The 469,899-nt window shown below is 39.3% G+C and overlaps 1 protein-coding gene and 1 long non-coding RNA gene across 2 annotated transcripts; one reads left to right on the top strand and one right to left on the bottom strand.

Moving 5' to 3' along the window:
* Window positions 1-20,931: 20,931 nt before the first annotated feature.
* On the bottom strand, window positions 20,932-29,441 carry PSMD7 (proteasome 26S subunit, non-ATPase 7). The gene is made up of 7 exons (XM_079117852.1): window positions 29,250-29,441; window positions 27,256-27,347; window positions 26,042-26,134; window positions 25,233-25,330; window positions 24,618-24,698; window positions 22,781-22,872; window positions 20,932-21,913 (listed from the first exon to the last, which is right to left on the bottom strand). The coding sequence occupies exons 1-7, from the start codon at window positions 29,321-29,323 to the stop codon at window positions 21,469-21,471; spliced, it is 975 nt and encodes a 324-aa protein (XP_078973978.1). The 5' UTR covers window positions 29,324-29,441; the 3' UTR covers window positions 20,932-21,468.
* Window positions 29,442-173,911: 144,470 nt separating this feature from the next.
* Window positions 173,912-427,507, top strand: LOC306648109. The gene is made up of 3 exons (XR_013760297.1): window positions 173,912-174,454; window positions 368,245-368,295; window positions 427,312-427,507. It is a non-coding gene; the product is annotated as an uncharacterized lncRNA (long non-coding RNA).
* Window positions 427,508-469,899: the final 42,392 nt, after the last annotated feature.

The raw sequence follows: 469,899 nt of genomic DNA, 5'->3' as shown, positions 1-469,899 counted from the left end.
CTTAATTCTTTCACTGTGTGATGTTCGTGTCCTACACCCATCACCTTCCTGAGATGTGCGTCCAGCAGCTTTGGTATAGGATCTTGTGCAGGTCTGTGTGCTGATGCTCTCCCAGTAGGGGACAGTTCTGGAAGCTGAGTCATTGATTATGCCCTTTATTTTTGTTTTAAAAGTGTTTTTAATGTTCAAATTCAAAGATAGGAAAGCCTTGTAGTGAAGGGCCTCCCTCACTCGTTCACCCCTCTGATCCCCTCCTGGAGGTAACTTGTTGCAGACTTCTTTTGAACCCTTCCAGATAGAATTTTAGAAGTCCCAACAGGTTCTGCCAAATTGTCCTTCAAAAGCATTCTTACCAGCTGGTCGTGGTGGTGCATGCCTATAATCCCCACTCAGGAGACTGAGACAGGAGGCTTGAAGGTTCAAAGCCAGCCTCGGCAGCTTAGTGAGCCCCTGTCTCAAAATTAAAAAGGGTTGGAGATGTGGCTCAGTGGTTAAGTGCGCTTGGGTTCAATTCCTGGTACCAAAAAAAAAAAAAAAAAAAAGGAAAAGAAAATTCTTGCTTTACCAGCCTCACCACCATCAACAGGGTCTCTTGCCTCCTACCTCACAAACTGTCCTTTCCCATTTCTAGCTCTCTACCCTTTCACTTTACACAGTCAAGTTTTTTTTTTTTTAACACTTACATTTTATTGTGTAACAATAATAAATCTTCTGTACTTTGTTTAAAGGTTTATTCTAAAAACTGAAAACCAACAAAGTATTTCTATGACTAAGATTACATGGATAGCTTACTAAATAGTATAATGCAATGATTTGTCACACAGCTCTTCCCTTCTAGGTTCATCATCACCTCTCTTTGCTATTAAGTCCTCTAACCTGTTGAAAATAAAATTAGGTCGGGAGATCCCAACCCTGATAGAATTAACCAGAGAGACACAGTTACTTTGGAAGTGAAGAGCAGCAGGAGGATTGCTTTGGCACCCAGAGTGCCCAAATGTCAGGAAAACTTGATAGGAGGCAGGCCCTCACCAGGTCTAGAGAGCTCAGTTCTTGCCATACCCCTGCCCTGCTAGATGGTGGGGGTCGTATCACCTCCCTAGGGACTTCATGAAAGATCCTGGTGTTTGCATTTCAAGGAGTGCTTGTAAGTAGTGTAGTCTCCTGGCAGTGGAGCCAGACTTGGCGTCCACAAGGCCCCAGCCTCCTCTCAGGGAACCAGAAGTAGCTGGATAAAGGGAAATCAGATTCTTAGGGCAGGCTGTAGGGAAGGCACTGTGGTCGTGACTTTGGGTACTGACCCTGTTTTCTGGGGCTGCTCCAGGTACCAGAGTCAAATACCCACTTCCCTATAGTCATGCCTGTGTGAGGCAAGCATCAACCAACTGATTCAGAGGGTAGCATATGCTTTTTCTTTGACGCACTTTCTAATATTTGTAACTTGAACATCATCATGGAACCAGTTTTTAACTTCATCTCAGAGTTCTAGTCACTCATTTTTTAAAATTACTTTTTATTGTGGTAAAATATACAAAACGAGAAACTTATCACCTCAATCATCTTTTAGGTGTGTACAGTTCAGAGATACTACATGCATTTATAACGTGCAGCCATCGCCCCATCCATCTCCATCATATAAAAGAGAAATTGTAGCTGGGCAACGTGGCACAGGCCTGTAATCCCAGCCACTCAGGAGGCTGGGCAGGAGGATCAAGAGTTCAAAGCCAGCCTCAGCAAAAGTGAGGCACTGAACAACTCAGTGAGACCGTGTCTCTACATAAAATACAAAATAGGGCTGCAGATGTGACCCCATAGTTGAGGGCCCCTGAGTTCAATCCCCAGTACCCCCCAAAAAAATAAAATAAAAATTTTACACCTATTAAACAATAACTCCCCATTCTCCTTTCTCCCCAGCACCCAACCAACATTTTACTGTCCAATTTTGATTACTCTTAACTACCTCATACAAATGGAATCTTCATGTTTTTCTCATTATGATTGGCTTATGTTACTTAGCATAAGTCTTCAAGATCAATCTATGTTTTAACATGTTAGAATTTCTTTCCTTTTTATGTTATATGTATATACTACATTTTTGCTTATCCATTCTTCTGTAGTGGACATTCTTGAGTTGCTTCCGTGTATTATCTATTGTGAATAATGCTCTATGAGCATATCTCTTTGAGACCCTGCTTTCATTCTTTTGAAAATAACCCAGAACTGGAATTGCTATATTACATGATAATACTGTTTTTAATTTTTAAAGGAACTGCCATATTGTTTTCCACAGCAACTGTGCCACTTAAATTCCCACCAACAGTACACAAATGTTCTATTTCCCCACATCATAGCCAGCGTTTGCTATTTTGTTTTTAATAGAAACACCCTAATGGGTGTGAGGTAGTATCTCACTATAGTTTTGATTTGCATTTATCTAGTATTTAGTCGTGTTGACCATCTTTTTATGTACTTGCTAACCATTTATTTATCTTTGGAGAAATGTCTATTTGAATCCTTTATGACCATTGCTTTCTTTTTGATGTTATAATTTGGTCCCTTCCATTTGACTCTGCTGTCATCCCTCTGGATATCTTTGATAGTCTACAACAGATTTTACTCCCAACTTTAGTTTTCTTGTCTGAAACAAATATTCTCTTGATAGCCCTGGTTCTTTGGGGTATTAAAAAATATATTAGAAATCTAAAAAATGGGGTTATTTCAAAATGGTGCAGTGAATTCATACTCTACCATCTTCTACAATGAAGACACACAGAACTGAAAAGCCTGATCGAAAAACAAGACAAATGATTCTGTGGGCCAGGAACAGAACCAAAGTGCAACACATTGAGCAGAGAGGAAGCTGTGGCCTGCTGCGTCTGGAGCTTGGTGGTGATGGCCGAGAAGTCCCCTCTGTGGTTGAAGAGGCTTGAAGGTGCTTCAGAACAGACGGGAGATAGGGACCAGCTCACTGCGCCCTCCCAGTATTCATGAAAGCAAGTCAGCCAGCAGACAGATGCACACTGCCCCTGCTGTGCATCTGGGCTGTGGTTTTGAGAATGACAGTGGAAATTCACCAACCCAAACCCATCCCACTGCTTCTGAACTGGGTCTGGGATATTCCTAGGTCATTTCGGGCCAGGGCCCCACCTGGCAGGGGAAGATCAGGCTGTGAGTGTGGAAGCCCAGAAGGAAAGGAGGCAGCAGCTGCAAAATCCTTCACAGGAAGGAACAACTGCTTACAATTTTTGGCTCTCCAGATTTCGGAGAGAGACAGGCCTGGGTTGTCTTTACCAGCTGGTCCTCACTGTAGGGATTAGGTGTGAAGTGGGCCATTTAACTGAGTCCCCAAAAGTCTCTGTTCAGGGGTCTCTTCTTATGGGTGACCAGTTACTAGAGAGATAGAATACTAAGGTTTAAATGTGTCCTCCAATGCTTCATGTGCTGGAAACTTATTCCCCAAATTCTTATGTTAATGGTATTTGGAAGTGTTGGGGCCTTTGGAAGGTAAATGGAATTGGATAAGGTTAAGAGGGTAGGGACTCCATGGTGGCATTAGTGTCTTCGTAGGGAGGGGAAGATCCCCAAGCTGGCAGGCTCGTTCAGTATCACCATGTGATGCCCTCTGCCACATAATGATGCAACAGGAAGGTCCCCACCAGATGCTGGTGCCCTGTGCTTGGACTTGCAGACCTCCAGAACCATAAGCCAAATAAGCTTCTGTTCTTTTAGATCTTTTTTTATGTATGTGTGTGTGTGTGTGTGTGTGTGTGTGTGGTGGGGTATGGGGATTAAACCCAAGGGTCTCCATCACTAAATTATATCCCCAGCCCTTTTATTTGTGTGTGTGTGTGTGTGTGTGTGTGTGTGTGTGTGTGTGTGTTTATTTTTATTTTATTTTTTGGCAGTGCTGAGATTGAACCCAGGGCCTTGTGCATGCTAGGCAAGAACTCAACCAACTGAGCTATATCCCCAGCACCCCAGCCTTTTATTAATATATTTTTTTGAAACAGGGTCTCGCCAGTTTGCTGAGGCTGGCCTCAAACTTGCCATCCTCCTGCCTCATGTTCCCAGGTTGCTGGGATTACAGGTGTGTGCCCCATGCCCAGCCAAATTCTGTTCTTTATATAACGCTAATTTCCCAGTCTCAGAATTTTTTTGTTTTGGGGTTTTTGTTTGTTAAACCAACAGAAAATGACTAAGAAAAATGGGTCTTCTACTTTCCTACCTGAGGAGGGAGAAACCCCTGAGCCAGGGTTAAACTTGCTCGTGGGCCTTCTGGAACAGAGAGCAGGAGGGAACTGAGGCTGTCAGAGTCTAAGCCACTGCTTATCCTTCCTCCCACTTGTCCACCCTGCAGCTTCCCCCAGCCTCCTGCTTCAACTCAGGTCCCCAAGTCTGGCTCCACTCGGCCTCTGGTCTACTGCAGCAAGAGGGGTAGGTAGCCAGGCTGCTGGGCGGAGGAGGACCTGGGTGCTCTGCCTTCTGTATGGAAACTTGTTGGTGTCCCAGTTTTCAGTTCACCCCTCTGATGTATTCCTGCTGCCCCTAAACACGGAGCCTCCAGGGGCTCTGCAGGACTTTGCTCCTTTCTTGTCTGCAGTTCCCTCTGCAGTGTCTTGGGCTGAAACTTTGGCTAGGCAGTTACACTCCTCTCCTTTGTTTCCACCTTTTCAAACATTGTTGAACACCCTTATCCGTTGTGGAATCCTCTTTCGAACTTTTCGCCCTTGTGGATCCAGCCTTCTCCAAACCTGGGTATGTTAGCGTGTGCCCACAGTCCCAGCTAGTTGGGATCCTGAGTGGGGAGGACCACTTGAGGCCAGAAGTTGAAGCCAGCCTGGGCAACAGGGCAAGACCTTGTCTTGTAGGAAAACAAAAACAAAAACAAAAGACTATGAAACTTTCTTTACTGTCATTTTAGCTGGGCTGGAGAGGGGAAAGAAAAGGCTAAACTGCAATCTCATTGAACTTCTCAACTTGATGAGATCTGCCTGGAACAGGGACAGCAGGCAGCTGGCAACTGTGCATAGAGGGCTTGAAGGCCTGACTTTTCTATGAGGTTGACTTTCAGCTGGTCTGTCTGTACTAACTCCATCCTCTGGCCGGTCTGAGCTCTTCAGGGTTCTGCCGGGCTTACCAGAACCTTCCTTGGCTAGGCTCCCTCTGCCCAGCCACGCCTGTTTTATACTCTCTAGAAGTGTGTTGAATTCTCTTGTCGATTTCTGAGATACTACCTCTCAGACTGGACAAATGGCTACAGCAAATTGGAAAGACTTTTGTATTCATTCACTGTCATTTTGATGGGGACTTAGAATAAAAGAGAAATATGGGTAGAATTAAGTTTTTATTAATCAGCCAGGACTAAGCCCATTGCATCCCTGCTCTCTGAGCGCGATCACTAGGTTTTTATGTTCTGGGTGGAGGAGTGAGTGTACTCTGAGGTGGGGGTGAGGGGAACAGGGGAATGGGATGGGGTGGATTTGCTTCATCCTTTTTTTTTTTACTCTCCAAAGACATGGTGGCAGCAGGTAATCCTGTTACATATAAAAGGGATGTTTTACTTCTGCATTTCCCACTAACCTTATCCTAATTCTAAGACATTAATTAAGCACTAAAATTAACAAAAGCTCAGTGTAGCCTATTGCTGATTACCCTGGTGAATTCTATTCCTTCCTGTGTGGTAGGTGGAATTCTTGGTTAGCCCCCAATGATCCCTTCCAGGTAGTTGCAGCCTTGTGGTATATCACCCTCCCTTGAGGGTGGCTGTTCTAGTTCTTATTTCTAAGCAATAGAATGTAGCAATGATGATGGGATGTCACTGTGTGTGTGTGGGGGGGGGGGATTAGGGACTGAATCAAGAACTTTGTGCATGCTAGGCAATCACTGTGCCACTGAGCTACACACCCAGCCCCAGGATGTCACTTCTGTGATTAAATCGTAAGGAATTATGACTTACTCTTTGCCAGTGGACTCTCCCTATTGCCTTCTTGTGCTGTTGGCTTTGATGAAGCAAGCTATCGTGTTGGAGGGGCCCGCATGGCAAGGGCCTGAGGGCAGCTTCATGTCAACAGCCAGGAAGGAACCTCACAAATTCTCTGTCCAACAGCTGTGAGAACTTGAATTCTGCAGCAGGGTGTATTGGGAACCAGCTCCTTCTCTTGCTGAGCCTCGAGGCCTACAACCCAGCAGTTACCTCCATTGTAGCCTGTGAGCAACCCTGTGCAGAGGAGCCAGGTAAGTTATACCTGGGCTCCTGACTCAAAGAAACTATAACTTAACAAACTTGTGTGGTTTTAGGTCACTAAATATTTTTTTTTTTTTTTTTTTTTGTAATTAGTTACTCAGCAATAGGTAACCAATACACCATCCTGGGTCAGATCAGACATCCTTGGATGAGTGCCTTCCATTTCCTGTTTCCTGAATGTGGCCAGGATTTTTAACAAATGAAAGAACTCTGGCATGGGGATTATCTATAGATGAGAAAGATTGCATGAACCAGAATTGCAACAGAAAGGTAGTTCTCCTCTCCTCCCTTTTCTTGGGGAAAGAGAATGCTGGGAAGTGGGTGTCACTTCAGCCCCTGCCCCTGGCCCTGCCGCTGCCCTCACCTGGCATCCTTCCCTGGGGTCGGGCCCAGTCTGCAACTGCTGCTCCCTGCCTTGGATGTCCTTAGTGCTTGTCTGGGCCTCCAGCCAAACCCAGTTGGCAAGAGTCACGTCCAGTCTCTCAAGGACAATTTTGGGGCTATTTCCTGTGTAATTACGGGGTGAGCTGCAGGGTAGATGGTGCTATTACAGCAGTAAATTAGCCTGAAGGACGCCTTTGCAGCCCCAGACTCCCACCGAGGTGGCTTAGGGGCACAGCTGCTGCCTCAGTAGTGGCCTCCCTGTGAGTGTCCGGGCCTTGGTGTGCCTTGAGTGTAGAAGCATTGCTTCTTCTGGGAGGAAATTCATTTCATCCCTGAACTTGCAGGTTTTATAGTCATGGTGGTTTGCCAGTTGATTGTAATTGGTTCACACTGATTAAAGTGTGGGATGGGGTCTGTCTCTGAGCTCCAAAAGGGGTACATACCCCTTGGCATCAGGTATAGGAAGCTGCTGGATCAATATAATACGGCAGAAGAGTATGGGAAGGTGGGGTGCAGGTTAAGGGCCTCCTGAACATTGAGTCTTACAGAAAGCTTTTCTGAAGAGGTGTTTCAGCCTAAAAACCTGAAAGATAAGGAGCTCAAGTGAAAGTCAGAGGAGGAACATCCAGGTTGGGACCGACGGGTGCAGTTGTCGCAGTGGGAAAGAGATTGGTGTGTCCTAGGGGCTGGTGTGATGACGGGCGGGTTAGGGGCGTCCAGCTCACACATGAGCCCAGGGGCCTGGAGAAGAGCTTGTGTTTCGAGACCCGTGCGGAGCCACTGGAGGCCCCAGCACAGGAGTGGTGTGCCTGCAGCTGATCAGGATTGCCCCACAGGCAGGCTGGAGGGAAGCAGGGGGCACAGGGGGCTCTGCTGTCATCCAGGAGAGGCCGTGGCTTCAGCTCAGGCATGGGCTTTGATGTGGAGAGGAAAACGAGCAGACACGAGCCGCCTTCTGGAAGTGGGATTGACATGGTTTTCCCCAGTGGATTGGAAATAGTGCGTGAGGGACAGAGGAAAATCAAGGATGACGGCTGCGTTTTTGTCTTGAGAAACTGACGATGGCAGTTCCACTTACTGTGATGAAAAAGATGGGGGACGAGGGGTGGTCACGGAAGAGAGCAAAGTTGACTTCCTCTCCCTCCACAGAAACAAGATGAAGGGAGCGCCACACAGGTCTTGACTTCCACGGGCAAAGGGACACCGGGGGCCTCACGGCTGACCGAGTGGTCCACACAGTTTGACGAGGTAGAGAGCAGGTGGCGGAACGTCATGGGAAGTTACGCTGCCGAAGCGAGATGAGCCACCTGGTCGACAGAAACCTTGAGCCTCAGTTCGCGGGGGCAGCAGGAAGGCAAGAGTGACGTGAGGGACTACAACAGGCAGAGCAGTTAAATGTTTGCATGCAGAGGAGCTGGATGCCATGTCCTCCTGAACCCCACACTCCGCTGCCACCGTGCTCCCAGCTACAACAGAGAGGTGTATTGAGGCTCAAGGCCCGAGACCCACGGGACAGCAGCAGGCTGGAGAGTGAGTGAAAAATCCAGAGGCAAAAATGTAAAGCTAATCGGTATGAATGTATGAGAATAGATTTAGGACCTCGAACTGGGAAATATGACTAAAAATGATTCACAAAGTACTCGAAGTAGGGAAAATTGATAGGTGTGTCTACATCAAAGTAAGAATCTTTGTCCCCTGAAGGTCTCCATAGATAACAGACAGATGTGACTGAGAGAAGACAGGTGCCACACAAAACCGAAACAGTAGTTGTGTTCTGAGTATTTGAGGTGTTTCTATAAATCAGCAAGAAAAAGAAAAAAAGAAATAGAAGAAAAAAAATTGGCGAATGATATAAGTAACATTTCAGAGGAGCCTGGGAATTAAACATGACCTGGGTGAGAAAGTCCTATCAAGATAACACTGGAATACTATTGTATTCATTAGATTTCTAAAAGTTGGAAAGGTAATAATGCAGCGTTAGGTCAGCAAGCCTGACTCCCATGGTGTTACAGTAGATATGTGGTAGGCTCTGCTCCAAGCCTGGACGGCTAATATTTTGTTTAATTCTTCTGACAACACCATGAAGTAAGTAGTTTCATTATTCCCATTTCACTGATAAGAAAGCTGAGATAGAGTTGCCGTAACAGCTAATAAAGTTGTAGGTCTTGAATTTAGAGGTGGCAATTTGACTCCAAGGTCCATGATCTAATTCACTGAACTTTACTATTGGGAAAAGTCACCCTCAGGAACTATAAGCAGGAATATAAATGACCTCAGTCTCTCTGCAGTGCAGGCTGGCGTACTGAGTAACATCACAATACCTATATTTTATATTCCAGCAAACTCATGGGCACAGACTCTATAGAAACTTTTGCTCAGAGTGGGGAACAGTGGTGCACACCTGTTATCCCAGGTTTAGGCAGGAGAATGGTAAGTTTGATGCCAGCCTTAGCAACTCAGCAAGCTCCTGTCTCAAGAAATAAAAAGGACTGGAGATGTAGCTCAGTAGTACTGGTTCAGTCCCCAGTACTGGGAAAAAAGAGAAAAGTAACTTCCTCAGGTTCCATTGAGGACATGTGCTGACTTTGTGGTGGTGAAGAGCAGGAGGCATACCAGTATCTAGCTTGAGCAGAGCAGATAAATCGTTTGTGGGAGAGGTTTACAATGTACCACCCTGTCTTATGGACTGGTAGACTAAGTTCCATCAGGATGATCAGCAGCTCTGAAATCTCAAAGACTGAACATAAGTAGGTTTTTTTTTTTTTTTTAATGCTCAAGATTCCATTTTATTTCATTTATTTTGTGATACTGGGGATTGAACACAGGGACACTTAAGCACTTAGTCATATCCCCGGCACTCCTGCCTCACTTTTTTTTTTTTTTTATTGTAAACAAATGGGATACATGTTGTTTCTGTTTGCACATGGAGTAACAGCATACCATTTGCATAATCATACATTTACATAGGGTAATGATGTTTGATTCATTCTGTTATTTTTTCCTTCCCCCCACCCCTCCCACCCCTCTTTTCCCTCTATACAGTCCCTCCTTCCTCCATTCTTGCCCTCCTCCCATCCTCCATTATGTGTCATCATCCGCTTATCAGTGAGATCATTCGCCTTTTGGATTTTTGAGATTGGCTTATCTCACTTAGCATGATATTCTCCAGTTTCATCCATTTGCCTGCAAATGCCATAATTTTATTATTCTTTATAGCTGAGTAATATTCCATTGTATATATATGCCACAGTTTCTTTATCCATTCATCAATTGAAAGACATCTAGGTTGGTTCCACAGTCTGGCTATTGTGAATTGAGCAGCTATGAACATTGATGTGGCTGTATCTCTGTAGTATGCTGATTTTAAGTCCTTTGGGTATAGGCCGAGGAGTGGGATAGCTGGGTCAAATGGTGGGTCCATTCCAAGTTTTCTAAGGGATCTCCACACTGCTTTCCAGAGTGGCTGCACTAATTTGCAGCCCCACCAGCAATGTATGAGTGTACCTTTTCCCCCACATCCTCTCCAACACCTATTGTTGCTTGTATTCTTGATAATCGCCATTCTAATTGGGGTGAGGTGGAATCTTAGTGTAGTTTTGATTTGCATTTCTCTTATTACTAAAGATGGTGAACATTTTTTCATATGTTTGTTGATTGCTTGTAGATCTTCTGTGAAGTGTCTGTTCATATCCTTAGCCCATTTGTAGATTGGTTTATTTGTATTCTTCATGTAGAGTTTTTTGAGTTCTTTATATATTCTGGAAATTAGTGCTCTATCTGAAGTATGAGTGGCAAAGATATTCTCCCACTCTGTAGGCTCTGTCTTTGCATTGCTGATAGTTTCCTTTGCTGAGAGAAAGATATTTAGTTTGAATCTATCCCAGTTGTTGATTCTTGCTTTTATTTCTTGTGCTATGGGAGTCCTGTTGAGGAAGTCTGATCCTAAGCCAACACGGTGAAGATTTGGACCTACTTTTTCTTCTCTAAGATGCAAGGTCTCTGGTCTGATTTCGAGGTCCTTGATCCATTGTGAGTTGATTTTTGTGCAGGGTGATAGATAGGGACTTAGTTTCATTCCATTGCATATGGATTTCCAGTTTTCCCAGCACCATTTGTTGAAGAGGCTATCTTTTCTCCATTGCATATTTTTGGCACCTTTGTCTAATATGAGAAAGTTATATTTATTTGGGTTTGTGTCTGTGTCCTGTATTCTGTACCATTGATCTACCTGTCTATTTTGGTGCCAATATCATGTCGTTTTTGTTGCTATTGCTTTGTAGTATAGTTGAAGTTCTGGTATTGTGATACCCCCTGCTTCATTCTTCCTGCTAAGGATTGTTTTAGCTATTCTGGGTTTCTTATTCTTCCAGATGAATTTCACGATTGCTTGCTCTATTTCTGTAAGGTACATCATTGGGATTTTAATTGGATTTGCATTGAATCTGTATAGCACTTTTGATAGTATGGCCATTTTGACAATATTAATTCTGCCTATCCAAGAACATGGGAGATCTTTCCATCTTCTAAGGTCTTCCTCAATTTCTTTCTTCAATGTTTTGTAGTTTTCATTGTAGAGATCTTTTACCTCTTTGGTTAGATTGATTCCCAAGTATTTTATTTTATTTTTTTTGAGGCTATTGCAAATGGAGTTGTTTTCCTCATTTCCCTTTCAGTTGGTTCATCGCTTGCGTATAAAAATGTTTTAGATTTATGCGTGTTGATTTTATGCCTGCTATTTTGCTGAATTCATTGATGAGGTCTAGAAGTTTTCTGGAGGAGTTTTTTGGATCCTCTAAAAATAGAATCTGTCATCAGCAAATAGTGACAGCTTAAGTTCCTCTTTTCCTATTCGTATCCCTTTAATTTCTTTAGTCTGCCTAATTGCTCTGGCTAGAGTTTCGAGGACAATGTTGAATAGAAGTGGTGAAAGAGGACATCCCTGTCTTGTTCCCGTTTTTAAAGGGAATGGTTTCAGTTTTTCTCCATTAAGAATGATGTTGGCCATGGGCTTAGCATAAATAGCCTTTACAATGTTCAGGTATGTTCCTACTATCCCTATTTTTTCTAGTGTTTTGAGCATGAAGGGGTGTTGTATTTTGTCGAATGCTTTTTCTGCGTCAATTGAAATAACTTTATGATTCTTATCCTTAAGTCTATTGACATGATGGATCACATTTATTGATTTACGGATGTTAAACCATCCTTGCATTCCAGGGATGAACCCCACTTGATCGTGGTGCACAATTTTCTTAATATGCTTTTGGATACGGTTTGCCAATATTTTGTTAAGGATCTTCGCATCTATATTCATCAAGGATATTGGTCTAAAATTTTCTTTCCTTGATGTGTCTTTTCCTGGTTTGGGTATGAGGGTGATATTAGCTTCATAGAATGAGTTTGGTATGGTACCCTCTTTTTCTATTTCCTGGAATACTTTGAGAAGTATTGGAATGAGTTCTTCTTTGAAGGTCTTGTAGAACTCGGCTGAGAATCCGTCTGGTCCTGGGCTTTTCTTGGATGGTAGGTTTTTAATGGCTTCTTCTATTTCATTGCTTGATATTGATATGTTTAAATTGTGTATGTCCTCCTGGTTCAGTTTGGGAGGAGCATATGTCTAGAAATTTGTCAGTGTCTTTGGTAGATTCTATTTTGTTGGAATACAGATTTTTGAAGTAGCTTCTAATTATGTTATGTATCGCAGTGGTGTCTGTCGTGATATTTCCTTTTTCATCACAAATTTTAGTAATTCGAGTTTTCTCTCTCCTCTTTGTTAGTGTGGCTAAGGGTTTGTCTATTTTGTTCACTTTCTCAAAGAACCAACTTTTTGTTTTGTCAATTTTTTGAATTGTTTTTTTTTATTTCAATTTCATTGATTTCAGCTCTGATTTTAATTATTTCCTGTCTTCTACTACTTTTGCTGTTATTCTGTTCTTCTTTTTCTAGGGCTTTGAGCTATAACGTTAGGTCATTTAGTTGTTGACTTTTCATTCTTTTCTGGAATGTGCTCCATGTAATGAATTTTCCTCTTAGTACTACTTTCATAGTGTCCCAGAGATTTTGATATGTTGTATCGTCATTCTCATTGACCTGTAAGAATTTTTTTATCTCCTCCCTGATGTTTTCTGTTATCCATGTTTCATTCTATAGCATATTATTTAGTCTCCAGGTATTGGAGTAATTTCTGTTTTTTATTTTGTCATTGACTTCTACTCTCAGTCCATTATGATCTGATAGAACACAAGGCAGTATCTCTATTTTTTTTTCATTTCCTAAGGGCTGCTTTGTGGTATAACATATGGTCTATTTTCAAGAAGGTTCCATGTGCTGCTGAGAAGAAAGTGAATCTGCTTGTTGATGGATGGAATATTCTATATATGTCTATTAAGTCTAGGTTATTGATTGTGTTATTGAGTTCTATGGTTTCTTTGTTTGGTTTTTGTTTGGGAGATCTATCTAGTGGTGACAGTGGTGCATTAAAGTCACCCAGAATTATTGTGTTGTGGTCTATGTGATTCCTGAAATTAAGAAGAATTTGTTTGATGTACAGGGATGCACCATTGTTTGGGGCATAAATATTTACTATTGTTATGTCTTCCTGATTTATGATTCCCTTAAGCAGTATGAAATGTCCTTCTTTATCCCTTCTGACTAACTTTGGCTTGAAGTCTACTTTGTCTGATATAAGGATGGAAACCCCCACTTTTTTACTGAGTTCATGTGTGTGGTAAGTTTTTTCCCATCCTTTCACCTTTAGTCTGTGGATGTCTTTTTCTATGAGATGAGTCTCTTGCAGGCAGCATATTGTTGGGTCTTTCTTTTTAATCCATTCTGCCAGTCTATGTCTTTTTATTGATGAGTTTAGGCCATTAACATTCAGGGTTATTTTTGAGATATGATTTGTATCCTCAGTCATTTGGCTTAGTTTTGGTTTTTAAGTTGGCTTGGTTTCTCCTTTGAGTGGTTTTTCTCTAAGGTAGTTCCTCCCTTTGCTGACCTCCATTGTTGTTTTTCATTTCCTCCTCATGGAATATTTTGTTGAGAACAATCTGTAGTGCAGGCTCTCTATTTGTAAATTCTTTTAACTTGTTTATCATGGAAGGATTTTATTTCATCTTTAAATCTGAAGGTTAGTTTTGCTGGGTATAGGATTCTTGATTGGCAACCATGTTCTTTCAGAGCCTGAAATATGTTGTTCCAGGCCCTTCTAGCTTTTAGAGTCTGGGTTGAGAAGTCGGCTGCTATCTGTATTGGTCTCCCTCTATATGTAATTTGATGCTTTTCTCTCATGGCCTTCAAAATCCTATCTTTATTTTGAATGTTAGGCATTTTCATTATAATGTACCTTGGTGTGGATCTGTCGTGATTTTGTGCCTTAGGTGTTCTGTAAGCCTCTTGTATTTGATTTTCCATTTCATTCTTCAGGCTTGGGAAATTTTCTGATATTATTTCATTGAATAGGTTGTTCATTCCTTTGGTTTATATCTCTGTGCCTTCCTCAATCCCAATAGTTCTTAAATTTGGTCTTTCATAATGTCCCATAGTTCTTGGAGATTCTGTTCATGATTTCTTACCATCTTCTCTGTTTGGGCAACTTTATTTTCAAGATTAAATATTTGTCTTCATTTTCTGAGGTTCTGTCTTCCAAGTGGTCTAGTCTTTTGGTGATGCTTTCCATTGAGTTTTTTATTTGGTTTATTGTTTCCTTCATTTCAAGGATTTCCATTTTTTTTTTTTTTGAGAATCTCTATCTCTTTGTTGAAATGATCTTTTGCTTCCTGCAGGTGCTCTTTCAGCTTATTGGTATTATCATTCATTGCCTGCATTTGCTCTCTTATCTCATCCTTTGCTTCATGAATCATCTTAATCATGTATAATCTGAAGTCCTTTTCTGACATTTCTTCTACCATGCTGTCATTGGATTCTATTAATATAGAATCTAGATTTGTTTGGATCATTTTCTTCCCTTGTTTTTTCATGTTGTTCATGTATCTTCCCCTCTAGCAGTGCAGATCTGGTGGGGTATTGCAGATTTCCCCCTATAGGTTTATAGTGGCCCTATAGGTTTCCAAAACCCTTTTCTTTAAGGGGAGATCAATATTAGCAGTGCCCAATTCAGACACATGCAATCCTAGACCAAATAGCCCCTGACAATGAGCTTCAAGTCTCCAGCAGGCATCTCAGGATGGGATTTGCCCCACCTAAAGATCAGAGCTATGGCTTCCAGGATTATCCAAGATGGCCACGTTGGCTTCCAAATGTGTTGGCAAATGGGGAGCTGCAGCTCAGGGTGTGGACATGGTCAGCTGGAGGTCCTGGAGGCGGGATGCAGTTGGTCAGGCAGGGGTCCTGGAGGTTAGGTGTGTTTGGTGTGGTTGTGGGATCCTGGAGGCTGGGTGCAATCAGTCAGTCTGGGGTCCTGGTGATAGGGCGCAGTCAGTTGGTCTGGGGGTCCTGGCAGCAGGGAGCAGTCAGTCAATGTGAGGGCCCCAGAGGCAGGGAGTGATGGGTTGGGCTGAGGGATCCTGGAGACGGGGCTCAGTCAGTCTAGCAGGGATCCTACGGGGCCTGGCTGTTGTCTCAAAATGGCGGCAGCCACATGTAATCAAACCTGCAGGTACTGTGACAGAGAACTTCCAGGCAACAGCAGGCAGCTGGTGCGCTAATGGCCGTGGGCGATCAGTTTGCTGACTGTTGTCAGACGATTGGGAGGTGAACCTCGTGTGTTGGGTGGTGAAAAGGTATAAGGCAAGTGATGGACCGGCCAGAGGCAGGCAAATGACGGATGATAGGCGCCTGACAGTGAGTAATGTGCACTCAAAAAAGGCATCGATATGCTGGCAGACTGCAGGTCATCACAGCAGGCAAATGGGGTAAACACCAGGGAATCGATAAGCAGCAAAAAATGCCTCCCCGAGAAACAGATATCCTCTGCTTGAAACCGGAGTTATGGAGCGACAAGGACTGCAGCCTCTCTCTAGTCCGCTGTCTTGGATCCCCGTCACAAGTAGGTTTCATTTCATGCTTATATCAAGACTAAGGCAAGGCAAGTATATCTCTAGGACATCTCTGCTCCATAAGGGAACTCCGCAATCAATCTGCACCCTTCTGGAGTGTGTGACCTACCATCTCAAAATGTCCCTCCTGTCACTAAGGCAAGGGAAGAGAGGCTGGACAAGCTGTTCACTTGTTCACTGTCTCAGCCTGCTCATATATTTTCACTGTCTAGAACTAATGTTGTGGCCTTCTCTAAACAGCAAAATGGGCAGCAAGTGTGATTTACAGAATGTTCAGGAAAGAGGAATTTGAAGGGGAACCATGGAATGGTCTCTCTTCCGAGCAAAGGCTATGATCTGAATGACTGTATCCAGGCAGCAATGAAGACAGATATATATATATATATATATATATATATATATATATATATATATATGTATATATATATATATATATATTTAAATTTAATGTGCTGGGGATTGAACTCAGGGCTCTACCACAGTTATCCTCCCAGCCAAAGGCAGATCTGAGTATTTATGCACTGAGGGTAAGAGGTAGGGGGAAAGCTGGAATTGAAAATGAGGAGAGGGACACTAGCTGGAAGAAGGATCCTACTTGATTATTTTGGTGAAAAACTTAGTCCCATTATGACAACACTGAGCAGACGTGGTAGCACATAGGCACAGGGTGGCCACGGTGCTAAGCTGCAGAAGTTGCAGAGAAGAGGTCTCTATGGAGGGTCATAGGTGTGAATGCAGGAGCCTAGATTCTTAGAATTTTTTTTGGTTGTCAATGGACCTATTTTATTTATTTTTTTATATGTGGTGCTAAGGATCAAGCCCAGTGCCTCATACATGGTAGGCAAGTGCTCTACCTCTGAGCCACAACCCCAGCCAGGATTTGGGGTTTTTGAGCTGGGGAGAGCTGCTTAAGTATGATCCAGAAAGCACTAACCATAAGACAAAAATGTGATAGCTTTCTTTTTATCAAAGTAAATGGAGGGAGTCCTTCAGCCAGAACTGCTGTCTTCCAGCAGTTCACCAAAATAATGAAGAGAAAGGGAAAGAGAAGAAGTACCTGCTCTGTTCTCTAGACCTTCTAGAAAACCTATAAAAAAAGGGTGACAATGTATACATTAAGGGAATAGGCACTGTCCTAAAAGGCGTGCCCCACAGGTGTCATGAAGGCAAGACTGGGAGAGTCTACAGTGTGTCCCAGCATGTGGTTGGTATTGTAAATAACCAGGGTAAGATTCTTTTTTAAATTTTTAATTTAATTTAATTTTTTATTTTTTTGGTAGCAGGGATTGAACCCAGGAGTACTTAACAACTGAGCACCATCCCCAGCTTTTTAAATATTTTATTTAGAGGCCCTGAGTTGCTTAGGGCCTCACTAAATTGCTGAAACTGGCTTTGAACTCACCATCTTCCTGCCTCAACCTCCTGAGCCACTGGGATTACAGGTATGTGCCACCTTGCCTGGCAGGGGCAAGATTCTTGCCAAGAGAATATTGAGCTATGGAGCACTCAAAGAGCTGAGATTATGTCTAAAAGTGAAGAAGTAAAACGCTCGGAAAAAGAAGTAAGCCAAAGCAGGGCTGGGGTTGTGGCTCAGTGGTACCGCGCTTGCCTGGCATGTGCGAGGCACTGGGTTCGATTCTCAGTACTGCATATAAATGAATAAAATAAAGGTCCATCAACAACTAAAAATATATATAAAAATAATTAAAAAAAAAAAAGCCACAGGAAAAAAATTTGCCTGGGTTCACCAGCACATAGCCGGCCTGCTCCACCCAGAGCAGCACTCTGTGACAACAAATAGGAAGGAGCCTAAGCTTCTGGCACCTGTGCTCCGTGAGTTCATTGTGTAATAGGTGGAAAAACAAAACAAAACAAACCCCAAATCTTTGGGTTGTACATTAAAAAAAAAAAAAAAAAAAAATCTGAATGGCAGAGAAAACCTTGTATATTCATCCTCAAAGCAGGAGTGTGGGTGGAGTACTGCTGTTTTCACGTGTACACTCTTCAGATCCCTTTACAATCTTGCCGGGATGCTTGCAGCTCAAAGAAGTGGCAAGAAGCGACCTCCAGGGAGGTCCCCAATTCTAAACAAACTGGGAATATAGGGTTACTTTTCCAAAGAGGCGAGATTGTCAATGGCACCATCTAGTGTCAAAGAACAGATTGCCTCCAAAGAGGAATGATTAGAAAACCATTTGATTTGGGTCTGGGAAACATAGTGACTTTCGTGACTGCTTCTTTCTTTCTTTTCCCTTATTTTCTTTCCACTTCTCTTTCCCTGCTTTCCAAGTTGATTTTTATCTAGTCCCCCAACAAAAGTAGCTCTTAATTTTTCAGAAGATCTCAACTTTTTGTTGCTCCTAGGCAAAAATACATAATGCCAGCAGTTGAATTGGTATGTGGATATGCAAATAAGTACTTTACTTATATTATGTATATATTTATTATATGCGTACTATATACATACTATACATACATACATACTAATACATACTATATTATGTATAATAATAATTTGGGAATGAATTTTTTTCCTTACGAAAATTGTAGAATTTTTCTCCTGTGGATCACATAAATTATTATTTTTTGCCTTCCCAATGTGTCCCATATGCTTTCCATTTCTTGAGACAGGATAGATGAACTCCTTTTGTTAGCATGTTGTAGTTTAACAACCCTAAGTTACTCTCAAGCTTTGTAGATTTTTTTTTTTGCAGTGCTGGGGATTTGAACCCGGGCCTTGTGCTTGTGAGGCAAGCACTCTACCAACTGAGCTATATCCCCAGCTGTAGATATTTTTGTAGAAGAAAATGGCTGCTCATAATTTCCTGGTGAACATTCTGAGGCCCAATGTTATAATGTATTTGAAGTGAAAGGACTTTTATGTGGTTGAATTCTTAAGGCTAAAGTGTCTTCCAGAAATTGGAGTGAAATTCTGGATCTCTAAATCCTGCTGGAAAGATTTGCTTTGCTAAGATTTTGCTTAGCACATTGGAGAATAATATGGGAGTCACTCAATGATGACTTACTTACCTTTTGTCCCTTTAGTGACTGATGACCTGAGCCAAATTAAAGAATGTTTAACAGGAACTTTTGTTCCAGTTCTGATGGTTTTCATCTTTTCATTAAGGGTAACCCATTAGCTCAGGAAAAGATCAGATATTTTGAAACAGAAAACCAAATCCTGTAAGGTGTGATAGAAGCCAGGACTCAGTCACTCTGAAGATGTCGAAAAGTGGAAGCGAAATTGGTGTGCAGCTATGGAGAGGAGAGCAGCCTTGGGATCTGACTTCTTCCATGATACTTTTTCAATGTTCTCAAAAATAACTGAGATATATCTTCTCTTGAGACAGTGAGACTACCCAAACGCAAGGTTCCATTTTAAGTGTGGGCCATGGGTTTCGCAGTTAAGCCAGCTGCCATTTGTAGGACTTCATTGATAGCCTACTAGTCTCATCCTCCTATACACAATGGTAGCAGTTGGGTCTTAGAAAAGCCTAAGGGCTCTACTGGCTACAAAATATTTTCTTTAGAACTGATGATCCTGTTAGAAAGATATTTTTTCCAAATGTGGGCCAGACTTTTAAATATTAACAAGACCTGGGTATTCTCATGTTCTTACATACTCAATAAATATTCCAATTCATCAACTGTGACAAGCTTACAAGCTTGTGGTATTGTACCATATCACTGGACGGTGAGAAAGCTTTTTCTCCAAACTACACTGTTAAAAACACATCTGAATCCTGTGGGCCTGGGTTCAGGTGTGCACTTACCACCTAACCCTTACATATGGGACCCACTCCTTAGGTGACTTTCCACATTCCCCTGCCTCAGCTCATATCCATGGCATCCTGGCTCTTGCTCATTCCCTTAAAGTCAGTGGTTCAGTTTCCCTTTCTTACATCAGTTAGTATGTTCTAAACATGGCAACCAAATTTGAGAAGCTTCTTCAACATTCCCTAAATTTTGGATCCATCTTTTTTTTTTTATTTTTTTAAATTTTTTTGATTGTTAATGGACCTTTGTTTTACTCATTTATTTATATGTGGTATTGAGGATTGAACCCAGTGCCTCACACATGCTAGGCAAGTGCTCCATCACTGAGCCACAACTCCAGACCCAGCTCAAGTTTTAACCCACGTGTTTCACATTTCTTTTATTAGTTAGATGTTAATCCATGACTTCTGCTAAAAGAGCCAAGTAAAACTTTGTTCCCTGTCATTTTTCCCTTTTTATTTCAGAATCTTAACCTCAATGACTCCTGTCCTGGGCTGCTTCTGTTTATTCTATTTATTTAGGAAGAATAAAAGCTCAGCTTTACATTTTACTATGAACACCTAGCTGATGACTAGCTCTTTGGTAGGTCTATGGATTAAAAATTGATGCTTCTCATCATTTTGAGGCAAATAGCCTCATGAAGTGGTTTGAGACTCATTTATTATTATCTTATGGTATTTTAAAGTTTCTTATGTTATTCTGGAGATTTAACCCAGAGGCTCTATATCACTGAACACGTCCCCAGCCCTTTTTGTCTTTGAAACAAGGTTTAAGATGCTTAGGGCCTATGTTGCTAAGGCTAGCTTTGAACTTGTGATCCTATGTCAGCCTCCTGAGCTGCTGGGATTATAGGAGTGCACCACTACACCTGGCTCATTTTAAAGTTTCTGAACATTGATAATCCATATGGTGAACTTTTAAGGAGGTTCTAACTGCTCAAGAAAGGAAAATTACTAACGAGATGAATGCTGTGTGTCAAGTGACTAAGTTCCCTTGATTAATTGGTTTCATTGGAGACTTGTGTGCTGTGTTCCATTCTTGGTAACATCCTTGTTAACCCTGAGCCTGATATACTTTAGACCTGTTGCAGTTGCAAATGAATGTGTTCCTTTGGAGAAACTATTCTAGGGTCTTCAATCTACCACTTCTCAGGTGAAGAATCTGAGGCACAAACTAGAACCTGGGACTTCTTTGGTATTGGGACTTAACCAAAGGACAATTTACCACCGAGCTATAACCTCAACATTCTGAACTTGTGGTCCTCCAGTCTCAGCCTCTCCAGCAGCCAGGATTACAGGTGTGCACACTTTGCCTGCAGAAACTGGGACTTAGGAGTTAGGGGGACAGTTCTCACTCTAGCAGGCTGCCAGCTTTTATTTCTAGGACTGAGATTCTTTCTTTCATAAAAGATATAAGTCTAAAAGAATTCTTCAAGGCAGCTTTAATTGAAAGTCACCTTGCTTCTGAAGATAGTGGACCTTTACTTCCAAAGCCAAAAACCACTAGAACACAGACTTAAAAACCAAGCCATTTAATCATGTCTTCAAAGGTAAACAATACATGAAGCTGGACCCCAAGCCCTGAGAATGCCAGAGCTGCAGGTCCAAAATGTGGTGTGGTTCTCAAGAGTTCACAAGTGTCAGAACTCAAGGTTTACAAGCCAGAGAATGTACAGAATCCACACATTCTGTTTAGCAATTTTGCCAATTATCAGAAGGAGACCCCCAAGAATCTCTCAAGGGGAAAATTCAGCTTCTGTTTTTAAAGAATGAAGAGTACCAAAAATATTATGTTGTTGTCTCTTCACTTTTCTCACACAATCTGAAGCCTGAGCTATCACAATCCCCAGCGCACAGCAGCTGAGGCTGCAGTCTGAGTTGGAGATCAGTCCCTCTGTCATTTACATCATGTAATGCCACAGCAAGAATGATTGGAGGCAGAGAGCTCTCGTCAGGACAGCTTTTAACAAGCACTGAAAGTGAAAAAGAACCCTCTAGTGGCACACTGATTTAGTTTATAAGATTTTAATTTACAAATTAAAAAAGCTACATGTTACTTTTTCTCCTTTTTCTCTTCTTTCTTCACATCACTCTTTTCCTTATCTTTATCCTTCTCTTTGTCATCTTTTCTATCCTTTTTGCTCTCTTCCTTTTCCTGCCCTTCTTTCTTTTCGGCATCCCGGTTGGCGATTTTGTTGTTGATGAGGTTGTGCAGGGCAACCACGGAGCGGATCAGTGAGGCCAGGTACACCACCACCATCTGGTCGTTAGTCTTCAGGTAAAAGGCCTTGACAAACTCCTGCAGGCTGACGTCAGGCAGCAGGTTGAAGACGTCCTGCAGCTGGTAGATGATCTGGTGGTTGATGGGCAGCTTGCCTGTGGCTACTTTTTCCAGGTAGCTCCTGATATCCAGAAGCTTGGAGTTCAGTCCCTTCAAACCATGGACCTGATTTGTGATCCGCTGGGAAAGAGTGCCCACTGTGGTGTCTTTGATGTCTCTGTAACAACCCATCACAAGGAAAGAAAAAGCGAAAGGATACCATATTACTATGTAGGTTCTCACACTCTAAGAAAACATCTAGCTCTGTAGGGAGGGGCAAGCTTCAAAGGAAAAAAGTTTCTTCTCTATTTGATAAAGAGTTGGATATAAAGCACCTTGATTTTGTTTTAATTTGAGGGCCCATATGTTATCTTTCTTATCACAGGACTTTTTCAAAAGATGACTATGAGACAGCTAAAATGAAACCATTTTCACTTAAAAAAAAAAAAAAAAAAAAAGGTTGTTTTGGCTAACAGTTCAGATCTGCCAATAGCTTTCTGGATCACCTTCTGTTAAGGAGCTCGCCATCTCAACTTACCTGTTCCTACAGAGGATAGAATGTTCCCTACCTGCACTTCTAGAATGTGAAGCTTCAATAAGAAGCTTCAGTTTTCAGAACTGAAAGGCTGACAAAAAAAAAAAAGTATGACCTTTTCCAAATAAAGATTATATAGATAAGAGGATTAAAAAACAAACAATGACATAAAACAACCCAAGATAAAGATACTCTGTAGGAACTGGACTGCTGGCTGGAAAGGACATCAAGTGGAGAGTAGCTCTGCATTCATTTCACACACCTGCTCCTATTATAGGCTTACATCTTAAGATACTTTACAGATGATCTAATTCAAGCACCTCCATTTATTGGCAAAAAACCAAGATCCAGAAAGGGACAGTAATTTGTTCAAAACCAAGGAATTGTTAATGGATGGCCAGGACCAGGACCAGAACCAGAACTTGCATCTCAAAACTCCTCATGGTCTCTTCCTCACACCCTGCAGCCTCTTGGGCAGCTAATGATTCTGATGCAGTAGGAAGAACTCACCGTAACAAGTGTTCGACCCCAACTTCCTCAGCTTCTTCTGCTCCAATTTCACTGGTCACATGCTCAAATGTTTTCGAGGTTGGAGTTCCATCCTAGGAAAAGAGGCTTAACAATAGTTATGCACCTACAACAAGCAAATTGTCATGTACACCCTTTCACACCTTGAGTCTCTTTTACTCAGCTCATTTCTTGTGCTTTTACCAAGCTGCCCAAAGCAAGGGTGGGTCAGGTCTACTTTGAAAGCTTAGCCCTCAAAGCTAAAACTACCAGGGGCATTCAGTGATGAGGTCTGCTGGGGCATCATGGCTAGCTTATTTGTATGTTGTAGTGGCTATCACATTGTTTTCTGAGGAAAATCTTTTTTGTTTGTTTTTAATAAAAATTCCTGATAATTCCCTCAATTCCATACTGGAGATGAATGCTCAGGGAAATCTCAGGTTGACTTTTAAAGTATATTGTTCTTTCTAGAATGGACAAAATACCCACACTTGAGGTAAGTGCATACCCCAAAAATATGAATTTTAGCCACTTATTGTCCCTTGGATCGAATGATCCCAGAGCACTAGAAATAATGCAATTGGTATAAGTGGTTTTCTGGTGGTCTTAATTAAAGGATTCATTGGGGGATGTGGTTCACTGGATCATCTATGACTGATGATGAGATGCAAGGGGTACTCTTCTTGAACCTAGTGCCGCAAGAGGGTATGCATCTTGTGTAAGGGCTGTACATATTCTGTAGCCAGAATGCTTGGCTTTGAAATCTGGCCTATCATGCATAAAACCAGGGAGCTGCAGGATCCTGGGCAAGTCACTTACAATATGTGCTGTAAAATGAGCTGTTGTCATTTCTTTGGATTAGTCCTCATATGACCCTTAAGTGCCTTTTAACGTCTACCGAGAAACATCTACACTGTTATGTGCATTTTTGTGTGTGAGCAGCCTCGAATTACTTTTCTAAAGAAATAGCATGAACTAAAAAATAAAATCAACTGGATAAAGACCACAGATGAAAGCCTTATTGCAATCAGGCAATAAATTTGGATGTAAGCTCCCTGGGATTAAGCAAAAAGAAAAACAGGAGGATAGGGATTAGTGAAGGAACATTTGCAGAGCTATCCAAAACTACTTTTTTCCAAATTTTGAGGATAAGTACTACATACCTAAATCCAAAAGTAGACTTTACTCCATCTCTCAAACTCTTGGCTTTGGAAAGTTAACACTGAGCTTTTTAGTACATACCCTAAGTACAAATATTTTGTGCTTAAAACATATATTTTTACATCAAGTTCTACCCCAGAATTTGAGTTTAGTTTTCCTAGAAACAAGGAAAAATTATATTCTGGCAACTATGCACTTTTATATCAAAGCAACTCAGATGTCAATGATCACAGAGATGGGTCTGGGCAGCTCTGACTTATTCCATTTGAAAACCTATGATTTAGTCTTTAGGAAATGGAAATTCTCAAGGAGAAGAGAACACCAGCACAGAGGAAGTCCAGCAGTGGATACTGTATGAGATTAGGATCAACCTCCCTAGTCCCCACATTTCCTTTGCTGTGAATATTTCTGGGCAATCTTTGGACTACTCTGAGCCTCCATTTCATTTGTGAAAGCGATTTTAAATTTCCATGGTCCTTCAAATTTCCTTGGTCCTTTAAATTTCCTTGGTGATTCAAAAACTTAAGAGGAAAAAATCCTACGAGCAAACTATTAGCAGAAATCAGCTATCGTCTTTTTGTTAGAGAAAAGATTTGACTTGAAAATGGAAAAGAATGAATACTCATCACTCAAATGAGGTGCCAGTCCCATCTCCTGAGTTCATAGCAAGATGACTTACATCATGAACTTCTTCCACTGAAATATATGCTTCTGTGGGCAGCCCCAGGTCCTTTGGCTTCACATCAATAATGACCAATACCTGGCAAAGAAACACAGCTTAGAAATCTACTTTACATTCAACACAAATGGGATAATTTCAGTCATTCTTCTGATGGTTACTAAAGCAACTTCATTTATTCAATCAGAAATGAGACAGAATTTTAAGCAAAAATGAATTTATATTTCAAATTATTCCATCATTTGCTCACTTTTTACTTCCTTCCCTGAACAAGCTAAGGTCATACAGTGTGGTTGCTGAGCACAAGGAAATCAGAGTTAAGATGGCAAAATTTCAATCTTCATCTCATTACATCAGAACATACTAAGCACTGCAAACTTCAGTGTTCTTGTTGAAAGGAGAATAGTTACTGAGATTATTAAGTAAGTCACATACCACGCACTTAGCAGGCATTATGTATTTACTAAATCCATAAGGCTATGGTGTATTGTACAAAATAACAACAATTAACAAAAAACTTATAAAGAAAATGCAGTGAACTGATTCACTACCCAAATCTATCTAAGTTGGATGGCAAAGAATATCATTCAAGAGTTTTAAAAAGAGAACACTTACTGAGTTAGGGCAGTATCTTTTCATGAGTTCATTGATGGCAATGTCATTCTTATGTAGTTTAGGGCCTGTGTGGTACCATCCAACTATTCTTTCTCTGGCTGGGAAGAAAAAACTTGGTTTTAGTTGTTTCATCACAATCTATACAACTTGCTTAAGAATATCAGGAGTTATATCCTTTATCTTTTTGGAAATTCCAGACATCTATTTTAAACCTTGAAATTATTTTAAACTTATGAAATTTAAAACTCAAAAACAGAATTTTCAAAAAATAGTGTGTGACCTAGAGATCATTATATCCTTGGCCAGTTTATGAGAACAATCTTCATGAAATGACTAGAGAATAATTCCAAGGCAACATATAAGCAAATTCAAGTTCACGTCACATACGTGGTAACTGGAGAGTTGTGGGAATAAGTATTTCCAAAGCAACGTGGCCACTGTGATGATATAAAATGAAAATGACACATGTGAAAGAGGGATTTATGCTGGCTGGTGGTACTAAAGCTCTAGGGGCAGGGGGATCTTATTCGATAGCCTTCTGCTTTTATGATGAAATCAGAGGACTATCCCCCCAACCTCTCCTGCTCAATCCTAGGTGCATAATCTGGCCATAAATTACCATTGTAGTTTTTCATTTACTCTACTTCAACTTCAATGATCTAATATCACCAATCTTACTTAAGTCTAGCGAAATGAAAGGGCCCTTGACATTAAACAATGTCAAAGGAAAAAAATAAAAGGAAAGAAAATACACATACACACACACATAAGTCAACATCATGCCATAACACCTTCTTAGAAAGACTCACCATTAACCTTCTTAAACATTCCATACATGTTTTCCAAATAATCATGATCTAAGAACCAGACGGAATCATCTTTGTCATCTTCATCAAAAGGAACTAAACAGAAAAAAATTAAGATTTAGGTGCTAGACAGAAAATCACTTTTACATGTCTGATTTGTCCAAAACAGTTAAATTTTACTTTACTTGATTTTTTCAGCTTATCGTCAAAAAACCATTAAGGCCTGGTAGTTACTGGGTGGAGTATTTAAAAAGGACACATACTCTTCAGTTTGCTAAAAGCCTTATCCCTTCCCAACATTTCTCATTTGGCAAACTGCATCACTGGCTGGTTCTTTTTAGACACCAGAGTTAGTGACTTCTAGTCCAGAAGTCATGCCGGCAATTACTTTGTCCTTTGTTGTTCCTTCTTTGATCATAAAGACAGTACATGGAACACTAAGCATGGTGGCACACAGCTGTAATCCCAGTTACTTGGGAGTCTGAGGTAGGAAGATTGTAAGTTCAAGGCCATCCTGAGCAACTTAGCAATATCCTTTCTCACAATAACAATAAAAGGGGCTGGGGAATGTAGCTCTGTGGTAGAATGCTTGCCTTGCATGTGCCAGGCCCTGGGTTCAACTCCCAGTACTGCAAACAAACAAAAAACCAAAAAATAACATATGGAACATAAAAGTGAAGTTTTTGAAAGGATTTATGATACAAAGTCAAAGGTTAAAGGTCTCCGTATCTCCTCTTGCCCTTCCCATGGCAAGGGTTAAATAGTTTCGTACTATTGTAACAATAAACTTCGTTTATTGTTATTGTGAGAAAGGATATTGCTAAGTTGCTCAGGATGGCTTTGAATTTACAATCTTCCTACCTCAGACTCCCAAGTAACTGGGATTACAGCTGTGTGCCACCATGCTTAGGGGTTGACAAACTACATGACCTGTTCTACTGGAACATAGCCACACTTGTTTGTTTACACACACTCTGTGGATGCTTTTGAACTTCAACAGCAGAGAAGAGCAGTTGAAATGGAGACTACAAAGCCTGCAAGTTAAAATATTTAGTGTTCTGGCCTAGAGTGTAGCCTTTGGTCTTCCTTTATAATAGTCCAGCAATTCTGAAATAGAATCTGTGGCTGTAATAAACAATTGTAACAAATGTTTATTTTTGAAAAGTAAATTGACATTTCAATCATGCTTAGAGAAAAATTTAAAGTTTATCTTTTACCTGCAAAACTGTTGGACACATCAAGTACTTTCTTTTGCCACGACCCCAAAAGCACACCAACAACACGCTTCTGGTTTCCAACCTTGCCAATTCTAAATGAGAAAACAGGTGGTCAGTCTACATAGATATATAGATACAGGACCCCAACAATTAAGATAGTTAATGACAAATATCAACAGTACAGATACGACTGAGTTTACCTTGCAACTAGTCTCCCTAACAAATGTAATAATGTTAGATTAGTATGCAATATTAAATATAAGGAGTAATTCATAAACTTTGTAGTAATGTACACTGAATTTTTACTTACCATTAACTGCAAAGTAATTCATGCTTGGAAAAAAAATCAAACTTTATTTTTTTCTTTGCAGTGCTCCTTTGAACTTTCTTCATCTCCTCTATCCTGAAATCTCTTCAGGGATAAAAATGCTGTAGTACTACCAGTATTATGGCCTGGGATCTCCATGCAAATTTTCTGTAACATACGCTGTATGTCTATGAGCCCCAGTAGATTTACTTTGTAAAGAATAGGTGCTTAGAAAGTGATTCCCACCCAAAGACATGAGTGTGCTATTTGTGGTCTCTCTGACTGGTATATTGGGCAGAAGTTAGAAGTGAGCTGTTAACTAATTACTAATTACAACAAATGAGTTATATTTTACTTTAGAATCTCTAACTCTATTTCAAACCTCCTCAGTGATTTTCTACTAAGAAGCTACAAGTGTATCACTCTTTAAGAATTCTTCAACCACTAGTAAATGTTAAGACACAAACAATACAACTGAATGATAAAGACAAAAACCATTATAAAATGAATTACATTTCCCCAACAGTTGCTAGTTTCACACTGTTTTAACTGCAGTAATTTTCTTAACATATAGTTTGGTAAATATATTGATGCTTACTAAGTTTGGATCAAAGTTAAGGATCCTTGGTGGCTCTTACATTGTTTCTGGAAGTTGTAAACACTGCAAAGATGAGTTTCCACACTTCAGAGGAAACTTTCACTGGCTTTTCTTTGGGTCTATTTGTCTTTTTTTTAAACCTTACATGTGTTATTTGGCACAAGCAACTAACAGCGTCTGCCTGAACTATACTCTTACCAAGTGTCTATGAGAACAAAACGGTAATTACTGTGCAGTAGAAAAGTCCACATATCCTGTTAGGCTGAGTCTTCTACAATGGAACTGAAGTGGGTCTTGTAACCCTCATTGAGTCCTGAGTTCGTGTCTGGTTCAATTAGTTGTAGAAAGCAGGAAAATGGGCACATAGCAACCAAGACTTTACAGCAGATGCTCTCAACTGGGTTTTTACACTGCTAATTAATTATCTTGTAAAATTTCTGAACACGTGCAACAGGTCCAGCAGGATGAACAGCTCCAAAAAAGCAAAGGCGGCAGATACAGTGAGCTTACCAAGTGCTCTGTGGGATGTTTTCTCACCTTATTTATTAATGCCCCAGTCTCCCACTGGTCTCGTTGTTTAAAGAGAAACTTGCCATCTCACTTACATTTTAAGATACCATCAAAACAAATTCCCACCTAGGAAATTTCAGGGGTTACCACCACCGCCCACCGTCCATTCAGGAAGCTAGCTATTCCGGACTCGAGAACAGAATTTCGGTGGCAGCTTTCAGAGGCACACACGCGCAGGGCGGAAGCGCTTTCCTAGGACATCAGTCTTTTTGTTGAAAAGGGATGGGCGAGATGACGGACAGGCAGGAGGCAGGGGGTCAGTGTCAACCGAAGCCTGCCCCTTCCTCCATACTAAAGCACCATCCAGCTTTCGCTGAAAGAACAGGCAGCTCAGGTCCCCGAGTGGCGGCGGGGACGCGGTTCAGGGTCACTCTGGCTTCAATGAACCAAGGCTCAGCCGCGGCCGTACCACCTGCGTCCCCAGCCTACCCGTGGCCACCGCGCTGCCCCCAGCGTGCCGGTGACTCAGCAGCCCCAGCTCTGCCGGCCCCGCTAGGCCGCCCCGGGCCGTCCACTCACCGGTTGAAATGATCCACCACACTAAGCAGCACCAGCGGGTGGACCACCACCTTCTGCACTGCCAGCTCCGGCATCGTTACACACCCCGCACGCCAGGCTCGGCTCCCTACGATCCGCAAACACCGGCAGCGGCAGAAACACCCGCGGACCCGCCAGGCCCAGCTCCTCCCCTTCCGGTTCGGCAGCCGCCGCGCAGCCTTCTTCCGCTCCCAGAGTGCTTCGCGCAGAATGCCCGCACTGTCGCCAGGGCCGCCCTTTTAGAGAAGGGAAAGCGTCGGAGCAGGGCGGAACCTTCTTAAATTCCGCGCCGTGGGCTTCGGGGGACTTCAAACCTAAAGCGATGCTGGAGATTAGATCGGGATTTGGGTACCAAGGATAGAGTGATTTAAGGATTTTTAATGTGTCTGCATTTAGAAGTATCCATGTCTTGTGTCTGCAATTTGACTTTCTGTTCAGATTTTTTGCACTATTCACAAGAAAGTTATGGCTGGACATATTTGTAATTAGAAACGCAATATATTATCTTTAAAATTTTTTTTCCAATTGTAAATGGGAACAATACCATTATTTAATTCATTTATCTTTATGTAGTGCTGAGCATCGAACCCAGTGCCTCTACACGTTTGAGGGAAGCGCTCTACTTCTGAGCCATAGCTCCAACCCTCAGTGTAATCTTTAATGAGAAATATGTAGTCATGGTAAGGGAAAGAGAGCCAAGAATTATTGGCTCTATCTATTGTCTATAATTTGCCAGTCCTAATGCAGGTACTCAAACATTTAATCCTTTGAATTAATGTGCTGGAAACTTTGATATGCTTACAAATCACCTACAGTTCTTGTTAAAATACAGATTCTGATACTGCAGGGATAAGTTGGGACCTGAAGTTCTGTGTGCCTTACAAGCATTCAGATGAGGCCTATATTTGTTAATAAGTCTTGTAACAACCTTAGGAAGTAGGTATTTTCTTGTTTTACAAATAAAAGCTACTGCTCCCAAGGTGTGCTTTTACTGACCACTTTGTTTAAAATTCCATTTTTGTTCAGTAGCAAATGCCTATAATTCCAGCTATCTGTGAGGCTGAGGCGGGATGATTAAGGCCAGCCTAGGCAATTCAGTGAGATCCTGTCTCAGAATAAATAAAAAGGACTGGGGATGTAGCTCAGTGGTAACTGTTTTCCTCTCATGTGAGAGGCTGTGGGTTCAATCCCCAGTACTAAAAGAAAGAAAGAAAAAAATCCATCTTTCTCCCACTACCTGTCACTGTTTTAGTTCTCTGGAGTATTTACCACTTTTGAGCAGATGGTGAAGTTCACCTATTCTGCTTCTTGTCTTTCTCCCCTTTTCAGAAGATAAACTCTTGTTCACTTTTTTATTTTCAGTGTGTTGAGAAGTGCCTGGCACATAGGAGGCACTCAGCAATTATTACATGAATGAATGAATAGTTATGTGAGTGATATAGAAAACAAACAAACAAACAAAAAAATATCAGGACCCAGACATCAGAAGGAACCAGGATTCCATAGCCAGTAAGAATCAAGCCAGGTTTCTGTGATCTCAGGTCTTATACCCAGAGAAGGATTGCATCTGTTTCATTAAGATGCTTCAAACTTTAGAAAGCAATTGTATCTTATTTTACCTTGTGTTCACATTGAAATTTTAGACTCAAGTTCTTTAGAAGCTTCTTGGGAATCTTTAATTCTGATTCACTTGACACAGTATGACTTTTTAAAAAATATTTTTTAGTTGTCAATGGATCTTTTTATTTTATTTATTTTTATGTGTTGCTGAGGATTGAACCCAGGGTTTCATACATGCCAAGTAAGTGCTCTACCACTGAGCCTCAATTCCAGCCTTTGACTTTGAATTTAAAAATCATTCAAGTTACACATGACCACTGTAGAAAATGGAGAATATTCAGATAAAAATAAAATCACCCAAAATCTTTTTACTAGAGAAACTCATTATTGACCTTGGTGCAAGTTGCTAAGCCTCTTCTTCCAGGTACTTGGGTATTAGCTTCCTAATTAATTTTCCTGCTTCCAGTTTGAACCCTTCCCATTTGCACTGTCCTCTCTGCAGGCAGACTTGTTTAAGAAACCCTTTAATGGAAAATTTCAAGCCTCTAAGAGTGGAGAAAATAAAATAATGAACCTCTCATGAACCCATTACTAGCTTCAAACCCCTGTCACTTTCCTCACTTCCAGTTCTCTCCTTAAAGCTAGTCACTGGTTACCAGTTTCTGGTGAATCCTTTAGGAATTTAAAAAAATATGTACTTTTCAGCAACTGTTCACATAGCTTTAAAAAAGATTCAAATGGAATTAGCTAAAATTCTGAAACATGCAATTTTTATTAATCAGGTATCATTAACACTTTTTTTTTAAAAAAAAGTAATTGTAGAACTATATCATCATGGATAGCTGTGTAGGATGGATTTGATTTCTTTAAAACCGGCCCTCTCCATCTCCAGCTACAACATTACAACCCCCCAGCCTTTGTAAACCTGGAATGGGCAAAGCTATCTCAAAGGTGTGTCTAGAATAATTAATTTTTCCTCTGTCATGTGACTTTTCCACTCTAAATTTGGTATTGTATAACTAGTGTCTTTCAAGTTTTTCTAAGTATTCATTTAACAAATATGGATGGGTTATGAACTGTGCCAATGTTTTAAGCACTAGTTTCATAGAAGTACATAAAGTTCTTGTCCTCTGTGAACTTGATGAGGGTGATAGACTATAAACAAATATTAAATTATAAGTCCCATATAATATCCTGCATATGGTAGCAGGAGTTATGCCAGTTCAAGTCAGAGTTGCTTGCCATTATCTGCTGTGGTGGCTCCCAGTGAACTGTGGCTCCTGGTGTTTGTGACTTGGAGTAGTCTTCTTTAAAATTGACTCTGAGCTTTGGTGTGTGACTTTGTTTTCTTGACTGGTAAGACAGATAGTAGCAAGTGTGATGCTGACAGAGGATTCAGAAATATTCCTACTTTGCTGCTTGCTCTCTTGAAATGCACACTCCTGGAACCCTGAGCCATCAGAGAGGCCTGTCAACTTGGCAGGAGAGACTACATAGAACAGAGGAGGAATGTCTGGCTGGTTCCCAGCTATTCCAGCCATTCCAACAGCGATGCTGAAAATGTAAGTAAAAAGCTCTTGTGAGTGTTCTAGCCCTGGGAGACACATGGGTCGCAGGATCTGTCCAACTGAACCCAGCCCAGAGTCTAGGATTCTGTGAAATAATGTCATTGTTGCTATTTCATGTCATTACATTTTGGGTGTTTTTTAATGCAACAGCAGGTGACAGAAGCACCAGGCAATTCGTGAAATCTCTGTGAACCTAAGTTTTTTGAGTCAACAGATTATCTGCCACTCAAGGCTTTAGAGTAGCTGCTCAGTAAATGCTACTTCTGGCATTTTCTCAGTGTGCTTTGCTTCTTCCACTCTCTTATTTAACAGTTATTTAGCTCTGTCACGGAACATTACTCAGCTCAAGTGCTATCCTCTGAAACTGAAGAGATTCCTAAAGTAGGCAGATTTTGGAAACTCACTGGAGCATGGAGAAACTGGAGCAGCCGTCTGGCAAAGGAGAAACTCTTGATGCTTCTGGCACCCTTCCCTGAAAGCTTTCTCCCTTTTACCTCCTTCAAGGAAGACAGGCAGCAGAAAACAGCATGGACTGTGAGTCAGAACCGGATTTGAGTTTTGCCTTTCCTATTTACTGGCTATGTTATTTTAAAGAGTTGACTCATTTTTTTTCTAAGCCTCAGCTTCCTCCTTTGTAAAACAGGGATGATAATAGTGACTGACTCACAGGTGAGGGAGCCAAGATGGTGAGGACTGCTGTCCTGAGCAGAGGTACATGTAAGACAGTACAGGTTGATTATCCCTAATCTGAAAATCTGAAATCCAGAATGCTCCAAAATCCAAAACTTTTCAGGTGCTGACATGATGCCTCCAGTAGAAAATTCTACACTATGAAACTTTGTTTTAGGCCTAAAGTTATTTAAAATATTAAATAAAATTATCTTCAGGCTATGTGTATAAAGTATATAGGAAGCATAAATGAATTTCATGTTTAGAATGGGTTCTATTCTCAAGGTATCTCATTGTAAACATGTACATATTCCAAAATCCAGAAAATCTGAAATCCAAAACACTTCTGATCTCAAGCTTTTAGATTAGGGATACTCAACCTATCGTGAGAAATAAGCTCTAACTGGTTGGAATATAAAGGGCCTAGAATTTTTATTGTAAGTCAGAAAGGGATATGAAAAAGTGATATTTTGGGAAGATTAGTCTGACAATAGTATGCAAAATAGATTCAGAGGAGCTGAGCCAGGAAGTAGGAGGCATTTCAAGTAATAAAGACCTGGAGTGGCAGAGAGAACAGAGGAAAAAAAATAAAAAAAGGAAACACACACTTCAGAGGAAAATGGACAGAAAATGGGGATTGATTAAAGAAAAAAGATGAAGGAGTGGAGGCATGAAAGGTCCCTTCCAGGCCTCTGCTGATTCTCTCCTGGAATTCATGTTTATTTTTTTTACTCTTATTTTTTGACAGTGGCAATTGAACCCAGGGATGCTTTACCACTGAGCTGCATCCCCAGTCCTTTTTATTTTTTATTTTGAAACAAGATCTTGCTAAGTTGTCGAGGGTCTTGCTAAGTTGTTAAGGCCAGCTTTGAACTTGTGAACCTCCTGCCTCAACCTCCCGAATTGCTGGAAGGCATGTGCATCTGTAGTTTTTAATATGTGCATTTGTGCTAGCATTTGCAGGTACAGTAACTTTATACAGAGTTGTTTAAAAATGGATAATCCTGTGAGAAAGGGATTTGTATCTCTTTGTTCTGGGCTTACTGGACTTGCTAGCACTTTTCATTTAAAAATTTTCATTTCGCCCAATTTCAAAATTAACTATAGATGTAATTACTTACCTATTTTGTGTTGGAGTCCCACAACTGCTGAGAAGTTTTGACCTGCACATCTCTGAAGAATGGCTGGAAGACATGTGCTCTGCACCTTATCCTCCTGGTGTGTTTAGGGAGGTTTTTTTTCCCCATTCATTGTTTTATTGGTGCATTAAAATTGTATATAATGGTGGTATTTGTTGTTACCTATTCATACATGCACACAATATAACAATACAATTTGACCAATATTGTTTCCCAGTATTTTCCCTTTTTCTCTCCTTCTCCCTCCTCCTGGTTCCTTTCTTCTGCTCTACTGATTTCCCTTTGATTGCCATGATATCATCCCCGCCCCACACCTCTCTTTTCTTTTGCCTCTGTAACCTCTGTATATGAGAGAAAATATACAACCCTTGACTTTCCAAGTTAGTCTTATTTCACTTAAATAATGTTCTCAAGTTCTGTCCATTTTCTTGCAAATGACATAATTTCATTTTTCTTTTCTTTTTTTTTCTGGTGCTGGGGATTGAACCCAGGGCCTTGTGCTTACAAGGCAAGCACTCTACCGACTGAGCTATCTCCCCAGTCCTCATTTTTCTTAAAAAAAAATTTTTTTTAGTCGTTAACGGACCTTTATTTTATTTATTTATTTGTATGTGGTGCTGAGGATTGAACCCAGTGCCTCACACATGCTAGGCAAGTGCTCTACCACTGAACCACAACCCCAGCCCAATTTCATTCTTCTTCATGGCTGAATAAAACTCCATTGTGTAGTCATACTACATTTTACTCATACATTCAGGTGACAGGCACCTGGGCCAGTTCCATGTTTGGCTATTGTGAATTGTGCAGTTATAAACATCGGTATGATTGTATTGCTATAGTTTGCTGACTTTAATTCTTTAGGATAATTACTGAGGAGTGTTATGGTGGGGTCATATGGTGGTTTCACTTGTAGTGTTTTTTTTTTTATATTGTTTTAGTTGTTGATGGACCTTTATTTTATTTATTTCTATGCGGTGCTGAGAATGAACCCAGTGCCTCCCACGTGCTAGGTAAGCACTCTACCACTGAGCCACAAGCCCAGCTCTCATTTGTAGTGTATTCACAAACATCCATACTGACTTTCATAGTGGTTGTACTAATTTACAATCTCACCAAAAGTGTTCCTTTTTCTCTATGTCCTCTCCAGCATTTATTATTGTTCATATTCTTGACAGCTATCAATCTAAACAGAGTGAGATAAAATCTCAGTGTAGTTTTATAAAAATATTTTTTTAGTTGTAGCTGGACACAATGCCTTTATTTTATTTTTATGTGGTGCTGAGGATCGAACCCAGGGCCTCACACTTGTGAGGCGAGTGCTTTATCACTGAGCTACAACCCCAGCCTCCAGAGTAGTTTGATTTAGATTTACCTAATTGATAAAAATTTTGAACATTTTTTCCATATATTTCTTGACCATTTGTATTTCTTTTGAGAAGCACATTTTTTTTGCCTTGTTTTTAGACTTCTTTATATATTCTGGATATTAATCCTCTGTCAGAAGAACTGCTAGCAAAGATTTTTTTCCCATTCTGTGGGTTCTTTCTTCACATTCTTAATTGCTTCCTTTGCTGTACAGAAACGTTTAATTTGATGTCATCCATTTATTATTTCCTGAGATTTATGGATCCTATTGAGAAAGTCATTGCCCATGCCTGTATGTTGGAGTGTTGATCTTACATTTTCTTCTACAAGTTGCTTAGTTTCTGGTCTAATACCTAGGTCTTTGATCCACTTTGAGATGACTTTTGTGCCGAGTGAGATAAAAGGATCTAGTCTCATTTTTCTACGTATGGATAACCAGTTTTCCCAGCACGATTTGTTGAAAAGACTCTTTTCTTCCATATATGTTTTCAGCATCTTTGTCAAAGATCAAATTACTATCTCTGCATGTTTGTATCTGTTTTATATTCTATTCCATTGGCATATAGATCTGTTTTTATTTCAGATGCGTTTTTTTTTTTTGCAAAAATCTCCTTTTTTTTTAGATTCAAGATATTTTATTAACAGTTACTACAAATAGTAAGATAGCTCAATTAGATTACCAAGTACAAAATCAACACACAAAAATCAGTAGTTTACATATATTCAAAGACTCTTTTGGAAGATTTAATGGAAGAAAAGATTTCATATGTAACTAACAAAATTATATTAATATGTTTGTCAATAAAAATGTGAGACCTATTAAAAATAAAAATTAAAATACCACTGAAGCCAAAAAATAGCCTTTCTACAAATAGAAGGAGCATATTATTGTATAAATTAATTTGTAAATTTAACAAAATCTCAATGAAAACTTAACAGTTTTAAGCTATATCACCTGATGCTAGATTTGGTGAAAAAAATAAACATAGAAATGGGACCAGCACTAAAATACATGAAGGCATTTTAAAAAGCCTAAATAATTTAAGAGTATCATACTGGTCTATTAGCAAAACAGAATGCCCAGATGTAAGTACACTCAGATACATATAGAAATTGAATGTATAAAGAGGACATCATCTCAAATCACTGGGAAAAAGAAGTAATCAATAAATGTTAAAGGGATAAGTAAAGTAATATCCCTGCCTTACCTTATATACCATGATAAATTCCATATGTACCAAAGATATTTTTAAAATAACAGAACCATTAAATAATAAGAAAACTTGAAAATTTTTTCTTTATCTGGAGTTAGCAAGAACTATCTAACCTTTCATGACTCAAGATCCCCAAGTCATAAATTATTTCACTGGTACTTTTTGTTACATAAAAATCAATTTTTTTTATGGAAAGAAGCATCATAAACTTTTCAAAAAGGACAACTAAGGGAGATATTTATAGTTCATATCACAAAGCATTATCCTTCCTAACATGTAAATTGACAAAATTATAACCCTTTTGAAACATAGAAAAAGGAAATAAAATTTGCTATTAATAAACAACAAGATAGTTAACTTCATTCTTTAAAAAAGAGGAATGTAAATTACAACTGCAGATGAAAGACAGTTTTCTCTCTCCCCATTGGCAAAAATCCAAAGTTAGTTAACATACTCTATTGATAGAACTCTGGAGGGGAAAGCATTTTCTCATGCATTCTGATAGCAGTGTGTTAAAGTCACCCAAAAGTATTGTGTTGTGAGTCTATTTGATTCCTGGAATTGAGAAGGGTTTGACATACATGGATGTGCCATTGTTTGGGGCATAAATATTTATGATCATTATGTCTTCCTGATATATGGTTCCCTTAAGCAGTACAAAATGTCCTTCTTTATGCCTTCTGACTAACTTTGGGTTCAAGTCCACTTTATCTGATATAAAGGATAGAAACCCCTGCTTTTTTACTGAGTCCATGTGGTATTTTTTTTTTTTTCCCCATCCTTTCACCTTTAGTCTGTGGATGTCTTTTTCTATGAGATGAGTCTCTTGAAGGCAGTGTATTGTTGGGTCTTGCTTTTTAATCCAATTTGCCAGTCTGTGTCTTTTGATTGATGAGTTTAGGCCATTAATGTTCAGGATTATTATTGAGGTATGATTTGTATATCTAGTCATTTGGGCTTATTTTTGGTTTTTAACTTGACTTGGTTTCTCCTTTTATTGGCTTTTCCTTTAGGGTAGTTCCTCCATTTGCTGATCTACATTGTTGCTTTTCATTTCTTCCTCATGGACTATTTTGCTGAGAATGTTCTGTAGTGCAGGCTTTCTATTTGTAAATTCTTTTAACTTTCGTTTTATCATGGAAGGATTTTATTTCACTTCAAATCTGAAGGTTAGTTTTGCTGGGTATAAGATTATTAGTTGACAAACATATTCTTTCAGAGCTTGATATACATCGTTCCAGGCCCTTCTAACTTTTAGGGTCTGGGGTGAGAAAACTGCTGATATCTGTATTGGTTTCCCCCATATGTATTCTGATGCTTTTCTCTCACAGTCTTTAAAATTCTGCCTTTATTTTGGATGTTAGGCATTTTCATTATAATGTGCTTTGGTGTGGACCCGTTGTAATTTTGTACATTTGGCGTTCTGTAAGCCTCTTGTAGTTGATTTTCCATTTCATTCTTCAGGTTTGGGGAATTTTCTGGTATTATTTCATTGAATAGGTTGTTCATTCCTTTGGTTTGTATCTCTGTGCCTTCCTCAATGCTGACAATTCTTAAATTTGGTCTTTTCATGACATCCATAGTTCTGGGAGGTTCTGTTCATGATTTCTTACCATCTTCTCTGTTTGTTTAACTTTATTTTTAAGATTAAATATTTTGTCTTCATTGTCTGAGGGTCTGTCTTCCAAGTGATCTAGTCTGTTAGTGATGCTTTCCATTGAGTTTTTTATTTGGTTTATTGTTTCCCTCATTTCAAGGATTTTTTTTTTTTTCAGAATCTCTGTTTGTTGAAATGATCATTTGCTTCCTGCAGTTGCTCTTTCAACTGCTTATTGGAGTGATCGTTCATTGCCTGCATTTGCTTTCTTATCTCATCCTTTGCTTTACAAATCATTTTAATGAAACATGTTCTGAACTCCTTTTCCAACATTTCTTCTACCATGCTATCATTGGATTCTATTAGTATAGAATCTTTGTTTGGAACACTTTCTTTTCTTGTTTTTTTCATGTTGTTCATGTATCTTTCCCTCTATCAGTGCAGATCTGGGATATTGCAGTTTCCCCCCTCTAGGCTTATAGTGACCCTGCAGGTTTCCAAAACCTCTTTAAGGGGGAGATCAATTAGCAGCGCTAAGTACAGACAATATGCAATCTTAAACCAAATAACCCCTATGAAGATGTTAACAATATTGTCATAATAACAGAGAAGATGAGTTCAATTATTATCTACAGTATAACAAATAAATTTGCAGTGAGGTCTAAAATTTCTAATGGTGGACAAAGAGGATGGGGAGGGGTATAGGATGTAACTGTTAATGGGATAAGAAAAGAGTATATAGAAGTATTAGATCATAGAAGAGTGAAAGCGGAATCAAAAGAAATAGCTTGTTAACATGAGAAAAGGGAGAAAGAAACTCTGAGGAAACAGGTAAACAAAAGGAAAATAGAGTGAGAAAAATAAAGAAATAAAAACTTAAAAAATTTTCAAAAAGGAGAAAAAAAATCTCTGTACTATAACTATTAAAACCTCCCAGTCTTCAGTAGCCTGATGCATGAGAGGTACCTGACAATGAGCTTCCAGTCTCCAGCAGGCGTCTCAGGATGGAATTGGCCCCACCTAAAGATGGCTGCTTCTGTTCCAGGATAATCCAAGATGGCTGCACTGGCTTCCAAATGTGTTGGCAAATGGGGAGCTGCAGCATGGGGCGTGTGCACTGAGTTCGTATTGGGTGTGGTCAGTTGGGCCTGGGGTATTGCAGGTCCTGGCTGTTGTCCCAAAATGTCAGCAGCCACATGTAATCAAAACTGTGGGTACTGTGACAGTGGACTTCCAGGAAACAGTAGGCAGCTGGCGATCCACTGGTGGTCTGTGGGCAGTCTGCAGGCTACCAGCGAACGATCTGCAGGTGGACCTCAGGCAGTGGGTGATGGCATTGAAAGGCAGTCAATGGGCAGGCAAGAGGCAGGAAAATGGGCAAATGGCAGATGGTAGGTGGTAGTGAGTGATCTGCACTCAAAAAGTAGTTGATATACTGACAGACTGTGGGTGATAGAGGTGGACAAATGAGGTAAACAGCAGGGGATCAATGAGCAGCAAAGACTGTCTCACAGAGAAACAGATTTTCCTCTGCTTGAAACCTGAGTTACGGGAGTGACAGGGAATGTAGCTTCCCTCTCGTCTACCATCTTGGATCTCCTCACATGCAGTTTTTGTTACTATAGCTCTGTAGTATAACCTTTTTTTTGTACCAGGGATTGAACTCAGGGTTGCTTTACCACTGAGCCATATCCTCAGACCTTTTTCCTTTTTATTCTGAGACAGGCTCTCACTAAATTGCTTAGGGCCTCACTAAGTTGCTGAGGCTGGCCTTGAACTTGCCATCCTCCTGCCTCAGCCTCCTGAGTTGCTGGGATTATAGGCATGTGCAACTGCATACAGCTTAGGAATTTTTTTTTTTTTTTTTTTTTTTTTTTTTTTTTTTTTTTTGCTACTGGGAATTGAAACCAAGAATGGTCTGTCACTGAGCTTTGAGACAGGATACTACTAAGTTGCCCAGGCTAGCCTCCTGCTTCAGCCTCACAAGTAGCTGGGATTATAGGGATGTGCCAATGTGCTTGGCCTTAGGGATTTTTTTTTGGTTATTGTTTCTGGGTCCTACTAACCACCTTCATTGCACATACTCTTACTACTTTGGGGAACATTGCTTTGTGTTTTCCTCATTCCTTCAAATATTCTTGATTTGACTATCAGGTGATTGATACTACTTCCTAAGGTAACAGAATTTTTAGATTAAGAAATTTTAAGCCAGCCCTCAATGTGGAATGTGGTAAAGCATACTTGCTGGTGTTAAGTACTTGATTGAAAGTAGACCTTCTTGTTTTGGCTCTCATGTAATGCTAATCAACACAGGGAGATGTGCCCATTATAGAAGGAGCTTGGAAGGATTTTCCCTATAATTTGTCATTAAAGATTTGATAACTTTGGGGTTGTCAAAGATTGATTTTTATTTTCTTATATGCCAAGGAAGGCTTAAGATTGGGAGTCTGAAGGAAATACCTTTTTGAAAAAAAAATATGTGAAGTAAAGAAGACCTCTTGAAATTAATAAAGAAGGCATTTTCCATGTTGCTTTTCACTTTTTTGAAAAATGGGACTGAATTAAAATCATCCTTGATATTGTAGCCAGTTCTGGGGGCTGAGTTCTTTCAGAGGAACACAGGAGGAAGAATAAAGAAAAAAATCCACTTTCTTTTGTTCATTGAATTTTGGACTTAACTTTAAGAGGACCTGATGAAGAGACTAAGGATAATGCATTTTTCTCTCCTTCATCTTTAGTTCAGGGAGTCAGCCCCCATAGATCTCAGCATCTTAAAAGAATTCTTATTTTTGTCAAGTCCAGAACAAGGAATGATGATCCTGCAAACATTCTAGCTATGGAATCATGCTATCTTTGTTTATCATCCTATTAAATTTAGAAGAAAAAAAAATAGATATCACAGCTACCACCTTCAGCCTAATCCTCTTCATCAGTGGACTTCAGACACCCATGGGATTACCTGGTACCAAGGTGGGCTCACTGGAACTCCCCTGAGTTGTGAGAGAATGGGAGGGCACCTCAGAGGACAGGAGTCAGGCAGATCAGTTTGGCCCAGAAACACAGCCTATCTTTGGAATGAAAAAGGCAATTCTTGAGATGGTAGGAATATACCACTTAGACTCATGGACTTAGATCTGAGACCAGAATACCATGTTGGGTAAGCTGTATGAGAAAACTGAGAGAGCAGTTTCATAAAAACTCTGTGAAACACTTGGATACAACTAGCAGTACCGTTTATAGTATTTTTCTAAAATGTAACCTGAAGCAGAGAAAAGCCTTCTTATATACCCACTTAAGATTTTGACCCCTTGAGGCACCAACTGGTACTTTAGCAATTATGGTGGCAAGAGACTGGAGTCTGTAGAAATTGGTGGTATCTAACAGTGTCAGCTGTAGGGGACTCCGGGAAGGCATGGAATAGACAGAGACCAGAACAGGAAAAAGCAAAACCAAGGACACCATGGAAGTACTGTCTGAACTTGTTTGTGAGGATGTGCAGCACTTCTGGGGTTCTAGAAGTATTTGGGATAGGAGAAACATGGTAGTCCTGGGGTCCCAGAATAACCAGTGGAAGGAAGTGACCAATGAAACACTGATAAGGCATATTCAGGGTGGTGTTTGTTAAGTATTCAACAGAGACTGCCTAAAAATGGCTCCTTCCCTATTCCAAATCACTTGCAGAGCTCAAGGCCCCTGTTGGTCATTTTAAAAAGTTGCAACATTTTCCTGGGAATAGTCCTTTAGATTTTTATATAAAAAATAATAAAATTAGAAAAATAATTAAAACATTCTAGTCCTTTATAAATCAAGGTTGATGACATATAAGAAAACATCAGGGAATGAAAGATAAGATTTTTATTAGTAATATATCTGCAAAAAGCATTTTAGAAGTATATATATGTGTCTATGAGCATTGGAGTGTGATTATGTTATAATGAGCTTGTCTCTTGGTTCTAATGAGGTTATTGTATGCATGTAATGGAGGTAATTTGGGGGAAATTATCAATATGCTTCATGTCTTTTGCTTTTTCCGTACAAAACATTTGCTCCAGTTTTGGGGAGGCATCTATGTGTGGGAAAGGCATGGGTCAAGAAGTAAAGTCAGAAAGAGACAATATTTAACTTCAGACATGAAAATAGAATTATTCAACAAATGAATAGCTTAGCAAACCAGGATGTTATCTTCAGAAATAGTTCTCTGAATCTCTTTATTTTCCTTGTTTCCATCCTAGGTCGATACTCTCAGTTTGTAGGCTCTCCTGTAGCTTAGAGAAATGCTCTGCTTACCACTGAGGCTTAGGTGAAGTCATGAAGAATGAAGACAGGAGGAGAAGGAGGTGAAACAAAACACAGAGACCATTTCTTTCCCTCCCAAGGGAAGCAAAGAAAGAGGAAGAGCAAGGTTGTTTGATGTGAGAATTTTAGTTTTCCTTCTTTGGCTTTGTCTCAGAGAGCAGGAGTGTGTCAGGTGGGTGAGGGTACCAGAAGGCAGGGAAGAGTTTCTGACTTGCGCCTTGCTTGGGCCTCTAGAAAGATCTTAAATTGCCCTTGTGTCCATTGGGGCACAGCCGTGTTGATGTGACAGCACAGAGAGGGCAGGGGAGCCAAGGCTTAGGTTTGGCTGCCCACACGACCATTGGTTACCATTTGCATGGACAGGACACACAGAGAGCAAAAGCAGATGGTGGTGATGGGGCTGGGTCTCTACTCTGCACTGAATTCTACAGCACAGGATGCTTGAAACAGCTCTAACCAGAGTCCCACACAAGTGGCCCCATTAGAAAAGTGAATGCCATTCTAGATTTTCTATTCCCTTTTCACAGAAACACAATTGATCTGTAAGCTCCTGCTTGTCACTCTTCCTTGCCTCTTCGAGTTTCTGGACACACCACCCAATGCCAGCCCTAGTGGAAGTTCCCGTTGTGCTTTCTCACACATGCCTTCATACCTATGCGCATGTGTTGTCTCTGTGTGCAGTGTCCTTCCCTCTGTTGTGTGTTCACAGAACCCCTAACTCATCCTTAGCTCTCAGTTCAGGAACATCTGAGAAGGCCTGGGCCCCAAGACAGTTAGGCTCCAGCACTTTGACACAGACTCTTCTTGTGCTTACAGTATGGGCCAGTCCCTGCTTGTTTGCAGGCTCACACAGTGGAATGAAGGGTAGGGATTTTGTGCTATTCAATTTTTAAAAAATCTGCTGTGGTTTGGATATAGTTTGAGTGTGGACCCCCAGGTTTGTGAGCTGGAAGTTTGGTCTTCAGTGTGAAGATGTTGGGAGGTGGGATGGAACTTTGAAGAGGTGGCGCAATATGGGAGGTAATTAGGTTCCTGGGGGCATCATCTGTAGAAATTAATGCTGTTCTCAGGGCACCGTGGTTATAAAAAGTCTGAGCCTGGATCCTGAAGTTCTCTGGCTTCCTCTCTCATCGTGTGATCTCTTCTACATACCTCACCATTGTGATGACGTCTGCCAGGAGGGCCTCAGAAGAGGCTCAGTCAATGGGGCTTTCATATCTTGGACTTTAACCTCTAAAAGTGTGAACTAAATAAACCACCTTTCCTTATAAAATACTCAGCCTCATGTATTGTGTTAAAGCCGCAGAAAATGGACTAAGACAGTACCTCAAGACAGGCTAATGTGAAATACTTAATAACTCTAGGTCTTAAGTGTTTGTTGAATGAATGAAATTCATAAAGCCATGTTTTTATGTTTTATTTTTGATTCTTCCCAGGAATGTAGGTAAATTAACATTGGTATTGTTAAGAGATCTTGTGCAAACTGTGCTGACTTTTCAGTTGATTCTGAATGCTTTTGATCTTGCCCTACTTTTGAGGAAGCCTAAATGATTGCATATCTGGCCTTCAATTTGTCTACTATCCTCTACTGACAGTTCAACCTTTTTAAGAGGATTTCTGTTCGGCAGCATATGGTATTGTGGGGTTCTTAAAAAATGTGAGAAACATTAGGCTGGGGTTGTGGCTCAGTGGTAGAGCACTGGCCTATCATGTGTGAGGCACAAAAATAAAGGTTTTTATAAAAATAATTAAAGGTATTGTGTCCATCTACAACTAAAAAATTGTAAGAAACATGAAGTACCAGTTTAAAAACAATACTTTGTGAATACTCAAATACTAATATGAAAATATTACCAGATACTTCTTCAGAAAAAAACCTGGAAAGAAATCAAATTGTTAACAGTGGTTCTCTTCAGATGGTGATAACAAGTAATGTGTCTCGTGTTTTTACTATTCTGTTTTCTAATTTTTATAACGATATATATATATATGCATATATTATGTTTTTAAATGGAAATGACTGAAATTATGTTGTGATAGAGGGTGATAGGCATAGAGGTTAACAGTGCAGCATTTTAACATCCTGAACTGTAAAAAGGGATAATAGCACACAGGCTAAGTATACTAATATACCTGTGTTTTAGTCAGCTTTTTGTCCAAAAGACCTGATGAGAAGAACATAGAGGGGCAAAAGTTTATATTAGCTTCTGTTTCCTCCATTGCTCTGGGCTAGAGATGAGGCAGAATATCATGGTGGAAAGTTGTGGTAAAGGAAAGGAACTCAAGGCATGGCAACGGAAAACAGTGCTCTGCTCATCAGAGACAAAATGTAAATCGCAAAGGCATGTCCCTAGTGACCCATCTTTTCCAACCACACCCTGCCTATCTACAGTCACCACCCAGTTAAATCCATATCAGTGGATTAACCCACTGATTAGGTTATAACTCTCAATCATTTTATCTCTGAATGTTCTTATGTTGTCTCACAATATAAGGGGTGAGACAATATAAGGGGATACCTCATACCTTTATTTTATTTATTTATTTTTATGTGGTGCTAAGGATCAAACCCAGTACCTTACACACGTGCTAGGCACGCACTCTACCACCGAGCTACAACCTCAGGCCCACCAGATCACTCTTAATTGCTAGTAGGACCCTACTATAATGAGTTAAAATACAAAGGGAAAGTCATTATCTCATCTTACTGGTACTGCTGAATCCAGAGTTTCACATGAATTTCCTCTCCTCACCTCTCAGTCTCCTTTGGTGTTTTGACTCCATTTTCAGAATAATTTTCTACTAATGATCATGAAACAAATGACTACAGATAGCCATATGTTTATATCTATAAAGAAAGGGAGACCTTAAACTCCAAGCCTTTATTTATGAAACTTAATTGGTCTTGCCAGGACTGGGGACCATCTCTAAACTAACCCTTGTGCCTAGAGAAATAGAATTCTTCAGTTTGGGATCAATTTGGGGATGGGCCAACTGGAATGGATTAGATCAGAGGATCACAAGGATTGGAGAAGGGCAAAGGGGTGCTGTCTCCAGGAGGGGAAGTGAGTGTGGGTGGGCAAAATCTATCCTATGAGATACATAATGATCTTAGCACACTTCTTGTTACATGGTAAGAGCTTAACCGACGTTAGACATGGTCATTATTAGAGTATACGGGTATCAAATTGTTGAAACAGTTCATAAGAATTTTGTGTGTTTATTACCTGGTGTTTACCTATTTTTAGAACTCAGCAGAATAAGAGGTGAAATTCACTCTTGACTTTATCAAGTATTTCTTTATCTTTTGCCTCAAGTATTTTGAGTTGATGAATATTATGTTTTTTACAATTCCTTTCTCTAAAAAATTGTACTTATGATCATTTCAACCTTTCCAATGGCTGCTTGTTGCAGAAAGACTTGATTTGTTGAAAGAGGTTTCCTTATTTTGTGCTTCATGCAAGCGATGGCTCTATGCGTTGGCCTTGGATACTGACATGGTTGTTATTCCTCTGGTTGTTGTCATATTTCATTTAACTGCAAATTAAAAAGAACTGAAAAAATCACAGCAATTTCTAGTTCACATCCAGGAAATAGAACTCTCTGCAGGATCTCTTACATGGTACAGATATGTTAGAAAATCATTTCCCATTGTGCTTGGAGAGTCTGGATGGTCACCATGGAGCACAGTTCACTTCTGCTAGGTGAAGCCCAGAGCACTGTAGAGCGGAGACTGTAGGAAATCTCCCATCTGAAGAGCTAATTTTCTTTCAGGATCAGTGTTAGAGGCTGCTGTGATTAAAACAGCACACTTTAAGATTGGTATAAGAACACTTGTAACAGTTGACTAAAAAGAAAACCCAGGAGGTCAGATCCAGCCTTGGGAGCCACTTTGGCTTGAGACTCATAAAACCTTTATTTTGAATTTATCTCTTCCTCCATTACACATGCTTTTGCCTTAATAAAATTAATTTGTTAAATTAACATAAGTAAGCACAAAACCTTTTTAAAAATTTTTAAAAAATTTTTTATTTGGTGGTCCTGGGGATTGAACCCAGGGCCACCTCATATGCAAGGCAAGGCTCTACCACTTATGCCCCTGCCCCATAATTTAGTTTATTTAATGTTTTAAGGCCATTTAAAAAAACATTGTTGCCATTTTCATTTTTTTCAGAATTGGTTATGAAAATTCAATATTGTTTTCCTTCTCAAGTTTTACCTTTTAGATGTAGAACTGTGGATTTGGTACCAAAACAAGTGCAAAGTTTGAAGATAGATGAAGTTCTTCATCTTTTTAAAGACAGAGATATTTTTCCTTATTTTCTTCAAGACAGTACATTAAAGAATCATGTATTGGTAGTTTGAAATCCAAGGCAACACTATTAAGTAACAGTCATGGGATGAAAAACAAAATCAACCTAATCCTGATCTCAAATGTGGCAGCTAGTTTTTGGGGCACAGGCACACACACTTGATCTGGTTAGAGTGTAAATTTAAGCAGCATTTTAACGCAATTAGAAAAACTATTGAAAGGGACTTTGAAGTCATTTAAGTCACACTGAACTCGGTGTACTTCATGTTGTAAGAATGTATTTTACAATTCCAGGTTGTTAAATATACTTGAAGTTTGGTAAGAAATTGAATCTGAACCCTTCTCACCAGACATAAAAATTTAACTGTGTAAGGTAATGGCTATATTAATTAGCTGATTGTGGCAGTTATTCTACAATGTGTGTGTGTATATCTCAAAGCATTGCATTGTGCACCTTAATTATATATAATATTTGTCAAGTATATCTCAGTAAAGCTGAAAAAATAGAACATATTTGTCAAAAGTAAAAGCTAAATTTTTATTCTTTGGGAAGGGGGAAAATCTTTTAAAAATCAGTACACTGCTCATATAACTTAGGAAATTTTCTTCATTTTTCACATGGAAATCAGAAGAGAAGAAGGAATTATTATGGGTTCTGGTAATGCTTGGTTATCCCTGACATACTCTCCATTCTTCTAAATTTCTGCAGTTTGTTCCTTATCTCAGTAATTATCTGCTATGTCTTATATTGGCTTTCATCAAGGTTATTGCAGGTAATAATCACCAATCAATGCGGGGTCTGTAAAGTACAAAACAGCTTTATTTGGGGTCTTAGGAATTTCAATATTGGGATACACAGACTTAGGTAAAACCAAATTGTGTTCTGGAGAGAGAGAGAGCAAGCGGCTTGGGTTTAAGAAGGAAAGAGCCTACAGATCTGTGGACCACAGGTGACTGATTCACTTGGGGTCATGGCTGCAGGCAGCTCGAGTCCATAAAAGTGCAGGCTGTGGAATGGTCTCCTGGATCCATTCTGGAATGCGCTCTCTCTGACCAAAGTGATTCTACCTTAGGTAGACTTACATGCTTCTGCAGTCCCTCTTACCTGCACCGCCCCACCCCCGAGCCAGGATCCCTGCACCATCTTCCACATTCCCAAGTGAAGTGCTTATGTTACTTCCTTAAAATTTATTAAAACCTTTCCAATGCCCACAGGATAAAATCTGAATTTTAGGAAAGTATCTGGGACTCTTCTCTATCTGCTCTCAACCAATCCCTTGGCCTCATTTCCTTGGGTGTTCACCCTCTGCCAAATCCACCTGGAATTGCAGTCATTTCAGTTAAAGTTGTGATCATTCAGTGGCCCCTTGCTCCCGCAGAGCTTTCTAGGTCTTTCTGAGGGCTCTTCCTGAAGGTCACCCCTTTCGTCACAGCTTTCCTTGGCATCCCCAGGCAGAGGTGTTCCCTCCATCCTCTGGAACGTTCCCTTCGTTTTCATTGGTAGCAGTGGCTCACTTTACCTGTGTCTCTTCTGTCCTGTGTGTGTCTGTGAAGGCAAGTATCACAGTGTAGTCATCTTTTTAGCATCTGCTCCAAGCAAGAGTCAGGCATTTGTTAACCATACAGTGTAACTTGGTAGTAGGTTACAAACCACCATGTGCTGGTCACTGATCCTTCAGCATGCAAAAAAGAATGATATTTTCTGTCATTTCCCATGGAGTCCCTCTTCTCTCTCTCTCTCTCTCTCTCTCTCACACACACACACACACACACCAAAACTCATATAGAATGAGCAAAGCTCTTTGATTAAAACTTTCTTTTGTTAGTGCACATAATTTTATCAGTACTGATTGTTTTGAATATGGTAAGTGTGGAATGTAAGTAAAAAAATAGATGAACTAATAAAACCTTTCAAAATCAAAATGGTATATTCTGGGTAGCTATAATTTTTTGGAAGGTACTATGCACAATTTTAGGTTAGTGTCAGATGACCTCCTCACCTTCATTTCTCTTAACACCTTTTATCATAATTTCTGAAGTTCTGCTTTGTAGCTGGAGTTAAAAGTCCTGAGGCAAGCTCTTCAGAACTCTAACATCTGCTTAGGGCTGAACTGGCAGGGGGAGAAATTGAAAAGCAGCGGAGTCTTTTCAACAAAGTATTTAGCATTTTAAATAGTAGATGTGCTTAAAAAATGGTAATGATAGTATTGGAAACTCAAACTACCTCATGCAGGTAGAGGAATGTGAAACTGTTTAGTGGATCCATACCTTGACTTCTCAAAAATCTTTTACAAAGAAAGACTTGTAAGTTTGAACCAAAGTTCAAACTTGGTTTTGATCAAATTGAACTGTTAAGGATGTAGACTTTTCCTTGAACATAGATTTATACTTTCTCTTTAAAAATCAAACCTCTTCCCTCTGACATCAAAGAGAAAGGATTCAAGGCTTTTAGAATCTCATTTCCAATATACTCAAAATGTTAGAATAATATTTAGAAAATTGGGAAGAGAATTTTGAAATAACTAAATTTTGGTACTCATTTGCTGTTTGATACTGCACATAAAATACCATGTTCCAGGTTAATGACCATTTTTAAAAAGTGTGTGTGTGTGTTTAACCCTTAATGATCTTGTATTAGTCCCATGAATTTCAAGAGCTTTTTACAACTCAGAAGCCTCTTGTAGACTTTTCCAGGTTGTATCTTTAATTTTTTTCTTTTTGTTCTGTAACTGGAAGAAACTGTTTCATTTGTTTTTCCAGCAGAGGGAGACATCTGACCATGAACGTGGTATTGCTACTTGCCGGGAGTATCCTGTAGCCCATTTTATCAATATACATAAAAAACTCAATGTTCAAATTAACTAGTTCAATAAGTAATTTAGCTCATTGATTTTTGGGCATATCCTAAGTGCCATTACAAGCTACGGATATTTTAAATGCCATTACCTAATAGAAGGAATGTTTTAAGCACCTTTTATTGATTTTATTACTGCTTTATTTTGCTGTCTTGGTTTAAAATCATTTTAACCACTCCGTAATCAAGAAGAAATATATCGTTGGTGAAATACAGTCAATTTCCTAAAAACCTTTGACATCGTTAAATAAGGAATTACAGTTGTTAAATCATGTCAGGCAATAACTGAGGGACAGAAGAGATATAAAATTTGGAGTAGTGGGCCAGCATACCAGTGAGCTGCACTGACCTCTTGCATTCAGATTCCACATGTGCCAGTCACACTCAGGTTTGCTTACAGTTTTCACATCCAGAAAGATTTAAAATCCCAGGTAGCAAGGAAGGTGGAAGAATGATAGCAAAATGTGATCCAAGGGCAATTACAGAGGTTTTTAATGACCTCTTGTGACTTTCAGTTGAAATGATTCTCTAAGCAATTTTGTAATTTCATTTGCTTTTCTTGCTAGATTATAGTATATTGATATTCTGCATAAGAGGGAACTGGGGTACTCACAATTTTTTTTTAACCACTTCCTTCTGCTCATTTGATTTCATATTAGTGGTATTACTGAGCTGATCAGCTGAGAGACGGACCGGGAATATGGTCCATATACTGCTTAATCAAAGAGGTGCAGGAGTGGGTAGTGCACACTGAAGCTCAATACAAGCCTGCTAATGAGTTGATTGCATTGACATTTGATGTAATTTAACTGTAGAGTGGCAAATATCAATACCTGTATATGGTTTGGCAGATGGTTGTTGAACTGTGATTAGAAGTTTAGAACGATTCCCGGTAAAAGACCACCTGGCAGTAACCCAAGAACAGAGAACTGAGTTTTCCTCATTAAATGGACTGGGTCCAGAAAGTCAAGTGTTTTGATCATTAATAGAATCTTTCCTTTTCTTTTAGCAAATGTTAGCTTCAAGAGGAAATTGATAATTATGCATGGGTCTATTAAATGATCTTAGGGAGAGCTTTTTTCATTCCTTCAAATGAGCTCATATCTACAGTTGCAGCAATTATTCACTGTCAAGGAAAGAAAACTAGTTAAATGCTGATAGGCATCATTTCCAATATGTTGGTGAGGTTGGAAGCAACTGGATGGAATTAATCTATTTGAGGCTGAAAACCAGGTTTGGTTGTAGCATGAGTGATTATTATATTTTATAAATTTATAAATATAATAGGAAATAATTTCAGTTGTATTAAGTACATATTTAGGAAATGAAAGTTGCTGTTGTAGGTGTTTCAAGATGACATCCTCAGCAAAGGATGACATGGCCAATGCATGTCCCATGGGAGGGTTAGAATAGGGAACCAGTGTTGTGGCTGCATAGATGGGAGCCATGGGGAGAGGCAATGTTAGGAAGGTGCTCATGGAGGTGTCATTTGAAATAATCTTGAACAGTTGGTGATGGGTATTCAGAAGGAGACTAGCCATATGAAAGCATAATATACTTTTAAAAATTTGTGAGTGATCGTCTTAAAAATAAAGATCACTAGCTGGGTGTGGTGGTGCATCCCTGTAATCTCAGTGACATGGGAGGTTGAGGCAGGAGGATTGCAAGTTTGAGGTCAGTCTGAGCAACTGGTGAGATAATATCTCAAAATAAGAAAGAAGGCTGGGAATATAGTTTGGTAATGCTTGCTTAGCATAGGCAAAGTGCTGGATTTCATCCCCAGTACAAAGAAGAAAGGTCTCTTTTGCTCTGTTTTCTTCTTTTTTCACTTTAATTATGAAATGTTTAAGGATTGTGTGTGTGTATGTGTGTGTAAGAACAATGAAATACATAAAAATGCGTTCATCTCCCAGCTGAGATGCAGTATATTACTAAAATCCTGGTGGACTCCTATCTAACCACTGCCTCCCACCCTATCAATCTTTCAAATTATTTACTATTCTTATACCCAAGTGCAAAGCACAGGAGCATCCAGACCTCTCAAGATCCACAATTCTGTTATTCTTAAATTTGGTTAGATCCTGAGAAATGAAATGAAGGAATGGGTTGATGTTTGCCTGATGATTTCAGATTATATAGAAAGAGTTTTTTGGAGGGAGGGGTAGGGAACAAACAGCATCCCAGATAACCTGACTGTCAATATAATTAAATAAATGAGGAAATAGCCTGATTTATTCAAATTATAACTTGTTTTACTTTGAGTTTTATAGACCTTTCTTTTCTTGCCCAGTGTATTCAGATTGAATGATTAATCCCAGTGCATTATGACTAAGCCACTATACAGACTCATTTACAGTTTTCATGCATATAGACTTCCATGACATATGGAATATTCATCTTTAAATTTAGTAACAAATATTTTCAGACTTTTAAGTTTTGCTGGTGACTGTGCTCTTCCCCTTTTCATTTTCTAGTTTCATAGGACCTACAGGTGGATATGTAGTATGTTACAGGTGATGGTAGGTAGAGAGAGCTGAACTCTAAAAAGTGCTTCCCCCCTTCCTGTCTAACCTGCTCTTGGGGTCAGTTATTTGCCTGCTTCTGGATGAAATCTCAGGCTTACGTCTCAGCTTGTCTAGCCACTCTTAGATTCAAGAAATACTCTGGTTACTTCTAGTCTATCTTATTTCAGTAGCAAAAATGACTAGTCCAGTGTAATATTCTGGCCTCCATTCAAAGTATAAGCCTGTCTTCTCCCCCAGTTGGGGATGGAGATTCCATTTCTCCTCCTGGTGCTTCTCTTCTCATGGTCCCATCTCAGGGTAAAGAGTTCTTGATGAAGACGGGGGAGGGGTCAGGGACAGGAAAGAGTTCCGTGGCAGGGGCTACCATCCCTACGGGTGTTGTTCTCTGGGCTTGACAGTGCTCTTGCTGACTCTGTAGTGGGTTCCCCTGTGGGAATAGCATCTATGGGTCACATGCCTGTCTTTTGGCCACATTCTATCATCCATCTCCTCTTTTTACTCTGATCTTTTGGGGTTGGGATCCCCAAACTTTTTTTTTTTTCAGTGCTGGGGATTGAACCCAGGGTTTTGTGCATGCTTGGCAAGCACTCTACCACTGAGCTATACCCTAGACCCCAGCCCTAGGATCTCTCTTTTTTTTTTTTTTTTTGGTACCAGGGAATGAACTCAGGGGCACTAACCACTGAGCAGCATCCCCAGCCCTATTTTGTATTTTATTTAGTGACAGGATCCCACTGAATTGCTTAGCACCTTGCTTTTACTGAGGTTGCCTTTGAACTCCTTCTGCCTCAGCCTCCCGAGCCGCGGGGATCACAGGTGTGCTCCAATGCACCTGGCCCAAGGATGTCTTTTAAAATGCTCCCCTGATTATTCCTGAAGACCCCCAAACCCCACATGTATGATACCCTCCCATGGGCCAATCATACAGTTGTTGGGAGGATTAAATTAAATAATGTATGCAAAGTACTCTTTCTGGCACATATTTATTGAAGAAATTAACGAGTGATTTATTGGGTGCTGTTTCTCTGGGATACTTTGCAAAGGCTTTATAAACCTTATCATACACTGGTTCTACAAGGTAGATTTAAAAGGACTCAGATACCTTAAATCATTTTCAAGGTCGTAAAACCACAAAGTGGCTGAACTTGGATTTGCATCCAGCTCTGTTCAATGCCAAAGTTTCTGGCCCTTTGGATATGGTTCTTATTGTTCTAAACATTGGGAAATCTGTGAATCCCCATGGATCCTACTACCATTGCATCTTGTCAGGTTCTCAACACAAGTGTGCTATATAAGGGGAAGTCTCTTAGACACTTGTACTTACTCATGCTTGAATGACATTCCGACCCATCTGACTTCCTCTATATGTATCCTTTATCTCCAAGGACCATGGCCAGGTTTCTACTAGTGAACTCAATGTGAGAGTCCAGGAAAGTCATCCTGATAATTCATATAAAACCTAGAAATGCCTCAGTGTTCCACAGGAGGCCATTGTACATGCAGGGTTTTGGACCTTCAGGAATATTCTCTGGAGGGAAGGAAATGGTAATGGAGAGATAACCCCATCCTGTCAGTGGTTAAAGAAGAACTGACACTGAGTTTGAGTTATCAAAGCTTTGCTGTGCTCACGGCCTCATGTGAACTGTCCAGATTGGAAATCTCCACAGAGGCCTGGAAGAACATGGCTTTGTGTTCATTCTCATACACATAGGACAGTGGGTTAAGAATCTGCTTTGGAAAGAATTGGTCAGTAAGACTGGAATATGGCAAACCATAGATAGGAAACAAAACCACTGGAACATTAGCTCTCATTTGTTGCAGTCAAATGTTATTTAATTAAATCCCAATGTCAAATCAGGGTCCTGGATATACATGGTCATGAAATGTATATTTAGTCAGAATGCTGTGAAAACCTACATTAAAGTTATCTAGCATCTTCCCTCTTTCACTTTATTCCTACCAACCAGCAGACTTGGCCATGGGTAGATAATTTGAAAGTACACTTTTTATTTGTTCTTGTTGTTCTTTGACAAAGTGAGGTAGAACCCCAGAGTGTAAACTGGCCCATTTCTGGCAGCTACTCAGCAGTGTATGGATTCCGAACCCTTCCATATGCCTCTGCGGACGTCTTGTCAGGAAAATACATTAAAAAAAAATTTTTTTAAACTGTAATATTACGTGGAATCTTGTGTGAGATAAAAACCAAGTCTAGTCCTGTTTTTGGCTCTATGGAGGATTTGGCAAAAATCAGAAAAATATATCCCTTGCTTTTTGTATTTCAGTTTCATCCCCAAGAAATTACAAATGACAAAACCTGCCCTTTTAGGATTTTGTACTGTTGTTGTGGCAAAGCATCTGGAGCTCCTTGAAGAAAAAGGCTACTCAGTGAGATAGCATCATTAGTCCTTTTAAGTCAATTATACTCTGAAATATGATTTCAGAATTTCAGGATCCCAGGACCTATGATCCAACTGGCAGCTGATCAATTCAGTGGAATTTAGAGTTCTTGCTCTGAACACTGAACCGAAATTTGCTTTGTCTAAACGAGGTAAAGCATACAATTATGGTCAGAAATGTAATAATAAATCTACTGTAACAACCTTCTTTCCACCACATATCTTTTCTGGTATTTACCTGAATATCCAGCTTACAAAACCCAGAAGAGATTGCAATTTCAATAGCGCCAGCAAAGCTGTGAGTATACGAAGCCTTTTAAACTATGATCTGTTTTTATTTTCCTAATGTGCTTGTCTGAAAGGTTTTCTTTTCTTTCTGCTTTGAAAATTAAAGAAAGGAGACAAACAGTTAAAAGTACGGAGGGTCCATGTGTGTTGCTTTTTCTACACCTTGAGGACTAGCAAAATCTTTAATATGAGACTTTATTTGTACAAAGCAAAACTTCAAAACCACTCAAAAGCTTTTCTTATTAACTGCTGTCAGTCCTGTGATTTACAGAGGCAATAAAGAACTAGAGGGGGCACATTTATCATGGAGTTCCACACACCAGAAGCCATTTTCTCCAGCGGTAAAGGCGAGTGATAAAACGAATTCTTTTGTTCTAAAGCAAGGCACAATCCCTGTCCCCGTTCTCTAAACTTGGGCACATCAGGCTCCTCTGGTGGCAGTGTGGCACCATCTCATCCACAGTTAGTGATAAATGATTAGCATGAAACCTTGATGACACATCTGGAGCACCTGGCTGTGGACCCTGCTCTGTGTTTTACCTGCAACACCCGATGGTTAGCGGCCAACACAGCTCTAGTATCATTTCCTACTTCACTTTGAACAAAATTTGTGTGTTTGTGAGTGTGTGCTTTCTTTCATTTTGGAAGAGAGTAGATGAGAATGTTAAATATTGTGAATTTTTTGTTTTGTTTAGTAAAGAACGTAACATTTGGATTTCGAATCCCTGGTTTTTTTTCCTTGTTGTTGCAGCACAGAACGCCTCATCTGAATTTTGTTGTCAAAAACAAAAACCAGTATCGGGACACTTTTTTTTTTTTCAATTCACTTTGTTTTTGATTTTGATTTTGTGTTTTGCGTTCTAGGCAGGCAGGTATGATATACAGAGATGCTTTTAAGCTGTCTCTGAGCTTTGATTACACATTTGTGAGCTTTTGAAATGAATTAGTCAGGCACCGGCAAAGCTGGAAATAAAGGCTACAACAGTTTTGCTGTTTGAGAGACTTAGAAAAATGGAGAAGTTTTGAATTTTCTATAATTGAGTACATCCATCATCCAATAGTATTTATTAAGCACCCACCTGTGCATGACAATGTTCAGGCACAAAGATTACTGGGAAAAATGTCAATGATTTGGAACCAAAGACAATTGTAGTGTTTGTGCTTGTGGGAAAAGGAACACAAATGTTAATTCGTGAATGTTATTCCTGATAGAGCAAGTTACGTAGTTAATTTAGTCTCAGAAAAAGACAAGGTTGCTCAAGTAAAATTCTTGGTATTTCCCAATTCTCCAGTAATTCACTATGCTCCTTATCAGTGTATTAATGAAAAATAACATGTTCAGAAGACAGGGGTAAGGCAGAGGCCATGAGAAATACACGAAAGAAAAATTCAGGTCAGGTACTTTTGTGACTTCTTGGCCATTCTTAAAAACTTTTAGCTGGGAAGGAATTTGGAATGGTATTATGTGGGAGTTTCATTTATCCATCCATCCTTTGCAATGTATAATTTAGTGGTTAAAGTTATTCTCTTGCTTCTGTCACTATCAGTTTCTTTTCACAGGAAGGGGAAATAGGTCCTTCTGTCAGTAATTTGGCAAAAGTGCTGAAAAGCCCATTATCCCTGTTGGAGAGAAAGCAAACCAGCCCCGGAATGTGAGGACTTGGCAGGCTTCACTGCGATGAGCCCGAGCAGGCAGCTTCCAGGGAGGCCTGGGTTTATTCTAGGAGAGTACTGACCATTAGACATTTTTGTTGAACCCACCTAACATTTTCTCAGAGCAAACTTATTTTCCACCCCCATTCCTGCCTTCAAAAGAAATTCATTGCCACAGAAGGCCCATGGGATGGCAAAGGAAACAAAACAAAAAAACTCCAGTCATTTGAATAAAGAAGTCACCTTTCTTTCGTATTTTGGGAGGGGACTGCATCTGTTGGAGGATGGAGGGAATACGTGCATTTTTGTTTCGTTTTGTTTGTTTTGTTTTTGGTCCCTGTTAAAAGATGGGGTCTTGCCATGTTGCCCAGACTGGCCCTGAACTCCTAGGCTCAAGGATGCTCCTGCCTCAGCCTCAGTCCCAGAGTAGCTGGGACTAAGGGCGTGTCCTGCAGTGCGCCACTTGGATGGTGGGAAGCTTAACTCCGTTTCATAATGTGTGTCTCACTGTAGTTTCGGGAGCAACTCACTGTCCAGTAGCAGAGGGAGCATGGCCGCCACGCTGAGCACATGGAAGGCCGGAGTTTGGGCTAATTTAGTTGTCTGGGCGCCATTGCAGAAAGACTGTCATAACTATTTGCTGTGATTTTAGGTTCCTACTTCACTGTTGGAAAGAAAAACTTTATACTGAGGCTTACTTTTTTTTTATATGACTTTGAAAGGAATTACATTTTATTTCTGACACTTATTGTATTGTAAAATCTCTACTCTCTGATATTTAAGGTGGAAACTTTTAACTTTCTCTCTTTTAAAAAAAACACACACAACAGAACTCTTGGGGCTTTTTAGTGCTGTAGCCTCTCAAATAATCCTAAAGCTTTGAAAAATGAAATACTTTATTTTATGAAGCAGTTTTGGGGTCAGTTTTTCCCCCTAAAATGTATGCTTTTATGTTGGGTAGTTTAAAGACCAGCTGTTAACTGAAACCAACCGTCAACGAAGTTGCGTAAAGTTGTGTTTCCTATTAGTCTTGTATCTTTCCTATTAGTCATTTATGAAAGGATACAGGAACATCTAACAGAACTCCAAAAAAAAAAAAAAAAAAATTGAAAAAACAGATGTTGAAACCATATTGGCTTGATGGTTTGCTGTTTTTTTTTTTTTTTTAAATAAGCTCAGTAATTATCAGTGGATTATGAAATAAGGCTTGTTTTGCTAACTTATCACAAAATTGTTTCTAGTAGTTGCAATTGAAAATTGATGTTTTACTAGAATCTCAGAAAATAGAAAAAAGAAAGAGTTGAGGTTTTTGCCTGGCAGCACCATGAAAGGGGACTCTGACATTTTCAATAGTTGGGCATGTATGAGCCTCTAAAGGTGTGTTTATTATGTTGTCATGGTGAGCAGTGAATTAAAAAAATAACAAGACTGCTCCTTGGGTAGTTGTGACTTATTGGTAGTTATCTTTACAAGAGTTCCATGCTGACTTAAGTAAAGATCTTCGGGGAAAAAAAAAACAAACTTTATTTTTCAAATAAATTCAGCTAAGAGCCTACAGGCTTCCATGACACCGCGCTGAATTATTATTAATGTGCACTGCTGTGAGAATAACGCTCGCTGCTGTTTAACAATAACCCCTTCCTCTGGAATTTCAGGAAAGTGGTAGGAAAATGAGAGGCAGATTAATGTGCTGCTGCTGAATTAAACGTGCTGGTTGACGGGCACAACATTTTTATCGTTACTTGTGCAAGGGAGTGTGGAGAGAGACCATTGCTCGGGGTCAGGTCACATGTGGGATTGGTGAAGTTGTTTGAGAGGCATTTTTTGGCAAGCTGGGGTCTCGGTCCCGGCTAGGAAAATGTCTGTTTAACCCATTGCCTTTACCACGGATGCTCCACTTCCGTCCTTCTCCTGAGGGTTATGTGTGGTGTTTTTGGAGGCAGGGATGTGACCTTTTTTCTTGTTGACTTTGAGTCTATTATTATAATCGAACGTTGGGCACAGCATTGCTCATCAGCCTTTTTCACTTGCGGTAGATGTGTTCTGAAGCTCACTGGTAGAGTCATTGGGAGTGATCTTTAAGTCAGCCTACAGTCCCAAGTTTCAATCCAGCAATCTTTCCTCCCCTGTCCCTCTTCTCCCCACGCTCCATCTTCTAGCCATGCAAGACTGCTGTTCTCCAGAGATGCCTCCTGACCTCTGGCCTCTGTGCCCTTGCTTGTGCTGTGAGTGTAGCACGTGGCACCTACCATTCCATGAAGTCCAGAGCATCGTGAGCCCCTCCAGAGAGCGGCTGCCAAGTCCCCGCACCCTGTTTTATGGAGTGCTCTTCTCTGCTTCCTCTTCTCCCACTGTACTCTTTGCCACGGTGCAGTCTCTACTAATTTATGAGCGTGCTTCCCTTGGCCCTGTACATGAGGGACCTTTGCGTCCTACGTGAGGTCCCCTGGAGCACGAGCATGATCACATGTGGTAGATAGATCCTCGCTCCCTGGAATTCCTTCTCAGGCGAGGGTAGGTTCCTTAGAGCGTGAAACCATCAAGGAAGCCAGAAACGATTCATTGGTCTTTTAAATTGTATTTCTGGGAGGTGCAGTTTGGTTTTATTTTATTAGGAAGAAATGGAGACTGTTAGGGTGACAAGTGTCCCCAAAGGGTGGTGAGGCTCCTTCTGCTGTAGAGCATCTCCCTCGCTGCTCTGGCGTCTTTGGAAATGCCATGTGAGCGCCCCTTGTGATGGGAGGAGGCACTTGGGCAGCCTGAGAGGTGGGACTTTGGATAACATTTAAAATACTTACCCAAGGTGCATTTCATGCATTTTTCAACTGATCCTTAATTTCCCACAGATTTATAGAGCTCTTAAAGATCAGCTAAAGCCACCACTTCACTAGGAAGTGCTAGACCTTTGCTAGATCTCACCAAGAGTGCTTCAACATGTTGGTGACACAGGCATCATACTCTGTGCCTTAAAGGAAAGCTTGGGAGAGGGGACCAATACTCTTCTTGTGACGGTTTCTCCATAGTTGAAATCACCTTTCCTTCTAGGTTTTCCCTTTTCTGGCCTAAATATTTCTAATCCCCTGTCCCACAGGACTCCAACTCCTCGTTGCACTAAGGCTATTGGCTCAGAGATGAACACCTCATCAAAGCCAGCTGTTCCACTGGCCTGCGAGCCACCAATCCAATTTTCTCTCTCCAGAATCTGGCTCACAGACAGGAAGTGTAGGCACTTGGCTGTAGGAGGCTGAGCTGAAGGGTCATGTGGGGTAGAAGCTGAGTCAGCACCATGGCCCGCCTGAAGCCAGAGGAGAGCTAAAGCTGTGGTTGAGCAGGAACCACAAGTAGGTGAGTGGAGGCTGACTGTAGAGAGATGGAGCAGAGCCACACAGGCAATCAGTGACAAGGGACACATGTAAACCCAGAGACAGATGGAGGGACTGTGTCAGCCCTCTAGAGGCGAGGCCTCACAGGGCTGGAACTGGGGAGTTTCCCAGCAGCCTCTGCCGTCCTGGTGCTCTGCCCTGGAGAGGAAATGTCAGCATTGCTCTGGAGGAGGCTCAGTGCTCAACTCTTGAGGCGACAGTTGTGGGTTGTAGACTCCGGTAGGAGACTGCAGGAATCTGTGTCACATCTCTGGCATGTAACTACGTACGACTTTGGGCTGGTTACTCACTCTCCCTCTGGGCTTTAGTTTCCCCATATGTAGAATGGGCACAATGCTAAGACCTTATCCTAGGGCTGTCGAGGGATCCAACAACTTAAGTGTGTGTGGCATTTCTCTTAAAAAACTGACCAACCTCTAACATGTTAGTGTTTACTATTGTTAGAAAATAGTTGTGCTTATTTTAATGTCTGAAAAGTTATGCAGGCCTTTTTTTTCTGAGAGAAAGTAAAATAATAGTAAGATTCTGGATGCTAGAGTGCTTGGCTTCAAGTCACCATTTCTAGCTGTGTGACACAGACTACATAGCTTCCTGTGCTTTGTTTTCCTCTGTGTTGTACTTACACACAGAGTTCCTGCAAGGATTAAATGAGTCGATATATATTAACCATTAGAAAAGAACTCATGTAGGAAAGGTCTCAATGAAAAAATATCACTTTTTTTTTCAGTACTGGATATTGAACCCATTGGTGCTCTACCACTGCGCTACATCGCCAGTCCTTTTTCTTTCTTTTTTTGAGACAAGTGTCACTAAATGCTGGGGCTGGTCTTGAACCTGTGATCCTTCCTGAGTTGCTGGGATGATAGTTGTGCTTCCCCAAGTCCAGCAATTATTACTTTTATGACTTTAGTAAGCCTTTGATTCTCATTAAGACACATTATCTTTATGAAGCTTCAGGAGACCTGAAAATATTTACTTGGATGGAATTTTGCCTCTTTTGTCCTTTGGGGGATCAGAGTCTTTCTGACGGTTGTTTCCAGCTGATGTAGGCTGTACCAGGAGTCTCCTAGGTAAAGCCTGAGATGTTTCTGGAGTTCAGGTGAGAGGTCTGGATTAGCAGTATTAATTTGAGTAGATAGCGCAGAGGCCATGGAGTGGATGATATTATCTTGAGTGAATGTTCAGAATGAAAAAAGAAAAGGCTTGAGACAGATCCCTGGAAGGGGCTTTGAGGATGACTGGAATTTTGGAGTGGGCTAGAAAGTGACAGGAAGAGTCAGCAGATACCCCTCAGTGTCTTCAGACAAGTGATACTAATAGTGTCTATAATTGAGGGCTCACTGTGTGTCAGACAGTGTTCCAAGCTCTTTTTATTAATTTATTTAATCTTCTCAACAATGCTTAGGTAGGTAGAAAGTATTATGCTTCCATTTTTCAGATGGGAATATTGGCATATGGAGAAGTTAAGTAATTTGCCAAGGTCACAATGCTGATAAATGATAAACAGTAGAGTCTGAATTTAGATAATCTCAATCTAGATTTCATGGTTTACAAGGCCAAACAGAAGTAAAATTAGAATAAATTAGGACTAAGAAGTTGTCTCAGTTGGTATTTAAATTGTTGGTATTCTCTATTTTTGCTTTTTTTATTATTTAGTTTCTAACCAATAGCAAATGGTATTATTCAGCAAGAGTGATTCCACGGTATGTTCAGAAACAAATGGTTGTGTATTGAGAAAGTGTATCAGTTAGATATTGCTGCAATCATACTGTATAATAAACAACTCCAAGTATTTAGTGGCTTATAACCATAAACAGTTTTTTTTTTTTGCTGATGGGTCTGTGGTTTGGCTGAGGAGACTGCCTTAGGCTATAAATCGGGATTAGGTCTCTTCCACATGTATATTAGTTTACTAGGGCTGCTATAACAAAATACCACAAACTGGATGGCTTAAACAACAGAAATTTATTTTCTTAGTGTTCTAGAGGCTAGAAGTCCAAGATCAAGGTGTCGGAAGGATTGTTTATTCTGAGGACTGCCTCTTTGGCTTGCACATGGCACCTTCTTGCTGTGTCCCCGCATGGTCTTTTCTGTGGGCACGAATATCCCTGGTGTCTTTCTCTGTGTTAGATTTTCCTCTTCTTATGAGGACACCAATCACTTTTATTAGAGTCCCACCTAATGGCCTGATTTTGACTTAATCGCCTCTTTGAAGGCCTTTTCTCCATTCTTTCGCTTTTTTAAATTATTTTTTTTTAGTTTTACAGACTGCATTTTGATTCATTATACACAAATGGTGTACATCTTTTCCATTCTGAGGTACTGGGGATTAGGACTTCAACATATGAATCTCCTCTGACCTGTGGCTCAGTGGTACAAACTCTCTTCATGGCAGAGGGCAAAAGTTCCAGGAGGGACAGGAAGCAAGACATGATGCTCGTAAGGCTTCAGCTTGGAACTGGAACACTGTCCACGGTCATTATTTAAAATAGGTCACGCAACCAGCCCAAAGTCAGTGGAGTGCCCTCACCCACAGGGGAGCCGGGAGATGAAGGGGGAGGAGAGGAAATATTGAGGACAAAGACCATAATCTGCTATAGAGAGGTAGCAAATCTCTGTCAAGAAGTTTTATTAAAGTAGAAAGCTGGGGTAGTACCTCTCCAGGGACTCCTGTTCCTGAAACATGTAGGTGGTGGGAAACGAGATGTTCCACTGACAGCCCTGTATCAGGAAGCTGCTGATGGCATGGGACAGAATAACAGTGCCCTTCTCCCCGGGTCATGTGTGGCTGCTTGGCTGTCCCCAAATGTCTTGTCTTTGTTTATGCTGTTGTCCTTCTTGGATACATTTTCCCATTTTTCTTTTTCTGGATAATTGTTATTCATCCTTTAAGACTCAGTTTAAAAGTTGCTTTTCCTGTGATATTTCTGTCTCCCCGAGGCAAAGCAGGTGGTTCCTTTCCTGTTTTTCTCACAGCAAGTCTGTTTGAGCTTTTATTACTTTTTAAATTATAACTTTGGGTAACTCAGATATCAACTTTTCCTCTATCTTTTGGGTCCTGCATCGTCATGATCAGTTTATGCCCTGAGCGCATGAGGATGCCAAGTTCAGCTCTGCTTTGTCACTACAGCTAAACTCCAGATGATACCACCACCATTACCTGCTAAATGGAAACAAAAACTAGCAGTAAAACGTCAAGTTCTCTTAAATAAAAGCATTAAGAGAAAAGTTTGTTTCAGAGGTGAGATGTCATACTCCAAGATGAATAACAACAGTGATCCCTTCTAGACAGTTGTGCGGTCTCCCTAGATCTCTTCTTGGCCACAGGGGATTCTCTTACTCTCAGCGGTGTCCCATTGTTTTGGCTCCCGCAGGGCTGTAGGGCAGTGCTGTCTTGGGGCTGCCACTCATGGAGGATATGATGTTTATGGTGCCCCTGGGCTTGTATACCGTGGCCCTCGGCCTGCTGGTCCTTTTCTCCTGAACATCTGCCCGCATCCTCAGGACCCTCAGCTGCTGTCCCCTGAACAATTCTAGCTCCTCCAGCCACTTCTTAACGTTCCACTCAGGAGAGGGAGAGCCAGGAGCTATTGATTTCAGAAAATTTAGTGACCATTTTAAATTTTAGGATGCCCTTGATGGACCCATAACCCTAGGGGCCCATCAAGACATTTCCTAAACCTGAATGGATAGCCTCTCATAAGGGATTCTTTTTTTTTTTTTTTTTTTTTTTAAATTTTTTTTGTAGTTGTAGATGGACCTCATGCCTTTATTTGTTTATTTTTATGTGATGCTAAGGATCAAACCCTGTGCCTCACACATGGTAGGCAAGTGCTCTGCCACTGAGCTACAGCCCCAGCCCAAGGAATCCTTATTATAGATCCTAGGACAACATGCTTTTCTCCATACCATCACGCCTCTTCCTAGCTAGACTGTGATATTCTTTCAGGCAAGAATTCTGCTCCATTCATTTTTATATTCCAATATCCAAGACAGTCCCCAAAACATAGGAAGGTCTTTAAAAATATTGGTTGAATAACTAAATGAGTCAAATTCAATGTTTTCTATTTTCAATTATAATCAAGAAGCCGATGGGATGTGAATCAGAAACTAGTAAATATGTTTCCACATCCCCAGCACTGAACTAGAACTGTTATTTTATTGAACCTGAACTAAATTGAAACAAAGAGCCTTGATATTTTCATTGTAAATCAAAATTGCTCACTGACTTAAACCAGAGAGAAACTGCAGTACTGCTTAATTCAGTGGAACTAATCTGGAAAACCTACTGGTTTGATTCTCTAGTTACTTACTAAGGTACTTAAACATTCTATGATTATGAAATTGCCATTTTTTGGACAGTGGATCTCTATATATTAACTCATAATGGAAATCTTTATCTGTTGCTTCCAGAAAGATCCCAGGATGTCCTTTGGGACCCTCTGTCCTAAGTGGCATTACTTTAGAGACTCTAAAGATATTGTGGATATTCTCACTTGTTCACACATTCAGTGGTTCCTTGCCTTATTGCCAAAAGTCTATTCTAAAGTACGATGAAAATCAGTTGTTGAGGAAAAATTGGAGATGGGAGTAGGGGATTTTTTTGTGAGTGTGTGTGGGGTGGGATGGGGAGATAGCAAACCCTAAATAAGAAAAGTAAAACGAAGCCAGGAAAAGATTTGTATCTAAGTATGTGCCCCAAAGCCTTACTTATTTGGTTAAATGATATTATAAAACTTTAATAAAATTAAAATTATAATAAAAACAATAAAGAGAATATTTGGAAACAATGACAGTAAGATGTAGTTAAATTTGATCTGCTGGAAGAAAGTCAGACAAATTATGAGGGGAAAATCATTACACTTAAATTTTAACATCTTTCTTTTTCCTTCCTGTTTGACGAAGAATTTATATTAGTTTACCATTCAAAATACACCAGATGCCCCTTTCAGTTAGTTGAATTTGATGGCAAAATTAAAATCCACCAGGTAATTTCAGACTTGTGCAATTTCGCTATACAGATCAGTCTATGGAAAATATTTCTTTAAAGTGTTTTCCTTCTATTACAAATAACATATGTAGCTCTAAATGTTCTTGATGGTGAAATGCCACATTGTCTCACTGGTTCTCACAATCTGGTGATGGTCCCTTTAACTTTCCCGTGATTTTATTAGAGTTTAGAAAAGGTTAATTAGGTATCCACTGATCTTAGTGGAAGAAGATTTAAAAAAATATAATATTACAAAATGTCCTCGTAGGGTATGAAGGTAACACCACAAGGGGGTACTATAATTTTATCAAATTTGTCCTGGAAAGTTGGCTCAGAAGGTGAATTGATTAGCGCCTGCAGAGTTAATTTTAATATGCTAATACATCACAGCAAGTTGGAACTTAAATAAAATGATACAATTAATATACTTTTATGGGATATAGAAAGACTTAGTAAGGTCATTTGTAGATTATATTAGAGCTGCATTTAGACTTACTGGGTTTAAAATTCAGCATTCTTAAAAGAAAGCAGCAGATGTCTGACATATGCATTTTAGTGACCTTTGAATGAAGAAGTGAATGTCGAATTGGGTGGATCTCGATCTAGGCTCTTAAAATAAATTAACTCTCTGGTTTCCCTTCTAAATACAGCCTGGATAAAGCTTTTAGATCTTACTTTCCTTAGAGTTGCAACACAAAGCGTTATGGTGTGAAAATCCTGGAAGGGAGTTTTTGAAAGGCTATTTAATCATAGAAGACTTCGGTTTCTTAATGTGTCTCTGAAAGTGATTCTACAGTTTTGCTTGGTAATAAATTTGAGTATCTTGGAGTCCTTCAGTCCTTGGTTGGACAGTTCTGTTATTTAATCTGAAATCATTGAATGTGCTTACATGGCCAAAGGATTTTATATATATATATATATATATATATATAAAACATCCTGGAACTCTGCGTGTTTATGTGCTAATTTCAGCAGATGTTCATTTACTGAGCAAGGTAGACTGGGGTATTTGAAATAAGCTAGTGATTTATCTTCTGAAAGAACAATTAGGTGTTTACAGAGTGCAAGTAGACTGTTAGGTATTCTGTCTTTTGTCACATACTTACCTGGTGGCATAGAGAGCATACTGGACCAGCATTTGGTATCATGCTAGGATTAACTGAGATAATGTATGTTAACTGCCTAACACTGAAGCAGGAACAATGTTGAGGTAGCCACAGCCTCAGGGTTGCTGGCGGCTTCCTTAGCTATGCCATATGGCTCCAATCCCACGGCAAAATGCAAGATCAGAGAGCTGCCTCTGCCTCTCTACCTCTCCAACATGCACAAATGTTAGAATTTAGTGGCTGGAAAGTAGAGCTGTTTTTCTTGACATTCTTTTATTCAATAAAGTAGGCAATCTAAAGTTTCAAGAATTTGTGCTTTACTCCCCACAGGACTAAATACAGCTATTTTTATTGTGTACTTTAAGAAAAACAACCCATAAGGCTTCCAGGTCTCTTAAATTATCCCAGCCTATAAAAGCTTGCTCATGACTGTCCAAGGACAGAATCTGGCAAGGGTTTTTTTTCCTTTCTTTCTCTCTTTCTATCTTTAACAAGGGATCTCTATTTAAAAGGCCCTGACTTGCCTCCACCCTCAGAATGATTCACATCTTGGGAGACAGCAGATGTTTCATATGTTGTCATTGGTGTCTGTGTTAATCAGCTTTCCAATGCTCTGACAAAATGCCTGAGAAAATCTGCTTATAAGGAAGAAAGGGGTATTTTGACTCCTGTTTTGAGTTCATGATTGATTGGCCCTGTTACTTTGGGCCTGTGGCAGCACAGTACCTCATGGTGGGAGCATGTGGCAGAGGAGGACTCTTACCTCATGTTGCTGGGATGCCAAGAGAGAGGAAGAGGATAAGGATGGGTCTCCATATCCCCTTCAAGGGCACACCCCCAATAACCAAACTTTCTTCTGCCGGATCTAACCTTCTAAAGGTTCCTCCCCCCGCCAGTAGCACCATAGCTTAGTGACCAACCTTCAGCAAGTGAGCCTTTGGGGGATACCTCTAAACCATCTGTTATGACACCCTCTTTTTGGATGTTCATTCCTTGTGCTTCTTCCTCAGACTCTGCCCTAATTGGATTTCTTCCAGTTCTTAATGCCCCACATTCATTTCTCCTTTTCTCTGCTTTTAGCTGATCACCCAATGTTGGTATGTGCTGGTTCAAAATCTGAACTCTGCTTGTCCATCTTTCCACCTGTTCTGCCTTCTGCTGGTCTTTGTTTACTTGACTCACCCCAAGTTCCCAGTGTTATTAAATTTTCAGCCATTGAGAATCAGTCTTCTTATTCCTGAACTTTTATGTTTGGATTGATATAAATGTACCTTCATGGTGAAATAGAAATCAATGACAAAATAGCAAGTAGAGGATCAACCCACTTTACAAAACTAATAATGCTACTATTATAATGGAGCCCTTTTTCTAATAGTGGATCTGAGAAAGAAATGAACAATTGAGAAGTTCCTGCTTCCGATGTATCATTCTTGTGCAAGTCATTGGCATCTACTAGGATGCCTATGGTGGTGGATCTGTAAGCATCGATGTGGAAACTAAACTCCATCAGGCTAAAATGAGCAGTAGAGATTTGCTCTCTTAAACAAACAAACAAACAACCCAGTTTGTTGGGGGATGACAGGAATTGCAGGATGTGCAGGTCAGCATGGTGAACCATGGGCATATCCAAGGAGATACAAAAATGACAAGGATCACATAAGTTGTTTTGAAACAGTTCTCTTTGGCCAGAAGGGTGAAAACAAGGACAGTGCAGCCCAAAGGTGGTTGTGGGGAGGCATCTTAGGACAACTACTTTGTGTGCAATGTCATGGTAGACTTTATGCAAGGTGGTGGTTTTGGTAGAGACTTCTGTTATCAGGCAAATATGCCTAAGGACTCCTCCTTCATGGCCTCCTGACTCCTCTTTGTTAGGGTTTGACCTAAGTGACTCCATTTTGATTCTGATGGCTTTCTCAACTGTAGGTAGCATGGGGGCAGACACTGGCTCTGTTTTGCTCACTGATGTTTCTCCAGAGCCTCACAGTTGATAATCTTCTGAGAACTATTTGATAAATGAATGAGATGAAGCGCCATCCCTGAGCCTACCATGGGACTATTGCATGAGAGATCCAAACTGTTCAGATGACTCCCTTCAAAGACTTGGCTTTTTCCAGAACAAGCACCTTTGATGGGCACCTGAAGCACCATATGGTGACCTGAGAGGATCTCTAGCATGTCATCTGTCTCTAATTATATCTTTTCTAGAGAGGCTGTTCATATAGGTGGTTGGCATTGCTCCTTCTAAAGGAAAAGACTTCAACTCTGAACGGTCTGATGTTATTTGACCAGCCCTGATGGTGTCTGGGGGTGGGGGGACAAACTATTTCACTTTGCTCATAACTTCTCCTGCTAACTTGTGGACTTACTGGTGCAGAGTAGGTGCCCAACAAACCTTTGCTTCCTGGGATGGGAGAGGCTTGAGAATCTCTTAGACTGTGATGGAGTTTGTAGCAAGCAGTGAGTAAGAGAGGAATCAAGTTTGGTTCCAACAAGTGGATTTTATTCATGCAGTGCACACTCAACTTAACATTTCTAACAAGTCACAAATACATTGAAGATTCACTTCCTTGTTCACCGAGAGTCCAATCCCCATGGACTTACTCAATGCAACATTTCTTATCCAAGAAGTCAGTCAGTAAGACCGAGGGGATTCTTCTCAGCCGTAGCCTCTCTCAGCTCCTCGGACGTCTCTGGCTGTCCTTCGGTGTCTGATAAGCCAGAGGCTGGGTGGCAGTTGTTGCTGTGGGAGAGGTGGTCAGTCATCTGGCCTTGGTGACAATGATCCATCAACTATCAGTGATGGGGTGGACAGCAGCCAGGGCAGTCAAGAGACTGAGTGACATGGAGTCGTCTGGTTATGGTGCTGCTGACAGTTTGCTCCAAAAGTCCAGGGGTTTAAGTAGTGATTTTCAGCCCAGTCATGCTCTGGTCTTCATTGATAAAGGCCAGAACACGACTATATTAGGAGCTACCACTCAAATCATAGATAAAGGTTTATATCGGCATTGTTCAGGAGTATCATCCTGCCACACAGCAAGTTTGTCACCAGGTGCCTTTATTTTAGTTTTACAAGTTCAGGCAAATACCAAACACAGCTTATTATTACTGCATAACACACAACTATAGCAATCCTATTATTTCCTTGTCTCATTACAGAGCTGCAGAAATGAAAAGGGGTAACTGATGGGGCAAAGCCCTGGGGAGGCTAGTGTTGCTGGGGTCACTGTCACAGGGTCAGAGGAAGGACATCTTTTCTAGAATCGTCTAAGTCAGAAACTGGGTTTTTCCTGCCCTTGTCCGCCTCCTTCCACTAGATACCAAATGCTAAGCATTTTCACCTCAAACAGCTTGACCTAGTTCTGATGTCTTGGTTAAGGTTCTTGCTCTCTGCAGCCTGGATCCCCAAAATGGGGCAGAATGCTGAGCTGCGTTTCTCATGCCGTGTTCTTCATTTCCTCCATCCTAGCCTGACTCAACCGGATGCTCACTTGCTGCCTGAAGGACCTTTCTAAAACGCAAATCCAATCACGCCTAACTCCCACTTTAAAAAACTCTACAGTGATTCCCCATTGCCTTCAGAATAAACTCCCCACGCCTTGGTCTGGAATCTCAACTCTGTGATTTGGAGCAGGCCTACTTGTCGAGCTTCACCTATTACAGCTTCTCTGATCCGCTCCTAGCCACCAGCTCTATGTCCTAGGATCTGTGCACAGTTTCACCCCTGTTCCTCTATCATGCAGCCCAGTGAACCTGGACCATCCTTCCCCCCAGCTCTGTACTGGCTGCTTGGATCTGGCAGTGAGGTCAGCAGGGTGGGTTTTGTCTCTCCTTGCTGTCTGACTACATCCTGTCTCCTGTCAGTCAGAGGCTCTCTCCCGGCCTCTTCCTGTTTCAAGGTCCGTGCCTCCTCACGGGATATTCACATTTCTTATTTTCTGGTTTGTTGACCTTTAAAAATTCGATGATTTTTACAATTCACTTAAATAGTGTTTTAAAAAATCTCATTGTAATTTTACAATATCAAAAGTCTTAATCATACAGTAAAAATCGCAAAGATGATTTCTACCAGGTGCACAGTTGTTCTCATGTTCATGGCCAAGAGACAGCCTGTTTTATTTTAGAGCATTCCCAAGGGTAAGGAGATGAGGCTAAACTGGGGCTCGATATTCCTTAGAGAAAATGGAAAGAAGGGAGTAAAAAGGGAGAGGTGTCTAAAAACATTTAAAAGGCAAATGTACCACTGGGTAACCTTTTTCTTATGTTAACACTTTTGCTCCTCTTTCTGAGAACAGGTATACATATCAACTATTTCCTTTTCCATTTCTGCAGAGTCCTGATTATCATGGGGTTATTTTTGATGATCTGTGAGGAGCCTTAATTAGAGGAAATAGCAATGTGTTTCTGAAGTAGAAAAGTCATAGGAATAAAGAAAATACTTCAAATTATTCTCAATTTCTATTTAGCAAGATCTGATGCAGAGCAGAAATAATGAGAATGATAAAGTCAACTGGCACTAGTGAATTTGACTAAAAGCCAAGAGCCACAGAGTCAGGACGCTTATGTTCATGTTTAAATTACTCAAGTGCTTAATTGTATAATTTCAGTTTCAATTACCAAATGCCCTTACTTTTAAAATTAGTCCTTTGAGTATTAGCTGCATGATGTTGTTATTAAAGTTGAAAATCTGCTATTATGGTTTAGAGGATTATTGCAAAGTTGTTGGCATATGTCTTGTTTAATAAATAAGTTTAATTGTGCATGTAATCTGGTAATTTAATAATGATGAATTATTTTTACAGAGCATAGAATAGGTTTTTTTATTAGGCAAAAACAAAATTACTTTTTAGGGATTTATTTTCCAGATAAAATATTGTATTATGAAAATATCTAAGATACTCCTTGTACTAGATAAGCTCTTGTAAATTGTGAGACTTTTAATGGAAATTTTACATTAAAGATCCCCATCTCTGACCCTCAAATGTAAGAGGTAGAGAGCAGGGGAATGAAGTTTAATGAACAGGAAGCTATGTGTATGTATTTAATGCTTTCTCAGTTTGTATTTCCCCTAGAATATCGAGAGTATGACAAAGTAGCCCATATAGTAGATTAGTGTATTTTTACCCCATGAGGCACTTTCTCATTTGATCATGAACTCAACAGCTGCTATTAATGCTAATGAGGTTTAGTACTCAGGAGAGTCCCTGTGCTCATCCTGAATTACCTTGGGCAAAACCTTCTGATTGGCATTATTTTGTTCTTGCTTCCATTAGCCTAGCTGTCTCCATTGAATCCTAGGCGGGGAAAGAGCCAATTGTTTTAGATTATGTGTAAAGAGAAGAAATTTTGGACTTTTAAAGTTCAGGTACATTTCACTTCTAAATGATGTTGGCCTCTCAGTGGATTCTTTCATGAAATCTGTAACAAGAAGGTTTGCTTTGGGTCTGGGGTTGTGGCTCAGTGGTTGAGCACTTGCCTAGCATGCCAGGGGCACAGTGTTTGATCCTCAGCACCACGTAAGTAAAAAGTGAAAAAAAGGTACAACTATTTTTTTTTACCATCTACAACTAAAAAAAATGCTTTAAAAAAGTTGCTTTAAAAAAAAAGAAGGGTTGCTTTGTTGACCTTTACCTTCCTTTGATGGGTGAAGAAACTGAGGTACCCATGATTGGATGACTTTTGAAATCACATAATGAATGATAAAGGACCAAAACCCAAGAATTTTGCTCCTGTGGCCCCTCTACTTTCATAAGGATCGTAGCGTGAACTCTGGGAAGGATTGTGTTTGTAAACCACAGGCCACAGTATCCTTTCTTATTTTTGGGGTCAGATGACTTTTGAAACTCAGAATTCCTGGAATATCAGAAAGGTCCTTCAGCTGCATTCCAATGACAATTAAGGAATAAATGAGGACAGAGAGATCAACCAGACAGGAGTTATCTAACCTTGAGGCCAGAAAAACAGATGGAAGAATGGTAATTAATTTAGAGGAACAGAGAAAGCTGGAACCTAGTCAAGCACTGGAGCAAAGGCATGAGAGGCACCAGGACTCTGAATGTGAGGTTGCAGAGAAGGGCAGGGGACAGGTTCACAGTCCTCGAAGAGGATCGTTGGACACTCCTACCTGCAGGCATCATTGGAAACTCCTCCTTCCTCTCAAAAGAGATGCACTTTTCTGGAAAGAATGAATCAGAGAAACTTTGGTTCAGACACAGCTCTGTGTGTGTGTGTGTGTGTGTGTGTGTGTGTGTGTGTGTGTACGAGATGCTGCTGAATCCCAAATGGAGACTAAGAGGAGCTTCAATGCTGACTTGGCACAATACCACGTCTTGTCCCACAGCTTCCCGAAAGTCCCAGACAGGTTTTTATGCTCCTAGTTGGAGACTGGAGGGTTCTTCGTTGGGAAAATGGTCCCAAAGAAAAGCCCTTTCGGAGTCTGCTAGTGAAGTGGTCAGGGCTCCACCTGATCACCTTTGAGGTCATTGAGTCTTTTTGGACTGGCTCTTACATGTGAATACACAACTAATAATTGCCAGATATCTCAGAAATGCCTGCAAAGTGAAAGGGAATAGAATTACTGCAAAAAGGACTCAATGGAAACAGGGAAAAACCGTATGTATGTGTGTGTGTACATCGTATTCATCATACAGAGGTACACACACACGCACATACACATATACATACACACATATAAAATTAAAGTCAATTAAACAACAACCCCCTCCCCCCCCCCGGGCTGGGGGTATAACTCAGTTGGTAGAGTGCTTGCCTCCCAAGCACAAGGCCCTGGGTTCGATCCCCAGCACCGCAACAAAACAAAACAAAACAAAACAAAACCCGTTACTAATATGACCAGCGAGAGATGACAGTAATCTGTAATTCCCTGAAGAACAAAACATGTAGAGAAAAAGAAAGAAGTCTTAGAAATTAAGTGTAAGATAAAAAGAAAAAGAAATTCAGTAGAAGGGATAGAAGATAAATTTGAGGAATATCCTGGAAAATAGCCTAAAGAAAAAGAGAGCCGGGTGCAGTGGCGCACACCTGTAATTCCAGTGGTTTGGGAGGCCTAGGCAGGAGGATTGTGAGTTCAAAGCCAGCCTCACAACTTGGCGAGGCGCTAAGCAACTTGGTGAGACCCAGTCTATAAATAAAAAAATATTAAAAACGGCTTGGGATGTGGCCCAGTAGTTAAGCACCCCTGGGTTTAATCCTCAGTCCAAAGGAAAAAAGGAAAGAAAAAGAGAAAAAAGGTAAGAATATTTGAAAATGCAGCCTAAAGTTTAAACATCCCATTTTCAGGAGTTCTAGAAAGAGCAAATTGAAAAAAATATAGGAGAGAAAGTTATAAAAAATTGATATAAGAAAAACTCCCCAGGGGCTGGGGTTGTGACTCAGTGGTAGAACGCTTTCCTTGCATGTGTGATGAACTGGGTTCGATTCTCAGCACCACATATAAGTAAATAAATAAATTCATTGACAACTAAAAAATATTAAACAAAAAAAGAGGAAAAATTCCCCTGTCCTCTCTGAAGGACAGGAGACTTGTGATGGAAAGGGGTGAGTGCCTAGCACTTGTGTTTGTCAGAGTTTTCCAGAGAAAAGAACCAATAGGATGTGTGCACACATGCATGGGTTTATTATAAGGAAGTGGTTCGTGGGGGCCAAGAAGCCCCAAGATCTGCAGGGCAAGCTGGCAAGATGGAGACCCAGAAGAGCCAATGTCTAACTCCAGGCCCAAGAACCAGGAGGGCTGGTGGTGCAGTTGGAGTCCAGAGGTAAGAAAAACCTGATGTTCCAGTTCGAAGGCAGTCAGGCAGGAAGACTCCTCTCTCACTCCGTGGAGGGTCAATCTTTTTATTCTCCTTGGGCCTTCAACTTATTAGATGAGGCCCATCCACAGTAGGGAGGGTAATCTGCTTACAGTTCAACCAATTTTAATATTAAGCTCATCCACATGCAGCCTCACAGAAATACCTGCAGTAAGGACTGACCAAATATCTGGATAGCCTGTGTCCAGTCAAGTCGACACACAAAATTAAGCATCATACATGTTCTGCAACCAATGTCTCCCAGGCAGGTAGACTAGAAAATCAGGCAGCCTGAAGGAAATACAGTGGGGCTGTGGGAACTCTGCCATACCTTTATTTGATGGGTGGGCAATCTGCATAGTGCAAAGTCCTGGTCAGCTTATACACAAAATTGCAAGGAAGCTTGCAGTGCACCATGATGACATCACTGGCTACATAAGACACACATACGCGGTTGTTCCTGACTTACAGAATGCATCTTAGTCATCGCTTCCCAGTCATCCAGTGAAGAAGCCCGACTGACTCCATTTTCCTTCCAAGAAGCAACAATGACAACAACAAGGATCCATACTAAGTACATCACCATAAAATTTCAACATAAAAAGGACAGAAAGATCTTCAAAACCTACAGGAAATAAGCAGGTAAACAGAACATCAGGATGGTTTTAGACTTCTTAACAGCAGTCTTGGAAACTTGTTAAGTCTTTGTCCAAATGGAAAGACTTGGAGAAAATTATTTCTAGACTGGAATTCTATATCCAGCAAGCTAAGAGTTTACTTATACATTTATATTTTATTTATTTAAAATCATTACACCTAGCATTTTTATTCATTCACAGTGGGAGAGTTCCTGAAGGTCTCTAGTCTTTTCTACTGGCAGAGTCTGCTTTAGGCAGGCCAGTGTTCATATAAGAACTGGGTTTGTGGTCATAGATTCTATACGGGAGATGAGGAAACTCAGCAAAAACCACTCACAACTATGGCAGATGGGGTAAACCCCTGCCCGCTGTATCCTCAGACCACCTGAGTCTAGCCTCAGGTGGCAGAGCTTCTCACCCAACACCTGCTGGAGGAGGTGGCTGGGCACAGGTGTAGCCTAAGAGCAGTTTTGGGGTGAGGCTGATTCTGTGGGAGTTGATATAAATGCCCACCTCCTGCCCTCAGCACTGTTAGTTCTGAGCTGTGTGTTCCAGAAGGTCCCAGTTGGATCTTGCTCCTGGTGTCCGAGAGGTAACTGCTCATTTATGCACCCTCGACAGGCTTGGGACCATCTCTCAAACTTCCTGCAGTCCTTTCTCAGAATCTGCTTTTGGAAGAACCAGGGATTTTTAAACCAAAGAATACTGCATGTGAGTTCTCTTTGCTAAGATACAGAAACATCTCTTTGAGTTTAGTTTGAAAGGAAAAAAAAGATGAACTTCTTTGTAATTTTGGATTGATTTATGAAGTGTGTTTTATTTCTGGTCGATTTTAATTGGAAAAAAATGTAAGTGCTGGTAAAACTACCTTTTCCCTTAGTTTTCTATGATATTTTATGTAATTGAATTTTCTTTCTTAAAATGTTTTAGAAGTATCCCAAACTGTTTTGGTCATTGACCCTGAAAGTAAACTGATAAATCTTTCTAGACGTTTTCATAGATGCAGTAGTGGTAGCATAAGGTGATACCACAGTGATTACTCATGCTCAAAAAAGGTGAGAAAATGAGTAAGAATCAGCATTAATTCAAATCTCTATACAATAGAAGAGGCTACATTAATTCTGGGAATGATTCTGTCTGCCATATGTTTCTTTGTATTTTGCTTAATTTCTTATATATTTTGTTTTAAACCATGTTTTCGTTTGTATGTTTATAGTCCTTTTCCTCATCTTTTCAAACCCATGTTTATCATCTTCTTTTATTTCTTCTGTGGTACTTGGGTTCAACCTCAGGTCCTGGTGTATGCTAGACAAGCGGTCTGCCACTGAAGTACCTCCCAAGCCCTTTTAAATTTTTGTTCTGAGACAGGGTCTTGCAAAGTTGCAAGGACTGGCCTCAAACTTGGAATCCTCCTGCCTCAGCCTCCTGAGTAGCTGTGATTCTAAGGATGTGCCACTATGCTAAGCTTAAGTTTATCTTTCAGCAATTTTCAGAAGTTCCCAAAGTTGAAAATAATGGAAATTAATCAAGTGCGTGAACAGCTCCAATTCTTGTTAAAGATATGTGATGGTTTGAGGTTTTCTTGTTTGTGCTGGAAGGAAGTCTGGAATGGAGTTCAGTGACTTTGTAAGAGTCGGCGGATTTGGACTGGGTGCTGTCCTGGGCCCAGCAGTTCAAATCAATGTAGAGTTTAATTGCAGCAACGAGCTTTGTTTGGTTGAAGGAGGAGGCCCAGTGCCCAATTAACTAAGCTGTAACCAATTGACTGGGCGATGGACTAAGTTGTGTAGCCAGTGAAGTTGTTTTTGCCTTAATTTTTCTAATGCTGTTAGAGCACATTGCTGACTGACGTTCTGAGGACCTGCTCTGGTTCTAGGGCCGCCTGACGGGAGAAGAGGGTGTTTTTGTTGTTCTCTACTGCCATGTTTTTCTGTGCTTGAATAAAGTCTGCTAAGTTTAATTGGTCTAAGGAATCGTCCTTTTGGCACCATCAGGGAGGCACAGGTTATGGAGTGGGAGATGGTGGCCTTTCAACTCAAATCCGTGGAGTTAGCCTGTCCTAACGGCATGCACCTGGGCAGTGCTAGGTTCTTGTCTGGAAAGCCCCCTTGGCAGGGTAGTCCTGAAGATTAGGTGGGCTGATCAATACGGAGTACTAAATAGAGTGCCTGGGCTGTGAGGCAGTTCTGCACCTGTTCACTTAAGAGGCCGAAGCCTTGACATCATCTGAGCAGGATGGATCTGTCCTGTTTTTGTTGGCGTGAAACCAGCCCTACTTTCTGCAGAGGTGTGGGTCTGGAGCCCGTGGCCTTGCATCGTGCGTCTTCAGCCTGCCTCACTTCATGGCACTCTGTGTTTTTGCTCGTTGATCTCAGCTCTCGAAACAACCCATCCTGAATGTGGACTTGCCCTCAGTGTCATGTCAAGGTGCCCTGGCAGTGGGATTGTATTCTAAGTACGGTGACAGCAGGTGTTTGGCCCACCCCTTTTTTCCCCCCTTGATGCTGGGGATGGACCTTGAGGCCTGGTGCATGCTAGGCAAGTGCTGCACCACTGAGCCGCCTTGGAGCCCCATCCGTTCCTGTTGCAAACCCACTCTTGGCTCATCTCCAGGCTGCACCATTTCAGTGCTTGCCTGGACAGTGTACCTTAGAACCTAAATTCTAAGTTAGGCTCCCCAATTATAACTCGGACTCCATTATATCACTTTGGGGTGCCACATGGCTCAGTTTTAGGATACTGTCCTGTTTGTGGAAACAGTGTAGTTACCGAAAGTAATTAAAGTACTGCATACTGATCCCATTGTTACCATTCCTTCCATAAAGCACTTTGGATGCATGTCTGCTGCCATTTTGCTTCCTCCTCAGGCCCTTTTGCTCTCATCTCTTGAGTCACACACTTAGAGTCTAGTCTGTTGATAAAACTGTTAGGTCATTTTTTTTTTTGGGGGGGGGCGTGTACTGGGGGTTGAACTAAGGGTCGCTCAGTCACTGAGACACATCCCCAGCCCTATTTTGTATTTTATTTAGAGGCAGGGTCTCATTGAGTTGCTTACAGCCTTACTTTTGCTGAGGCTGGCTTTGAACTCAGTCCTCCTGTCTCAGCCTCCCAAGTCACTGGGATTACAGGCACACGCCACCTTGCCTGGCTTGTTATACCAGTTTTACCTGACAAAATACACAACTTAGTTATGTGAATTGATGAACAATAAGTGTATAAAAGTTGTTTTTATGAAAATTATCTTGAGTTTTTTAATATAAAAAATCAATAAACACATGTTGCTAAAAATGTCAGATTAGATGTTTAACAGTGGAAAACATGACAAATCTGGGTATCACAAATACTACAAATCCATTCTTATATTGTTGTGCAAATGCTTTTATGTTCTTGATATAGTTTAAATGAACCAGGAACCAGACAATGTATTTTAGGTGCAGCTTATGCAAGACAGTGATGAGGCAGTTTGTGGAGTGATACTGAAAAAGTCTTCGTTTCCTTTAGAAGTTTGATACTAGCCAATATTTCATAGCAAATAATAGATGGCTTGGTTGGTGGGGAAAAAAATAAAGATGTTCACATATTGGGCAGTAAAGAAAAGAAATTATCCATTGGATAACCTGCTCAGCAGCAATATAAAGGTGATGGAATCGTTTTCCAAGGTGTTCTATGGTGAGTGTTCTTATAGCATTGACAGAGGTGGGAAGGATGGGGTCTTACCTATAGAAACGATGGCACAAGTTGGAATTGGGATCTGGGGAAACCTCATGGCATGGCCTGTAGCTGAGGAGCTGGAGCTTAAAAATGTCCACTTAAGGTTATTCATCAACCAACAAATCCTGGAGTGTTTAAAAGTGTGAATTATTTGTCTTTACCAGTTTACTACAGCTCAAATGTGGCACAGATGAACTCAGCAAATAATTTTTTTATGAAGTTATATATTGTCTAAAGAAAACTATTAGGTGAGAAAAATACTAAAATACATCCCTTTCAGTTATTGCTCCCTCCTAGTATGATTTCAAGGACCCTGAAGAGGATATAAATACCATATTTACCCCAGGAAATGTAACATCCTTGATCTAGGGTTAAGAAATTCTGGAATGTTTGTAGAATAATACAAGTGAAAATTTGACTTTAGTTTTGGAAACAGTTGAAGTTAGAAAATGTAGGTAACAGGCTTATCAAGAATCATGAACTTGGGCTGGGGTTGTAGCTCAGTGTAGAGCACATGTGAGGCGCTGGGTTCAATTCTCAGTACCACATAAAAACAAATGTTCATTGACAACGTCAAGAACTTAGATGGATGTGGCAGTTAAGACAGGAGGATTGCAAGTTTGAGGCCAGCCTCAGCAACTTAGTGAGGCCATGTCTCAAACTGGTGGGGGTGGGTGGGAATATGGCTCAGGGGTTAAGTACTACTGGGTTCAATCCTTGGTACCAGAAACAAACAAAATCCCAAAAGAACAAAAACCCACCAACTTAACAGACACCATTTATTTGCTTTTATTAGTTTGATGGTTATACATAGTAGCTGGATTCATCTCAACATACTCATCATGCATAGAAATTGATTATAATTCATAATCTCCCCTTTCCCTCCCCCATATCATTTTTAAGGTAAAGTTGGAGTGTAATAGTCTCCAGTTTAGCATATACTGCATCTCAGAGAAAACTGGCCCCAAATTGATAATGACTGCAGGAAACCTGAATGTACTAGAAGAAGAGAGACATTGTTTATTAGCTGGTTGGCTGATCTCAAATCAAAGGCTCCAGTGATTTGAGGAAGATAGCATACAAGAAGGTTCAAGGATGACAAACCACTGGAAAATGGAATTGTGAATGATGCAGAAATCATATGCCACAAGAAAAGACAGCTGACTGGGAAGGCAAAGATGAACAACTTGTGGCTCTGGATTGTTCAGGCCCAAATCACCCCCTTACATTAGGGGAGAGGACAGCCTGAGCCTACCATCAGTAGTGTGGTGGCTAAATAAGGGAGGAAATGAGTGTCAGCAATGCAATCCCTCCTCTACCCGGTTAACCGTTCAACTTCACTACGTGAATGTCTATGTACATTCTAGGATAAAATGAAATGTTTAAGATACGGATTTGATTATTTAACCATTAAAAAAAAACATTTTAGTCAACCTGTCAACCACAAGCTCTGAATGAGATAAAAGAATTCTACATTTTAAAATATCCCCTGTAACTATCACCACTTGTAGCTTGGATCTTCTCAAAATGGATTCAGTAATACAAACGTGTTACCTCTTTGGCATTGAGGGAAGATCATGAGGTATCCAGAATTGGGAAACTTGGCCCCAGCATTTTCCAAAGGTCCTGGTAATTTTTCTCACAGGCCAAGGGCAAGTGTGACCGTCAGGTATGCGGCTGACTTCAATCTGTGATCTTGACACACAACTTCTAGATTGCAGTGGGACATTTCCTATACTAGTGAGTCATTAGGTGAGCTAATAAAAATTGTATGGATTTATAAGACACTTAATCTATATGCAGAGCTGTTACGTGCTTCCGTATCTTTTCTCCTCCCCTGTCCCTCATCACTCTTGGGCTATTACAGGTGGAGGAGGGAAACCCATGTGGACTGCATGAGCTTCAAAGAAAATAAAGGTAGAAATGATTTGGTTTCACTTCTCTCTTTCCACAATGAACAGGGCCTAATATACATCACATCTCAATCTACCGAGCATCAGTTAAGTAATTCAAATCACCATTGTGGTCATTTTGCAGAACTGACAAAGTTTTCCTCCTCCTCCCAGAAATGGCTGAAATTCTTTTGGGAGGACTAAATAAAGATACTGTATTAAGAGAAACATTAGGAAACCTGACACGAGGGAACAGCAGATGAGCAAAAGTTAGTATGTGTACAAAGGCAAGTGAAGGCCTCCTGTCACGGTTTTCAAAACCCTCACCTGGGATGACGACTAGAAAGCTCATGTACTTTCTAATGTGTATTTTTATCATGATATGATATATTTTAGCAGGCGCATTTGTGGGTGTAGTGAGCTTGTCTCTTAAAAAAGTTTGAAATCACAAGATGGGATATCGAATTAAGCTTTTTGTTTTTTTTGTTGTTGTTTGTAAATGCAATCTTGAAAGATAACAGGTAAAACTATGCACTAATGGCCTACAGGAAGCCTCCCTAGCTTCGGAACAGCAGTAAGACAGGACCTGAACAGAGACAATAGCGCATACTTCTGACTTCAAGACCCCTCCTTACTGTAATGTCACCTTTCTGATTGCCCTTTGTATTCGAGATGTTCCATTTCACCCCATTCAAGCCCAGACCATCACGATTACCCTTGATGCTTCGCCTCTGTTCGTGATCTCTATCATGCTGGGTACTGGTTAGGTACTTGGTCAATGTTTAATGAATACTTGGAATCTCTTACTCTCTTCTTGCCACTTCTCCCGGGACCCATCTTACCCACCGGTCTTACTTTCCTATGTCCCTTACTTGCATCTGCAGCAGTTCAAGTCTCCTGTTTTACCCAGTCTGTGGTAGAATGGTATGATTAACCACCTCTTAGGCACCCTCTCTAGTACATCTGTCTGTCACAGATAATCACCATTCGAAGTTCATCAGGTTCCTTCCCTCTAGTTTCCCTCCCCACTCCTCCCACCCACGTGCGTCAGATCCTCCTACCTCTGCAGCATGCAGTCGGCGGTAGCAGGCAACTTGTCCTGGCCTTTTAAGCCAAGATCGACGAGGAAAATACTCAAGGCAGAACTGAAGGCTGGTGCAAAGGCCCTGGCAAAATATTGTGAGGAAGAAATAAACATCTATCTTGTAAAAGTGCTCTTAACTTGAAATATATTTTATCCCTTTGTTCCCTAGCCTACTCATGAATATATATTTTAGGTATAGCTCATTTGCATAGCATCTAAGTAGATTTCTAACCAGGTTTGAGAGTTTGTCTTTTAAAATGGGCACTTAATTTATTTACGTATGTTATTACTATAGATACCTTTTGCCTTGGACTTGCCATCTTACATTGTTTTTCAAAGTGCTGTATTTTTTCCTTTTCCCTTTGTTGAATTTATAACTATCTTTTGCATAACTTTATTTTTCTAATTTTTCTTCCTGTTTTCCTTATTTTCTAACCTATCTTAGAAATTACATATAACTTCTATAGGGGAGTTTAAAGGAAATTAATTTTTTTTGTACTGGGATTGAACCCAGGGCTGCTTAGTCACTGAGCCACATCCTCAACCCTTTTTAAATTTTATTTTGAGGCAGAGTCTCACGAAGCAGCTTAGAGTCTTGCTAAGTTGCTGAGGCTGGCTTTGAAGTTGGGATCCTCCTGCCTCAGCCTCCTAAACCTCTGGGAATACAGGCATGTGCCACCATGCCCAGCTATTTTAATATTATTATTTTTCTTCAATGCCTAAAATTAATCATTACTAAAGTACAAAACAAGAACCTTACTTGTACTTGATTTCCCCCCACCTCACCACTTATTCTGTTGAGATTATCTTGAATATTAGCTTTGAGTGTTAGTTGAGTTTAAATGAGTATTGATTTTAAAGTATCAGTTTGGTTAATTTCTTTGAAAAGCACTTTGCCCTCCCTTCCTCCTGGCCTCTGTGCTCTCACCGCCTTCTAGCACAATCCCATTGCATCACAATCATCTGTTCATTTGCTCTCTTGCTGGATGATAGTGAAGACTCCCTTGTCTATCTCTGGAGTTTGGCCTGAACGGATACATTGTAAATATTGGTCAATGAACAAAAGCCCTGCTCCTCCACCTCACTGCAGCCCTGTGCTTTGATCAGCTTCTCTGGGTTTCTAGGCATCCTCATTCCTCCTGGTCTAGAACCTTCCATGGTACCAGAAGAGTATGATGGGGTCTTGGATGGGGTCCAACATGGTGGGCATCAGCACTGTTAGGAAATAGAATGGAACTCTGGTCTGGAACATCTCCTGTAGGCATGTTTGCTCTGCTCTTTGGCTGTTTGTCAATTGCTGAAATTTACTTCCTTCGACTCCTGTATGCATGTGAAAATAAAGTACTTTATGAGGTTGAGATGGCAGAGGGGAAGGAGCACAGAAGGAGCAGATGTGTATTCAGTAGAGACTCGCCAGACGTGCAAACAGGTAATGCTCATCTCGGGTCTTGGAGGAGGGAGGAACCATCAGGTGGTGTATGTGTTTATTTGGCCTCACAGTTGGCATATGAGGTACAAGGCAAGAATATTATTTATTGAAAAGCTTTGCTAGCTACTCTTCCAAAGGAGGATTCATATCCAGAATACAAAGAACTCAAACTTAACAATAAAAATACAAATAACCCAATGAATAAATGGGCAGATGAACTAAACAGACGCTTTTCTAAAGAAGACATACAAATGACCAACAAATATATGAAGAATATTCAATATCTTCAGCAATTAGGAAAATGCAAATCAAAACTACACTGACAGATGGGGTTGTGGCTCAGTGGTAGAGCGCTTGCCTAGCTTGCGTAAGACATGGGTTTGATTTTTAGCACCACATCTAAATAAAGGTCTATCAACTAAAAAAATACATATAAAACACAAACTACATTGAGATTTTATCTGACTCTAGTTAGAATGGCAGCCATCAAGAAAACAAACAATAATAAATGTTGGAGACGATGGAGAAAAGGAAACATATTTACACTATTGGCAGGATTGTAAATTAGTAGAACCACTGTGGAAATCAATATGGAGGTTTGTCAAAGACTAGAAATGGAACCACCATATGACCCAGCTATACCATTCCTTGGTATTTATCCTAAATAATTAAAATCAACATACTTCAACATAAGCAAAATATGCATACCCATGTTTATAGCAGCACGATTCACAATAGCCAAGCTATGGAACCAGCCTAGGTGCCTGTTAATGAATGAATGGATAAAGAAAATATGGTTTATCTATGCAATGGAGTTTTATACAGGTATAAGGAATGAAATTGTCATTTGTAGGAAAATGGATGGAACTTAACATTGTTATGTGAAGTAAGCTTAATTCAAAGTCAAAGGTTGTATGTTTTCTCATGAGGAAGCTAGAGAGGAAAAAGGTAAAGAAAGGAGGTGGGAACCTTATGAAAACTGAAGGGAGATGAGTGGAGGAAGGAACCAGGGGAGGGAGAAGAGGAAAAGGGGAAATGCTGGGGAATGATATTAGCCAAATTATATTGCTACATTGTGTGCACATGTGAATATGTAACAAATCCCACCATTATGAACAATTATAAAACACCAATTAAAAAATGGAAAAAGTATGTACTGATTGGTCTTTCCATGTTTCCTCACTGAGAAGAAAAAGTACTTTACCACAGAGAATATTCTACCAAATTCTGGATAAATTGGGAAGTTTACCCTTGGTTTGGGATTCACATTGATTAAATTTCATTCACCAGTAAGGATTCCACACTAAGCTTTTGTCCTCTGTCTTGAAGTCATTTATTGGCTGCTATCACCACCCCAGCTGCCTTGGTATTTGGCCGGGCAATTTATACTGAATTTTTATTCTTAAATATTTTAATCTTTCTGCTTTTTAATATTTCTACTTTTTACCCTCTCTGACTTAGGCCTACATAATAATGGGTGATGTCCACAAGGCGTATGAACCTTGTTTTTAGTCAGTCATGTCTTAGCTTGTTTAGACTGCTATAACGAAATGCCATCAGTCGAGTGGCTTATAAACCACAGAAACTTATTTTTCTCACTTTGGGAGCCTGGTAAGTCCAAAATCATGGCACCAGTAGATTGAGTCTCTGTTGAGAGCCTGCTTTCTGGTTCATAGATGGCATCGTCTAATTGGGTCCTCATATGGTAAAAGGGTTGAGGCAGCTTTCAGGGGCTCTTTTATAAGGGCATAAATCTTATTTCTGAGAGTCTGTTCTTAAGACTCATCATTCCCCAAAGGCCCTGCCTCCTCACACCATTATGTTGGTGATTAGGTTTCAACATAGGAATTTTGCGGGGACTTGAACATTCAGAGTACAGCAACATTTTTGTTTTTCTTTTTTATGAGGTAGAGAAAACTCCAGGGACCAAAAGCAATGTTATTACAGGAGAGGATAAGTTAGGGCATTCACTTGGAGCCCTAGACCTTAGAGAATACCCTGCAGTCATCCTGGCAAGATGGAGACCCACAATGAAGTGAATTCAACCAGCACTAAGACCAGGCTTGTGTGTGCTTTTCTTTCTACTACTTCCACTCCTGTCTCAGTCCATCTGTGTGCTGTAATGGAATACCTGAGTCTGGGCAATTGATAAGGAACAGAACTTTATCTCTCAGACTAGAGACTAGGAAGTGCAACATCCAGTGTGGTCATCTGGTAAGGGCTACTCTCTGCTTCCAAGATGGTACTTTGGATGCTGCCCCCTCAGGAGGGGAGGAATGCTGAATCTTCACATGGCAGAAGGCAGGAGGGTGAAAAGGGACAAACTCAACAGGCACCTAATGCTATTACGAGGGAGGAGCATTTGTGTCCCGAGTATGTCTTAAAGGCTCTACCTCTTGATATTATCTTATGGACGATGCCTGAATATCAGAGGAGATAACCAGGCAAGGTGGTACACACCTGTAATCCCAGTGACTTGGGAGGCTGAGGCAGGAGGATTGCAAGTTCAAAACCAGCCTCAGCAGTGTAGGCCCTAAGCAACTTAGTGAGACCCTGTCTCAACAAATAAGTGGGCTGTGGTTGTGTGGTTGTGGCCCAGTGGTTAAGTGCTTCTGGGTTCAAGCCCCAGTACCCCTGCCTCAAAAAAAACCCCCAAAAACCAAAAAACGATTCAACTCTAGCATCCCCCTCAAGATTCTGAATCTGGGAGAGGACAGACATGTAGGCAGGCCTCTGAAGCCTCTTGGAGTAACCCTATTTTTTTGTTTTCAATGATGATCAACATTTACCTTCATTGCCAACAAGAGACAAGGTAGAAAAAGCCAGGTTTGCAGTTTTGGAAGGAGACTGTAAAGGGGTGTGTGTGCATATGTGTGTGAGTGAGAGAGGGAGATTTTGCTATAGTTGCATATTGAGGCTTGTAGTAAATAACTTGATAGTTGATTGAGCTCTTGTCTTCTCTGGAATGCCCAGTCTCTCAACTATGTAAAAGATTCAAGCACTTTAAAACCAAACTCACATGAGATTTCACTCAGAATAGGCCTTTATGAATATTCATGTTGAAATATTTAGCCTCGGGGTGTGAAATATTAATCTCTTACCTGAGTTTTACATCTAATTCTTTTTCAATGACACAGAGAAAAATTAAATGTTACCTGCCACCAGGGGCATCATTAGGATGAGCTCTTTGGATTAAAACTCTGAAAGAAGAACTCAGTCTTAGATAATTTTTAGCTTTGCCCATCATGCGACAGGCAAAATTTGCAAAGGTATTACCCATTGTTTTTCAACAGCGACTTTCCATCTATTCATATTTGAGAAGCAAATATTATTAGAGGTCAGTTTCTATTGTAGTGAGTTTGAGCAGTCCAAGTTATTTGTGTTAGGATTTGTTAAGAAAAACCCACGTCCAGAGAGTACAGTGCTTAACAATAGAGAAGAAAGCTGAGACTCACTGATGAATAAGCAGTGAGTCTCCTAATTGGGCAGGAGAAAGGAAGAAATGGCATTGGACGTCATTGGCTGCATTGTTGTGATGCAGTTTTGTCTTTGTGTTTTGATTTTTGCTGGTTCAGATTTTTTTTGGTAGGACTGGGATATCGAAAGAATGGAGGGGAAAAGGCAGTAGGGGGTAATTTTTTATAAAAAGTGTCCTTATATGCTCATTGAAAAAAATTTAGAAATAGATTCAGAAGTAGTTTTAATTTCTCAAGGGGAAACCACTGCTCTCATTTTAGTTTTCTAAAAAATTTTACTGTCTTTATTGAAAATTCAAATATGTATATTTTACAAAAGCACAGACTGTGCTGTTTTTGTAATCTATTTCAATCATTTTGATGGTTTTCTTTATCATTTTAAATATCTGTATAATAATCTATAATAGGGCTGTATCATAATCCACTTAAGCAATTAGACATTTTGGATACTTAGGTCATATGCTATTTTATGTTTGACTTTTTTTCAAATGTAGTTTTCAGTACTGGGGATCAAACCCAGGACCTTGGGCATGCTGCATAAACCCTCTATCACTTAGCCCTGCCCCTAGCCCTACAATTTTATGTCACAGATGGCATTTCAATGGACATCCTTAGATTTATGCATGTATCTGTTACTTCTTAGGGTGAATTCCTAGAAATGGAGTTGCTTAATCAGTCTAAGTCCATTTTAGCTCTTCAGATAAATATTGTCAAATTGTTCTCTAGAAACAGTGTTCCAGGGCTGGGGGCATGGCTCAGTGGCCAAGGTTTGCCTGGCATGTGTGCGGCCCTGGGTTTGATCCCCAGCACCACAAAAGCAAAACAAATATTGTTCTGATTCCTGCTTCCTTACCCTCCATAGAACCAATTATCATAATACATATTTGCAAGTTTTTTTGTTTGAAAAGCCAGTAACTCATTGCTGTTGTAAATTTTAACTGATTTAAAATTCCACCTTAATCTCAAATGAAGTATATTTTTTCTTAAGGGTAATTATTTCTTGATGAAGAATAAAAGAGCAAAAGAAAAGCTTCCTCTTTTCTACTAGCAGATATAATCTCTTCAAAAGAAATGATTACTTCACATCAAGGATTAGTAATAATTCCCTAGATGTAGAAATCACTCCATTGGTAGGACATTCCTCTCTTGAGACACAGATCTTTTTCCACATCTTTTTATTGTAATTAAATTCTTTGTGATGGAATTTTACCTGTGCATAATTCAGCACATTTGCATTTAAAAAATTAATTTTGGGTTTGCGAAGCAATACTATCCCATGAGTCTAATGACTGTGATAGTGTGATTTGGGGTTATAATTAAGAATTGAGTGGGTAGCCTTGGGCATAGGCTAACCAAGAAAAAGTAGATCACTTTCATCTTTGGGGTCTAATCCTAGTTGGAGTGAAGAACGCCACATAGCACGAAAGGATAGTATTCTAACCCATAAACAGTATTTATATTCTTTTGGAAGAATTGCTATTATAATAAGATGTTACTCTGGGCTGGCAATATTCACTAGTAAACATTCACTAGCATGAACATGAATTGACCTCACTGGTTCAATTCTGAACTCTGATAAAAGGTTATCTCCATTTGTTTTGGCAGCTTAAGTTGGAAGATCAGACTGGGAATTGGGAATTCCAGTCAAGAACTGTAGCCTGGAGGCGTCTTGCTTATGTCTGCTTATTTAAATGCTCCAGGAAGTCTGCCTGTCTTCACTCTCACTACTGAGACTGTGATACCTATTTGGCCAAAAATGATTGTAGATGACTCCATTTATGTATCACTTTGGTTTTAAGATAGGTTCTCTTCCCTTCACTACCCTTATGTCAGTGTCCCCTGCCGGCATCCCAAGAAGTCCATTGCCTGATTAAATGTTCTACAGAACTTCGAATTTACTAAATTATATACAGGTCGTACCCTGGCAGGTCAAAACTCTGTTGGAAATCTCCACTGGCTGCCCTTGACTGTGGAATCACCTAGTGATTGTTCATCTGCCAATTAGAGGCCACTGCATTCACGGCCATTGCTAACCTTTCCTGTTCTATCTTTCATGCTTTACCTATGGTGTTCTGTACCCTGAGTAGAAGACTTGGTTTCCTGTCTGTCTTTACAAAAGCTCTCCTCTCAGCCTGGAAGGTGCTTTCTCTTCATTTTTCACAGAGTATCCTGAGATATAAGGCTTGGGAGACCCCTTCACATCCATGCTCTCTGACTTTCAAGACCCAGAGTGAGCTTGGGGTGATTTTTTTTTCCTTTGATTTTCTGTAGATTTTACTCATACTCTTGAAGATACCCTTCCCCACCTTCTGCCTTATTTATAGGTTATGTACCTGTCTTATTCTTCTTACAGATTAAAATTAGGGGTCAGGGACTTGAGTTTTATTTTAATATTTTAGTTGCTTGTACTTCCTAGAACAATGGAGAGATACATTATTTTTCAGTAAAATGCTTAAATGAAGTTGAGAAACTATTGCCATATAATTTGATTTTTTTTTTTTAGGGGGTACTTAATTGATGGTAAATTTTGCAGGCAACCAGATTATAAATTTGTTGTCTTTTTTTAATGGTAGTTTGGAAAAACTTGATTTTTTAAAATTGTAAACAAATGGGAAACACGTTGTTTCTGTTTGTACTTGGAGTAAAGGCATACCATTTGTGTAATCGTAAATTTACATAGGGTAATGTTGTTTGATTCGTTCCGTTATTTTTTTTCCCTCCCCCCCACCCCTCCCACCCATCTTTTCTCTCTATACAGTCCTTCCTTCGAGGATTTAGCTCAGTGGCAGAGTGCTTGCCTTGCGTGTGCAAGGCCCCGAGTTTGGTCCTCGGCTCTGGGGGGGAAAAAAAACAAAAGGAAAAAATCCAAAAAAAAAAAAAAAAAACCAAAAAAACCTGATTTTTAAAAACTCTATTATGAAGTTTATTTTCAAGAAAAAGTTGGGAGGGAAAATTCCCAAATTTCTACAGCAAGAATTAAGTCTGACCTGAGAAATGGCAGTGAAATTAAGAGCGAATTTTCAATTCACCCCACTTGTTGATTCTGTCAGTGTCATTTCCCACCATCCTCATGTGATCTAAATTGGAGGCAGTTTTTGTATGTACAGTCAACAAGTCACTGTCCGTAATGTCTGTAGACTACAGCTTGTAGACTCTTTCCCTCCCCTATAGCTCATGCTGAATTGGTAACCACCTGATGGCTTCCCTTCCCCATTCATCCCCACTCGGGTTGCTGCAAACCCTCTCTCCAGATTCCTCTGCAGAAACACATCAGTAACCCCCACCCAGACATCACTCATGGCGTCTTGCTGATGAAATCCAGATTCCAGCTTTGCAGTCCATGGTCTTCCTAATCTGGTTCCATTCTGCCTGGGCAGCCTATCTTGCCTTCTTGGGTGACAGACACAATTTACTCAGAGTCCCACATCTGAGTAAAGTGATCCCAGTTTGTGCTGCATGTAGCAGAGGTCTTCACATCCTACTTTGTCCCTTTCTAGAAATCCCTTTCTATCCTGGTCCACTAATGAATGGGTCTGTTTTGCCCTTTGGGGCCTTACTGGTCAGCTGTTGCACATACCTGGTCTCCCCAAATGGTCTGAGGCCTTGCACATGGTTGGTATTTAGATAAATATCTAAAGATGTGAGGCAGGAATCATGATGCATTTCCTTTGCATTGCCCTGGCCCTGTGCAGCTGGCTTGGGACATTCTGAATATCTAAGTGTCTGTAACTTGGGGGAAAAATTATCATGCTGCCTTTCATAAGTTTTAGGACATTTCCATGATAATTCATGTAATACAATGAATTTTTCTCCCCCCCAATTTATAAGACCCTTAAAAAATAATCTGTTGAATTGTTACAGCACTGTTCATAAGATAATTTCAGAACATGCAATCAATAAAAATAAACAGCATCCTCTCATGGATAGTCAAGGCAGTTTTGTGCTTAAATCACAGTATAAAGTGACTGGCCATTGATTGAATTTGGTCATTGTATGTGTGCCTCAGTACTTCCAGTCTGCTTCTGTCAAGTTTAAGCCAAATTTTACAAACTTTCTTAAAAACAACAAAACAACCTGTGAATCCTCTGACTTCACAGTTGTTACTGATGGTATCTGTGCATCCTTTGCCCAGGCTGACCTGGTTCAGGTGATGATGTGCAGTGGCAGCCCTCATAAGAAGAAATACCCATTCTTTGGAGGAAAAAATGGAAATAGGACTAGAACTTTCTGGTGGCCACTTGGAAAACTCTGCTGTCTCTTCCTCCACTTTTTTCTCCTCGTCTCCTTTGCTCTTTTTATCCCAAGTTGTTTGAAATATAAATGTCTAAATATTACTAAAAACCCATCATGGCAAATTTTCCCTTGTCTCATATTAGTTTTTGTGAAGAATAACACCCGAATGAGCTCTACTTGTTCCTCAGATTCTACATTTTATTTTAATATAACTTTTAATGGCTAGTAAATTTCTATGAACATGAGTGAATCCACCCATGACAGTAAATCACATCAAACATGGAAAAGCCATCTGCAGGTCTTAAAAAGTCATCATCAATATTTACATGAATGGAGAGCTCTGTATTTTCTCCACAAGAGGGCAGGAAAGTCTGGGCTGTAAATATAATTTTTCAAAAAGCCTTTATTGGAAGAAGTGCTTTCCTATTCCCATATACTTTTTTCAAAATATGACTTTTTTTCCCCTTACAACAAAGTTACACAAATGCGTGATTCTTAAATGTTTTCTGGACAGTTGCTTGTCATTTTTTTTGCTCCTGCAGACTGTAATGACTGGGCGAGGGGGTTGCTATGCTGGTCCTCATGGACGGTGATTTTCATCCCTTCATACATGGGAGAAAGGAAAAGACCTGCATTGCCCTAGATGTTTCTGCCAGGGAGAAAATAATGCCCAGAGTCCAAGGAAAAGAAAAGGCATGTGAAAGATTTGAGACCAGTTCCGATCACGTGTACACATTCACGCGTTCTCCGAGTTTCATTTTTATTACTCGCTGCTTCTCACCGACTCCCACCCCCACACGTCTTTTGTCCTTTTTGTGTTCTACGAGATTTAAATTATAGGCCATGCTACAAAACCCGTCTGAATCTGCGATATCAAAAACGGAATGCTTCTCTTCTGGTGATCACAACAGGGTTGACTTAATACATTAGGTCTCACTGTGCTGGGATAACAATGGGATATGCAAGTGAAGGAGGAGACATGCGACAAAATCAGTTGATTTTTCATAAAAATACAGTTGGCGAAATATGGGAAGGATTTAGATTTGGAGGTTGAATGCTCCTTGAATACTCAGTACCAACTGAACATTTTTTTTTTCTTAAAGAGCTAATAGACGACGTGAAAGATAAATTGTGTAAAACAACAAAGCATTAAAGACTCAATTTTTGTTTAAGGCCGATCACGATCCCCCCCTGTAGTGCATGAAATTAAAATCTGTGCACAGAACCAAATGATTGCTTCAGAACCATATTTTCAGTGGTCTTTGTCCTCTGGAAGCAGTTGGTGCAGCTGAAAAGAAGTGAAGTGGCAAAAGATTCATTCAGAGGATGTTTGTACAGAATTATAGACAGCTACGGACAAAGTTAGTAGGCGTGGCATAATCAGTGATGGGCATGGCAAAAAGATGTAAGGTGTCCCAGAAGTAATGGGGACTTCTGGTGCAATGCAAGTGCACATTGGATTCATGAGCAACATGGCCACCCACACATGCCCTTGATCATCATATAGACGTCTAGAAACCATAAGTCATCGAGCTCCCTGTCCTTTAAGAACCAGGATGGTCTGTAGCTTTTTGTTTTTTTTCCCCCCCATAGCCTGTCTTTCTTTTCTTTTTTTTTTTTTTTTGTGGTGCTGGGGATTGAACCCAGGGCCTTGTGCTTGCAAGGCAAGCACTCTACCAACTGAGCTACATCCTCAGCCCGCCTGTCTTCTTTTCAAAACCACTGATAGCGGGAATTATTGTTTTTTTTTTTTTTTTTTTTTCCTTTGTGAAAGTAATGTTAAGGTGTGTGTGTGTGTTTGTGTGTGTATCTCCATCTGCCTATGTATATTTATATATTTTCCTTTTACATGATAACTCATTTTGCCTGGACTTAACATGGTTAGTCTTGGTCGAGTGATATCGCAGCAATTTTGGCTTCCTTCCGGCAGGGAGCCCTTTGCAGGGGGAAAAATGACAAAGTTGACTAAGAAATCCCTAGCACAATGCGAGGAGTAATGCACTAAATGGACTTCACACAAAGGAAACATGAGGAAAACATCTTATTATAAGATATATATTTAATATGTTTTTCATATTTGGAAAGAAAAGTGAAGTCTGGGAATGCCTTTTGATTCTCTAGCCAGAAGGATCAGGGGTATCCTACGTCTCCTGCCCACGCACCCCGTCTTCAGATTAGAAATGATTTATTTACAGAGAGAAGAACGGTACTTTGATATACTACACTAATGTTAAACATTTATGGGGTTTAAAAATATTTATGAATGTGTAAAAGTTATTAAAGTAAATGTGTTTTAGGTTACCTTGTGATCAGGTAGACTATGAATACAAAACCAGGAAGTTTTATAAAGGAAAAAAGATGAAAAAATGTGTACGAGTAGATTTGTAAAGTTTAATAATGTTCGGGTATGTTCCTGTGTCTTATTTTGTGTATAATTTTAAAATACATAATCTTGTAAAATATAGACTTAATATACATAGGTACATTTTGGGACTCAGGATAAATTATAATGTTAAAGCTACCAAGAAAATTTCATTATAACTCCTTATTCCTACTCACTCAAAATATAATAAAAAATTTTTCTTCTGCAATAAAAAACTCCCATAATTTGTTATATATGAAAAAATTATCATTTGGATAACACTAGACAGCTTTTTTAAAGGGGGGGAGACCTTAGTTTAAGGGCTTTAGGGTAAGAGAAATTTTGTAAGTATTTTCAAGTGTTGTGTTAGTTCATAAGAAAAATGTTCATTAAACTTAAAATGCACATACAAGGAGGATACAAAAAGAGCCCAAGGAGTATTTCAAGTCCTAAAAGTAAGTGCTTGGATGCCTTTATTAAGTCCATTTTTTTTTAGGAGCATTTACAGTGCTTACAAGGATAAATGCCCTCCTAGCACCACAAATAGCACACATGATACAAATCAAGCAAGGTTGTCTTTATAAAAAAATTTTTTTTAAAGAAATCAGACCCCAAAATTTATTACTCTAAAATAACAAGGTTTTAAGTTCTTTGTTTCTCTTCACATCTCAGATTTGTAAGCATAAAATAACACTTAAAAAAAAAAATCCTGGTCTTTGTCTGGTCATCAGATGAGAAGCAAGAGAGGTGAAGAGACCAGTTTCTTTTCCAGTTTGGGCTTTGCGGTGAGAAGGCTCAGTGATCAGCTTTCATTGTGGGCAAGCTGGATAGGGTCCTGGGGCAACTGAACTTCATTATGCATATCCTTTTAATTTTACCACCTTAAATTATTTCCTAGGCTATTGATAATTGCTGAACACTGTAGGCAATTCCCATACACATCTAGGACAGTCATGATCACTGAGTTTGTGCAGGAAAGGGAGTGTAAGCCTGTGACCATTGTTGGAGGATACGAGCTGAGGAGACTCAGATTGATGCTGCCATTTTATGCTTTGCTTTGGTGCAATAGCAAATTATTTTAAATATTGTGATAAGGAATAGTATATGCAAGGTAGATTTTTAAAATTTTTTACTCTATGAAGAATCGCCATGCCAGATAGTTAATCAGGTGGTTATAAAAATGTGTATAAATTCACCAATTTCTTCCACAAAAACCTTTGTATATTTTAAAATTGATGCATGTTTGCAGGGTACACTATGATCATTGTATATATTGATATATACAATGTGTAATGATGTCGACCTTTTGTAGTTGATGACTATTAAGATCTTGAGGATAGGGCTGGGTTGTTGCTCAGTGGTAGAGTGCTTGCCTAGCATGTGTGAGGCGCTGGGTTTTGATTCTCAGCACATATAAATGAATGAAATAAAGGTCTATCAACATCTAAACAAATATTTTAAAAAAAGATCTTGAGGATATTTCTCAGTGTTAACTACTACTGCTCTGCTACTTGGGGAAGTGGAAAATGAAGTGAAGTATGAAATAAAGAATGGGACTAACTGGGATTTATATGGAAATGTAATGTTGTCTTAGGTGGGGCTGGAATGTATCTCATTGATAGAGCACTTGCCTAGCATGTGTGATGCCCTGGGTTTAATACCTAGGGCCTTGTGCATGCTAGGCAAGCACTGTCACTGAGTTACATCCCCAGCCCCCCCCTTTTTAAAAAATTTTTTTTAGTTGTAGGTGGACACAATACCTTTATGTTTTATCTGGTGCTGAGGATCAAATCCAGTGCCTCACATGTGCCAGGCAAGCACTCTACCACTGAGCCACAACCCCAGCTGCCTCAACCCTTTTTATTGTTCCTAATTTTGGGTCAGGGTCTCACTGCATTGCCCAGGCTGGCCTTGAACTTGCCATCCTCCTGCCCTAGCCTCCCAAGTCATTGGGGTTGTAGGCATGGGCCACTGCATCCAGCTGGATGCTTTTAATTTTTGCAAACCAGGTTGCTATGAAGATGTAGTCCTTCAGCCCCCATTGAAGAGCAGGTATCAGAGGGTCAGGGGGAAATTGAAAGACTTGAACCACCAAGTCAGTGCTCTGAGCAGTCAAGCACATGACTAAAAGCACACTACTAAATTCAATTGTAGGGAAGCTGTAGCAAGATGGCAATCTAGATAGAGACAGAACAGGTTTCTACTTCCCCAAAGCCCCCTTTTCATTATTCAGAGACAAGAAGCGAGTGCTAAGATGGGGGCCATATGTACAAAGATAGGGAAACCCCACAGGACCCCAGCAGTCCTAGGAGAATAGACCACTCATTAAATCAGCTGAAGGTGTCAGCAGATGGCCCTGTGGAGTGACAGGGAGGGAAGAGTCAATGGGGCACTGAAGGCCTGGAGGACTGCTCAGGGTCTAGCCTTTGGACCCCAACTGTCACAAAAATAGCATAGAGATCCCCTGCACCCTGTGCTCGGATGTACCCCTGTACCCTGTTAGCTTCCTCTTTCCGTGGGCTCACCTGTTCCTTGGAACCATTTGAATGGGTTGCCTAAAGCACACCTCTGACCCCTTAGTCTTTCTGTATCTCTCTCTGAAGAACAAAGATACTCTCTTGGGTAATCACATCAACTCGGGCAGCCCACGGTGGATGCGGTACTTCTCTGTAAGCCACAGTGCATTTAAGCTCAGCTTCTCCAATGCTGTTCGTTTCGGCATTTCTTCTCTCCCATCAGTCCAGGCTTCAGTCCAGGATCAACTTTATGAATTTAGTTGCCCCATGAGACCAAGTCATGGTTAATTGACCAATTCTGGCCCAGTTTCCCATTCTAGAAACATTGCCTCCGTCTGTGGGAATAGGAGCTTCACAGCAAATTCTTAATCCTTGCATACGTATGTGTAGTGCATGTTGATTGTGTGGCACACAGCTCCTGTGTATCATGACTATTTCCAAACATGTGCAAGCGAGCTCCCTACGTACACTAAAGATATTTCATTTTAATCCTACATTCTCCATTAGACTTAAAGCCAAGTCGCAGATGGACTTTTCTCACTTCCGTAGCCTTGGAGGGTGCTGTAATAAAGTTAGGAGACAGTCAGGAATACATCTTAGAATAGGAGTAGCTACCTTTTTTTTTTTTAACATGTACAAGGATTTAATACACATACTTCAACCTTCAAATACACAGGGTAGGTTAATACCTCTCTCTGATGACCCTAAGACCAGCATCATCCAGCTCTTGCCTGTTGGCGCCACTCTTCATCCACCCAAACCTTCACCCTTCTCAGAAGTCTATATGCTTTTCCACCCCAGGGTCTGCACAATGGCCTTTGTCTAGAAATTCTTTGTCTCATTATTTTTTGAAGAAGCTAAGCTATGGAAGGAAGACAAGAGTCAAAAGGGTCAAGGGAGAGTTTGGTGTGCAGATTTTGTTTGTGTCTATTTTAATGGCAACCATCTATTTGTTGTGTCAGCAGAGGGTGTGAGTTGAAGGTGACAGGATGAAGATACAGAGAGAGGACAAGGACTTCTGATGCAGACTGTTGAAGAGGAGAATGGAGATAAAGGGGTGTAAGTGAAGAGGTGAACTCTTCACAGCTGGAAAAGTTCCTTGGCAGGTGTCCCAGAAGTTGAGGTAGTTATTTCTTAGCCTCCATTTTGGAAAAAAAAAAAAAAATCATTAAATAGGCTCAGTCATGTGCTTGACTGCTCAGAGTCAGGAGGTTAAAGGTGGAAGGGAGGATTGGAGGTGAGGGTGATGGTCATTAGGACCAAATCATCAGTCTGGAGTCATCTGGAGACAAAGGATACCAGTGCTTCATTCTAGAGCTGGAGTCCTGGAAAGCATTACCATTCTAGAAGTATCTTTGACATAGGATAGTATGAGCACAAAATAAACAACTATAGGGCGCCTGTGAGAGCCACGTGGAATTCTGGTGTAATGGGAGAACAGTAGAGTTTTCCCAGTGTGGCTAGAGTGGCACAGTTGTGTTACATAGGGCTTATGGGGAGGAGGAGAAAATGGCTGTGACCTGTGATGGAAATGAGAATATTTGGGGGGATGCCAGTGTGATGGATAAAACTGATGATCCAGTTGTTCTCCGGGCCTCAGTCTAGTCCTAGCTGACATGATAAAAATCTGGGCAACACTGAAGGATTTTCTTCTGAACCCAGATGCCTTAAGAATATAATTGGCTTATAAATAACACAGGAAATATCTTACAAGGCAAACTGTAGTTCAGCTATCTCTTAAATGGGAAACACTTCTAAATGTTAGTGTAACAAGGACTGAATTTGTTGAGGAATTTCCACTGAGAATTGGAACTGAGAGATGTGCAATGATAGAAATGGAAATCTCTCTCTTATGAGCCTTTGGAATATAGACCTTTTTACTTTCCAATAATTTTCTGCCTGAAGCGCTGACATGTCTAATTAATAATAATATTCTATTAAACAGTATGATTAATCTGAGAGATCATTATGCACAAGTAGATTAAAAAAGCAACCTAAATCCCCTTGGTCTGATTTAAGATAAAATAAACCTGAATTTCTTATCAAGAGAGATTTTTTTTTTCCTCCTCCTGTGTGATGTAACTTGAGGGTAAATTCTATTTCTGTGATTCTTACGTGTGTTCTTTATTATCTGATAAACTTAAAGGAGACTTATGAATAAATAGCTCCTATCCAGTTACCCCCAATTTAATTATAATTTTATGTAAGTTTTCATATGTGAATATTTTAAAAAATGTCAGTTATATACTGTCTTTAAGTTATATAGTAAGGGGCAGAACTGGTAATATTTCACTAAGAGGAACCACGAAGATTTGAGGACATGAGGCAGAGAGGGACCCCCTGGGGTGTTGCAGGGCAAATCTGGAGACTCGAAACTGCCTGATTCCTGAGCTGGAAGAGTGGCAGTAGATTTACGAGACCGGTGATTGAAAAAAACACAAATGATCTTGCTTTGTCATGGGGCTTTATTTTATGGAAGTCTGTTTTAAGAGTGGTTTCAGAGTTGCCGTTTCTTGAATTTTTCCTTCATCGTCTGCAACGCATTGGATTCACTTTCCTGCTGCCAGGTACTGGAGGGCAGCAATGACCATCTGGGTCTTAGGGGCTCCTTGGCTTCAGGTCTCACCTTTGTCACTTCTCAACTTTGAGACCTTGGGCACGTTAGTTGATGCCTCAAGGCTTGAGGTCCTCGTCTCCCATACGAGTTTCAGACAGAAGCTCCCCAATTGGTGTGCCTGAGACAGAAGGTCGACAGTGATCCCCTGGGCTCTACTTGAGGATTCCAGCAGTGGGACAAATCTAACTGGTTTCCATATGTGTTTCATAGTGGGAAAATGGAGGTGGCAAACTGGTAAGAATTAGAAGTATGCGATGGATTTCAAACCTTGAGCTGGGACCAAATAGTTGTTCAATAAAAGATAGCATCTGTTGTTGCAGTTGAAAATTCATTGTATTTTTAGACCATATCTAATTTATTTTTAGGGCCTATTTTGCCTAGTGAATTTCATTTCACCTGGGATTTAAATGTTAAAGAATTAACAGCTTAAACATGGTGTCATATGGAAGTTACCTAAATTTCATAACAGCTCTTGAACTGGTATAACATTTTACAGTTTCTCACACCATATTAAAATTTTAGTTTATGGTCATTATTGAGGATGAGCAATTTTAACATTTGATTTTTGCCCACACATAATTTCTGGACATCATGATCATTGACCAAATTTTGGAAGTTCATGAAAATGCCCCTCGTGTATATGCACACACATCAGTGTGTTTTTACAAACACTGCCTAGGTATTAATAAGTGTTGATAAGGATGTAATTATTTGTACAGTTGCACAACAAATTTATTGATACTGGAAATAGTTGGGATGATTCCTCCCAGTAATTACAATAGGGATAAAAAAAAGTCAACAAAATGGCAAAATACATCATAATTTAGATGTGACATTTTAAAGTATGTTTGGAAAATAGAAAAATATTTTGAGATCCTAAGATAACAAAAACAAATTTTGAAGTGAAAACACATTTGGATGCAATATACTGTCAAGCGGAAGTTATTTAGAAGACAGGAGGACAAAGTAAAAATGTATGAATGTGAATGTATGGTCTAGAGTGTTGTGAAATTGTACATGTCTTCTTCTCAAATATTTATCTGTCCTTAAAATGTGCATCCATGTGAGCCAGTGTTCTTTATATAAACATACATGAGCACATCCAGACAGATGCGGCCTTCAGAACTGTCGGCTGCCGTAGAATTCCCTTCCATGGTAAGGGCATGACGTCTCAGAGAAGTGAAGTGGCTTCATCAAGGCCACGTAGCTCTTTTGTGACAGAAGGGTCAGAACTAGAGCCCAAGGAACTTTAAAGAATTTCTACCCACTCCCTTTTTCTCTGTGGGTGACCTCAGGAGCCCTGAAGACAGTGAAATGCCTTCTAGCTCAGGTAATTCTTCAGTGTCTGTGATCAACAGGTTAATACCTATTTTTTTTTCTTTTCTAATCACTGCTTAGTGGAATGCTAGGAGCTCAGGCTTTAGAGGCAGATGGACCTATGTTCAAAATTTAGCACCGACATTCAAGGCTGCTACACGGCACAGCCCCAGGGCAACACACAAGGTAATTGATGTGAATAAACCCTGCATTAATAGGCAGCCTAGGAAGGGTCTGCCTTCCACACATCCTAACAATTGGTTAGGAGTAGTATCAGATACTGCCCTTTTTTGTACTGGGGATTGAACTCCAGTGCACTCGACCACTGAACCACATCACCAGCCCTATTTTGTATTTTATTTAGAGACAGGGTCTCACTAAGTTGTTTAGCACCTTGCTTTTGCTGGGGCTGGCTTTGAACTCGTGTCCTCCTGCCTCAGCCTTCCGAACCACTGGGATTACAGGCATGTGTCACTGCACCTGGAATGCCTGTTGATTTTTTTTTTTTTTTTTAATAGTTTTAGTTGTAGATGGACACATTGCCTTTATTTTGTTTAGTTTTATGTGGGGCTGAGAATTGAACCCAGTGCCTCAGGCATGCCAGGCAGGTGGTCTACCACTGAGCCACGACTCTAGCCCCTCTGTTGATTTTTGAAGGCTGAGGTGAATAGAATTTCTCCATAGAAGGCACCAAGTGTTAAGAGCCATTCTGAAAAGGGACAAATACATACGGGAATATATTCCTTTAGTAAATCTCATACATATATATGAATTTGGGCTCAGAAGTTGTGGTAATGGGGACAAGAATTAGGGTGGTGGATCCCATCTTCTCTGTCACTGTCCTTTGAGAAGTCTGGGCCCTATATTCCTCCTTCCATTTGAGACCCTGAAGGCCTGATCCCTCTGTTGACATGCTGAGCAGCTAATGAACGTTTGAAAAGTCACGAGTTCTGGGAGAGATTGTGTTCACTTGCATTGTCACCACCCAGAGGGCGGGATTGAGGGTGGAAGGGCTGTCCTTGGCGTGAGAAGAGGGTCCCATCCCACCCCAGCTCAGTTCCCCATTTGTGAGCTTGGTGAGAACTTTGAGATTCTTCTAAAACCTATTGTCCCTCGGTGTGTTGAATGGCTCTGCTGAGTCTGCGAATCGGTGGGAGAGACTGAATTGTACCTCCAAAGCGCTTATTGCAAGTCTCTATGAAATTAAGAAAATGAATTGTTTTCAAATAGTTGAAGAAGAAGCATTTACATATGGACAAGATAATTATGGTGTAACCAAAGCTTGCATTATTTAAGTAGGGGCTCTGGTAGTTTAATTTAGTGGGTGTCTGCACTAGATGGTTTTAATAACAGCCCCCAGTGGATTATGCCTGCCAGCGTCCACACCCCTTTGTAATGTGATCCGGTTGCGCTTCCCTTCAGGAAACGGAATCCCTCTCTTCACGAACTTGAATCTGTGATGAAATGATGTTCTAGTCCACCTCCAGGCCTGGTAGCTTCTGTGGGTGTAGAGAGGAGACCTGTCTATTAGGTAAAGAGGTCCGGGCTACCCTGCTGAAGGCCCAGGTCACCTGGAGGAGCCCCAGCCAGCACCTAGTCCCAAGCCCACTCATGGCAGTCTTGACCTCGGTTCCATTTGAGCTACTGTTCTGCTGAGTCCTACCCAAGTCCTTGACGTACAGATTGTGTGCAAATGAAATAATGATTGTTTTAAGCCATTGGTAAACCTTGGTTTATATACAACCGTAGATATTTAATACAATTAACTATAATTTTAGTTGCTAATCAAACGCAACCAAGAAGCCTTTATTAAAATGATGGGTCCCATCTCCAGAGAAGCTGATTTGGGGGGTCTCCTGGGGAAGGGGTTGTCTCAGGCCTCTGAATTCTCCTACCCCATGCAACTTTATAGGGAGAATTTCAAATCTGTAGCAAAGTTGTAAGAACAGTAAACCAATATCCAAACAAACGTGACTTAGATTTACCAATTATCACGATGCCATATCTGCATCAGTTGCTCTGTCTGCCTATCCTTTTTTGTAAAATCATTTGAAAGTTGCGGGTGGCAAGGCACGTCATTCACAAACTTCAGCCTTTATCACCCATGGAAAGAGCCTTTTCTTCCATGACCACATTGCCATTCTCACACCCAAGAAAATCATCTCCCAGTCAGTAATATCATTGAGCCTCTAGTGTATGTTTAAATTTCCCAAATGAGGAAATGTCCTTTGTAGAATGGAAAGAAAATTAAGTGCTGACTCCTTACAAGAAATCCCAGTCCTTCCTCTCTGTCACATCTTCTCTTTGTTCTCCATGCAGGGCCTTGTGGATGCTAAGCATGAGCTGTACCACCAAGCTACACCCAGCGCCCTCCTCCTGCCTCCTAAGACTCCTCCTGGCACTGTGGTCTCTCCCTCTGTGGAATGCTTATGGTCAGCATGTGGACACCTTCCTTGCCCTCTCCTTTTCCCTGACTTCACATGCCCCCCCCGCCAATTTTGCTCCATCTCTCCTGCTGCCCTTGACCACAGAATTTAAATCATGAATGGGACTGAGGCTCACTGTTTTCACTTCACAATTTATTCTTACTCATGTTATTGGTTCTGTCTTCTCAATGCCACCAAAACACTCTTAAGGGTTACCAGCAACCTTAATCATATCCAAGGCAGGGGTCACTTCTGCGTCCTGACGTCCCTTCACCTTCCAGGTGCTTCCCCTTAGCTGCCCACTCCTCCCTCCTTTGGCGACATCACATTCTGTCCTGGCTTCTCTTCTCCCTCTGTGGCGATGACTTCTTGGTCTCTTTTGCTGGTCTTGCTCTTCCTAATCTCTAAGTGTTGGAGAGCTTCAGTGATCTTTTTCCTATGGAATTTTCCCCAACTGACCTCTTTCAGTCCCATGACTTTATATCTGTGCACTGAGAGATTTCCAAGTTCACATCCAGCCCAGAGCTCACAACCAGCTGCCTCAGTAACATCTCCCTATTGATGCTAAGAGGCATTGCAAACCTAACACGCACCTACAGTTGTGGTTCCCCTCCCAGGGTTCTTTCTCATCTCGGCTGATTTATCCAGTACCCCTAAAGCCAAAGCTTAGGAGTCGACTTCATCCCTTTTCCTCGCCCTGCACGACCAGCTCATTGCACCGCCAAAGTTTCTAATCAGCGCTGCTCCATTTCTTGACACTGTTCCAAGCTATCACCTCTAGTCTAGATCACAATGAGCTTTAGAGGTGACCTAATTTCTTTTTACTCCCTAATCTTTTTACTCCCAATGATCTTTCGTCACTCCTCTGATTAAAACCTGCAAAATTTGCCCATTGTATTAAAGACAAAACTCTAAACTCCTCGCCTGGTTATAACAGCTAATCTGGCCCAGCTTGCCTGGCCTTGCCGTTTCATCTTGCTTACCACGCTGCAACCAAGTTGGCCTTCTCCCTTGACTGCCTTGGCCCTTCCTCTAGAGTCTTTTCTTGCCCTTTTTCCTGTGTTGTGCTTCTCTGAGATCTTTGCATGGATTTCTCCTCCCCTGTCTTCAGGTCTTGAGCCAAGTATGACTTCAGAAAAACTTTTGACTATCCAGTGTAAAGTAGCCTGTGTACCTTCCGTTACCCTCTCATATCTATTTTCTTAAGCACTAAGCTATTCTGATATTGCTTACTCTGCGTACTAGATTTATCGGCCTGTTTTCTCTTGCTATAAAAGAATACTGGAGACTGGTAATTTACAAAGAAAAGGTTTATTTAGCTCCTGGCAGGGAAGATCAAGATGGGGCAACTGTGAGTGGCTGTGAGTGGCCATAACATGTAAAAGGCATCACATGGCATGTCAGAATGGCAAGTGGGTGTGTGTGGAAGAGCGGAGGGGTGGGAAGAGCTGACCCACTTGATGACAACTAATTCAGAACTATAAGAACTAACCTAGTCTCCAGAGAAAGATATGAATTTATTTATTTTTAAACAAAGTAACTTATTTTGATGTGGTGCTGAGGATCGAACCAGTGCCTCACATGTACCAGGCAAGTGCTCTACCACTGAGCCACAACCCAGTCCCCACCTCAACACTTAAATTGGAAACCAGATTTCATCAGGAGTGGGGACAAACCTTATCTAAGCAATAGTCCATTTGTCCTCTTTACAGTTAGGGACTTGGTTCTGTGATGTCACGTGGTGGCTTGGGTAGTTGGAACAGTAGAACAGTGCCTGGCACACGTGAGGTGGTAAGCAGTGGTGGGGACCTGGGACGCAGCCGACGCTCCTGAAGCTCTTGCTTTCTTCTTCTGATCAGTGGCCAACTCCTATAGGTCTTGATTTTTCTGAAATTGGTCTCCTCTTTGCCATCTGTCTTGCTCAACAACTTCTGGAACGTAGTGCCTTTGGACACTTATGCTTTTTCATCCCTAATGCCTAGCACAATGCCCGTCAGGTAGTAGATGTTCAATAAATATGTGAAAGAAGAGAATGAATAAAAACAAATATACAAACACTAGAGTCTGGCCAAATGGGGTCATAGAAAACTAGCGCCAACAAAACAACATAAGATTTACTAGACAACTAAGCCATGTTGCCAGCTAAAATTTAGATACACAATGATGTCTAAGGTGTGAATTTAAAATGCTTCAAAGTAACACTTATTATAGTTAAACCTCCTTTAAAGTAACAATTGATGGACTTGGTTTTGAGGCCATCATGCTCTTCATTTCAATGTTTTCAGTTCTGATGCTTAATTTTTTGAGATTATTTTATATGCAAAACCACAAAACTGGCCAGAATCCTATTTTCCTTAAAGACACATAAGACAAAGATGATTTAAGGCAAATAATTCAATGACATACACAATTTAAAAAGTTTTTTTTTTGCTTTTGTATTTTATACTTCCAAAATCTGCTTCACAGGCTGGAGTTGCGGCTCAGTGGTAGAGCACTTGCCCAGCATGTGTGAGGCACTGATTTCAATTCTCAACACTGCATGTAAATAAATAAAAAATAAAGGTCTATCAACAACTAAAAAAAAATCAAAAAATATTCACATTTCTAAAACAATTTGGGAAAACTATGAATAAAACTATTTACACATACTAGGATCCTAATCGAACCTTGGAAGACTTGAGTTTCATTCTTATTTTTGCTCCAATACTCCCTGGGTATCCTTTGTGTTTCAAAATATTGAAATCAGAATATACATGTCCATTTTGGTTAGTGAAATACCAGGGAGCTGTAACTTTATAGTATTTCCAGACAATGAATATACTGTATATTTTGCATGTAATTTTTATCTCCTTCCATCAAGTGTAACAATATGTTGAATTTGCCATGGGCCTTTAAAGCTTCAATGTTGTGAAGAGCTCTGCATGAAATTTTAAAGAGACTGGACCTTTCATCTGCACAACAGCAGGGCTCCTCACTATAGGGACAAGAAAGGAAGAGAGGGAGAGAGCACATTTCTGAAGCAATAGCAAAAAATAACAGCAGAAGCAATTATTTCATCAAAGGTTGATTTCTTTTTTCTATTCCATGTATTTTTTTTTTTTTTTCCTTCAAATTTCTTAGCTGGAGACTGCCTACCTTGCTGCCTTAGTCTCCAGGTGTATGTTAAATTTGCAGGTTTCACATGGTCAAAGTGGGAAAATTCATAAAAGAAAGATGTTTGTTTTAGAAGGCGATGTTATTGACGATGGCATTTAAATGTACTTGCAGAGGATCTGCAAGATGGGAATGATGCACTGAATGAAGTTTGGTATTCCCTAGGGTCCTCAGTCTGTTGACTTGGGAATGTGAAGGTGAAGACATGTTGTTCCCGACTTTGCTTTTACGCTCATCTCCCATGAAAGTAGGCTAGTACTTTGCTCTGAGAGGGCAAGAGCACTTCATCTCTCCATCTGTGTGGTTGATACTAACATGGTTTCTTCTTGTTTGGGTGAGAGCTGGGCTCGCCTAGCTATGGATTCAGTTTGTACTATTGCTTGTAGTATTGATGTTACTGGCAGAAAACCAAGTGTAGGCCACCATATTGTTTGACTGTGATCCTGAGAAATCATCAGGATGGAATGCCGGCACCCTCTATGGGCTAGAGAGAAACATCTCACTGAAAGCTCCAGAGAACTGTATCTTTGGAGTTGGGGGAATCATGTCCCTTTCTGGGTGTTAGGCCTGATATTTTTGTCATTGATTGTTGTTCATCTCTGTTAGTCCCCTGGATGATGTACTCTAAACTTTATTCATTTTTGTTTCTCCTCTCTAGGATATTGGGAGGACGGATAAAATATTTGCTTGGGCTTTGGGGACTGACTTTGGAGTAAACACTTTTCCTCCATCTTACTTTTCTATTGGTGCTGTAACAAATTATTACAAGTTTAGTGGCTTAAAAGAACACATTGTTTTCTTTTAAAGTTCTGGAGGCCAGGATACAAAGTGAGTCTTACAGGGTTAACAGTGTTGGCAGAACTCTGGAAAGCAGTGTGGAGATTCCTTAGAAAACTTGGAATGGACCTACCATTTGACCCAGCTATCCCACTCCTCGGCCTATACCCAAAGGACTTAAAATCAGCATACTACAGTGACACAGCCACATCAATGTTCATTGCTGCTCAATTAATTCACAATAGCCAGACTATGAAACCAACCTAGATGCCCTTCAATTGATGAATGGATAAAGAAACTGTGGTATATATATACAATGGAATATTACTCAGCTATAAAGAATAAAATTATGGCATTTGCAGGCAAATGGATGACATTGGAGAATAACATGTTAAGTGAGATAAGCCAATCTCAAAAAACCAAAAGATGAATGATCGCACTGATAAGCAGATGATGACACATAATGGGAGGTGGGAGGGGGGCAAGAATGGAGGAAGGAGGGACTGTATAGAGGGAAAAGAGGGGTGGGAGGGGTGGGGGAAAGGAAAAAATAACAGAATGAATCAAACATCATTACCCTATGTAAATATATGAATATGCAAATGGTATGCTGTTACTCCATGTACAAACAAACAACATGTATCCCATTTGTTTGCAATAGAAATAAATTAAAAAAAAAAAAAAGCAAAACCACATTAAAAAAAAAAAAAAGTGTTGGCAGAGCTGTGTCCCTTCTGGAGGCTCTGGGAGAGAATCTCTTCCTTGTCTTTACCACCCAATGGAGGCTGCCTGCATTCCTTGGCTCTTGGTCCACTTGATCCTTCTTTGAAGCACATCACTCCCACCTCTACTTCTGTCATTCTGTGTCCTCTTTATCAAGATCCTTGATCACAAATGCAAAGTCCCTATTACCATGTAGGAGAATGTGTTACAGATTCTGGGGATTGGGACCCAAACATCTTGGGATATCATTCAGGTTACTAAGCCTTTCAACTTTTCATTTTCTAATTTTTTATCCAGTTTCTTTCAGTTTGGGGGATATGCAGGTAATTCCTTCCTTGAATGGCAGTGATGGCAAACTTCTCAAATACACAGGAGAGAGTTTCATCTGCATCTTTCGGTCTGAGTCAAAACTGTGATCAGCTTCAGGGGAGCACACTCATTTTGGCAGGGAATTCCTAAATAGGACCATTTTCTCTGTATTTCAGGTCACGGGATTTTGAGGAAGCAGATTTTGGGGGTTCATCACTTTGTCTCCTTGAAGGTGTGATTGTGTCACAATCCCACCTATTCTAAACTTTGTTGGTGAATTTACTAAATCTCGCTCTCCTTTTTTTTTTCCAGACAGTACTTTCTAATTGGTTATGGCTGTGGGAAGATAACTGCCTTCCTCACCGCTGCTTCTTTCTCCTGTTCCTATGGCACTTGGTGCACATGAGTGTTTTAATCCCCATTTTTGAAGATAGTAGTTTTTCCTTTCTGTGCTTCCCACTAAATTGACTTGGTTCAGTAATTGAACCTTGTTTACCTTATTTCCTTCACCAACAGTGTTGGACACAGAGTAAGCACTTAGTACATATGTTTTTGAAGAAGTGAAGCACTAAAGTATTTTGGTTGGGCCCCCACCCTCTGAGAGCACAGCCCAGACATCAGCAGAGCACGTTTCCTTCAGTGTCTGGTCTTCCCTGTTTACTCTTCCTTGTTCTGTTCACTTCATGTCTTATGTATCATGCTGTTTTTTTGCTTGCCGATCCACTTTCCTTTGACCCTCAAATCTTTTTTTTTTCTGGTACCACATAAGGTAACATCTGACAAAGCTGCTGTTTGCCAGCCCCCACACAGGCCTTGAAGCCTTATTCTCCTCCCATGTGGTTTACATAATACATACGAAAATCCCGAGTCTGTGCTCCGCCAGACCACGCAGCTCTGGGATCTGAACTGTGGCTCAGGGCTGGGGCTACCTCTGCCTCCTGACGGGGGCTCCATTCCCAAGCACAGCAGTTCCAGAAGACCTTGGCTTCCCTTGTGTCCATCATAATGCTTCAAAGACGTCCTCCTACTTGGGATTAGGGGTAAGAGTTTTAATTATGAGGGCTCTTGTCACAAGTTAAAGCCTCAAGAGAACACAGAATACAGCCACTCTAGAGAATTTCTTGGAAACTACTGTATTCACAACCAGGTGTCTCAGTCAGCTATAACCACAGGTGCCTGTAGATGATTTCCAAAAAATTTAAAGACTATTTTAAATATTCATCACACTGCCAAACAGAGCATCAGCCATCCCTTCTGTCTACTTCATTGGTGTCCAAATCTTTTTTTTTTTTTTTTTTTGTTATTAAAAGCAGCAGAACGTGTTCTTCAAAAAATTTTATTTTGTGTGTATAGGTCCTTGGTACATAAGACAGATAAATGTGAATGTGAATTTTCCACCAATGTACCTTACCAGAATGGTTTCAAATCCCCCTCTTGATGTTAAGGACATAGTACCCTCTCAACCTACACGTCTTCCCTCCTACCCTGCTTGCTGATGGTTTATGGATTAACTCAGGGTCTGTTGGGGAGAATCCAAGTGACCTCAGTTTGTGACAGACTTGTGGAATATAAATTCAGTAATTTCTGGGCCAGTCACTATGATTGTGAGAATTCAAAATAAGCCTAATACAGCAAAAAATGTAGAAATACGCCTAAAGCACCATATTTGTTCCAAACGGGAAAAAAACACAGGGTTCATGGTTGAGCTATTCCTTTCTTATGAGGCCTCCCTGAACGACATACCTCAGTGAATCCACAGTCTGAGTACTGACTTTTATCCTGGCAGGCTAAGAAATTTGAATTTTCTATACATTGGGAGACTTGGTTATTCTGCTACTTAAACCAAATGGATCCTTGGACGAGGGTCCCTGTTTTCTGGGAAGCATTTGAACAGGCACTTGGGATCAGGTGCTTCTCTGAAAGCTTTGATTCTGTTCTTCCATGGATAAGCAGTGCTTGCTTTGATGGTTCTGATATACCCTGAACACTTGTCTCAACCACAACCCAATTGTGCCAGGGCAGTGGGGTAGGTTCTGGGAAAACCCAGAGAACATGCCCGGAGACATTGGATTGAATGAAAATTGTACAAGAGCTCAGTGACGGATCCAGGAAGTGTTTGGTGGCAACAGGCTGACAGGCAGCAGTTCTATCCTTCATAGTGCCCTGCCAAGTCGTGCCTATTCTCCCTTCTAGTGTTGGGTCTCATGGCAGCTGGCTGGACAAGTGACACGTATCCTTGCTGCCTCACCTTCAGTTCCCTGCCTGTCAGCACTCAGAGGGATCTCATATGTTAGTCTATAAAAGCAGTGACATCATCAGCATTAGCTTGCATGTATGACCAGTGTCTCAAGGAGCAACTGTGACAGCACACATGCTAGAAAGGAGCTTTCTACAGATAGCACTAACCTGCCCTGGTTCCCAGTGTGTATCAGAGGAAGCCCGTGTCCTTTAAGATCATATGCATCTGGACTTGGCACCGCAGGCTTGCTCCATTGTTCTCTTAATTTGGTTAGGTGTTAGGGAATGGAAAGGGGCATTCGGGGACGTGGAATTTTACTGTTCCCTTTTTCTTTTCTTTTCTTTTTTTCTTTTTTCTTTTTTTTGGCACCCAGGATTGAACCCAGGGGTGCTTAACCACTGAGTCACATTCCCAGTCCATTTAAAAAAAATTTTGTTTTTATATTTATTTTTTTGATACTGGGGATTGAACCCAGAGGCACTTAACCACTAAACCACATCCCCTGTCGATTTTTTTTTTTTTTTTTTTTTTTTTCAGTTTTTGAGACGGGGTATTGCTAAATTGCTGAGACTGGCTTTGAACTTGTGATCCTCCTGCTTCAGCTGCCCAAGTCTCTGGGTTTACAAATGTAAGCCATGGAGCCTGGCTTATCCCCCTGCTCTTTAGGGATGAGACACCTGTATTAATACACACGGCAAGGATAGTCGAATGTTGCCAACATGGAAGCCTTTCTATCACTACTAAGAGAGAAAGCATTCCATGGACCATAGGTGAAGGGATTAAACTAACTGGGTTCAAATCCCTGGTGCTGTGTGTATAAACTGTGTGACTCTTGCTAATTTTCTTAAGTTCTCTAAGCCTGCAGGTTTGTTGTGAAGATGAAGTGTGGTGTAGTGCATGGAAGTCCTTGGCATTTGGCACAGGGCGACTGCTTGGTAATTGGCAACTGCCAGCTTTGTTGTTTCAGGTGGCGCCTCTCATCTCGCTCCTCTGACCCGCTTTGCAATGCTGTTTGAGTTTAGCTTTCAGAGGCTCATCTTGGTTCTCTCAATTGCAGATCGCAGGAGGATGCTCCTCTGTGGTCCCAACACGGGCCCCCCAGCACAACTCAATGCTGGATATCAGCTCTTCGCGGAAATGGAGGAAGTCCAGTCACAGAGATGACCAGTGTCAGGACAAGTGGACATTTGTGTGCAATACTGACCACTCCACTGGTTTGAACAGGCATGAAAATCACCACTTCCTATGTGAAGGTCTGGCTCTTTCTTTGGCTCCTCTGTTGAATCCATCTTTGCTCTGTCTCCTTCTGCCCAGGTATGTGCAATATAAATACATTATATATATGTTACTGAATGCATGTTAGTAGAAAAGTAAAACATAACTATGTAAACAATAATCTTCACTCTCCCAACCATCTGACCCTACCCTCTGCACCATCCCATGAACTGACTTTAGTGTGTATTCTAGCTATTTTCTATGCATTTATACATATGTACTTATTAAAATAATGGTGTTGCACCAGGCATGTTATTTGGCCAATAGCCTTCTTAACTTACATGTTTTTGATCTTGTCTATCAGTACATACAAATTAGTCACATTCTTTTAAATATCTGCCTAGGTTTCCACATATGGGTGAATCAGTGTTTACCATGAGAATCTTGATGAATACTGAGTTTTCAGTTAATATTAAAATCAAGGTTTCAGTGAATATTTCTGGCTTAAGAGGCATGTACCTAAGTAACATTTTGGTAGATATTGCCCAATTGACCTACAGGCTCTACCAGTTGTGCTCCTAATGAGTGTGCAAGAAGGCCTGTTTACATACATAAGATCAATCAATAGTGGATCTTTAATCTTTGATTTTTTTTTTTTTTTTTTTTCGGTGCTGGGGATTTGAACCCAGGGCCTTGTGCTTGCAAGGTAAGCACTCTACCAACTGAGCTACCTCCTCAGCCCTCATTTTTTAAAAATGAGATGATTAAAGCATTTCTTTAATTTCTTTTCCTGATGATATTAAGTATCTTCACTGATTTTTCATTTTTTTCTTGAACACCATCAATATATATTTTCTCCATTTTGAGTTGTTGGTCTTTTTTTTTTATATTACTTTATACGAGAGTCTGCATGTTATGGATCTTAGTCTTTTCTCTGTGAAATGTATCATGACTATTTTCTCTCAGTTGCTGTTTAATGGTGGTGTTTTGGTGACTTTTGCAATATACATATATTTAAAATTTCATCTAGTTTTTTACTTTCTTATAAAACATTTCAAATTTCTAAGGAATATGGTAGTGAATTAAAAAAAAATGGCTCCATCTCTGAGACAGGCTAGTATTTACATGTCACAAATGAGACAAATTTAATACATGACATTTAAAGGTCTAGTAGCAAACTTAAGCAATTTTCAAATCACAAGTATTTATTGAACACATATGTGTTTGCTGTGTTGAATAATAAATATATAAAACATGGTCTCTGCTTTTAATGTAGTTGTATGTGAATCATGGATGCTTAGCTAACCAATGCATATATAATTTTCTAAGCTATATCTAAGTGCTAAATGTTACAGAAAACATGAGGTATCAGAATTCAAAAGGACTAGGTCAGCAGAACTTGGAAACTAGCATCTGTTAAGGGTTGTGAGCATAATGGGAAACTTGAACTGAGGTTTAAAGCCTCGGAAGGATTCAGTTGTTAGGTTATAGAACTGTACCAATTTTCTATTTCTGTATAACAAACCACCCCCAAACTTATTAGTTGCAAAATGCTCATTTAATTCAGCTTATGATATTGCAGATTGGCAATTTTGGCTGGTTCGGTTGGCTGGTTCTTCTGGTATGGGCTGAGCTGCTGTAATCTTGTCTAGAATTGCTTGTGCTCTTTCAGTCATCGGATATGTGGTGTGGGTTGACTGCTTATGAGGGCCACATCTAGGAAAGCTGGGGTGACAGGGACCTTGCTCCAGATGGGCTCTAAACCTTTTACATGGGTTTGCTGTTACAATGGACAGAGTTCCAAGAACTTGAGAATGGAAGCCATAAGATACCTTGAAGTCTAGGCTCAGGACTGGTACACTGCCATTTTTTGTGCATTCTGTTCATGAAAGCTAGCTGTGAGACCAGCCCAGACCCAAGGGGAGGGGAAGATAAATCCTTCCTCTTATGGGAGGAGTTAAAATAGGGTCATTTTTGCAAGCTACTGCAGAATTCCAGTTCAGATTCAGCTACTCTATTTGTGAATAGAGTAGAATTCCAAATACAAATGGCATATCTTCAAGGCAGAACATGTGTTGGCTTTTCTGGGAACCTTCTTTTCTAGCCTGTTGAAAATAGGATGTTTGGAAAATGATGTCTGCTTTTCTAGACTGGCCAGATGATGTTGTGTAGGGTGATCTTGTTATCCCCTCCTACCTGACACCTTTTTAAAACATACTGAAAGTGTGTACGGGATGAGGTATTCAGTTCTGGCAATAAAAAGTGTAAGTATTAAACCAAAGAGTTAAAGGAGAATGCCCTGATTAAAGACCCAGATTCTAGTTTTGTTTTCTGGTATCAATTTTCATTTCCAGGTTAGTTGACTGCTTGGCAATTTTTGGTTTAAATGACTGGTGTAATTTCCCTTACCTTATCTTGACCTTGTACAAATAGTTGCAGAAGTTCTATGAATTCTTGTTCTCACTATTCTTTATTTTATTTTTTTAAATTTTTACTGACTGCAGTTTGGTTCATTGTACACAAATGGGGTACATCCTTTCGTTTCTATGGTTGTGCACGATGTAGATCCACACCATTCGTGTAATCATACATGTACATAGGGTAATGATGTCTGTCTCATTCCACCATTTTTCATACTCCTGCCCTCTCCTCCCTCTCATTTCCCTCTATGTAATCTAAAGTTCCTCCAATTTTCTCTCACCCCCACCTCCTTCACTCCCATTATATATCATCATCCACTTATCAGGGAAAGCATTTGGCCTTTGGTTTTTTGGGATTGGCTTATTTCACTTAGCATGATATTCTCCAATTCCATCCATTTATCTGCAAATGGCATAATATTATTCTTTCTGGCTGAATAGTATTCCATTGTGGAATTGAAGTATTCCATTCATCAATTGAAGGGCATCTAGGTTGGTTCCACACCTAGCTATTGTGAATTGAGCCGCTATAAACATTGATGTGGCTGTGTTACTGTAGTTTGCTAATTCTAAGTCCTTTGGGTATAAACCGAAGAGTGGGATAACTGGGTCAAAAGGTAGATCCATTCCAAGTTTTCTGAGGATTCTCCACACTGCTTTCAAGAGTGGCTGCACCAATTTGCAACTCCACCAGCAATGTAAAGTGGTAAAGGGGACGTTGCCAACAAGTCTACTGTTTTTCCTTTTTCCATTTGTTTTTCTCCCTTCAAGTAACCATGATGGTTTTCCAGACAGTAGATGTGAGGTTGGGGTTTAGGCAGATAGATCTGCTGGTTAAGATCTTTGTTCACAAAGTTAGGGTCTCGTGGCCAAACCTTGACCTCGGAATGAAGCGTGAATTAATGTCGGGGTGTAACCTAAAATACTTCTATATAAGATGACCTTTTTTAAAAAACCGAGAGATGCTTTCTGTTCTGAGTTTCTGCTTAATGGACTCAGATACCTTGAGAATTCTGTTTATCCCTCAAAAGCCTGATTCCCTCCAGTTCTTATACATGTACAAAATGATGCTAATTAAAACAAATATGCTGTTCAATAAAGGAATAGTGTATCATGGCAGAGCTGTCTGTGAGTGCTGGAGCCAGAGTCTTGTTTGAATTAGGAGGATGTCTGCTAAGTTGAGGCGTCCCACGGAGATGTATAAGGCCAGAGCTTCCAGCAGTCCATACTGTCTTTATTGAGAGACATATTTATATCTTCCAGACTAGCAATTAATCACTCAGTGGGGTTTTGTGGAGGGGGAGTCATGTGCTCACAGAGAATCTTTTTGGGCTGCCAGGAACCACAAAGCATGGGCACAATTAAAATGCTGATTTAATTTATTATATGGAGGCATGGAACAGGAATGTTTAAACGATGTTGACAGGGCCAGAACTTCAGAACCACCTCTGTAAAAATAGAAAACAAATGCCTACCCCCTTAAATTAAATTATATTAATAACATGTTTCTGTAAGTTGCTTGGAAGCAAAATAAAGCTCTTGACATTAATTAAAATTTGAAGATGTTGTATCATTTGTTGTTAATATGCAGCCTTTGTTAGGGGAAATACATTTCAAAGTGATCTATTTATGAAAATTAAACGGGGAAAATTGCCTATTGAGCAAATGTCGGTTAATAAGGCTGCCTTTCTTAGCAATGTGGATTCTTAAGTAACTAAAATGTTTTTATACTCTAATAATGGTTTCTATTTTTGATCCTCTCAAAAATTGCCTTTGTTACTTGAATTTTGATATTTCCACATAGAATTCCATTGTCAGGGGGATTATAAACTCTAAAAACCAGGAAGGCTTTCATATATTTTGGTGTTGGGTAACACGTATTTGGAAAGAGAATTTCATCTAAAAACGATGTGGTTAGGCGTGTGGACCTCCTCCAAATACCTCCACAGGACCAGAAGCCAAAGGGCGCCATTAGCAGCCTTTAACCATTTCTCCTCTAATGAATGGTATGTGCTGTGTCTCAAAACGGCACTTTCCTGGTCACACAAACCAGAAAGTGGCATGAGATAATGGGATAGTTGTTCTCCCTGGTACACCACAGTGAGGGCAGCTAATAGAGCCACCTCTGTGAGGACCTCACATGCAGATAATATGCTGAAAAGCCACCCATCTCCAGTATCATGGGGAAAGGGGATTTCTTGGCCCCGGATAGGTTTTCTTTTCCTTCTGATACTACTACAAATACATTTGACTTGGGTTTTCAAAGCTGAAGTCTAACAAAACTCTTAGACAGTGTTGAAATAATGTGTTGCTCAGTGAATGAAATAAAACATTACTGCATGCTGTCCCTTACTGTGTCACTACTGTGTTTGTGGGCCCTGACAGCCCGATTGTGGCATGGGAATTATCTGACCTCTGTTGGTCTTGATAATTCTGGGATAGGAGTGCAAATGGAATGGAAGAAATGGAGTAGTTGGTCTAAATGTGCTCCCCTACTGGGTAAAATTAAAGCAGTCACAGCGGAGGCAATATTTATTTTACGAACATTGACATGGTATGAGTTTGCTTTTGGGAAGTGTCCCTGTTTTTGTGGAAAAATTCTTTCTGACTTGAGTAATAAATAATAATTAACCGTGGTTGGTGTTGTAAGAATTGTTTCCCTCCCCTCCCTTTCCTCAGTCTCCCACGTCAATTCAGTCACCAGTTCCTGTGGCCCAAGGTCCTCACTGTCTAAACTACGTGTCCCCTCGTCCCTCTCCACCTCCGTGGGTTCCCACACTGTTCTCACTGCAAATGCTGATTCGCTCATCTGCTCTCTTGGAGGCCATGAATCACATCTTATTTGACTTGGCCACAGTGTCTGGCACGTAGTAGGTGATCGTTATGTATTTGACAAATTGATGAAGGTTTTTATGTAAATCGCTAGTTTCAGTCACTCTGAACAGGGCAGAGGGGTGAGTGTGGGTGTGATCTTGCCCCTCCTCACACTTGGCAATGTCTGGAGATACTTCTGATCGTCACAGCTGAATGGTGTGTGTGGGGGGTGTGTATGTGTGTGCATGTGTGCTTGTGTGTGAGTGCATGCATGCAGACACAGTGTTGGCATCTGAATTGAGGCCGGGCTGTTGCTCAGAATGCACAGAATTACAACACCAAATTATCTGATCCAAAATGTCAAAAGTGCCAGGGTTAAGAAACCTTGCTTTAATTTGATTTTTAATGTCTCTGTCTCTAAAGTAGACAGGTGGTGGTAGAAGTGTCTTTATTCCAGATATCAGAGAGCATACAAGGAGAGAGAGAATTACTAACCCAAGTCTACCCAGTGTGAGGTACACAGAACTGGGAGTTGAACTCCAGCCCTTGATTCAAATCTAGATAATATCTACGTGATTTCACTCACTTAGATCCTTATTGTAATCTTTTAGATTATTAATTTTTGAATTTATGGCCTTATATTTTAGCCTGGGCAATCTGTTCATACTCTAACTCAAAAGTAACAATCAAGAATTAAAGTAGAACTTTTTTGTGTGTGTTCATTTGAAAGATAATGCTCAGAGTATTTTTAAGTCTTGTACACAAGATTTGGATTGACTATGCTTATATCTTGCCACAGATCCATGCACAGACCCTATTGATATAGTTCCGAAATATTAGCATTGATAGAAATTTTTGTATTACTAAAATTGAGGCCAAAATACCTGAATTGGCCATTAGGTATTTTGAGCTAATGCCTAATTAATTTTTAGCAATGTTCCTATTTGTATTCTGGGAATATACAGAAAATAGCTGCTTCAAGTGGATGAATGTGTTCATTATTCAAACTGTAGTTTTGAAATAAAACTATCAGGTGCCTGTATCTATTTTTCTTCCTTTTTAAAATAATTTTCAAATTCTATGTGTTGTAAATAGTTGTATGAGACAGTAGAATGCATTTTATTTATTCTAATTAGTTGTACATGACTGTAGAAATGCATTGATACATTTGGAAACATCATACATAAATGAAGTGCAATCTTTTTTCTGATTATACATATTGCAGGATCCCATTGATCATGTGTCTTTATCTAGATCACTGTGTATTGTTTGGCCATCACCTCTGGAAATAGCAATAGAGAAGGAATAGGGAAGATGAACAAAAGGGCAACTAGATTGATGAAGGGGAAAAGCAGCTCATTGAAACAGAAGAGCAGATAATGTGTGCAGTAAAGTTCCCAGCGCACAAGACGCTGAGGGAGAGACAGACGCTTAAGATGTCCTGTGTGCCTATAGCATAGGTAGTTAGTATGCGCGTATCAAAACGGATAGGGCTGCATAAGGGCCAAATAAATGGCAAAAGCGGAAAACACATGGGAGAAAGTATTTTACATGGGCGAGGTCTGGGAAGGTGTTAGACACTCAAAGATGAGACATGATGGAAAATATGCCTTGGGTCTTGGCATATTTTATTAGAATATTCCAAGTACATTATTCTAGATATCTCTTGTCAAAATACTAACTCTTGGTTGGTCCAAGTGCGGTAGTATTTATAAGGACTTGATCACAACAGGAGAAAGATTTCTTTGGTCTTTCTCTGCTCACACTGCTTCACTTGACTAGTTTTGAGAAAATCCTCATCATAAAAAATAACAATAACAACTCTTATCAACAATCCCTGTTCCAATATTCTTTTTTGTTTGTTTGTTTGTTACTGATTATGGAACTGAGGGGCACTCAACCAACTGAGCCACATCCCCAGTCCTATTTTCTATTTTATTTAGAGACAGGGTCTCACTAAGTTGCTTAGTGCCTCACTGTTTCTGAGGCTGGCTTTGAACTTTTGATCTTCCTGCCTCAGCCTCCTGAGCCGCTGGGATGACAGGTCTGTCTTCTTGATATCTAGATATTATTCTAGAAGTGTTTTGATTTTACTAACTACTTAAAATCCTTTCTGATTCTTGCAACTGTTGAGTTTTTCTGGGTTCTGTAGGGTTGTATGCCACATCACGCGGGGATGCTAAGTGCTTGCCATATAAAAACCCTACAGCCACTTGAATTAGAACTTCAAGAATATTTAGAAAAATAGAAAGCACCATTATCCATTCTACCTTTGAATATCATCTTGGACTTTGCATGCAAACTCATGACTTTCTCCCAAATTGGAATGGGGGCTACTGCAGAATAGCTAAGTCAAAATGGCGAAAAGATACTTTTAGAGGTAGAGACAAGCATAAGTTTTCAAAAATCTATTATCTTAAGAAAAAAAAAAGACATAGAAAATGATACTTTAGTTCATAGGGGGAAGCATTTGAGAATTATTACAGCAAAAGGCAGCAATTAAATCATTAACAGATTGTACTTGGTACTTGTCTTTTAAAATCCAGATGATGTGACTGTTAGAGTGAATTATTTCAGCTGACAAACATGGTCATTTCATGGTTCAATTTTAAAAGTGACTAAATACACTGGACATTCAGTAAATTGCAATTTTTTTAAATTAAAATTCATAAATTTACATAGGGCAATGTTGCTTGATTCATTCTGTTATTTTTTCCCCTTCCCCCACCCCTCCCACCCTTCTTTTCCCTCTATACAGTCCTTCCTTCTTCCATTCTTACCACCCTCCTTATCCTTAACCCTAACCCTAACCCTAACGCTAATCCCTTCTACCCCCCATTATATGTCCTCATCCGCTTATCAGCAAGATCATTCGTCCTTTAGTTTTTTTGAGATTGGCTTATCTCACTTAGCATGATATTCTCCAATTTCATCCATTTGCCTGCAAATGCCATAATTTTACCATTCTTCATGGTGGAGTAATATTCCATTGTATATATATGCCACAGTTTCTTTATCCATTCATCAACTGAAGGGCACCTAGGTTGGTTCCATAGTCTGGCTATGGTGAATTGAGCAGCTATGAACATTGATGTGGCTGTATCTCTGTAGTATGCTGATTTTAAGTCCTTTGGGTATAGGCCAAGGAGTGGGATAGCTGGGTCAAATGGTGGTTCCATTCCAAGCTTTCTGAGGAATCTCCACACTGCTTTTCAGAGTGGCTGCACTAATTTGCAACCCCACCAGCAATGTATGAGTGTACCTTTCTCCCCACATCTTCACCAACACCTATTGTTGCTTGTGTTCTTGATAATCGCCATTGTAACTGGGGTGAGATGAAATCTAAGGGTAGTTTTGATTTGCATTTCTCTTATTACTAGAGATGTTGAACATTTTTTCATATATCTGTTGATTGCTTGTATATCTTCTGTGAAGTGTCTGTTCATTTCCTTAGCCCATTTGTTGATTGGATTATTTGTATTCTTCGTGTAGAGTTTTTTGAGTTCTTTATAGATTCTCGAAATTAGTGCTCTATCTGAAGTATGAGTGGCAAAGATATTCTCCCACTCTGTAGGCTCTCTCTTCACATTACTGATAGTTTCCTTTGCTGAGAGAAAGCTTTTTAGTTTGAATCTATCCCAGTTGTTGATTTTTGATTTTATTTCTTGTGCTATGGGAGTCCTGTTAAGGAAGTCTGATCCTAAGCCAACAAGGTGAAGGTTTGGACTTACTTTTTCTTCTATAAGATGCAGGGTCTCTGGTTTGATTCTGAGGTCCTTGATCCATTTTGAGTTGAGTAAATTGCAATTCTGAAATTAGTAGTTGAAGAAAAATTATGGATACATTACCAAAACACACCATGAATATATTAAAGCATCATATTCATGACAAAATGTGTCTATATGACAAAAGGGATCACATTCATGACAAAATGTGTCACATCCAAGAATACCAGCATTGCGAATGTCAGACTGATGGCAAGTGAATACTTAAACTGTCCATCTGAATTGTGATACTTAGAAATTTTAAAATTGAGAAATCTTAAAATGAACTATTGAAAAGAAACAGGTAACTTTATGATTTCATTCCCCAAATCTTATTAAAAAAATCTTCCAATCCAGTTTATTTAAAGTTCTGCATTTAGCAGGAATGTTTGAACATATTATTCAAAAAAGTAAAATTAAACAGACCTTGAGGTGACATTATTTTACACTGAGATATTATACAAATATTTTTTTAGCTCATGGAATATGGCAGCTGAAAGGATTAATTTTAAATTTCAGTCAAACATGTCTACATTGTAAATAGTAGAAACTGTGGTTTCCAGATCACTTGACATCTTTTATTCAGCTGGATAGAGGAACACATTATATCGCTCTAAGTAGGACTGGTGTTAAGGTGAACCGTGAAGGGAGGCAAAGGTTATTTTGCATCTGGTTTCAGATCCTCCTTTTTCTGTTGCTCAGTGTCCACTCCTGTCAAGGCCTACTTTCAGGAAAGGGCCAGGCAAACTCGTCGATGACAGAGGAAAATGTCTGAAATTGACGTTGTGACCACTTCTGGAGAAGAATGAGAAGGGGACTAGAAAGTCATGTCAGGTTGAAGGAAACTTGGCTGCTTGCTGTAGGGTGAGGAAGGAGGATGGAAGTGGGGGCATGGAATGTGGAGGGCCACCGCGAGATTGTGCATGTAGAGAGCAGCACAGAGCTGACCCCATCAGTGTAATGAGCAGCCATAATGGGAGCTATTGTTACGACTGTGAAGAACGATTTGGTCTATGGGACCAGAAATAACAAGAGCAGATAGTGGTAGATCCTAGGGAGGAAGATTGTAGTTCAGCAGGATGAAAACAGAAAATAAACAAAAACCCTCAAATAGGGTCTTCTAAAATGAAATGGGCCAAACCAAGAGGATTTTCCGCTCTCTGGAGTGATTGTGTGGTAATTCTGATCTGTCACTACTAAATCTGCGTGAGAGGATTATTAAAAACATCATGGTGGTTCTGAGTGGGTCTGAGTAGGGCTCAAACTGTGCTTGGATCAGCACCTGTGGTTATTCTGATGTGGCTGGCCTTTGAACCGGCATTGGGAAATCACTGATCTCCTGAGAAATCAGTGACCACCTGAGGAGGACACTCTGAAGGGGATCCAGACACCCAGTGAAAGAAGGGGGAAGAGTCCATTTCGTGAAATGATGCGCACAGAATGTTTTCAGAACAAGCGATTTGGGTTTCCCCTTCCACATGGTAAATGTTTTAATAAGGAATATTTTCAAACAAAAAATGTTGGATTTCAGTGGACACCCCATATACTCATCAAGTAGATTCTCATATTGATACTTTATATATATTTATGAAGAGTGACCCAAACTTTTTCAAAATGTAAAGTGTTAACCCAGAAGTTCCCCTCATACCCTAGCCTAGGCGATCTCCAACCAACAGCCCTCAACTCGCAACCAGGGAACCACTATTGAGATTGTTTTTACTATAGATTATTTTTGTCTGTCCTAGATCTTCATATAAATGGAGTCATCTAGCACATGACTTTTGTGTATGAATTCTGTCACTTAACATGTCTTTGGTCATCCATATTTTGTGTATCTTTTTAAAAATATTTTTTTAGTTGTAGATGGACTCGATACTTTTATATGGTGCTGAGGTTCAAGCCCATGTCTCACACGTGCTAGGCTAGTGCGATACCACTGAGCTACAACCCCACCCCAGTATCTTTATTTTATTGCTGAGAAATCACTCTTAAGTGTCCCTGATATACCAGGTATGGTGCAGGTGCTGGGCTCACAATTTAGAGTCAGGAAGCATTAAGATTCCTTCCAAATCTCAAAATGGCCTCTCCAGGTATCGCAGAAAACTTGAAGCTTGCTTCTTCGCAAACTTGAAGCTTGCTTCACGGTGTTTAGAATTCAGTGCTTTAGAGTTCCTCATCTCCTTTCAGTAGTAGAGGGAACCAAATTAACCTGTAAACAAAATTAATTAGCTTGCTTGTGGATAATCATTTGTGTGTGTGTGTGTGTTTTGGTACTAGGGGTTGAACTCGGGGACACTGAGCCACATCCCCAGCCCTATTTTGTATTTTATTTAGAGACAGGGTCTCACTGAGTTGCTTAGCGCCTTGCTGTTGCTGAGATTGGCTTTAAACTCGTGATCCTCCGTCTCAGCCTCCTGAGCCTTTGGGATTATAGGCATGTGCCACTGTGCCTGGCTCATGTAGATAACTTCAATATGCTAAAGGAAAGCAGAGGCCTGAGAAGTTTCCTTTATGGAGAACCAGGACTAGGCAGTGTTTGATGAAGTTTCTCTTAGCAAAGGAATACAGGATTGGGGAAATTGAGGATTTCCCAAACTTTAAAAAAAATTCTAAGACCAAAATGACCCACATAATCATTTACATTTCAAAAACCTATCCAGTAAGTTTGTTCAAAAAGAGGTTGTAAATTCTGAAAGTACTAGTGGATTGAAGAAGGAAGTGATAATGGACTGTGAACTTAGGTTTTGTATGGATGCTCTTGCAGGAGCTGCTGATGTATCGTCCCTGGCCATACAAGGCAGGATTCTTAACCCAACCCTTCCTCAGTCTCATTCCTGTGAATACATTGCTGGGACAGGATCCCGAGGTCATGCAGTGATTAGGAAGGATAAAGATGTGCAATGAAACCAAGGAGGGTGGTTGATGAATAAGTAACAGTATCAGAAAATGGTAAGACAGTTCCAGGAATCCCACACTTGAGGAGGATATTTGAGATGGAGATGCAATGAATCCTTACTATTATAGATTCTGCATTGTGAATTTGGCTGTTTGCAAAAATTCATTTTTAATTCCAAACTTAGTACTCCCATTGTTGAGAGTGAAGAAAATTTTGAGTCATCCAGAAGGCACATACCCAGTTGAGGTTGAACAGTGTTAAACTCTGCTTTCTTACTGTGTCTGTCATACTATGAATGAGTCTAAAATAATTTGTGCTCTATTTAGTGCCACATGTTCTGCACTTTTGTTGGTGACTCTGTTGTTTAAAAGATCTGCCAAGCATGGTATTTGAAATGCTATGTAGTATTCTTAAGCACAAAAAGGTTGCAATGTGCCTGCAGACAAAATTTGTGTTTATATGGGTCTCATTTAGGAGTGAGTTATAGTGCTGTTGGCTGTGAGTTCAAACTTAATAAATCAATAATACTACATTAGATAAGGTGTCTTTAAACTGAAACACGTAAGACAGGGTTATATATTGATAAGTTGATGAAAATGTTGTGACCAGAGGCTCCCAGAAACCTAATTCTTTTCCCCAGAAGCAATAGTTCAGTGTTTGCTAATTCAGTGTTTTCAGTGACTTTATAGAACATAACTATGAAGAATAATGAGAAAGAACTGTAGTAACTTGGATGGATCAAAGAAATTGATGGGATACTTCAGCATTTCTCATCTCTTAAGCTCAGATCCTTGGTTTTCTTTGGAGCAACATTTTCAAAAGCACACTGGCAAATTCACGTCTTGAGAAGTACCGGTTTTTGTGAAATAATTATTCTGCTCGTATGGGAAATTGGCAAGCACAACATTCCGTTTATTTAAACATCCTGCTAAACTAATAATTTTAGAATTAATGTTCTTTGATTTCATAGATATTGTCTGCAAATTTTCTGCATTTATATTAAATATAATCATCTAAAAGAATGGTTTGCATATCCCATAATGCCACCTTTTTACTTTGACTTTTAAAAAGAAATGTTTGTTTTCATACTTCTTAAGAATATTCCTTGTCCAGAGCCTGACTCCTGGGGCTGGAATTAGAACCAGGTATGCAGTTTATGAGATGAGGCCTTAAAACATCTAAAGAATGTTCCAGAAAACATAATGCTTAGATGAACAGGATATCAAGTGGGGAATAAAGTGGTAGTTGGGGAACCAGAGAGTTCAAGGAATCCCAGATCTGGCCATGGACTGGGACAGACGTGAGGCCAGAAAGGTGAAGTTCAGGCCAGCAGAAAACAAGAGCTGCGATTATGGAAGAAGGCCAACGGGAAGTTAACTGGGCTAGTCTACATTTTTTACCGTAGACCCACTCTTATAGGGCCTGGGGCCTAAAAGTAGCAGGACTGAGCTGGACACTACTTGATATTCTAAGCATCTTAACATTAGTAACCAAGTATTTTATCATGAATATGTGGTATATGAGACATCAAATACAGATAATCCTTCCTCTGAAAATCTGGAATCCAAAATGCTACAGAATTCGAACTTTGTGGGCATTGACATGATACCACCAGTGCAAAATACCACACCTGACCTCAAGAAAGGTTGCAGACAAAATGTTGTGAGACTGAAAATTCTGTATAAAATTACCTTCAGGCTCTGTGTATAAGACATATATGAAACAAGTGAATTCTGTTGAGTAGACTTCAGTTCCACCCCCAAGATATTTCATGTATGTGAAAATATTCCCAAATCTGAGAATATAAAATCTGAGACATACTAAGTCCCAAGACTGGAGGGACACTCAACCAGTACCAAAAGCGCAGAACTTATTTTGAAGACGGAGTAATCTGTGGAGGAAAAGACAAAGTACGCTTGTGAAGTCATACACAAGAGGACAACACATGGATGGTTATATCTGAAGTTCGACATGGAAGTGCTGGGGAAAGAAGTATCAAAGTGGGGAGGGTCTGTGATCTCATTTTGCTCAGTGGGGAGCCAGCCCTACAAATATTTTTTATATTTCCCCAAAACAAAGGTAGAGAATGGAAAATTTAAGCATCTTGAAAATTGATTTAAGAGTACTAATATAATTTAAGAAAAAAAGTTTGCTGATTACATACAAAAATCACAAATTAACCCAATTCAGAAGTGCTCATTGAAGATGTGGTCTTTGTCCAACACTGCGTGAGGGGATGGAGGTCATGTTAATCAAGGGACATGAGTTGGTCTCTTACCTTAATGCCTATGTTAAGAGAGAGATGAAATTCTGAGGAACTATCAAACACCAAATATAAGATGACATTTACAATTTATTTTTATGATCTTAACTATATAAGTGATTTTACTTTAGATTTTTTTTCAGTTCTCTTTCTTTAAATGTAATACCTTCTTTTTCTTTTCTGTCTTCGGTATTTTCAGCAGTTTGATCATGCTGTGTGGAGGTGTGTTTGGGTTTTCTCTTTTTGAAGAATATCCTGCTTAGGGTTCTCTGGGTCTCTTGGGTTTGTGGCTTGTTTTTCATTACTTAGGAAAATTTTTGATTGTTACCTCTTTAGATACTTCTATTGTTTTTCTTGAACTTCAGTTATACCTATGTTAGAAGAGTCAATATTGATCCACAGATCTTTTTTTCTTTAAACATTTTTTTTACTCCTTTTGTCTCTGATTTAGTTTGGAACACTCTATTAATCTATCTTGACATTCACTCTGTTTTATCTTCCGACAAAGGAATTGTTAATCTCCAATAATTTTTTTTAAAGTTCTAACATTTCCACTTGCCTTTCTTTTTATAGTCTCTATCTCTTTGCTTAAATTTGCTATCTGTTCATGCATGTTGCCCATCTTTTTCACTAGATCCTTTAACACACAAATTGTGGTTAAAGTCTCTGATAATTCTAACAGTTATCTCTGTGTTAGCTCCTGTTGGTTGGGTTTTCATTTGATAATGGCTTATTTTATCTGTTTTGTGTCTCAAACTCTTTTTATTGACTGCTGGATGTAGAAGAACTGGAGAGAGAGTTAAATAGTATTTTTGCCTTGGTAATGAGCATTCTGCTGCTGCTTTCATGCTATCAGTGCAGATGTTGAATCAATCTAGTCAGGCACTGAACTGCATTCCAGGTTCCAAAAGTGTGGTTTCTGTCACCTTGTGCTTGCAGTGGAACGTGCGGTATGGATTACTATTTTTCACAGTGCTTCTGTTGTCCCCTGCCTGCTCGAGCCACAGAGGGAGACTATCCTCATGTCTTCTCTCTTCCCAGTGGTAAACTACTGTTGCTTTTAAATTGGCATTGGACTTGTAGTGCCGTTAGAAGGGTTGTCTTTGTTGATGGTTCAGCCTGGGTTTTAGAATCAGGGGTTTTCCAGCATTCTGTCCTCTCCTCCCATGGCGGCTAAATTTGCCTCATACTGTGGGTGGTTTTGGGTGGGACAGAATGTCTTGTCCCTCTCTGGTAGTAGCTGACTTCTTCTTGGCATTGATGCAGAATCCAGGGTCTATGGTTTTATTCCTACCTGGCCAACACAGGGTTTCTGCTTCTGCTCCTTCTCCAGAAGCAACAGGTTCCCTGGGCTCTGGAGACAGAAGAGTTAATTGGTTTTTGATTGTTTTTTTGCCCTTCTTTGCAGCTTAAGTCAATTATCTCACAAGACAGAAGTGTCCATGGATATGCCTGTTCCTGTCAGCAGACATGCCACCAAAGGGGTAGCTCAGATTTCCTATACCAGCCCTAATCTCCATTCTGGTTATAGTACCCTGTGAAGTCTCCTGAGACAGATGGTGACCGGAAACTTCCCTTGTGCTTGTGGCCTTTAACTGTTTCACATAGACACACTAGCCCACACTTGCCTTTAAAAGATTTAAAATTTAAAATTAAAATTTTGTCTGATTTCTTCTAACCTTCTTCTATCAGGTGACCAGTTCTTTCTCCCTTGTTCAGTCAAAGAGTAGACAGTTTGCATGCTCAGTCTTTTTGGAAAGGTTTGTCCCCATTTGGAACTCAGGTTACTTGGTTGTATTCTGGCTTCAGTTTTCCGATGGGCTCAAGGATAGTTAACATTTTGTAGATCATCTGCTTTCTTTGTGGTCTTGGGTACAGTGGGAACAGATACCAGTCATCTTCTTAAGTGGAAAGGGGACTACGGATGTTGCAGTCAATGTGTGTGTGCACAATTACCATAATAATCAGAAAAAAATCTTGGGATCAACTAGAAAGCACTAATAAAACCTGAAAGGAGGAACACAAGGACTCGTTTTCTCCATGGAGTTGGTAAGGAGTTGAAGTAGATGAGAGAATATTCACAGCACTAACCTTGAACTTCCCTGAAGCTACATCTGAGTCTCGAGTCTTAAGGTCTTTGGATTCTTCCTCTCTTGCCTCTTCCCTCCTCTAGAGTGATCAGATGGCAGGACTGAGACTGAACATCTCCCAGCGTAAACCAGGCAGAGGCTTTAGAAGCTGGGTGAGCAATATTGGGACGGAGGGGGTTTCTGACAGTAAGAGAAAAGGACTTTTAAAAAGAACATTTTTATTTTTCAAACAGTGCCTGCATGTCACAGTCACATCTTTATCTGGGTCCTGTTTTTGTGTTTTCTAAAAAGTTTATCTTTTTTGTTGTAAGCACTTTTCATTTACAAAGTCAGTGAAAAAACCCCCAAATAAATTAGAATATGTAAACATGTAAAACCATAATGTGGAAAAGTGTTTTGGAAAATGGAAAGATTTCTGAACTTTCAGAGATAGGTTACTTTTCGTTGCTATTTGTGGGATATCTTTCTTCTTCAAAGCATTTATTACACACATTATTCTTAAGCAAGTCTCCCAGTGTGCTCCTGAGCTGGGATTTTGTTGCTAAGTGAAAATATGTATACAAAGAATTTCACTTTATTTCTTCAAATTTAAGATGTACTTTTTTCACATTTTAATCTTTGAAATTGGCATGCGTTTTATAGTTGATCATCTGTAATGGAATAATTGGCATTTTTTTTCCTGGCAAATAAAACAGTACATCTTAAAGTGGATAGATTATTAGGTTTGGGGAAATCCAGTAACATATAAGTGATTTCGTAGATTAAGAAACTAATAACCTGATTTTTTTCTTTTCTACTGGAAACGGGTGGAAACTTCTTTAAGAAATTATATGTAGCTGTGTTTGAGATGTTTTAAAATCTCACATTTGGATTTCAAAAATCAACCAAATTATATTTACTTTTAACTATGATATAAAATATGCCTCTGTTCCTATGTGGTCTTATTTTCTCCTCTGCTTTGCATTTTACCATCTTTGTGGAAGGCTGACCACTCTCTGATGATGACTCCTGTTATTTTCACAAGTGACTGTACTTGATGTTCTTAAAAGGATCATTCACTATTACATGTACAGAGAGAGACTGTGCTCTAGTGAGCATTTGGTATTGTAGTTTCTTCAAATGGGAGAAGCGTTTCTAGAAGATAATATTTCAGTACCATTTATATGATGGCAAAAGCCCACAATAGGAAAAACTGGCTAGTTAACTTTATATTTAAAGCTTGCTTTATTTTTATTTTAATTACAAATTAAATTGTAATTTCTTTGATTCGCAGAAATCTAGCTATCTTGATTATGGTGTTTGGATACCAAAGGATGACAGAGCTTTCTTTACTTTTTCCCAAAAGGAAACTGGTGAAATAATTTAAAAAACTTTGTTATTCATAGCAACCAATAACTTTAGTTACAGGAAGAAAGTTGGTTATATAAAATACATGCATGACCTTGACCTGATAAAGTACAGTGGGGTCTCCAGTGGACTTGTTAATTGTCTTTGGTGTTTTACTATACCTGACCACCACCTGTATACATTTAATTTGGGAAAGTAAATATTTTTTCGTACTATCACCATAGAATTCAGAGGTGTAGTATGAAGAGCTGTGACTCACTTGGGAAAATAAGACTATGGAAGGAAAACTGTGTGCTTCTCTATGTTGACTCAGAACATTTGATCTGATTTGGTAGCTTCTCTTAGGTACGTTGTCAGCCATTCCTGCTCATGTGCACTGGGTTCATTAGTACTACAGCAGGTTCTTGGATCCAGGTGTTTGGAGTAGCCACATGAAGAACAATAAAATTATGGCAAGCAAAATAGTACATTGACATCAGAGTTTTGACATGCATGTTGAAACATTTTAAGGAGAGAAGTTGAAACAAGCCCTCTTAAGCCAGCCGGTCTCATTGTGGGGTCATTTTTATTTGAGAAGACTTTTTTACCTTCAGTATCAATCAGTGTACTAAATCAGCAACAACCACCAAATTTACTGTCTGTGATACTTTAACACATTGGAATGAGAAGAAAGTTCATAATTCGTTCTGCCACGCAAATATAAATGCTTGCAAAAGAGCAGTGCAATTAGCTGGATGTTGGAAGAGATAAATATTGGTTGAATTTTGGACTTAGGTCTTGTGGGGTGTAGTTCAATTCTGGGCATTAGGGAAGTGAAAAGAGATGTAAAATAAACTGAGACGGTTTCAGGGTTTCTTTGAATGAGGTGAGGTTTGCAATAATTGCAGGGATTGGAGTATAGGGTTTGCCATAATTGTAGGGATATGAAGCAATCACGTCAGTTTTTGGAGGAAAGTAGAGAATCTACCAGAAATTCATAGAAGTATCCTATCAGAAATCTACCATTTCCCCTTACATGTAATAACTGTGAAGTGTAAATAGAATTCATAGTGAATGTTTAGATATCAGTGTTGTTAAATAAAAAGAAACAAGGAAGAACTGACCCATTAAGGTATTACACACGTGTGACGTCATCTTTTGGGTTGGTTAATGAGTATTTCTAAAGGAATTGAGAAATATAACCATATCAAAACATGACACCAAAGTGGTAGAAAGAGTTTAAGAGCTTAATCACTAAATATCTATTGTGCTGTTGTTTCAATTTTTATCAAATGTGTAAGAATGTGTTAAAAATAAATGACAAAGTTTTCTGGCTTCAGTGAAGGTGCATTCAGAGTAGTGGTTGTGGGGGGAGCCCTTTTGAAAATATGGAAACCATCTTGAGTTAAACAAATGCCAGAGAAAATTATAATTGTAAAAATGAGATGTCGACTATCGTTATTACAGTGGCTGTGTTGTTTCCAATAACAATTTGGCGTTTTATTTAGTCTGTAACAATCTACAATTGAAATATAAAATAAAGATTTTTCTTTTATTTCCTTCTGAAGTTCTGTGCCAAGCTAAGCAGAACTGAATGAAACATCTGTGGGTGATTAAAACAAGCTTTCCTATGGGTTTTGAATAGAAAGTAAACATGGATTTTATCCATAGTCAACAGCATTTACAAATGTAAAGAGAGGAAGCTACTGAGTTTTTGAAGAATGAGCTGCTAGAGAGGAAATGGAAGTATGGAGGGCAGATGGCGATAATCAGTTCCATACGGTGAAAGTCTTCTATGGAAAAAAAATTAACGTGAGCCGCTCTGGTTGGGTGCTACTTTATTGAAGCAATCTTTGTATTTTATTGGCTGTCTTTGTCTTTCTAGAATAGTCCCGTTTCAGGAGGCCAAACAAACCTGACTCAGACAGAGCAGGGATCTTGTCTGGGAGTCTGTGTGGATCCTCACGGGTGGCATGAGCCTTAGCAAGGGGGTTATCTAGGTGAATGGTCACCCATCTTTTCCACCAGGAATTGAAGTTCTCCAGTCCTGACTTGACTTTATTTTGGGTCAGTTGTAGTTTCCTAACTTTTTTTTTTTGGGTGCTGGGGATCGAACCCAGGGCCTTGTGCTTACAAGGCAAGCACTCTACCGACTGAGCTATCTCCCCAGCCCCATTCCTAACTTCTTGAGATTGTCATGTAGTGCTAAAGAAGGCAGATCAAGGTAGGACCAGACTGGGTTCAAATTCTGCCTCCCTCACTTACTAGCTGTATAAACTTGAGTAATTACCTAAGCTTTCCATGCCTTGGTTTTGGAATGGAGACAGTTAGAATACAATAGTTCCTCCTTATCTGGAGTGGGGGGGGCACGTTTTTAGACCCTCCCCAGAGGTTGCTTGAAACCACATACAGTACCAAGCCTTACATATACTATGTAATATTTATCTATGGTAAAGGTGGATTCATAAATGAAGCACAATAAGATGTTAACACTAAGTAATAAAATAGAACATTAGGAAAAATAAAAGAGAAATTATAACAATATACTGTAATAAGGATGTGCTTCCTGAGTTGAACTAAACTAAAAGGAGAGGCTCTTTCAACCAGTCAGTATCTCCCGAAAGCAACTAGTACATAAACCCAGGGCTTCGGCAATTGGTTTCCTCTATCCCTGCTGCAGTGTCAAGGCCAAATGTCAAGTCCTGTTCCCAGTTTCCTGTATTTGCATTGCAACTATGTATTAATTTACTTCCATCTTTCTTCCTTGTATTTGTTAATATTGCCACCCGACTCACTATTTGTGGTTGTGACCTTGACAGTATTCAAAATCCTTTGTTCTTAGCTGCAAATACCTGTCGCTTTCAAAAAGACACAGCAACCTCTTTGTATGTAATCGTTGAAGGGTGTCCGCACTGCCACCTTACTTCAGTTTCCTTCCTGATGGTGGCAGCCGCCTTCTGGGTCCCTGACGCTCTGCCTCAGCGACTGCCTCCACATGCAGAGGTGTTAATCTTCTTTTGTTTCCTCTGGAAGCCGTTTGCTAGCTTCATAATTATCCGAGGTGATAACAGCTCTTAAGAACATACTCTGTCACCTTGAAATCAAGTGGGTTTTAGCTGAAAACTCGGGCAAGGTCTTGAAGATGTTGTTTCTTCCAGCCTGAATAGTGAGGGAGAATTGGAACAGGACACTCTGGGTTGTGAGGATTGTCAGACAAGGGGGTCTCATTCCTTGCATAATGCGGGATGTTGGCGTTTATTCAAACATGTAATCCTGCTCATTCAGTGTGGGCAGGGAAAGATTGCTACCTGGAGTCGGAGCAACACAGGATGACACTGGAGAAAAATGACATCAAGCCCTAAATAATAGCAGCAGTGATTTTTCAGCTGGTCATTTTTACAGTTCCTGGGATGTCCTGTGGAACTGTCCTCAGGACTGTAAGTGGTTGCTGGGGTTCTGAGCAATGTTCAGGGCACACCTCATTATGCAGCTGCATTAGGTACACATTAACATTGATTATAGATGGCTGTTAAAATACTCGATTCTTGTCCTCAGTATCACATCTTGTAATCAGAAGAATTTCCTCATTGAATGACCCGTAGGTGCGCTTGCATTTGGGTTATGATGTCTATTCTTTCACACTGTTAATATGTTAAGACAGAAAAAGTAGTCACTACTTACTGATAGCGACTTGGTGGTGAATATTCAAGAACAGTATGGAAGTATGCATTGGCATGGAAAGATTTTTAAGAAGAGAATTTTTATTGATTTCAAATATCCCATGTATGCCATATGCTAACAATTTAGAAATTATTTGAATACTATAAACACAAAAGTGTAGCGAATTCAATCTTTCAGGGCTCTTGGAGGAACATGGCAACAACCTAGAATTAAATAATTCCATCTGTCCTCCTGAAAATCACACAAGGGAAAAGCACTGTAACATAGTAAGAAGGTGACATTGGGCGTGAGTAATGAAGCCATCAATCAATGAAGATCTGTGGGAAAGGACGTTCCAGAGAGAGGCCATGGTAGTTGGAAAGGCCATGGGGTAGAAATGTGACGGTGTGTCAGAGGAATGGGAAGACTGGTGGGGCCTCTATTATGGTAAGGAATAGGGAAAATGGGAAGAGATGAGGGAGAAGCAGGCAGGAGCTTCAACACTTAGGCCTTACAGGCCAGAGGGAGGAATTTGTGTTGCTGTAAAGCACTAGGTGGCATTGGAGCGTTAGAGGCATGGTTTGAGTCACTCTGTAAAAGATCACTTTGTTATTGGATCAATTGGTGAAATTGGAATAAGGTCTGTAGATGAGATAATAAAATCATATCAATGTTAACTACGTGATTTTGATAACTCTGCTTTGTTGATGAGAAAAAATGCTCTTGTTTTTAGAAAATACATCTGGAAGTATTTGGTGGGGGAGGCCAGGATGCCTCGAGTACTTGATGTGTGCCTGTGTGATGGGGGTAAAGATAAGCAAAGGCAGTGTGAGTTTTTCTGGGGAATTTTGGGTAAAGTTACATAGGAATTCTTTGTTTTATTCTCATACTATTATAATTCCTCTGTAAGTTTGAAATCATTTCAAGATGCAAAGTTTAAAAAAAAAAAAAAAAAAGTTGGCCTGGGTGTGAGGAGGCATGGGGAGGAAACATGAGGGATCAGGAGAGTGGCAAGACAGCCCTACAATGATCTAGGAGGGCAACTGCTGTGGCCCGGGTGGACGCGGTGGCAGTAAAAGTTGAGAAAAGTGGTCAGTCAAACCGCATACTGTTCCTTGGGTTGGTTGTGAGAATAAGTGGTTGGTGAAGCAGTAGTTGAAAAAAAATAGCAGTAACATGTGACCCTAGGGTCATGGCCATGGTGAGTCCATTTCCTGAGATGGGAGAACCAAAGCTGTTGAGAATATGGTAGGAGATCATTCGAGGTTTGGGGTTACTAGAGTTGGTGCTGGTGGTACAATGAGCTTTTTATTAAAGCTTATGCCTTCGTCTGGCAAAACCAAGGTTCAGTTCCTGTAAAGGTCAGGTGGTCATGCTCTGTTTGGTTGGCAGGGGTCTCTGTCTTAGAAAGAAATGTGCCACTTGTAACAGTGTGCCTGTGCACAGATTGGTAAGAGTCCCATACTGCACTTGGCTAAACATTTGGATCAGTTCCTCACTGTTGCCAGTGAGTCCAGAACATGATAGAAGAATAATCATGCAGAAAAATGTCAAGAGAAGGTATTTGGACAATTCACATAATTAGGGTTTGCTGTAATAAATTCAAACAATATGGGAGGAAGAAAGTAGAATATCCCTTCTCCCCTAATTCCAAGTCCCTGAAATAACCTCTGTTAGCAGCTGGATGTTTTCCTTTTAGACATTTACCCTTATTTCTAACCCTCTCTACACATACACACATATAATATAGTATAATACACATATATAATGTAGTATAGTTTTCGTTTTACAAAAATAAGATTATATTAGTTATCCACTGCTGTGTAACAGATCTCCCCCAAATAGAACCAGAAAATATTAATCATCTCATGGTTTCTCTGGATCAGGAATGAGATGGTACCTTAGTTGGATGCTCTAAGGCCTCTCATGAGGATGTGGTTGAGGTGTGACTGGAGCTGTGGTCTCATCCCAAGACTTCAGAGGGGAAGGATCTGCTCCCAAACTCTTGTTACTGTTGACAAAATCCAGTTATTCCAGAGGCTAATAAGATTGAAGACCTCAGTTACTTGCTGTGTCGGCCAGAGACTTTCCAAAGTTTTTTGTGACGTAGGTTTCTCTTTCCATCACTCACAACACGGTGGCCAACTTTTGTCAGTAAACAAGGGGAAGCCGACATCTCTTGGTAACCTAATCTTACAAGTAAAATCTCATTTTTTGCCATATTCTATTAGAAGTGAATTTCTAGGTTCAGTAACACTCGGGAGGAGTTGGCACAAGGGCGTGAATGTGGGACTTCTCGGGGGCTGTTTGTAAGGCTGCCTTCCAGAGGGATCATAGTGTATTGATAATTAAGGAGTTTGAATTTTCCACTTAAATGTACTGTAAATGTCCTTACATCCTACCTTAAATCCTTTCTAATCATTTTGTGGTATTTTTTATAGATACATTACAGTGTACTTAACATTTCCGCATTGGTTAGAATTTAAGTTGCTTTTATTTTTACATGAACCCTACACATATTTCTTTAACATAAATACTTTTGTAGTACGATTCTTAGAAATGTATCACTTAACAAAATGCATACATATTTAAAAATTTGCTACACCAGATTGCCCACCAACAAAGACCCTACGATTCCTTGCAGAATATAAGAAATTGCCAGTATACATTCATTTGTACTGGATATTTAACGATTATTTAAATTTTTGCCAATCTGTTAAAAGTGGCATTTCAACAAATATATGAAAAAAAATGTTCATCTCTAGAAATAGAGAAATGCAAATCAAAACTAAGATTTCACCTCATGCCAATTAGAATGGCATTATCAACAGTACAAGCAACAATAAATGTTGGCAAGGATGTGGGGGAAAGGGTACACTCATGCATTGCTCGTGGGGTTGCAAAATGGTGCAACCATTGTGGAAAGCAGTGTGGAGATTCCTCAGAAACCTCCAGAACTGACCTTGTAAAGTGTTGGTATAAATGCATAGGTTTTCATGTTTTCTGTGTTTGAATCCATTGTATTCCTACCTTTTGATACTCACTCTGTCCTATCTTTGATTGGTGGGAAGACCTTTGTGCTAGCTCTTAAGTCCTTTAATGTGGCCCTCCTAGTCTTTGATAACTTTTTCCTGTTCTGGTGTAACTAGATAGCCCAGGCTTATCTTGTTCAATGTCTGCTCGTATCTGGAACCTGTCCTTTCCACAAGAAGTTCTGGTTCTTATTAGTGACAAGCATCATTAGTTTCTAAATAGTCTATAATTTTGTTCTTAGATGTTGAGTTACTCAAAATGTTTTCAGATTTCTGAAGTGATTAATGTTTTGACTTTGCATTTGATATTAATTTATATTACTGCCCTCTGGTCAGAGAATGTATGATTTTCTTTATAATGTATCATTGAATCCATTAAAATGTTATATCGGTATTTGAAAAGAATTCTACAGTAACTAAATCAAATAAGTGACTCATAAACATTATCATTTATGTATTCTGTAGATTTTTAAGGTGTTAAAACAACCTCTATTATGGACTGTCAATTTTGTTTCTAAAAACATTTTACCTTATTTTGAAACATGTGGTTTGTATCTATAACATTAGTGTCTAGGTTTAAAAAAAAAAAGTAATTTTAATCTACAAGATGGCTAATTTGAAACAATTTAAGATTAAATTTAGTTTTTATTAAGGATTAGACTCTAATAGAGTACGAACATAAGATTTTTTGCCTTTGTAGAAAAAAACTTGGATTTTGTTGGTAGCTCCAGGAGGAGCTGAAGATAGCTGTTTTGGGGTGTTAGATTGCTTATTAGTAATTGTTAGAGTGATTTGGCTGTATAGTGAAATGCAAGGAGTTGAGTGAATAAATGTTATTGGACAGTGGTCACCATAATTATCCATTCTGTCTTTTCTTTTAATGCCACTCGTTGGTAACCTGTAGTGTAAGGAAAATAAAGATTCTTGGGGAATGTGAGTACAGTAAGGGCTGCCTGTGGTCGTGCCTTCTGCTGCCTGGAGTGAGAAGCCTGGGTGCGTCACCTGAACCCCCCTGAGCCAAGGCTAGCCTCCCTGGGGCAGAGGTGGGGTGTGTGACAGGGGGTGTTGAGGGGGTATTTTAACATTCTAGACTGTGGCCTAGCGAAGACAGCCCACCACCTACGAGTCTCCTTCCCTCTCAACTATTTAAAAATACAATTTCACACATTCTTTCATTTTATTAATGAAATTTTATGCTTCAGACCCAGAGGCCTGCCTGCCAGGTGGAGCTGGAATTACGCCTGGGCAGTCTGCAGCTGTGCTTAGTTACAAAGCTTTAACTGAAAAAAATAGATGTGGGTTGCTTTTATGCATCTCCTGATATTTCCCCAAATCAGTACTTGTATACAACAGTTAAATAATTTCAAAAGAGATGATTGACTTTAAAAACTTTTACTTTGGCCAGGACATTGAAAACTTGATGTTCAAAATGATCTGGATTTTGGTTACCTTTCCACAAAACTAACCCTAAAATTATTCTTTTCTTGGAAATGTCATCCTCCATTCCTTTCTTGACTCTACCCTTTCTTTTTCTTTTTCTTGGACTCAACTACTGTGCCACATAGCCATATCCCTAGCCTCTCGGCTTCCCTTTTTAAAAAATAAATATCTAGAGACAGGGTCTCACTAAGTTGCTCAGGGCTTCCGTAAATTGCCAAGGCTGGCTTTTAACTTGTGATCTTCCTGCCTTAGCCTCCCAAGTTGCTGGAATTATAGGGGTGCACCACCACACTGGCTTGACTTTACTCTTGGTGTACCATCTACTACTCTGTTAGCAAATCAAGCTGGCCCTGATTTCAGAACAGATCCAGGATCCGGTTATTTCTCACCTCTGCCTACTACAGCCACATCCAAGCTGTCTCACCTCTCGCCTGCACTGCCAAGGTAGCATTCTATATGGATTCTTGCTTCTCTTTGGCCCAGTCAGACTGATCTCTTGAAGAGGTAAACTGGCCATGCCTTGCCTCTTCTCACATACCTATTTTACGGTCCTATTTCTTTGATTGAAATCTGGAGTTGTTGCCGAGGTCCTCCAGGCTTGACTCTGTCCAGAAGCCTCTGGATCTCTCTCCTCGTCTGCCACAGCTCCCTTGCTGCGCTGACCTCCATGCTGGTCAGTGGTCTCACCTTGGGGCTTTGGCTCAGGCCGTTCCCACTGCCTGACACATCTCTCTGCCCATGTGTGCATGGGTTGCTCCCTTACTTCACTCAGGTCTCCACACAAATTTCATCTTATCAAAAAGACCTCCTTGACAACGGCACCTTCCTCTCCTGGTTGCTGTCTGCCTCCTTTCTTAGGTTTGTTCATTGTTTTCTGAGCACTTATAGGCACGATAACAGGTCTCTAGTCATGCCAAAAAGGACAGATTTTTGTTTTGTGTTGCAGTCTTGTGTCTAGAGCAATGCCAGTGACATCTCCGACACCCAGTCAACGCTCGGTGAATGAACAAATTCCTGTGCCTGTTGGGTTCTGCACTGGGAATTGGTGCACTGCTTTCAGGAAAGGCACAATCCAAGTTCATGATTCTAGAGGGTTAGATACAGCAACCCAAAGCTGCTTCTGTATGGGATAATAGTCTTACTGTGTGCAGAATGGCGTGTTGAACAATAAGCTCTCACCTTGGCTTGATCTCCCACATTCCTAAGCTCTTTCCTACATGCTATGGATTGAATGTGTCCCTCATCAAATTGGTTGGTTGAGACCTCTAATCCCCGGCAAGGTATTCGGAGGTGAGCCTCGTGGTGGTCATTGAATTTGGATGAACTCGTGATGGTGGAGCCCCACGGCGGAACTGGTGAGCATGTAAAGGGTTGGAGACCAGCACTTCCTCTGCTGGGGGTGAATACAGCAAGCAGATGGTCCTCTCAGTGTTTGAAGGCAGTTGATATCTTTGTTGAAGAATTCCATCATGCATGAAAGCTGGAGGCCGTTGGGATGTGAACTGCCCTTAGTTATTTAAAACCATTTCTATAAAAATATGGGAAAAGTATATTCTACAGATGGACTGGGCTCTTCCCACCTGCTGTGGCATGGTAGGTGGGTGATAAGATGGACATTTTGGAGGCGAGATGAGATTTCTTCAGGCCTGTTCTAAGATGCTGTACAATGTCACCTTTGTCACACTTGATCCAGTCCTGTGAGCAGAAGAGGTCACAGAGCCAGTCCAGACTTTAAGAGAGGAAGCGGACGCTACCTCTTGACACAGACATGACATGAGGATGACGAAACTGCTTGGGAACACCACATGCCCCCAAAAAGGTACCCAGAAAAACGCTTGCCATTTTATCACCAGTAGAGAGCAGAGCTTAAGATGATGATGAAGATACTGTCTTTTCTTCCACGCACTAGATACTGAAGGAAACTTAACCTGAGTGGTACCCTTGTAGGCCAGTAGATCCAAGAGACATTGTTCCTGCTGGACATGACAGCTCTGTTAATACTCTGAAAAGGAAGAGTGACAACTGAACTGTGGAACCGCTTGGGGTGCTGCACATTTCCTAAGTGTGTAGCTAGTGCTTGTACTTAGCAACAGGATGTGATGAACCTAAAATGACAGCATCTGTCACAAGGCAATTGGACAGGAGAATGTAAAGCAATTATTGTCACTCATTTCCATTAGAATGAAATTCAGGTAATGTTACCTATGTTACTAATACATGATCTCGCCATGTTCAGTAACCCTACAAATGGAGAATTTATCTGTTGGGCGATAATATTCTTTCAAATTGAAAAAGCAATAACTATAATGTGGTTTTTCAGTTTCTTATTTCTAACATTTAGAAATACTCCTAACACAGTTCTGGGCACATGGGGAGCACTAGAGACATTTTCGCAAGTGTCCGATGTTATAATTATAAAATTAGCTTGCTTTGTTCCAGACTTTTCTTTAGAAGGGAAAGAAATGAAATACTGTCAATATCTACAGAATGTTACTGGGTCTGGCCCTATTGTCAGGCATATGCAGTTGGTAGGAAGATAGCATATCTAGTCGCTGTTTTAGAATTTACTTTGTCACTATCATTTTTGACTTTTGTCCTTCGGGTCTCCCGTTGTCATTTCTTACCCTATTCTGTCTCCCCCAGTTCACCCTCTACTGCTTGGCGGGACACTGTGTCTGGAAGTGCTGAGTTAACAGCTTCTTCTGCTGTGATCATGAAATTCTAATCTTTCCCCTCACGAGAGAGCTTTCTGTGAATTCTAAGGCCATATGCTGCATATCCATTTTGCTTCTGAAGTAAGTTCCAGACACGTGACAAACATGGTTAGACTATTTATAGAAAATGTTCACAGGAGCATTGGCTCTGAGCAACTGGGAAACTGGGTTGATTCACAGGAAAGTTTCTGTTTGACTTGACTGTCATAAACAATGAGATCACAAAAGTAAATACTCCACATCTGGCTGTCTGGATCCTTACTTGCCTGGATGTTTCTGGAAAGAAAGACAGAAGCCATGTGGATCCTTCAGCATCATATTGTCCACATAATTATAATATTTTCTAAGAGGTACAAAAAAATGTTGGCAGGATCGATTCTTGAAATAGCTTTCACTCTCACAATAAGTGAGGAGTCAACTGTTGGGATCTGATCAGTGTAGGCAAATGAAATGTTGGGATATTTCAGTATGATCTGGGGATGCTGTTAGAAACAAACATGTCTTTATTAAGTTCATATGTTACAACCTTCTTTTTTTGGTATTAAGAATTGAACTTTGGTGCTTTACTACTGAGCTCTGGTCAGAATTTTTTTGAGACAAGGTCTTGCTAAGTGGCTGAGGCTGCTCTTGAACTTGAACCTGTGGTTCTCTTACCTCAGCTTATGGAGTTGCTGGGATTATAAACCTGTACCATGGTGCTCAGAGGTTATAATCTGCCTCAGAATACCGTTACCTTGTTTTGCTGCCTTTTATACAGGTTAGTTTCATAAGATGCCATTTAATTAGAAAAGAGCTTGTTCACAGTCAAATATTTTTTGATATTAAGTTCATAATAAATCTATGTACACTAATGCCAGATTGATGATCTTCTTATGCATTAACCAAACATTCAAATGGATTTAACTTTACTGGTTACCATTAGCCCCAGAAATATAATTTAGTTAAAGGTTAGAAAAATCAAGAATTCTAATAATGGGCCTGAATATGTGTTAAAACATATACGTTTTTCTTGAAATATGTTTGCATTAGGGATAATCTATATTTGTTGATTCTTTAGCATACTATTTGCTCTTGAAATGCTTTTTCTTTACTTATAATGCACAATAATAAAAGGAAATATTATATTTGGAAGTGTGTTGGCAAGGGAAACTGGTGGAGTTAATCCAATAACTTGGAGCTCCTTGGAGAAAAGACGCTATAGAAACACAAGGTATTATTATCACTATTATTACTGTGTGGAGCTGGAAACCCCATTTGCCCTTTGTAAAAGCTGGTCATTTAAGAAGAATGCAGAATTGTCATAGCAGGAGTTGAAACAGTTTGATATTTTGAAAAAAAAAATGCAAGCAACTAGGTAGTAGGAAATAATTTTTCCCTTAAAAAAATTGGCTTAGATTTCTTGTTACTGTTCATCATTTTTCAAGGCAATACTATGAAGATTATTTTCCAGGTTAAAAAAAAAAACTGTGTGAAATCTTAAGGATTGGAGATATCAGAGATCAAACTGGAAATAGGGTCCTTTGTGTGAGGATTTGTAGTGTACTGACCCCTGTGATTTATTGATATTTTTAATTGGTATGTTATAATCATACATAATGGGTTTGTCTTTACATAATTCTTCATGTACATCATTTGGTGAGTTCCATTCTCATTTCCCTTTCATCCCCCTCTACCTCCCCCTGGTCCCTTCCTCTATAGATTTTCTGGTCTTCCTTATTTTCTTTAGACCCTCCTTCTTTGTTTTCTTTGGCTCCCTCCAGTTTCCACATATGACAGGGACCCTCGGGATTTAGATGAGCACATACTGCAGATGCTTAGAAGGTTGTGACAGTTTTCCATTGATACCAGAACCCTTGTGACTAGGAGTGACATACATCTGTGCCTTTGCTTAGGAAGTGTCAGTGTTAGGGAGACGAGGAAAGTAGGGGATGAGAGTTTCCTGTCTGCAGGCTGACTGGTTTCCACTCACATTTCATCTACTCACCATGTGGCTTTAAAAACAACAAACCATTACCTTCTCCAAGCTTTAAGCTTTTCGTTTATAAACTGCGCTGGTAAAACCACACCAGAACGACTGTCTTGCATATAGGCGAGGCCTCAGATGTGGAGGAGGCCATGATGTCAAGGAAAGGTAGCCATCATCCCAGTGAAAGTTGACCTAGAACTATGTGGATAGCTACTAACTAACTTGTTACTAAGATAGTAATAGTTTCTGTGTAATTTAGGTTTCTATCTTCTACTTTCTGCCTCTCTCTTTAGAGAAGGAGAGGAAAAAAATGAAAGGTCATGAAAATTCTCTAAATTTGGGGGCGAGAGGGAAGTGATTTGTGGAATGCATTGGTTTGGTGTAAGATCTGACTAAATAAATTCAATGAAGGGAAGTAAGAATGTGTAAGTTAGGATCATGTGGCTGAGTAGCCACATGCCAACATCTTTCTGATGGTGTTATTGCGTATGCTGTAGTTTCTAGTTCATTCTTGGGTGTCATGTTGTAAATGATCTCTTTAGGGCTATGTTTTAGAATTTATGTACAGGTGTATCTGCCTATTCCAGACATTATAGCTCACCTATCACAAGGGAATGTGTTTCAACTTTTTTCCTCTTGGAGATGTGTGTCTTGAGAGGGTACTTGAGTGTTGTCAGTTAACTTCATATGAAAGAGACGGTACCCAAGTTCATTGGCTTATGTGGTCTTGGGTCTGAAAATAATCATGAGTACCAACAGTGGCTTTTGAAAGTGTGATGAATATTTTTAGGTTGTCAAAGAGAGGGTTTAAAACCATATTGGTTCAGGCACATGTCTGATGATAGCCTTGATGAACATATGGGGCTAAAACTGGAAGCAGCTAGTCGTGTTGCTATGGATGGCTCAGTAGGCACATCTTCATTGAACCAAAAGAAGTGATGAACCTAGGTCTCATTTCAGGATGGTATTTAAATTGGACCCAGATTAAAAACCTTAAGGCAGTTACATTTTGCTGAGAACCAACAAATTCCATTTTCTTTTTAAAAAGGAATATTCATTTGTTTCTGGGTACCCTTTTTCTGTACAATTTTACTCCTGGTTTCCCATTTATACATATATATCCACATGGATTCATTTACCTTTTGCTTGTTACTATCTTTTGTCAAATTATTCATTCATTCTCCTTTAATTTTTTCCTTGTCTTCTACCTGCTGGTGTCAGATGAATTCCTCTTTCTGCAGAAGCTCAGCAGGACATGGATTAATGCATCCAGAGCACAACTAGTGCAGTGTTAGGATGCTGGGGTGACCTCTATATTTGAAAAATAAAGGAATTGAAAAGTATCCAGCAGCTGAAAGTCAGAGGGGGAAAAAAAATCTCCATGCAATGTGTTCATTTCCACTATGGAAGTGTTTGCAGCATCTCCAAGGTACATTGTAGGACAAAAATCACGAACACACTCTTACACACGGTCACTTTCTCACATGGAACTTCATGCAGATGAAACTGCCAAGCAGATGCTGAGTCTGGGATATGTTATAATACATCACAGGTTAGCAACTCACAAGGAACCTACAATATTGAGGTGCATGCTTGGTACAGCCAAAAATACGGCATTGTCCCTGTTTTGTTTCCAGCAGTGAAAACCACCTCCAAAATTCATCTTCCAAAGACAGAACAGGTTCCCGTTTCTAGCCATCTTTCATAATGTCAGACTAATGGTTGGTCATCGCCTAGGCATCCTTGCTGCTGAGGTTAACAACAACTTAGCCAGGATTGAGAGGATGTCCATATTCTTTCCTGCTGGGTCACTTGCTTGCCAGGAGTATTTTTTTTGCCCCATGACTAATATTGAGTGAAATATCTGATGTTTAAAAACATGATTGCTTAGCCTTGCAATTGTTATTAAATTCTTTTCCTGGGCTATAATGCACAGGCTTTGATCTAAAGTCCTACCGTTGCTAGAAAGACTTGTATGATTACGATAATGTGCACTGGTCTTTTTGCTATTCCTATAGGGAAAATAAACCCCACATTAGTTCCATATTAGTACCTGACTTGGAGAAGTTAAAAAGCACCAGAAAAAGGTTAAACAGAGTCAAGTACACATAAGAGAGCAGTGGTTATTAGTGTTCAGGGAGCCATTAAAAAATTCTGCTTATACAGAAGAATTTATTGGTGCTCCTGCTTCTGGCTGCTTTATGCATTTTAATAAAGAAGTAGGCTGTGCATGCATGTGTGTGTGTGTGCTTGCACACATTTTATGACTGTGATTGAACAAGGACTTCAGCTATTTGGTCTGTCACTAATTTCATCCTTTATCCCCTCCTTCTCTTCAAGTCTCCCTCTTCAGCTTCTCAAACAATGTTAGGATTCTGAAAACTCTCCGGTTCCATTTTTATTAAGGCAATGCAGGAAGAATTAACTCTGTGGATATATATTTTACATATATAGATAGGTGTATATATGTATAGATAGGCCGAGAAGGGTTTTTTATATTGTGAGACATTTGAAAATAATTATCCAGAGAAGAAACGAAATCCCAGTTTCAAACAATAAGAAAACTTGGTGAAATTCTATATTTTTTGGTGCTTTGAAAATTCAAAAAGCTATTTATTAGGAAAGACATGTGGGTTATGGTATAGGGAAGTGATTCAAGCATATGCATTTAACTATACCTTTTAAATTCTCATTGAAACAACCAAAGGAATGTAAAATTAAGAGAAAAATGTATGCCTGTACTGAAAGCCCAGTTACAGTGCTACTGACATTCAGAACCTGGGAGAGATTTTTGCAAAATACAAAGTAGACATGATTGAGCTATGAGATGAGAGCCAACCGGCATATGAAACACCTTCCTTTCGTTCTAGGAGGAACAGACACCAAGAAGAACCTAGTTGTAAACTTGAAGTATTAGGGGTTTGAGGGCAAAAGTGATCTTCAGGAACAGGAGGCTTGAAGGATATGTACTGATCTATCATATATGCTAGGTAGAGTATTACACAAAGCTCACTCCTAACCTGTATTCGGGGCACATGTCAGTCTAAATTATATGGAGTATGCTGTCACTGACAGAGCTAACCTTTACTGATATCTTTTTTTTTTTTTTTGTGCTGGTGATTGAACCTGGGGCACTTTATCAGTGAACCCCAGACCTTTTTTTTTTTTTTTCCTTTTTGAGATAAGTTGCCCAGCTTGGCCTTGAACTTGGAGTTCTCCTGCCTCAGGCTCTGGAGTCTCTGGGATTACACGCATGTTCCTTTTAGAGCATTTGCATTGTGGTAAGAGAACATATTTTGTGTGACTTGAATCTTTTTATTAAGATTCGTTTTGTGCCCCCAGATACTGTCCCTCTAGGTAAATGGTCAATTGCTCTTGTTCCATGCGTATTCTATTGTTGGATAGAATCAATAGAACATGTTGGTTGGTAAGTTTTTACTGACTTTTCTGTTCCCTTGTTCTATCAATTCTTAGCAAATGGGTATTGAAATATCTGTTAATTATGGGTTTGTCTATCTCTCTGTGTACTCCTTTCAAGGAGATGGGCATTTTTGTCTTACACTTTGAAGCAGTGCTATTAAGTGCATGAAAATCTAATACTTCTAGGTTGTCCTGATAAATTAGTTGCCATAAAGCTGTGATATTCTTTACTCTGAAGTCTGACTTGTCTAATAATACTACCCTAACTTTCCTGTGACTAGTGTTAGTATTGTGTATCCTTTTCCCCCATTATTTGATTTTAATTTAAAATTTTACTTTCTAGGGACCAAGTCTTGTTCTGTGGTCCAGACTGGGCTGAAGCAGTGCTTTAACCTCAGCCTTCTGAGTGGCTGTGACTATAGGCATGCATCACTTCTGTCCAGCTTATTTTTTATGTTTAATCTATCTGTGACTTTGTATTTAAAGTGTTTTTTATAGGCAGAATATAGTTATATCTTGATTTTTTTTTTATTCAGACAGTCTTTGCTTTTTAATTGGGTGTTTAGATCTTTCATATTTAATGTGATTATTGATTTGTTTAAACACTGTCATGATTTTGTTTCTTGCTTGTCCTATTTGTCTTTTTATTCTGTTTGGACTAGTTGAACCCCTTTAATGATTCTGTTTAATCTTCATTTTGGGTTCATTAGTTGTAATTCTTTGTTTTGCTTTTCAGCGGTGTGTTAAGATATATAGTATACATATTTATAATAGTTGACCTTCAAGTGACCTTACATCATTTCATGTATAGTATAAAAACCCTACAACAGAATACTTTTATTTCTCCCTGGCTGACATTTATACAGCTATAGTTATGTTTTACTTGGACATTCCTTACAAACACCACACAACAATCAATTATCTTTTAAAGAGCTCTAAATAAGAAAAAAATATACTTACCTATGTTACAATTTCTGGTTACTTTCATTCCTTTATGTAGATCCATATTTCCATTTAGTATTATCTTCCCATGAGTCTAAAGAGATTCTTTTAACATTTCTATTAGTTGCATGTCTGCAGGTCTTTAACTTTTGTTTCCCAAAGATAATTTCACGTTGGTTAGGAGTCTAGGACTGTACTCAGGGAGTACACTGGGTGCTGCCGTAGTTCCTCAGCCTGGCACAAGTGCCCCACAAACTGAAGGCAGAAACAGAGGCACTGTCCAGGTTCACCTCATTTGTTTTCTGTCTCTTAGGGATCACTGTTTGCCACTGCCCAGTGTCCAGTATCTTGAAGACTATTTTCCATGTTTTGACTTTGTTTTTGGGAGGAGGGTAAATCTGATTCCTTCTATTCCATCTTGTTTGGAAGTGAAAATACCTAAGATTGAATGGTAGAGAGACTTGCATTAATATATTTCTTCATATTTAGCTGCTAAATATACACTTGTTTGGTGCAAGTTGATCACTGATGTTAAATCTTCATTGACAATTACATCCTTATCACATAATTGACTTTTTATTTTGTTTAGTACTTACACCTTTTATCTGTTACTACAACTCTTGTATTATGTTTTCTGTCTGCGTGGAATTTCATCTGGTTTAGTTTTTTAAAATTTCCATTTTATTTTAATCAAAGAGTGTAATATTACATATTGATTGCATAATATTTTTAGAATTTTAATACATAGTGTTTAAGCTCCTTAGGCATGAGGCTTGTTCCCTAGTGGCAATCACTTTAAAAAGTTCTTGATTATTTTTCTATTTCTTTTCATATTTGTGAATAAAAATACTTCAATCTATTTTTCCCTCCATTTCAGATTCTAATAGAGCTTCTATTAGCATTGATACGATATCGTTTTCTTAGGTTTCTCCACTCCCAGTCATGTACCCTGTTTGATGCCATCTGTCCTTCTCATTCTTTTTATTTATCATAGTTGGTTAAATTGATGATCACAATTTTCATTATCATGACTAAATTAAAAGTGGCATATAACTAAATAAAACTTTCATGCTACACTAGGATGCTGAATGTTGAATCCTGTTTTTCCCGGATTTAGTAATTACTTTATACTGCTCACTTTCTCTGTATTGATCAGTAGCTCAGCCTTATTTTCTTTGTCAAAGCAGATAATCTCTGAATGACGTTTCTTTTTCTGTAGGCCTTCCTCCCGCAGCCTTGCGTTGCTGCTTGCTTTCCAAGGCTGTCACACACCCTGCTGCTTGGGACTTCCCCAGGACCATTCTGTGAATTCCTCTGACTGGTCCTTTGGTAGGATCCCTAGTTTTTGTGTCATTCATCTTCTTCCTTGAAGCTCTCAATTCTGTTTGTCATGCCCTGAGGTACTTTTTGAAGAAATGGCTCATGGAAGATTTTTGGTTTTTTTGACATCTTGGAATTTTAAGGCATCTTTTCTCTTTCCTTTGATGAATACTTTGGGTCTAAATTTCTGAAAGGGAAATTCGTTTTCCTTTTAAAATTTTTTGACAGAAACACTAGCTTTCAGAGTTGCTGTTCAGAGGTCCAATACAATTCTAAGTGGGACTACTAATCTGGAAACTTTTGTCCTGTAGTTACAGACAATTTTTAAAAATAATATAACATGGATAATTTCCTTCCTTACGCTCGTTTTTTCTTCTTGGAACTTGTATTAATACCTAATCTTTATTCAGAATTCACTCTGTGGCAGACACTGTTCAAATGGCTTCACATGTACTAATTTGAAGTAGATATCATTAGCATATTCATTTTCCAGATGACAAAACTAAGCTCAGACTGGTTAAGGAATTTGTCCCAGGTTACGTAGGTGATCTGTGGCTGAGCTGGAATTCACATTCTGGCTGAGCTGAGTTGGAGATGGGATTTTAAATCTCAACACACTCTCAAGTACCCTAAACCTGCTACCTCTCCTGAGTCCTTCTGAAGTTGTGTAGCCAAAATTAACCTATTGAACTGCTGGCCTAGGTTTAGCTTTCTCTGGTCAGTTGAATCCCGTATTCTGAGAGCTTTCCAAGTTTACATAGTTGGTAACGGCTGTTTTCTTAATGACCTCTAATTCCCTTTGTCAGGGTCTCTCTCTCTCTCTCTCTTTTTTTAATGCCTTTAAATTGTTTTTGTGGGTTACAGAGGGAGAAAAAAGAACAAATACTTAATTGAATTGAACATGAAATCCCATTCACTTATTTTCAGCTTTTTGGAAAAGTAAATCATAAATACTGTAGAACCTGTTACTATTTTTGAATGTGTTTTGATAGTGTCCATCTTAGTGTAACACGTGACTGACTTAATGATGTTCTGTACAAGTCACCTTACCTTTATCATTTGCTTCTAATTTTAGTTTTGTGAGGATTGATTCAGTGTAAGTAATGCACATAAAACTGTGATAACATTAATTAATAAATAAAGCCAATTATTATGATTTCATGTAGAACAGATGTCTGCAAGAGACACTGTTCTGCCAATGAATTCAACTCTCACCGTGTTGTCTTCTGCTTTCTACTTGCGTCTCCTTCTCAAGGAATAACACGGGATGTTTTATTTCTTTCTATCCCTCTTCCACCCTCAATCTCCCAGCTTTAAAATTTTGCTGAAATACTTTAGTTCTTCATCTTTATTGCCTGACAGAATTTCTCTTAGGTTATCTTGTGTGACACTTTTTCTGACTTGTTGGCATATTTACACAACTGATTTTCTCTTTTGCATTTTGGCTGGATTCCCAAACACACGATGTTCCTCTTTTCCCCTTGTGGGAATCGTGCAAATGTCTTCCAAGTTCTAGTGTTGCAGGTGAAGGATCAGCCAGCAGTTTCTTTTCTTCCTCTTTTGTAACTTGTGCATTCTGTCTTGAGGATGGTGATATTAATGCTTGTCCTTGGAGTTGAAAAGAATTGGTGACAGTGTACATCCTTGTCTTACTTCTGATTTAAGGAAAAACCGTTAAAGTTCCACCATTAAATGTAATGATAGGTGTGGGTTTTATAGATGTCATTATCATATCAAGAGTTTCTATTTGTAATTTCTGAGAGGTTTGATCATAAAGGGGTGTTGAATATTGTCATGTCTTTTTCTTATTGTATTAATGTGCTATATTGTATTGATTTCCAAATGCTAGATCAACCTGGTACTCATAGGATAGACTCTACTTGGTCATGGTATATTACCATTTTTATTAATTACTGGATTTAATTTGCTAATGTGTTGTTAAACCCTTTTTGCCTGTGTTCAGGAGGAATGTTGATCTTTGATTTTCAAAATTATATCTTTGTTAGGTTTCTGTCCTGACTTTGTAAAATGAGACAGAAAGTACTGCTTTGTTCTCCATTTTCCTAATAGCTTTATAGGGAATTGGCAGTTAAATATCTACATATTGGGCAGAATTCACCTGTGAAGTCATCTGAGTTTTGGGTTTTTTTTTATCATAGTTTTTTCTTAATGTCAAATTCAATTTCTTTAATGCACATAGGGTTATTTTAAACTGTCAGTTTTGTTAATATGTGCTTGTCAAAAAATTTAGAATTTTATCTAAATTGTTGAATTATTGAAAATTTATCATTTAATATCTTCAGGCTCTATGATAATGACTACTTCATTATTCCTGATATTGGTAATTTTTTTTGTCTTTTTCTTGATGAGTTATTCTGGGGGTTTATTGATTTTTTTTTTTTTAATTATGTCAAAGAACTGACTGATACATTTTTCTCTATTTATATATTTTCTAGTTCATTAACTTCCATTCTAATTTTTATTCTTCATTCTACCAATTGTGAATTTAATTTTCTCTAATTTTTCTTAGCTTCTCAAGTTGGAAGCTTAGATCATTGTTTTTACACCTTTATTCTTATAAAAGTAAAACCATGTGAAGCTAAAAGTTTTCCTTTCAGCAGTGGTTAGGATACATCCCACGATTTTGATACGTGTTTTTATTTTCTAACAGTGTGACAACTTCTTTGACAACTGGTTATTCTAAAGTATACCAGTCAAATCTCAAATATTAAGGGGAGTATTTTATATACCAAGTTAATGATCTTAAAAATTATTTTGTGATCAGAGAATATATATGATTTCAATTTTTTTTTTTTCCCAATACTGGGTTTGAACCCAGGGCTTTGTGCTTGCTAGGCAGACACAATACAGTGAAACTACATCCCTTGCCCCTTCTTTATTTTTGAGACAGGGTCTTGGAAAGTTTTCCAGGCTGACCTTGAACTTATGATCCTCCTGTCCCACCTTTCGAAGTAGCTGGAATTACATGCCTATGTCAATACAACCAGCTTTATCATTTTCAATTTTTAGATATTTTTGAGACTGATTTTATGATCCAGTATGTCTATCTTGGTAAATTTTCCTTGTGCTCTTGAGAACAATATGTGTTCTACTTATAACATTTCTGTAATAAAAGAAATTCTATAAAAAATTGTAAGTCACTAATGCAGAGATAGCTTAAACTGATCCTCTTTTGATAGAATAGCCAAACAGTTGACATTTATCTTTAGCTCCCCCAGTGGGATTATTTATTTCCTTTTATTCATAAATCAAAGTTTTCTGTGCTGCGCTTATCCTTCTATCAGTATTCTTTTCAGATAATTTTTCTTAATTTCATAAAATATCATACTAGCTTATTGCTAGTACAATTTAGGATGACTGCATAAGATAACAATGTTTGTATTTTTAACAGTATATCTCCCCTTTCCATATTAAATAAATGAAGTTACTATGCCAGTATTTTAGACTTTAAGTATTGATGGATCCAAATTGCAAGGTTCTGTACTAAGTTACACATGACTATCAGGTGTGAGGCATATGCCCTATTCCTTGTTTTCGTTCACATGAATTAGTAAATCAATGAAGTGAAAGGAATGAATTTAACAACAGGATTTCAGACACTCGGCACAGGCATAATAATGCTCACAGGAATTTCTGTGCCTCACTGTGTGTTGAACTTTCCTAGCAGACAGAACATGGCATACAAAAGTCCTTTGATGCGAGCGGACCTGTTGCACTTGAAGGAAGGCTGGAACATGGAAAATCAAAGGAGATGGATAAGAAAGGCAGGGCTGAACTGAGGTGGCCTGTGAGTTTTCTGAGGATTTTGATGTTTATCCTAGTAGCAAAGGGATCCTCTGGAAGAGATTCAAGCAGGGAGATAGTGTGCTTCTGAAAGACTGCTCTGGCTGCGTGGTAAAAACTGACGGGGGCGGGGGGCTCAAGAGTGAATAAGGGAAAAGGTTTGGGGAACGATCGCCAGCGTTTGGGCAGGAGATAATGGCAGATTAGATGATGGTGGTGATGGTGGAGATGGAACTATACAGATTCAGACGACCAAAATAAGCATCCTGGTCGTAGATTGGCTACAAGGAGTAAGGGAGAGCCACATGTTAAAGAGAGTTAGGTTTCTGGTCTATCCAACAAGAAAGGTGTCTGTGGATCATTAACCAATATTTTCCCACAGAATGTAATTTGGGAAATTCTTTTTATAGTGAGGATCGAACCCAGTGGTGCTTTCACACATCCCATCCCTTTTTATTGTTTTATTTTAAGCCTGAGTCTTGCTAAGTAGCTTAGGGCCTTGCTAAATTGCTGAGGCTTGTTTTGAACTTGAGATCCTCCTGCCTCAGACACCCGAGTTGCTGGAATTACAGGTGTGCACCACTGTGCCCAGCAAAATTCTACTTCATGATTAAGGACTAGTATATAACTGTTAGTAGTTAAGTAACATTTACATTCTACCTTCCTAATTTCTAGTGACTGTCCAAGTCATTATAAGCCAGAAGATTTAATAGTAAAGACATATCTTGCGTGGCTTAGACTTATTTAGAAAAAATATGTTCAGTGACCGAATGTTTTCTTGGATAAGTGGATGATGATACATAATGGGGAGGGGGTTGGGGGGTAAGAGAAGAATGAGGGAACTTTGAATCGTGTAGAGGGAAATGGAGGAGGGGAGGGGATGGGGAAGGAAAGATAGTAGAATGAAACAGACATCATTACATATCTGATTACACAAATATATGTGAATCTACATCGTTTACAACCATAGAAACAAAAAGTTGTACCCCATTTGTGTACAATGAATCAATATGCAGTCTGTAAAGATAAAAATTAAAAAAATGTTAAGTGTATATTAAAATGAAGGAATTATAATTAACATCAGACTTAATAGGGAAAGACTGAAAACTTTTAGGATCAGGAATAAGACAACCATGTTTGCTCTTGTTACATCCATTCAACATTGTAATGAAGGTTCTACCCTGGGCATTTCAGCAAGAAAAATAAATTAGCAGCATCCATATTGTAAAGGAAGAAATAAAAGTATCCCTATTTACAGGTATGATTTTTGTTAATAGAAACTCGTAAGGAATACACACACATATGCACAAATTAAAGCTATTCAAGGTTGTAGAAAATAAGATCAGTGTAGAGAAATCAAATACACTTCTGTATGTAGCAATGAAAAGACTGAAAGTGAATTGAGAACAAAATTGTACTAGTAATATCAAAAAGAATAAAATACTTAAGTTTAATCTAGAAGGTATAAAACTTACATCCTGAAAACTAAGAAATTTGGAAAGATACTAAAGGCTTAAATAAGACATTCTACATTTTCATGGATGTGGAAGAAGTAACATGGTTAATATTGAAACACTCTAACTTTATATCTGCAAATTCAGTACAGTATCAAATTCTAAGTGTTATCAGTTTTAGAAGTAGATAAGCTGATCCTAAAATTCAAATGTAAATGCACTGGAGCCAATACACACACACACACACACACACACACACACACACACACACACACACACAAATAAAATAAAAAGGAAGAGCATTTCAAACTTACTACAAAGTTACAGTAATCAAGATTGACTTGGGACTGGGTTGTGGGTCAGTGGTAGAGTGCTTGCTTAGCACATGTGAGACACTGGGTTTGATCCTCAGCACAACATAAACATAGTTATTATTTCCATCTACAACTAAAAAAATTTTAAAAAGATTGAGCTAATAGTAGACATACAGATCAATGTAATGGAATTGAGATTACAGAAACACCCTGACATTTATGGTCAATTGATTATCTCTGAAAGTGCTGAGAAAATTCAATGGGTAAAAGAATAGTCTTACAACAGTGTTTCTGGGACAACTGGATATTCACATACAAAAGAATGGAATTGGATCCCTACCTCATAACATATAAAATTTAGTGTAAAATAGGTAAAAAACCTAAAGAGCTAAAACTATCAATTCCTAAAAAGAAACATGCCATAAATCTTCCTGACCTGGGATTAGCTGATGGTTTTTTCAGGAGTGAAAGTTCAAGTGCAAAGAACTAAAGAAACATTGATGGACAGAATTTCCTCAGAATTCAAACACTTTTGTACTTCAAAGGACACTATCAAGAAAGTCAAAAGAAACCACACAAGGGGAGAAAATACTAGCAAATCCTGTGTGTTAAGGGTCTAGTGTCCGGATTATGTGAAGAACTCTTAGAACTCAAAAAAGACAATCCCAATACAATGGGAACATAATTTGAATACACATTCCAGAGAAGACCTACAAATATCTAATACATGAAAAATGTTTAACCTGATGAATCATAAGGGAAAGCAAATAAAAATCACAGATATTACATGTCACACCCACTAGGGTTGCTGTAACAGAAAAAGATGGATAATAACAAATGTGGAGATGTTGAGAAATTGGATTCCTCATTCATTGTTAATGGTAAAGTAAAATGATATAACTGCTTTGGAAAACAGTATTTCAGTTCCTGAAAATGTTAGTTACCTGTGTAACATGGCAGACTGGTTATAAAATTCATGTGTGTAAAGAGTTGGAAACGGTCAAAGTGATTTTGAAGAAAGACAAATTTTCTGATTTTATATTCCAGATATTAAAATGTGTTATTGACCTAACTTTATGCACAGGAAACTATTGTTTGGGATATGGAAAATAAGTGTCCCTTGGTAAGATTGCACTGAATCCCATTTTTACTGGTTGAGTTGGTGGTATGTGCACCTCCATACACCATCCTTTTCTAAAGAATCTGCTGTGCAACCAAGGTAAATGGAGAACCAGGAAAAGTTCAGAAAAGGCTAATCTACAGCAACCCTAAATTACTCTTGGGTTCTTAGGCTAGCTCTTGAAAAAAGAAAGCCATGCTTGGTTTCAAGTAGTACTCAGTCTGCTGTGGATTGCACGCATGTTCAGCTTGTCAAATGTATCAGTAAACCTTAGTCTAAATCCTCTAAAGGAACAAGAAGTCACATGTTCAGCCAGTTTCTTATGCAGAAAGTTGAGGCAATTAATATCAAAGGAGGACAGGAAGCTGCCTTTGATCAGTGTTGTGGTTGGAATACTTGAGAAATACAGGGTAAAATAGTAGTAGCTGGCATTATCCTTGTTACCTTTCTAGGTTCTGAGACCAGTTCCTCACACTGGGTAGGTTTGTTAGTTAACACTGATACTTCGACTTTCTATTTTTGTCTTTTGCATATTATTTCAAACAAACTTAAACTATATTGGCTCAAAAGTGTTTTGCTATCTTTCTCAAAAGGTAAAATAAAAAGGCACATGAACAAAGATATCCATCTGTGTCAGAGCTCATCATCATGACATTTGTCTATAACACATTCAACAAAGTCCAGGAAGAAAAGCAAAAAATGCGTTTATTTGTATGTGGAGTTTTTGCTTGTGAATGCACAAATTTTTAGCCTCAAGTGAAAAGGATTTTGAATGAATAATTTTGAATGAATAGAAACTAGAAGCCATTAAAAGAATGAGGACAGAAAGCCATTATTTGAAAAAGAGCATTTTTGTTTTGTATTTTTTTGGTTCTTGGCAAAAGTCTTGGTTATTTTTTTAGAACAGTTTCCTACTGAGGTCAATAATTCTTCATGCTCTCTGTGTTTTTTGTGCCTTTAGTTATTTCCTCTGCCTTCTGGTTAATCTTCTTGTCTGAAATGACATTTTCGTCTATTATCCTATAAAATTATCTGATCAGTGTTCATTTTTAAATATCCAGATAACCAATTTTACCAAATTTGGGAGGGTTGTATGTATGGGTAGGAATGAAAAATCTGGATCTTTTTTTCCCATTAGGTGTGTTTTACCTGGGTGGTTGCATGACCTTTTGTATTTTGGTAGGTAGATTTATCTTTAATAGGAAGAAAAGCACTTGTTTGGCTTTCCATTTATATCAACAGAAAGATAATAATTTGTTTTTCTGTTGGGTCTTGTTCTGCCGTTCCAAATGTTGGCATTCAGTCAAGTCAACTTGAGTGGTTATAATCCACCAAAATATAATTAATGTCAGTGGTGTTGCTAACATAATCTTACTAAGTATGAAGGACACATTATTGAGGATTTTAAAAAGGAATATGGGTATGAAAAATGATGGCCCAAATACAGAATTAATCTGGAATAGTGAGATTTGGCAGGTAAACTTATCCAAGTAATCTCTGGTTGGTGGGGCAAAATCAGATGTGCAGGGGTGAGTAGACAAAGGACAGAATGAAGGGTTTTGAGAAAGCTGACCTGGCTGATGGGAGCCATAGGGTTAGGCTTGGCTCATGGACTATTAGCTCCAAAGCACTGAGTGATGGTGTCAGGAGTATGTTCAGGGAGTGTTAATTGGCAACCCAAGGTTCATAGGACAAAGCCAGGAGGCTAGTGAGGTCACTGAATCAATGAAGAAGTCAGAGTTAGGACTCACTTTCCTGGAACTAGTTTACAGAAACTGGTAGCAAAAAGCTGACTCTAGGCAGGTGATCCTTGTGTAGACAGAAGTTCATTTGGCTTAAGTTTTCTTTTATTGGCTTGATCAATGACAGGACACACCTGAGTTAATAGGGCCAGAAACAAAGCTGATATTTTATAATATTTCATAATACATATTTTATTTAACATATTTTATAATAGAAGGTACTGATCAAACATTAGAGTAGCTGGTGGAATATTGGACATCTCTGTCTTAGACACGAACTGAATAAATGACTTCAGATAAACTCCAACTCAGAGGTGGGGATTTGATTTAATAACTTAGTGAAATTCCTTCTGTCTGTAAGAATTCAGTGATTTTTGTCTTTTTATCTTGTTGGAACATAGGCCAACTACTTATTCTGGAAGCAAACATCAAATAACAATTCCAGTGGAATGTACTCTTAAGGAGCTGGAAAGACGAATGCTTCTTAGTCTAGAACTGAGGATCCTGAGTCATAGGCAGGCTCAAATAACAATGCCAGTAAGCGGCAAGAAGGATGTTCCTGAAACTGAAAGGTGGAATTTTCTGTTCTTTTCACATACAAGATGGTGTTGATCTGTCCACATTTAAATGGCATGGTATACTAGGTCTATTTTTTTTTGTCATTTCATTTGAGAGGTGACAAGTATCTGTATTTGAGCCTGCTCACCTCTGAACAGCTCTGGTAATTCAGTTTATGTGACTCATATACATATCTGCCATAGGCTCTTTATAGTACAATCACAATCCCCTTTCTCTTGAGATACATGATGTGGCAGACAAATGGGTGCTCTACTGGTGAATGGCAAGGCCAGATTCTGTAATTATTGTGTCCTGTTAACAAAAAGGTTCACATAAGACTTTTAGAATTGGCCAGATCCTGCAGGTTTTCTAAAGACAACAAAAAGCCAGTTAAGAATTTCAGGGAAAGAACTGTTCAACCACACTAGTCTGGTGAGTAATAGTACTAGGCATTGGCTAGGAACTGGAGTTTGAAGTGAAGCAGCAGACATAGTTCCTATAAAGAAAGAATTTGTAGATGAATAAAAAGGGCAATTTAAAACTGTGAGGGGTGCTATGGTGGGAAGAATCACAAAATAGAAGTATTTAAGGAAAATGAATTGGAGGGGGTAGTTAAGGAAGATATATTGGAAATGGTGACATATGTGAACCAGGAGCCAGATTAAAAAAAGGAAGAATATCACAGCTAAGAATGAACATTTATAGGGGATCAAGAGAGATAACATGGAGCTTTGTGAGAAATGAAGGTAGCTTGGGGTGATGGGGAAGCCAAATACCTTGAGCACAGTGGTTCAGTTGGACCCAAAAGTCAACATACATGAAGTTTTATAGTCTGAAACCATACTAGCATGTGCATATAAGTCAAGTGAATCATGAAAAGGAAATCATTCTAATGTCCTTGTGTTGTTTTTAGGAGAATATATTGATGAACTTTTCACTTAAGTTTATGTGCGTATTATCTTAAGAATAAACAATTTCTCAACTAGTAAATGAGAAAAATGGAAAGAGAAAAACATGCAAAGATGAAGAAGAGGAAGGGGAGAAAAAAATGACATAAATACAAATCCTAAATTTGAATGGTGGAGTACAAATACAAATCTGTCAGTAACTACACTAAATGTAAATGGACAAAAGTTACTGAACCAAAAAAGAATAAGAAGGGCTGGGGGATAGCTCAGTTGGTAGAGTGCTTGCCTTGCAAGCACTAGGCCCTGGATTTGATCCCAGTACCACAAAAAACCAACAACAACAACAACAACAAAGAATAAGATATAGCTATGTGCTATTGATAAAGACATATAAAACAAATGATAAATATTGGAAATAATAGCTTGAAAAAATTATACCAGAAAGATTACAAACAAAACTCATGTAGTGATACTAATGATGTCGGATAAAATTTAAGGCAAATCATGTTTCTAAAGATAAAGAAAACCATTTCTTGAGTATCAAGTATATTATTCACCAAGACAATTAAAAATCTTAATACACCTAACAATAGTTTCAAAATATAGAAAGCAAAAATTAGAGACCTACAAGAAGAATTAGATATAATCACAATAATTTGTCTCAGTAACTGGTAGATCAAATAGACAAATTTTGTAAGGGGATAGAAAATTTGATTAATACAAGGAGCAAACTTGACATACTAGACATATGTAGAACAGTTTACCCAACAACAGCAGACTGTGTATTTTCAAGACATTTAAATAGAATATCCTGTATGATCTGATCTCAGGGCAATCCATAATAAAAAATAATTAGAAGTATCCCTGGTGATTTATTTTTTTTTTTTAAGTGCTTAAGAAGGAACCAGAGACCACTTTGAGTACTTAGAAAAATTTAAATATTTTTGGAAGGGGTGGAAGAAGAAAACAGAATATATTGTTGGATAGGATTTATGATTGGTGTGCTTCTGGGGTGCCACTGTCTTTGCTGTTACTGTTACTACTGCTGGAGGCATAGCCAGAAGCACTGGTGGAGGCCAGGCTCAAGTGGCTTCTTGCCTTTCGACCTCTTGGAACAGAATCCAGTTGGGAGACTGCTGGGAAGGGAGTGAGGGAAATGTAAGTCACATGCATGTGGCTCTGACATTGTAGAGGAGGTAACCGTAGCAGAAGAACAAAAGGAGCAATTCGGCATGTGTAGTACAGTCCACCCCTGTGGCTGTCAGCACCCACATAAGCTTTCATATTTAATACACCCACACAAGCAAAACAACATGATGCATTTGCCTGATAGACTGAAATTATCTCTTGTACAAAGACATACTCCCTTCTCCCTACAATGAAAGACATGGAATCCTATCACTGAATTCATCTCTGGATGATGGTAATTCTTTTTCCCATTCAGTAAAAATACTCCCATCTGGATATTCTGTAAATAAAAAGTAAATTGTAAATTTACTAACTACCAATATGAAATGAATTGATAGGGGAATGGGAAAGAGGAGATATTAACATAGTCAATGTACAGATGATAAGCAAGGGAATAGAGACTTAGCTGCTATCATGCAATTAACTTAGAAATCAGGATCTGGTATAAAACTAGATAAAGCACAAAGCAGAAATGGAGCTTGTAAGGATAAGTCAATGAAGATGTAATATTGAGGATTAGAAAATATAACTGATAAGTAATAAAAATAGTAAATATGAAAACTGGAAGAATACAACTGAAGGAGATTTTAGAGGAAGTTTCATAGCATTAGTGCTACAGCGAAAGTATAAAAGCTGATAAACTTTCACGTTAAATCTAAGAAGAAAGTAATGAGCCTAAAAATAGCAATCAATATAATAAATTAAACTTTCAGTAAGAAGGTCCTAAAAAGCTAAGTTATTTGAAAAGGCTGATAAAACTTACAAACCCCAGTGATACTGATCAGGAAATAATTATTACCAGGAATGAACAAGAAAATAGATATGCTGGATATAACAATGATAATAAGAGGCTATAATGATAAACTTCAGGCCATAACTTTCAAAGTTGATAGAAAATGAACAAAATCTTAGAGAAAAATGATTCACCAAAACTGACCCAAGAACAAATAAAAAACTGAACCAGTAACAAAACCACTAAATTTAATACATATTAAAAATATTTAAAAAAATATTTCCACCAAAAAAACTCCAATGCTAGCAAAGTTGATATTCAGGAAAAACAAATAACAAACATATTCTTTACCAGATTGACATAGATAATATAAGAAAAGTTATGGGCCAATATTATAATGAAAGTATAATGAAAAAATATTGTACAAATAATTAGCAAGCTAAAGCCTGTAATACATATAAAGGGTAAAGAATCACGAGTAAGCTGTGTTTGCCTTTGGAACATGAAGTTGACTCTACCTGAGGAAGTCAGTTACTGTTATGCACCACATTAGTAGATTAAAAAGATCATGTGAAGATCTCCATAGATGTAGACCAAGTGTTTCATAAAACTTTACGGAAACTTGCTTAGCAAACTGAGGCCAGAAAGGAAATTTCTTAAATTGTTCAAAGGTTTCTAAAAAATAAAATCACACTCATACTTTTTTTTTTTTTTTTTTTTTTTTGGGTGCTGGGAATCGAACCCAGGGCCTTGTGCTTGCAAGGCAAGCCCTCTACCGACTGAGCTATCTCCCCAGCCCCCACATTCATACTTAATTGTGAAGCTTTTGAAAACCTATATTTGAGATTAGAAAATGAAAAGAAGGTCCCCCAGAGCTATTTTTATTCAATTATCTATTGAAGATTCTGTCATCTCATTGGGTAAAAATGAGGAATAAAAGTTATCAGGACTGGATGGTAGGAGAGAAAACTCTCACTATTTATAAATGATATGATTTTGTAGAGAATACAAAAGAATGCACTGAAAATTTATTAGAATTAATGAGTGAATTTAGGAAGGTAGTTGAATATAAAATCAATATAAGAAAATCAATTGCATTTCTACATGCCAGCAATAAACATTTAGAGAATGAATAAAAAGGATGCTTATAACAGCATGAAGACATGAAGCATTGAGGAAAAAGTCTAACAAGAGACGAGAGACCTTTGTGGGAAAAGGTGCAAAATTTATGAAGAGGTATTAAAGAAGACCTAGCTAAATGGAGAGATAAGCCATGCTCATGGATTAGAAAAGTCAATATTGTAAAGGTGTCAATTTCCTTCTAATTGATTTAGATTCAGTGCACTTTTATTCAAAATCCATATAGGATTTGTGTTTCTTGAGTAAAATTTGATAAGCTGCTTGTAAAGTATATAAGGTGATGAGGGAGATCAAGAATAACTTCAGTGTTAATGAAAAAGAACCCAGTTCAGGAAGTTGCCTACGAAGGTCGAGATTTACAGTTATAGTAATGGACAAATAGAGGTGGTGTAAAAGGCACAGAGCAACAGGAGAGGCATCAGGTAGCCTAAGAGGGATCCGTACTTCTGAGGATGTTTGATGCGTAGCAAGTGTAATAGTGCAGATTAGCAGGATGGGTGTGTTCTGGGTGAGTGGTGCTGGACATTTGGGTATGAATATGGGGAAGAATGAACGATTCCCCTACCTTACACGACACACGGCCGACAATATCAGGTGCATTAAGGACCTAAGTGAATCTTTTAGATACAGTTTTAAACAAAGCTTTCAGAAAATAATAGCTTATTTACATGACTTGGACGTAGGGAAGGATTTCTTTTAAACATGACACATACCACCTAAGCATAAAGGAAAAGATTGATGGCTTTGTCTCCATTAAAACTGAGAATTTATCAAAAGTTGATGTTAAAATGGAGAACTCATCAAAATAAAAATAGTAACAACTGTTGAAAAGGTAGATACACTTGGAGAAATTATTGGTGATACAGAATCTGACAAAGTTCTACTGTCCAGAAGCTACATGGAATGTCTCTAGGATGCTGGAGATGAGAGTACACAAACAAGGTTTCCCAACCTTCTGCTCAGCTGGTTTCCAATTCATTTCTGCAGACGGGGACCTGACGGGATGCTTGGGAGAAGAAGATGAAGTATTTCCTTTGTTTTCTTTATCCTGCCACAATTGGTGCCTCCTTCAGCTTCTTGTGATAAATCCAGACATTACTTCCCTTGACTGGGTGCTACAGTTTGGACCTGGAATGTTCCCCAAAGGCCTGTATGTTAAAGTTTTAGTTCTCAGCTTGGTGCTACTGAAAGTTGGTGGAGCCTTTAGGAAGTGAGGCCTGGTAGGAAGTTAAGTCATTGGGGACATGCCTTGGAAGGGGATTGTGGAATACCCGTTTCTTTCTCTTTTTACTTCACCTTTGCTTTGCTCTACCATATACTCCCCACCATGTGTGCTCCCCAAAACAGCAGGGCCAATAACTAGGAGCTGACACCTCCAAAACTGTGAGTCAAAATAAACCTTTCCTCTTATAATTTCATTGCCTCAGGTATTTAGTTACAATAACGGAAAACTGACTAATACATTGGGCTAAAGGCTTCCTGTGCAAAACCCTGACCTTGCTTGCTTGCTTGCTTGCTTGCTTGCTTGCTTCCTTCCTTCCTGAACTTTAAAAGTCCTATGCTCAGCCTCTGCTGACTTCATTTCTACCTACAGGATAAGGAGTCTGCGTAGCTAGTATGTGAGCCTCCATCTGTATTCTCAAATATAGTCCCATAAATGGTATAAGTCAGCTGTTTTCCAGCATTAGCTTTCCTCTTCTCCCTTAGAAGTACCAGTGAGTATGCGGTCACAAATCTCTTTGATAGTTGGCATATCAGCTGTACCACCTGCCCCCACTCACCTCTGGGTTGTCTGAGTCCAAGTTACGAACTGATCTCCCCAGAGCCAGAGGACCAAGCATGAATCCTCAGAGACTTAATTCTTTTGTTTCTCTGCCTTGGAGCAGAAGCTACTTCCTGATGTTAATATCTGGGTTATTGCAGGATCCCCCACACAACCTTTTTTTATTTTTTTATTCAGCTTTTCAACACCTGTGTAAACATTCCCTGCATGACATACCTTAAAAATACCTGGTACCATTTCTGACTGGACCCTGATTTATATGCCTTATGGGTCAACCAAGGCAATCCAAGAGAGGTCTGGGCAAAAATCTCAAATAGGCATTTCATAAGGAAAGGCCAGTAAATGAAGGGGGATATGCTGAATCACATTAGTGATGAGATAAGTACAAAGTAAAAGCACAATGAGATAGCTTTGTGTACTTACTAGATTGGCAAATTTGTGCAGGATGACAGTAGCAAGTGTTGACGAGGTATGGAGCAAAGTGAGTTCTCCTACAAGTTGGGTCCTCACTGGTACAACCACTTGGGCAGGTGACTGGGCACTATTGGGAGAGTTCAAATTTGCAAAACTCAATAGTTTTATCAGTTTTCTCTTGTGTATTCTCCCTTAAGAAACTCCTGCCTATGTACAACAGGATTTACGTATATGAATGTACATTATAGTATTGCAACTGGAAAGAAAGAAAAAAAAGAAAGAAAAAGCAACTGGAGAATAAAAATTGGGAGTGGCCTAAGTGCCCATCAACAACAGATTGGATAACCGAGTTTTGGTATTCATACAACAAATGTAAAACCCATGAACTACAGTTCTGTCCATCAATATGAATGATTTCAGAAGTATGTTTCATTCATTCAACACATACAAGTGCCTGCCCATTGCTAAGCACTGTTGCGCATGCTGAGGATGTGTAATGGCGCTTATGTTCTTGTAGAAAGAAAAGTCAGAAAAGAAACAATAAGGATATTTAACAAGTAAGCTATTCAGTAAGTGGAATTTCTAAGCAATGAGTACTATGGAAAATATAAGGAAAATGGAAGGGAAATCAGGATTTCTGGAGGTACAGTTGAAGGTGTGTGTTTTTGCAATTTTAAATTGGTCACTGAAGCCTCATTGAGAATGCAGTCTTAAAGCAAAGACTAGAAGGTGGTAAGGGAGTGAGCCGCAGTGGGAAGACCTCCCAGGTGAGGGGAATAGCCAGTGCAAAGGCACAAGCTATGGGACATGGGATTGCATCAGAGGAAGCTGTGTGCCCAGATAATGGAGCACCTCATTGACATTGATTTTTCTAGTGAGTTGAGCAACTGTTGCAGGGTTTAGAGTGGAGCAGCGCCAACTTAAATTTTAATAGCATCGCTTTGGCTGCCATATTGGGAATAGATGTGGACAAAGGATCATAAGGAGCAAAAGCAGCATGTCAGTACAAGAATGTATACGGTATGTGTTCATGTAGACCCAAAGTAGCCAAATACAGTCTGCCGTTTGGGTGAAGACACAAGTGGCAAAACTTGAATGAAAGCAAGGGGAAGATCAAAACTAGAGTTGGAGTAGAGGTAACCTCTGAGGACGAGGACGAGGACGTGATGTGATGGGGACATGGGGCCCGTGAAGTGGCCGTGCTTTATTTCTTAGTCTGGGTTGGTTTTTCACTTACTCAAAATTTTAAGTTGTATGTGTAAGACACATATACATAATAATTAAAAATAGAACCTAAAAGAATCTTCCTTTTACTGGGCCTGAACAATTTATTCATTGACACAGCAGGTTGGTTTTTTTCCTAGATTAAGATGAAAATGTAAGGGTGCTCCAATATCTGGGAAATGGAAATGGTACAACATTGGTGCATTGTTTTCTTGTGGATATTCCTGATGTGATGATATCAACTTGGGTATTAAAATGACAGAATGAAGTGGAGGATTGGATATCAGCCAGGATATTTACAGGATAGGAACCTCCAATTACGTTAAGCACACACATCATCACGAAGTAGTCATTTGATCACCTGTTACAAGCAAAGAAATTGGGGAGGACAGAGAGCTATTGAGTCAGGTATGGGATCAATATAACACACAATTACCTAGGACATCACTAAATCATTAATTGCTAACTTGTGTGGCACCAGATGAAAACTGCTGACAGCAACACGTAAATCTCAGACGTAGTGTGTGGACACGGTCCTTGTCTTTTAGAATCAATGATAAACTGAGTACAGAATTCTGTAGTCAATTTTTATTAAATTCACAGAATATTATGCAACATGATTTGCTGTTTTGCATTTGTATGAATCCCAGGAATTTTTGCTGTTGAGTAATTTCACAAACAGTCCAGATATCACGCTCAGCTTCCTCCTCATGATTCATCATCTGCCCAGAATTTCCCATGTTTCTCTTACCTTATTAGATAGGTGCAAAGCACCCTTAGAAAAGTGGACTATTCTTTCTGAATATATGTTTGCTTGTGATTTGGTACAAATGAGATGGCATATTTTAGCTTAAAATGCTCCCGCTGGGCTGTCAGCGTAAGCCATCAAGAGATGATGAATACAACAACTTCAGAATTTTAAATTTAGTTAATTATTTAAACAAGAACATGAAAACAATCATAATAGGGAATTGTCTTCTTCAAGTTTATTAAAGGATGAATATAAAGTCACTTTTGGCGGAAACTTTAGTACTTCAGTACTTCATTTTAGTAGTACACTGAGGTATTGATTAAATATATTAACATGGCTTCAAATTTTTATTGCTAATTGCCATATTATAAGTTATGTTGTATATTTCTGGCCCACACACACACATCATCAAGTGTTGATAGTTTTACTTCTTTGAAGAGCTTCAAAGGAAAACTACCTTAAAGTCTTACCAAAAGGACTCTAACTGTGGGTACCCACAGCAACAAGATCCAAAATCAGATTGGTCACATTGATTGCTTGAGATGACTCAAATTTCATAAATACTCTTGGAGAAGCACAAAAAGTTTGTGCTATGCTTCGATACATAGAGTCTAAAATAAATGGTATGCTTTAGCAAACTCGTGAAAAGCCTGACTTCACTATCATAGTTATTTGGCTCTCTATTATATATGGGTTTGCCTTGAAATGCTTTAATCTTTGGAAACATTCGCATAGGTTTGCAATGGCCTGATAGTTTCACTTGATTTTCTTTTTCTTTTTGCTAAATTCTATTCATTCTGCCTTCTCACGTCTGATCACTTCATCCTCCCAAACTGTGTTAATGTTGAATATTGAGAATTACCTAAGAGGAAAGGTCGGAATGAGGGAAGTATGGCCTTAGAGGTGTGTGTTGATCTTTTGCTTTATTTTATTTGACACTGTTTCAGCCCTAAAAAGGAAATTTGTTTTTGCAATTCACTTGCATATATAAAGGAAAAAAGAACCTCCTGTCTTTCTCTTTCTCTCTCTCTCTCTCTCTCTCTCTCTCTCTCTCTCTCTCTCTCTCTCTCTCTAAGAAAGACATCTTGAATAATTCTGTTTCAGGATTTCTTGGTGGTCCGACATGCACCCTAGATGAAAGGCATTCGTAGGTCAGCAGGAACCCAGCCTCGGTCTGTTTTCATGTCTGTGAGGGTCGATTGTCTCTCAGGCTGTTCCAGGGATGGAGTGAACAGCAAGGTGCCACAGCTCGGAGAGGAGAGAAGAGAAACTGGCCGACTGTGTGTAAAAACCCTTCTGGAGCCACACCTGCTTGGGAATCTTAAATGTCCTGAAGGGTCTGTGGAAACTGGTTCGTCTCCATTTGACGTTGTTTCCCCCTAGTTGTCCTCGCTGGGAAGTTGAAGCTACAGCTCCTCTTCTGTGTTCAAGGGGGTGTTTCTTGTTCTTGGAGTGTAGCAGAGGGGGCACGCTGGTGGTGGCACGAGGTGGGTGTGCAGAGTGCCTGAGGTCAAGAACGTAGAGACACTGAAATTCAGCAGGAATGGAGGCTTCTCCAAAAGGCACGCTCCCAATTTTACACTTTGAGGTGCTTGGTAGGAAGCTGCTGTTAAAGTTGATGTAGTAAATAAACATTTCCCCAGTCTGCTTTGATTCCTGATGTTGTTTTCATTAACCACAGTTATTTAGTGTTTTTTCCCTTCCTCAGACGGAGAGTTCCTTAGTGACTTCCTTGAGGGCAAGGATAATATCACTTTAATTGTACTTTGAAGATGCTCACTAGTATTTGTGGAAAATAAGGCCAAAAAAAAAAAGTGCTCATTTAGCTTAAGTTGAGGTTGACTTTGCTCTTTTCATGATGCAACTATTACTGAAATAATTATCCTCTTTCTCCTCTTAGTCCTCTGTCATCCCGCAAAAAGTACTCATTGAGGGCTTGTGTTACATTTCACAAATAATACTACTACCTCATTGGCTAGATTGTGTTAATAATATGAACTGTGAAGAGCTTCATTTTATTTATTTATTTATTTTTTGGGTACTAGGGATAGAACACAGGGGTGCTTTACCACTGGGCTGGGCTATATCCCCAGACCTATTTATGTATTTATTTATTTTTGAGACAGGGTCTCACTAAGTAGTCCAGGTTTGCCTTGAACTTCTGGTCCTCCTGTCTCAGCCTCTTTGATGGCTAGGATAACAGGCCTGTGCCACAGTGTCCAGCATGAATTTTAAGATTGAAGGTATTAGATTCTATGACAGGCATTTGCTGGTTTCTTTGCAGACACATACCCTGCCCTTCACTTGATCTTTGCAGTATTATAGGCCTAGCACTTTAAAATGCTGTTTCTCAGCTTCTACTGTTGACTGATTTCCAGTCAGGCTTGGCCTATGGCAGAGACCTGCAGGGAGAGGCCGGGCACATCTTCCTGTCTCTGTCTCGTTGAGAACGAGTGCCTGGCAGTGGCTTTGTCTCCTTTCTGACTCTAGCTCCCACTCAACACAGTCCCTTACGCAGTGGCCCCACTTTCTTCTAGGGATCCTAGCTCTTGAGCTCTGGCATAACCCCCTCACCTCTTCACCCTCTTTCCCAAAGGGTGACAGTGGTTCCTTTCCCTTTCCCCCTCCCCTCCCCTCCTCTTTCTTTTTCTTTCTTTCTTTCTTTCTTTCTTTCTTTCTTTCTTTCTTTCTTTCTTTCTTTCTTTCTTTCTTCCTTCCTTCCTTCCTTCCTTCCTTCCTTCCTTCCTTCCTTCCTTCCTTCCTTCCTTCCTTCCTTCCTTCCTTCCTTCCTTCCTTCCTTCCTTCCTTCCTTTCTCTCTCTCTCTCTCTTTCTTTCTTTCTTTCTTTCTTTCTCTTCCTTCCTTTCTTTCTTCCTTTCTTCCTTCCCTCCCTATTGAAACAGAATTCAGACACCATGAAGTCCACCTTTCAAAGTCTACAATTCACATGGCAAGACCACCATGGATTTCCCAAGCAAATGCAGTCATGTACTTGTGCTTGAGGCCAGTACTTGGATCTGGACATGAGGTGACATGAGACAAGTGAGACTGATATGGAACCTCAATTCTGGCTCTTGTCCCATGAGGTCATAGGTGCAAGGAGCTAATGAAACCGAGTTGGAGCTGTCCCTCTTGAGTATGTGGGTGGTATAAGCTGTAGCCCAATCCCATTTCCTGTCTGAAACTCAGTTTACCCAGCTACAGAATGAGTTGGCAATAGTAGCTACTTAAGAATTGTGAGTTAAATGAAAAAATGTATATTATGAGCTTTATGCAGAGCCTGGACATAGGCATGGTGAATAAATGGTAGCATTTACACCCGTAGTCCTTTAGCCCCTTTCTTTGGTCCAACAGTATGGAAAACCTTGTCTGAAAGACCTGGCTAGGAACCCATGGAAGAAATTAACCACAGTGTTTTCCAACATGATTGGGGGCCCTCACAGGACATGTCAGCAGGTCCTCACAAGGATTTTTTTCATGCTGTATGGTGGAGGTGAGTGTATGAGGCTCTTTCTTCATTATATTCCTGATATAATTGGCAATAACCTGAAATAGAACAGGATCCAGTGCTCTGGCCAGGTGGTTTTTGATGTCAGAAATTGTTAGATAGAAGTGGTTGCTATTCTGGTTAGGAGTTGATTTTCAGAATACTACTGTATCAGTGAAGGGGGTTAAATTTCTTTAGCTTATTCAGTTACACACAAGGTCAGAATTCTTTTTCTAAAAATTTTATTGAAATTATACATATTTAAGACATTTGGATCACACTTATGTTCTATCTGACACACATACACAGATGTATAATGACTGATTACTGGAGTCGAGTCGTTAACGTACTCATCTCTTCACGCAGTTAACATTTTATGTGTATTTGATGACACCTAAGATCTATTTTCCTACCAATTTCAGGTATCAAATACAGTATCACTACCTGTAGGTTCCATGTTGTCTATTAACTCTCTAGAACTTATTTATCCAGTATAAATGAAGCTTTGTAGACTTTGGCCAACATCTCTCCATCTCTTCCCTCCAACTACCCCTAATAACCACTATTTTCCTTCCTGCTTCTATGAGTTCCACTTATTTAGGGTCGTAAATGAGATCATGAAGTATTTTTTCCTTAAGCATTTGGCTAAAGGAGTCATGGTATATACATATAATGGAATAATAGTCAACCTTAAAGGAAACGGAGACTCTACATTTGTAACAACATCAACCTAGAGGTTGATAATGTTCAGTGGAACAAATCAGGACTTTCTGTCCCTGTTGGGGAAGAATTGTTGCATTGATGCGAAATCTCATCTTTTAAAACCGAGTGAGTCAAGTCAAACATCTTGATGGTCAACAGCATTTCCAGTCTCATTGCAGGTTTATCAGTTTCCTATTTTCAAAAATCAGCTTATTTTGTGTATTTCATTGTTAAAATTCTATTTTGATTAAAATTTGACTAATGTTTCATGGATACCTCATAGTTATGATGAGCTATTTTTCCCACTTCTAGAAGCTATCTGATATGCTGTGGTTTAGAGACAGTTAAGGGTTTTCTGAGGGTGCACGTGTTGAAACTGAATCCTCATCGTGATGTATAAAGGGGGTGGAGATTTGACTATGGTGTTTCAAGGTGGGGCCTTGGGGTAAGCTTATCAATGTGGAGCCACCATAATTGAATCCTGGTAGCTTTACAAAAAAGAGACCAGAGCAGTCACACGTGTACTTCCTGTCTCTTGCCTTTAGATGCCCTGTACTGGCTTGAGACTCATCCAGTAAAGTTATCACTAGATAAAGGCCCTTGAACCCCCAGACCTGTGAATTAAATAAAGTGATGTGGATTGAGGTATACTGTTAAAGAAACAGAAACAGACTAATACATGATACTTTGTCTTTTAATAATGTGTACATGTTTAAAAAAAAAAAAAAGAGGGCTGACCTAATACAATTTTAAAATCCAGCATAGTGGGCTGGGGAGATAGCTCAGTTGGTAGAGTGCTTGCCCTGCAAGCACAAGACCCTGGGTTCAATCCCCAGAAAAATATCCAGCATAGCAAATTAGAGTGACTGGTTTGTAAATGTGACTCCTCAGCATGGTCTATGTACAGGGTTGAATAGTGGCCTTGCACATTGATGTCCACTTGGAAACTCAGGATGCTACTCTACTTGGAGGGTTTTTGCAGATGCAGTTATGATAAGGTCACACTGGATTAGGGTGTGCACTAAATCCAGGGTCCTTAAAAGAAGAATGTGTAAGGACACGCAAGGGTGAAGGCCATGGATAACAGAGGCAGAGAGTGGAGTTACGTCACTGCAAGCCAACGAATACCACGGTTTGGCGGCAACTACCAGAAACTTGGAGAAAGGCTTAAAACAGATTGTCCCTCAGAGCCCGTGGAAAAAACCAGCCCTGTGGATGATTTTGGACTTGAGGCCTCCAGAATTGTGAGAGAGAAAAATTTTCGTTGCTTGAAAGCCCCCAGTTTGTGATAGTTTGTCATAGTACCTTGCAGGAAACAAATGTAATATGCTAACGTTTTATATGTGGCTGACATGTATAGTATATATACATATATAGTGTATATAATATATGTAAATACATAGAAAACACAGCTTGCTTTCTGAGACCTGCTGATTATACTTGTTCTTCATGTTTCCTGAAGATACATGATGCTACCCGCTTCTATCGTGTGCCTTTCCCTTGCCCATGCCCAACTTCATCTGAGCATGGTCAGTCTTCCAGCCCCCTTCCTTTACAGTACAAATGACATTCTTAGTTTTTTTCCTGTAGTGTCTCATGTCATTGCTCAGAACTTGCTGCTCCCTGCTACGTGGATATTCCAAGGGGTGGGACTGTTTGGTCTCAATGTTCCTACAACTCAGGATGTGACTGGCCCATAAATGGCTCCCATTAAATATTTTAACTTAGTTACTGAAAGTTTTTCTTCTTTGCTTCCTTCCTCTTTTTCCTGTGATTTCTAATTCTATGGTTTTTTTTTTTTTCTTCTCAGTTGAGCGGCCGGGGATTCGAACCGCGGTCCTTCAGCATGCTAGGCAAACCACTCTCCAAAAGGAGCTATTTCTTCAGCTCCGGTTTCTAATTTTAAAACCCAAGTTTCTTTCTTTCATTCTCCGTGGAAGATGTATAGGAAAATGGATGCTGCTCGGGATGTGAAATCAGGCCATGGTAAGATCAAAAGTGAAGTCTTCTTGACCTGAATATTAGAAGCTGCTATTTAAATTTATTTAATTTAGAACTTATTTTATGAAGATAAATGATGACATGAAAGGAATAAACTGGTAAATAACTGTCTTGAAATTGTGGTGAGGGAAATCTGCAGTGACTTAATTGAAGGCTATTAAGAATAAGGTCACAGTCAGCAAATCAGAGGGGTATTTTCATCTAATTAATGGAGTTGGGTTTATGTTACTGAAGATCTGAAAAGCTTTTATGCCCAGAATTATGTTTCATGCAGTGTGTGGGAAATGGGTGGGTCAGGGAGAAAATTGGTAGGAAGAGGTGAAAAACTTTAAAAAAATTTCCTAAGGTGATTGTAAAATAGCTAAGTCATGCAAAATCTAGTAAAAGGTTTTACACTAAGGAAAGACAAAATTTTAAAGGGAGAGGCCAGGCCATGCCTTTCAGGTACTCTGTGGAATTATCTTGTGTTTTTAAGATCATTTTCTGGCATCTTAGCATTGGCCACTAGTTAAGAGTAATTAATGTATTATTCATGAATGGACGAAAAAATACCTTTATTTCAACATATTCTTAAACCATAAATCCAATCCCAACGAAGTTATGAATTTGAAAAGCCTGAATATGGCCACGTCTTATGAGTTCTGAGCTGGGACAGAAAAAGTATTAGGCAAAGTGGCTTTAGGTAATAAATCTAGGATTCCTGAAAGTGAGACATAAATTTTAAGTTTTTTTTTTTTTTTTTTTTTTGGGTTCTGTCAGAAAAAATGAAAATTTGTTTGTAGGTAAGAGAATCATCCTGCCTGCTTTCATGGACAGCATGAAAGCTGCTAACTAGTGAATCTGGGGTTGTTTTGCAAAGAAAATCTTTCTATAGTCTCAACTCCTAGTACACATACAATAGTCTCTTAAAAGAGGAAAGACAATTTGATTATCAGCTTCTGATGGACTTTGGCTCGAGATATACTGTTGGTAAGCTTAGACAGAGTTACCAATTGCCCAAAACTTAAAGGTGCTTTCTTTTTATGATTCTGTGGGATGGTAGGGCTTGGCTGGGTGGTTTTGTTAGCCTTATGTGATGTCAACAGGGTTTGTTCACTAAGTTGAACTAGTTGTCACCTTGGATGGATTGGAATTTCCAAGAAGGCTTCACTCGGATGTCCTTTGCTTTGCCGCCTATCCATGAATCCTGTTCCTGAGGCTCATTTGGGCCTGCTAACATCACAGTGGTCTCAGGCGAGTCACACTTTTTGTATTGCACCTGATTCTGAAGGAAAGCAGCAATACCAAGCCTCCTAAAGGCAAGGACTGGCTCTGGCACACTGTCACTGTCACTCAAGTTACAGGAACTGCCCACAGTTAGGGGAAGGGAAGTGGACTTTACTTCTTGAGGATAAGAGTGACATGCTCATTCAGGGAGAGAAGGAATTGATGGTGGCCATTTTTGGAGAAGTCCTGCCATGGCCTTGTTATGTACTTTATATTAGCACCATTTAATTTTACAAATCATACTTTCTCAAGTATGTGCAACTCTCCTTAGAAGAATAATCTTGGATTTGTCTCCTAGTTTTCAGTCTTTCAGAAAGGGTGGTCCTAATTCTCCTTAGCAATTGGTACTGTTTAGGGCTAGGAACTTTGACTCACCTGAGACCACCATGATGCTAGCACACCCCAAATGAGGCTCAGTAGTAGGGTGCTTATCTCGCATGTCCAAAGCCCTGGGCTGACTCCCCAGCACAGGGGAAAAAAACTATAACTATTTAATGAGGCCTTACTATGTACTTAGTACTGAATTTGGTTCATTATGTACATGAGGAATTCTTTATGCTAAGCATCTAAGGATAATTTCTTAATTTCTTTTCTTTCTTTCTTTCTTTCTTTCTTTCTTTTTTTTTTTTTTTAAAGTGAAAGAGTAAGATATGTTCAAGTGAGAAGAAAGGAAACGGAGATCTTGACTAGTTGAGAGGGGTCCCTATAGGCGGGTCAACACTTTAAGCGTACTAGTGTAGTGCCTTATGTAGCTACTGGCGAGGGGCATTGATCAATATCTGTGCTAATCAGGTATTGAAAAAATGTCAAGGTATTGGTTAGACCTGTGACATACTGATTGGTTGTGCGTTTTAAGCCCTTGAGTTTTTGAAATTCTCTATCGCTTCCACTCGGGTCCATCCCAATTCCCCTTTTTCTGCCTCTCTGGGACAAAGACATCTGCTGGAATGTTTGGGAATGTTTCTACAGGTTAATTTTTATGGATCAGCCTATATATTTAGATAAACCCTTTTGGGGGGGGGCCCATTGCCTCTGTTTTACTATCTTCATATATATATATTTGTGTCTTCCCTTTGAAGAAGTCACCCTAACTGCCATTAGGGACAGAGGTGATATCCACTCAGGGTACTTGAAGCTGGAAAGGAGAGTTGGGAAGGGAATAACAGTAAAGGTGTTCGAAAAGAGGCCTATCTAAGGGCCCCAGTAGATGGGAGATCTTATTTTGAAATTAATCTCTAGGGTTTTCTGTAGTTGGGGCATCTTTTATATCAGGGAAGTCCAGAGCTTCATGATGGCAGGTGGTGGGTAACTGGATGAGGTGTATATAGGGCAGTCATGCTAGGATAACAATGAACGAGAGAGCAAAGCATTATTTTTTGTCAGCAGCACAAGAGACGTTGGTATTTTTAGCTAGCTTCTGAAGATCATGAAGACAGTAACTCATTAGAACTTAAGGTGTGGTATGACATGCCATTGATCTGTGAGTGGGGCTCAATTTTAGGCTTTAGAAACATTAGGAGAATTGTTAGACAGACCAACAACTTCTATTTTTTATAATTGCATAGGTGTCCTCTTGAGCTATAGTTAAGATACCTAATGCCATCTGATTTCTACTCAACAGTTTCTTTAAACATCATCTCTGTTTAGTAGAAGGAACCCTTGAGCTGCGTCATGTAGGCTGTTTTGGAGAAGTTGGTTAGGACTTCCATGTGCTATGTTACATCTTTTAGAGGGTAAATATCAGTGCTAAACAATCATACCAGTGAAATGCTGATCAAGTTTTCCTATATAGGAGGTTAGGAATATTTGTAGGTCTCAAATTGACTCAGAACAAACTTGGGATTCTAGCAGAGCCCTTTGTGACAGTTACAAGACACTCGTGCACAAAAACCTTTTCTTTATAGCTTCCTGTCTGTACTTACTTTTGGTAAGGCTGACACAAATACATGTCCCAAGTTATGTTTAAAAAATTACTTTAAAAGTTCATTATGTCTGTGTTTTGGTTATACTTCCTTGCTGGGTGTTTACGACTGTTAGTCAAAATTGATCTTGTTCCTCTCTATTGTTAGTCATCTGAGATCCCTCCGGGGTCACACTTGGGAACTTGGGAGAAGCCTTGGTTCCTTAAGCTTTTCCTCTGCCAGTTGTGCCGTCTTTTGGGATGGGTCAGAGTCTTGCTGACCACATGTGGCTTCTTTTGGCCTGCTGCTGCTACTACTGCTTCTTTTTTTTTTTTTTTTTTTTTTTTTGATCAGTGCTTTGGTTTGAACCTAGGGCCTTGTGCTTAACAGGCAAGCCCTCTACCAACTGAGATATATCCCCAGCCTCTGGCCCTCTTCTTTGCGGACTGTTCACTGGTTGTCTCCCTGTTCTCTAGGATCCCCTCCTTCCCCCTGATCAAGAGGTCGGGGGACTTGCCACATTGCAGGGGCCTTGGAGGACTCCTGTCATTTCTTGGCTTGTGGCTGACTTTTTACTTCCTTGGCTTTGTCTCCCAAGCTTTAGTTTTAAAGATAAAGCAGTCCAGTTTTACCACTCCTAAAATGGGAGTAAAGGGCTTTAACTTCATTGTCTTTAATTTTACAGTTACCCCTTCTATTGAATTACGGTCACTCTCCGTGCTGGGAATCGGCCTGGTAGCCTATCTGTTCTGTCCGTGATGACTTACTGTATTAACTCAGGTTGTTTTGTTGCAAGTAGTACTTCTGTGAAACACTGACAGGCAACAGTTACAAAGTTTTATAAGGAAAATACAAAATTAACAAGAGAAATGGTATTAATGATGAGAAATAGACTTATTATCTGATGTATAAATGTATCCAATTCATATGATAGTAAAACGTTTTTGTACCCAAAGCAACACATGTGAGACACATTTTAAAATGATACTGCGGCCCTTTTGTGTCACATACAATGTAAAAAACCTAGCACCTACTAGATAGCTTGCCTGAATTAAACCAACATAGGCTTTCATTTAACAAACTTTTACATAGAGCACTTGGACAAAGTTCAGACAAACATCTAGTTCTCAGATGTATACATACCTCTTGGTCACGTATATTTAGAGTGTCAACAATGTTGTAGTGAGCTAAAATAACAGTTGCTTATTTAACCAGTTGCGGAGTAATCATTTAAAAGGATATTTCTGTTCTCGATTTTAAAAATTGAGACTTGGGGCAAACCAGAAACTTGCCCAAATTCTCCTAGCTGTTAAGTGGCAGAGCCAGCATTGGAAATGAGAAGTTTCTGATTTAAAGTTGGTGTGTTAGCCCTGAAACATGATAGTTTATTTTAGGTCCACTATGAAGTTTCTATTTGAAACTGCTGTCAAATCCATCTGTACCAGATCTGTTGACATCCCTGAATTTGGCTCATGGAATTTCCTGGAAATAGGCATTCCTGTTCTTGGTATGCAAATCAGGACAAGGCCTTGTGATGTCTCCATTAACAGAAAATGCCCTTACGCTTTCTGATTTAGACTTCTCCAAAAACAAACATTTTTTAGAAGTTCTGCAGTTCCTTGACAACCCCTCCCAACGTAAGATCCTCCTTCTCATGTTCACATTCTACCCACCGAAGCAGACATTTCAGTATCTCAGGTCTTGCTCTTTCTTGTGTGATATTAGCATATCTTAATGACATTTCCACTGCTGAAGTCTCAGACTGTGGATCTCCAGACTACAGAGAATTTTCCAGTGAGTTAAACAAATAGAAGATTGACTTCTACTATTTTGGGCTTTAGATTCTTGTCATGTTCTCTCATGAACGGTACAGTCTGTTAAACTCTGTACTACTTTCCTTGAGGCCAGTAGTACTTTCTGAGCCTTTCTGTATTTCACTTTGATGTTAATATTTTACATTTCTGGTCATGTTTTTACTGCTCACTATCATTAAAAAGAGTTAAATTGCTCAATCTCAGGCTTTGGATTTGTATTCCAACTCTTGACTTCTCTGAAACCTGTTTCTGTGATAGAAATTACAAATTATGTGGAAATTGCTCAGAATCGGGCATTTGTTTAAATACTTGAATTCTATTAATTTTATTTTTCAGAGATGACAAAGATAGGTACAAGTAGAAAAGACTATAAAAAGAGTGACTTCCACCCTTTTATTCCATGAGTGCAAGAGTTAGGAAGTCACACTGACACCGTGTTATTGATGGAATGACAGAGCGATGATTTTAATTCAAGGTTGAAATTGGTATTGCATCTTAGACCTAAAACATGGGTTGAGTTTCTTAAATGTTGTTAATGTCATTGTCTCTGAAGAAATTTTTGATTCTAAGAAGTGGAGTACAGAAATAGAGCCACAAATTTGGATGTTACATTTTTGTTCTCACTCAATTCAAAATGCTTACTAATTTCTGTGTGATTTTTTTTCCCCTTTATGCACATATTATATGGAAATGTATTTCATTTCCAAACATGGGGATTTTTTAAGAGTTCTTTCTGATTTCAAATTTGAGTGTCATCAGAGAACATATTTTTGGTGACTTGAATGATTTTTAATTGATTCAGACTGCTTTTATGGTCCCCAGTATGATATATCTTCCACAGGCTGTGTACACGTGAAGCACATGTATGTTTTGTTGCTGGGTGGAGTACTGCATGACTGTCAAGTAAACTGAGCTGGCTGATAGTATTTCATCCTCTGTGTCTTCACTAATTGTCTGTTTATTTGCTCTATCAATTACTGAGATGGGTAGAAATCGAGGAGAGTAATGGTAGATTGCTCTATTTCTCTTTGCATGACTTTCAGTTTTGCTTCATGAATTTTGAAGCCTTGTTACTGAATGCATAAATGTTTTTGACTTTTCTGTCTTGATGAATCAACTCCTGTGTCATTTTGAAATGGACTTTTTCATCTGGTAAGCGTCTCTGCTCTGAAATCTATTTGGTTGCATAAAGCTACTCTCACTTTCTTTGAATTTGTTAGTATAGAATTACTTTATATTATACATTATCTTTGCTTTTTACTTTTAATATTGAAAGAAAAAAACTTTTACAGTAGCCTAGAGTTGGGTATCGATTTTCCCCTCTCCTAGTCTGATACTCTTTGCCTTATAATTGTGGTGGTTATACCATTTACATTTAATGTGATGATTGATTAAATTATATTTGAAAGCCATCTTACTATGTTTTCTGTATATATATTCTGTTCTTTGTTTATATCTTTTCCTGCTTTAATTTACATTATTTTAATATTTTTGATTCTATTTTACCTTTGTTGTCTTATTAACTCTGTGTTTTTCATTGGCTGCTTTGGAATTTGTAGTGTACATCTTCAATATAGCATTGTCTACCTCCAAGTGATTTTGTACTAATTAAAGCTCACAAACTGTACACTAGAAGATGGGCATTTCTTCTTTGCCTCCTGGACTTTAAGCTTTGTTGTCATATATTTCACATATAAATGTATGTCATATATATAATTCATATATATATATTTCATATATATTTGATATATACTTTTCATCCATATATAAATCTCTAATATGTTGCTATTAGTTTAATTCTAAACAATCATTGTTTATGGAGATTTAACCTAAAAAAAAACCTTCATATTTACTTGTACAGTTTGTTTATAAGTTACTTCCTCCTTTTGTGGAATTTTTTTTTTTTAATTTATTTTTATTGTAAACAAATGGGATACATGTTGTTTCTGTTTGTACATGGAGTAACAGCATACCGTTTGCATATTCATAAATTTACAGAGTAATGATGTTTGATTCATTCCATTATTTTTTCCTTCCCCCCCACCCCTCCCACCTCTCTTTTCCCTCTGTACAGTCCCTCCTTCCTCCATTCTTGTCCCACTCCCACCCCCCATTAAGTGTCATCATCCGCTTATCAGTGAGAACATTCCTCTTTTGGATTTTTGAGATTGGCTTATCTCACTTAACATGATATTCTCCAATTTCATCCATTTGCCTGCAAATGCCATAATTTTATTATTATTTATAGCTGAGTAATATTCCATTGTATATATATATATATATATACCACAGTTTCTTTATCCATTCATCAATTGAAGGACATCTAGGTTGGTTCCATAGTCTGGCTATTGTGAATTGAGCCGCTATCAACATTGATGTGGCTGTATCTCTGTAGAGTGCTGATTTTAAGTCCTTTGGGTATAGGCCGAGGAGTGGGATAGCTGGGTCAAATGGTAGGTCCATTCCAAGTTTTCTAAGGAATCTCCACACTTGTGGAATTCTTTATATTCTCTTTGAAGCATGTATCTTACCATTTCTCAGTACAGGTCTGCTGGTGATGAATTCTTTGAATTTTTGTTTAGGAATGTGCTTTAAAAATTTTATTTTGCAACAATTTTCACTGGGGTTTCTTCTCTAGTCAGTATTGAAAATGTGCTGAAGAGACTGGGGAACACAGCTCAGGGATACAGCTCCTTCCAAGCATGCTCAGGCCCTGGGTTTAATCCCCCTTATCTCTCCCTCTCTCCCCCTCCCTCTTCCCCCTTCCCCTCTGCCCCCCTCTCCCCTCTTCCTCCCCCTCCCCCCAGCACTGTGCTGCTACACTACCTTGCAGCTTAAGTTGTTTCCAAGGAGAAGTCTGCTGGCTACTTTATCTTGATTCATTTGTACAAAACGTGTCTCTCCCCTGATCCCCATGCTGCTTCCATCGTTTTCCTCTTTTTTTTTTTTTTTTTTTTCTTTTAATGATCTTTGTTTAAATTGTTTATTCTCATTCAGGGAACTCCACTGGGCAACTGAAACTCACAGCTGTGAGGAATTTGAGGGTGTTTATCACCAGTTTTATGCACTTTGATTCCAGTATGCCTTAGCTTTTTTCATTTCTTGTGCTTAGGATTCATGCAGCTTCTTAGATCCATGGGCTTACTGTTTTCATCAAATTTGGAAAAACTTCAGCCATTGTTTCTTCAAATGACTATCGCTCGTTCGTCCTGTGGGTGTTTCCTTTTTAAATTTGTGCTTTAATTTGTGTTTCAATACTAAAATTCTCAAAATTCCTAAATATTACTTCCCTATCAGATTTCTTCTAGTTACCATTAGTCTGGCAAATCTGTCTAGTATGCTTATTTTCAGTCTTTAAAGGCCCACACACTATATATATATAGATATAGATATATATAGATATAGATATATATAGATATATATAGATATAGATAGATAGTGTGGCCCTATATATATAATAAATTTTTTTTTGTGATAGTAGAATTGAACCCTAGCATGCTTTACTGCTGAGCTACTTCCCCAACCCTTTTAAAAATCTTTATTTTGAGACGTCTAAGTTGCCAAGGCTGGACTTGAGATCCTCCTCCCTCAGCCTCTCGAGCCACCACACCCAGCAAGTACCACACTTGTGAGGTCTTTTATCTCTTAAAAGCACCACAGAACTGTATTTTGTTGAATCTTCTGTCTTTGAACTGGAAAACTTAACCTGTTTGCAAAGTTCTGCCCTTAATCATTGCAAGGAATTGGGAGTGGGGTATAAAAATAACTAACATGGAGAGGAAGCACAGAAGTTTATGAAATCACAAAGGTCTTGGACACAGGTCCCACCGTTAATGGTTTCTGACTTCCTTTCTTGACTAGGGAATGGAATTCCAGTGGCTCCCATCAGATCGTCTCTGCTTTTGCCACGTAGGCTTCTAAAGACAATAAGGTCATAGTCTTACTCTTGCAATATGACAGACCACACTAAGAAAAAAATCCCCCACCTCTTGCCCCACACAGGAATAGGTTTCTTAAAGAATTTGTGAATGGTATTATTTTGTATTTTGCTCAAAAGTTAATTTTAAGCAAAGCCAGTCTCTCTTTTCAAATAACCATTTTGCAGTATATAGATTTTCCAGTTGTCTTCACATTCTTTCTAAGTTCCTTCTTTGGCCATTTCTTTTTAAGATGGTTGTACACCAAGTTGGGGTGAAATTCTTTTTATTCTAATAGAGTATATGCTTTGCAAGGTCGTTTATAATAAATACAAGGTAACATGCCTATTACATAAAAATAAAATAATTGTTTTTGTGAAATGAATTGGAAGATGTGGCATAATTAGACAGTGGGCATTTGTATTCTCCTATTATCGTTTTAGAGCTGCAAAAAATGGAAGTAATTTATTTCATCTTGGTAATGCTCCTTCTTTCTGGTCCAACAATTTATCAGAAATGTTAATCCAGCAAGCAGTAAGTGGAGGGGGTGAGAGGAGAGAGGGGATTTAAAATTAGCCTGGAAATATTGCACAACTCATTAAAAATGTAATCATGCGTAAAATGAGATCAATGAAAATTTATCTAAAAGTGCAAGGAAAAGGCATTTTCTAGTATGATACTGGATTTAATAGACTGGATTTTAATTTAGTCAGTTTGCTACAAAAAAATCCCTCCAGGCTAAATAAAACCGTTTTCCCTCCCAGTTATTGTACAGACAGCTAATTTTCAGACCTCTTCCTTCTGATATCCAATCTTATCTCATGCTGGATACGGGTTTCAATATATTGCAGAATTTGTTTTCTTTACATTTTCCATTACTGCTTTCATTTGCATGATAAATGATGAGAAGTCGAAACAGGAAAAAACCCCATGCAGAACATTTCTTTATTAATTTTGTTTAAATTACAGTAACTTTTTCATTCTTCATCCCCTTTCCACTTAACAGCCAATGGATCTGAGAGTAATAGTAATATTTTGTTGTACAGCTAGAGAAAATGGGTTACACATTTTCTTGCCTTAGCTTTCTTCGTGTAATTTTATTTCCTTCTTATGTTTATACTTTGCATGTTGATTCCTGTCTTGCACTGCAAATACTATGGGTGGACTTTTCTCTTGAAAGAGACTCTTGTGTTTAAGCCTGAACCTCAGTTCCAGAAGTTTAAAATAAGTTAACAGTGATGTACAGAAGGGTTTTGAAGATTAATTTTGCAGATGATAGAACTCGATTCTTGAACAAAGAATCAGGTTAGTAAAATTTGGCTTCATTTAAGTCTTCTGCCCTTTCCAACCTGTTTTTCCTAGGCTGTCAATTTGGAAATGTGAAGTTATGTAACTAATGAAGTCATGAATGAAAATCATCTACCACAGGTTCTACATTGAAGGTAGTTGACTTTATCAATAAAAATTTGCCCAGGCAGAAGCAATTATGCAATCCAATGAAATGATTCCAGCAAAATTTGTAAGAGAAGACTCACATGATGACCTTAGAAACTGTCATGTGGCTAGTGTTTTTGTATTATACAAATATTAAGGTAGCTCCCTGTTGAAATAACAACAAACTGTACTACTAATTGAATGTCCCCTCGGCTGTTCTCTTCCTTAAAGGTAGCACACTGTTCAGCATCTATCCTTTTAAACTTTCTCTCTGTAAAATAGGTATCTTCCTGTGGAAATGCATTAATTATATTTTTGCTGGTTTATTCTAATGTGAAAGGTATCATACTATTAAAATTTTTCAACACTTTGCTTATTTTACTTAGCATTATGTCATAGAAATTTTCCCTTTTTAATGTACAGTTGAACTGTTGCATTCTGTTTAACAGTTGGAGGATATTTCACATGGTCCTCAAAATACCTGGAAAGAACCTAAGTGTCCATCAATGGGGGAGTGATTAGCCATGACCATAAAAAACAAAACAACAGCAACCTCCCACCAAACCCCATACTTTTCTGCATGCACAGTAGAAATACCCCTTGGAGGAAGCCATCAAGAAGTGGAAGAGTAGGGACACATACTTAAACATCACCCTCATCCTGACTTCTGCTTTACCTAAATTATACCTATTTCACAATGGTCTTATTGTCATTCATGTCTAGTTTGTACATTATGCATTGTTTTTTTTTTTGTATCCTAACCATCAGAATTATTCTCAGTGTGGTTTTGAGGTTTCAGAGTCTTTGTTTCCTTGTCTATTGTTTTGATCCTGAATCTAATTTTATTTCGTTATGATCAACGAAACTTACGATTTACGCTTTCTTGGAGCTGATGAGATTATTCTTTGTAGCTTAACACATGATCAATTTTCTTTGGAGAGTGTTCTTGACTATTGGAGAAGAATGTTCTTTATTGAGTTCAGTGTTCTATTTCACATCTTTATTAGATCTAACTTGTTAACTAGGCTACTCAAATATTCTGTATTCTTTATGTTCATCTATTTTATCTGTGGTTTCCTGAAAGCTATGCTGTTAAATAAGATCACAAGTTTGTATGTTACATCTTCTTGGCAAAGATGCCCTTTTCATTCTTTTAATGTTTTTAAAGTTCTGTCATTTTTTTTCTAATACTAAGAATTGCCTGGTATCTTTTATTTATTAATTTTTTATTTTTACAGACTGCATTTTGATTCATTGTACACAAATGGGGTATGTCTTTTCGTTTCTGTGGTTGCAGATTCATACCATTCATACCATTTGTGTAATCATACATGTACATAGGGTAATGATGTCTGTCTCATTCCATGATTTTTCATGCCCCACCTCTTCCTCTCATTTTCCTGGTTTATCTTTTCTAATACCCGGATGTTCACTCATTATGTTGTCTTATTTTAGACATGCCTTGTAAAAATAGGTGTGAGTTTTTTGATTGCAGTATGAAAACTTATATTTTTAATAGATAACTGATCCTTGATCCAGATGACCATTACCAATGTATTTAGATTTACATCATCATAGTTGTCTTGGATTTATTTTTCTATCACACTCTACCTTTTTCTTGACATTCTCTCTACCTATTTTTTGATGATTGGATTATTTTATTGCATTTTTTTTTCCTCCACACGTGGCTCATAATTTATTCCTCCCATTTCTTTCCATCCTGTAGTTCCACTTAAAATTTAACAGACATGCCAGTGGCACCTCTTGGCTCCATCACGTGGACTACCTCTGCTTTGTGCAGCCTTGATGAGCTTTTACTGCTGTCGTTCATTATCCACCTTCTGACACTACTGAATTCTTGAGAATCGAGTTGTAAAAATATTTTCTTCTTCACAATCAATGTTTATTTGCATTTAATTAATTTTCCTGGTTTCTTCGCTCACCCTATTTTTATATGCAGTCTGATTTTTTTTCTGTAGTTGATTCCTGAGAATGTCTTTTAATTACGTTGAATTTTTTAAAATAGGGAAACTTTAGTGAATTGGCATGAATTTCACTTTTAGTTTTAGTGTACATGTTCCTGTGAGTATGAGAAACTGGCTATCACAAGTTTGTGTATGGCAAACTGCATGTCCAAAAGGTCTTGATTTAGAAATACAGATTTTCTATGGAATTTTAGTGTGAACCCTTTTCTCTTAGATCATTAGTCTATTGTTTCTCCATCAGAAATTGATGGCAGGGCTGGGGTTGTGGCTCAGTGGCAGAGCACTTGCCTAGCACGTGTGAGACACTGGGTTTGATTCTCAGCACCACATACAAAAAAATAAAAATACAGATCCAAAAAAGAAAAAAAGAAATTGACACCAGCATGATTCTTATTTCCTTCTGTGTTACATCCTTTCAGAAACATTTCAAATTTTTTTTATCATAGGTAACATATTTACATAATTCAAAACTAAAAATCATACAAGTTACCTTAGAGTTGTTGCTCCTAGCTTTTTTCCATGTTGATCTTCTGCCCTCCACAGGTAACAGTTTCTATTAGATTCTTGTTTATCTTTTCCGTGGATCTTTATTCAAAGGTAAGTGAATGCAGACCTGTATTTGTTTCTCTCCTTTCGTCATAGGAAAGGTAGTAAACTACATAATTTGGTTTGCATCTTGCTTTTTCTCAACATATACGCTGGACATCTTTTCATATCAGTAACCTGAGGTATCTCTCACACTTGCATTCATTTGCACACTGCTTAATTGGTTGGAGATATCCATAGTTTCTTCAACCAATCCCCTATTCATGAACACTGGGTCATTTAGAGTCTTTTGCTATTCTGAATAGTGTGGCAATGAACAATATTCAATATTCTACAGATGCCCTTTTATGTGGGCAGATCCACCGATAGGGATTAATTCCCAGGAATAGGATTACTGAGTCTGAAGGTACATGCAAGTACATATTTGGTACAGGTGGCCAGATTCCTCTCCATAGGGCCTGCACCTGTTCACTCTTACATGATGACAAGCAAGGTGCTTTTGATTACTTTCCCCCTGTGGTTCAACAAGATTTTTGTCCAAGTTGCATATTCTTGCCAATCTGAGACCTGACCAGTGGTATCTCAATGCAGTTTTGATTTACTGTATGAGACTGTAAGCAAGGTTGAGATTTTTGAAATATGCCCAATGGACAGATTAGGGAGATCTCTCTTTGCAATAAGTTACAGTTCCCTGTCCTCCTGCATTAGTGACTCAGTTTTTAATCTCGATTGTGGTGCCTTGTGATATACGAAAGATTTTGATATTTGTAGTCCCATTTAGCCATCCTGCATGGTTTCAGGATTTTAAAATCTTACTAATGAAGCCTTCTGCCACTCCATTTTTAATTTCTAGTATAGTCATATTTTGATTTTAAACCTTGAATCTTTTTGGAGATTAAAATTAAGATTTTTGGGGGATTACGTTTTTAGAATCTTTTTTGTATACTCGTGTACAACGTTAATTAGGGAAACTATTCTTTCCCTAAGACTGCTACCCAGGTGTCCCAACATAATTTATTAAAAAGTCCTCCTTTGTCTTAGAAATTTGAGCTTTTATCTTTATGATATGGTAAACTCCTGTATATACCTTCTGATCTATTACTAGATTTTCTGCTCTGTTTGCTGGCTTCTCTGTTTCTTCAGACACCAATTGTACGTGTGTAACTGGTAAGTTTAGATAACTAGTAGGTCTGTTCTAGCATTTCTTTTTCAGCATTTTTCTGTTTATTTTAAAAAGTATTTTTCCATACTAATTTTAGGATCAGTTTGTCTAGTTTCAGAGGAGAAAAATCTTGGGGTTATTTTAATTGAATTAGGTTACATTAAGTTAGAGAGACTAGATTTTGTTATTTTTTTTTATTTTTTTTTTATTGTAAACAAATGGGATACATGTTGTTTCTCTGTACATGGCGTAAAGGCATACCATTTGTGTAATCATAAATTTACATAGAGTAATGTTGTTTGATTCATTCTGTTATTTTTTCCCTTCCCCCCACCCCCCCACCCCTCTTTACCCTCTATACAGTAGTTCCTTCCTCCATACTTGCCCCCCTCCCTAACCCTAACTCTAACCCTAACACTAACCCTTCCCTCCCCCCCCATTATGTGTCATCCTCCACTTATTAGTGATATCATTCGTCCTTTGGCTTTTTGAGATTGGCTTATCTCACTTAGCATGATATTCTCCAATTTCATCCATTTGCCTGCAAATGCCATAATTTTATCATTCTTTATGGCTGAGTAATATTCCATTGTATATATATACCACAGTTTCTTTATCCACTCATCAATTGAAGGGCATCTAGGTTGGTTCCACAGTCTGGCTATTGTGAATTGAGCAGCTATGAACATTGATGTGGCTGTATCTCTGTAGTATGCAGATTTTAAGTCCTTTGGGTATAGGCCAAGGAGTGGGATAGCTGGGTCAAATGGAGGGTCCATTCCAAGTTTTCTAAGGAATCTCCACACTGCTTTCCAGAGTGGCTGCACTAATTTGCAGCCCCACCAGCAGTGTATGAGTGTACCTTTCTCCCCACATCCTCGCCAACACCTGTTGTTGCTCGTATTCTTGATAATCGCCATTCTAATTGGGGTGAGATGGAATCTTAGGGTGGTTTTGATTTGCATTTCTCTTATTACTAGAGATGTTGAACATTTTTCCATATGTTTGTTGATTGCTTGTAGATCTTCTTCTGTGAAGTGTCTATTCATTTCCTTAGCCCATTTGTTGACTGGATTATTTGAATTCTTGGAATAGAGTTTTTTGAGTTCTTTATAGATTCTGGAGATTAGTGCTCTATCTGAAGTATGATTGGCAAAGATATTCTCCCATTCTGTAGGCTCTTTCTTCGCATTGCTGATAGTTTCCTTTGCTGAGAGAAAGCTTTTTAGTTTGAATCTATCCCAGTGGTTGATTCTAGCTTTTATTTCTTGTGCTATGGGAGTCCTGTTAAGGAAGTCTGGTCCTAGACCAACAAGGTGAAGATTTGGACCTACTTTTTCTTCTATAATCTGCAGGGTCTCTGGTCTGATTCCGAGGTCCTTAATCCATTTTGAGTTTAGTTTCGTGCATGGTGAGAGATATGGGTTTAGTTTCATTCTGTTGCATATGGATTTCCAATTCTCCCAGCACCATTTGTTGAAGAGGCTATCTTTTCTCCATTGCATATTTTTGGCCCCTTTGTCTAGTATGAGAAAATTGTATTTATTTGGGTTTGTGTCCGTGTCCTCTATTCTGTACCATTGATCTACCTTTCTATTTTGGTACCAATACCATGCCGTTTTTGTTACTATTGCTTTGTAGTAGAGTTGAAGATCTGGTATTGCAATACCCCCTGCTTCACTCTTCCTGCTAAGGATTGCTTTAGCTATTCTGGGTTTCTTATTCTTCCAGATGAATTTCATAATTGCTTGCTCTATTTCTGTAAGGTACGTCATTGGGATTTTAATTGGAATTGCATTGAATTTGTATAGCACTTTAGGTAGTATGGCCATTTTGACAATATTAATTCTTCCTATCCAAGAACATGGAAGATCTTTCCATCTTCTAAGGTGTTCTTTAATTTCTTTCTTTAGTGTTGTATAGTTCTCATTGTAGAGGTCTTTCACCTCTTTTGTGAGATTGATTCCCAAGTATTTTATTTTTTTCGAGGCTATTGTGAATGGGGTAGTTTTCCTAATTTCTCTTTCTGAAGATTCATCACTTATGTATAAAAATGCGTTGGATTTATGGGCATTGATCTTGTAACCTGCTACTTTACTGAAATCACTTATGAGTTCTAAGAGTTTTCTGGTGGAATTTCCAGGTTCCTCTAAATATATAATCATGTCATCAGCGAACAGGGATAGTTTGAGTTCTTCTTTTCCAATTCGTATCCCTTTAATTTCTTTGGTTTGTCTAATTGCTCTGGCCAGAGTCTCAAGAACGATGTTGAATAGAAGTGGTGAAAGAGGGCATCCCTGCCTTGTTCCAGTTTTTAGGGGGAATGCTTTCAGTTTTTCACCATTTAGAATGATATTAGCCATGGGCTTAGCATAAATGGCCTTTACAATGTTAAGGAATGTTCCCACTATCCCTATTTTTTCTAGTGTTTTGAGCATGAAGGGGTGCTGTATTTTATCAAATGCTTTTTCTGCATCTATTGAAATAATCATGTGATTCTTGACTTTAAGTCTATTAATATGGTGAATTACGTTTATTGATTTCCTGATGTTGAACCAACCTTGCATCCCTGGGATGAAACCCACTTGATCGTGGTGCACTATCTTTTTAATATGTTTTTGTATGCGATTTGCTAAAATTTTGTTGAGAATTTTTGCGTCGATGTTCATTAAGGATATTGGTCTGAAATTTTCTTTCCTTGATGAGTCTCTGTCTGGTTTAGGTGTCAGTGTGATATTGGCTTCATAGAATGAGTTTGGGAGGGTTCCCTCCTCTTCTATTTTATGGAATACTTTGAGAAGTATTGGAATGAGCTCTTCTTTAAAGGTTTTGTAGAACTCGGCTGAGAACCCATCTGGTCCCGGACTTTTCTTTGTTGGTAGGCTTTTGATGACTTCTTCTATTTCAGTACCTGAAATTGGTCTATTTAAATTGTTTATGTCCTCCTCGTTCAGTTTAGGCAATTCATATGTCTCTAGAAACCTGTTGATGTCTTCGAAATTTTCTATTTTGTTGGAGTATAGATTTTCAAAATAGCTTCTAATTATGTTTTGTATTTCAATCCTGTCTGTTGTGATATTTCCTTGTTCATTCCGAATTTTAGTGATTTGGGTTTTCTCTCGTCTTCTCTTTGTTAGTGTGGCTAAAGGTTTATCAATTTTGTTTATTTTTTCAAAGAACCAACTATTTATTTTGTCAATTTTTTGTATTGTTTCTTTTGTTTCAATTTCATTGATTTCAGCTCTGAGTTTAACCGTTTCCTGTCTTCTACTACTTTTGGTGCTGTTCTGTTCTTCTTTTTCTAGGGCTTTGAGCTGTAGTGTTAGGTTGTTTATTTGTTGAGTTTTACTTCTTTTATTAAATGCGCTCCATGAAATAAATTTCCCTCTAAGTACTGCTTTCATAGTGTCCCAGAGATTTTGATATGATGTTTCTTTGTTCTCATTTACCTCTAAGAATTTTTTAATTTCCTTCCTAATATCTTCTGTTATCCATTCATCATATAATAGCATATTGTTTAATCTCCAGATGTTGGAATAGTTTCTGTGTTTTACTCTTTCATTTATTTCTAACTTCAATCCATTATGATCTGATAGAATACATGCTAGTGTCTCTATCTTCTTGTATTTGCTAACATTAGCTTTGTGGCATAATATATGGTCTATTTTAGAGAAGGATCCATGTGCTGCTGAGAAGAAAGTGTATTCACTCTTGGTTGGATGGTATATTCTATAAATGTCCGTTAAGTCTAAATTATTGATTGTGTTATTGAGATCTATGGTTTCTTTGTTCAATTTTTGTCTGGAAGATCTGTCCAGTGGTGAGAGAGGCGTGTTAAAATCACCTAGTATTATTGTGTTGTGGTCTATTTGGTTTCTGAAATTGAGAAGGATTTGTTTGACATACATAGATGAGCCACTGTTTGGGGCATAGATGTTTATGATTGTTATATCTTGCTGATTTATGCTTCCCTTAAGCAGTATGAAATGACCTTCTTTATCCCTCCTGACTAACTTTGGCTTGAAGTCCACATTATCGGAAATGAGGATGGATACTCCAGCTTTTTTGCTGAGTCCATGTGCATGGTATGTTTTTCCCCATCCTTTCACCTTTAGTCTATGGGTATCTTTTTCTATGAGGTGAGTCTCTTGCAGGCAACATATTGTTGGATCTTTCTTTTTAATCCATTCTGGCAGTCTATGTCTTTTGATTGATGAGTTCAGGCCATTAACATTCAGGGTTATTATAGAGAAATGATTTGGTTTCCCGGTCATTTGGTTCATTTTTAAAATTTTGTTTATTTATTTGTTTGACACAACTTGTTTCCTCCTTTATTTGACAATTCCTTTAGGATAATTCCTCCCTTTGCTGATTTGCTTCTTTGTTTTTCATCTCTTCCTCATGGAATATTTTACTGAGAATGTTCTGTAATGCTGGCTTTCTTTTTGTAAATTCTTTTAGCTTTTGTTTATCATGGAAGGATTTTATTTCATCGTCAAATTTGAAGGTAAGTTTTGCTGGGTATAAGATTCTTGGTTGGCATCCATTTTCTTTCAGGGCTTGAAAAATGTTGTTCCAGGACCTTCTAGCTTTTAGGGTCTGGATTGAAAAATCTGCTGATATCCGTATTGGTTTCCCCCTGAATGTAATTTGGTTCTTTTCTCTCACAGCCTTTAAAATTCTGTCTTTATTTTGTATGTTAGGTATTTTCATTATAATGTGCCTTGGTGTGGGTCTGTTGTAATTTTGTGTATTTGGAGTCCTATAAGCCTCTTGAACTTGATTTTCCATTTCATTCTTCAGATTTGGGAAATTTTCTGATATTATTTCATTGAATAAATTGTTCATTCCTTTGGCTTGTTTCTCTAGGCCTTCCTCAATCCCAATAATTCTTAAATTTGGCCTTTTCATGATATCCCATAGTTCTTGTAGATTCTGTTCATGATTTCTTACCATCTTCTCTGTTTGTTCAACTTTGTTTTCAAGGTTAAATATTTTGTCTTCAATGTCTGAGGTTCTGTCTTCCAGGTGTTCTATCCTATTGGATATGCTTTCTATGGAGTTCTTAATTTGGTTTATTGTTTCCTTCATGTCAAGGATTTCTGTTTGGTTTTTTTTCAATATCTCTAACTCTTTATTGAAATGATCTTTTGCTTCCTGTATTTGCTCTTTTAACTGTCGATTGGTGCGATCATTCAATGCTTGCATTTGCTCTTTCATCTCATTGTTTGCTTCTCTGATCATTTTAATTATGTACATTCTGAACTCCTTTTCTGTCATTTCTTCTGCCATGCTGTCATTGGGTTTTATTGATGTAACATCTAGATTTGTTTGCAGCATTTTCTTTCCTTGTTTTCTCATATTGTTCAGGTATCAGTGGACCGCTGAGATATTGCAGATTTCCTCTATTGACTTACAATGTCCCTGAAGATTTCTATATATATCCCCCCTTAGCCTTCAGGAGGCTGAGGTCTTGGAGGAAGTTGATAATGCGGTGCTCCACAAGGAAGCTGCCTCTCTAGGAGTGGTGGCCTTCAGGTGGGGTATAATCCCTGCTAGTGGGCAGAGGTGCCTCCACTTGGTGACCAATGGTCATCCAAAGGGGACCTAGGCTGTGGGCTGAGGCAAGGCCTGTTTGGGCCTGAGTCTCTGGTTTTACCGTCCTTGTGGGGAAACCTCACCCAGCAGGGAAGACTCACCCGGTGGGGAGGTCTCGCTGGTCAGTTCCCTCCTAGAGGTTCCCGTCAATTTACAGCTACCGCCTGGACTGGGCTGCCTTCCTCTGCAAAGTTCCCAGGGGCCCGGCCCTACCTCCTGGGCCTGGGAGCCTCACCCTTCGCAGATGAATCTCCTTAGGCTGCCCCTCCTCAGAGAATTTGCCCACAGGTCTGGAACCTTCGCTCTGCCCTAAGCCTGTCTCTGTACGGCTCTTCCACCCAGAAGCCTCCTAGATCCTGGGACCCTGCTCTGCACCTAATCGCCTGGCTGTGTGGTCCCTCCTCTGAGCAGCCACCTGTGGCCCCGAACAATCGCTCTGAGTCCCAGAGACCCGCCACAGGCCTCTTCCTCCAGACAGCCGCCCAGTATTCCGGTGCGGTCACTAGGAGTCCAAGAAACTCACTTCGTGCCTCCTCCTCCCACCAACCACCCGTAGCCCGGGGCAATCAATCACTCCCAGTCGAAGTGACCCTCCCCGTTCCTCCTCCTTCTCCAGATAACCCCCCGGGTGTTCAGGAGCAGTCCCTCTGAGTGGCTCTGAATCCACGTGACCCGCTTCACGGGTCCTCTGGGCAACCGCCCGGAGCTCTGGTGCGGCCACTCAAGACCAAGCGTCCCACCACGCTTCTCCTCCAGGCAGCCCCCCTGTGTTCAGGAGCTGTCACTTTAAGACCAAACAACTCACCACTCGCCTTCTCCTCTGAGCAGCCGCCTGGAGCGCTAATGCAGTCACTGCAAGTCCAAACGACCCGCCGCGCTTCTCCTCCTCCACATCCTACTCCTCCGGGCAGGCCCCCGGGGTTCAGAAGTGGTCAGAGTCCAAACAGCTCGCCACGCAGCCCCTTCTCTGGCAACCGCCTGTAGCTCTGGTGTAGTCACCCGAATCCAAGCGGCCGCGCTCCCTTCCTCCTCCTCGTCCTCAGGGCAGGCCCCGGTGTCCTGAGTCCACACAGCTCTCCTCGCCACTCCTCCCCTGGGCAGCTGCCTGAGCCCCAGTGGTTGCTCCGAGTCCCAGCGCTGTGCCGAGCAGCCTCCTTTACGGCGCTCCCAGCTGTCGGAGTTCACTGCTCCAGCGGGGGGAGGGGCGTCTCGCCGGCAGTTCTAGTTCACAAAGTTTCCTGCGTTCCGGGACCACCGTCCCATCCGGGATGCCCCCCCAGGGGGTGAGAGTCACCCGGCTGCTTTGAGTTGGTCCCAAGCGTCTCAATATCTCCTCTTTTGAATCCTGAGTCCTGGAGCAACATGAAATGCAGCCACCCTCTAGGCCGCCATCTTGAAACCCCCGAGACTAGATTTTGAATCTTCCTTAAGACCATGCTGCCTCTCTGAACCAGGATGCACAAGTTCTTCAGTGCACTGTGCTCTTGGTACTTGTGGTATTTTTAACTTGGAGTCACTACTCCAAGTTCACCATACACCCTGCTTTTCCTAGAAGAGTGCTGTGCCTTTTATCCATGTATAATTGCTGAGAAGCCTCTTTTTTTGCCCTCATAATTACGTTCTAATATCCCAAAGTTATTACATAAAGAGCTGAATTTCGGTGTTGCAGAATAACCCAGTCTTAGTTTGTGAGAACCAGTCTCAAGGATCTTTGAGATCTAAGAAGTAGACAAATCCATAATTTCCCAGAGTGCAATTTATTGGGGACTCGTTAACAGAACTGTGATCTTAGGAGGCAGCAAGACCAGATGTATCTCTGCAATTTGGGTCAGAAGCAGGGACATATAGAATGGTCAGGATAATAGTAACTGCATCCAAACCATAATGTGCCTGTTTTATTTCAAGCTAATATCACAGATTTCAGGCACATTTCCAAGGTCCAGTTGTAGGGCTGCACATTACCACTCTCAGAGTTTTGTTTGCTTATAGGATGCTGAAACTATAGAGGGAAAACTGACCAGGGCTACTCAGGGACAGTCTTGATGGGCCTGAGTTAAGATGGCTATGGTTCCATGTGCCTCCTCCTCTCTGAAATACACACTGCCCTGCTTGTGTGTAGATTAAGCTAGCTTCTATAAATAACAGCAACAGCAGTAATTGCACAAATGGGTCTCTGGGGCCAGGACACGACACTAGGAACTCAACACTGAGGCCTGTTGGGAGCATCTGGAGGTAGATGGAGGCTAACTTCACTGACCCCAGTCCAAGGCCTCACAGTCCCCTGGCCATCCCTCTGAGCCACATGCGGTTGCTGAACCTGTGGTCTATGAGGTTGTTATTCCTCTTCCTGCTTCTCAAGAGGAAAGTAAAACATGGTAAACACAGAAGGGTTGTGGGGGAAGCAGAACCCTCTCGGGAAGGATTGAGGATTTCTTTCTTGACTTTGGTGTTCTGAACACTTGCCACATTTTAAAAAATGGTGTGCATGACATGCTCTGATCCTCTCCTACTGCACTCTGTTCTTTTTTTAAACAAAATTGGAAATTGTTCTATATGTCTTTCAAAGCTCAATGTTTCTTTATTTTTATAGCTTTCATGATAGGTTTTGGGAGAATTTGTTGCCTGTACTGGCGTAACTTGCAACCTTGTTCATTTTGCTGTGTGTTTCTGGTTTTAGAGATATTTTTGCACTGATCTTCACTCTAATTTCTTTCATAGTTGCCTTTTCTTGCTTTATGGATGAAATCTTCTGAGATAGGTACCTCCATGTGTGTTTCTGTGTATTTTTTCAACAATAGTTTTAGTGAGATAAAATTCATATACTACAACATTCACTTTTTATTATTCAGTCTTCTGTATAATTTCAGTCTTTTTAGTGAATTCCGAGTTATACAGCCATCGCCATAATCTAATTAGATAATATTTTCATCATTCACCAAAGAAACCGTATAACCATTACCACTTGCTCCCTGTTCCCCTATGTCCAGCCTTTGGTAACCACTGATCTACTTCATAGCTTTACCTTTTGGTGACATTGCTTGTAAACGGGATTGTACCATATTTAGCTTTTTGTGATAGTCTTCTTTGACTTCATGTTACGTTTCATACACGTTGTAGCTTGTATTAGAACACACATTGTTTTTATGGCTAGGTAATTGTATAGATACACTATATTTTGTTTATTTATTCATTAGTTGATGTGCATTTGACTAGTATTAATAATGTTCCCATGAGCCTTTGGGTACAAGCTTTTGGGTGGAGACTCATCTTCGTTTCCTTTATGTGTGTACCTAGGAGAGGAATTGCTAGGTTGTATGGTAAATTCATGTTCAATATTTTGAGGAACTGTGCATCTGTTTTCCAGACTGTCCACACAATTTTGATACTCTTTGAGCTACACCAGAGGATTCCTATTTTTTCATCTGTTAATTCTTCTGTTTGGTACTTTGCTTTTGTGGTGTTGGCTTTCCTAAAATACTTTGTAATTCTTGGTTGTATAGTCTTTGTATTCTTGGTAGTTTTTTACTCTTGAGTTTTGGATAGTTCATTATTTGAGTGGTGATTTCTGGTGGTTATTCAGTGATAAAATCCTGAGCTAGGTATACTCTTGTGTATATATACAAATATACACCAGTACATATGCCAAATACATACTTTAAAATCACAATCAAATTCTCAGAAAACAGAGATTGAGCTTCCTAATCAGAAAAAGAAACCAAGAAACACAGGCCCCACTTCATTTGAATTCTTATGGTTAAAGTTCATGAAAATATTTACAAAATACATAAACTCATTGCTTCTGTATTGCTATATTTGTAATGTAATGTAGTACTGGAGTCTTGGTGATTTCAGACATTGAATCCCAGTGTCAGATCTGGGGTCAGAAGTCAGGCTGGGTTGCTTTGGGGGTTGCCTGGCTGAAGGGGCCCTGTGATCTCCTGGTAGTTCACTGAGTATGCTGGATACTCCCACATCAGAGTCTTCCTTGCTGATCTCTGTTTAGAACGCTCCTCACCAGGTTGTACATCTTGGTTCCAGGGACTTGCTTTGATAGAGAACCAGAGTCAGTGCTGGAGTATGGAGGCAGGCCCAGGATTCAGGGGCAGGGGTTGCCAAGAACCAGGCACGATGTCCAGGGTCTATGCAGATGCTGTGTGGACAAGGCAGTGCTCAGGCTGGAACATGGTTGGCAGAGGCAAAAGCCGGTTCAGTTACCTGTACTAATATGGCAGGACTTAGGGGTGAGGCCTGTAGACTGTGGACATGACTGAGTCAAAGAAGGACCGCCAGTCCTAGGGGCTTAGGAGTAGGAAAGCAAGTGAAGTACAGACATTAGGGACTTTGGAGATGGACCTAAGCTATGAAACCTGAATGGGCTGGAGTCAACTTGGTTTTCTCTCCTTCCCATAGGCATAAAAACAGCTAATGTTTCCTGGGTAGGCAAGAATGACAATACCTGTGTAAGTTTTCTATCACTATAATAAAATAGCCAAGAAAATCAATTTATGAAGTGAAAAGGTTTATTTTGGGTCACAATTTTGGAGGTTCCACTCTATGGGCCTGTGGTGAGGCAGCACATCATGGTAAGAATACATGGTGGAGCAAAAACCACTCCCCTCATTGCCAGGAAGCAAAGAAAAGGAAGGGACTGCAATCCCCTAATCCCCTTTGAAGACATGCTCCAATGTCCTAAAGACCTCTCACTGGTTCTAACTCTAAAAAGTTCTGTCACCTCCCTGTAGTGCCACCCCGGGGACAAAATATTTAACAAAGGGGCCTTTTGGGGATATTCAAGATCCAAGCTATATCATGTCTTGTCAAGGCCACCTGAAAATAGGGAGGTCACTGGGCTACCTCCTGGAGTGATGCACACCTGAAATCTCAGTTACTCAGGAGGCTGAGGCAGGAGAATTGCAAGTTCAAGGCCAGCCTCAGCGATTGAGACCCTGTCTCAAAATCAGAAATCAAAAGGGGTAGGGATATAGCTCAGTGGTAGAACATCTCTGGGTTCAAGCCCCAGTACCAAAACCAAGTAAACAAAAACTGCCCCCCAAAAAGGGAGTTACTGAATATTTATTCCTCCTCTGACAGCATTCATAGAATGTTTCTTAGAAAAGCTATTAAAAATCCCGATAGTTTGAGAAATCACTCTCCAGGAAACATGTTACGTCTTTTGAGTTTTCATTGCCCTTGGAAATGTATTTTTTGGCTAATTTGAAAACAGTGAAGTAGTTTTTAACTTACGTCATATAATGTGAATATGTGCCTGGGCCATGAGAAAGTAATGAGTAGCAAACACTGAATGGGCTGGAGTCAACTTGGTTTTCTATCCTTCCCATAGGCATTAAAAACAGCTAATGCTTCCTGGCAAGAATGATAATACCTGCATTAGCTTTCTACCACTATAACAAAATAGCCAAGAAAATCAATTTATGAAGTAAAAAGGTTTATTTTGGGTCACAATTTGGGAGGTTCCAACGTTTGATCAGATGCTCACCAAATAATTATGATAAGGAGGAGTCAGAGTAACGTGGTTTCTAAGTGACATAGAGGCCACTGGTTTTAGTAAATTTTAGAATATCAAGTTAAAAATTTTCCTAAGTGATGCATAAGGTAATATTGTAAACTATTTTAGAAAATGGGCACACTGTTAAAATCCAGCTTAGGTGGACCACCCGTGCCCATTGAATGTGAGTGACATTCATGCTGTTTCAAACGTGGCTGTTGCTACAAATCTTTAAGAGCCCTACTTGGTAACGGGCCTCCCTTTGCTCTCGTCCTGTGCAACTTAATAACCTGATTCATATCCATTTTGAACCATCCTCTCCAGCAGGCTTAACTTCCGACCTTGCCTTCCCCAGGACGTGTGGGGATTTCCTCACTCCAGTCTTGTGACACAGGTTCTCCATTTTGCTTTCTGTAAGCTGGTGCTATGAGGGGCCTTGGAAAACCAGCGTGCAGGTAGACAGTTCCCTGCTCAGGACTCCTGCGTTCCTCTTCTCTGAATCATGGCGCAGACACAGCGGCCCCCACTGATTCTAGGAGATGCTTGAGCATAGATCCTTAGGCTAATTACATTTCCCGCCACAGGGTTTCTGCTTGTTTCCATATGTTCCCTTCCCTTGCCACAGAACAAGTACTTCCTTTAAGGCCTAGAAACTCTAATCTCACAGTAACTTAATGTGACCAAGAAATATTCCTCCATAAAACAGCATTTCTTTTTTTTTTTTTTTAATTTATTTTTATTGTAAACAAATGGGATACGTGTTGTTTCTGTTTGTACATGGAGTAACAGCATACCATTTGCATAATCATACATTTACATAGGGTAATGGTGTTTGATTCATTCTGTTATTTTTTCCTTTCCACCCCTCTTTTCCCTCTATACAGTCCCTCCTTCCTCCATTCTTGCCCCCCTCCCACCCTCTGTTATGTGTCATCATCTGCTTATCAGCAAGATCATTCATCCTTTGGTTTTTTGAGATTGGCTTATCTCACTTAGCCAATTTCATCCATTTGCCTACAAATGCCATAATTTTATCTTTATTTATGACTGAGTAATATTCCATTCTATATATATATATATATACCACAATTTTCTTTATCCATTCATCAATTGAAGGGCATCTAGGTTGGTTCCACAATCTGGCTATGGTGAATTGAGCAGCTATGAACATTGATGTGGCTGATTTTAAGTCCTTTGGGTATAGGCCAAGGAGTGGGATAGCTGGGTCAAATGGTAGGTCCATTCCAAGTTTTCTAAGGGATCTCCACACTGCTTTCCAGAGTGGCTGCACTAATTTGCAGCCCCACCAGCAATGTGTAAGTGTACCTTTTTTCCCCACATCCTCGTCCACACCTATTGTTGCTTGTATTCTTGATAATCGCCATTCTAATTGGGGTGAGATGGAATCTTAGTGTAGTTTTGATTTGCGTTTCTCTTATTACTAAAGATGGTGAACATTTTTTCATATGTTTGTTGATTGCTTGTAGATCTTCTGTGAAGCGTCTTTTCATATACTCAGCCCACTTGTTGATTGGGTTATTTGTATTCTTCATGTAGAGTTTTTTGAGTTCTTTATATATTCTGGAAATTAGTGCTCTATCTGAAGTATGAGTGGCAAAGATTTTCTCCCACTCTGTAGGCTCTCTCTTCGCATTGCTGATAGTTTCCTTTGCTGAGAGAAAGCTATTTAGTTTGAATCTATCCCAGTTGTTGATTCTTGCTTTTATTTCTTGTGCTATGGGAGTCCTGTTAAGGAAGTCTGATCCTAAGCCAACAAGGTGAAGATTTGGACCTACTTTTTCTTCTATAAGATGCAGGGTCTCTGGTCTGATTTCAAGGTCCTTGATCCATTGTGAGTTGATTTTTGTGCAGGGTGAGAGATAGGGGTTTAGTTTCATTCTGTTGCATATGGATTTCCGGTTTTCCCAGCACCATTTGTTGAAGAGGCTATCTTTTCTCCATTGCATATTTTTGGCCCCTTTGTCTAGTATGAGAAAATTGTATTTATTTGGGTTTGTGTCCGTGTCCTCTATTCTGTACCATTGATCCACCTGTCTATTTTGGTGCCAATACCATGCCGTTTTTGTAGTATAGTTGAAGTTCTGGTATTGCGATACCCCCTGCTTCACTCTTCCTGCTAAGGATTGCTTTAGCTATTCTGGGTTTCTTGTTCTTCCAGATGAATTTCATGACTGCTTGCTCTATTTCTGTAAGGTATGTCATTGGGATTTTAATTGGAATTGCATTTAGTCTGTATAGCACTTTTGGTAGTATGACCATTTTGACAATATTAATTCTGCCTATCCAAGAACATGGGAGATCTTTCCATCTTCTAAGGTCTTCCTCAATTTCTTTCTTCAATGTTTTGTAGTTTTCATTCTTTTACCTCTTTGGTTAGATTGATGCCCAAGTATTTTACTTTTTTTGAGGCTATTGCAAATGGAGTTGTTTTCCTCATTTCCCTTTCAGCTGTTTCATCGCTTGCGTATAAAAATGCTTTAGATTTAGCATTTCTTACACTGTCGACTTTCCTAGGGGGTCACTGCATTACATTTTTGATTTTTAGATCCTTTACATACCATGATAATCAATGAACAAAATCAATTCTTTGGCTTCGTGAATTAATATTTTCTTTGCTTTCCATCACTTTCTGTCCCAATGGTTGTCTTTTCATGTCTCCTTGGAGATCTGCCTCTGCCAGGCTGACCAGAATCTGAAGGCCTCGGGTCCATGATAGGAGAGGACTGGGAGTTGTGCTTTGACGTCATGACTGCGAACATTTTATCTGAGAGTTGGCAAGTCGCTTGGAAAATGGGCCAAAGTATTATTTTTAATGAAGATGTAGCATCGTTATCATCATCTCATGATCTATTAAATGTTCCTGTGAACGTCAGTGTGGACTGGGCCCATTTCATTCCTCAGGCACTCTCTGTATGTTGTCCTAAACTTGCCCTGAGATGAGCTTCATGGGACTTGGCTCACAGTACTGTGCCCTGGCTATGGTTCCTATAGTAGCCCATCATTCTCCAGATGGATTGTAATCTCACCGCTTGTCAAGGTCTCCAGACTGAATTGCATTTGATTAAATTTACTAATGATGTCTGAACTAAAATAGTCTTACTTTCTATAAGGATGGATAAACAATATTTCTGAGGAATCCAAGGTGGTGGACTAGAGGGAGTCTGCATTCCTTGTTGCTCAGTAACTCTGGATTCAAGCAGAGGAAAATCTGTTTCTTTGATGCAACCTCTGCTGCTCATCGATGCCCTGCTATTCACCCCATTCGTGCACTGTGATCACCTGCCGTCTGCCAGCACAACACCTATTTTTTGAGTGCAGATTGCTCACTGCTGCCTATCATCTGCCATTGGCCTGTTGGCCTGCTCTTGCCTGCCTATCACCTCCCTTTAACCTACACATCACCCAGCACCCGAGGTCCACCTGCTGATCATCCACTGGTAGCCTTCAGGCTACAGGCAGACTGCCAGCAAATCGCCTGTTGCCTGTTACTGCCTGGAAGTCAATTGTCACGGTACCTGCAGGTTTGGTTACGTGTGACTATGACCATTTGGGGACAATAGCCATGACCTGCAGGACCACTGGCCCGCCTGCACCCCGCCTGCACCCTGAGCTGCAACTCCCCATTTGCCAACACATTTGAAAGTCAATGCAGTCATCTTGGATTATCCTGGAAGCAGAAGTGCCATCTTTAGGTGGGGCCAGTCCCATCCTAAGATGCCTGCTGGAGACTGGAAGCTCATTGTGAGGCACCTCTCATGCATCAGGCTACTAAAGACGTGGAGGTTTGAATAGTATATGACTGGTTATAGTGTAGATTTTTTTCTTCTTTTTGAAAGTTTTAAAGTTTTTATTCTTTGTTTTTCTTGCTCTATTTTCATTTACCTGTTTTCTCAGTCTCTTTCTCCTTTTTCTCATGCTAACAACTTTTGATTCCGCTTTCATTCTTCCTATGTTCTAATACTTCTATATACTCTTATTTCATTAACAGTTACATCCTACACCCCTCCCCACCCTCTTTGTCCACCATTATACACTGCAGACCTCACTGCAAATATATTGGTTACACTGTAGATAATAATTGAACTCATCCTCTGTTTTTTGTGACAATACTGTTAATGTCTCCCTAGGGGCTGTTTGGTTTAGGGCTGCATATTGTTCTCCCTCTTAGAGGAGAAGTTTTAGAAACCTGCAGGGTCACTATAAGCCTATAGCGGGGAAACTGCAATATCCCAGATCTGCACTGCCAGAGGGGAAGATATGTGAACAACATGAAAAAACAAGGGAAGAAAGTGTTCCAACAAAGATTTATATTAACAGAATCCAATGACAGCATGGTAGGAGAAATGTCAGAAAAGGAGTTCAGAATATACATAATTAAAATAATCCATGAAGCAAGGAATGAGATATGAGAGCAAATGCAGGCAATGAATGATCACTCCAATAAACAGTTGAAAGACCAACTGCAGGGAGCAAAAGACTTCTTCAATAGAGATAGACATTTTGAAAAACAACAGCAACAACAACAACAACAAAAAACAAACAAACCCTTGAGATGAAGGAAACAATAAACCAAATAAAAAACTCTACGGAAAGCATCACCAACAGACTTGATCACTTGGAAGACAGAATCTCAGACAATGAAGACAAAACATTTAATCTTTTTTTTTTTTTTTTTTCCTGGCAGTACTGGGGATCGAACTCAGGGCCTTGTGCTTGTGAGGTAAGCACTCTACCAGCTGAGCTATCTCCCCAGCCCAAAACATTTAATCTTGAAAATAAAGTTGACCAAACAGAGAAGATGGTAAGAAATCATGAATGGAACATCCAAGGATCATGGGATATCATGAAAAGATCAAATTTAAGAGTTGCTGGGATTGAGGAAGGCACAGAGATACAAAACAAAGGAATAAACAACTTATTCAATAAAATAATCAAAATTTCCCAAACCTGAAGAATGAAGATGCTTACAGAATATGAAATGTACAAAATTACAAGAAATCCACACCAAGGCACATTTATAATGAAAATGAATAATAGTCAAAATAAAGACAGAATTTTAAAGGTTGCAAGAGAAAAACATCAGATTACGTGTAGGGGGAAGCCAATATTAGCAGATTTCTCAGCTCAGACCATAAAAGCTAGTAGGGCCTGGAACAACATATTTCAAGCTCTGAAGTAACATGGTTGCCAACCAACAATCTTATATCTAGCAAAATTAATCTTTAGATTTGATGATGAAATAAAGTTCTTCCATGATAAACAAAAGTTAAAAGAATTTACAAACAGAAAGCCTGTGCTACAGAACATTTTCTGCAAAATATTCCATGAGGAGGAAATGAAAAAAAACAACATAAGTTAGCAAAGGGAGGAACTACCCTAAAGGAAAAGCCAATCAAAGAAGAAACCAAGTCAAATTAAAAACCAAAAATTAGCCCAAATGACTGGGAATACAAAGCATATCTCAATAATAACTCTGAATGTTAATGGCATAAACTCATTAATCAAAAGACATAGACTGGCAGATTGGATTAAAAAGCAAGACCGAACAATATGCTGCCTTCAAGAGACTCATCTCATAGAAAAGGACATCCACAGACTAAAGGTGAAAGGATGGGGAAAAAAACCTACCATGTACACGGACTCAGTAAGAGATCAGGGGTTTCCAGCCTCATATCAGATAAAGTGGATTTTAAACCAAAGTCAGAAGGGATAAAGGACATTTCATACTAGTTAAGGGAACCATAATCAGCAAGACATAAAGATGGTAAATATTTAGCCCCAAACAATGGTGCATTCATGTACATCAAACATACTTCTCAAGTCCAGGAATCAAATAGATCACAACATAATAATTCTGGGAGACTTCAACACACCACTGACACCACTGGATAGATCTTCCAAACAAAAACCAAGCGAAGAAATCATAGAACTCAATAACACCATCAATAACTTAGACCTAACAGACATACAAAGAACATTCCATTCACCAAGGAGCAAATACTGTCTTCTCAACAGCACATGGGTCCTTCTCTAAAATAGATCATATGTCATGCCACACAGCAGCCCTTAGTAAATAAAAAAAAAAAAATAGATATACAACTTTGTATTCTATCAGATCACAATGGAATGAAATTAGAAATCAATGGAAAATAAAAACAAAGAACTCCAACATCTGGAGACTAAATAATATGCTATCGAATGATACATGAATAGCAGAAGACATTAGGGAAGAGATAAAAAAGTTTTAGAGGTCAATGAGAACAATGGTAAAACATTAAAATCTCTGGAACACTATGAAAGCAGTACTAAGAGGAAAATTCACTGCATGGAGTGCATTCAAGAAAAGAATAAAAAGTCAAACTAACATTACAGCTCAAAGCCCTAGAAAAAGAACAGAACACCACCAAAAGTAGAAGACAGGAAATAATTAAAATCAGAACTGAAATCAATGAAATTGAAATAAAAGATACAATGCAAAAAATTAACAAAACAAAAAGTTGGTTCTTAGAAAGAGTAAACATAATAGATAAACCCTTAACCACACTAATGAAGAGGAGAGAGAAAACTCAAATTACTGCATTCGTGATAAAAAAGGAAATACCTTGACAGACACCATTGAAATACTTAACATAATTAGTTACTTTGAAAATCTGTACTCCAACAAAATAAAAAATCTTGGAGACATTGATAAATTATTAGAGACATATGATCCTCTCAAAGTGAATCAGGAGGACACAGAAGATTGAAACAGATCAATTTCAAGTAATGAAATAGAAGAAGCTATAAAAAAACCTAGCAACCAAGAAAAGCCTGGGACCAGATGAATTCTCAACTGAATTCTCCAAGACCTTCAAAGAAGAACTAATACCAATACTCCTCAAAGTATTCCATGAAATAGAGAAGGAGGGAATCTTTCCAAACTCATTTTATGAAGCCAGTATCACCCTGATACCCAAGCCAGACAAAGACATATTGAGGGAATAAAACTTGAGACCAATATTTCTGAACATAGATACAAAAATCCTCAACAAAATTCTGGCCAGTCACATACAAAAGCATATTAAAAAGATAGTGCATCACAATCAAGAGGGGTTCATCCCAGGGATGCAAGATTGGTTCAACATCCGCAAATCAATAAATGTAATGCATCACATCAATAGACTTAAGGTTAAGAATCATAAGATGATTTCAATAGTTGCTGAGAAAGCATTTGATAAAACATAGCATGCCTTCATGCACACTAGAAAAAATAGGGGTAGTAGGAACATACCTCAACATTGTAAAGACTGCATGCTAAGCTCATGGCAAACATGATTCTTAATGGAGAAAAATTGAAAGCATTCCCTTTAAAAACTGGAACAAGACAGGGATTCCCTCTTCGACCACTTCTATTCAACATCATTCTTGAAATGCTAGCCGGAGCAATTAGACCAAAGAAATTAAAGGGATACAAATAGAAAAAGAAGAACTGAAACTATCACTATTTGCCAGTGATATGATTCTATATTTAGAGGATCCAAAAATTCCACCAGAAACTTCTAGAACTAATAAATGAGTTCAGTAAAGTAGCAGGATATGAAATCAACATGCATAAATCTAATGCATTTGTATTCATAAGTGATTAATCTTCTGAAATAGAAATTAGAAAACTCCATTACAATAGCCTCAAAAACAAACAAACAAAAAAAACCAAAACTTGAATTAACGAAAGAGGTGAAAAGACCTCTACAGTGAAAACTACAGAACACTAAAGAAAGAAATTAAAGAAAACCTTAGAAGATGGAAAGATATCCCTTGTTCTTGGATAGGCATAATTAATATTGTCAAAATGACCATACTTCCAAAGGTGCTATACAGATTTAATGCAAATCCAATTAAAATCCAAATGACATTCCTCATGAGATAAAGCAATCAGGAAATTCATCTGGAAGCATAAAAGACCCAGAGTAGCCAAAGCAATCCTGAGCAGGAAGAGTGATGCAGGAGGTATCACAATATCAGACCTTAAACTCTACTATGGAGCAATAGTAACAAAAATGGCATGGTATTGGCACCAAAATAGACAGGTAGACCAATGGTACAGAATAGAAGACACAGAGACAAACCCACATAAACACACTTATCTCACACTAGAAAATGGAGCCAAAAACATACAATGGAGGAAAGATAGCCTATTCAACAAATGTTGCTGGAAAAACTGGAAATCCATATGCAGTAAAATGAAATTAAACCCCTACCTCTCACCCTGTACAAAACTCAACTCAAAATGGATCAGAGATCTACAAATTAGACCTGAGACCCTTCACCAAATAGAAGAAAAAGTAGGCCCGAATCTTCTTCTCGTTGGCATAGGACCACACTTCCTTAACAAGACTCACAAAGCGCAAGGAATCAAAGCATGAATCAGTAAATGGGATGGACTTAAACTTAAAAGCTTTTTCTCAGCAAGGGATACAATCAAGAATGTGAAAAGAGAGCCTATAGAGTGGGAGAAAATCTTTTCCACATGCACTTCAGACAGAGCACTCATCTCCAAAATTTATAAAGAACTTAAAAAACTTAACACCAAAAATAAAAAGAACCCAATCAATAAATGGGCTAAGGAACCTGGCAGACAATTCAGAAGAAGATATACAGGTGATCAACATATATATGAAGAAGTGCTCATCATCCCTAGTAAGTAGAGAAATGCATATTAAATCAACCCTAAAGATTTCATCTAACTCCAATTAGAATGGCTATTATCAAGAACACAAGCAATAATAAGTGTTGGCATGGATGTGGGTGAAAAAGCACACTCATACATTTCTGGTGGAGTTGCAATTTGGTGCAGCCACTCTGGAAAGCAGTATGGAGATTCCTCAGAAGACTTGGAATGCAGCCACCATTTGACCCAGCTATCTCACTCCTCAGTTTATACCCAAAGGACTTAAAATGAGCATACTACAGTGATGCAGCCACATCAATGTTCATACCAGCTTAATTCACAATAGCTAGATTGTGGAACCAAACTAGATGTCCTTCAATTGATGAATGGATAAAGAAACTGTGGTATATATACACAATGGACTATTACTCAGCCATAAAGAAAAATAAAATTATGGCATTTGCAGGTAAATACATGAAGTTGTAGAATATCATGCTAAGTGAAATAAGGCAATCCCAAGAAACCAAAGGTCACATGTTTTGATAAGTGGATGATACATAATGGGGTTGGGGGGTAAGAAGAATGGAGACACTTTGGATTGTGTAGAGGGAAATGGAATGGGAGAGGATGGGGGAAAGAAAGATACTGAACTGAGACATTATTACCCTATGTACATGTATGATTACACGAATGGTGTGACTCTACATTGTGTACAACCATAGAAATGAAAAGTTGTACCCCATTTGTGTACAATGAATCAAAATGCAGTCTTTAAAAATAAAAATTTAAATTAAAAAAATGAAAAAAACAAATTTTGACAAATTGCATAATTATTTAAAGGCAAAGTATACACAATCTAGCAGGGAAGGCCTTGTTCACACATGGGACAGTATATTATATTTAAACATAAATTGGAGACCTTGTATTTCTTTTTTCCTCTAATACTAGGGTTTGAACCCAGGTATCTATCACTGAGCTACATGCCTAGACCTTTTTATTTTTTATTATGAGACAGGGTCTTGCTAAGTTGTTAACAGCCTTGCTAAGTAGCTGAGGCTGGCCGGAAACTCAGAATCCTCCTACCTCAGCCTCCCTAGTTGCTGGAATTACATGTGTGTGCCACCATACCCAGATAACTTTGATGATTTTTAGAAGACTGTAAATATAATAAATTATGTTTTTTCACCAGCAGAGTACCACATATACTGTATCACAAGGATAGCCAGCTGGTGGCCTATTAAAACCAAAAAGGAAGGCTGGGCACAGGGATAGAGGAACTTAAAGTTTACCCAAGTTTTTGTCTAGTAGATATAAGAATGTAGATGCTCCTATATAATTCCTCCTGGGAATAATTCTATAACCACATTTTCTTTTGGTAGGAAGTTCTCTAAGACTTAGCATTTCTGTTTTATGGACACAATCAGTAGATTTTCATGGATTTTGTGATTGAGAGGTGTTACTAACATTCTAGTGAAATGGAATATTAGATACTTTTTTGTTGCAAGCAACAGAAGACACAAAGCAACTTAAGCACAAAAGGGTTGTATTGGATCACACACTTGAGAAGTTCAGACTTCGGGCACAGTTGGATCCAGGAATTCAAATGGTGTCATGAGGACTGAACAAATTCTCTGACATTTTTATTTTGTTTTCCTCTGTGTCAGTTCATTCTCGAACTCTCACCTGTGCTGGGAATATGGTTACCAGCAGCTCCAGGTGGATATGACTTTGCCAGGTGAAAGTACTTTTATCTTGGACTTTTTGGTCCTCACCTGGCAATGAATCTGACGAGAATTGAATTGTGTGTCCATCACTACTGTGATGATGAGTGAGGCATGAATTACCTGCCTGCCCTCTAGAGGAGCAGCCAACTGCTCCCACCTTACAGGCACTCAGGATGAACCCTGGGCAATTTTAAAAGGAACAATCTAAATGTAGAATGATGGAGAGACAAAATTAGCAACTGTCAGGGACTAAGAAGAGTCAGGTGACTTCTCCAGGGCATTGGAGAGCTGCCCTGCACAGGGAGGGAAAGCTGGAACTTTTGACTCCTGGTGTGGTGTACCCAGCACTGACTCTTGAATTAAATGATGTATATTTCATTCTTGATAATATATTAAACATAATGACTTGATAGTCAGATGCTTAATTCTTGCTCCAGAATATGAAAATAAGTCTCATTTATTTACTCTTCAGGGAGGAATGATTAGCTGTGCACTGAATCTTAAAATTTGATTTCCTGGCTTAATTGTGGTAGGCTGGAGTCTCTATATTTCATCTGAAAAATAAGGCAGAGAATTTGACTACTTGGTGAGAGTTGGTGCTTCTTAGAAGCACATTTAGGGTTTGCATCTTTTTGACTTTGAAATGAAGAAGGCAATATGGCATTTGCAAATGCAGCTTCTGAGAGCTATCCTTCAAGTTCACCTGCAAATGCAATTTCCTCATTTTAGTGTCTTGACCCACAGACAGTATTGAGGTCGACTGTCATGAATTTGGAGGTTGATTTTCATTCCGTAAGAAGGAACTAACAGGAAATACCACCGTGTACTCACCCGTCATTTTTCTGCATCACCAGCAGGGGGCGGTGGGTTGTGGTTGCTGGTGTTCAGATACAGTCAGGAGCTGTGCTTCTGACACAGGGCATTTTTGATTGTTAGGTAGCAGCTGCTATTCTATTCATGGAGGAGAAAATTTTCAGGCAGAGAGGGTTGTCAGAAGGGGGAAGGACAGTCTTGCCAATAAAATAGAAGCATGGAATCATACAGTGTTACAAGGAGTTGTAGACCATCTGGTCCTACCTGACATTTGTTGTAAGAGAATGAGTTGAGAGGTCATGTGACTTGAACAGGATTGGTTTTGGTCAGTGGGTCTAGTCAACAGCAAAAATGATAAATATATGATGCTATAGTTTGAATCTCGAATAACCCCCAAAACCCCCACATGTGGAAGATGTGGTCCCCAGTCTGTGGTACTGTTGGAAGGTGGTGGAACTTTTAGGAGGTGGGGCCTAGTGGAAAAAAGTTAGGGCACTAGGGTGTGCCTTTGAATAAGGACATTGGGGCCCTGAGTTGTTCCTGTTTCTCTTTGACTTTCTGGCCTAAATGACGCATGTGCTTCCATCAAAATGTACTGTGCCACCACAAGGCTAGAGCAATGAGGCCAAGCAACCATGGACTGAGACTGTTAGAAGCAGGAGTCAAAATAAACCTTTCCTCTTTTTAAGTTGATTATCCCAGATATTTTTGTCACAGTAATGGAAAGCTGACTAACAATACATGACTTTATAGTCAGACCAGTGTGTAGTTTATAGTTCTTCCAGGCTTCAGCCAGTTACTTCTTAAAGTGCTTCTTAAATTAAAATTAGAGCAGGACATTAAGAGTGCTAACATAGGTGAAATGAATGCTAGTGTGTCTGACATTTAGTGTGTGCTCAGTAACTACTGGCAGGCTTCTCCCTGTTAGGGAATATCTGATATCCCTTTACTTGAATTATTTTATTCCCATCTTGACATGATTTCATGAGCCTTCACTTCATAAAACCTAGCACACCATCATTTTAATTAGTGCCAACAATCTCTTCACATTTCACTGATTTGATTGTTTGAAACCAGTTCTCCATGAAGAGAGGGGACAGGTCTGAGTTAATATTGACTTTGTATTATTAGGTGATTCGTATATTAAGTTATAGGGAATAAAAAATAATTTTCTCTGTACTCTTCATAGTTCTTAACTGGAACTCCCTGAAACAATAGACAACAAGATTAATAAGAGAAGAACAAATGTGAGAGCATGTGTACATCCTTCATACATGGGAGAAAATTCAGAGAAATGAAGAGGTCTTCAGAATAGACCTAGGAAGTTGTCCTAGACCTAAGGTGTAAATACTGTTGGCTGAACCAGGAAGGCAGGCTTTGGGGAAAGGCCTAAGATACGATGGCCAGGATGAGCCCTGCTAACAGAAGTCAGGTTTGTTTGGCAGGTTTTGATTGGTACCTTCTCCATGGATAAGTCTTTCATGATTTAATCATCCTATTCCTAGTACAGAAAGAGAGATGCTTATACAAATAAAATTTCCATTATAGATTTAAATTTCTTTTACAGAATGGAATTTTTTTCATAGCTATTTTTATGTGTATAGTTTCTCAGAATAACATACCAAAGATTTGGGGTGGCATAGTCTAGTTTCCTGCTATAGTCTGGATCTTGAATGTTCCCAAAGATCATGTGTTAAAAGCTTAGTTCCCAGCCAGGCACTACTGAGAGATAGTAGAACTTTTGAAAATTGGGGCCTAATAGGAGGTCCATGGGTCATTTGTGGTGGGACCTTTGAAGGGAATTGTGGGACCCTGGACCCATCATTCTCTTTTGCTTCCTGGCCATGAGGTGAGTGGTTTGGCTCTGCCACACACTCTTCACCACAGACTGAGAGGCAGTGGTGACATCTGACCATGGACTTGCACCTCCAAAGCTGTGAGTCAAAACAAACCTTTCTTCTTTATAAGCTTATTTCTCAGATACTTTGTTACAGTGATGGAAAGCTAATTGACACACCTTCTGCAGCCATAGTTTGGAGTGGTGTGTTCTAAGCCTCATAGGAACAAATTTTCCCTCATGAATAATTCACATTCTAAAATGGAACCAACACAGATACAAAGATAGTCACATGTAACACAAAGAGATGGCAGAGCTTGATCTGGCTCTTGCTTACCTTTCAGACTTTGCTTTGACCCTTACCCACTCACCAGGTTCCTGCCATACTGGCTTTCATGACATCGCTCCAAAAGGTCAGACGGTTCTTGGTTTACAGTCTTTGTACTGGTTGTTCCACTGCTGGGTACAAGCTTACCCCCTCCTCTGTGGCTCCTCCTTGTTGTTCAGATCTTTTCAAAAGGTCCTTGGTGGTTGGCCGTCCTGCGGTGGTCCATAGACCTTCTCTGTGACCGTGTTATGTTTTCAGTATAGCATGTGGTGTTTGCTGTGTATTGTCTATTTCCTCTCATTGGACTTTTAGGTACATAGTTACTGTGTCGTTAGCAGGGCCCTCATCTCGTTTCCCACTATCAGTGTCGAAAGCAGGACCTGGTACTGGTCGGCCCTTGTTAAAAATTTTCTGGGTGAACGAAGGAGTGACTTTAAACAACCCAGGTGGAAAGCATTATGCTGGATGGGTAGAGGTCCAAGCCAGGTTTTGAAACTACTTTCACTCTGGACTCTGCGACCTTGGGGGGAAAACTTTATCTGTCAGGACTTTACTCTTTGATAAAATAAAGTTAGACCACATAAACTTTTTCTTTTTCTTTTTTTTAGCTCTTAATTCTGAGATTTTATGTCCATTTTCTGCCATGCTGAACAATCTAATAAGAATTGACCCTCATCAGGGAAAGCAATCTTTCAGATGGTTTCTGGATCGAAGCCCTCGTATAGGCCAGGTGATCACTGATAGCTTTAGAGAATCAGACTTGAGATGAGAAAGAGGCTTTGTCATTTCTCAAGAAAGAAAGAATAGCTTTGTCTAGGGCAAAGACTTCTGTAAGTATCTAAAAATCTTCCTGATGAATGGAAGCAGGAATAGTCATTAAAGCATAACTGCCCAGATGTTTCCTTCCTGTGCCATTTCGGGGAGAGTTGTATAAGATCAACTTGGGGGACTTTCCTTTTGTGATTTCCTTCATGAACACTGAGAAGTGCAGAATTCTCTCCTCCATGCCATTTGGGTTTTCAGAATATACTGTTTTCAGAGTATAATGTTGGAATACTCTGCATGGCTTCCGGTTGCTTCTTAAAAAATGACCACAAACTTGGGAGTTAAGAACCAGGCAGATTAATCATGTCATGTTTCTGAAGGTCGGAAGCCCAGATTGGGTGTCACTGAGCTCAGGGCAAGATGTGAGCAGAGCTGCCTTCCTTCTCGAAGCTGGGAGCAGGAGCCGGTGTTCCTTTCCCTGCCCCCGCAGGTTCTAGAGGCTGACCGTACTCATGGGCTCATGGCCCCTTCCTCCACCTTCAGAGCCAGCGTGGCCTGCGGAGTCTGTCACATCACATCACTTTGATCTAGATGCCCTCTTCATCTGGAAGAATGCTTGGGCTCACGCCTGGGTAATCCAGGATCTTCTCCCTCCTTGAGATCAGCTGATGGGCAGCCCCAGTTCCATCTGCTCCTTCCTTCCCGTCTGTCAGGTAATGTAACATACTCACTGACTCTAGAAATAGGGCATGGATTTTTCAGGGGCCATTACTCTGCCTACCATACACGACTTACAAGAAAAAGCAAGCTCTACAAGAGAATAGACTCTACAGTATGTCCCAAAATGAAATAATATTTGTATTTATCTGTGAGAACAACTGTATTTTTGTTTTAACAAAAAAGATAATGTTGGGGGCTGGGGAGATAGCTCAGTCGATAGAGTGCTTGCATTGTAAGCACAAGTCCATGGGTTTGATCCCCAGCACCGCAAAAAAAAAAAAAAAAAAAGATAATGTCCAGCTAGTCTGTTGGTTTATTGGAAAACAGCTTTTTACCTAGGGTAAGTTTTGTCCCCAGTAAGGGGCTGAAGATACCAACAGTTGGAGATGTATGTCCCAGATTTCAGGAAGCCTTCCTGGTCCTGGAATCCTTTTCTTCATCCATTGGCACCATCTTGTATGTATTGGGTTCATTCCCATTGAGGCAGATACATCCTTCATTAAAGGTGTACACATATATGGTTGGGTGGAAACCCTTTCACCCTGCAACTGTGACTTCAAATGGTTTCTGTAAGAATCTGCAAATGGAACCAACCACACAACACAACCCTGTACGGTTCCCCTGAGGAACATGAGATGTAGATTCCTCCTTTGCTTACCTGGTAGCAAGATACACAGAGAAAGGAAAAGTTAACTTCTGGCCCTGATTCATCACTTTTATGGAAGTTAAATTCTTTTGTTTTAATGCACACTTGATTGAGCAAGCATTTATTGAGGCAGTTAAGGTTTGTAGAAGAAAGAGACAGTTGAAGAAAGAACAAATGAATGTAATGTAAATCAAATACTTGGCCCTTTTATAGGAACTACAAAGCCTTAAATGTGTGTTCTTAACGGTAATTTTTACAAAACTCCAATAGGAAGCTTTGACAGTGATTGTTTCTACAGGGAGATGGGTTTTTCCTTTCACATGCTAATCACCTGCTCCTGGTGATATTTCTCTCCTTGACTGCAGTCACGGAATTGAATAATTTATGGAATGAATTTTGTTGTAAATTTATTGTGTCACAAGCAGGTTGTAATTTCACTAACTGTTCACTTAAGTTATTAAGTTAAAAAAAAAAAAAAAAACACAGTTGATAGGATAGTGCATTTGGAGGGTCTCCCCCCACCCCAACTGCAAGTTCACATCTTATATATTTTCAAACAGAGCACTTGCCTAATTTTTATTCAGAATCTGATATGAGAGAAGGAAGTGCACATTAACATAAGTGGAATTGCATTTGCACACTATTGTTGAATTTTGGAAGTCATAAACAAATTATTGAAGATTTTATAGAGACAAAAATAGCATTCAACCTCCGTGCCTCGTGCTGCCGCCATTGTCTTCTGAATAATTGTCCCCAGCTTGCTGATGTGGCATGAGGAGTTGGTGGTACAAAAGTGAAGAAGCCCCTAGAGGGGGGGAGAAAAACAAAACAAAACAAAACAAAACAAAAAAAACCATATTCATCCTTTAAACATGGCTTCATCGTTGAGGTGAAGATAATGGCAAATGAGCACTCCCCCAAATCTTACCAATCCACGTGGACTAAAAGGAAAGTTAAAAAAAAAAAAAAATCTTTAAAAATCTCTCACAGGGGTGTCTGATTGGCCTCCATCTCCTTTCACCAGGTTCTCCGGGCTCCCTTTTAATGGCCATTCTGCTGCGATAAGAGGCAACATTTGGCCACTACAGAAACCTCTGCTTCGTTTCTGCCCCCAAAGCGTAAGCATTCAGCAAACCTGCATTTGTGGTTTCCTGTTATTTACATTGAAATCGTTCTATTGACCCTGCCAGTGTGAATGAATTTCAAACAAGTCGTTTCTTTCTCTGGCTAGATGATTTCCCTAGGATCCTGGTAGGGGTTACTTTTAATTCCTCTAGGAGTTCCCTCTATTCTTCTTAGTGCCCCGAGGATTTGCTTTCTGTTGTTCACCTTGTCACCTGATGAGTGCCCCCCCTTCCCACACCCTACCCTGGGTGTTCCAACCCTCGCCCAGGGGATGCTGGGTAATAGCCATTCTTCTTGAACAGGAATACATTTTAGGCCTTCAAAATAAGACTTTTTCACCATCTGTTACATGAAATCTAGAAATGCAATGGAAAAACAAGTTGTAATTAACTGAAAAATGAGTCGGTATGTCTTCATACATTTAGAGTTAAAGCAATAGCTTCTCAGATTTCTGTGAAAAGAAATGCGGCTTGTGTCTTCACTTTGTCAGATTTAAGAAATTAACATGCTGTATTTTTTTTTTAAGACATTTTGGGGAAGAGGAGAGGAAAGTACAGAGTTCCCACATACTCCCCCTACCCCTTTCCCCGGTCCATTTCCTCCTTTTAACATCTTGCATTAGGACATTTGGTACACTTAATTGAGTATAATTGAGACAGTGTGGATATACCCTTAATTGAAGTCCATATTTTGCATTAGAGTTCACTCTTGGTCATTGTATTAATCAGTTTTTCATTACTACGGTGGAATATCTGAAGTAGGCTACTTTATAATGAAGTTGATTTAGCTCACCACTTAGGAGCATGGCATAGGGTCTGGTGAGGGCCCACCTTGACCGCTTCACATCATGGCATGCACATCTGTTAGTGTGATCTTTCTCCCTTCCTTATGAAGCTACCGGGATTCAACTGTGGGGACTCCACCCTAATGACGAATCACTTCCCAAAGGCCTTACTTCTAAACGCCATGGTTGAATTGTACTTCCATTCTCTTAATACCATTAACATAAGACTTCGGGGATTAAATTCATGCATGAGTTTGGGTGAGGATCAGGGAAGAAACTGATACTGGTGAGATAGCCAGTTAGGATTCAGGTCTTTAGTGTCCCAAACAAAGAATTGAGCAAGACATATAGAAGGGACTGGAAGAGTATACAATTTTTTTCTGAAAGTGAAAATAATACTCCATAAAGTAGGGCAGGATAGGTTGGGGGAGAGTGTTCAAGGCCCTGATGGCTGGGGGAGTCTTATATGCTGAACTGTGCCCTGTTCCCTTCCCTGTGAACCTGATTAAAGATCTTGCCCTGTTGTATCCCATTGTTTATTTTTGCTTAATTAGAATACAGAACTTGTGGCAGGAATCCAGGTGGTGATAAGCCCTCATTGCCAGAAGTTAACATGGTGATGAACCCTCAATGGTGGGATTTGCCATGGTAATGGGACTTCTCATAAAGAGGAACATGAAGACTCATCTCCCTGTCTTGTCCTACAGTTGGCTTTTTTCTTGTGACCTGCCTTTAACATTTTGACATCCCTAAACTCCTACCCCATTTCTCCCTGAGATACATGATCCCCAAATTGTTTTGGGGTGGCTCAGTGGCTGGAGGTCTCCTCTTCTGTGGTTTCATTAGGATGATGGGGGTATTGTCATCTTGGCCTAGTTGGGGATCACAAAAAACTCACCCTGCCTGGTCAAAATGAGACATTGAGGCACTTAGGTACATTTGTGGGATTGGTCTGAAGACCTGTCATAGCACCAGCTGGAGTTTAATAGCCTCTATATGAGAAGAGACAAACTTCCTTGGTATGATTAACAATTAGGGTCCAAACAAAAAAGCCAGAGGGAGCATCAAAAGGGGTCCCACCAAAGATAGTAACCAAGACATCCAGTTTCAAATTTTGACCATGATCCCTCACGACTTGGACAGTTTTCACCAAAGCAAGCCTGCTAATTTCTTCATAGCCCAGTTTGGTTTACATGAAGAGGGCATTTTCCCTCAGGGAACAGACTAGTCCCCTCTTTATAGTGATTAATAGATCTAATCCTCTTTGGGTTTGGAGAGTGACTTCTGTTAATCTATCTGGTTCTAGATGGTAGTTATGTATATTTCCTCTGGACTGTCAAAGAGATCTTTAGACAAACCCTGAAAATAGAAAAGGGAAGTGGATAGTCCTCCAATCCCTGTGCCCACTCCAGTAGTAGTTCTTCATCCAACCAGAAGAAGAATGAGTTATGCAGCCTGTTTAGCTCTGATCTATGCTGTTAAAGGTGTGATTAGAGATTAGTTGGGGCTGTCTGTGTTTGGGGCTAGATGATTACACCAGCACAAAGCAAACACAGATGAAGTCTGCCTGGGTAGGAGGTTAAGAACCTTTGTCTTTTCTTTCAAATGGCCATATATGACTGTGTTCCATTTACACTTTGCTGTGAGGTGTTTAAGACCAAGTTGGTCCAAAACAAACCTTGATCTCATCTACTGTTAGGGTCGACTGAGATTCCTCAGGGGTCACTCTTGGGAACTTTTGAGAGACCTCTTGAATCCTTCAGCGTTTGTTCCTCCAATTGTGCCATCTGCTGGGATGGATCAGGGTCTTGATGACCACACATGGCTTCCCTTGGAAACTTCAGGGACATTTCCCTCTCCAATGATCTTGCTGTTTGCAGAATGTGTAGCAGTTGGCTTCCTGTTCTCTAGGGTCCTCATTATACTGTGATCAGGAGTTGTGTGCCTCACTGGAATTGTAGGGCCCTTAGAGGAGTCCCATTGTACCATAGATCCTGGATGACTTTTGAAGGTAGGGGCCAAAATATTGGCCATTATTTAGTTAGCCCTTTTACTACTTTTGCTTTGGTTTCCAAGTTTTGGGTTTAAACACACAGCAGGTCAGTTTTCACCAGTCTTGAAGTGGGAGGAGTGGACCTTAACTTAAAATAATTTTACAGATATATTGGGAACACTATTAGGATATAATGCTGACTCCTAACACTTTCCATCCTGAAGGTTATGACTTGTCTCAAATTAACTAATATTGTTTTTGTTAGAAGTAGTACTTCTGCAAAAATACTAACAGGCTGCAGTTACAAAGCTTTGCAAGGAAAGCACAACATTGACAAGAGCAAAAGCATATTTAGTTTGTATAATAGCTTTGAGCAAAGAGACATAATTTTATAACACTAATGTATTTTTTCACTTACTTTATTTGTCCTAATTAATTATACTTGACAGCAGAACACATTTTGACACATCATGCATAAATGGAGTATAATGTCTCATTCTGGTTGTGCATGATAGTTACACAAGTCATATAATAATACATGCACATAGGGTAATAATGTCCAATTCATTCTTCTATCATTCCTACCCAATACCCCTGCCCTCCCTTTACTTACTAATGTATTTTTGATGTCTATTTAGCTTCTGCAAAGACCCATAAATTTATCAACTTAATCACATATGAAATCCTTCACAAGTTTAACTTACTTTTCAAACACTTTTATAACCTTTAATACCTTTTATAATTTGTCCTTTTAAATTTAGTTTTGTATTAGATCTTTTTTTTTATGTGTCCAGAAAAAAATTTTATTGCAAAGTAAGTAAATTCAAATGATAATTATTTATTCTGAAAGCTGAAAGGAGATATCAAAGAAACAAATCCTCCATGGTACAATTTTCTTCAATAAAATACAGCATTTGAAGTTTCTAAAAATTTTTTATTTATATTGAAATAAAAATAAGTATGTTGATTCTATTTGCAAAATTTTTGAGTTCTTACATTTAAAAGGTGTACAACTTCTCAAGGTTTCTATATAGGTACTACTACTTGTTTCTGTTTTCTAATCCTTTAACCTTTTATTTCTCTTTCATCTTATCGTACTACTTTAGGTCATCCAGCACTAAGTTAACCAATGCCCAAATACATTAAATATGATGTTTGCCTTACATTGTTGGTATATAACGTTATCAATTAGAAACCTTTTAACTCTAGCCTCAGTTTGCTAAGAATTTATCACCATTGCAGTAACAAATTGTATCACATCTTTTCTCCAACTACTGAAATATCACTATTTCTCTTGTTTAACTTGAATGTGTGATAAATTATTACAGCTGGATTTTTAAAAATCAAGTCCTAGGCAAGTCACCCAGGACTAGTTAATAAAAGGAATATCTGCAAGGGCCATCATAATTGAACTAGAAAATAAATATAAGTTTTATGAGCCAACTTAAGAAGAGTAAGAATCAGTATTTCTGGTGGAAATATTGGGATAGTGTCACTTTTTTTTCCCACTGAGTTTACTAGATAGAACATACTGGAGTCAGCTGGTGATTATGTTTAACACTCTTTAAAACACAGGAGAATGAAGAACCAATCACCTTGGCACTGGTAGGGGTGATGAAGAGACAGACAAGCAAAAGGGAGACAAGTGCACTTTTTACATTTGGTTCCAAAGCCAAATTCAAACTCCTAGATTTACATTTGAAATTTAAAAGTTTCAACTGATAAAACAATTTGTGCATCAATTCATTAAATTGGCTTAAAAATCCACAGTGCCTGGATTTTCCTCCAGAAATTTAGCTAAAATTGACATAAGTGTTGCATTTTAAGATAGTTTTTCAGTTATCATGAAATTGTGTATGGACAGCATAATATTGAATTGTACACATGATCACAGAGATAAACATTAATTCATATTTACTGACACACTACAGAGATGAACACTTTACTCAATATTTCAAAGTAAATGATTACAAATTTAAAGATAGGATTGAAATTTAGTTATTTCATAAACTATCACCAGTGCATGTTTCCTAACTTGTTAAAAATTACAAATCTATCTGCCTAAGTTGTAATTTTTAATTTACAAAAGGAAATTTACAGTTTCCTTCTTAAAATAAAATTTTGGGTGCATTCATTACTTTGGCCAAAAATTTATGGCATTTAAAATACCACAAACATCAGAAAAATATGACACTTGAATTGAGGAACAAGCTAATCTGAGTCAAATTGATATCTAAAGAATAAAGGACAATTAAAACTTTGAGTGTGCAAGGAGTTAGAAATGGTAACTAAATAACTGTTAAAATAAACTCTGAATATTTGATAAGACAATTATCAAATTTTAAGACATCTGTTCCAGTTGTACATTCAGAGTAAAATTTAAAGGCTGAAGAGGAAAATTCTCCTTCCTTCCTGTGCCTTGTCAAGAGAATCTGTGAGTGATTTCTGAGAAGACCATATAATAAAATATTTCTTTTTCTCATTTCCTTTGCAAATTCTCTAATCCACATTAGGCTTTCCATTTTCTGACTGGGAGACACTAATTTAAAATCAAGAAAATGTACCACAGTGCTACATCTCCAACCCCTCCGTAAATATTCTGAGACAGGGTCTAGCTTAGTTGCTTAGGGCTTCTACAAAATGTTGAGGCAGGACTTGAACTTGCTGTCCTCCTTTGGATTTCATTCTTCAAACTCTTCACCTCCTGAAGTAGGTTGGGCTGTGAGAGCCAAGCCATCTGGGGAGTGACACTCGTGAGCAGGGAGAAGGCTCTCCAGTGATGCCACTGAGCTGCCCAGCGGAGCACGGCTTATCTGGTCTACTGGCTGCCACATGAACTTCAGGGGGCCAACCTCTGGGAGTCAGGGTTGCCTTCACCTGGCAATCGCATCTTCTGCGGGTGACAAGCAGACTCCACCAATCCTCGATCACGACCACCTTCCGGGATCTCCCTCGCTGTATTAGATCTTTTTATTTTGAGATCATAGTAATATTTATAACAAAAACTTACCTTTTGGATAACATTAAATGAGCTTAATACCCATCTACTTAGAAGCCATCTTGACATGGAGTAGATAGATCTAGAGCTTTATCTCAGGTGAAATTGCCTTTTGAAAAAGTTAATGTGTTTACTTTTAAGGCTGATTTTTGCCCCCCTTTTAAATATAATTCTACAAAGTTCTCATTATCTTCTGAATCTATCTGAATATCAGTTAACATAATATAACATTATATCTGAAATATGATTCAAACAGAAGTGCTAAGAGGGCTTCTCTCTTTGTTCTTTTTGGAAAAAGTGGCAAAATGTTTTCATGCTCCACATTGTCAAAACATTTAAACAAATCAGGCTGTCCTTATTACCTTGCCAAAAATACATTTACGTTTTAATCCCAGTTTTGAAGAGTGACATAAAAATTGTTACTTATTGATAATGAGTTACCTTTATCAGTTACAAAACATTAAATTACATAAATAAAATCTGAATTATAAAGCAATCATTCAAAAGACCTAAAAAATGTTAGCTTACAGAAGAAGCCAAGAATATTTGAATTCATATATATTATTACTTAAATTTTTAAAATTTGCATTTTGAGACAGTCTGATTAAGTTGCTCATGGCCTTGCTAAACTGTGAGGTTGGCTTTGAACTTGGGATCCTCCTACTTCAGCTTCCCAAGTTCCTGGAATTACAGGCATGTGCCACTGTGCCTGGCTTGAATTTATATTTAGCAGTTGATGTTTTATGTTTTAACTTTGCAAATTAGATGTCTCCCCTAAAAAACACATTTATAAACATTTATCCCATTTATGTCAATTCTGTCATGCAATGTTTAACTGTTTAGGACTGTCTGATATTTTAGTAATCTAGTTAACATTTTAAGTGATCTTTTTGTTTTCTGATGAAGAGAAACCTTAAAAGCAATGGGTACTATATTTTTAACACTTTAAAGAAACCAACATACTCTTAATTGGCTGACTACCTACGAAAATGTGTGTTAGTGATTTTAAAGACATACTTACTTTTCTTTTTAGCCAATTTAATTTAACCATTTTATTAAAGGTTTAAGTCACATGAACCAAAGGCATTTGGATCTATGTCTTTTAAATTTATGAGCACTCATTTATCTATAAGTCAAATTTGGTATCACATAAATGGTATATTGACACAAGGACATATGTAGAAACAATATAAAATATACCAGTGTGCACAAATACATAAAACAGACAGGAAATGGAGATTTTATAGCTTTTACCAATTATTAAATCCCTATAGGTAGGACACAAAAGAGCTACTGGTGTTCATTACATAGTTTGTCAGATTTAACCCTTGAAAAGTTAGAGCCTGACATGAATGTCCTTTGTGTGACACTGAACAATAGAATACAGAGTAGAGGACTTAGACCTGGGTGAGGCCTGTACCGTTAGAGATGGCCGGGGCAGGCTCCACCAATCATGTGTGAACACTGAATGGTTCAGGTGACCACTTTGTCCATCCATGAGGTAGATCCATGTAAACCATCACCACTCTTTCTCCTCTTTTTTAGGACATTCTAAAGGGGACATTCTCATTACTTTTCCAGTATATTTGAGAGTTAACCCTTGATTAATTGGCCTCTGAATAAAAGGAAAATAAACCAGAAGGAAAAAACAGAGGACTAAAAAATTCAATTTAGGCAAGTAAAATCAGCGCAACATAATTAATTCAGATGCATAAGACCGGAGGCGTATTCATCAGAAAAAACATAAGATGAAAAAGACAGAGGTTTAAAACAAATTAACACAGGCATAATTATTCTAGTAATGGAGAACATGGAACATTTGTATCCGACCAGAGTACACTTTAGATCAGATTAGAGTCAGCCCAGATATTTAAAGAATGCGGGAGACCATGAGGTCTGGAAAGAGGGTAGACCTCAGGAAAAGGCTCTCAAGAAAAAGAAAACTTGTAAAACATTTATGTCTTCATTGACTTGGATTCAAAAGTGAAAAATCTCCCCTCTGGTCTCAAATTGGTTTTGGATACTTATGCAGCCAACGTTCCACATGCAGGCCTTGGAGGGATAGATACCAGGCAGCTAAGGAGCAAGAAAAGCTGACATTTTGAACATGAGAGGCAAAGGGCATGAAATAGGGCATCATGATCCGGAGATGAAAGGTACCACTTGACCTCAGATGTGAATTAGAGTTCCTACTGATTTGAGTCATAAGTGGGGTCCCATAATGTTCTGTGGGTCTGGAAATAAAGATGAGCAGCTAAGAGGAATAGAAGGAAGACTCTTGATAGATGCCAGGATCTAAAATCTCAAATCAGTGGCCTGGAGACATGTCACTCAGAGTAACAAACATGAGTTTATGAGAAGGGATAGAAAATGGGGAATGGGACACTCTGAAGGGATAGATTGTGTCTTATAGGAGAGAGATTGTGCTCCTCTTCTGCCCTCCAGTTTCCAGAGAGCCCTACCCAGGTCTGCCTTTTGACTTGCAGCATAGACGTGCATGCACCATTTTAAGGGAGGACCGTGTGAGATGGCTTAGAGTTGGAGATTTTAAGGAAATAGAGTCTACTTGTTTTTGCCTCAATTTCATGCCCCCTTTTCAAATAGCCCTCAGCAAGCCCTCTTTGTTAGGGTCTTGATGGTTAGTCACCAGGGTGATTGGAAATTGTAATAGTTTTGGTGATAAGGGAGGGCCCAGGTCCTAATATGAGTGTGTTGTGGACTCAGGATGTTTGGAGATGGAGGGGGCTGGTAGGTTATATCCTCTTGTGGGTGACATGGAGGGAGTTGTTGCTGTTTTCCCTGAGAAACATGGGGTGACTCAGCAAAACGTCTTCTACTTTGTAAAACAGATCCCACTGAAGGTAAGTATTAAAATTTGAACTGTCATTAATGGGCCACAGTTTTGAGGCCAAGCATTATTGCAGTAGAAGATGAGACATCTCTTCCTCAGGTTGTCGGGATCAAAGTGGTCCCAGTGATGGAGAATACAGCCAAGAGGGGAGAGCTGTGGTATGGATGTAGTTCTTCCAGGATTGTCTGTAAAAGAAGGAAACCCTAAGGATTTAGAAACTAGATTCCAAATTCTATCTAAAGTGTTCCTCTGAGGAATGAGCTATCTCTGAGTTAGGTATCCCTGTGGCAGCCCCCTGGGGATCCTGGCTTAGAGTGGCCAAATGTCTCTGGCCTTTAAAGTGGGCACCAGTGCCACTTAGACGTAGTTCCCTAGAGCATATTCTTCCTCTAATTTTCTGAGTCCCTTCTGGCTCCTAAGTCTTGTGCTGAGATGATGGACGACTTTGTAGACTGGCCTGGTAGCAAAGAATTGATGGCAAAGATGGAGTCAGGTGAAGCCTAGGGTTGGGGCAAGGTATAAGAAACTGACCTGGAGGCTTTTGAAGAATAAGTCCCAGTTTGCTTTTTGGGACTTTTTAAATGTCAGGATGTCAGAGCAGTGGCCAAAAATAATTTGTTGGACTCCTGCATGTAATTCCTAACCTTGGGCATCCTTTTAACTATTTTGATGAGCCTGGTAAAATTCTGTCTTCTTACCCAAGAGGCTAAGGAGCACTTGGCCTGCTTTCTCAGCTACAAGTTGCTTGGCTTCATTCCAGCAGCCTGACCTTAGTTTTCATTCCCTCACCAAACCTAAATAATAAAAAGGACAGCAATCATTCTCCAGGTCTGTTTTATGCTCTTAAGGCATGGAAATCATCACAGCCAGTAGACTTCAGTCACCCCACCCCATGGAGATGAGGGAAAGCAATGGGTGCAAAGGGGCATTTTGTCTCTAGGAGGAGAGACTGAGAAAACTTCAGGAGAGGAGAAGTTAGCAGACACTGTGTAAAGGCCTGTAAGAGGTGAGTAAAGAGAGAAGACTATGACGTTACAGGGCCAGGTTTAATGCCTACAATAGAAATAGGAAAGTCTTCAACATGATTAACCTTGGCTGAGCTGTTCCTTTGGACTACCACAGGGTTGGGTGAGTGGATGGTTTTACTGGGTGCCTGTGATGGTGAGCTTTGTCTAAACTAAACCTAATTGTGGTTCACAACTGAATTATTGCATCATGGGAATCGTCAGGCAACAGGCACCCTAATGATTTTGAACAGCCGTAACCATGCCCCCCATCCCAGGTATGGTCAAGGGCCAAAGGTATCTCATTGTCTATAACCAAAGAAGTTGAGGTCAGAAGGAAGAGTCTGATTTTACATTAAAAGAATGAAAAGAGCAGATCCAGAGTTTCCAGAAGACCCAGTGCAAGTACATGGCAGAGACACCGAATAATATTGGCAAGTCAGGCAAAGTTCAGGTCTTCACCCCTCTTGGTTATAGAGTGCCCAGTGCTCTGAAAAGAGGAGACTTGCGATCGGGACATCCCAGGAGACAGACAGCTCCTCAGTCCAAATGTGGTACAATCAGAGCCTGATGAAAGAGAGTAGGCGTAGGTGATGGCTACTTTGGGGACCCTCCAAAGGGGGACTAACGTCCTGGCTGTCTCGCCAATAATAGTTAGGTGTCCATGTGGAATCTAGGATCTTGACATCCCAAACAAAGAATTGAGCAAAGTAATAGGCAGAGCATTTATTTATCAAAAGTGAAAGTAAGAAGGGTGGGATAAATGAGAGAATGGCTCAAGGCTTCATTGTCTGGTGTCTTGTCTTACATGCTGGGCTGTGCCTCATTCCCTTCTCTATGGACCTGATTGAAGACCTTGCCCTATTTGTTCCCATTGGTTACCTTATTTTCATCTAATTAGAATACAGAATTTGTGGTGGGAGTTGCCATGGTGATAAGTCCTCAGTGGTGGGGAGTTGCCATGGTAGTGGTACTTAAACAGGGACATGAAGACTCATCTCCCCATCTTGTACTCCAACTGCATTTTTCTTACACCCTGCCTTTGCCATCTTGACATCTCTAAACTTCTACCTTAAAACCATAGTATTTAATAACAGTCTAAGCATTCTGACAAGCATATAATGTCTGACTGCCATTGAAGCATCAAATGGAATAATTTAATTGCCTAGTATGTAGCTCTTTCAGATTGACTTTCATTTAGCAATATGCATTTAAGTTTTCTGTATTAGGTGGTTTGATAGCTTGTCTATTTTTTCTGCTAAGTAGTTGACTTGTGCTTTTTATTGGTGCCTAATATTGTATAGTGTAGAGGAAGAAAGATATTTTTTTCTTTAAAATTTGTAAACCAAATCTCTAAAGACTGAGAGATCTCAATAAAGGGTTTATTGAGCCATTACAGATGTTAGTAAGAAAGACAGGAGTGGTCCTGGGACAAATTCCCATACCACCCAGCAGCAAAGCTAAGTGGCAGTTGGAAAAATGTTGGCCACATATAAAAAATGGGTTTTTTTGTAATAAAACTTCAGGGAAGGAAGGCACACGTTGTTTACATAGAACCTGCATTGACTTTCGATGAGAGTGGTGGGATTATACTTGGGAAGGGGAAGCTTTGGAATAGGAGTGCAGCCCATAAAGAGTAGCAATTGTTGGTTGGGCTTTAAGCAGGACATGCCAGTGCTTAACGGTCATTATAGGCTTTAAGGTTTCAACATTCAGGAACATCAAACATTATTTTTCTCTTCAAGTGGTATATGGTTCACTGATTAACATCCCCTATCTCTCTATCTTCTGGCCTTTGAAATTAAGTTAAGGACATTTCAGAATTTTTTTGTTACCTTTGTAGTCTTAGTTGGGACTGAACCCTATAAAAAGTACAGATAAAGAAGAGAAAAGCAAGTAGAAGGCTATTAACATATATACCTATGTATATGTGACAGACAGCCAGAGACATGAGTAAATTTCCAAGTGATGACTTGGAATTCAGTCTTTACTACTACAGTATGCAGAAATTTAAAAAAGGGTATAGGAGAGGGTAGGGGTTGTGGGACATCACCAGAATGAGTACTTTGAGCAAAGGTAAGGTTTGCTATGCAAGATTGAGTCCCTGCTTTCTCCCTTGATAAGAATCTCTAGTGATCTGGGGTTGTCTTTGCTTCCTGGTACTGAGTGGGAGACACTGGTACAAATGGAGATTTACTTGATAGATGTATATTTCACTTAGAAATCAGGGTAATGTTTTGTTGCCAGAGCTCTTCCTTTGACTGCTTGTTGTTAAAGTCATTAGCCCAAAGTGATCCTATATTCAAAGTGGTGTATTTTGTAGTGAAATGTTCTGGTCTCTCATAGTAGGGCCTTCCAGTAGGGATAAAAAAAGGTTTGGAGATTCCCCTTCTCTCTCTTCTACTCAGTCTGGCATTTGTATTCCCCCTGTACCACTGTTAATCTAATACAGTTAACTTACCAGCAAACTAATGGTTGAAAATAATGAAACTGATAAAACAATCCACATGGGACAATCGGGCTCATTACTTTGATCACATTTCACATATTTCTGTTAGCATTTTTACCTTGATCAATTAGAAATGACATACAATGTCTCATCTCTAAAAGAGGCTTGTTGCTAATATTGTAGCTATCCACTGATCCAAACCAATTCAGGGAAGTTGCAGTTCTGTTTATCTATACCTGTTCCACGTCAGGCAGATTTACAATCCACAAATAGTTTTTGAACTTGTACTTGGGATAAGGTACCTATCTGCATATAGGGAAAAGATGAATAGAAGAATGTGGCACTTAAAACATTCTGTATTAGTTGACTTTTTGTTGATATGGACAAATGATCTGAGGTGAACGACTTAAAGACTTCTTTTTGTTCATGGTTTCAAAGTTTCCAGTTTGTGATCAGATGGCTCCATGGTTTTGGTTTGAGTTGAGGCAGAACATCATGACAGAAGAAATTAGTGGAGGAAAGTGTCTAAGCTCGTGGCAACTGGGAAACAGAAGGAGAGAGGAGCCAGGGACTAGTATAGTCCAAGGGCACATTCCCAGTGGTGCATCTCCTTCAACCATACCTCACCTGCCTGCAGTTACCACCTAGTAGTTCATTCAAATTATTAATTCATCAAATAGATTGGCTGATGAGGTTACAGCCCCCAGTATCTAATGATTGCCTGAAAGTCCCACCTCTGAACCTTGCTGCATTGGGAACCATATTTTGAGACCATGAGCTTTTGTGAGGACAGTTCCAGATCCACACCATAACAGCACAACAGTGTATATACAGGTGCACACGTACTAGGAGGCAGAGCAAGGCTGCTTTTGCTGGGGTGCTTAGGAAAGGCCTTTCTGAGGAAGTGGCATTTCATTTCACGAGCAGTGGATAACAGTGTGACTATCTGGGGAAGGGCATCAAGGCAGAAGGGACAGCAAGAGTAAGTGACCCAGAATTGGAGGTAAGAGTGTTGAAGGACCTGAAAGAAGGTTGATGTTAGTGGAGCTGAGAAAGTGGTGGAGAGAATAGAGGAGGTAATGGTGGAAGTCAGGCAGGAACTTGCAGGCTACAATAATATTTTTACTCTAAATATATTGGAAACAGTTAACCTTATCCAAAGAGAAGTCTGGTCTTTGACCTCAGCTTCTGGAAGTGATCTCTAAGCCCTTGAACTGTCCTGCCTTATTAAGGGGACTTTTTTTTTTTATCTGGGGATCTTGGGCCACACTAGTAGTCTAACAATGTGCTTTATGGTGGCGGCTTTGGGCCACAAGCATTAACTTAACCTTTAGTAGGTCAGGAAATTGAAGACCAGTCTCATGGGCAGTATATGACTAAATCCCAATAGAAACTCTGGATGCCAAAGCTTGGTGAGACCTGCTGGTTGACAGCAGACCTTGAGTTTTGTCACATGTCACTATCGGGGACAGTTACTGCTGTCCATGACTGCACTGGGAAAGGCTAATCAGAAACTGGGCATAGACCTTTCCTGGACACTGCCAGAGGCTCCTCTTCACTTGGCTGATCTCAGTCTACACCTGTTCACTGTAGTAAACCATAACAGTAACAATACAAGTTTCATGAGTTCTGTGAGTCCTTGTAGCAACATTTTGAACCTAAGAGTGATTTGGGGGGACTTGGAATTTATAGTTTGTGTCAGAGTGATCTTTCAGACTCTGTAACTGAGAGGCCATTGGCATTTAAGCAAGGAAAGGACAGGCTTGTTGGCTACTTTAGGAATATGGGTTTGATTGCTTTATTAGGACGGTATTTACAATGGTCTGGACAAGAGATGTTGGGGATTTAACTAGGGTGTCAGCAGCAAGGAGGGTAAGAAGTGATTAGATGTTTTATTGATAAGGGTGACAGTATTTACTGATGAATTGCCTGACATATTTGTTGTTACAGGCAGATGTCTATGACTAGAAGGTAAATTCCACTGTTATACCAATGAATTTTAAGTGGTATAACCAAAATATTTGCTGAGATATTTAGAAAACCCTTCTCAAGTTTTTCAAACAAGGCTGTGGAGCTCATTCTCTTTTGGACTTTATCTTAAAACATGTTTGTTACCATACTATCAATGTTCATAGACTGTCCAATAATGATTCTCTTGGTGTGTGATTCCAAGATGTATAATTAAGTGAGATTAGTGGAGTTTTGAACATTGGGCATGCATTTGGAAGCAGGTGCATTCTCTAAGGTTATTATGTCACAGTGACATGCCTCAAGTCACAGGACGTTGCAGAATTTCCTGAAAGATTTTTTATGTTTGTATTGCACATAAAATGAAGATTGACTTTGAAGAAATAAGCTCATTGCCTGGCAATTAAATCACGTGTAAAATGTACTACATATGAATTGGAAGGATGAATAAATGGCATTTGAATCTGAGACCGTGCTAATACTAAGCATACAGAGAACCTGCTGGACTTTGGGTTGTGAGAAAACAGGTGTGTAATCTATTGTGGGTAATCTATTTGTGGGTTAAAGTTTAAATTTTGACTTAGTTGAAAAAGATATTATGATGTTTTCATTAACTTTTCATCACTGTGACCAAAATACCCAATAAGAACAACTTAGAGGAGGAAAAATTTATTTTGGGCTAACAGTTTCAGAGGTCTCTCAATCCTTAGATGACTGACTCCATTGTTCTGGGCCCAAGGTGAGACAGTGTATCACGGTGGAAGGGCTACATGGAGGAAAGGTACTTAGCTCATGGTGAGGTTAGGAATAAAAGTGTGTGGGATGAGGTCACAGGAAGAACACCCCTTTGGGGTCATGGTCCCCTTGAGCCCCCTCATCTAGTCATGCCCCTCCTGCTTATAGTTACAGCCCAGTCAGTCCATTCAAACTAGGATGAACTCATAAGATCACAACTCTGACCATCCAGTCATTTTACTTCTGGATATACCTGCATTAACAGGAGAGTCTGAGGGATACCTCATATCCAAATGTAATACTCTGGACTGGTCCCCCAAAAGCTCATGTCCATCTCACAGTGCAAAATACACTTAGTCAATCTTCAAGAGTCCCACTGTCTTAATAGTTGGATCATTGTCCAAGTCCAAGTACAGTCTCACTCATGACTCAAGGCAAACTCTTTACTGTGAGCTCCTGTAAAAATCAAAAGAAAGTTAAATACTTCCAATAGACAGTGGCACAAAGTAAAGATGCCTATTCCAAAAGGGAGGAATAGGGGCACAGAAAGAAGGGATGGGACACAAGCAAGAATGAAATCCAACCGGGGAAACAGGTCTTGGTAATTCTTCATAAAGCATGTAGGACACATGGTGATGAGATACTATTTCCACAGGGCGGCCCCCCCACCCCCACCATTTTGACCTTGCTGGTCAAAGTGCACATGCTCTCCCTTTTAACTTGGCTCTACATGAGCCAGCAGATTTTCTTGGCAGATAGTCTACGTTACTGGCATCTCTCAGTTCTTGGGGTATCCATTCCAGCTTCACCTTCACCTTCACAGTTTAACACATTACCTTTTCAGGGGCAGCCCACAGGGGCTCCAACCCTGCTACACTTTGCCTGGCCTCCCAGAACTTCCTTTGAAATTGCACTGGAATCCTCCAGGGCACCTTAACTTGAGCATTGTGTATTCTTGCAGAATAAGCATCATATAGATGACACCAAGGTTTGCTGTCAGCAAGCCCAATACCTAGGTTCCCTGAAATCAAGGCTGCAATAGCCTCTGAGTGCCTGCACCTCTCAGCATGGTGAGATGACTTTCTAGGCCCTTTTGTGTGAGCAAGGCATCCCCATGATCTCTTTTCAAAGGAACTTTCCGTTCTGGACCCTTGAGGCTACAGTGGGCATGGTATTATAAATTCCTAGGATCCCTTCAAGCTATATTTTTATTATCTCTATGCAAACTCCTTAGCATCTCTTCAGGGGCTGTAACCTCTTCAAGCACACTTTTCTTGGCCCCAGCTTTACAAGCACTTTCTTTTTGTCAGACTGCAAGTTTTAGAAATTCTTTAGTTCTGCTTTCTGCTCCCATTTTTCATAGTAAACCTGATAAAAACTTCTAGCAGTGTCCATGCCACTGAATGAATGCTATGCTGCCTTGAAATTTCCTCAGCCAGATTAATTAGTCCATCAACTTTAAATTTAGCCTTACATAAAAGACATAGGCAAAAGTGGCCAACTTTGCCATCATATAACATGAGTGGCCTCTTTTCCAATTCCCACTAAAGTCCTCATTTCCTTCTGAATCCTCATGAGCATAGTTCACATCCCTATCACCACTCTGATTTTCTGAATTCCCCATTGAGCTCTGCTTACAATATCCTAAAGCTTTTCCATCCTGTATCTCCAAACTTCTTCAAATTCTTTTGCAAACCAGCTCCAAAGGCTTCTGAAGCACAAGGTCAGGTTAGTCACAGTACTGACCCCACTTCTCAATACTATTTTCTGTTTTAGTTAGCCTTTTGTCCTTCTGACCAAAATACTTGACAAGAACAACTTGGAGGAAAAGTTTATTTTGGGCTCATGGTTTAAGAAGTCTCAGTCCCTAGATGGCTGACTTCATTATTCTGGGATGGGTGATGGGCCCAACAGAAGAAGCAGCTTAGGTCATGGTGAGGTCAGGAAGCAGAGCGAGGGGCAGGGAGAAGTGGTTACGAGAAGGACATCCCTTCCAGTGACCCACTTCTTCCAATCACCTTCCACCTGCCTATAGTTAACATGCAATTAGTTCATTCAAAGGAGGATGGACTGATTAGATTGCATTTTTTTTTTTTTTTTGTAATTTAATCATTTTACCTCCGAATATTCCTGAGTTAACAAGAGCTTTGGAGGGACACCTCATATCCAAACTATGTCTCTGAACTTAGGACCAACTCTTTGGTGGTAGTGGTATTGATGTTGAAACAGGTTCTTGCTATGTTGCTTAGGGTCTCCATACATTGCTGAAGCTGGGTTTGAACTTGTGATCCTCTTGCCTCAGCCTCCTGAGCTTCTGGAATTACAGCAATACCTGTAATCTCAGAGGCCCAGTTCTTCTTATTAATTGCATATTTTCCTAAATGGAAACATGATTCAGTTCACTTTCTATACATTGATTAAGTTCTGCTGGATACTGGGGTCTAGTTGGGGCCCTGGGGATTATAGAAGTAAAGAAGACATCATACCTACCCTTAACCATTTCATGTTCCAAGTGATGCTTCCTTGAGGGCAGAGAGAAGGAAGGAATGGAGTTAGTTTGTGTAGGACAAGACATTTCCTTGGATGTCAAAGCCAAGATGGTGCACTTTGAAGACAGAAAAAAAAAAAAAAAGTAGGAGATAAAAATGCTGGTGTTAACTTTTATTTCCTTGTGACTCACTTCCATCTTGGGTAGATGAACAGGATCAGGAATTCACGGGAACAGGCCATCATTAGTGAAAATCCATAAATTTCGTACTACTTGTTAAGAGCAGAGGAAAAACTCTTCCTGAGGATCTTCTGTGTGCCCTTGCTTTTCTGCTCATCAGTCCTTTTCTTCCTCTGTGCTCGTGTCTCTGTTGAACTTTCTAGGACCTTCCACCTTGCTCTGGGCTCTGGGAAGTTGAGGATGCATAACTCCACCTGTGCTCCAGTTACAGGCTCTAATGAATGAAACAATGAACTTGCCCTCTAATAGCTTTTCATGATTAGAGATGCAGAAAATTCCTTAAAAATAGAAGAGAATAATGCGAGTTAAATACAAAGTGCTCTGATGAGAGAGAAGGTTCCAGGAAACTCAAATCTTATTGGCTGGTGGGTCCAGGATGGGATGTAGAGAGGAGGATTAGGAAATGTGGCCTGTCACAGCTTGTACTGGCCCATTGCAACCTGCGGTTAGGTTTTTAGAAATATTGCCTACTTATTGATACTGCCTTTCTGGTTTGAAATTAACCACAGGGGTAGTATTTTCACCACAGAAGTTGACGGACACCACAACTTTGGGTTCCCTCCACTTAGGGCTGGTCGGTGAACTTTGCCAGCACCCCACTGGATATGGGAAACTGATATGAATGACCTAGATGGCATAGGGAAGTCTCTATGTGTAGGACCTGGCTGAAGCTGAGCCAGGTAAGCAATGAAGAACATGATGTGTGTGTGGGGGGGGGGAGGGAGGGGGGGTTTCTGCTCCAGCCTAGAACAAGGCAACAGTCAGCATGATCCTGTGGTAGGAGATAAGGGGAGCGTTTAGAACCAGCCTGGAGGGTAGGTCTTGAATACCCTAAAAATTCAGCTTAAGAATTTTTATGCTCTTTTTGATTGACAGTGGGGAGCTATGGCAGATTATGGAGCATGGGAATGAGATGATCAGAGATGAAGTCGCACAGGTAATTTAATCTGCCAGCCAAGGACAGCTGAAGGAGTCCTCTTAGCCCCTCTGTCTGCAGCCCCTTTGCAAATCTCCTAGGTCCTTTCGTCATTTCTGTTCATTCTATCCCTTCATTTCCATTGCCAATGGAACTATCCCTGGGTCACAGGAATAGGGTTTCTATCCTTAAAAGGCATTTTCCATAACAGGATGATATTTTTGGTATTTGAGGGGGTGCATAAGATTAAGTAGAAGATCTCATTCTATTTCCCCCAATAACAAGCCATTCATCTTGTCCTCTCTTAATTTCTGGTGTCAAGATCCAGCTGGATCATGAAGATTAAGGGCCACCATCTCACCATGGTGGGATCTTCCAGTGAGTTCTGGTTATGATCTGAAACCCCTTTCCTCCACTGTGGAGTTGCCCAAGATGCCATGATAATTCATTTGTTGGAATTTGGATTCCCCCAGAATCAGATTCTGAGGCTGGGTCATTGGGGACAGAAGATAGTCAGTAAATCATTCTGAAGGGTGCTAGTTATCATTGTAGGTAGTGTGTTGTGGTTTTAAACTCTATAATGAAACTTGAAGTAGCTACACTCAAACAGTACATCCTGAAAGACCAGTTCGAGATCCTTCACAAACCTTAACTTAGTGGTTATTCCTAACAGTTTCATCATTTCCTCCTTTTACAGTTGAGGGAAACCAAGGCAGAGAGAGATGAAGTCCGCATCTAAGGCCACTGAATGAGTGGTACAGCCGGGAACATGTAGGATTTCATGGAGCCCAGAGGAACTATTCTTTCAGATAGTGTTTCAAAAGCAAGAGCTTCTGAAATATCACTGGTAAAAATTGTGCAAAGTATTGCTTTTGCCCTTGCGGAGTTAAGCCTTCGTGAAAACCAAGGCCTGGCCTCTAGATAAGTCATTCTAGTTTGAAAAAGAACAGGTGATGATTTCCTAAGGAAATCCACACTTACAAAAATGCTGGTTCAAGTATAACATCTGCTCGAATGGTATTAAAAAGGATTTTGTTAAAATGCTGTGTGTGTAATTTACAATATGAGAAAACACATGGAGAAAACCATTCTTTTTTTAATGAAAAATACTTTCAGGACTCTAATGTTGTCAGAATATATTTAATTTTTAATTTGCATTTCATTGCTCTGCCCCATGGATATAATTGGAGCTGGCTCACCCCAGGATACTAACCTGAGAAGAAAAGAGAGATAAAGAGAACACCCATGGTTTAGGTGGCCTTGTTAAGTCCCTGTCTCTCTTAAAAAAAAAAAAAAAAAAAAAATCTATTTCTTGCTCTTTATTCCCATATCATTTTGTGCTTTCCAAAGCTCCATTGGTCATTAAACAATTAATTGCTTCAAGGCATTATTTTCAAAAAGGTTACAGATAAATTACCTTAACAATTAGATGTTGGTTTGCAAAGTAATAGCAAGAAGAAAAAATATTTGTATTATATGTACCTATGTTAAAATTAGAGCATTGCTGTGCATGATTTAAAATACAGGAAGTATTTTTCTTACTCATATCTTAAAAGCTGTGTTAGTGTGCTCCTTCAGCACATTAGCTAATTAATCTCAAAGATTACATAAAGACAGTAACAGTTTCAAGAAATGTGCAGAAGTTGTTGGTCAGAAAGTATGCTAAATCAATCTAGCACCTATCATTATGTTTCATAAATACAAATTTAAGCACAGCAGCTAATGCTTTTGTCAGCAGTATTTGGCACAGTGTTTTGCACATTGTAGCATCAATATAAGCTTGTTGAAGCCGAGATATAGCTCAATGGTAGAGTACTTGCCTAGCATGCTTGAGACCCTGGGTTTGATCTGTAGCACCTCCCAAAAATTGATGAAGGAATGGACGAATGGATATGTAATATGTGATGTTCAATTTTAATTGTCAATTTGGCTAAGCCATCACACTCAGATATTTGGTCAACCACTGTTCTAGATGTTTCTGTATGGGTATTATTAAGATGATACAACATTGAAGTCAGTAGACACAGTAAAACAGATTACCCTCTATGCTGTGGATGGGTCTTATCCAATCAGTTTTAAGGTCTAATAGAAAAAAGGACTGACCTTCTCCTGAAGAGAGGGAGCTGTCTCCTGGGTGCCCTCCCCGCTCCATCTGAAGTGTTGCTTGCTTGAGTCTGTAGCCTCCAGTTGTTGAACCCGTCAGTCTGTTTTTCTTTCTCTCCCGCTCCTGTCTATGCATCTGTTTGTTCCATCTGCCTGCTTACTTGACTGCCCATCTGTATGTGTACACATTCTGTTGTATCTGGAAAAGCATTGAGTAATGCAAAATGCCATTAACAAGAAGTGTCAGATGCAATTATGTTAAGAGTTCTGAAGGCAAAAAATTGACTGTTGTAAAATCTCGAGATGAGCATTAATTTGGTTATTATCACTGAAAAAATTTGAAATAAATTTGTATTGTGATGAACTTCTCTCTTTCCTCTCCAAACATCCTTTGGGTTTACACTAACTGATCTGTTTAAAGATGTTGGTGCTGCCCTCTTACAGAATGTTTGAAATCTAAGACCTGGAAAATTCTCTCCTCATTGGGTACATTAACTTTACATTGAGTAGCATTAATGACCCTGAGCAAACCACTTAACCCCTTAGTCTTATTTGTTAAATGATGTTAAAAGTTAACAGTTCCACTAATGTATTCAATGGGCTTTAGAGAAGAATCACCAGGTCTTTGTGGAGTGCAGCTTAATACTTAATTTTAATGTGAGTTTAGAAATGCCAGCACTAATTCTTTCAGTATTACCTTGAGTTCCAGCAGTCTATGTGGGATTATGAATTAGAGAAAATAAGAGATGTTTGTAAAATAGGGGAATCCAGAATGAAAATGAGGGCAGAGTGACAGAACTGAGCACTGGAGAACAGAAACACAGGGTGGCCACATAGGGATTTTAGAACATCGGGGAAGATGAAGATTGGAGCTAATAATTTACTCTATAACCTACATGGTATATATCATTCTGTACCTTTAAGCAAAACAAACAAACCAAAAACTGCAAACCAAACTTTTAAACTTCACCATTAATTCAGCAAAAAAATCAAAAGGAATCTTTGAGTGCATTTCCTTTTAGCCCCCAAAAGCAAAATCTGTGTAGATGAGCATTTCATTGTATAGATCATTAATAGTAATATTAATAGCTTTCCATATAAACTGCTTTGATTTCTGAAGCCCGATGGGATGCAATGTTCCGCAGGGGTGAGCCCTTCGTTTGGGGAGTCCTACACCTCCTTTCGATTCTTGGAGCCAGTTGTTCTGATGCCGACATCTTTACAGGGTTGCTGCAATTGAGGGAGATCGATCAGTTTGCCAGTGTGATAGATCTTCATTCAGCAGCAGTGCTCTGAAAGCAATGCAGAGTTGTCTTTGGGAGAAACATCTGTCCCATAAACATTTTAAGAACGGTAGCGATGACCATTTGTTTTCATTATTTTAAGTGCAGCTCTCTTTGGCAGTCTGGTACCAAAGATAACCTCTTAGAGTCCTTCGCAGTAGTGTGATTTTAAGATGGGTTGCTGGAAAAACTAACCAAAATCTCTTGAAGGACTTGATCAATGAGGCACTCACAAATGGTTTCACATTTGAGAGTCTTTGGCCACTCTGAGGGTAAAGACTGACTCATTGCTGGGGACTAAAGGGCTTCAAGGCAGGCCAGATGATAACCAACTGGCATAAAGTAAAGTTTATACTCTGTTTGATATCCCCAAAGATTTTATGTTGATGGAAAAATTGAGAATAAATTTGCCATTCATATGTGTTGGTACCTTCTAAGCCTTACATAGAAAACCAGAGAGAAAGTTCCAGAAGACCAAGGAAATACTAAGTCCTGTAAAGCAATTGTGGACCTAATGGCTTTGGAGACTGACATGCAAACAAACATTTCATAATTTTAGAAAAACCTAGAACTAGAAATAAAGATTGATAGCTTGATTCTATATAATATAGATTGTAATATATTATAATATATATAAATATGGTTTTTTTCTGTGCTGGAATTGAAACCTAGGGCCTTGGATGTACTTGGCAAACACTAAACCACTATGCCCCAGCCCCAACTCAGTAGTCGTTCTTTAGAAAGAAGAATGATGTGCATCTGAGGGAGACATGACCTTAACAAGATGGTATGTACATCGTCATTCAGACATGGTGCCCGGTGGTATTTAACTAAGAATCAGCCTTGCAGCAGATGAGAGACTGCCATTGGTCCACCATTTCCAGGCAAGGGCTGCTGGCATTTCTTTGGGGAGGGCTGTGTCCACAGAGGTACCAGGCCCCTTTGCCGCCTTTTACCTTTTTTGCATTACTGGAGGTTGAACGCAGGGGTGTTTTACCACCACGATATATCTCTAGCCCTTGTTTTTAAATTCTTACTTTGAGACAGGATCTCACTGAGTTGCCTAGGCTGACCTTGAACTTGTGATCCTTCTTTCTCAGCCTCTTGAGTAGCTGGAATTACAAGTATGCACCATTGTGCCAGACCTAATTAGCAATTTCATGAGGAAATTTCACTTGGACCTGTTTTGGCCCCATCAGAATTCTGAATAGCATGCAAACCTTGCTTTATTCTTCAGTTTATTGCAGTCTCCTGTGTCTATATGAAATAGAAAGTGGGGCTTTGAGGCAGCAGGGAAGAGCCACAATTTGTGAGGCCTAAAGCTTATTCAGTTTTTAGAGCTCTTTTAAGAAAACACAAAAGGAAAAATAGAAAAACTAAGCATAGAAGTAAAAGTTCAGATTGACAAAACAAAATTAAAAAGCTCATTGCAGTACTATTCACAATATTTGGGACATGGAATCCATCTAAATGTCATCAGTGGAAAAAGGAATCAAGAAAATGTGAAATACATACATGATAGTATAATATGCAACCATTAAAAAGATGAGATTCTGCTATTGATGGTAACATTGATTAACTTGGAGGAAATTATGTAAAGTGAAATAAACCAGGTGCAGAAAGACAAACACCAGAAGATCTTGGCTCTTGGATCTCACAGAGGTTGATGGTGATGTGGTTACTAGAGAGTGAGGAGAGTAAAAGAGATGGGCAGAGGTTGGAAAATGGGCATCAAGTTACATCTAGAGGGGAAGAATAAGTTCTGGTGTTCTGTGGCACAGTAGGGTGAAATAGCTACGAGGGAGGACTTTTGCTTACCTTTAAGAAATGATAAAAGTTTAAGATGTTAAATACATTAATTACCCTGGTTTGATCATTAACCGATGTGTACATGAATCAAGACATCACATTATACCTCAAATACATACAGTAATATCAATCACAAAACTTAAAATGTGGACAGATACAACAAAAACTACATGATCCAGAAAAATAAGGTATCATATTTTATTAATCAACTACTTGATTCTTCACTCTTATGATATCTTTTTCCATATGGTTTTTGGCTGCAGAGTCTTGACAGTGATTTTGTTTTTTTTGTATTGCTTTCAGTTGAGGACAGAAAGAGAAATCAATTTTTTCCAGTGTGCTTGATTGACATCTGCATTTTATTATTGAGACTTAAAGGAAGTTTATTTTAGTGTTTTTTTTTTTTTAAATGTCATTTTTTTAAAGGAAGGGTTTAGGTTCAAATTTGGGAAAATTGCTATCCAGTTTCTTCCTTATAGGGACCTTGACAGTACAAGCATTTCATGTGTACCCAGGCAGTGAACAGTCTTGGGTCTTTGAATTGATGATATTCATTGTTGGTGTTTTCCCTGCACGTGGTAAGTCTTCCATTGTCTTCAGGGATGCCAGAGCTTCCTGTTAGGTCACGAAGAAACATAATCTTGTCCCAACACATTCCTTTGAGCTCCTTCTCCTCATTAACTTAAAGATGACATAATGCATGAGTATGTTTATTATTGCTAGTCGACCTTGCTCTCTGCCTTTCATCAATTCTTGTTTTTGGTATGGTTTAAACCTCTTGGATTCAGTTTTATTTTCCTGACGTCCGAGTACTTTGTTGATTTCAGCTCTCATTTGTGACCCTTTTGTTACACATTCCATCTTTTTTTTTTTTTTTTTGATGTGATCTTTAAGTTCATTCGTCCATTTGGAGAGGCCTAAAGAAGATAGTCTATATATATCAAAATTAGGTTTCTAGAATCTCTCCTATGTTCTATTAAAACTTCACAAGACATCTTTAAAAGTGGTAGTTAAAATGGTGTGTTTAAACATTGCTGTTAAAAAAAAAAACTTTGTTGTGTTGGGGATTAAACACACAGCACCACTTCTGACAGGAGAGAGCTTCTATTTTGACAATTCATTGATGAGTGCTGAATCCTCCGCTTGCAATTTTGTACATCCAATGAGTGGAAGATGTTTTTACAGACGAGCTTCTGGCTCCATGTCTTTCAAACTTGGTCAGATCATGAGTGAAGTTCCGACTGTGCTCCTTCATGTCACGTACCTGTAGGAGTGGGTGCCAGGGGAGGTGGGGAGTACTCCCAGTCATTCCTTAAGGAAGGCAAGTAATATTTTAATTATATGGGAAAGGGATGGTAAAACCCATCACTGCATCTCATAGACCCCAAATTAAGGTTTTCTCGGCGTCCTCTTTACCAATCATGGGAAATAACTGCAAGTCGCTTCAATGCCACCCCACACAAGGGGGAATTATGGCGAGAAGTCAGTGGAAAGCGACTGTCTTCACTGGTTATTGATAAAAATATCTTAGAAACATACCACTAGAACCCTGCCACCAGGGTTTTGGAAAAGGAGGTGCAAGCGAGGGACCCTGAAGGATAAACCACAGTAAAGAGCCTCACAGGGAAGATGCTTCAGCTGTAAAGATAAAACACAACTCGAAGTCGTCTACTGAGCTCTGCTCTTGACCATCAAAACGGGTTTCTTTCTGTGACAGCAACTTTTTGTTACCTAATTTTTCCTAAAAAATACATTCTAGCCACTCATCCTCTCCTCCTCCTGACCTTTCCTCTTGTCGTCCCCTATCCATGTTTTAAGAACTGTCTTTCTGGGCCTGTGCAGCCTCACAGACCTTTATATAGAGTTTTGAGCATGAAACCATGTGTTTTCTAAGCTTCTCCTATGTGCTCTTGAAATGGTTCATTTCTTCTTTGGCTTTGAGTTTCAGAGGCTTTGTGAAAGGGCCTCTAACAACCTTATACCATCATATATAGATATATGGTGTGTGTGTGTGTGCACATACACACATATATATATACACGAACACATGTATACATATATGCACATATACCCAGACATAGTATATATACTATATATATATATACTATACATAGCTGTTCTTTGTATTTGGTTTAAAGACAACTGAAGTTCAATTTTGCCTTGGGAAAAAATTTTTGCATTGGATTTTTTTTTTTTTTACTATAGGGTAACTATTTACAAATTATGTATGCAAATGACTTTTTTCCATTGGATATGGCAATGGGATAATGGTCCCTAATTCCGAGATTTGCCAGCTAATCCTGAGGGAAGGCTTTCTGCTCTTGTAGCACATGCTGGCCCAGGTGTGAGTCTGAAGCATTCCGGGGCAATTCAGGGAGTGAGGAAAGACTTGAACTCACAGTTTAGAAGAACACTGGTGGAGAGAGGTGATACCCCCTGGTGAGTAAAAGCCATGAACTTCAGAGAGCCTTTGGTCACCTACTCCTTGGCCTTCTTGTCTGTTGTGTGTGAGGAATTCTGCAGCCTAGGGCTGGCTGGCTTTCTTTTCTTTCCCCCCCCACAACTTAGTGAAATTACTCTGTGCAGAGACAATATGCTTATGTCTATTTTCCAAGGGAAAAAAATCTACAGATCTTGTAACACAGTTCATAAGAAAGAAAGCGGCAAGGTCTGATGATGGTGATTATTGTCAGGGTTACTCTGTCAATTCAAAAATGAAATTCTCTTATTTTCAAGGAAATTCGATGTGGTTCAGATGTGAGAAGCCAAGTGAACAAACTGTGTGTTTTCTCACTGTATGACTCTAATCTCTTTCCTTAGGTCGAGGTTAAGCGGGTCTAGAATAACAGACATCTGTGTGTGTAATGCAATAAAGTGTAATGAGTGTGGCGACTTTTTCTAATTTACCTCAGCTGGATATGCAAATGAAACGATTAAACTTATAACCCATAACTCTATGGGGAACTGATCGGTGACCAGAGTGCAGAGTATTTACTGTAGCTAATGGGAAAGTTGTTAGATGATAGGAATGTAATATGTTCTATTTGCAAATGTACTAAAGAGCTAGTTAGCAGTGTAAATGAGGATTTGGTTATTTAGGAATAACCTTCAAATTGGCAAAATTAGTCCCAACAGCACGATTTAAATTAAAAAAAATCAATCATTTATTTTATGGTGTTTGAATCTGCTAATGGCGGCATGTTATGTGTATTTAGAGATCCAGTTTTACAAGCAGGAGGTTGGTAGTCTCAACGTGGAGGTGGGACATCTCTACAGCATACTGGTTTTTCATTTTTACATAGTTTTTTTTTTTTTGTTTTGTTTTTAAATTTAAGGACCTGAGAGTACTTCCCAATCATCAATTAGTTAATGCCATAATACATTTGCTGGAAAGGCAAGGGTCAGAGTTCTAATAACTTTATAGATATAAAATCATAGTTGTAGACATTGGCTAAAGTCTTATCACTGAAGACACGCAGAACAAAACCTAAGCATTTGGTCTCAGCCACTATTCAAAACAAAACAATGGTTTTTCTCTTGTAGCCAGTTGGTCTTTAATTTTTATTTTTGCAGTGAAAGGGATCAAACCCAGGGTCTGGATCATGATATCCACGGGCTGCCCGCCTGGTTGAGGTTTTCCATGTCCTCCCCTGCATGGCGGCCAGTTCTCCAGACGGCAGGTCACCCGCCCTCTTCATACCCCAATGGTCTGCCCTCAAGGGTTCTGCAGTCACGGATAAAATGAGGAAAGAGCTGCACAACAGTGAAACAGAGGCCACCATACCTTGTTAAGGAAGCAGAGAGAAGTCCCCTTTCCAACTGCCTGAAAGAGCACATATAAAGCTAGCCATGCAAATGTGCACACCCATGATTTGGAGGGGTGTTGAGGTCGACTTCACTCACCTGCCTCACAGTGCTGCAGGGATTACCTTACACTGTCAACTCCTTCCTTGGCCAGGGATGATCCGCTTGAGCACCGCAATGGTTGGAAGTCAGCAGGTATGTAAAATGGCTGATACACAACTATACGACTCGTCTCTATCCATAAATTGGCAGTTTCATAAGTTTCATCCGACTACATTTTTCCTTACCATAGTTCCCAATCCTACTTCGTCCCACTGCTTCATAGAATTTTCTAAAACCTGCCTAAGAGAAGAGATTTAAGTGCTGTCTTTGGTGCATTATTCTGATATTTCACATTTCCTCTGTTTTCTTTATAAGCATTAAATCTAGGAAAAGCAACTTGTCCTATATTATTTCAAAATGATGTCTTTTAAAAATGATCTGTAAAACTTAAATTGATTATTGCTCCATTTGCTCCATTTCTTTTGCTACTCTTATGACCAATAGGTGCTATTTTTCTGTACTGGAGAGGAAATGAGGGAGAGGCTTAGGATACCACTATCACATCCTGGCCTGAATTCACTAAAAAAGAGTCACGTTCCTCCCTTGATCTCCATGTTTCTTTCAACAACTTCCTCAAGGCTATGAGACTGGACCATAAAATAATGCTCTGGACGTAGTATGAAAAACATACCCTGTCACTAGAACAAATTAGGATCTGCTGACCGTGAAAATGTTTTACATTCATCTCAGTGATAATTCAATCATTTCAATAATTTGGAATCCTCGGTGGATTCTAGGAATTACTGAGTGGAATTTTGATGCAACATGGGGTTTGGACAGAGTTTCAAACTCAGTAAATTGTGAAGGTGGAGTAAGTTTAGAGCAGAAAAATGTGGCCAAGGCTGCCTTTCTAAGGGATCAGAGTGACACCACGGAAAATGGGCAGAGGCAGTGATGTCTCCTGGTCTGTGATGCACAAGAGACACCACAAAACTTTGCAGTGTTCCTGCCAGAAATGTGCAGCCCGAATCTGATCTTGAGGAAGCATCAGAAAAGCCCAAGTTTAGGGACATTTTGTAAAATAATTACTCTGTTATCTTCCAAAATGTCTATATCATGAAAAGCAAAGGTTGAATCTCAGATTAAAGGAGACTAACTAGGCAAGACGCACTGCTTCCCATACTGAGTGCTTGGCAAGAAAGTGTGGGGGGCAGGAAGAGAAATACAAATGTGGGGGGACTGCTAAGTAGACAGTCACACTGTCATGATGTTAAGTTCCTGAGTTTTCTAACTGTGCTTCAGCTATGTGAGGGAGAGTCGGCCTTCTTGGGAAAGAAGTAATACAGAGGTAAGGGAGGGGGTGGGTTGTCTGCAATTTACTCTCTACTGGTTCGGAAAAAATAAGTGATAGAGTAAGTCATGCTAGTATTACGACTTTAAATTCAAAATTATTTTGAAGTAAGTTTTAAAATACTCTGCATTAAAAAAATCTACAGATTTTTTCCTTTTGATGACTCCTTTTGACTTTGTGTGGTTCCACGTAACCACTGAAATAATCTGTGTTAAGCAGCTGTAGGAAATGTAACCACACGAAACGATGGTACCACACGTTCCTAAGCTCAGGGTGCTTTTTTTCCCCAATATTGTGCTTTATCGATTCTAAGATTGTATTTTAACATTTTGAAAGTCAAGAGGACTCTTAAGATTGATGCTCATGTACCATACTAATATAGTGCCCCCCCTTTTCTTTTGGTGCTACTCATAATGATCTGATGAGTCTCAGATTGGCTAAAATACGGTAGTTACTGGTCCTACTGTAGGATCAGTATTAATTGTAAAAAGAACAATAAGTTGGCAGATTTTATATTCATGAACTGATGGGGAGATTCTAGCTTCTGTGTGGTCCCTCAAGCTTTTCAAAGGTGTTGATCGAGGACCAAGAAATAAACATGCAACAAAGAAATTCCTCATCCAAGTGTAACATCCCATCTTGTAGTGATTTCAGTCCCTCCGTGCTGGCACCCTACTTATGCCCCATCACCTGAAGAGGGGAGCAGGGATAGGAATGGGTGAGAGAATATTATCAGAAGAGATAAGATCTATCAGTTTGTCCTGATGCCCTTAATTTTTAAGTTGATTCATAAGTTTCCCCAGTGAGTTCCTGGCTTCTCGTGACTTCATGAAGATAACCCTCAGAGTCTAGCTTTCCTAGACATTTCGATGCTCGGGTCCCTCCTGCAACTCATCCAGCTCAACAGATGAGACTTACTAAGCTGTCTAGGGTAGTTCTCAATGTGTGGTCACCAGACCAGCAGCAGTATCAATTGGGAACTCAGTAGGTAGGTAGGTTCCTAAGACCCTCCCCCCCGCACTGACCTGCTGAAGCCAAAACCCGTTCTGTGTTTCTGTAAGCCCTCGTGAGTTTGAGAACTGCTGACGTGGGGGACAGGCGGGACCCAGGCTGTCACAGGGGCTTTACTTTAAGAGGGAAGAAAATGTGGACTTCAGCGTGATCACACTGCTGTTTATTTCTGAGATGCTGTGACTCCTGACCTCCGTGCTTGCTCAGCATCCGGGGAACATACTTAGAGGAGGAACCATTTGCACCTGTTGGCTGAATTGATAGCACATCCCTAGTGAGGACAGTGGCAGGTCTCAGGAAACACTTGCCCCTCTGAATGATCCCTGGGCATCAGCATTTTGAAGGAGATTTTCCAAGTGTTCCCGCTTTGATTTCAACTGTTAAGATTTTGTTTTTGGTTTTGATGATGTAGGGGTAGTATGTGTTAAGTAAGGTTAGTAGAACTGATCTGTCGGTGATCTTTAGTTTTTTTTTTTTCCAACATAATTTTAAGTTACTCAAATGAATTGGTTCCAGGCACTCCACGAGGGTGCAGGGTGCACCTCTCAGTCATTTCCCTTAGCACATAGTGTTCCTTTTTTGATTGTTAGCTCTGGATTGACTGCAGTGGATGGGTTTTGTCTTCATTATGGCTTCTGTTTTCCCCTGGTTTCCATGCCTGGCTATTTTCTGTTCAGTGAAGACATGGTGGATTTTACCTTGTTGGGTACTGGATGTTTTTGCATTCCTGTAAATGTTCTTGAAGTTTGTTTTGGGACATGGTTAAGTGGAAGTTGTTGGGTCCCTTTGGTTCTTGCTTTTAACACGTGTTGGATAGAGCTGTGTTTAGGTCTCATTTCCCACTGCTGTGGCAAGACCCTTCTGAGTTCCCTGCCCTAAGCCTCTTGAATTAGGAAGTTTCACAGGCCACTTGGCCAAATAAACACTGACCTTGGTCCTGTGTGAGCTCCCAGTCCTGTGGCCTCTAGTCCTTCCAGGTGGGTCTTCCCCAGCCCTGGGTAGTTGGTTGCTGGAAGCTGGAGGGAAGCCTCTGGAGACCTGTGCATTCCCGTTGAGCAGCTCACTTCACTGGCACTCTGCCCTGGAACTCAGCTGCTCAGGGAGTAGGGGGCTGGGCCTGGGCTCTCCTCACCATGTGCTGTGGCCCAGAGACTCTCTCCAGTGCTGGGTCAGGGCAGTTATAGGACTCCCTTGCAGGCTTCCTATGGCCCAGGGATTGTTGGCCTTTGTGGTCTATCATCTAGAACACAGTCATTTCACATCCTGTGACCCTTGGAACTTGTTCCAGGGGGGAGGGTAAGTCAGTGCAGTCACTGAAACCACGTTTTGGCTAGAAGTAGAAACCCTTAGAGTCAGCAGTTAGAATAATGTGCGGTTCCGTCATTGAAAAAATACCCCAAATGGGCTGGGGCTGTAGCTCTCAGAGAGAACTTGCCTGGCATCTGTGAGGCCCTGTATTTCATCCCTGGTCCTGCGGAGGAAATTCAAAATGTTGGTTAAAGCTTGGGGGATGTAACACGTTAAAATGCTGTAAGTTAGTGAGCAATCAAGTAACTGTGTACCTTCAGCACTCAATGAAAGACTAAGGGAAGCCCAGAAGGGAAGTGTTGCCCAGGTTAATGGGGTGTCTCGTGTACACACACGTATGGAACTTGGTGCCTTGGCTACTTCTTAAAAAAGCTCACACACTGGGTTGTATATTCATTCTGTCAGAATCATCTGAAGGCAGATTCCTTCTCTGAGTTCCCTCTGGAGCCTTTCATTATGTGCCTTTTAGGTTCCTAAAGCCAAAATCAATGCAAAATGAGAACCACAAAGCTTGATAACTCTTCTCTTTATTTGTCCCATCCTGCTTTAGAAATAACTTCCAGGTAGCAAAATTTCCTAACTACATTGGCGTAAAGAGACTACACCCCGAACTATCAGTGCGACTATACTGATCGGAATAGAGGTCATGGACTGGCCTGGAAAGTCAAGCAGGTAGGGACTTTGCATGACACCTGAAAGAGCGAGAAAAAGTAAATGACAAGACCGAGACACAGAGGTCTAGTGTGGATGGGCTGAACTCTTAAATAATAAAAATGTCCAGAGTCTAGCATGCTCCAGAGTATTTTGCTCTTCATTTTAATTGGGAATTATGTTGTTTATAAGTGAAAATGGACATTATTCAAAACTCTGTCAACTTAGTAAAATGGTTTGTCGTTACTGAAAAATGCCTGGTGAGTTGATGAGGTGATTCATGTATTTCTACTATTTTCAGGTTTTCATATCTGAACTACAACTAAAGACTGAACATACATTATGGTAAACAGTCACTAAAATTTGCCTAGAGACAGTTTCTTAAATACAGACATAGTGGTTGGAGATGGTTAATTTACTTCTTTAAAGATTCAACTTGAATACTAATTCAGGATGTAAATGTCACAGTTTGCAAGCTTCCAGAGTTACAGTGATTATTCCACAAGTACAATATTTGAATAATCATAACAGTTTTTTTCATTATGAAAGAGAAGAGATGATCATTCAGTCAGCCTAAGTACAGCAGCTATACTCCTCCTCAGACTTAATCTAGATTCATTGTATTCCTTATAATAAATATGCCATTTATAATTAGATGTTAGTTAGTAGATAACATGATTTTTTGATCTCTGATATTTGAATTCATGGAGTTACAAAAATATAAGCTAACTAAAGGATGACTCATTTTCTTAAAATAATTCATGAAAAATTGCATTTGAGAGGATTTTGAGACAAACACTATTTTGTCAGTCTTTCTTTATGCTAATGAAGTTTTGTCTGACTTGACTTATAAGATATCATGACCTATGACCAAATTACTTTGAAAGTTTGTTAGAACAGAATTAAAATGGTCTAAAATAGGTATTTATCTGAAGTGGTGTTTTCTTCCTCTTTTAAAAATATTTTTAGTTGTAGATGGGCACAATACCTTTATTTTTTATGTGGTGCTGAGGATCGAACCCAGTGCCTCACACATGCTAGGCAAGCACTCGACCACTGAGCCCCAGCCCCACAGTGGTACTTCTTAAAGTGTTGTTCTTCTGGATCAGCAATGTCAGTGTCAACTCTGACACTTGTTAGAAATGCAAATTATCCAGCCCCACCCAATCAGAAACTTGGGGTGGGGCCAGCCATCTGTGTTTCCACAAGCCCTACCTGACACTGATAGGAAAGAAGCATTCCATGATTGCAAATGGATGCCAGAAAAGCCGCCTCCTAGAGAATTCCTCCTACCATTCATTTGTATCTGTGAAGCTGCTGTCATGTGTTTTTGAACTGTTAGTTGAGGGTAATTAGGATTTGGATCTCTTTAGAAGGAATAAGGGCAGGCTTCTCAAATCTTTTTTTTCAATTTAATGTCCAAATGATCATTTCATTGCTTTAGATGAAAGTAACAAATTTGTCTTAGGATTTTCAAACTGTAACTAACTCAAGTTAACCAGGAGAGTTTCATCTAATTGGATCATCAATTTACTGAGTTTCATCAATTCTTGATGGATAAACTCAGCAGAACTAATCTGAATGCAGAGATTGACTTTTTCATTTCTCTTTCTCCACCCACTAGTGGGGGGAAAGAACTAACTGCTGATAGTTATTGCTTTCATCTGTACCATTTCCAGCTGGGGTTTACTGTCATAAAACACACTGGTATTTGCTTCAACATCTTTTAATAATTGTTGCAAACTAGAAAAAAGACAGTGAGCTCTTACCTCTAGGAGAATTTAAGGTGAAAGCAGGCTATTTGGGAACCAGGAAAACAAAACAATTTTAACAAAAGAGTGTTACCTCTTCTCTTGCTGGGGGTGGGAGTGGTGGGGTGGCACTTGGAAAGTTGAGTTTGAGAATTTTTTCCACTCTCATAGGACAGAAATTTCTTAAATTAAATACTGCATCACCTTAAAGGATTGATAGTGTTATGAAAATTTATGACTGTGAAGTGATAGAAAATCATTGCTTGTGATGAGAAATTTCTCCTGTGAGTTGCAATAGAGGATATTTGCTCTCTTTGAAACTTGCAATGAGTATTGAGTATTAATATTATGAAATTTAATTTGACATTTAGGCAGTTGTCAAATTCTTTAATTTATTCTTATTTGGATGACCTCACAAGATTCATGCTCTGATAAGCAATGAAAGTTAGCAGTGGCTAAATCTTAGCATGAATTTCAGATAAATTCAGGGTTCTTATTTGTACTCAGTGGTAGATGGCATGTGCAGATAGTTTCTGAAAAATGGGTTAATTTTGGTAATCCTGTGCTTTATGGATAGAACATTCCAGGGCAGCCATGATAAGCAATAAGATTGGAAAAGCAAATTGCCAAGAAAAACATATGGAAAACATTTGGGAGATTTTTTTTTTTTTTCTAATGATCTCACATGTGATCACTACTGGATGCCTTGTTATTATTTTTGTAATTAAACACTAGTAAAATCACTGGTCAGAGCTTCTGGTAGGATTCCCACTAAATAATGAATACAGTTTCAAAGAGCTTGAATAACTATAGATTTAGGATTCTAAACTGATACTGCTGGGTACAGAACTCTCCCTTTCCTAGTCACACCTATCAAAAACAGTTGCTTTAAACATGTTAAATTATTTTGTTGGGTTTTTCTTCTAAATCAACTACAGGCAATACTAGTATTTGTCCTTCCCCCAGTAGATATGACCCTTAACTTTGTGGTGGAAAGATGAGGAATTTTTAGCCTTGGGTACAAGTCACCTCCCCATCCCATTCTCGCATGAGTCTCTTTAGTCTCCATAGTGGTGCCATAATTTGGGGGGAAATTAATATTTAATATTGATGGTATTTTGGTTATTTTCAACTGAGCCATACCATGGCCTGTGATTCGATTTCCTATTTGTGATTCGATTTTCCACTTTTTGTTTCCTAGAGATAATGGCTGTGTTTTTGGTTGTTGATTTCTCTGGGATAGAGGTCACTAAAGCTTTCCTCCAAGTTTCTTTCAGAGGTGGGAAGCCCCCCTGAGTGCGGCCAGGCACAGCAGGTGGTCTAGCAGCTGGGTGTTGCTAGCAATGCTGAACTGGGAAGGAAAGGGCTTTCCTCCTGCTCCAACCCTGGCCAGTTGATGTTAGGCCAGCTGCTTAGTCTGGTCTGGAGGCTCAGGGCCATGCTTTTGCCATCTTGTGGGGGATTTCCTTTAATTTGGGGCATGGTAGAGGGTTTGGTGGTGGGCAGGAGATGTGTGTCTCAGGAGACAGGCCATGTCCAGATGCTTTTGCCAAGGCAAGCACTGCAGAGGAAGGGCGGAAGTGTGGGAAGGAAGTTTCTCTTGGGCCTGGGAGTCAGTCACCTCACGTTCTTCTGCTTCTGAGTAGTCACTGCTGCTTCCTTCCGTCTCCCTCCCATCTGTCCTGTTGCATTGAAACACTGTTCACAAGCCAGGCAAAGCACTCATTTCAGGTGTACAATTCAGTGATTTTTAGTTTGTTCACAAATGTGTGTACTCAACACCACAGTTGATACGAAAACACTACCATCATCTCAAGAAGAAGCCCTGTACGCTGTTAGTCACCCCTCTATCTGCCCACTTGAGGTACATGCAACCACTCATCTGCTTTGTACCCTATAGATTGCTATACTGTGTACATTGCATATAAACGGAATGACAGAATGTGGTCTTTTTTGATTAGCTTCTTCCACTTTCCATGCTGTTTTGAAGGCCCATCCATACTGTAGTTTATACCAGTACTTGGTTCTTTTTTTTATGGCAGAATAATATGCCATGTATGGGTATCTATATTTTGTTTACCATTCATTAACTGATGGACATTTAGGTTGCTTCCATGTTTTGTCTATTCTGAAAAATGATGCTATGAACATTTATGTGCAAGTTTTTTGGTGGACATATACTTTCACTTCTCTTGGATATATTCCTCTGGCACTTCTGGTTTAAACTTTAGAAGAACTGATGGTGCTTTCCATATGTATCTACCGTTTTATGTTTCTGCCAGCAACGTAGAAGGGTTCTGATTTCTCTACATCTTCAGCAAAACTTAACTTTTTGATTTTAGACATTCTAATGGGCATGAAGTGGTATCTCATTGGTTAACCTGTTTTCTAGATCCTTTGTAACCCTTCATCTTGGTTCCTTTTCTTGTTTTGCTGAAGTGTATTCTCCAGTTGCTTTCTGAGACAGTGAATAGAAATAAATTATTTTAGGTCTTGAAATCATAAAATACTTTTATTAAAATGATAGGGCATTTTGTTCTTAATTTTGTATTCTTAAAGAGAGATTACCAAATTCTCTTATCTTTCCATTCTACACAACCTGGTTCATCTTTGAGAAAGAGACACTTCTGTGTTGCAATTATGTAGCAGGCTCTGTAGTTGGACTACCTGAGTTTAATAAATGTTGCCCCATTTGCCATGAAACCTCTCTGGGCTCAATTTATTTGTAAAATGGGTTGTTGGAAAGGTTAAATGAGAATGACTGACAGGTGCTTCGTATTGTTTCTGACACATAGTAAGTGCTGATTAATGTGAGCAATTAGATGTGGTATGAATTTATAAAGGTACTCAAAGGTTAACACAGTACTACTGTTTGTCTCCCTATTTTCCCACACATTTCTATAAAGTTTTTAAAATATTCATTCTGTGAAATGGGTTTTTGGGAGTAGACTTCAAGCTTGGTGAAGGACTAACTTGACTGGTGTTTATGTACCTTTTTGTTTGTCATCTCTTTATTTTCATGGGTTCTGGCTCTGTGATAGGGACCCTGGATAGCCATATTATTATCTGTTGGTTTCTGCTGCTGTGTCTGTCAGTGGTCAGTAAGTGTCATTTGAAATGACTGGAGTTCTAAGAGTTACGTAGAAATTCCAGAACTCTGCAAGCTTTTGGCAAGACCCCACCCTGCCCTCCCTCAGCTCTGGCCACTTGGATCCTCACACTTTCCCCTTGGAGAAATCAGTATCACTTTCCTTGAGCCTTTACCCGAGTTTATGATGGTAATAAAGTCAAGGCCAGTGACGGCTTTCGAGTTCATGACCCTTGCCCTGAATCCCATCAAACTTGAGAGCTCAGTCACATCTCCTTGTTCCTTAGGGTAAGACTCATCAACACCTTGTATTTCAGGAAACTCATTTAAGATAGAGGGATATAAAGTGACTCTAGCCTTAAGTCAGGCAGAGATTCCCTGATGGGTCTGGTAGCAAGTAGGGTTCTGGAGCTTTTGGCCTGAGAGGTGGCTGAAGATGAGCTAGCGCTCGTAGTGGGTGCTGCTGCTATCCTGGGCCAGGTCCCCTTGGCTTATGACAGAGTCCGTGTGTAGTGCCGGGCCCGTTCCTCTGCATGATGATGGCATCATGTTCTGTGTGTGTCTGCTTCTCTGCCAGGGGTTTCTTCTGGCTCCTTGTGTGGCTGCCCAGAAGCTGAGGACTTCACTTTCCCAGAAGTGGCCCTCAGCTACCTAGAAATGGAGAGGAGTGGACGTGTTCTCACGTTCCGCCATCCCTTGGAGGGATATTTCTGGTCTCCATGGAGGCTCAGAGGGTCCTGGGTAGATGGAACCACCGTCGCATACGGCAATAGGTCCTTGTTAATGTATCTTTTGGGGCTTTTCTCTCTCCACTTTCCCCATTACTTCAATTGTATTTTTCAAAGTCATCCCCCAAATAAACTATCTGTATTCAAGTCTTCAGCTTCTAGGGGCTGGTTTGCAGAGAAACCCAAAGTAGAACATGCCTACCCAGCCTTTGTTCAGAGAGCATCTGAGACAGAAGAGTGCCTTATTCCTCCTTTGTGGAGCGTGCTCCAGATGGGTTTTGTGCAGAAAAGGAGGACGGACCTTATGATCTCCACGTTTTATGAAATTCAGAAATCTTGAACCCAGGGCTGGCGAACTTGTTAATTTGGTTTTGGGATCTTCTCTAAGTCCTGTCTATCCTTTATACCATGTTTTTTGCGCATATGAAAAATAAGCTTAAAAAAAAAAAAGAAAGAAAACAAGAACCAAAAAAGCTGTAGAGAGGAGTTGTGAGATCTTTCATATCCGAAGTGAAAGAAGAGTGAGGGAGAAATCTCTCTCCTTACGTTACCCCTCGAGCCCCAGTAGGTGCTTCATGTATTTTGGTTGAATTACGCTGGAGGATCTTTCATTCTAAGGAAGGAGGTGAGACATAGACTCAGATTAAGTCATTCTTAACGGTGTTATTTAATTAAGGACAGTCATTAACAGAATAAGTAATAAATACTTAGAGGCATTCCTCTAGGGTCTGAAACCTTTTGAAGTGAGGAACATCGTATCACGGAAGTAGTTAAAGTCATCTAGTCCCTTCTTTTTGATTATATGGATGCTGAAATCAAGAACATTCTCTACAGAGTCCCTTTGTTCAGTTGAACGTTTTTGAATGATTGAGGGTGTTTGGAGTTGGTGTTTCGTGCTTGCTTAAACCTCAGTCAGGGGGTAGGATGCTACCCTGCTCCTAGATACTAAAGTCTAGCCCTCAATTTCCAGGGTTGCTTTTATTTTCATTTTAAATTGAAGATATGCATTATACTTGGGGCCATCTACTGAGTTAGGGAACTGATAGAATAGGCCATAGGTCTCTAAATATATTTGTTCTTCTATTATCAGCAAAGGATAAAGAATGAAAAAACATCCTATTCCTTCTCTGTCCCCATTCCTCCAGGATAGTGAGGGGAAAACAATAGGTAAAAACACCTGAATTTGTGATGACTTTGGAGGGCACTATAACAGGATGGCTTGTTCCACATGCCACCCAGCTGAAGAGGGAAGAGACCGCACAGCGGAGATCAGATGCACTCTGGGCACTGGTGAGATGCTGCTCTGGGGCCACAGGAGCTCTGCTCTCCTGGTGGTGTCCCCATCAGTCTTGTCCATGGCTGCCCAGGCCATGGCACTGGGTGTGGAGCATGAGATTTTATGCCATCTAAGTGCTGTTACCTGTCCGGTGCTGCCCCTGTGGGACCTGATCTTTGGGAATCATTTTTCACCTGGGGGTAAAGTAAAGGTGGGTGACAAAGAGTATCAGGCTGGACTGAGGGTAGAGGACTGGAAGAATATCCTCCCCCTTTTTTTTTTTTTCTTTTTCCCTAATGAGTTAGTTGATAGTCAGAGGAGAAACTGGAGGCATCCATTGACATATCATCAAAGTGAGAGCTTCTTCCTGCAGATGAGGGAAACAGTAATAGGGCCACAAGTAGAGAACAACCTTGAGGATGAGGTGATAGAAAACTGATTGCCTCAATAAGGTGTTGGAACCTGAACAGGGAATTGATGTAATGAAACCAGTGTCTCCGGTGGCTTATCCTGGTTGTGTTCAGGACCGACTGGAGGAGCACTGTCATGGAATTCTTTGTTAGATGAGAAGGGTTAACGTAAATCCTTGGAGGAGACCCCAGCTGGTGGCATTGTGTCTAGAAAGGAAGGAAAGGCAGGCCAGCTGGAAGAAGCAAGGAATACTATTGACCATCTCTTCTGTCAAAGGCAAGATGCCTACTGTCAGGGGGCTTGCCTCCTTGCTTTCTAGGAAGCTAGATAAAAAAGGATTAAAACAAATAAATGAAGAAAAACTCCAGATGGAGTTACATACTCTAAAGAAAATAGGAGAGGAAGCAGAGATGACCAGGGAGAGAGGTGAACAATTTGACTTGATGTTGAAAGGCAGGTAACTGCCTGTGATCCACTGTGATCCACTTCTTCCCCTTCCCTTGCCTCTTCTCACAGGTGCCCATTCGCATCCTCCACCGTGAGAATGCGCTCACTCACTAACCCTGGCGCCTATCACAGTTCTTGGGACAAGGTAGGCACCCTGTAAAGGTTTGTTAAATGAGTACATGAATGAACAATTCGGCTCACCAGGAGTCTAAAGAGAAGGATTCAGCTTTGGGAAATCCCCATAGTTGGAGATGGGGTCAGAAAGAAGGGGACCAAGGAGGGAGTTTTGGCATTTACCTCCTGCATTCCTACCCGGCTAGCACTTGATTCTGTGCCAGTCTCTCTGGGTTCTCTGTAACGCCTCTTCATCTGCCTGCAGTTGTGTTACCAGCGTGGTAGCCACCAGCCATGAATGGGTTCACTAGTGAGTGCTTGTAATGTCACTAGTCCTAAGTGAGAGACGCTTCAAGGGTCAAACACACCGACTTTCAAAGGCTTCCACAAAAATGGATGCAAAATACCTAACGAACACTTTTTAATGTGATGCGCTGAAATACTTTAGAAATATTAGGAGAAATGAATATGAAAGTTAATTTCACTGTTTCTTACTTCTTAAACACGGGTACCATAAAATTTGAAATGCATGAATACTTGAATGCAAAACTGACATTGTTTGCCTGTCGCCCATCCCTGGACTCTGTCCCCTATTAGGCAGATGAGCTCACTGCAGCTGATCGTTTCTGAAACAGGTGGTACAAAGAAGAGGGTTAGCTGTCACTTTATTTCCTTCTCAACAACAACAAAAAAATCCCAACACATCAAAAAAATACATGGATGCCAGATGGGGGAGGTATAACATCCACGTTGTAGCCAGGGGATACGTCTGGTACAAAACACATTTGGGAACTATTGGCTTAATTTTAAAATTTGTAAGTAAATTCTTTTACCTTTATTGGACGACAGTTTTCAATTCTGAGGGAAACCCCTCATAATATTGACCCTCAAAAGTCCCTTTCATCATTTCATTTCTGGTTGCTTCCCATTCGTAGGTGTTTCTGCCAGATGATAATTACAGGACTTCAAGTTTTTTTTTTTTTTTTTTTAAACAATGGAGCCCAGTCCCCAGAGGTGCAGCCAGTAGTGTCCCAAGGCTATTTCTGCCCTGGCCTCCCATAAACATAGCAATGTGCATACCCTTAAAAAAGCAGATGTTACTTAGATGCTCTGCTTTTATCCTATTAGTAACGTTTTTAAGATGGAGCTCACCGTGCCTGAATGTTAAAAATTCCTTCACAGGTCCCAAATTATGAATGTGCCATGTTGCTTTAATCCGTTGCACCGCAGTGGCTTTATTAGATTAAACATCCTGGTGTGTGTCTAAAGCACAGTGGGGTTATCACATTTCCCTTTGAAAACCGGTAAAGACAAAATAAATGGTTAACAAAACAGAGCAGATTCTGTTTGCAGGTGTTCGTAGGCGCTGCCACCCCTGGTAGAAGCTGACTCGCTTCTTCCTTGTTTGCAAAAATCCTTTTAAACAGATTGAAGAAATTCTTGAAGAAAGAGAAATCCGGGATGGGGGGGAGCAAAAGTTGCTTTCCCTTCCTTTTGATGTGTTGCTAATTGCATTGTGCCTACTGCAGAGAGTGCGATGAAAGTCTAAAAACTTTGTTTTGTTAAGCTTTACTTTGGACTACACCCTTGGTGTGCCAATAACAGTTCTTTATCATCCATATCTCCCAGAGTGTTGACTCCTAACGATTGATTTTTTTCTTCCCTTGGCAAATCTAATTAAGTATTTGAAGTATTCATCAATCGGTACCCAGTTACCACACACACTTGGTGGGTGGCTCTTGGAGATTCTCTTAAAAACTCAGTTTCGTCCCAGCACTCTGAAAATCCTCGTCTGCCGGAGCAATTTGAATTTCGTTATCAGCGTCTGCAGGAAATCATAATTCAATAAAGACGAACTCATTTAAAAATGTTTCATACTGGGCATGCATTAGGTAACTTGGGTAACTTAGGAGACCCAGGGAAACAAATCAACTTGTGGGTCGACACAGGAAATCGGAGAGGGACTGAACAATGTGAAAGAGGTCTTTTTGTATTGCTCAAGAAGCTGCAATCAGATTAGGAGGAAAGAGGGAGAGAGTGTGTGTGTGTGTTAAAGTCAGTGACACAAGTAGACTTTACTTTTGTTCCCCTAATATGCTGGCATTTTCTACCAGTTCCAAATGGCCAACTGGCAGATACAAAAGACGCTCTATCAATATTTAAAATAATAATAAGCAAGAATCCCTGCATATGTTTTTGTAATCTGCTTGTATGACCCTGGTTTTTCTCCTTGAATGAGATTGTATCTGTCTGTCAACCTCATTTTTTTCCCCCCTCTTGTTCCTTTTGTGGATGGAAGATTATTGCTATAGAAAATGTGGCCATGCTATCGGGAACTGTACCTCCTGCTCTGTGTGTGTGTGTGTGTGTGTGCGTGTGTGTGTTTTCAGCTACATCTGCAGACAGCAGCTGCTGTAGTCTTTAGAAGAAAAAAAAAAGCAAAAAACAAAACAAAAAAAAAACCCGGATCCTTATGAAACTGTAATTCCAGAACAATGGATCCCTCCTTGCAGGACACTGCACTTTTTTGCTGCTGTTTAGCACAGCCTGCTCCTAGTCTGCCCTGCAGCTTACTTGCGGCTCAAGTTCACCATTTGACATATGTAGGAATATTTAAACAAATTTTTTTCCCCAGAGAAGTTTGTTTCATCTTCGGAAGCCCCAGGCTTCCCGTGGACTTCATAGACGCCCCCTCCTTTCTTCTGTGGGCTGCTTATCTTTGCACACCCGCGTGGCTCTTTGCTTTATGACCAGTTCCCTCATGCCGCTTTCCATTTGCCTCACAAACTGGGTTCAGAAAATACCCTCCCTTGCCACTTTCCCCCTTGCCTGCTTTATTTCAAACTTCATCTTTTGCAAAACATCAGCAGAGTCAAACTTCCAATTTCTTTCTTTCTTTTTTTTCCCCCCAATGTTTAAGTATGTTTGGTTTCTTCAAATTAAACCCAGTGCCTATAGCGATTATAGTCTTTTTTTAAACTTGGAGGTGGGGAGATAAAAAATGTGTATGTTATTTTGCTCTATGGTCCTATCCTCCAAACATTATTAGATACTTGAACATAAGAGGAACTCATCCTGGTTTGATGGATGGAAGGCTATGTCCTGCAGAGAAATAAAAAGACAGATTATAGCAGATAATTCATCATCTAGAGAGGTGTATTCTTATCTTTTAAACTTTTTTTTTTTTATATCTCAGACTAAATCAACCTTGATGTGTGAGTTGATAGCTCAACTTAACAAAGCCTTAAAAGAAGGGAGATTTTCAGAGATCAGTTAGTTTTCCTTTCTCTTTTAAGCTTCAAAAGTAATTACAGCCAAACTATGGGTTGCCCTTTAAAGATTGTATGGTATTTCTCATAAGTCTCTCAAAAAGAGGAATTGAAGTGAGGAAGGAAGAAAACTGAGGTCGTTTTTATTTTTATTTTTATTTATTTATTTTTTCTGATCAGTACAGATATCCATGCTAACATTCAAGTTTCTTATGAGTTTATATTTTTCTGGGGAACTTTTGGTGGCTTCTCTTTTTAGGCTAATACAAGGAAAGCAGTTGGGTTGTTGACATTAAGCTGTAGTGGGGAAAGTGGGTCCCTACTCTCTACATCTGTTCAATGTTTCTCTTGCCTTTCATTTTCTAAAGTGTTACATATGGAATACATATGTCTTTCTGTTCTAGTACCACAGGGGAAAAGAAAGAGGGAAGAAATAAAAAAGAAAAAAATCACAAGGAAATCAATAAACACCTGTTATTCCCAGATCTGCAGTTATTTGGGCTCAGAAGTGCCTGCAGGCAAAGTTAAAACAAAAATCCAAGTACGTCTCTATGCCTTCATAGATTTCTTGTAGCTGGCATGAGGTGTTTTTTAAATTTTATTATATATTTATTTCATTTTGTTTTATCTTATTTGATCCCAGAGTGGACCCTTCACCTTCTGTTATCTCACCGCCCCAGATTTGTTCTCTCCAACGTAGATTTCCTCTTGCCCTCGATGCCATTTTCTGTATTCAGCCCAGCGCAGCTTCTTTTCTCTCCAGGACCCAGCCTTCCTTAGCCCTCGAAACTTCCAGGACAGGTTTCCTACGTTAGATTGCCCCCTGCTGCTTCTGGAACAATAGAAATAAAGTGCAAAATGTCTTGTTTGGGACCTCCCATTTAAATATTTATTTTCCATGAAACACATTGGAAGCATATCCTTTGAAAACAGGTTCAAAATACAGGTAATAACTGGTAGATATTTTACTATGTCACGTAGGTTTAAAAACTGAGTGTATGCATGCACTCGTATATGGGCACGTGAGTGTGTGTGTGTGCACGTACTTTCCATGTACAGTTAGCTGATAATGAGCAGGCATTGCCTTAACTAATCGAAAGCCACACCATGCACTTTGTCCTTTGTCTCTTACAGGCCATGTGGTTCCCATCAGTCAGTTCCTTCTCAAGTGCACAGTATACTTAGTCTGAAAATACCGTGAACTCTCTAAGGGCAGAAGGACCATGACTTGTTTTTGTGTCTTCAGTCCAGCACCCAACACCAAGAAGCATTATTAATCTCATTAGATTCATTTGTTCAACAGAGAAGATGATCTCTCAAGTTTAATCTGCCAAATTAATTTTTATTGCACTTGGGATCCAGAGGAGTAAATAACGTAGACAACATTTTGGCAGAAACCCTCCCAGCGAAAGTACAGGAAGTTTTTTAGTAATCCCTCATGTCAGAGACAGATTCCACATTGGTGGCTTCTATTTCGGGCTTTCAGAATTGGCTTTACTCACCCACCACCCCACATAGATTCTAGGATACCAGATTCAATGCTTGGGTTACTGGTTCTTGCCCATCACTTTGCTAAACCTGTAAATCTGACTTGAGGGCAGGAATCTTGACTGATTCATTTCTGTATCTCCCGTGCATCGTGGAAATGTCATTCCATTAAATAGTGAATGCACTAAAGGGGGATTCTAATGTCCTCCAAAGAAAATACACATTTAAAATGTGGGAGAAAGGAACGAAAAGGATTTTAGATGTGGTACGTACAACAGAGGACCGCAGTGAGCTTTCACCTGACTACAGGGCCAAAGCAAGGATCGGACGGTGGAATGAGAGCGAGGAGTGAATGCGGTGGGTCACCCTACTGTTGGTTCCCCATTCTGGTATTTCTCCCTTCCTCTCAGTCCCTTAAGCCCCCAGTGGCAGATGAGATTGGCATTCTGTGTAACCAGCCTTAAAACTGACAGCTTGATTTCAATATCCATGAGATTTATGAGACTCTGGGGTGGGATGAAGGATCCTGGCCCCCTCACTCATCTGTATAACCGTATTTCAGACCTTGGACTTCCTTAGTCCTGGCCTACAAAGGAGGAGCTCCTGTTGTATTAAGTATGTATTTATCAGGACAGCACAAAGACAGGCCAGACCCTCATGCTGCCAGATGCCCAGCCAGGAAAGGCTCACCCTGTGAGCACCCAGGCTTCCTTGTCATCTCTGATTTCAAGGATATGGAAATGTGGTTTATGAAAAACATGTTGGATTTTAAATCTCTGTGTATCTAAATAAAGCAGAGTGTGTTTAAAAAAATTCCTTTGGATCCTGGGTGTGGTGGTACACACCTGCAATCCCAGCGACTCAGGCTGAAGCAGGAGGATCACAAAATCGAGGCTGGCCTGGGCAACTCGGCAAGATGTGCTATCTTGAATTAAAAAGGGCTGGGCATGTAACTCAGTGGTGGAGTACCCCTGGGTTCAGTGCCCAGTGTGTATACGTGGGTGCACACACAGATTAACCACACTATATGTAGGAGTCCTGTATGTATCCCCCTAAAAGTATCTTTTAATTTTGCTTACCTTGAAAATTTATATTTCCTCCTTTCAGGTGCTTTCCTGCACCTTTCAGTTTTCCCCATGGAAATATATTATCTCTAAGATGCATCCATGATGCCGTATATAGCTCTACTTCATTCTTTTACTGTTAAATATTTCATTGAATGAATGTGGCCCAATTTATGTATCCTGTCACCTGCCGAGGGAGGGTTGTGTTGCTTTCACTTTGTTATTCTCAAAATTGTTGCAAGAAATGCTCTTGCACACCTGTGATCAAATTTTTTTTTTTTGCATATCTTTAAGATATGTTCTACCATGAGAACTACTGGCTTATAGGTTATGCACATTTTCAACTTTGCTTGATAATGCCAATTATATTCTGGGGTGATAGGACCAAATTACATTGTAGCATGATAATTTTCAGTGTTCCATACCTTGCCAACCTTTGGAACCTTCAGACTTAAATTTTTGCCTCTCTAGTAAGGTGAAAGTATATTTCACTGTGTTTTAAAGTTTTATTTCCTTGATTACTAGTGATGTTGGGAATCCTGTATGGATATTGGATATTTAGATTTCCTTATCTGAAAAATGCCTGTTCATGTCTTTTGCCCATTTTTTCTGGTAAGATGTCTTTTTTTCTTCTTATCATTTTGTAGAATTTTCTTATATTTTTCTGGGTATTAATTATTTGTTATGAGTGTGCAATGTCTTTTTTCATTTAAGCACTTGTCTTTTTATTTCCTTTAGGTTATAAAAGGAGTGCTTTATTTTAATTCATTCTTCTGTATCAATCGTTAACTTTCTGGTTTGAGCTTTTAACATTTTGTTTTTAATTTTCTCCACGTGGAAACTGCAGAATTATTTTCTTGTGTCCTATGACATTAAAAAAAATTAAAGCTGTGCCTTTTAAGGTAACATTCTCAGTCTTCCTGGGATTGATCTTTGTGTATAGTATGAGGTAGGAATCTAAACTCGGTTCCACACCCCCACCACAGAAAAACAATTAACACAGCACCTTTATTAAAGACACCATCCTTTCTCTCTTGGTCTGCAGAGCCATCTCTGTCATCAATCACACTTTCATAAATGTGGAGTCTATTTCTAAGCCTCCTATTAGGCTCCTTTGATCTATTTGTTCATCCTTCGCTTTTCTTGATTTCTTACTTCCAAGGCTAAAACATAATTGACCTTGAAAAACAAAACTATTTTTAGTATGACTGTAAAAATTGACTTAATGTTTAACGTGAAATGACTAGTTGGAAAACTATTTGTGTATATTATTGTGTGTATTAGATATTCATTTCTGTGACCAAAATACCTGACAAGAGGAGAAAGCTTTGTTTGGTCTGTGGTTTCAGAGATTCAGTCCATGGTTGGCTGACTCCATTGCTCTGGACCCAAGGTGATGCAGGACATCGTGGTGGAATGATGTGATGGAGTACTGTGTCAGTCATGGTGGCCAAGAGCAGAGAGAGAAAGGGAAAGGGGTTGCATGAAAGAAGAATCCTTCTAATCACACCCCCTGTGAATGTCCTCCTCTAGCCATGCCCCACCTACCTATGGTTACCACCCAGTTAGTCCAGTCAAACTAGGATGGACTGATTAGGTTCCAAGTGCCATAACAAATCATTTCACTTATGAATATTTCTGCATTAATATGGAATCTTTTGGGGGACACTACTTTCCAAACCATAACAATTATTACATGTGTGACAGTTATTTTTAGGCACATATGTGTGTGTTGTAATGCCATACTAAGTCTCTTGAAAGATCAAAATCTCTCTGTTGACCATCCGGTCTTAATACTTCATGCTCTTGTTGGTAATTCATGAGTGAATTTCTGTCACTGTGATTCAGTTTCTTAGGTGGAACTCTTAGAACAGTTGAAGTTTATTCTTCTTTATCCCTATGCAGGAGATCACATAGAAATAAGTGATGCTGCTTTCACTAGTGAAAATTCAGTAATCTCTCATTATGGCGATGGTATTAAAGAATGAATATAGTACCTGCTCTTTTATGTACTTGGATGGAGTGAGAGATGCTGCCTGTACATCATTTCATTGTATCTGACTCCTTGGAAAGTGAGATATGAGTCTTTGTTTTTAATATGTGTGAAACATTCTAAGAAACAAACTTCAGATTTAGTTGTTTGGAGGGAAGGGATTTCCTGAAACTGGAATCTTCCACTAAAAGATTAATATGACCAGTTTCAGCAAGACTCATTGCTTCAATTTTAATGAAAGGCATACATTTTTATTTTGATTCTGTGGTTATATATATATATATATATATATATATATATATATATATATACACACGTGTTATATATTCACACTTGTATATGTATATATATGTATTCTTTCCAATAAATCACAAGGAAATGGTGACTAAGGGACCATCTCAAGGGTTAATGTAATCATAAACTACTCTCTTTTGATTTTTAGCTAAGATAATAGGAACTGGGATTTCACTGCTTTGTTTAGTACTATTAAATCACACTGTGTATGTACAGATATACTTGCATAAATTTCAGTAGATGGTAGTCTCTATGCACTATATATATTCTATAAAAATTCGTGCACCAATTTTTGTGACTTCCTGTACTACTCAACTTATGAATGAGTATATTTTCTCTTGCTAAATATAGTAATTTCTCTATGAAAGTTTTGTCCTAATTATTAAATACAGAATTAGTTACATGGTTTTATTGATATCACAACCAGAATTATTTTAGATATAATTGTAAGAGCAAGATTATTAAATCATTGATCTGTGACTTAAAAGCCATCAAAGTAGCATCTCACCAAAGGTTGGATATCAAGTGTTTGGTTTAATTTGGCAGAAGTACTGCTATTCTTGTCTGCAATCTCCTATTACTTAAAAACATTTACCTACAGTACTTTTTTTTAAATTATTTAAACAAATGGGATACATATTGTTTCTCTATTTGTACATGGAGTCATGGCATACCATTTGTGTAATCATAAATTTACATAGGGCAATGTTGTTTGATTCATTCTATTATTTTTTTTTCCTTCCCCCCCACCCCTTCCACACCTCTTTTCCCTCTATACAGTCCTTCCCTCCTCCATTCTTACCACCCTCCTTATCCCTAACCCTAAACCTAACCCTAACCCTAACGCTAACCCCTCCTACCCCCCATTATATGTCCTCATCCACTTATCAGCGAGATCATTCGTCCTTTAGTTTTTTGCGATTGGCTTATCTCACTTAGCATGATATTCTCCAATTTCATCCATTTGCCTGCAAATGCCATAATTTTATCATTCTTCATGGCAGAGTAATATTCCATTGTATGTATATGCCACAGTTTCTTTATCCATTCATCAACTGAAGGGCATCTAGATTGGTTCCACAATCTGGCTATGGTGAACTGAGCAGCAATGAACATTGATGTGGCTGTATCTCTGTAGTATGCTGATTTTAAGTCCTTTGGGTATAGGCCAAGGAGTGGGATAGCTGGGTCAAATGGTGGTTCCATTCCAAGCTTTCTGAGGAATCTCCATACTGTTTTCCAGAGTGGCTGCACTAATTTCAACCCCACCAGCAATGTATGAGTGTATCTTTTTCCCCACATCCTCGCCAACACCTGTTGTTACTTGTGTTCTTGATAATGGCCATTCTAATTGGGGTGAGATGAAATCTTAGGGTAGTTTTGATTTGCATTTCTCTCATTACTAGAGATGTTGAACATTTTTTCATATATCTGTTGATTGCTTGTACATCTTCTGTGAAGTGTCTGTTCATTTCCTTAGCCCATTTGTTGATTGGATTATTTGTATTCTTGGTGTAGTTTTTTGAGTTCTTTATAGATTCTGGAGATTAGTGCTCTATCTGAAGTATGAGTGGCAAAGATATTCTCCCACTCTGTAGGCTCTCTCTTCACATTACTGATAGTTTCCTTTGCTGAGAGAAAGCTTTTTAGTTTGAATCTATCACAGTTGTTGATTCTTGTTTTTATTTCTTCTGCTATGGTAGTCCTGTTCAGGAAGTCTGATCCTAAGCCAACAAGTTGAAGGCTTGGACCTACTTTTTCATCTATAAGATGCAGGGTCTCTGGTCTGATTCTGAAGTCCTTGATCCATTTTGAGTTGAGTTTTGTGCAGGGTGAGAGATAGGGGTTTAATATCATTCTGTTGCATATGGTTTTCCAGTTTTCCCAGCACGATTTGTTGAAGAGGCTGTCTTCTCTCCATTGCATATTTTTGGCACCTTTGTCTAGTATGAAAAAATTGTATTTATTTGGGTTTGTGTCCATGTCCTCTATTCTGTACCATTGATCTACCTTTCTATTTTGGTACCAATACCATGCCGTTTTTGTTACTATTGCTTTGTAGTAGAGTTGAAGATCTGGTATTGCGATACCCCCTGCTTCGCTCTTTTGACTGAGGATTGCTTTAGCTATTCTGGGTTTTTTATTCTTCCAGATGAATTTCATAATTGCTTGCTCTATTTCTGTAAGGTACATCATTGGGATTTTAATTGGAATTGCATTGAATCTATATAGCACTTTTGGTAGTATGGCCATTTTGACAATATTAATTCTGCCTATCCAAGAACATGGGAGATCTTTCCATCTTCTAAGGTTTTCTTTAATTTCTTTCTTTAGTGTTCTGTAGTTCTCATTGTAGAGGTCTTTCACCTCTTTTGTGAGATTGATTCCCAAGTATTTTATTTTTTTCGATGCTATTGTGAATGGGGTAGTTTTCCTAATTTCTCCTTCTGAAGATTGATCACTTAAGTATAAAAATGCATTGGATTTATGAGCATTTATCTTGTAACCTGCTACTTTACTGAATTCACTTATGAGTCCTAAGAGTTTTCTGGTGGAATTTCTAGGTTCCTCTAAATATATAATCATGTCATCAGTGAACAGGGATAGTTTGAATTCTTCTTTTCCAATTCGTATCCCTTTAATTTCTTTGGTTTGTCTAATTGCTCTGGCTAGAGTCTCAAGAACGATGTTGAAGAATAGAAGTGGTGAAAGAGGGCATCCCTGCCTTGTTCCAGTTTTTAGGGGGAATGCTTTCAGTTTTTCACCATTTAGAATGATATTGGCCATGGGCTTAGCGTAGATGGCCTTTACAATGTTAAGGAATGTTCCCACTACCCCAGTTTTCTCTAGTGTTTTGAGCATGAAGGGGTGCTGTATTTTATCGAATGCTTTTTCTGCATCTATTGAAATAATCATGTGATTCTTAACTTTAAGTCTGTTGATATGGTGAATGACATTTTTTGATTTCCGGATGTTGAACCAACCTTGCATCCCTGGGATAAAACCCACTTGATCATGGTGCACTATCTTTTTAATATATTTTTGTATGTGATTTGCTAAAATTTTGTTGAGAATTTTTGCGTCGATGTTCATTAAGGATATTGGTCTGAAATTTTCTTTCCTCGATGTGTCTCTGTCTGGTTTAGGTATCAGGGTGATATTGGCTTCATAGAATGAGTTTGGGAGAGTTCCTCCCTCTTCTATTTCATGGAATACTTTGAGGAGTATTGGAATGAGCTCTTCTTTAAAGGTTTTGTAGAACTCGGCTGAGAACCCATCTGGTCCTGGACTTTTCTTTGTTGGTAGACTTTTGATGACCTCTTCTATTTCATTGCTTGAAATTGATTTATTTAAGTTGTGTATGTCCTCCTCGTTCAGTTTAGGTAATTCATATGTCTCTAAGGTTTTCTGTTGATGTCTTCGAGGTTTTATGTTTTGTTGGAGTATAGATTTTCAAAATAGCTTCTAATTATGTTTTGTATTTCACTTGTGTCTGTTCTGATATTTCCTTGTTCATTCCGAATTTTAGTAATTTGAGTTTTCTCCCTCTTTCTCTTTGTTAGTGTGGCTAAGGGTTTATCAATTTTGTTTATTTTTTCAAAGAACCATTTATTTTGTTAATTTTTCCGATTGTTTCTTTTGTTTCAATTTCGTTGATTTCCGCTCTGATTTTAACTATTTCCTGTCTTCTACTACTTTTGGTGTTAGTCTGCTCTTCTTTTTCTAGGGCTTTGAGCTGTAGTGTTACGTCGTTTATTTGTTGATTTCTACTTCTTTTGTTGAATGCGCCCCATGAAATAAATCTTCCTCTAAATACTGCTTTCACAGTGTCCCAGAGGTTTTGATATGATGTGTCTTTGTTCTCGTTTACTTCTAAGAATTTTTTTATTTCCCTCCTGATGTCTTCTGTTATCCATTCATCATATAATAATTTAATTATTTAAATTATTATTTGTATTATTTAATCTCCAAGTATTGAAGAAATTTCGTTTTTTATTCTGTCATTTATTTCTAATTTCAATCCATTATGATCTGATAGAGTACAAGGTAGTATCTCTATCTTCTTGTATTTGCTAATAGTAGCTTTGTGGCATAAAACGTGGTCTATTTTAGAGAAGGATCCATATGCTGCTGAGAAGAAAGTGTATTCGTTCTTTGGATGGTATATTCTATAAATGTCCGTTAAGTCTAAATTGTTGATTGTGTTATTGAGATCTATGGTTTCTTTATTCAATTTTTGTTTGGACGATCTATCCAGCGGTGAGAGAGGTGTGTTAAAATCCCCTAGTATTATTGTGTTGTGGTCTATTTGATTTCTGGAATTGAGAAGGATTTGTTTGACGTACAGGGATGAGCCAATGTTCGGGGCATAGATATTTATGATTGTTATGTCTTGCTGATTTATGCTTCCCTTAAGCAGTATGTAATGTCCTTCTTTATCCCTTCTGACTAGTTTTGGCTTGAAGTCCACATTATGTGAAATGAGGATGGATACTCCAGCTTTTTTGCTGTGTCCGTGTGCATGGTATGTTTTTTCCCATCCTTTCACCTTTAGTCTGTGGGTGTCTTTTTCTATGAGATGAGTCTCTTGCAGGCAGCATATTGTTGGATTTTTCTTTTTAATCCAATCTGCCAGTTTATGTCTTTTGATTGATGAGTTCAGGCCATTAACATTCAGGGTTATTATTGTGATATGATTTGTATTCCCAGTCATTTGACTCATTTTTGTTTTTTTGACGATTTGGTTTCTCCTTCATTTGGCTATTCCTTTAGGCTAGTTCCTCCCGTTGCTGATTTGCATCGCTGTTTTTCATCCCTTCCTCATGGAATATTTTGCTGAGAATGTTCTGTAATGCCGGCTTTCTTTTTGTAAATTCCTTTAGCTTTTGTTTATCATGGAAAGATCTTATTTCGTCGTCAAATCTGAAAGTAAGTTTTTCTGGGTATAAGATTCTTGGTTGGCATCCGTTTTCTTTCAGGGCTTGGTAAATGTTGTTCCAGGCCCTTCTAGCTTTTAGGGTCTGGATTGAAAAATCTGCTGATATCCTTATTGGTTTCCCCCGAATGTAATTTGATTCTTTTCTCTCACGGCCTTTAAAATTCTGTCTTTATTTTGTATGTTAGGTATTTTCATAATAATATGCCTTGGTGTGGGTCTGTTGTAATTTTGTATATTTGGAGTCCTATAAGCCTCTTGTACTGGGTTTTGCATTTCATTCTTCAGATTTGGGAAATTTTCTGATATTATTTCATTGAATAGATTGTTCATTCCTTTGGTTTGTTTCTCTAAGCCTTCCTCAATCCCAATAATTCTTAAATTTGGTCTTTTCATGATATCCCATAGTTCTTGTAGATTCTGTTCATGATTTCTTACCATCTTCTCTGTTTGGTCTACTTTGTTTTCAGGATTAAATATTTTGTCTTCAATGTCTGAGGTTCTGTCTTCCAGGTGTTCTATCCTATTGATTATGCTTTCTATGGAGTTTTTAACTTGGTTTATTGTTTCCTTCATTTCAAGGATTTCTGGTTTTTTTTTTTTCTTTCAGTATCTCTAACTCTTTATTGAAATGATATCTTGCTTCCCGTATTTGCTCTTTTAACTGTTGGTTGGTGTGATCATTTAATGCCTGCATTTGCTCTTTCATCTCCTCATTTGCTTCCCTGATTGTTTTAATTATGTACATTCTGAACTCCCTTTCGGACATTTCTTCTGCTGTGCTGTCATTGGGTTTTATTGATATAGTATCTAGGTTTGTTTGGGACATTTTCTTCCCTTGTTTTCTCATATTGGTCAGATGTCAGTGGAACTCTGTGATATTGCAGATTTCCTCTATTGGCTTATAGTGTCCCTGTAGATTTCCATTGTATCACCTCCCAGCCTTCAGTAGCCTGAAGTCTTGGAGTAACTTGATAATGCAGTGCTTCCGAAGAAAGCTGACCCTAGCCCCCTACTGGTTCCAGGGCTTGGAGCTGGCTCTGCGAGGAAAGGCTCTCACTGCTCCGAGAAGCTGGCCGTGTGGGAGGAGCCCACCGCCGGAGTGTGCAGGGCTGCCTGGGGAAGACTCTAGCTGCCCTGCCCTACTCTGATAAGGTGCCCTATCCTGGCCTGCCACCCAGGCCGAGCTTCACCGGGTGGGGGAGACTCACCCCGTGGCTCTATTTTAGTCTGAGTCAATGCCTCCCCTTCTTGAATCCTGGGTTCTGGAGTGACTGGAGATGTAGTCACCCTCTAGTCTGCCATCTTGGATCGCCTACAGTACTGTTTTGAATGCCTTTAAAAGTGAAGGACAGATTAGACTACTTAAACAGTATCAGATTTACTTGGAACTTAAAGTGTTAAACCCAGGTGTCCCTCATTATCTGCTTGGGATTGTTTGCAGGAAGGCTCCTTCCACTCCGCCAACCCCACAGATAATAGAATCTGAGGATACACAAGTTCCTTGCACATGATGGTGCAGTATTTGCATATAACCTCCTCCTGTGTACTTTGTCATCTCTAGATGGCTTACAATACCTAATACAGTATAAATGCTATGCACATAGTTATTATATCCTATTGTTTTATGACAAAAAAGATCTGTCCATGTTCAGAACAGATAATTTTTTTTTTTAAGAATTGAAAATGTTTTCAGGATATCGTTGATGGCATTTGGTTGAATCTACAGATGTGGAGCCCATGGATACAGAGGTCCAACTATGTTTTACACTGCTTCCTAAATTCCCAGCATTTCCAAAGGAAAGAATGTAGGTAGAGGGAAGAGCCCAGTGGGAGGTGTCTTCCCTTGGCTTTGCAGATAGGTGGAAGAGCAGGAGTCCCACCTGGAATCACATTTCCAGGTTTATGTTTTGCTGTCTTCACTGGCATGACTATTGCTAAAAAGTACAGATTCAAACTGATGTTCTCATGCTGTGGTCCCTGACCCAGTGGGATTGGTACCACTAGGGAACTGAATAAAATGCAGATTCTTTGTCTTCACCCCCAGCTTTCCGAAGGAGACTCTCTAGGAGTCCCACACATGGATCTCTGTGGGAACAAGCCCTCTTGGTGATTCTGATGCACAAAGTTGGAGATCCACTGTTTTAAGTAACTAGTAGCATTTTTCTTTGAAAACCTAAGTTAAGGACCTTCCTGTGTAGGAAAGTTTATTGAGGATTTTTTTGTGTAACTCTATCACAGTGAAAGAAAAGTGTTTCTGATTCTTAAATTTTTGTTACATCAGCATTCCTCCAGGACTTGTTCTTTCCTGGCTAATTTTACTTTTCAGTCTCTTGTTTTTAGGTATAGAAATGTTTCCATTTTTGACTTCGTGACTTTGTAACAATTCAATTTTCTATTGAGGGCTTTTTGCCAAAAACAAAAGAGTATACAATCCTTTTCCTTACAGAAAAGAGAAAAATCTACATAAAAATAAATGAATTGGTGTAGGAAAACTTCTCGCATGGAATAAAGTTTTATTTACACTGTTTTTTAAAAGTTGTAAAACACACAAAACAGAATACATTGTAGTAACCATTTTTAAGTGTGTAGTTCAGTAGTGTCATTTGCATTGACGGTACCGTGAAACCAATCTGTAGAACTCTATCTTGGATAACTGCAACCAATCAACACCAAATTCCCACCTCCCCTTCTTTCTGGCCCCTGGTGCTCACCATTCTGCTTTGTGTCTCAGTGGATTTGACACGTCTAGACATGTCCTGGAAGTGGAATCATTCAGTTACTGACTTTTCTGCCATTGGCTTATATGTCAGCTTTTCATTACCGTGACCAGAAAACCTGACATGGACAACCTGAAGGAAAGATTTATTTTGGTTCATGTTTCAGAGGTGTGAATCTGGGGTTGGGTGGCTCCATTGCTGAGCCTGCATTGAGGCAGAGAGGTATGGCAGAAGCTCAACTGACGGTAGCTGGGAAGCAGAGAGCAAGAGAAAGGAAAGTGGTTGAGAGAAGATACGGTCCCCAGGGGCACACCCCCAAGAACCCACTCCCTTCCTACCTGTTAGAGTTTCTACCACCTCTCTGTAGTCGACTCAGCCTTGACAGAGTAATCCTTTGATGAGATCAGCACCCTCAAGATCCAATTATTTCCCAAGAACCACACCTCTGAGGAGTGCTGTGTTAGGGACCTGGCCTTTAACACACATGAGATTTTGAGGGACACTTTACATCTGAGCCATAAATATTTGGCCTAATGTCTTCTTTTGTGTTGTAGTGCATATCAGAATTTCCTTTCTTTTAAAGGCTCCAGAATAGTTGATTGTATATGTAAATTGCATTTTATTTATCCTTTCATTCTTGATGGCCATTGGCTTCTATCCTTCTGTGATTGTGAAAAATGCTGCTAAAAACATGTGCACTAATATGAATTTGAGACCCTGCTTTCGTTTTTTAAGAGACATACCCAAAAGTGGAGTTGCTAGATCATATGATAGTTTCATTTTTAATTTTTTGAGGAGGCTTCATACTGTTTTCTATAAGAACTGCACTGATCTTGCCAATAGTTTATAAGGATTCCATTGTGCCCACATCCTCAACACTTGTTATTCTTAAAAAATACACTAACTTTCCTGATGGATGTGAATTGACACCTCATCATGATTTTGATTGGCATTTCCCTCACTAAGCATCCTTTCATATGAAGAAAAGTTTAAGCTCAAGGATGATAGTGGTTTTTGATGAAAACATGTAAAGGGCTATGAGAAAAATGAGGAAGACTAAAGAAACTGTGGTATATATACACAATGAAATATTACTCAGCCATAAAGAAGAATAAAATGATGGCATTTGCAAATAAATGGATGGAGTTGGAGAATATCATGCTAAGTGAAATAAGCCAATCCAAAAAAACAAAGGTCAAATGTTTTCTCTGCTAAGTGGTTGCCGATACATAACAGGGGAGGTGTGGTGGGGTAAGAGAAGAATGGAAGAACTTTAGATTATGTAGAGGGAAATGAGGGGAGGGGGCCAGGAAGGAAAGATAGTGGAATGAGGCAAACATCATTACCCTAGCATGTGTGAGGCACTGGGTTCAATTCGTGTATGATTACACGAATGGTGTGAATCTACATCATGTGCAACCATAGAAGTGAAAAGTTGTACCCCATTTGTGTACAATGAATCGAAATGCAGTTTGTAAAAATTTAAAATAAAATGAGGAAGAACAAAGTTACATTCACTGGAAATAAAAGATTATTGAAGAAAAAGGCTCGGTGAAGTAGAAGAGGTAGAGAGAAGGTGGTTCTGCTTGGTGGATTACTGCACCATACATCACAGGTACTTCGGAAGAATTTCCAGCCCCGAGACTTTGGGAATGTAGTTGCTCTCGAGGTACGATATGCTGGCTGTTGCGTTTTGGGTCAGGACTGTCTCCCAAAGGCTCATGTATTTGAAAACTTCATCCCAAATGGAGCAGTGTTGAAAGGTGGGACTTCTGGGGTTGAGTGGATCACAAGACTCTAACTTCATCAGTGTATTCATCCACGGAAGGATTCAGAGCTTGATGGAATTACTGAGAAGCGGTGGAAATTTTAGGAACTGGGGCTGAGTTGGAGGAAATAGGTCCTTGGGGGTATGCCCTACAGGACTCTGTATTTTCCCTGGCCCCTTTTGTACTCTGCTTCTCAGCTGCCGTGAGGAGAGCACCTCTCCTCTGTCCTGCCTTTCTGCTGTGATGTTCCGCCTTGCCTCAGGTCCAAAGCAATGGAGTCAACTGACGGAGGAACTGAAATCTCTGAAACTGTGAACCAAAGTAAATCTTTCTTCTATTAAGTTGGTTTTCTCAGATATTTCATCACTGTGGTAGAAAGCTGACTGACATACAGGCAGTCATTGATTGAATCTCAGGGCCTAAGGATGGATCTAAGTGAAGGTTTTCAGAAGATCCTCATCCATATTCTAGGTCCGGAATGACAAAAGAGTGTTAAATTATCCAAACAAAAGTGTTAAATTGGCCTGGGGTTGTGGCTCAGTGGTGGAGCACTTGCCTAGCATGTGTGAGGCACTGCGTTCAATTCTCAGCACCATGTATAAATAAATAAAGGCATTGTATCCATACACAATTAAAAAGATTTAAAAAGAAAAAATAAGAGTGTTAAATTATAGTATTTAGTCTTTAGAATGTTTTTATAATTTTTGAATGATCTCCACCTTCATGTTTGCTTTCTTAGTTATCACAGTGAAGGTCTTAACTACAATGAATACACAACAGACGCACCCTTTAAGAAAGTTCATCTAAGCCACTGACAGCTGTCACAGCAGAGTAGCACATTTATGGTAGACTGAGAAAATGCCCTCTCCCCCAGAAATGATCCTCTGATCTTGAAACTTACAAATATTACCTTATTTGGGAAAAGATCTCTGCAGATGTCATGAAGAATTTTGGAAAGAAGGGATTATCTGGGATGATCTGGGTGAGCCATAGGTACAGTCACAAATGTCCTTGTGAGAGAGACTCACAGGGAGATTTCACACGCATGTGAAACTGAGCAGAGATGTCGAGTTGTTGGCTTTGAAGGTCAGAGTGATAGAAGCCCAAACCCAGAAGTGCTGGCGGCCACCAGAAGTTGCCAGAAAAGAAAAGTAACAAAATGTCCCCTAGAGACTCTGGAGAGGGCACAGCATTACTAATACCTTGATTTTTGTCTCAGTGATGCTGGTTTCAGGCTGTTGGCCTACAGAAGTATGAGAGTACATTTCTCTTGTTTTAGTTCACCAGTGTTGTGGCAATCTGTTAATGAGACAACAGGAAGCTAACACAGTGGGTGCGGGCGTTGCAGCCTGACTTCCCAGGTTACAGTTGGCCCTGCCTCCGGCTGACTGTAGAAGTTGGTACATTGAATTGATGTCGCTGTTCATTGTCTGTCAAATGGAACTTAATACTAACAGAACCTACTATCTGGGGTAGTTGTGAGAATCAAATGATCTTACCTGGCCATGGTAAGCTCAGTCCTTACTGTCACCATCACCAGCTTCTCTCCCCACTATCACCATGCCACCCTTTCCTTTTTCCAGACTATCCTCTGCTCTTCAGGATTGGATCTTTGATTATATTCTAAAAATCAATTTATATGCTTTAATTTGAATCCTACTACCCTCTTCTTCTCTCTATGAAACTCAGAGTTTGGCCTGTTACTGAAGTTGTCTCATTTTGGCAAAATATGGCCAACCCCACTGTTAGCAAGTGGAGAATACTGAAGGAGCTCTAGTGGTGGCTGAGGTCACTCCAAACAACTGTGAGGCCTTTCCTCCTTGCTTTCCCTTCTCTTCCCCCTCCTTCACGGCTTTTCCTCCTTCTAGGGACTTCTTCTTCCCCTTCATCCTGTGTGAAATTGTTCTAAACCCTTCCCTACCCAAGCGTAATGTGTCTTAGTCAGCTATTTTCCTCCTGTGATTAAAAGATCTGACTAGGACAATTTGAAAGGAGGAAAAGTGTATTTGAAGGCTCATGGTTTCAGAGTTCCTAGTCCATAGGAGGTGGGTTCCTTTCCTTGGGACTTGAGGTGAGGCAGAACATCATGGTGGAAGAGTGTGGCAGAGGGAAGCAGCTCACATCATCAGGAAGCAGAGAGGGACAGAGACTTCACTCACCAAATAAAAAATACATCCCCCAAAGCCACACCTCAATTCCAATCTCCTCCAGCCACATCCTACCACTTCAGTTACCACTCAGTTACCCCTATCAGGGGATTAAATGATTGATTGAATTAAGATTCTCACAACCCAATCATTTCTCCTCTGAACCTTCTTGTATTGTCTCACCTGTGAGATTTTTGGGGACACCTCACATCCAAACCATAACATAACAGGTGAACTCAGTTCTTGAGTACCAGTTCTAAAGGAAGAAGATGCTGTGGTAATAACAACCCCAAGTGTTAGATGAAGGCTTGCTTCATTATATGGTAGCCAAAAGGCCAGGTGGCTTTTGGGAATTACAAAACTCATCCATTAGGCAATACCGTTGATCTCTAAATAATTTGAGAATTTAAATTTTGAACCTTCAGACTTCCTTTCCTACACATTCCTACTCCAAGGCCTTGAGCTAGCCAAAGACCAACTTCCTGTACTTTATAGCAAGACCATGTCTACCAATAGGGCTTAGCCTGCCAAGAGTCAATATGAGATTGCAACCCCTGCTCCACCTTGCCTGAAAAGGGGACACAGGGCATGGTTTCTATAATTTCTTTAAATCTTACTTGATTCTATCTTCTCTGTCACCTCTGTGTAGTATATATTTATGGAACAAATGTTGATACTGAGTGTCTCCTATCACAGTAATGGCCAAGACTTGCTCCCTGCTCTGAGGTCAGTGCCTGCCATTGTAGTAGGACATATAGGCAATTGAGGGAACGATTTAAATACAGAATGATGAGTTTCCTCACTAAGATAGTTGAGGGTAAAATACAGGATGCTCTTTTCCATGGTAGAGCTTTCCCTGCAACTGAAAGTGGGACTGGCCTCTTTTCTAAAAAAAGCCTTTATCTACTCTGTTCAGTGCAGGTTGTTTACAGCATGTCTTTGGAAAGACGGTAATGATATGCTTCTTAGCTACAGAGTGAATTTCCAAGTATTTACTTGTCTAAAAGTAGCTTGGGAACAGATTTTTCTCCTGTCACTTTGTTGCACACAGGGGGTAGTTCTCAGAAATTCTGAAGAGGCAGAGAAATGGCAAATAATGCAGTCGGGATGAAATGTTTCATTGTGGTTGAATTTGAAAAGTATTTTGGGCTTAATTTATTAACAAAGCACAAGTTTATTCAGATCAACAAACATTTGTAAGGAGGAGGAAAACTATCTTTGTGAAATAATGCACTTCTCTGGAACTTATTTTTAAGAGGGGAGTACTGAATCTAGCAAAAGTGAGTATGGCTAACGCATCCACTGGTGATCCTGTGCTCAGTGTGTGACTTTGCCCTAACTTGGTTTATTGTGGGAAAAATAAAATTCTGGACACATGAGCAGTGCTTTCAGGGTAGTTGACAAGGTTGGAAGCAGTCATGGAAATCAGGAGAGGAGGATAAAGGAACTTTTCTCTTAATGGCTGATAAATTTCAAACTTAATACATTGCGTCCCCATTCCATGACTTCATGTCACCCAGAACAACCTGAAGATTTAATACTGTTACCAACATGGCAAGATGTCAGACTTGTACATTTATTTTTCAGCAGCAGAAGAAAGATCCATGCTGGAGAAAGCTTTCAGAGCATTCTCTTACTGGTTTTAAAATCTTTGGGACTAAAAGAGTTTAATGTAAGCTGAAATGGATTCCTGGGACATTTTGGACCAAGAAAAATCAGCTACACGTTTGGGTGATTTTCAAATGAACAGAAACACCCTGTGCTTGTTCTGAGATTGGTGATATTGGTCTGCTCTTTACAAATTTCCAGTCCTTTTACTCATTAGGAATTTCACTCTTTATTGTCACCTTTTGCATAATTTGTTTTGTTAAACATTCTGGGCTACTATATATTCCTACAGATGATGCTATTCAAGATCAACCTACGTATAGCCAGAGGCATTAAAAATCCCTAAGTAGAGTGCCTTGGGACCCAGAAGCAGCTTTCACTGTAAAAAACCCAAATAACCCTAGCCCTCCTTTCTCCACAACATCTGCTGCTATTGACTAAATTTTTTCAGTGAGTCATTCCTCTTAGCAAAATCATTAGGGAAAGAAAAAATGAAAGTACCTTTCAGTGATTTGTGATCAAACTAAATCAGCTCACTGGGTCTTCCCAGAAGAAAACTGAAGATACCAAGAAGTGGAATAAGTGTTCAGGCCTGAGTAGGGGTAGGAGGAGAGTATGCTTAGGGTAGCATTCGGGAGTACAGAAAGGGAACATAGGAAGATCTGTCCCAGTGACTTCACAGTTTGCCCTCCTGTTGGTGACCTGCCATGGTGAGATTCCCATTGTGTAATGGTGTGATCTCCCACTGGGACCCACACTCTTACAAAGTCTGTCGGATCACTGACGTTTGTCAAGAAATTAATGCCATGCCCAGTATATAGTATGTGCTCAATAAGTGAATGTGAATGAGTGAATAACCTGGCATAGAAATATACCCTGATGGTGTAACACTCTGCACTACTACAGCTCTTCTCTGTTAATTTCTAAAATGATTTAATTTCCCACTAACTCTCAAAAGTTTAAAATATTGTTCACTAGAATCAGACAAGAGTAGTTTCTACCTTTTCTCCACACTGCTTAAAATACTTCAGATATTCTAGTGACTAAATAAGCTTATTACAGGCATCAATCAATGAAGCATTTATTGATGTCATATTCCATACCCAGGAATTTTTTTTTTTTTTGGTGGAAGAGGGAAAGGCCAATCTGTTAAACCATATTTTATTTTTATACTTATAGGAACCTAAGGCAAGCAATTAGAACTTTTACTATTTGGTGATGCAAATATGCCTGATAAATAATGGCCATTATTTTAATCTTTCAGATTTCATTTTATGGTTGCATTATGACCACTTGTCTGATGTATTTAATTTTCTAAATTTCTGTTACATGAAAAATGGAAACTGTATTGATTTAACATCAGAAAAATGTACAGCAGTTAATATAAAAAAGCTGCATCTAATTTTGCTAATAAACTGTAAATGGCAAAATGACATACAGTTTAGATTTTCAAAGCATCGGGAACCCACATTTTTCTGTAACATTAATTATGTAGTTTTAGTTTTGGCAGGAGAATAATTCTGTAGCGTGATATTTCTACTTTATTGTTTCTCAAAGTAGACCTAAAATGTTAATATAATATGGAAAATTGTCCCTGGGGAGTTAAGCACTAAGCTAAGAAGATGTAATGCTTGAATTACAGAGGTTGCGATTGCACAGACTTGAAGATTAGACACTCTGGTCATCATTACTACCTTTAGCATCAGCATGGAAAGATTTTTATTAATGTCAGTTGTCACATATTTTCCATCACAAACGTGAACATAGTTCTCGCTGATCATCTCTGGAATACCAGTCTGTAACAGTTTAACAGTTAAGTCTGTAAGGCTGTAGTCTAGGTTGGAATTGTAGTTCCTCCACTTACTAGTTGAGTCATCTTAATCATTCTGTGTCGGTTTCCTCATCTGTGAAATGGGGAGAATAACTCATATGAGGATGGCGTATGTGTTCAGAATCATGACAAAAGCAAAGATGCTCAATAAATATGAATGAGTTTCTGTGGATGAATTATGAAAATTCTTGTCTTTACAAATGTTAGCTCCAATGAGATGGGAAATATCAGAGTACTTTGAACCAGGTAAGGGCATGAACAAAATAGAATGAGCTGTGGATTTGCCTATCGTGTTACATCTGGGAAAAGAGTTTAGTGTTGTAAGGTGAGGTCAGACTGAGCATAACCTTCAAGCTGAGAAAAAAATGGAGGCCTCTCTATATTTAGGGATATAGGAGTTGTTCTGTTTTTCAGAAGTGTAAGAGATAAGGCCAGAGAAGAAAGTCAGGAGTCCATCCAAAATGTACCAGAGAAAGCTTGGCCTGAGGGCAGTGGGAGACTGGGAAGTAGGAGACTGTGTTCCATGGCAGGGAGATTTGAGCAACACCACTGTACCTGCAGTTCAGAAATGGATTGGAAGGGTGTGGGCTGGTAGAGGAAGTGAGTTAAGAGGCTGCTCAGGGGCAAGAGAGATGGTGGCCAGGCTGAACCAGGCTAGTGAGCCAGTGGGCACAGAGAAGAGACAGATCTGATATCAACAAAGAAGATGGTAGCAACTGGTGATTGTTCAGGTACCAAGAGTGAGAAGAAAGTAAGCTCAGTGTGATGGCCAAGGTGCCTGCCAGTGGCCAGCCAGGACATCTGTCACCTACCTGATGGGTGCCTGCTGTTGTGGTGGCCCACAGGGTGCAGGAGTGCTGTCTGGGAGGAGACAACACTGTCTACAGGCCAACAGTGCAGTAGTCCTTCTGTGTGTGTTCTTGTGCGTCTGTAGATCAAAGCAACCATAAACTGAAAATACCGTATTTTTTATTTTCATTTTTGGCAAACCTGGGTACCGAGCCCATGGTCATGCACATCCTTGGCGAGTGCTCTACCTCTGAGCTACATCCTCAACCCCTACCAACAATACCTGAAAAATTAATGCATTACTACTGAACACACAGACTTGTTTTTTTGCCTCTATTCTCTAAACAATACAGCCTAACTACTTATTAGGTATTATACATAATCCAGCAGTGATTTACACTATAAAGCCGAATGTGCACAGGCTATGAGAAAAACTTCATCATTTTCTATGAAGGACTTCAGCATCTGCAGATTTTGGTATCTCTGTGGCAGGCAGGTGGGCCCAGGAACCAACCCCCTGCAGAGACCAAGGAGTGACGGAAATTGGTCACAGGTTGGAGATGAGGAGGGTACATAGAATTAACAGGTATATACTATTAAAATAGAAGGTGAGGGCAAAGCTGGGGCTGGCGTCAAGGTGAGCACAGGGCATTGTCCCACACATTCTCACCTGGATCCATACAGCGGTAGGCAGCCTTTTAGCTTTAAAAAAATCTAGTGTGATCTTACCTAGTGAAAACTGCTCCCAGAACATCCCTTCTAGCCTTTGAATGCCCTGGGCAACGCCACACCTCTGGTGACTCTCCCCTTGTCTACCCTGCAGCCTTAGTACCAACAGTGAAGGGTCGACACTTCATCCCTGAGGCAAACTGGAAGTCGCCTTTGAATCTGAGATTTTCTTGGGGGTATCTCTATAACCCAAAGCTGCTTTTCATCAGCCTCTCCCTGCCACCTCTGGGCCACAGGACCCTGAGTGGAGAGTTGTTAGTTCTTACTTGTCCACACCCTATTTGTGATATATCTCAGTCTCCAATCTTCAAAATTTCTATCAAACCGTTTTGCTAAAACCTGAAACGAGATGCATTTTAGCGAGGTTTTTCTTCAAATGTGACTCTAGAGATGAGTTAGGTTGAATTCGGTTCACTGATAAATTCACCCATTTTCACAAAGTTCAAGTTGCACACATCCCCTTCAAACTTGTATGAGAACACACACCTCTGAAGGCAGCATGAATCAGTGCACTGGTGGGTGGGAATTAAAAAATTAATGTTGTTCAGAAGTTAGCAATCTAACCTTTCATAAGCCAGCTAAGAATGGTAGACTTGTTCATTTGTGGGAATGAAATGTGAATCATCTTCTTCTTCTTTTTTTTTTTTTTTTAGTTTGCTTAATATTAGAAATTAAAGAAGAGGAAGATTCAAAGCATTTCAAGATATTAGAAACCTTCTTCAGGGGATCATTATACCAAGCCTTACTGAAAGTAAACAGATCTTTCTTGCTTTTAAAGTAGACAAACGGAGATGGTGGGAATGAAATTAGCACTGAAAGTATTAAAATATTGATAGCAATCATTCCATGTCCAGGATTTGCCAATTAATAATTAATTTTACCTTGAAGGTAAGTGTAAGAGTCAGACTTTCCTTTCATGCTTTCACTAGGCAAGAATGTTTGACTTTTCCCTCTCAATATTATCAAGTCTCTGGCAAATAACTCATTTATAAGTGGTTAATGGCTGGAATTTTCATGTGACTTCATAAAATGAAAAAAAAAAAAAAAAAAAAAAAAAAGTTCTCTGCGACCAGTTTGGAGAGGGTGTGAGTTGGTCATCTCTGACTGATTTTTATGTGGCATGAGTGGATTCTGTGTGCTTCTCATAATGTACCTATTGGTTTTCAAAATTTCCAGGGGCACATTCCAAAAGTGGAGGGGATATTATCCTCATGCTCTGCATGCAGAGGTTTACAAATGGGTCACAGGTTGCTGCAAAATGCACATTTTCTCACTGAAGTAAGAAAGCATCGTTCATTATTGATGGTTTATATTAGGAAAAGATAGTCTTGAATGTCTCCCAGTATCGTGGGTCTCTGATATTCTTGCTTAGGAGGCATTTTTGTGTTAAAAGAGGTTATACCGTAAAAGTGTTATCCTGCCCTAGCAGTTGGTGGCAAAACTAGTTCCTGATTTGTTTTCTGCATCTATTATTTGTCTGTTCAGATGTCCATTGAATTTTGTGTTGTTTTCATTTTGATAAATGAAAAGTTGCTAAAGTCTTCATTCAAGAGCTATTTGCTAAATGCCTGATAGGTAACAATTCCTGTTCTAAATAAAAACAGACTTAGAGTAATGTAATTTCATACAAACATGGCTATTAAAAATAATATTCCTTCTGTTGGCCTAAAATGGGACAAGATATTTACTGTTTTTGAATACCTTACACAACATGCTTCCACTTTTACAAATTAACCCCAAACTTTACTTATTATTTTGAATATGTGACAGTTAGTCTTAGAGTAATCCTTGGCTCTAGATTTTAGAAATATTTTAAATTTAAGTTATCTGCTTACATACAACTGCAGAAAAAATATCTCATTTTCCTAAGTGTCCCTGTTTAAATGTTGGAGAACAGTGCTTGGCATATACATTTGTTGAAGCAAAATGTTGTATAACCCCAGGCTCAAGAATCCAGTAATTCAGTCCCACTCTGCTGAGTTACCTGTCTTCCTGCTTTGTTTCAACAGTGCTGCCTCAGCTCCATCTTGACCTAGACCATTAATCTGCTTATTGCTGCCTATCCCATAACAAGCAATTTTCCAAATATTAATTGCAATATCAATGTAAGATTTGCAAAGATTGACTATTGGGGGAAAGGAAAAAAGTAATCATACTTTGGTGAATGAAAGCAAGGTTACTTGTAAGATTTCAAAAGCCACCCTATTTATTATTAATGGATTTATATGCCTTACAATGTTTCCAGCAACTCCTACTAATCCAAAGGTGCATGTGGTAAGAACTTTGGCACCAAATGAGATACTAATGGTTTTCTGAAGTTACAGATAAGATTTATAGGGTCATGCTGATAATTTCTACAATTTTAAGGTACATAGACATTGCCACTTTTAAAAAGTAAATGAACCAGAATTTATAATGGTCTTCATTTTGTTCCTTACAGTTATTTGTTGGGAGCAAGGGGAGCGGGAGGGGAGCTATGAGAATCTGTAGAAACAAAGGTGCACCAACAGAGTATAGTATTGATCATTTTTCCAGATTTGGTAGAGAGCACACTTACAGGTTACAGGTTATTTGTATTGGTCACAATAGAATTTCCAATGTAAGTTGACAAGAAACACTATCATGTCTTACATGCATCTTTCAAAACTCTGTTAATTATGCATAAGATATTACTCTTCAATTTCATTAAGAGTAGACAAGTGAAATTGTTAGTTGTACATTCCATGCACATCTCTTTTAACTATGAGTTTGGATGCCTCTGCCCCCATTTCTCCAAATTACTTTTTTATATGTGACATAAATGAATATGAATAGTTTGATGAATGAATGAAATTGGTAATAGGAGCTTAACTTTTGGAAGTAGCTGATTGACCTGGAAGGAACTATTTGAAGCCTATGATAATGGAGGGAAATTTGTTGATCATTTGCCATTGTTTTTGATGTCATTAAACAGGGCCTTTGACAAATACATCATTCACATATGGTGTCATGGCAGTGGAAGTGCAGGAGGAAGTGATTTTTTGTGGTAGCCTCTTCCAGGAAAGCAAGGTTTAGCTGGGGAAGGTGCAGGGGCTGCCTACAAAGCAACCCTGAATTGATGGGTATCCGGGACATATCTGCATATTCCTTTAAGTTGAAAGCATTCTAAAAAATTACTTTGAGAGGTAAGAGAAGAAATGCACAGTGTACATTTAAAATGACTTAGTAAAATGATATGATTTTCCAAAATGCACATTATTGTAATTTAGCCAAGATAGGTGGCCAATTGAATGTTCCCAGAAATGTAATTGTCTACATGCTATTTGCAAGGCCCTTTCTGATAGAGCTAGCAAAATGGACCTTTTTCTTTCAATATCCATTTGGTTAGAAATGCATCCATTACTTACAAATGATGACTTTTGGGGGGCTACTATAAATACAGGTAAAAGGTAATTTCTAATGTGAACTTTTTTCTATTTCTGTAGTTATGGAAATGATTTTAAAATTTACTATATGTTATCTTAAAATTCTTTCTCAACTGTATATTTGTTTAAAAAGAAAAGGGAAGTATAATCTGGGAATGGGAAAGATAATCCAATCCAAACAGAATATATTTCTAGCCATGTATTTCATAGGCAGAATTTCAAAACATGAATGGAAATATTCTCTGAATTTTCATTAAAAACTGATCAGTACACTTTTGAAATCCATTATGCTGATATAAACCAGAAGCAATTAAAATACAAAAATAGGATCATATCTATTAAAATAAAAATCATATCTATTAAAGTAAAATCATATCTATTAAAGTAAAAAAGATCATATCTATTAAAGTAAAATCACAGGCTGCATAATGACATCTCAGTCAATGACAGACCACATACACATCAGTGGACCTATAAGATGATAATGGAGTGGAAAAATTCCTATGGCCTTTAATGTGTTTGAGTTTTAAGCCCTAAGTGTTAGTGCAAGAGTCAAAAAGCTATGGATGACAAAGTTTCTAAACTAAAAAGTTACAGTAGACTAAGATTAATTTGTCACTGAAGAAAAAAAATTTTGAATAAAATTTTTTAGTGTAACTTAAGTGTGCAATGTTTATCAAGTCTTCAATCACATTTGTGATCATGCCCTGAACTTCCACATTGAACTCACCAACTCATGGAGACCAACTTCCTTCCAGTCCCACTATCTTTGCATGCAGCAGTACTGATTTTTGTCCTTAATACCATATTTTTTCACTGTCCCTTTTCTCTGTTAAGAAATATTTAGATAGACAAACACATACGTTGTGTCACAGTTGCTTGCAGTATGCAGTATAGAAACACACTGTGAAGATTTGTGACCTAAGAGCAGTAGGCTGCACCATCCAGCTTAGGTGAGTGGTAGGCTGTATCATCTAGGGTCATGGATGCACACTCTGTGATGCTGCATAATGACAAAATTGTCTAATGGTACATTTTTTTTCAGAATATGTCCTTGGTAAATGATGCATGACTATATAAACATATGAACCAAATTATAGAAAGGTGTTTTCTCACACATTTCTGGGATTACACTGTTCGTAGTACAGGTAAATATATTTTCTCATTGAAATATTCTTATTGGGAAATAATTGCCTGCATAAATAAAAGAGTAAGCTTTGTAAGATCAGAGTTGTCTCTTCCATGTTTACACTGTGTGTAAATGTCTGGTATCTTCAAGACATAAAGCTGGGGATGTTCCTTACCTAGTCCTGCCTCTAGTAACTCTTTTACCTTATGTGATTTATTTAAACAGCTTAAAAATCTCTGTGCCTTAGTTTTCTCAACTATAAAATAAAGCAAACATGGTATTTCTTTAGTTAAGATGTTATTGATAATTAAATGATTTGATACAGGTGTGTAGGATAGTGATTGAAATAATATGCAACACTGGTTATTCTAAGTTATACTACAAAGTGCTTAATAATTAAAAAAAATGCATTTTTCTAATTATAAAAACAGTGTATTTTGATTTGAAATTCTTTTAGATACAAAAAGTTTTTATATTTATTAGTTCTTTTTACTTACACATGACAGTAAAATCTATTTTTATATATAATCATGTAATATCTTACTCTAGGATCCCAGTCTTGTGCTTGTACATGGTAATAAGATTTACTGTGGTGTAGTCATATACGTCCATATGAAAGTCACATCAGATTCATTCCACTCTTTTCCTGTCCTCCCTCCCTTCTGCTTTGTCTAATGCACTGAACTTCTACTTGTCCCTGACCCCTTATTGTGGGTTAACAGCCACATATCAGGAAACATTTGACCTTTGATTTTTTTGGGACTGGATTACTTTACTTAGCATGATAGTCTCCAGATCCATCCATTTACTGGATAATGTCATAAAACCGTTCTTTATGGCTGAGTAATATTTTGTTGTGTGTATAACATTATTTCTCCATTCATCTGTTGATGGGCATCTAAACTGGTTCCATAGCCTAGCTATTGTAAATTTAGCTGCTATAAAACATTGATGTGGCTGCATCACCATAGTATGCTGATTTTTGACTCCTTTGGATCTACACTGAGGAGTGGGATAGCTGGGTCAAATGGTGGTTCCATTCCGAGTTCTTCGAGGAATTTATAGAACATCATAAAAACCATTATCACTCCCCACAGAGTTAATCACCATGTGCGTTTAGTTACAAATCATTCATCTATTAATGTCTCCGCTTTCTCATTAGTATTTGTGTGGCACATCTTTCCTTAGGACTTCATTTTCAACGTTTCCGTGCCACTCCATGATGTCTGTCTCTCTAATGAACAACATGTAATCGTATTTTAATTTTGATTCAATTTGAGATTCTGTCTTTTAAAAACCCAGTTTAAATCATTTGCCTTTATTATGGTAATGGACACAAAAATATTTAGTATCTTTGTTACCTACTATATATTTTCCTTTGTCTTCCTTTTCTCCTGCCTTTGTTTTTCTTTATCTCCCTGCATATTTTCTGAATTCTGCTAAACTTAGTTTGTATGCTGTGTCAATTCTTTCCGTATTTATTGTAAAACATTTAATATACACTTAACTTTGTCTTCCCAACAAAGTATAATGTGGACGAAAATAATATTCTGTGTAATAAAATAAGAATCTTGGAATTTAAATGTCCCGTTTCATATTATTGCAATGAGTTCCATCATAGTTTGAAAAACCCCCAAATTAGCGCTTACTGATTTTGATTTATGAACGGTTACATTAATGCTTTGCTTACTATTTCTTCTTATGTTCTGTTTATTCCAGTTGGATTTATTTTCCTTCTAGTTAGTCACCTTCTTTAGTAGTTCTTTCAGAGGTGTATGTGCTTAGCACTCTTAGGATTTACATTTTTGAATGCCTTTCTTGTTGTTAGAACTCTAAAATGATCGTTTAGCTGGGTATGGAATTGTAGGACATGTTCTTTTTCCTTGGTAGTCTGAGGTTACTGTTGTCTCTGTGTACCTGTGGTTGCTGATGATCAGACTCTGACTGGTTTGATTGTTGTTCCTTTAAAGATGGTTTATATTTTCTGTTGAAGTTTACAGTTTCTTTGTTCTTACTTTCTGTAGTCTCACTACAGTGTTTTCATCGTGGTTTTCTCTAGTTTAGTGTGGGGGTCAATCTGCTTTTTCAAGCTGAGGACTCATATCTTCATTTCTGAACAATTTCTGTTTACTTACCCATTTATTCTCTGTAGTCTCTCAGATAACTCTTATTATATGTTCATGCTTTCCATTTTCTTCATCTAAATTTTTCTTTCATATTTTCCATATTTCTAACTTTCTGTGATATGTTCTAGGTTTTTTCCTCAGATGGATCTTTTATTTGTCTTCCTCTTTGCTCCTTAATGTATTATTGTTTTATTTTTCAGTGATAGTGTTTTAATACAAGAATTATTTTTCAAATTTTACATTTCTCCTAATACTCTGTTATTACCGTGTCAAATGTATTATCTTTGAAAACATCTTTTTGGTGATTTTAAATAGTTGTTTCAAGGTTTTTTTCATGTTACTTTATTATTCATGTTGCTGAATTATTAGCCAGAGTGAATTGGGCATAATACTTTGTTGCATTTATAAACTCATATGGCATTAGATTTCTTTACATTCTTTGCCATGTTTTCCTTTCAGGCTTGTGAGTAGAAATTACATATTTATAGGTTACAGGTTAGGAGGAGTTGAAGCATCCTTAAGGGGAAGTTTTTTGCTTCACCATGGATATATAACTTCCCTACCTTGGGGCCACTTGTGTGTGTGTGTGTGTGTGTGTGTGTGTGTTTCTAGATTTGAAGTTTAGATTGGGAGTTTGTTTATGGGTCAAAGATTTGGGCACTGTACTTGCATGACCTGCAGCATAGTTTGTTACTGTCACAGCTGATTTCTTCATGCCTATACCTTCTTAGAAATTTTGTTATGTTTAAACATTTTAAAAATTCTTTTTAGTTACATATAAGAGTAGAATGCATTTTGTTATATCATACATACATGGAGTATAATTCTTACTTTTGTGATTGTGCCTGATAGTTACACTGGTCACATATTCATATGTGAATGTAGGAAAGTTATGTCTGATTTGTTCTACTGTCTTTTCCATTTCCATTCTCTATCCCTTCCCCCAACTCTCCCCTTTGCAAACTGGTGAAGCTCCCCTCGTTCCTCCCCCAGTCTATTGTGAATCAACATCTGTACATCAGAGAGAATATTTGACCTTTGATTTTTGGGATTGGCTTATTTCACATAGCATGATAATCTCCAGCTCCATCCATTTACCGGCAAATGCCATGATTTCGTTCTTCTTCATGGTGAGTAATATTCCCTCATGTATATGTACCACATTTTTTTTAATCCATTCATCTGTTGAAGGGCATGTAGGTTGGTTCCATAGTTTACCTATTGTGAATTGAGCTGCTATAAACATTGATGTGGCCACATCACTATAGTATGCTGATTTTAAGTCCTTTGGGTGTATGCCAAGGAGTGGGATAACTGGATCAGATGGTGGTTCCATTCTAAGTTATCTGCGAAATCTCCATGAGTTTCCAGAATGGTTGCACTCATTTGCAGTCTCACATGCAATCTATGAGTGAACCTTTTGCCCCATATCCTCACCAACATTTCTTGTTGCTTGTTTTCTTAATAATTGCCATTCTGACTGGTATGAGATGAAATCTCAGCATAGTTTGACAAATGTTTGCATTTCCCTAATTGCTAGTGATGTTGAATGATCATGTTATTCCTCTGTGAAGTGTCTGTTCAGTTCCTTTGCCCATTTATTGATTGGATAGTTTCTGTGGTGTTGTTTCTGAGTTCTTCATATATTCTGGAAATTAATGCTCTATCTGAGGTACAGGTGGCAAAGATTTTCTCCACTTGGTAGGTGTTCTATGTTATTAATTATTTTATTTGCTGTGAAGCAACTTTTTAGTTTGATACCATTCCATTTATTGATTCTTGATTTTCTTGCTCTTTAGAAGTCTTTTTGAGGAATTTGATTCCTAAGCCAAAATGATGGAGATTTGGGCCTACTTTTTCTTCTGGTAGGCACAGACTCTAGTCTAATGCCTAGGTCCTTCATTCACTTTAAGTTGATGTTTGTGCAAGGTGAGAGATAGGGATTTAATTTCATTTTGTTATCTATGGATTTGCAGTTTTCCCAGCACATTTGTTGAAGAGGCTATATTTTCTCCAATGTGTGTTTATGACACCTTGGTCTAATATGAGATAACTGCATTTATGTGGTTTTGTCTCTGTGTCTTCTATTCTGTACATTGGTCCACATGTCTATTTAGGTGCTAATACCATGCAGTTTTTGTTACTGTGCCTGTGTAGTATAATTTAAGTTCTGGTATTGTGATGCCTCCTGCTTCACTCTTCTTGATAAGGATTACTTTGGCTATTCTGGGCCTCTTATTTTTCCAAATGAACTTCATGACTGCTTTTTCTATTTCATTGAAAAATGTCATTGAAATCTTAATAGGAATTATATTAAATTTGTATAGAACTTTTGGTAGTATGGCCATTTTGATAATATCCTGCCTATCCAAGATTATGGGAGATCTTTCTATCTTCTAACATGTTGCTCAATTTCTTTCTTTAGAGTTCTATAGTTTTCATTGTAGAGGTCTTTCATCTTTTTTTTTTTTATGAGAGTGATTCCCACATATTTTAATTTTTTGAGGCTATTGTGAATGGGATAGTTTTCCTAATTTCTCTTTTGGTTGGTTGATCATTGGTTTATGGGTGTTAATTTTATATCCTGCTACTTTGAATTAATTTGTGAGTTCTAGAAGTTTTCTAGTGGGTTTTCTTTGAGTCTTCTAAATATAGAATCATATTGTTTACAAACAGGGATAGTTTGAGTTCTTCATTTCCTATTCATATCCCTTTAATTTGTTTTTTTTTTTCTAATTCTCTGGCTAGAGTTTCCAGGACTTTGTTGAATAGAAGTGGTAAAAGAGGGCATCCTTGTCTTGTTCAAGTTTTTAGAGTGAATGTTTTCAATTTTTCTCCATTTAGAATGATGTTGGTCTTGGATTTAGCATAGAAAGCTTTTACAATGTTGAGGTATGCCCTTACTATCCCTGGTTTTTCTAGTGGTTTCACCATGAATGGATGCTGAATTTTGTCAAAATGATTTTTCTGCATCTGTTAAGATAATCGTGTGATTTTTTATCTTTAAGTCTATTGGTGTGTTTAACTTTGGCTTGCAGTTTATCTCATAGAATAGAAACCCCTGCTTATTTACGAGATCCATGTCAATGATAGATTTTTTTCCCATCCTTTTACCTTCAGTCTTGGTTGCCTTTGCCTATGAGGTGAGTGTCTTGGAGATATATTGTTGTGTCTTGTTTTTAAATCCAGTCTGCCAGGTTAAGTCTTGATTGATGAGTTTAGGCCATTTATATTCAATGTTGTTATTGAGAAATAATTTTTATTCCCTTTCATTTTGATTTATTTCTCATTTTTCATTTGAATTAGTTTGTTCATTGATTGACTATTTTTGTGCTGTAATTGTTCCCTTTGCTTATTTTAACTTTTATTTTTTATTTCTTTATGAAACATTTTGAGTATTTTTATATAGCAGGTTTTCTAGTTGTGAAGCCTTTTAATTTTTGTGTACATGGAATTTTTTTAAAAAATTTAGTTGTAGATAAATATAATACCTTTTATTTTAATTATTTTTATGTAGTGCTGAGAATCAAACCCAGTGTCCCACATGTGCTAGGCAAGAACTCTACAACTGAGTTACTGCCATAGCCCCTCATGGAAGGTGTTTATTTTGTCATCCATTCTGAAGCTTAATTTTGCTGGGTATATTTTTGGCAGGTATTTTTTTTTTTTTTTTTTTTTTTTTTTTTCAGAACTCAGTATGTATTATTCCAAGACTTGCTAGCTTTGAGGGTCTGGGTTGAGAAATCAGCTGAGATCCAGATTGGTTTCCCTCTAAAAGTTACTTCTTATTTTTCTGTGGCAGCTTTTAATATTCTATCCTTATTCTATATTAGATACTTTCATAATAATGTGCCTTGGGCTGGGGGTATAGCTCAGTTGGTAGACTGTTTGCCTCACCTGCACAAGGCCATGGGTTCAGTCCCCAGCACCACAATAAAATAAAATAATGTGCCTGGGTGTGGGTCTGTTGTAATTTTTGTGTATTGGGGATTTCGTAAAACCTCTCATATCTGATTTTCCATTTCATTTTTTGGGTTTGGGAAATTTTCTGATATTATTTCATTGAAAATATTGTACATTACTTTGGTTTATATCTCCAAGCCTTCATCTATCCCAGTAAATCTTTAAATTTGGTCTTCTCAGGTTATCCCATATTTCTTAGAAGTTCTGTTTATGGTCTTTTAACATCTTTTCTCCATGGTCAACTTTCTTCTAAAGATGATATATTTTGTCTTCATTGCCTGAAACTCTGTTTTCCAAGTGGTCTAGGAAGTGGTCTAGGAAGTGTCTTCCAAGTGATGCTTTCCATTGAAGATATGTGTGTGTGTGTCTGTGTGTGTGTATAAAATGTGTATATTATATATGTGTTTTTTTTTTTTTTTTTGTTACTGGGAAGTGAATCCAGTAGCACTTAACCACCGACCACATCCCCAGTCCTGTTTTGTATTTGATTTAGAGACAGGGTCTCATTAAGTTACTTAGGGCCTTGCCAAATTGTTGAGGCTGGCTTTGAACTCATGATCCTCCTGTCTCAGCCTCCCAAGCTGCTGGGATTACAGGCATGTACCACCATGCCCAGCTCCACTGAATTTTTAATTTGGTTTATGCATTTCTTCATTTCAAGGATTTCTGCTTGAATTTTTTTCAGAATTGCTATCTTCTTATTGAAGTGATCTTTCACTTGATGTACTTTCTCTATCACTCCTTACACTGCACTTCACCTTGCAGATTAGTTTATCTATGTACATTCTAAACTCCTTCTCTGACACTTCTTCCACTGTAATGGCAATGGATTCTGTTACTGAAGTGTCTTGGTTTGTTTGGGGCACTTTGTTCCCTTGCTTTTTCATGTTGCTAGTGTGTCTACCCATCTAACAGTATGTGAGGCAGTAGAGTTTCTACCCTGTAGACTTAGTGTCCCTGAAGGTTTCCAGTACCTCACCATTTAGGGAGAGACAAATAACAACAAATGCAAATAGTATAAAACATTAAAGCACATAGTTTCTGCTATGATGCCTATAGTGTTGTCACAATTAATAGAAATGTTATGATAATTTATAGCCTATACTAAAAAAATTGTGAAAGGGTTTATAATTTCAAATGGTGGTCAGGGAGAGAACAGAAGTGATGTAGGATATGATGATTATGAGGGAGGAGGGGAGAGGATAGAAGTAAAAAATTAAAGGAAGAGTGAAAGAATTATAGAGATGGGCTGTTAGTAGAAGAAAAGAGAGTCAAGGAAACAGATAAGGGAGATAGAAAAATTAACATTAACAAAGTCTTAAAAAATAAAAGCATTCAAAACAAAACTGAAATATACTAATCAAACTTCTTAGCCCTCAAAAAAACTGATCCATGAAAAATAACTGATTTCAAAAATGCTAGAAATGAGAAAACAGAACAAAACAAAAAACCAAATATGAATATGTATAAATGTCCATGAACCATTAAGGTCACAATTAATTAGAGAAAAGAAAAAGAAAGATCTTGATGAAAAATTAAAGAATCATTTCTGTTGGAGTTCAAAAAGATTCTCAGTTTGCTTTCTCAGCAGTAAAGTGGGATTGTCTGTAGTATGATGCTTGCTCTACCCTCAGGGTGGGGTTGCTCAGGCGAGAGAGTAATTCCAGAGGTGAAACTCCCTGAGACAGGGTTTAGGCTTTTATGTGGGTGCATCTCCAGGACCCAGCAATTGAGGGTTCTTGTTGGAGGACTGTACCCCAGGGATCTTCCCTGGGTTCAACTCGTGTGGTAGAGGAGCCAATTCTTTGTCTACTATACTCCCTGTGGACTCCAAGTTTCCTGGCCTTGGGTTCAGTCTCTAAACTCAATCTTTCCTGCCTCTGCCCTTTGGAATTTCCGGCCAGGTCTGTTTCTCCCCACTGGTCCTGCAAGCAGCCACATTGGAGAGAGATGGGGAGAGCCATGTGGGTTTCCACAACCAGTTGTCCCCTGTGTAAACTTCTCTCCACAGTTGATTTTCTCCTGGTCACTTAGGCAGATTCTATGTCATGCAGTATGTGTTTGCCAGGCTTGTATTTCAGACTCAGGTTTTCCAGGGATTTGCTTCCTTGGCTGCTGGTCCTCTCATGGCAGCTCCAAAATGGTTCTTTCCTCTGTCCTCCATATGCTGCAGGAGAGATGTGGTTTCCTTCCCATACAAGACTATTGTGCAGCTTGTCCTTCAGTTTAATTGGGTAGTGTCTTTTTTTTTTTTTTTTGGAGCGGGGGGTTTACTGGGATTTGAACTCAGGGGTACTCAACCACTGAGCCACATCCCCAGCCCCAGTTTGCATTTTATTTAGGGACAGTGTCTCACTGAATTGCTGAGCACCTCACTTTTGCTGAGGCTGGTTTTGAACTTGGATACCTCCTGCCTCAGCAGTGTCTTTGATCTCTAAACTCTCCATACCCAGACGTGCCTCCTAAAAATGCAGGTTCCTTTAACTCCCTTATCCATCCACTGCGATCGTGGAGGGACTGCTCTGGCTGGTATCTCCAGCTGCCACAGCAGAGATTTCTTTATTATATCCAACTTCCTGAGTCCCTGATCTGTTTTGAGTGTCCAGTATTAAATTCCAGTAAAGTCCCCCCACATTTTTTCATTTACCCACCTTGCGGAGAAGCTGTCTGTCTGCTTTCATGGTTTCACACCACAGAGCAGCTAGGAAAGTGACCTGCTCTGTTCCACCATCTTGAAATCTCTTTCTTACCTCTACTTTGAAACAAATCGCATCTCTAGGTTGAGAAGAGGTGTTCTAGTGCTTCCTTGTCTTGCTTCATGGAGGAAGCCCAGGTCTGGAAGGAGCCAAACCAGGCTTACCATCTTGAATTTCTATATCATTGCTGAAATCTTCCTGTATCTCTTCTCCTTGGGAAGCAACTTATTTTTATAGCCCCTAAAAATGAATTTTTCTTAATTTTGAGTCTGATTATGAACTTAAAAAACTTCTCTTTAAATTTTGTCAAAGATTTTAGATGGATTTGATGTGGGAAGAGAGACTTCATACCTCAGCTCAGCCTGTTTTTCGGGTGTTAAGACTGCCCACATTTTTATCATGTCATTTTATTTTTGTAAAATTGGAATATGCTCTATGTATTATAGTTTTTTTTTATCTGTTTATCTTGAGTTTTACTCTATTAAATGATATTCAAAACCATGGTGTTTTAGTAGTTATTGTCCATAGAACAAATATATCATCCATCTAGGCAGTCCCTATGGTCACATATTAATTTGTTTCCATTTTTTTTTCCTATTGTAAATAACACTTCTGTGAATATCTTTATCTACCAGGTAAGCATCTATGTTAGAGCTATCTTCTTGGAGGTGGAAGAATTACTGTACAACAATATGAGATCTTAATAACTTGTAGACTTAAGAAACAATAGTAGTGGGAATGTATGTATCTGAACACCAAGAGAGAATAGGATAAAATGGTCAGAGAAGGTTAAAAGTGCATTAGAACCTTACACTACGATAAACTTCAATTTTCCATTGAGTTCAGTCATAATTGAGTCATGTTGAGTGTTTTAACTAGTGGTTGGGAGATGAGAGATGAATAAGGTAAGAGCTCTTTTTCAGAAGACTGTAGGTAAACTCTCAAGAAAGAGGAACAGAACTATAGGGTACTCATAAAAGGACAGATACAAAAATACATGCACACTAAAGATATTAGGAAAGTGCCTTGAGATCTTGAATAAGGATATTCTCAGTCCAGTTGGCAAAGTGTCCATTTCTACTACAGTACGACCCATAAAGTGACAGGAAAAGAAGTTTAAGCAATAAACACACAGTGGTAGGAGGTACTATTGCCTCAGTTAACAATTTTGCAAGTGTGATTATCTCAGTAAGTATTTACTTATATCAGCAAAGTTGTTCCCCAGGTACCTGACCACGGTGGCTCCCTGGCAGTCATTCCAAACTTCATTTTCCCCAAGGAAAAATTTAATGGACATTCATGTGCTTCAGAAGAACCTCAGCCAATATCTCTGCTATAGGACAAGTCAATCATAGTGTTCCCCTCACTGATGACTAATGGAGACACTGGTGTGATTTTGGCCTGAAGAAAATTTTGCTGGGGTCTTTCATGAGACTGTTTATTAGCTGTAAATTGGGGAGAATAATAAGAGGTCCTTCTGGCACTGACCATTGTTGTACCTGGATGCTGTACTTGAAACTGCTTCTGCATCTTCCCATTAGCTTCCACCTGAAGCCCACATTGGGGAGAAGATGTTAAGAGGGAGAGAGGGAAACTGACTTTCAAATGACCTACAGCTAGAGAATGACTAATACTGCACAGTATGGATCCATGTATTTCCTGTTCAGTTCCTTTGTCATGAAAACGAGAGGGAAAATTATCCAGTAAAAATTATTTTGGGTCAAATAAAAACCCAGAAGAGCCACTTTGCCAGGACAGGATAGCTTCTGATCATGGCCTTGTTTGTGTTGCATGTTTTCCTCTGTGGTGCACTGGGTCTTGACTTTACTGGGTCACTCACTTTCAAACTTTGTTAATCACTGAAATTCCTTTTATTATTTCCCAATGAGTTCCAAATGATCAACACGTACCTCACCTGTCCAAAAAAAAACAAAACAAAACAAAAAAAAGGCATAACATAAAAGGCATAAGATGAAGTAGATTCCATAAAATCAAGGGTAAAATTGGAAATTATGGCAGGCATTTGCAATTCGAGGTGAGATGCAGCAAGTGATTATTTAGTTTAGGGAATCTCTTTCAGATGTTCCTGTTGAGAGAATTCTGATTCATAAGTAGTCACAAACTTGTGCTTGAGAAGCTTGCTTCACAGTCTCTAGATTCTTAACCTTAAATAAGAATGGTGAGACCCCAGAACAGTCAAGTTAACCTGATTGTCCACCTTAGTGTATTGAAAGTTTCCAATATGTTAAGATTGGTATGTAGTAATCCTGAGTGTCCATGCCTTAAAGGATCCTTTTTTTTTTTTTTTTATAAATAAGCACTATTTAAATGAAGAAATAAAAAGGACAGAGGTTTTACAATTCTTGAAATACCCCTGGCCAGTGCAACTTGAATTTGAAGACCACTTCTTTTTAAAGTTATTGTTATAAGACGTCTCATGTGACACAGTCATTGTTTTGATAACCTTGGATTCTTCCCTGAACTGAAGGATTGTGTCTTATTTATGTCTGTATCCCTGTCTTATTTGTGCATCCTTAGACTGACTGAGCTTCCCCAGGCCATTTTCCACTTCCACATTGCACTGTGTCCCAATGTATTTACCAACCAAATTGTATTGGATTCCAGAAAACATCTCTTTGCCTATTCCGATCATTACAGTCTGTAAAAAACCAAATTAAGGATTGCAATTTAGGTCTTACACAGTATATATGAATATCCATTTATGGTAAATTTTGTTGTTTTCTCAATGCTTAAAATTAATGAATGCTCATTATAGAAATGGAGAAAGTACAAAGAAAATAATCACTGTGAAGTGTCCTTCCAGATTTTGTTCCCTGAGCATATGGTTTTCCCTTGGGATCTGTAGGGGATTGGTTCCTGGGTGCCATCCCCAGATAACCAGATGCTGGAGTTCCTTATATAAAATGGCACGGTTACCACCTACATACATCCTCCCATATACTTCAAATCATCCTTAGGTGACTTACAATACCTAATACAACAAAATGCTATGTAAATAGTTGCCACACTTCATTGTTTAAGGAATAATGACAAGAAAGGTATGTGTTCAGGACTGACACAATTTTTTAATGGCTAAATGTTTTCAGTCCATAGTTAGCTGACTGCAATAGTGGAACGTGTAGATACATACAGAAGGCCAACCACAGTAGTGAAATAAAGGACATCAAAATCCTACTTTTTTTCATGACCACATTGTGAGCATTTCTGTGGCATTAAAAAGATATCTATATCTTATTTTAATTTCCTTGAATTTCATAATTCCATCTTATGAAAATACTGTGTTTTATTTAATCCACTGAGTTGTTAGGTGTATAGTTTCTAACCTGCTTTTGTAAACTATACATTATATAATACTGTGATATTTTTGCATATAATGTATCAATTATGCAAAGATTGCTTTAGGATAAATTTCTCAAAGGGACCACTGGATCAAAGTTAAAGGTTTTTCAAGGCTCTTATATGTTTGCTTAGATACATTTATAAATGTACCTGTGATATTGGTACTGCAATCACAGGACCTGTGATATTGATTACCTGTGATATTGGTACTGTTTAGTTGCAGTTGAATAATCATTCATGCCTTAGAAAATAAACTTTCTATTGAGAATTTTGGAACTTCAGTGACAGTAAAAGCAAAAGTTCAGTTAGATTTATTAAATAGGCTGGATAAGAGAACCAGGGCACCATGTTATTTAAGAGAGATGACTCTCAGATTCTATATTGTGAGTCTTAGTAACTTGGGAATTCCACCTTCTACAGTTTTATTTTTGGTTGGGTTCTGGGGATTGATCCCAGGGGTGTTACATCTCCAGACGCGCCCCCCCCAACTTTTTTTTTTTTTTTTTTTAAACTTGAGACAGGGTCTCACTAAGTTGCTTAGGGCCTTGCTAAATTGCTGAGGCTGGCCTCCAACTTGTGGTCTTCCTGCCTCAGCCTGAGTCACTGGAATTACAGGTATGCACCAGATACCACCCACAGTTTTTTGTATCCCTGGTTCTTGGTGAATTTACATGTTCTGAGTCAGTGTGCCTGACCTCTCCTTAAAGAATTTGGGCAGGGATACACTCAGTAACCAGCACCTAGGACTGGGGACCCATCAGTGGTATATAATGTACATATGATGTGTGAAGTTCTAGGTTGAATCGCCAGCACTGCAAAACTAAACTCATGATCACCCATGTCTTTTCTCTCAGGCTGACCCTGGGTTCTGTATGGAGAAATATAGTCTGGATTTCTGCTCTTGATTTTGCATTAAGAACATTTCTTGAGGATGACACAAAAAGTCTTGATACAATAGAAACATTATTTTGTTTCAGGGAAATGATAATTGTAAAAAAGGACATATTGGAATGGAATTTTTATATGTTTAAAGAATTTAAACTATTTACCCAGAAGCAGAAATTATTTGGGGCTTGGAAAAAAATCAAAGATAATTTGAGATTCATGCATTATTATTTGATTTGAAGTCTTATCTTTCTTCATCTAGATCATATCAATCTAATTCTAAGAGAAACATCCAAGGGGTTTGAATGGATATATATTTTTTTAATGTAAAGAAATGGCACTTTTTTTTTTTTTTTTTTAAACAAATCGGCTTTTCACAGTGGCAGACTTGCAGCTGTTAACTAATCCCATAACAAGCGGTATTTACCCACACATTTTCCAAATTAAATATGGGTCTATGCAGGCCTGGTTTAAGATCCTGTAATACAGACACTTTGCCTGCTAAGGAAAGAGAAAAAAAAAAAAAAAAAATTAAAGCCAAAACTGCCCCAAGGATCATAAGCACTGAGGGAGAAGTGAGAATAAAATAAGCTGGAGTCGGGGGATGTGTGTGACTCCGTGGAGTGTCCACTTAGGACAGAGCAGAGTGGAGGTGGAAGGCTCAGTTAAAGAATCTTGCAGGTGCCTGAGCCCTGCTTAAAAGATCTTATCAGCTCTCCTGAACAAACCCTGCTTCTGTCACTAAGGTCTGGGTACTAAGATTGCCAGCGTGTCCAGTTCTGATTCTTCATTCCAAGGAAGTGTGAGAAATTTCTTTCAGAAATGCTGGGTAATTTGTTTGCCCTTTCCTTTAAAATTCATTGTTAGAGAGTTGAAAGAACATTTTTGGTCTTAAGTTTCATTTGGATTCAGTTCAGTACAGTTTTTGAAGACAAGAAAGGAACCCTGCACTGGGCTGAAACTTAGACTGCTAGCATGGCCGGCCATAGCCTCTCCTCCCAGCCTGCAAATTTTTTGAAAATCCCATTAAATTTTATTCAGGAGTCCCTTACCAGCCAAATGTATTGTTTCCATGGATACAATTAATGGGGAAAGCAATTTATAAGACTGATGTAAAAAATGAGCACTTCATCAGCCCCCCTGCTGGTCGCATTTAGAGACTGGAGAAAGGAAGTCGGCTCTTGTGGCGTTGCCAGAAGCTCAGAGGCGCAAAGAAGGCAAAACAATGAAGGCAGAAGTCAGAAGTGTCTAAAGAATTACCCCAGAAGATTTGATTAGGAATTGGAAAATGCCCCTAAGTTGCGACATCATCTCACAAACTTTCTATTTATAGAACCTATGACAATCATAAAAAAACAAAACAAAACTACTAGAAAAAAAACAAAACAAAGCCCAGACCAGATGTCCCTCCTCCTCCAATGGCCGGACGAGGTTTTAGGGTATTTGGAAGAAGGAAGGCAGACCCAAGAGAAGATTAAAGGCTTAAAGGAAACTAACTTGCCAGTTTTAAAATTATTGCTGCTGCAACATTTAAATTTTAGGTAGTTAGGACTTAATCATCAACATTTCTCTTGAGGAGTATGTTAGTGAAGTGATGTCAACCTCAGCTCTTCTCACTTTCCAAACTGTTGAAGCAAAAAAAGAACCAGATAGGCATTTAAAGGTTTCTCAGCTTCAGCACCCCACCCAGGCCCAGAGCAGAAATGGAGAGATGTGAAAAATTCGAAGCCTTATTTGTAATAGGGGTCACAGAGCATTTGAATGACTACCATTTTACCTTTTTTTGTGATCCTATCCTGAACTGGAACATTGCATGTTGGGTTTAATATCCCTGTATAGATTGTGACAAAAAAAAAAAAAAAAAAAAAGTGTGAGTTTATATAAAAATGTGTATGCTATTAAAAAAACACATGTACATATATATCACCTTTCCCCCATTTTTTTATTACTAAAACTATTATGGGATATGCTAACATTAAAAAAATAGAATGTGAAAAGGCGTATCAGTGTGAATAGATGCAGTTTAATTGCTTACGAGCGAACACATTTCAAAAACGATTTGTTGATATTTTTAGCAACCCAGCTATACTGTTTTTGTTGTTGTTTTGAGATTGCCTGAAAGACTGCTGTTAAGCAGTGGGTCTCCCCTGCAGAGGGCAGTCTGCTTCCACAAAATAAATCCAGTTCCTGGCAGCATTTAAGCGTAGAGAACAAGTATGTATAATTATTTTTTAAGCTGTGAATGTAAATAATTCTTTTTCTTTTGGATGAGGTTATGGGGGGGGGAACTCTTCTGCATTAGAAAATTATAGATTGTGTACAGCTCGGGTGTGTGTTTCCCGTCACCCTTTTATGTATTGCCTTGCTGACCAGTTTTTAAAGATTGAAGGCATTTCTGAATAAGCATTGAGCAAGAGAGATAACAAATAAGGTCCCAAATGGAGGGGCAAATGGTAATCAGAATAAGGGAAACATTGGACTGTAGATTAAAAGTGTATTTATATTAAGATTCTGAGGGCCCACAAATTGCATCACCAACGCAGCCAAAGTCAACCACACCACCTGATACATTTTTTTAAATACAGAAATTAATTTCAGTTTGAAGAGGTTTCTATCAGAGGCTGGAGATATTTAATCTGAAAAGTGCAAGAAAATAGGTATTTCTTTCAGTCATATTTCTCTCCCATTTGATGTACGTCTCTGTCTGGGAGAGGAATGGATTAAATAGAGGCAAAGTGGTCCAGGGGAGAATCGGAGCCATCCAAGAAGGGCTGCTGAGCTGCGCGTAACTGATGCGCAGATAAATGTGACAACAGAATTCCCAAACAGTGCAATCCGGTTTTCCTGGACTTTAAAGGAGACGTTCCACTTTCTGCTGACCATGGGGATAGTGCTTACGAGATATTGTGAAGGCTGATGTTAAAGGGTGTGTGGGGTAAAAAAATTGATGGAACTGCAAATGATCACTTCAATAAATGTGCTTCAGTGGGCAAAATCAACCATCTTCCTGGTGCAGAAATTCATAAACCCCATGAAAAAAAAAAAACTACATGGTTTTTGTTTATTAAAAAATATGAAAAAGAAATGAGTAAAAAAATTCCTTACATGCACAGTCACTAATGTAGAGGGAAATGCTCAGAAACTTACATCTTGGGAATATTAGAGGAATCTGCAGCTCATACCGATTCTCACATCGCCAATGCAAGTTTAGAAAGACCTTTGAGAATTTTTCTTCTGCAGGCTGCCTGCCTGTTTCCTTGCAAGCATTTTCTCAGTTCCCTTTCTAAAGCAGTTTGAAAATGTGTTTTTTTTTGTGTGTGTGTTAAGATGATTTTGCAAAGTGCAATTTATTTCCTTCTCACTTGATCTTTTTATTAATATGCACTTATTATGTAGCAGGATGATGTGAGCACAATATTTATTGTCTCAAGGAAGAGGAGGAACTGCAAGTGGTTTGATTTTTTTTTTTGAAACTTAGATTTTTGGAGCCGGTTCTCAAATCATGCAGCTTTGTAGTCTGCGATTTATGACGGCTGCGGTGGAGCCAGGTGGAGCAAGACACGCAAAATGGCAGAACAATGACTGTAAGGGAGAACGGTGGACGGGACTCGTCAGTTGCCTACAGGAAATTTAATCAGGTTACACACACTGTTGTGATCTCTCCCATTAGCCTGCTCTGAAACTATTTTGAAAATTCAGATTATAAGCCTTTCAGAATTTAAAACACAGCGAGATTAAGAACTGCATACATGATGGTCCAGGTGTTCAGTTTGCTGCTGTGACTTTTCATAGCAGCAAGTTTATTTTAATCAAATGGCCCAGTCTGTATGATATTGATATTGCACATGCAATCATGGTTGTTAGGATCAACTATTTGGGAAAGGATTTTGTTTCAGCAAGTTGTTAGGATCAAATATCCTATATTATATTGACACTGTTCCATCACAGTTTCCCAGCCCAACGTACGATTTTTCTTTTCTAGAACTGTAGAAGTAGTATACAGTGTTGGCAAACATCAAACTATGTCCTTGGGGGATATTTTTCCCTGTACTATCATTAACAGTTGGGTACTGCATTTGGCCCCCAATCAGATCTTAAAAGGTATTTATATCATGTACTTTTGTTCTACATGAACACTACTTAAAACTCCTTGAATAGCAAAAATTAAATACAGCAACAAATGTACAAAGTATTATCAGGCCTATTTGATATTTAAAGAGGTATAAAATTGGATAGGCTGGTTATTTTTCATTAAAAGGAAGACTTTGAACCTGTGAAATTCATGTGCATTTTGGGTCATAAATACAGATAAAACTCATGGAAATGGTGCATATGCACTCTCAGTAAATGGATGGATGTGTGTTTTTATATATACATATAAAATACATACCAGCCTTTTCTATGAAAAAGTTCTCTATTTTCTTCCATGGCCAATGAAGTCTACCTAATCAACTTTTTTTTTGTTAAATTACTACCATTGTCTAAATGTTACCTTGTATGATCTGATTATCTAGTACATCATATACATTACAAAATCCACATAAGATTTGCCTTGTTCTTCCTGACACTTTGGAAAGACTGTGTCCAAAGGGGTAGGTGACACTTACATGACTTGAAAATTCTAAATCATGTTCCAGCTTGTTACGTGCACGTACTTATTAAGCGATCTTAACACCTTGATTTTTTTAAAGCATTATCTTAAAGTTTGAACTATTACTTTAAATTATGAAAATGAACACTAAATGCCCCCTTTTCCCTAATCTTATGAAAATTTAATTTAATGAACTTCCACATTTGATTGGAAAAGCAGAAGCATTCAGCACTGTGGTCACTCCTCTGTCACCAGTGGGCATTGTCCTGGGGTTTCCTGCCACTTTCCATAACCGAGTGCAAAAGAATACACACAGGAAATTCTGATTTTCTAGTCATTCTGTGTATCTTTGTTGCTGTTAAACTCTTAATTCTGCTTGAGTTTGTAATATTTGTGTGTGCTCTTATTACACCTAAGAAATTTCTTGGTTTGACTGCTCACTTTCTTCCATTCCTTGCATTTGCAGATGAAAGGCAAATGCAGATTTTGAAAATATAAATAAATACAATGTGGTCGGGACCATTCATCACTCTCCCTGTCTGCTGGTCTTTGTTTCTATTTCATGCTGTGTGCATTACATTACATTTCTGAACCTGTTGTGAGTGTGGTTTTTCTTCTTCTCTTTTTGGTATTTTTCTTTGGTACTTTATTAAAATAAAAATATTTTCAGTCAGCAGAAATCCCATTGGTTCTTTTGGAAATCTTGCCCCACAGGCCTTTGCAGGACAAGAACTGATTGTCTGGGGCCTAATTCTGAGCATTGTTTTTTATGAGGAAATCAAAAGTATAATTGTTAAAACCCAGCGTGTCCTTTTATGTCTGAAAAGGAGAATTAAATTGCTGGTGGCAAAGCAACAGGGGATAGAGAGAGAGTGGATGCAAGGCAGGCCCTCTGGAATCGGGGGTGTGCTGTTGAAAGTAACAGGAGAATACACTTCAGAGTATAACTAAGCTTGTGTGTATTTGGCAGGTAGATTGAGGGACCCAGTGACCATGATGCAGGAGAGATCAAAATGGGATAAATACAATGACATGGTCTCCTTGGCTATCTAGTTAGCAGCTGTCAAATGCTTTCTTAAAAGTCCCATTTTGCAAATAGTGCAGACAACACCTGATTAAAACTCAGGAGATGAACTAGCCCACCTACCAATTTGATCCTTCCTAGGATAAATATCTTTCCATGCTGGAGGGCTTTTTAGTGAAACACCTGTTCTTTCCAACCTTTTCATAAAAGGGCTACTTGAGCTCTTTGCCCTGCCTGTTCATTTTTAATTCCGAGGAGGGACAGCTAGAAATTTGTTTCATCTATGCCCACTTTATGAGATTGGATAACTAAACAGGGTGTCTTAATTTGGGACTTTGCAGCGTGATTGTTCTAGGCTCTTGAATTGAGTGACATTCTAAGGCTATCCTCAGAGGTCTGTCTGCCACCAGACTATGCAGACAGTTATGAATTTTGCCCCATGACTTACAGCGTCTGGGTATCTCAGGGTACAAATATAAGACAAGTTTGCATGAGAATCCTTCCGATTCTGGTTTTAATTGGGATGTTGCAAAATAGGTTAAAAAATAAGAGTTGCTGTGGCTCTTGATAAAACCTTGTGGCATCCAGTGGCGGACAAACGGTTAAAACATACACTCATTGGAGTATGAAGGCAGTTCTTCTCCGCTGTCAGATGGTTTGACCAGTGTCAGCCTATCCTGACGAGAGCAGTATACCTTCATTGCATCATAAATAAAACAGACAAATTACTTTCCCCCCCTTAGGATGGAATAAGCACCACGAGAGAAGGGAGGCGAAAGGATTAAGGGGGGGAGGGGTGATTTGGAGGGTGTGTGTGGGGAGTGAAGAATTAGAGGGGAAAGGAAAAAAAAAGATCCTTTCAGCCCCTCTATGAATCTCGGCATGGCAGCCGAGAACAATGAGAAAACCAGGCAATTACCTAGAATCCTGTTCCCTCATCCAGACATAGAAAATATATTCCTGCACCAGCTCTCCTTCCCTCCCCCACCCCTCCTGCCTCCTTCCCTTCCCCCGTCCTCTATCTAATTCAGTTCTTTCCACGAAGGCCCAGCAGATGTAACAAAAGGAGGTTTCTCAGGATGGGCCACTCAGGCGGGCCTGGAGGGACTAGCCTTCCACATGTCTGCAGTAGAAAACATTGAAAAAAAAATTCCATATGATTTTCTGTGCCCTCACAGACTTTGGTAACCTCTGAAACTGCAGCAGTGAAAAATGAGCACAATGGCATTTTCTAGCCTGATCTCTTTTCCTGATTCCTTGAAAATAAGAGGGCAAGGATAGGAAATCACCTGACCCCAATGCACACATCCCTTAGGCATCTGGAAATTTCTCCCTGAGGGTGACTGGGAACTCTGGACTTTGAAACAGCTTTCCCTGGGAGCTTGCCCGAAGTCCCCGAGGATTTCTTATTGAGTCCTGGCAGTCCTGCAAGAGATTGCCCCCTACCTAAACTTTTCCTTCCATGAGGCACCTTGGAGGGAGGACGCTGGTAGCATTGGTGATTTGATAGGTGTTGCTTCTTTGCTTTCCTCAGTCCTGTGTGTCCTGGCCACAGCACTTGGGACACACACAGAAGGATAAGACATAACTAATGGCTTCCTTCTGGGACCTCAGGGTGGGATGTGTATGTCTTGGTCCCCGCGTAGGAGCCTTTGACTAGCCAGGGTGTTGAAGAATGACATCGAAGTGAGAGTATACTGTGCAAATCCCCATCATTTATATTCTTAGATGGCCAGAGCGGACCCACATGTGACTTCCCGTGTCCCGTATGCGTTTCCGCCCCATCTGTTGGCAGGATTGGTTTTGCATTGTCTTGAGAAGTGATGGTTTGCAACGCACCCCTTGTCCTGACCAGTAGTTCATAAAGTGAGGCAGCTGCCTGGGGTTCGGGTGTGGTTGGCAACTGTTGGAAACATTCCTCTCTGCCGTCTCTACAGTAGCTGTGCGACCACTATAAAGAGGGGCATACTCGGGCCTTTCCATGGCAACTTCAGTCCTGATCGTGCTTGAAAGAGACTTAAGTTTCTTCCTGGAAAAACAATTAGTAAAAATCTCCCAGGCTAGCAGATTGCCAAGACCACCTCCCTGCATTAGCCAAAGAACACTTGTTGGCATTCACAGGCTTATTGAACCTTTTCCTTTAAGTAAAACAGATTTACTGAGAAGTCTCTTGTTTCCAGTGGAGTGCTGGTGTTTGGTTTCAAAGTGGATGCAAAGTGCTTTGACATCTATTGTGCCTTAAAGTGTGATTTACATCTCATATTATGCAGGTTTCACCGTATTTATTCTCACTAACCTGGCCAGTCAGTCATGAAGGGATAGAACCCTGACTTAGACTTTGCACCATTCCATAAGATCTGAAGGTTTGGAGCTGGGGCCTGATTCACATTCTAGTTTGGTCTCTTGGCCTTACATGATGTTAAGGGAAATGGACATTCTTACACTGAGCCTTAACTGCCTTATGTAGAATTTTCTGGGCAAAAATTAAGAATCTGGTGAAGTTAAAAAATACATCATATTCAATATGATGAAGCATTTGGCAAAGTACAAGTCACCTACTGATATTTGTTAATTATTTTGATATGTGCAGTTACTCCATATCCAGGGGTTCTAAATGCACACATTCACCAGCCTTGGATTAAAAATATTAGGGAAAATAATGTCAGTTCTGAACATGTTACTGACTGTTACTTTTCTGTTATTTTGTAAACAGTATAGTCTAACAACTCTATACTTAGCATTTATATTATATTTGGTATCACAAGTAATCCAGAGATAACTTAAAGTGTATGGGAGGATTGTGTAGATTATATGCAAGTCACACATTGTTTGATATAAGGGAGTTTAGTATCCTTGGATTTTGCTGTCCTGGTGTGTATGTATGTGGGGGGTGGGGCGGCTGGAACCATCCTCCACAAATACAGAGGGATGACCACACTCAAAAATTTTTGTTGATTGAGCCTGCAGTTAAGTAACAATAGCCTAGCGTAAGTAACTACTTTCTCTATGGAGTTATATTGTTTAGGACAAAATCTTAAATACAGAGTTGTTTCTGGATAAATACTAGAAGTGTTGGAAGACAGCAGTGTTAAATCTAAAAAAAAAAAAAAAAAAAAGTTACTTGAAACATCTTCAAATGGACAGATAGTTTTCTCCATCTCCCTAAAATCTCAACTAGATTTAATATAAGTTCTAAAATTCAGTGCTGAGACAAACTATAAGATAATTGAGTTCCTGGTACAGTTTGTGTGGCATTGAAAACACCTGATTGGGTTGGGGATATAGCTGTAGCTAAAGCTAAGTGATACTGCACATGCAGGAGGCCCTGGGTTCAGCACTGCAGAACCCGAAACCCAAACAGAACTCTCTGGTATCCTGAGCTAGTGGATGTTTACATACTCCGATAAACTTCTTTGGAACCTTCTGAATATCTCTTGAGCATTTCCCTTCCATGACCTATATGCATTATTATAGATGATCCTTTATTAGGTGAAAGTCTCTCATTTTAATATTTATAAGCTTTGTATTTTTTTTAAAAAACTTTTTTATTTGTTGATGGACCTTTATTTTTATGTATTTATGTGAGGTGCTGAGAATTGAACCCAGTGCCTCACACGTGCTGAGTGAGCGCTCTATCACTGAGTCACAACCCCAGTCCCCAAACTGTATTTTAACAAAACTTGACCCCAGTTGAGATTTTTCGTTGCCAAGATAATTATTTTCAATCTCCTTGCTTGGCAAATTCCCACAAATTCTCTGACCCTATTATAATAGTCCATACTCCCCACAATTAAAGGGAAATTATGCACCTTGTGTGATGTGATCTATGAGAGTCCATGGAGCTGAGCAGAGGGCTTTCCGTTCCAGAATCTCATGTATGAACACAAACGTCGAAAATCCAGAGAAATTCCACAACCCCGACAGAATGAAGCAGAATGACCTTTCTGGGGTGGCAGTTGTATTGAAAAGCCTGTCCCCAGTTTGTCCTGCTAGGGATTGAAGATGCACTGGAAGGATTCCAGCCCACAAAAGACAGTTCAAGCCCTTAATTATGTGAACTTAAGTGACTCGCCATTTTACTGGAGTGAGTGAATAATTTTTAGAACGATGTAAAACAATTTTCTTTTTTTAAATGCATTTGATAAAGTTTGAAGTGTGAACATTGCTTCCTCTTTGGAAGAAAAACAGAAGGAAAGGGTTAAAGATTGTGCGTTATTTAAATGTACATTAACTCTTTCTTACCATGCTCCTTGAATATTGAGACTTGTTTTTTAAATGTAGGAGAATGACAAATAATTCTAGAGGGACATCAGGGATGAGGGGATGTGATATCATATTAAGATCACAGTTCTGTGGATCTGTGGGAGGCTTTTCCTTAATGTAAAGGTCCGTAAGAACCTGTCATCTTGCTGCTCTTAGGCTGCGTTTTACATAATACCCTTCAGCATCGTTGATACCAACCTCAATGGCGTTATTATTGCTATTTATAGTCCCATGTTAGTAATGTTAAACCCGAATGGGATGAATAAAATAAATTAAGTGATAAAGATTTTAATGTTATTAACAATTGGTTACATTTCTTGACAGCATGCACACAAAAGGAATAGCATGTCATTAGCTGGCCTGGATAAACTTGACAGTCTGAAAACAGTCCTGGCAATTCGTTTGGATAAACCTTACTTTCTTGAAACGTCTCCTCCCTCTACTTTCTTGTTTTTTTCCTTCCTTCCTTTTCCCTTTCCCTTTCCTCACTGTCCTTTCCCTCCTCCCTCCCGGTTCCCTCTTCCTCTCTGTCGTTTCTCTGTGTGCAGATGCCTTTCCCACCATCTCTCATCTGGACCGCTTAGCAGTGATCCCGCGATTACCGTCTGGAAATTGACCATTGCCTCGCAATCGTGTGCGCGGCTTCTGCCAGCCAACCTGCCTCGCTCAGCCCCTGTGCCTCCACGCCTCCGCCTGCCTTCCTGAGCTAGTGCTTTCCTCACCCCCACCGTCTTCCGCCTTCCACCTCAACACTCTTCATCCTCCCGCAGATGCTTCCTGGGGTTCTTTTTGAAATGGATGCTAGCCTTTTGTTCCAGTCCCTCTCGGAGCCACTGGGGTCAGGCCGCTCGCAGCCTCCCTGGGGCAGTGCTATGATGAATTTTGGCCTGGCCAGGCTGTTTAACAACTCCATCGGCGCAGAGTGCCAGCTTCCTCCAAGATTGAAAGGAGCTGGGATGAGCTTTTTCCAAAGGCTCCACTCAAGTTTTGAAATGCCAAAGATTCCCATGGATCTTTAAATTATATGGTAGTTTTTTTTTTTAAACCACGCCTACTTAATAAAAGTGAATTTTCTTTCCCAGGAATCACGGCTACTCTGTGATCTTATTAGTTAAGCCCTCAATTTTTCCTGGGATCCGAATCATTTGGATTCAATAATGTTATTATTTAAAAATTTCAAGTCCTGTCAACCTTTCTATGGCTGATAGTCAATTATGCCTCATCTTTTCTGTCATTGACATGCTTTTTTCTTTTTTAAAGTCTTAACTGTTATGAAGGACTGGGTCAAAAAAATCATTTTTAATGCTACACATTTTAGAACTATGTAGAAAATTGACCATACTAAGGTTGTGGGTTTTTTTTTTTTTTTTTTTTTTTTTGAGTGGAACAAGTTAACTCAGGCCAAATTATTTATCCAGTTCTATATGAATGTGAAAAATCATTTAAATTAGAATATACAGTCAGCCCTCTGTATCTGTGGGGTTTGCATCCATGGATGCAACCCACTACAGATTGAACATATTAGAGAGAAAAGTTGCATCTGTATTGAGCATGTACAAACTTTCTCTTGTCATGATTCCTAAACAGTGTAGTATAACAACTGTTTACATAACATTTGCATTCCATTAGGTATCATAAATAATATACAGATGATTTGAAGTGTATGGGCTAGGGCTGGGAGCACAGCTCAGGGGTAAAGCATGTGCTTAGCATGTGCTTAGCATGTGCAAGGCCCTAGGTTCAATCCCTGGCACCTGAACAAATAAGTAATGAGTATATATGAGGGTGCACACAGATTACATGCAAATACTCTGCCATCATATAAGGGACTTGAACATGGGCAGGTTTTGGTTAAGGGGCCATTTTGGAGCTGTCTCCAGTGAATATTGAGGGATGACTGAATTTCATTTTCTCTTATGGTATGAAACTTACAAAATTATGTTTATCGTCTAATATCTACTTGGATTTAATGTGGCCATCAAAGGGCAAATAGTGGCCTTTAATTGGAACTACTTACAGAGCTGGAAAACTCAGTTCTGCTGGGGACCCTCTGATGTTAGTGATGAATGAGAGAAGATTTCAAGGTGATTGTACATATCACGTAGCTTTTTTGCAAATCAGGATGAGCCTTTCAGCTGAACTTTATTGAGAAGACTCTCCTCCCTCCCTAGCTTCTCTAGAAACAAAGAACAGGAGTAAAGTGTGTGTGTGTGTGTGTGTGTGTGTGTGTGTGTGTGTGTTTTTCCACTGGACATGATAAGTGCTCTCAGGAAGGATAACTCGACCAGAGTTAACAGCTTGGTACCCTCGTTCTTATCCTTTCTGGAATTCATTAAGTTAATATACTGTTGCCTGCATGGGGCACCTTCTTTGATGGCGAGTACAGTTAAATGCCTATTTAGACATGTCACGGACTAACCAATGCAAGAAGGTGCATGAAGTGTGGTGGGGGTGGGGTGGGGAGAGAAAAAGAAGTGTTGCTCTATATTTTTTAGCTTAAAAATGCTTCTTCTTAACAATCCTTTGCAGCTGGCAGAAGGCTAAGGTTTCTCACACTATGAAAGGAAGTCAGACCATAAATAACCCAGTCAAGCACACCTGGAAAGAATAAAACGCCTTTCTAGGCTTTACACTGTGCTTAGAATGGATGCCAGTCTGGTGAGCACACTCCCAGGGCAAGGAAGAACGTGTAAATGCCACATCAGGAGACAGTCAGGGAATGTTTCCATTTTTAATCTCTAATTTCTAAACTCATTTTATGGGAGAAAATATGGAAAGGCACTTTTCAATATTTGATACCTTGCTGTTGTGTTCAGGGTGATGGACTTCTTCAGGAAATAATCATAGGATAAGATGAAGGTGTGGTACTTTCAGAACCAGAAACTCACACACGATGTAGAAATTGTTAAAATTTTCACACTTTTGGATCCAATTTAAACAGCAAAGATGAGCAACACATTCCTCCTCTGATGTGCATAAAAAGACCTTATGTGATCCAGTGATTATGAGCTCTTTATATTTCATCTCCTTTTAGGATATTATGCAAGAATTTTTTATCACTCTCTGGCCAGACACAAGGAGTTGCAGTTGTCTGCTGGAAATTGTGAATGCTCTTTTGGGGACATTTGGCTGTCGGTATTATCTGTGAGCTCCCTCCTATCGGGTTAGGCCTTTTGCAAATTTTAAGGTAGGGTCATTCAGCTTCCCCAGAAGTTGGGCACAGCTGAGCTAAGTCAGCAGACTTTTGACTGTATTACTTTTGTCTGGAAAGTGTACATTTGCTGCTTTCCTTATCTGCACAGTAGGGTTCATGTCTAGGCCATGGGTGGAAGAGGAACATGTGAGACATCAGGCTGGGGCGTGCTGTGAGAAAGACCCTTTCTAGGTGGGGAGAAAAAGGTGGGACTTGTACATCCCGTCCTTATTCTGCTGACTTTGTCCTCGGATTTTAAAGTCCAGATGGAATATAAATCCATTTTTGTTTGGTCATTATCACTCTTTACAGATTAATGCTAACTGCAAGTTGACGGTTGAATACATTTTTTAAGCATTCATGGATTCAGCAGGAAAGAACCCAAAGAAGTATATTTGGGGTCTAGTCATATTTCCCCCTTGTTGATAAGCTTTATCTGAAGTTTCCGCCTCCTGCTAATGGCAGACCGAGATTCTTCATGGTGTCCCCATGGCTTCCCCAGTCCCTCCGGGGAGAGCTTGAGCCAGGGAGCACCCCGAGAGCCTGCTCTGGGGTCTGCTGTAGAACATGTGAATCTTTCCATTTAACTTCTTCTCAAAATGTGGACTCTGCCACCTTTTGTGAAGCCAAAAGGGGATGGGGGATAATGAATAATTACTGAATGCCTGTAACTTGCTCTGAACAAATGATACTCATGGTGGGGAGGGGAGTCGCTGTTTTTGTACCTTAATCTGAAGGGGCCTTTTTATTTTACTGCTGTAAGATTCTTTGAAGGCATCGGTATCTTTTTCTGAGCCCATGTGGATTAACACTTCTTGATGTCTGTTTTATATTAGACACATTAGAATTCTATTTCACGTAGGACATACTAGATGCAAGTTGAGGAGAGTGAGTATGGACTTTTTAGATAACAACTTAATAAGTCTTACTAAAAAGAGAAACGAGGAAATAAGAGGAGGTAACTGATTTTCAGTTGTTTTTTTCTGTGAAAAAACCAGTTGTCTTTTTGATTCATCTGTTTATTCATTCACTCACTTTTTTCATTTGATAACTATATATATACTGGTAACTCCTCTGTGGAAGGTGTTCATGGTGTCATGGGGGAATGGAAGGATGAGAAGGTACGGACCACATCCCCAGAAAAAGTGTACCCAAGAGGGTGTCATTTCTAGGGATGCTAAAATTTTCATGTTTGTCATCAACTGAATTCTCGAGAGCAAATTTTTTTAAAGTGGGCTTCTACCGGGGATTGAACTTACGGGTACTCCACCACTAAACCACATCCTCAGCCCTATTTTGTATTTTATTTAGAGACAGAGTCTCCCCGAGTTGCTTAGTGCCTCACTTTTGCTGAGGCTGGCTTTGAATTTGAGATCCTTCTGCCTCAGCCTCTTGAGCCACTGGGGTTGCAGGCGTGTGCTCCCGTGTAGATCAAATTTTTAAAAATACACAAATCAAGAAACAAATGAAAATATTTTCCTTCCTTCTTAGAGTAATGAGAATTCCCGCTGGTCTTAAGAAAAAAAATCATGTACTTTGAATGTTGAAGGAAAATTTGTTCCACTAAATAAATGAAAGTATGTGTTCAACATGCTTAGGGTGATTCTAAAAGAATGGTTATCTTAGCTAAGACACCAAAACCATGAGTTGATTCTTTGCTTCCATCATAATGGAGGCCAAAGGTCCTTTTTGATAGCCTTGTCTATAGACCAAATGCTGAAAATTCTTTTTCCTTCTGATAAAGATGGAATTCACAGTTCATAGAGTTAGTATATGTCCAAAAGGAGAAGAGCATAGCATTTTTAGAGTAATGTGTTGCTAATGTTTCAAGTGTTGCTTTTCTGATATTATTGCTTAAATTTCCAATGGTGTAAATTAGACCTTCTAATCCTCACCTCAGCAGTAAGCAATAATTGAGGATATTTGATGGTTTTTATCCACTTGGGAGAGTGTACCGCATAATTCAAGAGCAGTAAATCTCTGTGTCAGGCTTATTTATTTTGCATTTCTTTAGTTTCAGTATTTTGGGGTGGAAGGAATGGTTAAGTAATATTTTCTCAAGTGACCAACCAATAACAGAGAAACAAAGTTAATAAGGAAATTAATGGGTTTGCCCACATTATCATGCATTTCTTATGTTTGACTTTAGTTTGTTTTCTTTCAGCAACTCTATTCCACTCTCCTTCATGATGCTCTTGGCAGAATTTGGAAGCATATATTGTGTTTTTATTTTGTTATCTCTTCCTTAGTTTTGTTGTTTTTACAGTCAAAGTGTTTTTGGTGTATCTTTTCATTTATTTTAGGTTCAAAATTGAATCGAGAAATCAAACAGAAGGGTAAAGTGTACTATTATTAGCTAGGAATGCCATATAACACAAGTGGGTATTATATGTCATGGTGTTATATATAAATCTCTTTACTTGGTTTATAACTTTGTCAAAATTCACCTGAGGGTGACGCTTCATAGGTAAGAAATCTTAATTGAAGAGAGATTTACAAAACCAAACCTTAAAACACCAGAGAGTGTTTCTAATTTTCCTAAGCATGGTTTTTATATTTGAATTCCATCTAATTTGGCACTATGATTTTTAGCACTAAATTTGACAGGCAGTAAATCTAATTATTGAGCATATAAAAAAAGCATATATATAATGTAAGAGCTGGCATCTAAATATTTGGCTTTCACATTCATGGACTATTTGTTAACAAAGTTTCATAAGGATTTTAAAATCATTACAAATCACAGTTATACCGCTAATAAACTAATTACATATGTTGTTTCTACTCTGTAATTAGGTATAATTATACTAATTGCATCAACAGATGATAATCAGCCTGAAATTACTTGATAAAACAAGAACATTTACACAACAATAATGTCATTAAAAAACATAAGTCCCTTAAAAAATGAGACAAAGCCAGCGCCACCAGGAAATTCAGTAAGGGATTAAGTGTCTCGTACTGTAGGTATAATAGGGACGCTGACACCTTCCATTACCCTAATGCACTCCGTTCCTCTTAGATATAGTATGTTTAAATCCTGAGCTGTGAGTTTCTAGGCCTTTGTGCCTTTGTCTCACCACCTTAACATTTTTAATGTAGTTTTTGTTGTGTAAATCTATATAAGTGCCATCACCCGTCAGCGGTGACATCTGATGGCATGAGGCCGACTCAGTCTGCATGTATTAGGGCTTTTTGTGTTTGTGCAGTGGAACCTACTTAAACAAATTCCAGTCGAAGGAATAAACCTGTAAAAGGAATACATTTTCCCTCCTCTGAAACAATAGCTCTGTGGTGAACCAAGGCCCATGAAAAGAATAAATCACGTAGAACGAGAAAGTTCTTTTCCTCCAAAAGGCAAGACGAAGGCAATGATGATTTTGACCTGTGCGGGGAATAAATCTCTTGATTTGCCTCGTTAATGTGCAGACCAATCTAGAACACATGCCAGGAAGCCTCTTTGAAATGATGGCTGAATTTTGGATTGTCCAAGAAGCATTTCAAATACCAAAAAAAAAAAAATTAAAAAAAAACAAACAAAAAACTGAACATTTTGACAAAAAATACTGAAGCCCCCAACCAAGCAGGAATACTCTGGACCTGCCTTACATGGTTCTTTGAAGTGTTGCTCTTCTGTCGGTGCTAGACACCAGTAAACCCAATACCTGGAAGGCTGTAATGGGTAAATTCAGCCTCCGTTAAAATACAGTGTTGACGTTGCAACTGACCTTTTGTGTTACCTGAGAACAATAGCTTATGAACTACAGATCTGTTACTAGATATCCCTTGAGGAGGATTTGCGTTGTTGACAATGAATTTGGAGCTTTAGACGTTCGCAGGTCTTTGGGGCTTCGACTCCTAATACTTGGGAGAGGTAGGCCATATAAAAGTCCAGTAGCTTTTGTCACTTTAATTTTTAGCAGAACAAATGGAGTATATTTAAGAGCATTTAGGACTTGAGATGCCATCTCAAGTTCAACCTGAGAACTTGAAGATAACCATCTTTACATCCTGGTTTCTCCTACAATTAAAAAATGCAGGTGACAAAATAATATAAATCTCAACTTCACAACTACTTGCTGCTGCTAGAATGTAGTTGGACAGGTGTTCAGCAATACTTGCTGAACAAATAGACAAATACAGAGACAAAAAGAAAAAAAAAATAGTATTTGATTTTCTCCAAAGGAAAAGGTAGGATGTGAGCTTCGTTTTGCCTGATGACTTGGTGAAGTTATTTGAGTTTGGGGACAATAACACAATATTTTCTGAGAGGACACAAAAATATTTAACTCTAAAAGTCTTGGAAACTGCGCATAGGCACAAAAGAAGAAATGACAAGCTTTTGAACTGGATGTGCTTTGTTCCTGTTTAGGACACTGGTCCTCTACCTGATAGGAGAAAGTTACTTTTCCACATCCTACCAGCATTGAGTGTTGATTTTTAAAATTTATTTTCTAGTACAGAAGAGCTTTATTGAGGGAAGTTTTACAGGTTTGCATGCAAGGATGTCCCTCTAAGGAGGAGCATGAACAGTGAAATGAACAGGAGAATCAAAGGGAACTTTGAAAGTGTTCTAAAAGTAACTGTATATTTAAGGCATACAACATATACAATAAGATACACACAGTAAAATGGTTACTATAGGGGAACAAATGAACTTACCTTTGTTCTCATGGAAACCCCTACCCACTTCACGACAAAAGTAGCTAGTCATTTAACTCTGAGACTATGTCTTCAGCTTCTATAACAATTCATTGTATTAGGCAATATTCTTTTAAAAGCATCCTTTTAAAAAATTTGTTCTACTTAGTTGTATGACTGCAGAATGCATTTTGACACATCATACATAAATGGACTATAACTTCTCATTTTTATTGTATATGATATAGAGTTACACAGGTTGTGTAATCATATATGCAGAGAGTAATTATGTCCTCTTTTTATTCAAAAAAGTCAACATAGGTTTTTGTCATATAAGACTTGGGAAAGTAATTGATAAAAACATGGGGTCGAGGACTGGTTGCTTCTAGGGTTACTGAACAGTTGAAAGAAAAAAGAATGATAAGATCAACATGCTTAATTCCTGGCTTAGGGTCTTTCTATTACAGCACCAAAAAGAATATCCTGTTTTGCAGCCACGGAGCTGAAGAAATTCAAAGTAAACCTGAAGTTTGACCCCCAAGGTTCTGAATTGCCAAATCACCGCCAGGCATATAAGAATAATGATTGAGAAAGAGTGAAACCTCAGAACTGGGTAGAGATGTGGGGGAAGGATCAGATGATTCAGAGTACAATGAGATCGCAATCCCATGAGTTGGATAAAGCAGTTTTCTTATCCTGCCTGACTTGAAAATAACGGTGGCTTCTTACAGAGGGAATCCAGTGCTTCTGAAGTCCATTCTCAACATCATGGACCATCCCCAGACCTGTAATCTAAAAATAGATCCCAGCATGCCCTGGAATACCAATGACAAAGTCAAAACTGCAAACTTTTGCTAATTTTTTTTTTGCAAAAGTCCAATAATACATGTATGAGTGGATTCTGCAGGTAAAAGGACAAGGAGTATAATTTTATATTTGGTTGGATTTGCAGATATGCATTCACTTAGGACAAATTCTAAATTGAATATGGTGGCTCAAGTGAGAGGGTTCAATGCCACACGAGTTATAAATGTTGAAATGGATTTATCATGTCTGCCGGACTCTATCTGTCCTTTAAGAGGATTCAGAGAATAATGAATTTAGATATGTAGAAATACTTAATAAGAGTATTCCAGGTCTTAGAAGAATGCAGAAGCAATCCTTCTCTATAAGCCAAGAATGGTATTGGAAGATGGTAACTTGCTGTGGTATCAGTGAGGGAACATGGTAACAGGGCAGAGGCAAAGTAGCAGCTCAAAACCAGTAGAGACAAGGTGAGCGTGGATATTCCACTAGGCATCAGAACTCATGTGATAATGGTTCGACCAGTTTTAATATTTGGTGGTACCTAGGATTAACATAGATGGGCAGCCCAATCAATTTCTTCTTAATATGAGTAACTGAGAAAAATTGCATACCTGCTGATCCAAGGCCTGACGTGAATCCTCATAATAGTTAAGACTTCACAAAGTCCGTAGTCTGTGAAGTTTATAGTTTCATATTTTTAAAAACAACTTTCAGAGAGAGAAATCTATAATAACATCTCAATTAGCATCTTTAAAATCTCTTTACTTTTTCAAAGGGGCCTGAGCCATTTATCAGAGTAACTGGAAACTTGGGGGAAAGAAAAATACCTAGAGTTCTCAGAAAATATTAGACATTAGCTCTCAGCTAACATCATGTTCTAGGGACCTGGAACACACCATAGTACTTAGGTCAGTATATGGGTTTTAGAGAATTTAGATGATGATGACTTGCCCCAAATCTGTCTCAGTGTAAGCCCAGAGGGACTTGAAATGCAGTCTTTCTTGTTCTTGCAATTAATAATGGAACTGTAGGAATACTGATGACCAGTAATAGCAGAACCCCATAATGGCTTCTGACCTTTTAGAAAATACTGAGTGGAAACTGGTGGAATTCCTCTCACTTCCAGGAGAGGAAATAAAGAACAATACCAAATCCCTGTGGGAAGCAGAGAAATAAACCACTTGACAGGGCTGGGCCTGGGGCTCGGTGGTAGAGCACTTGCCTAGCCTGTGTGAGGCGCTGGTTGACTCTGAGCACCTCATAAATAAATAAATAAACAAAAAACAAAGGTATAAAAGTATATTTTAAAACACCCACTTGACAGAGGTAGAGGCCTTGATGTCTACAGCTTCCTCATATAACTCTTGAGGATGAGGAGGGAGAATGCTGGTAGCCTATCTTAAGCAGATGGTGATTTAACTTCAATTAAGTGGTTCAGACATGGAATCTTGACTGAAGTAAAGGAACATAACCTGAAGTATTGATCTTAGAAATCTCAATAAACATAGAAAAAAATCAATAAAATTTTGCTTACACTTGACATGGATAGCAATATACTTTGGCCACTTTGCTTCAGAGTTACGTAAACCCTCTGATCTTCAGCTATGCTTCAATCAGTGGAACATTGCATTATCCCAGAGAGCAAGCTGCTCTGTGACATTAATAACTGTTGTGAAACAATCTGGAAAACATGAAGTAGCAGACACTCTAGATTTGGCAAGGTGCTTATCGACCAGAGAATGGGAGAGGTATCCAAGGAAACACCAGGCTCTAATTGCTCAGTGAAAAGTCTGGAGGGGCCATTTGTTTGGAACATTTTAGGATGCCTACTGCAGTTTGAATCTTTGTACCATCAGGAAGGAAAAGCAGCACTTAGTGGGGCCATTTTTATTTTGTTTTTAAAAATTTTAATTTGTTTTAATTAGTTGTACCCGACAGAAACATGCTCTTTGATACATCATATATAATGATATATGATACATATAATGCAGTATAATCTCTCATTCTTTTGGCTATACATGATGTAGATTATCATCAGTCATATAGTTATGTATGTGCGTGGGGTAATAATGTCCAATTCATTTTTCTATCCTTCCTACTCCTGTACCCCCTCCTCTCCCTTGATTCCCCTCTGCTTAATCTAAAATAACTGTTCTTCCCTAACTACCCCCACTGCGAATTAGCATCCACATATCAGAGAAAATATTTGGCTTTCGTTTTTTTGGGGATTGGCTTATTTTACTTAGCATGATATTCTTCCATCTCCATTTATTTACCTGCAAATGCCATAATTTCATTCTTCTTTAAGGCTGAATAATATTTCATTGTGTGTGTATGTGTATGTGTGTTTGGGGGTATATATACACCCCACATTTTTTTAATTGGTTCATCAGTTGAAAGTTCCAAAGTTTACCTATTGTGAGTTGAACTGCTATAAAACATTAATGTGGCTGCATCAGTGTAATATACTGATTTTTAAGTCCTTTTGGTATAAAGTGAGGAGTGGGATAGCTGGGTCAAATGGTAGTTCCATTCCAAGTTTTCTGAGGAATCTCCATACTGCTTTCCATAGTGGTTGCACCGATTTGCAGAAGGTCCAGGGTTTGGAATTAAAGCCATATTCTGTCAAGTAATTTGTCCACTGAGAAATGGCTACGGCACTTACAGAGATGAAATGTAACCATGGCATACAGGTAACTATTCAACCTGAGCTGTCTCTGAGGGATGTTACATGATTCATGTAGACATGTACTGAGGTATGTTAAATTGCAATACATTTTCAGGCGGAGGTGGTATATATGGGAGGGATCTAGATCCAGTAGATTTTTCTCAACTCATTGTCTCATAAGGAGGCTCCCTGCTGGGGACATAGCTCAGTCGGTAAAGTGCTTCCCTTGCAATCACAAGGCCGTGGGTTCGATTCCCAGCACCCCCCCCCCCAAAAAAAAAGGAGGCTCCCATGAGCAAATGATAAAGGAGGAAAGATGGATGCTTAATTACCATTAGTTCTGTGTGATAAATGATCACCAGTCTGAAGTGGACTCTTCCACTGTTACAAATACACTTGGGTATCCTAGCCTTAAATTGCATACTTCAGTTTAACCACCATCGTCAATTGTAATAGCTCAATGCCCAACATGCTGGCTGAAGTTCCCAGTATGATACCATATCCACCAGGGATTACTCTCTCAGAACATGGAATAAACGTAATCTGAATTCCAGTTTGATTTCCTTACCTGTCATGCTTTAGCTAGCCCCATCCATCCTTAAAGTCACTGGAGGCTTCATTTCCCTTAATGGTGTCCCATATCACACAGTTTCTGAACGTGAGCTCCCTGCATATCAAAAGAAGTAAGGTAACAAGCGTAGCACCTGAGATTCATTCAGTGTCCTGAAGCTGCAGAAAAAATATCTGAAACGCAAGAGTTCTACTTTCTGTATTGCTCAGACTTTTGTTCAGGAAACAAAAATCACCTTAGGAATTTTAAGCAGAAAGGACTTCAATGCAGGTAGGTAATCAGGCCCTTAGGAAGTCACTGGAAGACTGGAGGAATGAGCATCAAGAGCAGTTTCAGGAGCAATTAAGTTCAAGAAACCCCATGTAGATACTTCAAATGGTTGCAATGGTGAGTGCCCTTCAGTCAGTCATGTCTGGATTATTTCCGATCTCATATTCTGTTCCTTCAGAGGCTTAGTACCCAAAGGAAACTTGATTCCATCAGAGGAACTGTAGTTACTGCAGTGAATTAAAGGGTGAGCCAGTTCACCTAAACATTTTGGACTTCTTAGGTCATGTGACAAAGATGCCCAAGAGGATGTTCAAGGCCAGCCTGGAAGATTGTTCTTGTCGATAAGGTTGCTGCTGTATAACGGTGACAAGAAGGGGTATGGAACCCAGGGGAGGTGGCGGAACCCCTTCCTGTTCGGTTCTGGTGATAAAACTTAATGAAAGACTATCAGTATCTGGGATCTCTCAGAAATGAAGGTCTAGGTCATCATATTGCGTAAAAGAGACCTGGTCTGCTGAGTAGCAGACTAAAATTGAGGAGAACCTGGAAGGAGAGGAGGCGGAGGGGAAGGATCACCTGCCTCTGCCCATATCTTCTTAGGTGACATGTCCATCAATGTTCCTATATTTTAACAACTGTTTTTCTCTCCCTCTTTGCCCTTTTCCTGCTGTATACGTGTCAGTGATTATTAGCAATACTATATTGTCTGTAGTCATAGACTGTGGAAACAGGACAGTACTAAGAAGCCTTGGACTTGTACCTGGGTGCATGAACTCGAAGTCCTTTGGGCTTCTACCATGGGAGGAAGGAAGGAAGGTTTCAGAATAGATAAGGAGGGTGGTATTCAAGTTTTTTTTTTTGTTTTGTTTTGTTTTGGTTGCAGGGAGAATGTGTGAGGAAGAGCTTGTTAATATGGATCAAGGTGTGGATTCCCAGTGAGCATTCTGCACCCTCCTTGGCCACCCAGGGTCTGTCCCCTGTTTTTTGTCTTGCGTTCTTCCTCAGTTGTGACTCTTGATGCAGGTGTCCCCACTTTGGCTGAAAAAGCTGATGAATGCCAATTGCTTGCTTTTCTCTCACTCACCTGTGCCCCTCTTGAAGCTGGCGTGCAAGCACATCATCCAGACTCCAGGGAGACCCCAGAGTCACGGGCATGCGCACCCTCAAGGTTGCCTCCTTGGGAAAGGCAGTGGCTGGAGAAAGACCTTTCCTGGGACACAGTGGAGGTGCATTAGTGAGAACAGCCCCTGTCACCTGCTTGTGCTCAGTAGTGACACGGGAGTGTCTTCTCCACCCTGGTTCCAGGGTGTGATTTGGGGTCATTTTTTTGGTGGTGGTGGGGGTTTGTCCCCAAGCTTATCTGTAAAAGGAGAATGAAGTTTCTCACTTCGACTGTTGAGATTATATGAACTAATAAATGAAGTTCTTAGACCTGTGCCTGTCTTCTCAGGGTTTTCATTTAAAACAGGCAGAATTATGGAGCATGCAGGGTTTGAGGCCACAGTGACTGTGCTTTTATCATATATCATGTGACTGTATCGAATATTACTATTATTAAAATGTCCTGGAAAAGAAGGTTACCTTGATGTTCTGGAGAGTGCAAAACGTTCTGGAGCTGCCATTGGCCCGTCTGAGCACAAGTGTTGTTAACTTCTTGCTCAAGCACTTACATAATATGGATTCTGAGAGCAAACTGGGAACTAAAGTAGTAAGATGTACTTTCCTGATTACCCTTAGAGTTCCATGAGGTTGGTGACTTCGTTAATAAGTGTGCTCTTTGTAGTGAAAGGCAGTTTATTTTCAAATTACTTTATTCAGACAAAGGGATGGTCTATATAAAAGGTACAAGTAATGATTATATGAGCAGCTACATACCAATCATTCAACTGAAACCTTCGTGTGATTCTTTCCAAATACTTTCCTCTGCCTGACTTCCAGCAATCTGAAATGATGTATGAGAAAGTGTTAGCAGAGGCAGGAATCATGGGATTTTTGCTTTTTTTTTTTTTTAGTCTCGATTTAGGAGTGTGCATCTTATGATGCAGGAAAAACAGTATATTTAAAAAGACCTAGTGTATTATTGTACTGGAGAAGTAAAAATTGATTAGAAAACATAAGAACAGTAGGCTTGCTTAAAGCATACATTTTCAGAAACACATTAGCAACAATTATGAGACAATAAATAGTTTTTCAGTTTTTATTGCTTTCTGAGGTTCCTAGTAATTAAAAGGATGGGCCCTGGAATCAGTCCGAATAACTTCAAACCCAGCTATAACACTAGCTGTATGGACTCAAGCAAACCACGTAATTCCTTAGATGCCTCAGTTTCCCCACCTACAAAATGTGCATAGTTATGGAATTAATCTTATAAAATGGCAGAGGATTTGTGGGTAATTACTTGCAACAGTGGTGTATAAATTATATGTAGGTATGTGCAAGAAAAGTGGAACTCTGGGAAATGTAATTCAGTCTCCTCCAACAGAGAGATTACAAAGATCACATTCTTCTATTGACTGGAGTATAAACTCTTTAATTTCCGTTTTTATTTTTTTATTTTAAAATTTGTTCTAATTAGTTATACATGACAGTAGAATGCATTTTGACACATTGTACACAAATGGAGCACAACTTCTCTTTCCTCTGGCTGTACGTGGTGCAGAGACACCAGTAATGTAATCATACATGTATATAGGATCATAATGTCTGTCTCGTTCCACCATCTTTCCCATCCCCACACCCCCTCCCCTTATTCCTCTCGGTACATTACAAAGTTCCTTCATTCGTCCCTACCTCCCACCCACCATTATGGATCAGCATCTGCTTATCAGAGAAAACATCTGGTCTTTGGTTTTTTGGGTTTGTCTTATTTTACTTAGCATGATAGTCTCCAGCTCCACCCATTTACCTGCAAGCACCATCATTTCATTCTTCTTTAAGGCTGAGTAATATTCCATTGTGTGTAAGTACCACATTTTCTTTACCCATTAATCTGTTGAAGCATACTACCTAGATTGGTTCCATAGCTTAGCTATTGTGAATTGAGCTGCTATAAATATTGATGTGGCTGCATCACTACAGTATGCTGATTTTAAGTCCTTTGTGTACAAACTGAGGAGTGGGATGACTGGGTCAAATGGTGGTTCCATTCCAAGTTTTCTCAGGAATCTCTTTACAGTAGTTGCACCAATTTGCATTCCCACCAGCAGCGTATGAGGGTTCCTTTTTCTTCACCTCCTCACTAACACTTATTTTTTTTTTTTTTTTTCAATTTCTGCTACTTTATTCTGTCAGACAAGATGTTGGTTCCCTGAAAGTTCTTTTTTTTTTTTTTTTTCTTTTTATTGTAAACAAATGGGATACATGTTGTTTCTCTGTTTGTACATGGCGTAAAGGCATACCATTTGTGTAATCATAAATTTACATAGAGCAATGTTGTTTGATTCATTCTGTTATTTTTTTCCCTTCCCCCCACCCCTCCCACTCCTCTTTACCCTCTATACAGTACTTCCTTCCTCCATACTTGCCCCCCTCCCTAACCCTAACTCTAACCCTTCCCTCCCCCCCATTATGTGTCAACCTCCACTTATTAGCGATATCATTCGTCCTTTGGCTTTTTGAGATTGGCTTATCTCACTTAGCATGATATTCTCCAATTTCATCCATTTGCCTGCAAATGTCATAATTTTATCATTCTTTATGGCTGAGTAATAATCCATAGTATATATATACCACAGTTTCTTTATCCACTCATCAATTGAAGGGCATCTAGGTTGGTTCCACAGTCTGGCTATTGTGAATTGAGCAGCTATGAACATTGATGTGGCTGTATTTCTGTAGTATGCAGATTTTAAGTCCTTTGGGTATAGGCCAAGGAGTGGGATAGCTGGGTCAAATGGTGGTTCCATTCCAAGTTTTCTAAGGAATCTCCACACTGCTTTCCAGAGTGGCTGCACTAATTTGCAGCCCCACCAGCAGTGTATGAGTGTACCTTTCTCCCCACATCCTCGCCAACACCTGTTGTTGCTCGTATTCTTGATAATCGCCATTCTAATTGGGGTGAGATGGAATCTTAGGGTGGTTTTGATTTGCATTTCTCTTATTACTAGAGATGTTGAACATTTTTCCATATGTTTGTTGATTGCTTGTAGATCTTCTTCTGTGAAGTGTCTATTCATTTCCTTAGCCCATTTGTTGACTGGACTGTTTGAATTCTTGGAGTAGAGTTTTTTGAGTACTTTATAGATTCTGGAGATTAGTGCTCTATCTGAAGTATGATTGGCAAAGATATTCTCCCACTCTGTAGGCTCTTTCTTCGCATTGCTGATAGTTTCCTTTGCTGAGAGAAAGCTTTTTAGTTTGAATCTATCCCAGTGGTTGATTCTAGCTTTTATTTCTTGTGCTATGGGAGTCCTGTTAAGGAAGTCTGGTCCTAGACCAACAAGGTGAAGATTTGGACCTACTGTTTCTTCCATAATCTGCAGGGTCTCTGGTCTGATTCCGAGGTCCTTAATCCATTTTGAGTTTAGTTTCGTGCATGGTGAGAGATATGGGTTTAGTTTCATTCTGTTGCATATGGATTTCCAATTCTCCCAGCACCATTTGTTGAAGAGGCTATCTTTTCTCCATTGCATATTTTTGGCCCCTTTGTCTAGTATGAGAAAATTGTATTTATTTGGGTTTGTGTCCGTGTCCTCTATTCTGTACCATTGATCTACCTTTCTATTTTGGTACCAATACCATGCCGTTTTTGTTACTATTGCTTTGTAGTAGAGTTGAAGATCTGGTATTGCAATACCCCCTGTTTCACTCTTCCTGCTAAGGATTGCTTTAGCTATTCTGGGTTTCTTATTCTTCCAGATGAATTTCATAATTGCCTGCTCTATTTCTGTAAGGTACGTCATTGGGATTTTAATTGGAATTGCATTGAATTTGTATAGCACTTTAGGTAGTATGGCCATTTTGACAATATTAATTCTTCCTATCCAAGAACATGGAAGATCTTTCCATCTTCTAAGGTGTTCTTTAATTTCTTTCTTTAGTGTTGTATAGTTCTCATTGTAGAGGTCTTTCACCTCTTTTGTGAGATTGATTCCCAAGTATTTTATTTTTTTCAAGGCTATTGTGAATGGGGTAGTTTTCCTAATTTCTCTTTCTGAAGATTCATCACTTATGTATAAAAATGCGTTGGATTTATGGGCATTGATCTTGTAACCTGCTACTTTACTGAAATCACTTATGAGTTCTAAGAGTTTTCTGGTGGAATTTCCAGGTTCCTCTAAATATATAATCATGTCATCAGCGAACAGGGATAGTTTGAGTTCTTCTTTTCCAATTCGTATCCCTTTAATTTCTTTGGTTTGTCTAATTGCTCTGGCCAGAGTCTCAAGAACGATGTTGAATAGAAGTGGTGAAAGAGGGCATCCCTGCCTTGTTCCAGTTTTTAGGGGGAATGCTTTCAGTTTTTCACCATTTAGAATGATATTAGCCATGGGCTTAGCATAAATGGCCTTTACAATGTTAAGGAATGTTCCCACTATCCCTATTTTTTCTAGTGTTTTGAGCATGAAGGGGTGCTGTATTTTATCAAATGCTTTTTCTGCATCTATTGAAATAATCATGTGATTCTTGACTTTAAGTCTATTAATATGGTGAATTACGTTTATTGATTTCCTGATGTTGAACCAACCTTGCATCCCTGGGATGAAACCCACTTGATCATGGTGCACTATCTTTTTAATATGTTTTTGTATGCGTTTGCTAAAATTTTGTTGAGAATTTTTGCGTCGATGTTCATTAAGGATATTGGTCTGAAATTTTCTTTCCTTGATGAGTCTCTGTCTGGTTTAGGTATCAGTGTGATATTGGCTTCATAGAATGAGTTTGGGAGGGTTCCCTCCTCTTCTATTTTATGGAATACTTTGAGAAGTATTGGAATGAGCTCTTCCTTAAAGGTTTTGTAGAACTCGGCTGAGAACCCATCTGGTCCCGGACTTTTCTTTGTTGGTAGGCTTTTGATGACTTCTTCTATTTCAGTACTTGAAATTGGTCTATTTAAATTGTTTATGTCCTCCTCATTCAGTTTAGGCAATTCATATGTCTCTAGAAACCTGTTGATGTCTTCGAAATTTTCTATTTTGTTGGAGTATAGATTTTCAAAATAGCTTCTAATTATGTTTTGTATTTCCATCCTGTCTGTTGTGATATTTCCTTGTTCATTCCGAATTTTAGTGATTTGGGTTTTCTCTCGTCTTCTCTTTGTTAGTGTGGCTAAAGGTTTATCAATTTTGTTTATTTTTTCGAAGAACCAACTATTTATTTTGTCAATTTTTTGTATTGTTTCTTTTGTTTCAATTTCATTGATTTCAGCTCTGAGTTTAACTATTTCCTGTCTTCTACTACTTTTGGTGCTGTTCTGTTCTTCTTTTTCTAAGGCTTTGAGCTGTAGTGTTAGGTTGTTTATTTGTTGAGTTTTACTTCTTTTATTAAATGCGCTCCATGAAATAAATTTCCCTCTAAGTACTGCTTTCATAGTGTCCCAGAGATTTTGATATGATGTTTCTTTGTTCTCATTTACCTCTAAGAATTTTTTAATTTCCTTCCTAATATCTTCTGTTATCCATTCATCATATAATAGCATATTGTTTAATCTCCAGGTGTTGGAATAGTTTCTGTGTTTTACTCTTTCATTTATTTCTAACTTCAATCCATTATGATCTGATAGAATACATGCTAGTGTCTCTATCTTCTTGTATTTGCTAACATTAGCTTTGTGGCATAATATATGGTCTATTTTAGAGAAGGATCCATGTGCTGCTGAGAAGAAAGTGTATTCACTCTTGGTTGGATGGAATATTCTATAAATGTCCGTTAAGTCTAAATTATTGATTGTGTTGTTGAGATCTATGGTTTCTTTGCTCAATTTTTGTCTGGAAGATCTGTCCAGTGGTGAGAGCGGCGTGTTAAAATCACCTAGTATTATTGTGTTGTGGTCTATTTGGTTTCTGAAATTGAGAAGGATTTGTTTGACATACATAGATGAGCCACTGTTTGGGGCATAGATGTTTATGATTGTTATATTTTGTTGATTTATGCTTCCCTTAAGCAGTATGAAATGACCTTCTTTATCCCTTCTGACTAACTTTGGCTTGAAGTCCACATTATCGGAAATGAGGATGGATACTCCAGCTTTTTTGCTGAGTCCATGTGCATGGTATGTTTTTCCCCATCCTTTCACCTTTAATCTATGGGTATCTTTTTCTATGAGGTGAGTCTCTTGCAGGCAACATATTGTTGGATCTTTCTTTTTAATCCAGTCTGCCAGTCTATGTCTTTTGATTGATGAATTCAGGCCATTAACATTCAGGGTTATTATAGAGAAATGATTTGGTTTCCCGGTCATTTGGTTCATTTTTAAAATTTTGTTTATTTATTTGTTTGACACAACTTGTTTCCTCCTTTATTTGACAATTCCTTTAGGATAATTCCTCCCTTTGCTGATTTGCTTCTTTGTTTTTCATCTCTTCCTCATGGAATATTTTGTTGAGAATGTTCTGTAATGCTGGCTTTCTTTTTGTAAATTCTTTTAGCTTTTGTTTATCATGGAAGGATTTTATTTCATCGTCAAATTTGAAGGTAAGTTTTGCTGGGTATAAGATTCTTGGTTGGCATCCATTTTCTTTCAGGGCTTGAAAAATGTTGTTCCAGGACCTTCTAGCTTTTAGGGTCTGGATTGAAAAATCTGCTGATATCCGTATTGGTTTCCCCCTGAATGTAATTTGGTTCTTTTCTCTCACAGCCTTTAAAATTCTGTCTTTATTTTGTATGTTAGGTATTTTCATTATAATGTGCCTTGGTGTGGGTCTGTTGTAATTTTGTGTATTTGGAGTCCTGTAAGCCTCTTGAACTTGATTTTCCATTTCATTCTTCAGATTTGGGAAATTTTCTGATATTATTTCATTGAATAGGTTGTTCATTCCTTTGGCTTGTTTCTCTAGGCCTTCCTCAATCCCAATAATTCTTAAATTTGGCCTTTTCATGATATCCCATAATTCTTGTAGATTCTGTTCATGATTTCTTACCATCTTCTCTGTTTGTTCAGCTTTGTTTTCAAGGTTATATATTTTGTCTTCAATGTCTGAGGTTCTGTCTTCCAGGTGTTCTATCCTATTGGATATGCTTTCTATGGAGTTCTTAATTTGGTTTATTGTTTCCTTCATGTCAAGGATTTCTGTTTGGTTTTTTTTCAATATCTCTAACTCTTTATTGAAATGATCTTTTGCTTCCTGTATTTGCTCTTTTAACTGTCGATTGGTGCGATCAATCAATGCTTGCATTTGCTCTTTCATCTCATCATTCAATGCTTGCATTTGCTCTTTCATCTCCTCGTTTGCTTCTCTGATCATTTTAATTATGTACATTCTGAACTCCTTTTCTGTCATTTCTTCTGCCATGCTGTCATTGGGTTTTATTGATGTAACGTCTAGATTTGTTTGCAGCATTTTCTTTCCTTGTTTTCTCATGTTGTTCAGATATCAGTGGACCGCTGAGATATTGCAGATTTCCTCTGTTGATTTACAATGACCCTGAAGATTTCTATATATATCCCCTCTTAGCCTTCAGTAGGCTGAAGTCTTGGAGGAGGTTGATAATGCGGTGCTCCACAAGGAAGCTGCCTCTCTAGGAGTGGTGGCCTTCAGGTGGGGTATATTCCCTGCTAGTGGGCAGAGGTGCCTCCACTTGTTGACCAATGGTCATCCAAAGGGGACCTAGGCTGTGGGCTGAGGCAAGGCCTGTTTGGGCCTGAGTCTCTGGTTTTACCGTCCTTGTGGGAAACCTCACCCAGCAGGGAAGACTCACCCGGTGGGGAGGTCTCGCTGGTCAGTTTCCTCCTAGAGGTTCCCCTCAATTTACAGCTACTGCCTGGGCTGGGCTGCCTTCCTCTGCAAAGTTTCCAGGGGCCCGGCCCTACCTCCTGGGCCTGGGAGCCTCACCCTTCGCAGATGAATCTCCTTAGGCTGCCCCTCCTCAGAGAATTTGCCCATAGGCCTGGAACCTTCGCTCCGCCCTAAGCCTGTCTCTGTGCGGCTCTTCCACCCAGAAGCCTCCTAGATCCTGGGACCCTGTTCTGCACCTAATCGCCTGGCTGCGTGGCCCCTCCTCTGAGCAGCCACCTGTGGCCCCGAACAATCGCTCTGAGTCCCAGAGACCCGCCACAGGCCTCTTCCTCCAGACAGCCGCCCAGTATGCTGGTGCGGTCACTAACAGTCCAAGAAACTCACTTCGTGCCTCCTCCTCCCACCAACCACCCGTAGCCCGGGGCAATCAATCACTCCGAGTCGAAGTGACCCTGCCCGTTCCTCCTCCTTCTCCAGATAACCCCCCGGGTGTTCAGGAGCAGTCCCTCTGAGTGGCTCTGAATCCACGTGACCCGCTGCACGGGTCCTCTGGGCACCGCCCGGAGCTCTGGTGTGGTCCCTCAAGACCAAGCGTCCCACCACGCTTCTCCTCCAGGCAGCCCCCCTGTGTTCAGGAGCTGTCACTTTAAGACCAAACAACTCACCACTCGCCTTCTCCTCTGAGCAGCCGCCTGGAGCGCTAATGCAGTCACTGCGAGTCCAAAGGACCCGCCGCGCTCCTTCTCCTCCTTCTCCTACTCCTCCGGGCAGGCCCCGGGGTTCAGAAGTGGTCAGAGTCCAAACAGCTCGCCACGCAGCCCCTTCTCTGGCAACCGCCTGTAGTTCCTGTATAGTCGCCCGAATCCAAGCGGCTGCTCCTCTTCCTCCTCGTCCTCAGGGCAGGCCCCGGGGTTCAGAAGCGTCGTTCTGATTCCAAACAGCTCGCCGCGCGGCTTCTCCTCTGGCAACCGCCTGCAGCTCTGGCGCAGTCTCTCCGAATCCAAGTGGCCACGCTCCTCTCCTCCTCCTCAGGGCAGGCCCCGGTGTCCTGAGTCCACACAGTTCTCCCCGCCTCTCCTCCCCCGGGCAGCCGCCGGAGCCCCAGTGGCTGCTCCGAGTCCCAGCGCTGTGCCAAGCGGCCTCCTCTATGGCGCTCCAGCGGGGGGAGGGCCGTCTCGCCGGCAGTTCTACTTCACAAAGTTTCCTGCGTTCCGGGACCCCCGTCCCATCCGGGGTGCCCCCCCAGGGGGTGAGAGTCACCCGGCTACTTTGAGTTGGTCCCAAGCGTCTCAATATCTCCTCTCTTGAATCCTGAGTTCTGGAGCAACACGTAATGCAGCCACCCTCTAGGCCACCATCTTGAAAAACCACTAACACTTATTATTCGTTATGTTCTTGTTAATTGCCATTCTTACTGGAGTGAGATGAAATCTTAGAGTAGTCTTGGTTTGCATTTCTATAATTGCTAGAGATGGTGAACATTTTCTCGTACATTTGTTGATCAATTGTATTTCTTCTGTGGTGTGTCTGTTCAGTTCCTTAGCCCATTGTTGACTGGGTTATTTCTTTATTTACTTATTTATTTTTGGTATCCAGTGTTTTGATTTCTTCATATATCCGGGAGATTAGTGCTGTATCTGATGTGCATGGGGTAAAGATTTTCTCCCCTTCTGTAGGCTCTCTCTTCACTTTCTTGATTATTTCCTTGAATGAGAAGAAGCTTTTCAGTTTGAACCCATTGCATTTATTGATTCTTGATTTTACTTCTTGCACTTTAGAAGTCTTGTTAAGGAAGTCAGGTCCTAAGTCAACATGATGAAGATTTGGGCTACTTTTTCTTCTATTAGGCACAGGTCTCTGTTCCAGTGCCTAAGTCTTTGGTCTACTTTGAGTTGATTTTTGTGCAGGATGAGAGATAGGGATCAATTTTTAAAATTATCTATGGATTTCCAGTTTTCCCAGTACCATTTGTTGAACATTTTCTCCAATGTATGTTCTGGGCACTTTGTCTAGTATGAGCTATCCATATTTATGTGGGCTTGTTTCTGTGTCTATTTTTTTTCTCTCTCTCAGTCTTTAAAATTCTATCCTTATTCTGTATGTTAATAATTCTCATTATATTGTGACTTGGTGTGGGTCTGCTGTAATTTTGTACATTTGGGGATCCTGTAAGCCTCTTGTAGTTGCTTTTCTATTTCATTCTTTAGATTTGGGAAGTTTTCTGATATTATGACTGTGCATTCCTTTGGTTTGAATCTCCATGCCTTCGTCGATTCCGATAAATCTTAAATTTGGACTTTTCATGTTACCCCTATTTTTTGGAAGTTCTTTTTGTGATTTCTTACGATCTCTATGTGGTTGACTTTATTTTTAAGCGTATGTATTTTGTCTTCGTTGTCTGAGTTTCTGTCTTCCAAGTGGTCTAGTCTGTTGGTGATATTTTACATTGAATTTTTAATTTGGTTTATTGTTTTCTTCATTTAGAGGATTTCTGCTTGATTGCTTTTTGTAGTCTCTACTTCACTGACATGATATTTCACTTCTTGTATTTTCTCTCCAATACCATCCTTTACTTTGAAGATCAAGCTAACTATGTATTTTCTAAACTCCTCTGACATTTCTTCTATTGTGTTGTCTATGGATTCCATTGTTGGAACATTTTGGTTTGTTTGAGTCACTTTGTTCCCTTTTTTCATGTTGTTCGTGTCTCTTCCCATCTAGTGGTATAGAGCTGAGGCGATTCACTTTCTACCCTGTAGTCTTTTAGTGCCCCTGAAGGTTTCCAGTACCTCACCTTTAAGGGGAAGACCAATATTAACAGCACCCAGTGCAATAATATACCAGCTTAAGCCAAATGACTCCTATTAAGGTGTCTACAGTTTTGTTGCAATAAAAAGAAATGAAGTATTCATTTATTGTCTACAGTATAAACAGTCAGTTTGCTAAAAGGGTTTACCTTTTCAAATGATGGACAAGGAGGGAACAGAAGTATTGTAAGATGTGATGTTTATGATGGAGAAGAGAGAAGGTAGAGGTAAAAATTTATAGTAAGAGCGAAGGAGGAATTAACAGATTGACTGTTAGCATGAGAGAAGTGATAAAGAGAATCCAGGGAGACAGACAAGTGAGAGAGAAAAATATATACAGTTTTAAAAAAGTAAAAATAACTGTAATATACTAGTCAGACATCCAGTTCCTCAATAAACTGATGCATGAAAACTATTTGGATTCAAAGATGGTAGAGATGTTAGACTGAAAAAAAAAAGTCTCTATTGAAAATTGAAAGATTGCTTTTGTTGGCTTTCAAAAATTTTCTCAGTTTCCCTTCACTGCTAGGTGGGGATTGTCTGAAGTTAGATGGTAGCTCCAGTCTGGTGGGTGCTGGACCAGTTGGGTGAGTGAGCCGATAGCAAGATGCCCTCACACTCTCTTCCAGTCTTCCCAACCTGTCGTAGCTGGCCCCTACTATCCCTGTGCGCTTCAGGACTCGCTGAGCTGGAGAGAGCCCAGTTTTCTCCAACCTGTGCTCCCCCCAGGGAACTTCCCCCAGTCTCCAGCTTTCCACAGGCTTGCCAGGCCCAGACTGGCCCACGCAGACCCAGCTGCAATGTGATGGACCTGAGCTTCAGATTCCCCAGGCTGTGCTTTGCTGTGGTCCCAAGATCTCAGTGCCCTTCAAACTTGCAGAGAGAGACCACCAGGGATGCGCTCACACAAAGGAGCGACCCTGCAAAGAGGCAGCCAGATGGCAGTCACTAGCACATGTAGCAGGAAGACGTCCTGTGCAACCCCTGACAGTATATCTTCAGGCCCTGGCCAGTGTTCCAGACTGAGGTGGCCATGCCCTGCGATGGCAGCGATGGCATTGGCAAACCTGCAGGCCCCTTGACCTTGGCCAGTGGACTCCCAGGCCTTGGACTCCCAGGCCTTGGCCAGTGTCCCAAGATGGTGGCAGCCATGTGTAACCCATCTTGCAGGTACCCAGACTACGGACTTTGAGGCAGCAGCAGGCAGCGGGCGTTCTGTGGGCAGTCTGAACTAATGGTGGGCAATCCACAGTTGGATGTTGGGCAGCAGGCAAAAGGCAGGCCAGTGGGCAAATGGTGGATGGTTGGCAGTGGTCGGCCATCAGTCTGTACGTAGAAGGTGGGCAATGTACTGGGAAGTGGTGGGTGATCACTGTGGACAAGCAGGCAAACAGCAGGGGATAGGTGGACAGCAAGGGCTGCTTTGCAGAGAAACTATTTCTGCTGCTTGAATCACGAGTCACGGAGCCACAAGGAATGCAGCCTCCTTCTAGTTCATCATCTTCGATCTCCCTGCTTACAGATGCTTAACACGTGGGGAATTCTTCCAGACATTCTGATTCACTTGGTTATTTTCTGTATTTTCTATTCTGTTCTTTGCTGCCCTCATTAAACACCTCATTTTTTTTTTTTCATTTCAAAGAATTCATTTTTGTTCTCATATGGTGGCTCTCCCTCTCCTTCTATTGTTCATTTTTCTCATTCTTTATATTTCTAAATGATGAAATAGCCTCTTAGACTCATCAGAATCACAAGTGTAACATTTTCTATTGTTTCCTGCATTTGCTTTAGGCAATTTTTTATTGCCTGTTACAGATCTTAATATGTAAATATCTAGTAGTTCCTGAAATGGCTATACCTAAAACTCATCAGAAAAGATTTGTTGAAAATGTAGACCCCTATTTCCTACATACGGATATTCTGAATTGGAAGTTCTAGGATGAGACTCAGAAATTTTACTCTTATAACATATGTATCCAGTACTTTGATACTACCTGAATAGACCAGTGTTTGGGACTCTCTGATCTAGGTTCAGTATTTATAGCTAGTACAGGTTCACATTGGCTATAGTATTTCTTTTCATTCAATTTGTCTAATTAGAGTGTTCTCCATGCACATCAGTACTGCTTTACTGGTCTTCCTTGTCCTATCCACAAATAGTAGAAGGAAGTCAATCACCAAGTGTTACATCTGTGAATACAAAGGTTCATTGCTAGATGGTCTTTTTAAAGACTGTACCATGTGTGTTAAATATGTCTACACATGTTCACATAATATATGCTGTTTTGATTCAAGTATTAGATGATGTATTTTGATTCCTTAATGTGCAATAAGCTAACAGTAAAGACTATGAATTTGCCTCTGAGCATAGCTTTAGGCATATCTTACGAGCACTCCTGTTAGTGGTAGTATCATTGCTATTTCCTAAATACCATGAGAGAATTTTGATTAACTGGGAAGCTCTAAAAATGTTGAAGTTCAAGGCTTTTTTGTTGTTGATTTTCCTGAAGGATTTATTGCAGAATAGCCAGAAAACGGAGAATGTTTTTTGTATAATTTTTACTGTTAGGAGTTTAGTCAGGACTTCTTCCTTTTCCCCATGGCCATTTTTAAAAATTTTAATTTATTTTTATTGTAAGCAAATGGGATACATGTTGTTTCTGTTTGTACATGGAGTAACAGCATACCATTTGCATAATCATACATTTATATAGGGTAATGATGTTTGATTCATTCTGTTGTATTTTCCTCCCCCCCACCCCTCCCATCCCTCTTTCCCCTCTATATGGTCCCTCCTTCCTCCATTCTTGCCCCCCTCCCACCCCCCCATTATGTGTCATCATCCGCTTATGAGTGAGATCATTCGCCTTTTGGATTTTTGAGATTGGCTTATCTCACTTAGCATGATATTCTCCAATTTCATCCATTTGCCTGCAAATGCCATAATTTTATTATTCTTTATAGCTGAGTAATATTCCATTGTGTGTGTGTGTATCACAGTTTCTTTATCCATTCATCAATTGAAGGGCATCTAGGTTGGTTCCACAGTCTGGCTATTGTGAATTGAGCAGCTATGAACATTGATGTGGCTGTATCTCTGTAGTATGCTGATTTTAAGTCCTTTGGGTATAGGCCGAGGAGTGGGATAGCTGGGTCAAATGGTAGGTCCATTCCAAGTTTTCTAAGGAATCTCCACACTGCTTTCCAGAGTGGCTGCACTAATTTGCAGCCCCACCAGCAATATATGAGTGTACCTTTTTCCCCACATCCTCTCCAACACCTATTGTTGCTTGTATTCTTGATAATGGCCATTGTAATTGGGGTGAGATGGAATCTTAGTGTAGTTTTGATTTGCGTTTCTCTTATTACTAAAGATGGTGAGCATTTTTTCATATGTTTTTGATTGCTTGTAGGTCTTCTGTAAAGTATCTGTTCATATCCTTAGCCCATTTGTTGATTGGATTATTTGTATTCTTGGTGTAGAGTTTTTTGAGTTCTTTATATATTCTGGAAATTAGTGCTCTATCTGAAGTATGAGTGGCAAAGATATTCTCCCACTCTGTAGGCTCTGTCTTTGCATTGCTGATAGTTTCCTTTGCTGAGAGAAAGCTTTTTAGTTTGAATCTATCCCAGTTATTGATTCTTGTTTTTATTTCTTGTGCTATGGGAGTCCTGTTAAGGAAGTCTGATCCTAAGCCAACAAGGTGAAGATTTGGACCTACTTTTTCTTCTATAAGATGCAGGGTCTCTGGTATGATTTTGAGGTCCTTGATCCATTGTGAGTTGATTTTTGTGCAGGGTGAGAGATGGGTTTAGTTTCATTCTATTGCATATGGACTTCCAGTTTTCTCAGCACCATTTGTTGAAGAGGCTATCTTTTCTCTATTGCATATTTTTGGCCCCTTTGTCTAGTATGAGAGTATTGTATTTATTTGGGTTTGTGTCCATGTCCTCTATTCTGTACCATTGATCTACCTGTCTATTTTGGTGCCAATACCATGCCGTTTTTGTTACTATTGCTTTGTAGTATAGTTCAAGTTCTGGTATTGTGATATCCCCTGTTTTACTCCTCCTGCTAAGGATTGCTTTAGCTATTCTGGGTTTTTTATTCTTCCAGATGAATTTCATGATTGCTTGCTCTATTTCTGTAAGGTACATCATTGGGATTTTAATTGGAATTGCATTGAATCTGTATAGCACTTTAGGTAGTATGGCCATTTTGAGAATGTTAATTCTTCCTCTCCAAGAATATGGGACATCTTTCCATCTTCTAAGGTCTTCCTCAATTTCTGTCTTCAATTTTTTGTAGTTTTCATTGTAGAGATCGTTTACCTCTTTGGTTAGATTGATTCCCAAGTATTTTATTTTTTTGAGGCTATTGCAAATGGAGTTGTTTTCCTTATTTCCCTTTCAGCTGTTTCATCGCTTGCATATAAAAATGCTTTAGATTTATGCGTGTTGATTTTATAGCCTGCTATTTTGCTGAATTCATTGACGAGGTCTAGAAGTTTTCTGGAGGAGTTTTTTGGATCCTCTAAATATAGAATCATGTCATCTGCAAATAGTGACAGCTTAAGTTCCTCTTTTCCTATTCATATCCCTTTAATTTCTTTAGTCTGCCTAATTGCTCTGGCTAGAGTTTCGAGGACAATGTTGAATAGAAGTGGTGAAAGAGGACATCCCTGTCTTGTTCCCGTTTTTAAAAGGAATGGTTTCAGTTTTTCTCCATTAAGAATGATGTTGGCCATGGGCTTAGCATAAATAGCCTTTACAATGTTCAGGTATGTTCCTACTATCCCTATTTTTTCTAGTGTTTTGAGCATGAAGGGGTGTTGTATTTTGTCGAACACTTTTTCTGTGTCAACTGAAATAATCATGATTCTTATCCTTAAGTCTATTGACATGATGAATTACGTTTATTGATTTACGAATGTTAAACCATCCTTCCATTCCAGGGATGAACCCCACTTGATCGTGGTGCACGATTTTCTTAATATGGCTTTTGGATACGGTTTGCCAGTGTTTTGTTAAGGATCTTTGCATCTATATTTATCAAGGATATTGGTCTAAAATTTTCTTTCCTTGATGTGTTTTGGGTATTGGTCTAAAATTTTCTTTCCTTTTCCTGGTTTCGGAATGAGGGTGATACTAGCTTCATAGAATGAGTTTGGTATGGTACCCTCTTTTTCTATTTCCTGGAATACTTTGAGAAGTATTGGAATGAGATCTTTTTTGAAGGTCTTATAGAACTGGGCTGAGAATCCATCCAGTCCTGGGCTTTTCTTGGATGGTAGGTTTTTAATGGCTTCTTCTATTTCATTGCTTGATATTGATCTGTTCAAATTGTGTATGTCCTCCTGGTTCAGTTTGGGAGGAGCATATGTCTCTAGAAATTTGTCAATGTCTTTGATAGATTCTATTTTGTTGGAATACAGATTTTCAAAGTAGCTTCTCATTATGTTCTGTATCTCAGTGGTGTCTGTCATGATATTTCCTTTTTCATCATATATTTTAGTAATTTGAGTCTTCTCTCTCCTTCTCTTTGTTAGTGTGGCTAAGGGTTTTTCTATTTTGTTTACTTTCTCAAAGAACCAACTTTTTGTTTTGTCAATTTTTTGAATCATTTCTTTTGTTTCAATTTCATTGATTTCAGCTCTGATTTCAATTATTTCTTATCTTCTACTACTTTTGCTGTTATTCTGTTCTTCTTTTTCTAGGGCTTTGAGCTGTAATGTTAGGTCATTTAGCTGTTGACTTTTCATTCTTTTCTGGAATGCGCTCCATGCAATTAATTTTCCTCTTAGTACCACTTTCATAGTGTCTCATAGATTTTGATATGTTATATTGTCATTCTCATTGACCTCTAAGAATTTTTTTTATCTCCTCCCTGATGTTTTTTGTTATCCATGTTTCATTCAATAGCATATTATTTAGTCTCTAGGTGTTGGAGTAATTTCTGTTTTTTATTTTGTCATTGATTTCTGTTCTCAGTCCATTATGATCTGATAGAACACAAGGCAGTATCTCTATTTTTTTGCATTTCCTAAAGGCTGCTTTTTGGCATAACATATGGTCTATTTTCAAGAAGGTTCTATGTGCTGCTGAGAAGAAAGTGAATTGGCTCATTGATGGATGGAATATTCTATATATGTCTATTAAGTCTAGGTTATTGATTGTGTTATTGAGTTCTATGGTTTCTTTGGTTGGATTTTGTTTGGAAGATCTATCTAGTGGTGACAGCAGTGCATTAAAGTCACCCAGAATTATTGTGTTGTGGTCTATGTGATTCCTGAAATTGAGAAGAATTTGTTTGATGTACAGGAATGCACCATTGTTTGGGGCATAAATATTTATTATCGTTATGTCTTCCTGATTTATGGTTCCCTTAAGCAGTATGAAATATCCTCCTTTAACCCTTCTGACTAACTTTGGCTTGAAGTCCACTTTATCTGATAAGGATGGAAATCCCCACTTTTTACTGAGTCCATGTGCGTGGTAGGTTTTTTCCCATCCTTTCACCTTTAGTCTGTGGATGTCTTTTTCTATGAGACGAGTCTCTTGCAGGCAGCATATAGTTGGGTCTTTGTTTTTAATCCATTCTTCCAGTCTTTGTCTTTTCATTGATGAGTTTAGGCCATTAACATTCAGGGTTATTATTGAGATATGATTCATATTCCCAGTCATTTGGGCTTATTTTTGATTTTTAAGTTGGCTTGGTTTCTCCTTTGAGTGGTTTTTCTCTAAGGTAGTTCCTCCCTTTGCTGACCTCCATTGCTGTTTTTCATTTCCTCCTCATGGAATATTTGTTGAGAACATTCTGTAGTGCAGGGTTTCTATTTGTAAATTCTTTTAACTTTTGTTTATCATGGAAGGATTTTATTTCATCTTCAAATTGAAGGTTAGTTTTGCTGGGTATAGGATTCTTGGTTGGCAACCATGTTCTTTCAGAGCTTGAAATATGTTGGTCCAGGCCCTTCTAGCTTTTAGAGTCTGGGTTGAGAAGTAGGCTCTTATCTGTATTGGTCTCCCCCTATATGCAATCTGATGCTTTTCTCTTGTGGCCTTCAAAATCCTATCTTTATTTTGAATGTTAGGCATTTTCATTATAATGTGCTTTGGTGTGGATCTGTTGTGATTTTGTGCATTTGGTGTTCTGTAAGCCTCTTGTATTTGATTTTCCATTTCATTCTTCAGGCTTGGGAAATTTTCTGATATTATTTCATCGAATAGGTTGTTCATTCCTTTGGTTTATATCTCTGTGCCTTCCTCAATCCCAATAATTCTTAAATTTGGTCTTTTCATGGTGTCCTATAGTTTTTGGAGATTCTTTTCATGATTTCTTACCATCTTCTCTGTTTGGGAAACTTTATTTTCAAGATTAAATATTTTGTCTTCATTGTCTGAGGTTCTGTCTTCCACGTGGTCTAGTCTTTTGGTGATGCTTTCCATTGAACTTTTTATTTTGGTTTATTGTTCCCTTTGGTTTTTTTTTTTTTTTGAGAATCTCTATCTCTTTGTTGAAATGATCTTTTGCTTCCTGCAGATGCTCTTTCAGCTTATTGGTATTATCATTCATTGCCTGCATTTGCTTTTATCTCATCCTTTGCTTTGCGAATTGTCTTAATCATGTATAATCTGAAGTCCTTTTCTGATATTTCTTCTACCATACTGTCATTGGATTCTATTAATATATAATCTAGATTTGTTTGGATCATTTTCTTCCCTTGTTTTTTCATGTTGTTCATGTATCTTCCCCTCTAGCAGTGCAGATCTGGTGGGGTATAGCAGATTTCCCCCTATAGGTTTATAGTGGCCCTATAGGTTTCCAAAACCCTTTCTTTAAGGGGAGATCAATATTAGCAGTGCCCAATCCAGACACTATGCACTCCTAGACCAAATAGCCCCTATGAGGACAATAACAAAATTGTCATAATAAACAGAATGAGTTGAAATATTATCTTCAGTAAAACAAACAGAGTTGCAATAAGGTCTGCAGTTTCTAATGGAGGACAAAGAGGATGCAGAGGGATGTAGAATGTGGCTGTTAATGGGATAAGAAAAGAATATACAGATGTTCTAGATAATAGGAAGGGTGAGAGTGTAATCAAAAGAAATTGGATGTTAGCATGCAAAAAAGGGAGAAAGAGACTGAGGGAACAGGTAAACAAAAGGAGAAGAGAGCAAGAAAAGTAAAGAAATAAAAACTGAAATTTTTTCAATAAGGAGAAAAAAGAAAATCTACAGTATAACAATCATATACTAATGAAACCTCCCAGTGTTCAGTAGCCTGATGCATGAGAGGTACCTGACAATGAGCTTCAAGCCTCCAGCAGGTGTCGCAGGATGGAATTTGCCCCACCTAAAGATCAGAGTTATGGCTTCCAGGATTATCCAAGATGGACGCTGTGGCTTCAAAATGTGTTGGCAAATGGGGAGCTGCAGCTCAGGATGCGGACGTGGTCGGCTGGAGGTCCTGGAGGCGGGATGCGGTTGGTCAGGCAGGGGTCCTGGAGGTTGGGTGTGTTTGGTGTGGTTGTGGGATCCTGGAGGCTGGGTGCAATCAGTCAGTCTGGGGTCCCTGTGATAGGGTGCAGTCAGTTAGTCTGGGGGTCCTGGCAGCAGGGAGCATTCAGTGGATGTGAGGGCCCCAGAGGCAGGGAGTGATCGGTCGGGCTGAGAGATCCTGGAGATGGGGGGCTCAGTCAGTCTGGCCAGGGGTCCTATGGGGCCTGGCTGTTGTCTCAAAATGGCGGCAGCCATGTGTAATCAAACCTGCAGGTACTGTGTCAGAGAACTTCCAAGGAAGAGCAGGCAGTTGGTGCTCCACTGGTGATGGGTGATGAGTTTGCTCACTGTTGTCGAACGATCGGGAGGTGGACCTCGTGCGTTGGGTGATGGATAGGTGTAAGGTAGGTGATGGACTGGCCAGAGGCAGGCAAATGGTGGATGATAGGTGCCTGACAGTGAGCAATCTGCACTCAAAAAAGGAGTTGATATGCTGGCAGACTGCAGGTCATCACAGCAGGCAAATGGGGTAAACAGCAGGGAATCGATAAGCAGCAAAAACTGCCTCACCAAGAAACAGATATCCTCTGCTTGAAACCGGAGTTACGGAGTGACAAGGAACGCAGCCTCCCTCTAGTCCGCCATCTTGGATCCCCCTCCCCACTGCCTTTTTTTTTTTTTGCTTCTTTTCCGCTGGGGTTGAATCCAGGGCATGAAGCATGCTAAGCAAGTGCTATACCACTGAGCTCAATCCCCAACCCCTGGTCAGTATTTCTTTTGAATGGCAAAGTAATATTAATATTCCACAGATGAGAAAATGTGGCTTTGTGTGGGAGTAATTTTATGTATTACATTTGGTCTATTTAAAGTCAAGTATGTACTCTAGTGTTTCTGGTGTTTTTGTTACATTCTTATAAAAATATTTCAGGACAGCATCATTCCACATATAAATATTAATGATTTTTAAGCTTGGCATGATGGCACATGCATGTAATCCCAATTCTCAGGAGTCTGAGGCAGGAGGCTTCATTACAAGTTCTCGACCACCTTGGGCAACTTAGGGAGACCCTGTCTCAAAATAAAATCCCAGTATCATTAAAAAAAAAAGACATAATTTTATTATATATTACTATTTTCTTCAACACAATACCTTCTTCTAATGATTTTTACCTTAACTTTTGCCTTTACTGATAGTAATATCAAAACTATCCCTGTTTTTGTTTGTTGGTCTGTTGAATTTTTTGGCCATCCCTTTACTTATTAATTTTCTGTGTAACTTTGTAAGTTCTTAGGTAAATTTATTTTTGCATTTTTTTAAACTAATTCAGGAATTTTTGTCCTTGGGTGTTTACTTACATTTATTATCAGTAGCAGTAGATTTATCCATATTACTCTCCTTTCTTTCAAAGCATTAGTAAATGTTAGCCATTTTCTACCTTTTGAAACATGAATCGTGTCTTTGTTTCTCTGATAGTCTGTTTTGAAATTATGTAGGCGAACTTTACTTCTCTAACTGGTGACCATTCTCTCTCAAAAGTGCTTATTACTAATTTTTTTCTAATCATTAAATCTGCCCAAAATAATAGTACAACACTAACAGTTTTCTCTTGACAGTTTACCCCTTGGAGCCAGCCATGGGAAATTGCAGCCATATTGCTACAGCTCACAGCAGTGGCAGGAAAGAACTTGAGTTTTTGCACACTTGTATGTGGAATTGTTTCAGGTATAAAAATGATCTGTTTTAAGACCATCATGTAAATGCTCCTGGTATAGCAATTCCATGTTGTTTGCTTGTTGCAAATGAATAAACAAATTATAGGAACAGAAAAGATTTGAGGAAAGAAAATGAAAATAATGAAAAGCCATTGAGATGTTCCATATAAAGATAAATTAAAAATAAACAGATCAGTAGTTTCACTGACAGGACAGAATAGTGAACCGAAGGAAGCTGCCTCCATGTGAATTAATTGTCACATCATGAATTTCTTTTCAATAGGCCAATAATTTATATTTAAAATTATTACATGAATCTCTTTGAACCCTATAAAAATGGGATATGGCTATTACTGTTCCTTTGTACAGAGATAGGTAAGTTCAGATAATTTTTTGTTTTTCTAAATTTTTTGTTTTTAGTTATACATGACAGTAGAATGTATTTTGACTTATACGTACATGAAGTATAACTTCCTGTTCTTGTGATTGTACATGATATAGAGTTACACTGGTCATGTTTTCATATATAAACATAGAAAAGTTATGTCCAAATCATTCTGTTGTCTTTCCTATTCCCATCCCCTTTCCCTTCCCTTCATTCCCCTTTGTCTAATCCAGTGAACTTCTATTCTTCCCTCCCCTCCAGCCCCCGCCCACCCCATTCTGTGTTTGCATCCACATACCAGTGAAAACATTTGGCCTTTGGTTTTTTGGGATTGGCTTATTTCACTTAGCATGTTGGTCTCCAGTTCCAGTCATTGACCAGCAAATGCCATAATTTTATTCTTTATGACTGAGTAATATTCCATTGTGTGTAAGTACCACATTTTGTTTATCCATTCATCTGTTGAAGCACACTACTTAGGTTGGTTCCATAGTTCAGCTATTGTGAATTGAGCTGCTATAAACATTGATGTGGCCATGTCACTACAGTATGCTGATTTTAAGTCCTTTGGGTATATGCTGAGGAGTGGGATAACTGGGTTCCATTTATTTATTTTTATTTAACTTGGAATGATGATTCCATTCCAAATTTTCTGAGGAACCTCCATACTACTTTCCAGAGTAGTAGCACCAATTTTCAATTCCATCAGCAGCGTATAAGTGAGTGAACCTTTTTCCCCACATCCTTGCCAACATTTATTGTTAGTTGTATTCTTCTTGATAATTGAGATTCTCACTGGAGTGAGGTGAAATCTCCATGTAGTTTCAGTTCCTTTGCCCATTTATTGACTGGGTTATTATTATTATCATTTTAATCCACGCCTTGGCTAAATACTTGACTTGGAGATAGTGTTTTGAGTAAGAAGTGATCAAAATCATTCATACCTTCTCCAAATATATCATTGTTCTTTGGGTTGAATTCACTTTATTGCTGTTTTGAGATTGTTTTTCTGAGATGCCTGAAGCTCACATTTCTGCCTTTGCCATGGTGTGGAATAACACAAAATAAGACAGAAATAAAGAGATAACAATTTCTTGAAGGAACCCCTGAAAAGCAAATAAGGAATGGAGAACTGTTGGTTAGTTTGGTGTGACTTGTTGTTGGAATCCTACAGATGATAATCATTTTTCTGATCTGAGACTTTTCCACAAACTGGGTAAATGAACTGGGCAAACTGGCTTACCTGCTGGTTTTGGTTAACAAAGATGTCTAAAATCAGAATGCAGATACTTTGCAATCCCATGATGTGCCATGATACTACCATTTAAGTGTTGACCCACTAAAGATTCTGCAATTTATTGTCATCTTTAACACTCAAAGGAATATTTTATAAGACTTCATTAAAAATTAAATTTAGATTCTATTTAGGTCAAGCATTTTTTGTCAATAGTGCAATATTTGTAGCCATGGGCCAATATTACTAAATAAATTGTGTCTATTGCCAAGCAGCGTGTTTTGAAATAAAGTGCTCATTTCCTAATGCCAGTAGTTGAAGATTGTCTGATAAGAGCAACTGTGCAAAGGATATCTTAAATCAGAAATTGCCTGGCCTAGGAATCCTGATTATTGGCAAATTCATTTGAGCACAATTAGATGGCACATTTATACATTACTCATTGTGAAGGAAACCATTTATAAAGCCTGCTTAGCCATAGCTTTTCATATTTTGGAGGAAAACATGGAAGTCAAATTTGGAATCACTGCAGCCTCTTTGGAACAAAGCCCAGGAGAAGGGAAACAGACGTAGAGAAGAGAGTTTCAGGGTATTCATTCCCCTTCACAAACAATGTGCCTCTCCAAGCTAAAGGCCTGTGTCTGTGTGCTTTTTTGGCATCCTCTGCATTTCCCTGGTAACTGATGAGTTACCTTAGTTCCTTCTCTAGTTCTGCATTGGAAAGAACTGAAGATAAGATGATGGTTCTCAGTTATGAGTATCAGTCCAGGAGGGAAACAAGCACATGGTAGACGGCTCTGACACCCATTCTTGATTTTCCCTAGCCCAGTTGACTGCCGCCATATCAGGGCAAATGGGTTCTGTGGGGGCTTGCCCTGTTATTCTCAATGAATGTACTGTTTTGTTTGCTCTTGAGTTCATCAAGACAGATGTTTCGACAAAGCTCAACAATGCAGATAGAACTAGTATGAAGCCCCTAAGATTTTTTTTAAAGATGGAGTTGTGATTTTCCTGGATAGCAGAGAAGACGCTGGGTAGCAAGGGCCACCTGTTCCTGGAAAGAAGTTGTAAGACAAAAAAGATTTTCAAGCAAGAAAATGAATGTGGATTTGAAGTAAAAGAGGTAAAACCAGAGGGACTGCAAGTATTTCAAATGTCTCAGAGCATGTGCATGTATTTATGTTCCCTTGTTTGTGACCGGGCACATGATGTCACGCAGTACTGGCTCCTGGAGGGGAGCCTCACTGTGCCCAACATTAACCATCATAGGAGGGACTGTGCCAGAAGTTTAAAGAGAAACACATTTCTGGATTGCTCCAGTATCTAATTAGATACTGAGTAGCCAGAGAATGTTGAATAATAAGAGCAGGAAGAAAAATCTGGCATGTCTTTTATTGAAATTCAATCCTCTGGCTCCACCCCCTCCCCTTCTCTGCTGTAGTCTGAAAACTTTTCAATCACTTTTTAAAGGATACAGTGAATTTTATCACAATTTTATCAATCAAAACCACATGTGCTTCCTCCATTGATGACAGAGAATAACAAAATCATATTTGTTAAAACCCAAACTCAGGTAATAAATAACGGGGATGCAATCTGAAATCTAATGTTCTCTAAAAAGAAACAATGAACCTTTTCTCAAAATTGGATTTGGAGACTAAAATGAACTTTTTGAAGAGGAAACCATATGAAGTTGCACTTGTGGTTCAGGGTTCCCCGTCTACACCAGCAGGCTGACTCAATTTTTCTGTTTTGAGATACCAGTGCTCAGCAAGGATGCACCTACAAACTACCCAACCTAAGAGGAATGGGCCTGCAAACTCCCAAACTTAGTGATGTAGGACAAGGTTTCCAAGTGTGGGTTCTGGTTATAACTGTGATGTGGAGCAGGGCTCAGCAAATGACTGAACGCAGGCCTCATTTGGACAAACTCCTGTGTTTGTGAATAAAGTTTTATGGAAACACAGCCATGCACATTCATTTACATGTTGTCCAAAGAGTGAGTGACCGGCCCCCAAAGCCTAAAATATTTATAGCCTGACCTTTTATGTACAGAGTTTACTCAGCCCTATGTAAGATAATCAAGGATAGCCAGACAAAATGCAGTCATAATAACTGCCTCCTGGGGAACAAAAACTAAGAATTACTGTAACTTAAGAAGTACTTCCTTCTGGTTTTTGGACCCTGACATTGTTTTGGTTTTCGTAGCTTAAAGAAGGCTAATCCTAGGTACAGGACAAAGGTCACCAGCAGCATTTCAAAGACCTCCTTTCGAAATTACTGAAATTATTTGCTCTTGGGTTTGGTTTTGGTGAGTCACCAGACATCTCTGAATGTCCTTCAGACCCATATCCTGGGTCTGAAGGGGACCTGGCTACAACTCAAATGCATAGTAGTCCCTTTAAGATGGCTGGATGCTTCATGTTGCTTCTTCAATGTTGACATGATCATTGTGGAATGGTTGATCCCAGCGTTTGTCTCCTCTGAGAAGCATGGGCTCGCCTTTAGAAACTGGTGAATGTGAGGGTGTCCTTTGGTCTGGTTTTATTTTAGCTTTGGAACCTGTTTGATTTTTGGAATGCTATCAATTTTAATATGATGGTGCAAAGAGAAGAAAAGACAAATAATCACAACTTGAACAAGACCTTTGATCACTTAATTGATGAATTAAAGACTCTCAGAGGCTGTGCACCAGGTGGGATGCTTCAGATTTACCAGTAATTTTAGAAGTGCTTTCTTATTAGTTCCTTATTGCCAGCCATCCTGCAAAAGGTATTTTGAAATGTATATTAAAGTCAAAGTCAAGCTTTCACTCTTCTCCAGTGGCTTCAGAGCTCCTGGGAACTTTGCTAAGAAGGCATGTCAGGATATTTGGATAGGTTAATTGATCTCTAGGTGATAGGAACCAGGTTGTGTCCCACTAAACTGAAAGAATGAAGGGGGGGGGGCAGAATGAGACATTGGGAAAAAAAAAAAAAAAAAAGGCTTTACAACTAGCGAAAATATCCATGAAATGTGTAAGGCCTGTGTGACTCTGCTTAAAAGAAATCAGGCTGGGGGCAGTTAAAAATTTTAATGGTAATATAAAAGGCCCCTCCTCTGAATTCTTCAGGTGATTGACACTCCTTCCTGTCCCAACACCCTTGTTGGAGAGGATGGAGGGGGTCACCGTTTCACAGGCTGGCTTGACTTTGTGTGTTGCTTTTCTAACAGAGCAGAGATGGCAAGTCCCTTTCTCAGCACCCTGACAATGTGGGGAAGAACATATGCAGTGATAAAGTAGGAGAAACTGAGAGGCAAGCCTGTAGAAACTGGAGATGTTTCATCTGGGGAGGGGAAACCTGGGGAAAAGTAGTGCTTATTAATCTTGTTTAAATCATTGATTCTAAGTACTTGGGGAGTCACAGATTCCTTTAGAACTGATCAGGACCCTCTTTACTAAAAAAAAAATAAAAAAGGCAAAAGTAAGAAAATTGTGTTCTTATATGTAACATTGAATATAATTTTAAGAACTTAGTGGACCATCTGAACCTGATCCATGGATTGTTCATGGACCCTAGCTTAAGAATCCCTCTTGTAAATACATGAAAAGCTGCCTCTTGCAACAGAAATCTTCGAGAATTAACATTGCTTATTAGATATTCTAGATTAAAATCCCTAAATTAGCTCAGTGTCAGATTCCCAACTGGGTAGATGAGATAAATAACATCTTAAAAAATTAATTTACAGAGTCATTCTAAGATTTAAATGAGACTGTTATCTTAGTTACTGTGACCCTCTAAATACTAATGCTTTAAACAGAGGAACCCCCACCGAGGCAGATGTGGTTTGGACCAAGAGTAACTCTGAATAATGGTAGCTGTGTGCGTATGGCCAGTATGGGCTGCCTGAGAAATGGTGATCCAGAAAGTGGTTCAAGTGGAATCTGAATGAGGCTTGGCTCATACAGATGTGGAGAATCTTGGATGAGACGATTTCTAAATCCTTCCCATAGATGGTCCCCATCAAAGCCCAACTACACGTATATAGTTGAGGTCCAGGGAAGTGGTCGTCAAGGTGGCGCTAAATAAAATTCTTAATAAATTACCAAGTTGCAGTGGTAGACAATGTTGGGTGGTCACCTCCATCTGAATCCACAAACTCTCACAGTCATCTTGATCCCAGGGTGGACATCCCCCCAATGAGCAAGCAGACATTTCTGGTAAAGCTCTTGGTCCTCTGCTTAAAAAAGTCACACACCTAATTTGTATGCATGTTTTGAACTCTTGTATTTTCACCGCAGTCCATCTGAGAAACGAAGTGACCATCTCATGCCAGTGAAGTCGTGAGCTATGAGGCAAAGGTTAGGAGAAGCAGAGGGAGTATTTTCTTCTTAGGAATCCACACCTAGGGGTGGAATTGAGGGGTCATTTGGTAATTCCATGCCTGTCATGGTTTGGGGAGCTACAAGGTTTATTTCTCGATGATGACATTCTGTGTAACCTCTAGAAAAGTATGAGGGTCCCGATTTTTCATATTCTTGCCAGCGTTTATTCTTGTCTCTTAATTAAAAACACCCTGGTGGGTGTGAAATGGTCTCTAATTGAGATTTTGATTTGCATTTTCCTAATAGACTAATAATGATAAGCATTCTTTAATGTGTTTATTGGCCATTTGTATGTCTTCATTAGAGAAATGTCTATTCAGATACTTTGGCCCATCTCCTCACATTTTAAAAAATTGGCACATACAATGATACGTATTTATGGGATGCAATATGATAGTTCAGTGAATGTATGCAATGTATAATCATCAACTCAGGGTAATTAGCATTACTCTGTCCTTAAACATGTATCATATATTTGTGTTGGGAAGTTTCAAACTCCTCTCTTCTAGTTCTTTATAAAACGTGAAATTAGTTTTGTGGAGTACAGTCATGCTATGATGCTATAGAACATGAGAATTATTTCAGTTATCTATCTATATTTGGGTACCTGATAGCCAGTCTCCTTCTGTCTTCCATCCCCTACCTTTCCTAGCTTCTGGTGACCAGTATGATGTCAACTTTTTTAGCTTCTGCATATGAGTGAAAGAATGCAATGTTTGTCTTTCTGTGCCTGGCTTAGTCCACTTATCAGAATGTTTTCCACTTCCAACCATGTTGCCACAAATGACAGAATTTCATTCTTTTTGTGACTAAATAATTGTGTGTGTGTGTGTGTGTGTGTGTGTGTGTGTGTATGTATCAATTCTTTATCCACTTATCCATCAATGGACACTTGGTTAATTCCATATCTTGCCTTTGCCCATTTTTTAATTGGGTTGTCTTTTAATTATCGAGTTGTAGCCATTTTTTTCGTATTTAATGGGTTGTCTTTTCATTGTCTTTATGGCCTCATTTATAGCTGAAAGGTTTTAAATTTTGATTACGTTCTATTGATTTATTTTCCTTTGTTCCTTATAATTTTGGTTTTGTATCCAAGAAAAAAGATCATGAAGATTTACTCTTAAGTTCTCTTATAAGAGTTTTATAGTTTAAGCTCTTAAATGTAGGCCTATGATCCATTGTGAATTATTTTTCTTGTGTGGCTATCCATTTGTCACAGAACCATTTGTTAAAAACACTATTTTTTCTACATTGAGTTGTTTTGACACTCTAGTGAAAAATATTGACAGTAAATATTAGTTTATTTATATATTTTCAACTTTATTCCATTGGTGTATATGTCTATCTTTACATAAGTACCACCATGTCTTGATTACTATGGCCTTGTAATGAGTTTTGAAATCAGGAAGTAGAAGTTCTCCAATTTTTTAAAAGATTATTTGGGCTATTTTGGGTCCTCTGCTTGTCCATATGAATTTTAGAATCAATTTGTCAATTTCAGCAAAAAGTTGAGATTTTGACTAGAGATCTGCAGATTAATTCAGCAACTATTGCCCCTTTAACAGTATTGTCCAATCCATGAACATGGACTATGTTTCCAGTAGATTTTCTTTCTTTTGGTAACATTTTGTATTTTTCAGTCTATGAAATTCACAGTTAGTTTGTTAAAATTTTCCTGTTTTAGTCTTTTTAATACTGTTGAGAATGGACATTAATTTCATTTTTGCGATGTTCAGGTATCTTAAAATACAACTGATTTTCTTACAGTGCTGTTGTATTCTGTAATCTTGCTGAACTCATCTATTAGTACTAATATTTTTAGTGAATTTCTTAGAATTTTCTGTAGATAAGAGAGATCATGTCATCTGTAAACATAGTTTTGCTTCTTCCTTTCCAAGCCACATGCTGTTCCTTCCTCCCTCCCCCTGCCCTGCCCCCACCAATCTCTTCTCTCTCTGCCTAATTGTCCTGGTTAGAACTTCCACTATAATGTTGAGTAGAAGTGCTGAGAATAGAACAGGCATCCTTGTGTTGTTCCTGATCTTAGGGGGAAAGTAGTCATTTAATATTAAGTATGATGTTACATGTAGGTTTCTTGTGGATATCCTTTATCAGGTTGAATACACTCCCTCTTCCTCTATTTAGCTGAGTGTTCTTGTCACGAGCTGGTGTTGAATTTTGCCAGTAGTTTTTCTGTGTATATTGAGATGATCATATTTTTCTTCTTTTTTTCTAATAATGTGGTGTATTTTGTTAATTGATTTTTTAGATGTTAAACCACCTTGTGTTCCTGGGATTAATCCCATTTGGATATTCCTTTATGTATATTGCTAGGTATGGTTTGTGGCTGTTCTGTTGAGGATTTTTGTGTTCATATTCATAAGGGACATTGATTAACCTGTAGTTTTGTTTTCAGGTTAATACTGGCCTTACAGAGTTAGTGGAGATTGGTTCCTTCTATTTTTTGGTTAAGAGCTTATAAAGGATTAGTTACAATTATTTCTTGAATGCTAGAATTTTCACTAGTGAAACCATGTGACCCTTGAATTTTCTGTAGTAGGAAAGTTTAAGTTACTAATTTGCTCTTGTTTTAAACTTTTTTATAGGTCTACTAAAAATTTCCGTCAGTTTGGGTAATTCGCATTTCTCTATAACTTTGTCCATTTTATTTAAACTGTCTAATTTGTTGGCATACACCTGTTCATAGTGTTTCCCATAAATAAATAAATAAATAAATAAGTAAATAAATAATAAACACACACACACACACATAATTTCTGTAAGTGTTATGGGGTGCAACTTATGAACAGACCGATCACCACTGAGAAGTCCAAATTTTAGAGTCTTTATCAAGCTGGTCGGCTGGCTGTCTTACACAGTGCCCCCAAAAATGGCTATTGGGAGAACAGGCCCGACCACAGGGTTGTAGGAGTTCTTATACCAAAAATCACATTAATCATAAATGTCTGTTGCTATAATTCAAAACTGTAAGCTGACATCTTGAGATCATCAACAGAGGGGTAAGTAGGTCAAAACGACCCTTACCTAGGTACAAACTAAAGAATGGTTACTAACATCCACCGTTCACATGGTACATTGTTTAGGAGCAATAGGAATCAAAAGAGAGCAATTTTTCATTACATAAGAATCGCCATTTTGTATTGCTAAACATGTCATGTTAAACAACTGATGATGGGTACATAGGTGGGGTGTTCGCAAGGGAGAAGCTAAGCAATCGTTGATGGGTACAGAGGTGGGGTGTTGCCATGGCAGAAGCTTATTTCCTGTATAACATGGACTCTCAGAGCAAAATGGAGTCTGGTTAGTCATTTTCTTTAAAGTCTGGCCTATAACATTCTCATGGAGTCAGATCTGTGAGCCCATCACATAAGATGGGAAGCATTGATTCTTTTGTTCTGATATTACTAATTTGTGTCCTCTCCACCCCCGTTTTTCTCACTACTGTGTTATCAGTTTTGTCAATCTTTCCAAATAAATGACTTTTGGTTTTGTCGATTTTTCTCAATTTTTAAAATTACTTATTTCCCGTATAATCTTTGTGTGTTCTTCCCTTAGTAATTATTGGGTTTTAGTTTAGTCCACTTGTTGTTTTCTATTAAAGTGGAAGATTAGATTATCAATTTGGAATCTCTCTGCTTTTATAATAAAAGTGTTTAAACTGTAAATTACCTTCTGAGTACCATTTTAACTGTATCTCCTAAGTTTTGGTGTGTTGTATTTTTGTTCTCATTGATTTCAAAATAGTTTTTAAGTTTCCTTATGATTTCTTTGCCTCATTGATTGTTTGGAAGCATGCTGTTTAATTTCCACATATTTTTAATTTCCCAAGTTTCCTTCTGTCATTGATTTCCCCATTAATTCCATTCTGGTCAGAGAACATACTTTGTATAATTTTAATCTTATAAATATTATGAGGCTCATTTTATGACCTAGCATATGGTATGTATCTTGGAGAATGTTACATATGTACTTGTGAAGAACATGAATTTCGCTACTGTTGGGTGGAGTGATGTATGGATGTTGTTACATTTACATAGTTTATAGAGTTTTTCAAATCTCTTTCCTTGATTTTGTCTATAATTGAAATTAGCTTATAGAAGACTTCCACTATTATGTTGAATTATCTACCATTCTTTTCAATTCTGTAAAACTGAAGTATTTATGTATTTTGGGGATCTGTTAGGTATATGCTTATAGTTCTACTTTTTGATGTGTTGATCTTTTTCTCATTATGAAAGGTCTCTACCTTCACTAACTTGTTTAAAGTCAATTTGATCTAATATCAGCATGGCTAATCCAGATCTTTTTTTATTTGCATTATATATCTTTTCCCATTATTTAATTTCAATCTATCTTTTAGTCTAAAGGGTGCCTCCTGCGGGCAATATTTAATTGATTTTTTTGGTATTAAATCTGAAAATCTCAGCCTTTTGATTGGATTTTTAGCCCAATCACACTTAATGTTCTCATTAATATGATTGGAATTATATCTGTCATCTTTCTACATGATTCATGTGTGTTTTCTGTTTTTGCTTATTGTGTTCTTTTGTACTAAATAGATTTGTTCTAGTGTATCAATTTAATCTCATCAGAATTATACTAGGAATTATACTCATTTGAGTTATTTTATCACTCAAATATTACTCTAGGGTTTAAAAGTATACATCTTAAGTTATCAAAATCAACTTCACATTTATATTGACTTTGATTCAATGAAATCTAAAATCTCACTCTGACTTTGGTATATTCTCTTTGTGTTTTTATTATATGCATGTTATATCTGCAAACAATACATTGTTACAATTATTACTTCAGCCCATTAAATCCTATCATCCCACATGTGGGACATGTATAAAAACTTAAATTGAGCAAGCAATATACCACTTATGGTATCTTTTGCAATAAATATTTAGAATTCTATTTTGAGAAAAGTAATATATGAATGATTAAAGCATTTGAAAAGAATACTTTATATATATGAAAAAATATAAAGGATATATAAGATCTAGATTATTTATGTATTTAAGGTACCTGTGTCAATTTTGTTAAAATATTTGCATAATTAAAAACTGAAGATTTAATGGGTTAACTCTATCTCCTTGAAAGAATTGGATTGTGTGTGTGTGTGTATAAAATTGTATGTTGGATCTGAATTACCATTGATGCCATTTCCTTACTTCAATGTAAGTTCATTCTATTATTATTGAATATGTTATGTTTTTATGATATGGCCCCCCCAAATATATATAATCAATTTTAGTATGCATCTTAAATGTAGAATAATCAGCTTCATTGCAGAATGCTTGCATATGCAGTCAATATGCTGTGATAACATTCACCTCCCATTACCCTTTCTTTTATGTATATGTATGTATATATACATATAAATGTTTTATAAAATTGAATTTTAAATCAGTTAAGAGAAGGAAAACACAATATAGTCTTCTGCAGTTCACTACATAGGTACCTTTACTGGCTCTACTTATTATTATTATTCTTTTTTGGTGCTAGGGATTGAACCCAGGGCCTTGTGCATGCAAGGCAAGCACTCTACCAACTGAGCTATATCCCCAGCCCCACACTGTTGGTTTTATGCATGAAATTGAGTTACTGTCTGGTGTGACTTGATCTGAGACTTTAGAGCATCTTTACTTTTTCCTGTAAGGCAGGTCCATCAGCGGCAAATAATCATGGTCTTTGTTGATCTGAGAATAATCAATTTCACCTTTATTTTTGAAGTACAGTTTTGCTGGACTTAAGATTCTTGCCTGATGGTGTTTTGTTGTTTGCTCCTTGAATCCATCACCCTACTACCTCTGGCCTCCAGTGTTGCTAATGAGACATGGATCTTAATCATAGTTTGATTTCCTGGGATACGAGGAGTGGTTTTTCTTTGCTGCTTTCAGAATTTTCCTTGACTTTGGATTTTGGTCTTTCAGTGTGCCTGTGTGTGACCCCCTAAGTCTGTCCTGAAGTGGACTGAGCATCGTCCTGTTTGAATTGGTTTTTTATCTCACTGGGCAAGGTTTTAGCCGTAATTCATTTGAATATTTTTCTGTCCTCTTTTCTTTCACCTCTCCTTCTGGTATCAATTGTGTGTGTTATCACACTCTTGGATTTCCTCCATTTATCTGAGATTCCTTTCATTTTTATTAATTTCTTCTTTTCAAAATTGCATAATCTCTATTAGTCTCCCTTATTAGTCTGCAATTGAGCCATTGTATTTCATTTTTTATTCTGCTTTAATTCTCGAGTTTCCATTGGGTTCTTTTTAAAAATTTTTAAAAATTGTTTTTTATTTAATTTTTATTCCATTTTGTTCTTTGTGATGGTTTCTCTCTCTTAAAGATATTCTCCATTTTATTGGTCATTATCATCTTACCTCCTTCTAATTCTTTTTTTTTTTTTTTTTTTTTGTGGTGCTGGGGATTGAACCCAGGGCCTTGTGCTTGCAAGGCAAGCACTCTACCAACTGAGCTATCTCCCCAGCCCTCCTTCTAATTCTTTAAGACTGATTTCCTGTAGTTTTTAAAAACATACTTGTAGTCGCTGTTCTGAAGTCTGTCTGCAGAGTTCCCATCTGGATCCCTTGGAAGCCATTTTTATTAAATTTATCCCCTATGTATGGGCCATAACTTCCTGTTTCTTTGCATGTTTCATAATGTCCTTGAGGAGCAGATCAGCTAACAAAGCAACTTCAGATACTGACCCCTCCTGTTGGGGGTTTTTGTTGTTGATTGCTCCATCACTTGCTTGCTGGGTGATTTGGCTGGAATACTTCTGCAGAGTCTGTTTCTATGGAGTTGGCATCCTCCGATGACCCTGCTCAGTTCATGTCCCCTCACCTCTTTAAAAACATGTTAGCCTCGATGCTCGGGTGTTGCCTGTGGGTTACAGCAGGGAATTGTTCAGTATTTGGTCAGAGGTTGTGTTTAAGTCTCTGTGCTGGTGAGACTCTTCGCCTGGTTGATGTCTCCGTGAAGTTTGGGGAAAGACGGAGGCAGTTTGCTTTCCCGTCTGCCCCATGCCTGGCTCTGATTCCTCGTGAGTTGGTGAGGCTAGGTGTGCCCACGATTTTCTCAATCCCCAGAGCTGCCTATGACCCTGAGAGTTCTCCTTTGGGATTTATTTCCCTAGTTCTTTCTACTAAACTTCTGGATGCTGGGATAATTTCCTTGTGTCATGGAACTGCCGGCCTCCTTGGTTCTTAGCAGGCCCATATCTTGGCACAGAGATTTGGTGCCTGGCACCTTCCTGCCGGAAGGTTAATGTATTTTATTTTTTTCCACGTGAGCTAGAGCCTCCTATTGGCCTGTTTGGTCTACTATATAGTTCTCGCCTTGAGAAGAATCGTGTGTGATCCACTCCACATGATCACCAGTGAAGTCCCTCACTTTCTAGTGCCCTGCGTCTGCTCCTCTCCTTGCTCGATGCCTCTCGTTGATCTTACAGATGCTTTTGTTTTCTCCTCACTGTCTTAAGCTCCCAGACACCGGGCTCCTCTTTCTGAACTTTTGTCTTCTCAGACCTACAATTGTCCTTACATCTTCATTTGTGTCTGTTTTAAGTGCTAGGCTATTTTAAGTTGTCTGGGGATTTTGAGGTCTTAGATTCAGCATGAATTCCCCAAGGTCCTTAGGACCCCAGGCCAGTTTCTGTCCCATCTTGTTTACTGCTGAGTGTTGTCCCTCTTCTCTCATTTCACGTCACCAGAGAGGCACCGCTGCCTGTGTGACAGGTTTTCAGTGAAGGTTGGAGGGCCGAGGAGGGTGATGATGTGTACAGAGGGGAACATTGAGTGAGATTCCAACACTCACTCTTGACAACCATTCCTTTGTCACCCAAGGATCCTTAGGACCCCTCCCTTCACTCCCTTTTGCCTAATTCACAGTATCTCTATTCTTCCCTACCCACCCCCGTACCCCCTTATTGTGAATTAGCATCCTCATATCAGAGAAAACATTCAGTCTTTCGTTTTTTGGGATTGGCTTATTTCACTTAGCATGATAATCTCCAATCCATCCATTTATCAGAAAATGTCATGATTTCAGTCTTCTTTAATGCTGAGTAATACTCCATTTTGTAATATAATACATTTTCTTCATCTATTCATCTGTTGAGGGACACCTAGGTTGATTCCATAGTTTAGCTATTATGAATTGGGCTGCTATAAACATTGATGTGGCTGCATCACTATAACATGCTGATTTTAAGTCCTTTGTGTATTACCTGAGTAATAGGATGACTGGATCAAATGGTGGTTCCATTCCAAGTTTTCTGCTTTTCATAATGGTTGTACCAGTGTGCATTCCCTCCAGCAACGTATGAGTGTACCTTTTCCCCCCATCCTCACCAACAATTTTGTTGCTTGTATTCCTGATAGTTGCCATTCTGACTGGAGCGAGGTGAAATCTCAGTGTAGTTTTGATTTGTGTTCCAGTAGTTGCTAGAGATGATGGACATTTTTTCATATATTTGTTGATTGCTTGTATTTCTTCTGTGAAGTGTCTGTTTATTTCCTTAGCCTGTTAATTGAACGTTTTGTGTGTGTGTGTGTGTGTGTGTGTGTGTGAAATTTTTTGAGTTCTTTATATATCCTGGAAATTATTCTGAGGGAATGTGGTAAAGATTTTCTCCCATTCTGTAGACTCCTCCTTCACCTTATTTTTTGTTTCCTTGCTGAAAATCTTTTTTTAATTGAGGGAAAATATACATAACATAAAACTTAGCATTTTAACCATTTTTATGCACAATTATTTGGCAGTAAGGGCATTCATAGGGTTATACAACTATTACCAGTATCCATTTTTGGTATTCAAATTTCTACCATCCTCAGTAGAAACTCTATGTCCTTAAGTATAACTTGACATTTACCCCTAGTCCTGCACTCTGGTGATTGCTGTTATATTTTCTATCTCTACAAATGTGCCTATTCAAGGTATCTCATTTAAGAGAATCAAACAGTGGTGTTCCTTGCATGTTTGGATGTTTCAGTTTAGCACATTCTTTAAAAAAGATTTATTCATGTTGTAGCGTATGTACCAGAGTTTTGTTCCTTATTTATGGCTAACTGTGTTCTGCTATATGCTGTATTACTTTTGGTTTATTTGTTGGATATTTGGGTTGTTTCCACTTTTTGACTATCACAAATCATGTTGCTGTGAACATAAACATACAAGTGTCTGAATAAGTCCCTACTTTCAGATACCTTGGGGATATTACTAGAGATAGAGATACTGCATCACATGATATTTCCATGTTAACTTTTGGAAGAACTGTTTTCCATGGTGGCTGTGCCCATTCATACCTCTCTAGCAATGCACCTGGGTTCTAGTCTGTTCACATCCTCACTAACACTTGGTATTATCTGTTCTTTGCTAACAGCCATCCTAATGTGTATAAAGGGTACCGCCCACTTTAAATGATTCTTCCTTTTACCACTTCCAGGCAATGAATGAAGAGTCCTTCTACTATTTTATGTAGAGTGAATTCTCTGAGAGAACATGGAGAAGTGCTGTATTATAAATAATCTTCTTTTAATTGGGAAATAATTCTAGCATGACATCTGTGAAGGCTCATAAACTCCCATGTTTTAGAATCACATTTACCAGGGCTTACCCTTTTCTTATATTTGTTTTATATTTTCTGTTCTATAGTTGGCTTTGCCTTGGTGGGCTTCCTGGTTCATCAGTGGCTACCTGTCCACAAGCTGAATGAGACCTTTGGAATTTGTATTCTCTACTAGGTCCAGTGCAAGTTCCCTGCTGATCTGTTGGCTTAAAATTCTGGTTCTGTTTCCTGTTTCCATTTTCCAATCCAGAAGGAAACTTTTCTTTACATGTTGGCAGACCCATTTGTAATTGTCTTTCCATAATTTCTTAGTTGTTTTCAAAATTATCATTATTACAGATTTCTAAGAGGTATGCCTTTGAAGGTGTGTGTGTGTGTGTGTGTGTGTGTGTGTGTGTGTGTGTGTGTGTGTGAGTGGGTGGGGGGAGGAAAGGAGGGGTTTGGAAAAGGATAGAGGAAATACATTAGCAGGTGGAAAAGATTAGCATGGAAAAGATATCGTGAGAATGTGATGATCATTCTTTGTGAGTCGTTTCCCTCAATTTTCTTGCTTGAATTCCAGGAAATCTTGATGCTTTCCATCTTCAGCAGTTAAAGAATTCCTGTGGGATGGCATTTATTTATGACAGAAAAAAGTTCTAACATTGTGGAGATGTTTGAACCCACAGAGAAAGAGCTGAATGTGAGGTTGTCCAAAGAAATGCCAAGGAGAATGGGAAGGAGCAGGGTCCACGGATGCTCTGGCACAGGTGATGCACTAGAAGTTCTGGAGGGAACTACCGTGTCTAAGTTTAGAGGTGATGCCAAAATTCTAGTAAGATAATCATGACTGAAGAAATAAAATATGCATTAAGTTTTTTTTAGCTAAGGAAGTTAATAATTATTCCTGTTTAGTGCTTGATGGTTTAAATATTTTATATTCGTTATTTCATTTGATTACTACAATTACCCTGAAAAATATTTTTTTTTGACTCCCATTTTGTAGATTTCAAGAAAATGACGACAACAAAAAAGGGCACTACTTGTCATTGATGAGTTGCTGTGTACTGGCCCACTTAACAAAATTTCTCATTCACACATCACAACCACCACGGAAATACATATTATGAGTGCCATTTTATAGCTTAGTAAGACTGAGGTCACAGGTGCTAACTGACCAGTCCAAGGTTATAGGGAGAAAACTAGAGAAGCAGCTCAGTTCCAACTCTTTCAATGTTCACTTTTAGAAAGTCTTAATCAGCCTTAATAGCCTGATGTGGTTATTTAAACTTAAATTAATTAAAATTAAATAAAATCCCCCAATCTTTTTTTCCATCACCCTAGCTTCATTTTAGGTGCTCAGTAGCCACTGTGGCTAGTGCCTGCCAGATGGGACAGCATTTCTATCATGCAAAGATGTGTTTCTTAGGAAGTCTGTGGCAAATGTCCAAGACCTTTGCTGTATACGCTTATGCCAAGGACTGAGGAAAAGATGGCGTCAATAAAGGGAGGAAGCAATACCAATGAATTGAGTACTTGTTTCGTTTATGTCGGGTGCAAAGCAAATTGTTATGGAGTATGCATACCCAGGGAAAGAGAGAAAAGAAACAGTCCCTTCATTTCGTCATATGGGTAGTAGCAGAAGGAGGTTGCTGGGAGGATGTGTTGGTAAACATGGTGGTTAGTCAGTAGGTGTTGGAGTGTCCACAGGATGCCTACTTCTGCACCAGAGGCTTGAGGGTACATATTAAAAACAGACATGGTCTAGTCCATGGTTTGTGGATCCTCTGATTTCTCAGAACTTCCAGAAAAAGCTGACAAGGTATCGTCACATGCGCTGCCCAGGACCCACGCAGACAAAACCCATTCATTCCGTCAACAGTCATACAGAATATTGGCTGTTATTTTCTTCCTCAACAAATGTGGGAGATAGATTGCCTCAGGCGAAATAGTATTTTACACATGGTTTCCCCAAAGCCCTGTGCATATTTAGAGCTCTTCTCAAAATGTTTGCATTTGTTCTTCCAAAAAGAAATTTGCATGACATTTCAGAATTGCATTCTGTCTAGAAAGCAAATCCTGGCTTTGCTTTCATATTTAAATTTAAATTCATATTTATTTATTTCATATTTAAATTCAAAGCTTTCTGATGTAAAATGTGCCAGGAAAATGTATGTTACAAATTAGGTTTTTCTTAGAGGTAGCAGACTTTTTTTTTTTTTTTGACCATTAAAATAATTTTAGAGAAAAATTCCTAACATCATGTTATCCCTCTTTCTTGGTTGAGAAAATCGTTGATGGTGACTGGAAGATCTGTTTAGTCTTCAACTTTGAGAAAATTGAGCCTGAATTCTATTTTGATGGGACTGCCCAGAGACAGAGGCATGTGCTGTTATTGGCTAGTCACATGATGTCACAGTTGCTCTATCTAAAAGTCACTTATAGAATATTTGACAGCAGCAGCAAAACAAACAAAAACCACAGAAAAAAACAAAACAAACAAAAAGCCAACAATTTGATTCTTACATGGTTGATAAACATTCTTAATAGTAGAGATTGATGAATTAGATTGAATGGAGGAATTCTCCGGATGAAATCCTCACACACATCTTCCAAAGTGACTTCACTGGACATGATCACAGAGGAATCCAATAGCCCTGAGCACGCACTTGTTCTTTGTTTCAAACACTGGTATTTGCAAGAGGAAGCAGTACTCTCAGCAGTCTCCTCTTAGAGTGAATATGAAAGTTTTAATGTTAGCTGTGCGTACTTTCCAGCAACATGCAAATAAGTATCCAATTAGAATGGGGTTTAGGAAGTCTAGTAAATATGCAGAGTGGGAAAAAAACTTCCTTTGATATCGCACTCAACATGAGTGACTGAGCAATCTTAACTATTTCTACTAGAAAAGGTTAGGGTTCCTTTTGCTATGAGGTTGAAGGTCAAAGAGAAAGTATTTTGTCTCCCCTTCAAGGTTGAGGTAGGCTAATTAACCATCCAGGACAAACAGTTGCATCTCTTGTTGAAGAATTCCAGAGGAGGAACTTTGCTCAATTATGAATATCAAGCTCACGTTAACTCTTGCTGCATGATTCTTGACATTTTTCCATTTTTGAGCTACATTGCTCATCATTCCCTTAAAGACTGGGTAGCATAGTAAATAAAAGATTCTTTTTTGTCCCCCTGTCATACTGTCCACTGGAGAATACCCACCATGACTAACTGTAGCGTAACTAGACTTCGCAGCGGTTCCAGCCTGTCACAGATCCATCTGAAAAGCTGCGGGTGGACTAGAGTCAGGGTATGTCTGCTTGGTGTCATAGATGGAAACATCCCTGCCTCCCTGTAGCCATGCCCCTCCTGGGCTCTGCATTTCACTGTGTGGCTTATTGGACCACTAGTACAATAGGAAATGGGACAGAAGCAGGGGCTAGGAAAGTGCTTGGATGGTTAAGCTTCTCCCTTTCTGCTGCTCTTTGGACCCTGCAACTATGCCATGAAGAAGCCCGGGTTAGAGGGAGAGAGACCCCGAGCTGACAGTCTCTAGACACGTGAGTGAGGCCCTTGGCCTCAGCCAGTTCTCCAGGTGACCTCAACTACCAGCGAAGCTGAGCCACTGTAGCTGCCCTGCCACTACCTGGCTGGCCCACAGGACAGTTAAAGAACCACCTTTGTTGTTGATGATCTCTTTTGTTTTATATAACCTAATTTCTGCCATGATGTGCATTCTTTCCCTCCATTCCTTTGGACTCCCCCCACCCTTTCTTCTTGAATTAGATGCTTATATTATTAATTTTCAGTCTTCTAATGAAGTCAATAAACCTTGCTCTATAGGTACCATTCAGAGGGTTTGGTGGTGGGTTGCTTGTGGGAAGCAGGAGGACCCACGAGCAGCTGAAGAATTTTGAAATGCATTTAGATGAGATTTTTCTTTGCTCAAAAATCCTAAGTAGGTTGATTTTGTTTGTGTCAGTTCAGGTTTAAACAGAGGCCTTATAAATTGCCATATGGTATTTTGGGTGGTAGGTGTTTTTTGGTGTTTCTAAGATGAACATAATCACAAGTCCCGACCTGATAGAATTTTTCTGAGAATTAAATGAGTTAATATGTGTCAAGCATTTGATGTCCAGACTATGTATTATTAATTACAATAGTTATTAGGCAGACCTAATTCTCATCCCAGCATGGAAACTTAGAGTGAAGGCCACAATTAACCTGGCAGGGCTCCCCATGGCACAGGGAACCAGAGGCTCTGTACTGAGGTCACTGAAATGATTCTCTAACTTACCTTGGGCTCGCCAAACTCAATTGCTTCTGATTTGTTACTTTGTTGTATTTTGTATGTAAACCATGTCTTCATCATATTCATCAGATCTTGTCCCTTGATATCACGGTTCAGTGGTTCATCATGATCTCTCTCTGTTCTGAATATGAAGAAAGGGAGGTACCGAGGGGTCCGTGGAGTAATGACATTGAAATAACACATCTGTGTTCTGCATTACTGTCGAAGCTTCTGAAGACTCAATTTCTCTTGAAAATTTATCACATCATTTAAAACATGAAATGAATGATTTAAATTTTTTGTGGGCAGCATTTGACCTGGGTCTCTCTGGATGGGTTTTGGCCACCCCTAGTGTCCTAACCAACTCTGGGGGACCTTGGAGCACAGCAGGCTGTTGATCCAGATCCTCAACTTTGTCAACACCTGCTGCTTTTGTCCCAGAACACCTTTCTTGGCTCTTTGTTCTTGAATTTCACTTTTTTCCAGCAGATAGTCACTGTTCTTTCTGTGGTTAGAAATTATTTCCCTTTGTGCTCTCTCAATAATGACAAGTCTTTGTTTTAGCACATTGCACAAGCATGAGGTCTTCGATTTGGACCCATCTTAATTCTCTTTGAGGTAGATGGAAGATCTGCCTCACTCCAGGCCCCCTGACTGCAGCAGTAAAATGGGGTTAGGTCTGGGTGCCCGGATGCTGACGAGAGTGAGCAGACCAGGGGAGAGCCACCACCGGCTTCCTCTGTCATGCAGTATCGAAGCAAAGTGAGAGTCGTGCGCAAGAGACAAAGCTGTGTGATTGGCATGAAAGTCTGGAGAGTGCACAAAGCGCAGGCTACAGTATTTAAATCTTTCAGAGAGTAAAATACCACTTTCAATGACTGCATCTGATAATTGATGGCCCCAAGAAAGCATCTCTTCTATCCTGCAACAGAATTCTAGCTTGTTTGTTGGTTCTTCATACAGCACAGAAAAGAGGGTTAGTGGGGACACTTCTCTTGGGTGGCACAAATGGATATGTGCCACTCGCGGTACATGGACTTGGTGGATTAAGCAAACATCTTTGTCTCAAGTAGGTGAGGTGTTCTTTTGGAAGAACAAAGTAGAAATGGAGAACTACTTAATTTATTTTATATCTTAAAGGAATGCAAACTAATAGTTTTGAAAAGGGGATAGTGAACACTTCCCCCCAAACTTCTGTGCATAGATATGGCCTCTTGCCATTTCAAACTTGGGGGGGGGGCAGAATTAAAATGTCTTTTCCTAGCTTGGAAGATTTCTTCACCTTTTGCTCATCCCTTGATGGAGACTATAAACTGTCTTAAGGTGGCTGATTCCATTTCTTAAAATATGTGAGTTGGATATTTTACCACTTAAAAGTGCTGTCCTTGTCACTGAAACAAAGCATTTTGAGTCCAATGAGAACCACTAAGAACTCTGTTCGTTAACAAAGAAGACGGTGTTGAATCATAACAGAAGCACCTGCGCCTCCAGTAAATTGAGATTGCACAGTTAGCTTTCAGTCTTAGGTCCCCAAATTACAGGAACCTTATTTTCTCAGGGCTTTAAGGAAAAAAAATGTGATTACGGTTTGTTTCCGAGTTGTCTTGACTTAGACCCTGACTTTTCATTTTTCTTTTTTGATTTTTGAGATGGAGTGTTGCTATATTGCCCAGGCTGGCCTTCAAGTCCTGGGCCTAAGTGATCCTCCTGCCTCAGCCTCCCAAATAGTTGCAGGCCCCTGACATTACCTGAAATTCTTTAAAGGCACCTTCCAGATTGGAGTGGTAAAGGAAAATTCCATCTGGTCAGTTCTGCACAGGATTTGGGAGTAGTGCTAATGGGGAAGGGGGCTGGGAGTGGAGATTCTTACAGTTGGAAAAAATAACTACTTAGAGCAAATGCTAATGATTTAAAATGTTATTCCTTCTGTGCTTTTAGAAAAAAAAAATAAAATTAAAGTAATAAAGGCTCACAGCCTGTACCTCATCTCCAGTCACTCTGCTGCAATTCCCAGGAGGGTCTCAGTTCCCCTCTCCTCCCTTTAAAAATGGTGGACCTGGAACCACTTATAGAAGAGGTTTAATAAGAGGCAAATGTGTTTTATATTTTGTATCTTGTTAAGTGAAAAAAGATGGATTCTCACAAGTAGTCTCTTGGTGCAGATTTGAGTGGTCTGTGCATGAAAACGTGGAGATGCTTCGCCAGCTTGCATCTCTGTTCTGGTCCCCCCTGGCTACTTAAAATCCACCCTCCCATGCCACCATCCTCCCCACCCCAGAGCCGGCAGAGATGAAATTGCTTCATTTGTAGCATGGATCTGCAGATCCAGGAAACTTGTTTCTATTTGATTTGCTGATAATTTGCTCCTCATTTGATTTGGGGTGGGGGAGAGAAGAAGAAAGAAGAAGAAGAAGAAAAAGAAGGAAAAACCAAACCAGAAAAATTGCTGCTCTCAGCTCACATAGTCCTACTGCATGGAAAGAGGGATTGCTATGCAGCTCAGAGAAAATCAGGATTGAAAGCAACTGAAACAATTCATAAAGATTTATGCAAAGGTTGCACATTTATTAGAGGAAAAGCTGGGAAAGTCATGCACCTGTGACAAAGTGACCCCCCCTCCCCCATAAAAAAGATCTTCACCTAAAGGAGCTCATTGGAAGCTGGGTCATACTTAAAAAATGTATTTTATCTTAGATATATAATTTTACAATGAGACATGTTCCCTTTCTGGTAATTTTTTTTATGACCTTTGGGTGCCAGATAGCGCCATTCCTGCTGTCGGCTTTCACTATTCAGCGTTGAAGAAGCCCATTATATCTGTCTTTGATCCGGAGATCGGGATTGCTAAAACTGATGGCCACAATTAAAGACAGTCCTGTTGAAAACCTGACCTCTGTCTGCTCTCAACTGCATGTAAACTTTTCAATATGGATGTAATTTGGTATTAAATTACCCATGCTTTATTGCTTTTTAGTACAGCCCTGTCTGTTGCCTTTTAAAGATAAAGGTAACATAAAAGAAAAATTGTGGTGTGTCTGCATAATTATGTAATTATAAACTTGTTTTCCTACATTCAGAAAACCCTTTGTGTGTGTGTGCATCTATTGAAAAGTAATAGGCTGGTAGGATGGGAAAGGCAGCCTTTATATTTTTTCCTCCTGATCTGTTCAACTTAGATCCGCTGTACAACATAGGTCAGTGTATTTAACTATTCTAATCTTGGCTTGCAGAGGTTGTTCTTGATTTAGAATGGGGATAACTTTGTAAAAGAGGCTCTGCTACCTCTTTAGAATGGTTCTAACCAGAATAGAGTTGATACCTGGCAAAACCTACCTGTTCTTTCAAAGCTGCGGCCCATCGTATCCTGTAGTCAGGTCCCAAAGGTCTGGAATCAACCGTTGGGTTATTTAAACCTCAGTGTGCCTGCAATTAAAAACGAGGATTGTGATTTTCACTTCTAACATTGTTCTTTGTGATGAATTCTGAGGGAGAAGCAAAAGCAAGCAGGGGAGACGGGAGTCAATTCCCTTTGACATACCAGAGCTGCCTGCCTGTGTGTCTCAGGTCCACCAGCTCCTGCTCTGTTATTTCAGCCTTGAAGAGCAGGAGCTATCATTAGAGTCTGATACAGGTTTCCAGAACAGCATTAGCTGAATAGAGACAGAATATCTGTTCCGAGGGAGAGTTGAAATCACAATCCCATCATAAACATGGAGGGCGAAACACTCTCAGGTCTGTGGAAATGGGCAGTAATTCTGTGTGTAAATGGAAATTTTTGAGCTTGCGTCCTCCTCTTGTTAAATGTTCCATGGCAAGATTTTCTAGTAGAGCCACATAAAAAGTCAAGCAGATAAAAAGTAATAACAAAACAATCCACAGCAAGCAGAATGGACTGTTCTAGATACCTTAACACATAAGGAAGCAAAGATTTCAAATGGGGGGCGGGGGGCAACGTGTCTGCAGAATGGAGGTCAGTCCACCAGACCTTCCTCACCAGAACCATTGTTGAGTTGTTTGTCTGGCCCACTGTCCCCCAAGCCTGGTCCTCAAGCACACTGAAGGACTGCAGTCTGACCCATGCTATAATGCCTCTGGGTACTCCATAAAAATTGCATCCTGTGGAAAACATTTGCTTTGTACGCTTCTGTTGGTTCTCATGCAAAGAGGTAATTTCAGAACACTGAGGCAAATTTGAAAATAGATTCCAAGATAAACTTAACGCCCCTCCACACAAGCATAGCTTGCATTAGGAACTCAAACCAAAAGAAGGTTCAGCTTGACTAAGATGGTATCAAGCTTCTGTTTGAATGGGGTTCATCCTTTTGTACTCATTCCTGTACCACGAGGATCCTCTGAGATGGCGAGTGGCAGTGGTAAGGTGGCTGCAACTTTGGGCACAGTGGGGGTTATAGGTTGCACTTTGGGCCTTGGTCTGAGCTCTCCAAGGTAGATCCACTGGCTATCGGTATTTAAGTTAATTAATAATTGATATTTAAGTTGAATTCCTCAGTGATAACCTGTGTTAGCTTTTTGTCACTTAAAGGGGAAAGATTCATTTCAGCTCACAGTTGTGGAGGTGTCCATCCATGACCAATTGGCCTGTTGCTTTGGACCTGAGTGGTGGCAGAGTGAGTCATGGTGGGAACACAAGGCAGAGGAAGCTATCCATCTCATGATGGGAAAGTGAAAGAGAGGAAGAGACTGGGGTCTCAGAATCTCTTGCAGTGGCACACAACCAGTGACTTAAGACTTTTCACTAGGCTTTACCTCTTAAAAGTCCCACTACTTCCCAATAGTGCTGCGGGCTAGGGTCCAGACCTTGAGCAGGTATGGGCTTAGGGGGAATATTCAAGATCTAAACTGTAGTACTCCCCAAGTAGTCAGTAGTCACATAGAGCTACTGGCTCCCATCTTGAACGATGTAGAGAACTCTCCTATACTTGGAGAAAATTCTATTATACAGTATTGAGTGAGTTAATGGAACCTCAACTCCACCTTCACCTTGTCAACTCCACTTCACCAAGTCATTGCACTTGATGTTAACCATCTGTAAAATGGAAAGAGTAAACTGCCTGTTCCCTAGGCAGGCTGTTGGGACAAAGAAATGAAGTACATTTGGAGCACTTACTAGGGTAGTTACAATAGTGCTGCCCAGTATAACTTTTATAATGATAAAACATGTTCTATATCTGTATCGTCCACTTTGATCACCACCAGCCCCATGTGGTTATTGAGCACTTAACATGGGGTTGATGTGATGGAGAAGCTGAAGTTATAATTTTGCTCACTTTCAGTTAATTGAGAATAAAATTTAAATATACACATGGGTATAGTGACAACTCTGCTGGACACTGCAGTCTTAGAATATGGTACCTAGTTGGTAGACATTAGTTTTAATTTCTACTGGCTTTTCCACCAACTTCCAAAATAGGTCTGTTTTGAGGTTTAAGTGAAAATGTTCACTAAAATACTAAATAAGCATTAGGTAAATATTATTTAGCATTTTGTGTCACTGAACACTAAAAATAAATGAGGTTTATAGAAACAAGTTATGGATAGGAATCACATGGTATTATGAAATAATAAAGGACTAAATACTACAGTTGTCTTCTCTCTAAATGCTCCAGTAGATTTAAATTTCAAGAACATTCAAAAGTACAAGTTAGTTCAGAAGTCTAATGAGAAGATTGTTTTTCTTTTGTCCCTTTTTATTATCACTAATATCAAGATCAAATTTGACATTTTACAAAAAAGTGATTGGATAAGTTGAGTGACTTTCTAGTACTGAGTAAATTAATCTGGTCGTATTCTTGTTAATTTTTGCAGTCTTAGATTTTAGGGGGAAAAAGAAGCCTCTCTTTTGGAATTGGGGTTGTGGTTCAGTGGTAGAGAGTTTGCGTAGCATGGGTGAGGAACTGGGTTCGATTCTCAGCACCACATATAAATAAATGAATAAAATAAAGGTTTATCAACATTTAAAAACTGTTTCAGAAACAAAAAAAGGAAGCCTCTCTCTTTAAGTGCATCTGCTTGAAGTTGTGCAATGGAAGAAGGCTTTGTGGTGCTGAAGAGAAGGATGTTAGCCAAATCTACAAAGCAAGCAGACCTGCTTTTGATTTCCTTACTTGCAGAATTAGTTGAAGGCAGTGTCTCAAAATTCCAGGTGGTGTTTGTGTGTCCACGCTCCTGTGTTGTTTTGTGGGAGCTGATTCTTCATCCCGAATAAATCATGAGCTTCTTGAAGGCAGAACCCAGGGTTGATACTCTCCCCACATCTAGTGCAACCCAAGTATACAGGTTTTCTAAAAATACTTGTTGACTTATTGATTTTTCTCTATTGCCTTTTTTTTAATAATGTGAAATTTTATTATGCAGTTGTGACACAATGTAAACACTGAAGGCCCTCTATGGCGATGAATAATGATTCTGCATATTTTTATTCTCCCTAAACACTCGTGATTTTGCTGTTGTAACTCAAGGACTCTGACAGTTATAAAACCTTGATTTTAGAAAAATCCAATTGCTCAGGAATGTCAGCATTGCCTGTGACCACTCTTTAAAGATCATCACTTATTTTACCAGAATAGTTTTTAATCTTAGGAAAAATAGCCTGTATGATCCTGAAACATTTGGTAAACATTATAGTGTCTATTTAAGAAAATCCTGATCAATTAAAATCCTGTAGATGAGTGACTACAGTTTGGGGGAACTTTAACAATCGAGTTTCATGAAAAGATCTGAAAATAATTTAGCTCCTTTTATTCAAATATTCCACCAAATACCTTGATCTGTATCCAGTTTAGTAGTTCTTGGCTTGAAAAAACAAATTAAACTTTAAGAACAAAATCACCAGAAAAGTCAATTCTAAGAGAAATATGCCTGTTCATATAGACTTGGACTTGGAAGTAGAATTTTAGAGTTGAGAGGGACCTGGGAGTTCAAATGGTCTGGTACTACTGAGGTTAATTAACTGACTCATGATTACACAGAGCCAAGATCAGGTTCAATTCAACTCTGAAGTGCCCACTTGACTTGCCAGTGTGGACGCAAGACATAATTCACTTAAGTAAAAATGCGTCATGAGCTCAGTGCTGGTTTAACCCTAGGTACTGCCATTGTGCTACCTTGTGGGCCTTCTGCTATATTTTTATTAATCCCTAACTCCTCGTTGAGATTACTTTATTTAAATGTCATCACCCAGCTCTTAAATATGCTTTCAAAATAACCGTGGTGGCCTTGGGATACAAAGTAGTGGGGGTGAAAAAAAAAAAAAAAAGATACCGTGGAAGCCAACTTCTGTTTGATATGTAGACAGGCTTCAGTGCCCGGGGGCCCTGGTGCTGGTACTGAGTCAGCTTTGCAGCCAGGCCTGGACATCCCAGCTGTGCACGGCATTCAGAGGGGGACTGCAGCACCACTGGCAGGTTGTGCCTTGGAGGCATCTGGGTCATTGGTGGAGTAGGATCAGAGAAAAGGTATAAAAAGTGAGCTGGAGCAAAGGGGTCTATAAACTAAAGTCTTATGATGCAAGGTGGGGTGGGGGAGGCTCCTGGCATTAGACAGAGAGAAGATCAGAGTCAGTTAATAAGTTTGGGGTGCTGGCGACTGAAACCAGATCACTGGTGCCTGTCAGCTGGAGAGGGGCGTTATCCCAGGTGGATGGCGACCTGGTCAGCTCCATTACAGCATGTGCCTGAGTATTCATTTCTCTCCACTCCTGTTCAGTTTTTTCAAACCTTTGTCAAAAGACAGTGAAGGGTTGGCCTTTTCTTCCCCCATGCTGCTCTGGGTAAAGGCAGAAACTGATGGTGCCAGCCTTAATTCCCCAAAGAAAAGGAGATCCAGATTTATGTGAATACCTTTAGTTCTGAAACGAGAAAAGATAAAACAGGTTGCATTCATGTATTCATGAAGCAGGCAGTGTGTGTATTGGCGAATTCTGTACAAATTCACTTATTGTTCCAGCCCTCTTATTTCTGAAGACCCTGTGCTCATTTTCCCTCAATAACATAAAAGCAGTTAGAGCACAAGTGAATTTTCCAACTTGAAACTGGGTACCCACAGTTCAAAAAAAATGCCCTCTGTGTGTGTGTTTGTGTGCAACAAGTTGATTAAAAGATCAGTGTGATTCCACTGGGAACAAAAGTTTTTTTCTCCTTTATGAGATTTTCTACCAGTGAAACGAAAGGGTCTCTTCCAGCCAGGAGAACTGTGATCACAGGTCAACATTCTGACATCTTGATAAAGATGGTGAGTTGGGACAAGCTGCCAATTTTCCTTTCTTGATTTGTATTGCTTGTCTTGCTTTTCCATGGGTAGCTGTTGTGCCTTTGATAGCTGGAACAACAACTTTTAGGGGGACTGCAGGAAAACTGGGTCTAGGGTCTCAGATGGTGATCCTCAGATGTTTGTGTGTCTACAGATCACCCAGGGGACTTGTTAAAGAAGCAAAATGTGATACAGTGGGTCTGGAATGCAATCTGAAATTGCCCAGGGGATTCTGATCTGCAGCCCTACCTGGAAGGATGTTGGTGTAGGACGGAGGTGGACAAATGACTGCTCATGATCCAACCAAATACAGCCCATTGCCTGTTGTTGTAAATAAAGTTTTATTGAAACCGCTGTACTCATTTGTTTTTGAATTATCCATGGCTCCTTTTGTACTACATACATATACATGCCCGCATGGTCAATAAATATGATAGATTCGTACATGACCCGTTGCCACAGAGACCGTATGACCCAAAGAGCCTAAAATATTTATAACCTGGCCCTTTAGAAGGCCAGATCCATACATACTTGGATGTAAACATAAACATTTATATGTATACATGCTATTTTAAATGCCTAGTGTTTGCCCATATAAAAGCTATGTATCAGGTGGCTGATTTGATCTGAGGCTGGAAGCTGGGTGTGGTGTGTGTCTTGATAATGTACAGGGAGGGCTGTTAATAGACAAGTAAGTAGTGTCACCTCCGTGATTCACAATCATCTATTACCTATAAGACTTGTGACCCAACTTCTGACCAACACGTTCCTTAAGCTCTTTAAGCCTCAGTTTCCTAGTTTGTGAGAAGGGGACCATGGGGTCATGAAGACTCTGGGGGCGTGATGCAGTGAAGTGCCCGGTGCTGTGTGACGCACACATCACACCCTCATTGAACTCTGGCTCTTAGTATGGTGGACATCCTCATAGGTATTGTGGTGGCTTCCAGGCTATAGGATATTGAGGTCAACAGATGGTGCTGCTTGGCCTGTCTCGGTCCCCTGAGACAACAGTGTTCAGGACTCTGAATGGCCCACACCCTGAGTCTGTTGATTCTGAACCACGCTTTTTTGGAGGCATGATCTTCTCTTATTAAATGTCATTTCCAATTTTCCCCTTGAATACACAATTTCAAGGAGGTGCCTATACCTTTGGAAGTGGTTATTCCAGTCTCCTTTGAAAAATATTACTAATCGTAGCCATGAAACCCCATTCCCCTTCAAAAGTTCCATCAAACAACAGAGCCAGTGTGTGGTAAATTAAGATAAGGACTGCAGGGAACCTGTGTGCCTTGTTCTGCTTTCTTCAATCTGCAGTGAATCACTGATGGTGGATGTGATACAAATGCATATTTTATATGCCATTGTGAAAAGATTTGCCTATAATCCAATGGTTATTTTCTTGCTGCCCTGTTTATTAACCATAGGCTAAGTAGTTAAAGAGAAATAAGAGGGGGAAAAAAAAGGAACATAAAAGAAAAAAAAAAAACAAAAAAACCCGTCCAAATACAGATGCAGGTTAAACACTCTATGGCCTGTTTAGAAAATAGGCTGAATTTATCACTGAATGAAGAAAGACCAAAAAATCATCATTATCACCATCACAACCACCACGAATTTCTGCTAGTCTTAGGGCAGAATGAGGTGCCTTTCCCTGTGTCAGGAACGATTTTTCCTCCCTACCAGGGACATTTTTTTTTTTTTTTTTTTTTTTTTTGGTCACATCTGGGATGGATACTAGGGTGACAGAGAATGTGGCTGCTACCCTGTGGGTACAGGCCAGGGATGCTAAATGTTCTGCCATGCAATAGACAGTACCTGTTTCTCCCTGAAAGAATGCCAATCATAATACAATTGAGAAACCTTGATGCCTGAGGAGAGAAGTCTAAGTTTTCTAGTTGGTGAACCAGCTCCTGGTTCAGGTGATGACTAATTTTAACCCATTTCTTCCCTCAAAATCACCTCCAAAATCCATCTTCTTCCTTTGCAACCTTGCTGCCAATGGTTGCAATATTACCCCCAGAAAGTCTGCTTCTTGATTAAAAGCAGTTTATGAAAGTAAAACATATTTGCCTGGGGAGAATTATAACAGAGAAGGAATGATTTCATCAGGACATGGTTCATAGATTTAAGAGGTGACCGAGTCCTTAACCTCATGGTCATCTAGTCTAGCACACCATTATATTCATGATGATTTTGAGGGGCTTATAGCCAAACATTATTTTGAATTATAATCATTGCATACTTAGCTTAATAAATTAAAATATTAAAAATAGGGAAATTCTAAAGTCAAATAATTAAAAATTCTGCATTGGTTAAAATTTAAAATACCATGTTAATAGTATTTAATAAATATAATTAGAAAAATAAAATAGGCAGTAAAACTTTTCCCTAAAGATTAGTTTTAGTAAACATATTTAACTTTTTAAAGTATTTTAAGAAGAAATATTAGGTGGTACTTCAGTGACTATAGGATATGGTAAAGTCATAAAGGTGATTTTAAAATTTCTGAATTTGGGCAGGGCTTGATGGAGACAACTCTGATGAAGATCAGTTGGAAAGGCTTTAAGTCTAGAATAGAATACTTGTCAATTTTGCTCACTTGCATGTATGGTAGTTATCACTGGCTATTAGTAGGGATCTTAGCTGGAGCTGTGGCCAGGATATTTACACATGGCCTCTTCATGTGGTGTTTGTTCTCCTTACAACATGGCAGCCAGATTTCAAGCATGAGTATCTAAGGCAAGAAGATGTATTTCCACTTGGTGATTTAGTCTTAGGTGTCATGCAGCATCACTCCGACCATAGTCACAGAGGGCAAAGACATGGGCCCGCTTCTCAGGAGGGTGTCAATGTGACATTGTAAGTGTAATATGCGGGATGGGAAATACATTCTGCCATTGCCACCATTATGTCTATTAGTATAGTTTGATTCTTAGAATCATCTTGTGTGAATTCTTTTATCACCTTTCTCACATTATTTTCCATATGATACGACTGACATTCAGAGAGCTCAAGGGGCAGATCCATTGTCACATAGCTAGATTGTGGCTAAAAAGAAGCCGTTTGGGACACTGAGAAGGTATGTTTCACCTTGACAAGTTCTCGGGGTCTTTCTCACATTTGTTTCCTTTCCTTCACCAGGACGCTTGCTTCTCCTCTACCTGGGACTGTCAGTGAGCAGTTTTAAAAGAGGTGAGATACCCGAAATAGAGACACCTGGAATTCTTAGGTTAGTGAGAGGCTATTTCCTATTTTTGCCTTAGTCAGTAAACTTACTTTCTTTTGGGCGCTAAGATTGGAAGGTCATAATTATTTTCCTAGTCATCCTGATACAGAGATAATTATGTTGACCTTATTTCCTTTAAAGTGTCTTGAAGTTTTTAATTATTAAATATCTCATGTATAAAACACAAAATAATACTATTAGCTATAACAGATCTTTTCCATTTTTTTTTTTTTTAAAACAGAGCATATCAGACTTGTAAACCTTTTCTTGCCCTCCCTAAAGGCAACCACTATTCTAATGTGGTCTGTTTCATTCACAAGGGCATTTTAATTCTTGCTACGAATGTATCTATCTAGAAATAATTTTTTAATATCCATAAGTGCTTATATTTTGGAGGTTTTGTCTATATTTGAACTTTTAGAAATAGTTTATTATTTCACCAGCTAAGTTGTATTTCAATAGACATTATTACCGCTATGTACATGTATGATTACACAAACGATGTTAGTTTACATTGTGTACAATCATAGAAATGAAAAGTTGTACCCCATTTGTGGTACAATGAATCAAAATAATAAAAATAAATAAAAAACAAAATAGTTAAAAAAAAAGACAAACTTTTATTTTTCTGGTCCTTGGTTGACTTATCTGTCAAATGGGTATAAAAATAAAAAAAATGAATTAAAAAAAAGACGTATTTCACTGAGTGACTAGACAATACATTGCAGAGTAAGCATCCTTCCCCAGTGCCTGCTTCAACACCTGCAGTTCACTACCAGGGTGGATCCTACAAATAGGGTAGGCGCAACTTCATCTCTATAAGAAGAGTGAACTGTTTCCAAACTTCTTCCTGCAAGTGCTGCTATAGAACATTTCTAGTTTTCCCCTTTCCTTACTGACATTTGTGATATCAGTCATCATTAAAAAAAAGAAAAACAGTCCAATGGTTTTCAATCACATTTTGTTTTAATTTGTGTTTCTATGAGTACTCATGCATTTGAATATCTGTTCACAAATCTGCTCATGTGGATGACTTTGACCCCACAGCCTGTTCATGTTCTTGGCCCATTTCTTTGTTCCAGGTGTCTTTCCCTCATAAATGTGTAGGACAGGGCTGGGGTTGTGAGGCACTGGGTTTGATTTCTCAGCACTGCATATAAATACATAAAAGAATGTTCCATCAACAACTAAAAAAATTTGTTTTTTAATGTGTAGAACATTAAAACGTTGCAACGTTGAGTTCACGTCTGTGGCTTGTCTTCATGCTTCGTTCATACTGTGTTTTGTTGGCAAAAGTTCAGATTTTAGTGTAACCAAAATTATTATCAGCCTTTTTTCATGGTTAGCACTTCTTGGGTTTTATTTAAGAAATTCCTAACTCCAAAAGCACAAGTAACAAACGCAAATATAGACAAATAGAACCACATGAAACTAAAAAGCTTCTGCACAGCAAATGAACCAATCAGCAGAGGAAAGAGAAAAATCTTGCAGAGCGGGAGAGAATCCCATTTGATTTCACTCACAGGAGGAATCTAAAAATGTTGATTGGATAGAAGTAGGGAGTAGAGTGTTGTTTACCAGGAGCCAGGGGTGGTGCGGAAGTGGTTGAAGGATACGAAATTTCAATTGACAGGAGGAGTAAGTTCAAGAGGTGCACTGTACAGCATGGTGACTGTAGTTAATAGCAGTATATTATATTCTTTCAGTGACTTGGGAGGCTGAGGCAGGAGGATCATGAGTTCAAAGCCAGCCTCAGCAAAAGCGAGGTGCTAAGCAACTCAGTGAGACCCTGTCTCTAAATTAAATACAAGATGGGGCTGGGGATGTGGCTCAGGGGTTGAGTGTCCCTGAGTTCAATCCCTGGTATCCCACTCCCCCCCAAAAAAATGCTAGGAGGGTAGATTAAATGTTGTCATCATGAAAAAAAAAAAATGTGATGTAATATGTATGTTAATCACATTTGACCCTTCAAAAATGTCTATATTTCAAAATATCATGTGGTAAGCAGTAAATAAAACTTTATAAAAAGTGAACACAATGCACAGAAAAGCAAATTTTCGTTACTGGGATATCAGAAGGATATTCTGCCATGTTTTGTTTTTCAAGTTGAATGACCTTCTTGTGCTTAAGTTCTAATCTGGGTGTGATGTATATTTTGCATTTTGGTAGACAGCGACCTAATTTTCTCCCTTTCGCAATGGATGGTTTGTTATGCCAGCCCAATTGTTGAGGAGTCCCTCCTTCCTCCCGCTGATCTGCAGGGGACCTCCGTCCTGCCTGTGAACAGTGGACATTCGTCTGAGAACCTATTTTGAGTTTGCTTGTCTGTTTCTGTGCTAACATTAGGTTGTTGTATTTGATATCGTTTTCTAATTAGACTTGATATCTAGTGAGGTAAAAGCCCTCTACCCCGTTATTTCTTCTTTCTAAAATTTGCCTTAGTTATTCCTGACTCTGCTTCTCGGGGAGTATTAGGATCAGCTTGCCCATTGCCACGCAATGCTCTGTTGGGGTTTAACTGGTACTGTGTTTAGTTCACAGATTATTTTAAGGTCAGTTTCCATCTTAAAATAGAGTCTGGCCATCCACAAACAAAGGGTAGTTCCCTGTATTGAGGTCTGTCATTGACCCTTACAGCCTTTTTCTCCAGCCCTGGCAGCTGTGTGGGGATCAATCAGATAGGCTTTTCTGGAAGTGCACACTGACTTTCTTAGCTTCTGGGTTCCCCCGTCTTGTGGCCACGGATGAGTCGGCTGTGGGTATGGGGGTGCTCATCCCGTTTAGGACTTTGCTGTTCGAGTCCAGCTGCTGTCATGTCGACAGGGTAGGGGACAGGAGCTGGAGGCGAAGACACAGGAAGCAGGCCTCAGGAAGAGACCCGAAAGCCTCAGTCATGGTGAGTGTTCAGTTCATTCCTGGGCCAGTGCTGTGTTCTGTATATGTATGTTTTGGAACATGGCACCAAACTAAACTGCTTGGGTTCAAATCCCACCTCCACCACCTAGAAGCCTGGGATACTTACTGGTACCCAGTTTCTCTTTTTTTTTTTTTTCCCTTAGGGAGGAGTCCGATAGAGTTACTGGGAGGATTCAGAGGTAATGTCAGTGAAATACAGAGCACAGTCCTGTGCCCACGAGGGGGTTACCTGCTGCTTCACTCACCATGGTGGTTGTCTTTGGATTTAATCTGGTATTTTTCTGTCTCTGCTTTCTCTTGAAATGGACTTCCTGGAACACACTCCAACCTGTCGGAGGTTGGCAGTCGCCATTAAGCACACCGAATATTCTTAACATGGTGAAGAAACTGTTGGATCTTGGTTAAGCCATTAATTTTCAAACTCCCCCGTCCGACTCCCTCTTTTCCCAAAGAATACCTATTAACATCGGTGTCATCTGCTGTCCATAGAACACAATTTGAGGAAGTCTTCATAAAAAAATTTTTATTCTGCTGTAGTACAGCAAGTTGGTCCTGAGATGATGTTTAGTGGAAGGACTGGAAACAGAGGTTGTAGTTTGGAGCCTTGTATTGGTAAGAAGTCTCTGAGAGTAAAAAATTCTTTCAGTGTATTTAAAAAAATCTGAATCACACGTTAATCAGTCAGCCCTCACTGAATAGCAAACATATTCACACAACATATGCTATGAAGAAAAAAGGGGAGGTAGCTTATTTATTTTAAAGTAAAAGTGTCCTATTCTTAAAGTCTTCATTGCAACCTGCTGCCAGGGTATAATTTGATTTTATAAGAACCTCAGCAAGTTCCCTGCTAATGAAGAAACTGAGGTGCGAATAATTTTAGTGACTTTTCTAGGCCACTAAATGGTGGAGGTGGGATTTGAACCTGAGAAGTTGCCTTGGGCTGGAGGCCGTCTGCCAAAGTACAGACAGCTGTTCTCATTTGTAGCAGCCCTGTTGAACTTCTTCATGGAGGAGGGAGGCCCGTTTATTGGTATCTGCCAGAGTTCATTGACTGCCAGTTTTTTCTTTCTTCAAAGAACTCAAATTGCAATTGGAACTGGTATTTTGGGAATGTTGGGAATGCTGTTGAGAGGGATACGGATTTTTTCCCGCTGTTCTTTTTCACTTCTCAAACATATTTTCTTATTTCCCTGGTCATATTCCTTATTAAAAACAGTCCATGAAAATGTTTGGCTGGTAGTTGTTCTGAGTCAAGAAAGAAATGCAAAAACAAGCAAAGAGGCATCTGCTACCTGGCCCCTCCCCCTCCAGAAGTTCACAGCCACTGTGCCCCTCCCCCCTCCCCACTTTTAATCGAATTGAGGGAGAAAATTGTTTCCTAGTTTTTGTTTGTTCATTTCCTTTTTAAACACCGTCATTAACTTTCTCGAGAGGTGAAGTGAAACCAGTTGGAAACAACCCCTTCTTTTCCTTTTTAGAAGAGTTTGTATAATCCCTTTTACTCTTTGAGACTCCCCCATTCCCAACGAGTGGGATGTCATCAAAGCCTCTGACACATGTGAAAGCTGCTGAGGCAGGGACCTACCTGGCAGGAAGGTGTGACAAATCCAAGAACCAGAGCTAAGGTGTGAACTCTCTGGGCCAGGATTGCTGGTCTTCTCAGTGCTTCATCCTTACTCCATCAGGCAGATTAGGCCCGTTAGAGGGTTTTGCCAGCTAAAGCAAGCCATCAGTCACAGGGCTGAGACACTGTAGTATCTCCTGTTTACGTGCATTACAAGAAAATGTCTAGTATTAGTTCTGTGTACTTCTGAATCTTAAGAATGGTTATAAGATTTTAAAAATTTCCATGGCTCGTGTTGAGTTCTTTCAGTACACTCATGCTAAATAACATGTTGGGTTAACCTGAAGTAGGAACGTTTTATTGTTTTATGGTTTCATGAATGAATTTTATAAATGTTTTATCTCCTGTATTTCTTTTAAAATGAGCTTCTTAAAAGAGACTGTGAATTACTTAAACATAAAGTAATCACTTTTGGTTTATCTGTGAAATATATATATATATATGTAAGGAACTGAATGGCCATTGTACTTAAACTGAAACATTGAAATACAAAATGAGGCTTGCTTTTCATTAAAGAAAGGAACTGGTAAAAATTGCAGTATGTAAACACTGTTGCCTAGTAAATTATAATCAGATTGCTATTGGATGACATGTTATATTGTGTCATGCTTAAAGATTGGTTCCCAGTGATGTCATTACAGGCTATGCATAGGCAGGATACGTTGTTATTAGAAGATTCTGTGCTAACAATTTGCAACAGACAAGGAGTAACTTGACCAGTAAAATCAGTTAGAATTGTAAGGAGGCATTTCTTTACAATTGAGAAAATCTTTGACATGTGAGATCTTAACTTTGGGCAAGATTCATTAGACATGGACCCCTTTATTAATGTAACAAGTATCTTCAAAGCTGCCAAGTTCATTTTTCGGTGTTGACTTTACAGATGAATCACATGAAGAACTTGAGCTGTTCAGTGAAATTTTTTCTCTTTGTTCATATCCCTGTTATCACTGCAGGAAAAAAAGAAATGAATGGCCATATAAAGGGTTTGTAAAGCAGATACTCTTTATTTTACACTCTTTTAGTGTTTTCAGTCCAGTGCTGTGAATGCCTTTGGACTGATTTCCTTGAATGAACATTGGAGACAGGATGTAGTTGTGATTCTGAAGTGTCCACTAGTGGGCGCTGCAGTGCTTCCAACGTTCTGTATATTTTTTTAATCTGGGTACAGTATTAAAAAAAATCATACAGTAAATAGTGAGTTTTCTTCCTTTTAGAGCTGCTGTCCTGTCAAGAAAAACACCAAAAATACATTTGGAAGATGCTATCTACTGAAATTATTTGCTAAAATTTTTAGAACAGAAAGCACAGTTGAGAATGCTATTCAGTTTTCGCTAGCATGCATTTATATTTGTGGATTGTCACATTCGTTTCTGTTTGATAGGCATACACTTTGAAGTCCACATTATGCAGAATGGAAAGGTACTTAATGCTGTAGTCCAAATTAGCAGTATTTATTAGGAGAAAACCCTGCCTTTTCCTATTAAAGAAAAACATTTAACATGCTTGGTTTATGTGATTTTGAGTATGAAGCAGTGCAGTTGTGGCTAAGATGTCTATTTGATATTTAGAGCAGAATTTGATGCTTTAATAAGGGAATCCTCTGTCTCCCTCATCCATCATCCACCATCCTCATCCATCCAAACACCACTGTAAATTTGTCAGAGCCTTTTCCATATTCAGTACTTACATAAATAATGGCTGCTGTGATTTGAAAAAAGGGAAATGTGCATTTTCTGGTTATGTTATATATCTGATCACAGTCATGGCGGCATCTCATAGTTTTTGTTTTGTGTTGCTCAGCCTTGGTGCATATAATTTAAGCCCCAGAGCCAAAGGACATGTTTGTATGTTGACCCCTATTGTGGTTAATACTTGCCAAAATGAAATTAGTTCGGGGGGGTTTTGCAACAGCAGACAAGACACAGCCTCTGCTCCATTACTATGCTTTTATCATTTCCCATCGCCTCTCCTTCTCTCCTTTGCTATCTTAGGGATTATGTGGGTTCTCTGCAATATTCTGAAATTAATCAAAGCAAGCAAAACCCCATGCCTTATTATCTGTCACGGGAACAGAGTGGTTTCCACAGTCCAGACAGCTTTGTGATGTTGTCCAGTTGAGTAACTAGAATTTTATTATCTTTTTGGAAAAAAAGCTTCTGGTTTTTACACAATGAAAGCTTTTCATGTTAAACGTGTACGAGCAATGGATCGCTCCACGTGAGTGTGACAAAGGATGTGAATTTAACTGATAGGCTGTTTCCCTTATTTAAATAAGGAACTGATCTGCGAACAATGTCCATTTCTTTCTTTGATTTTTAGCTTAGCAGGACAGCTGTAAGTCCCTAATACAGTGCAGGTCATAGGAGCTTTCTGTGCAATGAGACAGGGGCAAACTTACAGCATGCTTATCCAGTCTGGGCCTTGTGTTCTATCTCATCTTTTTATAATCATGCTCTACAAATTATTTGTTTCCACTAAATTAGTGGCCATTGTACAGATTGCCAGACACTTAGTTTGATTGAAAGTAATAAAAGGAGATTATCCACTGGGTTGGTTGAGTGAAGGTTCTGATTTGACCCATTGCCTGGAGAGAAAAGAATTAATCTTATAAACCCGACTCACTTCTGCCATGCTTTGAAAAACTGCCAAGAATGCATTAGATCCCCTTTGTCTTTAGTGCACTGAACGCTAAAGATGGGTGGGATAGAACTGCAGAGGAACCAAATAGATGGTGGCTGTGTGCTGTGCTTCGACTGGTGTCTTAAACCACAGTGGGAGCATGGGGGTCTTTCTCTTGTTCCTCCTCCACATTCTTAGAAGAGGAGGAGCAAGATGAGAATTTTCAATTTTATTAAGTTTTAGATTCTGCAATTAGAATGTAAACATACGCATGTTCTTGTGTCTTGTCCTCATGAAATAGAACATCGTTCTACTATCCAGTTTCATGGGTGTGGACCTGATGCGAGGAGGAGAAGTGCAGGCAACTACAGCTAAGAGGCGGGTGACTCGAGAGCCACGTCCCGGCTGACGTTGCCCTCGAGGTATCTTGTTGTCCTGCATCTTCCTAGACAGACGGAATGAGATCGTTCAGTGTGCCCATCCTCAGGCTGGCTCAGGGAGACCCTCGGGAAGAAGGAACCAGTGAATCCATGTCAAGGGCAGAATCCTTGGTCCTTTTTAGAAGACAGCATGGTGAACTTGAAAGAGGCTTTGGAGCCAGCCAGACTTGGTTTATGTCTCCTGACTTCAGGGTTTTGTGGCTGGCCTTTCTGAACATGTCCCCTAGGTTGCTGAGAGCTGGAGGGAAGGTGGCCTGGTGATGGCTGGATGTCAGAAACGAGGACAAAGGTGCAATGAGCTGCACTCGGTGGGACCTCGGAGGTTGGACTCTGTATTTGGCACCAAGAAGGGAGAGCAAACCCTGAGGAGCAGCTTCTGATGCCTCATATTTGGAAGACTCCCAAAGCCCCTTAATCCAAAGGGGAATTTCCACCTTAGATGCAACGAACAGTAGACACCAAGCCTACCTCAACCTTTGAACCCTAAAAAGATGACCTTTTCCCAAAGAGCTATTTTCAGGAGAAGCTGTAGGCAAAATCCTAGAGTCAACTCTGATCTTCACTCTAAGTTCTGTAATTTCCAGTGAGCGTCTGAAGCGTTACTGAACGTCGGATGCTAGTTTCACTTCTTCCCGTTGATGGCGGCAGTGACAGGTTGAGGAGGGGGTACCCAGGCAAGCCTCTCTGGCGTTCTCTTGTGTCTTGCTGTGTGTTTTGGTTTCTGTTGTGGGAGAAAAAATGTGCTAGAGATGAAGATGGGAATCAAAGAACCATGACCCTGGTGGGAATGTTAATTAGTAAAGCCATTATGGAAACCAGTATGGAGGTTTCTCAAAAAATTAGGAATAGATCTAGGACGTGATCTAGTGGTCCTGCTGCTGAGCACGTAGCCGAAGGAAATGAAATTGGTGTGTGGAAGAGACACCTTTGTGCCCACGTTCATTGCGGTGCTATTTGCTATAGTTAAGGCGTGGATTACGTACGCATGGATAAAGAAAATATGGTATACATATACAATGGAACACTAATTCCTTTAAAAAAGGAAATCGTGTCATTTGCAGCAACATGGATGAAGCTAGAGCAATTTTTTTTTTTTAAGTGAAATGGTCTCATTTATATTGAAATCTTTAAAAAAAAAAAATTGAACTCTTAGGTGGTTACCAGGGACTGGGGAGATAGGCAGTTGGGGAGACACTGGTCAAAGGATAGAAAATTGAGTTATGTAGGAGAAATACTCTCAGGACATCTTTTTACAGCATGGTGATGATGCTAGTCTTTGGGTGTTTTGAAATTGCTAATAGGGTGGATTTTAAGTGTTCTCACCACAGAAAATAAGCATGCGAGGCAATACATAGGTGGACTAGCCCAATCAAGCTATCCCACAATAATTACATGTTTCAAAATATGTGCATGATGAATATATATGATTCAGTCAATTAAACGTGGTGGAAGTAGTTCCTTTCACTTAAATTCTTCGGGGTGGAGGGGCGCTTTCCTTTGATCTTCATCCTTTTGTTGCTGACTGTTGGAATCCATTTCCTTCAGGTTGCCCCCTTTTTAGCGTTGAGATCAGGTAGGATAAAATGAAGGCAGAAAAGGAACGGGTAAGAGATAATGATGGGCAAGGGGATAAACCAAGTGGGATCGGGTCAGCAGGGGGCTCGGAAGGCCATTGTTCTTGTTAGTATGCGACGGCCGTCCTGTGGCTTGAGTCAAGGTGTTAGGAGGGAGATGACCGTGGGACCTCAGGTACCTGGTCTGCGTGTGTTCCATAGGTTTTGTGGGTGTGTTTGTGCCTGTGCACACAATGGGGGTTCAATTTGGGTCTCTTTCCAATTGACCGGTTTTTAGGGATGCTTTTATTGTGCACTAGTGGAATAGAAGGTCACTATCACTGGGTATTGTTGTGACTGGTTCCAAAGTCAGGGGACTTACCTTAATTTTTGACATTGTCATTTCAACCTAAGGAAAACCAGTCCGTTGTTGCTTCTGTGGCAAAGAAATCCCATGCCCCTGTCTCACCCAAGGTTTAGATACGAGAGAACCGACAACCAGGAGGTCAAGGACTGAGTCTGTTTTTATTTTCTTCATGAACCTGAGAGGTTTTTGTCCAGCATCTGGATGAACCTCAAGGGGCCGGGCGGTGAGCAGGAGTAATGCAGTGTGCTTTTGCTTTCTGACCTGAGGGCCTTTGGGGTGCCCTGCCTGTCCCTGTGCTACTGCTCTTGGGTAGCAGTGTGATGGGAGCCCTCTGCTGAGGCCCTGGGGTGTCTGGCTAGGGTTTTGCCTGACAGCCACTGGAGTGCTCTTGTATGGAAACCTCATCTGTTTCTTCGATTCTTGTCCCTTGGGAGGGCAGGAATTAGCCAAGGAAGGAACGAGAGGCAACGTCCCTGGAGTCAGACTCTGGCCTTCTCCTCCATTTCCCTCCTGCCTTTTGTCTTAGCCAGAGTCGAGCTACTGGTCTGCAAGCCTTTCTGCAGATGGCTCAGCAGCAGACGTCCAGCTGGGCCGCCTTGACCCGAGTAGTGTTTGTGTTTGTGCTTGACAGCCAAGACGGGTAGCAGGAGAGCTGTTTCCATTGGGATCAGCCGCAGTTGGTTGAACAGCTCTACTCTACGGCTTTCTGGAGACATCCTGCCACGAAGCGAAGTTTGGACGAAGGACAGATGTGTTATCTAGGAAGGAATCCTGGTTCTTCTTCCAACAAATATTCAGTCCCTGCCTGTGCCAACAAAGAGAACGACTCTCCAGCGTTCTGTTTATGTAGGGCCTATTTCTGGGGGAAGAAAAGAAAAACCCTCAATGACATTAATCCTCCTCTACTCTGGAGTGAGTAACAAGTGCCAGTTGATATCCATTTTACAGAGGAGGAAATGGAAGCATCTAGAAGTGCTGCAGGTCAGAGCTTCACAAACTTGAACATATTCAGAGTGTCTAGGGACCTTGTTAAAAATGCAGATTCTGAACCAGTAGTCTAAAGGGAACATTGGGAATCTGAATTGCTAACAGGCTCCGTGGTGGTACTGTAGCCACTGGTCTGCACTCCATACTGGGAGTTTGAAAGATGTGGCTCATCTGAGCACACAGTAAGCAGGCAGCGTACCAGACGCAGCTACTCGCCTGTGTCCCCAGGAGGCAGAACAACACAGTCATCTCATGAAAACTGTATCTAAATTATTTCAGAACAATTAAAATAGGAAGCATGTACTGGTTGTTCTGACCACATGGTCTAAAATAACCAGATTGGCCTGTTTGTTTTTTTCGGCAGAATTCGCTGGTTAGTCTGGTTTCATGCAGCCATAACAAGAACCAACCTTGGATAAGAGAAGTGTGAGAGATTATAGCCAAACTTCAGAAACTCAGTAGTGCTTACAACAGAAGGAACTTGCCAGCTTATAAATTCTTGGTTCATTCCAACCAAAGCCCATGAATTGTGTGTGTGTGTGTGTGTGTGTGTGTGTGTGTGTGTGTAGTGTTCCTGCTTCTAACTGCGGGTCTGTTGTCTATTTCCTTGTAACATGTTATCAGAGCACAGCTGGCAAAAGGCAATCTCTCCCATGTGCTGCTGCTCACAGTGATCGCACAATCTGATGATGACTCACACATCTGTGTGGAAATAGACGCTACTGCCCTCAGCTGCAGTAGTTTATGCCTTTCTCCTCTCCAGAATATGATTACCCAGAAGTATGTAATAGTCATCTAATGGGGAGCAGGTGTAAGGAGAATCACAGTCCTTTTGAACAAAGGGAATGAATATAAATTGCAGCATGAAGGATTTAGGTTAGACATGCTCATGCGGGGACAATTCTCTTCTGCCAGTAAGAACAGTGAAACATTGGAACCCAGGATCAAAGCTGAGGTGTGGCACATTCTCAGACACTTGAAAGAAAAGGGCAGGTGGTTTATTTTAATGCCTTCTACACAGCTCTTCTCAGAGGAAGGCCATTGAATTCTGCAGTGCCTGGAGATCCTTTTCAGGTCTGTGATTGATGAGAGCTGAATTCTGAGAACATTTGATTAAAAACTATGTCAAAGAGTCACATATTCTGGAGGACATTACACATCATCCCCATTGATACTGAGATGTCTTTCGTTTTGGTCATGAAGAGGGGTGGGGTCCTATAAGTATTTAAGACTAATTTCATGTACGGTTGTTTTCTTTGGGTGATTTTCACTTGATTCTTCGATGCTAATAGAAATGTCCCTTTCTGGGGGTTTAAAATGTATCAAAAGTACAGTGTTACCTGGAGTAATGATGGGATCAGAAAGTCCCATCTGGTATTCCTTCTCTGACGATTGAGTGTCTTCCAACTTCTGATAGTTTATATAGTGGTCTTCTGTTTGCCTTTCTGATTGGAATGTCAACTAGGGGACGCCCACGGGCTCTGACTGTCCTCACTTGGCATGAATTAGTGCAGTAGGCAGTGAGGCAGGACATCCATACATGGATCCAAAATTGCCACATTGCTATCATTTTTTGAAAGATGGAGTATTAAAACCTGTATCTCGAGAGAAAGTGACAGTGTCCCAAAATAATGGAGATTAAACTTCCTCAGGTTTTTGGAGGATCCTGAAAATAAAATGTTGTGTGTCTTCTAGGTGACTAATGGCAACTTCTTATAAACAGCATCGTAAGATCTCTCTCTCTCTCTCTCTCTCTCTCACTCACACACACACACACACACACACACACACACTCATAAAGATGAGAAACGGGCATTTGAGTTTCTATTGAATATTTTCTAGGTCCATTATATATGGGGGTCAGTAACGGCATGTGTTCAATAAAATTCATAGCAGTCAGGAATGTGGAGAAATTCTACAGACTTTTGGGAGCCAGATATCTCAAACCTCAAGAAGGTGAGTAAGCGTGATTTTGAAAACAAAAATAAAGAGAGTAGAAAAAGAAGATGAAGAACTTGAGTGCTGACTGAGACAGACCTGTATGTCAAAGGCTGTTACGGGGTGATTGACGGGACCTGGTTCCATATTGTGTGCTGTTGTTGCCTCTACCCCCGTCCCAGCATCAGCCCCTTAGTGAGCTCACCCATAAATCAGGCAGGATCAGGATGAGAAATCTGTTGTGTGGTAGTAGGTGTTTCTGGTTATTAAATCCAAGTTACCTAAAGCTAAGCCAACACAATAATTCATTCTCTTCAGCTTGCCAGATTATGGGACCTGGGAGGTTGATGAATATTTGGAAAGAAAAGAGATGAGGATTTGGTCTCTAGAACATTTTTCTTATTCCACATAGTCCTAGCAATTTGCATTTCATGAATCATTCAATTTCAAAATTTTGCCAATCCACGTTTTTTTCCTAAAATATTTCCAAATTTTTAAAAGCCAACAAAACAAGTTAATCAACTATTTATTATAGCCATCATTTCATATAAGGCATTTGAACACTGAAATAACAGGAAGGAGATGCCTTGAGAATAAAAGATAGCCTGTAGGTGAAGCAAACATAGCTTTATGGATGCTTTCTGAAGATCAATGACGGTGTCTACGTGGACCAGTCCTGGCTGGTGAGGCCGTGGGACCTACTTCTGCAAAAGCCAGATGCTCGTTCAGATTTCCGTGTGCTGGAGGGGTACGGGAGCTTCTGAAGAGCTCTTGGGTGTTGGCTATTTGTGATCTTCACCAGTGAGACAGGTATTCTCAAAAATGAAAAACAATGGGGTATTTTTAATACATTGTCCTCATAAGTGAAAGTTCACATCATTTTGATTAAGCCATGCTTGGAGAATTTCTTAGTACCTAATTTATTTCTTGATTGTTTCCCAAAGATTGAGCAATTCCATGGCTTTTTCAAAATACAGACAGGAAATTTACTTTTTTGAGAAAGTCACATTGCATTGAAAATAAACTGTTGCTTTCCATGGTTACAAACATGAAATGACTTAGCAATTTCACCACACAAGCTTACACAATGCAGTGTCTGAAATGACAGATCTTATTACCAATTTATCTCTCTTAGCTATAACTTTTTTTTCCTTTTGTTGCAGTATTGGGGATTAAATCCAGTGGCACTCTACCACTGAACTGTATCCCCAGTCCTTTTATTTTTTTTTGAGATCAGATCTTGCTGAGTTTTCCAGCCTGGCCTCAAACTTAGGATCCTTGTGCCTCGACTTCTCAAGTTGTTGGGTACAGGCTGTGTCGTGTCATCTGGTTTAGTTATGACTCTTGACTGCTTTTGCTGCTGTGTAAAAGCTTTCTGAATGGAGAAGCCCTAGTTGAGAGGAAATGAAATGAACATTCATACTTGGGGGTTGAAAACTGACTGTGAATGCCCAAAGCATTATAGACTCATCTTCCATTTTGAATCTTGATTCAGTATGATGGTCCAATATTTCACCTAGATTTTGTCTTTGGAGAAAAATGCTGGGTATTTGTGGACTGTGCTCCACTTCAACATTAGAACCATTTGTAACTTTTTTTTTTTTTTTTTATTGACATGAGAAAGTCTGGGCCTGATGTCATCAGGTTGACTGGTACAGGAGAGACTTGAAGGGTGTCTTATTTTATAGACGAGGGAGGGGCGGGGAAAGGCCCAGGGAGAGTTCGAACTGAAATGCAGATGTCTGTGAAAGGGTGTAACAGGACCCAGAAGTGGAAAATTGAGGAAGATGACAGAGTTGAAAGGTACAACAGTATTTCAGATAAAAAAACTTTATGGATTCCTTCCAGTGCTACGTGGAGAGCAGTTAGAGCAAAGTCATTGGTTTTGTGTATAATGTGTTCCACAGCCGTTAGGCGAGGCCAGATGCGTGTGTATTGTTCTTTGAACGGACAGTGCTCCCAAGTGCCTGCTCCTGTTCATTCTTCTATATTTGCAATCAGCTAAGCTTTCAGGGGCCCAGGCCTCACAGGGCATCTTCTAGGTTCATTGCAAGTGGGTCCCTCCTGTTGTGTGCTGTGATGAGCATCTTGGCAAAAGAAGACGTTGTTTTTAAGACATTTGCTCCTTTGAGTATTACATGGTCATTATCCATAGAAAGCCTGCTCTAGTTTTCCGTTTGGATTCCTGGAGATTCTTTTATCTCTAGTGATTCCATAGTAGTGCGTGTTACTCTGGCTTAAAGAAAAATGAAGAAGGGGAGGCATCACCAAGTTCACCTTAACGGAGTAAACAATTAATCTAAAGATCACAGTTCAGTTCTTTATTAGCTCATTTTGCTTAGCTTTTGCTTTTTGGCCAGTTATACTCGGCGCCCAAGTACTTGAGTCTTTGTGGTACTGTTTCTTTCTTCCACTGAGTTAATACAGACATTAAGTCTAATAGTATCTACTTAGCATAAACAAGAAGATAAAATGATTTCTATGATTGAAATGTTTGTTATTTAGCATTAAGCATCTTCTGACTCCCGTGCGTTTTGCATTTTAATCCACTCGGTGCTTGGTTTGGGGATTGCTAGATTAGTTTTAATCCCCTGTCTAATAGTGGAGTAGTGGTGAGATTTATTACACAGGCAGGGTTTGGTTCTTGGATTTAACAGGGCTCACGTGCACTCTTCATGCATATTAAATTTGGGAAACCACTGATTCAGTATAAAAGGTTGGGGAGACATCCTTTATCTCAGAAAGGTTCTCTTTAGGCACACAAAGTGCAGACAGCATTTATTGCATTAATGAAAAGCAAATTGATTACAAGTGCTTTTCTCTTTGGGGGGTCAGATAAATGTTCTCTGAATCTGTGTGGGTTTTTTTTTTTTTTTTTTTTTTTTAACCTTCTTAAAATGTACTCACTACCATTTCAGTTTTCTAGATACTTCCTCACCCCAACTTGGGAGGACAGCTCAGAGGGAACAAAACTTTTATATCATGGGTCCTTCCCAAGAAAAACGGGGAAGGTTGAGTAGTACCCTTACCAGGAAGTAAATATTTTCAGAAAGCACAGAAAAAATTAGTTTGTTCAGTATTCCTGGAGAACCTAATCATTGGCAATTTTTCTCCACATTGATATAAAAAGCTGTTTTTTGGAAGACTGGAGGTTTATTAACATACTTCAGCATTGGCTCTGGTTCATAGAATGTGAGAAACAAAACTGAAAGAGTCTGGTTGATAGAAATCTCAAACTTGAGTGCCGTGACCTTCACATTTTTGTGATTTATGAAGAGTAATACTGAAACTCAACTTGGGGTAGCAGCTGAGGTTATTTTCCTTTGTTCCTCCTAAATGATTTCATCTTAGGGGAAAGAAGGGAATGTTGTAGGTAGTAAGCAATAAATAGGTACTGGCAACCACTTGGGTTATTGGATGAAAAATCAGATTTTTATAGCAAAATACCATCCAGTATTTTGAATGAGTCTTACCCACAGGACTTGAACTTGGGTCTGATGAATTTGACCTGTGGCCCAGGAAATCTTAGTTTGTCTTTCAAGGCTGCTTCCTCCTCATTCCTCATTAAGGTCCTATCCTCTGAAGAGTAGTTGCCTAATGGATGGTCATTGAAAGAGTGCTCAAAAGAGGCTATTTCAGGGCCAAAATTAAAATTTACACAGTAATGTTGCCTTTCATGATTTGGGAGTTCAAAAGAGCCATTCTGTGTTCCTTATTTTTTTCTCTCAAACTTTTGACTTTTGATTTTATTTCCAAATTTTTATCTTGTTCATGAAATTTGATGCCAGCTACGAGTGTAAGTAACACAAAGTTAGTGTAATTGGTTTCCTTCGGGGAAAAGTATGGAAAATAGACACATTCTCATAAGATATTACTAAAGCAATGATTTTAAAACACACTCAACATGATTACTCATACATATGTTTAGTAATATAAGCAAATGAACTTAATAGCAATTTTACCAAATTTAGACCCCTAGTCCATTTTTTAACGTCTTCGAGCATCAAATGTGAATTTGATACTCTCTAAAGTGCATTTTGGCTCCAGATTCTGTGATTCTATAAGCTGTCAGAGATCCACAGACTTAGAGAATTTGTTTTGAGAACTGAGCCACTTTAAGTTTTGAAATATTTCTTTCAAATTGAATAAACTGTTGTGCTGTTAACAGTGCTTTCTCCTGCATTCCATCACCATCAATGTAAGCTCTGTTGGGGGGGGGCGCTATTTGCCTGGTTTGTAGTCATGTACCCTGTTACATGTCACTTTCAGCAAGTGAGTGGATTACTGCGCAGACAGGGACCTCTCTGTGGGGAGGTCTGCATCTCTTTTGAATGTCTCAGACAACCTCTAAAATACAGTGGTCTTCCTTATCCCCAGGGGAACTCCAGAGAACCCCCTGCTCTGTATCCATCCCATTTCTTCCCCAGATACTCATACTTACGATGTTAATTGTGTTAATTAATTAGGCACATCAAGAGAGTAACACTAATGATAACATAGAACAGTTATAATAACCAAATATTATAATAAAAGCAATTTAAAACGTAATGTTTATTTTGGAATTTTCCATTTACTATTTTCAGACTGCGGTTGATGGTGGATGTGAAACTGTGGATAAGAGGAATAACTGTACTCTGAAGACTTAGAGAATGTGCTCCTCTTAAACATGAGGGAGTGTAGTCCACAACCAGGCAGACTCTACGAAGGAAGTAGCAGGGACAGCTTGAATCTGGGGGCAAAATTGGGACAGTATTTCTATAAGATCTATATAGATATAATATGAAGAAATACACATCATATAACAATGCACATATAAAAGTGAAAATATAAGCAGTCACCAAGGCAAAGGTAGTCAAATTGGACATTTTAGATTTTTTTTGAATAATTTTAGTTGGAGACACAATACCTTTATTTTCTTTATTTGTATTTTAACGTGGTGCTGGGGATTGAACCCAGTGCCTCGTGTGTGTTAGGAAAGCACTCTACCATTGAGTCGCAACCTCAGCCCTACATATTTTTGAGAGAATATTTTCACTTAATTTTAGGTAAAAGGTCAAGAAACAATGACAGAATATTTTCAGATGGCTAGTTCTTAAAGGTAGTCTGAATATGCCATAGAATAGGATTTTTCAAAATTAAGGTGCATGTGGGTCACCTGGGAATCTTCTTAAGATGCAGAATCTTAGTCTGGGTTGGGGCTCAAGATTTTGTTTTTCTAACAAATTCCTATGTGATGCTAATGTGGCTGGTCCCTGGACCCTATCTTGGATAGCAAGGCTGTAGCAAAGCTACAAAGTGCCATTTATGCACGCGTTTATTAAAATCAGCAAGAAAAATCCTGTCAACATTTCAAAGCCATTTGAAGTGTACCTACTCAAAGAAGCTTTCCTCAATAAATCACTGAAATATTTATTGTGCATCTGCTATTAAAGACTAGTACTCAGGCTAGTCCCTTTGTCTATTAAAATTGTTAGGCAGTATCAGAGTTTGGGAGACACCGACACATTACTCATCATGAACTCCTCGAGGGCGGGAGTTATGTCTAAATAATCATTCACCTAACATCAGGAAGTTCACAAGCTTCTGGAAACCTCAGGAAAATGACTTTTTATACTACGTGGCAGGAGGACTATAATGTACTGTAAACTACTATGGGAGCAATTTTTCTTTTTAATCATGTAAAATGCCATGCATATAAAAGAATATAAGATTATGTTTATGTGCAACTTAAATATGGAAAATATGATGAACTGTCATGTGTTCATTTATTTGTATGTGTATCCCCTGTCCTTTCTCCTGGAGGTAACCAGTGTCTTCTGTTAATTATTTGTTTTATATACATTTTTACATCATGTATTTATCTATAAATCAGGGACTTTTGCTTTGTATTGTTTTGCATTTTATATAAATAAAATTAAATGTGTGTGAATGATGTGTATTCTCCTGTGCATTGTATCTTTTTGGCGATTTGTGAGATTAACTGGTGTTGCTGCATGCAGACAATAGTTCGTTGAAAATAATTGTATTTTATTCTTTTATCAATGTACCACAGTTAGTCCATTCTATTAATAGGCATTTGCATAGCTTCTTTTATGTTACACTAAAATGTTTTTGTGCATATCTTTGGGTAATATATGCCAGGGTTCCTCTAAAGTTTATCTAGAAATGAATTCCTAGGTCATAGAGTGTGAACACCTTTACTACGAAATGCCAAATTGTGTTTTTTTCCTACAGTGGTTGCACAAATTAACATTCACTAGTAGTGTCAGAATGTTCCACAATGTTACACATTCTTAAAAACTTTTTAATTGGAGTAAAATACACAACATAAATTTACCATTTTAACCATTTTCGAATATACAGTTCAGTGGGGTTAAATTTGTTCACATTGTGGTGTTACCAATCTCCAAAACTTTTTCATCTTGCAAAACTGAAACTCTATTTTCCTGTTAAACAACAAGTCACTATTTCTTCCTCCTCACCAGACCCATGCCCCTGGCCCAAACTTTTCTATATTCTGTTGCAGTGAATTTGATACTCTGGATAGCTCAGTTAAGTGAAATGGTACAGTAGTTGTCTTTTTGTGGCTGTTTGTAAGTTGTATTCATGTTGTTGTATATTTCAGAATTCCCTTTCTTTGGAAGGCTGAGTTCTATTCTGTTGTGTGTATACAACACACTTGTTTATCCATTCTTCTGTTGACTTTGCGCTTAGGACACTTGGTTTCTTCTACCTTTTAGCTATTGTAAATAATAGTGATATAAATGTGGTTGGCAAATATCTCTTTGAGACATGACTTAAAGTCCTTTTGGATTTACACCAAGAAATGGAATTGCTAGATCATACATTATCTCTATTTTTTAAAAACTGGAGAAACTGCCATATTGTTTTTCATATTAGCTACACCATTTCACATTCTCGCTTAAAGTACACTGGGGTTTCAGACCCACCACATTCTTGTCAACACTCATTATTAATTATTTAGTGGTACCTACCTTGAGGGGTGTGAGTTGATAATCTCATTGTGGTTTTGACATTTCAGTAATGATTAGTGATTTTGAACAGCTTCTCATACATCTCTTGGCCATTTGTATATTTTCTTGGTAGAAATGTTCATTTAAATCCTTTGCCTATTTTTGATTGGGTTATGTGTGGGTTTTTTTGTTGTTGAATTGTGGGAGTTCTTTATATATTCTGGATATTAACCCTTTGTCAGACATGATTTGCAATATTGTGTCTCTGTCACTAAGTTGCCTTTTTACTTTCTTGTCCTTTGATGCCCAGAAATTTGAAATTTTGATATGGCCCGTTTGATCTATTTTTTACCTTGCATAGCCAGGGTTTCAGTGTTTTTGTGTTGATCTATTATATTCATTAATTAATTGCTGAATCCAGTGTCATGAGACTTTTTTGTTTTATTCTCTGAGTTTTGTCATTATAGTTCTGCTGTTTAAGATTATTATCTACTTTGAGTTTGTTCTGTATATGGTGTGAGGTAAGAATTCACTTTATTCATTTGTATGTGGGTATCTACTTTTCCCAGCACCATTTTTCAATTGCATGTCTGAGCAACCTTGTCAAAAATCATTTGACCGCATATGCAAGAGTTTATTTTTGAGCTCTCTAGTCTATTCCAGTTGGCAATATGTCTGTCTTTATGTCAGTACCATTCTGTTTTGATTACTGTAGCTCTCTAATAAGTTTTGAAATCAAAGTCCAAGATGGTCAACTTTGCTCTTCTTTTTTAAGGTTGTTGTGGCTATTTAGGATCCTTGAAATGCTAAGTGAATTTTAGGACATGTTATATGAATGTGTCCCATCAGAATACAGTTGTTCTGAATCAATGGCTGCTTGAGGATTTCTGAAAAACCATAATGTTAGAAGGAGAAGTCATTTAGTTCCTTCTCTTCCTCCCTCCTGTCTCGTGAATGCTAAGTTCTGAGCAAAATTGATTTTAAAATTCTTTTAAAAAATACATTGCAATTTTTATAGAGGTTGTATTGACTCTGTAGATTTCTTAGGGTTGTAGCGACATTTTAACAAGAAATCTTTGAATCCATGAACCTGGGACTTGTGTGTGTGTGTGTGTGTGTGTGTGTGTGTGCATGTTTTCTTTAAGTTCTTTCAGCATCACCTTGTAGTTTTCAAGAACAAGTTCTTTGCCTTCTTGGTTAGGCTTATTTCTCAGTCTTTTATTCTTTTTGATGCTACTGTGAAGTGAATTATTTTTTGAATTTCCTTTTCAGCATATTCAATTGTTAGTATGTAGAAACACATTTGGTTTTTGTATTCTCCAAGTTTGCTGAATGTGTTTATTCCAAGATACTGTCACCTGCAAACAGGGATAATTTTACTTCCTATTTTGGGTACTTTTTCTTTCTTTTTTTTTTTTTTTTTTTTCCAACTTCTCTAGGAAGGACTGTCAGTACTATGTTGGATAAAGGTGCTAAAGCTGGCATCTTGCCTTATTCCTGGTCTTTCTGCTCTAGTCTTTGCCTCTGAGTTTGGTGTGAGCTTTTTATATATGGAATTTTTTTAATGTTGTAGCTTCTTTATATTCCGTTTGTTGAGTGTTACATTTTGTCAGATGCTTTCTCCCCATCAGTTGAGGTGTCCACTTGTCCGATTTTCTCAAGTTACCCTGTTAGGGTCCATTTATTCCACCAAGTTTTCTAGTTGTTTAGAGTGAGGAAAGGGGCAAGTTAACAGTTATCATTCAGTATGACCAGAAGCCTCTGGATGTGAATTTTTTCCCAACATCCTTTTTCATATCCATTACATTAACCATTAATATCTTGAGTTGTTTCTGTAGTCACTTGTATATTTAGATGTAATTCCATCATATTCTTTGTTTTCTATGTGTATTCTTGGTCCTCTTCTTTCTTGCCATATATTTTGCTGATTCATCATGCTTTACCATTGCTATTCATTTTTTGTGGTTAAATAATGGTTAAAAGATTTGTAATCCACTCTTTCCTATGTCAGAGGGTCAGAGCTTTTATCTTAGCCCTGAAAAATCCCTTACCATCATTGTTCAGTAGTTTAGTTCTACCTTTTTGTTTTTAATATCATGGAGTAGACATCATTATCAATATCATTATTAATATTATTTTATAGGCAATGTTTGCATTTATATCCCTGTTTATCTGTTATTCACTTGTCATCTATTTCTGTATCTTAAGTCTCCATTTGGCATAATTTTTCTTCCTTGGGAAGTTCCTTAGGGATAGGTCTTTTTATAGTCAGAGCCTCAGTTCCTGCAAATTCATAAACACACATACAGCTCACTATCATTCTACAGAGAGAGAATTTTGTTGTGTATGCCATTGTAGGCTGAAGGTAATTTTGTCATCACTTTGAATCACTATTACCTTCTTTTATTCATTATGGATATTGAGGAATCTGATAATTGCAATTACTCCTCTAAGTTTTGTCGTCCTGTGTTGCTGACTCCTCTTTAGATAATCACTCACAATCCCTGCCCCTGCCCCACCCCCATTATTTCACTGTGGTGTGTCTAGGCATGTGCCTCTGGTTTTCTGGCTTGAGATATGTTATATTCTCGCATCATTGGAATCACACTTCTTATTACTTCTTATACATTTACAACCATTCTCTCTTTAACTTTTCTCTTTTATTTTCTTTGACTTGTGTTCCACTAAAATAAATTTTAGCTCCAATTATTCTTTTCTGTTTATCTCTTGATAACTCTTTCATTTTCTCCATCTCCTTGCCTTTGAATTTCTTGGTAATTTCTTCATACATGTTTTCTATTTCATGAATTCTCTCTTCAACCAAAGTAAATTGACTGTTGAAGCCAACCGTTGTGTTTTATTTCAGTAGTCATATTTTAAACTAAATAAAAATAATTTAAAAATTTTAAAAAAGTTCCATTTGTTTTTCTTTCAAATGTATGTGCTAATTCCTGGTAAACCCTGGTTGCCTTTTTACCATCCTAACTGTGCTCTGATTTCTTCAGATATTTCTGTCCACAGATGTTATCCCTTGTGTATCCAAAATTTCCAACGTTCATATTCTTTGAGGGTCTCTCATATTTGTTGTTTCCGTTGCTGTCATTCCTAAAGTCTTGCCTTCTCGTGCATTGACTTCCTTTTGTGAGTTCTACTTTCTGATCTTGGGATTGAGAGTTCATAATCTTCTTCAGGAAAGATGTCCTTATTTCTGCAGCCAAGTGATGCCCTTAGCTGGTACCAGTCTTGGTTCTTAGTTTGATCCAGAAGTCTCAGTCCCACCTTCTTTTCTTGTTGGTTCCAATCTCAATGTGTCATAGGAGTGCTTCAGCTGGCATTGCTTCCAGGATGACATTGTCCCTTTTCACTCTCTGTTCCTCTGTCCCCAGCTAAAGTTTTCAATGACAAGTATGAAGTCCTGGATCCGTTGAGACCTTCCTTGTGATTTGTGGGGTCAATAAGATGGTGTCCCATTCAGAATATTGTTACTCTGAATTACAGGCTCCCTAAGGGCTTCTGAAAGAAAAAGTCATGGTATTTTCTTAATATTACTTTTCAAAAAAAATTACTGCTAGTGCAAAGAGATGAGTAAAGTATATCTTTTAATTCAAGTTCTTTTTCCCTCTAAATTCTTTTGGAATTTACACAATCATATTTCCCGCTCATATTGACAAAATTGTTTCTTCTTTTCCAATTCTTAGAGCTTTCAATTTATTTTATTTTCTTATTGTACAGACTAGAACCTCCTCCAGTCCAGTGATAGAGAGATGGGATAGTGGGCATCCTTGTGTTCCTGATCTTGAAGGGAATGCTTTCAGTGTTTCATCACTAAGTATTATGTTTGCTGTACTGTGTGTGTGTCTCTGTGTCTGTGGAACAATTCATCCTTACCAGAGAAGCTAAAGAGATCCTTGTAATGTTTAAATGGATCCTAAGAGTTCAGGAGGTTGAGACACATAATAATGACATGGCACATAGTAACTAGATTATGTCGGTTAATGAGAGAAAAGGTTGGAAGGGTTAATAAAATTTTTGATCTTGTGTTTGCATATTCTTCGTTCATGTATAGATCTAAGCGTAACCAAGCAAATCCTGTAATTTTGTTTCCCAGCTTCTCTTGTAATTGACAGGTAAGGCCTTTCCATGTGGTTAATTCTAATCTTGGGCAAAATTAATACTGTAGTAGAACTCAGACATTCATGAAGTTAGGTCAGAGAGAAGGAGTGACAGCGTACAATTTATTAAATTTTAGTTTAGCAAGATTTTTTTTCTTTGCCTCTTTTACTCTGATCAGGAAGAGATAGAGGCTAGTGTTTGTAGTAAGAATCTCATCAACTCTTGGATCCTGCAGGCTGAGGTATGTTCTGTGGAACTAGTGTTATTTGCTTAGGTCTCACCTACCCTCATTCTGGAATGTGTGTCTGTTTCTCCACAAGCTACCCTATAGTTCTTTGTGTTTCCAGTCTCGTCCTCTCCACCAGCTGTGTACTGAGTGAGGGTGGACTCTGACCCGAGGGTACTACCTTTTCTGAAGATTAGGAATTGGAACTCAGGCATACATTTACTCTTAAACCTTGTGAACCTGAACCACAGAAATTTAGTAGCTGTGGGATGGCCGGCTGCACCCATGGAGGAGCTGTGGATGAGAGAAGATGCTTGTGTGATTGAGAGTAAAGAAACTAGAAGTTGAGGCCACATTAGGGAGAAAGGATGGACAGGGTTTTGACAGCATTTCTCTCCCTTCTACTTCTATTCTGAATCTGGCTGCCTCACAAATTTTGGGCTCCATGAGAAACCTCCATTTCCTCCTAATGATTCTTTTTCTCTTTGCAAAGGCTTTGTGGGTCTGCCGTCTTTGCAATCCAATACAATTATATTTAACTTACACTTTTATAGCATGTTTGCTATGGGACCTTAAGTTGCTTAATCCTCGTAAACTTTAATTTCTCCATTTATAAAACGGGGAGAGTAATTTCTATTTTCCAAAGTTCTTGTGAAGATTTGCACTCATGAATGTGGAACAGCTGGCTCAGAACAGATTTTCAGTAATAGTTGCCTTAAAGATTTTCCCCATTTGGACACCAAGCTGATGGTGCGTCTGCTGTGTGTCCTCTGTGCTTTGTGTTACTGCTTCTTGGATGCTCACCCTGTTTTCCCATCAGATTTCAAGCTTCCTAACAGGGTGAATTCTGTGATGTGCTTTTCTCTACTCTTCTGTAGAAAGCTTCCTAAAATTTTGGTCAATAAATATTTATTGAGTAGCATAAATACTTTTGGGGTCTCTTTTCAGGGAAACTCAGGAGAGTCAAAAACTAGTTTTCTTTACTCTTAATTACTGCTATCTTTGTAAATCTGGTCAAGCACAAATGCTGGTGTCTCCTGACACAGGAAAGAGTACCCTGAGGTGAAGAGTTGTGGTTCTCTATAGACCCTGAAGGCTCTTTGTTGCTTTATTTGTAGTTTTCAAATCAAATCCTATAAGGAAATCCAATATATGAAATGAAAACAAGCAGAGGCTTTGTGGCTAAGCAGGAGCGAGAGGCCCTGAGCCCCATATCCCATCCCCTCAGTAGACATGGAGGCACCTTAGGGCTCTGTGGAAAATATTTTGAAAACCATTACTTTGGATTATCTAGAATAGTCTGGGCAACCAGTACTTATCATGGGTTTTTACTGAATTAAAAAAAAATGTAAAACCAAAGCAGCAATGTGACGTAACCCTTCCCAGAGTGATTATGAAGGTTTTAGGAAGCTTTTGGGGGATTGTTGTCAAGCCCTTTATAATTGATGGTGTGGGGACTTCTGGCTACTATTACAGGCAAGAGTGGTTTTGATGAGGTAGGATGGAAAATGTTCTGGCTTTGATGTCAGAGGACATGGGTTGGAGTTTTCTTTCCTTTTCTTACTGGTCCTTTGACTATAGGCAACTTTGTAACCTCACCAGGTCCCACATGTAAATCGTGGATGATCATGCCTTCTATTTCAAAGATCTCTGAACTCAGTTTAGACAAAGAAGATAGTTTGGTAATCTGAAAGAAAAATAGTACTACATGAATAGGAGACATTTTTAATAATAGGATTAAGGAAATAGAGAAAATACAGTGTATACAGTTAACAACTTCCCCTCAATCTCAGCTATTTTCATTTTGCACAGACAGAAAAGAATCCAAGGAAAGACTGCCCCCTCTAACCAAAATACTAGGAAAGAGATTGTCTACTATGACAGAAAACTTATACACTGTGTATTAGTGCACTGGAACTTATATAGTTGGAATTATAGGCCACATAGCTTTATAGAAGGGTATTATCTTTAGTAGTAGGAGGTCTTAACTTTCACATGTACCAGCAACAAGAAACTCTCTGAACATCAATAGAAGCGGAGCAGAAAACCTGGACTTGACTCTTGTTAGTAACAAGATGACATCCCACCTTCCCTTGCTGGAGTAGTGATAGAAAAAGCTTGTTAGAAGGTCTAAATATTCAGAATGTTCAGGTATCAAAATTTATACTAAGAAGTAGGGCGATATTAACTTAAATGAGAAGGGAAAATTAACAGACACCACCACTGAGATGATAGAGGGTATCCTTTCCTGATAAGGATTTTAAAGCAGTCACCCTAAATGCTTCAACTGGCAATTATGAATGTGCTTTAGACAAATGGGAATGTAGAAAATTTCAGCTAAGAAATGGAAAGCGTCAGAAAAGAAAAACATACCAAAGAGAACCAGATAAAGATTTTAGAACTACGAAGTACATAAGCAGAAATAAAAGTTCAATGGATGGGCACAATAGAAGAATGGAAACAGAAAAGAATCAGTAAGATTGAGAACATAACTATAGAGAAAAAGACTGGAAGAAAAAAGAGCTTTAGGCACATACAATACTACATTAAAAAAAGAATATTCAAATCACTGAAGTTGGAAAAGGAGAGGAGAATAAGGATTGGGTTTTTAAGAAGTATTTAGAGATAGTGTCTGAAAATTTACCATGAACCTACAGAACCACGAAACTAAGTGAACTACAGAAAGGATCATCTCACATGTATCTACGTTGGGGGAAATCATAGTTGAACTTTTGAAAGCTTAAAGACAAAGAAAAAACTTGATAAAGGAGGCAGAGACAAATGGTGTATTATCGGTAGAAAAATCAATTCAAACCACAGTATTGATCATTGGGAACTGTGCATCACAGAATGAAGTGGCATCAAATGTTCCAAGTCTTGGAAGAAAAGAGGAGTCAACCCAAAGTCTATTTCCAGAGAAAATATCCTTCATGAAGGAAGGAGAATATCAAGATAGTCTCAGATTAATAAAAACAAAAGGAATATACTTTTTTCCAGCAGATTTATCCTAAAGGAATAGCTAAAGGAAACAGAAACAAAATGATTAAAAAAAGGAATATTGGAATGTCAGAAAGGAAGAATGATAGCACAAAAATATGAATATAGACTTTATACAACATCTAGAAAAATCCAGATGTTACATAAGATTTCTAAACTTTGCTTGAACAAGCAAAATGTCAATATCAGACACTGATGAATAATGCTATACATAGTTTAATTCCTAGAACATACTCTGAAATGGCTATTACAAAGAGATAATGCTAAAAAAAAAACCCCTTGGATGAATAAAAATTATAAAATTTATTCAAGTAATTTATAGGAATGTAGGAAAAAAAAAAACCCAGAAAACAAACAGTACCATAAAATGGCAGTCAAACTCCAACTGCATCAATAACTACATTAAGTCCCAAGTTTGCAATTTTGTGACTATTTCAACAAAATTGACACAGGTGTGGTAGGATAGATTGGAAAGCATAATCTATATGATTATATATCCTTTATATTTTCATTTGTATATGAAATGTGTATTTTCACATGCTCTAATCATTCACCTACTTTTTCAAAAGAATCGAATTCTAAAAATACTGATTTCAGAGTGATCATAAGTGATATACAGCTCATTTTAAGTTTTTGTCAATGTCCTATATGTAGGATGATGGGATGTAATTGGTTCAGTATAAATAATCTCAATTTATCTCAAAATGTTTGGCAGAGTTGATTTAAAAACCATATTATCCAACTATATGTTGTCCAAAAGAAACTCTTTCGAATATGATATAGGTAAGTTGACACTAAAAAGATGGGGAAAGATATACTATGCAAATATTAGTCAACAGATAGCAGGGGTGACTGATTAATATCAGACAGAGCTGACTTTGGGTCAAGTGAAATTATTAGAGGCATGGAGGCAGAGTGCACAATGATAAAAACATCAATCAAGAAGACACACTGAATCCAAATGAATGTGAACCAAACAACAGAGCTGCAAAATGTATGACATAAACACCAAAGAACTGAAAAGAGAAACACATACATCCACAGTTAGAGTTGGAGAATTCAACATCCTTCTCTCAACAATTACTAAAATCAATACAAAATAAGCAAGAATGTGCAAGAACACAATACAGTCATGAAAAGGATCTAATTGACACTGTGGAACACTCTACCCAATAACAGCAGAAAACTCATGTTTTTCAAGTGCCCATGGAATATATGCCAAGGTAGACCATATCTTAGGTTATAAAAAAGGATGAAAGTCAGTGTGTGTTCCTTATGATAGTGAAATCAAACTAGAAATCAATCACAGAAAGATAACAGGAAAAGCTCCAAATACTTGGAAACTAAAGCAACATTGGTCTAAGTAATTTATGGGTCAAAGAAGAATTCTGAAGGGAAATAAGAAACTTCGTGGACATGGTTGAAAATAAATGTATGGTATACCAAAACTTGTGATACATAGCTAAGGCAATTCTGAGAGGAAAAGTTATAGTACTAAATGGTTGTATTGGAAGAGAAGAAAAAATCTCAAATCAGTAATCTGAGCATCCACCCCAACGAATTAGGAAAAGAAAATCAAAATAAACTCGAAGCAAGCAGAAGGAAGGAAATAATAAAGATGAGAGCAGAAATCAATGAAATAAAAAACAGTAGAGAAAATCAATAAAACAAAAAGCTGCTTCATTGAAAAGATCAATAAAATTGACAAAGTTCTAGCATGACTGATGAAGGAAAAAAGAGAATACACAAATTACTGATGTCAGGAATAAAGCAGGGGCTATCGCTGGACCCACCCCACAGATATCAAAAGGATAATAAGAAAATAGTATGAACAACTCTGTACACATAAATTTGACTATGAACTAGAAATCACATGGAATAGATAATTTGAGTAGCTCTTAAACTTGTAAGGAAATTGAATTAATTTAAATCCTTCAGAAAAAGAAATCTTCTGGTCCTAATTGTTTCACTGAATAATTCTACCAAATATTTAAAGAGAGAATTCCAATTCTGTGTTCTTACAGGATATAGAGGAAGGAACACTTACCAACCTGACCAACTAACACGGCGAAGCCATTATTGCCATGATATCAAACCCAGACAATGGCAATATTAAAAAAAAAAAAGATTGATGTCTTTCATAAATAAGGTATAAATGTTTCTAACTAAATATTAAATAGAATTACCAGTATCTAAAAAGAACTATACTTAGAACCAAGTGAGATTCATTCCAGTGACACAAGACTAGTGTTTTTAAATCAGTCTAGTCAGTCTAGTCTAATAACAGGTTAAGGAATAAAAATCACATATCAGTGTAGAAAAAACATTTAATAAAATTCAGTAGCCATTCATTATTTTAAAAAATAGTCTTATGAACAATGAATGGAGGAGAACTTGCTCAATTTTATAAAGAACATCTCTGGGAAATCTACAGCTGACAACACCATTAGAAGGGAAAAACCTATCATATGCTCCCCCTGAAATCTTTCCCCCTGTGATTGTGAACAAAGCAGGGCTACCCATGGTCACCACTGCCATTCAGTAGTAGTTCTGTAATTCACAGAGAAATAAGGAAATAAAAGGTAAAAGGTATATAAGTCAGATGGGAAGGAATAAAACTTTTCCCATTACAGATTATGTGATTATCTAAACGTCACAGAAGCAGTGAGGTCAGCAAGTCTCTAGATAAAAGATCAATAAACAAAATCCACTGTATTTCTATGTTCTAGCAATGAACACGTGGCGACTGCCAGTTAAAATATAGGTCCATTAAGAGAATGAAAAGACAGGCCACAGATGAGGTGAAATATTAGCAAAACATGTGTCTGATGATGACCTGATATCAAGTCTATGAAGAACTGTTTAAACTCTGTAAGATAAATGACTCAATTAAAAAACAGGCAGAAGATTTTTATAGATACTTCATCAAAGGAGATATACAGACATAAGCATGTGAGAAGGTGCTGAGCATCATTTGGGAATGTATTGGGGAATTGCAAATGAAAAACAACAGTGAACTGCTACTACACATCTATTAGAATGACTAAAATCTGAAACACTGATAATATCAAGTGTTGGTGAAGATGGAGAATAACAGGAGCTGCCATGCTTTCTTGGTGGAAATGCAAAAGGGTGAAGATTCTTTGCAAAACAGTTTGGCAATTTCTTAAAAAACTGAACAGTACTATCATGTAATCCAATAATCACCCTGCATGTTATTACCCAAATGAACTGAAAACTTATATTCACACAAAGACCTGCAAACAAACATTTATAGCAGCTTTATTCACAATTGCCAAAACTTAGAAGCAACCAAGTTAACAAGTGAATGGATAAATAAACTTGGGTACATCCATAAATGGAATATTACTCAACAATAATAAAAAAGGAGCTAACAAATTATGAAACCATAGAGGGAAAAAATTCATATTGCTAGAAACTTAACCACATATTGCTAAGTGAAAGAAACTAATTGGGAAAGATTGAATATTGTATAATTTCAACTATATGACATTCTAGAAAAGGCAGAATTATGGGATATTAAAAGAATTGGTTGCCAGATGTTGTGGGAGGGAGAGAAGAAGGAATGAGTAGATAGAGCACAGGGTTTTACAGTACCAAAACTACTCTGTATGATACTATAATAGTAGGTACATTCTTTCAAAACTCAAAATCTACAACACAATTAGTGAACTCTAAATACAGACTTGAGTTAAGAATAAGATGTTGGTATTGGCTCATTAACTGTTAAAAAATAGAGTACGACAATAATATGTTAGTGTTAATGTAACAAAATGTTAATATAGGAAAAGCTACAGAGAGAAGAGGTGAGGGAATATATGAGAATTTTCTTCACTTTCTGCTCATTTTTTTCTGTAAACTAAAAACTTCTAACAATGGTCAGTTCACGGAAAAAAAAAAACTTTTTACAATTTTATAACAAAGAGATACATTGATACATACCTGATTAAACATATACAGAAATTGTATGCAGAAAACCTTAAAACACTAATGATTATATAAGCTATACCATGTTCATGGAGTCAAAGATTTGACACAGTAAAGATGTCAGTTCTCCTCAGTTTGACAAAATAGGTTTAAGGAAATTTCTGTCAAAATCTCAACAATATTTTTGATTTTATTCAAAAATGTATTTGAAAAGGCAAAGGAAGTATAAATAGCTAAAACAATGTTGAATAAAAATAATAAAGTGGGAAGAAGTAGTCTTCCACCGTCCAAAAAAAAAAAAAAAATGACAGAATTATCTACAAACATTGCACCAATGTCAGATTCCTGGATTTAATTATTAATATGATTATGCAGGATGCAATCATTGGGGTAAACTGGGTAAAACATTGTTGGAACCACTCTCTATTGTCTTGGCTGCTTATTTTGGAACTGTAAATATTTTGAAATTAACAATTTAATCTTTTAAGGTGATATGTTTATAGTATTTATTGCAGTGACGATTTCACAGTGTATACTTATTACCAAACCCATCAAGTTGTATGTTAAATGCACAAACATTTTTGGGTGTTAATCATTCTCAATAAAGTGGTTTTAAATTTAAAAAATAAAAACAGTTTAAAGAAAACAAAACCTCATTGCAGTTGGGGCTGTCTTTTGCTAGTTATCTCTCAACTTTCATATTCTGTGTTTTATTATGTATGGTGAGATGCCTAGGCCTTGCAAATGGCTTATCTCACGTTTATTTTGTTAATTGATTTCTACTTAGGTCATACAAATTAGGGGCCCTTGGAAAGATTAGAAACCAGACTATGGGGAGAAACTTACACCTTTTCACTTCAATCTTCCATTAACGTTTCTCCAGCTGTAGTGGGCTCCTATAGAAGACAGTTTTTTGTGTTTGTGCGCGTGTATTTGTTACAGAACAAGCCACCTGGAGCCTGTTCCTTGGTCCCAGAACTGGCACTCGGTGTTCCTTAACAGTCCCAACTTTAATCATAAAGTACTCCTTCGTTGTCTCAGTTCTCTAGTTCAGTGCTTTTCTGCTCTGCTGGGCTCTGATACAGCCATTTTCACTTACCAGCCTTAGGGGTGGTTGATTTCTGTAGTTATCCATCTTTGGGTCATCCTGTCACCTTTTTTCTCCATCATTTATTTCAATTCCTGCATAACAAATTCCCTGCATTAGATTCTGTTTGAAATTCCTAGAGTGGTTCTATTTTCTTCCTTGACCCTGACTAATGTATCAATATTGGGTGAAAGACAGCTAGTGCCCTGTGACTACAATCACTCCACAGAGAAAAGGCAATTTTCTTCTCATTTCTTTATTTTAGACCTCGCTCATCATTCCTAGACACTTTATGGCTGAACCTTCTGTGATGACAAAATGCATGATAAAGCATTTATTGTTCTTAAATCTGAATGATAGCCAAAATGTGGTCCCAAGATCATTGAGATCTTTGGGGGGAAAGGAGGAGAAGGAAAATAAAGCCATTTCAAATTGGAGCACAAGTTTTACATCTTGCAAGAGGACACTTGGATTCAGTACGTGTCATTTTTCCCCCCCCCTAGGAAATCTGCTTGAAAAGCCCTAATAAAAACACATTTGTTCATCAGCTCCAACAAATTAAATAACTCTGTGTTGGTATTTCTTAGAGTTTTAAAATTTTATTTGATGTTCTTGGGGAAAAAAAAGTGAACAATGAACATAAAGGCCAACTGTTGAGTTTCACCAAGGAAGAAAATAGGAAAAATATGATCAATTATCATAATCATTTCATTAAAGAAAAAAACTGCATAGTAGAAGAATAGATATGATATCAAGAAATGGATAGTATTTTAAATTTAAGAAAATAGTGCCACATAAAATCACTTATGTTTGTCTGATTAGCTTTATTTTTCCCTCCCATACTGGGGATTGAACCCAGGGGCTTTTAACCACTGAGCTACATCCTCAGCCCTTTTTATTTTTATTTTGAGACAGAGTCTTGATGTGTTGCTTAAGGTCTCACTAAATTCCTAAGCTGCTTTTGAACTTGTGATCTTCCTGTCTCAGCCTCCAAAGTCAATGCACCACCATGGCTGACTCTTTTTTAGTTGTTTTTTTTTTTTTTCCTTAAGACAAATATTAAGAATTTCTACTGGTTTGGTATTTGTGAATTATTGCCAGATATTTTAATGCTGATTCCATAGTGTGGGTAGAGTGCATCTCAGAGACAATGTTTCTATTTGTAGGTGGATAAAGATAACATAGACATAGAAAACTGTTGTTTGTTCACTTGGAGATATGTTTTCTTGTTTTAGATTTGCTAACAGAAGTAGAAGGTAAGGTTTTCATAAGAGATTGAGATTCTGTACCTCTAGGAACCTTAGTTACCATGCTTGGGGAAAAAATGGTTCATAGAGTTGGGGAGAAGTTTCCTTACTTTGGCCTGGAAGCAACTGTTCTCTGAATACTCAGGGATGGCAACTCCTGGAGTATTTGAAGAAAGTTTCCTAAATCCAGATACTGGTTTTCTCATAGTGACAACAGACTAGTGGTACTCTCCCAAGTGACTTTGCAAGCATGCAGGACTACATGGTAGTGGTGACGCATTTTGCTAGCATACCTGAAGCTCTTCCTTCTAATACTCTTATATGTCCATTGGAGTGAGGCACTTTGAAAGAGAATAAGTTGCTCTCAGGGCATGGAGTAAGAATAAGAACTTGGTTTGATTGACAGTGATGATATTTCTTTTATATCCACTGAGTAGAGAACTCAGATAGCTCTCAGTTATTCGTAGTATGAATCAGTTAGATTCTGGAGTATAACAAACTGAAAGCATCCACAAACCACTCCGGACGCAGGAAGTCATGCAAGAGATTTTATTGAGCAGGCATGCAGAGTGTCTGCCCACAGGGTGAGAGAGAGAGAGAGAGAGAGAGAGAGAGACAGAGAGAGACAGAGAGAGAGAGAGAGAGAGAGAGAGACAGAGAGAGAGAGACAGAGAGAGAGAGAGAGACAGAGAGAGAGAGAGAGACAGAGAGAGAGAGAGAGAATGAGGAAGTGGAGCCATTTTTAAAGAGTGGAATTTCACAGGCTAGTAACAATAGACCAGTGAATGACTAGGAAGTTCACTGGCTAACAATCTGGGTTGTAAAGTGGTGTGGGAGAGGCAGAATAATGGTGGCAGCAAAATAGCAGATCTGATGCCAATACAAACCACTTCATAGTTTAGTAACTCAAACAAGCATGTGTTTCTTCCTAAACTTTTGAGAATTAACTGGGCAATTCATGTGGTCTGTTCTAGCTTGATTGGGGTAGGGTAGCTTTCCATGTCTGTGGCCTTAGGTGAAATGCCTGGAGATACTGAGTCTAATGGGGTCTCTTCGTATGGGGTCTGTCTGTTTCCAGGAGGCTGGCGTATGCATTTGCACATGGCGGTTTTCATTCCCAGCAGTAAGGATCCAGTACTTTTTGATCCTGAATGTTGTTAATCTTCTATTGACTAAAACATTCTTTGAATTGGATGGTGTTCAAACCCAGATTTAAAGGGAGATGAAATGGGCTTCATTCTGGATGGAAGAAGGTGAAGGTCATATGTAAAGGGATGTGGATATGGAAAAGGGAGCAATTGTCTTTATATTGTAATCTTAAGTATGTGGAACTGGTGAGGGTCTCAACTTTGAGATCATAAGACACATAGGATTCATCCTCAGAATACTCAGCTCTGTTGTTAGTTTCTAGGTGGTAGAGTTGTTGCCACCATCCTGGTAAGATAGAGTTTGCTCCTCTGGCAAACGTCAGATGCTGCAGTTGGCCATTTTTAGTATTGTGTCATTTATTAAGCTATTGTGTTGGGGCTCTAAACCCAGCCCTGTATGCCCTGCTTTGTGCTTGTGGGGCCTGAAGCTCTCTGCAAACCCCATTTTTAGTTTGCCAATAGGCTCTCTCTTAGGTTCTGGTACTAGATAGCTATTGAAAGACTAGAGAGGAAGAACTGACATTCTCTTTCGGTCTACTTCCTATGAACCTATTGCCAGATTCCCTTTTCCTACGAATATCACTTCAGCATCATTTTGTAACCCTTTCCATGGAATTTCCTTTCTGAATCCTATTTTTGATTTCCCTGACATCCTCAGAACCAGATTTATTATGTTCCACTCAGGCAGACTGGTGTCTGTTCTTAGTGACCCCAGTTTGGCCCTTTCCCAAAGTCCATAGTTTTAAACAATTCCAAGCTCTTCTCTTTATTCTCCAAGTCCTGGGGTGGTTGACAGTTATTTGATAAATTGTGATTCTTTTTGTCTTTTTAGTTTATATTATGTTTTCTCTGGTATATTAACTGGCATATTGCCTGAACTTTCATAAATTGAGCTAGAAAGAAGCAGAAGTTGGCCTGGAAATTTCAAGGCACTGCTGCTTGTTTTACCCATCAGTTGCCTAATTCCAATCATGAAATGTTTAGGATGCCAAAAAATATAATTTGGGAAAAGGAAAATTACAGCTCATCCTTCTTAGAAACAAAGATGCCATCAAGAACAAAATACTACAAAACCCAATCTAGCAATTTATATTAAGGATGCTATCCAAGACATGGGCTGGTTCCTGCAATACAATGTTGGTTTAAAATAAAATCAATATATAATATACTGATTATGCATTGTTACTTAAGAAAAAAATTTTTCTTTTTAATTGAAATAGAAAAAATTGGTAAAAATAATTACAGTCAATGTAATATTAAGGAAATTCTGAATAGAAAGAACAGTGTATATGATTACTAATATCTAGAAAGCTGAAAAAACACCATTCTTAGTGAATAAATAATTTAAAAAGTATTTTGATATCAGGAAAAAGAGAAATGCACCTACCATCATTTCCACTCAGTATAGTACTGGAGGTCATAGCCAATGCAACAAGGCAGGAAAAACAAAAAGTGTACAATTGTAAAGGAGAAAAATAAAACTGTTATTCTTCATAGATGATAGAGTTGTGAATGTAAACAAACCAAAATAATCGATTGAAAAATTATTAAAATGAGTAAAAATCAAGAAGTTTCCTGGCAAAATCATTGTGGAAAAGTAAACTGAATGTATGGTAGCAAAAAGTAGAAAATTATTTTTTAAATACACCATTATGAAGAGTATCAAAAATATGAAGAACTTGAAAAGAAGTCTAACTGATGTTCTATAATATCTGTAATCTGAAAATTAATAAAACAACATTAAGGTCTAAATGAAGAAATAAATATACCAAATTCATGAATGATAGGTATTCTTCCAAAATTAACCTGAAACTTTAATGTAGTCTCAATCAGAATCCCAACTAGGAAAAAGAAATGTGTAAGAAATGTAATAAATTGGCAGGAGTTTATTCATTTTACTTTTTGTGGCACTGGGGGTTGAACACAGGGTCACATATTTCTTAGGCAAGTGCTCTACCACTGACTTACATTCTCAGCCCTATTTTTGTTTTGGGACAGGGTCTCGCTACATTGTCCAGGCTGTCCTGGAAATTGGGATCTTCCTGCTTCAGCCTCCAGAGTAGCTGGGATTATAGGTGCACACCAATATGTCAGCTCACCAAGAGCTTTTTAAAAGAAAAATATTGTTGGGGAATTTCTTACCACATATTAAAATATATTACTGGGCCAAATTGAGAAAATTTACTGATGATGTAGTCATAAATTAGTAGGTCAGTGGAACAGAAAAGAAAACCAAGAAATAGAACAACTTGTCTGTATATTTTTGATTTATGTATCAGTGGAGAGAGATTAAGTAAATGATGTTGAGACAGTTGTTTGTATACTTGAAAAAAGAAATTGAACCTTCATTTCACATTATAGGTAGAATACAAATCTAAGGATGCAATAGGCAAACAATAAAACTTTTAGAAGATAATTTAGGAGCTTGTGTTTATGATCTCAGGATGGGGAAACATTTCTGAAAGAAGGCACATAAACACTGACCATAGGGTAAATATAATAAATAGAACTACACTGAAAGTATTAACATTTATCATAAGATACTGCACAGAGAAGGAAAAGAAAAATCATCTCGGGGGAAAGATATTTTTGAAACATAATTGACAAAGGGGTAGTATCTAGAGCATATAAAGAATTTTAGCAAATGAATAAGAAAAGAATCAGCCCATGGAGGGGGGGGGGGGGTAAATGAGCAGTCTGAACCCTTCACAAAGGAACAAATCCAATTGGCCAGTAAATATATTTTTATGAAGTCTAATTCTGCTGGTAATCTGGATAGTACAAATAGCCTCAAACTGGGAACAACCAAAATGTCCACCAACAGTAGGAATGGATCAACAAAGACTGAAATATTTGTTAAAACGGAATAATATATAGTGATGAAAATAAGTGCACTATGGCTGCACATGACTAAATGGGTAAGCCTTAAATTGAGAAATGAAATAATCACTGAAGAATCCTGAGTATGTTAGGATAAAACAGGCAAACTGAAATATCTATTGAGGATTATGCAAGTAGAAAAACTGTGAGAAACATAATAGAGAGGAAGAAAGAAGAAAAACCATAAAAATGGTTTTGTGCCATAAAAATGAACTTGTATGTTATTCTCTTGGTGATACCTTATTCATCTGGCCAGACTAACTACTATAGAAATTTCTAATGTCAGTAGTTTGAAAGCAATTTTATACTAATATTGTAATTTACTCAAATGTGATATGTGAGTGGGTGGGACAGTAATGTTTGAAATGGCATAGCAACAAACCTCATTGTTAGATAGCACTCATTGCCCTTGTTTCTTGTTCCATAATGGACATTTTTTTCATGTCATTCAATGATCCAAAATAAATTACATAGTTCCACTTCTGTTACGTATCTAAGTTCAACAGTTATGTATAGGGATTGGAGGATTTATTCTATATTTGTTGTGAATATTATATAGCATGTAATATCCTCCAGGTTCTATGCTAAACACTTAAATGTGGAATAAAATTTCACCCCCAAATAAGATTGTTTTTCCTATTATACCAATGAGTAAAATAAAGATCAAAGTATAAATAAATAAATAAAAAAGAAACACAACAGTATAAATATCTCAAATGTAAGGAGAGGACACATCTTACGCTTTTGTAAGCAGGGAAGACTCCTGACAGAAGAGCCCAAGAGAGGGAGATTTGGGGTGGGATGGGCTGGTTTCTGCGGAGATAGATGGTCAGGTCTGCTTTTGAACATGGTGGAAGGTTGCCTGGGTATTTGCTTTATGATTTTTCCTTTCAATGTACATTTATATCTTATACTATTTCGAATATGTAATAGATTTCATGGTTCAAAATGCATGAATATATCATCTACATTTTTTATCTCTTATCTAATAAGGAAATTACAAAAAGTTGAACATGAATACAGAAATGACATTGGGTTGGTGTTCTGAAAGTTTCTTTTGAAAGTTCCTTCTTTTAAAAAGAATTTTTTTTTTTGGGGGGGTATATATACAAATGTTTCTCAATCATCATTAGCAGTTAAAGATAAATCAGCTTATTACTGATTCAGCACAGTGCTTATACTAAAAACTTACGAGGCATCTGTCTTGAAGCCAGTTCTTACTGTGGTTCAGCAGATTAGCATCACTGGCCTGTGTATTTTTGACATGGGTTGTCACCATCTTGGAAATGTATAACCCTCAAAAATCACTTATCGGGCTGGGGTTGTGGCTCAGTGATAGAGTGCTTGCCTAGCATGTGCAAGAGGTCTGGGTTCGATTCTCAGCACCACATAAAAAATAAATATGTTGTGTCCATCTACAACTAAAAATTTTTTTAAAAAAAATCACTATGTGCTGGTGAGCTCAGAGTGCCCAGATTTCATTGCTAGAATCACCCCTACGTTTATAGCCCTGAGTAGAACTCCATTTTGCCACTTAAACATCCAATCTTTTGGGGAGCAAAATTTCCACCTAAAAAAGGAAAAGCAACAAAACAGCAATTATGTAAATTGAATGGAAGAAAATGAGTAGTGTCCTGTTTAAGGTAATTTTCCCCATAATGAGTGTTGGGGGAAGGAGGAGAATGGGAAGGAGAGAGGTTAAAAATTGGAAACTGTGTGTGTGTATGTAATAAACTCTCGCAGAAAGCAGATGGGCATTGTAGAAGCCATGTATAGAGGCAATAATCTGTGACAGAAAGATTTACATAATATTCTTCCAGGGCAAGTTCCCCATTTTAAAAAGATGGTGAAATGTAGACAGCATGCCTGACTGGAATGAATCTAAATCAGGTAAATAATTTGCACTCTCAGATTATACTCCCTGCCACCGGCCCCTCGCCCTGCATCCACACTTGCTTAATGGATCTATTACAGCTTAGAAGGTAAAGAGATCTGAAGTTAGCCCAACTCGTGTGTGCACCGTGAGAACAGGGCCTTTCAACAGGCAGATGGTACTGATGGACCTGGGCAGTTCTGATCCGTGGGCCAGAATTGAAAATAGGTGGATTTACAAGTGGAAGAAAAGTGAACCTAAATCATGGCAGAATATTGTTCTAAACACCCGACCCTGCAATGAAACTGGCTTGGAGGGACTCTGGGCTTAAAGGGGTGCTGTGTCCTGCCTGCAATGTCTGTGATATAGATGAACATTACATGAATCAGACCAGCAACTTCTCTTCTTTAGCAGAAGTTTCCATCAAGTATTGGACTAAATCCTGGCCCAAGAAGGAAAACAGGAGCATAAGATGCTGTGCGCCTCGTGAGATGTGACCCAGGACAGGACAGGGATGATGAGATCCAACTGCTTTCCTTTAAATGGGATGATGGTTCTTATATTTTAAGATTTTTCTGCTTTTATTCATAAGCACATCTCTTGTCTGTTATTCTATCCATTCCATTCATAAAATTAAAAGTGCTTTCTCCTGTGCAGAAGTTGGTCTTTTGTGAGTCTGCAGCTGGTGAAGGAAGGCTGATATACTCGACATCAGTAGCCCCTGATCCCAGGTTTATGATTTCCAACTTTTTACCTGCAGTAGCCATGAGCTCTTGCAAAATCCTGTCTTGGATACATAGTACCCCATCTCTGGTACAGAAATTCTGGTGAACCTGCATGCCTCTTGGTTAATGTGATGCTTAAGTATAGCTAGAATGATGAACTACCTATAATTATTGAACAGAGCAATTTTAAATAGTTTCACATGTGTAGAAATTTTTTTAAGAATCCTTTAAGTCTTGTTTTTTTTCCTTTGAATATTGTGATGAAATGCATTATCTATTGTATATAATGATTTTTTTAAAGCACCATACAAAATATTAAAAAGAAAGAAAACCACAGAAGGTATTCCAAACACCATTGGTGGTGTTGGCTCTTAATCTTTCCACTTTCTTTTTTGATATTGATATCAGTACAAAAATGAAATAGGCAGAGGAGAAAATTCTAATTAGATTCTAAAAAATGTATTTTATTTGGTGAGTGTGTCTGATTTGCCAAAGCACATCCTTGTCCAGGCAACTGTCAATTATTACAACATATTTATCATTGACAAATGATTTTGACTTTTTTGTGAAAAGGGGAAAATTTGTATGTGTTTTCACACATGCATACATACATTTAAAGGGCAAAGCAAGGAGCATGTCTCTCAAGGGTAAGCTATTACTTGGCCCTGCTTGGAGGAAAAGGCCTTCTCAATGGGATTATGTCCCCTCTCATAACCTATCAGTTGTCTGATCAGAAATTCATAATGCAACCCATCTATTGCTCAGCCCTGCCGGGGCTGCAGGATTGAATTTAAATAGGCAAATGCCAGGCTTGGCCGTTGACATTCTCTCTGTCTCTCTCAGTCTTTCTCTTCCTCCTGTCCTCCTCCTAATCATGCTCTCTTTTCTCTTTCCTCTCGTTCTTTTAATTCCTTGGTTCAACACCATTTTGCATTAGCCACGAGCTGGGGTGAGGGGAAGTTAGGAAATGGAGGATCCCCTGCGAGGGGCCAGGGAGGGAGGTGCGAAAACAAGGTGGCAGGAAATTATAAATCGTGGCTGTCAAACCCTCGCAGGGACAGTAAAACCCAGTTGCTTCTTTTTTATTCTTTTTGTATTTAAAGGAAAATAATGCAGCGTAAATGACTTAGCAGGGATCTTGGCTCGGCCAGGAAGCTGCTCGTGTGTATAAAGTTGGGTGTGTCCTGTGTCACCGCTGCTCTCTCTGCGTAGCTGACGAACAGCAAAGAGCATCGGAGCTTGTGCCTCACCAGCCCCAGCTTCCTTGAGTTGTGTGGCTACCCAGGTTGTCAGTTCTGTGCAGTTGTGACCAGATGACATTTGACTTGGGACTGATAAAGTAGTGTTTCAGAATCTCTATTCCTCCTCTTCTTTCCCATCTTCTCCCAACCCAGTAAATAGAAATCAGATTTATCTTAAAGTCCAAAACCTACAGTGGAAAGAAAATCTATATAATTGATAACACGTTAAAATTATCTGTAGAACTTAAATGCTGGGAGTTGAAGGCTTTTGTGTTGAGGAGGGGAAATGTTAATCTCACTGTTTGGGACGTGGGGCAAATGATTAAAAACTGAGAACAGCTCTGGTCCTGCCTCTGCTACAGATGATGGTAAAATTCATTCCACGTCATGTCAGGTTGCTCTCCTTCCTCCTCATTGTCTTTTCAGCTGGGTAGAAGGTGAATCCCGAACTAGCAGTGTCATTGTGAAGTTGGTGCTAAAATTCCTGTCTTTGTGATGACATCTGGAGAATTATATCCTGTGATTTTAATGTTCCCCTGAGTAACACTTAGTTAAAAAGAAATGCTCATATGTATTTATTATTTTTAAATCACCATCAATTTATTGGTGCTTAAATTTATTCCAGGGGGCAAACTCCAAATAAATTTTGTCCACATGGGAAGATGGCATGGGAGATATTACACAACGTGATAGCACATACCCTAGGTTTAATAAAAATGAGCTCCTACGCTAGTATGTTGTGCTATTTCTGCCTGGGGAAGGCTAGCAGAAAGAGTTGCTGAGGATAGTAGTTTTAGGAATTATCTCTGGGAGTATTGCAACTTCCCTTCTGTCTTTGGTGGTTGAAAATGCATTGACTTTGACTGATGAGGGAGTCCGTAACCAAAAGCAACGAGGTTTGAGGAGCTGATGCAGGTGCCTAGTCCACACCAGGTCTTGCAGAATTGACTTTGTGACTGGGTTCATTTTCAGATGTCTCCAATAACTCTAGGCCCTTAGCTCATAGAGTATTCACTCAGTACAGTATTTGATCCAGTTACAATTGGGGAAAAAATAAATTTCAGCCAAAGTTATTAAAGACCCCAAGAAGTCCCCTTCCTTCCAAGATTTGCCTTCATATGTAAGGGAGCCCTCCTGCTTATTATCCTTGGTATATTTTTCTTGCATCAGATGTGATGCGTCCCCAAATTTGCTTTTATTTTCCTGGAAGGGCTAAAGTGTGCATTTCTGGTGGGTCAGGAAATAGCATCAGCTTTGCTGAGAGATAATTGACATGCAGCATAACTTACCCACTTAACGCAACTCGGGGTTTTCTGACACGTTCAGTTCTGCCACAGTCCTCACCCTGGCTTTTAGAACATTTTCATCACCCTACAAAGAGAGATCTGGTGCCCTTGAGTAGTGACGCCCCATATCCCCCCAACTTCTTTGCCTGAACTCTGGGCAATACTGTTAGACCTTTTTCTCCATGGATTTGCCTGATCTGGACATTTCCTATTAAAGTAATCCTACAGGATGTGGTCTTGCGTGATGGCAGATATGGTTCTAAACATCTCCTGGGGACACAGACTTCTTCGGGAGTCCAGAGAGATGCACACACAGACAGACTGGAGAGCAGTGTTGGTGTGTTGCCCTTGCAGAGTCCGTAGACCCCACATGGAAGACTCATCTACTCAGCATCTGTGTGTGCGGGAAAGAATGGGTGGCAGGGAAGGAAAAGTTGCCTTGAAGCTGGCCTCTGGGTGATGCCCAGCACCCTAGGGTCTTCAGCACCCTAGATTTTCTCCTGTTTTCCAGTGATATTTATGCACGTGGGTAAGAAAAAAGACTGGCAGATTTTACCTATTGCTCTCCAAACACAAAATATTCCTCGCTTTGTCTTCCTCTAGTGATTGCTGGGAGTCAAGATCAAGTCATGTTTTGGTCCTCTGGTCTTTCAGCCTAAAGTAAATCAGAAGCCATCCAAAAGAAGCAAAATCATGAATATGGTTTTTATAGCTCACCTGTTTAGCCATTTAATTTACATCTGGTATAGACCATGTGTGGGAGAAAACTGACTCAAGTTTTCACAGTCTCTTAGAATTCTTTTTGAATCCATAGGTAGGCAGAGATAAATGAATCAATAAATAAGTAAAAACCACAGACAGAGCTCCAAATGCCAGTTTGGTTATCTTTGCAAAATGCTCCTGGGTTACCTTTGCTCTGTCTATTTGCAATCTCCCCCTCCCCTAGCTTCCTGTAAGCTAGCTGTGTAAGTAAAAGATAGCGTACCTTACTCTGTTCGAGCTTGGTATGTATCCAAGCCTGCCCTAAAAATGCTACATGTTCCATTCTGAGGTCAGAATCTGCCAGCAGCCACAGTCTGACATCTTCCACAGACCTCCATTGCCTTTTGGAACTCCTGCACCTGTGGCCAGCTCAGTGGACCGTCCTTAAGATTCCCTTTTGTGCATACCCTTCCAGTTCCTACTGGAGACCGTCTGACGGCCTGGGCTTCCAAGAAAGCTGCCTGGAGAGAAGCCCAAGTGCATCTTTCCTCAACGGTTTTATCCGGAGGGGAGTCACAACACAATTCAAACCCATCAAACTCATAGTTCATGGGGGAAAATACCCAGCCAGGCGATGCACATCGTTTTTCAATGGCTCTTTACCGTTTGTTTTTGTTGCTTTATTACTTCCTCCCCGCACTGGTTGTTTTCTTTTGCACATTTGTTTATTTTTTTCCTCTTACCCTGGGAATCTTACTTTTATTTTAAGAGCAACAGAATTTGTTGGAAAACCAATTTTACACACACAATGAATCTTTATCTTCATATTATTATGAGCAAAAAGTACTAGGGAATACATGGGACAGAAAGCACAATAAATTTATTTCTCATTTTCAGCTATAAGCCAGGGTCTAATTCTGTCTAGAGATTGATTAAAAAGAAATACCGAGTTCTGCGGTGCTCTGGCAGGGTGGACATATATATATCTGGGGTGCAAAGCTGGCCCTCCGTTGTCACTGTCCTTTGCCTCCCGGCCTTCCGTTTTACCTGGGAGCAGAAAGGCAGCCGCCTGGGCTTGTGGTCAGGCTGAGCTCCTTCTAGGTCAAAAGCCACATTGGTCTTGTCAGTGGGAATCTTTCTCAGTTCAAGTACATGTTCACAATGGATTTCTGTTGCCAGGGTGAGCGCCCCTCAAGCTCCTCTGCCCTACCCCTTCTTTCCCAGCTTGAATAGGAAATGAAAAAGGGTAGAAGTCTGGAAAAAGGAGGAAATTCACATGCGACAGGCAGGGACACCATTTAAAATGCACCTTCTGAAATGAGGTCAACTGGGGTTCCTTTGCTTTCGTGGAGAAACTGTTGATTCAGGTGAGCATTGGAGAGAGGTTGAACAACACTCGGTGGCTGGAAGGAGCACGTGTGTTGATGGACCTTGTCAGTCATTTTGACCTTTGGGTGTACGGTTGGAGAATAAAACCTGTAGGAAATCCAGAGTCCACACCAAAAAATGCAGTTCATTTCTGGGGCCCCTCTGAGGTCTAAATGTTTGCTTTTAGTGGATTCCTGGTCTCCACATTGGTCACTCTCTCTGGCTTTTTTTTTTCTTTTGGTTTTGTTTTAATCTTGCATTCCACAGCACCCTAGATAGGAAAATCAGCATCTGTCTCCATTTTCCTCCAAACCACTCAGAAAAGACATGTTGGAACAATTCAAACTTCACAGTGATATGAACAACTCAATAACTAATATTGCATGCACGTATTACGAGAAGACTTTTAATTAATGAACACTAAAAATTTCCTACTGTCTTTCTCTTCTGGCTTCTGCCTTCTTATTTCCTAAATACTTTTTCTTTCTCTTTTTCATGCCCTCCTCATTTCTTTTTCCCTCACCTCCTAATGTCTATGTCGGCATGTGAAAAACAGTGCAGTACCTCTTTGGGTTTCTTTCCACTTTTCCATTGGGTTCATTTTCTACGTGCGAAATGGCATTTGAAAGGATTTCCTCTTTGAAGATGGTTCCCTCCTTAGCATAACTGCACTTGCTGTTAAAAGTCGCTCTGCCGCAGGGTTCCAGAACGGGTGAAGAGATGAAGGAAGAGTAATATCAAGCCACTTTTTTCTCCCCCACTAACAACTTTGGAGGATTCCTGTCATGATTCCTTAGATAGTTCCAGTTGTGCCATTATACATGACATTTATAGTTTTTATATTAAATCAGTGAGTTGATTTTGAATCACTGAAATATTTCCATTTGAATTCTTAAAAGTAAGATTTTTCCCCCCGCTTCTAGATTAGAAAACAAAGAAACCTACAGAGGAATAAAAAACAGAAAGAACTATGTGTCAGTTCCGGAAGTAAATGTGAAAAGGTGCCTTGGGATCCTGCCAATGAATAAGAATATGTCCGTCAAAGTCAATATGAGGAATTTCTCAGCTTCCTTGTGAAGCTTTATAAACAAATAAGTAAATGAGTCTTGTGGCTAGTGAAAATGAAAGAAGAGAAGAAATTTGAACTGATTTGGAATATATCTTGAAACTAAATTCTTGGAAAAAAACGAAACTTCAGGTGAATCTGGCAGATAATTGGCTATGTAAAATGAGACACGATCAATGTTTGAAAATTCCCAAACTTACTAAAAAGGGCACTTTCTTAGCTATTACTAAAGTCTCCTCACCAAGCTATAATATGACATAGAAATCATAAATAAAAGTGTTAAGATAAAAATAGCATTTTATTATCAGAATTCAACGATAGCAGATCACAAGTAGAATTTTTGCTCAGATGAAAGTACATGGTTGGAGTCAGGCTGTCGTTTGTATTTTGGTTCTAGTCAATCTGTAGCCAAAATTTAGCCTCTTGGGGTTTCTGATGAACTAGAAAACGTGGAAAATCAGAACTGAATAATTTTCGGGGCCCAAAAGACAGTTCTTTCATGTGCACTTCTGAATTGCTCTCCAGAAGTGTGCTGGTTTCCATCTGTATTTCTACATTGGCAAAGCTTCAGTCTTCTTGGTTTGTAAATCCTGAAAGGAATTACTTGCAGGTTAGCAGAGTTTTTGTGATGTCATCAGGTATCTCCTGAAGAGAACCCCTGGACAGCTGAGACCCATCCTATCTTCACATGAATATTTGAAATTGGCGAGAGTGTGAAAAACAAGCCTTAATCTCTTGTTCAAACTCTTTAAAAGATCTCGGCATTTAACGTCTGTACACTTCTTTGAGAGTGCTCCAATGGTGTTGAAAAGGACTTGCATTTGGCATGCAGAACAGCTGGTGGATCTGTATTGTGAACATATACCTATGCTCTTGTTGACTGGGGCTCCTTTGGAAGGTTGTGGAATAATATGGAAAGAGCTCCCAGGAGAACTTCAGTGGTTTCAACAGAACAAAATACAAGGAAAAGATAGGTCCATTAAATTGAAAGGGAGAACAAGGTTGGCTTGATAGAAAGGTATCATTTGCAGTAACTGTATCTAGTTTTCAAAGCTTTGGAGAGGTGTTCTGTCTCTATGTTAGTAGTTGTGTTCGTATACAGATGGGGACTCTTCTTGATGACGAACATTTCTTTAGCGGGCAGATCCACTGAACAAAGTTCTGTTCATAGTTAGGGAAGATGCAGAAGCCATAGCAGGTAGAAAACAAGTTAATCTGTGGCATGTCTACCATACCTGGGCCAATATAAAAGTAGTCATGCATCCTTTAGTGATGAGGATACCCTCTGAGAAATGTGTTGTTGGGCAGTGTTGCCATTGTTCAAATATCCTAAAGTGTATTCATGCAAACTAAAAGTCTGTAGTGTCATTAGGTGATAAAATGCTATAAGGTTAGGTGGTGTATTGGCGGTCTGTCACTGAAATGGTTTTATGCAGTGCCTGGCTATTCTTCTAGGGAGAGATGATGGTGTATCAGTCAGTCACAGGAAATCCCTAATGTTGGGGTTACTCACTACTCATCCCTACTGGCCTTGGTTAGCTGCTAGAGAAGGAAATACTTGAATTATTTTGTAGCATTTTAAAATACTGAACTCATGCCCGGTGTTTTCAGTTTTTGTCTTGCTCATTTTGTATGACACCCATTCATTCTTTTCTGCTAGTATCCTTTCTTCTTGTATGTCGTGTTTCCGGCAGCTTTTTAGGGACTCTGAGACACCTTGTCCCAGCCCCATCAAGCAGATTTTTATCCAAACGCCTCTGTCCCTTTGCATACTATGTTCACTGTGAGTAGTTGAGGGGAGGTTGTCATCCTAGTGAATGTGCCTGTGAGTGCCCCTTCACAGTTGGTGACCTGTGATTCAAATATGTCCCCTGACCCCTGAAGAAAGCTGCAGAGGAAAGCGGACGTGGAAGGCACTGTGTTTTCCCTCCTCTGCCAGAAGGAGATGCACGCGTGCGCTGAGGTTCAGCTTCTAGCACAGTGGTTCCTCACTTACTTAGCATGGCAGATTCCTTTGAAAATCTGAAAACTCTGCACCCTGCGTGCGCATGCGCGCACACACACGTGCGCGCGCAAATTTTGCAAAGTGATTCAGAAGACTCATGCAGTCTCTGAAGCTTATAAGTGATCCTATTAAGGTGAACCGCCCAGGTCAAGACCTCCACCCCATCTAGAGACCCCACACACTGAACAGTCTGCATACCAAGATAAAAATTCATTTTGGGAAATCATAATGTCAAAGGGCCATAATAAATGAGCATCATAATTGGTGCCTCTTGGGATTCCCTCTTCCATAGTCTGCTCTTGTGTCTTTCCCATTCTTTCTGAGTTTGCCTTCCTAGAAGGCTCAGCTCCGTCTGCCTCCGGATATTTAACTCTAGTTTCTCTGCAGGTTTCCTTCTCCTGATTCTTGTCCTTGAAATCTCTTTCCCCTTCCTGCCTGATGGTTCTCTCCATCTGTTTCCCACATGCCTTGGTTCCTTGAGGGGACTTGACAGATGAGTTGGTGGTGCTTAGAGGGAACAGGTTTTAGAACGGGTTACATAATTATGGTAGCAGTCACCATGCAGTGTGCCAAAACATAATGATCCCAGTTTCATTTTGTCAACATCACAATGCTGGGGAAGAGAACAAGGGGGAGATGTGGTGGTGACATTTCACAGGCCCAGAAGTTTGGGTTGCCAACAAAGCATATTGTGTTTTATCAAAAATGTTTCATATTTAATGTCACTGTGCTGCCTGAAATGTGATCCAGGAGGATGAATCACTGACTTTGTTTTCAAAGATCTGTAAGAATTCGAATAAGATCCTGCTGTCCTACAAGGGAAAGTCTGATGACCCGCATTTGGGTCTTTAAGCTACATAATTCTGTGCCACATTTTGAGTGGACCAATGAAATTTTGTTGAAACCAGTGAAAATGGAAAATAACCAAGTGTCCATTTTATGACACACCTTGGAATTAAGTAAATATTTCTGAGAATCCAAAGAGTTGCGAATTGATCAAGGAGGTGAAGTGTTCTCAGTTACAGATGCTGATTTCTGGGTTGCCTACACATGTTTCTTGAAGTGTTTATCTTGTGCTTATGAGTTCTTTGCCAGTCATTTTATATTTTATAAAAGATGTTACATAGTATATTAGAGAACGAGAGAAGGGGCCATGTGCCCTATGTGAAAGTACGGTGTCATTCACGACTTTTATTGCCTTTGTAATTTTGATGGATTTCTTTTTGTATTTTTTCCATCATTAAAAACTGATCTGTACAGACTTAGCATAGAGTACAAATCAGACTTAATCAGTCCAAATGAGGTGTGATGGCCTAAGAAATAGAAAAGGCTCTGTGTACAGGAGAGAAGAGTGCTGATATTTGGGTTTTTGCAAACTTCCTACTCAGTTAACAAATAAGAGAGTGAAGTCACCTTCACTCTCTACTTAAGGCTCCTCTGTTGAAGAAGATGACCCTATATATCCACCCATGTTAGGTTGGTCAATGAAATGGAGGCTTCGAAGTATGAAAAATTAAGACCCGGTTATTTTAAGTTACAAGGAAGATATTTGGGTTAAGCCTTATACAAAATTTTTTTGCTGCTTGTTAATTACAACATTTATTGCTAATTGATGCTATTGAGTTGTTTTTTTACCTAAAACATGGCAATTTTGCTTGCCATCAGATAATCTGTTCTCATTGTCGTTTGTCTGTTTACATATGTATCTATAGATGGATGGGTGGATGGTACTGGGGCCTGAACTCAGGGAGGTTCTGCCAGTAACCCACATCCTCAGCATTTTTGTGTGAAGACAGGATCTCACTAAGTTGCCCAAACTGGCCTGTAACTTGGGATCCTCCTATCTGAGCTTCTAAAATCTCTGGATTACAGGAATGCCCCACAGGGTCAGGGTTAGTGTGTCCATTTTAAAAATGAAGATAGCAAACTGGATATTGAGGTGCACGCCTATAATCCTAGCAACTTGGGAGACTCCGTCAGGAAGATCCTAGATTCAAGGTCAACCTGGGCAATTTAGCAGGACCGTGTCCCTCAAAATAAAAAGGGTGCTGCTCAGTGGTAGAAAGACTCTGGGTTCAATCCGCAGTACTGTGGGAAAAATAAAAAGTGATAATCATACTAAACTTCTAAGATTGTCATGAGGATTAAATGAGATACTACATGCAACTTGCTTAGTGTAGTTAAGGGATCATATACTCTATTACCATTACTATTGTTAAGATTTTAAAAAGCCAAATGTGGAAAAAAATAACAGAATGAATCAAACATTGTTACTCTCTGTAAATGTATGAATATGCAAATGGTATGCTGTTACTCCATGTACAAACAGAAACAACATGTATCCCATTTGTTTACAATAAAAAAAAAAAAAAAAAAAGCCAAATGTGCCATTGTATTTATAGGAACAAAACTTACCAAATTTTTTAAACAAACTTATTTTTTTCCCCTTGGTGACTTGAAAACATCATACCAGTCACTGGATGGAGAATGAAATGTGGCCTCAGTAAAATCGCTGCTGTGTTTTGGTTTAGAGGCTGCAACTGAATTCAGTTACTTGTCCTTACTGCATAGAAAAGTGTCTTTTAGCTAGCAAGTCCTGGTACACATTGAATCAAATTGCACAGAACTGAGCTTAAGTTTCAGAGAAATTCCTCATGTGCTCAGAAACGTTGTCAACAACAGATAAAAATAAACTGGAGGAGTGTTATTTCAAGACACTTAAGAAAGATGGTCATTGTAAGTTCTCATCAAATGTTAAAGTGTCATTAGATAAGATGAAAAGTATTAAACAGGCCAAAGGGACCCTTCGGGGTAGAGAGATACAAGGAGAAGAGTTTGGCTATTGGTTAGATCTGTACCAGGGCAGGGCAGCAGAAGGCTTCCTGGAGGGAGGGGACTTTACATCCCCGTCCCTGACTCTTCTCTTGAAGAGCCAGTCTGGTTTTTATTAAGGTGGTGGTGCTCAAAATACAAAGTCTCTAGGATTCCTGATATTGATGGAAATTATTTTTAGCCATTTTACATAGCATATTACTTAAATTTGGGCAAACATTAAATTAGGCATTAATTTCCCGTACATTTAGCTTTTATACAGCTGTAAAACTAAACAGAAGTCTAGATTTACAGATTTCTATATAAATTTACTATAAAAACCATTAAAGTTTAAATTAACAACATTAATTTAATGTTCTATGTGATGTTTTGCCGAAACCAAAGCACCGGTGGTGGATTTAATCATAGAAAAATATATTTTCCTATTTGGCATTTTACTTATTAAGTTGATTCTCTGGATTTTGAGTCTGATGGGATTATCACTTTACTAATTCTCATTATCATGGTTATTTTTCCTTTTATATCCTGAATTCATTTCAAATCACTGATTCATCATTTTGATGAGCCAATCAATTTAATAGTGCAACTCAAAATACAGTATTGAAAAATTAAAAAGTGCTTTAATGAAAAATTCTTCACTATTATCTTCTACATTTATTGAAAATAAATTGTGCAAGTTCCTATGTATAAATATCAGAGTCTTGGTATTAATTGAAAGTGGGACTATTCCAATGGATCTACTAGAAAAAGGAAACCTTGGAGTTTGACCGGTATCAGTGTGTCATGGGATGAGGACATTTTCTCCATCTACCTTCCATGAACCCTGTGTTCCTACAGTGTCCTAAGAAGTCATTTGGTAAGTACCTATCATTCGATGTTCGGTTGGCCTTGGCTTTTTTTCCCTCTTTGGATGCTAACTATTAAAGGAACACATTAATCTTTGCCACTGTCATTTTCATGATGTCAAATCAAAAACTCCATTTATTAAAGAACTTAAGAAGTCTACACCGTATTCTGTGAAAATGGCTCTCAATTAGAAATTATCACTGCCGAGGAGGAATCTTGTCTTTACAGTCTACATGGAAATCAAGAGACATGACACAATGATCTCACGTTTGGAGTTCTCAGTTTTGTAAAACTCATGCCGCGCACAAAGGTTGTTTGAATGCATGCACTGGGAGGCAGAGGTGGAGATGATGTGGAAGGAGTTTGTAACACAAAGCAGACCTTTGACATCTTGACCATGTATGGAGTTAAGTTTTCAAAAGAGAAACACAGATAGCTTTGTTACAAAGGGTAGTCATCCCTAAACATTTTAAAATTGAGGTAATGTTGCACATTATTAGTTCAGCACAAGAAACTTCAGTGGCTGAGCCCTATCAAATATGTCACTTGGTACTTTATAGCTGTACTTATTTTATTGCTAATTTTAGTTGTTTGCAAAGCTTCTCATAAACAACTTGATTCTAAGAGGAAATTTTTACTCTCCGGCATTGATTTGTTTTGAAAACAAACTCTGTGTATGTGTGTGTTTTAAACACTAATTTTCTTTGAAGGCACGATCAGAAGTGTCAGAAAACCCAAAGGCTGGTATTAGCTCTGCCAATTACTATTTCAGAAATCTTCAAAAAGTCAGAGTCTCTTGGCCTCATTGTCCCTATCTATAAAATGGGATTAATACTATGTGATCTGTCCCCTCAGGGAGTGAGTTGTAAAGAAAGACAGTAGTTCTCCCCTTATTCATATTCATGGGGAATATATTTAAAGACCTCCCAGTGGATACTTGATAGATACCTGATAGATCGTTCCACAGATTGATGGTTTTTCCTCTGTACATATTTAATTTGTAATTTGGTACAGTAAGAGATTAACAACAATAACTCATAATAAAATTGAACCATAACGGTGCATTGTAATGAAAGTTATGTGAAAGTGATGTCTCTCAAAATATCTAGTGTACTTCATTGATCTTCTCATGATGACATAGGGTGATAACAGTGCCGACAAGATGAGATGAAGTGAAATGATAACATAGGCTTTGTGACATAGTATTAGGCCACTACAAAGTGTTATTTGAATATAGGCAGTATAGTACCATGGTAGTTATTCTGATGTCTCATGACCTATAATCAGGATGGCTTCTAAGTGACTAATGGGAAGGTAGTGCATACAGGGTGGATACACTGGACAAAATGATGATTGACATCCCAAGCTTCTTGGGGTGGAATAGCGCAAGGTTGCATAATGCTGTTCAGGATAATACACAATTTAAAGCTCATAGTTTTCTTATTTCTGCAATTTTCTATTCACTGGTTTTGGACATGGTTGACTATAGGTAACCAAAAGTACAGAAAATGAGACTGTGCATAAGGGGGATCTATTGTAGTTCAAGTTTATTGTACTGTGAAAGGGCAAAATGCAAGTGCACACATGTTGTTATCACACTGAATACAGAGCCCAAATCCAAAGCAAATGGATTTAAACTTTTGCATATTTGCAGACATTAAGGTTCCCCAATTCTTTTATTCTATTGAACATCTCTATTTCCCCATCTTTCACTTGTGTACTTAAAAGTTATTTTATACCAGGTATTGGCAAACGGCAGACTGAGTTCTGCCTGCCATCTGCTTTTATAAATAAAGTTTTATTGAAACATAATCATGCTCAGTGGTTTATGTTTTGTATGTTGCTGCTTTTTTTGTTGTAAGGCAGTTGAATAGTCAAATTCTAAAATGTGTACTGCCTGACTTTTCATAGAAAAGTTTCTACCCCCTTTATATATCACTACAGTCTAGCACCAGACATAATCCAGTTTTTTTTTTGAACCTAAATCTTTGATAGATGGTGGTATTTTAAGATCTGAACTATCCTATAAAGAACTCAGTAGCTCCAAATGTCAGCAGCCTTAACCCTTTTCTTCTGACCCATGAATTCAAAGGTGTGGACATCTTGAGATCTGATTTATTTCTTGCTCCTTTCCCCATTTTATTTAAAAAAAAAATTCTCAGTGACTTGAATAGTGTTACAGAAAACTTTTGTTTGAAATCTGGGCACATTGAAAATCCAGTTCATTACCAGGATATGACAGTATGTGCAGGCTAATGTCTTACAATTTTTTAAGCTCAAATGGCGCATAGAATAAAATAAATTACTAACCCAGCAAATAATGAGGAAAGATAAGACACATGGATAAGTTCACATTTTAAATGCATTTATCTGTTTCTTTTCTCTCTCTCTTTTTTTTTTTTTTTTTTGCATTTTCTGTTTTTCTTATATATAACTTCTTAGGCTTGGCATGCTATATTCAGGTGAATTGGAAGTTACCTAGTGAGAGAGATAGGGGACTTAGCAATCTCTGTAAGTTTACTTTCTACTAATTTAGAAAAGTCAGAGGTGTCGCATTTAAATTACAAAATTTTAGATCTGAAATAGACCTTAGAGATCAGCATTTCCCAACCTTTTTTGACCCATAGACCATTTTCATAGTAATTTATAACCTTGTCAACTCTCTTAGGAATTTTTTAAATCAGTTCATCATTTTTGTATGATATTATGAGGAGGTAATTTAAAGTTGAAAAGTATTTTATCTTAGATTAGTACATTATTAAGGATTGTACCATTCATTTTATTTTAACATGGTAATTACTGATAGTATATGAAAACATTTTGCCTTTTTTTCATTTAATGAATGATAAATACTTTAGGAATTCATGTGAAAGAAATTATGAAAGAAAAAGTATGAATAATCAAAAAAATGAAAAATGACATGTAGTTTTGGAATTGAAATGTAGATTAGCATAAAAAGGGCAAAAATTGCATTCATGACCTGATACTTGAAATTCTTCAATTTTATACTATAAAAATTAATTTATTTTTGTAAATTTTTAATTTGTGCTTTAAATGATGAGATCAGTGGTTTGGGGTTTCTCTTTTCCAAAGATAGCATATTGACTGAAAAGTTCCAGTGAAAAACCAAATGACATAATTGTGTGTATGTATATATATATGCATAAGTATTTTAACATTTTTAATGTACTAAATGACTATTGAGGTGCCATATAAGACATTTGATTAGATTTACGTATTCTATGGACTGCTTGAGGCAGTTAGGTGCAGTTATTACTATTTGAATCTCCTCATGAAGCTCCACTTTTTTATATCCCCCTTTTATGGCTTTTGGGTAATTAGAGATCTGTGATGATCCCGCATCTCCACACGACCATGGACTGATAGCTGAGGACTGTGTGATGGTCAAGTATCCTTGGGACTGGCTGAGGGTCTGGGTCCAGAGCACATGCACCTTTGCCAATGACATCATGCTCTTCACATATACTGGGAGGTTCTTGAACCCTTCCATTTTTAAAGGAAAGGGTATATCAGTTAGTATTTTATGAAGAAATGGAAACAGATGTTATTGGTAATAGCTCATTGTATGTATGAAGATACTGGAACTGAGAGAAGTTAAATGATATTCTCAGGTTCACACAGTAGACTAATAATGGCTAAGCCAGCGTCAGAGGGCACAACTCCTAATTCTCAGGTCACTGTTATTATGTTTTGACCATGCCATCTAGTATCTTGGCATCCAAATGCATGTGATTAAAGAGTGGTCTTGTGCTGATTCTTAATTGGAAACTCACCAGTTAATTTAGTTCATAACATTCTCTTTGTTCAGCAGAAGGAAACCAACCTCAATATTTGTTAAATGTGTCTTTTGAACATACTGATTCATAACAGGTCTTCCTTTATAATAGGTTAATGCTCTAGTTGTAATTATTTGTATTTAAGCTCATTATAATAAATACCTATTCCATGCAAATGAACTAATGAACTATTTATTAGACTGGATGAATTTACAAAATAATGGAAGAACTTGGAGGGTACCTAGTATAGTCGACATTCAGCATACACAGATTTTTCCCCAAAGTAGTATAGGATAATATAGATTGAATGGAGTCTATGCAGTAGAATGAATCAGACATAACTTTCCTGCATTCATATATGAATACATGACCATGTATCTCCACATCAAGTACAACCACAAGAATGGGAAGTTATACTCAATGTATGTCAAAATACATTCTACTGTCATGTATTACTGAAAAGAACAAATAAAAAATAAAAAATAAATGGAGTCTGTTTTGTTATGTGATCTCTGTTGGTCAATCCAATAGAATTCCTTCTTAAAGATACGTGTCCATTTCTCAGGTTGCTTTCATCTTGATTGTTTATAGAGTATAATGAAAGGATCCTTCTCTTTTTCAGTTGATTGATTGTTGACTGTTCATACATTCAGGATCTATTTATTGACCTGCAGTCCTTCCTCTCCATCGTTAAATTTGTCAGATTATGTTATTATCCAACTCAAGACTATGTTGTCATCATTTTAGAGACTCAATAGGAGTGGAAGGCTTTCTTTTTGTAGGGACTGATGTTTAGTTGCTAACCTACAGAGAAGAAGCAATACTAACATGTGAGAAAAATGCAAAAAAAAAAAAAAAAAATCAAAAAACATTTAGAAATTTACTTTGGTCAGAGCATGTATCTTTACAAAATGATAGTTTACCTTGGGTCTCCGTGCTTAGATGTTGATATTTCCCAAGGAGTATTTTAGGATTCTAAGGAAACAACTACGCAATCAGCAATTAGACTTCTGGCCAGTGTTTGTTTCTTCTATTCACTGCTGGTCACATCCATTCTAGATAATCACACTGTGACTGTGCTCACTCACAGAGCAGAACCTCTCATGTAGGTTTGGAGAAATATCCTGACCACCTTTTGAATCTTTATCCAATAAAAACTGCATTTCCCCGTACCAACACTCAAAGCATCAAAGATTGCAGTTGATAGGGTTTTCTGTGCCCATTTACTCAGTGTTTAGTGCTCCATGATTAGCGGTTCTAATGATTATTATTTGGAAAAATACCATTTCTGACCTTGGCATAGACAATGTGTCTTGGAAGGAAGCCATTTACTTTAAGAATCTTGCCTGAAATCCTAATTAAATACTTTTGTTCTTAGGCCACACCATGAGACAAGTGTCTCTGCACATTTGGGGGTAACTGGACTGGACCGAAGGTGATAGCTTTAAGACTTGATCATATCAAACTCTTCCAGCAAACTAAATTATGGGAACATTAAGTGACATCCTTAAAATATTAAGAAATACAAATGTTCACACCCCTTTGCCATGAAGTTCTAAGTGGGAAACTTGGTTACAGAGTTAGGGTGTACTTAAGAAAACTTTATAGATTCCTCCTTGGTCATGAATAACAACAAAACACCATGCTGAACTTCCTATGCAAATCAAGTGCCTTTAAGTAATATTTCCTACTCCTTGACACCCCTCCCCGATGCAGTGAGGAGGACAGAGAATTTAAAAAACCCAGAATCCTTCCTTGCTTCTTTACTATCTCACTGGGAGTCAATAGTGGCAGATTATTCACGTGGCTATGTTGTAAAAGCGTAGATTTTTAATATCTAAACTACTGAGTACAAACATAACATTTAAATAAAAATAATGCAGAGTTATTTATCTTCACCAAATCTTCTCCACCCCGTAGAGGATGTGAGCTGTCTCTTTAATAATGCAAAGGAGTAGTAAATTTCAAGCTGAGGATGGGCAATAACAAAGAGAGTGATCTCCACGCTGCCCTAATGTCAGCGGAGTGGCTTAGGAGGACACCTTATTAGTTCTAACAGGCTGGTTAGCGCGGGGTCACCTCTCTGCCTCCGTCTCCCCGGCAGGATCACTCATCTCTGGGCTATATTTGGGAGGCAAGAAGTGAGGGGGAGGGGAAGGAATATATTTAGAGCTTCTCTCATCTCCCCAGCATTTACAGCTGTTTATTTTTATTTGTGGTCCATTTGTGTTATTCTCGTTCTCTTGTCTCTCCATTCTCTCTCTCTCCCTAGCTGCCTATTTGCGTGTCTGTGGTGAGTTAGGGCAGAAACCTTATCCATGGATTCTCTTCTCCATTGTTTCATTTTTAGAAATCATCTGAAATAAGAGTAGTTTATAAATCTGTATTAAACGAGTATTTACTGTACTAAAAACATTAACTGGGAGAAGCGCCCAGCATAGCTAAGCTTCCAATTAACAGGACCCGCCGAAAGAGAGAGGAGGGAATGCAGATGTATGTACATACACCTTTTACTGTCTTAAAACACTGAGATCAATCACATTTTAGAATTGTGTAAATCAACAGAACGGTGTAAATCAATCACATTTGAGAGTTGTGCTTAATATGTTTTTACAAAGGAAAAAGATTAACTAGCTATCCTCCTTTTAAACATGAATTTCCGAGCTGTCTTTGATTTTTTTTTTCCATCGTAGCTACCAACATTGCCCCTTTCTCCTCCCCCACCCCCACCCCCTATTCTCCATCCAAAAATGAATGCAAAGAAATACTATTAGGCTGCCTGGTTATGTATTTTTTATGAGGCCATACAAGACGCTGCCTGACCCCTTGCCGCTCACGTTATAAGCACACTGAAGATGCTTTTCATTTGGGTTTTGCTTTTCAGCCTGGATGACCTCTATTTAAAAAAAAAAAAAAAAAAAAAAAGCAGGAGGAGGAGGTGGGGGTTGGTGGGGAGGACTAATATGTGACCCCAGGGACTAGTCGCTTCAAGGATTACATTTAATTCATATGATAATATTGAAATATAACGTTCCTGGGTTTAATGTTTGGGTTATTTTCTCTTTCTCTTTATTTCAGGGATTCATTGATGAGTCCTGTCATAGATGGTTTTCATCAATTTTGGTGTAGAGAGCCATAACTCATGCATTAGGGTCAGATTCTTAAAATTACCTTTTTTCTCCCCCCTCCTCTTAGAATTCAGGTCATAAATACAAAAACCCTCTCTTTTCATAGTTTCTCTAAAAGACATAGAGTAATTTTTCCAATGTGTGTCTACCAATAGTTCTGTTTTAATTAAGAAAACAATTTTTTTTGGCATTTCTGAAAGCCATCCTCAACAACTGACCCCCAAGTTCTTCATTACTGTGGAGGCAGACATCTTTTTAACTCCTTCCTTTCTTCCCCTGCGAGGTCAGTATAGATATATTCTGGTATTCTTTCTTACATGATATGTGTGATAGTTAGATAACTACCTACATTTGGGTTCTCGTGCCTGGTACATATATATGCTGTAATTCTTACTTGTACATCCTCTTATAATGATGCTTTTTATAATGCCCATATCAGTTATTGAATGTCCACTGTGTGAATTACAGTGGACATTACAAACTTCACCATGAAAATGTTTTCCACCCCCTGCTGTGGGGCCACAGTGCTCTTCGTATATAAGTTTGTGGTTAATGTTCAAATCCAATGTGTAAAAGGATCCCTCTGGCTAATTTTTAGAATTATATTCCTGTTAAAGTTTCTTCTGACATCACATCTTTTTGTCTTTGCTAGTTGAAAAGAACAGGTTGAGGAATGGAATTAAACTACACGTCATTCATCGTATTTTGAAAATGTTTTTATTCCTTTGGCTTTAATAGTCCAGCACTTAATTTCTTCAAATCAGCTGCTGTTCATCAGTGCTACAGCATGTCGCTTGTCTTGGAAGGCAGGTTCCTTGGAGGGACAGTAACATTTCACCGGAGCTAATAAAGTCAATTAGGATAATATTATACAGTGGGCCACTAGAAAATCAGGTGCATTTTGCACCAATCAGTCTGTTTGAAATTCATTCCAATCTTATACTTCACAAGGAACATATATAGAGAGTGCTATTATTATTAGTGATATCAGCTTGAAGATGTATATTTAATTGCAATCTTTTCCTTTCTTTTCTATTTCTTTTTAGTTACTGCAAGAAAAAGAAACCCAGCAAATTTGTGGACATGTTCACACGTTTTCATTACCACAAAAGTACTGATGAAAACTGATCAAAGCTGGGAAATTCATGGCAGTAGCTGAAACCCCATCTCCAGCCAGTCCCTTATTATTACCCAGGTATTGCCACAAAATGTGATTCAGCAAATAAAGCCCCTGGCTGTGTGTGCGGGTGTGTGTGGGGGGGCGGGGGCTCTGCAATCAGAGCACAGTAAAGTGGGTCTGCAATGGGGTTTTCAGAATGACTCATAATTTTCCTACATTTGTTTGCATCACAGTCTGAACATTTTTGACATCTGGGTGACTGGTAGAGACGCACATATGTCTCCATGTATACATAGAGTACATATATTTTTGTCTTTGTCAGTCACTGTGTGTGAGAGGGATGTTTTGAAACAGAGTCCAGGTTCTCCTTTGTAAGGCATTAAGCTGTGACCCTCCTCCTGCCTTTCCTCCCGCTGTAGCCCTGGACTTGAGGATCCCTCCTTGACTGCTAGCTTAACATGGAGTTGTCTTTTTTTTATTTATTTTTTTTTATAAACCCAGTCACAACACAGAAAGAGGAGGAGGAGGAAGAGTGAGAGAGAGAGAGTGAGAGAGAGAGAGAAGAGAGAGAGAGAGAGTATGTGAGAGAGAGAAAACACTAAAAACCCTGAAGGATGGTTCTCAAAAATTCTAAAGGAACCACAGGGAATTCCTTTTGAGAGCAACAGAAAGCAGGCTAGCTGAGGTAAGGTAGATGTGGACAGTCTTTTCTTCTCTTTTCTTCCCTCTCTGTCTCTTTCTGTGTAAGTCTCTCTCTGTCCCCCCCTCCCTTCTCCCATTCTCTCTCTCTCTCCCCCCCTTTACATTCATATGTTCTGTCTCTCCCTCTCTCCTGCTCACTAGCTGTTTCTTTATGGATCGGGGAGGGCGGGTGGGTGGGGGAGCTACCTAACTTCTTCCCTGCTTAAGCAATCTGAGAACGGAACTCATGTGAATATGCAAATAGGACTGCCCGGCTGCGTTGCTGACACGTGTATGTGTTGTATCTCTCTCCCCACCTCCCTGTCTTAGCGTCTGATCTTCAACAGATTGCTGTTGTTTCTTGTGATCACCAGCACAGCGTGCTGGAAAGAGAGATGGGGGGGAGAGGTGGGGATTGGAGGGAGTGTTGTGGGGCTGGGAGGCAGGAAATCATGACATGATTGCTGTGACTTTTTTATATTAATGTGTGGCTTTTTTCTAGCTCATTTGCATGTCAAAGTGGTGGAGGTGTGAGGGCAGAGATTAGTATGGAGATGACATAATGATGCAATGAATTAAATGTGATCACTTCTCTGAGCGGGGGTGAGGTGGGGGGGGCACAAGGTTGGGAGGGGGGAGCCAGTAAGACAGACGGAGTGAGGGAGCTCGGGAGAGGGGAGCGCTGCTTCTGATCTGCACCGCACAGTTGATTGATGTCACCAGCTCGCAGAATGCATCTTTTTATTGTGATGGTGGTGATGGTGGTGGTGGTGATGCTGATTGCGATGATTACACTTACCGTTAGTGTGAAATTTGAATTTTAAGTGGTCAGTGCTGGAGCTCCCAGCGCACGTGATTATTTGGTCCATCAGTGCAAACCCTTTACTGTCAAATCTTAACACCATTCCACGTTTGCTTTTATTTAAAAAAAAAAAAAAAAAGACAATGCAACCTACTGGAAAGAGAAGATGACTAATCTGTGATATTACACAGTGGGCTGGAATACCCAAGCTTTTCATGTGGCTTAACTTCTGTTTTTGAGTATGAAAAAAAAAAAAAAAAAAAAAAAAAAGGCGAGGGGGGTATCTAGATTAAAAACATTTTTATTATTATAAAGAAAAAAAGAGAATCTTTCATTGGATCGGTAGGGTGGCAAAGGTTTCAACCAGTGACAATAAAGAAAACGCAATTCATCTCTGGCATTCAGCGTTATCTCCCTTTAATAGCAAAACCAAACCAGACTGATGGCTGAACAAAGCAAATTCTCAGGCGGCTGGTTGCAGGTCTGAACGCAGGAGTGAAAATGAAACGGTTTTTCCCTCCTTTTGCCTATTTTATATGCAACACCTGGAAATATGCACAGAACGGTTGTAAAAGGGGGAAGAGGGGAAGTTTATTTTTTTTTAAGGAAAAAATTCTCATAATTTGAAAAAAAATAAATAAATACAAACTACAAAGGTTTTTAGACTTGAGGGATTTATATGTTCCAGAAGTCAAAATCATTCTGTCTGCCAGTAAGTTTTCTTCTGATTAGTCTGATCTACTGCTTCTTTGGGAGGATGGACTTCCTACAGTATAGACAAATCAGTATAGAAATTAAGGACTAATTGTTATGTGTGCAATAACCCTGATGATATAAATGAGCACTTAAGAATCCACAGAACATCACTAACATTAATTTATTGAAAAAGAAAATCCAAAGCAACTCCATTAGTTTTTCCCTGTTATTGTTAAGGACTTTAAATGGATTTCCTAATTGGATAATTTTATTCACAAGAATAATACACAAATGGAAAACAAGCCCTAACTCTGGGGTGGGGTGGAGTTGGCCTCTAGAAGGAGTAAGATCCCTGTCAGAGTGAGCCACCGTCCACTGGGAGAAAACCTGCTGGGTGCCACCCTGGAGGGTACAGAATAGCACGTATGCGTGAGAACCCCCTGACCCAGGGGCTTGGGAGGTAGGAGGGTGCATTAAGCATGTTCAGGCAGTCCAGAAGATAAATGCACTCGCCTCCTTTTAAGATATTTAAAAGTGTCCATCATTATTGCCCTCCTTTGATCACAGGTACTTTAAATTCATTCTGTTCTGTTTTCCTAGGATTTAGCATCCCTGTTTCCCTTCCTTGGTTCTCTCCCATCCACATATTCAGCATTTCCTGCCCACCCAGCCCATCTTTCTGGAGCTGCTCTTGGGCTCGCCTTGCTCTTCCTCCCTTCCCCAGGTGAAGGCAGCTGTGCTTACTATAAACTGGGTCTCACCCAAGGCTGTGCATGGATGCTATTAATAGAAAAGCGTACCGTGTCCCGTGCTCACACCCTTTGCCTGCCAAATACATGCAATACCTCAAGACAGAGGAAAGTTCTGGAGTGCTGGTCTTGAGCAGCTTCCCTCCTACACATCAACACCTGTATCCTTATTCTCCATGTGTCCCCAGGTGGTACTGTGGCCTCCTCTGTGTCCTGCTTTCTCCTTGCCTTAGTCTTCTATGCCAATAAAGAAGAAAGGCAGGGATGAGGATTGTTACTATTGATCTGCCCAAGGGGATCATTAGGCATCCGTATCAATCTACAAATCAGTGGGCCTGTGTTACTAGCTTGGGCAGTCATTGCCAATTTGTTCCTATTAGATGGCTGAGCCTGGAGGTGTGTGATGAGCAGATTGGGGCTTTATCTCAGCACTGGAGAGGATGAAGGCTTGCTGACAGACAGCAGAGGTTCACCGGAGTTTTATTTTGGGGGTGGGGAGTGCGTAAGGGAGACAGGGATCCTTATGGGTTTTGTTTTTCAGCCTGAAAGCTGTCAGCACCTTAACTAGACCGCCAAGGTGGACCCTACCCCATCTCCCCTGAATGAGCTCTCGTTGGAACCGGCCCCTGCATCACCTCCTCCAGCCCTGACATCTCCCCAGAAAGCTGCCCACAGAAACATCTTCTCTTGTATTCTTTCACAGTCCTTTTCAGGATCGGCATCTGAACAATTGAAATGTAAACATTTTTTTTCCCTTTTCCTCCTCCAGCAGTGTATTTACAGTTGAGCAGGTGACATTTTTAGCTGATATTTTCTCTGTAGTTCAATTAGATAAAGTAAAAGTTAAAGCTGTGGGTAATTTTGTTTGGGAAATCGTATTTACCTTTTCTCTTTGAACTGAAGTCGAGGAGAGGAAGTGTATTCTCACTGCGTCCTTTATTACTATTGTTTTTCAATCTTTAAAGATCATCCTTTGGCTCTGAAAGAGCAACAACTATGGCAAAAGCCACATTCTCTCACATGCATGTAGATGTGAAAAATAAAAATTATGTTTCCATGGGGGAAGGGGAGGGAAAAAGGATAATGAATGAATAAGCACAATTTATGCCGTTACCGCTGCTAGCGTGACATTTCCTCTTCATTATTTTGTGAAAACCTCAATTTTAAACCTGGTTTTACTCATTCCTGACGTGAGCATTATTCAGTATAAATATCTGTCCATTGCCAGGCCTCGGTGAAGCTCCCAGTGACATTTCTGCTTTATAGCTTTCTGCTGGGGGTGGGGGGAGGCGAGGAAGGTGGGCTGATGCAGAGAGGGAGGGAACCAGGCAGCCTCACTTCCTGGGAGCTGTTTTTATCCTACCACTGAGTTTGTTCCTTGTGAATAATAATCTGTGCTTCCCAGCTGGGGGTGGGGGGCAGTGGGTAAAACAATCCAACTTAAATTGAACACTTAGCACTTGACATCTGCTCTTGCATTGGCGCATCACTCCAAGGGGCCAAAAAAGTTTTTTACGTGTGTGTGTGTGTGTGTGTGTGTGTGTGTGTGTGTGTGTGTTTAATACAACCTTTTATATTTTGAGTGTTGAAATGAGATGAAATCCTATTTATACTGAACACCAATTGCCAAGTGGTTTTGGTTTGCTTTTGGTGACCCAACACATTTTAACTTGCTATGAATAAAAAAAAAAAGAAAAGAAAAGCCTGTGTGAGACTTCAGAAGACTTTAAACTTCTTATTACTATGTATGAGTTGGTGTTTGCATTTTCTCACCTGTGGGTTTGTTTGTTTGTTTGTTTGTTCCCCCACACCTTTCCCCAGTTCATCCACTCTAAAGAGATGCTCACTTCATCCCATCTGACAGGAGCCTGCTTGTTGTTGGTGGCGGTGAGTGGCCCATACAACTTCACAGAAACACATCTGTGTGGAGTAGACGATTTTGGAAGTTAAACTGTTTTAATTTATCATGGACCAGACATACAGTCCGCTTTCATCTTTGTGGTGTATGTATAGAAATCGATTTGGAGTGGACTCAGAAGAATATTGTTTAAAGAGTTTGTTTTGCAAATATTTATAAACCTTTTCTCTTTGGACTGGAGACTACTTGAGAATGGTCACCGTACTACCAGGCACAGAGTTCACTTTGAGGAGGATGCTGCCAAAATCTGTTGTTTGTTTTATTGTGAAGGCTGGGAGTTCAGATGGGTTTGCCAGTGACATGCTGTCAAAGCCCGAGATGTCTGGCGGGGTATTTTATTAATCCTTAGGCTCCCCGTCCTCGTTTCTTGAATCAATGAGAACTTCACAGGGAGTGGAACAAACAACCCGGCTACTCTGATTTTCGACTGAAGGACAGAAAATGGACCTTTTTGCATGTCTCTTTAGCAGGGAAGGGAAACCCATAATTTTCTCATCACAGAGGGCTTATTACGTAAAGATGCTGACAGTATGTAGCAACTTCGTAGGAACTTTTAATCAGCCAGAGGCTGGCCTGTCAGCCAGGACCTTTATAACTTGGGAGTCACCTGGCTCATGCCAGGTGGACATTGCGGTAATTTCTCCCATTTTGAGAGAAAACATTTTGATTTCTTAACACATGGTTTATCTGCCCATATATCTCGCTAGTTTTCCTTGTTTTATTTAGTGAGGCTTCTTACGTGCCATTTCTTCATGAAACAATCGGTACATTCTCAGCAGGCTGTTCTGAGTCGAGAAACCGCATCTAGATTAATGGTCAGTGTCCCAGGCACCCACATCTGTGTTGTGATAGTACAGAGACGCTGAGAATTACTGACAAGATCCAGAATAATTCCTAATGCTGTCGAAGGCTTCATTTTCTCCTCGGAATGATGGATGAGGCATAAGAACTGCTTTCTGAGATCATTATGTGCATCATTCTGTTAAGTGTTATTAAAGTCCGTCTGTCTTAGGCAGCAGAAACTGTATCTTCGCCCTTATCTTGTTCCTGTTTTTAAAAACAGTAACTGCAGATCCCTTTCTTCCTAACGGGAGCTCTTTTTGAAATCATCTGACTGTTAATTTGGGTCATAAAATTATTGGGAATCGTTTTTCTTCCAACTTAAAATTTGATAATATTAATCCACAAAGCAGATTCTGGTTTACTTTGAAACCTTGAATTCACAGTAAATGTTTTAGGAATTCATTTTACTGGAGAGGGGGAAAAAAAAAAAAAAGTGAGATGTGGCAAGTACCAGGATTTGGGGTGTGGGTTTCACTCTGTAACTTCCAAGAGATATCATAGTTTTTTATCTTCTGGGGTCCCATTATTTTAAATACCACCGATGATTTGTCACCTTGAATTGATGAACATGCAGGACGAGTTTGAATCTGACGAATATTACGCTGAATTCCTCCCTAAGAGGCAGATGTATTCGGAGGTGGCAGGGCAGATGCTTGTCAACCAGAAGGAAAACTTGGCTCTGGAGTTGGTCAGGGAAAGTTTGTTTTTACGAATTGTACCTCTACAGGGAGGGTGCGCTTCCCTGGGTCCACAGGGTACTTGCACTTTCAGCAAGGCTGGGTGAACAGGGGTCAGGAGTGAAAGTGGCACATGGAGACGTGAAGGTAAATTACATACTGCTGCTGTTAGACTTCAAGCAATTGCACCAAAAGGGAAGAATTCACTTTAAGGTTCGGAGCTCTTCCTAGAGTTGCAGATTTTCCTAGAGAACCTACAATAATAAAATAAAACTGACTTCTTTACAGAACATCATCATTATTAACCAGAAGCCCTCCCCTCTCACCTTTTATTTATTTTGTTATTGTTTTTGAACAGTTTGCTGTAGTACCTTTAGACTCCCAGAGGCTTATCCAAAGAAAATGAAACCAAAAAGAAGTAAATCATCACATCTGCTTTTAAAAACACTGTTTCTTCTTTTCAGAGATTCATTGAGATCTAGAAAGGTTTCTTTTTCTTTTTTTCTTTTTACTTTTATTAGAATTATATAAGTTTGATGCACAGCTGGGATAAACCCAGCCATCCACAGCACAGCTAGTTTTTGAACATTTAATTTTATATTTGAATAATTCTTCAGATCAGGCTATAATCATGAATGTCATATAAAAAGTTTTTTTTTTTGAAAATAAGAAATTACATTATTTCACAGATGTGCAAATACTTCTGAGAAAAAAATTACATTGATCAGTTTTTAATACCCCCCTGTCTCACCCTTCAGTCAAAGGGAAAAATAGCTTTTTTCCCCCATCTTTGTCTTCAGAAAGGTGCTAGATTGTAAACATCTGAAGGAAATGAAAGGGGGTTGGCCAGTCCACCCCAAACTCTTTCCAGATTTTCAATCCTTTCAGCAGCCGCCTTCAGTTCTCAGAAAAGAGGGAGGGTCTAGGGGGAAAAAAAGGAGAAAGGAGATGTCTCTGTTTATTATTAAAATTTAAAGTGAAAAGCATCTCTACAACTGGCTAATTTTGACTATTCTCATTTAGGGGGCTTTGAGCAACAAGAGACAAAATTTAGACAACATGTGCACCATGGCAATTTAGCAAAGATAAGGCATTTGCCGCTAATTAAGATCTAATTCTGGGGAGAGGACAATAAGCAATAGATGATTATCTTTCCTTTTAGAGTTTGTGAAACAATAGCGTGTGGATACTTGATTCAAAAACGATTCAGCCAAACAGGATCATTTTTGTTTAGGCAGAAAGATGAGTTTTTGTAGAGTTTCTGAAGCAGAGACTGTTTACTCTGGTTTAAAGGCATCTCGGATTTTCTGTGTTTTGCAAATACAGAATATTTCTGGAAGCAACAATTGAAGTCACGAACTGTGGCTGTTTCGGGAAGTCACCTGTGGTTGGGAACACTGCTGTTACTCAGGGCTGAGTGACCAGGCGCCTTTGAATCTGAAACAAACAATTTAATTAGAAGCCTGGAGTGCGTGCTTTTCCCACGTCTCTGTCGTTAACATCTCAGACCAAGTAATAGGGCACAGCCTCCACACCCATATAGTATTTGGATATTTGATATGTCCTCATAAAGATATTCTGGAAGTGGAAAAAATTGCATTAGCATTTAGCCCATGGATAATGATTTGGTTAAGCTACAATTTTTCAGGACTTCTTTATTGTCCCAACTGTTTTCCCCTGCAGTCCCCCACAACCCAAACAGAATAATCTGCAGAAATAAAACAAGGTGCTGCATTCAGATTAGAAGGTACGAAATCACAATTGCCCCTTTGTCTTTCCCAAACTGCAAGTGCCAGATGAGCTATGAAGAAAAAAATAATCTGTAACGTTGGGTTTATTTTCAATATGCAAGTCGTATAAAAATATGCAAGCTCTGATCGCAGCGTGCTGGAGACGACTCCACAAAAATGTGTAACGAAAGCTGTTACTATAAGTGCAGCTCATGTATTGGAACAGCTGAGACAGCTTGATACAGTTTAACACTTGTTCAATTATAAGGAAAAGAAATTCAGAAGGGAACTTGATTTAGATAAGAATTTTAAAGAATCCTTGACATTTCCCAAGTAACTTATCCTTCCAATCAAAAATCGTAGGCTTCCTCTCGTTTGTCCCCTTCTCTTTTCCTGTATTTAGGGTCCAACTCACTCAGACAGACTTTGGAACTAAGAGGCACCCTTCAATGGACCACCTTTTCCTTCCAGACCCCACTCACATTTTAGTTTTTTTTTTTTTTTTTTTTAAGGGGCTGGGTCACAGCTCTTTGCAAATTATTTCAGTTCTCTGCTCTTTTATTCACTTAGGAAATGGAAGAGAAATCATCTGGTCGCTGGCCACACTTCTCTGTCACGCCCATTTCTTTTTCGTTAAGTGATGTCATCTCACTTTCCTGGCAGATATATTTTTGTGCACATAGGAAAGGTTGACAGTGATATTAGTACCAAACCTTTAGTTCCAGGAATTTGTACAGACATCACTATTTTCTTTCCATTTAGCAAATGCTTGACTGATATGACTGCATTGTGTATATGTGCGATCACACGTCTGTCATATATACGCTTTAAATATCTGTGTGTGCACACACATGCACACATGGGTCCTGTGCTGTTGTGTGTATGTTCTGTTCACACTCCTTCTTGGGGTAACTGAATACTTAAAACTGAATTTTATACTTACTATAAAATTCCTTTTGTGTACCTTGACTTTTAACTTTCTGAACTGAATGGTCCGTCTGGTTTGTCATGTATGTAGGGTTTCATTTGCTAGTACTGCATATTTTGAGAGTGACATTATAGCGTTTATTTAATCTTAAAAATTAGCATCTTGCTACGATTTCAAAGTTGGTCTCCTCAGGACAACAAACAAGTAAACCCGAAAGCTAAAACCCCAAATCCCAAACCAAAGCAAACCAAAAAACCAAGCCTTAAAGCTAACCAAATTCAGAGTATTTTTAATCTGAAAGAATATGATGTGCTTAACCTTGACTAAAAATATTAATCTCAGGCGTTTGAGGGGAAAAACCCCTCGAATTCCCAATGTTTGTGACCAAGGCCCTCTGTAGGCAGCAGGGAGAGCTGTGTGTCTGCGCCAAGGGGCCCAATGGCCCACAAGCCTCCACTTACGGTACAGCCTGTTGTGACTTCTCAGTTTCCGTTCACTTCACGTTATTTGGGTATTTGTAAGTGGATAGAGGAAACAAAGTGCTAAACTTTTTTGAGGAGTTTCTCTGGTCACTTGGCATCCAAGAAGCTTACAACCAGGTCTGTGTATTGCGGGCTGGGCTGGAAGTTGGGAAAAGGGGAAAGCTGTCCTTTTTTTTTTTTTTCTTTCTGTAGTGGTTGGTGTGGGCAATTTAAAGTGGGATCCTGGAATTTCCAGACCCTGGCTCTATCTTCTAAGGCATTTCTGTACCTGGAATAAAATGTTGCTGTAGAAATTATTGACATAATGGTCCCCATGAGGACTCATAGCCATCAAAGTGAAATCTCACAATAAATTCAGAGGCCACCTGGAGAACCACCGTTAAAGAGCCTTTTAGAGGAGGGGGGGAAATACTTTAAAAGCTTAATTCTTCTTAAATATAAATTCACTGATCATGTTTCTGTACCACTTTTCTTGAGTTGAGTTCTTTACTTTTAGCTTTGTTAAATAATCCTTTAAAGCTTTTTTTGACAGCAAAAAATGCTGCATTTTGTACAGATGACATCACTAACCCTGCTTCAGCCTCACTGAAAGCCACAAGGTTACGAAGCAATAAACCACACTCAGAATTTCTGCGGATCTCGGGAATAAAAGCCTGAAAACGTTAGGTGGGTCTCAGTCATCTGCGGGACAGACACTCCCAACTCCAATACCAGGAACGTTATTGATCTGTGTGGGGGAACTTTCTTTTTTTTTCTTTTTTTAAAAGCTAATTAGTCTTTGCGAAGTCAAATAACTAATGCTGTTTTACACTTAGCACTTAGGCGGAGCTTTCATCCTCAAAGTGCTTTGAAAACATTAACTAATTAATCATTAGCTAATTTAGCAACTGACGATAAAAACTGAGAGACTAAAGGAAGCTGGATTCCACCCGTGTTTTGTGCACGGAAATGCCCTGGCGGAGTCGAAGCCGGGGGGGAAACTCAGGAGCAGAGGGTAGCTCAGCTGGCCGAGTGTGGACAATTTACAGAACCCTGCTCAGGTAATAACCGTAGACAACACCAAGAAAATCTTTCAGACACATTCTCCTGGACAATCTTAACAGGTCAGCTTTGCCTTTTTTTTCTTTTTTTTTTTTTTTAAGTGATAAAGAAAAAAAATTAAAAAAGAAAAAAAACAAAAAACAAAAAACAAACAAAAAAAAAAACAAGCCAACTTTGCAGAGGCACCTTAGCACATATCTGGAGAATATGAAGATGCTCAAGGTTGAAAGTGTGGTTAATACATCATTACTGCTCACGGAGGTCAAAGTGGACCAGTGAGGCAGTAGATGTGCTCTCTTTGGACTTGCAGGACTTGGGTAACGGAGGAGTCACCCGAGGCAGGATGGGGAGTGTGTGTGTGTAAGATCTTTCGCAGTGAAGCTTCCTGGATCCAGTGCCATGTCACCCATGATCGCTGCCCTGGAAATCTAGCTTAGTTTAAGAAACTCGGTGCAGCAACCTAAGAGAATTCTCTTGAGTATGGCGACAAACAGCGCTTTCCAGGGGGCTTGTCTGCCCGGCACTCTAGCCCCATCCATTATGTGAATGAGATGTGAAAATAGTTCCGCGTTTCTCTGAGCTATCAGCAGACCGCACAGGCTGAGTTTCTTTAAAAATACGGAGACGGTTCATCTATAGACTTGCTCTGAATGAGTGAGTATGTGTGGTCCGGCTCCTTTAAAGAAAGAAACACTCCACAAAAGCCACCAGTATTACAGAAGGTGGTACCAGTGACTGCATTTTTGAAGAATGAATATACTGTGCTTTGCATTCAATGTGTTCTAATCCTATGTACCCTTTTCCTGCAGCGAGGAAAAGCAAGATTTCAGAATATTAAAAAATGTTACACGTGAGAAACGTGTTCTTGTTTTGCTCTTGCCTATCACTACTGAAGTGTTGGTAAACGGGGGAGCAGACACAGATGTTTAGATTTTGCAGTGAGTACCAGGGAAAGATGACTACCTGACGGAAAGCTTCCTACCAAGCAAACTTTGGTAATCCTTGTAGATGGCAAAAGGAAATGGAAATGGGGTCCATCTAAGACAGCAGATGAATTTACTGAAAAATTATTTAGTGTTCTGTGGGAGAAATTGAAGTGAAATGCTTTGTACACAATTCCTGGGATGGTACTTGAAAGGTTTCAGTCCTGGTTAGAAGCGTTTCAGGGTAATACTAAACTGTACTGATGTGTTACCTTCAACAGCCCTCTTCTTTATCTGTTATTTTTAAAAATTCTTTGTTGTTGTTGTTGTTGTTGCTGGGGACCGTACCCACATCCTGGAGCATGCTAGGCAAGTGCTCTATCACTGAGCTACATACCCAGTCCACTAATCATCTTGAATACAAGGCCTATGTCTCCCCTAACTCCCCTTTCTCTACTGTATCTTCTGCTTACCTTTTCTTACAGCCTGATAGTTATTTAAAAAATTGATGACGATGTTTCAAATTATGTCCCTAATTTGGGAAGTTAAAATTTTTTATCTTCCTGTTAAGGTGTAATATTTGACAGGGGGAAAGAGGTTCATATTTAAATATGCCTTTTTTTTTTCAGTATAACTGTTGCTTTTGAATATTGAAGCTCTTTCATTTATATACTTGGGGTCCTCCCATCCTCCACCTGAAACCCCTACTGGCTTAGAGATCTTGCCATGATGGTAAAACTTTCCCCTTGCTTTTGAGGCATACCTGACAGCTAGCACCTGTGAATCAGCCTTCCCCTTGAGCTCCACCAGCTTTGAACTTTGAAAGGAGGCCTTTGGAAAGGTCAGGAGCCCTGATTAGCCCTGTGGTTAAGGAATTTATAGAATGAAGATTGTTATGCTCCCATTCGCACTGATTCTATCCTTTTCTTCTTTTAAAAATACAATTTCTTGTATCAACTTGAATCAAAGCCATACGGAGAATAAAAGCTAATTTCTATGATACCGAAATTAGTATTTTATAATAGTTGTTACCAGTTGGGGGGTGATTTTGCCCTTCCCCTACACTTCACAAGGGAAGACCTCTTGTGAGGTCTGGAGACCTTGCTGGTTGTTATGAACCTGTGTGTATGTGTGTGTGTGTGTGTGTGTGTGTGTGTGTTTGTGGAGTGTGCCAGTGCTGTATTGGGTAGAGATGGTTCACCATCCTGCAATGCACAAGACAACCCCCTGTAACAACGAATATCTGCTCCCAAGCGTGAGCCTTGTGCAGATGGAGAGTCTCTGCTGTGGTCCTGTGCCTGTACCTATGCTTGGAAAACACAGCAGCCTTTGGGTAGGCACTTGCTTTTTAATAGTATTGGTGAAAAAAAAAAAAGTGTATTTTATTGGAGGTAGAGTTCTTGCTCCTTAAATACTACTTTCCTCAACTCAAATAGCTTTAGAGAGAGAGTGGGAAATGGTGGCCCTGTATCCTTTCCATCTCTAACTTTTATTAAAAATCATGTAGCAAGCTGGCCAGAAGGAAGGAGAAACGTGGAGATGAGCAAAGGACGTGCGGGTGGAAATGTGAGAATGGGCTGCGAAGCCCTTCCGGATTTTTTTTTTTTTTTTTTCGAAAGATAGCGTCAGTGCTGTATGCATCCCATACCACTGAAGAACATACGGAAAGAGACGTCATGCTTACGAAGTCTGCGCCCTTCTCCGTCCATTCCTGACCAGGATCGTTGCCTTTCCTTTTGTGATGTTAGGGATTAAAATGTATATATTGTTTGCAGAGCAGATTCTAACACAAACCACTTGTAGAAAATCATAAGCTGGAGATTGCAGAAAAAGGCCCAAGGTCGCTCGCTGCCGGTGATTATTTTTCTGGGTGCTGTTAACTTGTTACTCCAGAGTAGTCGGAAGGGGCTGTACAAGGAGACTTTTGCAGGAAATTAAGAAGCAAAATGCTGGGAGGAGATCTCAGAGGAAGAACATAATGACCTATAATAGGAACTGATGTTACAACAACAATTTATATACTACTTGTCTCTCTTGAACAGTGAAAGGTGTAGGACTGGGTGTCTCTCCAATTACCTCTATCAGCCTTTGGAGCTGGCTCTACCATTTAAAAGGCAGCGCAACTCGGCTTTCCCAGTAGATGGCATTGCAGTCTGCTCGCTGGTGGTGGTGAGCTTCCCTAGCCAATAGGACTTCCATTCTTCCCCCCTCTGTGCTTCTTCCTTGATAATGTTCCCCCTTCCCCCCTGAATTAAATACTAGCTTGAGGTTATAAATAAGAATCTTGTTTTCGCTAGTTACCTGTAACTCTCAAAAGATTTGATTTAAAAAAAAAGATACAGTAGATAATTTAATATCCCTATATCAAATGAAAAAAATATATAGACCAGATCTGGGAGTGTGGCATATGGATAAAATATGCAAGCATGGAAAATTCTCAGACTACAGTGTTTCAGAATGAGAGCTGCCTCTGGTCTTCCTCTCTATACTGTCTGGTCTTAATCCATTGTGCTTAGAGTGTTGTAGTGTAAGTGAAGAGAAAGCCTTGGAAAAGTTTCTTTCTGTGTCCAAGAATTTTTAGGTAGAATGTGTTCCTCTTGACTGAACACCTAAAAAACTTTAAACCCTCTTTTCATAATGACTTGTTCAAAAATTCTCTTTTTAAAATGTTGTCTGTCTGGGTTTCATGTGTATTACATGGGGGACAAAAAGTACACAGATGTTTTTGTTTCTTAATTGTAAATACCGTCTTCATGATTTTCTGCTTCCTTTTTCTAAATGATTGAACCTAAAATAACAGAAGTAATTGATGGAGTCAGCAAGTGTTGTCACAAAAAAAAGATGCCAGTATGTGCTCTATTATTATTATTATTACCATGATATTATTTTGCTTACTGTGAAGTAGGGTCCCTGAAGAGTAGTCAGTACATTAAAACTGGATTTCAGCCAAAGAGAAAAATGATGATATGGAGAAAAGATATATATAAAAAAGTCTCACAATGCTTTATTATGTAAATACCCTTTAAAATAGAGACTGGATATATTAACTATAGTAAAAATAGATTTTCTTTTTTTAAATGAAGTTTGAAGATGCAAATACCTTGTTGATGCATCTGTTTTAACAGAATCTCTCTCATTCCTTAAGAATCCTTTTTCCCTCTGAACCTTCCATGTTCTCATAAAAATATTTTTATAAAACTGTAACCCCCCCATCTCCAAATGAAATCTTGTTTCCACTGAATATACTCAATATTTCCCTGATAGTCATTTGGTAATAATATTTGACTTTCATTTATCAATACTGTTTCTTTCCATTATTTTTAATCACAAGATTATGAGCTGTGTATTTAGTTATTATTTAAGCTAAATGGTGTCTTTGGCTGTTAGCTCGAAAAGATAATGTCCCAATATCAGGATTAAGTTTTCATCTGTATCAACTGGCTTAAAAATACCCAACTTGATTCCTTTTGAATTAACCGAGTCTTATTTTATTTTTTCAATATCACCGATCACCATAGTAACCACTAGCTGTCAGTTCAGCTTCTGACATTTTTCTCATTTGGTAAGATTTCAGAATTGCCATCCTCCCTGCCAACATGTCATGAACAAGAAAAAAAAATTGCATGAAAAATCTAATGGGTGTCTGGTCTGATTGTCCTCATTCGTGGCAGGAAAGACAAAAACTGATGAATTGTGAAATGTATTCAGAGGGATTCAAGGAAGCAAGTGCCTGGGACCCCCCCCCCCCACCTCGTTTCTTTTTGTTATGCTTGATGCACCATACATGCTTACTCTGACACTTGGGTTTGTAGAAATTTAAGATTAACAATTTTTACATTCACCCGGCTGATCTCTCTCCCTTACCTTGTTTTTTTTTTTTTTTTTTTTTTTTTGAAAGTCATCATTAAAAATAAAGTTGCCAGGGCTCCTATTTAGCATGATTTCTCAGTCGTATCATAGATTTTAAACAAATCCAAATTGGCCTCCAATATTTAAGATGTTGTGCTTGCAAATGTACAACTCTGTTGGGGAGCCAGATGTGGACTGTGAATTCACACGGTGGGTTTTGTGTGTGTGTGTACGTGTGCATGCGTGTGCGCGTGTGCGCATGGGTGGTTGAGAAAGGACATTATTAGGCCTGGTTGAAAAAAGAAACAAAAGCTGATTCTAGGCATTTTCTAGGGGTTTGTTTTACATGATGAAGAAAACTAAGAATAATACGGTATTTTTCAGTTCTTTGCAGTATTCCAGATTAACAAACAAATGGTGCGGGGAGCTAATGAATTTCTAGTCCACGTGTGAATTGGGTGGTAGATGAAAGGAACTATTTCTATGCTTAAATATTTTCTTTCTTCTGATGGCCAGAACTGTTGGAGTAAGGAACATAAAGAAAAGAAAGTGACAATGTACTTTGGCTGATATAAATCTACAAATTAACAAATATACATTACTGATAGTGCACAAATGTAGACCTCATGTGTGGCTCTTATCACTGGCACCTAGGCAAGACATTTAATATGTATGTGGCCTTAATGCAAGTAAATATATTAAATGTATTAGCATGCGTTTGTATGCACACAGATGTTCATCCTGTTACTGTATCCTTTAGCTATGCAAGTGTACCTGGGTTTGATAAAACTTACATGTCTCTCAAGAGGTGCTATTGTGAGCTAGATCAATCTTACAGAATATTTTTTCATGACTGTCCACAAATTCAAGCTCAGCAGCAGGAACTCATTCCAGAAACATAAAGCTGATTTGATAAGCAGCTGTAGAATCCAGTGCCTTTTTACTAAAGGGTAGACAACCCCAGGATCATGCAAGCAGACGTTGGGATGTTTCCACTTCACATTTCATATGCTCTGGCTTTAGCTTCTTTTAAAAAAAAAAAAAAAAATTCAGACACTGGATAGTTTGGGGGCGTGCTGTAGAATTTATTGCAGATTTTTAGTCCCAAGTATATTTAAACATCACATATGGCTAAGAAGGAATGGAAAGGTCCATTGAAAAATATGTCACGAAGGACTGGACTGAAGTCTCTTAATTTAAAAAGCAAAACCACATATATATATTTTGATGCAATTTGTATGAATATTAAAACATTTAATGTTCAGTGGAGGTGGATTGATAACATGATTTTGTCATTGATGATTAATGGTGTGCCAGAAATATACATGCTTAAGTGCATACATATGTATACAGTTATCAGATGTGTGCAAAATAAGCAATTTGACTCATCGTGCCTTCATTATTTGATTCTTTTTAAATTTAAACACTTTGGAGAAACCAAACGAATAATGCCTGAATGTTTACTGCTATTATTGTGAACAAATACAACCCTTGAGAAATAACTAGAAAATTGATATTGAATCTCGGGGTATATTTCAAACACATATTTGGGAGTGGAAAAAGTAGAAAGTATTTTTTGAATACTGGCAAATAAATTTACCTCATAAAAGAAAAAAGCCAGAAAAATATAAATCTTTTAATAAGAAATAATAATATTTTTATATGCTGTGCTTTAAAATGAATGGTGTAAACAGAATATACTTTAATGCTTTTATGCTTTATAAGATTTATAACAATAATCAGCAAAACCTTGTAACTGTGTTTGCACTTTACGTGCCTTGAAGCCATTGGATCTTGCGGTTAATTGTATAAATTCCATACACTATGGGAAATCACGATGTATCATTTATATTCAGCATGTGTCATGTGTATAAATATTAAAATATATTAGCCAAAAATGGCTGATTATTCCTCAAACATTTTGTGATAAATCTTATCTTTTTATGGATTGGGTGGGGGAAACTAAATATTTTATGTTATTTGGAAATATTCTTTAAGCAACCTAGATTTATTATGAACATTTTAAACATTTATAACTGCTTTAAAATATTCGCAGACTTAGCTCACTTAATAGCCATATACTGGGGTAAAGTTATTTTTGTATGCAGCATATACAGGCAATTCGGATGTGGAGTTCTCCAGTGTGGTGTGTGTGATTGTCCACTGCTGCCAGCCTTGGGTCTATAAAACACCCATTTGTGCATGTGTCCAGTTCTGTGCAATCACTAAGATCAGGGAGAGATCACCACATTATTTGCATGTGCAGGGATGTTTTGAAATCCGTGTAATTAGAATCCTCATTTTTTTTCAAAATTCTTTTTACCCATCCTATGCAGCAAGGCAGCAGACATGTGAATTTTTTGTGTAGGAATATTCCATTTTATTTCCCATGTGTACTTCAGATATTTAAAAAAACGTGGGTTGTATAGATTCTAGCATAAACACCTAAGTCAAATATACGAAAGGCTGACGTAATAGCAAATGTAAAAAATTAGAGTGCTACGTATTTATTGGGACTGATAGAGATGCATAATGAATAAACAAACACAGGGCTGAACTGTTTTACAAATGTATTTGGCAACTGCCCGTAGCAGTGAATGTGTACATTTTGAGGGGAGGAAATGTCAGAACAGTCCTGTAAATACATGCAGCTGGAAAGAATAAAATAAAAAATGATGACTCGTGCTGACAGGCAGACTTGGGGTGTATGATATACTTTGTTCATTTGATTCTTAGAACTCAGTCGGGGGTTAAATTGGAATCCAGACATCAAAGAATTCTTCCACCAGACCCAAATTTTGCCCGTATAATTTTTTTTCTTACAGTTGTCATAATTTTAGCTAATTTCACAGTGCAATAAATTTTTACCGTTTGAAGTTTTTTTTTCTTCTTAAATATGCACACAGTATGTATATAATATATCTCATGTGAACTCCCCACACACTTGATACAGGGTACACACACGCCTAACAATGATAGACACACACATGTGTCACCAGCACACGTGCCTGCGCACGCACGGCCACAGAAGAAGACATGGCCAAGGCAGCCATCACGTTTGTCTGACCCGAATCCTGAGACCTCGAAGGGAAAAAGGCTGTTTTCAGTAGCGATACCTTTGTTTCATTTTTCTTTTTACTTTTTTATCCCCCTCCCGGCTGTTGTGTCTGCAAATGTTGGAAGCATGTGGTGCTGGGTATTTGGAGGTTTTGCAGATTTCTGTGCCATTTTTATCAGAAGGTCAGGGCTGAAGAAATACATCAGGTTGGGATGTTTGCCGTTTAGCCTGGCTCCTCTTATCAGATCATTTTCTCACCTGGGCCACAAACGGGGAACTCCTCCGCAGAGAGAGTGAAAACAAGCATTATCGTATTCATAAGCACTTTTTTTTCCCTTTTAAAGAGTCATAGCACTATTTCTATGTATATTCAACTTTCAACATTCCTTGTTTTCTGTTGGCTTCTGATTACAATTCCATTTACCATTTGCATTTCTTAAATAAAACTGTTACAGGTAAATGTGATTTTTTTTTTTCTTTTTGTTTTGTTTTGCTCTAGTAAAGTAAAAACAGTGATAAATCACATCCATAAGGCAACATGTCATTTCTGAGCCATTGGTGTAAGTTCACTCTTCTTGGTTTTACTTTAATATGCCACTTATGATAAAGAAACATGTATAAATTCAGTCAGAGGATTTTATTTACTTGTGTTTTCCACGGATTTAAGAATCTTGTTTTGTAGTTGATGAACTTGGCTATTTTCAAATAAGCTGTCCTGCTACAGACAGGGCTAATTTGGGCACTGCCACCTCTGGAGTAGTTAAGCAACTATGGGCCCCATCCCATGAAATGAACATTGTTTATGGAAGCCCGAGGTGGAGAGTTTCATAATCTGAATCTAGCATCCCAGAGTGCCGTGTGTGGAGAAAATCTTTACTCACAATTAAATGTTTGTCAACTTGGGTCAAAAGATAAATTTTTAAAAGACAAAATTATAAAAATTTTAACTGTCCAAACTTTAACGCTTCATGTGCTGTACAAAGGGCATGCAGAACCAAGGAGAATGAACTTCCTGTCCTTTGCTGTTCAAAAATGATCACCTTCCTTTTACATGGCAAGTCATTAGCAGACAGGAGCCATATTGGGGAATGAAAGCCATTAAGAATAAGTGTTGATCATGACTTTTGGGAACCAGTGAGCGATGCCTGTTGGCTTTTAGGAGTACTGGGTAACTAATCATGACCCTTATTCCAACCAGTTATGCATTTACAATTAAAAATCAGAATATAGGTCACAAAGTTGGCTGTACAATCTTGCAATGGGACCGCTGAAAGATCCTGGGTGACCCACATTATGATGAATCTGCCATTTTTCATCAATAAAATTACTCGTGAAAATATTTCCTGAGGAGTAGACCTCATTGGGAATTCTTAGAGGAAGCCCTCTCTAATTTCCCTAAGTATTTTTCTGGTTCAGGTGCCTACGAAGCTGCTTGTTGCTCTTCGAGCTAATTATTTATTTTGTTAGCTAGTCTGGTTATGGTCTCACTGTTAGACAACTACCATCAGAAGTATTTAATGAGGACTTGATGTTTTTTTAAAAGAGGAATTGGTAAGAGACTGTCCTAAGCTTTGTGAGCCTGTCCTTTGGAAAAGATAAACATTTGCTTTCCATCTTGATGTCATCTTTTCAGGTTATTATTTGGTCACTAATTTATTTCACCATTAGCGAATTATGGTAGATTACTGCTTGGATGCATTAAAAGCACCAAGGAGCTGTGGTCCTGTGGCTATTTCGGGCAAAGTCATAAGCACACTCTTTTTTTTTTTTTTTTTTTTATTGTCCTCCCAGGGAGCAGAATTTGAACTTAATATTCCATGAAATAAGCCATTGTAATCACGTTGGGTTAATAGAAGAAGTAAAATTGCCTCTCCTCTCACAAGACATTAGAGCAGGGCTGCATTATTAAAGTTTTCTTGCGGACAGGCGGTTTAAAATATATCCTCGGTGGCTGACGCAAGTCCTTTCAGTGTGGATGACAGCTTTTCAGATCTTAATAGGCTGCTCATTCCTGGTGCATGAGTTTCCAGCATTTCTTCTTTTCCAGCCAGGCTATGACATGATGGCTAAAATCTGGCATCACAGAATGTCATGTGCCAAGCAAATCTTGACTCACAAGTGGGTTTCTGTTAATTTGTGTCAATAGGTAACCAATTAGAACTTGAAAACACTATCAATATTGAACACTTACTCATCCATCTGTGAGATGCTTCCTTGGAATCCACAGCTCATTGGTACATGCAAGACAGTCATGGGAGCTGTTCAATGACGAGATTCTCTCTTTGATTGGCCTATGTATTGTTGAGTCTGTGCAAGACATTGTTTAAGGATTCCTTTAAAAAAAAAAAAAAATCTTGCCAGTGAGTCATAGTTGGTCTGATGGTGAGTGGTATATGAGTAAAAGTTAGAAGAAAGAAATGAGGTATTTATGTCTCACTTTATCTCCCCATGTCAGCTGCTGCCTGGTACCTGCTAATGTTCATGTTCAGCTCTAGCTAATATAGGGAGGGCAGGTACTGCTCACCAGGCCTCATAACAAATACCAACACTTCCATGGTTCTGAATTGATTTTGAACTTAATTTGAATTGGGGACTATGTCTCAGAATGTCTTTTTCTCTGAGTGACTTTATGAGCAAAGAAAAAGGGGTTTGCTCTCACCTGGTTTATACATACCATTTTCCCAGTCAAGTCTTATCTAAGAAATAGAGAATAATGGACCCTTGTCTGAGTATCCTTCACCTCCTTAGGAAAAAGGAAAAATGGCTGGGAGGTCAGGGTAGGACTGGTGTGAGGCTTGTTTCTTTTTCTGCCCTTATTCTGGTTTCTGTTCCCTTCTGGCTTGTTTCTACCCTGTAAGTCTGAACAGATGAATGGCCTGCCACCCTCGTGGTGATGCTTGGTAGTACCGAGGGCTGGCTGGAGGCAGTGCTTTCTTGTTGGCATTGCCTTTAGCCTGCTAGTTGAGAAGGTAAATATATAACTTGCATGGCTTGGTCAATGCCCAGTGACGTAGGGGGAAATCCTCTCCAGTTCCCCAAGTTATACAAAATGTAAGCAGCAAATCGAAACTGTATATAAACCGATTATCAGGGATCTGTTTGTCCTTGAATCTCACATACAAATAGATTTATAGTGAGACAGATAGAGAAGATGAGATTTTGACCTTTGTGCTTAATAGTCAGTATTGGTATGTAACTGATTATTGTTTTCCAGAAACTCAGAAAGCTGAATTGAACTGCTTTGACACCCACACGGAGGCTAGGCACTGAGAGAAGAGATGGGAGAGCTGAATTTCATTAAGCTAATGTTTACTGAGCATCTACTTGTTCTAAGCACTGTTTTAGGACACTGTGATCCCAGGGTCCCAAAGTTCCTGTCTCCAATGAACTTGCTTAAAGCAGGAGACCCTTACTTCTTTCTAAACACACAAGAAACAGGGTTAAAATTTGTGAGACATCTCTGGCTTCTCTTTAGTTCCTGCACGTAGTGAGTGTTGGTACCTCCACAGATCTTTGCTGAATGTCAGGGTAGTGGACTTCCACAAGTCAAGTGCTAGGATTTATAGATAGAAACAAGTTAACAGCTGCCTGTGGGGTTTTTTTTTTTTTTTTTCCTTCCTGTGTATGTGTAAGTCATATTTATTTCCCATGGTAATCCTTAAATACAGTCATGCAAATACACAAATAAGTTATGTATGTATATCCTATGTATTCGAAAGCATTTCTCCCGTTATCTTTTGCTCGGCAAGCCCTTTGTAGTTGAGTGTATTTTATCTGTGGTGCATAAATAGTTAGCCCTTTGCCTGTGTAACTTTTGCTTGAAGACGGTTCTCTGCAGTTGCTTAGTGTTTTTGGTATTGACATAATTCATTCTCTGCTGATAAGTTTTAGCCCTGTTCCCTAGTCAAATGGCATCTAAAATTTAACTAAACATTCCCTCTGTGTTTACTCTTGGAGTTGATTTGGGTGGTCGAGGCTGTTTGCTTATTCATGAGTCGTATTTAAAATGCTGTCTTTTCTAAAACACCCTGTAGGTTGCTACACCATGAATTTGCGGCTCCGCTACCGACTGTGTTTCTAAAGTTATACAATTTATGTGTGCCTTGACCATGATAAGATTTTTAAAAGACTATTGTAAATATGCCGAGCAACTGTGGAGGTTAATGTGACATATTCTCAAAGAACATGGGCCTGGACGGATCCATCCAGAGCACTGGGCCTTTTTGTCCTAATTTAAATTTAATAGGACAACATTGACCATTTTCAAAGGATGGAATTTCCCAGGCAGAAAAATGGTATAAAGAAGATTATGAAGTCATGAGAAAGAATAAAAGTGTTTTTTAAAAAGCAGATCAATAGCTGGCTTAAAGCCCTTAGATTATAAACTGATAATGCAGAGTATTGAAATAAAAATATGGAGTCTGGGTATATGACCGATCAAGAGAGGGATGGCAGTTTATTAAAGAAGATGAAGAGGGAAAAAAAAAAAAAAAAAACACATGCAAGAGAACCTTTCAGAACACTGAGTAACATTTATACTGTGCATTTCAATGTACTCTGCATTTCAATGAAAAAAAAAGTGTTAGTTAATATGCTTAGGTTTGTTACAGTGTCTGTGGAATTCCCTTGTGTGGCCAGGTAAATTTTGCATTCACATGATGAGATGAACCACATACAACTTTCAGAGGGGGACCCAGGGAGCTGCTGAGGATGTCACTAAGCAACTCTTGCATATGAATAGGTCATTCTCCTTCAGTGGGTGACATGAACACTACAGATCTCACCACTGGGTTTTCTACCCTCTATCAGTTACAGCTCTTGGTTACATTGAGACCAACTCAGGGAAATTCAACAAAAAGGAATTTATTGGGAGGAGAGGAAGGAAGGAAGCAACTTCATCACCTGGAGATTGGGACACAAAGTGTGGGAACAGGCAGGACTGAGGGAGCCCCGGGTGGCTGGTGGTATGAACACAGAGGCCCAGTACCTGCTCCAGTGCGAATGACCTGGCTGACCAGCCTTGCTACTTTAATAAAAGAATCACTACCTTCTGTAAGTTGTTGTAGTTGCTCAAGAGACAGAGTCTTAGGAGAAGGCATTTGATTGATCAAGCTTAGGCCGCTGTCCACGGCAGATTCTCAAGTAAGCATTAGGCCCCTGGGCCTCCCTTCTCAGCAAGCCTGCCCTGACTGTGGAGAGGCCATCTATGGAAGTCAGTAGCTAGAGAAACAGGTATGCTCAATGCCCAGAAAATCATCAGTGTTCATTACACCTTCTCATTAAGTGTATGTTATCAAATTAATATCACAAGAGCAAGGTGTTAAGTACCATGTGGATTAGCATAGAAAGAAGACACTGGTCTTTAGGCACAGCATTTTAAATGAGGCTCACCAAGAAGCAGAAGACTGGAATACGGAGCAGAAGTTCTATGGTGGTCTGGTAGGAGGCTGTGTTGACTCTGAGGCAAAGGTCAGGTCTCCTGTCCTCATGGTTACCAGGATATGAGGGGGTGTTGCTGGGTCTACGGTGCACAACTTCTCTTGCCAACTGACCTGATGTTTGGGGGCATGGGTAATTGAATCAGGACCAGGCTGAGGATCTGGCTGTATCCCACTTGCTCAGGAACCCAGTTACCTCGTCTGTCACATGGTGCTCACAATAACCTTATAGTGTTGGTTTGAGCGTCGCATGAGATGACTCAGGAGAAGCACCTGACATGGACTTGGCTTATTCTTCTCTTAATGTTAGTGTAGCTGTTCCTGTTAGCACTCACCCTTGGCCCGTCCCTGAGTTCTCCTGTAGTTGAGGTAGACTGTTGCTAGCTACTCTTAGGGTCCTTTTCAGGGTCTCCGTCTCTTAATCTAAGGGATATCACAAGGCCATACATGTAGCACAGATGAAGCAGAGGGCATTGTGAAATGCTAGTAATTTAATGCCTCCAGGAGCAACCTCAAACCAAGAAGGGACTTGAACTGAGTGGAAGAATAAACACCCTACCTCCCCAGCCTGTGGTGCGGCAATTCAGAGGTTCCATTTGTAAGTCTTCCTTGGAGATGCTCCAGGGATTAAGCACTAGATGCCCACAGTGGTCAGTGGCCCACTAGGGTGCTATTACTGCTTTCTCCTTCCTCCTTCCTCCCTCCCTCATTCTTCCTGGGTTCACCTCCAAAATAAGCTCCCTGCACCCATATCCTTGAATCAAATCCTGCTTTGGCAGGGAGCCCAACTCAAATGCCCATCCTAGTCAACTGAAAAATTTTAAATAAAGAATAAAGACACAAAAGCAAGTTGAGGCCAAAAACTCTTTGAAAAGTAATGGACTTTCATAGGCTTTGAGGTGACAAGAGGGTGATGGGCGTTTGTTATCACTAAGAGAAAAGCATGTCCACAGCCTTCCCCAGGGAAGTGCCATGTTCTCAGACACAAGTGGATGCTGCTCTGAGTCTTAGCAGTTCAGATTTCTCCCAAATCATTACTCAGAACTCTGTACCCAGGACCTGGATCTGGGAGTGAGTAGGACGAAAGAAATGAACAAGATAAGGGTGCATGATTATGAATGGAGAATATTGAACAGTAGGGAGATTGGTCTCACATGTAGGAATCCAGAGAAACTGAAGAGCTTCTCTAAGGAACACACACCTTGGAGGCTTCATGGAGGTACCTTTTTCCCTCTGGTGGAGTTTGGCCATACCTGTCTTCCTGTATATCTCACATGACTGCCTTGGGGAACTTCCCCCCAAATTGCCTCTACCCAGATCCTTGTTAGATGCAGTAGACTCTTCATTCATTTAATATTTTATCATTTTCAGATCCCAGTTGTATCAGTTAGCATCTGCTGCATAACAATCATTCCCCAAAAACAGCTTTGCCATTGCTAACATGTCTGGGAGTCAGTCATTTTGACTGAGTTTATCTAGGATGGCTCACCTGTGCTGTTGGCCTGTGATGGCTCGTTGGGGACCTCAGCTGTGACAGCTGGGTTGCCTGTGCCTGTCAGTCACGTTGCTTATTTGTAGGGAAACTAGCCTATGCTTATTTCGTGGTGTTGAAGATGTTACAGCAGCGTGATAGAAGCTGCAGTCTCATGAGGTCTAGGCTCAGAACTCATGCAGTGTCTCTTCTACCAACTTTAATGGTCAAAACCTGTCTTGAGGCCATTTCAAGGGGTGAGGAAGTAGTTGCCACTTCAGGGTAGGAGACATGATGAATATGTGGCCATTTCAGATTATGACACCCATTCAGATACTCCTTTCATAGGGAAGCTAGCAGCTGTTCCCTGCTGGGCCTTGTCAGGCCCCTGTTTTGCTTTCTTACATTATTCTCTGTGCACCTTTATGGGTCTGGATGCACAGTTGATAATGCAGTTCTGTTAGTGTCTGTCACTCTTTGACCTCCGTGTGTATCACAGCATCCTTGGCACTGAGCACAGTGCCTGGCACAGAGTGGTTAGCCAGTGTTCCTTGAGTAACTGAGGGATGGTTTTGAGAACAAGTATGAAAATTAACTACAATGATGGGGAGACTCGCTGGGAGAAGGTTAAAGAAGTCAGACTTGGAAGCTGACCACGTGCTTGCTAAGCTCAAGTGACTAAAGTCGTGAAGTCTGGCACTGGATTGTAAAGTGTGCCAATAATCTATTAGGAGTACATGAAACATACATCAAAATTAAAGGCATCTCAGAGAGCTTAGATGAGGCAAAAGCACAAAATAAGAGTAACTGTAAAAGCTTTGGCTTTGTACTTTGTAGATAGAATTATCGCATACTGTGTGATCATTTTTATAACAGAAGCATTTGGCTGTGTGTAAATTAATCAGAATTCACTAATAAGAAATTATGAAACTAAAGAGGTTGACTAAAATATGCCTCATTTATGCACTCACTCTTACCAAAACATCTCCCAAATTCAGGGCACTTGGCTAGATACTTTGCAAGATGTAAAGGATCTAAGAAAGGTCCATGCATCACAGAATATTGTGATGATCTAATGCATGTAATGTCTGTCTTATAATATTGAAAATGATCTGTCTGGGAAGAAGGCCTCCATAATATAGTCTCAGAATGCAGAGGATACATGGGGGAACCTGAGCATATGGTCACCATCACTGTGTGTTCTTCCCCCTTCCTGTCTTTTTCTGAATTGAAAACTGGTCCTGTGCATACTCTGTCCCGTGAGTGGACTCTCTCTGGCTGCAGGGTATCTTTGGTTAATGTTAACTGCCTGACAGTCTTAGACAAAAGAGGGTGTGTTTCTTCCTGTTGTCTTTAGTCCCTGGTCCCTTTTGGGCCACCCTCCAGTGGGGTCTACCCACTAGGACACCATCATGACCCTCCACTGGCTGTCACTGCTTACACACTAAAACCTACCTTTCGCTGCCCTGTTCCTCCAGGGATGGACTCTCCTAAGTGATCTTTGCCAGTTGTGCCAGCCAGCCATTTCCCAGAGATGAAAATTGGCTCTGAGGTTGTGTGCTGTCAGGCCGATGGGTGGAAGTTTTGGGGTGGGTGCCTTTTTTCACATCTTTCTGTCCCTCTTTGGTCTTTGAGGTGAGGGTGGGGTGACAAAGCCTGAGGGGATAACAGGAAATTAACATGGAAGCTTCTTCCTCTATGTGAACCTCACACAGAACTTTCAAATGGGCATTTGGTGGGACTCTTACAGGTATCGGAATTCACCCTAGGCAAGTCAAAGGAGAGCTCATAAGATCAGTGAGAAGGCCTAAGGTACAGCTCCCAAACTGGGCTTCCAGGAAAGTTCTAGAAACACACCACAGAACAGACCAGCCACAGGAGTCTCAGCCTGTGTTGCAACCAGTTCCAGAACCAGGCAGCATCTAGTGACCTATGAGCTGTGCCCCCATAACATGTGGCCAATATGTGGCCTCTTTTTCTGCATAAACCCATGGGGGCTTCCCATTTCAAGAGTCCAGATTATAGGGGAAGCTGGGACATGTGTCTTGAGATTTTTCTCCGGGAAGGTGGGATAGTGTGCTCTGGGTAACTCAAAAGTTTGGAAGGAGCACCTACAGATTTGGAAAGCAACCACTGTGAATGTCTTCTCCTCAAATCTGAATCACCACATTTTGAGTAGTTTACTACAATATAGTTGATTTCATCTAACCTTGTTAGGAATTTGTACCTTCTATTTTAAGGTTGGGGCGAAAGGACAGAAAACCAAATAATTTGTATGCGATTAGAAAAGGAACTGGGATGAACAAACAGCTAGAGGGGTCCAGTCCAAAACCTTCCAGTTTCCCTGGTACTGTTCACCATTGTTGGTTATTATTATTCTTTTTAAAGTATTTTTAGTTGCAGATGGACTGGATACCTTTATTTGGCTTACTTAGTTTCATGTGGTGCTGAGAATCGAACCCAGTGCCTCACACATGCGAGGCAAATGCTCTATCACTGAGCCCTGTGGGACCATTTTTCTTTCCTGGCTTCTGAGATAATCTCAAAAAGCAGTGCTCACTTAGAAGGGCAGTTGGTAAGAAGACGATTTTAATTGAGAGTCAGAATTCTTTAGAAATCTCTGCAAAAACAGATGAACCACACAGTTTCCATCAGAGAATCTAGAAAAGGAACTGGAAGAAATTGCCACTTCCTTCCCCTGTCCTGTTGGCTGGGAAAGTGCCAAGGGGAGAAAGGACCTGGCAGGTGATGGGGCCAGGCAGTGAGTCCTTGACACTTGTTCAGGCTTTTATGGTGAAGTTGTGCTAATGTCTTCAGTCACTTCCACAGAAATGACCAGCCAGTTCTGGACCAGGAAGGCCTGAACTTTTATCAAGTGCTAGTGTCTTTAAGAGACAGCATGGGAGAAATAGAAAACAGGCCCCAGGAGGGTGCGAGTCTGCTTTGTCTCATTTTTTTTTTTTTCCCACTAAGATAGAAGTGAGATCTTTCTGTAAAGACCAAAATGGCTCCATGAGAATTGCCATGGTAGACAAGAGGTCTTTTACTTTTTATGCGATGCATTTGTATTGAAAACACATGTTGGAGGCCAAAGTAATTTTCTTTACAGACAATGAATCTTACAACTGGCTCAAACAGTTTTTAAAAACTTGAATGCTTTACCACTCCCCGTGATTGGTGGGCCTAGAAAAATAGAAACACACACACACACACAGAGGCAAGAGAGGGAATGAAGATAAGAAAAGCAGGAACAAAATGGAAGTGTTTGAAAAGTTGTAAGACCTTAAGGAGCCCAGAGAGCTTTCAAAAACCAGCTGAGGCCATTGCTTGGAAAATTTTGGTGACTGTCACTTGCAATATACTTGAAGGAAAATTGTATTTATCATTTTCAAAATGTTAGTAATTTGGTAATTCATCTTCTTTTTAAAAACTAGAAAAGAAAGAAAGCTGTTGGGGAAGAGAGCATGCGGGGGTGATTTTGATGCAGGCTGGTTTGTCTTTGCCATCGTGATTTTTGTCCGTATATGGCATTGATCAAGGCAGTATCTTTAAACAAAGGAGAAAAGTTGTTGTGACCTTCACTGTCAAACTCGATTTGAAATGGGCCACAGGACTTGGTGTTTTATTTTTTAAATTAGCTGTTCCTGTCTCTTTGGTGTTTGTCCACAAGCTGCTCCTGTTGTACGGAAAAGACATGCGGTAGGACGCTCTCACTGAGTCCCGTGTTGTCTTCATTCCCAAGTACACGGCACCATGCTGCCTTGGCACTTGCAGATATTGTGGGTTTTTTGTTTTGTTTTGTTTTTTGGTACTGGGGCTTGAACCCAGGGATCTGATGAGCACCCCCACGCCCCCAGCGCTTTTTATTTTATTTTGAGACAGGTTCTCACTGTGTAGCCCAGGCTGTCCTTGAGCTTGAGATCCTCCTTCCTCAGCCTCCCAAGGAGTTGGGATTACAGGCCTGCCCTGCTGCACCTGGCTGACATGGTTAAGTGTCCTGTCGAGGCTTGGTGAATGTACGAAGCAGTTTGTCCTTAGATCTTGGTATTTTTGGCCAGTTTCTCCCCACGTTTCCCTCTCTCTTTCCCTCTTTGACTTTTGGTGGTAGGATTATTGTGTTAGCTTTCTTTTTTTTTTTATAATGTATTTTTTTTTATTGTAAACAAATGGGATACATGTTGTTTCTCTGTACATGGCTTATGTGTTAGCTTTCTTGTTGTTGCTTCTCTAAGTATTCTTTTGTTACTAGTCATTGGAATTGACTATAATCCTTCTAGAACAGAAGGAAACCGGATGCTGGAGAAATAAAAAAAAAAAAGACCTATTCAAGGTAATGCATCCAGTTAGTGGTCTGTGGACTTTCTATTCAAAAAAATCTTCCCCTGTCTCAGATGGCTGATAAGCAGAGAGATACCATGAGTCAAGGGAGAGCTGCTTCTTCCCTCAACTGAGCACTTCGGATGTTTGCAATGGGTCATAAAGGCTTTAATTTACAAAATAAGTTAATTTTAATGCCCTTACAGGGCAATAAGATTTAAGTTTAGCAATGCTCTCTTACCATTTGACCTGACAATCTTGATCATTTTTATGAAGTAATAACTACATTCTAGAAATTTACTTGGGACAACTAGGGAGACGTGAGTCCTCACCTGGAATCTGTGCATTGTCCTTACAGAACCTTTGGATATAATTCCCCATTATGGGCAAATTTGGAAAGGCTTCCTCATACTCAGTTACACAACTGCTCTTACCCAGGGAAAAGGAAGGCAGGGGTTTACTGTCTCCTTGTATCCTTTTAGGAATGGTTTTGTTTTCTTTGGCAGTGGGTGATTTGGGTTTGCATGAATAAAGACAACAAGAGAAGCATTTAAAAGGAGGAGAAAGGGTGGGGAGGTTGTTCAGCCAGGGGAAGCCAGATCATCAATCAGGTCTCCTTCTCTCCCTTCCTTTGCATTTTACATGCCCCATTGTTTAGAGAAAGTTGTGGATTGTTAGCGTACTAAAAATTCCATCATCATGATATGGTTTACCTGAAAAATCCTGTGTTAAAACCAGACCAAACTGTGGTCACCTCCCTTTGGTGGAAGCTCCCTGAACGTCCTTTGTGTTAGCTTTGTATCTTGGACTATGGAAAAGTTTCATGCTGAAATTATTCTTCCCAAATGCAAATGCTAGATTAACCCATATGCCATCTATTTACGAGATACTGCAATGCTAGTTTTTCTTACAGTGGATGACACCGCGTGTGGCCGTGTTTCAGCAGGCGTAAGAATGTGACACAGGTCCTGAAATAGAGTGCGATACGTTCTCATTCATGGAAACATCATCATTTCCTTTCTAAATGGTGAATGTGCTTTAGTGCTAAAGGCCCCAGCTCTGGCCATTGTTAGAGGTGGAAATCGCCTGTCGTCTGGGTCTGCATCAAGATCAGCAGTGTCCTCCCCAGAATGCAGACCTTCCCAGGGGTTCTTTGACATGGTCTGAGCCTCTTTCTGTTTCATTTATCATTCTCAGTCTTGTAATATCCCTGTTGACTAGATGAGCACCCACTGAGCTTTTCTTATATAGCTGGCCCCCGGTGCTCCTCTGCATGGGGAAGGTGGGTCTTGCAGGACCGGCACCTTCACCAGGTCTGAGCTGGGATGTTTGCAGTGTCACCTTCTGCCGCAGAGGATCCTGTTCTTGAAAACACATGGAAGGAGAATCTTTGTGGACTCTATCTTATTCATAAAGCACACCAGCCTGGAATGTGTATGTCCCTGGGTTCTGTCCCCAGCACCACAACCATACCCACACATACATGTGCATAACAAAAACTTTTGTGCAGCATGTTGTGCACTGAGCAGTTCCTTTCAGGGTCTCCATGTAGCCTACGGGGTTACAACATTCAAGAAAAACATAGCTGCTCCCCATTGCCACTTTTGGGCACTTGTCATTGTTTGGAAACAGGAAGTGTAAGCAAAACTTACAAAGGTGTGGGACCAATGAAGTTATTTTATACTAACGAGAGGGCGCATCACCCTCCTACCAAAGAGCTCAGCGTCTAGGAACGATCACTTTTTCCAGTGGTAAATATATTTAGGGAGAAGTGCATGTAGATGCCACTTGTACTCATTTATTTTTCAAACTGTAATACAGCACATTTTGGGTTTCAGTATATTGCATTTTAAAACTAATGATGCATTCATTCTAGAGCAAATCTTATTTCTAAGCCCTAATTTAATAGAATTAAACTCTAAGCTGAATTGGTTTTATGAGATAAAACTCTGAAGTTGATAACTGCATTTAGGAATAGTTCAGGTATTGAGTTTCTAATTTGCTTCCTGAGCATGGAAATCCCTCAGATAATCAATATTGACTACCTTTAATTGGTAGGAAAGGCTCTTGCTGAGTTTTCTATCTTCTGCTGAAGGAATTAGCTCTGCACATGGGTTTTCTGTGCTGCGCTCTGATTGGCCACAACTGAAGAGCTCGGGACTTGAGTTTATGTCAAGTTGAATGTTGTTGCTGAGGAGTTGACCACAGCTATGTTCACCTGTGTCCAAACAGCAGTGGGGCTTGGGAGCCTTTTTCTGGTGCCTTATAGATTTTCTGGGTTTGTTTTAGAGTTTCTTGAGGACTATAAATAGAATCTTTGTTGCTGACAATATCATTTTCATTTGGTAGGAGCAGAGGGCAGGCTGGGAAAGATAAGATCTGCAGCTTCCAAAAGGTGGGAACCTTCCTAATTATGTCTGACACTGCCCGCCAGCACTGATGCCTTCTGGAAATGAAAATCCTCCTAATTGTTAAAGGAAGTAATCACAGATGCCACAGGCATTTGAAAATGGATTTCTCCAAACCCATTAAAAATCAGATGCTAGCTTATTTTGGTATAGACGTATATTCTAAATGTGAATCTAAAATACAGGCAAATAGGCGTTTTCTTTTTTTAATTTTTAAATTTTATTTATTCTAATTAAATATGCATTTTCTTTTGGAGCAGAGGATATTCATTAACCTTATCCTTTATGCAAATCTTCTAAAAAAGGTCTATTTTTTTTTTCTTGCCAACTTGGGGTAGGGCACTTCTACTTAAAGCTATTAAAATTTGAATTCTGGGGCTGGGGTTGTGGCTCAGTGGTAGAGCACTTGCCTAGCATGTGTGAGGCACTGGGTTCGATTCTCAGCATCAATATAAATAAATGAATAAAATAAAGGTCTAGCAACATCTTGAAAAATACTTTAAAACATTTGAATGCTGTGCAACTGCTACTATATCCACTTTTTTCCAAAAATAGGAAAATTTAAAAATTTTGGCTTTTTTTTTCTTTCATCAAGATAAGATGTTTCCTTTAAACCTGTTTTTAAATTATGGAGTAACACACAAAATAAAGTATAATCTCACCACTCACATAATCATTGCCAATATGAAGATGCTGTATTTACATATATTCTAGTTTTTCCTCCTGTGTGTAAATGCATATATACACATACACACATAAATACACAAATATACGCATATATGTAATTTTGTACAGTTTATGAAATTAGGATCCAGATGTGCCTACTTCTTTGTAAACTGCTTTTTAAACTTAAGATTATATTGGAAACATTTCCCCATGTTATTAAATACACTTTTATAACATGAATTTCTTAGTGAAGCCAAAGTATGAATACACCATAATTTATTTAACTGATTTCTTTCTTATCAGGCATTGAGTTTCTTCCCAATTTTCTGATGTTACAAATAATGCCCTTGAAAGTAAATCTCATAAAACAGTTTTGAACACAGTGCTATTCCATTTGTATGAAAAATCTTGGTCCAGATATCTATATTTTGATGCTTCTCTGTATGTTCTCTGACTTAAATTTTCTTTCTTTTCCATCTCAAACATTCATCATGATGGTGAAATATTTTACACATTTAGGTTATTCGTGAAATTCAATTTAGTTCTGTGTTCTAATAAATTCTCTGAGTTTGTTACATTTTCTAGAGATGACTAGATTTGTGTGTTTTATACTCATCTATAAGTTTGCATTAATTTGAAGCTATGTATGCTAAAGGTTGAATTCATTCCCAATTCAAGGAGAACTTCGGTACTGGTTTAAAGCTGTTTGGATCGTGTCCCCCCCCCGCCCCCCCAAACTCTGTCTTTAGAAAATCCCCATGATATTGGTGGCCTTGCCAGCTGCTCCTGTGGCCACCCACCTGCCACACCCTTGCTGTTAGAGGCTCAGAGAAGTTGGCTTCCTCTCTCAGATCAGAAAGGCACCGCATGTGGAAAATCCAGCTTGAGAAACTGGGAAAATAAATCGTGAATCTGGCACATTTCAATGCAAATAAATTACATTTTGTCAGCTTCATTGCCCTGAATTTCACGGGCAAATGTGGGACATTGAACGGCTGGCATTTGACAATAAAAAAAAAAAAAAAAAAAAAAAAGGCTAACGCCTTATTAATGCAAACAATCTCTGATTCAAATGGCTGCAGGCAAGCAGTGCTTGATATTGCAGAAAAGCCAGTTGGTGTTTTTCCTTCTGTTAGTGTTGATTTCTTAGAAAAATTTAAGGTGTTTTTTACTTTTGTTCCACACTGGATTAGAAACCCCAGTGCCTTTCCTGGAAAGATACTGGCTTTTGGAGACTTGTAGAAACTAAGAGATCTGCGGGCCTTGTTCGTTTCCAAGGGCTCACGCATTCTGATTAGGGTAGTAACAGCCTGAGTTGGTATCTGGTATGTCTCCCCTAACAGCAGCGTCCTGTGGTTTTGGCCCTGTGGTTCACCTCCCAGAAAAATCTAGTCCAAAAACCCCACATGCAGGTAGAGCATGGTAGCATCTTCTGTCCTAGTCAAACAACCAGAGGTCTTGGGTCACCTTCTAGAACTGTAAGAATCGGTTCATCTTTTAATTTTTTGGTGTGTGTGTGTGTGTGTGTGTGTGTGTGTGTGTGTGTGTGTGTTAAGGGAGGGAATGGTATCCCTTTTTTGCATGCGATTTAGGAAACTTTGTATCGACTGCTTCCTTTCTATTAGGTCAGAGAAAAATAACCAAGTTGATAGAAGCAAAAGTCAACTCCTAGTTCAATTCTATGCATTCATCCTTGTGGTCACATTATCAACTCTCTCAAATAAAAACAAGTGTACCCTTTTTATAAGGTACTTCACCTTGCCTTTCTGCAAGACTAAAATTCTAGTTGAAGTAGTAGTTTGGCTTTGACACCACCTGTGTTTGTGATTGGTCAATACCTTCTCTATCTGTTCAGATATCTATTTTGACTCTAAAACATAAACATGGTAAGTTGTGTTAAGCACATGTGTTTGTATGTAGTTGATCATGTTCAGCTGAAAGGCCCTGCCACAGTGTGACCTTCAGTTTCAAAGTCAGAGGTTCTTTGATTGTAGTCTAGACAAGGTGGAGAAGAGGAACAAATGACCAGTTCTAATGCATGTGCTAGCAGGAGATCCCTGGAGACTCTGGGAAGCTTTTTCAAGTCTTACCAGCTCTCAGACCTGCATAAGAAGACTCCATCTTTTTCCTTGGAGAGAAATCTGGGGCAGGCCACCGTGCTGAAAAAAATTCCATTGTGTTCCAAGGACAATGATGTCTGATAGCACCACCTCTGGCAAAGAGAGCACAGGGCCTGTTCACAAGCTGTTAATCACAGTGTCCCCCTTATAATGACAAATATTTTGTACCCTTCTCTGCTCTCCAGAAGAGAAATACACAATCTATATGGTCCACTTAAAAAAAAAATGAGTGAAATACCCCAACAACAACAATAAATATCTTATAACAAAATATTCATTTCAACATGAAAATGGTCAGGGCGACCACACTGGTGTGAAGAGTCATAGGCCTGTACCTGTGTGTGGACTCACCTGCGTGGGTCAGCTGCACGTGGGGATGGAGCTATGTGGACTGGTGAGCTGGTTTCATTGAGAGGTTCTGTCATGGTTTTCTAACATGGCAAGTGACTCTTGGTAGAGTCTGGAGCAAAACAACCTACTTCTGTCCCCTGATTTACCTGGTGGTGGCACTCCTGGAAGATCCATTCATATTCACACCAAGTATTGAATAGTTTGTTTGTATTTAAGAGCATTTAGGTCTAGTCTCGGATAATCATGAGCATGCTGTGCCCTTCGTGAATGCTGGTGATGTTGGGAAGTCATTCAGTGGGCAAGTGGGATGGTTCTTCATTGGGAGGGATTATTCTGGCTATAGTGGCCCTTGCCTTGTCCACTGAATGCCCCGAGTACGCCACCTCCCCTGTCACAGTGACCATCAAAACTGTCCCCAGGAGTTGAAAAGATATGGAGTCATTGCAGAAGATGGTGGTGTCAGAGGAATACAGATCTGAGATGCTGATGCTCAATATTTAAAAGATATAAAAGTCCCTGTGGTATTAATTTCAAGGGCAAGATAGAGCAGTTTAGTCTATAGGTTGACAAATTTTGATAAAGTGATAAATGTCCCCCATCATAAGATGTTAGTTCTTCTTCCACTTTCAGCTTCTTGGTCCCCCTGAAGGAAGACATTTTCTAAAGGAATTCGAAAAATATGTGCTATGTTTGGAAAGCTTGGCAGGTGCCAAGCACTGTGTCAAGCAGTTTTAAACATTGTTTTATTTAAAGCTCGACCTGTAACTTTTGAAGATGTTATTTTATCCTTTTAGCAAATGAAAAAATAAAGGCTTGAAGAGGTTATAGAAGTTGGTTAAAATATCCCAGCAGCTAAGTGTCAGAATAAGATTTTGACAAGTCTGTCTGCCTTCCAAGGATGTAACAGAACAACACCCCAACAGGGGTAACTTCAGGAGGGTGTGGTTGTTGGGTTTCCCTCCTTCTATAATTTGATGATGGAATGATCCTAAAATATGCTCTAGTAGCATCTAACATCTGGCTGCACTTCTGGTTGAACATTTGGGCTCTTGATTCTCTTATGCCCTGAGCCCTGTTGGGATTTTTACTATACGCTGTGTTCTAGTGGTTAATTCCTCATCTCTGTAGTGAGTTCTATATTTTAATCCATGTTGGAGCTCTTCACAGGGAAAAAAAAATAGTTTGTAACCATGTTTTGACAGCAGTAAGACAGACTGTAACTCGGAAGTGGAGATATTGTGGTCTTTTGTAATTGTGCTTAATCACAATATGTTTCAATAAAGGGAAAGTTTTGAAGGGGGAGATAAATGAAGAAGGAGGAAAGAAGACAACCATGAAGGTGGCACAGATCTCCATGTTCCCCCCCAGAGGTCACAGGTCTGGTGAGTCCCCCTAGCTTTGACAGAGTGATTGGCAACGCTTCATGACAGAAGCCCATGGTGACGCCATTCATATCCTCTGGGATCCCTTGGACTCATTGGGAGCGCTTTCCCCAGCTGCTGCTGAAGTGTCTGTTTGTCATTTCTAGAACCTTCCCCAGAAGATTGGCTTTGGGTGAATGGAGCCATGTTTGCCAGGAAGTACTGGGGGTTTTTATCTGTCAGCCCACAGCCCCAGAGTCCCATGGACTTGAGTGGCGGGGGGAGGGAGCTCAGGAAAGCTGTTTCCTTTCCTCAGGGCAGATGCTGTCAGGTAATTTATGCCTCCTGAGATGGGAATGAAGCTAGACTTCACTCAAAACAACCTTCTTGCTGGCTCCATTCTCTGTTGCATCCTTCTCCTCTCCAGAGAATTCTTATTGAATACTTCTGTGCACAAGAATCTCCACCTTGAGATTGTTTCCGTGAAACCAGACATGAGGCAGACCCAGTTTCCAGTAGGAAACCCTGTTGATTGCCAACCCAAGCTCAGCCAGCCTGGTTTTAAAAATAAGGACCATTTTATTCAACATTTTCTCTGTCCCCAGCATTCTACCAAGAGGTTTATATATACATCTTTTTCTTCTACTCCAAAACCCTTTTATAGTTGGCGTAGAAATGTTTAACAACTTGCCCAACATTATGCAGGTTAGTACTTTATGGAGGTAGGTTTTTAAAAAAATCTATATTTTAGTTTTAGGTGATACAATGCTTTTATTTTATTTTTATGTGGTGCTGAGGATCGAACTGAGGGCCTCATGTGTGCTAGGTGAACGCTCCAAGCCCTGGAGATGGCTTTTGACTTGAAAAATTTAAGGTGGGAACCCTGTTATTCTGCCTCTCTGGCTCTTAGCCTCAGGATGGCAAGCCCTCAGCAAAGGAAGCCAGGGTTTCTAGGAGTCAGTATGGCTTCCTAAGAAAAACAAAAACAAAAACAAAAACAAAAAACTTGACATTTTTTTTCCTATTTTTATTTTTAAATGAGAGTGCTAGTTTGGTGGATTAAGGGAGCATCTTAGATTTTGGCAAGTCCAGGATGTTGACAGAATCAGTTACATATCTCTAAAGGCAGAGAAACATGGGCTGATGAGTACAATGTAGTTTGTTAAATAATCACCTTCGGCACATTTTATTAACCAGAGAGAATCGCTCTTATTTTATAATCAATCCAGACTTGGAGGCCCTGTTGTCTTTTTAAGTTTGAAACCAGTCCCTGAAAGAATTCCACTCGGAGACACGGGTCAAAGCTAAGCGCCGGAGTAGTTCTGTTTTATTTTAAAAATGCACACACTTATATAGGGCCAGAAAGAGGCTGATTGGTTGGGGCATGAAACGGGGAGAGAGTTGATTGGGAGAGCCTTGTTGCTAGGGGTCTGGGCGGAGTGTCAAGCACGGATTGGGTGCGAATTCACGCGGGGGTAGGGGGAAGGTCAGTAATTGGGTGAGCCTTGTTGCTAGGGGTCTGGGCAGGGTGTCCATCGCTGATTGGGTGCGAGTTCGCTCCGGCGGGAAGAAGTTATGAGTAAAATCAGGAAGAGAAGCTCGGCCAGCGCCACGTTGGCACATAAGGGGCGGGGGAGAACTTATAGTCCCTGTTATATTTTAATTTTAAATCAGTGACTTAGATGAAAGCATAGAAACCATACTTTTCCAGCATTCAGGCTTGGAGAGAACCAATATGTTGGCTATCAGAGCTGGTATGGTAAAGAAAAATTATGAAAGAATAGAAGACGGAACTAAAACAAAGAAAAATACAACAAATTTGTAAATGTGCAATTGAGGCTTTAGGTGCAAAATGTAACAACAGAGCCCATGTTCTGGAACACGTGGCTTAGTAGCAGCAGTTCATATAAAACAAACTAGGATTTGAATTGATTCCATACATCTTGTGACTGCTGAAAGAGTGACTGTAAGCTTAGACCATATTAAGAGATGTACAGAGTACAGGGCAAGGGAGGTGTTGGTCTTACAGAACTGCTGGGTACCCATGAGTTCAGTCCCCACCTAGGAATTTTTGCAAGGATGTTGGTAGAACTCAAGTACATGGAGGAGTTGTTCCCAAGAATAGTGATGCATCTGGAAATGAAAATAATGCTGGAACTGAAGAGTTGAAAGAAAAGTTGTGGTATATTCAGAGGAGATGACTTAGGAATTGAAGTCTTAAGAGTAATGTGCCTGGGAAGTGGATCGAGTTGTTCCTGGGTTGCTCCCAAAGGGCAGAGAGTAGATTTGGGTAGAGGGTTCGGAGGAGACAGAAGCTGCTTCCACACAAGGAAGAACTTTCCTGTAATTTCATTGACATTAAGAAGGATACCTGGTGAAGTGCAGGTTAAGCCCTTGTCTGAAATTTTTGGGACAAGAAGTGTGTCTGATTTTAGGTTGTGGAATATTTGCATCTGTATCCTGAGGGTGAGACCCAAATCTAAATGTGAAGTTTATTTATGTTTCTTACACACATAGCTTACATATAATTTTATACAATATGGTGACTATTTTTGTGCACAAAGCCAAGTATCACAGTGCAGAAATTTCTACTTTTGGCATCACATCGGTGCTCAAAAAATTTCAGATTGTGGAGTGTTCTGGATTTTCAGATGAGGAATTCTCAACCTGTATTGAGCTGAGTCACTGAAACTGGCATCATCAGGATGTTATCTAAGGAATTAAGCCCTGAAGAGGTGGTTTGGTGGTATCCAAGGTACTTTTTATCTCTTAACCTATGATTTAGAAAATTCCCAGTTCACATTTCTGGATGTCTGACTTATGAATTTCACAACGAATTCCAGCATTTCGTTTTGGAGTAACGAAATCCTTTTGTCCCTGTGGAATTGAGTTTCTTAAACTTCCTTGGCCTTGGACTACTGTGGTGGAGTGGTACCTTCCTTGTTTCCTGTTCCCTGGGATGCACTATTGGAAACCCTGTAGTGAGGGACTTGTTGGTTCTTGTTCTCATCCATTAGGGATCAGGTGGTATTGCCCGAGTTTCATAATGGCTTTTTCCTTGGACTTAGGCTTGAACATAGACAGTTGAGAAAAGTTTGGAAATACGAAACTACCAAGTACTCCTCCTGGGGTCTACCCTCCGCTGGCCATCTTTGATTCTGAGTTCAACATGACCCTGTGCATATCATCTCAGTGCTAAGATAGGCACCAGCTCCAGCTGATATTTAAGGAAATACCACAAACTCTACAGGGACAGACAAAATGAATTGACTGTTCCTTTGGGTCTTATTAATGCTACTGACAATGACAAATATTAGTTACCAAATACTTAGGATATGTCAGACACAGTACTAGGTGCTTCATAGACATCATCTAATTTAATCTTCTTAAATCTTCTTAATTACTCTACAAGGGAGGTTTTGTTCATCCCATATGACACATGAGTAAGTTGAGGTCTCTGGGGGCTGAAGAGTTTGGAGTTTTACTCAGGATTTCCCTCTAGCGTCTGGACTCCATTGAGGCTCCGAGCAGACTCAACTCACCCAACTGGATGATTGCATCTTGTCTGAGACACTAAGTCAGTGTCCACCCATGTCCTGTTGGGAATACCATTTCCAGGGACCAACCTAATCCACCACCAACGTGGCTTTTGTAGTGTGATGCCAATATTCTTGGGATAGGAACAGTGGTGTCCTTAAGGGCTTCAAAAATTTTCAAATCTTTGGAGAACACAAAACATATATATATATATGGCTGTCCAAAGAGAAGGCAGTGGAAAAATGGCGGGGGGGCTGTGTATTTGAAAATGATTATAATGTTAAAAATGTACCTGGTTAGAAATTTTCAACCAAGAGGTCTCTTACTGAAAACTCAAAGTGGCTGCTCCTTCCTGACTGGATTTTCCTTTTATTTTTATTAAAAATGTGTCTTTTTAAATGTCCTACCTCCAGATGTTAGTTTTCTGAGAACTCCGAAAGATTTATCTCTGAGGAGGAGAAGTCCAGCTTCTCAGGGATATTGCGCATTTTCTCATGCACAAGTAGGTAGCAAGAGGGCGCCCAGACATTTGGCTTGCTGCTGAGGAATCTGAGGCTTGTGCTCATTCATGCATATTTACAAGGTAATTAGTTGTCCATTCATTCATTAGCGTGTTTATGGGGCTACTTGCAAAGCCTCAATTGCGGCTTGAAGAAGAGAGACAGCCAAGGAGGGCCCCAGGGGAACACTTGGGTTAAACAGAGTCACAGCTTGATATGTGGAACCCACCTGTCCCCAAACCAGAACTAGTTTAGTAACTCAAATGTGACTTGTCAGTCATCCACAAATGAGCTATTTAATTGGCTCATTCATGTTTCACCTCTAGAAGTCAGACAGACACTCAAGAGTGATAGACACTTGCGTTTCTTAAGCTTTCCATGTCCAGGCAGAAGTTTCAGTATTTCCTTTTCTTTAATGCTGATTTCGCTTGAGATGTGATTTGCATACAGTCAAAATCACCCTTGGCATATGAGTCCGTGTATGTTGCCAGACGTGTGCAGGTGGCTAACCTCCATCACCACGGATTACGGACAGTTTTGGTGTGTTTCAAAGGAGTTTTTGCATCTTAATTTTTTTCCAAACCCAGGGAATAGGATGGGACATGTCCGTCCTTGTGGAGTGGGAGGAGATGCTGTTTTAGAGAGGGCTCTGAGCCCTGATGATCAGTCAGTCCCTTGTGGGAGGCATGTTGGAGTGAATTGCTCTACAAACTCAGACTTGAGGCAGGGTGGGTATCTGCTTCTCTGAAGCTGCTTTTTTCTTTTCTTGTCTGTAAACTGAGGATAGTAGGTACTGCTTTCCTTGTATGTGGTTGGGTATGAACTGCCACTCTTCCAGAAAGGCCCCAGTTGCTGCTAAGTTGCTGAGGATGGTCCCATAGCCCCGCAGGCTGGTTCTGGCAGGGCAGGGTGCTCCTGGCTCCGCTGCTTTGCATTCCCAATGAGCTCCTCCTGGATATCAAAGAGACGCAGTTTGTAGAACCTGTGTTTTTGAAAACCTGTCCCGACATCAGATCTGAGAGAAAACACGTCGAGCTCTTCAAACCGTCTTCACACTTTCAAGTCCTGCTGCATCTTTGTTTTTCCCAGTTCCAGGTCCTCCTTGCTCACGCTTCTTGTGGTTGCACGCGTTTCAATATTTAGTTCCTTCAGTCATTTCAAAACCACTTCAGACTCATCTCCTTCAGGAAACCTCCTCTCCAACTAACCTCTTGGAAGAGTCGAGGGGACCAGTGCATGACTGCTTGTAAAAAAGGGGAGCTCCTGCTGCTTCCTGAGGTCTTATTCGGTGTCTCAGCAGCCTCTTACTTCCCAAGAGCGCACACAGAGGCAGAGGCATGGCGTCCAGCGCTCTGTGCTTAGAGTTGGAGTGCTGGCTAATCTGTTTCTGTCATATCTATTTATCTATTGTCTATGTGATCTTTATCATATTTATTTAATCCAATCCATTTGTCATATTGATCTCTCTACATCTATCATCTACCCATCTACTGTCTGTCTAACCTAATAGCTATATCTATCTTTCTGTATGTCTATTTGTATGTCAGTCTATTCATCCATCCCTCCACCCATATCTTGAACACATTGTTTATCATCTCAGGATCTCAGTTTCCTCATCTGTAAAGTGGAATTAATAATAATGCCTCATAGGGCTGTTAGGATTAAATAGCATAAGGGATATGTGTGTGTGTGTGTGTGTGTGTGTGTGTGTGTGTATACATATATAATGCTTACAGTAATTCTCATAGGAAAACTCCATGTGGTAATCTTCAAGATCTGCATTATTTTCCTGACTTCCTTTTCTCCTTTCTTCTTCCATCTTCCATTTCTCACTTGGATAAAAATTCCTCCAGCCCTACCTTCAGTCTAGTCCAAGTACTGGTAGCCACACAGCTATTCTGCCCCACCCTGTCCTCTCTCACTGGCTACCTCCTGTCTGCGACAGTGGGCATACATTTTACCACATTT

Source organism: Sciurus vulgaris (genome assembly GCF_902686455.1).
Source record: "Sciurus vulgaris genome assembly, chromosome: 17".
NCBI classification, from domain to species: Eukaryota; Metazoa; Chordata; class Mammalia; order Rodentia; family Sciuridae; genus Sciurus; species Sciurus vulgaris.
Note: the sequence above shows the minus strand (reverse complement) of the source record. Positions and strands in the feature narration are given on the sequence as shown.

What these genes read in the sequence shown, in the direction of transcription:
- PSMD7 (XM_079117852.1), bottom strand. Translation starts at nt 29,323, where the DNA reads ATGCCGGAGCTGGCAGTGCAGAAGGTGGTGGTCCACCCGCTGGTGCTG. An exon ending in TGTGTCCAACAGTTTTGCAG is followed by an intron (nt 26,135 to 27,255) that starts GTAAAAGATAAA and finishes TTTTCTGTTTAG; the next exon opens with TTCCTTTTGATGAAGATGAC. An exon ending in CAGTGGAAGAAGTTCATGAT is followed by an intron (nt 22,873 to 24,617) that starts GTAAGTCATCTT and finishes CTCTTTTCCTAG; the next exon opens with GATGGAACTCCAACCTCGAA.